The sequence below is a fragment of the Danio rerio genome, chromosome 25 (assembly GCF_052040795.2).
Source record: "Danio rerio strain M-AB ecotype USA chromosome 25, GRCz13ab, whole genome shotgun sequence".
Lineage (NCBI taxonomy): Eukaryota > Metazoa > Chordata > Actinopteri > Cypriniformes > Danionidae > Danio > Danio rerio.
In genome coordinates this window covers 27159426-27736141 of record NC_141045.1, presented here as the reverse complement: position 1 = coordinate 27736141, position 576716 = coordinate 27159426, and the positions used below count along the sequence as shown (strand labels likewise).

Below are 576716 nucleotides of genomic sequence, written 5' to 3'. Positions count from 1 at the left end.
ATCTATGTCTATAACTGAGTTTGCATTACTGCTTATTTTGACCTCTGCTGGCTGAGTAAAGCTCATTTTCAATGTCCAATGCAGAATGTGATAAAACCAGATCCAGCTACTAAAATGCATCATTCTTTTTGTTTTAGACAACATTTCATGCACTATTAAACATGTTAAAGCAAGTTGCAAGTGAAAATCTATGTCTATGACTGAGTTTGCATTACTGCTTATTTTGACCTCTGCTGGCTCTGAAAAGCTCATTTTCAACGTTCAATTCAGAATGTGATAAAACCAGATCCAGCTACTAAAATGCATCATTCTTTTTGTTTTAGACAACATTTCATGCACTGTTAAACATGTTAAAGCAAGTTGCAAGTGAAAATCTATGTCTATGACTGAGTTTGCATTACTGCTTATTTTGACCTCTGCTGGCTGAGAACAGCTCATTTTCAACGTCCAATGCAGAATGTGATAAAACCAGATCCAGCTATTAAAATGCATCATTCTTTTTGTTTTAGACAACATTTCATGCACTGTTAAACATGTTAAAGCAAGTTGCAAGTGAAAATCTATGTCTATGACTGAGTTTGCATTACTGCTTATTTTGACCTCTGCTGGCTCTGAAAAGCTCATGTTTAACGTTCAATTCAGAATGTGATAAAACCAGATCCAGCCACTAAAAAGCATTTTCTTTTTGTTTTAGACAACATTTCATGCACTGTTAAATATGTTTAAGAAAGTTGCAAGTGAAAATCTATGTCTCTGACTGAGTTTGCATTACTGCTTGTTTTGACCTCTGCTGGCTGAGTAAAGCTCATTTTCAACGTCCAATGCAGAATGTGAAAAAACCAGATCCAGCTACTAAAATGCATCATTTTTTTTTGTTTTAGACAATATTTCATGCACTGTTAAACATGTTAAAGCAAGTTGCAAGTAAAGATCAATGTCTCTGACTGAGTTTGCATTACTGCTTATTTTGACCTCTGCTGGCTCTGAAAAGCTCATTTTCAACGTTCAATTCAGAATGTGATAAAACCAGATCCAGCCACTAAAATGCATCATTCTTTTTGTTTTAGACAACATTTCATGCACTGTTAAACATGTTAAAGCAAGTTGCAAGTGAAAATCTATGTCTATGACTGAGTTTGCATTACTGCTTATTTTGACCTCTGCTGGCTCTGAAAAGCTCATTTTCAACGTCCAATGCAGAATGTGTTAAAACCAGATCCAGCTACTAAAATACATCATTCTTTTTGTTTTAGACAACAATTCGTGCACTGTTAAACATGTTAAAGCAAGTTGCAAGTGAAAATCTATGTCTCTGACTGAGTTTGCATTACTGCTTATTTTGACCTCTGCTGGCTGTGAAAAGCTCATTTTCAACGTTCAATTCAGAATGTGATAAATTCAGATCCAGCCACTAAAATGCATTATTCTTTTTGTTTTAGACAACATTTCATGCACTGTTGAACATGTTAAAGCAAGTTGCAAGTGAAAATCTATGTCTATGACTGAGTTTGCATTACTGCTTTTTTTGACCTCTGCTGGCTGAGTAAAGCTCATTTTCAACGTCCAATGCAGAATGTGATAAAACCAGATCCAGCTACTAAAATGCATCATTCTTTTTGTTTTAGACAACATTTCATGCACTGTTAAACATGTTAAAGCAAGTTGCAAGTGAAAATCTATGTCTATGACTGAGTTTGCATTACTGCTTATTTTGACCTCTGCTGGCTGAGAACAGCTCATTTTCAACGTCCAATGCAGAATGTGATAAAACCAGATCCAGCTATTAAAATGCATCATTCTTTTTGTTTTAGACAACATTTCATGCACTGTTAAATATGTTTAAGAAAGTTGCAAGTGAAAATCTGTCTCTGACTGAGTTTGCATTACTGCTTATTTTGACCTCTGCTGGCTGTGAAAAGCTCATTTTCAACATTCAATTCAGAATGTGATAAAACCAGATCCAGCCACTAAAAAGCATTTTCTTTTTGTTTTAGACAACATTTCATGCACTGTTAAATATGTTTAAGAAAGTTGCAAGTGAAAATTTATGTCTATGACTGAGTTTGCATTACTGCTTGTTTTGACCTCTGCTGGCTGAGTAAAGCTCATTTTCAACGTCCAATGCAGAATGTGATAAAACCAGATCCAGCTACTAAAATGCATCATTCTTTTTGTTTTAGACAACATTTCATGCACTGTTAAACATGTTAAAGCAAGTTGCAAGTGAAAATCAATGTCTCTGATTGAGTTTGTATTACTGCTTATTTTGACCTCTGCTGGCTCTGAAAGGCTCATTTTCAACGTTCAATTCAGAATGTGATAAAACCAGATCCAGCCACTAAAATGCATCATTCTTTTTGTTTTAGACAACATTTCATGCACTGCTAAACATGTTAAAGCAAGTTGCAAGTGAAAATCTAAGTCTCTGACTGAGTTTGCATTACTGCTTATTTTGACCTCTGCTGGCTCTGAAAAGCTCATTTTCAACGTCCAATGCAGAATGTGTTAAAACCAGATCCAGCTACTAAAATACATCATTCTTTTTGTTTTAGACAACAATTCGTGCACTGTTAAACATGTTAAAGCAAGTTGCAAGTGAAAATCTATGTCTCTGACTGAGTTTGCATTACTGCTTATTTTGACCTCTGCTGGCTGTGAAAAGCTCATTTTCAACGTTCAATTCAGAATGTGATAAAACCAGATCCAGCCACTAAAAAGCATTTTCTTTTTGTTTTAGACAACAATTCATGCACTGTTAAACATGTTAAAGCAAGTTGCAAGTGAAAATCTATGTCTATGACTGAGTTTGCATTACTGCTTATTTTGACCTCTGCTGCCTGAGTAAAGCTCATTTTCAACATCCAATGCAGAATGTGATAAAACCAGATCCAGCTACTAAAATGCATCATTCTTTTTGTTGTAGACAACATTTCATGCACTGTTAAACATGTTAAAGCAAGTTGCAAGTGAAAATCTATGTCTATGACTGAGTTTGCATTACTGCTTATTTTGACCTCTGCTGGCTCTGAAAAGCTCATTTTCAACGTTCAATTCAGAATGTGATAAAACCAGATCCAGCCACTAAAAAGCATTTTCTTTTCGTTTTAGACAACATTTCATGCACTGTTAAATATGTTTAAGAAAGTTGCAAGTGAAAATCTATGTCTATGACTGAGTTTGCATTACTGCTTTTTTTGACCTCTGCTGGCTGAGTAAAGCTCATTTTCAACGTTCAATTCAGAATGTGATAAAACCAGATCCAGCTACTAAAATGCATCATTCTTTTTGTTTTAGACAACATTTCATGCACTGTTAAACATGTTAAAGCAAGTTGCAAGTGAAAATCTATGTCTATGACTGAGTTTGCATTACTGCTTATTTTGACCTCTGCTGGCTCTGAAAAGCTCATTTTCAACGTTCAATTCAGAATGTGATAAAACCAGATCCAGCCACTAAAAAGCATTTTCTTTTTGTTTTAGACAACATTTCATGCACTGGTAAACATGTTAAAGCAAGTTGCAAGTGAAAATCTATGTCTATGACTGAGTTTGCATTAATGCTTCTTTTGACCTCTGCTGGCTAAGAACAGCTCATTTTCAACGTTCAATTCAGAATGTGATAAAACCAGATCCAGCCACTAAAATGCATCATTCCTTTTGTTTTAGACAACATTTCATGCACTGTTAAACATGTTAAAGCAAGTTGCAAGTGAAAATCTATGTCTCTGACTGAGTTTGCATTACTGCTTATTTTGACCTCTGCTGGCTGTGAAAGCTCATTTTCAACGTTCAATTCAGAATGTGATAAAACCAGATCCAGCCACTAAAAAGCATTTTCTTTTTGTTTTAGACAACATTTCATGCACTGTTAAATATGTTTAAGAAAGTTGCAAGTGAAAATCTATGTCTATGACTGAGTTTGCATTACTGCTTATTTTGACCTCTGCTGGCTGAGTAAAGCTCATTTTCAACGTTCAATTCAGAATGTGATAAAACCAGATCCAGCTACTAAAATGCATCATTCTTTTTGTTTTAGACAACATTTCATGCACTGTTAAACATGTTAAAGCAAGTTGCAAGTGAAAATCTATGTCTATGACTGAGTTTGCATTATTGCTTATTTTGACCTCTGCTGGCTCTGAAAAGCTCATTTTCAACGTTCAATTCAGAATGTGATAAAACCAGATCCAGCCACTAAAAAGCATTTTCTTTTTGTTTTAGACAACAATTCATCAACTGTTAAATATGTTTAAGAAAGTTGCAAGTAAAAATCTGTCTCTGACTGAGTTTGCATTACTGCTTATTTTGACCTCTGCTGGCTCTGAAAAGCTCATTTTCAACGTTCAATTCAGAATGTGATAAAACCAGATCCAGCCACTAAAAGCATTTTCTTTTTGTTTTAGACAACATTTCATGCACTGTTAAATATGTTAAAGCAAGTTGCAAGTGAAAATCTATGTCTATGACTGAGTTTGCATTACTGCTTATTTTGACCTCTGCTGGCTCTGAAAAGCTCATTTTCAACGTTCAATTCAGAATGTGATAAAACCAGATCCAGCCACTAAAAAGCATTTTCTTTTTGTTTTAGACAACATTTAATGCACTGGTAAACATGTTAAAGTAAGTTGCAAGTGAAAATCTATGTCTATGACTGAGTTTGCATTAATGCTTCTTTTGACCTCTGCTGGCTGAGAACAGCTCATTTTCAACGTTCAATTCAGAATGTGATAAAACCAGATCCAGCCACTAAAATGCATCATTCTTTTTGTTTTAGACAACATTTCATGCACTGTTAAACATGTTAAAGCAAGTTGCAAGTGAAAATCTATGTCTATGACTGAGTTTGCATTACTGCTTATTTTGACCTCTGCTGGCTCTAAAAAAGCTCATTTTCAACGTTCAATTCAGAATGTGATAAATTCAGATCCAGCCACTAAAAAGCATTTTCTTTTTGTTTTAGACAACATTTCATGCACTGTTAAACATGTTAAAGCAAGTTGCAAGTGAAAATCTATGTCTATGACTGAGTTTGCATTACTGCTTATTTTGACCTCTGCTGGCTGAGTAAAGCTCATTTTCAACGTCCAATGCAGAATGTGATAAAACCAGATCCAGCTACTAAAATGCATCATTCTTTTTGTTTTAGACAACATTTCATGCACTGTTAAACATGTTAAAGCAAGTTGCAAGTGAAAATCAATGTCTCTGACTGAGTTTGCATTACTGCTTATTTTGACCTCTGCTGGCTGAGAACAGCTCATTTTCAACGTCCAATGCAGAATGTGTTAAAACCAGATCCAGCTACTAAAATGCATCATTCCTTTTGTTTTAGACAACATTTCATGCACTGTTAAACATGTTAAAGCAAGTTGCAAGTGAAAATCTATGTCTATGACTGAGTTTGCATTACTGCTTATTTTGACCTCTGCTGGCTCTGAAAAGCTCATTTTCAACGTTCATTTCAGAATGTGATAAAACCAGATCCAGCCACTAAAAAGCATTTTCTTTTTGTTTTAGACAACATTTCATGCAGTGTTAAATATGTTTAAGAAAGTTGCAAGTGAAAATCTATGTCTCTGACTGAAATTGCATTACTGCTTGTTTTGACCTCTGCTGGCTGAGTAAAGCTCAGTTTCAACGTCCAATGCAGAATGTGATAAAACCAGATCCAGCTACTAAAATGCATCATTCTTTTTGTTTTAGACAACAATTCATGCACTGTTAAACATGTTAAAGCAAGTTGCAAGTGAAAATCTATGTCTCTGACTGAGTTTGCATTACTGCTTATTTTGACCTCTGCTGGCTGAGAAAAGCTCATTTTCAACGTCCAATGCAGAATGTGATAAAACCAGATCCAGCTACTAAAATGCATCATTCTTTTTGTTTTAGACAACATTTCATGCACTGTTAAACATGTTAAAGCAAGTTGCAAGTGAAAAACTATGTCTATGACTGAGTTTGCATTACTGCTTATTTTTACCTCTGCTGGCTCTGAAAAGCTCATTTTCAACGTTCAATTCAGAATGTGATAAAACCAGATCCAGCCACTAAAAAGCATTTTCTTTTTGTTTTAGACAACATTTCATGCACTGTTAAATATGTTTAAGAAAGTTGCAAGTGAAAATATATGTCTATGACTGAGTTTGCATTACTGCTTATTTTGACCTCTGCTGGCTGAGAACAGCTCATTTTCAACGTTCAATTCAGAATGTGATAAAACCAGATCCAGCCACAAAAATGCATCATGCTTTTTGTTTCAGACAACAATTCATGCACTGTTAAACATGTTAAAGCAAGTTGCAAGTGAAAATCTATGTCTATAACTGAGTTTGCATTACTGCTTATTTTGACCTCTGCTGGCTGAGTAAAGCTCATTTTCAACGTCCAATGCAGAATGTGATAAAACCAGATCCAGCTACTAAAATGCATCATTCTTTTTGTTTTAGACAACATTTCATGCACTGTTAAACATGTTAAAGCAAGTTGCAAGTGAAAATCAATGTCTCTGATTGAGTTTGTATTACTGCTTATTTTGACCTCTGCTGGCTCTGAAAGGCTCATTTTCAACGTTCAATTCAGAATGTGATAAAACCAGATCCAGCCACTAAAATGCATCATTCTTTTTGTTTTAGACAACATTTCATGCACTGCTAAACATGTTAAAGCAAGTTGCAAGTGAAAATCTAAGTCTCTGACTGAGTTTGCATTACTGCTTATTTTGACCTCTGCTGGCTCTGAAAAGCTCATTTTCAACGTCCAATGCAGAATGTGTTAAAACCAGATCCAGCTACTAAAATACATCATTCTTTTTGTTTTAGACAACAATTCGTGCACTGTTAAACATGTTAAAGCAAGTTGCAAGTGAAAATCTATGTCTCTGACTGAGTTTGCATTACTGCTTATTTTGACCTCTGCTGGCTGTGAAAAGCTCATTTTCAACGTTCAATTCAGAATGTGATAAAACCAGATCCAGCCACTAAAAAGCATTTTCTTTTTGTTTTAGACAACAATTCATGCACTGTTAAACATGTTAAAGCAAGTTGCAAGTGAAAATCTATGTCTATGACTGAGTTTGCATTACTGCTTATTTTGACCTCTGCTGCCTGAGTAAAGCTCATTTTCAACATCCAATGCAGAATGTGATAAAACCAGATCCAGCTACTAAAATGCATCATTCTTTTTGTTGTAGACAACATTTCATGCACTGTTAAACATGTTAAAGCAAGTTGCAAGTGAAAATCTATGTCTATGACTGAGTTTGCATTACTGCTTATTTTGACCTCTGCTGGCTCTGAAAAGCTCATTTTCAACGTTCAATTCAGAATGTGATAAAACCAGATCCAGCCACTAAAAAGCATTTTCTTTTCGTTTTAGACAACATTTCATGCACTGTTAAATATGTTTAAGAAAGTTGCAAGTGAAAATCTATGTCTATGACTGAGTTTGCATTACTGCTTTTTTTGACCTCTGCTGGCTGAGTAAAGCTCATTTTCAACGTTCAATTCAGAATGTGATAAAACCAGATCCAGCTACTAAAATGCATCATTCTTTTTGTTTTAGACAACATTTCATGCACTGTTAAACATGTTAAAGCAAGTTGCAAGTGAAAATCTATGTCTATGACTGAGTTTGCATTACTGCTTTTTTTGACCTCTGCTGGCTGAGTAAAGCTCATTTTCAACGTTCAATTCAGAATGTGATAAAACCAGATCCAGCTACTAAAATGCATCATTCTTTTTGTTTTAGACAACATTTCATGCACTGTTAAACATGTTAAAGCAAGTTGCAAGTGAAAATCTATGTCTATGACTGAGTTTGCATTACTGCTTATTTTGACCTCTGCTGGCTCTGAAAAGCTCATTTTCAACGTTCAATTCAGAATGTGATAAAACCAGATCCAGCCACTAAAAAGCATTTTCTTTTTGTTTTAGACAACATTTCATGCACTGGTAAACATGTTAAAGCAAGTTGCAAGTGAAAATCTATGTCTATGACTGAGTTTGCATTAATGCTTCTTTTGACCTCTGCTGGCTAAGAACAGCTCATTTTCAACGTTCAATTCAGAATGTGATAAAACCAGGTCCAGCCACTAAAATGCATCATTCTTTTTGTTTTAGACAACATTTCATGCACTGTTAAACATGTTAAAGCAAGTTGCAAGTGAAAATCTATGTCTCTGACTGAGTTTGCATTACTGCTTATTTTGACCTCTGCTGGCTGTGAAAGCTCATTTTCAACGTTCAATTCAGAATGTGATAAAACCAGATCCAGCCACTAAAAAGCATTTTCTTTTTGTTTTAGACAACATTTCATGCACTGTTAAATATGTTTAAGAAAGTTGCAAGTGAAAATCTATGTCTATGACTGAGTTTGCATTACTGCTTATTTTGACCTCTGCTGGCTGAGTAAAGCTCATTTTCAACGTTCAATTCAGAATGTGATAAAACCAGATCCAGCTACTAAAATGCATCATTCTTTTTGTTTTAGACAACATTTCATGCACTGTTAAACATGTTAAAGCAAGTTGCAAGTGAAAATCTATGTCTATGACTGAGTTTGCATTACTGCTTATTTTGACCTCTGCTGGCTCTGAAAAGCTCATTTTCAACGTTCAATTCAGAATGTGATAAAACCAGATCCAGCCACTAAAAAGCATTTTCTTTTTGTTTTAGACAACAATTCATCAACTGTTAAATATGTTTAAGAAAGTTGCAAGTAAAAATCTGTCTCTGACTGAGTTTGCATTACTGCTTACTTTGACCTCTGCTGGCTCTGAAAAGCTCATTTTCAACGTTCAATTCAGAATGTGATAAAACCAGATCCAGCCACTAAAAAGCATTTTCTTTTTGTTTAAGACAACATTTCATGCACTGTTAAATATGTTAAAGCAAGTTGCAAGTGAAAATCTATGTCTATGACTGAGTTTGCATTACTGCTTATTTTGACCTCTGCTGGCTCTGAAAAGCTCATTTTCAACGTTCAATTCAGAATGTGATAAAACCAGATCCAGCCACTAAAAAGCATTTTCTTTTTGTTTTAGACAACATTTAATGCACTGGTAAACATGTTAAAGTAAGTTGCAAGTGAAAATCTATGTCTATGACTGAGTTTGCATTAATGCTTCTTTTGACCTCTGCTGGCTGAGAACAGCTCATTTTCAACGTTCAATTCAGAATGTGATAAAACCAGATCCAGCCACTAAAATGCATCATTCTTTTTGTTTTAGACAACATTTCATGCACTGTTAAACATGTTAAAGCAAGTTGCAAGTGAAAATCTATGTCTCTGACTGAGTTTGCATTACTGCTTATTTTGACCTCTGCTGGCTGTGAAAGCTCATTTTCAACGTTCAATTCAGAATGTGATAAAACCAGATCCAGCCACTAAAAAGCATTTTCTTTTTGTTTTAGACAACATTTCATGCACTGTTAAATATGTTTAAGAAAGTTGCAAGTGAAAATCTATGTCTCTGACTGAGTTTGCATTACTGCTTATTTTGACCTCTGCTGGCTGAGTAAAGCTCATTTTCAACGTCCAATGCAGAATGTGATAAATTCAGATCCAGCCACTAAAATGCATTATTCTTTTTGTTTTAGACAACATTTCATGCACTGTTAAACATGTTAAAGCAAGTTGCAAGTGAAAATCTATGTCTATGACTGAGTTTGCAATACTGCTTATTTTGACCTCTGCTGGCTCTAAAAAAGCTCATTTTCAACGTTCAATTCAGAATGTGATAAAACCAGATCCAGCCACTAAAAAGCATTTTCTTTTTGTTTTAGACAACATTTCATGCACTGTTAAATATGTTTAAGAAAGTTGCAAGTGAAAATCTATGTCTATGACTGAGTTTGCATTACTGCTTATTTTGACCTCTGCTGGCTGAGTAAAGCTCATTTTCAACGTTCAATTCAGAATGTGATAAATTCAGATCCAGCCACTAAAATGCATCATTCTTTTTGTTTTAGACAACATTTCATGCACTGTTAAACATGTTAAAGCAAGTTGCAAGTGAAAATCTATGTCTATGACTGAGTTTGCATTACTGCTTATTTTGACCTCTGCTGGCTCTAAAAAAGCTCATTTTTAACGTTCAATTCAGAATGTGATAAATTCAGATCCAGCCACTAAAAAGCATTTTCTTTTTGTTTTAGACAACATTTCATGCACTGTTAAACATGTTAAAGCAAGTTGCAAGTGAAAATCTATGTCTATGACTGAGTTTGCATTACTGCTTATTTTGACCTCTGCTGGCTGAGTAAAGCTCATTTTCAACGTCCAATGCAGAATGTGATAAAACCAGATCCAGCTACTAAAATGCATCATTCTTTTTGTTTTAGACAACATTTCATGCACTGTTAAACATGTTAAAGCAAGTTGCAAGTGAAAATCAATGTCTCTGACTGAGTTTGCATTACTGCTTATTTTGACCTCTGCTGGCTGAGAACAGCTCATTTTCAACGTCCAATGCAGAATGTGTTAAAACCAGATCCAGCTACTAAAATGCATCATTCCTTTTGTTTTAGACAACATTTCATGCACTGTTAAACATGTTAAAGCAAGTTGCAAGTGAAAATCTATGTCTATGACTGAGTTTGCATTACTGCTTATTTTGACCTCTGCTGGCTCTGAAAAGCTCATTTTCAACGTTCATTTCAGAATGTGATAAAACCAGATCCAGCCACTAAAAAGCATTTTCTTTTTGTTTTAGACAACATTTCATGCAGTGTTAAATATGTTTAAGAAAGTTGCAAGTGAAAATCTATGTCTCTGACTGAAATTGCATTACTGCTTGTTTTGACCTCTGCTGGCTGAGTAAAGCTCAGTTTCAACGTCCAATGCAGAATGTGATAAAACCAGATCCAGCTACTAAAATGCATCATTCTTTTTGTTTTAGACAACAATTCATGCACTGCTAAACATGTTAAAGCAAGTTGCAAGTGAAAATCTATGTCTCTGACTGAGTTTGCATTACTGCTTATTTTGACCTCTGCTGGCTCTGAAAAGCTCATTTTCAACGTTCAATTCAGAATGTGATAAAACCAGATCCAGCCACTAAAATGCATCATTCTTTTTGTTTTAGACAACATTTCATGCACTATTAAACATGTTAAAGCAAGTTGCAAGTGAAAATCTATGTCTATGACTGAGTTTGCATTACTGCTTATTTTGACCTCTGCTGGCTCTGAAAAGCTCATTTTCAACGTTCAATTCAGAATGTGATAAAACCAGATCCAGCCACTAAAAAGCATTTTCTTTTTGTTTTAGACAACATTTTATGCATTGTTAAATATGTTTAAGAAAGTTGCAAGTGAAAATCTGTCTCTGACTGAGTTTGCATTACTGCTTATTTTGACCGCTGCTGGCTCTGAAAAGCTCATTTTCAACGTTCAATTCAGAATGTGATAAAACCAGATCCAGCCACTAAAAAGCATTTTCTTTTTGTTTTAGACAACATTTCATGCACTGTTAAATATGTTTAAGAAAGTTGCAAGTGAAAATCTATGTCTATGACTGAGTTTGCATTACTGCTTATTTTGACCTCTGCTGGCTGAGTAAAGCTCATTTTCAATGTCCAATGCAGAATGTGATAAAACCAGATCCAGCTACTAAAATGCATCATTCTTTTTGTTTTAGACAACATTTCATGCACTATTAAACATGTTAAAGCAAGTTGCAAGTGAAAATCTATGTCTATGACTGAGTTTGCATTACTGCTTATTTTGACCTCTGCTGGCTCTGAAAAGCTCATTTTCAACGTTCAATTCAGAATGTGATAAAACCAGATCCAGCCACTAAAAAGCATTTTCTTTTTGTTTTAGACAACATTTTATGCATTGTTAAATATGTTTAAGAAAGTTGCAAGTGAAAATCTGTCTCTGACTGAGTTTGCATTACTGCTTATTTTGACCGCTGCTGGCTCTGAAAAGCTAATTTTCAACGTTCAATTCAGAATGTGATAAAACCAGATCCAGCCACTAAAAAGCATTTTCTTTTTGTTTTAGACAACATTTCAGGCACTGTTAAACATGTTAAAGCAAGTTGCAAGTGAAAATCTATGTCTCTGACTGAGTTTGCATTACTGCTTATTTTGACCTCTGCTGGCTGTGAAAGCTCATTTTCAATGTGCAATTCAGAATGTGATAAAACCAGATCCAGCCACTAAAAAGCATTTTCTTTTTGTTTTAGACAACATTTCATGCACTGTTAAACATGTTAAAGCAAGTTGCAAGTGAAAATCAATGTCTCTGACTGAGTTTGCATTACTGCTTATTTTGACCTCTGCTGGCTGAGAACAGCTCATTTTCAACGTTCAATTCAGAATGTGATAAAACCAGATCCAGCCACTAAAAAGCATTTTCTTTTTGTTTTAGACAACATTTCATGCACTGTTAAATATGTTTAAGAACGTTGCAAGTGAAAATCTATGTCTCTGATTGAGTTTGCATTACTGCTTATTTTGACCTCTGCATGCTGAGTAAAGCTCATTTTCAACGTCCAATGCAGAATGTGATAAAACCAGATCCAGCTACTAAAATGCATCAATCTTTTTGTTTTAGACAACATTTCATGCACTGTTAAACATGTAAAAGCAAGTTGCAAGTGAAAATCTATGGCTATGACTGAGTTTGCATTACTGCTTATTTTGACCTCTGCTGGCTCTGAAAAGCTCATTTTCAACGTTCAATTCAGAATGTGATAAAAGCAGATCCAGCCACTAAAAAGTATTTTCTTTTTGTTTTAGACAACATTTCATGCACTGTTAAATATGTTTAAGAAAGTTGCAAGTGAAAATCTATGTCTCTGACTGAAATTGCATTACTGCTTGTTTTGACCTCTGCTGGCTGAGTAAAGCTCAGTTTCAACGTCCAATGCAGAATGTGATAAAACCAGATCCAGCTACTAAAATGCATCATTCTTTTTGTTTTAGACAACAATTCATGCACTGTTAAACATGTTAGAGCAAGTTGCAAGTGAAAATCTATGTCTCTGACTGAGTTTGCATTACTGCTTATTTTGACCTCTGCTGGCTGAGAAAAGCTCATTTTCAACGTTCAATTCAGAATGTGATAAAACCAGATCCAGCCACTAAAATGCATCATTCTTTTTGTTTTAGACAACATTTCATGCACTGTTAAACATGTTAAAGCAAGTTGCAAGTGAAAATCTATGTCTCTGACTGAGTTTGCATTACTGCTTATTTTGACCTCTGCTGGCTGTGAAAGCTCATTTTCAACATTCAATTCAGAATGTGATAAAACCAGATCCAGCCACTAAAAAGCATTTTCTTTTTGTTTTAGACAACATTTCATGCACTGTTAAACATGTTAAAGCAAGTTGCAAGTGAAAATCTATGTCTATGACTGAGTTTGCATTACTGCTTATTTTGACCTCTGCTGGCTGAGTAAAGCTCATTTTCAATGTCCAATGCAGAATGTGATAAAACCAGATCCAGCCACTAAAATGCATCATTCTTTTTGTTTTAGACAACATTTCATGCACTGTTAAAAACGTTAAAGCAAGTTGCAAATGAAAATCTATGTCTATGACTGAGTTTGCATTACTGCTTATTTTGACCTCTGCTGGCTCTGAAAAGCTCATTTTCAACGTTCAATTCAGAATGTGATAAAACCAGATCCAGCCACTAAAAAACATTTTCTTTTTGTTTTAGACAACATTTTATGCACTGTTAAATATGTTTAAGAAAGTTGCAAGTGAAAATCTGTCTCTGACTTAGTTTGCATTACTGCTTTTTTTGACCTCTGCTGGCTCTGAAAAGCTCATTTTCAACGTTCAATTCAGAATGTGATAAAACCAGATCCAGCCACTAAAAATCATTTTCTTTTTGTTTTAGACAACATTTCATGCACTGTTAAATATGTTTAAGAACGTTGCAAGTGAAAATCTATGTCTCTGACTGAGTTTGCATTACTGCTTATTTTGACCTCTGCTGGCTGAGTAAAGCTCATTTTCAACGTCCAATGCAGAATGTGATAAAACCAGATCCAGCTACTAAAATGCATCAATCTTTTTGTTTTAGACAACATTTCATGCACTGTTAAACATGTAAAAGCAAGTTGCAAGTAAAAATCTATGTCTATGACTGAGTTTGCATTACTGCTTATTTTGACCTCTGCTGGCTCTGAAAAGCTCATTTTCAACATTCAATTCAGAATGTGATAAAACCAGATCCAGCCACTAAAAAGCATTTTCTTTTTGTTTTAGACAACATTTCATGCACTGTTAAATATGTTTAAGAAAGTTGCAAGTGAAAATCTATGTCTCTGACTGAGTTTGCATTACTTCTTATTTTGACCTCTGCTGGCTGAGTAAAGCTCATTTTCAACGTCCAATGCAGAATGTGATAAATTCAGATCCAGCCACTAAAATGCATTATTCTTTTTGTTTTAGACAACATTTCATGCACTGTTAAACATGTTAAAGCAAGTTGCAAGTGAAAATCTATGTCTCTGACTTAGTTTGCATTACTGCTTTTTTTGACCTCTGCTGGCTCTGAAAAGCTCATTTTCAACGTTCAATTCAGAATGTGATAAAACCAGATCCAGCCACTAAAATCATTTTCTTTTTGTTTTAGACAACATTTCATGCACTGTTAAATATGTTTAAGAACGTTACAAGTGAAAATCTATGTCTCTGACTGAGTTTGCATTACTGCTTATTTTGACCTCTGCTGGCTGAGTAAAGCTCATTTTCAACGTCCAATGCAGAATGTGATAAAACCAGATCCAGCTACTAAAATGCATCAATCTTTTTGTTTTAGACAACATTTCATGCACTGTTAAACATGTAAAAGCAAGTTGCAAGTGAAAATCTATGTCTATGACTGAGTTTGCATTACTGCTTATTTTGACCTCTGCTGGCTCTGAAAAGCTCATTTTCAACATTCAATTCAGAATGTGATAAAACCAGATCCAGCCACTAAAAAGCATTTTCTTTTTGTTTTAGACAACATTTCATGCACTGTTAAATATGTTTAAGAAAGTTGCAAGTGAAAATCTATGTCTCTGACTGAGTTTGCATTACTTCTTATTTTGACCTCTGCTGGCTGAGTAAAGCTCATTTTCAACGTCCAATGCAGAATGTGATAAAACCAGATCCAGCTACTAAAATGCATCATTCTTTTTGTTTTAGACAACATTTCATGCACTGTTAAACATGTTAAAGCAAGTTGCAAGTGAAAATCTATGTCTATGACTGAGTTTGCATTACTGCTTATTTTGACCTCTGCTGGCTCTAAAAAAGCTCATTTTTAACGTTCAATTCAGAATGTGATAAATTCAGATCCAGCCACTAAAAAGCATTTTCTTTTTGTTTTAGACAACATTTCATGCACTGTTAAACATGTTAAAGCAAGTTGCAAGTGAAAATCTATGTCTATGACTGAGTTTGCATTACTGCTTATTTTGACCTCTGCTGGCTGAGTAAAGCTCATTTTCAACGTCCAATGCAGAATGTGATAAAACCAGATCCAGCTACTAAAATGCATCATTCTTTTTGTTTTAGACAACATTTCATGCACTGTTAAACATGTTAAAGCAAGTTGCAAGTGAAAATCAATGTCTCTGACTGAGTTTGCATTACTGCTTATTTTGACCTCTGCTGGCTGAGAACAGCTCATTTTCAACGTCCAATGCAGAATGTGTTAAAACCAGATCCAGCTACTAAAATGCATCATTCCTTTTGTTTTAGACAACATTTCATGCACTGTTAAACATGTTAAAGCAAGTTGCAAGTGAAAATCTATGTCTATGACTGAGTTTGCATTACTGCTTATTTTGACCTCTGCTGGCTCTGAAAAGCTCATTTTCAACGTTCATTTCAGAATGTGATAAAACCAGATCCAGCCACTAAAAAGCATTTTCTTTTTGTTTTAGACAACATTTCATGCAGTGTTAAATATGTTTAAGAAAGTTGCAAGTGAAAATCTATGTCTCTGACTGAAATTGCATTACTGCTTGTTTTGACCTCTGCTGGCTGAGTAAAGCTCAGTTTCAACGTCCAATGCAGAATGTGATAAAACCAGATCCAGCTACTAAAATGCATCATTCTTTTTGTTTTAGACAACAATTCATGCACTGCTAAACATGTTAAAGCAAGTTGCAAGTGAAAATCTATGTCTCTGACTGAGTTTGCATTACTGCTTATTTTGACCTCTGCTGGCTCTGAAAAGCTCATTTTCAACGTTCAATTCAGAATGTGATAAAACCAGATCCAGCCACTAAAATGCATCATTCTTTTTGTTTTAGACAACATTTCATGCACTATTAAACATGTTAAAGCAAGTTGCAAGTGAAAATCTATGTCTATGACTGAGTTTGCATTACTGCTTATTTTGACCTCTGCTGGCTCTGAAAAGCTCATTTTCAACGTTCAATTCAGAATGTGATAAAACCAGATCCAGCCACTAAAAAGCATTTTCTTTTTGTTTTAGACAACATTTTATGCATTGTTAAATATGTTTAAGAAAGTTGCAAGTGAAAATCTGTCTCTGACTGAGTTTGCATTACTGCTTATTTTGACCTCTGCTGGCTGAGAACAGCTCATTTTCAACGTTCAATTCAGAATGTGATAAAACCAGATCCAGCCACTAAAAAGCATTTTCTTTTTGTTTTAGACAACATTTCATGCACTGTTAAATATGTTTAAGAACGTTGCAAGTGAAAATCTATGTCTCTGATTGAGTTTGCATTACTGCTTATTTTGACCTCTGCATGCTGAGTAAAGCTCATTTTCAACGTCCAATGCAGAATGTGATAAAACCAGATCCAGCTACTAAAATGCATCAATCTTTTTGTTTTAGACAACATTTCATGCACTGTTAAACATGTAAAAGCAAGTTGCAAGTGAAAATCTATGGCTATGACTGAGTTTGCATTACTGCTTATTTTGACCTCTGCTGGCTCTGAAAAGCTCATTTTCAACGTTCAATTCAGAATGTGATAAAAGCAGATCCAGCCACTAAAAAGTATTTTCTTTTTGTTTTAGACAACATTTCATGCACTGTTAAATATGTTTAAGAAAGTTGCAAGTGAAAATCTATGTCTCTGACTGAAATTGCATTACTGCTTGTTTTGACCTCTGCTGGCTGAGTAAAGCTCAGTTTCAACGTCCAATGCAGAATGTGATAAAACCAGATCCAGCTACTAAAATGCATCATTCTTTTTGTTTTAGACAACAATTCATGCACTGTTAAACATGTTAGAGCAAGTTGCAAGTGAAAATCTATGTCTCTGACTGAGTTTGCATTACTGCTTATTTTGACCTCTGCTGGCTGAGAAAAGCTCATTTTCAACGTTCAATTCAGAATGTGATAAAACCAGATCCAGCCACTAAAATGCATCATTCTTTTTGTTTTAGACAACATTTCATGCACTGTTAAACATGTTAAAGCAAGTTGCAAGTGAAAATCTATGTCTCTGACTGAGTTTGCATTACTGCTTATTTTGACCTCTGCTGGCTGTGAAAGCTCATTTTCAACATTCAATTCAGAATGTGATAAAACCAGATCCAGCCACTAAAAAGCATTTTCTTTTTGTTTTAGACAACATTTCATGCACTGTTAAACATGTTAAAGCAAGTTGCAAGTGAAAATCTATGTCTATGACTGAGTTTGCATTACTGCTTATTTTGACCTCTGCTGGCTGAGTAAAGCTCATTTTCAATGTCCAATGCAGAATGTGATAAAACCAGATCCAGCCACTAAAATGCATCATTCTTTTTGTTTTAGACAACATTTCATGCACTGTTAAAAACGTTAAAGCAAGTTGCAAGTGAAAATCTATGTCTATGACTGAGTTTGCATTACTGCTTATTTTGACCTCTGCTGGCTCTGAAAAGCTCATTTTCAACGTTCAATTCAGAATGTGATAAAACCAGATCCAGCCACTAAAAAACATTTTCTTTTTGTTTTAGACAACATTTTATGCACTGTTAAATATGTTTAAGAAAGTTGCAAGTGAAAATCTGTCTCTGACTTAGTTTGCATTACTGCTTTTTTTGACCTCTGCTGGCTCTGAAAAGCTCATTTTCAACGTTCAATTCAGAATGTGATAAAACCAGATCCAGCCACTAAAAATCATTTTCTTTTTGTTTTAGACAACATTTCATGCACTGTTAAATATGTTTAAGAACGTTGCAAGTGAAAATCTATGTCTCTGACTGAGTTTGCATTACTGCTTATTTTGACCTCTGCTGGCTGAGTAAAGCTCATTTTCAACTTCCAATGCAGAATGTGATAAAACCAGATCCAGCTACTAAAATGCATCAATCTTTTTGTTTTAGACAACATTTCATGCACTGTTAAACATGTAAAAGCAAGTTGCAAGTAAAAATCTATGTCTATGACTGAGTTTGCATTACTGCTTATTTTGACCTCTGCTGGCTCTGAAAAGCTCATTTTCAACATTCAATTCAGAATGTGATAAAACCAGATCCAGCCACTAAAAAGCATTTTCTTTTTGTTTTAGACAACATTTCATGCACTGTTAAATATGTTTAAGAAAGTTGCAAGTGAAAATCTATGTCTCTGACTGAGTTTGCATTACTTCTTATTTTGACCTCTGCTGGCTGAGTAAAGCTCATTTTCAACGTCCAATGCAGAATGTGATAAATTCAGATCCAGCCACTAAAATGCATTATTCTTTTTGTTTTAGACAACATTTCATGCACTGTTAAACATGTTAAAGCAAGTTGCAAGTGAAAATCTATGTCTCTGACTTAGTTTGCATTACTGCTTTTTTTGACCTCTGCTGGCTCTGAAAAGCTCATTTTCAACGTTCAATTCAGAATGTGATAAAACCAGATCCAGCCACTAAAATCATTTTCTTTTTGTTTTAGACAACATTTCATGCACTGTTAAATATGTTTAAGAACGTTACAAGTGAAAATCTATGTCTCTGACTGAGTTTGCATTACTGCTTATTTTGACCTCTGCTGGCTGAGTAAAGCTCATTTTCAACGTCCAATGCAGAATGTGATAAAACCAGATCCAGCTACTAAAATGCATCAATCTTTTTGTTTTAGACAACATTTCATGCACTGTTAAACATGTAAAAGCAAGTTGCAAGTGAAAATCTATGTCTATGACTGAGTTTGCATTACTGCTTATTTTGACCTCTGCTGGCTCTGAAAAGCTCATTTTCAACATTCAATTCAGAATGTGATAAAACCAGATCCAGCCACTAAAAAGCATTTTCTTTTTGTTTTAGACAACATTTCATGCACTGTTAAATATGTTTAAGAAAGTTGCAAGTGAAAATCTATGTCTCTGACTGAGTTTGCATTACTTCTTATTTTGACCTCTGCTGGCTGAGTAAAGCTCATTTTCAACGTCCAATGCAGAATGTGATAAATTCAGATCCAGCCACTAAAATGCATTATTCTTTTTGTTTTAGACAACATTTCATGCACTGTTAAACATGTTAAAGCAAGTTGCAAGTGAAAATCTATGTCTATGACTGAGTTTGCATTACTGCTTATTTTGACCTCTGCTGGCTGAGTAAAGCTCATTTTCAACGTCCAATGCAGAATGTGATAAAACCAGATCCAGCTACTAAAATGCATCATTCTTTTTGTTTTAGACAACATTTCATGCACTGTTAAACATGTTAAAGCAAGTTGCAAGTGATAATCTATGTCTATGAGTTTGCATTACTGCTTATTTTGACCTCTGCTGGCTCTGAAAAGCTCATTTTCAACGTTCAATTCAGAATGTGATAAAACCAGATCCAGCCACTAAAAAGCATTTTCTTTTTGTTTTAGACAACATTTTATGCACTGTTAAATATGTGTAAGAAAGTTGCAAGTGAAAATCTGTGTCTATGACTGAGTATGCATTACTGCTTATTTTGACCTCTGCTGGCTCTGAAAAGCTCATTTTCAACGTTCAATTCAGAATGTGATAAAACCAGATCCAGCCACTAAAAAGCATTTTCTTTTTGTTTTAGACAACATTTCATGCACTGTTAAATATGTTTAAGAAAGTTGCAAGTGAAAATCTATGTCTATGACTGAGTTTGCATTACTGCTTATTTTGACCTCTGCTGGCTGAGTAAAGCTCATTTTCAACGTTCAATTCAGAATGTAATAAAACCAGATCCAGCTACTAAAATGCATCATTCTTTTTGTTTTAGACAACATTTCATGCACTGTTAAACATGTTAAAGCAAGTTGCAAGTGAAAATCTATGTCTCTGACTAAGTTTGCATTAATGCTTATTTTGACCTCTGCTGGCTGAGAACAGCTCTTTTTTAACGTTCAATTCAGAATGTGATAAAACCAGATCCAGCCACAAAAATGCATCATGCTTTTTGTTTCAGACAACAATTCATGCACTGTTAAACATCTTAAAGCAAGTTGCAAGTGAAAATCTATGTCTCTGACTGAGTTTGCATTACTGCTTATTTTGACCTCTGCTGGCTGAGAAAAGCTCATTTTCAACGTTCAATTCAGAATGAGATAAAACCAGATCCAGCCACTAAAATGCATCATTCTTTTTGTTTTAGACAACATTTCATGCACTGTTAAACATGTTAAAGCAAGTTGCAAGTGAAAATCTATGTTTGTGACTGAGTTTGCATTACTGCTTATTTTGACCTCTGCTGGCTGTGAAAGCTCATTTTCAACGTTCAATTCAGAATGTGATAAAACCAGATCCAGCTACTAAAATGCATCATGCTTTTTGTTTCAGACAACAATTCATGCACTGTTAAACATGTTAAAGCAAGTTGCAAGTGAAAATCTATGTCTATAACTGAGTTTGCATTACTGCTTATTTTGACCTCTGCTGGCTGAGTAAAGCTCATTTTCAATGTCCAATGCAGAATGTGATAAAACCAGATCCAGCTACTAAAATGCATCATTCTTTTTGTTTTAGACAACATTTCATGCACTATTAAACATTTTAAAGCAAGTTGCAAGTGAAAATCTATGTCTATGACTGAGTTTGCATTACTGCTTATTTTGACCTCTGCTGGCTCTGAAAAGCTCATTTTCAACGTTCAATTCAGAATGTGATAAAACCAGATCCAGCCACTAAAAAGCATTTTCTTTTTGTTTTAGACAACATTTTATGCATTGTTAAATATGTTTAAGAAAGTTGCAAGTGAAAATCTATATCTATGACTGAGTTTGCATTACTGCTTATTTTGACCTCTGCTGGCTGAGAACAGCTCATTTTCAACGTTCAATTCAGAATGTGATAAAACCAGATCCAGCCACAAAAATGCATCATGCTTTTTGTTTCAGACAACAATTCATGCACTGTTAAACATGTTAAAGCAAGTTGCAAGTGAAAATCTATGTCTATGACTGAGTTTGCATTACTGCTTATTTTGACCTCTGCTGGCTGAGTAAAGCTCATTTTCAATGTCCAATGCAGAATGTGATAAAACCAGATCCAGCTACTAAAATGCATCATTCTTTTTGTTTTAGACAACATTTCATGCACTATTAAACATGTTAAAGCAAGTTGCAAGTGAAAATCTATGTCTATGACTGAGTTTGCATTACTGCTTATTTTGACCTCTGCTGGCTCTGAAAAGCTCATTTTCAACGTTCAATTCAGAATGTGATAAAACCAGATCCAGCCACTAAAAAGCATTTTCTTTTTGTTTTAGACAACATTTTATGCATTGTTAAATATGTTTAAGAAAGTTGCAAGTGAAAATCTGTCTCTGACTGAGTTTGCATTACTGCTTATTTTGACCGCTGCTGGCTCTGAAAAGCTCATTTTCAACGTTCAATTCAGAATGTGATAAAACCAGATCCAGCCACTAAAAAGCATTTTCTTTTTGTTTTAGACAACATTTCATGCACTGTTAAATATGTTTAAGAAAGTTGCAAGTGAAAATCTATGTCTATGACCGAGTTTGCATTACTGCTTATTTTGACCTCTGCTGGCTGAGTAAAGCTCATTTTCAATGTCCAATGCAGATCGTGATAAAACCAGATCCAGCTACTAAAATGCATCATTCTTTTTGTTTTAGACAACATTTCATGCACTATTAAACATGTTAAAGCAAGTTGCAAGTGAAAATCTATGTCTATGACTGAGTTTGCATTACTGCTTATTTTGACCTCTGCTGGCTCTGAAAAGCTCATTTTCAACGTTCAATTCAGAATGTGATAAAACCAGATCCAGCCACTAAAAAGCATTTTCTTTTTGTTTTAGACAACATTTTATGCATTGTTAAATATGTTTAAGAAAGTTGCAAGTGAAAATCTGTCTCTGACTGAGTTTGCATTACTGCTTATTTTGACCGCTGCTGGCTCTGAAAAGCTAATTTTCAACGTTCAATTCAGAATGTGATAAAACCAGATCCAGCCACTAAAAAGCATTTTCTTTTTGTTTTAGACAACATTTCAGGCACTGTTAAATATGTTTAAGAAAGTTGCAAGTGAAAATCTATGTCTATGACTGAGTTTGCATTACTGCTTATTTTGACCTCTGCTGGCTGAGAACAGCTCATTTTCAACGTTCAATTCAGAATGTGATAAAACCAGATCCAGCCACAAAAATGCATCATGCTTTTTGTTTCAGACAACAATTCATGCACTGTTAAACATGTTAAAGCAAGTTGCAAGTGAAAATCTATGTCTCTGACTGAGTTTGCATTACTGCTTATTTTGACCTCTGCTGGCTGTGAAAGCTCATTTTCAACGTGCAATTCAGAATGTGATAAAACCAGATCCAGCCACTAAAAAGCATTTTCTTTTTGTTTTAGACAACATTTCATGCACTGTTAAACATGTTAAAGCAAGTTGCAAGTGAAAATCAATGTCTCTGACTGAGTTTGCATTACTGCTTATTTTGACCTCTGCTGGCTGAGAACAGCTCATTTTTAACGTTCAATTCAGAATGTGATAAAACCAGATCCAGCCACTAAAAAGCATTTTCTTTTTGTTTTAGACAACATTTCATGCACTGTTAAATATGTTTAAGAACGTTGCAAGTGAAAATCTATGTCTCTGATTGAGTTTGCATTACTGCTTATTTTGACCTCTGCATGCTGAGTAAAGCTCATTTTCAACGTCCAATGCAGAATGTGATAAAACCAGATCCAGCTACTAAAATGCATCAATCTTTTTGTTTTAGACAACATTTCATGCACTGTTAAACATGTAAAAGCAAGTTGCAAGTGAAAATCTATGGCTATGACTGAGTTTGCATTACTGCTTATTTTGACCTCTGCTGGCTCTGAAAAGCTCATTTTCAACGTTCAATTCAGAATGTGATAAAAGCAGATCCAGCCACTAAAAAGTATTTTCTTTTTGTTTTAGACAACATTTCATGCACTGTTAAATATGTTTAAGAAAGTTGCAAGTGAAAATCTATGTCTCTGACTGAAATTGCATTACTGCTTGTTTTGACCTCTGCTGGCTGAGTAAAGCTCAGTTTCAACGTCCAATGCAGAATGTGATAAAACCAGATCCAGCTACTAAAATGCATCATTCTTTTTGTTTTAGACAACAATTCATGCACTGTTAAACATGTTAGAGCAAGTTGCAAGTGAAAATCTATGTCTCTGACTGAGTTTGCATTACTGCTTATTTTGACCTCTGCTGGCTGAGAAAAGCTCATTTTCAACGTTCAATTCAGAATGTGATAAAACCAGATCCAGCCACTAAAATGCATCATTCTTTTTGTTTTAGACAACATTTCATGCACTGTTAAACATGTTAAAGCAAGTTGCAAGTGAAAATCTATGTCTCTGACTGAGTTTGCATTACTGCTTATTTTGACCTCTGCTGGCTGTGAAAGCTCATTTTCAACATTCAATTCAGAATGTGATAAAACCAGATCCAGCCACTAAAAAGCATTTTCTATTTGTTTTAGACAACATTTCATGCACTGTTAAACATGTTAAAGCAAGTTGCAAGTGAAAATCTATGTCTATGACTGAGTTTGCATTACTGCTTATTTTGACCTCTGCTGGCTGAGTAAAGCTCATTTTCAATGTCCAATGCAGAATGTGATAAAACCAGATCCAGCTACTAAAATGCATCATTCTTTTTGTTTTAGACAACATTTCATGCACTGTTAAAAACGTTAAAGCAAGTTGCAAGTGAAAATCTATGTCTATGACTGAGTTTGCATTACTGCTTATTTTGACCTCTGCTGGCTCTGAAAAGCTCATTTTCAACGTTCAATTCAGAATGTGATAAAACCAGATCCAGCCACTAAAAAACATTTTCTTTTTGTTTTAGACAACATTTTATGCACTGTTAAATATGTTTAAGAAAGTTGCAAGTGAAAATCTGTCTCTGACTTAGTTTGCATTACTGCTTTTTTTGACCTCTGCTGGCTCTGAAAAGCTCATTTTCAACGTTCAATTCAGAATGTGATAAAACCAGATCCAGCCACTAAAATGCATCATTCTTTTTGTTTTAGACAACATTTCATGCACTGTTAAACATGTTAAAGCAAGTTGCAAGTGAAAATCTATGTCTCTGACTGAGTTTGCATTACTGCTTATTTTGACCTCTGCTGGCTGTGAAAGCTCATTTTCAACATTCAATTCAGAATGTGATAAAACCAGATCCAGCCACTAAAAAGCATTTTCTTTTTGTTTTAGACAACATTTCATGCACTGTTAAACATGTTAAAGCAAGTTGCAAGTGAAAATCTATGTCTATGACTGAGTTTGCATTACTGCTTATTTTGACCTCTGCTGGCTGAGTAAAGCTCATTTTTAATGTCCAATGCAGAATGTGATAAAACCAGATCCAGCTACTAAAATGCATCATTCTTTTTGTTTTAGACAACATTTCATGCACTGTTAAAAACGTTAAAGCAAGTTGCAAGTGAAAATCTATGTCTATGACTGAGTTTGCATTACTGCTTATTTTGACCTCTGCTGGCTCTGAAAATCTCATTTTCAACGTTCAATTCAGAATGTGATAAAACCAGATCCAGCCACTAAAAAACATTTTCTTTTTGTTTTAGACAACATTTTATGCACTGTTAAATATGTTTAAGAAAGTTGCAAGTGAAAATCTGTCTCTGACTTAGTTTGCATTACTGCTTTTTTTGACCTCTGCTGGCTCTGAAAAGCTCATTTTCAACGTTCAATTCAGAATGTGATAAAACCAGATCCAGCCACTAAAAATCATTTTCTTTTTGTTTTAGACAACATTTCATGCACTGTTAAATATGTTTAAGAACGTTGCAAGTGAAAATCTATGTCTCTGACTGAGTTTGCATTACTGCTTATTTTGACCTCTGCTGGCTGAGTAAAGCTCATTTTCAACGTCCAATGCAGAATGTGATAAAACCAGATCCAGCTACTAAAATGCATCAATCTTTTTGTTTTAGACAACATTTCATGCACTGTTAAACATGTAAAAGCAAGTTGCAAGTAAAAATCTCTGTCTATGACTGAGTTTGCATTACTGCTTATTTTGACCTCTGCTGGCTCTGAAAAGCTCATTTTCAACATTCAATTCAGAATGTGATAAAACCAGATCCAGCCACTAAAAAGCATTTTCTTTTTGTTTTAGACAACATTTCATGCACTGTTAAATATGTTTAAGAAAGTTGCAAGTGAAAATCTATGTCTCTGACTGAGTTTGCATTACTTCTTATTTTGACCTCTGCTGGCTGAGTAAAGCTCATTTTCAACGTCCAATGCAGAATGTGATAAATTCAGATCCAGCCACTAAAATGCATTATTCTTTTTGTTTTAGACAACATTTCATGCACTGTTAAACATGTTAAAGCAAGTTGCAAGTGAAAATCTATGTCTCTGACTTAGTTTGCATTACTGCTTTTTTTGACCTCTGCTGGCTCTGAAAAGCTCATTTTCAACGTTCAATTCAGAATGTGATAAAACCAGATCCAGCCACTAAAATCATTTTCTTTTTGTTTTAGACAACATTTCATGCACTGTTAAATATGTTTAAGAACGTTACAAGTGAAAATCTATGTCTCTGACTGAGTTTGCATTACTGCTTATTTTGACCTCTGCTGGCTGAGTAAAGCTCATTTTCAACGTCCAATGCAGAATGTGATAAAACCAGATCCAGCTACTAAAATGCATCAATCTTTTTGTTTTAGACAACATTTCATGCACTGTTAAACATGTAAAAGCAAGTTGCAAGTAAAAATCTATGTCTATGACTGAGTTTGCATTACTGCTTATTTTGACCTCTGCTGGCTCTGAAAAGCTCATTTTCAACATTCAATTCAGAATGTGATAAAACCAGATCCAGCCACTAAAAAGCATTTTCTTTTTGTTTTAGACAACATTTCATGCACTGTTAAATATGTTTAAGAAAGTTGCAAGTGAAAATCTATGTCTCTGACTGAGTTTGCATTACTTCTTATTTTGACCTCTGCTGGCTGAGTAAAGCTCATTTTCAACGTCCAATGCAGAATGTGATAAATTCAGATCCAGCCACTAAAATGCATTATTCTTTTTGTTTTAGACAACATTTCATGCACTGTTAAACATGTTAAAGCAAGTTGCAAGTGAAAATCTATGTCTCTGACTTAGTTTGCATTACTGCTTTTTTTGACCTCTGCTGGCTCTGAAAAGCTCATTTTCAACGTTCAATTCAGAATGTGATAAAACCAGATCCAGCCACTAAAATCATTTTCTTTTTGTTTTAGACAACATTTCATGCACTGTTAAATATGTTTAAGAACGTTACAAGTGAAAATCTATGTCTCTGACTGAGTTTGCATTACTGCTTATTTTGACCTCTGCTGGCTGAGTAAAGCTCATTTTCAACGTCCAATGCAGAATGTGATAAAACCAGATCCAGCTACTAAAATGCATCAATCTTTTTGTTTTAGACAACATTTCATGCACTGTTAAACATGTAAAAGCAAGTTGCAAGTGAAAATCTATGTCTATGACTGAGTTTGCATTACTGCTTATTTTGACCTCTGCTGGCTCTGAAAAGCTCATTTTCAACATTTAATTCAGAATGTGATAAAACCAGATCCAGCCACTAAAAAGCATTTTCTTTTTGTTTTAGACAACATTTCATGCACTGTTAAATATGTTTAAGAAAGTTGCAAGTGAAAATCTATGTCTCTGACTGAGTTTGCATTACTTCTTATTTTGACCTCTGCTGGCTGAGTAAAGCTCATTTTCAACGTCCAATGCAGAATGTGATAAATTCAGATCCAGCCACTAAAATGCATTATTCTTTTTGTTTTAGACAACATTTCATGCACTGTTAAACATGTTAAAGCAAGTTGCAAGTAAAAATCTATGTCTATGACTGAGTTTGCATTACTGCTTATTTTGACCTCTGCTGGCTGAGTAAAGCTCATTTTCAACGTCCAATGCAGAATGTGATAAAACCAGATCCAGCTACTAAAATGCATCATTCTTTTTGTTTTAGACAACATTTCATGCACTGTTAAACATGTTAAAGCAAGTTGCAAGTGATAATCTATGTCTATGAGTTTGCATTACTGCTTATTTTGACCTCTGCTGGCTCTGAAAAGCTCATTTTCAACGTTCAATTCAGAATGTGATAAAACCAGATCCAGCCACTAAAAAGCATTTTCTTTTTGTTTTAGACAACATTTTATGCACTGTTAAATATGTGTAAGAAAGTTGCAAGTGAAAATCTGTGTCTATGACTGAGTATGCATTACTGCTCATTTTGACCTCTGCTGGCTCTGAAAAGCTCATTTTCAACGTTCAATTCAGAATGTGATAAAACCAGATCCAGCCACTAAAAAGCATTTTCTTTTTGTTTTAGACAACATTTCATGCACTTTTAAATATGTTTAAGAAAGTTGCAAGTGAAAATCTATGTCTATGACTGAGTTTGCATTACTGCTTATTTTGACCTCTGCTGGCTGAGTAAAGCTCATTTTCAACGTTCAATTCAGAATGTAATAAAACCAGATCCAGCTACTAAAATGCATCATTCTTTTTGTTTTAGACAACATTTCATGCACTGTTAAACATGTTAAAGCAAGTTGCAAGTGAAAATCTATGTCTCTGACTAAGTTTGCATTAATGCTTATTTTGACCTCTGCTGGCTGAGAACAGCTCTTTTTTAACGTTCAATTCAGAATGTGATAAAACCAGATCCAGCCACAAAAATGCATCATGCTTTTTGTTTCAGACAACAATTCATGCACTGTTAAACATCTTAAAGCAAGTTGCAAGTGAAAATCTATGTCTCTGACTGAGTTTGCATTACTGCTTATTTTGACCTCTGCTGGCTGAGAAAAGCTCATTTTCAACGTTCAATTCAGAATGAGATAAAACCAGATCCAGCCACTAAAATGCATCATTCTTTTTGTTTTAGACAACATTTCATGCACTGTTAAACATGTTAAAGCAAGTTGCAAGTGAAAATCTATGTTTGTGACTGAGTTTGCATTACTGCTTATTTTGACCTCTGCTGGCTGTGAAAGCTCATTTTCAACGTTCAATTCAGAATGTGATAAAACCAGATCCAGCCACTAAAAAGCATTTTCTTTTTGTTTTAGACAACATTTCATGCACTGTTAAATATGTTTAAGAAAGTTGCAAGTGAAAATCTATGTCTCTGACTGAAATTGCATTACTGCTTGTTTTGACCTCTGCTGGCTGAGTAAAGCTCAGTTTCAACGTCCAATGCAGAATGTGATAAAACCAGATCCAGCTACTAAAATGCATCATTCTTTTTGTTTTAGACAACAATTCATGCACTGTTAAACATGTTAAAGCAAGTTGCAAGTGAAAATCTATGTCTCTGACTGAGTTTGCATTACTCCTTAATTTGACCTCTGCTGGCTGAGAAAAGCTCATTTTCAACGTTCAATTCAGAATGTGATAAAACCAGATCCAGCCACTAAAACGCATCATTCTTTTTGTTTTAGACAACATTTCATGCACTGTTAAATATGTTAAAGCAAGTTGCAAGTGAAAATCTATGTCTCTGACTGAGTTTGCAATACTGCTTATTTTGACCTCTGCTGGCTGTAAAAGCTCATTTTCAACGTTCAATTCAGAATATGATAAAACCAGATCCAGCCACTAAAAAGCATTTTCTTTTTGTTTTAGACAACATTTCATGCACTGTTAAATATGTTTAGGAAGTTGCAAGTAAAAATCTATGTCTCTGACTGAGTTTGCATTACTTCTTATTTTGAGCTCTGCTGGCTGAGTAAAGCTCATTTTCAACGTCCAGTGCAGAATGTGATAAATTCAGATCCAGCCACTAAAATGCATTATTCTTTTTGTTTTAGACAACATTTCATGCACTGTTAAACATGTTAAAGCAAGTTGCAAGTGAAAATCTATGTCTCTGACTGAGTTTGCATTACTGCTTATTTTGACCTCTGCTGGCTGAGTAAAGCTCATTTTCAACGTCCAATGCAGAATGTGATAAAATCAGATCCAGCTACTAAAATGCATCATTCTTTTTGTTTTAGACAACATTTCATGCACTGTTAAACATGTTAAAGCAAGTTGCAAGTGAAAATCTATGTCTATGACTGAGTTTGCATTACTGCTTATTTTGACCTCTGCTGGCTCTGAAAAGCTCATTTTCAACGTTCAATTCAGAATGTGATAAAACCAGATCCAGCCACTAAAAAGCATTTTCTTTTTGTTTTAGACAACATTTCATGCACTGTTAAATATGTTTAAGAAAGTTGCAAGTGAAAATCTATGTCTATAACTGAGTTTGCATTACTGCTTATTTTGACCTCTGCTGGCTGAGTAAAGCTCATTTTCAACGTTCAATTCAGAATGTGATAAAACCAGATCCAGCTACTAAAATGCATCATTCTTTTTGTTTTAGACAACATTTCATGCACTGTTAATCATGTTAAAGCAAGTTGCAAGTGAAAATCTATGTCTATGACTGAGTTTGCATTACTGCTTATTTTGACCTCTGCTGGCTCTGAAAAGCTCATTTTCAACGTTCAATTCAGAATGTGATAAAACCAGATCCAGCCACTAAAAAGCATTTTCTTTTTGTTTTAGACAACATTTCATGCACTGTTAAACATGTTAAAGCAAGTTGCAAGTGAAAATCTATGTCTCTGACTGAGTTTGCATTACTTCTTATTTTGACCTCTGCTGGCTGAGTAAAGCTCATTTTCAACGTCCAATGCAGAATGTGATAAATTCAGATCCAGCCACTAAAAAGCATTTTCTTTTTGTTTTAGACAACATTTCATGCACTGTTAAATATGTTTAAGAAAGTTGCAAGTGAAAATCTATGTCTCTGACTGAGTTTGCATTACTGCTTATTTTGACCTCTGCTGGCTGAGTAAAGCTCATTTTCAGCGTCCAATGCAGAATGTGATAAAACCAGATCCAGCTACTAAAATGCATCATTCTTTTTGTTTTAGACAACATTTCATGCACTGTTAAATATGTTAAAGCAAGTTGCAAGTGAAAATCTATGTCTCTGACTGAGTTTGCATTACTGCTTATTTTGAACTCTGCTGGCTGTGAAAAGCTCATTTTCAACGTTCAATTCAGAATGTGATAAAACCAGATCCAGCTACTAAAATGCATTATTCTTTTTGTTTTAGACAACATTTCATGCACTGTTAAACATGTTTAAGAAAGTTGCAAGTGAAAATCTATGTCTATGACTGAGTTTGCATTACTGCTTATTTTGACCTCTGCTGGCGGAGTAAAGATCTTTTTCAACGTCCAATGCAGAATGTGATAAAACCAGATCCAGCTACTAAAATGCATCATTCTTTTTGTTTTAGACAACATTTCATGCACTGTTAAACATGTTAAAGCAAGTTGCAAGTGATAATCTATGTCTATGAGTTTGCATTACTGCTTATTTTGACCTCTGCTGGCTCTGAAAAGCTCATTTTCAACGTTCAATTCAGAATGTGATAAACCAGATCCAGCCACTAAAAAGCATTTTCTTTTTGTTTTAGACAACATTTTATGCACTGTTAAATATGAGTAAGAAAGTTGCAAGTGAAAATCTGTGTCTATGACTGACTATGCATTACTGCTTATTTTGACCTCTGCTGGCTCTGAAAAGCTCATTTTCAACGTTCAATTCAGAATGTGATAAAACCAGATCCAGCCACTAAAAAGCATTTTCTTTTTGTTTTAGACAACATTTCATGCACTGTTAAATATGTTTAAGAAAGTTGCAAGTGAAAATCTATGTCTATGACTGAGTTTGCATTACTGCTTATTTTGACCTCTGCTGGCTGAGTAAAGCTCATTTTCAACGTTCAATTCAGAATGAGATAAAACCAGATCCAGCCACTAAAATGCATCATTCTTTTTGTTTTAGACAACATTTCATGCACTGTTAAACATGTTAAAGCAAGTTGCAAGTGAAAATCTATGTTTGTGACTGAGTTTGCATTACTGCTTATTTTGACCTCTGCTGGCTGTGAAAGCTCATTTTCAACGTTCAATTCAGAATGTGATAAAACCAGATCCAGCCACTAAAAAGCATTTTCTTTTTCTTTAAAACAACATTTCATGCACTGTTAAACATGTTAAAGCAAGTTGCAAGTGAAAATCTATGTCTCTGACTGAGTTTGCATTACTGCTTATTTTGACCTCTGCTGGCTGAGAACAGCTCATTTTCAACGTTCAATTCAGAATGTGATAAAACCAGATCCAGCCACTAAAAAGCATTTTCTTTTTGTTTTAGACAACATTTCATGCACTGTTAAATATGTTTAAGAAAGTTGCAAGTGAAAATCTATGTCTCTGACTGAGTTTGCATTACTGCTTATTTTGACCTCTGCTGGCTAAGTAAAGCTCATTTTCAACGTCCAATGCAGAATGTGATAAAACCAGATCCAGCTACTAAAATGCATCAATCTTTTTGTTTTAGACAACATTTCATGCACTGTTAAACATGTAAAAGCAAGTTGCAAGTGAAAATCTATGTCTATGACTGAGTTTGCATTACTGCTTATTTTGACCTCTGCTGGCTCTGAAAAGCTCATTTTCAACGTTCAATTCAGAATGTGATAAAACCAGATCCAGCCACTAAAAAGTATTTTCTTTTTGTTTTAGACAACATTTCATGCACTGTTAAATATGTTTAAGAAAGTTGCAAGTGAAAATCTATGTCTCTGACTGAAATTGCATTACTGCTTGTTTTGACCTCTGCTGGCTGAGTAAAGCTCAGTTTCAACGTCCAATGCAGAATGTGATAAAACCAGATCCAGCTACTAAAATGCATCATTCTTTTTGTTTTAGACAACAATTCATGCACTGTTAAATATGTTAAAGCAAGTTGCAAGTGAAAATCTATGTCTCTGACTGAGTTTGCATTACTGCTTATTTTGACCTCTGCTGGCTGTGAAAAGCTCATTTTCAACGTTCAATTCAGAATGTGATAAAACCAGATCCAGCCACTAAAAAGCATTTTCTTTTTGTTTTAGACAACAATTCATGCACTGTTAAACATGTTAAAGCAAGTTGCAAGTGAAAATCTATGTCTATGACTGAGTTTGCATTACTGCTTATTTTGACCTCTGCTGCCTGAGTAAAGCTCATTTTCAACATCCAATGCAGAATGTGATAAAACCAGATCCAGCTACTAAAATGCATCATTCTTTTTGTTTTAGACAACATTTCATGCACTGTTAAACATGTTAAAGCAAGTTGCAAGTGAAAAACTATGTCTATGACTGAGTTTGCATTACTGCTTATTTTTACCTCTGCTGGCTCTGAAAAGCTCATTTTCAACGTTCAATTCAGAATGTGATAAAACCAGATCCAGCCACTAAAAAGCATTTTCTTTTTGTTTTAGACAACATTTCATGCACTGTTAAATATGTTTAAGAAAGTTGCAAGTGAAAATATATGTCTATGACTGAGTTTGCATTACTGCTTATTTTGACCTCTGCTGGCTGAGAACAGCTCATTTTCAACGTTCAATTCAGAATGTGATAAAACCAGATCCAGCCACAAAAATGCATCATGCTTTTTGTTTCAGACAACAATTCATGCACTGTTAAACATGTTAAAGCAAGTTGCAAGTGAAAATCTATGTCTCTGACTGAGTTTGCAATACTGCTTATTTTGACCGCTGCTGGCTCTGAAAAGCTCATTTTCAACGTTCAATTCAGAATGTGATAAAACCAGATCCAGCTACTAAAATGCATCATGCTTTTTGTTTCAGACAACAATTCATGCACTGTTAAACATGTTAAAGCAAGTTGCAAGTGAAAATCTGTCTCTGACTGAGTTTGCATTACTGCTTATTTTGACCGCTGCTGGCTCTGAAAAGCTCATTTTCAACGTTCAATTCAGAATGTGATAAAACCAGATCCAGCCACTAAAAAGCATTTTCTTTTTGTTTTAGACAACATTTCATGCACTGTTAAATATGTTTAAGAAAGTTGCAAGTGAAAATCTATGTCTATGACTGAGTTTGCATTACTGCTTATTTTGACCTCTGCTGGCTGAGTAAAGCTCATTTTCAATGTCCAATGCAGAATGTGATAAAACCAGATCCAGCTACTAAAATGCATCATTCTTTTTGTTTTAGACAACATTTCATGCACTATTAAACATGTTAAAGCAAGTTGCAAGTGAAAATCTATGTCTATGACTGAGTTTGCATTACTGCTTATTTTGACCTCTGCTGGCTCTGAAAAGCTCATTTTCAACGTTCAATTCAGAATGTGATAAAACCAGATCCAGCCACTAAAAAGCATTTTCTTTTTGTTTTAGACAACATTTTATGCATTGTTAAATATGTTTAAGAAAGTTGCAAGTGAAAATCTGTCTCTGACTGAGTTTGCATTACTGCTTATTTTGACCGCTGCTGGCTCTGAAAAGCTAATTTTCAACGTTCAATTCAGAATGTGATAAAACCAGATCCAGCCACTAAAAAGCATTTTCTTTTTGTTTTAGACAACATTTCAGGCACTGTTAAATATGTTTAAGACAGTTGCAAGTGAAAATCTATGTCTATGACTGAGTTTGCATTACTGCTTATTTTGACCTCTGCTGGCTGAGAACAGCTCATTTTCAACGTTCAATTCAGAATGTGATAAAACCAGATCCAGCCACAAAAATGCATCATGCTTTTTGTTTCAGACAACAATTCATGCACTGTTAAACATGTTAAAGCAAGTTGCAAGTGAAAATCTATGTCTCTGACTGAGTTTGCATTACTGCTTATTTTGACCTCTGCTGGCTGTGAAAGCTCATTTTCAATGTGCAATTCAGAATGTGATAAAACCAGATCCAGCCACTAAAAAGCATTTTCTTTTTGTTTTAGACAACATTTCATGCACTGTTAAACATGTTAAAGCAAGTTGCAAGTGAAAATCAATGTCTCTGACTGAGTTTGCATTACTGCTTATTTTGACCTCTGCTGGCTGAGAACAGCTCATTTTCAACGTTCAATTCAGAATGTGATAAAACCAGATCCAGCCACTAAAAAGCATTTTCTTTTTGTTTTAGACAACATTTCATGCACTGTTAAATATGTTTAAGAACGTTGCAAGTGAAAATCTATGTCTCTGATTGAGTTTGCATTACTGCTTATTTTGACCTCTGCATGCTGAGTAAAGCTCATTTTCAACGTCCAATGCAGAATGTGATAAAACCAGATCCAGCTACTAAAATGCATCAATCTTTTTGTTTTAGACAACATTTCATGCACTGTTAAACATGTAAAAGCAAGTTGCAAGTGAAAATCTATGGCTATGACTGAGTTTGCATTACTGCTTATTTTGACCTCTGCTGGCTCTGAAAAGCTCATTTTCAACGTTCAATTCAGAATGTGATAAAAGCAGATCCAGCCACTAAAAAGTATTTTCTTTTTGTTTTAGACAACATTTCATGCACTGTTAAATATGTTTAAGAAAGTTGCAAGTGAAAATCTATGTCTCTGACTGAAATTGCATTACTGCTTGTTTTGACCTCTGCTGGCTGAGTAAAGCTCAGTTTCAACGTCCAATGCAGAATGTGATAAAACCAGATCCAGCTACTAAAATGCATCATTCTTTTTGTTTTAGGCAACAATTCATGCACTGTTAAACATGTTAGAGCAAGTTGCAAGTGAAAATCTATGTCTCTGACTGAGTTTGCATTACTGCTTATTTTGACCTCTGCTGGCTGAGAAAAGCTCATTTTCAACGTTCAATTCAGAATGTGATAAAACCAGATCCAGCCACTAAAATGCATCATTCTTTTTGTTTTAGACAACATTTCATGCACTGTTAAACATGTTAAAGCAAGTTGCAAGTGAAAATCTATGTCTCTGACTGAGTTTGCATTACTGCTTATTTTGACCTCTGCTGGCTGTGAAAGCTCATTTTCAACATTCAATTCAGAATGTGATAAAACCAGATCCAGCCACTAAAAAGCATTTTCTTTTTGTTTTAGACAACATTTCATGCACTGTTAAACATGTTAAAGCAAGTTGCAAGTGAAAATCTATGTCTATGACTGAGTTTGCATTACTGCTTATTTTGACCTCTGCTGGCTGAGTAAAGCTCATTTTCAATGTCCAATGCAGAATGTGATAAAACCAGATCCAGCTACTAAAATGCATCATTCTTTTTGTTTTAGACAACATTTCATGCACTGTTAAAAACGTTAAAGCAAGTTGCAAGTGAAAATCTATGTCTATGACTGAGTTTGCATTACTGCTTATTTTGACCTCTGCTGGCTCTGAAAAGCTCATTTTCAACGTTCAATTCAGAATGTGATAAAACCAGATCCAGCCACTAAAAAACATTTTCTTTTTGTTTTAGACAACATTTTATGCACTGTTAAATATGTTTAAGAAAGTTGCAAGTGAAAATCTGTCTCTGACTTAGTTTGCATTACTGCTTTTTTTGACCTCTGCTGGCTCTGAAAAGCTCATTTTCAACGTTCAATTCAGAATGTGATAAAACCAGATCCAGCCACTAAAAATCATTTTCTTTTTGTTTTAGACAACATTTCATGCACTGTTAAATATGTTTAAGAACGTTGCAAGTGAAAATCTATGTCTCTGACTGAGTTTGCATTACTGCTTATTTTGACCTCTGCTGGCTGAGTAAAGCTCATTTTCAACGTCCAATGCAGAATGTGATAAAACCAGATCCAGCTACTAAAATGCATCAATCTTTTTGTTTTAGACAACATTTCATGCACTGTTAAACATGTAAAAGCAAGTTGCAAGTAAAAATCTATGTCTATGACTGAGTTTGCATTACTGCTTATTTTGACCTCTGCTGGCTCTGAAAAGCTCATTTTCAACATTCAATTCAGAATGTGATAAAACCAGATCCAGCCACTAAAAAGCATTTTCTTTTTGTTTTAGACAACATTTCATGCACTGTTAAATATGTTTAAGAAAGTTGCAAGTGAAAATCTATGTCTCTGACTGAGTTTGCATTACTTCTTATTTTGACCTCTGCTGGCTGAGTAAAGCTTATTTTCAACGTCCAATGCAGAATGTGATAAATTCAGATCCAGCCACTAAAATGCATTATTCTTTTTGTTTTAGACAACATTTCATGCACTGTTAAACATGTTAAAGCAAGTTGCAAGTGAAAATCTATGTCTCTGACTTAGTTTGCATTACTGCTTTTTTTGACCTCTGCTGGCTCTGAAAAGCTCATTTTCAACGTTCAATTCAGAATGTGATAAAACCAGATCCAGCCACTAAAATCATTTTCTTTTTGTTTTAGACAACATTTCATGCACTGTTAAATATGTTTAAGAACGTTACAAGTGAAAATCTATGTCTCTGACTGAGTTTGCATTACTGCTTATTTTGACCTCTGCTGGCTGAGTAAAGCTCATTTTCAACGTCCAATGCAGAATGTGATAAAACCAGATCCAGCTACTAAAATGCATCAATCTTTTTGTTTTAGACAACATTTCATGCACTGTTAAACATGTAAAAGCAAGTTGCAAGTGAAAATCTATGTCTATGACTGAGTTTGCATTACTGCTTATTTTGACCTCTGCTGGCTCTGAAAAGCTCATTTTCAACATTCAATTCAGAATGTGATAAAACCAGATCCAGCCACTAAAAAGCATTTTCTTTTTGTTTTAGACAACATTTCATGCACTGTTAAATATGTTTAAGAAAGTTGCAAGTGAAAATCTATGTCTCTGACTGAGTTTGCATTACTTCTTATTTTGACCTCTGCTGGCTGAGTAAAGCTCATTTTCAACGTCCAATGCAGAATGTGATAAATTCAGATCCAGCCACTAAAATGCATTATTCTTTTTGTTTTAGACAACATTTCATGCACTGTTAAACATGTTAAAGCAAGTTGCAAGTGAAAATCTATGTCTATGACTGAGTTTGCATTACTGCTTATTTTGACCTCTGCTGGCTGAGTAAAGCTCATTTTCAACGTCCAATGCAGAATGTGATAAAACCAGATCCAGCTACTAAAATGCATCATTCTTTTTGTTTTAGACAACATTTCATGCACTGTTAAACATGTTAAAGCAAGTTGCAAGTGATAATCTATGTCTATGAGTTTGCATTACTGCTTATTTTGACCTCTGCTGGCTCTGAAAAGCTCATTTTCAACGTTCAATTCAGAATGTGATAAAACCAGATCCAGCCACTAAAAAGCATTTTCTTTTTGTTTTAGACAACATTTTATGCACTGTTAAATATGTGTAAGAAAGTTGCAAGTGAAAATCTGTGTCTATGACTGAGTATGCATTACTGCTTATTTTGACCTCTGCTGGCTCTGAAAAGCTCATTTTCAACGTTCAATTCAGAATGTGATAAAACCAGATCCAGCCACTAAAAAGCATTTTCTTTTTGTTTTAGACAACATTTCATGCACTGTTAAATATGTTTAAGAAAGTTGCAAGTGAAAATCTATGTCTATGACTGAGTTTGCATTACTGCTTATTTTGACCTCTGCTGGCTGAGTAAAGCTCATTTTCAACGTTCAATTCAGAATGTAATAAAACCAGATCCAGCTACTAAAATGCATCATTCTTTTTGTTTTAGACAACATTTCATGCACTGTTAAACATGTTAAAGCAAGTTGCAAGTGAAAATCTATGTCTCTGACTAAGTTTGCATTAATGCTTATTTTGACCTCTGCTGGCTGAGAACAGCTCTTTTTTAACGTTCAATTCAGAATGTGATAAAACCAGATCCAGCCACAAAAATGCATCATGCTTTTTGTTTCAGACAACAATTCATGCACTGTTAAACATCTTAAAGCAAGTTGCAAGTGAAAATCTATGTCTCTGACTGAGTTTGCATTACTGCTTATTTTGACCTCTGCTGGCTGAGAAAAGCTCATTTTCAACGTTCAATTCAGAATGAGATAAAACCAGATCCAGCCACTAAAATGCATCATTCTTTTTGTTTTAGACAACATTTCATGCACTGTTAAACATGTTAAAGCAAGTTGCAAGTGAAAATCTATGTTTGTGACTGAGTTTGCATTACTGCCTATTTTGACCTCTGCTGGCTGTGAAAGCTCATTTTCAACGTTCAATTCAGAATGTGATAAAACCAGATCCAGCTACTAAAATGCATCATGCTTTTTGTTTCAGACAACAATTCATGCACTGTTAAACATGTTAAAGCAAGTTGCAAGTGAAAATCTATGTCTATAACTGAGTTTGCATTACTGCTTATTTTGACCTCTGCTGGCTGAGTAAAGCTCATTTTCAATGTCCAATGCAGAATGTGATAAAACCAGATCCAGCTACTAAAATGCATCATTCTTTTTGTTTTAGACAACATTTCATGCACTATTAAACATTTTAAAGCAAGTTGCAAGTGAAAATCTATGTCTATGACTGAGTTTGCATTACTGCTTATTTTGACCTCTGCTGGCTCTGAAAAGCTCATTTTCAACGTTCAATTCAGAATGTGATAAAACCAGATCCAGCCACTAAAAAGCATTTTCTTTTTGTTTTAGACAACATTTTATGCATTGTTAAATATGTTTAAGAAAGTTGCAAGTGAAAATCTATATCTATGACTGAGTTTGCATTACTGCTTATTTTGACCTCTGCTGGCTGAGAACAGCTCATTTTCAACGTTCAATTCAGAATGTGATAAAACCAGATCCAGCCACAAAAATGCATCATGCTTTTTGTTTCAGACAACAATTCATGCACTGTTAAACATGTTAAAGCAAGTTGCAAGTGAAAATCTATGTCTATGACTGAGTTTGCATTACTGCTTATTTTGACCTCTGCTGGCTGAGTAAAGCTCATTTTCAATGTCCAATGCAGAATGTGATAAAACCAGATCCAGCTACTAAAATGCATCATTCTTTTTGTTTTAGACAACATTTCATGCACTATTAAACATGTTAAAGCAAGTTGCAAGTGAAAATCTATGTCTATGACTGAGTTTGCATTACTGCTTATTTTGACCTCTGCTGGCTCTGAAAAGCTCATTTTCAACGTTCAATTCAGAATGTGATAAAACCAGATCCAGCCACTAAAAAGCATTTTCTTTTTGTTTTAGACAACATTTTATGCATTGTTAAATATGTTTAAGAAAGTTGCAAGTGAAAATCTGTCTCTGACTGAGTTTGCATTACTGCTTATTTTGACCGCTGCTGGCTCTGAAAAGCTCATTTTCAACGTTCAATTCAGAATGTGATAAAACCAGATCCAGCCACTAAAAAGCATTTTCTTTTTGTTTTAGACAACATTTCATGCACTGTTAAATATGTTTAAGAAAGTTGCAAGTGAAAATCTATGTCTATGACTGAGTTTGCATTACTGCTTATTTTGACCTCTGCTGGCTGAGTAAAGCTCATTTTCAATGTCCAATGCAGATCGTGATAAAACCAGATCCAGCTACTAAAATGCATCATTCTTTTTGTTTTAGACAACATTTCATGCACTATTAAACATGTTAAAGCAAGTTGCAAGTGAAAATCTATGTCTATGACTGAGTTTGCATTACTGCTTATTTTGACCTCTGCTGGCTCTGAAAAGCTCATTTTCAACGTTCAATTCAGAATGTGATAAAACCAGATCCAGCCACTAAAAAGCATTTTCTTTTTGTTTTAGACAACATTTTATGCATTGTTAAATATGTTTAAGAAAGTTGCAAGTGAAAATCTGTCTCTGACTGAGTTTGCATTACTGCTTATTTTGACCGCTGCTGGCTCTGAAAAGCTAATTTTCAACGTTCAATTCAGAATGTGATAAAACCAGATCCAGCCACTAAAAAGCATTTTCTTTTTGTTTTAGACAACATTTCAGGCACTGTTAAATATGTTTAAGAAAGTTGCAAGTGAAAATCTATGTCTATGACTGAGTTTGCATTACTGCTTATTTTGACCTCTGCTGGCTGAGAACAGCTCATTTTCAACGTTCAATTCAGAATGTGATAAAACCAGATCCAGCCACAAAAATGCATCATGCTTTTTGTTTCAGACAACAATTCATGCACTGTTAAACATGTTAAAGCAAGTTGCAAGTGAAAATCTATGTCTCTGACTGAGTTTGCATTACTGCTTATTTTGACCTCTGCTGGCTGTGAAAGCTCATTTTCAACGTGCAATTCAGAATGTGATAAAACCAGATCCAGCCACTAAAAAGCATTTTCTTTTTGTTTTAGACAACATTTCATGCACTGTTAAACATGTTAAAGCAAGTTGCAAGTGAAAATCAATGTCTCTGACTGAGTTTGCATTACTGCTTATTTTGACCTCTGCTGGCTGAGAACAGCTCATTTTTAACGTTCAATTCAGAATGTGATAAAACCAGATCCAGCCACTAAAAAGCATTTTCTTTTTGTTTTAGACAACATTTCATGCACTGTTAAATATGTTTAAGAACGTTGCAAGTGAAAATCTATGTCTCTGATTGAGTTTGCATTACTGCTTATTTTGACCTCTGCATGCTGAGTAAAGCTCATTTTCAACGTCCAATGCAGAATGTGATAAAACCAGATCCAGCTACTAAAATGCATCAATCTTTTTGTTTTAGACAACATTTCATGCACTGTTAAACATGTAAAAGCAAGTTGCAAGTGAAAATCTATGGCTATGACTGAGTTTGCATTACTGCTTATTTTGACCTCTGCTGGCTCTGAAAAGCTCATTTTCAACGTTCAATTCAGAATGTGATAAAAGCAGATCCAGCCACTAAAAAGTATTTTCTTTTTGTTTTAGACAACATTTCATGCACTGTTAAATATGTTTAAGAAAGTTGCAAGTGAAAATCTATGTCTCTGACTGAAATTGCATTACTGCTTGTTTTGACCTCTGCTGGCTGAGTAAAGCTCAGTTTCAACGTCCAATGCAGAATGTGATAAAACCAGATCCAGCTACTAAAATGCATCATTCTTTTTGTTTTAGACAACAATTCATGCACTGTTAAACATGTTAGAGCAAGTTGCAAGTGAAAATCTATGTCTCTGACTGAGTTTGCATTACTGCTTATTTTGACCTCTGCTGGCTGAGTAAAGCTCATTTTCAACGTTCAATTCAGAATGTGATAAAACCAGATCCAGCCACTAAAATGCATCATTCTTTTTGTTTTAGACAACATTTCATGCACTGTTAAACATGTTAAAGCAAGTTGCAAGTGAAAATCTATGTCTCTGACTGAGTTTGCATTACTGCTTATTTTGACCTCTGCTGGCTGTGAAAGCTCATTTTCAACATTCAATTCAGAATGTGATAAAACCAGATCCAGCCACTAAAAAGCATTTTCTATTTGTTTTAGACAACATTTCATGCACTGTTAAACATGTTAAAGCAAGTTGCAAGTGAAAATCTATGTCTATGACTGAGTTTGCATTACTGCTTATTTTGACCTCTGCTGGCTGAGTAAAGCTCATTTTCAATGTCCAATGCAGAATGTGATAAAACCAGATCCAGCTACTAAAATGCATCATTCTTTTTGTTTTAGACAACATTTCATGCACTGTTAAAAACGTTAAAGCAAGTTGCAAGTGAAAATCTATGTCTATGACTGAGTTTGCATTACTGCTTATTTTGACCTCTGCTGGCTCTGAAAAGCTCATTTTCAACGTTCAATTCAGAATGTGATAAAACCAGATCCAGCCACTAAAAAACATTTTCTTTTTGTTTTAGACAACATTTTATGCACTGTTAAATATGTTTAAGAAAGTTGCAAGTGAAAATCTGTCTCTGACTTAGTTTGCATTACTGCTTTTTTTGACCTCTGCTGGCTCTGAAAAGCTCATTTTCAACGTTCAATTCAGAATGTGATAAAACCAGATCCAGCCACTAAAATGCATCATTCTTTTTGTTTTAGACAACATTTCATGCACTGTTAAACATGTTAAAGCAAGTTGCAAGTGAAAATCTATGTCTCTGACTGAGTTTGCATTACTGCTTATTTTGACCTCTGCTGGCTGTGAAAGCTCATTTTCAACATTCAATTCAGAATGTGATAAAACCAGATCCAGCCACTAAAAAGCATTTTCTTTTTGTTTTAGACAACATTTCATGCACTGTTAAACATGTTAAAGCAAGTTGCAAGTGAAAATCTATGTCTATGACTGAGTTTGCATTACTGCTTATTTTGACCTCTGCTGGCTGAGTAAAGCTCATTTTTAATGTCCAATGCAGAATGTGATAAAACCAGATCCAGCTACTAAAATGCATCATTCTTTTTGTTTTAGACAACATTTCATGCACTGTTAAAAACGTTAAAGCAAGTTGCAAGTGAAAATCTATGTCTATGACTGAGTTTGCATTACTGCTTATTTTGACCTCTGCTGGCTCTGAAAATCTCATTTTCAACGTTCAATTCAGAATGTGATAAAACCAGATCCAGCCACTAAAAAACATTTTCTTTTTGTTTTAGACAACATTTTATGCACTGTTAAATATGTTTAAGAAAGTTGCAAGTGAAAATCTGTCTCTGACTTAGTTTGCATTACTGCTTTTTTTGACCTCTGCTGGCTCTGAAAAGCTCATTTTCAACGTTCAATTCAGAATGTGATAAAACCAGATCCAGCCACTAAAAATCATTTTCTTTTTGTTTTAGACAACATTTCATGCACTGTTAAATATGTTTAAGAACGTTGCAAGTGAAAATCTATGTCTCTGACTGAGTTTGCATTACTGCTTATTTTGACCTCTGCTGGCTGAGTAAAGCTCATTTTCAACGTCCAATGCAGAATGTGATAAAACCAGATCCAGCTACTAAAATGCATCAATCTTTTTGTTTTAGACAACATTTCATGCACTGTTAAACATGTAAAAGCAAGTTGCAAGTAAAAATCTATGTCTATGACTGAGTTTGCATTACTGCTTATTTTGACCTCTGCTGGCTCTGAAAAGCTCATTTTCAACATTCAATTCAGAATGTGATAAAACCAGATCCAGCCACTAAGAAGCATTTTCTTTTTGTTTTAGACAACATTTCATGCACTGTTAAATATGTTTAAGAAAGTTGCAAGTGAAAATCTATGTCTCTGACTGAGTTTGCATTACTTCTTATTTTGACCTCTGCTGGCTGAGTAAAGCTCATTTTCAACGTCCAATGCAGAATGTGATAAATTCAGATCCAGCCACTAAAATGCATTATTCTTTTTGTTTTAGACAACATTTCATGCACTGTTAAACATGTTAAAGCAAGTTGCAAGTGAAAATCTATGTCTCTGACTTAGTTTGCATTACTGCTTTTTTTGACCTCTGCTGGCTCTGAAAAGCTCATTTTCAACGTTCAATTCAGAATGTGATAAAACCAGATCCAGCCACTAAAATCATTTTCTTTTTGTTTTAGACAACATTTCATGCACTGTTAAATATGTTTAAGAACGTTACAAGTGAAAATCTATGTCTCTGACTGAGTTTGCATTACTGCTTATTTTGACCTCTGCTGGCTGAGTAAAGCTCATTTTCAACGTCCAATGCAGAATGTGATAAAACCAGATCCAGCTACTAAAATGCATCAATCTTTTTGTTTTAGACAACATTTCATGCACTGTTAAACATGTAAAAGCAAGTTGCAAGTGAAAATCTATGTCTATGACTGAGTTTGCATTACTGCTTATTTTGACCTCTGCTGGCTCTGAAAAGCTCATTTTCAACATTTAATTCAGAATGTGATAAAACCAGATCCAGCCACTAAAAAGCATTTTCTTTTTGTTTTAGACAACATTTCATGCACTGTTAAATATGTTTAAGAAAGTTGCAAGTGAAAATCTATGTCTCTGACTGAGTTTGCATTACTTCTTATTTTGACCTCTGCTGGCTGAGTAAAGCTCATTTTCAACGTCCAATGCAGAATGTGATAAATTCAGATCCAGCCACTAAAATGCATTATTCTTTTTGTTTTAGACAACATTTCATGCACTGTTAAACATGTTAAAGCAAGTTGCAAGTAAAAATCTATGTCTATGACTGAGTTTGCATTACTGCTTATTTTGACCTCTGCTGGCTGAGTAAAGCTCATTTTCAACGTCCAATGCAGAATGTGATAAAACCAGATCCAGCTACTAAAATGCATCATTCTTTTTGTTTTAGACAACATTTCATGCACTGTTAAACATGTTAAAGCAAGTTGCAAGTGATAATCTATGTCTATGAGTTTGCATTACTGCTTATTTTGACCTCTGCTGGCTCTGAAAAGCTCATTTTCAACGTTCAATTCAGAATGTGATAAAACCAGATCCAGCCACTAAAAAGCATTTTCTTTTTGTTTTAGACAACATTTTATGCACTGTTAAATATGTGTAAGAAAGTTGCAAGTGAAAATCTGTGTCTATGACTGAGTATGCATTACTGCTCATTTTGACCTCTGCTGGCTCTGAAAAGCTCATTTTCAACGTTCAATTCAGAATGTGATAAAACCAGATCCAGCCACTAAAAAGCATTTTCTTTTTGTTTTAGACAACATTTCATGCACTGTTAAATATGTTTAAGAAAGTTGCAAGTGAAAATCTATGTCTATGACTGAGTTTGCATTACTGCTTATTTTGACCTCTGCTGGCTGAGTAAAGCTCATTTTCAACGTTCAATTCAGAATGTAATAAAACCAGATCCAGCTACTAAAATGCATCATTCTTTTTGTTTTAGACAACATTTCATGCACTGTTAAACATGTTAAAGCAAGTTGCAAGTGAAAATCTATGTCTCTGACTAAGTTTGCATTAATGCTTATTTTGACCTCTGCTGGCTGAGAACAGCTCTTTTTTAACGTTCAATTCAGAATGTGATAAAACCAGATCCAGCCACAAAAATGCATCATGCTTTTTGTTTCAGACAACAATTCATGCACTGTTAAACATCTTAAAGCAAGTTGCAAGTGAAAATCTATGTCTCTGACTGAGTTTGCATTACTGCTTATTTTGACCTCTGCTGGCTGAGAAAAGCTCATTTTCAACGTTCAATTCAGAATGAGATAAAACCAGATCCAGCCACTAAAATGCATCATTCTTTTTGTTTTAGACAACATTTCATGCACTGTTAAACATGTTAAAGCAAGTTGCAAGTGAAAATCTATGTTTGTGACTGAGTTTGCATTACTGCTTATTTTGACCTCTGCTGGCTGTGAAAGCTCATTTTCAACGTTCAATTCAGAATGTGATAAAACCAGATCCAGCCACTAAAAAGCATTTTCTTTTTGTTTTAGACAACATTTCATGCACTGTTAAATATGTTTAAGAAAGTTGCAAGTGAAAATCTATGTCTCTGACTGAAATTGCATTACTGCTTGTTTTGACCTCTGCTGGCTGAGTAAAGCTCAGTTTCAACGTCCAATGCAGAATGTGATAAAACCAGATCCAGCTACTAAAATGCATCATTCTTTTTGTTTTAGACAACAATTCATGCACTGTTAAACATGTTAAAGCAAGTTGCAAGTGAAAATCTATGTCTCTGACTGAGTTTGCATTACTCCTTAATTTGACCTCTGCTGGCTGAGAAAAGCTCATTTTCAACGTTCAATTCAGAATGTGATAAAACCAGATCCAGCCACTAAAACGCATCATTCTTTTTGTTTTAGACAACATTTCATGCACTGTTAAATATGTTAAAGCAAGTTGCAAGTGAAAATCTATGTCTCTGACTGAGTTTGCATTACTGCTTATTTTGACCTCTGCTGGCTGTAAAAGCTCATTTTCAACGTTCAATTCAGAATATGATAAAACCAGATCCAGCCACTAAAAAGCATTTTCTTTTTGTTTTAGACAACATTTCATGCACTGTTAAATATGTTTAGGAAGTTGCAAGTAAAAATCTATGTCTCTGACTGAGTTTGCATTACTTCTTATTTTGAGCTCTGCTGGCTGAGTAAAGCTCATTTTCAACATCCAGTGCAGAATGTGATAAATTCAGATCCAGCCACTAAAATGCATTATTCTTTTTGTTTTAGACAACATTTCATGCACTGTTAAACATGTTAAAGCAAGTTGCAAGTGAAAATCTATGTCTCTGACTGAGTTTGCATTACTGCTTATTTTGACCTCTGCTGGCTGAGTAAAGCTCATTTTCAACGTCCAATGCAGAATGTGATAAAATCAGATCCAGCTACTAAAATGCATCATTCTTTTTGTTTTAGACAACATTTCATGCACTGTTAAACATGTTAAAGCAAGTTGCAAGTGAAAATCTATGTCTATGACTGAGTTTGCATTACTGCTTATTTTGACCTCTGCTGGCTCTGAAAAGCTCATTTTCAACGTTCAATTCAGAATGTGATAAAACCAGATCCAGCCACTAAAAAGCATTTTCTTTTTGTTTTAGACAACATTTCATGCACTGTTAAATATGTTTAAGAAAGTTGCAAGTGAAAATCTATGTCTATAACTGAGTTTGCATTACTGCTTATTTTGACCTCTGCTGGCTGAGTAAAGCTCATTTTCAACGTTCAATTCAGAATGTGATAAAACCAGATCCAGCTACTAAAATGCATCATTCTTTTTGTTTTAGACAACATTTCATGCACTGTTAATCATGTTAAAGCAAGTTGCAAGTGAAAATCTATGTCTATGACTGAGTTTGCATTACTGCTTATTTTGACCTCTGCTGGCTCTGAAAAGCTCATTTTCAACGTTCAATTCAGAATGTGATAAAACCAGATCCAGCCACTAAAAAGCATTTTCTTTTTGTTTTAGACAACATTTCATGCACTGTTAAACATGTTAAAGCAAGTTGCAAGTGAAAATCTATGTCTCTGACTGAGTTTGCATTACTTCTTATTTTGACCTCTGCTGGCTGAGTAAAGCTCATTTTCAACGTCCAATGCAGAATGTGATAAATTCAGATCCAGCCACTAAAAAGCATTTTCTTTTTGTTTTAGACAACATTTCATGCACTGTTAAATATGTTTAAGAAAGTTGCAAGTGAAAATCTATGTCTCTGACTGAGTTTGCATTACTGCTTATTTTGACCTCTGCTGGCTGAGTAAAGCTCATTTTCAGCGTCCAATGCAGAATGTGATAAAACCAGATCCAGCTACTAAAATGCATCATTCTTTTTGTTTTAGACAACATTTCATGCACTGTTAAATATGTTAAAGCAAGTTGCAAGTGAAAATCTATGTCTCTGACTGAGTTTGCATTACTGCTTATTTTGAACTCTGCTGGCTGTGAAAAGCTCATTTTCAACGTTCAATTCAGAATGTGATAAAACCAGATCCAGCTACTAAAATGCATTATTCTTTTTGTTTTAGACAACATTTCATGCACTGTTAAACATGTTTAAGAAAGTTGCAAGTGAAAATCTATGTCTATGACTGAGTTTGCATTACTGCTTATTTTGACCTCTGCTGGCGGAGTAAAGATCTTTTTCAACGTCCAATGCAGAATGTGATAAAACCAGATCCAGCTACTAAAATGCATCATTCTTTTTGTTTTAGACAACATTTCATGCACTGTTAAACATGTTAAAGCAAGTTGCAAGTGATAATCTATGTCTATGAGTTTGCATTACTGCTTATTTTGACCTCTGCTGGCTCTGAAAAGCTCATTTTCAACGTTCAATTCAGAATGTGATAAACCAGATCCAGCCACTAAAAAGCATTTTCTTTTTGTTTTAGACAACATTTTATGCACTGTTAAATATGAGTAAGAAAGTTGCAAGTGAAAATCTGTGTCTATGACTGACTATGCATTACTGCTTATTTTGACCTCTGCTGGCTCTGAAAAGCTCATTTTCAACGTTCAATTCAGAATGTGATAAAACCAGATCCAGCCACTAAAAAGCATTTTCTTTTTGTTTTAGACAACATTTCATGCACTGTTAAATATGTTTAAGAAAGTTGCAAGTGAAAATCTATGTCTATGACTGAGTTTGCATTACTGCTTATTTTGACCTCTGCTGGCTGAGTAAAGCTCATTTTCAACGTTCAATTCAGAATGAGATAAAACCAGATCCAGCCACTAAAATGCATCATTCTTTTTGTTTTAGACAACATTTCATGCACTGTTAAACATGTTAAAGCAAGTTGCAAGTGAAAATCTATGTTTGTGACTGAGTTTGCATTACTGCTTATTTTGACCTCTGCTGGCTGTGAAAGCTCATTTTCAACGTTCAATTCAGAATGTGATAAAACCAGATCCAGCCACTAAAAAGCATTTTCTTTTTCTTTAAAACAACATTTCATGCACTGTTAAACATGTTAAAGCAAGTTGCAAGTGAAAATCTATGTCTCTGACTGAGTTTGCATTACTGCTTATTTTGACCTCTGCTGGCTGAGAACAGCTCATTTTCAACGTTCAATTCAGAATGTGATAAAACCAGATCCAGCCACTAAAAAGCATTTTCTTTTTGTTTTAGACAACATTTCATGCACTGTTAAATATGTTTAAGAAAGTTGCAAGTGAAAATCTATGTCTCTGACTGAGTTTGCATTACTGCTTATTTTGACCTCTGCTGGCTAAGTAAAGCTCATTTTCAACGTCCAATGCAGAATGTGATAAAACCAGATCCAGCTACTAAAATGCATCAATCTTTTTGTTTTAGACAACATTTCATGCACTGTTAAACATGTAAAAGCAAGTTGCAAGTGAAAATCTATGTCTATGACTGAGTTTGCATTACTGCTTATTTTGACCTCTGCTGGCTCTGAAAAGCTCATTTTCAACGTTCAATTCAGAATGTGATAAAACCAGATCCAGCCACTAAAAAGTATTTTCTTTTTGTTTTAGACAACATTTCATGCACTGTTAAATATGTTTAAGAAAGTTGCAAGTGAAAATCTATGTCTCTGACTGAAATTGCATTACTGCTTGTTTTGACCTCTGCTGGCTGAGTAAAGCTCAGTTTCAACGTCCAATGCAGAATGTGATAAAACCAGATCCAGCTACTAAAATGCATCATTCTTTTTGTTTTAGACAACATTTCATGCACTGTTAAACATGTTAAAGCAAGTTGCAAGTGAAAATCTATGTCTATGACTGAGTTTGCATTACTGCTTATTTTGACCTCTGCTGGCTCTGAAAAGCTCATTTTCAACGTTCAATTCAGAATGTGATAAAACCAGATCCAGCCACTAAAAAGCATTTTCTTTTCGTTTTAGACAACATTTCATGCACTGTTAAATATGTTTAAGAAAGTTGCAAGTGAAAATCTATGTCTATGACTGAGTTTGCATTACTGCTTTTTTTGACCTCTGCTGGCTGAGTAAAGCTCATTTTCAACGTTCAATTCAGAATGTGATAAAACCAGATCCAGCTACTAAAATGCATCATTCTTTTTGTTTTAGACAACATTTCATGCACTGTTAAACATGTTAAAGCAAGTTGCAAGTGAAAATCTATGTCTATGACTGAGTTTGCATTACTGCTTATTTTGACCTCTGCTGGCTCTGAAAAGCTCATTTTCAACGTTCAATTCAGAATGTGATAAAACCAGATCCAGCCACTAAAAAGCATTTTCTTTTTGTTTTAGACAACATTTCATGCACTGGTAAACATGTTAAAGCAAGTTGCAAGTGAAAATCTATGTCTATGACTGAGTTTGCATTAATGCTTCTTTTGACCTCTGCTGGCTAAGAACAGCTCATTTTCAACGTTCAATTCAGAATGTGATAAAACCAGATCCAGCCACTAAAATGCATCATTCTTTTTGTTTTAGACAACATTTCATGCACTGTTAAACATGTTAAAGCAAGTTGCAAGTGAAAATCTATGTCTCTGACTGAGTTTGCATTACTGCTTATTTTGACCTCTGCTGGCTGTGAAAGCTCATTTTCAACGTTCAATTCAGAATGTGATAAAACCAGATCCAGCCACTAAAAAGCATTTTCTTTTTGTTTTAGACAACATTTTATGCACTGTTAAATATGTTTAAGAAAGTTGCAAGTGAAAATCTATGTCTATGACTGAGTTTGCATTACTGCTTATTTTGACCTCTGCTGGCTGAGTAAAGCTCATTTTCAACGTTCAATTCAGAATGTGATAAAACCAGATCCAGCTACTAAAATGCATCATTCTTTTTGTTTTAGACAACATTTCATGCACTGTTAAACATGTTAAAGCAAGTTGCAAGTGAAAATCTATGTCTATGACTGAGTTTGCATTACTGCTTATTTTGACCTCTGCTGGCTGAGTAAAGCTCATTTTCAACGTTCAATTCAGAATGAGATAAAACCAGATCCAGCCACTAAAATGCATCATTCTTTTTGTTTTAGACAACATTTCATGCACTGTTAAACATGTTAAAGCAAGTTGCAAGTGAAAATCTATGTTTGTGACTGAGTTTGCATTACTGCTTATTTTGACCTCTGCTGGCTGTGAAAGCTCATTTTCAACGTTCAATTCAGAATGTGATAAAACCAGATCCAGCCACTAAAAAGCATTTTCTTTTTCTTTAAAACAACATTTCATGCACTGTTAAACATGTTAAAGCAAGTTGCAAGTGAAAATCAATGTCTCTGACTGAGTTTGCATTACTGCTTATTTTGACCTCTGCTGGCTGAGAACAGCTCATTTTCAACGTTCAATTCAGAATGTGATAAAACCAGATCCAGCCACTAAAAAGCATTTTCTTTTTGTTTTAGACAACATTTCATGCACTGTTAAATATGTTTAAGAACGTTGCAAGTGAAAATCTATGTCTCTGACTGAGTTTGCATTACTGCTTATTTTGACCTCTGCTGGCTAAGTAAAGCTCATTTTCAACGTCCAATGCAGAATGTGATAAAACCAGATCCAGCTACTAAAATGCATCAATCTTTTTGTTTTAGACAACATTTCATGCACTGTTAAACATGTAAAAGCAAGTTGCAAGTGAAAATCTATGTCTATGACTGAGTTTGCATTACTGCTTATTTTGACCTCTGCTGGCTCTGAAAAGCTCATTTTCAACGTTCAATTCAGAATGTGATAAAACCAGATCCAGCCACTAAAATGCATCATTCTTTTTGTTTTAGACAACAATTCATGCACTGTTAAATATGTTAAAGCAAGTTGCAAGTGAAAATCTATGTCTCTGACTGAGTTTGCATTACTGCTTATTTTGACCTCTGCTGGCTGTGAAAGCTCATTTTCAACGTTCAATTCAGAATGTGATAAAACCAGATCCAGCCACTAAAAAGCATTTTCTTTTTGTTTTAGACAACATTTCATGCACTGTTAAATATGTTTAGGAAGTTGCAAGTGAAAATCTATGTCTCTGACTGAGTTTGCATTACTTCTTATTTTGAGCTCTGCTGGCTGAGTAAAGCTCATTTTCAACGTCCAGTGCAGAATGTGATAAATTCAGATCCAGCCACTAAAATGCATTATTCTTTTTGTTTTAGACAACATTTCATGCACTGTTAAACATGTTAAAGCAAGTTGCAAGTGAAAATCTATGTCTCTGACTGAGTTTGCATTACTGCTTATTTTGACCTCTGCTGGCTGAGTAAAGCTCATTTTCAACGTCCAATGCAGAATGTGATAAAATCAGATCCAGCTACTAAAATGCATCATTCTTTTTGTTTTAGACAACATTTCATGCACTGTTAAACATGTTAAAGCAAGTTGCAAGTGAAAATCTATGTCTATGACTGAGTTTGCATTACTGCTTATTTTGACCTCTGCTGGCTCTGAAAAGCTCATTTTCAACGTTCAATTCAGAATGTGATAAAACCAGATCCAGCCACTAAAAAGCATTTTCTTTTTGTTTTAGACAACATTTCATGCACTGTTAAACATGTTAAAGCAAGTTGCAAGTGAAAATCTATGTCTCTGACTGAGTTTGCATTACTGCTTATTTTGACCTCTGCTGGCTCTGAAAAGCTCATTTTCAACGTTCAATTCAGAATGTGATAAAACCAGATCCAGCCACTAAAAAGCATTTTCTTTTTGTTTTAGACAACATTTCATGCACTGTTAAATATGTTTAAGAAAGTTGCAAGTGAAAATCTATGTCTCTGACTGAGTTTGCATTACTTCTTATTTTGACCTCTGCTGGCTGAGTAAAGCTCATTTTCAACGTCCAATTCAGAATGTGATAAATTCAGATCTAGCCACTACAATGCACTATTCTTTTTGTTTTAGACAACATTTCATGCACTGTTAAACATGTTAAAGCAAGTTGCAAGTGAAAATCTATGTCTATGACTGAGTTTGCATTACTGCTTATTTTGACCTCTGCTGGCTGACTAAAGCTCATTTTCAACGTCCAATGCAGAATGTGATAAAACCAGATCCAGCCACTAAAATGCATCATTCTTTTTGTTTTAGACAACATTTCATGCACTGTTAAACATGTTAAAGCAAGTTGCAAGTGAAAATCTATGTCTCTGACTGAGTTTGCATTACTGCTTATTTTGACCTCTGCTGGCTCAGAAAAGCTCATTTTCAACGTTCAATTCAGAATGTGATAAAACCAGATCCAGCTACTAAAATGCATTATTCTTTTTGTTTTAGACAACATTTCATGCACTGTTAAACATGTTTAAGAAAGTTGCAAGTGAAAATCTATGTCTCTGACTGAGTTTGCATTACTGCTTATTTTGACCTCTGCTGGCTGAGTAAAGCTCATTCCCCTTCTAGGGAACTTCAACACTGCGTCTAACCAGAAGGCTAGGGGAACACCTCTTTTATACGCGTCTTGAAGCACATGTGAAATCAATCTAATGTAATTAAGCAGGTGTCGTCAGACCAGAGAGTATAAAAGCCTGTACTGAGCATTCAGTATCAACTTCTTTGCTTTCAAGAAGCACGCACGTGAAAATACACCCTCCTTCTGTGAACTTTCATTACTGATTTGCATACACAAAATACAAAAAAACTGACAACTTACTTTTTTATTTTGGTATGGCAGAGAAAAACTTTAAACGTTGTGTGCCTCCATGCCCTCGCTTTATTACGGCTGGTGACTCACATGATTTGTGTTTAGAGTGTTTGGGAGAAGAGCATGCCCTGGCAGCATTTGAGAATGCTGACTGTGGACACTGTGACGTTCTCTCCCGAAAAGAGCTGTGTAGTCGGAGAGAGTTCTTTAATAAAGCTCCCGTAGCGCACGCTCCTCGCAGTTCGGGTCCCGCTCGTGCTGAGGCTGAGCGTCGACTTTAGTCGTGGGGTTCGCAGCTAGATCTGGCGGATGAGATGGAGACGGACTCTGTCCTTTCTCTCTCTGGATCCGTGAGATCTAATCCTCCTTCGGGAGCGTCAGAAGCACGCTCTGCGGTTTCTTCTGCACCTCGTGGGAGGGCGGCGTCCTCCGTTTCCGAGGAAACCGAGGCGCCGCAGCAACAAATACAAAGAGGGTCGGGGAATCTGCCGCCCCAGTCAGTGGAATATGAGGAGTTAGTGGAGGTGATTTCACGTGCTGCTGACAGGTTCGAAGTAATAGATTGGCAGCCAGCACGTGAGCAGCAGCAGCTGCGTCTGACAGGAATGCTGGATGAGAGAGAATTACCCAGCAGAGTAGATCCTCCACTAAGGGACCTCCCCTTTTGTCCCGAGCTACATGATGCGGTTTCTAAATCATGGAAAAATCCGTATTCAGCATGGTTAATGACACCAAAAACAGCTATTTATTCAGCAGTTCGTGGGCTAGGGGAAAAGGCATGTACAGTAATGCCAATGATAGAAGAGGACTTAGCACGTCATCGTCGTTCAGATCTAAAATCTGCAAGGGTCCCTCCTTTGTTGTCGAGACCATTAAGAGTAACATCGGGTCTAGTCAGTAAAGCATATATGACGGCTGGTCAGTCTGTTGGATGCCTGCACACCATGTCAGTGCTGCAGGCATATCAGGCTGACCTAATTAAAGAGTGCCTAGATGGTGGGGGAGCAACACCCGAACAGCTTCGAGAAGCTCTTCGGGCATCAGATCTAGCTTTAAGAGCTACTAAAGAGGCAGCCTCTAGTTTGGGGCGATCTATGGCTACCCTGGTGGCTACTGAGCGGCACCTCTGGCTGACACAAGCAGAAGTGTCAGAAACCGATAGAGCTATTCTTATGGACGCTCCAATATCGAGCTCAGGGCTCTTCGGTGACGCCGTCGATCGCGTCGCCGAATCCCTCGACAGAGTTAAAAAACGCTCTAGCTCCCTTGGGGACTTTCTCCCCCCAAGATCAAAAAGTCAGGGGGCTGTTAAAAGACAGCCCCAGCCGTCAACCAGCTCCTCATATCATGAAGTACGAAGGATAAAACAAAGTCCTGACGTGTTGGGAGTCAGGCTTTCCAGGGCCCCCCCTGGACACCGAGAGCACCATTCAGCGCTCTCACTGAACCAGGGTCCGCGGAGAAAGGGAGAGGCCACCTCACCACTTATGTTGGTGGAGGGCTCTGTGTCTCCCGGGGTGGGCGTTCCTCAGTGTCTGAGGGCATTGGGGGCCCCACCCCCTCTGCAGGGGCGTCAAAGAACAACCAGAGGCCAGTCTCGAGAGGCTGGTACCCCTAGCACATTTTTTGGCAGCGTGGAACCACCTGCCGATGGTGTCCCAGTGGGTCCTGTTCACAGTAAAACATGGCTACAAAATACAGTTTTGTGCACGCCCACCTCGCTTCAACGGTATTGCACCCACCATAGTGAAGCCAGAACAGGCTCTGGTTATGGAACAGGAAGTACTGGCCTTATTAGTAAAAGGCGCAATAGAGCGTGTTCTCCCACTCGACAGAGAGTCAGGGTTTTACAGCCGGTATTTTATAGTTCCCAAAAAGGATGGGGGATTGCGTCCCATATTAGATCTGAGAAATCTAAATCGGGCCGTCGGGGCCCTCAGGTTCAGGATGTTAACCATCAAAAACGTGGTGTCACAAATTCAGTCCGAGGACTGGTTTGTGACGATAGACCTGAAAGACGCATACTTCCATATTTCCATCCTTCCCCAACACAGGAAATACCTGAGGTTCGCTTGCGGGGGCGAAGCGTTCCAGTATCGGGTTCTTCCATTCGGCCTAGCTCTGTCACCTCGAACCTTTACCAAAATAGTCGAAGCGGCACTAGCTCCACTTCGTATGCAGGGGATACGTATCCTAAACTACATAGACGATTGGCTAATTCTAGCTCAGACTCACGATATGGCAGTTCGGCATCGAGATGTCGTTCTCACCCATATCAGAAGGTTGGGGTTTCGGTTAAACACCGCAAGAAGTGTGCTTGTTCCAGCCAGGACGACCATTTCTTTAGGTGTGCTATGGGACTCCATGACGATGCGAGCACGTCTGTCCCCGCCATGAATCGCTTTGATTCAGTCAACCGTACACAGAGTCAAACTAGGCCAGTTCATCACTGTGAAACACTTTCAGAGGTTGTTGGGTCTCATGGCAGCAGCAGCCAGCGTGATTCCGTTCGGTCTGCTGTACATGAGACCCCTGCAGTGGTGGCTCAAATCCAGGGGGTTTTCCCTCAAGGGGAATCCTTTCTGCATGATCAAGGTCTCGGGGCGCTGCCTTCGAGCTTAAGTATGTGGAAAATACCCTGGTTCCTGTCCCAGGGCCCAGTGTTGGGGCTGTCTGTCATCGCGTCATGCCTATGACAAATGCTTCTCTGACGGGCTAGGGAGCAACGGGCTTGATCCGCATGATCAAGGTCTCGCGGCGCTGCCTTCGAGCCTTAAGTATGTGGAAAATGCCCTGGTTCCTGTCCCAGGGCCTAGTGTTGGGGGCTGTCTGTCATCGCGTCATGCTTATGACAGATGCTTCTCTAACGGGCTGGGGAGCAACCCTGAGGGGGCTTCCCGCAGTGGGACGATGGGGAGAACATCATCATTACTGGCACATAAACTGCCTGGAGATGATGGCCGTGTTTCTGGCCTTAAAACACTTTCTCCCAGATCTAAGGGGCCATCATGTTTTAGTCTGCACGAACAACACATTGGTGGTCGCTTACATCAACCAGCAGGGGGGTCTGAAGTCTCGAATGCTATGCAAACTAGCACATCGGATCCTCCTGTGGGCCCAGAACAAAATCCTGTCCATCAGGGCAATGTATGTCCCGGGCCATCTGAACATGGGAGCAGATCTCCTGTCGAGGCAGGGGGTGAGATCCAGGGAATGGAAACTTCTTCACCCCGAGGTGGTGGAGTCCATTTGGGAAAGATTAAGGAAAGCGCAGGTAGACCTGTTTGCTTACCAAGAGACCACGCATTGCGTACTATGGTTTTCTCTCTCGCATCCAGCCCCTCTGTGACTGGTTGCCATGGTTCAGACATAGCCGAGGCTACGTCTGTATGCTTTTCCCCCGATCGCTCTGCTCCCAGGAGTCCTGGAGAGGGTCCGTCAAGACTGAGTACAGTTACTGCTGGTAGCCCCGGTTTGGCCTACCAGGATTTGGTTTTCGGACCTCATAGCCCTGCTGGCAGGTCTCCCGTGGGAGATCCCCATCAGGAGGGACCTTCTGTCCCAGGCGGGAGGAATGATACTTCATCCCCTACCCGACCTGTGGAAACTGTGGGTGTGGCCTCTGAGGGGGCCCACCTCATAGAGTATGGACTGTCAACCGAGGTTGCTCAGACCATTCTAAGCTCCAGGGCTCCCTCCACAAGGAAGCTTTATGCCCTTAAATGGGCTCTCTTTTCAGCTTGGTGCAGAGAACACCAGCTGAACCCAGTCAGCTGCCAGGTAGCCTCAGTGCTGGAATTTCTCCAAGATCGCCTGTCTGCTGGGTTAGCTGCATCCACTCTGAGAGTGTACGTGTCAGCTATAGCGGCCTACCGTTCTCCCCTAGATGATGAGTCACTAGGACAGGATCCGCTAATTTGTCGCTTCCTTCGTGGAGCCATAAGGCTAAGGCCTGTCAGCACACACAGGGTACCGACATGGGATTTAACTTTGGTGCTCGAGGGCATCTCTGTTCCCCCATTTGAGCCACTGCAGAAGGCGTCAGATAAGTTTCTGACACTAAAAACAGCTTTCTTATTGGCTATTTCTTCCTTAAAAAGGGTTGGTGACCTCCAGGCTTTGTCGGTTGCACCTTCATTTCTGGAGTTTGCTCCAGGCATGTCCAAAGCCTTTCTTTATCCCAGACCGGGGTACGTGCCTAAGGTGCCCACTCATGTGGCGAGACCTGCTGTGCTACAGGCCTTTCACCCGCCCCCATTTCAGTCGTCGGACCAAGAGAAGTTAAACTTACTCTGTCCAGTTAGAGCTCTGAATACATATGTTAACCGGGTTATCAACTGGAGAAAGAGTGAACAGTTACTGGTCTGCTTCGGACCCTCAAAAAGGGGGAGTCCGTCAAATAAGCAGACAATAAGTAATTGGATAGTTGAGACCATCTCATTTACCTATCAGGCTGCTGGACGCCCTGTACCTAAATTTGTTAAGGCCCACTCCACAAGGGCTGTCGGGGCCTCCAAAGCTTCTATTTCGGGCTCAGCCCTTTCTGAAATTTGTTTGGCGGCAGGAAGGTCGACTCCACATATATTTGTGCGTCACTATCAACTCGATGTAGACCCCTCACCAGGGTCCTCTATTCTCACTGCGTAGTGTGCGTTCACAGTCAGCAGTGAGTCTGGCCTAGTGGGTATTGCGTTCCCCTAGCGTTCTGGTTAGACGCAGTGTTGAAGTTCCCTAGAAGGGGAACGTCTCGGGTTACGTATGTAACCATAGTTCCCCGAGAGGGAACGAGACACTGCGTATTCCGCCATACTCTCTTCTGCCTGTTACTTCTTTCAAGCAAATTCGAAGTTGATACTGAATGCTCAGTACAGGCTTTTATACTCTCTGGTCTGACGACACCTGCTTAATTACATTAGATTGATTTCACATGTGCTTCAAGACGCGTATAAAAGAGGTGTTCCCCTAGCGTTCTGGTTAGACGCAGTGTCTCGTTCCCTCTCGGGGAACTATGGTTACATACGTAACCCAAGACGTTTTCAACGTCCAATGCAGAATGTGATAAATTCAGATCCAGCCACTAAAAAGCATTTTCTTTTTGTTTTAGACAACATTTCATGCACTGTTAAATATGTTTAAGAAAGTTGCAAGTGAAAATCTATGTCTCTGACTGAGTTTGCATTACTTCTTATTTTGACCTCTGCTGGCTGAGTAAAGCTCATTTTCAACGTCCAATTCAGAATGTGATAAAACCAGATCCAGCCACTAAAAAGCATTTTCTTTTTGTTTTAGACAACATTTCATGCACTGTTAAAAATGTTTAAGAAAGTTGCAAGTGAAAATCTATGTCTCTGACTGAGTTTGCATTACTTCTTATTTTGACCTCTGCTGGCTGAGTAAAGCTCATTTTCAACGTCCAATTCAGAATGTGATAAATTCAGATCTAGCCACTACAATGCACTATTCTTTTTGTTTTAGACAACATTTCATGCACTGTTAAACATGTTAAAGCAAGTTGCAAGTGAAAATCTATGTCTATTACTGAGTTTGCATTACTGCTTATTTTGACCTCTGCTGGCTGACTAAAGCTCATTTTCAACGTCCAATGCAGAATGTGATAAAACCAGATCCAGCCACTAAAATGCATCATTCTTTTTGTTTTAGACAACATTTCATGCACTGTTAAACATGTTAAAGCAAGTTGCAAGTGAAAATCTATGTCTCTGACTGAGTTTGCATTACTGCTTATTTTGACCTCTGCTGGCTCTGAAAAGCTCATTTTCAACGTTCAATTCAGAATGTAATAAAACCAGATCCAGCTACTAAAATGCATCATTCTTTTTGTTTTAGACAACATTTCATGCACTGTTAAACATGTTTAAGAAAGTTGCAAGTGAAAATCTATGTCTCTGACTGAGTTTGCATTACTTCTTATTTTGACCTCTGCTGGCTGAGTAAAGCTCATTTTCAACGTCCAATGCAGAATTTGATAAATTCAGATCCAGCCACTAAAAAGCATTTTCTTTTTGTTTTAGACAACATTTCATGCACTGTTAAATATGTTTAAGCAAGTTGCAAGTGAAAATCTATGTCTCTGACTGAGTTTGCATTACTGCTTATTTTGACCTCTGCTGGCTGAGTAAAGCTCATTTTCAACGTCCAATGCAGAATGTGATAAAACCAGATGCAGCTACTAAAATGCATCACTCTTTTTGTTTTAGACAACATTTCATGCACTGTTAAACATGTTAAAGCAAGTTGCAAGTGAAAATCTATGTCTATGACTGAGTTTGCATTACTGCTTATTTTGACCTCTGCTGGCTCTGAAAAGCTCATTTTCAACGTTCAATTCAGAATGTGATAAAACCAGATCCAGCCACTAAAAAGCATTTTCTTTTTGTTTTAGACAACATTTCATGCACTGTTAAATATGTTTAAGAAAGTTGCAAGTGAAAATCTATGTCTATAACTGAGTTTGCATTACTGCTTATTTTGACCTCTGCTGGCTGAGTAAAGCTCATTTTCAACGTTCAATTCAGAATGTGATAAAACCAGATCCAGCTACTAAAATGCATCATTCTTTTTGTTTTAGACAACATTTCATGCACTGTTAAACATGTTAAAGCAAGTTGCAAGTGAAAATCTATGTCTATGACTGAGTTTGCATTACTGCTTATTTTGACCTCTGCTGGCTCTGAAAAGCTCATTTTCAACGTTCAATTCAGAATGTGATAAAACCAGATCCAGCCACTAAAAAGCATTTTCTTTTTGTTTTAGACAACATTTCATGCACTGTTAAACATGTTAAAGCAAGTTGCAAGTGAAAATCTATGTCTCTGACTGAGTTTGCATTACTGCTTATTTTGACCTCTGCTGGCTGTGAAAAGCTCATTTTCAACGTTCAATTCAGAATGTGAAAAAACCAGATCCAGCCACTACAATGCACTATTCTTGTTGTTTTAGACAACATTTCATGCACTGTTAAACATGTTAAAGCAAGTTGCAAGTGAAAATCTATGTCTATGACTGAGTTTGCATTACTGCTTATTTTGACCTCTGCTGGCTGACTAAAGCTCATTTTCAACGTCCAATGCAGAATGTGATAAAACCAGATCCAGCCACTAAAATGCATCATTCTTTTTGTTTTAGACAACATTTCATGCACTGTTAAACATGTTAAAGCAAGTTGCAAGTGAAAATCTATGTCTCTGACTGAGTTTGCATTACTTCTTATTTTGACCTCTGCTGGCTGAGTAAAGCTCATTTTCAACGTCCAATGCAGAATGTGATAAATTTAGATCCAGCCACTAAAAAGCATTTTCTTTTTGTTTTAGACAACATTTCATGCACTGTTAAATATGTTTAAGAAAGTTGCAAGTGAAAATCTATGTCTCTGACTGAGTTTGCATAACTGCTTATTTTGACCTCTGCTGGCTGAGTAAAGCTCATTTTCAACGTCCAATGCAGAATGTGATAAAACCAGATCCAGCTACTTAAATGCATCATTCTTTTTGTTTTAGACAACATTTCATGCACTGTTAAACATGTTAAAGCAAGTTGCAAGTGAAAATCTATGTCTATGAATGAGTTTGCATTACTTCTTATTTTGACCTCTGCTGGCTCAGTGAAGCTCATTTTCAACGTCCAATGCAGAATGTGATAAAACCAGATCCAGCTACTAAAATGCATCATTCTTTTTGTTTTAGACAACATTTCATGCACTGTTAAACATGTTAAAGCAAGTTGCAAGTGAAAATCTATGTCTATGACTGAGTTTGCATTACTGCTTATTTTGACCTCTGCTGGCTCTGAAAAGCTCATTTTCAACGTTCAATTCAGAATGTGATAAAACCAGATCCAGCCACTAAAAAGCATTTTCTTTTTGTTTTAGACAACATTTCATGCACTGTTAAATATGTTTAAGAAAGTTGCAAGTGAAAATCTATGTCTCTGACTGAGTTTGCATTACTTCTTATTTTGAGCTCTGCTGGCTGAGTAAAGCTCATTTTCAACGTCCAATGCAGAATGTGATAAAATTAGATCCAGCCACTAAAATGCATTATTCTTTTTGTTTTAGACAACATTTCATGCACTGTTAAACATGTTAAAGCAAGTTGCAAGTGAAAATCTATGTCTCTGACTGAGTTTGCATTACAGCCTAATTTGACCTCTGCTGGCTTTGAAAAGCTCCTTTTCAACGTTCAATTCAGAATGTGATAAAACCAGATCCAGCCACTAAAGGGCATTTTCTTTTTGTTTTAGACAACATTTCACGCACTGATAAATATGTTTAAGAAAGTTGCAAGTGAAAATCTATGTCTCTGACTGAGTTTGCATTACTGCTTATTTTGACCTCTGCTGGCTGAGTAAAGCTCATTTTCAATGTCCAATACAGAATGTGATAAAACCAGATCCAGCTACTAAAATGCATCATTCTTTTTGTTTTAGACAACATTTCATGCACTGTTAAACATGTTAAAGCAAGTTGCAAGTGAAAATCTATGTCTCTGACTGAGTTTGCATTACTGCTTATTTTGACCTCTGCTGGCTGTGAAAAGCTCATTTTCAAAGTTCAATTCAGAATGTAATAAAACCAGATCCAGCCACTAAAATGCATCATTCTTTTTGTTTTAGACAACATTTCATGCACTGTTAAACATGTTAAAGCAAGTTGCAAGTGAAAATCTATGTCTTTGACTGAGTTTGCATTACTGCTTATTTTGACCTCTGCTGGCTGAGTAAAGCTCATTTTCAACGTCTATTACAAAATGTGATAAAACCAGATGCAGCTACTAAAATGCATCATTCTTTTTGTTTTGGACAACATTTCATGCACTGTTAAACATGTTAAAGCAAGTTGCAAGTGAAAATCTATGTCTCTGACTGACTTTGCTTTTCTTCTTATTTTGACCTCTGCTGGCTGAGAAAAGCTCATTTTCAACGTTCAATTCAGAATGTGATAAAACCAGATCCAGCTATAAAATGCATCATTCTTTTTTGTTTTAGACAACATTTCATGCACTGTTAAACATGTTAAAGCAAGTTGCAAGTGAAAATCTATGTCTCTGACTGAGTTTGCATTACTGCTTATTTTGACCTCTGCTGGCTGAGAAAAGCTCTTTTTCAACGTTAAGGTCAGAATGTGATAAAACCAGATCCAGTCACTAAAATGCATTATTCTTTTTGTTTTAGACAACATTTCATGCACTGTTAAACATGTTAAAGCAAGTTGCAAGTGAAAATCTATGTCTCTGACTGAGTTTGCATTACTGCTTATTTTGACCTCTCTGCTGGCTGAGAAAACCTCTTTTTCAACGTTCAATTCAGAATGTGATAAAACCAGATCCAGTCACTAAAATGCATTATTCTTTTTGTTTTAGACAACATTTCATGCACTGTTAAACATGTTAAAACAAGTTGCAAGTGAAAATCTATGTCTATGACTGAGTTTGCATTACAGCCTAATTTGACCTCTGCTGGCTGTGAAAAGCTAATTTTCAACGTTCAATTCAGAATGTGATAAAACCAGATCCAGCCACTAAAGGGCATTTTCTTTTTGTTTTAGACAACATTTCATGGACTGTTAAATATGTTTAAGAAAGTTGCAATTGAAAATCTATGTCTCTGACTGAGTTTGCATTACTGCTTATTTTGACCTCTGCTGGCTGAGTAAAGCTCATTTTCAACGTCCAATACAGAATGTGATAAAACCAGATCCAGCTACTAAAATGCATCATTCTTTTTGTTTTAGACAACATTTCATGCACTGTTAAACATGTTAAAGCAAGTTGCAAGTGAAAATCTATGTCTCTGACTGAGTTTGCATTACTGCTTATTTTGACCTCTGCTGGCTGAGAAAAGCTCATTTTCAACGTTCAATTCAGAATGTGATAAAACCAGATCCAGCCACTAAAACGCATCATTCTTTTTGTTTTAGACAACATTTCATGCACTGTTAAACATGTTAAAGCAAGTTGCAAGCGAAAATCTATGTCTCTGACTGAGTTCGCATTACTGCTTATTTTGACCTCTGCTGGCTGAGAAAAGCTCATTTTCAACGTTCAATTCAGAATGTGATAAAACCAGATCCAGCGACTAAAATGCATCATTCTTTTTGTTTTAGACAACATTTCATGCACTGTTAAACATGTTAAAGCAAGTTGCAAGTGAAAATCTATGTCTCTGACTGAGTTTGCATTACTGCTTAGTTTGACCTCCGGTGGCTGAGAAAAGCTCATTTTCAACGTTCAATTCAGAATGTGATAAAACCAGATCCAGCCACTAAAATGCATCATTCTTTTTGTTTTAGACAACATTTCATGCACTGTTAAACATGTTAAAGCAAGTTGCAAGTGAAAATCTATGTCTCTGACTGAGTTTGCATTACTGCTTATTTTGACCTCTGCTGGCTGAGAAAAGCTCTTTTTCAACGTTCAGGTCAGAATGTGATAAAACCAGATCCAGTCACTAAAATGCATTATTCTTTTTGTTTTAGACAACATTTCATGCACTGTTAAACATGTTAAAGCAAGTTGCAAGTAAAAATCTATGTCTCTGACTGAGTTTGCATTACTGCTTATTTTGACCTCTCTGCTGGCTGAGAAAACCTCTTTTTCAACGTTCAATTCAGAATGTGATAAAACCAGATCCAGTCACTAAAATGCATTATTCTTTTTGTTTTAGACAACATTTCATGCACTGTTAAACATGTTAAAGCAAGTTGCAAGTGAAAATCTATGTCTCTGACTGAGTTTGCATTACTGCTTATTTTGACCTCTGCTGGCTGTGAAAAGCTCATTTTCAAAGTTCAATTCAGAATGTAATAAAACCAGATCCAGCCACTAAAATGCATCATTTTTTTTTGTTTTAGACAACATTTCATGCACTGTTAAACATGTTAAAGCAAGTTGCAAGTGAAAATCTATGTCTTTGACTGAGTTTGCATTACTGCTTATTTTGACCTCTGCTGGCTGAGTAAAGCTCATTTTCAACGTCTATTACAAAATGTGATAAAACCAGATGCAGCTACTAAAATGCATCATTCTTTTTGTTTTGGACAACATTTCATGCACTGTTAAACATGTTAAAGCAAGTTGCAAGTGAAAATCTATGTCTCTGACTGACTTTGCTTTTCTTCTTATTTTGACCTCTGCTGGCTGAGAAAAGCTCATTTTCAACGTTCAATTCAGAATGTGATAAAACCAGATCCAGCTATAAAATGCATCATTCTTTTTTGTTTTAGACAACATTTCATGCACTGTTAAACATGTTAAAGCAAGTTGCAAGTGAAAATCTATGTCTCTGACTGAGTTTGCATTACTGCTTATTTTGACCTCTGCTGGCTGAGAAAAGCTCATTTTCAACGTTCAATTCAGAATGTGATAAAACCAGATCCAGCCACTAAAATGCATCATTCTTTTTGTTTTAGACAACATTTCATGTACTGTTAAACATGTTAAAGCAAGTTGCAAGTGAAAATCTATGTCTCTGACTGAGTTTGCATTACTGCTTATTTTGACCTCTGCTGGCTGAGAAAAGCTCTTTTTCAACGTACAGGTCAGAATGTGATAAAACCAGATCCAGTCACTAAAATGCATTATTCTTTTTGTTTTAGACAACATTTCATGCACTGTTAAACATGTTAAAGCAAGTTGCAAGTGAAAATCTATGTCTCTGACTGAGTTTGCATTACTGCTTATTTTGACCTCTCTGCTGGCTGAGAAAACCTCTTTTTCAACGTTCAATTCAGAATGTGATAAAACCAGATCCAGTCACTAAAATGCATTATTCTTTTTGTTTTAGACAACATTTCATGCACTGTTAAACATGTTAAAGCAAGTTGCAAGTGAAAATCTATGTCTATGACTGAGTTTGCATTACAGCCTAATTTGACCTCAGCTGGCTGTGAAAAGCTAATTTTCAACGTTCAATTCAGAATGTGATAAAACCAGATCCAGCCACTAAAGGGCATTTTCTTTTTGTTTTAGACAAAATTTCATGGACTGTTAAATATGTTTAAGAAAGTTGCAATTGAAAATCTATGTCTCTGACTGAGTTTGCATTACTGCTTATTTTGACCTCTGCTGGCTGAGTAAAGCTCATTTTCAACGTCCAATACAGAATGTGATAAAACCAGATCCAGCTACTAAAATGCATCATTCTTTTTGTTTTAGACAACATTTCATGCACTGTTAAACATGTTACAGCAAGTTGCAAGTGAAAATCTATGTCTCTGACTGAGTTTGCATTACTGCTTATTTTGACCTTTGCTGGCTGAGAAAAGCTCATTTTCAACGTTCAATTCAGAATGTAATAAAACCAGATCCAGCCACTAAAATGCATCATTCTTTTTGTTTTAGACAACATTTCATGCACTGTTAAACATGTTAAAGCAAGTTGCAAGTGAAAATCTATGTCTCTGACTGAGTTTGCATTACTGCTTATTTTGACCTCTGCTGGCTGAGAAAAGCTCATTTTCAACGTTCAATTCAGAATGTGATAAAACCAGATCCAGCCACTAAAATGCATCATTCTTTTTGTTTTAGACAACATTTCATGTACTGTTAAACATGTTAAAGCAAGTTGCAAGTGAAAATCTATGTCTCTGACTGAGTTTGCATTACTGCTTATTTTGACCTCTGCTGGCTGAGAAAAGCTCTTTTTCAACGTACAGGTCAGAATGTGATAAAACCAGATCCAGTCACTAAAATGCATTATTCTTTTTGTTTTAGACAACATTTCATGCACTGTTAAACATGTTAAAGCAAGTTGCAAGTGAAAATCTATGTCTCTGACTGAGTTTGCATTACTGCTTATTTTGACCTCTCTGCTGGCTGAGAAAACCTCTTTTTCAACGTTCAATTCAGAATGTGATAAAACCAGATCCAGTCACTAAAATGCATTATTCTTTTTGTTTTAGACAACATTTCATGCACTGTTAAACATGTTAAAGCAAGTTGCAAGTGAAAATCTATGTCTATGACTGAGTTTGCATTACAGCCTAATTTGACCTCAGCTGGCTGTGAAAAGCTAATTTTCAACGTTCAATTCAGAATGTGATAAAACCAGATCCAGCCACTAAAGGGCATTTTCTTTTTGTTTTAGACAAAATTTCATGGACTGTTAAATATGTTTAAGAAAGTTGCAATTGAAAATCTATGTCTCTGACTGAGTTTGCATTACTGCTTATTTTGACCTCTGCTGGCTGAGTAAAGCTCATTTTCAACGTCCAATACAGAATGTGATAAAACCAGATCCAGCTACTAAAATGCATCATTCTTTTTGTTTTAGACAACATTTCATGCACTGTTAAACATGTTACAGCAAGTTGCAAGTGAAAATCTATGTCTCTGACTGAGTTTGCATTACTGCTTATTTTGACCTTTGCTGGCTGAGAAAAGCTCATTTTCAACGTTCAATTCAGAATGTAATAAAACCAGATCCAGCCACTAAAATGCATCATTCTTTTTGTTTTAGACAACATTTCATGCACTGTTAAACATGTTAAAGCAAGTTGCAAGTGAAAATCTATGTCTCTGACTGAGTTTGCATTACTGCTTATTTTGACCTCTGCTGGCTGAGTAAAGCTCATTTTCAAAGTCTATTACAAAATGTGATAAAACCAGATGCAGCTACTAAAATGCATCATTCTTTTTGTTTTAGACAACATTTCATGCACTGTTAAACATGTTAAAGCAAGTTGGAAGTGAAAATCTATGTCTCTGACTGAGTTCGCATTACTGCTTATTTTGACCTCTGCTGGCTGAGAAAAGCTCATTTTCAACGTTCAATTCAGAATGTGATAAAACCAGATCCAGCCACTAAAACGCATCATTCTTTTTGTTTTAGACAACATTTCATGCACTGTTAAACATGTTAAAGCAAGTTGCAAGCGAAAATCTATGTCTCTGACTGAGTTCGCATTACTGCTTATTTTGACCTCTGCTGGCTGAGAAAAGCTCATTTTCAACGTTCAATTCAGAATGTGATAAAACCAGATCCAGCGACTAAAATGCATCATTCTTTTTGTTTTAGACAACATTTCATGCACTGTTAAACATGTTAAAGCAAGTTGCAAGTGAAAATCTATGTCTCTGACTGAGTTTGCATTACTGCTTAGTTGAACCTCCGCTGGCTGAGAAAAGCTCATTTTCAACGTTCAATTCAGAATGTGATAAAACCAGATCCAGCCACTAAAATGCATCATTCTTTTTGTTTTAGACAACATTTCATGCACTGTTAAACATGTTAAAGCAAGTTGCAAGTGAAAATCTATGTCTCTGACTGAGTTTGCATTACTGCTTATTTTGACCTCTGCTGGCTGTGAAAAGCTCTTTTTCAACGTTCAGGTCAGAATGTGATAAAACCAGATCCAGTCACTAAAATGCATTATTCTTTTTGTTTTAGACAACATTTCATGCACTGTTAAACATGTTAAAGCAAGTTGCAAGTGAAAATCTATGTCTCTGAGTAAGTTTGCATTACTGCTTATTTTGACCTCTCTGCTGGCTGAAAAAACCTCTTTTTCAACGTTCAATTCAGAATGTGATAAAACCAGATCCAGTCACTAAAATGCATTATTCTTTTTGTTTTAGACAACATTTCATGCACTGTTAAACATGTTAAAGCAAGTTGCAAGTGAAAATCTATGTCTATGACTGAGTTTGCATTACAGCCTAATTTGACCTCTGCTGGCTGTGAAAAGCTAATTTTCAACGTTCAATTCAGAATGTTATAAAACCAGATCCAGCCACTAAAGGGCATTTTCTTTTTGTTTTAGACAACATTTCATGGACTGTTAAATATGTTTAAGAAAGTTGCAATTGAAAATCTATGTCTCTGACTGAGTTTGCATTACTGCTTATTTTGACCTCTGCTGGCTGAGAAAAGCTCATTTTCAACGTTCAATTCAGAATGTAATAAAACCAGATCCAGCCACTAAAATGCATCATTCTTTTTGTTTTGGACAACATTTCATGCACTGTTAAACATGTTAAAACAAGTTGCAAGTGAAAATCTATGTCTTTGACTGAGTTTGCATTACTGCTTATTTTGACCTCTGCTGGCTGAGTAAAGCTCATTTTCAACGTCCAATACAGAATGTGATAAAACCAGATCCAGCTACTAAAATGCATCATTCTTTTTGTTTTGGACAACATTTCATGCACTGTTAAACATGTTAAAGCAAGTTGCAAGCGAAAATCTATGTCTCTGACTGAGTTTGCTTTTCTGCTTATTTTGACCTCTGCTGGCTGAGAAAAGCTCATTTTCAAAGTCTATTACAAAATGTGATAAAACCAGATGCAGCTACTAAAATGCATCATTCTTTTTGTTTTAGACAACATTTCATGCACTGTTAAACATGTTAAAGCAAGTTGGAAGTGAAAATCTATGTCTCTGACTGAGTTCGCATTACTGCTTATTTTGACCTCTCCTGGCTGAGAAAAGCTCATTTTCAACGTTCAATTCAGAATGTGATAAAACCAGATCCAGCCACTAAAACGCATCATTCTTTTTGTTTTAGACAACATTTCATGCACTGTTAAACATGTTAAAGCAAGTTGCAAGCGAAAATCTATGTCTCTGACTGAGTTCGCATTACTGCTTATTTTGACCTCTGCTGGCTGAGAAAAGCTCATTTTCAACGTTCAATTCAGAATGTGATAAAACCAGATCCAGCGACTAAAATGCATCATTCTTTTTGTTTTAGACAACATTTCATGCACTGTTAAACATGTTAAAGCAAGTTGCAAGTGAAAATCTATGTCTCTGACTGAGTTTGCATTACTGCTTAGTTTGACCTCCGCTGGCTGAGAAAAGCTCATTTTCAACGTTCAATTCAGAATGTGATAAAACCAGATACAGCCACTAAAATGCATCATTCTTTTTGTTTTAGACAACATTTCATGCACTGTTAAACATGTTAAAGCAAGTTGCAAGTGAAAATCTATGTCTCTGACTGAGTTTGCATTACTGCTTATTTTGACCTCTGCTGGCTGAGAAAAGCTCTTTTTCAACGTTCAGGTCAGAATGTGATAAAACCAGATCCAGTCACTAAAATGCATTATTCTTTTTGTTTTAGACAACATTTCATGCACTGTTAAACATGTTAAAGCAAGTTGCAAGTGAAAATCTATGTCTCTGAGTGAGTTTGCATTACTGCTTATTTTGACCTCTCTGCTGGCTGAAAAAACCTCTTTTTCAACGTTCAATTCAGAATGTGATAAAACCAGATCCAGTCACTAAAATGCATTATTCTTTTTGTTTTAGACAACATTTCATGCACTGTTAAACATGTTAAAGCAAGTTGCAAGTGAAAATCTATGTCTATGACTGAGTTTGCATTACAGCCTAATTTGACCTCTGCTGGCTGTGAAAAGCTAATTTTCAACGTTCAATTCAGAATGTGATAAAACCAGATCCAGCCACTAAAGGGCATTTTCTTTTTGTTTTAGACAACATTTCATGGACTGTTAAATATGTTTAAGAAAGTTGCAATTGAAAATCTATGTCTCTGACTGAGTTTGCATTACTGCTTATTTTGACCTCTGCTGGCTGAGAAAAGCTCATTTTCAACGTTCAATTCAGAATGTAATAAAACCAGATCCAGCCACTAAAATGCATCATTCTTTTTGTTTTGGACAACATTTCATGCACTGTTAAACATGTTAAAACAAGTTGCAAGTGAAAATCTATGTCTTTGACTGAGTTTGCATTACTGCTTATTTTGACCTCTGCTGGCTGAGTAAAGCTCATTTTCAACGTCCAATACAGAATGTGATAAAACCAGATCCAGCTACTAAAATGCATCATTCTTTTTGTTTTGGACAACATTTCATGCACTGTTAAACATGTTAAAGCAAGTTGCAAGTGAAAATCTATGTCTCTGACTGAGTTTGCTTTTCTGCTTATTTTGACCTCTGCTGGCTGAGAAAAGCTCATTTTCAATGTTCAATTCAGAATGTGATAAAACCAGATCCACCCACTAAAACGCATCATTCTTTTTGTTTTAGACAACATTTCATGCACTGTTAAACATGTTAAAGCAAGTTGCAAGCGAAAATCTATGTCTATGACTGAGTTTGCATTACTGCTTATTTTGACCTCTGCTGGCTGTGAAAAGCTCATTTTCAACGTTCAATTCAGAAAGTGATAAAAACAGATCCAGCCACTAAAAAGCATTTTCTTTTTGTTTTAGACAACATTTCATGCACTGTTAAAAATGTTTAAGAAAGTTGCAAGTGAAAATCTATTTCTCTGACTGAGTTTGCATTACTGCTTATTTTGACCTCTGCTGGCTGAGTAAAGCTCATTTTCAGCGTCCAATACAGAATGTGATAAAACCAGATCCAGCTACTAAAATGCATCATTCTACTTGTTTTAGACAACATTTCATGCACTGTTAAACATGTTAAAGCAAGTTGCAAGTGAAAATCTATGCCTTTGACTGAGTTTGCATTACTGCTTATTTTGATCTCTGCTGGCTGAGTAAAGTTCATTTTCAACGTCTATTACAAAATGTGATAAAACCAGATCCAGCTACTAAAATGCATCATTCTTTTTGTTTTGGACAACATTTCATGCACTGTTAAACATGTTAAAGCAAGTTGCAAGTGAAAATCTATGTCTCTGACTGAGTTTGCTTTTCTGCTTATTTTGACCTCTGCTGGCTGAGAAAAGCTCATTTTCAATGTTCAATTCAGAATGTGATAAAACCAGATCCAGCCACTAAAACGCATCATTCTTTTTGTTTTAGACAACATTTCATGCACTGTTAAACATGTTAAAGCAAGTTGCAAGCGAAAATCTATGTCTCTGACTGAGTTTGCATTACTGCTTATTTTGACCTCTGCTGGCTGAGAAAAGCTCATTTTCAACGTTCAATTCAGAATGTGATAAAACCAGATCCAGCGACTAAAATGCATCATTCTTTTTGTTTTAGACAACATTTCATGCACTGTTAAACATGTTAAAGCAAGTTGCAAGTGAAAATATATGTCTCTGACTGAGTTTGCATTACTGCTTATTTTGACCTCCGCTGGCTGAGAAAAGCTCATTTTCAACGTTCAATTCAGAATGTGATAAAACCAGATCCAGCCACTAAAATGCATCATTCTTTTTGTTTTAGACAACATTTCATGCACTGTTAAACATGTTAAAGCAAGTTGCAAGTGAAAATCTATGTCTATTACTGAGTTTGCTTTTCTGCTTATTTTGACCTCTGCTGGCTGAGAAAAGCTCATTTTCAACGTTCAATTCAGAATGTGATAAAACCAGATCCAGCGACTAAAATGCATCATTCTTTTTGTTTTAGACAACATTTCATGCACTGTTAAACATGTTAAAGCAAGTTGCAAGTGAAAATATATGTCTCTGACTGAGTTTGCATTACTGCTTATTTTGACCTCCGCTGGCTGAGAAAAGCTCATTTTCAACGTTCAATTCAGAATGTGATAAAACCAGATCCAGCCACTAAAATGCATCATTCTTTTTGTTTTAGACAACATTTCATGCACTGTTAAACATGTTAAAGCAAGTTGCAAGTGAAAATCTATGTCTCTGACTGAGTTTGCATTACTGCTTATTTTGACCTCTGCTGGCTGAGAAAAGCTCTTTTTCAACGTTCAGGTCAGAATGTGATAAAACCAGATCCAGTCACTAAAATGCATTATTCTTTTTGTTTTAGACAACATTTCATGCACTGTTAAACATGTTAAAGCAAGTTGCAAGTGAAAATCTATGTCTCTGACTGAGTTTGCATTACTGCTTATTTTGACCTCTCTGCTGGCTGAGAAAAGCTCTTTTTCAACGTTCAATTCAGAATGTGATAAAACCAGATCCAGTCACTAAAATGCATTATTCTTTTTGTTTTAGACAACATTTCATGCACTGTTAAACATGTTAAAGCAAGTTGCAAGTGAAAATCTATGTCTCTGACTGAGTTTGCATTACGGCTTATTTTGACCTCTGCTGGCTGAGAAAAGCTCATTTTCAACGTTCATTTCAGAATGTAATAAAACCAGATCCAGCCACTAAAATGCATCATTCTTTTTGTTTTAGACAACATTTCATGCACTGTTAAACATGTTAAAACAAGTTGCAAGTGAAAATCTATGTCTTTGACTGAGTTTGCATTACTGCTTATTTTGACCTCTGCTGGCTGAGTAAAGCTCATTTTCAACGTCCAATACAGAATGTGATAAAACCAGATCCAGCTACTAAAATGCATCATTCTTTTTGTTTTGGACAACATTTCATGCACTGTTAAACATGTTAAAGCAAGTTGCAAGTGAAAATCTATGTCTCTGACTGAGTTTGCTTTTCTGCTTATTTTGACCTCTGCTGGCTGAGAAAAGCTCATTTTCAATGTTCAATTCAGAATGTGATAAAACCAGATCCAGCCACTAAAACGCATCATTCTTTTTGTTTTAGACAACATTTCATGCACTGTTAAACATGTTAAAGCAAGTTGCAAGCGAAAATCTATGTCTATGACTGAGTTTGCATTACTGCTTATTTTGACCTCTGCTGGCTGTGAAAAGCTCATTTTCAACGTTCAATTCAGAAAGTGATAAAAACAGATCCAGCCACTAAAAAGCATTTTCTTTTTGTTTTAGACAACATTTCATGCACTGTTAAATATGTTTAAGAAAGTTGCAAGTGAAAATCTATTTCTCTGACTGAGTTTGCATTACTGCTTATTTTGACCTCTGCTGGCTGAGTAAAGCTCATTTTCAGCGTCCAATACAGAATGTGATAAAACCAGATCCAGCTACTAAAATGCATCATTCTACTTGTTTTAGACAACATTTCATGCACTGTTAAACATGTTAAAGCAAGTTGCAAGTGAAAATCTATGCCTTTGACTGAGTTTGCATTACTGCTTATTTTGATCTCTGCTGGCTGAGTGAAGTTCATTTTCAACGTCTATTACAAAATGTGATAAAACCAGATCCAGCTACTAAAATGCATCATTCTTTTTGTTTTGGACAACATTTCATGCACTGTTAAACATGTTAAAGCAAGTTGCAAGTGAAAATCTATGTCTCTGACTGAGTTTGCTTTTCTGCTTATTTTGACCTATGCTGGCTGAGAAAAGCTCATTTTCAATGTTCAATTCAGAATGTGATAAAACCAGATCCAGCCACTAAAACGCATCATTCTTTTTGTTTTAGACAACATTTCATGCACTGTTAAACATGTTAAAGCAAGTTGCAAGTGAAAATATATGTCTCTGACTGAGTTTGCATTACTGCTTATTTTGACCTCCGCTGGCTGAGAAAAGCTCATTTTCAACGTTCAATTCAGAATGTGATAAAACCAGATCCAGCCACTAAAATACATCATTCTTTTTGTTTTAGACAACATTTCATGCACTGTTAAACATGTTAAAGCAAGTTGCAAGTGAAAATCTATGTCTCTGACTGAGTTTGCATTACTGCTTATTTTGACCTCTGCTGGCTGAGAAAAGCTCTTTTTCAACGTTCAGGTCAGAATGTGATAAAACCAGATCCAGTCACTAAAATGCATTATTCTTTTTGTTTTAGACAACATTTCATGCACTGTTAAACATGTTAAAGCAAGTTGCAAGTGAAAATCTATGTCTCTGACTGAGTTTGCATTACTGCTTATTTTGACCTCTCTGCTGGCTGAGAAAAGCTCTTTTTCAACGTTCAATTCAGAATGTGATAAAACCAGATCCAGTCACTAAAATGCATGATTCTTTTTGTTTTAGACAACATTTCATGCACTGTTAAACATGTTAAAGCAAGTTGCAAGTGAAAATCTATGTCTATGACTGACTTTGCATTACAGCCTAATTTGACCTCTGCTGGCTGTGAAAAGCTCATTTTCAACGTTCAATTCAGAATGTGATAAAACCAGATCCAGCCACTAAAGGGCATTTTCTTTTTGTTTTAGACAACATTTCATGGACTGTTAAATATGTTTAAGAAAGTTGCAATTGAAAATCTATGTCTCTGACTGAGTTTGCATTACTGCTTATTTTGACCTCTGCTGGCTGAGAAAAGCTCATTTTCAACGTTCAATTCAGAATGTAATAAAACCGGATCCAGCCACTAAAATGCATCATTCTTTTTGTTTTAGACAACATTTCATGCACTGTTAAACATGTTAAAACAAGTTGCAAGTGAAAATCTATGTCTTTGACTGAGTTTGCATTACTGCTTATTTTGACCTCTGCTGGCTGAGTAAAGCTCATTTTCAACGTCCAATACAGAATGTGATAAAACCAGATCCAGCTACTAAAATGCATCATTCTTTTTGTTTTAGACAACATTTCATGCACTGTTAAACATGTTAAAGCAAGTTGCAAGTGAAAATCTATGTCTCTGACTGAGTTTGCATTACTGCTTATTTTGACCTCTGCTGGCTGAGAAAAGCTAATTTTCAACGTTCAATTCAGAATGTAATAAAACCAGATCCAGCCACTAAAATGCATCATTCTTTTTGTTTTAGACAACATTTCATGCACTGTTAAACATGTTAAAGCAAGTTGCAAGTGAAAATCTATGTCTCTGACTGAGTTTGCATTACTGCTTATTTTGACCTCTGCTGGCTGAGTAAAGCTCATTTTCAAAGTCTATTACAAAATGTGATAAAACCAGATGCAGCTACTAAAATGCATCATTCTTTTTGTTTTAGACAACATTTCATGCACTGTTAAACATGTTAAAGCAAGTTGGAAGTGAAAATCTATGTCTCTGACTGAGTTCGCATTACTGCTTATTTTGACCTCTGCTGGCTGAGAAAAGCTCATTTTCAACGTTCAATTCAGAATGTGATAAAACCAGATCCAGCCACTAAAACGCATCATTCTTTTTGTTTTAGACAACATTTCATGCACTGTTAAACATGTTAAAGCAAGTTGCAAGCGAAAATCTATGTCTCTGACTGAGTTCGCATTACTGCTTATTTTGACCTCTGCTGGCTGAGAAAAGCTCATTTTCAACGTTCAATTCAGAATGTGATAAAACCAGATCCAGCGACTAAAATGCATCATTCTTTTTGTTTTAGACAACATTTCATGCACTGTTAAACATGTTAAAACAAGTTGCAAGTGAAAATCTATGTCTCTGACTGAGTTTGCATTACTGCTTATTTTGACCTCTGCTGGCTGAGAAAAGCTCTTTTTCAACGTTCAGGTCAGAATGTGATAAAACCAGATCCAGTCACTAAAATGCATTATTCTTTTTGTTTTAGACAACATTTCATGCACTGTTAAACATGTTAAAGCAAGTTGCAAGTGAAAATCTATGTCTCTGAGTGAGTTTGCATTACTGCTTATTTTGACCTCTCTGCTGGCTGAAAAAACCTCTTTTTCAACGTTCAATTCAGAATGTGATAAAACCAGATCCAGTCACTAAAATGCATTATTCTTTTTGTTTTAGACAACATTTCATGCACTGTTAAACATGTTAAAGCAAGTTGCAAGTGAAAATCTATGTCTATGACTAAGTTTGCATTACAGCCTAATTTGACCTCTGCTGGCTGTGAAAAGCTAATTTTCAACGTTCAATTCAGAATGTGATAAAACCAGATCCAGCCACTAAAGGGCATTTTCTTTTTGTTTTAGACAACATTTCATGGACTGTTAAATATGTTTAAGAAAGTTGCAATTGAAAATCTATGTCTCTGACTGAGTTTGCATTACTGCTTATTTTGACCTCTGCTGGCTGAGAAAAGCTCATTTTCAACGTTCACATCAGAATGTAATAAAACCAGATCCAGCCACTAAAATGCATCATTCTTTTTGTTTTGGACAACATTTCATGCACTGTTAAACATGTTAAAACAAGTTGCAAGTGAAAATCTATGTCTTTGACTGAGTTTGCATTACTGCTTATTTTGACCTCTGCTGGCTGAGTAAAGCTCATTTTCAACGTCCAATACAGAATGTGATAAAACCAGATCCAGCTACTAAAATGCATCATTCTTTTTGTTTTGGACAACATTTCATGCACTGTTAAACATGTTAAAGCAAGTTGCAAGTGAAAATCTATGTCTCTGACTGAGTTTGCTTTTCTGCTTATTTTGACCTCTGCTGGCTGAGAAAAGCTCATTTTCAATGTTCAATTCAGAATGTGATAAAACCAGATCCAGCCACTAAAACGCATCATTCTTTTTGTTTTAGACAACATTTCATGCACTGTTAAACATGTTAAAGCAAGTTGCAAGTGAAAATCTATGTCTCTGACTGAGTTTGCATTACTGCTTATTTTGACCTCTGCTGGCTGAGTAAAGCTCATTTTCAAAGTCTATTACAAAATGTGATAAAACCAGATGCAGCTACTAAAATGCATCATTCTTTTTGTTTTAGACAACATTTCATGCACTGTTAAACATGTTAAAGCAAGTTGGAAGTGAAAATCTATGTCTCTGACTGAGTTCGCATTACTGCTTATTTTGACCTCTGCTGGCTGAGAAAAGCTCATTTTCAACGTTCAATTCAGAATGTGATAAAACCAGATCCAGCCACTAAAACGCATCATTCTTTTTGTTTTAGACAACATTTCATGCACTGTTAAACATGTTAAAGCAAGTTGCAAGCGAAAATCTATGTCTCTGACTGAGTTCGCATTACTGCTTATTTTGACCTCTGCTGGCTGAGAAAAGCTCATTTTCAACGTTCAATTCAGAATGTGATAAAACCAGATCCAGCGACTAAAATGCATCATTCTTTTTGTTTTAGACAACATTTCATGCACTGTTAAACATGTTAAAGCAAGTTGCAAGTGAAAATCTATGTCTCTGACTGAGTTTGCATTACTGCTTAGTTTGACCTCCGCTGGCTGAGAAAAGCTCATTTTCAACGTTCAATTCAGAATGTGATAAAACCAGATCCAGCCACTAAAATGCATCATTCTTTTTGTTTTAGACAACATTTCATGCACTGTTAAACATGTTAAAGCAAGTTGCAAGTGAAAATCTATGTCTCTGACTGAGTTTGCATTACTGCTTATTTTGACCTCTGCTGGCTGAGAAAAGCTCTTTTTCAACGTTCAGGTCAGAATGTGATAAAACCAGATCCAGTCACTAAAATGCATTATTCTTTTTGTTTTAGACAACATTTCATGCACTGTTAAACATGTTAAAGCAAGTTGCAAGTGAAAATCTATGTCTCTGAGTGAGTTTGCATTACTGCTTATTTTGACCTCTCTGCTGGCTGAAAAAACCTCTTTTTCAACGTTCAATTCAGAATGTGATAAAACCAGATCCAGTCACTAAAATGCATTATTCTTTTTGTTTTAGACAACATTTCATGCACTGTTAAACATGTTAAAGCAAGTTGCAAGTGAAAATCTATGTCTATGACTAAGTTTGCATTACAGCCTAATTTGACCTCTGCTGGCTGTGAAAAGCTAATTTTCAACGTTCAATTCAGAATGTGATAAAACCAGATCCAGCCACTAAAGGGCATTTTCTTTTTGTTTTAGACAACATTTCATGGACTGTTAAATATGTTTAAGAAAGTTGCAATTGAAAATCTATGTCTCTGACTGAGTTTGCATTACTGCTTATTTTGACCTCTGCTGGCTGAGAAAAGCTCATTTTCAACGTTCACATCAGAATGTAATAAAACCAGATCCAGCCACTAAAATGCATCATTCTTTTTGTTTTGGACAACATTTCATGCACTGTTAAACATGTTAAAACAAGTTGCAAGTGAAAATCTATGTCTTTGACTGAGTTTGCATTACTGCTTATTTTGACCTCTGCTGGCTGAGTAAAGCTCATTTTCAACGTCCAATACAGAATGTGATAAAACCAGATCCAGCTACTAAAATGCATCATTCTTTTTGTTTTGGACAACATTTCATGCACTGTTAAACATGTTAAAGCAAGTTGCAAGTGAAAATCTATGTCTCTGACTGAGTTTGCTTTTCTGCTTATTTTGACCTCTGCTGGCTGAGAAAAGCTCATTTTCAATGTTCAATTCAGAATGTGATAAAACCAGATCCAGCCACTAAAACGCATCATTCTTTTTGTTTTAGACAACATTTCATGCACTGTTAAACATGTTAAAGCAAGTTGCAAGCGAAAATCTATGTCTATGACTGAGTTTGCATTACTGCTTATTTTGACCTCTGCTGGCTGTGAAAAGCTCATTTTCAACGTTCAATTCAGAAAGTGATAAAAACAGATCCAGCCACTAAAAAGCATTTTCTTTTTGTTTTAGACAACATTTCATGCACTGTTAAACATGTTAAAGCAAGTTGCAAGTGAAAATCTATGTCTCTGACTGAGTTTGCATTACTGCTTATTTTGACCTCTCTGCTGGCTGAGAAAAGCTCTTTTTCAACGTTCAATTCAGAATGTGATAAAACCAGATCCAGTCACTAAAATGCATTATTCTTTTTGTTTTAGACAACATTTCATGCACTGTTAAACATGTTAAAGCAAGTTGCAAGTGAAAATCTATGTCTCTGACTGAGTTTGCATTACTGCTTATTTTGACCTCTCTGCTGGCTGAGAAAAGCTCTTTTTCAACGTTCAATTCAGAATGTGATAAAACCAGATCCAGTCACTAAAATGCATTATTCTTTTTGTTTTAGACAACATTTCATGCACTGTTAAACATGTTAAAGCAAGTTGCAAGTGAAAATCTATGTCTCTGACTGAGTTTGCATTACTGCTTATTTTGACCTCTGCTGGCTGAGAAAAGCTCATTTTCAACGTTCAATTCAGAATGTAATAAAACCAGATCCAGCCACTAAAATGCATCATTCTTTTTGTTTTAGACAACATTTCATGCACTGTTAAACATGTTAAAGCAAGTTGCAAGTGAAAATCTATGTCTCTGACTGAGTTTGCATTACTGCTTATTTTGACCTCTGCTGGCTGAGTAAAGCTCATTTTCAAAGTCTATTACAAAATGTGATAAAACCAGATGCAGCTACTAAAATGCATCATTCTTTTTGTTTTAGACAACATTTCATGCACTGTTAAACATGTTAAAGCAAGTTGGAAGTGAAAATCTATGTCTCTGACTGAGTTCGCATTACTGCTTATTTTGACCTCTGCTGGCTGAGAAAAGCTCATTTTCAACGTTCAATTCAGAATGTGATAAAACCAGATCCAGCCACTAAAATGCATCATTCTTTTTGTTTTAGACAACATTTCATGCACTGTTAAACATGTTAAAACAAGTTGCAAGTGAAAATCTATGTCTTTGACTGAGTTTGCATTACTGCTTATTTTGACCTCTGCTGGCTGAGTAAAGCTCATTTTCAACGTCCAATACAGAATGTGATAAAACCAGATCCAGCTACTAAAATGCATCATTCTTTTTGTTTTGGACAACATTTCATGCACTGTTAAACATGTTAAAGCAAGTTGCAAGTGAAAATCTATGTCTCTGACTGAGTTTGCTTTTCTGCTTATTTTGACCTCTGCTGGCTGAGAAAAGCTCATTTTCAATGTTCAATTCAGAATGTGATAAAACCAGATCCAGCCACTAAAACGCATCATTCTTTTTGTTTTAGACAACATTTCATGCACTGTTAAACATGTTAAAGCAAGTTGCAAGCGAAAATCTATGTCTATGACTGAGTTTGCATTACTGCTTATTTTGACCTCTGCTGGCTGTGAAAAGCTCATTTTCAACGTTCAATTCAGAAAGTGATAAAAACAGATCCAGCCACTAAAAAGCATTTTCTTTTTGTTTTAGACAACATTTCATGCACTGTTAAAAATGTTTAAGAAAGTTGCAAGTGAAAATCTATTTCTCTGACTGAGTTTGCATTACTGCTTATTTTGACCTCTGCTGGCTGAGTAAAGCTCATTTTCAGCGTCCAATACAGAATGTGATAAAACCAGATCCAGCTACTAAAATGCATCATTCTACTTGTTTTAGACAACATTTCATGCACTGTTAAACATGTTAAAGCAAGTTGCAAGTGAAAATCTATGCCTTTGACTGAGTTTGCATTACTGCTTATTTTGATCTCTGCTGGCTGAGTAAAGTTCATTTTCAACGTCTATTACAAAATGTGATAAAACCAGATCCAGCTACTAAAATGCATCATTCTTTTTGTTTTGGACAACATTTCATGCACTGTTAAACATGTTAAAGCAAGTTGCAAGTGAAAATCTATGTCTCTGACTGAGTTTGCTTTTCTGCTTATTTTGACCTCTGCTGGCTGAGAAAAGCTCATTTTCAATGTTCAATTCAGAATGTGATAAAACCAGATCCAGCCACTAAAACGCATCATTCTTTTTGTTTTAGACAACATTTCATGCACTGTTAAACATGTTAAAGCAAGTTGCAAGCGAAAATCTATGTCTCTGACTGAGTTTGCATTACTGCTTATTTTGACCTCTGCTGGCTGAGAAAAGCTCATTTTCAACGTTCAATTCAGAATGTGATAAAACCAGATCCAGCGACTAAAATGCATCATTCTTTTTGTTTTAGACAACATTTCATGCACTGTTAAACATGTTAAAGCAAGTTGCAAGTGAAAATATATGTCTCTGACTGAGTTTGCATTACTGCTTATTTTGACCTCCGCTGGCTGAGAAAAGCTCATTTTCAACGTTCAATTCAGAATGTGATAAAACCAGATCCAGCCACTAAAATGCATCATTCTTTTTGTTTTAGACAACATTTCATGCACTGTTAAACATGTTAAAGCAAGTTGCAAGTGAAAATCTATGTCTCTGACTGAGTTTGCATTACTGCTTATTTTGACCTCTGCTGGCTGAGAAAAGCTCTTTTTCAACGTTCAGGTCAGAATGTGATAAAACCAGATCCAGTCACTAAAATGCATTATTCTTTTTGTTTTAGACAACATTTCATGCACTGTTAAACATGTTAAAGCAAGTTGCAAGTGAAAATCTATGTCTCTGACTGAGTTTGCATTACTGCTTATTTTGACCTCTCTGCTGGCTGAGAAAAGCTCTTTTTCAACGTTCAATTCAAAATGTGATAAAACCAGATCCAGTCACTAAAATGCATTATTCTTTTTGTTTTAGACAACATTTCATGCACTGTTAAACATGTTAAAGCAAGTTGCAAGTGAAAATCTATGTCTATGACTGAGTTTGCATTACAGCCTAATTTGACCTCTGCTGGCTGTGAAAAGCTAATTTTCAACGTTCAATTCAGAATGTGATAAAACCAGATCCAGCCACTAAAGGGCATTTTCTTTTTGTTTTAGACAACATTTCATGGACTGTTAAATATGTTTAAGAAAGTTGCAATTGAAAATCTATGTCTCTGACTGAGTTTGCTTTTCTGCTTATTTTGACCTCTGCTGGCTGAGAAAAGCTCATTTTCAATGTTCAATTCAGAATGTGATAAAACCAGATCCAGCCACTAAAACGCATCATTCTTTTTGTTTTAGACAACATTTCATGCACTGTTAAACATGTTAAAGCAAGTTGCAAGTGAAAATCTATGTCTATGACTGAGTTTGCATTACTGCTTATTTTGACCTCTGCTGGCTGTGAAAAAGCTCATTTTCAACGTTCAATTCAGAATGTGATAAAACCAGATCCAGCCACTAAAAAGCATTTTCTTTTTGTTTTAGACAACATTTCATGCACTGTTAAACATGTTAAAGCAAGTTGCAAGTGAAAATCTATGTCTCTGACTGAGTTTGCTTTTCTGCTTATTTTGACCTCTGCTGGCTGAGAAAAGCTCATTTTCAATGTTCAATTCAGAATGTGATAAAACCAGATCCAGCCACTAAAACGCATCATTCTTTTTGTTTTAGACAACATTTCATGCACTGTTAAACATGTTAAAGCAAGTTGCAAGCGAAAATCTATGTCTCTGACTGAGTTTGCATTACTGCTTATTTTGACCTCTGCTGGCTGAGAAAAGCTCATTTTCAACGTTCAATTCAGAATGTGATAAAACCAGATCCAGCGACTAAAATGCATCATTCTTTTTGTTTTAGACAACATTTCATGCACTGTTAAACATGTTAAAGCAAGTTGCAAGTGAAAATATATGTCTCTGACTGAGTTTGCATTACTGCTTATTTTGACCTCCGCTGGCTGAGAAAAGCTCATTTTCAACGTTCAATTCAGAATGTGATAAAACCAGATCCAGCCACTAAAATGCATCATTCTTTTTGTTTTAGACAACATTTCATGCACTGTTAAACATGTTAAAGCAAGTTGCAAGTGAAAATCTATGTCTCTGACTGAGTTTGCATTACTGCTTATTTTGACCTCTGCTGGCTGAGAAAAGCTCTTTTTCAACGTTCAGGTCAGAATGTGATAAAACCAGATCCAGTCACTAAAATGCATTATTCTTTTTGTTTTAGACAACATTTCATGCACTGTTAAACATGTTAAAGCAAGTTGCAAGTGAAAATCTATGTCTCTGACTGAGTTTGCATTACTGCTTATTTTGACCTCTCTGCTGGCTGAGAAAAGCTCTTTTTCAACGTTCAATTCAGAATGTGATAAAACCAGATCCAGTCACTAAAATGCATTATTCTTTTTGTTTTAGACAACATTTCATGCACTGTTAAACATGTTAAAGCAAGTTGCAAGTGAAAATCTATGTCTATGACTGAGTTTGCATTACAGCCTAATTTGACCTCTGCTGGCTGTGAAAAGCTAATTTTCAACGTTCAATTTAGAATGTGATAAAACCAGATCCAGCCACTAAAGGGCATTTTCTTTTTGTTTTAGACAACATTTCATGGACTGTTAAATATGTTTAAGAAAGTTGCAATTGAAAATCTATGTCTCTGACTGAGTTTGCATTACTGCTTATTTTGACCTCTGCTGGCTGAGAAAAGCTCATTTTCAACGTTCAATTCAGAATGTAATAAAACCAGATCCAGCCACTAAAATGCATCATTCTTTTTGTTTTAGACAACATTTCATGCACTGTTAAACATGTTAAAGCAAGTTGCAAGTGAAAATCTATGTCTCTGACTGAGTTTGCATTACTGCTTATTTTGACCTCTGCTGGCTGAGAAAAGCTCATTTTCAACGTTCAATTCAGAATGTAATAAAACCAGATCCAGCCACTAAAATGCATCATTCTTTTTGTTTTAGACAACATTTCAAGCACTGTTAAACATGTTAAAGCAAGTTGCAAGTGAAAATCTATGTCTCTGACTGAGTTTGCTTTACTGCTTATTTTGACCTCTGCTGGCTGAGAAAAGCTCATTTTCAACGTTCAATTCAGAATGTGATAAAACCAGATCCAGCTACTAAAATGCATCATTCTTCTTGTTTTAGACAACATTTCATGCACTGTTAAACATGTTAAAGCAAGTTGCAAGTGAAAATCTATGTCTTTGACTGAGTTTGCATTACTGCTTATTTTGACCTCTGCTGGCTGAGAAAAGCTCATTTTCAACGTTCAATTCAGAAAGTGATAAAAACAGATCCAGCCACTAAAAAGCATTTTCTTTTTGTTTTAGACAACATTTCATGGACTGTTAAATATGTTTAAGAAAGTTGCAAGTGAAAATCTATTTCTCTGACTGAGTTTGCATTACTGCTTATTTTGACCTCTGCTGGCTGAGTAAAGCTCATTTTCAACGTCCAATACAGAATGTGATAAAACCAGATCCAGCTACTAAAATGCATCATTCTTCTTGTTTTAGACAACATTTCATGCACTGTTAAACATTTTAAAGCAAGTTGCAAGTGAAAATCTATGTCTTTGACTGAGTTTGCATTACTGCTTATTTTGACCTCTGCTGGCTGAGAAAAGCTCATTTTCAACGTTCAATTCAGAAAGTGATAAAAACAGATCCAGCCACTAAAGGGCATTTTCTTTTTGTTTTAGACAACATTTCATGCATTGTTAAACATGTTAAAGCAAGTTGCAAGTGAAAATCTATGTTTCTGACTGAGTCTGCATTACTGCTTATTTTGACCTCTCTGCTGGCTGAGAAAAGCTCTTTTTCAACGTTCAATTCAGAATGTGATAAAACCAGATCCAGTCACTAAAATGCATTATTCTTTTTGTTTTAGACAACATTTCATGCAATGTTAAACATGTTAAAGCAAGTTGCAAGTGAAAATCTATGTCTCTGACTGAGTTTGCATTACTGATTATTTTGACCTCTGCTGGCTGAGAAAAGCTCTTTTTCAACGTTCAATACAGAATGTGATAAAACCAGATCCAGCTACTAAAATGCATCATTCTTCTTGTTTTAGACAACATTTCATGCACTGTTAAACATTTTAAAGCAAGTTGCAAGTGAAAATCTATGTCTTTGACTGAGTTTGCATTACTGCTTATTTTGACCTGCTGGCTGAGTAAAGCTCATTTTCAACGTCTATTACTAAATGTGATAAAACCAGATCCAGCTACTAAAATGCATCATTCTTTTTGTTTTAGACAACATTTCATGCACTGTTAAACATGTTAAAGCAAGTTGCAAGTTAAAATCTATGTCTATGACTGAGTTTGCATTACAGCCTAATTTGACCTCTGCTGGCTGTGAAAAGCTCATTTTCAACGTTCAATTCAGAATGTGATTAAACCAGATCCAGCCACTAAAGGGCATTTTCTTTTTGTTTTAGACAACATTTCATGCACTGTTAAATATGTTTAAGAAAGTTGCAAGTGAAAATCTATTTCTCTGACTGAGTTTGCATTTCTGCTTATTTTGACCTCTGCTGGCTGAGTAAAGCTCATTTTCAACGTCCAATACAGAATGTGATAAAACCAGATCCAGCTACTAAAATGCATCATTCTTCTTGTTTTAGACAACATTTCATGCACTGTTAAACATGTTAAAGCAAGTTGCAAGTGAAAATCTATGTCTTTGACTGAGTTTGCATTACTGCTTATTTTGATCTCTGCTGGCTGAGAAAAGCTCATTTTCAACGTTCAATTCAGAATGTAATAAAACCAGATCCAGCCACTAAAATGCATCATTCTTTTTGTTTTAGACAACATTTCAAGCACTGTTAAACATGTTAAAGCAAGTTGCAAGTGAAAATCTATGTCTCTGACTGAGTTTGCATTACTGCTTATTTTGACCTCTGCTGGCTGAGAAAAGCTCTTTTTCAACGTTCAATTCAGAATGTGATAAAACCAGATCCAGTCACTAAAATGCATTATTCTTTTTGTTTTAGACAACATTTCATGCAATGTTAAACATGTTAAAGCAAGTTGCAAGTGAAAATCTATGTCTCTGACTGAGTTTGCATTACTGATTATTTTGACCTCTCTGCTGGCTGAGAAAAGCTCTTTTTCAACGTTCAATTCAGAATGTGATAAAACCAGATCCAGTCACTAAAATGCATCATTCTTTTTGTTTTAGACAACATTTCAAGCACTGTTAAACATGTTAAAGCAAGTTGCAAGCGAAAATCTATGTCTCTGACTGAGTTTGCTTTAATGCTTATTTTCACCTCTGCTGGCTGAGAAAAGCTCATTTTCAACGTTCAATTCAGAATGTGATAAAACCAGATACAGCTACTAAAATGCATCATTCTTTTTGTTTTAGACAACATTTCATGCACTGTTAAACATGTTAAAGCAAGTTGCAAGTGAAAATCTATGTCTCTGACTGAGTTTGCATTACTGCTTATTTTGACCTCTGCTGGCTGAGTAAAGCTCATTTTCAACGTCCAATACAGATTGTGATAAAACCAGATCCAGCTACTAAAATGCATCATTCTTCTTGTTTTAGACAACATTTCATGCACTGTTAAACATGTTAAAGCAAGTTGCAAGTGAAAATCTATGTCTCTGACTGAGTTTGCATTACTGCTTATTTTGACCTCTGCTGGCTGAGTAAAGCTCATTTTCAACGTCCAATACAGAATGTGATAAAACCAGATCCAGCTACTAAAATGCATCATTCTTCTTGTTTTAGACAACATTTCATGCACTGTTAAACATGTTAAAGCAAGTTGCAAGTGAAAATCTATGTCTTTGACTGAGTTTGCATTACTGCTTATTTTGACCTCTGCTGGCTGAGAAAAGCTCATTTTCAACGTTCAATTCAGAAAGTGATAAAAACAGATCCAGCCACTAAAAAGCATTTTCTTTTTGTTTTAGACAACATTTCATGGACTGTTAAATATGTTTAAGAAAGTTGCAAGTGAAAATCTATTTCTCTGACTGAGTTTGCATTACTGCTTATTTTGACCTCTGCTGGCTGAGTAAAGCTCATTTTCAACGTCCAATACAGAATGTGATAAAACCAGATCCAGCTACTAAAATGCATCATTCTTCTTGTTTTAGACAACATTTCATGCACTGTTAAACATTTTAAAGCAAGTTGCAAGTGAAAATCTATGTCTTTGACTGAGTTTGCATTACTGCTTATTTTGATCTCTGCTGGCTGAGTAAAGCTCATTTTCAACGTCTATTACTAAATGTGATAAAACCAGATCCAGCTACTAAAATGCATCATTCTTTTTGTTTTAGACAACATTTCATGCACTGTTAAACATGTTAAAGCAAGTTGCAAGTGAAAATCTATGTCTCTGACTGAGTTTGCATTACTGCTTATTTTGACCTCTGCTGGCTGAGAAAAGCTCATTTTCAACGTTCAATTCAGAATGTAATAAAACCAGATCCAGCCACTAAAATGCATCATTCTTTTTGTTTTAGACAACATTTCAAGCACTGTTAAACATGTTAAAGCAAGTTGCAAGTGAAAATCTATGTCTCTGACTGAGTTTGCATTACTGCTTATTTTGACCTCAGCTGGCTGAGAAAAGCTCATTTTCAACGTTCAATTCAGAATGTGATAAAACCAGATCCAGCCACTAAAATGCATCATTCTTTTTGTTTTAGACAACATTTCATGCACTGTTAAACATGTTAAAGCAAGATGCAAGTTAAAATCTATGTCTTGACTGAGTTTGCATTACTGCTTATTTTGACCTCTGCTGGCTGAGAAAAGCTCTTTTTCAACGTTCAATTCAGAATGTGATAAAACCAGATCCAGTCACTAAAATGCATTATTCTTTTTGTTTTAGACAACATTTCATGCACTGTTAAACATGTTAAAGCAAGTTGCAAGTGAAAATCTATGTCTATGACTGAGTTTGCATTACAGCCTAATTTGACCTCTGCTGGCTGTGAAAAGCTCATTTTCAACGTTCAGTTCAGAATGTGATAAAACCAGATCCAGCCACTAAAGGGCTTTTTCTTTTTGTTTTAGACAACATTTCATGGACTGTTAAATATGTTTAAGAAAGTTGCAAGTGAAAATCTATGTCTCTGACTGAGTTTGCATTACTGCTTATTTTGACCTCTGCTGGCTGAGTAAAGCTCATTTTCAACGTCCAATACAGAATGTGATAAAACCAGATCCAGCTACTAAAATGCATCATTCTTTTTGTTTTAGACAACATTTCATGCACTGTTAAACATGTTAAAGCAAGTTGCAAGTGAAAATCTATGTCTCTGACTGAGTTTGCATTACTCCTTATTTTGACCTCTGCTGGCTGAGAAAAGCTCATTTTCAACGTTCAATTCAGAATGTGATAAAACCAGATCCAGCTACTAAAATGCATCATTCTTTTTGTTTTAGACAACATTTCATGCACTGTTAAACATGTTAAAGCAAGTTGCAAGTGAAAATCTATGTCTATGACTGAGTTTGCATTACAGCCTAATTTGACCTCTGCTGGCTTTGAAAAGCTCATTTTCAACGTTCAATTCAGAATGTGATAAAACCAGATCCAGCCACTAAAGGGCATTTTCTTTTTGTTTTAGACAACATTTCATGCACTGTTAAACATGTTAAAGCAAGTTGCAAGTGAAAATCTATGTCTCTGACTGAGTTTGCATTACTGCTTATTTTGACCTCTGCTGGCTGTGAAAAGCTCATTTTCAACGTTCAATTCAGAAAGTGATAAGAACAGATCCAGCCACTAAAAAGCATTTTCCTTTTGTTTTAGACAACATTTCATGCACTGTTAAACATGTTAAAGCAAGTTGCAAGTGAAAATCTATGTCTCTGACTGAGTTTGCATTACTGCTTATTTTGACCTCTGCTGGCTGAGTAAAGCTCATTTTCAACGTCCAATACAGAATGTGATAAAACCAGATCCAGCTACTAAAATGCATCATTCTTTTTGTTTTAGACAACATTTCATGCACTGTTAAACATGTTAAAGCAAGTTGCAAGTGAAAATCTATGTCTATGACTGAGTTTGCATTACTGCTTATTTTGACATCTGCTGGCTGAGAACAGCTCATTTTCAACGTTCAATTCAGAATGTGATAAAACCAGATCCAGCCACTAAAATGCATCATTCTTTTTGTTTTAGACAACATTTCATGTGTAGCCCTAAGTAAAAGAAACTGTAATAGAAACTGTCACCCCCCATCTTTTTTTTGTTTAACTATTTAATTTCATCTAATCCAGGAATAATGTAGTCTTCTATAACAATGCATGTGTATTACAGAAGTATAGTGTGATATTTATCCCTGTAAAACTCGGGTTCACCAGGAGAGGGCACCCACGTTCCTTCCTATGTGTCGGTAGCTGAATCACGAGGAAGCAGTAGTCAGTGTATGGTTAGCTGCATTGCAGACACATCTAGCGTGCTCCTTAATCAAACGATGTTTTCCTCTGTGTTTTAACAGGTAAGATAATATTATTTACTGTAATGGTACACTGAAACATATATTGTTCATATGGAGATGCATTTATGTCCTGAGATATTAGATTAGTTGAGTTTGACCGTGATTTAATGGTGCCAAAATGGCGGAAGTGTTAAAAACTAATAGATTTCAATGTGAGCAGTGAGAAACTAATGTAAACATGCGATTAACTGATACTATGAGACACCATGTTTAAACTTTTCGTGATCTTTGTTAAGAGGGTTGTGTATGGTGATGTGCAGTAAGTTTAAACATGTGTGTGATCATAAAATAGCATTATTAGACCTTGTTTAGCATTAACTGTTAGCCATTACATTGAAATAGACATTCAGAAAATACGGTTAAGAACAATTTCAGTTAGATTTAGCAGTAAAGGGTTTTCATTTATATTGATTTTGTGAGATTTTACATTAAGACATTAAAATTCAGTTAAAATATAGTTCATTAAGAAAAATTACATTTCATAGAGGTTAAAAAGTGCATTGATACAGCATTAAACAGTTACGTATGAGAGTTATGGAGAAATGTGACAAATAGTTATTTTGTGGTTGTTTATAGGTATTGTTTTATTCAATTGTATACAAGTTAAAGGAGGTTGTGACGCACAAATGTGTTTAATTTGTTAATGTCTTATTTTATGCTGTAAGAAAGTGATCACAATACACATGTAGGTCTATTTTGTGATATTAATTGTGATTCGATTTGGAACCTTTTTGAGTGTGATTTAAATAATAATAATATGTCAGTGTCATGTATTTACTAAACAATTGCACTATAGGACAGGTTATTGTTTATAACTCTTAGGTGCCCACAGCATAAAAAGCAGTAGTCAGTGTATAGTTAGCTGCATTGCAGACACATCCAGCGTGCTCCTTAATCAAACGATGTTTTCCTCTGTGTTTTAACAGAAATAAATGTGTTGCTACAAGAACGGACTTTGTCTCCTTCTTGAAAGTGTAACATATTTTGGCGAGCCAGCCAGGAGGAGGCGATAGAGTGACCAGCACCACTAACCTCCCTCCTTTCCCACGAGACGAACCTTCAGTACAATGGATGCCAGTCAGATCTTGCGTGATCAAGTAAGTGCAGCTTTGTGGCAGCTTGGAGAAGAGTCTCTCGTAGATGTCTGCAGGCATCTGAAATGTGATGGCCTGGATGGTGGAGAGTCTCGCAGAAAGACACGAAGGGCACTTATTAAAATGGCTGAAGGGGCATTAGATGCGCTGGAGGAAACTGAAGAGAGCGAACAAATTCAGCAGTACTGTGCTGACCTGCTGCTAGTAATTGAAAAACACAATAAAAAGAGTAGTCAGCCAGACCAAGGGGACCCAGTAGGAGAGACTGTCCCAGCTGAAGTCCTAGAAAAACGCTTCTGGTTATCTTCCTCTACTAAGAAGACAACAGATGTTCCACCCATGAGCCGTTTAGAACCAACTCATCTGCTGCCTGAGGTAACACTTCGAAGGGAATTTAGAATTTGTGGCCAAATTGGAGAGAGTGGTCAAAAGGATAAACTGTCATATCTCAGCTTGGTCCGCCAAATGGAGATGGGGATAGAAAAAGGACACACCCAGGCTGAAGTAGTGGAAGCGGTAATTAGGGCTGTTAGTCCAGGGCTGCCTTTAAGGGATATGTTAGAAATTAAGCAGGGACTGACTTTCAATACACTTCTTACCATCCTAAAAGGCCACTATCGTGTTGATAGTGCTCCACAGAACTTTACCATCAGCTCCTAAACATCTCCCAAGAGCCCAAAGAAACAGCTGTAAACTTTGTATTTCGTGCAATTGAGCTTAAGGAGAAGCTGTTATGGAAAGCAAAAAATGAGGATACCGATGAGCAGTACAGCAGAGCTGTCATCCAGCGAAAGTTCCTCCGCTCAATAGAAACTGGACTGCTGAGTGATGCAGTGAAGTTTCAGATGTTGCCTTTTCTCAGTGATATCAGCATTTCAGATGAGGAACTTATACAAAAAGTGGATGAGGCAGCAAAAGTCGAGTGTGAGAGACAAGAAAAACGTAAAAGATCCATTGCTAGTAAAACTCCTAAAGTGCAAGAGCTCGTCACAGACTCTCAGGCAAAGTCCACATCTGCTCAGAGCTCTGTCAAACCCAAGGAGTCTAACCCAGCAGCTGCGATAAAAGTCGTAAAGGGTAATGAGTCTAAGCCTGACACCCTGAGTGCGCAGCAGATATTGGAAGAACTCCGCAGGGAAATGAAACAAATGTTTCAGGCTGTAATGGAAGCAAACCCCCGTCTACTTGATCAAAAACAAAGACTAAAAGGCTGCAAAAAATGCAGAGAAAAGGAGACAGGTGAGCACTGTTTGCACTGTTTTAAGTGTGGGCAAGAAGGGCACTTCTCTCAGGGATGCAGAGCTACATCGGGAAACGGGCAGGGACTACTGGGGCGGGGCCAGCAGTAGTCCAAGAACAAGTGGCCCAAAATGAGAAACCACCACACAGCACAGTCCTCCAACTAACTACAGAGCGTGAAGAAACAGCAGCTGGTGCCCCACTAGCAGAAAGTGTGGTTAACTACATACCACCTCAGTACCATCCACAGTTGGTAAGCCTTGTTGGAAACAGATGTGTAGTGGACTGTGTGATGGACAATTGCCCAGTGACAGCCTTGTGGGACACGGGAGCTCAGTCCAGCATAGTAAATGAGCCCTGGCGACTAAACCACCTTCCTCACACTGTTGTCAGGCCAATTACAGACTTATTGGAAGACGAAACACTAACAGTTCTTGCTGCCAATAACACTCCCATACCATATATTGGCTGGATTGAAGTTAGTTTCAGATTAGAGAGTGACCCTGACACAATAAGTGATTTACAAGTGCCAATACTGGTGTCAAGTGACCCAGCAGTAGCTAGTGATCCTATAATTGGCTATAATGTCATTGAGACCATTATAAACAGAAACAAGGGAAAGACTAAAGGTGGGAAACGGCAGTTGGCACAAAAAGTGAGTAAGGCTTTTGCAATAACAGTGGAAACTGCTCGTCAGGTTGTCCAGTTGATGCAGAATGGTGAGCCAGAAACTGGTGTAGTTCGTACAAATGGAAAAAAAAGTGTTCTTACCAGCCAATCAAGTCACCACAGTCTACATCAAAGCACATGTGAGTTCACAAGCCCAAGGCCAACAAATGTTCTTTTCATCTGATGTGCTTAATCCTCTACCAGAAGGTTTGACCTGCAATAATGGATTGGTACAGATCCCAAACAAGAGAACACCATACATACCAATATCTGTGGCCAATACTTCAGATCGCAACATTTGTCTGGATCGTCATAGTGTGATTGGATACCTGGAACCTGTCAAGGCCGTATATATGGCACCTGTGCAAACAGAAGGAGACAAGACAACAGCAGAAACTAAGAACAGTGCAGAGATAAAGTCAAGTAGAATAGGGGGCACACCACCGCTAAACAGTCAACAAGCTAGAAGACCAACATCATGGGACCCCCCTGTTGAACTTGGTCATTTGTCCAAGGAACAGCAGGAGGCAGTGAGAAGAATGTTGCAGGAGGAATGTGAGGCCTTTGCGTATGACAGTGAGGATGTGGGTTGTATACCATCTCTCAAGATGCATATTACTCTTCATGATACCAGTCCTGTGCAAAAGACCTACATGTCAGTCCCAAAGCCACTTCATAGTGAAGTTAAGGAGTATTTGCAGGATTTATTGAGAAGAGGTTGGATCACGCATTCTCGCTCCCCTTATTCATCGCCTGTGGTGTGTGTCCGCAAAAAGGATGGGACTCTTCGCCTTTGTGTTGACTTTAGGGAGCTCAACCGCAAGTCAGTTCCTGACCGCCACCCAATCCCCAGGATTCAGGATATGTTGGATGCCTTGGGAGGAAGCTCATGGTTCTCTGTCTTAGACCAGGGTAAGGCGTACCACCAGGGTTATCTGGATGAGGAGAGTCGCCCACTTACAGCATTCATCACACCCTGGGGACTCTTTGAATGGGTTCGCATACCCTTTGGCCTGAGCTCAGCACCAGCAGAGTTCCAGAGGAGCATGGAGCATTGTTTGGCTGATTTGAGAGACACAATTTGCCTCCCATACCTTGATGATAATCTAGTACACAGTCACAGCTTTGAGGAACACCTGGAGCACATTCGACTTGTTCTCCAGTGTTACAAGAAGCATGGCATTAAACTGACCCCAAAGAAATGTGATCTGTTCAAATCAAGTGTGAGATTTCTTGGTAAACTAGTGACAGGAGAGGGTTACACAATGGACCCTGCGGAAATAGCTCCTGTGGTGTCTTTAAAAGAGAAGAATCCCACCACTGTTGGTGAGGTACGTCAAATGCTTGGATTCCTCTCTTACTACAGATCTTTCATACCCAACTTTTCCCGTGTGGCCCACCCACTGTACAGCCTTCTCACTGTTCCAAACACAGAAAATCACACTCCAAAACTGACCATGAAAAAGTCCAGTAGAACACAAAAGAAAAATAAAGGACACTTACCATCACAGACGCCTATACAGTGGACCAGCTCTCACCAGGATGTATTGAATCAGCTTGTAGAGATGCTCATCCAACCCCCTGTCCTTGGATACCCAGAGTTTACAGAGCCATTTGTATTACATTGTGATGCATCCCAAGTTGGTCTGGGCGCGGTTTTATACCAAAGACAACAGGGAAAGATGAGAGTGATCGCCTATGGCTCTCGCACCTTGAGTCCAGCAGAGAAGAGGTACCATCTGCACTCTGGAAAGCTAGAGTTTTTAGCTTTAAAGTGGGCCATATGCGAACGTTTCCGGGATTATCTGTATCATGCCCCATCTTTTGTGGTATATACAGATAACAACCCACTAACATATGTACTCACCTCTGCAAAACTCAATGCGACAGGACACAGATGGGTGGCTGAGTTGGCCGACTTTAACTTCACTATCCGGTACCGGCCAGGTAAGAACAACTCAGACGCGGATGGGTTGTCACGTATGCCATTGGATATAGAGGAATACATGCTCAGTTGTACGACTGAGGCCAGTCAGGATGTAATAAGTGCATCTATGGAAAGAGTGGTTGCTGAAAAAAGAGACACTTGCCAGGGTATTGGGCTGATACAGGTTAGTGCTTTGAGCCTAGTGAGAGATGGAGAAACCAGTCAACAACCTCTTACCTCAGAACAAATCTGCAAAGCTCAGAGAGAGGATAAAATCCTATCAAGAGTTCTCTGGTACAAGTCGCAAAATAGGAGACCAAATAGAGCTGAAGTAAAAGCTGAGGATCCCACAGTGGCCATACTGCTGAAGCAATGGTTGAAAATCAACATGGGCCAAGATGGAGTCTTGCGCCGTAGAACTTCCCATCGAGAACAACTGCTCCTTCCTAAAGCTTACCAGCCATTAGTCTTCAAAGAACTCCATCAAGACATGGGTCACTTGGGGGTCGAAAGAACACTGGACCTTATTCGAGAGCGGTTCTATTGGCCACAGATGGGTAAAGATGTTGAACATTTCGTCACAAGAGTATGCGAGTGTCTCAAGAAGAAAAAGCCGAGTAGACAGACCCGTGTGCCTTTGATACCAGTCCAAACCACCTATCCATTCCAGCTAGTGTCCATAGACTTCCTGCATTTGGATAAATGCAAGCATGGCTACGAATATATATTGGTGGTCATGGACCACTTTACAAGGTTCGCACAGGCCTATGCTACGAGAAATAAAGCTGCCAAAACAGTAGCCGATAAGATCTTTAATGACTTTGCACTCAAGTTCGGTTTCCCAAGCAGATTACATCACGATATGGGCAAAGAGTTTGAAAATCAGCTGATGGCCCGCTTGAAGAAACTCTCTGGCATCCAGGGCTCGCACACGACACCATACCATCCCCAGGGTAACGGGCAGGTGGAAAGGTTTAACCGCACCCTGTTATCAATGCTGCGTACCCTAGAGGAAAAAGAGAAAGAGGACTGGAAAGAGTCGCTTGCTAAAGTTATCCACGCGTACAACTGCACAAAGAATGAGGCAACAGGTTATGCGCCTTATTACCTAATCTTTGGACGTTCTCCTCGCTTACCTATTGACTTGTTGTTCAATCTTGGTAAAGATGAGTCTCAGGATACGTATGATGGCTATGTGGGTCACTGGAAAAAGAGGATGCAAGAAGCATATCAGATTGCAGCCAAAACAGCCAATAAGGGAGCGGCTCGTGGAAAAGTTCTCTATGACAGAAAAGTTCAGGGACAAGACCTTCACCCAGGGGACAGAGTTCTCCTCAAGAACCTCACACCCAGAGGAGGCCCTGGTAAGATAAGGACCTACTGGGAAGACCAGGGGCCTCATGTATCAACGCTGCGTACGCACAAAAACATTGCGTACGCAAGGTTTCACGCTCAGAATCGCTCACGTTTGGATTTACTAACAATGAACTGAACGTGGGAATGTGCGCAGGTTCACGGCAGCTTTTTGGCAGGCGTACGCACATTTTTTGTGCGTGTCTGTTTTATTTCCATTGGCGACTCCTAGAGGCAGTTGTGTTAAATTCTTCTCTACAAAGTGTCTGAGCCTTGCAATGGCAGCTGTATGAGACGGGTTCATCTAGTAGGTATGTAAGATTTCCATACCATACAGTTGACCAGCTAAACATTAAAGCACAATTTGCAGCGGTCGCCTGTTTTCCCAATGTAATCTGAGCGATCTACTGCACGCACATTGCTATAAAGACACTATCTGAAGATGAATTTGCAAGCGTGAATCAGAAACATTTCCATTCAATAAATGTGCAAATAAAATATGATGTACAAACTTATTAATGATTCCTACTAGTCTTTCTCGTGATAAATAGTAGGCAAAATATGATATGTAGCCGGGGGGAAAAAATAAGATAGAGTTCATCAGATGCTGGATTCGAGCCGAGTTCATGCTCGAACGTGTCAAAACATGATCACATGCGTCTTACGAGCGCGCCACTGAGACTGTTCAGAGTGCTGCAACAGTTTACAGATATAAACCAGACTATGTTTTTTTAAATGCACTCAGTGCGATGTTCAGACCCAACTGTGTCAACCGCATCAGCACTCTCCCACTCTATTTTTTTTTTCTTTTGTTGTTAATTCCGAAAAACAAACTTGCAAATAACACCGCTTTTCTCCGATCTACCTCCGAAAGCAGCACCTCCATTTCACATTCTATTCAAAGTTTCTCTTTTTGCTTGCTTTTGCCATTGCTTTTTCGTTGGGTTTTGCCATTAGCATAGTCATTAGCATATTCATACGGGGGAGGAGGCAGGGAGGGGTTTTGTGCTCGTGCATGTTGCGCTCAGTTTCACGTTCATTCGGATGTACAAAAGAATATGCGTGAGACTCGGCGTACGCAGTGTTTCATACATCTGAATTTTTTTCTGCGTACGCACATTTACAGCTTTGTGCGTACGCAATGTTTTAGTAAGATTTCCACGCAAGTCTTCGTACATGAGGCCCCAGGTGTATAAGGTGAAGGAGAGAAAAGCAGCAGACAGCCCTGTTTATGTGATCAGTCCAGAGAATGGGAAAGGACGTGATAAAGTTGTTCATAGAAACCTCCTGCTGCCCTGTGACTACTTACCTCCTGACCAGCCTTCAGTAGAGAGACTCCTGCCACAGAAACACAGCCTGAATTCAGCAAAGGAAAGAATCAGAGGTCAACGGCAACGACCAGAACAGAGTGACACCTCCGACGATGAATATGGCACCTATCGTTGGCATCTCAGACAAACACGACAGAATAAGGGTTTTCTGAATCCTCTTGCAAAACCTTTCCAGTCACAGCGGCAGAATCCTCAGCACTATGAAGAGGATTTGCCACTACAAAACGAAGAGGATGTGCCACTACAAACTCAGAGACCTGATTTAAGTTTTGCCAGGCCTGAGCACAATGAATCGGGGGCAGACTTTTTAGCTTCGACACCAATAGTGCAACAGACAGTAAAGCAACGCCCACAGAGACTGAGACATCAGCCTGTGGTACTGAGTTATGATACACTGGGTCAACCATCTGTGATTCCACGAAAATGCCAGGTAACTGAGTCTAAGGTAGAGCAAACTAGGGGTTACTGGAGGCCTTGGATGGCTGAGGTGTTTTAAGAGATGCTTTGATGGTTCTAAGAAATGTCAGGAGACATTTAATGTTGTGGGGGAGAGTGTAGCCCTAAGTAAAAGAAACTGTAATAGAAACTGTCACCCCCCATCTTTTTTTTGTTTAACTATTTAATTTCATCTAATCCAGGAATAATGTAGTCTTCTATAACAATGCATGTGTATTACAGAAGTATAGTGTGATATTTATCCCTGTAAAACTCGGGTTCACCAGGAGAGGGCACCCACGTTCCTTCCTATGTGTCGGTAGCTGAATCACGAGGAAGCAGTAGTCAGTGTATGGTTAGCTGCATTGCAGACACATCTAGCGTGCTCCTTAATCAAACGATGTTTTCCTCTGTGTTTTAACAGGTAAGATAATATTATTTACTGTAATGGTACACTGAAACATATATTGTTCATATGGAGATGCATTTATGTCCTAAGATATTAGATTAGTTGAGTTTGACCGTGATTTAATGGTGCCAAAATGGCGGAAGTGTTAAAAACTAATAGATTTCAATGTGAGCAGTGAGAAACTAATGTAAACATGCGATTAACTGATACTATGAGACACCATGTTTAAACTTTTTGTGATCTTTATTAAGAGGGTTGTGTATGGTGATGTGCAGTAAGTTTAAACATGTGTGTGATCATAAAATAGCATTATTAGACCTTGTTTAGCATTAACTGTTAGCCATTACATTGAAATAGACATTCAGAAAATACGGTTAAGAACAATTTCAGTTAGATTTAGCAGTAAAGGGTTTTCATTTATATTGATTTTGTGAGATTTTACATTAAGACATTAAAATTCAGTTAAAATATAGTTCATTAAGAAAAATTACATTTCATAGAGGTTAAAAAGTGCATTGATACAGCATTAAACAGTTACGTATGAGAGTTATGGAGAAATGTGACAAATAGTTATTTTGTGGTTGTTTATAGGTATTGTTTTATTCATTTGTATACAAGTTAAAGGAGGTTGTGATGCACAAATGTGTTTAATTTGTTAATGTCTTATTTTATGCTGTAAGAAAGTGATCACAATACACATGTAGGTCTATTTTGTGATATTAATTGTGATTCGATTTGGAACCTTTTTGAGTGTGATTTAAATAATAATAATATGTCAGTGTCATGTATTTACTAAACAATTGCACTATAGGACAGGTTATTGTTTATAACTCTTAGGTGCCCACATCATAAAAAGCAGTAGTCAGTGTATGGTTAGCTGCATTGCAGACACATCTAGCGTGCTCCTTAATCGAACGATGTTTTCCTCTGTGTTTTAACAGAAATAAATGTGTTGCTACAAGAACGGACTTTGTCTCCTTCTTGAAAGTGTAACACATGCACTGTTAAACATGTTAAAGCAAGTTGCAAGTGAAAATCTATGTCTCTGACTGAGTTTGCTTTTCTGCTTATTTTGACCTCTGCTGGCTGAGAAAAGCTCATTTTCAACGTTCAATTCAGAAAGTGATAAAAACAGATCCAGCCACTAAAAAGTATTTTTTTTTTGTTTTAGACAACATTTCATGCACTGTTAAATATGTTTAAGCAAGTTGCAAGTGAAAATCTATGTCTCTGACTGAGTTTGCATTACCGCTTATTTTGATCTCTGCTGGCTAAGTAAAGCTCATTTTCAACGTCCAATACAGCATGTGATAAAACCAGATCCAGCTACTAAAATGATTCATTCTTTTTGTTTTAGACAACATTTCATGCACTGTTAAACATGTTAAAGCAAGTTGCAAGTGAAAATCTGTCTCTGACTGAGTTTGCATTACTGCTTATTTTGACCTCTGCTGACTGTGAAAAGCTCATTTTCAACGTTCAATTCAGAATGTGATAAAACCAGATCCAGCCACTAAAACGCATCATTCTTTTTGTTTTAGACAACATTTCATGCACTGTTAAACATGTTAAAGCAAGTTGCAAGTGAAAATCTATGTCTATGACTGAGTTTGCATTACTGCTTATTTTGACCTCTGCTGGCTGTGAAAAGCTCATTTTCAACGTTCAATTCAGAATGTGATAAAACCAGATCCAGCCACTAAAAAGCATTTTCTTTTTGTTTTAGACAACATTTCATGGACTGTTAAATATGTTTAAGAAAGTTGCAAGTGAAAATCTATGTCTCTGACTGACCCAGATAGCAGGCAGTAATCGGCCCGAGCTCGGCTGCCCTCCGGCGCCTCCGGCTCCGACTCGGCATCGGCGAGTGTTATCCGGGCCGAGTGCGGCCCGCAGCTCGCTCGCGCACATGCGGTTGTGATGCGGCTGTAAAGCACTGGCCCGATTCCGGTCAACCATATGGCAACCGATTAAGGCTGATGGCAACCGATTAAGTTCTTATTTTATCTAGTAATCTGTTAGCTCCACGTTTAATGATAATTTGAGAAAATATTCATGGTACGATAGCAAAAAAAAAAAAAAAAAGAATATTTAGTGTGGATGGTCGCAATGTTTAGACGCAAACAAAACAATATTATTTATAAATAGATTATACATGTCATCTAGAGAAAAACTATGTAAAATTCGCTTATTTTTGAGATAGCACGCTCCTGTGCTGACTGTTTTTGTTTTAAAGCAGAAGTTGGTTTCATAATAAACACATGCGTGACTAAACTCATGATCAACACTCCAATCCAGACGGTGGCGGTAATGCTCCAAAAAGCTGGTTGTCAACCACCATGGCACGAAGATCACAAGAAGAAAAAGTTTGTTTTTTTTAAAGACTTCACATGGATTCCGGTCAGAAAGGTAAGCTTTTTACTGCTTGTGTACTGTATAATTAGCGAATTTAGAGCTTAAAACATTTCCACGGTGTTTGGTTGTAACAGCGTTTAGTAATTTAAAACAGTTTGATACGAAATGTAACTTGCTTTAAGAAACACGAGTGGAGCCAATGTATGCTAACGCTAACAGTTACAAACACGTCTGAAAGTTCATTTTCCTTTAACACAATGTTAGATTGTAACGTGTGTAGTAACTGAAAACTATTTTAATTATTTTAAAGAAACATGAAACGAATTTGTGTGTATGCTAACTTTGCGTTAAAGAAAGTTTCTGTAGACGAATCCATTAACTAACTTGGCAAAACGTGTTTTTATCCTGATTTAACATTATAAAGTACCGTGGAAGTTGAAAAAATCATTGTACAGGCGTATACTTATCCAACAGTATTAATTCTGTGATTGTGTAAATAAAAACTAATCGTTTTGGATTAATAAAATATTATTGTTTATCTTGTTTATGCAGTTAGTCACGAAAAGTGATCGAAACTCGACTGTTTACTATTCTCTTTAAATTATCCAAGAGAAATATATTACTATGCACTTTAATTCATATGTGTTAGCCTATGTGAATCAATTATATCTTTTGTTCAAGCTGTAATGGTCAGTTAATGTAAAACTGAACGTCTTAAAGCAGATTTTGATGTTTTTTTTGTTTGTTTTTTATGTTATTGACAGTGATAAATTCTGATTTAAATGAATGGGTAACAATATTTGTTGGTTAAGTCTTATTGTTCTTGTTTAACAAAGGTTAGTGAGATCATTTTGCAGTACATCACGACCAAAGAAGTCAATGGCACACTCTTTTGAACGTGAATAGGCATGTTATAGTTGTGTGCTAAAAGTCCATTATAAGCTGTAAACTGCTGATACATTTTCAACATAGATTGAGCTTTTCAGACATTACATTACTAATTGCTTCACAAACAGCTGAAATGGTTTATTGTTATTGGCTGTCATCATCAACCATTTTTCACAATGGTTGGTTAATCTTCATGGGTACAGAATAATGCATGTGCTTGACCATCTTACAAATCTATGTCTCAGATTCATAAGGCTGTCACTCTGCATGAATCTCCGAATAAATCTTGTGCAACCTTCTGTGTACTGATTATTTACACTATAGGTATTATATGCATTAATTAACTTTGATAGTATTTCAGGATTTGAACTTTTCTTTACGGGAGGTTAACAACAATGTGATGTTTTATTATAGATGCATATGAGGAAGCTCGACTCAAACATCCACACGCAACTGTGATTTCTGACTGGTAGACAGATGAGGACGATGATTGCCTGTCATACATCTCAAGACAGAACAGGTTTGTTTGCAATTATTTTAAACACATACTGTCAACATTGTCATTGATCTATTACAACCTGTGAGTTTTGCCCTGGCACTATACTAAAGTGATGTTTTGTTTTGTAAATGTATTTGATCAAGGGACAGTATAGACGCATCTATACCGTGATGAAGAAAAATTACTTGAAACAAAGAGGCTGGATAAAAGGCAGGTATGAAGATTTTAGAAATCAATGCAGCACCACAAGTACCATCACCATCAATGACTATGGCAGAAATCTTAAGACCACCATCAACATGCACAGATACTGTACATTCCAGTACACCAGGCGTGTCCAAACTACGGCCTGCGGGCCAGGCTTTTTATAAATATCAATAGAATCTGGCCCGCTATACAAAAATGAACTGAATTCAATAAATAACCACCGGGTGTCGCTATTACATGCATTCAATTAAGCAGCAGTTCTTGTTATTATCTATCTATCTATCTATCTGTCTGTCTGTCTGTCTGTCTGTCTGTCTGTCTGTCTACACACAGTTGAAGTCTGAATTATTAGCCCCTCATTGATTTATTTCTTCTTTTTTAAATATTTCCCAAATGATGTTGGAGAAAGACTTATGTTTTATTTCGGCTAGAATAAAATGCGGTTTAAAATTTTTTATGAACCATTTTAAGGTCAAAATTATTAGACCCTTAAGTCTTCAGAACAAACCATTGTTATAAAATAACTTGCCTAATTACCTTGACTAGTTAACATGATTAACCTAGTTAAGCCTTTAAATGTCACTTTAAGCTGTATAGAAGTGTCTTAAAAATATCTAGTCAAATATTATTTACTGTCATCATGGCAAAGATAAAATAAATCAGTTATTAGAAATGAGTTACTAAAACTAATATGTTTAGAAATGTGTGGAAAAAAATGTTTAACTCTCCGTTAAACAGAAATTGGGGAAAAAATAAACGGTGGCTAATAATTTAGGGGGCCCATCTGGCCCTCGGCCCAAAAAGTTTGGACACTCCTGCAGTACACCTATGAACATTTACAGTCTTTGTTCTAGTGCAGTTTGAGATCAAGACATAGCTTATTGCATCTCGTGATGTCTTTGTAAGAATTGAAGATATCACTAAATTTGTTAAGGTTTAATGCAGCTAGAAAGTAAAGATCAAGTAGAGAATATCAGCAGTGTCTAATCCACTGTTGTATTTACAGAAGTTGTATGAGAATAAGCTACAGGTTGATTTATACTAATCTGTTATTTTTCTTTTTTTAGCACGACTGACTGAAGTTTTAAAATCATGCAACGTCATAAAGCAGCAGCTGGGCCTGATTCTCACAAAACCAAAACAGACGTGATGAAATTCCAGATGTAAACACATTTGACCTTCCTTTGGCCAATTTGATTTGGAAAAGCTTGAAAATCAACTAAAGGAGCAGCCTGAACAAATGAAGAAACTGGTAAGTTCAAGCTCTTGCTAATTTCAAAGTGTTTTAAGTTTATTTGTTTTTTTTTTATTGTTTTTTTTGCTTCGTAGGTAGCCTACTTTTTTCCTAATTTTTTCTTTTTTTTTACATTAGTACTTGTTCACTACTAATTATCTGTTTATCTTTTAATCACAGATGGAGTGAGGACAAATGTCCATACCACGCCACTGATAAAGAAGTGGAAAAATGCATTACAAGGTAGCTACAACTTGCCCCTGACAGGGATGGAGGAAGAAAGAAGAGAAAGCTAATGTGTCAAATGTCTATATCACTATTTTGTTTTATTTTTTAAACAACATTTTAAGTGTATTAGGATGTTCCCTGATACTTGAACAATTTGTTTCTTTCATTTGCATTTATATATATATATATGTATATGTATATATATGTGTGTATGTGTGTGTGTGTATATATGTATGATATGTGGTTATGTATGTATGTGTGTGCGCCAAATTCTGAAGAAACATCTTGATACATTTTTAATAAACGTAATACAAATAAAATTATAAATATAAACTTGCACAAGACGTGTATATATATGAAATGTATAATCATCTCACTCATGTCTTGCTGTTTGTGCAATTGATTTTGTTCAAGTTTATTTAAAAATAAGTTTGACTTTATACTTCTGCAATTATTTATATATATATATATATATATATATATATATATATATATATTTGTTTGTTTGTTTATTATTATTATTATTTATTATAATTGTTTTATTAAAAAATGTTTCAAGATGTTTCTTCAGAATTCTGCAGTACTTTTTACAAGTTTGACTTGGATATTTTACGGATTGTCATTGGTATTTTTAAGATGTTTCTTGCTATATCTTAAATTGGTTTCTATATTTAGGTTTATATAAAATTTAGCTGTTTGATCAAATTTTTAATTTAAGTCTATTGGGAAAACAGGGTTGTTTTAAAAACATCTGTGTTTGTGTGTAATTTTTAGATTTTTTGTTTAAATCTTTCTGTGTGTCTTTAATGTGTTGTTTTATTGTTGTTTTTATATTGATATTCTTGTGCACTACAAAATTATTTATAAAATTTTAGTACTATTTTTTTCTTGCAATTAATAAACGTTTAACATTTATTTATTTTGTCATTTGTCTGATTATTTTCGTTACAGAATGTGTATGCAGTTTGCACTTTATTCAAAGGTTAAACACAGTGCTTACACTTTGTGTTTACATTATAGCCTGTGTTTGCTGTTGTATAAATTCAAATGGTTGTAATACCATATATTAAGTACCAATGTAATACCAAAAGGTTTTATAAGGTGTATAAATACGGAGTCGCGCCAGCTCCGGGCCGCAGCGCACATTACCCTCCCGCCGATTCCGGCGCGGATGCGCAGCGTCGGCTCGCTTACGGCCGCCGCATCTGGCCCGCTTGATTCGGGCCGGAATCGGGCAGTGAGTCCACAGGCATCCGGCCCGAGTCCGGCAGCCGAAGTTGGGCCGAGGGGTAAGTCTTCGGCAGGCGACAATCTAGCCGGAACTGGCCCGAGTGTATTTTGCTATCTGGGGAGTTTGCATTACTGCTTATTTTGATCTCTGCTGGCTGAGTAAAGCTCATTTTCAACGTCCAATACAAAATGTGATAAAACCAGATCCAGCTACTAAAATGCATCATTCTTTTTGTTTTAGACAACATTTCATGCACTGTTAAACATGTTAAAGCAAGTTGCGGTAACACTTTATTTTGATGGTCCCCCTTTAGATTGTCTGTTGACCATAAGTTACTTTTCAAGTTCTTATCTGTTTACTCTCATCTGGGTAGTATATGTAGATTGTTTTTTAAATGTTTCTAGGCAATCATTACAATGTCTACAACATGTAAACATTTATTAAACTTTGGGTAAGTTAAGTGTCACCAATATAGGTTCTAGATGGTCAACAATGTATCAGTAGATATGTAACAAATCTTCAACAAATGTTCAACAAAGTATCAGTAGATAAGCAACAAATCCTCAGCATTAAGGTTCTAGATGTTCAACAATGTATCAGTAAATATGTACCAAATCTTCAACAAATGTTCAACAAAGTATCAGTAGATATGCAACAAATCCTCAACATTTATTAAACTTTTGATAAGTTACGTGCTACCAAATTAGGTTGTAGTGTATTACAGTGTATTAGTAGATATGCAACAAATCTTCAACAAGTTTTCAGTACATTTACCATCAAGATTTTTTTGTTGTCAGTGTCATCATGTAGTTGCTAATCAGTTTATGAATAGACCTTCAGTAAACATTCAGATGCCTATAAGTAGCAACGCAACATAATTTAAAATGAACTTTAAACAAATATAAAATTAGGGTTAGGTACAAATTTCATACATGTATTTGCTAACGTGTTCAACTAACTATTCGTTGCATTTAACCTAACTTTCAGTAGACAGTTAGTTTACTTTAAGTTACATTTATCTGCTCATCTGTTGTCACACTAGGCCCATCAAAATGAAGTGAAAACCTAAGAAATGCTGTTGAATGGCTGTAAGGAGCCAACATCACAGACAGCATGGTTACTATTCTGTAAATGTTCAGCAGATAGTCAACAGACAGGTAGTAGCAACACTGGTGCAAGTATTTGAAGACAGACACAACAGTACCACACATACAAAAACATGAAATAAATACCAGAGTCATTAGTTCGTTCAATTGCTTTTAATGTATTGCTGTCAAAAAAAAAAAAAAAAAAAAAAAAGAACATCCCAGATAATTAAGCTAAAGAAAACATTCATTTCAGGACAACTAAAAACAATTGTTACATTTGAAGAGTTTAGATGCAAAACCATATCCGCTTGTTAAGTGATGACGTATGTAATACTGTTTCCGGGTCCATTCATTTGAGTGGAGAAATCATTCGTTTATGATCACGTTTTATTCCTATCACACATTAAAGTTGATTTTATATAAAATCATAGTCTACACAACAATCTCTGGGCTTGCTGCATAACAAATACCAAAAATGTAACAATAAAAAAAAATGAATCACTTTCTGACATCGGATATTAGGCATGGACATATATACTGCGATCGTGATTTTCGAAAGCCTTAAATCGCTTTGTAAACGTTTATTATTACCATTTCATGAGTCTCCCCATTCAGTTGAATAGAGCGCTTGGACCCGGAAGCCGCTTCGCGTGACGTCACACTTAACAAGCGGATAACATTTATTAATTCATTTTTTTTTCAGCTTAGTCCCTTTGTTAATCAGGGGTTGCCAAAGCGGAAGGAACCACCAACTTATTCAGCATATGTTTTTATGCAGCGGATGCCCATCCAGCCATCACTGGAAAACAACCATACATACTCATTCACTACATACAAATTAGCCTACCCAATTCCCCTGTATCACATGTTTTTGGACTTGTCAGGGAAACCAGAGCACCCAGAGGAAACCCACGCGAACATGGGGAGAACATGCAAACTCCACACAGAAACACCAACTGACCCAGCCGAGGCTCGAACCAGTGACCTTCTTGCTGTGAGCCAAACATGCTACACACTGCACCACCATGCAGGCACCACATACATTTTTTTCTAAAATGTATATTTTTTTAAGTCTCAGTTCTGCAATTTAACTTTTTTTTGTGGCAAATATTTTTTTTCATTATCTTTAACATAGTAGGCTGAAAAAAAATTTTTTTTAGAAAAACAATTTAAATGGCGGGCAATGTGGTGGCGCAGAGGGTAAAATGTTCGCCTCACAGTAAGAAGGTCGTTGGTTCGAGCCTCAGCTAGGTCAGGTGGTGTTTCTGTGTGAAGTTTGCATGTTCTCCCTGTGTTTGCGTGGGTGTCCTCCGGATGCTCCAGTTCCTCCACAAGTCCACAGACATGCGGTACAGGTAAATTGAGTAGGCTCAAATATGTGTGTGTGTTTGGATGTTTCCCAGTGACACATTGCAGCTTGAAGGGCATCTGCTGTGTAAAACCAATGACTGTAAAAAATATGGACGACGCGACAGCCCCTTTTCCCATTGAACGCCTTGAGGGCAAAACGCCTGCTTGACGGGCACAAACTGTCGCAAAAGACTGCTGAAATTGGAGCCTTGACATGCGCAGAAGGACTGTCTGATGGAGCCAGAGGAGGAGCCGCGATAATGAGCGGAGTCGAGCTTCCAACCAAACGCTTTATGTAAAATCAACCACGCCCCCCGAACTTCTCACTCGACTGCCGGTGTCTGCACTATAACAAACGCTCACTGATGTAAATAGAAGCACTTACATTAAAAAAACACAATAATATACGGTTTAAAAACGGTGTGATGTAAGCTGTTAAACTTTAATAAAAGCAATACATGCTGGACTGCAGAAATAAACTATCTTTTATACACTCTAGCCTGAATATGAGCACAAATAATATATTCTCTTGTTGTTATATTTGTTGTTGGTATTTGTTATCTTCATAGGGGTAGAAATAACACTTGTAAAATATGAACAATAACATATAAACAACACGTATATTTTTAGAAAGGTTTTTTTTTTTAATTGGCCATCAACAGAACCCAAAATATAGCCTACACACCATAACGATTTACCATGCGGGAACAATCGTGCGTTTAGAAGATAAATACAGCAAGATTACTAAATATCAACAGGATATTCACACATCCCAACCCTGCAATTTGTGCAAAAAAACTTTGCACTATTAATACAATGTCTGTCTGCTGCAACATCACTAGTATATTGTTTATTTATTTTCGCTTGAATTGTTTATTTATTTAATTTTTTGCCTCCGTTTTCATTTGGTTTATTCGATGCCTTCATTATATCTGGCAACGAGGAATTTACATTCATTTTAATGTTAGCTGGAGTGTTCAAATAAAACGCCAACAGTAAATGATGTAAATAAATAATATCTAACATTTACAGCTCTATTAGGTTATATAAGATTCGATTTCAAAGAACCTTATAATGATTTATAACAGCAAATTCAGTAGATCACTTAATAACATGCCAAAACTTAAAATGCAGAGATGTCCTGTAAAGCAAGTTCAAATAACCTTACTTACCTTAATAACCTTATTTAGACACAAAGAGAATTACTGCTAACGATCTCCTGTATTTTCCCTGTACTTAAATGGGTTTATTTTATTGTGCAATTTTATTGTAATTTTCGTATTTCTTAATTCTTGTGCACTACAAAATGTATTCAATTGTATTATTATTTAATACTTGTGCAATCGATACAGGTTTATTGTTATTTATTTTGTCCTTTATTTAAATAATTGCTATGTATGCTGTTTGCATCTTTATTCAAAGGTTCAACTCAGTGATACACTTTGCGTTCACATAGTAGCATGCGTTTGTTTTCATATCAACAAAAATGGTTGTAATAACGTTAACAAATGTGAGGGTTTTATATAATGAAGATTCAATCGCGCCAGCTCCGGGCAGCAGCGCACATAACCTACTCGCGGCGTCGCGGGCTGATTCCGGCTCGCATGCGGTAGCGCCTGCTCGCTCGGCCGCCGCATCTGGCTCAATTGACTCGGGCTGGAATCGGACAGTGAGTCCAGGCATCCGGAGTAGGTCCAGCAGAGGTAGTCAGTCTGAGGGGTAAGTCTCCGGCAGGCAAGAACTGGCCCCAGTGTATTTTGCTATCTGGGTGGCTAGGCGTTAGCAAACTAATAAAGCCCGAAAAAAGCTCTGACCTTAGCGAATAAACAGTGTTCCACTAGATCATGTATGTCAGAAACTGTAGTTTACTGCTGAACTCATTTTGTCATAGTAAAATATCACAGGAATCGAGTAATAACACTTCAGTCTTCTGCCGAAGCTTAGACGGTCTACTTTGAGAAACTGTCAATCACCGCTGTCAATCACGATGACACGCCCAGCATTAAATTACTGCTAAAAACAAACTGTTTACAAAAATGAGGATCTGCATCTATTTCAGCACAATAATCAGTGCCTTAATCGACCAAAACCATCTTTCAGGACATTTTATTGCAAGTGTAATTAATTTTTTTATTTGGGCTCAAGTCTCCTTCGTTAACACGGAGGAGGCGGGCTTTATGACTTGTACTGCAGCCAGCCCCCAGGGGGCGATCTAACGGCCGAGACCTTCACTCAAACGCAGGCTTGTGTAAAACTTGGAATGGTTCATTCCATTGTGGCAACCCTAGATTAATAAAGGGACTAAGGTAAAAAGAAAATTAATTAATTTAGTCGGAATTTAATAGTTTTTGCATCTGATTTATATATATATATATATATATATATATATATATATATATATATATATATATATATATATATTTGGGATGTGCGGAGCAGCCGGTATTTGTATTTGTTAAGGAGGTAAAGTATTTGTATTTGTATTTGTTAAGGGGGAAAAGTATTTGTATTTGTATTTGTATTCGAGTAAAATTCAAAATGGCGCAAAAATATATATTTTTTTCTATTACACTTCTAATTTACGTTATAGTGAAAGTATTGTTTAATTATACCCATTATATAAATTATAGACATGCAATATTGGTTGTTGTTATTGAACATGTGACAAGAAATGTCATTGAAAAGAAAATAACATAGAAGCCATTATCTCACCCATGGTTAAACCAACAACTAATAAAATACCATTGTAAATATTATGAACCCCACCACCACCGTTCGTGTTGAAGGACACTGAATAGACAGAATAAAAACAAATAATACTTCAAAAAACTGTTCTTCTTCTGAAAGAACTTCTTTCCAATGCACAGAATTCCAAAAACTAAAATTAACTAAATAAATCTAAATAAAACCCTGCCTGGGAGATCTGGCAGAACAAAAGTATTCTATATAATATTAAAAGATACAGCCCTGCTATTGTCATCTGGCAGAATGTGGCTGTGTTGATGGTTTGGTGCTTGTGGAGGATTTAGCAGAACATAGCTGTGCTGATTGAGGGGATTGATGCTTGTGGGGGTTCACAGACAGTATCAGGAGAGGATGCTTTTAGTGCATGTGATAATACATTACATAGAAGGTTGCGCGGTGGCACAGTGAGTAGCACTGGGTTCTCCCCATGTTGGCGTGGGTTTCCTCCGGGTGCTCCGGTTTCCCCCACAGTCCAAACACATGCAATACAGGTGAATTGGGTAAGCTAAATTGTCCCTATTGTATGTGTGTGAAAGAGAGTGTATGGATGTTTCCTAGTGCTGGGTAGCAGCTGGAAGGGCAGCCACTGCGTAAAACATATACTGGATAAATTGGTGGTTCATTCCACCGTGGCAAACCCAGATTAATAAAGGGACTAAGCCGAAAAGAAAATGAATGATTATGCATAGAAGATGTTGACAGATGTTTAATATCTCTGCCTCTGCTGATTTCACTTTTGCACACATTATACAGTATCACTTTGTTTTATCTGCAGCACCACTGACTGTAAAATTCTTCCACAAAGAACATGAAGTTTTATTTTTTTTACTGGTGGAGGACCAAGAAATGGCTCAGCAGCACTCTCACTCTTTTTCATGGTGCCCAAATGTATTTGAGGAGTTTCAAGTTAATAAAAAGTGACGGGAAGCTATGCTAAGGTTAACTAGCCTATAGCATATATCTTGCTGTTTGCAAAAGACAGTTATTTAGACGTACCATATAACTCCCATAAGTGCATACTATTCGACACAACTGCAAAAGCATCGTTTTAACCTTTATAAACAAACGTTAACGTTACTCTGTCAACAGTCTATTGTCTAAATTACCGCGATAACAGAGCTAAAGTTGCGTAAACAGAGCACCCGATTGCAAACTTCAAAAATGCAGCGTAATGGAAAATCCCGAACAAACTCCGCTACAAGTTTATAAACTGCATCTGGAACCCAATTAAAGTACAAAATAGTGATGCAGAGAAGCATTTTTTTCGCTCAGCCGAGCCTTCTCCGTCTGCTGCTGCGGAGAAGCGTGTGCCAGAGACCTTTTACCTCCGCCCCGCCCTCTCTCTCTCGCTCTCACTCACGCACTGTGGTCTCAGGAGGAAACGCAGCTTTTTGATATAAGGCTTTTCTTGCTCCCGAATACAAATAATTTTTCAAGTATTTGTTCGAAATAAGTATTCGTAAAAACACGCTATTCGTGCCTTTCCGAATACCGTATTCGGGTTCGGCTCCACCCTTAATATATATATATATATATATATATATATATATATATATATATATATATATATATATATATATATATATATATATTTTTTTTTTTTTTGCCATTATAAGCTAAGCTTATTTTGCTGTAAGTTTTTGCTTCTACATTTTACCAACAGTAAACAGGAGCATTATTGAACAAAGAAACATACAATAAAAATGGCCTTAACAATAAGTGACATAGCAAATCTACTCTAATCACTTATTCAGATAAAAAGACAAAAGTGAACCCTTCCTTTTTATTGATACAACCTTTATGCAAAAATCTCCCAAAATGAGCTCTCTACACTTTTGAGCGAACTGTTAATTTTCCGGGGATGAAGCTGATGCTGTTAAATTGCTTCCTGTTAGCATAGTACAGCTCTGCAATTGCAGCAAGCTGAGCCACTGCATTTTGAGAGACAACTTCTCTCTGAAACTCTCTGGTCATGGTTGGTCCACGTCTTGTCCGCTTCAAAAGCCTTTTGTAGCAATGTATGACATCACGAACAGCTGAAAAACAATTTAAAACATTAATACCTTCATGACCAAATAATCACAATGCAACCACCTATTGTAAGCCTAATGAGCACGTAAAATTATAGAAATAAGTATCATTAACATGCACATTTGTTTGTGTGTATGTGTGTGTGTAAGACAGCATGTGCTAGGGTGTGTAAGAGAGAGAGAGCCAGTACATGTTTATGAGAGAGCATGTAGAAGTGTGTGTGTGAGAGAGAGCATGTACATGTGTCTGTGAGATGTCTATGTGTTTGTGTTGGCAACATTGTATCATTTAGTCATGCTAAAAAAGTAATTCTGACTTGAATTGAGATAGAATGTAGGTGTGTGTGAGAGAGAGCATGTACAAGAGTGAGCATGTACATGTTAGTGAGAGTGTGTACAAGTGTGTGTGTGTGTGAGTGAGACTAGTTAGTTAGTGTTGTGCTGAAATTTGCTATGTCCTGAAAACTTGTCAGACCAAACAGTTATTTACTTTTTGGTTTTATTTATTTAATTAAAAAAGAATTATAAAGAATATTTTTTATTTAATATAATAATTTTTATTTTTAAATTTTATTTTAAATAATAATAGGCCTACACACACACACACAGTCTAAAAATTGATTATTAATCATGTAATACACACCCAGTCTAAAGACACATTATTAAAACATGCAAAATTACTTGAAGTTTATACAAGTTTTCATGACAGATGGTGATTAAGTGGCCAAGTAAATTGTTTTTGCCTTTATCACTCCGTCTGAACTTGAAAACAGAATTATTTATGCTTTTTAAATCTAGTTTTATAACAACTAACTACTAACGTTATATAGGCTAAGTTGAAATGGATCAAAGAAACTATGTTGATGCGAGCTGATCACTTTCCATTGGGCCTACTTGAAACAGTAACACAGTAAAATCACAAGTAACATTTGGTCAAAACTTTACACGTACCTTTTCTTCCATGGTAGTTGCATTTGGGTTGATCACGGAGAACAAATTAGCGTTCCTGTCGTTAAAGCCTAGTTCACACTACAGGATTTTAAACATCAGCAGATCGCTGTGCTGTTCACACTACATGACTTGACTTTGTGTCTTTTAATCTCTGAGGTGTTCACACTATGCAACACTCCGTGAACGATCCACAAGAGGGGGTCACACACTACATGATCTGACAACAACTCATCCCCCATCAGCTCATTCAAGCTACCAAACCACAGCCAATGAAAATTTGAGGGAGGAGTCGTCAGAAAAAGCTGAACACTATTGGCTGCTTGTGTGCTGATGACATCACTGACAGCGTTTCAAGCTTTGGAAAAAGCATTTAAAAACATCGTCAAATCAGCTGATTTACCAGCGCATTAATCACTCATTTGCAAGGTTCCAGTGGATAGATATACAGAGAGTTTTTAATTTTTGTAATTTTTTAACTCTTTGAAATAAAACTAACATATTTATAACACCCTGCCACTTTCTAACTATCAGTGTATTTCTTTCTGACATTGTTATTTTTTTTATTACAAAACAGTAAAGAACTGAGCATTTCTGCCTTAAATTACCATATTGGTCAAAATGACTGCATGCATGTCTGATACTTTTCGCTGTGACTTTAAATGTGTGTCCATTTTCTTGCCTGGCAACTTCCTGCTAACATAAACAAAACTTTCTGATGGCAAAAACATCAATTTACTTCAGATATCTTTCAAAACAGCATATTCTGTGCTGTTAAATAGCTCCTGTTTGAAAGTGAAAATGAAAGCCAAGACCTTTAAGTGTTTTAGTATCTTAACTACATATTTATAGGCTGTATTACCAAAAAATATTATTTTAGGGGTAATAGTGTCATTAAATATGATGCCAAACATTCAAAGCTTAATTTTAATATCTCAATAATAGCTTTGAATGTAAATATGTTGTGACAGTATGGCGTTTTATATCAGAACGGTCAGAATGAGCAGTATGGTAATTCTAATAGTTACAGAGTTCTAGTTCCACTGTTAATATATCCTACTCTCATGTCTGTGCTAACGCAGAATGAAGCAAGTGCACTGATGCCCATTCTGACCAATCACAGATGTTTCTGCTGAGCTCCTGAACACACAGGCATTCAGCTCATGCTGATCTGCTCTCTCATTGGCGGCAGCTCGTTACTACATCTGACCACACGTGGGGTTGAGTCGGCCGACTGCTCTGGAATATTTAGCATGCTGAATGTTGGATTTCCGTCTGCGAGGTGTCGGCGACGCGTCAGCGAGCCTCGTTGATGCGTTGCTCAGTAGTTCACACATAAAGAGCGGCGAGCACCCGCAGATTTCTTCCCGATCACAGCCCGATCTGTCGGCGAGCTCGTTAACTTCCAAATCGGGCTCAAATCAGGCTTAAAATCCTTTAGTGTGAACCAGGCATAAGGGAGCTTCTTTTAGGCAGCATTCCTTTTTAAGCGCCTTTTAAGTAGTTTTCCTGTAGAGGGCGCTTAGCTGTACATAATTTGAAGTCGAGTCTTATGGGAAAGATTAAAAACACTCATATTTTATAAAAACGAATTATATTACATCTAGCTATATCATGTACAAATCAAAATGGTCCAGCTAACATTTAAAAAAATACAGGTACCCTGTGACATCGACATAAGTTAGTACCCTGAACAGTTAGGACCAATGACTTTAAAAGCCGATATTATTGTTGTAAATGAGGGCGATGCCGATCCTCTTGTGCACCACCAGAGGGAGCCCGAATTCTAATTCGACTCACGGACTCAAAATCCCACAAGCCCTGCTACCTGGCTCTGATTGCGGTCCAGGTGCAGCTCATCAACTCCCGTGTATATATACCGCACTCACGCTCTGGTTCATTGCGAAGTCTTGATTTGCCTGGCTGTCATTTCTGAGCGTTCCATACTCCCTGCTTCGGACTGATCTGTGTTTCTGACCCTGTGCTTGTTCTACGATTACAAAAGACATCTGCCTGCCCCTGATCTACAGCCTGTTATTCTGACCAGTAAGATATCTGCCTGCCTTTGAACTTTTGCCTGTCCCACGTTCTGTCTCCTGGATTGCCCCTTTGTGTTTGTATGTATGTGTGCTTTTAATAAAGCTTGCAAATGGATTCAATGCCTGGTTGGTTGCAACGGAGTGAGGAGGTCTGGAATCAGGCTCACAGACACCTCCTGAGAGCAGTCAGGAGGAGGGAGATTCAGGCGAACCGTCATCGATGCCAGGGACCCACGTATGAACCGGGGCAGTGGGTGTGGTTATCGACACGGGACCTTCGTTTGAGATTACCCTGCCGCAAGCTCAGTCCCAGGTATGTAGGGCCATTCAAAATATTACGCCAGATTACTCCAGTGTCTTTCCGCTTAGCCTTGCCTAATCATTATCGTATTTCTCCCACTTTTCACATGTCATTACTCAAACCCGCTGGTGGTCCACGAGAGGAGACGGCTGAGGAGGAACCAGGAACCAGGACCCCCTCACCTGTCATGATCGAGGGCGAAGAAGCCTATCTCGTTCGAGAAGTGCTGGACTCTCGACGTCGGGGTGGCGCCCTCCAATATCTGGTGGACTGGGAAGGGTATGGTCCAGAGGAACGGTCCTGGGTGAATGCTAGGGATATCCTAGACCCAACTCTCACGGAAGAGTTTCATCAGAGGTTCCCAGAGAAACCAGCTCCCCGACAGCGCGGTAGACCCCGGCGTCAGGTGCCTTCTCGCTTCAGGAGCCGCTCGCAGGAGGGGGGTTCTGTTGTAAATGAGGGCGATGCCGATCCTCTTGTGCACCACCAGAGGGAGCCATCGCCCGAATTCTAATTCGACTCACGGACTCAAAATCCCACAAGCCCTGCTACCTGGCTCTGATTGCGGTCCAGGTGCAGCTCATCAACTCCCGTGTATATATACCGCACTCACGCTCTGGTTCATTGCGAAGTCTTGATTTGCCTGGCTGTCATTTCTGAGCGTTCCATACTCCCTGCTTCGGACTGATCTGTGTTTCTGACCCTGTGCTTGTTCTACGATTACGAAAGACATCTGCCTGCCCCTGATCTCCAGCCTGTTATTCTGACCAGTAAGATATCTGCCTGCCTTTGAACTTTTGCCTGTCCCACGTTCTGTCTCCTGGATTGCCCCTTTGTGTTTGTATGTATGTGTGCTTTTAATAAAGCTTGCAAATGGATTCAATGCCTTCTGACTCATCACAACAATTATTATAATAAAAATAATAAACTTTACGAAGATGTATCATTAGATTAATATTATAAATTCAAACCGCAAAGAACAAAATAACTTTAAATATCTGGCCGCCAAGTCCCGCCCATTTCCGGATTTGTCTTTTCCGCGCCAATAGAGCATTATGCTGCATCTATTCATGAGTTCGTGTTGTAGCAGTTTAGGTAATGTATTTTCGCGAATGTAAATTAGTAAAAATAATAGGTTTAATCAGATGTGTAGATGAGCACATTTTTAAGATCACTTTGAGACAGTTTATATTAGTGAAACAAGTCACGTCTGAAATTAATACTGTGAATGCAAAGAAAAAGACAACGAAAAGCATGAAAATGGTGACATCTTGTAAAGACGGCTACATCTGGTAAGTATATTATATTTATTTTATCCATATCCTATTCAAAAAATAACATCAATAAAAGTAAGTTATTATTGGGCTATTATAGCATTTGCTTCAAGTTTAACAATTATTTTAAGCACTTATAAGTTTCACCCTCTTATAGTACTGTAAATGTTTGAAACCTTTTAAATTTAAATTACCTTAAAAAAATTTTTAAACTATTGTTTTATTTAATATAGAAGCAGTCCTCAAACTTAAAATAAGATGACTATAAATGAGACTGAGATTATTTTAACTTGTCTATTTATTTGTTTGTGTGTTTGTTTGTTTGTTTGTTTGTTTGTTTGTTTGCATTGCCAAAGCTAATACATGTTTATGAACAACTTTACTACTTATTTGCAGGCAGTGCAAGAAGTCATGTAGACGAATTTGGAAGTGTAAGGACGAAGTCTATATTTTTCCATTCCCATGCAAGTCATTTCAGTTGGATGAAGTGTATTTACAGGCAAGTTTTCATATGATCTCTACAGCATATTTTCTATGATCTCTAGTAGCCTGTTCTCTAGTATTCTAAATATTCATTTTTTTCTATCAGTTTTTTTACTGTAATATAACATTGCATTATTTAGATTTCACAAGGTCTCCATATACGACAAGTGGATATGATGTTACCATTGTGTGTATATATATAATATGAATATGTATACTGTTGATGTCAGAATTGTTGCCCACACCCCCCCCCCTTTGATTTTTTTTTTTTTAAATATTAACGAAGCAAGGACATTTTTACAGTATATCTGATATTATTTTCTTCTGTAGAAAGTCTTTTTCATTTTATTTCCACTAGAATAAAAGCAGATATTAATGTTTTAAAAAAACAGTTTATTGGCAAAATTATTACCCCCTTTAAGCTATATGTGTATTTTTTTTTTTGATAGTCTACAGAACAAACCATCATTATACAATAACTTCCTAATTGCCCTAACCTGCCTAGTTAACCCAATTTACCTAATTAAGCCTTTAAATGTCACTTTAAGCTGTAAGAAGTGTCTTGAAAAATATCTAGTAAATTATTATTTACTGTCATCATTGCAAAGATAAAATAAATCAGTTATTAAAAATAAGTTATTAAAACTATTATGTCTTGAAATGTGTAGATAAAATATTCTCTGTTAAACAGAAATTGGTGAAAAAAAATAAACGGGGCTAATATTTCTGACTTTAACTGTGTATATAGGTGACGAAAATGAATGAATGAATCAATATATATTTACATATATATTAGTTACATAAGTTGTAATGGAATGACACAAGGAGAAAGTACTGAACTACTGAAATGTATTTAATACTTCATATTACTGTATATTATAGTAATAGCAGCTTAAAGACGATTTAAATTTTTGAGGTAACTGTTACTTACGCCTAATCTCATTCTAAATCTAAAAGAAATAATTTCATTCATTCATTTTTTTTTCGGCTTAGTCCCTTTATTAATCCGGGGTCGCCACAGCGGAATAAACCGCCAACTTATCTAGCATGTTTTTACGCAGCAGAAGCCCTTCCAGCTGCAACCCATTTTTGGTAAATTAATTAATCTTATGAACACATAAAATATTTTTGTTATGAAGTATTAGAGAAGTGCCTAAAATATACCATAGTTATTTTAAAATTTAGAATGAACAAAAGCCTTTGAGTTTGCAACTTAATGTGGGTAAGTAAATGATGTAATATCGTAATATATGTAATGTTTTTAAACATGATAACAAAATGCTTTATTTTAATACGCAAGTTAAAACTTTTATTAATAAATATTTATTAAACAGTTTGCGAGTGCTAACAGCCAGTGAATGCAAGTGAGAGGAATTTAAATCTGTTGCCTAATAATTTGTACATAAACATCCCTTCTGTTTTTGTAGGGTTTAAAGTTTCATAATTAAAATTGTCATGACAAGAATGAATGAATTTGCACCATTTTAGCATTGCAGTTTAACAAAATGGTGTGCTTTGAACTTAAACTTGGTGGTAAATGAGCTATAGTATAACTACAAGAATTTAGCCAAGAGATTCTAACTCATAATGCAGCATTTTTTTTTAAGTTAATTACAGAGTGAAAAATCCCTAGAAAAGTCTGAAAATTTGATTCAGAAAAGGATGCAATTTTTTTTAATGGAATTTGTGTAGTGTTTATACATGTAGATAAAAAAAATGAACATTGCTCCATTGCTCTAATAAATTAAATTGCCACAAGTATTTTTATAGACTCACAATATTTGACTTTATTTTAAGGCTGCATGGCTTTTGACTATTCAGAGTTTTTGAAAAGGTTTAACTTAAATTTCTTTTTTTTTCAGTATGGCAGAGGGCGTTTTGGAGGTCCGTGGAAAAGGAAATGCTGGGTATTTGGAATGGTTGAAATTTTGCCTTCCCGAAAACCTGTTTTGCAGCTGGTGGACAAACGGGACAAGAAGACCCTTATACCAATCATAGCAAAACATTTCAAGAAAGACAGCATCATTCATAGTGATGAATGGCGTGCATACTCAAGTTTTTCAGAGAGGATACCTACATCCCACAGTGAACCACAGCATTAGTTTTGTTATTCCATCATCACGAGTACATACACAATACATTGAAAAGGCATGGGCAAACTACAAAAGGGAAGTATGGAGACTGCGTGCAAACCGGACAGAAAAGTCGCTGAAAAACCATCTAATATATATAGAATGGACTTATTGGTTGGGTAGGAAACACAAACAAGGGATTCTTGGAAGGCTTATACATGACATCAGTCAGCTCTACCAGTGTGTGTGTATACAATTAAGGTCAGAATTATTAGCCCCCCTTTGAATTTTGTTTGAAAATGATGTTTTAACGGATTCAGGAAATATTCACAGTATGTCTAATAATATTTTTTTCTTCTAGAGAAAGTCTTATTTGTTTTATTTTGGCTAGAATAAAAGCAGTTTTGAATTTTTGAAATCCATTTTAAGGTCAAAATTATTAGCCCCTTAAAGCTATATATTTTTTTACAGAACAAACCATCGTTACACAATTACTTGCCTAATTACCCTAACCTGCCTAGTAACCCTAATTAACCTAGTTCAGCTTTTAAATGTCACTTTAAGCTGTATAGAAGTGTCTTGAAAAATATCTAGTAAAATATTATGTACTGTTATCATGGGAAAGATAAATAGAGTTATTAAATCTATTTTGTTAAGAAATGTGTTGATAAAATCTTCTCTCCATTAAACAGAAATTGTGGAAAAAAATAAACGGGGCCTAATAATTCAGACTTCAACTCTCTCTCTCTCTCTCTCTCTCTCTCTCTCTCTCTCTCTCTCTCTCTCTCTATTTATATATATATATATATATATATATATATATATATATATATATATATATATATATATATATATATATATATATACAGTTGAAGTCAGAATTGTTAGCCCCCCTGAATTATTAGGACCCGTTTATTTTTTCCCCAATTTCTGTTTAATAGAGGGAAGATTGTTTCAGCACATTTCTAAGCCTAATAGTTTTAAAAAACCTATTTCTAATAACTGATTTATTTAATATTTGCCATGATGACAGTAAATAATATTTTACTTGATATTTTTCAAGACACTTCTATACAGCTTAAAGTGACATTTAAAGGCTTAACTAGGTTAATAAGGTGAACTAGGCAGGTTAGGGTACTTAGGCAAGTTATTGTATATCAATGGTTTGTTCTGCAGACAATCAGAAAAAAATAGCTTAAAGGGGCTAACAATCTTGTCCCAAAAATGATTTAAAAAAAAATAAAACTGCTTTAATTCTAGCCGAAATAAAACAAATAAAACTTTTTCCATAAGAAAAAATATTATCAGACATACTGTGAAAATTTCCTTGCTGTTAAACATCATTTGGGAAATATTTAAAAAAGAAAAAGAAAAAGGGGGCTAATAATTCTGACTTTATTTCAACTGTGTGTGTGTGTGTGTGTGTGTGTGTGTGTGTGTGTGTGTGTGTGTGTGTGTATATATATATATATATATATATATATATATATATATATATATATATATATATATATATGAGCAATATCACACGAGTAGCAGTGCGATATGGCTGTATATCGGCACTGGTGGGAGGCATGCGTTAGTGTCCCCACCAGTGCCGATATACAGCCATATCGCAGTGCTACGAGTGTGATATTGCGTTTATACAACAGTTTGATGGCATAATTGTGGATATAAAAACTAAATCAAACATGGTTAGTCTCAAAAACCCTTTAGTATGAGGAACTACTTTCTTCCGCATTGGATTCAAATCATAAGCTGACAGTTAAACAGCTGAGCAAGCATCTTTTAAACTTTAGATCTGTAGTGTCTGCTTTCTGCTGGCTGTATGTGGGCGGAGTAATTGACAAAGGGTAAAGAGGCTGTACGGGTGCTGATATTACTTAAATATATCACGGCTATCAGCCAATCAGATTCAAGAACCAGACAGAATTGTTGTATATATATATATATATATATATATATATATATATATATATATATATATATATATATATATATATATATATATAGAGAGAGAGAGAGAGAGAGAGAGAGAGAGAGAGAGAGAGAGAGAGAGAGAGAGAGAGAGAGAGCAAGAGCCATTTAATGTTCAGTTGTATTTATTGAAATTTTTGACAGCAATACATTAAAAGCAATTGAAGGAACTAATGACTCTGGTATTTATTTCATGTTTTTGTATGTGTGGTACTGTTGTGTCTGTCTTCAAATACTTGCACCAGTGTTGCTACTACCTGTCTGTTGATTATCTGCTGAACATTTACAGAATAGTAAACATGCTGTCTGTGATGTTGGCTCCTTACAGCCATTCAACAGCATTTCTTAGGTTTTCACTTCATTTTGATGGGCCTAGTGTGACAACAGATGAGCAGATAAATGTAACTTAAAGTAAACTAACTGTCTACTGAAAGTTAGGTTAAATGCAACGAATAGTTAGTTGAACACGTTAGCAAATACATGTATGAAATTTGTACCTAACCCTAACTTTATATTTGTTTAAAGTTCATTTTAAATTATGTTGCGTTGCTACTTATAGGCATCTGAATGTTTACTGAAGGTCTATTCATAAACTGAATAACAACTACATGCAGACACTGACAACAAAAAAATCTTGATGGTAAATGTACTGAAAACTTGTTAAAGATTTGTTGCATATCTACTAATACACTGTAATACACTACAACCTAATTTGGTAGCACGTAACTTATCAAAAGTTTAATAAATGTTGAGGATTTGTTGCATATCTACTGATACTTTGTTGAACATCTGTTGAAGATTTGGTACATATTTACTGATACATTGTTGAACATCTAGAACCTTAATGCTGAGGATTTGTTGCTTATCTACTGATACTTTGTTGAACATCTGTTGAAGATTTGTTACACATCTACTGATACATTGTTGACCATCTAGAACATATATTGGTGACACTTAACTTACCCAAAGTTTAATAAATGTTTACATGTTGTAGACATTGTAATGCTTGCCTAGAAACATTTAAAAGACAATCTACATATACTACCCAGATGAGAGTAAACAGATAAGAACTTGGAAAGTAACTTATGGTCAACAGACTATCTAAAGGGGGACCATCAAAATAAAGTGTTACCTAAAAGTCTCATACCAGTCAGTTCCCTGCACATCGATGCCACAGTAATACGTGCCGGCGTTAGACATTTTGACTTCTTCAATTAAAACAGTCATTCCATCCTTGTTGTTACCTCATGTGTTCTTCTTCTTTACTTCAAATCGGTCATCTGTTCCATAAATGACTGGGTTGCTGTAGGCTTTCACGCTTTCCACTTGCATGAGTCTTTGCAGTAGTAGACTTCACTGTACTTAGCTTTGCTTGTGCCCGCATATTCTGGTCTGGGACAATAAGGACAGTTGTGTAGAAAAGAGTTGCAGGAAAACTTTACCGTTGCCCCTTCAGTTACCTTTACCACTTCCTCTTCATCGACGTAGATTGGTATGGCGATTGTCACCTTAAACGCTCTCTTTGAACGCAGTCTTGTTGAGTGGTTAGCTTGTGGTGTCATCACCCCTGTTTCTGTACAGTTCTTGTTGATGTCAGGCTTTGCTCCACACTCCATTGCCAGTTCCAGAGCAAGAAAGATGACGTAACGTAATGTCAATGATAGTAACGTCAGCCACAACATGGTTTGTTTCAGCCCACACATATCTGGCACTCGGAATAGATGCCAGCGAATCTTTTCGTCCATCTTCAGATCTTTAATGCGATGGTCAATCACAGCTTATTCACCTCTCTTTTGGTCGCTTTCTCCTCCGTCTGTTTGCTGCTTGGTGTTGTATTCAGAAGTTACTGTCTCACACACACCTCTTGACCTAGTTGTTTCTCCCCAGCTGTGACCTTGCTTCACTCAGATAGCAGCCTGCTGTTTTCTTCAGGCAGCTTCAGAGTCCCTCTTTCTCTCCTACTCCCTCATGGAATCCTTCTCAGGTGATGGAACTTTCCTTCAGTGCCCAGCATGCACCCACGTTGCTTGCTCTGTGACCTTCACCGCTGTCTCAGTGGTCAGTAGGACTTGAAATGGACCCAACCAGCGCTTTGCTCTCCAGCTCTTTCTCCTCAGGTCTCTGATCACCATGAAATCGCCAGGCCTCAGACTGTGCAGTGGTCTCTCAGCAGCCTTCCCCTGTGCGGCCTTTACCTGCACATAAACATCGGACAACACATGAGAAAATTCTTTACAGTAATTCAACATGTCCTTCTCACACACATCTGTTGAGGGCAGCTGCTGTTTTTCCCCATTCACACCTACACGCGGTGGTTTACCAAAGAGAATTTCAAATGGGCTCAAATTCATTTTTGATCTTTTTCTCATTCTCATGTACATCAGGACAATTGGTAAAGCTTGAACCCATGTAAGCCCTGTGTCTTCACAACATTTTGCCAATTTGTTTTTCAGGATTCCATTTTCTCTTTCAACAGCTCCACCTGAAGCCGGATGGTAACTGCAATGTGTTCTCAAATCAATTTCCAAATATTGGCCCACTTGTTTAATTGCTTCATTAACAAAATAAGTACCATTATCTGAACTTATTTTTCGTGGTATTCCCCATCTCGGCACAATAACAGTCAGTAACGATTTTGCTACCGCAGCCAAATCTTGTTTTGAGGTTGGAAAACCTTCAACCCATTTTGACCACATGTCAACCATCACCAAACAGTACTTTTTCCCATTGCATGGGGACAATTCAATGAAATCCATCATCAAATATTCAAATGGCCCTGTTGGAGGTGGATGAGATGATTGTGGAACTTTTATCGCTCTGGCAACATTATGTGTGTTGCAAATTACACATCGTCTACAGAAATTGTTTGCAAATGCAGTGAACCCCTTTGTGAACCACAGTTCCCTCATTTGCGCAACCATTGCTGTTTTTGACACATGATCTTTACCGCAAAGTAATTTTGCATAATGTTGGAAAAAATGTTTTGGTAAACACGCCTTACCCACTTCCACACATTATCTTTCATCACACAGCCAGACTGTCTCCACTTTTTTTTCTCCAGCCCTGTTGCGAAGGTCTGCATGTCCTGCAAAGAAGAATACACGTCATTGTTATCACCAACAGATAGCATAGAACATTCAGAGTTGTCCTTGTCTTGGGACGCCGCGACCTTTGCTGCTCCATCTGGGTCAAGTTTGCTTGAAAAGTAGGCCACAGGTCGCAGTCTACCTCCATGGTCCTGTAGGAGCAATGACGATGATGATGGTTTCATCTAACATCTGAACAAATGGTTTTGTTGGTACAGGTAAACCCAATGCAAGGGCTTCAGCCATTTGTAATTTCATGTTTACAAATGCCTGCTCTGCCTCTGTCATCCACCCTAGTTTGTCAATGGATTTCATCCCCTTCCCTAGTGTTAGGGCTCTCAGGGGTGGTTCCAAAATTTCATAATTTGGAATAAATGTGCGACAATATGAGCACATACCCAAAAAAGATATCATTTGTTTTTTCGTTAATGGTTTTTCTTTGTCTTTTCTCTGCTTCTGTCAGCCAACAGTCAATAGTGTCTACACACGACCCACAGACATGCTTCTTACAAAAATAGCCTGTTTCCCCTTCCTTCTCTTCTATTGACTTTTTTACAGTGTTCAATCTCGTAACACTTAACGTACCCTCTCTTGGAAAATTGTGATACTTTATCAATTTCTCAATGTTTTTTATACTTTTTTCCCCATGTTCCAAAACACAGGTGTATCATATCTTTTTATTTTACTTTGAGACTTCCCCATGCTGGCAATAATCTTTCCCCTGGACTTAAGCTTTCCTGTGGTTAAGCTTTCCAGCTCTAATTTTGTGGCCCCCAATTTCAACCCCCTTTTAGAAGTAAACCGCTTGGCCCCTGATTTCAACCTCCTTTCAGAAGTAAATCGCACAGCCCTAACTTTTAACCTCTTTTTGGAAGTAAATCGCACAACTCCCTCCCGAGAGTAAATCGCAGTTAGCTAGCCAAACATGTTAAAAAGGTCTTGATCTTAGTCAGGCGCCAGATCTTACTTGTGTAAGTTCTTGGTCTTAGCTAAATGCCAGATCTCACTTGTAAAAAGGTCTCGATCCCCGCCTGATGTCAAATCTCACTTGCATTAATCACGCTGCTATCCCACAGAGACAGATCTACCAGCATGGTGATGGCCCAAATTACAGTGAAAAACCCTTTTAATTGCCTAATCAAATGCCCAAAACTGTTCAATTTTCCCACTGAAGCTAAGCAGGGCTGCGACCGGTCAGTACCTGGATGGGAGACCAAACGGGAAAGCTAGGTTGCTGCCGGAAGTGGTGTTAGTGAGGCCAGCAGGGGGCGCCCAACCTGCGGTCTGTGTGGGTCCTAATGCCCCAGTATAGTGACAGGGACGCTATACTGCTCAGTGAGCACCGTCTTTCGGATGAGACGTTAAACTGAGGTCCCGACTCTCTGTGGTCGTTAAAAATCCCAGGATGTCCTTTGAAAAGAGTAGGGCTTTAACCCCGGCATCCTGGACAAATCTGCCCACTGGCCTTTGTCCATCAAGGTCTCCTAACCATCCCCATATTCCAATTGGCTTTATCGCTGTCTCCTCTCCACCAATCAGCTGGTGTGTGGTGTGCGGTCTGGCGCAAAATGGCTGCCGTCGTGTCATCCAGGTGGATGCTGCACACTGGTGGTGGATGTGGAGATCCCCCCATTGTGTGTAAAGCGCTTTGAGTGCCCAGAAAAACGCTATATAAATGTAAGGAATTATTAATATTATTATTATTTAGTAATAAACAAAGAATTTGTCTCTTACCAGAGATATCAGATGCCACTGAGTTCTTTTCTCAGATGTCAGTGGGGTCCCCCTCCGAGCCCGGCAGTCGGCCCCTCAACCCTCAATCGAGCGGGGCAGGGCTGTGACACGAAGTCCCAGGATGATTAGTCACCATCTGCAGGGTCCGAAAAAGTTCAAGACATCCCACTATTCTGACACCAAAATTGTAGTGGCAATTTTCTTTAAAGAGGCACTCTCTGTGGTCAAGAAACAAAGTCTTGCTCGGAATGTCTTTTCAAAGTTTTATTTTTTGCAAAGAAGGTCACAGTCATACAGCAACAACAGTTTCTGCAGAGTGAGACAATGAAGTCAAGTGTGTTCACCCTTTTATCTGGTTTTTACTGCTTACAAGGTCAAATCCTAATAATGCCTATTCTGACGACAGTTTCTACAGAATGAGACACTGAGCAAAGTTTGTTCACTGTTCTATCTAGTTTGTACTGCTTGCAAGGTCAAATCCTAATAAGGCCCATTCTGTACATGCATCAAGTGCTCCGCTGTTTCTGCTGTAAGTTTCCACTACACATGTTTATCTAATAATGAATTTCCATAACACTCTCACTTAAAACAAATACTTCAGCACATTAATAAAACATAAACACTCAATATAACCAGATTTAACATCATTTTGTTGTAAACTCACTCAATCCCCGTGATTTCAACACAGAAAAGCTAACCTCATGGAATTCTACCAGGGTTCACAATCCAGAGTCATCTGCTCGAAAGTAATCAATCATCACACTAAAAACGACCTAATAATATTTATATAGGGACTAACACATCATATAACTGTCACGGATAGAAGAAGGAGTGAACTCAAGTGCAGAACACAAAGTGTTTATTAAGGAGAAAGTCTTTGCAAAGGAACAAAAAACCCAATTGGGTGAGTGCCGAGGGAGTGCCGTGGAAAAACAGTCCAGAAACAACGGCAGACTCGTTCACTGGCAGCCCTGGACACAAATATGGGGTGAGTAACAGACCGTTATACACACACACCAACGACAACAGACTGACAAACATGAAGGGAAATGACGTGCTATGAATAGGTACAAAGGGATGAGAAACAGGTGGAGCGAATTACTCCGATGACCTGTGAATACTAGAAAAGCAGGTGACTGAAGGTAATCTGTAACATAGAACTGGAGAGAGTGAGAACACAAGGTACGGTGACAGTACCCTCTCCCTCAAGAACGCCCCCTCACCATGGGTCTGATGAAACTGATCAATGAGAGAGCGGTCCAGAATGTCTCGAGCTGGGATCCAACACCTCTCCTCCGGGCCATACCCCTTCCAGTCTACCAGATATTGATACCCTCTGCCCCTCCTCCTCACGTCCAGCAGGCAGCGCACTGTGTAAGTAAGTGTACCCTCAACTAGTCTGGGAGGTGGAGGAGCAGAGGTTAAAGGCTGTAGGGGGGAGCGAAAAACGGGCTTTATTTTAGACACATGGAAAACCGGGTGAATGTTTTTAAACTAAGGGCTTAATTTGAGTCGAACTGACACTGATCTGAGGACCTTGACGATGGTGAAAGGTCCAATGAATTTAGGTCCCAATTTACGTGAGGGAAGTCTGAGAGGAATATCCTTAGAGGACAACCAGACTTTCTGACCACACACGTAAAGAGGGGGTACGGAACGGTGGCGATCCGCAGATGCCTTGTTTCTGTCGCCAGTCCGGATAAGGGCTTTCCTGGCAAGCCTCCATGTTTGGAGACATCTTTGAATGAATGCCTGGGCAGAGGGAACAATGGCATCTGGTTCTTGAGAAGGGAATAGAGGGGGTTGGTAGCCTAAACAGCACTGGAAGGGAGACAAACCAGTAGACGAGACCGGGAGGGAGTTATGCGCATATTCGACCATGGTTAATCTGGAAGACCAAGACAACGGTTCCTCGGACGCAACACAACGCAGGACCCTCTCCAGTTCCTGATTAGCTCGCTCGGCCTGGCCGTTAGTCTGTGGATGGTACCCTGAAGAAAGGCTAGCGGTCGCCCCCAGCTGTCAGCAGAATTCTGCCCAAAATTTTGACACAAATTGGGGACCCCTGTCTGAAACCACGTCAACCGGGAGGCCATGAATACGGAAGACATGGTCCAAGATAATGGCTGCTGTCTCCCTCGCTGAAGGTAATTTGGGGAGGGGTATAAAGTGTGCCGCCTTCGAGAATCTGTCCATTACAGTGAGGACTACTGAATTGCCACTGGATGGGGGTAACCCAGTGACAAAGTCCATCGCTATGTGTGACCAGGGTCGCAAAGGGACGGGCAGTGGCCGGAGAAGCCCTGCTGGGGGTCTATTCGAGCCTTTAGCTACTGCACAGACCAGACAAGCCAATACAAACCGACGAGTGTCCCGCGCCATCGATGGCCACCAGAACCGTTGCTTAATTAACCCCGTGGTGCAATCTGCTCCTGGGTGGCAGGCTAGCTTCGACGAGTGACCCCACTGTAAAACATTGGTCCGGACCGACTCAGGCACGTATAGTAGATTACTGGGACATTTGGTGGGCGTGGCGATCGTACGAAGAGCCTTACGGACCACAGGCTCTACCCCCCAAGTTACACCTGCAACCACACGTTCAGGTGGCAGGACAGCAACTGGAAGGGTGGGTCTGGCCTCGCCCTCACCTAGACGTGATAGGGCATCGGTTTTTCTATTCTTAGACCCCGGGCGATAAGAAATATGAAAATCAAACCGGCCAAAGAATAGTGCCCAACGAGCCTGACGAGAATTGAGACGTTTGGCTGATCTAATGTACTCTAGATTTTTATGGTCGGTCCAGACCACAAAAGGAACCCCCGATCCTTCTAGCCAGTGACGCCACTCCCCCAATGCCAACCTGACAGCCAGTAACTCCCTGTTCCCGATGTCGTAATTTCGTTCCGAAGGTGTTAATCGATGGGAAAAGAAAGCGCAGGGGTGTATTCTGCCGTCCGACGAGGACCGTTGGGATAAAATAGCTCCCACACCTACTTCTGACGCATCCACCTCCACCACAAACTGACGAGATGGGTCTGGATTACTTAAAATAGGTGCAGAAATGAAACGTCTCTTTAATTCAGAAAAGGCTGTCTGAGCTTGGGGTGACCACTCAAATCGCTTGTGGATGGAGGTAAGATTAGTCAGAGGTAGAGCAACCTGGCTAAAATTGCGAATGAACCGCCTGTAAAAATTGGCAAACCCCAGAAATCGCTGGACCGCCTTGCGACTGTCTGGGGTGGGCCAATCTGCAACTGCTTTCACTTTGGCAGGATCCATTCGCACTCCCTCGGGCGATAAAAGAACAAACCCCAGGAACGAAACCAACTGTGTATGGAAGTCACACTTCTCCACCTTGGCGAAGAGTCGATTCTCCAGCAGCCGCTGAAGCACCCGCCTGACGTGCTAGACATGTTCCCGTTCATTCTGGGAAAAAATCAGAATATCATCAAGGTAAACGAACACAAAACGATTTACCATGTCCCTGAGCACGTCATTGACGAGTGCTTGGTAAACCGCCGGTAAATTGGAGAGCCCAAAGGGCATAACGAGATATTCAAACTGACCAGTAGGGATGTTAAAGGCGGTCTTCCATTCGTCCCCCTGCCTAATCCGAACTAGGTGGTAGGCATTGCGGAGGTCTAATTTTGTGAAGATGGTTGCTCCCTGCAGGAGTTCGAAGGCCGATGACATCAGTGGCAAAGGATAACGATTCTTTACAGTGATGTCATTCAACCCCCGATAATCTAAGCAGGGACGCAAGGAACCATCCTTCTTCTCCACAAAAAAAAACCCCGCCCCAGCTGGAGAGGAAGAAGGACGTATAATACCTGCTGCTAGAGAATCATGGATGTACTTCTCCATGGCCTCCCTCTCAGGTTTAGACAGAGAGTATAAACGCCCCCTAGGTGGAGAAGTGCCAGGTAACAGATCAATAGCATAGTCGTTCGGGCGGTGCGGAGGGAGAGATGAAGCCCGGGACTTACTGAACACAGCTCTCAGATCATGGTAAACGACAGGTACGCCAGTTAGGTTCACTTCCTCCTGCAACATAGAAAAAGAAGAAAGGGGAGAACAAGCAGAGCCAAGACAATGAGACAAACAATAGGAACTCCAAGAGGATACGGAGCTAAGAGTCCAATCAATCTGTGAATTGTGCTTAACTAGCCACGTGTGACCCAAAACAAGGGGAGCAGTGGGAGAGTGAATAAGGAGAAACTGTAACTGCTCCACATGATTGCCTGAAAGTGTAAGAGTGAGGGGAATGGTGCAGTGGGTGATATCAGCCAGGTGAGAGCCGCAAAGTGTTTTGGCTGAAATGGGGTTATCCAGGACGATCATAGAAACACCCAGCCGCTTGGCTAAGTCTAAGTCCATAAAGTCCCCTTCAGCTCCTGAATCGATTAAAGCAGACACCTGTTTAATGGAACCCTTAACATGTATCCAGGCTTGGAGAGACGCCCGGCCCCCAGACAGTGCACATATATTCGTGGCGCTCACCGTCAAACTGCCCTTAGCTGGCTTACGCCGCTCTCTGATAGGGCAAGAGGCCACCTGATGCCCCGCCTCCCCGCAGTAGAGGCAGAGACGGTTGGAAATGCGGAAGCGACGCTCCGTCGCCGACAAGCGGGCTCTTCCGATCTGCATCGGCTCCTCCTCCGAGAGCCCCGACTCCTGTGGCATGACCACATCAAGCGCCCCGGTGTTCCTGGGAGAAAACTCTTCGACTCCGTCTCTGCGATGACGCGCTCTGAGAGTGATTTGGTTGTCGACCCGGATGGCGAAATCAACGAGTCCGTCGAGAGTGGATGGCAGCTCGAGCGAGAAGATCTCGTCCTTGATATACTCTGCCAGGCCGTGAAGAAAGTGGTCCCATTGGGCTTTGGCATTCCAACCGCTGCTCGCCGCCAGGGTACGGAACTCGATGGAGTAATCCGCCACCAAACGCTCCGCTTGTTGAAGCGCCCTCGCCGCTTCGGTCTGCAGCGGGGAGCGGTCGAATACCTTCTTCAGTTCGTCAGAGAAGGCCTTGAAGGAATTACAGCACGCATCTTTGTTGTCCCACATTGCCGTTCCCCATTCTCTGGCCCGGCCGATCAGGAGAGTTATCGTGAAAGCTACCTTGGAAGTCTCTGTGGGAAAACAAGATGGCTGGAGCTAGAATGTGAGGGAGCACTGGGAAAGAAACGATCGACAGGAATCGGGCTCACCAGAGTAAGCGGCGGGTGGATTAAGCCGGGGTTCAGCCTGTCATGGAGTAGTTATCCTCTCTTCCGGCGTGGGGTTCGCCGGGGGATCCCAGGAAGCCGCTGAAGGGCTCGGGAGAGCGAGCTGTAGCTGATCGAGGCGCCCGGCGAGCGCGACCAGCTTTTGGGACACCTCCGCAAAAGCTTGGTGGGAGGCAGCGATCTCCTCTTGCTGTCGACCCAGTAATGCACCCTGTTGGGCGAGCGCTCTGCGAATGTCGACATCCTCTGCTGAGTCCATGCTTTGGTCAGTCTGTTCCTGTCACGGGTAGAAGAGGGAGTGAACTCAAGTGCAGAACACAAAGTGTTTATGAAGGAGAAAGTCTTTGCAAAGGAACAAAAAACCCAATCGGGTGAGTGCCGGGGGAGTGCAGTGGAAAAACAGTCCAGAAACAACGGGAGACTCGTTCACTGGCAGCCCTGGACACAAATATGGGGTGAGTAACAGAACGTTATACACACACACCAACGACAACAGACTGACAAACATGAAGGGAAATGACGTGCTATGAATAGGTACAAAGGGATGAGAAACAGGTGGAGCGAATTGCTCCGATGACCTGTGAAAACTAGAAAAGCAGGTAACTGAAGGTAATCTGTAACATAGAACTGGAGAGAGTGAGAACACAAGGTACGGTGACAATAACATGTTATTTATGCATATTAGGACAAAGATGATTGTTATATTTGCCTTTTAATCTCGTTTGTGACACTCGCGATCAGCGAAGTGTCTCCTCTCTCTCTGGCTGCGTCCGAAACCGCACACATCTATACTATGTAGTACGCTAAAATCAGTATGCAGCCAAGTAGTATTTCCGAATTCCTAGAATTCGAAAATTTGTATGCAAGAAGTACCCTGATCACTTACTACTTCCTGCGATTTTCTAGAGTGCGCATCCCATGCACGCTGCGCTATCCCTTGATGCCCCGCGAGAGAATTCATGAATGGGAGTGAAGCGACGCAATTGATGCGTGACCATGACAAAATGGCGGAAGTAGTACATCCCAGTTCCATTCATACTGTATAGAACTTACTTTTCTAACAGCCTAGTGTTGGGGTACTCGAACTTGGACTCGGGTCCGGACTCGAGTCCAGTTTTCATTGGACTCGGACTTGTCACGGACTTGGGGAAACTTTTACTCGGACTTGACTCGGACTTGGACATTTTGGACTCGGAAAATATCACGAGTCCAGTCGAGTCCACATCATTCACAACACAAATAAAGATATTAAAAATGAATAAATAACAGCATAAAAGTATAACAAGAATTTAGCAGTCTGGCTGCATGCCAGCTTTTATTTACGCCACCGCACCATACCAGCAGGCAGCTGCAGCACGTCATCAGCTTAAACATGTAACCAGAAATAGCCATAATCACACAATGCGTGGTTTAGGACAATAATGTCTTTAAAATCAGCAATAATTAAGCGCTTGATTTAGGCCAGGGCTTCTCAAATCCGGACTCCGTAATATTCAAAGTTTTCCTGTATGACTCTTATAATGACATCCCGCCGCTATCATCCCGATTCATTTTCCAATACTTCCCCCTTATGCTTAATCTTTCTATGAAAAGTGAAAGTACCGTCAACATAGCGATCTCAAATGCGATAGAACTGCAAGAGCTGTTCAAGAGAATTGTGCTTTCGCTTTATTTTGGCTTGAAAGCACGTTAAAATGAATATAAAAATGTCTGCATTCACTTCTATTAAAGATGTGCGTCGATCATCCCATTTCTGAATCAGTGTAACGTTAGCTTATGCATGCTGACTGACGAACACATTCTGTATAAACTCATCCCAGATCCCAGATCAGCTTCTGCTTTTGAGGATAGGGTTAGCAGAGTATAAAGATTGTGTAAAATTACAGTAATTAAATGATGGTTTAGCAAAAATGTTGTAATAATGTTGCTTGGAGTTGCATATTATATTAGGTCAATATAAGCACAAATTAATTTAATGTAGAGTTATATTCAAATCCAGACAGCATTCAGAATGGATAATCAGTGGACTAAGGCCTTGTCTACACTAATCCGGATAAATATGAAAAAGGAGTTTTCCTCTAAAAACGCTTCACGTCCACACTGTCGTTTCTATTCGTTTTCCAAAACTCTGTCATCCACACTGAAACGACTACCAATGCTTTGAACCTGTACTGCGCATGCGTGAAACGTAAGACGCTTCGTCACATGTCATTTCCGGCTGACGTTTATTTTCTTTCCGGCTCTTTGAAACGTTGCGGCAAAATGTCAAGGAAAAGCACAGAGTTTTTTAAATGGACTGACAATGAAGTAGAGTTGCTGCTTCGAGTAACACATGAATACAAAGTTGCAAAAGAGAGTGGAAATGTAGACTGGGAGACGTGCCAAAACAAATACGCCGATATACTGGACCGCTTTAAAGAACAGTATCCTGCTGATGACGCTGCTTACCCTCACAGTAAGGACGACATCACTAAAATCATAATCACAACGAAAATAAAGTAAACGAATTAGTAACATGACTGAGTGTCACATGACAAAAAAACGCGTCATCGTTTTCGAAAGACTCCGTTTTTACAGTCTACACTACGACACGAAAAGTCGTTTTCAAATTTATCCACTTTGGAGAGCGTTTTCAAAAAGATACGTTTTTGTTTCCTAAAAACGCGTCTTAGTGTGGATGGAAGGGCAAAACGGAGACAAAAATATGCGTTTTCAAATGAAAACGCATTAGTGTGGACATGGCCTAAGTCCACAAATTCAATCAATAGTTTAATCTTTTTAAAGATAGAATGAGGTTTGACTTTGAATTTGTGTAAAAATTAATATTCAGGTAATATTTTGATGAGAGACATTGGAGAGATTAGGGCTGCCTGTGTCCACAATGTGAGTCTTCTGTGTGAGAATAAACATTACTGATTGTGAGCAGCAGTATATATCTGCCCTACATGTTGAATATGCAAGAGAGAATCTGATAATGACATATTTCTGATTCTATTTATATGTAGTCAATGACAGAGTGCAAGAATATGTGTATTGCACAATTAATCATCTCAATATATATATATATATATATATATATATATATATATATATATATATATATATATATATATATATATATATATAAAATTATTATTATACAATTAATATTCTAAATAAATAACAGAAATTTGTCTTAAATGTAACTGGAACACAAAGACACAACTGGAGTGATGTATTAAAATCATTTGAGAAGTCTTTTGCAAGAATATTAATTTAATTTGACAATTCCATAAGATACAAAAAGATATGTTTTATAGAATTATCTGTGGGCTGCACGGTAGCGCAGTGAGGAGCACTGTCGCCTTACAGCAAGAAGGTCGCTGGTTCGAGCTACGGCTGGGTCAGTTGATGTTTTTGTGTGGAGTTTGCATGTTCTCATCGTGTTGGCGTGGATTTTCTCCGGGAGGTCCGGTTTCCCCCACAATCCAAAAACTATAGGTGAATTGATGAATTAAATTGGCCATAGCATATGAAGGGAAGGGCATCCGCTGTGTAAAACATACTGGATAATTTGGCGGTTCATTCCACTGTGGCGACCCCTGATTAATAAAGGGACTAAGTCGAAAAGAAAATGAATGAATGAATGAATGAGAATTATCTGTTGTCTTTTTAGACCTGAGTTGTGAACCGTTTTAGGCCTAATACCTGCCTGACTCTTAATTCTTCTTTTCTGCTTCATAGCATGTTTAGTTAAAATAAGATCATCATCATATTGTATTAATTTTTGTTTTGTCCAGTTGCAAAACTTACACAGGTTTCACAATGCATAATCGCTGCGTATTTTTTTGAGGTGTCCCAGAGTTGCAAAAACTTCTAAGTATTTTGAATGTACACTTGCTTTATTAAAATGAAAGAATGTTCAAGACAAAGCTAATAAGTGTCTTATGAGTATATGTACACTAGCAGTGGAATTTACTGGAATTCACCTGAAATCTTGCCTAGGGCTCCAAATTGGTTAGGGCCGGGCCTAATCATGATCATGCTGGATAATCGATGTCGGCCTCACTGAAAAGAATTGATGAAGAGAATAGACCGTTCAAAGTTGAATGAACAGATAAGTATGTGTTTATTTTGGCCTAAGCAAGCTCGAATCAGTAACCTTCTTGCTGTGAGGCCATTGTGCTACCCACTGCGCCACCGTGCTGCATCTTATGGATGTTTATTAAAAACAAGTTATGTAATATCAATTGTTTCATACCTTTGACCTTAATAAACAAAATCAGATTTGGACCTTTTAATGTAGACATTGAGAACCCTTGTTTCAGGCTATCATTAACAGATAGACCCAGATCATGAGCCTTGAAATCTGCACTGGACTATTTTTTCAGTGTGATTCCCACTGGGTTTTATTTTGCACCCAATCGCCCCTGCTATTTATTTACTCTTTGTTTATTTAAAACAAAATTCTTCTGACTGTTAATTCCTGTTAAGACAGCGGTGAAGCTGAATGGTCTCTCTTTGCTGAACCTTTTATGTTCTGTGCTGATCTGGGTCAGTCGGCATGAATATGGTTTCATTTTCCACACTGGGGCTAATAACGGAGTTCTCTGGAATTAATGTTCATAAAAATGCATTGTTGCCTTGTTAATATAAGCGTAATTTAAACAAACATTAGAATAAATGTCAAACATGTGAGTCTTGTAAAATAATAAAAATTTGATATATATCCTCCTATTTTCATTTTAATTTGAAGCAAGCTAAGAAAAAAATACAAGTCATTTTGTAAAAATGTACCAAAAGTTTAAATTCTTCATTTAACAGTTTAATTGTTAATAGAAAAATATATTTGATTTATTATTATTATTGTTATTTTACATTTTTTTACATACGTGGTACCATGGCTCAATGCTTAGCACTGTTGCCGCACAGCAAGAAGGTCACTGGTCCGAGTCTCGACTGGGCCAGGAGTGTTTCTGTGTGGAGTTTGCATGTGTGTTGGTGTGGGTTTCCTCCGGGTGCTCCAGTTTCCCTCACAGTCCAAACACATGCGCTATAGGTAAATTTAATTTACTAAAATGGCCGTGGTGTGTGAGTGTGAATGAGAGTGAATGGGTTGCGGCTGTAAGGGCATCTGCTGCGTAAAACATATGCTGGACTAGTTGGCAGTTTGTTCTGCTGTGGCAACCCCTGATAAATAAGGGACTAAGCCAAAAGAAAAAATAATAAATGAGTTTTAAGACTGTCTGGACTCGGCCAGACTCGACTCGGACTCGGATGTTAAGGACTTGGACTTAAGTCCGACTCGACCCCTTTTGGATTCGGACTTGGACTTGTACTCGACTGGTTAAGGACTTGGTCTCGACTTGGACTCGACAAAGGTGGACTCGACCCCAACTCTACCTAGTAGTACGTTTAAATTCAAATGCAGTACCTACCGAGTAGTAGGCGGTTTCGGACGCAGCCTCTTTATCCGATTCTTCCTCAGATCCATCAGATTCAGTTGACTCTGATCTGCGTCTTCGTTGCAAGGCATCAAGTATGATTTATTTGTCTAGTAATGTGGGTGTTTCAGTGATTTTTCCTTTTTTTTAATTTTTTTTTTTAGGTGTGTCCAATGTTTCCTGTTCTACTACAGGCAAGTGGTTTCTCTCTTGCATGCTTTTTCTTTTACAGGTTCCGCGGTACCAGATGGAGGTTTGATATCAGGTAAGTATTGTGAATCCGGTAAGTTCTTGGTATTTACTGTGTATTCTGTTCCAGGTGGATCTCTTTTGCCTGACACACTTCCTGCATTTTCATGGTCCAAAGCAGTGTTGGGAACTGGCATCCGGTGGGGTAAGGTTTGGTTTGTGGAATTAGAATTCAAGGGAATTTCTGTGGAGCTCTTTATTATGTTGTACTTCCAGATAAACCTGTCAGAAGTAATGACTGGCACATCAAAGTTTCGGGGTATATAATCATCTTCATCAGAACTCCGATGTTCAGAGTTTTTTGGGCATTCCATGTCTTTTATATCTCGACTTTGTCTGGTTACTCGTTTCTTTTGAGGTTCCACTACATCAGGTTCATCATTAAGTGGAGATAAAAACCCACAAGGTAACAATAAATCTCTGTGCAGGGTTCGCAGGGGGCCTTCTTGTTTTTTAGGTCTCACTGTATAGACCGGTAGCTCACCTGCACAACTCACAACCTGTCAGCCAGTTTATGTTTTCCACTGTAACGCCGGGGAATGACACTTACAACAGAAGGTAAGATCCACAATGCAGGTTTATTTAGCGTCAGGCAAGCAATGAACAAACAGGTGCAAACGGGGGATATGCAGGCAGTCCAGAATTGTAATCATATAAACAGGCAATAGGTCTTAAGGCAGGCGGCTAAACAGGATAATAAGGATAAACTAGGCTAGGGTCTAACCAAGACAAGGAGAAACGCGATGTAATGTCACTGATTGCAAACAAGACTCTGCAAACTGGATGGGTGAATGGGTGGCTTAAGTAGCGAGTGCAATCAGTCTCTGACAAAGCTCAGGTGGTGAGAATGTAATCAGTCTAGATGAGTGAGCATGTGTGAGTGTGACCGGAGGGCATGTGTGAATATGAAGTCCAGGAGAAGGCGGAAGTGTAGTCCATGGATGTTGTGAGAGAACCAGCGATCTCTGGAGAATGATCGCTGGTTATCGTGACATCCACGTATCCTCACATTTCTGACTAACACGCGGTCACATTCTTCAAGAGTTTCCTCAGGTACTCTGCGGTCAAACCGGACCTTATTCCTCTGACCAGTTTTTGCTACATTCTTCTGAACTAACTTATAGCTCTCTTGAAGATGGGATTTTAGTGACTGAACATATTATGAGTGGGATCTGGGATCATCACGGTTCACTGAAGTGTTGAAAATCAAATCTACTGGCAGTCTTGGCTGGCGTCCGAACATAAGTTCATATGGTTTGTAGCCAGTTGTCTTGTGCTTCACAAAATATTTCCAATGAGTCTTTTCCTGAGTTTTCAAGGTACCCAGCATTTCGAACAGAGTCCGATTGAAATGCTCAACTGGAATCCCTCTTGGGTGATACGGTGTAGCTCTGATCTTTTTAATACCTAAAATCTCACAAAGTTCTTTGTCTTGGACTCAAAGTGAGGTCCTTGGTCGCTGTGGAGCTTTTCAGGCATGCCGTAGTGAACTAAGAAGTTTTCCCACAAGCTTTTGAGATACACACAAAGTGTATATACAACTGTGTTGTATACAACTTGTTTACATTTGTTTATTTAGGTTTAATAATTGTAAAATATGTTTGTGCTGTATTTGTTTGCAAAATAGTGGACATTTGCGTTTTCAAGGAGAGAACTTTTATTTTGACATTCCCTCAGATCGCCAGAGGAGCTGCAAAGGAGCAGATGTGACTTTGTGGTTTTCACTTAATTATCCTTTTTTACAGGTAAATATGGACAAACTAAACACAGTAGTACAGCGAATGTGTATTATTATGATGTGTGGAATATGTACAAGTGTATGAGGTGATTTAAGAGTATGTTGGAGTGCCGATTATATGTTATGTTTGCACTAATGTAAAAAAATTAAGTTGTAAAGTGTGCTCCAGTGATCGCTATAGTAGTCTATGTTATTGTATTATTTGTTTTAAGAGAAAATCCATTTGTTTAGATATGTAATAAGTTCAGTTATTGAGGTTAAAAGGCTCTGTGAGGCTCACTCAGCACTCGCTTTTGGCGCGCTTAAGGGTCAAGTGACCACTCACTGAAGAGAAGCACAGAGAGCAGATGCAGCTAAGGGGTTTCTCTGGAAATGCCTCTATATGAGAGAAAATGGTGTAGTTCAGTTTACATTGGCTAAGAATAATAGTATTGCTGAGTTTATACTAGTTTTACAGCTATAAATGTAAATCTATAAATAATATATTTTAATTAATATTTGTTAAAACTTATATTTATTGAGTTTTTTAAGGACAACTAAAAAGTTAAATGAGTACTAAAAAGTAAAATGAGAGGATAAGACAGAGTGTGATTTATTTTTGATGTTGTGGACACGAGTGATTAAATGATTGATTTTATCTGTTCTAAAGTGACAAAATGTGAGAGACAGACAGTTTATTGTCAATTGTAAATGATTTAAAAGCAAATTTATTGTTATTTTCTGATGCTGTACAATTAATGAGCAGAACGCCAGAGGAGCTGCAAAGGAGCAGACATGACTCCGTGGTTTTATTCTATTATCCTGTTTACAGTAATCTGTCTGCTGGGTCTCCGGAGGTGGGGCCTGCAACAGATTCTTGGGGGCTTGTCCGGGATCGGCTTCACGTGGTACGAGGAGGCTAATCCACTTATTTCTGGACCGTGGGGCAAGGTGACGCTGGATCTGGAGGTCGGCGGCTACTACGTCAACGGAGACAGCGAGATATGCAGAGGTTTATGCAGATATTTGTCTACATCCTGGTGGTAACAAGCATATGCAAAGCCAAAGGACGGCAACGTCATGGCAGAGCGAACGAGGAAGCAATTGGTGTGGGACATCCGCAAAGATCTAATCACTCTATCTGCTGATGAGCTGTTTCGCATCGCCAAGGCTCTAGAGCCTGTACGAGGAAAAGGTGTATCTGAGCTGGACATAGAGGACAGTTAAGGGTGTTATGAGTATATAGATACCTTCTTGTCAAGTGAGTCCTTGCTTGAAACTGAAGATCAAGATCTTAGTAAACTTTTGTCATTGCATGAGGTTGTAAAATCAGCAAAACAGATATGCACTACATACAGTACGCCCAATGTTGATACAAACACTCAACTTACACATATCTCACATCCACTTAACACTGATGGACAGACACTGACTGACAACACTTACTTACCATCATCACTCCATCATAACACAAACTCAGGGGGTCTTAGTGGGCCTAAATCTGAAACAAATAGGGCCATGAAGAGAATATTAGCAGAATATGAAAAACTGGGCAGGAAAATCCATCAAAATGTGACATTTACTACACACTGACTATTTGGGTTGCAATAGTGCAACCCAAAGTAAGAACATTACACTCCCATACCACACTGATCAACCTCAGCGGGATTTTTATAACAGTACATTTCCTATGGTGGGTCTTCCATGTGTCCAGCCCAGAGAGTTCAAGATAAACGGAGGCCAGACTGGAGACCACTCATCAGACATTTAACAATGTGTGCAGACAGATGGATGCTGGTTTGAGAGAGAACTTTAGTGATACTGATATTATCAGAGGGGTGCTAAGAATCATCAAGCCTGGCATTTTCAAAGATACTGTATGCTACTAAATAAGGATGACATGACAGTGAATGAGTTAAAAGGGTTCTTAGAGTCACATCTGGGAGATCGAAACAGCACAGAACTATTAATGTGCACTAAACAAAGTGACCACGAGACACCTCAACAGTTCTTTTACAGTGTCATGAGGCTGAAACAAAAAATACTGTTTAAAGCAAGACAAGCCGATTCCCACCGCAAGTATAGTGCAGCCACAGTGCAAGATGTATATCTACACACAGTATATGAAGGACTGAGTCACAAATGCAAACACATCCGCAGCGAACTGAAACCACTACTTTCTGACAGTAATGTGACTGATGACACTATCCTCAGACATGACATGAAAATTGCAAGTGATGAGAATGAAAGACTGCGACGGTTGGGCCCAGTTAATAGAGTGAAACAGTCAATGGCAAATAGTGCACAAGTCCACACTGATCCCGCCAGTGACGAGAGCGGCAGGACAGATGGTGCTGCAAGAAAAACCCAGAACTACACAATGAAACAACTGACTACAAGAATTGATTCTCTCACCACTGTAGTTGATGCACTGCAACAGTCTATGACAGCACGTGCGGAGAGGGGTTGCCAATGCCCAGCCAGTCATCCAGTTTCAAGCAGAATGGGTCGCTCATGGTGTTGTCAGGGGCATCGATCAGCTGGGTGCTAGAGATGATCTTAATGGCAGGGAAACGGAAACTGGCCACTGTAAGGGGGCTACCAGTGACAGCGGAGTAAATGTCCCAAACTGACACAACTTCTATAACCCTAAATGTACCTGAAGAGAGAAAAGCCGTTGATCACAGATATAACAACCAGAGACAAAAGGGCAAAACAACAAACTTTACAGTGAATCATGTGACTGTAGAGACCCCTTGAAAATCAAAAACTGACACCATAATTCAACTGATAGGTTGATAGGAAATGAGGACCCCAACCTTTCCATCAATGTACCTTTTCTTGTGAGCAAAATGCCAATTGAGAGACCACTCCTGGGGTTTAATGTAATTGAACAACTGATTCAAGGTAAACCTGAAAAGCTCATGCAAACACCCACCACACTAGTTGCTAGAGCCATTGATGTCCCAACAGAGAAAGCACAAACTCTAATTGAAGTTATCCACAATACAGAAGAAGAGGAATGTGGTCGTCTGAAAGTCAGCCAGAGGGCAGTTGTTGTACCGACAGGGCAGGTTGCTTGGGCACGATGCCACTTTAAACCAAATGTAGTGCAGCCAGACTCTGTAGTCTTGTTTGAGCCACACATAGAGAGTACTCACCTGAAGTGTTTGGATGTTGGAGAAAGGCTACTGATGGTACCCAACAACGATAATTCACACATATCAGTACCCTTTGTAAATTATACCGGATGTGACATAATGCTACCACAGGGCACACTCCTTGGAACATGGCAGAGGATAAATAGAATTGTGACTACAATGACATGAGAGGCAGAGAAAAGCATAGGCTTTTGGCATCCTCCTGTAGACTTGGGACACCTGAGTGACAATCAACGGGAAGTAGTACAGAAGATGTTATATGAGGAGTCTAATGTCTTGAGTAAAGGTGACGATGACATAGGATCCTACAGACATTGATAACTCTTCAGGACAATATACCAGTTTAGAGTGCATACTCTGCTGTTCCAAAACCCCTGTTCAGCGAAGTAAAAAGCTATATACAAGAGCTCTTGGCCAAAGAATGGATTATCAAGTCCAAATCATCATATGCTGCCCCCGTGGTTTGAGTGAGAAAAAAAGATGGCAAACTCCGACTGTGTGTAGACTACCGCCTTCTAAATAAAAAGACCATTCCTGTTTGACACCCACTACTCATGATACAGGAGTTAATCGACAGACTTGGGGTTATTCATGGTTTAGTATTTTAGACCAGGATAAGGCCTACCACCAGGGCTTTATCGATGAGGGTTCCATGACAGCATTTATTAAACCTTGGGGCCTGTATCAGTGGGTCAGGATGCCTTTTGGCCAGTCAAATGCGCCAGCTGCCTTCCAACACAGCATGGAAGAGATGCTTGACTCCTTAAGGGATGAGTACTGTATACCCTATCTGGATGATGTCTTGTGTTAAGCCAAGTCATTTAAAGAACATGTAGAGAGGCTCAGGAGAGTGCTGAGAGCCCTTCGTTGTTATGGTGTAAAGCTAAAGCCAGAGAAGTGTGAGATGTTTCGGAAGGAAGTCAGATATGTTGGGCCGCTGGTATCATCTGAAGGAGTGAGAATAGATCCCAAGGAGTTGGAGGCTGTTCGTTCACTCACAGCCAGGACTCCACAGACAGTGTGAGATGTACGGAGAATACTGGGATTTCTAAGCTACAACCAAACGTTTATCCAGGACTTCTCCAGAATTGCAAGACCCCTGTATGAGTTACTACAGACAAAGGCTGGGACAGAGTCATAAATGCACTGTTAAAAAGAAACCCAAAGGCCTGCAACTTCCTTCAAAAACTCCAGTTAAATGGATGGTCCATCAGGAGACTCTGGAGAGATTAGTTGATATGCTAGAAAAACCACCAGTACTGGCATATCCAGACTTATATCGACGCTGACACCTTGTCCCTTTACTCTCCACACTGATGTGTCTGAGGAAGGCCTGGAAGCAATACTCTACCAACGGCAGGGAGGAAAACCAAGAGTAATTGGATATGGGTCCCGTACATTGACAAAGGCAGAAAGGAACTATCGATTGCACAGCGGCAAGCTGGAATTCCTGGTCTTGAAATGGGCAGTTTGTGAAAAATTCAGAGACTACCTGTTTTATGCCCAAAAATTCACAGTAAATACTGACAACAACCCGTTAACGTACGTGATGAGTACAGCTAAACTGAACGCAGTGGGCCATCGTTGGGTTGGAGAGCTCTCTGACTTTCTCTGGCGAGGACAAGCTAACATTGATGCTGACACCTTGTCCCGCCTCCCCCTGGACATTGAAGCTTTTGAGTCAGAATGCACAGAAGAGTTACCTACCAGCATTGTGCAAGCAGCCTGGGAAGGTAGTCAGGTATCCGGGGAAAATTATGTGGCCTGGATTGCTGCTTTGTATCTGTCACTGTGGAAGAGAAAGAACCATATAACACTTGGCTGCCAACAATTAGCATGAAGGAGTTGATCACAGCCCAGAAAGAGGACATAATAATCTCACAAGTGAGGCAGTGCAAGGTTGATGGGGTCAGTCCAACAGAGGAGATGAGAGGAAATCTGACCGGAACTAGCAGGAGGCTCATGTATGAGTGGAACAAACTTCATGTAGAAAGGGAACTCCTGTAGCGGAAAACAATGGAGAGAAAGCAGCTAGTCCTACCATCCAAATACAAGAAGCTAGCCCTTAAACATCTCCATGATAAGATGGGACATGTGGGGACAGAGAGAGTTCTCAGCTTGGGAAGGGACAGGTTTTACTGGCCATATATAAAGGCAGAGATAGAAGATTATGTGACCAGGAAGTGTCTCTGTATAAAACAGAAGAAACCCACCGTACATGTCAGAGCTCCAATGGTTTGTATCACAACACATGCAAAAAACAGAAATGTGCGCACATCTAGAAAATCTTGAAGGCAGGTGCTCGATCAAAAAACAAACATTTGTAGCAAAAGATCCAAGGAAAATCGGCACACTGCCACTTTAGCTCTCAAACAAATCTTTAATGTCAAAGTCACAACGTTTTGACCGACATGGTCTTCATCAGGTACAAATAAAAATTCTCACTGTAGACTTTCACTGAGACAATATTCTATACATGGATATAGAGCATCACACCTGCACAAATTTAATCATATAGATCACATTTTTTTGTGTTACATGAAATCACACCTTTAATCTTTAATTGCTTACCTGAATGTGGATGACTAAAAAACTGACATTTGGTTGTAAAATTACACTGTGCACCTTCAGGGACTGAGAAAGGATTATCCGACCGATCGGAACCTTGATCTGCTCTCACTATCATTTGTCGCAAGTTAGGAGATAATTTAAAAACAATTCATGGAGGATCTTTACAACAATGTCTCATAACAGGGTCTGAACTCAAAATATGCAAATGTCTTTGTACTATATTTGCAAACTCTTTACTTAAAGCCGAATATTGAATATTACAAGAGATCCGTGTATTAGTAGGTTTTGGTGTTTTTCGAACCAAGGCTTCTTTTTGATCCATATTTTCGAAACGGGCCGCAGCTTCCTTAATCCATTTTGTAGAATAACCTCTATCATAAAAACGTTGACATAGTTCCTTACGATGTTTATCAAACGTTTCCATATTTGTACAGATCCGTCGGCTTCTTATAAACTGACTAATTGGCAAGCTTTTCTTTAAATTATTGGGATGGAAACTCAGACCATGTAAAAAGGTATTTTTATCGGTAGGCTTCCTTTATAAATCTGTCACCAATTTACTCTCATCTTTTATTATAAGCAATTCTAAAAAACTCACTAGTGAGGGGTTGTACTCTATGGTAAATTTAAGATGTTCACTACTGTGGTTTAAAAATTGCTGGAAAACAAGCTGTCACCGACTCGGTCCCAGTCATTCCCCTCGCTGGCCAGCAGAGGCCGCCATCTCCGGAGTTCTAAGCATTACATCATCCAATTACACTGATCTAGCACACCTGAACTGAATCTAGCTAACGACCCACGTACCCTTTATAAGCCAGCTCCAAACGCTCAGTCAGTGCGAAGTCTTGTTTAGCCCCGGCCAGCATTTCTGAGCGTTATTCCTGCCTGATTCCTCGTGCATTACTCCAGCCTGTTCTTAACTCTGCTTCGCCTTCTGCCTGCCCACGACCCACGCATGATTATACGGACTCTGATACTCGCTGCCTGCCCACGAACCATGCCTGTTATACGGACTCTGATACTCGCTGCCTGCCCACGACCCAAGCCTGATTCACGGACTCAGATACTTGCAGCCTGCCCTCGATCTATGCCTGGTAACACTCTCTGTGTCTACTCACTGCCAGTCTTTATTCATCATAGACTGTTATTGTTGTGTGTTTGCACGTTAGTGCATATTGTGTGTGTGAATAAGAGCGTGACTAATAAATACTGCATAATGGATCCCTCCGTGTCAGTCTCCTCGTTACAGAAGACTTCGCCCAACACGGATCACGCAGCCATACAGGTTTTGTCACATGAAGTTACCGCTCAAGCCCAGGTACTCACCACACATCAACAACAATTAACCCATTTGACTTAGTTAACAGATGAACTGGTGAAATCTCTGCAAAACCTGCAAGCTGCTTCCACAGCGCAACTCACCGCCAATTACTCTACGAGTCAACCCTTGCTGACACAGACCCAGACTGCCTCAGGAGTTCGTTTGGCTTTTCCCGATAAATTCACAGGTAACCCAGCTAAATGTGAAGGCTTTTTACTGCAGTGTAAGCTGTTCATTGCCCAGCAACCCCATCAATTTAAGGATGAAAATGGAAAGATCGCCTTTGTGTGTTCACTGCTTTCTGGAAAAGCTTTAGACTGGGCTACCGCAGTTTGGCCAGACAGTACCCCGATATTCCCCTCATTCAATGACTTTCTCAAACGATTTTGCACTGTTTTTGATCATCCTGAGGGTCATGATCCTGGTCGTAATGCTGGTGAGGAGCTTTTGTGTGTACAACAGGGAGATCGACCCGCAGCTGAATTCGCTCTGCATTTTCGCACGCTGGCAGCGCAGACAGGCTGGGCTGTTGATCCACTCACTACACTCTATCGGAAAGCATTGAGACCAGAATTGCAAAAGGAGATGGCATGTCGTGATGAGGGGAAGACACTGGACCAGCTTATCGAGTTATCTATCAGGTTAGACACATTGCTCCGCACTCGTAATCCTCTGTGCTCTGCCATTTCCAGCCTTGTATCCCCTGAAACTCCCACGGAGCCCATGCAGTTGGGTAGGACTCGTTTAACCCCTGAAGAACGTGAACGGAGGAGGAGGAACCACTTGTGCCTGTATTGCGGACTTTCAGGTCACATAAAGATCTTATGCCCCAACAAACCTCCACCTAAGGCTCTACCAGTGAGTGCCACCACCGTTTTCACGACTACCAATGACATTGTGAGCGTTCCTGTCTGTCTAAAATATTAGGAGACTGAGATTTCGACTTTGGCTATGGTCGATTCAGGAGCCGCTGGTAACTTTATTGACTGCAAGTTTGCTTCTGCTCACTCCATTCCTCTAACTTCCTGTAATTCCTCCCTAGCCATCACTGCTATAGATGGGCACCCCCTGGGGGATGGACACGTAAAGTTCCAAACGTTGCCATTAGTTCTTCGCACAGGCTCTCTCCACGTAGAGGAAATCTCTCTCCTTGCCATTGACTCTCCCAGACACCATGTTATACTCTGACTCCCCTGGTTACAACTCCATGACCCTCAAGTCTCCTGGAAGACTGGTGAGATTGTTAAATGGAGCGAAAAGTGTGTTACCCAATGTCTACACTCTGTTTCCCCTGTTCAGATAAACACCATATCCAGTATGGAGGAATCCGAGATCTGTCAAGTCCCCGAGAACTACCATGATCTCCTTGAAGCTTTTAACAAACAAGATGCTACAAAGCTCCCACCTCATCGTGAGTACGATTGTGCCATTGATTTATTACCCAACACCACGCCTCCTCGTGGTCGTATTTTTCCCCTCTCTCAATCAGAAACTGAAGCCATGAACTTGTACATCTCTGAGGAGCTAGAGAAGGGGTTTATAAGACCGTCTAATTCACCTGCTTCAGCTGGTTTCTTCTTCGTCAAGAAGAAGGATGGCAGTTTGCGTCCATGTATCGACTACAGAGGATTAAATAAAATAACCATCAAATATCGTTACCCGTTACCCCTAGTTCCAGCAGCCCTTGAACAACTCCGCTCAGCCCAATATTTCACCAAATTGGATCTCCGCAGCACTTACAACCATGTCCGGATCCACCAAGGAGACGAGTGGAAGACCGGGTTCTCTACCATCAATGGCCACTAAGAATATCTCGTTATGCCCTTCGGCCTAGCAAACAGTTCTTCAGTGTTTCAGGCGTTCATAAATGAGATATTTCAAGACATGCTCAATCAGTGGGTCATCGTGTACATCGACGATATCCTGATATACTCCAACTCATTGCCAGAACACATTCGGCATGTCAGAGCTGTGCTAAAACGCCTCATACAGCATCGATTGTATGCTAAAGTCTCGAAATGTGAGTTCCATAAGTCCTGCATATCCTTTCTGGGTTACGTTATCAGTCCCGAGGGAGTGGCCATGGACCAACAAAAGGTGGATTCTGTCACTCACTGGCCTCAACCCGAACTGCCATCTGGCAGTTACAACGTTTCCTGGGATTCGCCAACTTCTACAGGCGATTCATTAGAAACTTCAGTTCAGTAGCTGCTCCTCTCACAGCCATGGTCAAAGCCAATAACGCTCGCCTGAAGTGGAACTCGGAAGCCATTAAAGCGTTTGACCAGCTCAAAGCCAGATTCACCCATGCACCCATTCTATGTCATCCAGACCCTGCACGGCCATTCATTGTTGAGATTGACGCCTCTAACTCCGGTGTCGGAGCCATCCTGTCCCAAAGATCCCCGACCTCTAACAAGCTCCATCCCTGTGCTTTCTATTTCCCGCAAGCTGAGTCCCGCCGAGAGAAACTATGACGTGGGTAATCGTGAACTCCTCGCCATGAAGGCTGCTCTCGAAGAATGGAGACATTGGCTGGAGGGCGCAAAACACCCATTCACCGTTATCACAGATCACAAGAACCTGGAGTACATCAGATCCTGCAAACGTTTAAATCCCAGACAGGCCAGGTGGGCGCTGTTCTTTAAACGATTTGACTTTCAAGTTACTTACATCCCAGGCTCAAAGAATATCAAGGCAGACACACTCTCTCGTATCTCCGACGAGGATACTGCACTACAGGAAGTAGAACCCATTTTGAAGAATCCGCTCATTGTAGCACCCATTCGATGGGACATTGAACATGAGATAACGCAGGCTTCTGACCAAAATCCCACTCTGCAGGCATGCCCCGAAAACAAGATCTATGTACCACCTCTACTTCGTGGAAGACTACTGGCTGAAGTGCACAATCACCCCAGTTCGGGTCACCCAGGCAGTACTGCAACTGTGCAACTGATCCAGTCTCGTTATTGGTGGTCATCCATGCACAAGGACGTGATTGACTTTATTAATAAATGTTCCCCCTGTCAGATGGCTAAGCATTCCCGTCATCGTCCAGCTGGTCTGTTACAACCTCTAGAACTTCCCCGTCGCCCATGGTCTCACATAGCAATTGACTTTATCACGGATCTACCCCAGTCACAGGGTAACACCACCATTCTTAAGGTCGTGGACCGTTTTTCTAAGTCCTGTCATCTAATCGCTATACCCAAGTTGCCCACAGCCCTGGAAGCCCTGTGTGAGTACGTCTTCCGATATTACGGTTTGCCTGAAGACATTGTTTCAGACCGAGGTCCCCAGTTCACGTCCCAATTATGGTCAGCCTTCTTCCAGAACCTTCAAATAAATATCAGTTTGACTTCCGGTTATCACCCTCAGTCCAACGGACAGACAGAACGTCTCAACCAGGAGATCGGTCGCTTTCTGCGCACCTACTGTCATTCCAACCAATCAGATTGGAATAAATTCCTCATGTGGGCTGAGTATGCACAGAACTCTCTCAGGAAGGCATCTACGGGTCTGACTCCTTTTCAATGTGTGCTAGGTTTCCAACCTCCCCTATTTCCCTGGTCAGGTGAAACCACAGAGCTCCCAGCAGTTGACACCTGGTTCAGAAAATGCGAGGAGGTCTGGAACGCAGCTCATACCCATTTGTCTCACGCCATTCGAAGATTCAAGGAGCAAGCCGACCGTCATCGTCGTCCTGGTCCCACGTATTCCCCAGGACAATGGGTATGGCTATCCGCTCGAGATCTTCGCTTGAGACTACCCTCCAAGAAGCTCAGTCCTAGGTACGTGGGTCCGTTTCAAATTGAACGCCAAATATCACCTGTTTCTTTTCGACTGACACTCCCTAACCATTATCGCATCTCTCCTACTTTCCATGTTTCCCTGCTCAAGCCTGCTGTTGGCCCAGCCGAGACAGATAGGGAGGTGGCAGCCGGTGAACAGGGTCCCCCGCCTCTCATGATCGACGGAGAGGAAGCCTATCAGATCCTGAGATCCAGACGCCGGGGTGGTCAACTCCAATACCTCATCGACTGGGAGGGGTACGGCCCGGAGGAAAGGTCATGAATCAATCGTAAGGACATTCTAGACTCAACTCTGTTGGATGAGTTCCACTTGCAGCATCCGGATATGCCGGCCCCTCGCCCCCGTGGAAGACCCCAGCGTCGAGACTCTTCTCACTTCAGGAGCCGTTGGTTGGGGGGGGGGGCTCTGTCACCGACTCGGTCCCAGTCATTCCCCTCGCTGGCCAGCAGAGGCCGCCATCTCCGGACTTCTAACATTACATCATCCAATTACACTGATCTAGCACACCTGAACTGAATCTAGCTAACGACCCACGTACCCTTTATAAGCCAGTTCCAAACGCTCAGTCAGTGCGAAGTCTTTAGCCCCGGCCAGCATTTCTGAGCGTTATTCCTGCCTGATTCCTCGTGTATTACTCCAGCCTGTTCTTGACTCTGCTTCGCCTTCTGCCTGCCCACGATCCACGCATGATTATACGGACTCTGATACTCGCTGCCTGCCCACGACCCAAGCCTGATTCACGGACTCAGATACTTGCAGCCTGCCCTCGATCTATGCCTGGTAACCCTCTCTGTGTCTACTCACTGCCAGTCTTTATTCATCATAGACTGTTATTGTTGTGTGTTTGCATGTTAGTGCATATTGTGTGTGTGAATAAGAGCGTGACTAATAAATACTGCATAATGGATCCCTCCGTGTCAGTCTCCTCGTTACACAAGCAAATCATTTTCTGAGCCACACCAAATCATGAAAATATCATCAATATATCGCCGCCACAGAAGAATAGTAGACAAATACGAATTAACCGTTGGATTAAACACATATTCATGTTCAAAAAAGCCCATATACAAATTTGCATAATTAGGAGCCATGGTGCTCCCCTTTAATTTGTAGAAAATAGTCATCTTTGTACATGAAATAGTTTTTGTAAGTACTAATTTAGTTAATTCCTAAGACATTCGATGGTAGGTTTCCTATCACTTAAAAACTCGCGTAGAAAAAAATCAATTGCTTGTATACCGCCATCATGTGGAATGTTAGTGTATAACGATTCCACATCTAAGGTCACGAGTAATATTGGATTTTGTGGCAGTGAGACAGACTGTAGCATTTTAATCATATCCTGTGAGTCCTATACAAATGTGCCGCAACCCTGCGTTTGAGTGAAGGTCACGGCCGTTAAATCGCCCCCTGGGGGCTGGCTGCAGTACAAGTCATAAAGCCCGCCTCCTCTGTGTTAATGAAGGAGACTTGAGCCCAAATAAAAAAATTAATTACACCTGCAATAAAATGTCCCGATAGATGGTTCTGGTCGATTAAGGCACTGATTATTGTGCTGAAATAGGTGCAGATCTTCATTTTTGTAAACAGTTTGTTTTTATCAGTAATATAATGCTGGGCGTGTCATCGTGATTGACAGCTGTGATTGACAGTTTCTCAAAGCAGACCGTCTGAGCTTCGGCATATCGACGTTATTACGAATAACGACGTTACTACGATTCCTGTGTTATTTTACCATGCCAAAATGAGTTCAGCAGTAAACTACAGTTTCTGACATACATGGTGGAACACTGTTTATTCGCTAAGGTCAGGGCTTTTTTCTGGCTTTATTAGTTTGCTGATACATGTACGCCTAGCCACCCAGATAGCAAAATACACTTGGGCCAGTTCTCGCCTTCCGGAGACTTACCCCTCAGACTGACAACCTCTGCTGGACCTACTCTGGATGCCTATGGACTCACAGCCCGATTCCAGCCCGAGTCAATCGAGCCAGATGCGGCGGCCGAGCGAGCCGACGCTGCTGCATGCGAGCCGGAATTAGCCCGCGACGCCGCGAGTAGGTTATGTGCGCTACAGCCCGGAGCTGGCGCGATTGAATCTTCATTATATAAACCCTCACCTTTGTTAACGTTATTACAACCATTTGTGTTGATATGACAGCAAACGCAGGCTATATGTAAACGCAAAGTGTAGCACTGAGTTTAACCTTTGAATAAAAATGCAAATAGCATACATCGCATATATTCAAATAAAGGACAAAATAAATAACAATAAACCCGTATTGATTGCACAAATATTAAATAATAATAAAATTGAATAAATTTTGTAGTGCACAAGAATAAAGAAATTCAATATAGGCTGAATATGACAATAAAACTGCACAATAAATGACAAATAAACTAATTTTAGTACGGGAAAAATACAGGTGATCGTTAGCAGTAATTCTCTTTATGTGTCTAAAATAATAATCTCCACGTTGATCTCCTGTAAGGTTATTTGAACTTGCTTTGCAGGACATCTCTGCATTTTAAGTTTTGGCATGTTATTGAGTAATCTACTAAATTTGCTGTTATAAAACATTATTGAAACTGAATCTTATATAGCCTAATATAGCTGTAAATGTTATTTATTTACAAACTGTTGGCGTTTTATTTGAAAACTCCAACTAAACATTAAAATGAATGTAAATTCCTCATTGCCAGATATAATGCAGGCATCAAATAAACCAAATGAAAATGGAGGCAAAAAAGTTAAATAAATAAACAATTCAAGAGAAAATTAATAAACAATATACTAGCAATGTTGCAGCAAATGGCCATTGTTTTAATACTGCAAAAATTTTTTTTGCACAAATTGATAAATTGCAGGGTTGGGATGTGTAAATATCCTGTTGATGTTTAGTAATCTTGCTGTATTTATCATTTAAACGCATGATTGTTCTTGCCTGGTAAATTGTTATGGTGTAGGCTATTTTGGGTTCTGTTGATGTCACATCCTCAGTCTGATCATGCTGTCTGTTCCCCATTTCTGCTTACTTCTGGTGAGCGCACGTGAATGTTTATTTTGATCGCTCCCCGTATCTCTCCTCCCTCTCGTTACCCTATTTACCATCTATTAAGATTGATTTTCACTCACCTGCACCCTATCAGTGATTCCTCTCGTGTCCTATTTATTCCCCTCCTTGTGTGTAGTCCAGTGCTAGATTGTTGTTTTGCGAGCGCGCCCACGCCGAGCCGCTCGCGTCTGATCTCGTCTTGTCTCCTGTCGTGGCTCTCCTGTCCTTTCCAACTCTGTCTTGTTGTGCTGCTCCACGCCAGAACCATCTTCTTGCACTTTGCCTCTCCTTAACCTCCTCTGTTCCCAGGCCGGACTGCTTCAACCTCTCGGAGCCCATCGGCTTCAACTGACTGCCGGCTTCCTCTCCCTCGCTCACGCTCCACTTCCGCATTCCCCTCACGGCAACGTACCAGCACGCCCCCTGCCGGGTAACAGTATCATAGACGCTATTGTTTGCATTTATTTTTGGATCACCCCGGCTGTCTTTTGCTTTCTCTTTTTTGAAGATTGTGAACTGGGCGCCCCCTTTTGGATTTATTTGGTGACAGGACCCGGTCTCTGTTGTCAAGGACTTAACAGCGCCCTCTTCTGGGAGTCTTTTTTTATGTTTTTTTTTTTTTGTTTTTGTTTTTCTCCTAATTTTTCTGCAAACGCCCAGTTGGATTTGATTTGAACCCTTTTAGGGTAATTTTTTGATCAAGAATAAAAACTCTTAACCTGCACTTGTGTCCGCCTGTGTTCCCTGACAGAACAATCTAGCCCGAAATGGACGCAGCAGGTTCGGATCCAGTCATTACTGCAGTCACCCAGCAGGGTGTGCTGCTAGGGCAGCATGAGGCAAGGTTGACCAACACCACCAGGGAGATGGAGTACTTGGCCAACCAGGTAGCTGATTTAACCGCACGGATTCGTGAGTTGCAGCACGACACAGCCCAGGGGGGGCAAGCGGATCCTGGCCCTCAGCATACACGTGAACCCCGATGCAACAACCCACCACCTTACGATGGGGACCCCAATTCATGTAGAGCCTTCCTCTCTCAATGCTCTGTGGTGTTTGCCTTACAGCCACACACCTACGCTGCTGAAAGAACCAAGGTGGCATACGTTCTGACACTGCTCGCAGGCAAGGCCCGTGATTGGGGAACATCAGTCTGGGAAACCCAAGCTCCCTGTTGTGCATCGTTCGAAGACTTCAGACAAGAGATGGTGAGGTTGTTCGATAGATCTGCTCAGGGGCAGGAGGCAGCGGACCAGTTGGCTCGGTTACGCCAGGCAGGCCGGTCAGTCACAGAGTATGCCATCCAGTTTAAGACCTTGGCGGCTTCCTGCGACTGGAATCAAGGGGCCTGCATGTCCATGTTTCGAGCGGGGCTTGAAGAGGAAATCCAGGATGAGTTGGCCACCATCGACCTTCCCCAAGATTTTGATGATCTCATTAGTATGGCCCTACGGGTAGAAGGACGTCTGCGCCGCCGTCGTCAACGTCCAGTCTTCCGCCCACCCTGGAGGATGGAGGACACTTCCTCTGCTGTTCCTGAGGCTGCTAATGCCACCTCCTTGGGTTCAGAGCCCATGCAGGTGGGGCGTCTTCGGCTGACTCCCCAACAGAAACAACAGCGCCTTATCCAGGGCCTGTGCTTCTACTGCGGCAAGCCAGGGCACTTTGCAGTGGCCTGTCCGTTAAAAGCCGCGGCTCGCCAGTAAAGAGGGGGATCCTGGTGAGCGCTACCCCTTTATTGAATTCCCCCTCCTCTCGTACTGTTCTCCCTGTATCTGTCCAGTTTGGTGACTCTTTTAATTCTGCCTTGGCCTTGGTCGATTCCGGGGCCGAAGGTAATTTTATGGATAGTTCTTTAGCTACCTTGTGGGGAATCCCTGCACTCCCTCTTTCCAATCCTATCCCTGCTCGCTCTCTTAATGGTACCCTTATCACCACTGTATCCCATACCACCCCTCCCCTCCATCTCATTGTCTCGGGCAATCACCATGAGGTTACCACGCTGCTTCTCCTAGATTCGCCTAGTGCCCCCATAGTTTTGGGGCATCCATGGCTGGTGCAGCATGGCCCTCATGTAGATTGGTCGAGTAATTCAGTTTTGTCTTGGAGTCAGCATTGTCTTGCTTCGTGTTTGGGTCCTGCTGCTTTTCCTGTGTCTGTGTGTCCTGTCTTACAGGTGGAGGCAGCTGATCTCTCTGGGGTACCGGCGGAGTACCTTGACCTGCGCCGGGTGTTCAGCAAGTCTCGGGCCACTTCCCTGCCTCCGCATCGTCCTTATGATTGTGCCAACTTCTCCCAGGCACTTCTCCGCCCAAGGGTCGTTTATTTTCCCTTTCTGGTCCAGAGAGAGAGGCCATGGATAGGTATATCAATGAATCACTCAAAGCCGGTCTCATCCGACCCTCTTCCTCCCCCGCGGGTGCCGGGTTCTTCTTTGTCAAAAAGAAAGATGGCTCCCTGCGTCCTTGTATTGATTATCGAGGGCTCAATGACATCACTATTAAAAACAGGTACCCCTTACCTCTCATGTCTTCTGCCTTTGAACTTTTGCAGGGAGCCAAGGTCTTTACCAAACTTGACCTCCGGAATGCTTACCATCTTATCCGCATACGAGAGGGGGATGAGTGGAAGACCGCCTTTAACACGCCTACGGGACACTTCGAGTACCGGGTCTTACCGTTCGGTCTGACCAATGCCCCGGCGGTCTTCCAGGCCTTGGTCAATGATGTGTTGAGGGACATGGTTAATCGTTTTGTCTTTGTGTACCTTGATGATATCTTGATATTCTCTCCATCTTTAAAGGTACACACCCAACATGTCCGCCAAGTGCTACAACGGTTGCTGGAGAATCAGCTTTATGTTAAGGCGGAGAAGTGCGTTTTCCACGTCCAGTCGGTCTCGTTCTTGGGATTCATTATTTCGGCTGGAGAGATCCAGGCAGACCCCTGTAAGGTAAAGGCAGTCGCCGAGTGGCCAACTCCAGACTCTCGTAAGGCTCTGCAGCGGTTCCTGGGGTTCGCCAACTTTTATCGGCGCTTTATCAGGAATTTTGGTCAGATCGCTGCACCCTTAACAGCCCTCACCTCTCCCAAGGTACCGTTCAAATGGGAAGTTGATGCTCAGGAGGCCTTTGATAAATTAAAGTCCTGTTTTGTCTCTGCTCCTGTTCTATCTATTCCAGATCCTGAACGGCAATTTATTGTTGAGGTGGATGCTTCGGACGTCGGAGTAGGCGCAGTCTTATCTCAGCGGTCACGCCTGGATGGAAAAGTGCACCCTTGTGCATTCTTTTCCCATCGCCTGAATCCTTCAGAGCGAAATTACGACATAGGTAATAGGGAATTGTTGGCAGTCAGGTTGGCCCTGGGGGAGTGGCGTCACTGGTTAGAAGGCGCAGCTCAGCCTTTCCTGGTCTGGACGGATCACAAAAACCTTGAATATATCCGTTCAGCCAGGAGGCTGAGCTCCCGACAGGCTCGCTGGGCCCTCTTCTTTGGGCGATTTAATTTTACCTTGTCTTACAGACCTGGGTCCAAAAATATTAAGCCAGATGCTCTCTCCCGTCTGTTTGAGGCCCCAGGGGAGAGGGAACCACCCGACACCATTTTACCCAAGGAGATGGTGGTGGCATCTCTCTCTTGGGAAATTGAAAAACAGGTTGAGGAAGCCAGGAGGACAAGTCCAGGACCGGGGAGGGTCCCAGCGGGATGTCTCTTTGTCCCTACCAAGATGCGCTCTGAAGTAATCCAGTGGGGTCACTCCTCTAAGTTGACCTGTCACCCAGGAGTCAGGAGATCACTGGCTGCCATCCGTCAGCGATTCTGGTGGCCATCCATGGCCAAGGACGTCAGGCAGTTCGTGGCCGCCTGCTCTGTTTGCGCTCGGAACAAGAATTCCAATGCGCCTCCCATTGGTCTGCTCCGCCCCCTTCCCATCCCATCCCGCCCCTGGTCACACTTGGCCCTTGATTTTGTCACCGGCCTACCAGAATCTAAAGGCAACACCGTCATTCTCACGGTGGTGGACCGCTTCTCCAAAGCGGCCAATTTCATTCCCCTTCCCAAACTCCCCTCAGCCAAGGAGACTGCTCAAGTGGTGATTGATCATGTTTTCCGGATTCATGGTCTTCCGGTCAATGTGGTTTCTGATAGGGGCCCTCAGTTTGTCTCCCGGTTTTGGAAGGAATTCTGTCGACAGATCGGGGCCTCTACGAATCTGTCTTCAGGATTTCATCCCCAGACCAATGGGCAGTCCGAGCGGGCAAACCAGGATTTGGAACGTACTCTCCGCTGCCTGACGTCCCACAATCCTGGCTCTTGGTGTCAACAATTACCTTGGGTCGAGTATGCCCATAATTCTCTTCCTTCATCTGCCACAGGTATGTCCCCGTTTCAATGCTCTATGGGGTTCCAACCTCCTTTGTTTCCCTCTCAGGAACCCGAAGCTGCAGTTCCATCTGCCCTTGCTTTCGTCCAGCGGTGTCGACGCACCTGGAAGAGAGCCAGGGAGGCCTTGGCCCAGGCTAATAAACGGACCAAAGCAGCAGCTGATCACCACCGGACTCCCGCTCCTCGTTACAGATGTGGTCAAAGAGTGTGGCTTTCTACCAAGGACCTGCCTCTCAGGGTAGCCTCACGCAAGTTGGCTCCCAGGTTCATTGGCCCATACCGGATCACCAAGGTCCTGAGTCCGGTGGCGATACGGCTCAAGCTCCCTCCTATGCTTGGTCGGGTGCACCCTACCTTTCATGTGTCAAGGGTTAAACCTGTATTGTATTCACGTCTTGTTCCCTCTGCCCCCATTCCCCCTCCCCCCCGTCTAGTGGATGGCTCCCCAGTTTACACTGTGCGGAGATTGCTAGACATCAGACGCAGAGGTCGGGGCTTTCAATATTTAGTGGACTGGGAGGGTTATGGTCCGGAGGAGAGAAGCTGGGTCCCGGCTCGGGACGTTCTGGATCCGGCGCTGGTCGAGGATTTCCGTCAACGGCAAGGTAGGCCCCCCCATGCAGCGCCTGGTGGCGTTCGTAGAGGGGGGGGTACTGTCACATCCTCAGTCTGATCATGCTGTCTGTTCCCCATTTCTGCTTACTTCTGGTGAGCGCACGTGAATGTTTATTTTGATCGCTCCCCGTATCTCTCCTCCCTCTCGTTACCCTATTTACCATCTATTAAGATTGATTTTCACTCACCTGCACCCTATCAGTGATTCCTCTCGTGTCCTATTTATTCCCCTCCTTGTGTGTAGTCCAGTGCTAGATTGTTGTTTTGCGAGCGCGCCCACGCCGAGCCGCTCGCGTCTGATCTCGTCTTGTCTCCTGTCGTGGCTCTCCTGTCCTTTCCAACTCTGTCTTGTTGTGCTGCTCCACGCCAGAACCATCTTCTTGCACTTTGCCTCTCCTTAACCTCCTCTGTTCCCAGGCCGGACTGCTTCAACCTCTCGGAGCCCATCGGCTTCAACTGACTGCCGGCTTCCTCTCCCTCGCTCACGCTCCACTTCCGCATTCCCCTCACGGCAACGTACCAGCACGCCCCCTGCCGGGTAACAGTATCATAGACGCTATTGTTTGCATTTATTTTTGGATCACCCCGGCTGTCTTTTGCTTTCTCTTTTTTGAAGATTGTGAACTGGGCGCCCCCTTTTGGATTTATTTGGTGACAGGACCCGGTCTCTGTTGTCAAGGACTTAACAGCGCCCTCTTCTGGGAGTCTTTTTTTATGTTTTTTTTTTTTTTCTCCTAATTTTTCTGCAAACGCCCAGTTGGATTTGATTTGAACCCTTTTAGGGTAATTTTTTGATCAAGAATAAAAACTCTTAACCTGCACTTGTGTCCGCCTGTGTTCCCTGACAGTTGATTGCTAATTAAAAATAAAAATCCTTTCCTAAAATGTACGTGTTGTTTATATGTTATTGTTCATATTTTACAAGTGTTATGAAGAAGATAACAAATACCAACAACCGTGTTATAAGAGAATATGTTATTTGTGCTCATGTCCAGGCTAGAGTGTATAAAAGATTGTTTATTTCTGCAGTCCAGCATGTATTGCTTTAAGTTTAACAGCTTACATCACAGCGTTTTTAAAACCGTATATTATTCGGTTTTGTGCTTCTGTTTACATCAGCGAGCTTTTGTTATAATGCAGACACCGGGGGCCTGTTTCAGAAAGCAGGTTAAATGAAAACTCAAGAGTATTTTAACCCTGAAATGAGAGAAACTCTGGGTTTTCCATTTCAAAATGGCAGGTTTGTTAAACTCGAGAAATCGGGGTAAGTCAAACCTGTTTCTGAAAGAGAGGTAACTTTAACTCAGAGTCAGTTACCGTAGTAACTTACTCTGTAAATCTAACCTGGTCCGGAGCAGGTTTTATTCTGTAAACTCTGAGTTTCTGTCGGTCTCCTCCCCTTTTTTAAAGATGAAGCGTATTTCTCGCCTGAGCCTTTTGTTTCCACACACCTATTTTAGATCTCATTTTGGAGATGCCCATAAAAACGATTAATGGAAACGTCATGATTCACATAACTTTTGAAAATACGCATGATAAAACATGTGCATAACTGAGTAGGTTAAACTTTTATTTGATAAGAAAAGATGTGCATAAACTACGAAGTGCACTTAACAAACTACAGTATGTACATTAAAAAAAGGTTTGCTAGAGATGATGATGAAAATGTGAGTAAATGAACAAACCAGCAGACAGAGCACAGTGTAGAACATCTTAAATGTTGTTTTTGGTCATTCTAAAATGCCTGAACTGTTTCAGTATTATTGTATATTATTAATTACCTCCGAGCATCAGGAGCGTGTCAAGATCTCCGCGTCTGGCTTCAAACGCCCCCATGTATTCATTGCGTGTCAGCATTGTCTTTTGTCTCTGAGGCGCAAGTACATTTGTTAAATAAATAATTAATTGACGCAGCTTCTTCTACCGCAGTAAATTCTGTTTTTACTGTTGATATTGGGCGCAAGTTAATCAGGAAGTGACGAATTTGCTCTTTTTGACTCATTGGATAAAAATGCTGCTTTATTTGCATCTTTTATGCAATATTCCAGTTTTGCACAAATTTATGTAATATATTTGGATGGAAACATAGATATTGCCTACATTTTTGTCACACACAGAACAAAGTCACGTACGTGGCTTGTCCTTTTTCATAAATAATTAGCTTAACCTTTGACATGTACTGTTACTAGATTAATGGGATTATTATTCTTTCTAAAAAAATATTTTTAGTTCTGCTTACCTTCTAAATGTTATCAACCTCTATCACTTGATTAATAAAAAGGCAGACACACAAGTGCACTTTTTAATCTATTAAAACTGATCAATGTGTATAAAAGTTTAGAAACATTTTATAAACATATCACACATTACATTACTTATTTTATTCTACTTAAATATTTAAATACTTTAAATAAAAAATTATGCATTAACTTGAGCAGCTGTTTTCCCAGGCTAACTGTCTCTGTTTCACTGATGGTTGCTTCTTTTTAAATATATACGCTCATATTTGCTATAACTTTGCATGAGCAGATCAAATTCAGCCGGAGAAAGAAATGCTGATCTCTTTTTTTAAGATGTTGCCATAGTCACTCATAATGTCTGCGCTTCATTGATAATGCCTTTTTATAGTCAAGGTGTGCGCGCTTAACTCTGAGTTGGTCTACTCAAAGTTGATTGACCTAACTCAGATCAACTATTCTGAAACCGAAAACTCAGAGTTTTTAATCTCTCGGTAAATCAACTCAGAGTTCAAGTTTAAACTCCGAGTTTTTTGAACCTCCTTACTGAAACAGGCCCCGGCAGTCGAGTGAGAAGTTTGGGGGGCGTGGTTGATTTTACATAAAGCGTTTGGTTGGAAGCTAGGGCTGTTTCTCAATTCCAAGAACGCAGAGAACGGACTTGCGTTCTTGTGAAGATCGGTCTTGCCAGGTGTCCTCGGAAGAACGAACTCAGGAGACCGCGAGGGCAGAGAACGCGTCCTTTGAGAAATGGGATGCTGCGTTCTTCCTGATGGTCATGTGACCTTCACGTGTTTTAAATGGAAATTATTTAAACATTACAGCCTTCATACAACGATTTATTGTTTTTCCCCTTTTCAAAATATATACTTTGCATAAAAACATTATAAATATACTCTGCACAATATAAATAAAACAGATTTTAATACGAATTTCAGCAAACAAACAACTCTTAATGTGTTTATTCCTTTATTAAGATGTCCATGGTGATGTTTACTTTCACCGTTTCATTTAGGGAAACTCCTGAGGTAAATAAGTGATATCTCTAAACTTTAATAATAAATCTAAATAAAATGCAGCGCTTCCCATCTCCAGTCGCAATGACTTCTGGGACGTCCAGAGCGAGTTCGGTGCTCAAGTCTGCATCAGTGCGTCCTCGATATCAAGAACACATCCGGGAAGTTTTTTTAATGCGTCCTCCGTACTTGCGGTCTTGAGTATTGGAACTGAACTTAGGCAGCTGATGATGACGTTTCACGAGAACACGAGGACGCAAGACCGCTGAAGAACGCATATTGAGAAACAGCCTTGATTCAGCTCATTTTTGCGGCTCCTCCTCTGGCTCCATCAGACAGTCCTTTTGCGCATGTCAAGGCTCTAATTTCAGCAGTCTTTTGCGACAGTTTGTGCCCGTCAAGCAGGCGTTTTGCCCTCAAGGCGTTCAGAGGGAAAAGGGGCTGTCGCGTTGTCCATATTTTTTACAGTCATTGGTCCTGTACAAAAGAGGGAAGATTTTGAACATGAGGTTTTAAAAATGAATCAACAAACACTGAAATTTTCTCAATTAGAGATCCCAAACCAGCAATAATGGGTCTTCCAGGAGGGTTCGACAAATTTGTATGTATTTTAGATAGAATATATATTACCGGTGTGATTGGATAATCAACTTTTAAAAACTCAAATTCTTTGTTGGTCACATCTCTTCTTTGAAGAAAAGTTTGTAAAGAGTCATTCATTTCTTTTTTTTTTTTAATTATTTGTAGGATCACCTCTTAGTTTAGTATAGAAAGATTGATTTTGAAGTTGTCTATAAATTTCTTGATCAAAATATTGAGTATCCATCACCACAATTGAGCCCCCCTTATCCGCCGGCTTAATAACCACAGATTTATCATTATTTATATCGTGCAAAGCTTTCCTTTGAGCTAAAAGCAGATTATTAAAAACAGTATATTCTCGTTTTTTTGTTAAGAACTTGTCCCACATCTCTTTCAACCACTCAGCAATACGTCTCAACAGAAAAGTTTTTGTTTGTTTAGGTGATATAAAAGTTGATTTTTTACGAAAAGCCCCAGGATCAATTGATAGACTATTGTCGGGAGGGGAATTAGTATAATGCTGTGTGGAAGGACACAAATTGAGCCTACTATCATTACTCGAAAAAAAATCTTTAAGATGTAATGTTTTAAAAAAAATAAAAATCTAGAAAAACATTACATTTGTCATGAGCCAGGTCTGGGGCCTGTTTCAGTAAGGAGGTTCAAACAACTCAGAGTTTAAACTTGAACTCTGAGTTGATTTACCGAGAGATTAAAAACTCTGAGTTTTGGGTTTCAGAACAGCTGATCTGAGTTGGGTCAATCAACTTCGAGTAGAGCAACTCAAGAGTTAAGCGCGCACACTGTGACTTTAAAAAGGCATTATCAATGGAGCGCAGACATTACGAGTGACTATGGCAATATCTTAAAAAAAGAGATCACCATTTCTTTCTCCAGCTGAACTTGATGTTCTCATGCAAAGTTATAGCAAATATGAGCATATATATTTGAAAAGAAGCAACCATCAGTGAAGAAGAGACAGTTAGCGTGGGAAAACAGCTGCTCAAGTTATTGCCTAATTTCACTTTTTAAGTATTTAAATATTTAAGTATAATAAAATAAGTAATGTAATTTGTGACGTTTATATTTTTTTTCTAAACTTTTTTTTATACATTTATTAGTTTTAAATGATTTAACAGTGCACTTGTGTGTCTGCCTTTTTTATTGATCAAGTGATAGAGGTTAATATAACATTTAGAAGGTAAGCAGTACTAAAAATAATTTTTAGAAAGAATAATAATCCCATTAATCTAGTTACATGCATGTCGAAGGTGAATTTAATTTAATTATTTATTAAAAAAGGATAAGCCATTCTAGTACAGTTCTTCCCTGTGTGACTAAAATGTAGGCAATAGCTATGTTTCCATCCAAATATATTACATAAATGTATGTGCAAAACTGGAATATTGCATAAAAGATGCGAATAAAATTCCATTCAACGAGTCAAAGAGAAAAAAAATCGTCACTTTCTGATTAAACTGGCACCAAATATCAACAGTAAAAACAGAATTTACTGTGGTAGAAGAAGCTGCGTCAATTAATTCTTTATCTAGCCTAATTAATGTACTTGCGCCTCGATGTCAGAAGACAATGCTGAAACACAATGAACACGTGGGGGCGTCTGAAGAGACGCGGAGACTCACGCACCAGACGTTCGGAGGTAATTAATATACACTAATACTGAAACAGTAAAGGCATTTTAGAATGACTAAAACAATATTTAAGACGTCTTACAGTGTGCTGAGCCTGCTGGTTTGTTCATTTACACACATTCATTATCATATGATCATGATCTTTTTTTAATGTACATACTGTAATTTGTTCAGTAAAAGTGTTTCCATCGTAGTTTATGCGCACATTTTCTATCGAATAAAAGTTTATCCTACTCAGTTATGCGCGTTTTTATGCATATTTTAAAAAGTTATGTGCATCATGACGTTTCCATCAATCGTTTTTATGCACGTATCCAAAATAAGCATTAAAATAGGTGTGTGGAAACGTAAGGCTAAGACGAGAAATACCGCTTCATCTTTAAAAAAGGGGAGGAGACCGACAGAAACTCTGAGTTTAGAGAATAAAACCTGCTTCTGACCAGGTTAGATTCACAGAGTAAGTTACCACAGTAACTGACTCTGAGTTAAAGTTACCTTTCTTTCAGAAACAGGCTTGACTTACCCTGCTTTCTCGAGTTTAACAAACCTGCCGTTTTGAAACGGAAAACCCGGAGTTTCTCTCATTTCAGGGTTAAAATACTCTGAGTTTTCACTTAACCTCCTTTCTGAAACAGGCCCCTGATCTCGTTAATTCTATCACTCTGTATTGCCTCTTTGGTCTCGCAGCTGCAGGTTCTCCCCATTACACTAGCACCTGTCGCACTAGCACCTGTCGCCACTTGATGCCTATTAGCGTCCCTACTTAATCCTCTATGTTCTCTGTTTCTGTGTTAGATTATTATATCGCTTCTGTATTTCACCTCACAGTTTGTGGATTGCTACACATTTGTCTAGTCTAGTCTAGTCTAGTCTAGTCCAGTCCAGTCCAGTAAGTCCTGTTCTGCGTGCTATCATTGTGTGTTTGTACTCTCACCTACACTCTGCTTAACCAGCTGTCAAGTGCCTGTCTGCATCTGGTCCAGAGCTGGGGTTTGTCAGCTGATGCCAGCTCTCCTCCTCTAGTCCTTCTCTGACCTCTCTTGTGGGATCTATCTGTTTTCATCTGAAGAACTTTAATCCAGTACTGTGCACAGCCTGGGTATTGCGTGCGACAGTCTGCCTTTGTTGAACTATACCTAATAAAATGTCCTTGTTTTCCCGCACCTCTGGTATTCTATATGGTATGTTACAAAATTCATTACAATATGTAGTAGGTACACAAGACAAACCTTTCTCAAGAGCTTGTAAACAGTCGGATGATAAGTTCAAGTTAATTTATTTATAAAGCACATTTAAAAGCAGTCACAAGACTGACCAAAGTGCTGTAAAGACAAAGTAAAAAAATAAAAAGACAAAATATAAAAACATAGAAATAAAGCAAGCAAAACTTCTGTAAAAATGTAAATTAGCAGTAGAATGAACTATTAAAATAATCTTAAAAAGCCAAGCTAAAAAGGTACGTTTTAAGAAGTGATTTAAAAATGGATAATGATGGAGCCATTCTAATCTCAATGGGCAAGCTATTCCACACCCGAAGACCTGCCACAGAGAAAGCTCTGTCCCCTCTAAGTTTCAGCCTAGACTGTGGAACTGAAAGACGATTCTGCTCACTTGACCTAAGAGATCTCACAGGAGTGTAAGGATGAAGCAGCTCTGCGAGATAGGATGGAGCTAGATTATAGAGGGATTTATAAACCAGTAAAATCACTTTAAAATCAATTCTGAATTTCACAGGCAGCCAATGAAGGCCTCTTAGAAAAGGGATAATGTGGTAATATTTTCTGCAATTACATATAAATCTAGCAGCAGCGTTTTGGACCAGCTGAAGGTGAGAAACCAGGGATTTTGACATGCCACAGTAAAGTGCATTGCCGTAATCTAACTGTGATGTAATGAATGCATAGACAGTCATCTCTAGAGTGGTGGGATTTTAAAAGTGTTTAACTTTAGACAGCAGACGTATTTGATAAAAACTGGAGCCAATAATCAAACTGATCTGTTAGTCGAGTTTCAATGACTCATCAAAGATGACACCCAGATTGAGGACACGGGGCGATCTGAAGGCAGATAAGCAGCCCAAATCTAGGCAAGAGACCTGAACATTATCAGTAGGGCTAAAAGACAATCACCTCTGTTTTATCCTCATTTAATGATAAAAAATTGTGGGACAGCCATATTTTGATCTCATCCAAGCACCTTAGTAAAATACTAAGTGCGAGAGGGTCATTCCTCTTAATAGGTAAGTAAATCTGTGTGTCGTCAAAATAAAAATGGAAAGACACCCCATGACTTCTTAAAATGGCCCCTAGCGGAAGCATATAATGAAAAAAGTGAGGGAGCTAAGACTGAGCCTTGAGGGAGGCGACAAGTGATATCAACCAATTGAGGATGAAAAGTTACCTAATTTAACTGAAAACTTTCTTTCAGAAAGAAAAGACTTAAACCACTTAAGCACTGTGCCTTTCAAGCCCACAACTGACTCTAATTCGGACAGCAGAATAGAGTGATCAACAGTATCAAATGCTTCTGATAGATCTAGAAGAACCAGGACAACAGAATCACCAGAGTCAGTGGCTAGCAGGATATCATTAAGTACTCAGAGGTGGGCTGTTTCAGTGCTATGAGCCATTTTTTACCCAGACTGAAAAATTTCAGTGATACTGTTGCCTTAAAAAAAAAAGATTGCAGTTGATCGAGTACAATTTTTTCTAAAATCTTAGAGCAGAAAGTTAAGACAGAGATAGGGTGAAAATTATTCAGAATAGAGGGATCCAGTGAAGGCTTTTTGACAGAGGAGTGACAGTGGCCATTTTAAGTTCATTGGGAAAAGAGCCAGTAGAGAGGCACTTATTGAAAAATGAAGTCAAGCCTGGGCCGACAGTGTCAATGATTTGTTTTAGAAATTTAGGATGGATGATATCATGGGGACAGATGGAAAGTTTAATATTAGCAATTACATTTTTCAATGATTGTAGAAAAATAGGATCAAAAGCATCCCAATAGACCAGAGGCAAAGTGGGAGGAGGAGGATCAACGGGAGCAGAGCAGAGTTTTGTCCTAAAAATTGATATTTTGTCAGTGAAGTGTCTCAAAAAACTTTCACATAGAGCATTTGAAGCAACAGGCATTGGTTGAACAGCTAGATTTACAACAGAGTGTATAACTGAGAACAGAACTTTAGGTGTAGAGTGATTTTTCACAATAAGATCAGTAAAGTAAGAAGCCTTGGCAGATTTTGCAGCTGACTGATAAGCTGAGAGACTGTCTTGTATCATCTCATAAGATCATAAGAAATTTGCAATTTATCCTTTTTCCATTTCCGCTTGGCTTTTCTACATTTTTGGCGGAGCAGACGAGTGTTTGAGTTGTGCCATAAAGCGGATTTGCGTTTTTTATATGAGGCTTGAAAGGGGCAGTAACATCTAAAACGCTTAGCCAGGTCAAGTTTATGAGACAGAGATTTTTGTCAGCATCCAGGTCAAATAGTGGTAGATCCAAAGAATGATGAGAACATGTTTCCAAAAAACACTGATTAAAATTGGCCCCAAATGTAGGAGAGTAGTAACAAGACAATGTTACATTAACATTAGTGGATAAAGGGAGAGTAGGAAGAGGCATGGAAAATAAAATCGGCTTATGATCAGAAAGCATACAGTCAGAAAACTCAGAGACAGCAAGCCCGTGAGAAAGAACGAGGTCTAGGGTATGGCCTAAAACATTGGTCAGATCTGTTATCCATTGAACAAGACTAAAACAGTCAATAAGGTTAAGAAACTCCTTAGATAAAGGGTTTGCCTGACAGCAGACATGAATGTTAAAATCACCCACTAATAAAAAACAATCATATTTCATTGCAATATTAATAAGGGTTTACTGGAAAGGTTCACTACATTTTGACAGTTCAATGAGGAGACGTGTCCCGTATCGGTAATCTCTTCTTACCCCTTCTGCATGCCTTCTTCTTCCTCATGCTCTGCGAGGGGGATGAGTGAAACAACACACTTACCTATGGAGCTGGTCTGTATCGATTACCTCCACCTAGTGCCAAGCCGTGGGGGGTATGAGTATATTCTGGTGGTAATGGATCATTTCACCAGGTTTGCTCAGGCTTACCCAACTAAGAACAGGACTAAGTCAGGACAGACTGCAGCAGAACAATTGTTTCAGAACTATATGCCTAGTTTGAGTACCCGGCTAAGCTGCACCACGATCAAGGCTGTGAATTTGAGAACGAGCTGTTCAGAACCCTTAGACAACTGGCTGGCATTGGGCATTCCCGCACATCACCGTACCACCCTCAAGGAAACCCGGTAGAAAGATTCAACCGAACGCTCTTGCAGATGCTGAGGACATTGACAGACAGGGAAAAGGAGAGATGGAAAAACTACTTACCCCAGATTGTACACACATATAATACATATATTGTACCCGACATGAATCAACAGGGTACTCTCCCTTTTATCTGCTGTATGGGTGGCATCCCTATCTCCCAGTAGATCTGATCTTCAGTTCGGTAGAACCAGAAGATGAAACAACACCTAAGGGTTATGCCAAGCAGTGGGCACACAGGATGAGTGAGGCATATCAGATCGCAGAGACTCACAGTTGTCAGTCAAGCTGAAGGGGGAAAAGTCAGTATGATCAGAAAGTAAGAGGATTTGTACTGAAGCAATGAGACCGGGTACTGGTCCGAAATTTTGGGGAGCGAGGAGGCCCAAGGAAGTTACGATCCTACTGGGAAAAGGCTGTGTATGTCGTGAAAAAGCAAGTATCAAACAACCCTGTGTATGGCATTTGCCCTGAGAACGGTGATGGAAAAATGACCAGGGGCCTCATGTACGAAGACTTGCGTGGAAATCTTACTAAAACATTGTGTACGCACAAAGCTGTAAATGTGCGTACGCAGAAAAAAATTCAGATGTATGACACACTGCGTACGCGGAATCTCACGCATATTCTTTTGTACATCCGAATGAACAAGAAACTGAGCGCAACATGCACGAGCACAAAACCCCTGCCTGCCTCCTCCCCCGTATGAATATGCTAATGACTATGCTAATGGAAAAACCCAACGAAAAAGCAATGGCAAAATCAAGCAAAAAGAGAAACTTTGAACAGAATGTGAATTGGAGGTGCCGCTTTCGGAGGTAGACCGGAGAAAAGCAGTGTTATTTGCAAGTTTGTTCTCCGGAATTAACAACAAAAAAAAAAATAGAGTGGGAGAGTTTAGCTCATGCGGTTAACACAGTTGGGTCTGAACATCGCATGAGTGCATTAAAAAAAAAATTAGTGTGTTTTTGAGAGAACATTTTGTCCTCTTTTTAGTGTGCTTGCAGCTACGTGCAGAAGTGCTTGTGGTTTTGTGTATATGTGTGTATATGTCAAAAATATGAGGCCATGGTCTGGTTTCAGTCTTGCAGGTGTTAAAAATATGAGACCATGGTCTGGTTTCATTTCGCAGCTTCACCCACGCTGGAAAATTCCACTATGCTCAGATATGAAATAGGCTGATTCATGTTAAGACAAAATGCTGTATGACTTGCCCATATATGGAGCGCCTTTATGCTCTTAGCCCTTGTGTATAAATACCCCTGCCCATCCTGTGTGTGTTAGGCTTGCAGAATAAACCATTCTAACTACAGTTTGGTCTCTTCTCATGTCTCCGGGTCGACCTGCTGAACTTTGCTGAATCTGGTGCCTAATATAGGGGAAATCTTACAGATCTGGGGGCTCGTCCGGGATACATCTGATCAGGTAAGAGAATTTTTTATTCACACTGCCTGCTCCGGTGTATCTCAGGAAATCGTAAGATTTTAGTTACAATTGAGTTGAGAGGTCTGTGTTCTAGAGCACAGAGTATCCTGGCAAGTTTACTTTCCACAGTAAATTGCCCAGAAGGATTTGTGTCGTCGTACTCAATTAAATTTGGGTTCCACAAATCAGGAAAATTTATTAATTTGACACTTGCTAGCCTGTCAAGTTTACTTCAAACAGTAAATTGCACAGAAGGATTTGTGTTGTTGTACCCGATTAAATTTGGGTTCCACAAATCAGGGGATTTAATAAATTTTAGTAAATAAGTATTACGCACCAGCTTCAGCAATATGAGACAAGGATATCCAAAACCAGAACCCAGTGAGAGTCCAAAGCAATGGATGGATAGATGTGGGTGGGAATTTTACACTGAACCCTGGCTGTCCAATTTAGCTGGGTGGACAGAGGGACAATCTCAAATGGAGAGACTTTCCTAGGGAAGGAACATTTGACCCAGGTTTCCTTCAGTTAGCTTACAAATTGATATGGGGATCCAGAATGGAATGATCAGTATATGATGAATGGATATGACACATGGTATACAATGAGCTCTATATGGAGAGATAAAAAGGGCATTTTTACACCTAAAACCGTTTTGAAATCTGTCCCCAAACCCAAAAGCAGAAGCAATACTGCCCGCGAGGCAGATAAGAGGGGCTCTCTTGCAGCTGCTAAAACCACCATGACGTCACCACCCCCTTATACGGGGCCTCCGCAATCTATTTCATGCTCTGTAAGTGCTTCTCCTACAGTGCCTTCTATTTACCCGTCACTGACAGAAATGATTAAAACTAAGGCAGACTCCCCTGACGGCGCTGAGGGCGCTGCCTCAGCCTCTAATGTGGCTGCGGTGTGGGTTGCTAAACCACGAGGGATAGAGATAATTCCGCCCTCACCCTCTGTTCTTAAAGATCTTATATCTCTTCTGCCCGAAGTGGACAAACCACTGCAATTTGTAGACATGCTGTTGCGCAGCTCGCGTCACTGCCAACTAATTGGGGCAGATTATCGATTTATCCTTTAAACCAAAATGGGTTCGTCCTATGACAATGAAGAAATAACAACAAAAATACCTGCTCTTGATCGCAAGCTTGATATAGTACAAACAGAAACTGTTAAGGAAGAAACAGATGATAAAAAGACACGTACTCGTATAAAAACACGCCTCGTGTGGAAAGATGATCAGGAGGAGCTCCTGACAAATCTAAAACAGCAGCTTACTAAATACTTAGTACCATAATTACTGGTCTGAATGTGACGCCACGACTGATCTTAATGGAATAATGCTAGATGGCAAGGGCCGTTTATGCCTGCCATCATCCTGTGCACCTTTTCTCGTCCGCGAGTTTCACGGTGTTACACACCGCGGCCGAAGAGGGGTAATAGACACAATGAGTTAATAGACACAATGAGTTAATAGACACAATGAGTTCCTTTTTATGCATCAATAATTTACAGCACCATATCAATAACACGCTAGATAGATGTTTGATATGTGCTCAAAATAATATCACTAAACCTCAAGCTAAACATCAACAATTGCCCCTCCCTGAAACACCTTTTCAGGAATGGCAGGTAGATTTTACACATCTGCCAAAGAGGGGTCCTAATAAATATTTACTGGTTTTTGTGGACAAATTTTCAAAATGGGTTGAAGCCTTCCCATGCAGTAAGGAAGATGCTAATACAGTTGTCAGATGTTTGACAAGAGAAATCATTCCAAGATATGGTATACCATGTGCCATAGACTCAGATAAGGGAACCTCATTTACTGCGAAAGTAATACAAAATCTAGCTAAAAAACTCCAAATTAATTGGCAGCTACATATTCCCTACCATCCACAATCATCTGGTATAGTAGAACGAACTAATAGGACTATCAAGGACAAATTAAGAAAGGCTATGTAACATGCAGGGCATTCAAATTGGCTCGCCTTGCTACCTCTCGTTTTAGCAGACATGAGGATGTTTCCTCACAAAAGTCTTCACGGTCTCTCTCCTTATGAGACTGTGATGGGACGACCCTTTCCCTCACCATGGAGGCAAAGGGGTACCACACTGGGTGACGGTTCTTTGGATATTCATATGAGTGAATGTGCACAACAGCTACTAACAACATTGCATGCATACTGGACTAACATACATTCTGGTTCAGCCCCGATGCCGGTAGACCCAACACACCCTTTAAGGCCGGTGACAGAGTAATGATTAGACAGTTCAATAAAATGAGCACAGAACTGGGGGACCCCAAATATGGCCCCCCGACGGATGTCGTGGCTGTAACCAGAACCGCCGTTTTAACCTCCTCTTCTCCACAGTGGATCCATGCAACCAGGATAAAACGAGCACCTATTGAATAATAAAAATGTATAAGTTTTGTACTATGATAATCTGTCTGCAGACTCTCTTTGTTTTACAGATACTTTGGGGGCCCCCACATCAGCTAGCACCTCCACGCAGCATAACTACTAGAAGGATAAGCATGAAGTGGCTATGGACAATTGGACTGTTTCTCTTTCTTGTTGCTCAAGCTAATGCAGCCAGGCTGAAACGCTGGACACATGATCATGAATTTGGATGGGCAGAGGATGGGGCTGACAATCCAATTGGAACTAATATGTGGTATCAATATGTGAAAGTTTTAGCTAGGTCATATAATGTATCTGGTTGTTATGTATGTTCTGTTATGCCTCATTCAGCCAAGCAAACCCCTCTTTATGCTAAACCCATGAATAAAACAGCTGCTAAGTGTTTTGCCAGTTTTGCAGGATCAGGGTACCAGAATCCATATATAATTGTCGATAACTACGATCCATACCGGATTGGCATTAGAAATGGTACATGTGATGCTCTATTTTGGGTAAAATTTGGCCACGCTAAACCCTCACCTATTAGCCACAAGGTTTTTTATTAACCACTCTATTACACACCCTGTGTGTTATAACCAGACCATGGGCTCTCATTTCATGGGAAGCACTGTTAACTGTCAACAAATTGCCTCCTCGGGAGAGGGGGCCCCAGTCGACATCTCAGGACCTTCAAACGGCACTTATGTGGTCCAGGGTGGGTGGTGATTGTGTGGTAAAAACGCCTACATGTCATTACCGGCCAACTGGACGGGGCAGTGTGCCCCTGTGCATGTGACTGATCACACCTTTATTGTGACAGCCCAGGTCCTGTCAGCGCAGCAAAGAGTTAAACGCAGTGTCCCTGAAATGAAGCCCCATGACTCTGTATGGGGTACTGATGTGCCCGAGGATTTTAAATTATGGACCACTGGTAACAAAGTGGTATTGGCTCTATTTCCGCAAATAGGTGTGGGAAAAGCTCTACTAAGAATTGAGACCCTGGACTATCGCATGGGCCTATTCCTGAATGCCTCAAAAATAATTAATGAGGCCCAGAATAAGGAGCTGGGTAATCTACGTACCATGGTTTTGAAAAATAGAATGGCTCTAGATCTCTTAACAGCATCCCAGGGGGAGGTATGTAAATGAGTACTGCTATGTCCACTCTCCAAGGGTTAAAGACTACTATGACTTCAGATTATGTTCCCGACACAACTTGGGGTTGGATGATGGGTCTGTTCGGCTGGGTGACTCCTTTCCTTACTATGATAATTCCTGTATGTATTATTTTCCTTCTTATTTGTTGCTGTGGCCCCTTTCTTTTACAATGTTTGATGAATCGTGTTTATGCTACCATGGATAGTATGGTGGGCCAAAACTATAAACTAATGCGTTAGGCCTTCGGCCTAAAAGAGGGGACTGAGAGAACATTTTGTCCTCTTTTTAGTGTGCTTGCAGCTACGTGCAGAAGTGCTTGTGGTTTTGTGTATATGTGTGTATATGTCAGAAATATGAGGCCATGGTCTGGTTTCAGTCTTGCAGGTGTTAAAAATATGAGACCATGGTCTGGTTTCATTTCGCAGCTTCACCCACGCTGGAAAATTCCACTATGCTCAGATATGAAATAGGCTGATTCATGTTAAGACAAAATGCTGTATGACTTGCCCATATATGGAGCGCCTTTATGCTCTTAGCCCTTGTGTATAAATACCCCTGCCCATCCTGTGTGTGTTAGGCTTGCAGAATAAACCATTCTAACTACAGTTTGGTCTCTTCTCATGTCTCCGGGTCGACCTGCTGAACTTTGCTGAATCTGGTGCCTAATATAGGGGAAATCTTACAGTTTTATATCTGTAAAATGTTGCAATACTCTTAACAGTCTCAGTGGCGCACCTCGTAAGATGCATGTGATCATGTATTGACACGTTCGAGCATGAACTCGGCTCGAATCCAGCGTCTGATGAGCTCATTCTTTTTTTCCCGCCACATATCAGATTATCACTATTTATCACGAGAAAGACAAGTAGGAATCATCAATAAGTTTGTGCATCATATTTTATTTGCACATTTATTGAATGGAAATGTTTCTGATTCACGCATGCAAATTCATCTTCAGATAGTGTCTTTATAGCAATGTGCGTGCAGTATATAGCTCAGATTACTATGGGAAAACAGGCGACTGCTGCAAATTGTGCTTTAATGTTTAGCTGGTCAACTGTATGGTATGGGAACCTTATATACCTGCTAGATGAACCCGTCTCATACAGCTGCCATTGCAAGGCTCAGACACTTTGTAGAGAGGAATTTAACACAACTGCCTCTAGGAGTCGCCAATGGAAATAAAACAGACATGCACAAAAAATGTGCGTACGCCAGCCAGAAAGCTGCCGTGAAGCTGCGCACATTCCCATGTTCAGTTCATTGTTAGTAAATCCAAACGTGAGCGATTCTGAGCTTGAAACCTGGCGTACGCAAAGTTTTTGTGCGTACACAGCGTTGATACATGAGGCCCCAGGACATTAAACCAAAACCTGTTGCTACTGGTAAATGACTTACCACTTGAACCTCCAGCAACAACACTTGGATCCTCGAGACCTAATAGGAAGAAAAAGACAGCAAGACATACAATCATCAATGATATGGATGACAGAGACAGTGACTTTTGTGGAAAGTTGCGTTGGATCTCGACAAACATCTTCTAAGTTTTAAAAAAGAGGCTGAGGTCTTCGTAGTTCTCAAGTTGAAGCAGTTTATTGTTACAGCAGAGTTGGTCGATCGATCTCTCTCCTAAAAATGTTCCAAAACCCACAGTTTATATACAGGTTTTTCCCATAGTCATCATGAAACAGTGGTGTAGCATGAGCATCGCGTTATTTCCAGGCTCTAATAGGATTCTAGCCTTTTTATTGATGGCTGTATGTTTTTCTGTTTTTTGCATATCTTAAAGGTCATATTTCAACACTTTTTAAATGATTCTCCCTATGCATGCCATTGCAGTGTAGGTTGAGGAAAATTGATTTTGTCTTGGTCAGTACATCAATACGTGTTGCATATGCTGTCTTACTTCACCGCTGTTTACTTCTGTGTGTTTTGCTCTGCATCACTTGAATGTATTTCTATATGTTTTAACAGTGTATTTTAATAGTGGCAGATTATACAGTGATTATATAGTGATTACATAATAAAAGTTCCTTTATAATTCTCCTAAATTAATCCCGCCTCAGGGACTTAATAAAAAAGTCCCTTTTGTAAATCCCTCACTGAAGTGCAACTTAAGAATCCAACACATCCAAAAAGTTGCCCATCTACATCCTTATCAATTGTCAGCATCCTTGCGCCGCACTTCAGAGGAGAAACGGGACCAAACATCTCCCACCACTTTTGACTTTAGAGAGAGTTAAAGATCCTGCTCTCCCTAACTGAATACTTTCTTTGGGGTGTTCAACACACAATAATCATTAGTCAGGTTAAAAACATATGCTTGTCAGCTTTGTAGTTGTGGGTATACAGCATATATACTTTTATTATTCATCATTTAATATAAATCATATAGTTGTAGAATATTCTCGGCGCTTGTAAAAGAGCTATATCTGGTGTTTTATCCCACGTCGCCAGAGGTACTTCTGAATTCTGTCTGGTGTTGGAGCAGACAGTGGGTTTTTAAACCGCCAGTAGAGTCTGCTCTTCTGCTTCTCTTGCCATTGGATACCAAGGTGTCCCTTGACCCGTAATCATCTTCCCTCTTTCCCCGTGTACATCTGATATGAGCTCTGGCGGCTTCGATGAACTCCTAAATACATACAGAAATGTATATTAGTAAATAGGGCTTAAATAATCACACAATTTTTCAGTTTAGTCCACTCTATTAGCTTTTTCCTGTATTATGGGTGATGCCTTGCTTAAAACTCTCATCCTTTAAAAAATTAGTAAAAAGTTAAAAGTTGAAAGAAATTAAAGAAAAAAATAAATTTAAAGTAGTAATTGTTTTTTTTTACTCATCCAACTGGTCCAAATCTGGCCCAAAGACTTCATAGACATGGTCTATGCAGTCATGCACAATTCTATTCACTTGCACATTGGGCATCTGCTTGGCAGCAGCTTTAACCAGCATCGATCTGAGAAAAGGCACAACACAACAAAAGAGAAGGTAAAAAACAAGCAGAGCAATTTCTATGAATATTCCAATCTTGAGCAACCATTGTCTCCATGATCCAAATACAGAACCAAACCAGTCACTGAAGTTCTTATCCGCTCCAGCATTCTCTTTTACTTTTCTCAGGTTTTTCAATTTCCGCATAGCTTCCGTGAAAGATCCACCTGGGGCAGTATTATTTGGGATATAGGTGCAGCAAATGGTGCACTGTTTTGCCAAGCAATTTTACTTGTTAGAGCCAATTGTTCTCCTAATGCTGTAAGGGCATCATTTGTGTAATTTATGAATTTTTGTTGGTTGTAATAAATGTAGTTAGCCCATTCTTAAAATTTTCATTGCAATTATACACATTACTATAACCTCAAATCCTGCTTTTACTATATCTCTAACTTTAAACTCATCTGGTATTCCACTAGGTTGGCCAATTGTATCTATGTGAACTTCTAAGTCAGGTCTATATTGTCTCTTAACTTGATGCTTATAATTCTGCTGCTTTCAATTCTGTGGTCTTTGTATGTCTGTCAGGACACTGGCTTGATCTTTCTCTTCTACCTCTTCCTGCTTTTCATTCTTGCAGCGTGCACTCGGCTGATCATTATTACGAATCAGTGCGCACACGGCTTGCTGCACCTGTTACTGGTCTCCGTTAATTTCCTTGCTATTTAAGCTCTCCTTTTCCCACTTTCTGGTCGCTAGTGTGTCCTGTCATTATTCAGGCTATCTCGCTGCGTTATCTTGATTCCTGTCATTGTCATGCATCACTTCATGTTCTGATTCTGTTTTTCTCTTCTGCCCAGTTTTTGCTCGGTTGCCTGTGTTTTTTCTGTTTCATTTTGGATTCTCCCCGGCCAGCCACCTACCTTCGACTTCGCCTGTCCGACGCTGAACTTGACTTTCCTCCGTTATCCCATCTGCCTCCCGATCGATGCTCGCCTGCCTGACCTCTCTCACGCCCACTGATTTGGACACTGTTGCCGAGTTGCCTTTCGCTCCCGCCGAGCGATTTCATTTTCATTTGAGTCACGAGCCTTGGCTCGTCATTTGTTTTGAGAAGTTAATAAAATCCTTTTGTGTTAACAGCATTTGCGTTTGGATCCGTCTCTCCGGGTGTGACATTACACACTAGCCATCATGGATCCAGCAGATGTCACGATGCGCTCTGCAGTGGAGCTTCAAGGAGCTATGTTGGGCCGTCATGAGGAGGAGTTATTCAACGCCCGACAGTCAGTGGAGACTTTAAATGCCCAGGTAGCAGAGCTTACGGAGCAACTTCACCATCTCAGTCACGCGGCGCTCGAAGCTGATCGACCAGCGTCCGCAATGGCCCCGCCCATTGCGGAGCCACGAATCAATAATCCGCCTGTCTATGCCGGTGAGTCCACCCAGTGTCGTTCTTTCATTATCCAGTGTGAGGTGGTATTTTCACTTCAGCCCAGAACATACTCTTCTGACTGTGCAAAGGTGGCATTTGTCATCTCCCTTCTGACTGGTCGGGCACGTGACTGGGGTGTGGCAGTATGGGAATCCCAAGCCTGGTGCTGTTCAGATTTCTCAGCATTTAAGGAAGAGATGATTAAGGTTTTTGATCGATCTGTTTTTGGCAAGGAGGCTTCTCGGCTGCTGGCATCCCTTAAACAAGGAAAGTGTTCTGTGGCAGATTACGCTGTTGAATTTAGGACTCTGGCTGCCACGTGTAATTGGAATACTGAAGCCCTTACTGCCCGTTTTCTGGAGGGCCTCATGGAGGAGGTGAAGGATGAGATTTACGCTCGTGAACCGCCGGACTGCTTGGATGAACTAATCAGCTTGGCCATTCGACTGGACGCCAGGATGGAGCTACGGCGTCGTGTGCGGGGCCTGTTAGTCCAGCCTAGGTCTGAAACCCCGGTTCCCATTTCTCTTCCTACGGCCATGGACATGGTAGATGACGCTGAGCCCATGGTTTTGGGTCGCTACCGCCTGACCGCCAAGGAGAGACAGCGACGCCTGGGGGCAGGCCTCTGCCTTTACTGTGGTGGGCAGGGCCATCAAGCAGCTTCCTGTCCATTAAAAGCCATCGCTCGTCGGTAGCCGGGGGAGTCCTGGCGAGCGGTACCTCCACCTCCCCAGCTCAGGGTTCACGTACTCAATTGTTTGTGTCTGTCATTGTTAACAATGTCTCTTTTAAAGGTACGGCTTTGATCGACTCGGGGGCAGAGGGGAATTTTATTGATGAGAACTGTGCTCGCTCCAGAGGTATCAACATCTTACCCCTCAAATCCCCTGTTACTGCCCTCGCTCTTGATGGCCGACCTATCGCCACCATCACCTCCGTTACCAACTGGGTAAGTGTGGTCACTTCTGGTAACCACAGAGAGGAGCTTAGTTTTTTGGTTTATAAATCACCCACCACTCCCATAGTTTTTGGCCATCCCTGGTTATCCCGTCATGGTCCCTGCATTAACTGGGCAGATAATTCTGTGTCGTCATGGAGCCTGTATTGCCATGCACATTGTCTGTTGTCTGCTCCTTCTCCCGTTTCTCTTTGTCTGTCTTCACAGGAGGAGGAGACTGATTTATCCTGTGTTCCGGACACTTACCATGATCTGCGGGGGGTCTTCAGTAGGTCCCGTGCATTATCTCTTCCTCCTCACAGACCATACGATTGTGCCATTGACCTCCTCCCAGGCACTTCCCCGCCTCGGGGTCGTCTTTTTTCCTTGTCTGCTCCAGAACGAGCAGCCATGGATAAATATTTAACAGAGTCCCTGGCAGCTGGTATCATTCGTCACTCCTCCTCTCCGGCTGGAGCGGGGTTCTTCTTTGTGAAGAAAAAGGATGGTTCTTTGCGCCCCTGCATAGACTATCGAGGTTTGAATGACATAACCATTAAAAATCGGTACCCCCTACCGCTTATGTCATCGGCCTTCGATCTCTTGCAGGGGGCAAGATTTTTCACAAAGTTGGACCTACGCAATGCTTACCATCTTGTCCGTATGAGGGAGGGTGACGAATGGAAGACCGCATTCAACACGCCCACTGGGCATTTTGAATATCTTGTCCTGCCATTTGGGCTCACCAATGCTCCAGCAGTCTTTCAGGCACTCGTCAACGATGTACTCCGAGACATGATTAATCAATTTGTTTTTGTTTATTTGGATGACATTCTTATTTTTTCTTCCACCATGCAGGAACATGTCCAACACGTTCGGCGAGTGCTACAACGGCTGCTGGAGAATCAGCTGTATGTAAAGGCGGAGAAATGCAAATTCCATGTCCAGTCAGTTTCCTTCTTGGGACACATAATTTCAGTTGAGGGACTTCGCATGGACCCTGCAAAGGTTAGGGCTGTCTCCGACTGGCCGCCACCCGACTCCCGAAAGGCGTTACAGCGGTTCCTGGGCTTCGCCAATTTTTACCGGCGATTCATCAGGAATTTCGGGCGGGTGGCGGCTCCCCTGACTGCACTGACCTCCACCAGGATCAGGTTCGGTTGGTCTGTGGCTGCCCAAACTGCCTTTGACCATTTAAAATCTCTGTTCACCTCTGCACCGATTCTTATTACTCCTGATCCTGCCCGACAATTTGTTGTGGAGGTCGATGCCTCAGAGGTAGGTGTCGGAGCGGTCCTCTCTCAAACTGCTCAAGACAACAAATTACATCCTTGTGCATATTTTTCACACTGTTTGTCTCCCACAGAACGAAACTATGATGTCGGCAATCGGGAGCTGTTGGCAGTCCGGTTGGCTTTGGGGGAGTGGCGCCACTGGTTGGAGGGGGCGGCCGTACCCTTTCTTGTGTGGACTGATCACAGGAACCTGCAGTACATACAGACGGCCAAACGTCTGAATGCCAGGCAGGCCCGCTGGGCTCTATTTTTTGGGCGCTTCAACTTCACCTTGTCGTATAGACCGGGCTCTAAAAATTCCAAACCTGATGCCTTGTCTCGCTGTTTTGGTTCTCCGGCAGATCCTTCCCCTCCCGATACCATCATACCTTCCAGATGTGTGGTGGGGGCGATCTCCTGGGGAATTGAGGAGCGTGTCAAACGAGCCCAGGCTGGGGTTGAGGTGTCCAGTGGATGCCTGGCGGGTATGCTCTTTGTTCCTGATGCGGTTTGCACTGCCGTTCTCCGGTGGGGCCACTGTTCTAAAATCTCCTGCCACCCAGGGGTGAGGAGGTCGCTGGCTGTCATCCGCCAGCGGTTTTGGTGGCCCGCCATGGCTGGGGATGTTCGTCGGTTCGTGGGGGCATGCTCGGTCTGTGCTCAAAACAAGTCCTCCAATTCTCCATCCATTGGTCTGTTACAACCCCTTCCCATTCCTTCTCGCCCCTGGTCACATATTGCCATGGACTTTGTGGTAGGCCTCCCTCCATCTAATGGCAATACAGTGGTTCTCACTGTGGTGGATCGTTTTTCCAAGGCGGTCCACTTTATTCCTCTTCCAAAACTTCCTTCGGCCAGAGAGACTGCTCGGGAGGTCGTGGACCACGTCTTTCGGATACATGGTCTTCCGGAGGACGTGGTCTCTGACAGGGGTCCTCAGTTTGTTTCCCATTTCTGGAGGGAGTTCTGCCGGCAGATTGGATCCTCCACCAGTCTGTCATCAGGCTTCCACCCACAGACCAATGGCCAGACCGAGCGTGCCAATCAGGATCTCGGCCGAATGCTCCGCTGTCTGGCGTCCCACAACCCCTCATCCTGGAGTCAACAGCTCACATGGGCAGAATATGCCCATAACTCATTGCCGGTATCTTCGACTGGTCTTTCCCCTTTCATGTGTTGTCTGGGATATCAACCCCCTCTGTTTCCTTCCCAGGGCTCCGAAGCAGCTGTCCCCTCGGTCCAAGCATACATTGACCATTGCAGACGCACCTGGACTAGGGCCAGGGAAGCATTGCTTCGGGCCAGGGGATGCACGAAGGCTGCAGCGGACCGTCACCGTAGGCAGGCTCCCAGGTATGTCTGTGGGCAACGGGTGTGGTTATCAACTAAAGATCTACCTCTTAAGGTTTCAGCAGGAAAATTGGCACCTAAATTTATTGGGCCCTACCCCATTAGTAAGATCATGAGCCCGGTGACTGTCCGCCTTCGGCTGCCCTTACACCTCTGTCGTGTACACCCTGTCTTTCATGTTTCCAAGATCAAACCTGTTTTATGTTCCCCCCATTCCCCTCATGTGTCTTCCCCTGTCCCTCCCCCTCCCCTTGTTATTGACAATATCCCTGCCTTTAGGGTTAAAAGGATCCTCCAGGCCAGACGCCGTGGACGGGGATTTCAATATCTAGTTGATTGGGAGGGGTATGGTCCTGAGGAGAGGAGTTGGGTCCCGGCTCGGGACATCCTGGACCCCTCGCTGATTGAGGAGTTCCATCTTCGCCAGTCTCTCTCTATCTCGGGCACGCCAAGTGGCGTGCCTGGGGGGAGGGGTACTGTCAGGACACTGGCTTGATCTTTCTCTTCTACCTCTTCCTGCTTTTCATTCTTGCAGCGTGCACTCGGCTGATCATTATTACGAATCAGTGCGCACACGGCTTGCTGCACCTGTTACTGGTCTCCGTTAATTTCCTTGCTATTTAAGCTCTCCTTCGACAGCCACCTACCTTCGACTTCGCCTGTCCGACGCTGAACTTGACTTTCCTCCGTTATCCCATCTGCCTCCTGATCGATGCTCGCCTGCCTGACCTCTCTCACGCCCGCTGATTTGGACACTGTTGCCGAGTTGCCTTTCGCTCCCGCCGAGCGATTTCATTTTCATTTGAGTCACGAGCCTTGGCTCGTCATTTGTTTTGAGAAGTTAATAAAATCCTTTTGTGTTAACAGCATTTGCGTTTGGATCCGTCTCTCCGGGTGTGACAATGTCATCTTGCTCTTTAACCCAATCATTTATTATCACTTTCTGTATTAGTTTAACTCTAGTACAAATCCCTTTCCAATTCAATGGAATATTGGGGCATAATACTCCTGATCCACAGATCCAGTAATAGTGTACTATTTGTATATATTCTTGTATTAAGGGAAATTATATTGGGAATTGTACATTGTCCAGTACAAATACCAAGTATGCGGTTAACTGCCTTATCACTTTTTTTCCCATAATTGCAACTTCAGAAACTGGCAACATTATACTCTTTATTGTAGCTGTAGTCATTTGGAAGGTTTGCATATAAGCATTTTCTTTTTTCCTACATTTTGTCATTCAAATGCCAAATTATTACACAATTTCCTTTAAATTTTCCTACATTTTCTGATCCTCTCGTTTGATTATAACATTCATATTCTAATTTCTTATTTATCACATATTTTGTGGGGATCTTTCTTACTGCTGGTTGAACTCTGAGGTTCATTTCTTTACATTCTTTTTTCAACCTATCATTGTTCTCTAATGTAAATTTAAAGTTTCCTATAATATCAAGACATCAAGCCTGGCAAAACGAGGAGTCACTGTATGGCATATCACAGATATATTTCCTGAATTTTGCACAATGTCTATAATCATAAATATTTACAACCACTATAAGCTTTATAAAGGCAATTACAAACATATTGGGCAATTGGATATTTGTAATTTTCCAATTGTATATTTTGCCCAACGATACCAATCATTGCTGTTAGCTTCTTCTGAGAGCTGATCATCCGAGATCTGGTCATAGTCAATTTCTTCATAGATTGCATATGTATCAGTTTGATTCATGCATGTCCCCTGGGTCGGAATTTTTCTTTAGATGATTGTTCTTTACATTCATTTTGTTGTGGGATATTTGCCTCTTTCCAAAAGTTAAGAAGACAATTTTTTGATACTCTTGTCCAACTCTGTCAGATTGGGATAATCCTTTACCTTTGGAGAAGTTATCTCTAGGCTTTCACTCATCTTTATTTGCATCATCATCAGCAGCAGCAACAGCAGGAACATCTTCCAAAACAGTTTCCTTCTGTCGTTCCCTGTTCTGTTCCTGAAAACAAATATCTTCATACATGGCAGTTAGTTTTTCTTATACAATAAAAATTCTTATGTGCCATTAGCATTCAATGCAGTAAGTTCCTGTTAGTTTACATACAAACTCATTAAAGCATCAGTTTACACATCCGTCCAGTTTACTAATCCAAACTCAATCAGGTTTACTATTTTTTACATATTTCAAAAACTTTATGGCCTTAATAGATCTTCTATGTGCCTTTGACCAGTCCTTGTGATTGAGCTTGATAAACTTCACTCTGGCCTTTGATTCATTCTTAATTAACAGTACTTCTTTAACTCTTTTATTTATTTATTTGATTATTTATTTAATCACTTGTTTACATATTTAGCTATTTTTAATTTACTTTAATTACTCTAAATTTATTTATGAACAATCATTATTTGAAATTATTTCTGATGATAGTCCAAATCTAAGTATGGATGTTTTTATTCATTAGAAATATAATTAATCATCACAACCAGCTTTTAATCCCAACCTGTTAAGTAGTACAAATATGTATTTCTTGCCTTGTACTCGTTTTAGTATACCCTCAAACCCTCATTACTAAATGCTTAAAAGTCACTTCAGGTACTGCTCGCTGTTCCTTTCCTCACATTATATTTAGCATAGATGTCACATGGATAAAACTCACTAAGCACTGCATTCAAATAAGGATACCAATCTCCTTGCTGTTTAAGTTTTCTCAATACTTCACCCTTGATCAAATTCATGTGCATCGGCAATAAGTATACTTGGAGATGCTGTTGGTGCAACAATTAGTCTTTTATGTATAGGCTATATTTCCCCCACTTTCATGCTAAATTGTTCACAGAGATCTGTTTGTTTTTTAATTTTCACAATGTTTTTTTCACAATTGAGATTGTAGCTCTATAAGCACTATAGGTGGCTTGCTACCTCATATTCTGTCACTTGTTTAACTTTCAAATTTGTATTGTTTCCTTTAATGATAAACAAATTTTTCTTTCATCATCTCAAATGCCTTTATTGAATCTGTGTTTCCTGTTAATTTAGTGCCTTATTTTTGCAGTCTTTCCTGTTTCATAAATTTTCTTCAGTGCTGTTTTTTGTAAAATTCTCTGTTCCATCAATGCAAAATTTCAGTCATCTCTAAAAGTCATCATGTATTTTCTGTCTTTTAATTGAGCTAGAGCTATAAGGAGCTGCAGATAATTAAATCAACTACATAGTGTAACACACTACTGTTCATCATAAGATCTTCAGACTTTGTGTATGTATAATTTTTAGCAGCACATGAAAATACTAATAGGTACCTATCCTCTTTTGCTAATTACCTAAACTTGGCTGAACAGAAACTAATTGCTTAACATCAGGAGGAACATTTGTTCATAAAATGTAGGAACTTCAGTTGAAACATTTTCTCTCATTATTTTTTCTTATATCTTCTGCTTTTTATATGCTTTGATGCAGCATAATTGAAGTATTTGGTAACACTTTAGAATAACTATCCGTTATAGCTAGTTTATTGTAACGAGGAGACTGACACGGAGGGATCCATTATGCAGTATTTATTAATCACAACTTCACTCAAACACACAATATGCACCGGAGTGCACACACACATCCACAGTAGTAGTATGGGTAACAAGAATGGTGATGAACAGACACAGAGTGAGTTACCAGGCATGAGTGGAGAGGAGAGAGCGAGAATCAGAGTCTGTATTTCAGGCTTGGGTCGAGGGCAGGCAGCAAGGATCAGAGTCCGTATAACAGGTGTGGTTCGTGGGCAAGCAGAGAGAGTCAGGGTTCGTATAACAAGCGTGGGTCGTGGGCAGGCAGAAGGCGAAGCAAAGTAAGAGGCAGGCTGGAGTCGTACACAAGAGATCAGGCTGGAGATAACGCTCAGTAATGCTGGCCGGGGCTGAACAAGACTTCGCACTGACTGAGTGTTTGAGTGCGGCTTATATGAGGTACGTGGGTCGTTAACCAGATTGAGATCAGGGGTCTGCGCAATCAGTGTAAATGGATGATGTAATGCTAAAAGTCCGGAGATGGTGGCCTCTGCTGGCCAGCAAGGGGAATGACCGGGACCGAGTCGGTGACATTTATAAATCATTAACAAACTGTTAGTTAATGGGTTATAAGTGACTTGTTAAATAATAGTTAATCGTTTGTTAATTGTTTATAACTATCCGTTACAACTAGTTAATAGATTATTAATAAACTGTTAGTCAATGAGTTATAAATGATTTGTTAAATAATAGTTAATAGTTTATTAGTTGTTTACACCTATCATTATAACTAGTTAATAGACTATTAATAAACTGTTAGTTTATGAGTTATAAATTACTTAATAAAGAAAAGTTACTAGTTTGTTAGGTTGCTTATAACTGTGCCTTGTAGATGGCCAATAGATAACTTACAAGCTGTTAGTTAAAAAGTTATAAATGACTTGTTAACAGTATTTTAATGATTTATAAATATATATCATTAGTAATACATCATGAACAAGCTGTTAGTAAACTACTTACTAAAGGCTTTTTAAGTATCATTTAATAGTTTATATATGTTATTGCAACTGTTCATCATTTATTAACTGTTAGTAAATGAGGAATAGTTGCAACTTTAGAATAACGTCCCAATAACACACATAAGCTAAAAACTAACACTTAACTAATATATTAACTTACACTTCAGTTGTTCATAGTTTGTTAATGTAACATATTGTAACCTGCATTCTGGAGATAAACATTCCATTTAACATTCCAGAAAACAATCTGGGTGAATCGCCAGGACAATAAAATCACTTGGCGACGAAAAGTCTGACTTAGTAATCCGTGGTGACATGTTAACAAGTCTGGGAGACTTTACAGAACCACTCTCTGCCTACTTCAAAAGAACATGACAGATAAGATAAGAAAGAAAAGAAACCCTCTTTAGCCAACGTTCTGCTCACAGACAAGACATTCCTCAAAATTAAACAAAGACATTTAGAACCCAAATCTCTTGTTTAATTTCATTTAACTTTTGTAATGTGTACAATCCCTGATATAGACTATACACATTCGTACTTTCAGGCCTTTTTAAAAGCATCAATGATGTAAGGATATGGGAACTATGTTAATGTACCTTTAATGTGATGTACTTGTAGAGTGTTTGGTGTCAATAGAATGCCCTCGACATTTTATAACACATGATGCATAGATCGAGACCATAACTCGCATTGTTTTATTCTTTAAAGCCCTGTATTAAATGCCTGTCCGCATGCTTTAGGCGAGCGCTCAAATTTGCATACGCGCAGCCCAGAGACAAAGGAAGGTTCGCGCGCAAACTTTCCCCTGAAATCATTGGTCAGAATGCTGTACGGGTTGTCACGTGACCCGCAGGTATAAGCACACTTTCCCCCAAACATCTGGGCAGAAAGAGAACTTCCCAAAAAGGAACATCATTGATGGTGGTCCCTTTAAGGGCCACACGGCTCTTCACAGCCGCATGGACTTTCCCGCCACGTTTTCTTTATTTTCCGGCAAAGTAAATTCAGTTTAAAGTTTGCGATCGTGTTCGTCCGAACTGCATTACAAACTCCACGCATCAAGAAGGACATCAAGAGTAGTTTTCATCACGACGGAAGAGAGACGCATAAAAGAGACCTCCAGACATGAAAAACCAGGTGATTTTAGTTATGCGATTAAGCTGTGCCCCTTTTATCAAAAAGGTGTTTTTTATAACCTTGGTGGTCCTTAATGGTGCGGGTGGAACTGAAAGTTTTGTCACTCTTTTATCTGAAATCTCTATCTCCTCGCTTTACTATTTCTCTTTGTTGTTAGACGTTCTATAGACCCGATATCTCCGCGTGGTTTACCTTTGTTCTGTGTTAAATGTATGTTTGTGCGTTTGTTTGTTCGTTACGTCTGACTAGTCAATAAATTCCATTACAATCAAATGAATTGTATTGTTTGCCTCACGAGAAAATGTCACTGAAATACAGATTCCCCTGCCTAGCTATTATAAGTTGTTTAAAACTTTTGAATGATTAATCTACTTCACAAGAAGTAGCAATTAAATTCCCTTTTTCTAAATGAATAGATTACCGTGTCCGCTCGGAAGAGCGGCGGCTCTGTTTGTGTTCGTTTGGTCAAATTAACAATAAATTGATCCGGAATATTAATGATTAATAATAATTCGTTATTGTTGATAATTAATATTCATAATCTGGGAATCCGCTCGGTCGCGCGAGTATGATCATTTACAATCATATGTTTGTTTGACCAAACTGACTGAAGCTTAAGCCGGAATATTAATAATTAAGAATAAACCGTTGTTGTTGATTATTAATATTCATAAAATGAGCTAATTTCATGTTACATTAACCATCTACTAATACCAGTGAAACTTTTTAGAACAGCAAATGATGGAACAAGTTCAAGCTACAGAAATTTGATGTGATATTTAAAATATAATTTTTTGTACCTTAATCTTGTTCCACTCATAGGCTTTTCTGTGTACTGTATTTTACAAAAAAAAAAAAAAAAACTCCACAGATGAAATGTTGAACATTGTGTTTAATGTATAGAAACACACATGGCAGAACAGTAGTATGCAACAGAATACAAACCCATCAGGTTTGGGCATTTCTGGTGCTAAACTTTGGATAAACAGGAATTCTGAGCTACATGTCCATACATCACAGCAATGTCATGAATTATCCTTCGTAATTGCCCTTTGCGATGTTTACGGGCAAGTCACTCATGCCATTCAATAACTCTGTGATGGTCAACCAGTAACTCCTCTGTACGATTCCCCCTGAGTCTCCTCCACACATTTTCCTTAACCGTTCTCCAGGCCCTCTCTATGTGTTGAGTATGTGCACCTGTTTGGGCATCAATATATGACACACTGTGATTGACAGTGAAATGGGTGTAACCTAGCTGAGGTAAAGCATTGTGATAAGCCCGCCACACATCACTTATTATTGTCGATCCTACTTTGACATGGTGAGCTATAAGTGGCACTACACTGCAAAAAATGCTTTTCTTGCTTAGATTTTTTGTCTTGTTTCTAGTCTAAATATCTAAAATTTCTTATATGAAGAAGCATTTTTAGACAAGCAAAACATATTGCCTTGTTTTGAGAAATATTATGCCAATATTAAGTCAGTTTTTCCTTAAAACAAGCAAAATAATCTGCCAATGGGGTAAGCAAATTAATCTTGTTTTTTCTTTTGACGTAAGATTATTTTGCTTACCACATTGGCAGATTATTTTGCTTGTTTTAAGAAAAAACTGACTTAATATTGGCATAATATTTCTCAAAACAAGGCAATATGTTTTTACTTGTTTAGAAAATTCTTCTTGATTTAGGAACTTTTAGATATTTGGACTAGAAACAAGACAAAAAAATTTAAGTAAGAAAATCATTTTTGCAAGTGTAGATCTCCTCTTCTTCTTCTCTCGACTAAGCGAAGAACAGGCTTTGCATGTCTTCTCCCCCTCTGGTTCACACCTAGCATCCCAAACACTCACTTCTTCCTCTTCCACCCACCAGCCATTCATTCCCGTCCATACTGTTGAAGCATAAAATATTAGGAATTATTATTTATATTATTTTTTTAAACAAAATTAATAATGTAGTATTCAATGGTAATTTGCATTATTATCTTAATAATAGTGATTGCCTTTCTTTTGTGTTTGAAGTGGCTCTCATCAACGGTGACAAACTGCTGGCGCTTCCCAATGTATTGATTGGCCTCTTGCTTGCTGATATCTGTCCATTCCAGTAGCGCATACATCTCGCAGCTTTTGAGCCATCTTGGACAGGGTTGCTGAGCTTCCAGTAATGTCATCATTGATCATGTCCACTTGACGTAGATGCAGGCCTTGTGCAAATCTGATAGAACCATGAAAATAATTATTATAGCACAGATATTTTGATCATTTTGGTTTGAAACATATAGTTTGCATCAACTGCACTTGATGTGAAAATTGTCCACTGTTGTGTAAACAAAAACAGCATCAAAGATGGAAAGTATGTTTTGGAATTCTATACAGAGCTCTATCAATACATTTAGGACTTATAATACTGTAGGATATTTGTAAAATCTTTCTTATATTAATATTCATTGCCGGAGCGTATAGATTGAGAATGCTAATTGTCATTGAGCTTCAAGAAGCAGGGTCAGACACTCATGTTGCTCCACCAGGCCTAATGCTGACCGACACAGCCTCCTATAAATTACAGCAATTAAACATATTTCCTATGTTTCCTAACATAAACATTTTCCATTAAACTGTTAAGAATTCAAGCTGTAAATTACACCTTTTAGCAAAATAAATCACAAAAGTGAAATAACTCCAAGCACTTGTTATCATCATGAATCTAGAGATGCTACATAATATAATAATCACAAGCTTCAGTACATAGTCTCCAGTTTTTGTTTATGACAGCATAGTTATACAGTATTTCTATTAAACTAAACACTTTTTTATCATAGACAGACTAAAACCATATAACTGTGCCATAGCATACCTGTACACAAAGCGCAACCAGTTGAAGAGGGAGACCTTTGACTTGCTGAACATAGATTTGTGTCTAATTGACCTCTTCAGTTTCCTCCTTCTGTGGTTATGGTTTTTGCAAACCCTGAAGATATACACAAATAAAGATAAGAATGACACAGGCCAAGGTAGTGGTCAGAACAGTAATTCGCAAACATTTTCATGTCAAGGACTCCCAAATTAATGTGTATTTAGAATCTGAAAATATTTTGTGCCAGGAACCCCCATAAAATGTGAGTTATTATGTTTCTAAAGTGTTTAATTTTTTTTCAGTATTTTGTTCTAAAAACAGCAGATCTATAAGTGCACAACGTTTTGACGTGTGATTTTGTACATTAGTATTAGTGCAGTGTACAGTAGTGTATTTCTAGACATTAATTTTAACATGAAGTAAGCTATATTGGGCACTCCTATCAGCTCAGATTAAATATAGTTAAATTAAATTTCATTTTCACTAGAATTCTGGATCAAAATGCCCATGTATGTTGTCATTTTATGCAATAAGAATTAACTTATCATGCATAGTTGTTCACACAAACTGATTCCTTTAATTTCATCTTGTGTTTGCATTTTTGACATCTCATCCATCTTCTTAGAAGCCTGTTCTTCTGCATCCATCCAATAATTTTTCTGTCTTCTTTTAGAATTAGTTCTGCCTTCTATAAGCTCCCTTAGCTCAGTGGCTAAACCAGGCATTTTTACATACGATTTTACAATATGACTTGATTAGGGCCTACCTATTTTCTTATCCTCTGTTCATCAAACAAGCTTCCCGAGTCTCTGTGACTAGCTAGTAGCTCCCGCCGGATTGTTTGAATTTAATTTGAATATTATAGTTCGGGGGTGACGAAAGTAAAAAACAAGCTGTGGAGAGGTAAGCGTGATCGAACACCCAATAAGGGGGAAGAGCATGCTAGGAGCCCGGCGGCTAATCAGCGGGTCAATCAGAAATGATAAATAACACCTGTCTTTCTAGTGATTGGGCCGGAGAGACTCCCTTCTTAAGGAGAACGGGAGGACCAGTCGAGAGAGGAGAGAGCACACACACACACACACACTCACTGATACATGTGTGGTGGCATTTAAGAATAATAAAAATGTTTGCTTACCTGAATCGCCGACCCTGTCTTCTTCTTCCCTCAACAACAACGAACGTTAGTACAGTGGTGCCGAAGCCCGGGAAGAAGAAACTTCGCTGCCAGAATGTCTACTCCGTCTACTAATCCATGTGCAGAATTCATCCAGGCGCTCGCGGTTCTCCATCAGGAACAACATCATGCGCTGGTGGAGTTGAAGAAAGAACTAGAACATCGTTTCCAAGTCCTCATGGAGGCCCAGCGGAAGGATCGCGAGGTAATCCGGAGTCTGTTGACCCAGGAAATCCAGCCCGCTTCAACATCTACAGCCCACCCTCCCATCACGCTACAGAAAATGGCGCTGGAGGATGACCCGGAAGTGTTCCTGGATCTTTTTGAGAAGATGGCTGAGGCGTGTGGCTGACCGCGGGCTGAGTGGCCGGTACGAGTCATCCCTCTGCTCTTGGGCGAAGCCCAGATCGCCGCACAGCAGCTACCGGCCCAGAATCTCCTGGAGTATGCTCACCTGAAGCGAGTCATTATCCAGGGGGCCGGCCATAACCCGGAGGAACAGCGGCAGCGGTTTCGCTCAATGGAGCTCATTGAAAACGGCCAGCCCTTCGTGTTCGCCCAGCAGCTCCGTGACGCCTGCCGCAGATAGCTGATGCAGGATGGCCAAACCACAGTCCAGCTGGTGGATGCCGTGGTACTGGAACAATTCATCACCCGCCTCCCTTCCCGAACATCGTTGTGGGTCCAGTGCCACCGGCTAAACGATCTGGAGACGGCCATCCGGCTGGCGGAGGATCACCTGGTGGTGAAGCCCAGGGTCGGCGAAAGAACCTCTTGTCTCTCTCTCTCTCTCTCTCTCTCTCTTTCCCCTCTCTCTCTCTCTCTCTCCTCCTGTTCCCAGGCCCAGACGGCGGGGACCGCCCACACCAGCACCCAGACGGCAGTGCACAGAGGCGGATCCGCTGAACGTCCCAAGGGGGGCGGGGCCCTATCTGGACGGAGGGGTGGAGCCATGACCCCTGGCGGTTTCCCATACAACGACAGGTCTCTCTCCGGTTCAATCGGTTGATCCTGCTGGCCCCGGGGGTATAGTGAGAATGTCTGGGCCGGGGTATTGGCGCTGCGGGCACGAGGATAGCGCACCAAAACTTTGCTCCATGAAGGAGGTGAGTGCGCTGATTCGCGTTCCCGCCACGCCAATCGTCGCCCCCGGTCGGGCTATACCGGATACCTGTGAGTATAAAAAGGGGTACATATCAAGCTTTGGTGGATTCGCGGTGTAACCAAACCTCCATCCACCAAAGCCTGCTTCAAATCCCGGCATTGGATACTAGCCGCACGTTAAGGGTAAGGTGTGTGCACGGGGATGTAATTCACTACCCGCTATCGGCAATAGACATTCAATTCCGGGGGAAAAAGCATAGTGTAGAGGTAGCGGTTAACCCGCACCTCAAACACCCGCTAATTCTGGAAACTAATTGGCCTGGATTTAATAGATTATTGGGAGTCTTATGTGCGGGTGTTTCTTGGAAGAAGAAATCGCCAGATAGGGGGCGTGTCGCTCAGCTGGGGGAATCCCAAGCAGTGACGTCACGCGCTGACATAGGGGAAGGTCTGGGAATTTCCCGGTGTAAAGACTTTCCCCTGGAGCAGTCGCGTGATGATACACTAAAACATGCACTCGAAAGAGTGCAGGTTATTGATGGGAAAATCCTCCAGCCTGATCGACCCCTCTCCTATCCGTATTTTGCGGTTATTAATGATAGGGTGTATCGAGTGACCCAAGACACTCAGACAAAAGAAAATACAACCCAGTTATTAGTACCAAAGAGCCGCCGGGAAATGCTTTTTCAGGCGGCTCATTCTAATCCTATGGCTGGACATTTAGGTCAGGCGGCCACACTAAATCGCCTCATGACCCGATTCTTTTGGCCGGGCATTCACGGTGACGTCAGCAGATGGTGCACTTCGTGCAGTGAATGTCAGCTGGTAAATCCACCGGCCACCCCAAAAGCGCCGTTGCGCCCTTTACCAATTATGGAGATCCCCTTTGAGAGAATTGGTATGGATCTCATCGGGCCATTAGAGCAATCCGCACACGGGCACCGGTTTGCATTAGTTCTGGTGGATTATGCAACCCGATACCCGGAAGCAGTCGCGCTCCGTAATATCTCAGCAAAGAGCGTTGCGGAGGCGCTGTTTCGCCTAATCTCCCGTGTGGGAATCCCCAAGGAGATTCTCACTGATCAAGGCACCGTGTTCATGTCACGCACGATGCGTGAGCTTTACAAATTATTTGGCATTAAATCTATTCGCACCAGTGTCTATCACCCACAAACAGACGGGCTGGTGGACAGATTTAATCGCACGCTTAAATCAATGATCCGTAAATTCGTTCACGAGGACGCAAAAAATTGGGATAAGTGGTTGGAGCCCTTATTATTCGCTGTGCGGGAGGTTCCCCAAGCCTCCACGGGGTTTTCCCTCTTCCAGCTTCTCTATGGCAGACAGCCCAGAGGGGTTTTGGATGTTGTTAGAGAGGCTTGGGAGGACGAGCCTTCTAATAGTAAAAATGAAATTCAATATATTCTGGACCTTAGAGCAAAACTCCACACACTGGGGCGGCTCTCTACAGAGAATTTGCTTAAGGCCCAGGATGACCAACGCAGACGATATGATAAGGGCACTAAACTCCGTAAATTTTCACAGGGAGATAAAGTACTTGTACTGCTACCCACTTCCAGCTCTAAATTACTCGCCAAGTGGCAAGGGCCGTTTGTGGTCACACGACGAGTCAGCGATCTCGATTATGAGGTAGTTCATTCAGAAAGGGCTGGTTCACATCAAATATATCATATTAATCTGCTAAAACAGTGGAGGGAGCCGGAGGAGGTGATGCTGGCTACAAATGAGGATGACCTGGGGCCAGAGAGCACCGGCCGGGCGCTCTGGTCACCGGGGGCGATCATCTCTCGGCTAGCCAGCTTATCAATATCCGGCACCTTCAACGAGAGTATTCTGACGTGTTCTCACCCCTACCCGGTCGAACAAATTTGATTCAGCACCACATCGAGACCGAATTGGGCGTGGTTGTTAGGACCTGGCCGTATCGCCTGCCTGAACACAAGAAAAAAGTGATTCAGGAAGAATTAAGTAATATGCTGAAAATGGGAGTAGTAGAAGAATCCCACAGCGACTGGGCCAGCCCGATTGTCTTGGTACCTAAGACGGACGGCTCGGCCCGGTTCTGTGTGGATTATAGAAAAGTCAATGCTGTGTCGAAATTCGACGCATATCCAATGCCTTGTATTGATGAGTTGCTCGACCGGTTGGGTGCTGCTCGATATTACTCGACATTGGATTTAACGAAGGGCTATTGGCAGATCCCCTTATCTCCAATATCCCACAAAAAACAGCCTTCACTACGCCGTTTCGATTACACCAATATGTGACGCTTCCGTTCGGGATTTTCGGGGCAGTATTTGGACAAAATACTCGGCCCTCACACAGCATATGCCGCTGCTTATCTAGATGATATTATCATTTACAGGAATGACTGGCAGCGGCATATGCAACATCTGAGGGCGGTATTGTCGGCGCTGAGACGGGCCGGGCTCACAGCCAACCCACGGAAGTGCGCAATTGGGCGAGTGGAGGTAAGGTATCTGGGCTTCCACTTAGGTCACGGGCAGGTGCAGCCCCAAATTGATAAGACTGCAGCTATTACAACCTGTCCGAGACCTAAGACCAAAAAGGAGGTGAGACAGTTTTTGGGGCTGGCAGGATATTATAGGCGTTTTGTCCCTAATTATTCGGCCCTTGTCAGCTCATTGACCGATCTCACTAAAAAGGAGGGACCGGATACCGTCCAATGGTCGGAGCAGTGCCAACAGGCCTTCTCAAAGGTAAAATCTATACTTTGCGGGGGGCCGCTATTGCACGCTCCTGACTTTGCTCTCCCCTTTTTACAGACGGACGCATCCGATTGGGGACTGGGGGCGGTCCTCTCGCAGGAGGTGGCGGGAGTGGACCGGCCGGTGTTGTACATTAGCCGCAAACTCAGCAAGAGTGAGGCTAAGTACAGCACCATAGAGAAGGAGTGCCTGGCGATCAGGTGGGCCGTTCTCACTCTCTGCTATTACCTCCTGGATAGGGAATTCGCCCTCTGTTCAGATCACGCTCCTCTCCAGTGGCTTCACCGCATGAAGGATACCAATGCGCGGATCACCCGTTGGTATCTAGCTTTACAGCCTTTTAAGTTCAAGGTGATCCACAGGCCGGGTGCACAAATGGCTGTAGCCGACTTCCTCTCGAGGGGGGGGGGTGGAGGTAAGCGTGATCGAACACCCAATAAAGGGGGAGAGCATGCTAGGAGCCCGGCGGCTAATCAGCGGGTCAATCAGAAATGATAAATAACACCTGTCTTTCTAGTGATTGGGCCGGAGAGACTCCCTTCTTAAGGAGAACGGGAGGAGCAGTCGGGAGAGGAGAGAGCACACACACACACTCACTGATACATGTGTGGTGGCATTTAAGAATAATAAAAATATTTGCTTACCTGAATCGCCGACCCTGTCTTCTTCTTTCCTCAACAATAACGAACATTAGTACACAAGCCAATCGTAATTCTATTTGCGGACTGGAGTAGGAGCCATCTGGCCTCCTCCATCATATTGGCTTGTTATCAACTTGTCAATCACCAACCTGTGAACCTACACAGACACTCCCAACCTACGCTCACTTAGCTCGCATTAGTATTGATGAAGAAATGAATACGCGGTCTGGTAAAATGTCCGGTACCAGTGTTCCCAGCGGCGACAAGAAACCAAAATACTTCACCTACCTCGTCCTACGTATCAGCCACCTCCTCAGTCCATCCACCGAAGAGCTCTGCCGCGGGCTGGTGTTTCGGGGAGCACGGAGCTTTCCTTCTTGTCACTAGTTGTACTGTTGCTGTTGATATCTCTGACGCCGTCACTGTTGTTGTTTTTGTAGATGCTGACGATGATGGTAATGGCGGTGTGGTATTGTAGTTGAAAATAGTAGGAGGTCAGTTTGTCCGTGAGTAGCTTTCAGAGGAGCTAGAGTGGACCTGTTGTTAGCTTCTTGGGGAAAACGAAGATAAGGAAGTAGTTCTTAGCTAGGTTACTTATAGTGGGTTTGGATCGATCTGATTGGCTAGCTAATGAGTGTAGATGAGTGGCCAGCTGCAGTCAATTATATCACGTGCTCCTCTCGAAATTAGTTTGTGAAACTTAATTTATCAGAAAATACAAAATCTGACAGATAATGGCACTTTGATATAACCAAGGCAAGGCAAGGCAAGTTTATTTATATAGCACATTTCATACAAAGTGGCAATTCAAAGTGCTTTACATAAACAGGGATTAAAAAGACAAGTTTAGGAACATAAAATGCAGACAATAAAAATCATTAAAAACAAATTAAAATGAGTTAAAATAGGTTATAAAAGAATGAAAAAGAAAACGAAAAGCATAATAGTGTGATCTGTCGGACGTAGCACAGTGCTCATACAGTAAAAGCACAGCTAAACAGATGTGTTTTCAGTCTCAATTTGAATGTGTCTAATGTTGGAGCACATCTGATCATTTCTGGAAGCTGATTCCAGCAGCGAGGAGCATAGTGGCTGAAGGCAGATTCACCCTGCTTTGACTGAACCCTTGGAATTTCTAGTTTAAAAGATCCTAAAGATCTGAGTGATCTGTTAGGTTTGTATTCAGTGAGCATATCTGTAATGTATTGAGGTCCTTGGCCATTTAGTGATTTATAAACCAGATACAAGGGTAGACTACTTACAGGGATAAGTTAAAATTATATTAGCTATAAAAACACATTTGCAATGATCTATGCTTGGTGACTTACTGCAAGTGTATGGGTACCACATGACACTGAATCTGTTTGCAAACTGTGTGTTGTGGTTTTGAGGTGCCACTCTCCTTTTAATCCTCTTGAATCTTCAAATTTACTGTAATCAAAAAAATCACAAAGTCACTAGCTTCCTACACCAACAATTCATGTAAGACAGACTCTTTAGCATTTCACAATTGCTGAATTTATTGCAATAGCAACCAAATGTTGCAATGAGCTCACACAACTACTGCATATTTTGGGCAGTCGGACATTGTTCAGATTCCTGCCATACTGCAAAGAGCCTTCAGCATAGTTTTACATATAAAAAATTATAGTATTCAAAGCCTGTTTAAACAGACCAGTTACTGAATTTTTATATGGAATATCTATGCATTGGTCATAGGAAAAGACTCTCTCTCTCTCTCTCTCTCTCTCTCTCTGACACATTCACTTAAAATAATTTTCAAATTTGAAAATGCTACTTTCAGCTTTTTCCTTTATATAAATAGATTAATGGTTATTGAGGTTAAAACATAAAATAATTAAGAGTGTGTATGTCTCAGTGTAAATTTTTTGTATATTTTTTCACAGCAAAACAATACAAGAATACTTTCAAAAACTGAATGCATATCTTCAGTGTTGAGAAAATGCTTGACACTGCAACTCCGTCTCTCCAAGTGAGTTAAAATAGGTGAGGCACCTTCTGTCAACTTTGCAACGCTTTAAAAAGACATTTGAAGTTGAATTAAGATAATTATTGCAATAGCATTTACTTGTTGTCATCAAAAATGCAGTCCAGGCATGCTCCACGGTCCATGCCTAAATACTTCACATCAGCAGCAACTGCAGTTTGCAAGACCATGACACCTGGCCATGACAGAGTGGCCATGCCTGTCACGGTAGTGGATCCATCTGCTCCTAATTTGAAGTGTCTGCATTGTGTGACAGTTCATTATCATGATAAGTGTTTCTAAATATGTGTGCTTTTCTCTCTGTGTTTGTGTGGGAGTCGCGTGGCTGTCAGTGGGTGATTGTTTTCATGTCATCAGCTGAGCGGTCACATGATCTTTGTTACCGGAACTGTTGCGTAGCACCGCTCAGCTGATAATCTAAAATAATTTTTAAAAATCTAAAATAATTTACGTACCTATAAATGTTCAGCGTTCCTGTCTCACTTTGTCAGTTCGTTGTTTGCTCACGGTCCTTTGTGTTTTTGTCAGGCTCCTCTCGCTGATATCGCTGGTGGTGAGTGGTTTGGTTGATTTCCTTGTTGCTGTCTTTGATCCCCGTTTCTTCTACGATGAGTGTTTGATCGGCTCTGTTGATGAGTACATCAGAGACATTCCTGTTTCTTCTACGACGAATGTTTGATTTGCTCTGTTGATGAGTGATATGAACGTTGATCGGCGCTGCCGAACCGGACCATTTCTTTAATTACTTCTATTGTTCCAATACTTCCAGCCACTCACCATCGAAACTTAAAAAGCCGAACCACTAGGACACCACTGCATTAGTCTTTCCTCTCTCATCAACTAATTTGTCTGCATTCTTCCTTGTGGAAGCTTGTTAATTCACATCTGTGTTCAGGGAAATCATTTTGTAGCTAAAACAGTCTGTGACGGACTTAACCAACTGCTGAGCACTGGCAGCGTGTCTGTGATTTACTTCATTATGCAAGTGACATCACGCTCTTTTTGACCAGCTAAGCACTGAACATCATATGAGATATAAAATATCTTATAAAAATATAATAAAACAAACATATGCAAATTTATAACGAAAGACCGGAAATAGGTTTTAAAATCCTATCATTGTTATTGAAAAAAATCTAGCGCAATATATATTGATATTGATTTATTGTGTGGCCCTTAAAACAACTATCTACACTCATACACTACAGACAATTTAGCCTACACAATTCACCTGTACCGCATTTCTCATGGACTGTGGGGGAAACCAGAGCACCCGGTGAAAACCCACGCAAATGCAGGGAGAACATGCAAACGCCACACAGAAACGGCAACTGACCCAGCCGAGGATTGAATTAGCGACTTTCTTGCTGTGAGGCAATAGCACTATCTACTGTGCCACTGCATAGCCCTGCCTATTATTATTATTATGATTATTATTATTGTAACTTTGTGTAGCCTTCAAGATATCGCTCATAAAATTATACTTACCTTGCTAAGGATATCACAAATCGAATCCATGACCTAAATATTTCAAGCACAAACTTATTAATTAATAAATTACACATTTTGCAACCACACTGGTTTTTCATTAATGGAAGGTAAATCCTGCCAATTTTAAATAAATCAAATAAACATTGGAAATGAAAATGAAAATCAGATTAACAATTTCATTTTAAAACACTGATCGCAAAATATCTGCCAAAATTTAAAACGAAATGTAATTATTTCAATTTAATTTTAATTTTCACTTTGACAACACATCGTCCCTGTCAAACTGATAATTAAAATGAAGTTGCCAATTTAACATTTCATTACTGCATTTCCACGTCAAGACTGCCAATATTAAAATAAAAAGCCAAACTGCAAAATAAAATGCAAACAAAATTTTTCCAAAGCGTGTTATTAATGTTCACGCTATAATAGTGATTCCATTTATTGACACTTTTTCATTTTCGATTTCATTTTTAACTTAAAGCTGTGTGCAAAGCCTATGCTAATCAGAGGAAGGGGCGTATTCAAGTGACGTCGAGTGCTTTCACACACAGAGCCCGAGGACAGAAGCACGGTTTTGATGGAATGGACACAGGGGCGTACTGGGACAAAAATTCAGCCCTGGCACTGTGGCCACACCTGTCACGGTTGCAGGTTTGTGCGCTTCTCCGGAGTGTATGTTTGATCACGTGGGTTTGTTTTGTTTTGGTTATCCATGTGGATTTGTTAGGCTCACGTGTTATGACGACATTCAGTTGGTCTGATTAGTTCGCCAGCTGAGGCTCATCATGGTGCCTATATCTGGGCGACGCTTTTGTGTGTTTGTGTCAGTTCGTTATTATCACTCATGTTTGTGTGTCTGTGCTCAGGCCCTGTGGAGTTATCTGGATCTGGTTTCCCCGTTCTGTTTCCTGCCCTGCGTTCTGCGTCCTTCTAGCCTGGCACTATTTGTCTTTGTCATCACAATAAACTTGTACACTTGCAATTGGATCTTCTCTGACTCTCTTTGAAACGTTACAACACCAGCCCACATGACCACACCGACAGACACGCACATTAACTACTTATATTGGTGAACAGATAGTGAAATAATATAAGCAGTACCATATATGTAATAGATATTTAAACTTTTAATGCATGTGACTGGAAGAAAAACAACCCGCTTATAACAAATTCATACATACAGTAAAACTAAATTAAAATAATTTAAAGTCCGTGTGCTGTCTGTTTACCATTTGTCTGCTATTTATGATAGGAGTAACCTGTGAATGTGTATCACACACACACACACCTTTACACACAAATGGACATGCAGCACTACATTCAGCATACTTTTATTCACAAGTAAATATACGTGTCATTCTCTGAAGTGTTGTTCTTTATTGCCACGGTCCATAGACTATGTTGGCTTCTCCTTGTCATGTTGACAGTAAACACATTGTCTGATTCTACGTCTTCTCATCCATTTTAACTCTGAAACTCTGCAATTTTAATATGACTGTATGGCTGTCTGAGAGTATACTTGTTCCTCACCCTTGCCTGACTCTTATTGTGTCCATGCTTCTTGCTGGTCTCTGCAGTCACTGTGTCATCATTATTTGAATCACTGCTTTTGCTAGGCTTGACTCATTCTAGTTTTTAATAAATATATGCTTATGAAACAATTACAGGTGACCTAAAGAATAAATATTAACAATTATGGTCTATTCTACAGTTCAGTTCAAATGCAACTATGTAGACTTAACTACATTTTTTGTCATGTGTTCACCTCTACTGTAGAGTTAACTACAAACCCAAAGTACAGTGTGTAATGTTTTTTTTCTACCTCTACCACACTCCTCCCTGTCTCTGCTAGGCCTACCGTAGTATCTTTTTTCATAGCACTGCTATTGGCGACACCCTAGTTAATAAACACTGTATAGGATGTAAAGATTGCAGCAAAATGTTTTCTTACTGACTGCTCTAAACATTTGAATACCAGGGTTTCTGCAGGTTTATTCAAATCAAACTTAAAACATTTCAAGACCCTTTTAAGACCATTATGAATAAAATTTTAGACTTATACAGGGCTAAACACAAAGGATTTTTTCAAAGGGTCTGGTAACTTTGGTAAATAGTTTTTGTATTAATTGAAGATAATGTAAAGGGATGTGTTGCTTTATTTTTCCTTCCATGATTAGGGAATTTAATTTGGAGAATTTGCTGAAAATAATGTAACAGCTGTTATAAACTGAATCTCTTTGCAATAAAAAAAACTGATTTGGCCAGATTGGGTAGCTTTACTTGGACAAGACCTACAACACAATATTTCAGTGAACTTTTAAAAACCAAAAACTTAAAAAAAAAAAAAAAAAGACTATTAAAGGCCTAATATTTTGTTTTTTTCAAATTTAAGACATTTTAAGACTTTTTCAGACCCTGCAGAAACCCTGTATACAAATTAATACAATTAAGTACCCGAAATGAATAGAATATAAAGCAAAAACGAAAAAAGCATCAATATTTGAGTGTACCAGCAAATTTGTACATTTGTACACCTTCATGATATATAGTTTGTGAAATTATGCTGAAGTGTTGCTAGTGCTGCATCTCCATTTGTGTGTAAAGGTGTGTGTGTGTGTGTGTGTGTGTGTGTGTGTGTGAGATACACATTCACAGGCTCCTATCATAAGGGTTAATTTATTTTTAAATAGAGCCACAGTGTTAAAATGGCTGACATGAGCTTCTATTTTGAAGTGTTTCTGGCGATCAGTGATCTCATACCCTTTGTTGATTGTACATGGAAGTGTTTTAGTATCTTTATTTGTATAAGTTTTTTCTGATTCTTTAATTTGTTTATTTTAATTTGTTGTAGACCACACCAACCCACAAGGATACCCAAAGTGATTGCTAGCACTTGCATACTCAGTGCTTGTTGGAAACTTTGTGGAAAGAATAAAGAGTCAAAATAATTCTGGAAAGATTGAAACTCATTTTCCCTGACAATGAGATGATTATGTACTGTAACCTATGCATGTATTTAATGTATTAGTTTAAAGACTAGCTATGTATTCAGAGTTCACAACAAATGCATACAGTACTGTGGCTATAGCTTTAGGTTCTTCTGCATGTTAGAATATATTCCTAGTAGCATACAGGAGTCTGTATACCCGAAATCACGTTATCTGCTGATAATGAGATTTTAAAATGTACGGGAGTTCTTTGCTAAGCTGACAACTGTTAAACACAATGTAGTTCACTGTGTTTAATGCACTGTCACAAACTGTCAGAAGTAACGTGAATGGCGAGACATTTACTTGGTATGCTTTAGTATAATGACTTAGAAGTACATTTTCTGTTTTCTTACTTCCTCTACCGCGCTACTGTCCTACAACGCAGCAGCCGAATGTTCAAGAATATTTCAGTAACTTTATGCATTTGGCAGTGTCTGATTTTAGAGCCCTTTTTTGCGCTCTTTCTCTGAGCTTTCGGCACCGCCTTTTCTTTTTACGGTCCATGTCTGACAATTAGCTTGTGTGGCACTTATTGTTTGTTTTACATTCTTGCTAGATTTTGATTACGTCTGCGTAACCTCAGATTGGGTTGGCCCCTCTCGAAACCAGCCGGCCGTCGCCTATTGGACCAAATGCTCAACATTTATTATTATTATTATAATAATAATAATTATTATTATTATTATCATCATAATATCAAATCTTGTAAGAGATAAAAGCTTGTAAAAGCATGTAAAAACAATACATATAAAAAAAAAAAAAAACAATGACCCACATTTAAAAAATGGTCCGGCCCTTCTGGCATTTGCCAGAATTGCCAGATGGCCAGTCTGCCCCTGCCTGTGGTTAACGCATTAATGATATTAATAAGTCAGCGATGATGACCTGAGATTAACGCATTAATGATATTTATAAATCAGCGATGATGATCTGAGATTAACGCATTAATGATATTCATCAGTGATGATGACCTGATGTCCTGATGTTAACATATTAATGATATAAATAAATCAGTGATGATGACCTACGGTTAACGTAATAACGATATTAATAAATCAGTGATGATGACCGGAGGTTAACGTAATAACGATATTAATAAATCAGTGATGATGACCTGGGGTTAACGTATTAATAATATTAATAAATCAGTGATGATGACCTGAGGTTAACGTATTAATGATATTAATAAATCAGCGATGATGACCTCAGGTCAACAAATTAATGATTTTTCTGAAAGTGAAGATGCTTAAAGCACAGTTTGTTTAATTTTTAAAAAATTTTTTATTGTATTTATTTCTCTTTCCTTTGCAGGGAGGACAATAACTGTATACGCAGTTAAAGTCAGAATTATTAGCCCTTCAGAATATTACCAACCCTTTTCCCCCAATTTCTGTTTAATGGAAAGAAAATTTCTGAACATAATAGTTTTAATAACTCATCACTAATAACTGATTTATTTTATCTTTGCTATGATGACAGCACATAATATTTGACTAGATATTTTTCAAAATACAAGCATTCAGATTTAAAGTGTGATTTAAAGGCTTAATTAGTGTAATTACGCAGGTCATTGTATAACAAAAGTTTCTTCTGCAGACAATCAAAAAAATATATAGCCTAAGGGGGCTAAAATTATAGAACTTAAAATGGGTTTCAAAATATTTAAACTTGCTTTTATTCTAGCCATAAAAAAATACAAAAAAATAAAAAAATAAGCTTTTCTCCAGAAGAAAAAATATTATAGGAAATACTGTTAAAATGCCTTGCTCTGTTAAACATAATTTGGGAAATATTTATAAAAAAAAATTCTCAGGAGAGCTAATAATTTTGACCTCAACTGGTAATCGTTTTAAATAATCATGGTTACAATTATGACCAAGATAATCATGAATATAATTTTTCCCAAAATCGAGCAGCCCTACCGAAGGTTAACATATTAATTATATATAAATCAGCGATGATGACCTGAGGTACCATTAACATATTAATTATATTAATAAATCAGTGATGATTACCTGAGGTTAACATATTAATTATATTAATAAATCAGTGATTATAACCTGAGGTTAACATATTAATTATATTAATAAATCAGCGATGATGACCTTAGGTTAACATATTAATTATATTAATAAATCAGTGATGATGACCTGAGGTTAACATATTAATTATATTAATAAATCAGTTATGATGATCTGAGGTTAACATATGAATAAATCAGTGATGATGACCTGAAGTTAATATATTAATGATATTAATAAATCAGCGATGATGACCTGAGGGTAACATTTATTCATTCATTCATTTTCATGTCACTTAGTCAATTTATTAATCTGGGGTCGACACAGCGTAATTAACCGCCAGCTTATCCAGCAAGTTTTTAAACAGCGGATGCCCTTCCAGCCGCAACCCATCTCTGGGAAACATCCACACACACATTCACACACACACACTACAGACAACTTAGCCTACCCAATTCACCTGTACCGCATGTTTTTGGACTGTGGGGGAAACCGGAGCACCCGGAGGAAACCCACGCGAATGCAGGGAGAACATGCAAACTCCACACAGAAACGCCAACTGAGCCGAGGATCAAACCAGCGACCTTCTTGCTGTGAGGCGACAGCACTACCTACTGCGCCACTGCTATAATTAACAAATTAATTACATTAATAAATCAGTGATGATGACCTAATGTTAACATATTAATTACATTAATAAATCAGTAATCATTACCAGAAGTTAACATATTAATAAATCATTGATAACATATTATAAATCAGTAATGATGACCTGAGGTTAACATATTAATAAATCAGTGATAACATATTAATAAATCAGTGATGATGACCTGAGGTTAACATATTTAATGTATTAATAAATCAGCGATGATGACCTGAGGTTAACATATTTATTATATTAATAAATCAGCGATGATGACCAGAGGTTAACATATTAATAAATCAGCGATTATGACCAGAGGTCAACATATTTAACAAAATAAATAATCAGATTAAATACATTTAACATCTCAAATAGCCTGTCTTGTGTTTAAACTAGTTCTGTGTAACATGAAATTAGCTCATTTTATGAATATTAATAATCAACAATAACGGTTTATTCTTAATTATTAATAATCCGGCTTAAGCTTCAGTCAATTTGGTCAAACAAACATATGATTGTATCTGATCATGCTCGCGCGACCGAGCGGATCCCCAGATTATGAATATTAATTATCAACAATAACGAATTATTATTAATCATTAATATTCCAGATCAATTTATTGTTAATTTGACCAAACAAACACAAGCAGAGCCGCCGCTCTTCCGAGCGGACACGGTAATCTATTCATTTAGAAAAAGGGAATTTAATTGCTACTTCTTGTGAAGTAGATTAATCATTCAAGAGTTTTAAACAACTTTAATAGCTAGGCAGGGGAATCTGTATCTGTAGAGGCAAACAATACAATTCATTTGATTATAAATGGAATTTATTGACTAGTCAGACGTAACGAACAAACAAACGCACAAACATACTTTAAACACAAAACAATGGTAAACCGCGTGGAGATATCGGGTCTATAGAACGTGTAACAGCAAAGAGACATAAGCTGCTTTTCCACTATCGTGCCAAACCGTTCTAAGAACACTTCGGTACGGTTACGGTTGTTTCTCCACTGAGCCGGATTACAAACCGTTCTTGGCCCGGAATTCTCGGCACGGTTAGACAACCGTGCTGAACTGTGCTGACAGATTCTGTGTGTTGACGTCGTGACTCGGTTGCTAAGCTACCACAGCTGGCTCAGCAGAAGCGCGCTAGTCATCAGACATCCTCAATAAACTACAGTACATTTAATATAAAATAATGATTCAGGTCTAAACGATACAGTTTGAAAAGGATTTTAAAACCATAGAGCAGTCTCTGGCAGAGAAGTTAATAACTTATCACATTCTTACGAAGATATTTTATTCATTAAAGTTATTATTTTATTGACTTGAATACAGACCTACATCGCCTGCCTGAATGTGAGTTTATTGCACACAGCGCTGTATTTCACAGCACAAAACTCGCTCTGATCCGGGAGAGACATGCCAGTGACTTGCGCTGCTGACTTTTTTTCCTGCTGCGCATCGAATAAAGCGAATAAAGTCGAACTTTGCATCGTCGATGTCCAAATTCCACAACAACATCACTATATCCATGGAACACGAACTTGCAGACTCTTTTAACAATGAGGAAATAATTGCACTTTTAGATTAAAAGCCAGGACAGCTTGTTAATACTGGCGAGACCAGTATTAACCAGTATTGTTCGTGTTGTAATGTCGGCCGTCCAAAAGACTTTGCTTGAAAGCTTTACGGAGCGGCACTGTAACTGTCCAAGGTACTGTTGTATGATTTATATTATAGCATATTCACTACTAAACAAGTCAAAAGAATGAATGAATTAAATAAATATGGATTCTTAAATATCAGTATTGCTTTTATTCAAAAAATATCAATACGTTTTCACAAATGTTTTATAAAAAAAAAATGAGCAATTTTCATCATTTCAGCTATAGGCAATTATATGATTCAGTTATACATATATGACATTTATGAGGCATGTAACATGTTTCTGTCTTTTTTTTTTGTGGTGATCTTTAATATAGCTACGCAAATATTTTCTAAAACGTCTAGCAATAATTCGCCTACAGCTTGTTAGTTAATTATGAACAGAAAAATAATTAGAATAATAAAAATAAAATGATCAAAATAAAAAGATAATAGAGCATCATTTTGTTAAATATAATAGTGCTTTATATGCTTTAAATCCTGCGATATATTTTCATATTCGTTTTTTTTTCACTTGCTGCATTCGTTATTTAATGTTTGAATAGTAAAACAAATAACAGCCATCGCTTAATTGGTTTCATTTTACCATCAAAATGTAGTATATTTTATATCATTATCAACTTTTTATATAAAAACGCAGTGTAATTTAAATAATTGTTTAAAATGAAATAATTTAAGTGCTGTGTTTTTATTAGTGAAAGTGCCCGCTCGCCTTTGACAAGGCCTGTCCAAAATTATATTTCTGCCACTATAATGCAAATGCACTATTATTGTTGTCCTATCATTGTTTATTTTTCTGTTATGTTCAGAGATTTTAAATATTATTTATTTCCCCTCCAATTATTTTCAATCATCACGTTACATTTTGGTAATTTTCCCTCCAAATAAAATTTAGCCAGAGCTGCGCAACATATGAATAAATAAGGGTGCACATGTACCTATATTTAGCACCCCTATATGATAGAGCGGCATAACAGTGTTTAGTCACATGGTTGCTTTTGCTTTTATGAAAAAAATAAATAGTTTCGGCTCTTATTTAACTTTAATTGAACAAAGGGAGCCGTTTACATTGCGTTACCAAGGCAACTAGTGGTGCGTTTTGTGTAATGTTTTAAAGAGCTTTGTCGCAGCACGACAGTGGAAAATAAAACCATATCCGTGCTGTCTGGCCCGGTTTGGCGCGGAATGGAACAGTTCTGTTTAAAGAACGATTCAGCACGATAGTGGAAAAGCGGCTATAGTAAAGCTAGGAAATATAGATTTCAGGAAAAAGAGTGACAAAACTTTCAGTTCCACACGCACCATTACGGACCACCAAGGTTATAAAAAACACCTTTTTGATAAAAGGGGCACAGCTTAATCGCATGACTAAAATGACCTGGTCTTTCATGTCTGGAGGTCTCTCTTATGCGTCTCTCTTCAGTCTTGATAAAAACTACTTTTGATGTCCTTCTTGATGCGCGGAGTTTGTAATGCAGTTCGGACGAACACGACCGCAAACTTTGCCGGAAATAAAGAAAGCGTGGCGGGAAAAAGTCCATGCGGCTTAGAAAGCCACGTGTGGCCCGAGGGCCACCGTCAATGATGTTCTTTGTACGGACGCTTTTCTGAGGATGTTTGGGGGAAAAGTCTGCTTATACCTGCGGGTCACGTGACAACCCGTACAGCATTCTGACCAATGATTTCAGGAGAAAGTTTGCGCGCGAACCTTCCTTTGTCTCGAGGCTGCTCGTATGCAAATTTGAGTGTCCGCCTAAAGCATGCGGACAGGCATTTAATACAGGGCTTTAAAGAAAAAGCAATGCGAGTTATGGTCTTGCTCTATGCATCATGTGTTGTAAGATGTAAGCAGAAACCCTTTGGTATCAAACATGAGGGGGGTTTAAAGTACATCAACATAATTTTTCATATCCTTACAATATTTATGCTTTACAAAGGCCTAAAGGGAACATGCATACAGGTTATAAGAGAGGTTACACAGGTAAGAAAAGTCAGAAATGAGATGCAAAGTTTACAAAACATAACACATTGGTTTTGTGCTGGTTCAGGATTTGATGAGTTCATTTCTTTCTGTCGGAACAGCCTCGTGGTTGTGTGTGTGTGTGTATTTGGGCAGGAATGTCTTTGAAGTGACAGACTTATCTCTCCAGGCTCCCTAGATTACTTAAGCTGTCACGAAAATCCAGACTTCTTGGAGCCAGGAGTCGTAAAACCCTTCTGTCGACCAAAGCCAGACCGTGATAAAATCAATAAGAAATTTTATCTGTGGACTGTACGCTACAGCTGTTTTGGTTCACATTAAAGACAAACCTGGTGTTTGTCTTTAAATGAAATTAACATAGTACATGCTACAAACTGAATTGTTAGACAAAAATATGATCGCAAAAATAGCAAGAGGCCAAGTTTAGTCGCGCTTAATAGCTAGATTGAAATATTCAAAACAATATTGTTTGTTTTAATTGAAGCCACAGAGTAAATCGTAGTAACCGCAGCACGTCAATCTTTTTTTAGGTAGGGATGGCTAATTAGGCTAACTTAATGCAAACTAAAGTTAAATGTTGCTCGTTTGCTTTACCACTGCACGTTGTACCGCCGCCGCTCCAAAGAAGTAATAACTAAGAAAACTAGAACTACCTCTTCACAGGTGAAAATGGCAAGTGCTTGTGTGTGCACTGTTGCCAACTATTTTTAACAAAAAGGCGCTAAGCTCTGCTCTAAAAGTTGCTAGATTACATCATACGTTAATTTGCATATTACTGACGTCATCACACTCTACCATTTCTGTTTGTTTAACAGCCTTTAGTCAATAAAAGAGGTATCTATATTTGCTCATCACTTTATATAACCATATCAATTTACCTAAATTTATTGCTGTTTGAATAAAGTATATTAGTATAGATGTGTAGTGAATTTCCAGTAATCTCTCAGATGTAATAAACTCAGACAAGTTCCTAAATTGTCTCTAAAATATCTGTGATTGTGAACAAAAGAATAAACAGTCAAATTTAATTGTTAAAATATAGGAGAAGCAGATCGGTTTGACAGTACAAGGGGAATACCTTCACACTGCTGGTGCTAAATCATTTGCCGTCAGTACACAGAGAGGTGATCTGCTGTCAGGCTGCTGAGGACTGAGCCACCTGCGGCATCACCCGCAGCTCATTGACAAGAGTAGGGATGGTACAGTACGAACAAATGACAGTCTACAAAAATCGCTAGTAACAGACAAAAAAAGTTGTTAGATTTGTCGCTAGTCGCTTTTCTGAATATTGTCGCTAGTCGCTTTTCTGTAAATTTGTCGCTAGGGGGGTGTAAAAAGTCACTAAATCTAGCGACAAAGTCGATAAGTTGGCAACACTGTGTGTGAGGGTGTTGTAATGGAAATTCATTTTTAGATGAACATGTGTAGTGAAAACTTGCTTTCTCCTCATCTTTAGATGTGTGAAAAGTCACTTGTGTTCACAGTGTACTTTTGTTTATACAGCCTTACATTCCCGTATGTGACCATGTGGTCCTTATCTTTCCAATTAGCTTTAAGATGAACATCTGTTAGGGGTAAGGGGCATGGGCTGTGTGATATATGACTGGAAATCAGCAGGATGGTTTTCACACCTGTTGTAGTATGTGTGGTTTAGATTGAACTAGAATTGACCTCGTAAGCAGCACAACCCAGATAAAAGGATGAGCACACTTTGCTTCATTGTCTCACTCTGCAGAAACTGTTGTTGCTGTATGACTGTGACCTTCTTTGCAAAGAATAAAAGCTTTGAAAAGACATCCCGGGTAAGACTTTGTTTCTTGACCACCGAGAGCGCCTCCTTAAAGGAAATTGCCACTACAGTGTTTTCTTCTTTTTAAAATTTGCGTTTTTGGCAGACTCTGCAGGGTGCACATAATGATGACATAATAACGTTTGATTGGCTGATAGAAATGTTGTCGCTGGGTCATCATTAATTGTGGTCTCAGGACAACTAGCACTTAGCAAAATCAGGACGAGCTTTTAAAGCACTTCACCTCAAAAGGTTTTTTTTTTATCTAGTAGTTACCTGACCAACGAAAAATACATTAGAATTAGCATACAAATTAAAGCAAACAAAATTAGTTTCATAAAGATATTTTTTACAAGGAAAATATTCAAATTATATTTATGTTTGTGCTACCACATTTGTATCATCCAACTGTGCGATGATTTGTTCCCAGGCCCGGCGCCAGGAAGTCAAAACTGAGGGGGTACTTTAAATCCATAGGGGGGCACTAGACCTGGTGACTGATTTTGGTCTCTTGTTTCTTTCATTTAGGCTATTTATTCACATTTATTATTACTTTGCAGTACTGCCTAAGTTACTGACCTAAGAAAGTTTAAAAAAAAATTTCATTTTGAAAACGAAGTACATTGATTTTATTTTTTTTTGCTGTTTGAAACAACTAACACTCATTTGGGGGATGGTGGGTCTCTAGCAGGGGAGGGTCTTTGGAACGACCGCTGGCAAACGCTATGGATGAGCTCACCGGGGGCGTTGGTTAGACCCAGGGGAGAGCCCACCAAGCCATGCTCGGATAGAGACCACTCTCCCCGGCATGACCCGTGCCTGGAGGGGGGTAGCGCGTCCCTGGGTTTCGCTGACATGCCGTTGAGATTTCGACAACAGACAGAATTGAAGGACTTAGTGCAATTTTTGATTTAGCGGTTGAACGAACCAGGGGGTCTAAAGAGGGGCCTGTTGCCCCAAGACAAGCGATCGAACCCGGGCAAACCAAGTGCGCGCTACCGCCCCGGTCCTACCAAAGGCCCAGGCCTCAGAGGCCAGCAAAGCTGCCCCAAGACAAGCGATCGAACCCAGTGAAGCCAAGTGCGCGCTACCGCCCCGGTCCTACCAAAGGCCCAGGCCTCAGAGGCCAGCAAAGCTGCCCCAAGACAAGCGATCGAACCCGGGCAAACCAAGTGCTCGCTACCACCCCGGTCCTACCAAAGGCCCAGGCCTCAGAAGCCAGCAAAGCTGCCCCAAGACAAGCGTTGAAACACGGGCAAACCAAGTGCACGCTGCTGCCCCGGTCCTACCAAAGGCCCAGGCCTCAGAGGCCAGCTAAGCTGCCCCAAGACATGCGTTGAAACACGGGCAAACCAAGTGCGCGCTGCTGCCCTGGTCCTACCAAAGGCCCAGGCCTCAGAGGCCAGCAAAGCTGCCCCAAGACAAGCGTTGAAACACGGGCAAACCAAGTGCGCGCTGCTGCCCCGGTCCTACCAAAGGCCCAGGCCTCAGAGGCCAGCAAAGCTGCCCCAAGACAAGCGTTGAAACCCGGGCAAACCAAGTGCGCGCTGCTGCCCCGGTGCTACCAAAGGCCCAGGCCTCAGAGGCCAGCAAAGCTGCCCCAAGACAAGCGTTGAAACACGGGCAAACCAAGTGCGCGCTACCGCCCCGGTCCTACCAAAGGCCCAGGCCTCAGAGGCCAGCAAAGCTGCCCCAAGACAAGCGTTGAAACACGGGCAAACCAAGTGCGCGCTGCCGCCCCGGTCCTACCAAAGGCCCAGGCTTCAGAGGCCAGCAAAGCTGCCCCAAGACAAGTGTTCAAATACGGGCAAACCAAGTGCGCGCTGCTGCCCCGGTTCTACCAAAGGCCCAGGCCTCAGAGGCCAGCAAAGCTGCCCCAAGACAAGCGTTGAAACCCGGGCAAACCAAGTGCGCGCTGCTGCCCCAGTCCTACCAACGGCCCAGGCCTCAGAGGCCAGCAAAGCTGCCCCAAGACAAGCGTTGAAACCCGGGCAAACCAAGTGCGCGCTGCTGCCCCGGTCCTACCAAAGGCCCAGGCCTCAGAGGCCAGCAAAGCTGCCCCAAGACAAGCATTCAAATACACGCAAACCAAGTGCGCGCTGCTGCCCCGGTCCTACCAAAGGCCCAGGCCTCAGAGGCCAGCAAAGCTGCCCCAAGACAAGCATTGAAACACGGGCAAACCAAGTGCGCGCTGCTGCCCCGGTCCTACCAAAGACCCAGGCCTCAGAGGCCAGCAAAGCTACCCCAAGACAAGCGATCAAACCCGGGCAAGGCCAGTGGGCTGAACACCATGGGAGTCTGGGGTCCATGGGAGTCAGGGGTCCATGACTGAGCGGCTAACCCGTGTCCCAGCGCCCGTCCCCCCGCAGCAAACATGAGACTTCATCGCTCACGGAGGCTAGAACCACGTGCGGCTGGTGCCCCATCCACGAGCCTAAGGCCGGTGGCGCCCCATTCACAAACCCAAAGACCGATTGGACCACCAGCGGTACGTCTTGGCCAGTTGGGTCACCAGCAGCACGTCTGTCTTGTCCGTGCAGTCTGGAGGAGTTAGTGTCCCCGGGCTTAATAGTGGGGTGCCCGGGCACGGCTGGTGATCAGGTGCAAGTCTGGAGGGTCCTTTGGAACCAGCGCTTGCCCCCGGAGAGTGTGTGTACCTCAGGCATTGCGCGCCGGGCACAGGGCCCCCCCTGGATGTCAGAGGCTCTGGGCCAGGGAGAGGAGCTGGGATGGGCTTTCCCCCCCGGATAGTGTGTGTACCTCGGGCATTGCGCGCCGGGCACAGGGCCCCCCCTGGATGTCAGAGGCTCCGGGCCAGGGAGTGGAGCTGGGCTGGGCTTGCCCCCACCGGAGAGTGTTTGTACCTCGGGCATTGCGCGCCGGGCACAGGCCCCCCCTGGATGTCAGAGGCTCCATCAATGGTCCACCAGCGGCACATCTTTACGCATCTAGTGCCAAGGTCCAACAGGAAAACGTTATGCCTGGCGCTCACCAGGGCGTTGATTAGACCCAGGCCAGAGCCCGTTTATCCTTGCTGGCTCCCAGCTGACCCCCACCCCACCTACCCTGCTCCCGGGGGGAGTGAGGGTGGTTGGTTGGGGGGGAAGCTAGTGGACTCCGGCGAGGAGAAACGTGCCAGGGTCAGTGGTGCCGGGGTTACGGGCTGTCTGGACCCCCCTTTCGATGGTTGGTGCGTATCCATGTTGGTTGTAGCAGGTCGTAAAAGCAAAACAAAAGCTCCCGCGGCTGGCACGTGTGGAGCTGCCCCCCCCCCCCCCAAAAAAAAAAACGGCGCATGTTCGATGGGGCTCAAACAATCCCCTTTTTGGGGTGGAAAAAGTGAACGAGAAAGGCTGTGGAAAAGCTCCCGCTGGCCAGAACAGCAATGAAGGGGATAGGGGGTGAGGTGGGACACCCCTTCCCCAACTCGAGTCGTAACAAGAGAGAGAGGTGTCGAACCGCTGGCCGGGGCAACGATGAAGGGGCGGGGGGTGCATTGTTTAACGGGACACCCCTCTCCCCCCTACTTGAGAGTCGTAACAAAAGAAGGCTTGAACCTAATGGATCCCCGTAGGGCATCGGCTTACACCCCCTGGTGCGGGGGGGGGGGGTGTCCTTCCCCTTTAAGAAATACGGATCCACCAACGTCATGACGCAGAAGTGGACGCCGCCTCCGCCCGCTTATCAACTGCTGCACGTGGCATGTGGGCCCCTTTCCCCCTCTGCATTGGCTCTAGCACGGTCTTGGCTGAATGTGCCCTATGCTTCAACGTCTACAGCCGGCTTGCGCCTCACCTGACGGCCGTTCACAAGGTGACCAACTCGGACGAGAAGCGGCTGCTGCTCGCGCTGGCCGCCGGCCGCCTGGACACGCGGAAGTCGCCGTGCCCGGTCCAGGGCTGTCGCAGGACGCCAGCCTGCCTAGACAGGCACTTGAGGCAGCACGCGGAGCTCTCGGCCTCGGGCCGGAAAGAGGCTATGGGGAGGGCGAAACGCCAGAAAGTAGCTCGGGAGTTGCATTGGCTGCGGTCCACCCAGCCTGCAATCCCCATCGTCTCCCAGCTAGCCTCGTCCTCCGAGGGGCGCGCCACCGAGCGCATACAGGCTCAGCTCACGGACCTGGGGAGGCAGGTTACCAAGATGCGGTCCACCCTGCTCCAAATCACACGCCTCTACCGGGAGCTAAGGAAGGGAGAAGGGGGGAGAAGGAGGTGGAAGAGGGCGAGGAGAACCAGGTCGCCTCCTGCACCACCGGCTCCCGGGCAAGGGGCGGCCGGAGGTCCGACGCCCCCCGAGCCTCCGGAGGCTGAGTTGAGCTGAGTTGAGTATATTTCAGGCACGTCACTGTCGCTCTGCTGGGTGTGTGTCTTCGGGGAAGTTGACTCTTGGTTGTGCTCGTTCCACAGACCTTCTCTTAGGGGAGTTCGAAGGGTACCAACTGGGCAGCGAGCCCACCGCCCGCCTGCGGAACAACGTCACTTCGAAGCTGGGGAGAATCAAAGCCTTCCTTGGTTACATGGCCAGGGGCACCGCGGAGCCAGGGACCTTCCTTTTCCTCAACCAACCAGCCCGAATCCGAGCGTGGGCCGCCCTGCTTGGTCAGACGCGGATGGCCGAGCCCACCAGGCAGCACTATCTGAAGAACGTGGCCCAGTTCCTGGACTACCTATCGGAAACGCCGCCGGCCGCCTGTCGCCTCTCCAGCACGGCTCTGGTTCTGATTCGACGGGAGGTCAGAGCCCTCATTCGCGGCATACTCCGGCATGTCGTCGTGCACGAGGTATGGACCAAGCAGGCAAAGGAAAGCAGACTGATCCCCAAGGCCAGCCTAGTGCTCTGTCACCGGACCGCTGGGAGGAAAATTCCTGCCCTGCTAGGTAAGCCAGCCTTCCGCCGTTCCAACGATTCCCCCTGTTCGTTCTTCCGGGGCACCAACAGCCCTTGGTTCACCCACGTTTGTCTGCCCCTCTCCCCCGTGAATGGGACTCATTCGGGGGGAAGGGGGGCAGACAGACGTGGCTGGGTGAACCAAGAACTGCTGGTGCCCCTGAAGAAGAAACGAACATTTCCTCTCTGGGTCACCAGCAGTTCTTGGTTCATCCAGCCACGTCTGTCTGCCCCCCTTCCCCCCGAATGAGTCCCATTCGCGGGGGAGAAGGGCAGACAGGCGTGGCTGGGTGAACCAAGAACTGCTGGTGCCCCTGAAGAAGAAACAAACATTTCCTCTCCGGGCCACCAGCAGCTCTTGGTTGAGCTGCTGGCGCCCCGGAGAACAGGTCACCAGCAGCCAAGAGCTGTTGGTGACCCAGAGAGGAAATAGAACCGTCGGTGGTCTAATTTGTCTAATGTACTTCACCAGATAGCCTCGAGTCCAACCCAAGCACTAGGCGACAGTGGCGCTTTTATGGCTTTCTGACTGGCTACCTAACCTCCATCTCTGGGCACCGCTGTGGAGTCTTCCAGAATCTCACAATCCAGGAGGTTGAAGAGGCCTCCAGAAGCCCCGACGAGTCTGCTTATGTCATTAACGTGAGTATGGCGCAAGTAAGGTGGGGGTCACCAGTAGCATGCTCTCTCACTCACTGCTTGTTCTCTGACGGCAGATTACCACGCACAAGACAAACAGAGCCTTCGGGGCGGCGCAGCTGTCCCTAAACAGGGAGGAATACAGCTGGTTCCGCAGGTTTTTGCGGAGGGAGCCAGGCTACCTATTTCTTTTTCACTTCCAGAGCCAGTCCTTGTCGGACCCTGAACAAGTACTTTCAGTCTGCTTGGGTCAGTATGGGCCTTCCAGGCAAACCCACCTTTACTGACGTAAGGACTGCGATCGCGACCCATGTGAGTAGGCATTGTGACGCCCCTGTAACTACCAGCGGCGGCTTCGATCCTAATCAAGCTTCTGTCTCTCTCCGACGCAGGCAAAGAATGCACACTCTTCAGAGGATCGCCGCAAGGTGGCGCAATTCATGTGCCATGACACTTCAACCTCAGATAAGTTCTACGCACTTCACCTCGGACCTCTCCAAGCACACAAGCACCGCAGACTGTTTGAAAGGGCCCTGGTGGAGGAGGAGGATGGGGAGGCAGCGGGCACTGAAAGCCCCCCGCGGAAAGGGCGCAAGAGGACAGAGACTCCCGTCTCTCCCCTGGTAAAAATCAGATTCTCTTTGGCATGGATAGCAGAACGTGTGGCATTGGCTAACTGCCCTTTATGTGTCTCTTTTCCAGGAGGGAACCAGCAGGAGGACGCTGCCATGGTGCCCTGCCAGGGGGAAAAGCCAGGGCGCTCGCCCACTCGAATCAACAGAAGACTCTGAATCGTCCTGAATAAATATTGTACAACTTAACGGTCAAATGGTGTTCAGTGTCTTCATTATTCCTTTTATTTATTATCTGTGTGGTAAAAGTAGATTCAGTAGGGACAAATGAGCCCTGTCTTCTTAGTTCAAAGCTGTATGCCTGCTGCGTCCAGGTTCTGCCTTGGCTACGTTCCGATTGGGACAAATTATCCCTAACTTGTGTGTTAAAAGTGTCACGTGGGATGCCCTCGTCCAGGTTCTGCCTTGGCTACGTTCCGATTGGGACAAACTATCCCTGCCTTGTGTGTTGAAAGTGACTCGCGGGACGCCCCCGTCCAGGTTCAGCCTTGGTTAATAGCTCATAGGGAGAATTAATCCCTTTTGCAGCACAAGGAGGTGCTGGGCTGGACAAATCAGTCCAGGTCTGCAAATGCTTTGAACGCCCAGAAGGCCTTGAGTCCAATTCTGTATATTAGCAAGCTTCTCCCGGGACAGCTCGTTCCTTTGAGATGCATGAATAGGTCAGGACAGGGCAGCTGTGGAGTGGAGGTTAACTTTATGGAGGCAGTAATATAGGCTACGTTTTAATAGTAATAACGATATGCAGTTTCGCTATTACGAATTTTATTAACGATGGTAATGCATACCGCTTATTAATGCAGACGGATCGGCATCAGTGCCAAACGAATGAATGAAATTTAAATCATATGTTATTCTCATTTCCGTTTTATTTCAAATAACAGACCTATGAATGTTTAAAGTTTTAGGTAAAGACGTCAAATTATGCCCACACATGCAAGCTGACCCACGATCAGACTATTCGTAACCGGTAAATAACTATAGTGAACTATAGTGAGTTATCCCGCTTCACGTAGCCTATTATCCAACCAACATCATTGTTAGGAAAAAGCTAAATGTTACAATTTAATGTCATTTAAAACAATTACTTAGTGACATTTTAAGGCATTAGTGTAGCCAGAAAAATACCTAAAAAAGATACTAAAATTCACAGTTATTACAGTGAAAATTGGTAAAATTTTGGCACGGATAACACGCAACTCAAAAACTTTTTTTTTAAATCATTTTAAATGTAAAAACAAAGATTTATCTTAGGCTATCATAAGTGTGCTTGTTTCGTGATATTGTAAACCATCATAAATTATAAGGTTACTAGGCCTACCCGTCATTTTATTTATTAATTATTTTATTTATTAAGCCTTTTTTTAATAGCTTGTTTTCAGGTTATTTTCATTTTAGGGCCATGAGTTACAAGTCAAAACAAACTCGATATGTTGTATTTTAGCTCTTAAAATAGATCTACAATATATTTGATGTTGTTTTGCATGAGCAAACAGCAGTATAGCCTAAATTACATATTTTTAAAAGATTTCATTTAGCCTACCTGCAGCGCACGAGGTTTCTCGGTTGATCCGCGGTAAATCCACTTAAGCACTATACCTATTCCATTTATAACACTGCAAACTTGACTTCGCAGGCCGATCATCTTTAAACCCAAAAGGCATTTATTATGTGTTATACCTTGACTGCTGCTGCATAATAGGATGTTTCTCTACACAACTGTAAAAGTGCGCTTTTTAGCAAAATGAAAGCAAACTTTCAAAGGGTTCTGCGTTTTGTCAATTTTAGCTTAATTTTAATAATATTAATAATAATATTAATAAATAAATTAAAATATTATTTATAGTTTAGCTTACTGTGGGACTGTGCAGTAAACTATTATTTATTTTTTTTTTTTATTAGGTTACATCTTTCCGAATAACTAATAAATGACTGGCAGTTGCGTCTCTGCTAAAATTAATTTAACAGCAAATTTCTTATGTGTTTTTCAAGAGAGTTGTGTTTAAATAATTAGTTAACCAAAACATGTAATGAATTAAGCTGCTCCTATCATGTCACCCACTTTTCTCCCTTGTGAGTTGAGTGCGCCTTGATCGCCGTGTGCGCGTTTTAAAGGCTATTTACGGGCGCACAAGACCTGACGTGGGGACCGGATCTCTGGACTACAGGACTAGCTTTAATCTCACCATTTTCATAATTCAATTGCTATGTCATATATTTAAAAATATTTAAATGTGTGTTCTGAAGGTTGGAACGACGGGAGTGTTAATAATTAATGACAGAAAGAATTTTCAGTTTGAGTGAACAATCCCTTATGAAAACTGGGGGGGCACAAACTCTTTCTGAGGGGGCAATGCCACCCTTTGCCCCCCGTAGCGCCAGGCCTGTTTGTTCCGCTCCTTGGAAAATAAGGAAAATAAATAATTTAATTAATGCTTCACTGCTTTACAGCTGCTGGCAGCATGTTCAGGCAAAGTGTTTAATAGCAACATTGGCAGGAATATATACATATAGATTTCAAAGAAAATATCTTAATATTAAAAGGAATCATAAGTTTGAACCTATCAATGTCATAACAAATGCCTCTAAATAATGTAGATTAGTTGTGTTTTTAATGATTAATGAAGGAATTATAATGCTTTGTTTCATTGTTTATCTTTATTGAGCAGCATATTTACAGCTAATGTATGACTTTTTTTGTCCGTTCGCATCCTGTCCCTTTGTGCCCCCTGGCGGCATAGTCGCAAACTGTGGTCATAACAAAAAAACACGTTATTATTAAAGATGGGAAGTTCGGATCATTTTACTGACTCGGATCTTTGAGTCTCGTTCATCAAGATGAACGAATCTTTTTTCAAATAATTTTGTTCATTTGGTTCAATTTGCCAAAATGTTATTAAAATGTTACAAATTGCTTCCAAACACATCTACAACTAGCCAAAAAGGTTGATTGCACGACAAATGAGTCATAAATAGAATACTATAAGAAGGAGAAAATAATAAATCAATGTTTACCTGCTCTTTTGTCAATGAAGGCATTTTTCCCTAAGGAAAAAAAACTGCTTAAACCAGCCTAGGCTGGTTGACTGGTTTTAGTTGGTCAGCCAGGCTGGTTTTAGAGGGGTTTTGGCCATTTCCAGGCTGATTTCCAGCCATTTCCAGCCTGGTCTTTGCTGGTCAGGCTGGAAAATGACCAGCTAAATCCAGCTAAAACCAGTTCAACCAGTTCAAGCTGGTTTTAGCTGGTCATTTTCCAGCCTGACCAGCTAAGACCATGCTGGAAATGGCCGGAAACCCCTCTAAAACCAGAATGGTCAACCGGCTAAAACCAGCCAACCAGCCTAGGCTGGTTTAAGCTGGATTTTTCAGCAGGGTCGTCTCTTTGTTCAGCTCACCTCTTCATGTCTTCTAGTGTCAGTGGTTCGTTCACGTTACACTGGCAGTCACATATAAACGTAACCAATGTACACAGTCTGAGCCGATAGGAGCCATGAAAATTAGTTCACCTTTCAAGTCTTGAGTCGTTAGTTTTTTACGTGACAGAATGACTTAACCCCGAAGACTCGAGAGATGAACGTTTCAATTCTTTTTCCGGCTCTAAACGCATATGATTGGGCCGTGAGGAACGAGTGATTCAGACCTGATAGAGGACTCGAGAGATGAATGGATTTAATCTTTTTCTGGCTTTAAACGCATATGATCGGCCCGTGAGGAACAAGTGACTTAGACCCGATAGAGGACTCGAGAGATGAACAGTTCAATTCTTTTTCTGGCTCTAAAAGCATATGATTGGCTTCTGCCTTTCCGTTATGAACGACACTGTGATGAAGACTTGAAATGAACAATACCACCCGCACAAATGTGTGCACGCGCGGATGAACGAATCTCTCCCTGAGAAGACTCGTAGTTCCTGAGTAATATTGAAGATTCGTTCAAAATGAACGAATCAATCATGAATGACCCATCACTAGTTATTACTCCTTTGGAGCGGCGGTGGTACAACGTGCCGTGGTAATGGTCATATTTAAGTGTCCCCTACTGTAAGTAACTTAGGGTGAGCTGTGATTGGAGCTTTTGAAGTGCAGTGCTGATGACAGTGATGATTGTCAGGTTCGTGGCTGATTAAAAATCAGTTGAGCGTGCTTGTGGTTTTTGATTGGGTGGAGAACCTGGTCTGACTGTGACAGTAACAATTACTGCGTACCAATTTGCATACTATCCATGCTAAATAGTATTAAAATAGAATTAGTATGTCCCAAACCATAGTATGTTGAAAAGAGTATGCCACAGGTTCTTGGATGGTTTACTATTCTGGTAAAAATTCAAAGTGTAGAAGCGTCCATACTCTAATTGCTAATATTGCCCACAATACATTGTGCGTTGGACCTGAATTTGATTAGAACTTGTGTAAAAAGTGTAAATAAACTACAAACATGGGGGACGAGCAAGACCAACTGTTAACAAGTTGGATTAACAATTGCATTAACAATGTGAACTTATACCAAGATATGTTTTAATTCATAATTATCCAAAGACCTGAGAAAATGTATCTGCTTGAAAGACTCATGAATGGCAGATTATCCTGCTGCTGCTTTTCTATCAAGGTGGGTATTTAAATAAAAAAAAAAAATGTGAATGATGCGTCAAGATGATTGACAGGGGAGGTAACTAAGCAACATAATCTGTTAATGAGGAAGTAGTATATCCCAAAGCTTGCAAACTCTTCTGTTATATAATCAAAAGGATATACATTTCCTTCACAAAAAAGTACATACTTTTAGGGTGAGGGTGATCGAACACCCAATAAGGGGGGAGGGCATGCTCGGAGCCCGGCGGCTAATCAGCAGTTCAGAAATGATAAATAACACCTGTCTTTCTGGTGATTGGGCCGGAGAGACTTTTTTATGGAGAACGGGAGGAGCAGTCGGGAGAGGAGAGAGCACACACACACACATACACAGCCTGCGAGTGTTGTCATACACAGCCATGTGCGAGCTTTACGGATTATTGAGCGTTAAATCTATTTGCACCAGCATCTATCACCCAAAAACAGACAGGCTGGTGGAAAGGTTTAATCGCACGCTTAAATCAATGATCCGTAAATTCGTTCACGTGAACTCGAAAAATTGTGATAAGTGGTTGGAGCCCGTATTATTCGCTGTGCAGGAGGTTCCCCAAGCCTCCACGTGGTTTTCCTCCTTCGAGCTTCTCTACGGCAGACAGCCCAGAGGGGTTTTGGATGTCGTTAGAGAGGCTTGGGAGGACGAGCCTTCTAATACTAAAAATGAAATTCAGTATATTCCGGACCTTAGAGCAAAACTCCACACACTGGGGCGGCTCTCAACAGAGAATTTGCTTAAAGCCCAGGATGACCAACGCCGGCGGTATGATAAGGGCTCTAACTACATAATTTTTCACGGGGAGATAAAGTCCTTGTACTGTTACCCACTTCCAGCTCTAAATTACTCGCCAAGTGGCAAGGGCTGTTTGTGGTCACACGAGTTAGGGATCCAATTACGAGGTGGTTCGTTCAGACAGGGCCGATTCACAGATCTATCACGTTAATCTGCTGAAGCAGTGGAGGGAGCCGGAGGACTTAGTGCTGGCTCCGCTTGTTACTAACGAGGATCACCTGCGGCCAGAGAGCCCCGGCAGGGAACGGCCGAGCTCTTTGGTCACAGGGGGTGATCATCTCTCAGCGAGTCAGCTCCTTGACATCCGGCACCTCCAACGTGAGTATTCTGATGTGTTTTCGCCCCTGCCCTGTCGTACTAACCAGATTCAGCACCATATCGAGACCGAACAGGCCGTGGTCAATAGGACCCGGCTGTATCGCCTACCTGAACAAAAGAAAAAAGTGATTCAGGAAGAATTGAGTCATATGTTGAAAATGGGAGTAGTAGAAGAATCCCACAGCGACTGGGCCAGCCTGATTGTCTTGGTACCCAAGGCAGACGGCTTGGTCCGGATTTGTGTGGATTATCGCAAGGTGAATGCTGTGTCGAAATTTAACGTCTAACGAGTTGCTCGACCGGTTAGGTGCTGCTCGATATTTCCCGGCATTGGTTTTAACAAAGGGATATTGGCAGATCCCCTTATCTGCAATATCCCACGAAAAAACAGCCTTCACTACGCCATTTGGATTACACCAATTTGTGACACTTCTGTTTGGGCTGTTTGGAGCACCGGCGATGTTTCAGCGCCTAATGGATAAAATACTCAGCCTTCACGCAGCATATGCAACATCTGAGGGTGGTATTGTCGGCGCTGAGACGGGCCAGATTCACGGCCAACCCACAGAAGTGCGCAATTGGGAGAGTGGAGGTAAGATATCTGGGCTTCCACTTAGGCGAGCGGTGGGGTTATGTGGAGAGGTGAGCGTGATCGAACACCCAATAAGTGGGGAGAGCATGCTCGGAGCCCGGCGGCTAATCATTAGGTCAATTAGAAATGATAAATAACATCTGTCTGTCTAGTGATTGGGCCGGAGAGACTCTGTTCTTATGGAGAACGTGAGGAGCAGTTGGGAGAGGAGACACACATACACAGCCTGCAAGTGTTGTTCATTTAAAAATAAAAATATATTGCTTACCTGATATCGCCGACCCTGTATTCTTCCCACACGACAACGAACTTTACTACAGCCTGCAAGGCCATTCTTAGGATCCTTTTGCTTGCAGAGGCCATCTGTGTGTAAACCAATCATTTAAGCAATCAAAATGAAAATAAAGCAATGTAAGAATCAGCTCTTTGGTTTAAATCATGTTTAAACTTTGGGGATTCGAATCAAAGATTCGAACATGATTCACATAGAATTATTTAAAGCTTACACTTAACTTAAGTATTTGTCCAGCAAATAAAACGTTTAGTGTAAAGCAATCCTGTATTATATTATTACGTGGCCAACAATAACAATATAAAAACAGTATCTAATTATTTAATGAGCAAGGTAGCAGTATCTGAAGCTGAGGCATTAACTTATAAAGCACACAACACACCAACACGGATCTTAAAACGAAACAAAAGTTTATTGCTACTCTATAACACAAAGTACTAATCTACGTAAAACAAACAAATGCACATACATACACACACACACAAGCAGTTTGAGGAGAGTTATGACTGAGTGGATTTAACTTCTAGCCTTTGCTAAGTTCTTAGCATTGCAACCTGAGGGAAACCATAAAAGCAGAGAATCTTGCTATTCTTTACTACTTAAACATAATTCACACCAGTGTCAGCAATGGATAGAAACCTTGTTTGTGCTACTTGCGTTCTGATGGAATATTGGTTTCATCGACTGGTCCAAAGGGAAATCCCGGCGAAGCTGATTGGTCAGCGTAGCAACTTCAGTGACGTGATGGAATTCCCTTGTCGGTGAAGAGGGGTTTCCTTAGTCGGTTACTAGGGATACAGATGTTGGACGAGGCGGCGTTCGAAGTCCTTCCTGGGTTCCTGTAGTTAAGATGAGTTTCAGAGTTTGGATGTTTTGACCCGATGGCTCGTTGTTGCACAAGCAGATCGGGGGTCGGGCCGGCAGCAAGTGAAGGTCGCGGTCTGCTCCGTGATGTAACGAGGCTTCCGGCGAGGCGATGTAACGGCCACGGCACGAGAAGAGCGACGTCCGGGCAGCGACGGCGGTGACGACTGGCAAAGATGACCGGCAAAAGACGACGATGAAATTCCTTTGTTCAAAGTTTTATAGGCTTTGGTAGAGGCTGGGTCTACACAATGCTTGTCCAATCAGATAAGGTGCGGGGTGGAGTCACACCCCAATTCTGCCCTCTAGGAGGCCGGGTTGACACCTGGTGTGGGTGCTGCTTTGATAGCATAGTGATTAAAATAAAGTCTCATAACATGGACACTTTTCATAGTATGGTTTCTTCAAATAAACCAATGCATTTGAAATGTTCTTAGCTTTCAATCGATACTAAACATGAAGTATTTCACAAACATTCTGTAGATTTCATTTGTCACTGAGGGCTATTACTCAATAACTATCCATAACAGTTTTGTTAAACACATGGAACATGTACACACAAAAACCTACAGAAACATAAAGCAAACATACATTATTCAAATAAACACAGTTTTACTGTATGTCCATTAAACTTTGCAAGCATTTCTGATCGCTTCTGTGTCTGCCTGAGAATGTGTATTCCTTGCAGACGCCAAAGGGCACACAAACCAAAAGGTACTTCTCAAAAACCGGTTTGGTGGGTTTTTGATTGTAGAGCCTCTTATTGTTTTAAGGTGTAAAGTTAATTAACACGCAACTGTGATGTTGACTGGCTAGTTGTCCTGTGGATTGCCTTTTGCTGGGTGCCTGTGGATTGCTTTGAAATTGAAATCAAAGCTCAGACATATAGGCACCAACCAATCTTTTAAGGATAACATGGTCTGTGACTTGTTCGGTTCTGGAACGATCCGTTGACTCCCCACATCCCCCATTTGGATGGTGATGTTCCTGGCATGAACATCGGCAGACACTGGAACAAGAGGCATAGGTAGAGAGAGAACAGACACACAAGACACAAACCACATTTCCATTCCATAGACTGAGTTCTGCTGCAGGCTTTAGCTTAAATTGTTCGGGTTAAGAACACAAGGTGTAGTGTAACATTGCCTGAAATAATTCAAATTTAGTTATTTAGCTAGTTTACTTCATTGCAAGTATGGAGTGGCGCTAGCTTCAACTTAAATAATAATTAATCAACTTAAGCAATAATTCTGCAGCAATTGACACTTATTTGGGAGAAGGAGTCAATCCTACTTTTAGGCCCTGTGTATGAATTTGCAGGAGTTCCCTGTAGAGGGGACTGGAACTGCAAATTAGTTAGGGAGGGAGAGAGAAAGGAAATGAAGAGGCACAGTGATGCAACAAAACAAGGTAGGTTAAAAACCAGCAAAACAGTGTTGCAAATGTGGAGTGGATCCTCTCTACTAGAAGTTGTTCTAGCAGTGCTGTAGAGGAGAAAGTATTAGTGTTGTGTTTAACTAGGTGTTTCCCTAGAATGTCAAAGGTTATGTTAGTGTGAAGAGGGTAGAACAGTTGATCTGTGTCAAGTTGTGGTCCTCCCCCATTTGTTGTTCAATGATGATGGAGCAGTCAAATGTTCATCCAGTAACGGAGGTAGCGGAGTTTGGCATGGGTCAGGAAGGGTTTCAGGACTGAACTGAGGTTTGTCGGAGGAGTGGCAGACGACCCGAACGGCACTTTTGGGAGCCTGAGGGCTTTCACCTGCAAGTGTTTGTTGGTTCAGGTGGTTGTTACTTCTCCGCTCGGCGACTAGTCAGGCTGAATCTGCTTTTTCCTTTTCCCGTTTCCTGTCCTCTTCTATGCATTTGAGAAACTCTTTCATCATCAATTTCACCAGTTCTTGAGGGTTAAATCCCGGTGGGGCATTTTCCTCTTGCTGGGATTGAGTCTGAGCGTTGTCAGGGTAGAAGTTTTTGGAGTACCTTCGTTGACTCCTTGGACTTGATGATCCAGGGTTTTGATGTTTTCCCTTGGATGGTGACCAGCTTTTGTTTGACCCCCATTGGTTTCTTTCCCGGTGGTGTTCAGGTGAGCGTCGTTGTCCACGCGGTCCATCCCAGTGACTGTTCCTCTGTTTGAATCTCGTGTCAGCGTAGGAGTTCCGTTGTCTATTGGACAAAGATGCATTCCACTCTGGGGATGGTGGTCTCACGCTGTTTGAGCGTTGGGCACCCTCTAGTGCCAGTTCTGGATGGGTGTTAAAGTCAAAAACTGTGGCAGTTTTAGTGTTTTTCTCTAACACCATCTTTTGTTTGTCGTGGGCTTTCTGTGTCAAATCTCGCAATTGCTGGATGCTCATTGTTCGTGGGCATGCGAGTACTCCGAGATGTTGGCTTACTGCAGGATGGAGGTTTCTCAGGAAGAGAATCTTAAAGTTCAGGTCTTCTTCCATATTCGGTTCGTTGCGAGTTCCGAAAAAGGCTTGCCTGAGTCGGTTGTAGTAAGCATGTGGGGACTCGTTGCGAGCTTGTTTTGTCTCCAGAGCACCTAACAGTCCTTGATCTGATTCAGGGTTTGCAAACTCTCTGATGAGGGCTTCTTGGAGCAAGCGATAATCATTCTTTACCCGAGCCGGTTGTTGGTCCAGGAAGCTGCGCACCTCAGTGCTGGATGTGGCTCGAAGCAAATACAGTCTTTCTTTATCAGAGACGTTGGGTCTCATTTCCAGGTGGAAATCAATGTCTTGCAAATAAGCGTGGACCTCCAAACCACCTGACACACTTGGAGTAAACTTGCCAATGTTTCTGGCCAGCTTGTCAAGGTCTTTAAGGTCCAGACTGTATGACGATCTGTGACTGGCTATCACAGGCTCTCGTCGCTGTGGGGTAAGGTAAGGCTCTTCAGAAGGTGTTGGCGAAGATCTTTCACGTGGTTTCTCACCTCTTTCAATAGGTGAGAGCTCAGGGACAGGGGATCCTGTCCTGCTTGGCAGGGGCGAGGCTGGTGCACATCTTGTCTTTGGAGGTTCATAGCGCAGTGCATAGGCATGCCTGAGTTCACTGGCGGACTCCTCTTTGATGTCATCCACTTCCTGCATTAGTCTGTCGATCTCATGTCTTGCTTCGCTCAGGTGAGTTTCAAGGGCTTTGATTCTGGCCTTCTTGTCTCTTAAGTCCACCTTTGCTTCCTTCAGTAGCTGTTCAGCGTAATCTAGCTTGTTAGCGACGTCAGCGTGGTCTGCTCTGGCTTGTTCTCTTTGTTCTGTGATGGCTGTTAGGGCTTCTTGTAGTTTGTTGATCTCCTCTGTGGTACCTTCATCCACCTCATTTGGTTGTTCCAGACGTTCCTGAGCCTCTAGCTCTAGCTGCTCGGTGCGGGCTTGCAGGCGTGTCAGCTTGTGTTGGAGTTGGGAGGCGTGTCTGTCACTCAATTTGAGGTTGGCTATGAGTGTGTGACTCAAAGTACCAGTGATTTTGGCCAGCTCCTTGTGGTTGAAGCTTTGACTTGGGTCTTGCTTCATGATGCTGTCTATGTTCTCATCCAATTGGTTTTGCGTCAGGGGCTGCAGTGTTTCGGCTGCTTTAGGGATGAGACTGCCTGTTACAACGCTCAGCCACGTTTCCAGGTCCTTCCAGTGGCCAACAGGATCTTTGGAGTGAGCCATGTTTTGCGGCGGGGGGAGGACTTAGGATTTTAACTGACACAGACCTTGAAGAGAGATAGAGAGGAGAAAGAAACAAGGTAGAACAACGCAAACAGACAAGGAGAAATGTTAATGTGCAATGTTAAGTGTGTTCTAATGTTGAGTGATGTGTGGTTCTCTGGAACTGTGGCCCTCTGGTGGGTACGCGTGTCTAACTGGTAGTCTCTGTGGAAAGAGTCAGTAGCACAGACACAGTGAGAGAACAAAAAAAAAAAGTGATAAGGAGAATAAGGAGTAGGGTGAAAATCTGTAGTTTCCACTTTCCTAGAGAGAGGGTTCCTTTAGCTTTTGTTAAATATAAAAATAAGATTTCTAAATACCAGGACTGAAGTTGCTATTAACTTTCTTCTGAAGTGACAGAAAGTAGGACAACAATAACAGTATTGGCTTCTGAATGGGATTGACTCCGTACACCAAATAAATTGTTTCTGGATGCGTGTTTAGAATTGGATCTAACGACGCCTATCTTCTTGTTGACCTGATGAGTGAGAAAGGAGGGGTGAGATCAGACAATTTTAACAATTAAAAGTGTTCAAGTGTCCCAAACATCTATTAAATGTTTCTAAAATTCTCTGCTTTTTGACTCTCACAAGCACAATCCTTAAACCAGCATCAATAGTCTAGTTAAAAGAAAATAGTTAGTAGAGAGAGATAACAAAGGAGTTATTTTTTCTTAGCATTAGGTGTAATTAAGGATGTCAAAACAATGGCACTGTTGAGTTGATACTTAAAGAAGTGTTGGTTTTATTGTGTTATATAGTAACTGCTTAGCCTACGTAGTAGAAAAATCTGAATTTTCCTTTTGTAGTTTGGCTAATTGGAGGGCTACTGCTCTAAGACTAGGCTCAATGATGGCTTAGGTTGGTACCGTTACAGCTCACTGGGCTGGACTGTCCAATTGCATCAATGAAGCAGCAGGGAGAGCACTGTCTGTTAGCAGGCTTAAAATAAACAAAATTTAATAGACTAAATTCAATTTTGAATTGAACTTAACTTTAAATCTGAAACGTGGTAATAACTTTTATAAGTTATCTTTAAAATTGATAAGAACACTTATGACTAAATTTTATTAATAATTGTTATTAAAATGATAGAGCCATGCATAAATGAACCATTAATGAAATTAAAATTTCAAAACAATGAAGCTGGTTAGAGTAACATTTAATGCAGTTTATCATTAAATTAAACAATTATAATTTATTTAATCAGTGAGTCTTATCCGTATAAATCAACAATTATAGGAAATGGGTGTTCCTAGATGTTGATGAATGGAAAAAGTATTGATACTTGTACAGGTCAGAGAGCATTAATTTATAGTCATGAAAACAAAACTATAATTCATCACTAATAAAACCAACAGCTTATGCGAGTTCAAACTGATTAAATTCAACAGGCCAGGTACAGCAGGAAAAACAAAAATAAAATAAAATAGTAGTGATTAAACTCAGCAGTTAGATCGTGCACACTTTGATTAACTTTGCGTTTGTTAACTTTTCCAAGGTGAGTAAAGAGAAATAACTGAGATGCAAGAGTTATATCAAACATCAGCCATACAATGCATTTAAGACCACTAAATGCTACGTGCTATCTATTAGCCTTCGCTGCTACTGGAAATGCATAGACTTCAATGCAAACGCGTTAGCGTTAGTTTAGCTTAGCTTCACGCTATGCTCTTTGTTTACAATTCAAGCTGGCGCTGGCGGACTGCACATGCGCGCTTGAATGTAATTCCGGCAAGTCTCTCTGTACTTCCGGACCAAGGTTGCTGCTATGGCAACGACCACAAAGTGGAATAATAGCAAATTTCACAGTATCACTTGAGATGGCAGCGCATCTCACACTGTTAAGCAAAAAGCACTTGTTAGATTTTATATCTTACTGAACCATCTCAACTCATGAAAGTGAGATAAATTAATCAACAGGATTTCTGAGATTAATACAAATCGTGACAGAGATATGGGGGATCTCAGCACTCTGTGTTAAGTCTGTGTAGACTGCAAACACATCCGTGGAATCAAACCACAATTTCAATTGATCAATTTCAAAACTTCTCCTATAAACTACGCTAGGCAGCTTTCTCTGAGCTCCGCGTTTTAAATAATTTACTAAGTATTAGCAAATTACAGGGCAACAAGAATTTAGTTAGCTATGCTAAATCAGTTACCAGGAGAAAACACAGCTGAGTTTCCATCCGGGAATCGCGGCGTACGAAATCATACTGTGAAGGCCTTATATAACGTTATGAGATAAGCACAAAGGAATACGCTTTGTCTTTCTCTACATGCGCTTTAGAGCGGCTTACAGTGTGTCTCGGCGGACAACTTAAATGAAGTTTTACTTTCTTAACAACACTAAATGCAGTCAAGCAACAAAACAAATGGTACCACAATGAAATTGTGCAGTAGCAAAACTTTTGTTCTTTCTAATCTATTCTTTCCGGACAAAAATAGAAAAGATTAACAACGTGATTTCTGGGTTTTGTGCTCTAAAAGTTAGATCTGCTTGCCCGAATTATTCTCCACCACTATGTAAGAATCAGCTCTTTGGTTTAAATCATGTTTAAACTTTGGGGATTCGAATCAAAAATTCGAACATGATTCACATAGAATTATTTAAAGCTTACACTTAACTTAAGTATTTGTCCAGCAAATAAAACGTTTAGTGTAAAGCAATCCTGTATTATATTATTACGTGGCCAACAATAACAATATAAAAACAGTATCTAATTATTTAATGAGCAAGGTAGCAGTATCTGAAGCTGAGGCATTAACTTATAAAGCACACAACACACCAACACGGATCTTAAAACGAAACAAAAGTTTATTGCTACTCTATAACACAAAGTACTAATCTACGTAAAACAAACAAATGCACATACATACACACACGCACAAGCAGTTTGAGGAGAGTTATGACTGAGTGGATTTAACTTCTAGCCTTTGCTAAGTTCTTAGCATTGCAACCTGAGAGAAACCATAAAAGCAGAGAATCTTGCTATTCTTTACTACTTAAACATAATTCACACCAGTGTCAGCAATGGATAGAAACCTTGTTTGTGCTACTTGCGTTCTGATGGAATATTGGTTTCATCGACTGGTCCAAAGGGAAATCCCGGCGAAGCTGATTGGTCAGCGTAGCAACTTCAGTGACGTGATGGAATTCCCTTGTCGGTGAAGAGGGGTTTCCTTAGTCGGTTACTAGGGATACAGATGTTGGACGAGGCGGCGTTCGAAGTCCTTCCTGGGTTCCTGTAGTTATGATGAGTTTCAGAGTTTGGATGTTTTGACCCGATGGCTCGTTGTTGCACAAGCAGATCGGGGGTCGAGCCGGCAGCAAGTGAAGGTCACGGTCTGCTCCGTGATGTAACGAGGCTTCCGGCGAGGCGATGTAACGGCCACGGCACGAGAAGAGCGACGTCCGAGCAGCGACGGCGGTGACGACTGGCAAAGATGACCGGCAAAAGACGACGATGAAATTCCTTTGTTCAAAGTTTTATAAGCTTTGGTAGAGGCTGGGTCTACACAATGCTTGTCCAATCAGATAAGGTGCGGGGTGGAGTCACACCCCAATTCTGCCCTCTAGGAGGCCGGGTTGACACCTGGTGTGGGTGCTGCTTTGATAGCATAGTGATTAAAATAAAGTCTCATAACATGGACACTTTTCATAGTATGGTTTCTTCAAATAACCAATGCATTTGAAATGTTCTTAGCTTTCAATCGATACCAAACATGAAGTATTTCACAAACATTCTGTAGATTTCATTTGTCACTGAGGGCTATTACTCAATAACTATCCATAACAGTTTTGTTAAACACATGGAACATGTACACACAAAAACCTACAGAAACATGAAGCAAACATACATTATTCAAATAAACACAGTTTTACTGTATGTCCATTAAACTTTGCAAGCGTTTCTGATCGCTTCTGTGTCTGCCTGAGAATGTGTATTCCTTGCAGACGCCAAAGGGCACACAAACCAAAAGGTACTTCTCAAAAACCGGTTTGGTGGGTTTTTGATTGTAGAGCCTCTTATTGTTTTAAGGTGTAAAGTTAATTAACACGCAACTGTGATGTTGACTGGCTAGTTGTCCTGTGGATTGCCTTTTGCTGAGTGCCTGTGGATTGCTTTGAAATTGAAATCAAAGCTCAGACATATAGGCACCAACCAATCTTTTAAGGATAACATGGTCTGTGACTTGTTCGGTTCTGGAACGATCCGTTGACTCCCCACAGCAATTATAAAAAATGTTTTGAGAGAGGTTTCCGGGCACTTTGTGTCAAGATGATTGATTGTTATTACCCTCATAAAAATATTATCCGGAGAGGGAAGCTGTCAAAAGCGGGTGTGAAAACTCCGTGCGCGCGCGCATACATAGACCCTTAACTTACACAGCCAGATTTGAGATAGACTTTAAACAGTTTTGAAACAAGTAAAAAAGTTATTTTTTTAAAAAGTTAAGAAAAAAGAATTAAATAAAGAAAATAAATAAATTCTTAAACGTAATGAAAACTACGTTTAGTTTTTAAAATGAGTAGAATAGTTTTAAACAAAAACGACAGCTTGTAGCCTAAGTACTGCAAGTGAAATGTTTTTTAAAAAGTAAGTATATGTTAAGAAAAACGAAGTAAGTTAGGAAACAAAAAGATTTAGTTGATCTTACGGAATATCCGGACTTAGATCCTCACTCGTTGCCTGTTAGAGAAGAAATGATGACAAAACTAGTCTAAGACACCGCCCCCCAAACTCCGCCTCTGTACCACCCTCAAAATCAAAATCTTATCCGAGAGCAGTGAAAAGTGCGACCGCTCTCTCCTGATGTCAAACACATAATGATTAAAACATAAGAAACGAGGAGACACACGTAACCCCGCCTCCAACTCCGCCTTTAACCACACCCCCCAGATTCAGCCAGCCAATCATGAAAAGGCAGAAAGGGGGTTGGTTCTTCATAATAATTGTTAGGCGGGTATGTGTTTTGGAAAGTATAAATACATGACTTCTATATGATGAAAATACAAATTATATAGGCTACATTTCTGTGTTTTGGGAAAAATATTCTGCTACGATGGAATCACCACCACCAACACATACTCCTAAAGAAACGAAAAAACTGATGTGTATTTCACCTACAAGAGGATGTGTGGAAATGGATCAACCACCATTTTGGGCACCGAAGAAAACAGAAGGAGTTTGTCTGACAACATTTCTCCATGATTACAGAGACATTGTTCAACGTGATTTTAAGATGCTTGAAGACCGTGTCGTTAGATACAGGTTTGACAAAGCGAGACGGTTGCTGACTCTTTACAGTACGGATTTTGAAGACGATTTTACATGGCATACACCAAAACTGGTTTTTACACAGAAAGATTGGCAATTATTTTATTGCAACGTGTGGAGCGACCTCAAAGAATGCCGTGATCGACCGCTTTATATTGCTGAATGGAATTCTGATTATCCAAAGGGTCGATTTCGTGTGGTTGCTGATCATAATAAAAAACTACCTAATGACTGGGTATATTTTTTTTACTGCAATGATCACACAAAGCTCGAGTGTCGTGTGTGGCCTATTCCCGAAACGGAACACAATCTTCATTATAAACTCAGTTTCCTGTTCCAATGGAAAGATGCTCACATGATGGACAGTATTTTTTCATGCATCAACAAAATGTTTAAATGGTGTGACAAGTATGACACTTACAAATCTGTAAGAAGGCAATTGTTTAAGCCTGATGAGAAAGACCCCACCCTCCCTAAATTCAGAGCAACTCCGCCCACTTATTACAGCCATTAAAAAGGGGAAGCTGCCAGACCCCCTCTGACATTCAAACAAACGTTACGTACCATCAAGGATGCCTGAAGAATTTACATCTGGCTGCTGCTACAGCAACACACCCGAAACAGCACCTGCAATGCCGGATGACAACGCAACACCACAGACGTTGTCCATACAAGTTTTCGACAAAGCCTGGTTGACAAAATTCTGCATTGATCTCGGCTATCATAACCTATCATTCCTCGCAAACTACGTACCCGCCAATACAACCGCTGACAGCTCTGACGCTGTGGATGGCTGCATAGGAGTGACAGGACACAAGGTCATCAAAGCTGTGGTTGCTGTGATTCTGGAACATTTGATAGACAAAAAATTAAAGAATGAATGCTATGGATGTGAAGTTGATCACCCGAGTCAAACGCAACACTCATGCCTTTTTGAAGCCCCGGCTTATTACTTTTTGGGATGCTTCGAGGAGCTGTCCAGAAAACTACTCAAGCCTGAACTAAAACTGATTCTCTCCACCACCCTGAAAACGTTTGGCATTACACCACACCTGCAAAAGATTCAAGGCGTTGTTGAGACTGTTCTGTGTGAACTCAGAAACGAGATCTACATTGTACACGCTCTGTCAGCACTCAGAGAAAAGCTCGTGGATGAATCCTGCGAACAGGCCGTTTATAACGCTGTCGACAGTTGGAAGAACAGTCATCCTGAATCCACCGAGCAAGTCTGAACATGGGGAACCTCTGCAGTCTACACTTTCTGGTAGAATGTATTTTTAAACAACGTATTAAATGTGAAATCACTGATTTATTGTACAAGATTGTTGATGCTGAATATCATATCGATAGCAAGCGTTTAACAAAATTAAGGATTCAAATGTGTGTAGCGAGAAGCTTATCTAATGAATGGGATGCTATGACAAATATGTGTATTACTGACAGTTGTACACCCGATGTATTTGTGAGAAATATTCTGGAACTAATGCCTGAATGTAAGGAAAACCTTAAAATAGGTAATATTTTATGTCTATGTACTTATGTAACCGATGTATGAGCAACACTTTTATCAAGAAATGACCCATGTGATGTTTATAAAATTATTGACACACTTGTCGAATATGTGATTGAAAACAATTTTGTTATGTGTGTGAAATTTCTCTATTATCTAGATGATCTGTAACACATTTTTTTCTTTTACTTTTAACACATGTTACACATATGTATGCATGACGTTTCTGAAAATAAAAATCATGTTTCATCTTAATATTTGAGTCATTATTGCCTGGTCGTCGTAGAGAAATCATGTCTCATGATCTCATGAAAAAGGTTTACTACAACCCCTCACATCATGGATCGTTAGGAGGTAAAAAACGCTTACAAAGTGGTGTACAAGAGGAATATGGGGTTAAAATAAAAGATAAAGAGGTGGAAGAATGGTTAGCTTCTCAAGATGCCTATACATTACACAGAACTGCTCCCGTCAAATACAAACGAAATAGAGTGGTTGTGTATGGAAAAGATGTACAATTTCAGCTAGATTTGGTTGATATTCTAAAGAAAATGATAATATAAAATTTTTATTGACTTGTATAGATGTTTTTGGGAAATATGCATGGTGTCGTACATTAAAAAACAAAACTGGTGTTGAAGTGACTAAAGCTTTCCAATCTATTCTCGAAGAGGATATTCTCCCACAGAAAATACAAACCGATCAAGGAAAAGAATTTTTTAACAAACATTTTCAAGAGTTGATTAAAAAATACAACATACATCATTTTTTCACAGCCAGTGATTTAAAAGCCAGCGTGGTTGAACGTTTTAACAGAACGCTCAAAACACGTATGTGGAGATATTTAACAGCAGTGAATTCAAAACGTTACTGCGACATTCTTCAAGATCTTTTACATGGTTATAACAACAGTTACCATAAAAGTATTAAAATGAAACCGGTGGATGTGAATAAAGAAAATGAAACGCTGGTGTTTCACAACTTGTACGGTGACATGCGAAAAACTAAACCGGTGTTTAAATATAAAGTCGGGGATGTTGTCAGAGTTTCTAAAGTAAGAAATGTATTTTCTAAGGGTTATGAACAGAATTATACAGAAGAGTTTTTCACTATAGCAAAGTGTATACCTCGTCAACCACCTGTTTACAGATTAAAAGACTATGACGGTGAAATTATCGACGGATGCTTTTATGAACAAGAATTGCAAAAGATAATTGTGGATAAGGATAAAACATTTAAGATAGATAAAATTTTGGATAAGAAAAAAACTAAAAAAGGTGTATTTTACTTGGTCCGATGGAAAGGATGGGATGATAAGTTCTCTTCATGGATTCCCGAACGTGACGTGGTGGATTTACAGAAGCCATAAAGATATGGATAGCACACACTACAGGTCATTTATGAAAATCTAACCATGGCAGAGGGTGGATTTTACGTCACGCTACCCTGCAATGCATCGAGTTATATATATCCTGAAAACAGAATATCTAACTACAGAACAAGATTGGCAAAAACTATAGATCTGAAAGGTGCGTGGGAGGTTGGATTAATTGAAATAGATTACCCTTATAGTTGGTATAATTTTTGCGACGAAGACGCTTCATTCATCATCCAGACGAGTAAAGACGTTCTACAGGCGGATGAACGGTATTATAATATAGATGATGGGGTTAATATTATCATTGATGATGCATATGATAAAAACATATCCAAGCTACGTAAAACGTTAAAGTGTGGATATTATGAGGATGTGTTATTTCTAATTAGAGAAATAAATTCAACTCTACCACCACGGGTCACTCTAGGATATGATCATATTAAAAACAAAATATTTCTAAAAGCTCCGCCTAAGACATCTTTAACATTTTATGGGAAACTGGCTGTCATTTTGGGGTTAAAACCAGGACTATCTATAGGAACCTTAAAGGACCCAAAAGATTATCGAGGTGCCGGAGCACCAGTAGTGACGTATGCACCACATCAAAGCGATATCAAAGCCGGATGTTATTCATTTTATATATATTCTGATGTAATAGAATTTCAATCAGTTGGTGATTCGTACGTCCCACTGTTAAGGTGTGTGCACATACAAGGGGAATACAATCATATTATTAATGTTCGATACGAAAAGCCTCATTACCTACCAGTAAATAAATCACATATTACAGAAATAGCAATCGAGGTCAAAGACGATCAGAACAAAGAAATACCTTTTACCTACGGCAAAGTTGTTGTAAAACTTCACTTCAGACCGGTAAAACAGTCTTTATTTTAAAATGACACATTTTACGTCATACAATACGGATCCCGGACATTACGTTTCATACTACCAGAATCAGGCCGGAAATGGAATGCCGGGATATGCTGGAGGACCGATCATGTATGGGGCTGGTCTTGGAGGTATATTTAAAGTTTATTCAGAGCGGCGTTACCGCTGTTAAAAAGAGGTTTCAGTATAGCTAAACCTCATCTAAAAACAGCGGCAAAAGGCATAGTCAGTGATGTTGTAACTACAGCTCTAACTAAATCCTACACGGATAATAACAATAATGGTCAAAATGGTAACGGTCTGATGGTCATGACAAACAGAAAACGTAAGCCACCAGGGGTGAGGAGGAGACGAAGTGGGAGTGGTTTCCCCATAAAGAAAAAAAGACGCACAAGTAAAAAACGATCAGTTGCAAAAACGCAAGCAGAGGAGACGTGTGAAACGTGTAAAGAAAACTTGTAAACGTTTAAGACCACTCAATACCATTTTCTAAACCATGGCTCTGCTTCATAACATGTCGGAAGAATGTGTAAAGTCTGAATTAGATTTGTTTACAGTCCCCTTCACACAGACGTCCATAGAAAAAAATAATTATGTGGAAATCCCACCGCTCTCGGCAATAACAGATACTTCACCTATAGAGTTTTTTATAGCCGGTACTGGTGAAGATTACATTGATCTGAATAATACAATGTTATACACGCGTGTTAAAATTGTAAACGCTGACGGCACCGACATAGCAGACGGTGCACCTGTTGGTCTGATTAACTACCCTGGAGCTACAATATTCTCGCAGGTGGATGTGTCTTTGGGTGATCGTTTAATCTCACAAAGTTCCTCAACTTATGGGTATCGTTGTATAATAGAGACCTTGATCAACTATGGACGGGATACCCTTGAATCAATTTTTTCTGCAGGACTTTTTTACAAAGACACAGCAGGACACATGGATGAAACCGATCCTGACGGTGAAAACTCAGGGTTGCGTAAGCGTGCTGTATTCACCACCGGTGGAAATGTTGTTCACTTACTAGCCCCAATTCACAGTGACATCTTCTTTCAAGAAAAACTGATGCTGAACGGTATAGATATAAAAATACGTATGATGAGAGCTAAAGATGAATTCTGTCTGATGAAATCTGGTGCGACGGTTTATAAACTACAGATTTTATCAGCATCACTTTTTGTTAAAAAAGTCACAGTAGCACCTGCAGTTCGGATGGGTCATGCACAGGCGCTCCTTTCAACAACGGCTAAATACCCTATAGACAGAGTATGTTTAAAAAACTTTTCAATACCTGTTGGAGCACGAGTTTCTAATCATGAGAATCTTTTTCTTGGAACACTACCGAAATCTATTATTTTAGCAATGACGGAGAACTCTGCCTTCTCGGGTGCGTACGATAAAAACCCATTCGCATTTAAACATTTTAATCTTGAATATTTATCAATTTACCAAGACGGATTAGCATTACCCTGTAAACCCCTGCAACCAGAATATGAAAACGGAGCTGCTGTGAGAGAATTTTACCAACTCGTTCTATCCACCGGAAGACACCTTAAAAATCAAGCTCTGGCAATAGACAGAGAGGATTTCCTTAACGGTTATACGCTGTATGCGTTTAACCTCGCACCAGATGAGGAATGTGGTCAACACGTATCCTTAATTAAATCAGGAAACATTAGACTCGAAGCACGCTTCAGACAACCGCTTACAAGCACGATAAATTTGATCGTGTATGCCATATTTGACAGTGTTATTGAAATTTCAAACAGGAGACAGGTGTTGGTAGATTACTACTAACCTATCTGATCGACCCCCCTGCTGAGTAAAAAAAAAAAATGAATACGGTTCAACTGACTAACATTATGGACAAAATATCATGCGGTACTCATTTTTTAGGGACGCTACCATGTGATCATCTCCCCAAACGTATTTTAAAAGATCTTCCAGCCACGGTTATAATAAATACAGATCCTTCGAATATGCCCGGGGAACATTGGTTGGCTATCTACGTAAGTCGGGAGGGTGAAAGTTGCTTTTTTGATAGTTTTGGAAACAGTCCAGATAACATACGCTTCCCGACATCAATCCGGAACTTTCTAAAAACAAATTCTATACGTATAACATACTCTAACAAACAGGTGCAAGATTTTACATCAGACACCTGTGGACAACATTGTGTGTTTTTTCTGTATCATATGTCAAAGGGTTATAATTATGAAAATTTTATTAAATTGTATCATGATGATCTAATGAAAAATGATAAGATGGTTGATCATTTTGTGAAGAAACTGAAACCCAGGACCTGTAACAATAAAACATTTAAATGTATTCAATGTGTTCAAACTGGAAAAATGTTTTTGTCTTTTTCTTAAATATATGTATGCATGTGTGATGAAAAAAAAAAAAAGAATGTCACTTTATGTTATCTCATATTGTATTTGTCATTTCGTATGAATAAAGAAAACACCAAACACGAAATACAGTTTCTATTCTTTTTATTAACGTGGAAAAAATAATCAACAAAATCATTAGTTCACAAACATCAGTTAAAAAGATAACCATGCAGTTTTGTCAGGAGATGGAGAAGGAAATACATTTTCATTTGCCGCATATGAGTGTGATGTAGCCCTGTGGGTTCGCATATATTTTTAAAATCTTTTCGGTAAGGTTGATGGTGGTGTTGCAACATCAGTGTCTGTGATAGGGTTTCTTTTATAAGATTCTATTATTCCTCTAACATGTGGGTTGGTAATAGTCGAGTAAGGTATATTTAATGCAGCAAAACCTTCGAGAAATTCATTCCAACCAATAGGTCTGCGGTCTTGGCGAATGATTTTAGGAGCCGTTATACATCTAATCAGATCTAACATGTGTGATCCTGAAATAACACGTCCTTTAAGAATAAATTCTCCAGATTCGTTCCAAGAAGTTAAATGTCTAGCGTTAGACATTTTATTCAAAATATATTTTATATTTTTAAAACTCTTCTGCGGTACGTTGTTTAACACCTCATTCATGATTTCATCTTGACCGTCATCGTGTGTCTGAACAGGTGCATGAGCAGGTGTTTGTCCATCAACAGGTGGATTTTCTTGATGCGGTAAAGTTAGAGTTATACCTGTGTTATCCATATCACCTTTTCTTACCAAGATTAAAAATCGTTGCAATATGTTAGAGTATAGTTTAGCTTTTTCATCTATACCCAGATCAGATCTTTGTAATATTTTTCTTATAGCTTTGTCTAAATCATTCTCAACAACCTGCTGAATACTTTCACGCGTTTCCCCGCTTCGTATTTTATCAAGTTGGTTTTGCGGAATTAGGAACATCTTTTCTGCATATTCCATTTTCTCAGGACTGTCTTGATGTTATCAAACTTGTAATAAATGGAATTGCCACGCTTAACAGAGAAAGTAAAAAAAAAATCATTTTGAAAACGAAATGCATTGATTTTATTTTTTTGCTGTTTGAAACAACTAACACTCATTTGGGGGATGGTGGGTCTCTAGCGGGGGGGGTCTTTGGAACGACCGCTGGCAAACGCTATGGATGAGCTCACCGGGGGCGTTGGTTGGACCAGGGGGAGAGCCCACCAAGCCATGCCCGGATAGAGACCACTCTCTCCGGCATGACCCGCGCCTGGAGGGGGGGGTAGCGCGTCCCTGGGTTTCGCTGACCTGCCGTCGAGTTTTCGATAACAGACTCAAATGAAGGACTTAGTGCAATTTTCGATTTCGCGGTTGAACGAACCAGGGGTCTAACGAGGGCCCCGTTGCCCCAAAACAAGCGTTCAAACCCGGGCAAACCAAGTGGGCACTGCTGCCCTGGTCCTTCCAAGGATCCAGGCCTCTTGGCCAGCAAAGCTAACCCAAAACAAGCGTTCAAATCCGGGCAAACCAAATGCGCACTGCTGCCCTGGTCCTTCCAAGGATCCAGGCCTCTTGGCCAGCAAAGCTAACCCCAAAAACAAGCGTTCAAACCCGGGCAAACCAAGTGGGCACTGCTGCCCTGGTCCTTCCAAGGACCCAGGCCTCAATGGCCAGCAAAGCTACCCCAAAACAAGCGTTCAAATCCGGGCAAACCAAGTGCGCACTGCTGCCCTGGTCCTTCCAAGGATCCAGGCCTCTTGGCCAGCAAAGCTAACCCAAAAACAAGCGTTCAAATCCGGGCAAACCAAATGCGCACTGCTGCCCTGGTCCTTCCAAGGATCCAGGCCTCTTGGCCAGCAAAGCTAACCCTAAAACAAGCGTTCAAATCCGGGCAAACCAAGTGCGCACTGCTGCCCTGGTCCTTCCAAGGATCCAGGCCTCTTGGCCAGCAAAGCTAACCCAAAAACAAGCGTTCAAATCCGGGCAAACCAAATGCGCACTGCTGCCCTGGTCCTTCCAAGGATCCAGGCCTCTTGGCCAGCAAAGCTAACCCAAAACAAGCGTTCAAATCCGGGCAAACCAAGTGGGCGCTGCTGCCCTGGTCCTTCCAAGGACCCAGGCCTCAATGGCCAGCAAAGCTACCCCAAAACAAGCGTTCAAATCCGGGCAAACCAAGTGGGCGCTGCTGCCCTGGTTCTACCAAGGACCCAGGCCTCAATGGCCAGCAAAGCTACCCCAAAACAAGCGTTCAAATCCGGGCAAACCAAGTGCGCGCTGCTGCCCTGGTCCTTCCAAGGATCCAGGCCTCTTGGCCAGCAAAGCTAACCCAAAAACAAGCGTTCAAACCCGGGCAAACCAAGTGGGCACTGCTGCCCTGGTCCTTCCAAGGACCCAGGCCTCAATGGCCAGCAAAGCTACCCCAAAACAAGCGTTCAAATCCGGGCAAACCAAGTGCGCGCTGCTGCCCTGGTCCTTCCAAGGATCCAGGCCTCTTGGCCAGCAAAGCTAACCCAAAAACAAGCGTTCAAATCCGGGCAAACCAAATGCGCACTGCTGCCCTGGTCCTTCCAAGGATCCAGGCCTCTTGGCCAGCAAAGCTAACCCAAAAACAAGCGTTCAAACCCGGGCAAACCAAGTGGGCACTGCTGCCCTGGTCCTTCCAAGAACCCAGGCCTCAATGGCCAGCAAAGCTACCCCAAAACAAGCGTTCAAATCCGGGCAAACCAAGTGCGCACTGCTGCCCTGGTCCTTCCAAGGATCCAGGCCTCTTGGCCAGCAAAGCTAACCCAAAAACAAGCGTTCAAATCCGGGCAAACCAAATGCGCACTGCTGCCCTGGTCCTTCCAAGGATCCAGGCCTCTTGGCCAGCAAAGCTAACCCAAAAACAAGCGTTCAAATCCGGGCAAACCAAATGCGCACTGCTGCCCTGGTCCTTCCAAGGATCCAGGCCTCTTGGCCAGCAAAGCTAACCCAAAACAAGCGTTCAAATCCGGGCAAACCAAGTGGGCGCTGCTGCCCTGGTCCTTCCAAGGACCCAGGCCTCAATGGCCAGCAAAGCTACCCCAAAACAAGCGTTCAAATCCGGGCAAACCAAGTGGGCGCTGCTGCCCTGGTTCTACCAAGGACCCAGGCCTCAATGGCCAGCAAAGCTACCCCAAAACAAGCGTTCAAATCCGGGCAAACCAAGTGCGCGCTGCTGCCCTGGTCCTTCCAAGGATCCAGGCCTCTTGGCCAGCAAAGCTAACCCAAAAACAAGCGTTCAAATCCGGGCAAGGCCAGTGGTCTGAACACCATGGGAGTCAGGATTCCATGGCAGGCCACCGCGCCCAAAGGCCTATGTGGGTCACCAACGGTAAGCGATGGGTCAGAAAGAGCCAGGGGGGGGGGTCTTTGGTGATCAGTGCTTGCCCGGGATAAGTGAGGGTGTATTGGGCAGAGAGCGCGTGACATGAAGCCTCGGAGGCCAATGGTTCACCAGCGGCACCATTTACGCACCAGCTGAGACCTAAGTGCGCTCACCGGGGGCGTTCGTTGGACCAGGGGGAGAGCTCACCAAGCCATGCCCGGAAAGAGACCACTCTCTCCGGCATGACCCGCGCCTGGAGGGGGTGGTAGCGCGTCCCTGGGTTTCGCTGACCTGCCGTCGAGGTTTCGATAACAGACTCAAAAGAAGGACTTAGTGCAATTTTCGATTTCGCGGTTGAACGAACCAGGGGTCTGACGAGGGCCCCGTTGCCCCAAAACAAGCGTTCAAACCCGGGCAAACCAAGTGGGCACTGCTGCCCTGGTCCTTCCAAGGATCCAGGCCTCTTGGCCAGCAAAGCTAACCCAAAAACAAGCGTTCAAATCCGGGCAAACCAAATGCGCACTGCTGCCCTGGTCCTTCCAAGGATCCAGGCCTCTTGGCCAGCAAAGCTAACCCAAAACAAGCGTTCAAATCCGGGCAAACCAAGTGGGCGCTGCTGCCCTGGTCCTTCCAAGGACCCAGGCCTCAATGGCCAGCAAAGCTACCCCAAAACAAGCGTTCAAATCCGGGCAAACCAAGTGGGCGCTGCTGCCCTGGTTCTACCAAGGACCCAGGCCTCAATGGCCAGCAAAGCTACCCCAAAACAAGCGTTCAAATCCGGGCAAACCAAGTGCGCGCTGCTGCCCTGGTCCTTCCAAGGATCCAGGCCTCTTGGCCAGCAAAGCTAACCCAAAAACAAGCGTTCAAACCCGGGCAAACCAAGTGGGCACTGCTGCCCTGGTCCTTCCAAGGATCCAGGCCTCTTGGCCAGCAAAGCTAACCCAAAACAAGCGTTCAAATCCGGGCAAACCAAGTGGGCGCTGCTGCCCTGGTCCTACCAAGGATCCAGGCCTCTTGGCCAGCAAAGCTAACCCAAAAACAAGCGTTCAAATCCGGGCAAACCAAATGCGCACTGCTGCCCTGGTCCTTCCAAGGATCCAGGCCTCTTGGCCAGCAAAGCTAACCCAAAAACAAGCGTTCAAATCCGGGCAAACCAAGTGGGCGCTGCTGCCCTGGTCCTACCAAGGACCCAGGCCTCAATGGCCAGCAAAGCTACCCCAAAACAAGCGTTCAAATCCGGGCAAACCAAGTGCGCACTGCTGCCCTGGTCCTTCCAAGGATCCAGGCCTCTTGGCCAGCAAAGCTAACCCAAAAACAAGCGTTCAAATCCGGGCAAACCAAATGCGCACTGCTGCCCTGGTCCTTCCAAGGATCCAGGCCTCTTGGCCAGCAAAGCTAACCCAAAAACAAGCGTTCAAATCCGGGCAAACCAAATGCGCACTGCTGCCCTGGTTCTACCAAGGATCCAGGCCTCTTGACCAGCAAAGCTAACCCAAAAACAAGCGTTCAAATCCGGGCAAGGCCAGTGGTCTGAACACCATGGGAGTCAGGGTTCCATGGCAGGCCACCGCGCCCAAAGGCCTATGTGGGTCACCAACGGTAAGCGATGGGTCAGAAAGAGCCAGGGGGGGGGGGGGGTCTTTGGTGATCAGTGCTTGCCCGGGATAAGTGAGGGTGTATTGGGCAGAGAGCGCGTGACATGAAGCCTCGGAGGCCAATGGTTCACCAGCGGCACCATTTACGCACCAGCTGAGACCTAAGTGCGCTCACCGGGGGCGTTCGTTGGACCAGGGGGAGAGCTCACCAAGCCATGCCCGGAAAGAGACCACTCTCTCCGGCATGACCCGCGCCTGGAGGGGGTGGTAGCGCGTCCCTGGGTTTCGCTGACCTGCCGTCGAGGTTTCGATAACAGACTCAAAAGAAGGACTTAGTGCAATTTTCGATTTCGCGGTTGAACGAACCAGGGGTCTGACGAGGGCCCCGTTGCCCCAAAACAAGCGTTCAAACCCGGGCAAACCAAGTGGGCACTGCTGCCCTGGTCCTTCCAAGGATCCAGGCCTCTTGGCCAGCAAAGCTAACCCAAAAACAAGCGTTCAAATCCGGGCAAACCAAATGCGCACTGCTGCCCTGGTCCTTCCAAGGATCCAGGCCTCTTGGCCAGCAAAGCTAACCCCAAAAACAAGCGTTCAAATCCGGGCAAACCAAATGCGCACTGCTGCCCTGGTCCTTCCAAGGATCCAGGCCTCTTGGCCAGCAAAGCTAACCCAAAAACAAGCGTTCAAATCCGGGCAAACCAAATGCGCACTGCTGCCCTGGTCCTTCCAAGGATCCAGGCCTCTTGGCCAGCAAAGCTAACCCCAAAAACAAGCGTTCAAATCCGGGCAAACCAAATGCGCACTGCTGCCCTGGTCCTTCCAAGGATCCAGGCCTCTTGGCCAGCAAAGCTAACCCAAAAACAAGCGTTCAAATCCGGGCAAGGCCAGTGGTCTGAACACCATGGGAGTTAGGGGGTCCACGGGAGTCAAGGGTCCATTTCTGAGCTGCTAACCCGTCTCCCAGCGTCCGTCACCCCGCAGCAAACATAAGACCCCATCGCAGACGGAGGCTAGAACGACGTGCGGCTGGTGCCCCATACAGGAGCCCAGGGCCGGTGGTGACCCATTCACAAACCCAAAGACCGATTGGGTCACCAGCGGTACGTCTTGGCCAGTTGGGTCACCAGCAGCACGTCTGTCTGATCCATGCGGTTTGGAGGAGTTAGTGTCCCCGGGCTTAATAGTGGGGTGCCCGGGCACGGCTGGTGATTAGGTGCAAATCTAGGGGGTCCTTTGGAACCAGCGCTTGCCGCCGGAGAGTGCGTGTACCTCGGGCAGAGCGTGCAGGGCACGGCCCCCCCCCCAACGCTGGATCTCAGAGGCCCCAGGCCAGGGAGAGGGGCCGGGCTCGCTCCCCAAGAAGGGTGCGTGTGCCCCGGGCAGAGCGCGCGGGGCACAGGCCTCCCCAACGCTGGATCTCAGAGGCCCCAGGGGCTGGGCTCGCTCCCCAAGAAGGGTGTGTGTGCCCCGGGCAGAGCGCGCGGGGCACAGGCCTCCCCAACGCTGGATCTCAGAGGCCCCAGGGGCTGGGCTCGCTCCCCAAGAAGGGTGTGTGTGCCCCGGGCAGAGCGCGCGGGGCACAGGCCTCCCCAACGCTGGATCTCAGAGGCCCCAGGGGTTGGGCTCGCTCCCCAAGAAGGGTGTGTGTGCCCCGGGCAGAGCGCGCGGGGCACAGGCCTCCCCAACGCTGGATCTCAGAGGCCCCAGGGGTTGGGCTCGCTCCCCAAGAAGGGTGTGTGTGCCCCGGGCAGAGCGCGCGGGGCACAGGCCTCCCCAACGCTGGATCTCAGAGGCCCCAGGGGCTGGGCTCGCTCCCCAAGAAGGGTGTGTGTGCCCCGGGCAGAGCGCGCGGGGCACAGGCCTCCCCAACGCTGGATCTCAGAGGCCCCAGGGGCTGGGCTCGCTCCCCAAGAAGGGTGTGTGTGCCCCGGGCAGAGCGCGCGGGGCACAGGCCTCCCCAACGCTGGATCTCAGAGGCCCCAGGGGCTGGGCTCGCTCCCCAAGAAGGGTGTGTGTGCCCCGGGCAGAGCGCGCGGGGCACAGGCCTCCCCAACGCTGGATCTCAGAGGCCCCAGGGGTTGGGCTCGCTCCCCAAGAAGGGTGTGTGTGCCCCGGGCAGAGCGCGCGGGGCACAGGCCTCCCCAACGCTGGATCTCAGAGGCCCCAGGGGTTGGGCTCGCTCCCCAAGAAGGGTGTGTGTGCCCCGGGCAGAGCGCGCGGGGCACAGGCCTCCCCAACGCTGGATCTCAGAGGCCCCAGGGGTTGGGCTCGCTCCCCAAGAAGGGTGTGTGTGCCCCGGGCAGAGCGCGCGGGGCACAGGCCTCCCCAACGCTGGATCTCAGAGGCCCCCATTAATGGTTCACCAGCGGCTCCATCGATGGTTCACCAGCGGCACATCTTTACGCATCTAGCGCCAAAGGTCCAACAGGAATACGTTATGCCTGGCGCTCACCGGGGCGTTGGTTAGACCCAGGCCCGAGCCCACCAAACCATGCCCGACGGGAGACCACTCTTCCCGGCCTACTTGTCGGGACGTCCCGCGCCTGGAGGTTTTTGCCCGACACCCACAATCTCTGACCTGCCATCAGGGTTTCGGGGAAGGCGTAAAAATATGGACTTAGTCTCTGACAGTCCAGTCGCCAGACCCCACGGTGACTGATCGATAGGAGCTAGTGTGGCGCCCCAGGGGCTAGGCCCCCACCCAGGCCCCCCAAAGCACCAATGGGGTCGGCCTCTATGGGTGTGGCAGATCCTCCCCGTCCTGGGCGCTGTATCAGGGAGGCGTGGGGGTGTCCCTCCGCACACAGCGCCCCCCCTTCCCGCCCCGATCTGTGGGTAAAGGACCCAGATGGCCCGTCTGGCTAAATGACCCAGAGCTTGTCTGCTGCTCAGCCCGCCCGCCAGCCCGCCCCCCTGGACTCCGTTTCCCCCGCGCCGATACTCGGCCCGTGCCCCCGCCCCACGCCCCTCGCCCTGCGAGGGCTGGGGGATGTTCGGTGGGTTCGGTCGAGTCACCCGGCGTGGTGAATCGAGGCCCCAGGGGCAGCGTAGGGAACGAGCTGGTGTGGGCTTCGATTCTACCCCCGCCCGAGTGTGTGCGTCTGCATCCCGTCCGTCCGCCCGCAACGCCGCCCACCCCCTGGGTTTATCCTTGCTGGCTCCCGGCTGACCCCCACCCCGCCTACCCTGCTCCCGGGGGAGTGAGGGTGGTTGGTTGGGAGGGGAAGCTAGTGGACTCCGGCGAGGTGAAACGTGCCAGGGTCAGTGGTGCCGGGGTTACGGGCTGTCTGGACTCCCCTTTCGATGGTTGGTGCGTATCCCATGTTGGTTGTAGCAGGTCACAAAAGCTCCCGCGGCTGGCGCGTGTGGAGCTGTCCCCCCCCCCCCCCCCCCGATGGGGCTCAAACAATCAATCCCCTTTTTGGGGTGGAAAAAGTGAACGTGAATGGCTGTGGAAAAGCTCCCGCTGGCCAGAACAGCAAAATGAAGGGGGGATAGGGAGTGAGGTGGGACACCCCTTCCCCAACTCGAGTCGTGACAAGAGAGAGAGGTGTCGAACCGCTGACCGGGGCAACGATGAAGGGGCGGTGGGGTGAATTGTTTAACGGGACACCCCCTCTGGTTCCTTTGAAAAGGGGGGAAGGGAGTGAGGTGGACACCCCTCTCCCCCCTACTTGAGAAGTCGTAACAAGAGAAGGCTTGAACCGAATGGATCTCCGTAGGGCATCGGCTTACACCTCCTGGTGCGGGGGGGTGTCCTTCCCCTTTAAGAAATACGGGTCCACCAACGTCATGACGCGGAAGTGGACGCCGCCTCCGGCCGCTTATTAACCGCCGCACGTGGCGTGCAGGCCCCTTTCCCCCTCTGCATTGGCTCTGGCACGGTCATGGCTGAATGTGCCCTATGCTTCAACGTCTACAGCCGGCTTGCGCCTCACCTGACGGCCGTTCACAAGGTGGCCAACTCGGACGAGAAGCGGCTGCTTCTCGCGCTGGCCGCCGGCCGCGTGGACACGCGGAAGACACCGTGCCCGGTCCCGGGATGTCGCCGGACGCCAGCCCGCCTAGACAGGCACTTGAGGCAGCACGCGGAGCTCTCGACCTCGGGAAGGAAAGAGGCTATGGGGAGGGCGAAACGCCGGAAAGTAGCTCGGGAGTTGCAGTGGCTGCGGTCCACCCAGCCTGCAATCCCTGTCGTGTCCCAGCTAGCATCGTCCTCCGAGGGGGAGCGGGACTCGGAGGACCCAGAGGCCGGCCGCCCGTGCGCCGACCGCGGCTGCAGGCGCGCCACCGAGCGCATACAGGCTCAGCTCACGGACCTGGGGAAACAGGTTACCAAGATGCGGTCCACCCTGCTCCAGATCACACGCCTCTACCGGGAGCTGAGGAAGGGAGAAGGGGGGAGAAGGAGGAGGAAGCGGGCGAGGAGAACCAGGTCGCCTCCTGCACCACCGGCTCCCGGGCGAGGCGCGGCCGGAGGTCCGACGCCCCCCGAGCCTCCGGAGGCTTTGGAACCCTACCCGTTCCCGGACCACGTCCCCGCGCTGAGTTGAGTATATTTCAGGCACGTCACTGTCGCTCTGCTGGGTGTGTGGCTTCGGGGAAGTTGACTCTTGGTTGTGCTCGTTCCACAGACCTTCTCTTGGGGGAGTTCGAAGGGTACCAACTGGGCAGCGAGCCCACCCCCCGCCTGCGGAACAACGTCACTTCGAAGCTGGGGAGAATCAAAGCCTTCCTTGGTTACATGGCCAGGGGCACCGCGGAGCCAGGGGACTTCCTCTTCCTCAACCAACCAGCCCGAATCCGAGCGTGGGCCGCCCGGCTAGGTCAGACGCGCATGGCCGAGCCCACCAGGCAGCACTACCTGAAGAACGTGGCTCAGTTCCTAGACTACCTCTCGGAGACGCCGCCGGCCGCCTGTCAGCTCTCCAGCACGGCTCTGGTTCTGATTCGAAGGGAGGTCAGAGCCCTCATCCGCGGCATACGCCGGCGTGTCGTCGTGCACGAGGTAAGGACCAAGCAGGCGAAGGAAAGCCGACTGATCCCCAAGGCCAGCCTGGTGCGCTGTCACCGGACCGCTGGGAGGAAAATTCCCGCCCTGCTAGGTAAGCAAGCCCTTCCGCCGTTCCAGCGATTCCCCCTGTTCGTTCTTCCGGGGCACCAACAGCCCTTGGTTCATCCAGCCACGTCTGTCTGCCCCTCTCCCCCGCGAATGGGACTCATTCGGGGGGGAAGGGGGGCAGACCGACGTGGCTGGATGAACCAACAGCTGCTGGTGGCCCGGAGAGGAATTGTGCGTTTCTTCTTCAGGGGCACCAGCAGTCCATGAACTGCTGGTGCCCCTGAAGAAGAAACGCACAATTCCTCTCCGGGCCACCAGCAGCTGTTGTTTGAGCTGCTGGCGCCCCGGAGAACAAGTCACCAGCAGCCAAGAGCTGTTGGTGACCCAGAAAGGAAATAGAACCGTCGGTGGTCTAATCTGTCTAATGTCCTTCACCAGATAGCCTCGAATCCAACCCAAGCACTAGGCAACAGTGGCGCTTCTATGGCTTTCTGACTGGCTACCTAACCTCCATCTCTGGGCACCGCTGTGGAGTCTTCCAGAATCTCACAATCCAGGAGGTTGAAGAGGCCTCCAGAAGCCCCGACGAGTCTGCTTATGTCATTAACGTGAGTATGGCGCAAGTAAGGTGGGGGTCACCAGTAGCATGCTCTCTCTCTCACTCACTCACTCACTCACTCACTCACTCACTCACTCACTGCTTGTTCTCTGATGGCAGATTACCACTCACAAAACAAACAGAGCCTTTGGGGCGGCTCAGCTGTCCCTAAACAGGGAGGAATACAGCTGGTTCCGCAGGTTTTTGGCGCTGCGGGCTGGTCTCCCCGGAGGGAGCCAGGCTACCTATTTCTTTTTCACTTCCAGAGCCAGTCCTTGTCGGACCCTGAACAAGTACTTTCAGTCTGCTTGGCTCAGTATGGGCCTTCCAGGCAAACCCACCTTTACTGACGTACGCACTGCGATCGCGACTCATGTGAGTAGGCATTGTGACGCCCCTGTAACTACCAGCGGCGGCTTCTATCCTAATCAAGCTTCTGTCTCTCTCCGACGCAGGCAAAGAATGCACACTCTTCAGAGGATCGCCGCAAGGTGGCGCAATTCATGTGCCATGACACTTCAACCTCAGATAAGTTCTACGCACTTCACCTCGGACCTCTCCAAGCACGCGAGCGCCGCAGACTCTTTGAAAGGGCCCTGGTGGAGGAGGAGGAGGAGGAGGAGGAGGATGGGGAGGCAGCGGGCACTGAAAGCCCCCCGCGGAAAGGGCGCAAGAGGACGGAGACTTCCGTCTCTCCCCTGGTAAAAATCACATTCTCTTTGGCGTGGACAGCAGAACGTGTGGCATTGGCTAACTTCCCTTTATGTGTCTCTTTTCCAGGAGGGAACCAGCAGGAGGACGCTGCCATGGCGCCCTGCCAAAGGGAAAAGCCAGGGCGCTCGCCCGCTCGAACAAACAGAAGACTCTGAATCGTCCTGAATAAATATTGTACAACTTAACGGTCAAATGGTGTTCAGTGTCTTCATTATTCCTTTTATTTATTATCTGTGTGGTAAAAGTAAATTCAGTGGGGACAAAAATGAGCCCTGTCTTCTTAGTTCAACGCTGTATGCCTGCTGCGTCCAGGTCCTGCCTTGGCTACGTTCCGATTGGGACAGATTAGCCCTAACTTGTGTGTTAAAAGTGTCACGTGGGATGCCCTCGTCCAGGTTCTGCCTTGGCTACGTTCCAATTGGGACAAACTATCCCTGCCTTGAGTGTTAAAAGTGACTCGCGGGACGCCCCCGTCCAGGTTCAGCCTTGGTTGATAGCTCATAGGGAGAATGAATCCCTTTTCCAGCACAAGGGGGTGATGGGCTGGACAAATCTGTCCAGGTCTGCAAATGCTTTGAACGCCCAGAAGGCCTTGAGTCCAATTCTGTATATTAGCAAGCTTCTCCCGGGACAGCTCGGTCCTTAGAGATGCATGAATAGGTCAGGACAGGGCAGCTGTGGAGTGGAGGTTAACTTTATGGAGGTAGTAGAAAACCCCCTCGCTGGTTTAAAATTCGTCTTTTCTTCTTGACGTTGATTTTTTGATCGGCAGTAATTTTAATCTCCTTTTTTCTCTTTTTGAGTTTCTGATGTTGGTTAGCTGTTAAAGGTATAGTCCCGTGTAGTACGTTTAAAGCAACTTCGCAAAGCGTTAATATGAGCTCATCGGAGGATGATTGTAAAATAGCACGTCGCTGCTTTGGTGTTGCTTTATATAATAGTTTTAAAAGGGGTAAATTTCTGCAAAGTCTCACACTCATTTTCTTATCTGATACCGCGTTTCAGAGCTTTCTTTTTCTGCACATACACAACCGGATACTCTGAAAGCAGAGATGTTCTGAGGCGAAACTTTTCTGGTGTTCTCGCTTTAAAGTCTATTAGCAAATAACCGTATGGTATTTTTGTAGCATCCTCATAACATTCCATGAAAAATTTCCCGCTCTGCGGGTACATTTGACGACCTAAAATTGCAATCTGATTTTTATCTCGTGGGTTTTTAAATAAAATTATATAGTTGGCATTAAGGCTGATAGTCCTGATGGCTTTGCCTTGACAGAAAATATTCTGAAGAATTAATATGACAGATACAGAATTATGATGAACAAGTTGAGTGAATGCTTTCTGAACCTGTTCATTATTAGATGACTCAGCCATTACATCATCAAAAAACAGTAAAGAAATTTTATTTGCAGGCAGTAAATCAATCAAAGACTCAGGAATACCTTCAATAAACTTTATATTATACAATGACATCAGTTCACTGTAAATATTCTGCCAACATGAATACACAAAAACCACATTATCAAATTTCACATTGAGCATTTTGTCAGAGTTAAGCAATAACGTTTTTACAAAAAATGTTTTACCACTGTTACTGGGCCCCGAAATAATACAGGAAAAGGGGTGTTCCAAACGTACATCAAAAAAATCTTCATCATCATAAGCATTGTACATAACATTAGTACCCATATGGTAATGTGGTGTAATTGGGTAAGAGAACACGTTTGTTGTAAACCACTTGGAATCTTTTCTTTAATGACCTGTTGTGCAAAGTAAACTTTTTTTTATCCCTAACAATCGTGTTTGTGATTGCTACTAGCTGTGACACTTCACCCGCTGTTGTATATTTTTCTACCAGACACGTCAGATTTTTTAACGTAATCTGCTTAACGTTTTCAGCATTCAGGGTGATTCCTTTAGCCTTAAGACATACTTTCCCTTAACAGTTCTGTATCCATACGTTTTAGGACCGGATGCAGAAAACTCACAAATTGAATCATCTGGACCCACTTCATCAGATAGATCACCCAGGAAGACACCTGTTTCAGGTTGCCATTCATTGGGTTTTGATACATATATAATACTATCTGTATCAGTGTATAGTACACGTTCACCTAATTTATCAAGTTGTTTATATAACTCCAAACGCCCGTAGGCTGTAACAAAACAACCTATGAATACATTAACATCTTTTGTTTGACAAGGCACATCATCTGGATAGCACCACTGGATCAATGCGACTGAATCTGAAACAAATGAGAAATGTTTCACTATGCGACCGTTTCCAAAAATGAATCTGGCAAATTGTTCAGGATCTCTTATTAATTCTGAATATGTAAAATTATTTTTAATGGCGAACCTCCCCCACAAACTGTTCAAAAAGACCTTGGATACTTATCTACGTGCATGATTTAGACATATTTTTTCAAGTTCAAGCTCGACTCTCTCTTTTTCAAAAAAATTTTCGACAAAAAATTTTTTTTCTTCCTCCGTCACTACATTTGGGGGGAAGCCAGATGCTTCTTGTTTGATTTTTAGGAATGTATTCACATAATCACTGAATAACGTGTCTGATTTTTCTGGAAAATGCCACACTTCATCAATTTTAATCACTCTATAGCCTTTCTGAATGGCTTGGTGTAGCTCCGCAGTAACCCACGTTCCATGTAACGCACGTTCTTCGTCAGTGTGTGTACAACTTTCTTCAAGTTGTTTTTCAGCACAAGTTCGACGAAACATTAATTTCTTATTACACCTCATAGGTAAAACTGGATGAAATAAACCCCGTGGTGGTAAAACTGATGCCTTGACAATCCCGAAATAATTTTCAATCGGTTCAAAGTCTTTTAAAATTATTGTTGGATGTCCAATCGGAAATTGTCTCTTTGTTTGCATGCTCGGATATAGAGAGACGAAATCGACGTATTTGATCGTCTCGTCATCTTCAGTTTTATGATGTAACTTTAACGCGTTAGTCCTACCACCAAAAAGTGCATCTCTCGGGTTAAGCCGCTTGGTTGCGCTGTAGGTTTGCATAAAGGTTATCACAGCAGGGTCATTGTTCTTAGCGTCTGCCCATTCACACCCCCAGATGTATTCAACATTCAAGCCATGAATTTTTTCTAATGTTTCCAGTTTATGATCAGTCTGCGCTCGGAGTGTTGCGAATGTAGCTTTTTTAATAAAAGGGTGTCGGTCGTGTGGGTTAAATTTACAACAATGCCCGTGAAAGTAACAACCTAGATATTCTAACGCAATTTTAACACCATCTTTCTCATAAAATCCATCCAAAAAGTATGGTCCGAATTGAATTTCGCCTGTGTTTAACGCATGCTGAACATCAACACCTCTGGTTTTACTAATGTATTCCAACCATTCAATTGATTCATTTGAAAAAGACTTGAACTGGTTAATGTAAGCTTTGTCGTGTGTTAAAGCTATTGTGTCTCTTGTCAAAAAATTTGTTTTATAGATTTTCATAGCGCAGCTAGGGAGTGTATTAGTTGAAAACGGGTCAATTCCGGTACATTCTAACAATGTTTCTCTGAATTTCATACACGCTTCTCGCAGTAAAACCACATCGTTTCTGCAGTACAGCGCAATCTCTTTTTTGAAATCAAATATTTGACCACACACTTCATTGTACCACGAGTCAAATTTAGCTTGATCGTCCGCACTCATCATGTCATAATCATAATAACATTTTGGTGGATAGGGGCCAACATAATTCAAATTTTCTAATCTATTGAATTTGTGTGGGAAAAACCCTTTTTCAGTTGTAGTAAGATTGAAAGCAGCGGTTGTTTTTGATAGTTTCATAGCTAGAAAGTTATAGCTGTCTATGAATCTGATTTTGAATGCTTTATCATAAATAAAAATTAGTCTACCCCCTCTCATTATAATTTCGGGCGCAAGACCGACGCTGGAGAAATATTCCAATAAAATATAAGAGTCAAAGCCTGAAGCATTGTGTGCTATAAATGTGTAGTTTGCGTATTTCGGACGTCTAAAATACTTCACTAGACGCTCAACGCAGTCCAAGCCTTCGGCTGTAAATTCTTCACCGTCGTACGTGATTGCACAAACAAAGTTTGCGATGTGTCGTTCATTTTCATACATGGTTTCAAAATCATAAAATACATATTTCTCACTTATTTCATCCAGTTCGATAGGTTGAATATAGCAATTATGTTCGTCATCGTTCATTATAAATTCATTACAATGAATACAACGTGTTGGCGCGCATTTGTGGTGGATTAATTTACCCCCAGATAATTTGGCTCTGTAAACTCTGTGGCATTTGTCACAAAATTTTATCAGTTCACACTGTGATCGTCGACCATCGGCTGTCTTTTGTTTATGCATCTCATAGCAAAAATCCGATTTACACAATCTAGAGCAGTCCAAGCACCTGAATGTTTTTTTCGATTTACTGAAACTAACACATTCGGGGTTATTGCATATGTTACACATGAATTTACATTTGTGTTCTCTTTTGTCTTTATAACCATGAAAACAAAAATCACATACATAGGATGTTCCTATGAAACTATTCAATTTCTTTATCATATAGTAGTGATTATCGAATAGATACAGATGTACTGTTCTAGGGTGCAAATTGTCACTGTTTTTGTAAATCTCTAGTTTACCGCTAACAGATCGATGAAAAACAACGATTTTAACATTGAGATGGTCTTCAAATTTAATAATATCACTGAACGCTATTTGGTCTTGTATGCCAAACCCCGCCGAGGTGTGAATGTCTGTCGCTTGTGTTATCAGCTCGTTTTCGGGAGCTTGTGGGTTTAAGAAATAAGCTAGACACATGCTAAAGCAAATGTTGTTTGAGATGTTTATGGGACAAAATAGATTCATTTTATTTTTTCTGATAACATCATTATGTACCAAATCAGTTAATTTTCTACGTACACCACCGTATCTGTTTCTGACAATTGAGACGGACAACTCTAACGGTGCGTCTACCGGTATGTCTATATTACTTTGGAGAGTTTTTTCTATTTCATCAGCAAATGATTCAACACTGTAGTCATTTTCTGGACTTAGTACATAGTTAATATCAGAAGGTAAATCATGCCCCCTCAGAGATATATTAATAAATCCATTCTGCCCAGCCAATAATCTAGAAAACGTTACAATCTCATTTAAAATATCTGTAAAAAGAATATTGTATGCTGCTAGATTGTCTGTGATAATATCACGAAAATTAAGTGTTCTGTGAATTTCTAGAGCATTAAAATTTAGTCTTGGGGTAACTCTAAAACCACCAACACTACCACCCTCTGTAATTAATCTATCGATTTCAATTTGGTTTAACCCCATCTGAGGTAGCGATGGATCATAATTAAACCGATCGTTGGGACCTTGTCCAACTTGTACAGCATTGTTAGGGATTTCTAACCATTCTAATTGGTTATTTATGAAATTCTGAATTTGATCAGTGATGTTAAGATCTTGAGGTTGTAACATTTCTAACTGATTATTTATTAACCTTTGTAAATGTTCAATATTGCTTTCATTATCATATCGGAGTCTAGCTGCTCTCTGTGTACCATCATCATCATTATCATTTAAATCAGTTTGACATCTTTTAGTACCCATTTTGAAATTTATTTGAAAAAAAGATTCCAAGGTTTAAGTAACAAACAAAACAAAAGTGTTTTCACCCAGAAATATACAACAGATGAATACAATCAATAAACGTAATAATACGATAATAAAAATAGACTAATTGGGAATAAGTTCAAAAGAAAAACTATAACATCAAATAATCACACAATAATCAAACAATAAAAAAAATCGAATAACAGAAAATAGAAAAAAGCATACATACATACAAATGGTATAATTATTGTTATTTTGTAAGTATCTTGTACATGTCACTTGTCATACGTTGGATAACATTTAATCTCTCACCTAGAAGGGTGACCCCGTTAACAAGTAGCCGTAATTCGTTTCTGTGTTCCTCTACCTTTTCTGGTACACCGAAAATGTACTGAAAAAAATCTTGAAACCGTTGTTGGTTTTCCTCGTGACAGCTCCTCCAAAATAAGGCGCTCTGTGCTAGAACTTCTGCATTCTGATGTTGGAAGTTGACAACACTCTGTAAAATGTTTATAACCAGATCCTGACCAGTTCTCACAGCATCAGTGGTTTCTTCGAAGGTCAGCGCCGCTGAATTCAATCGTAAAACTCGTTCGAAGTTACGGTTTGCCCGGCACATAATTTCATAGTTCAAATGTGCTAGATCTTTCGGTCTAAATAAATCTAAAATTTCTCCTGGTACGTGTTTTTCAATATCACAAGACTCTTCATCATATGCTCCTTCTATCACATTCTCTTCATTCTCATGCCAGAGATCTGCTCCTTTGGATTCGTAATTTTGTTCTAAAAGAAAAAAATATATATAAATTACCTATCGTATGATACAATCATAAAAATGATAAATCATAATGAATATTTAATACATACCTTTCTCTTCGTCAGAATCGTTGTCAGGTTTTGAAAGTATTTTCTTATTCTGGCCAAGACCATATCCAGTGGTTGACCCGTCAGCGTGTCCAGACCTCGGAGATGTTGTCTCGTCCGTGTTCAATTCAAAAGACGCGTCCTCTGTCTGTGTGGCAACAGATCGCGACGAAGTCTCTGACGTCTCAGCGGCTGATTCGCTGACCACCACAACCTCTACCAAATCTGTATCTATTACAGCCTGTGACGTAGTTGGTGGCTCATCACAGCTAAACAGTTGGCCTTCATCAACTAGTAATACCATAAGATAAAATGGAAAAAACAAAATATATTTAACATTCATGCAATAATAATTTATACATAAAAACTAAAAACAGACAATAAATATATATAAAATAAAATAAAATAAAGAATCCACTTACAAATTGTTTCCAGGATCATATCCAATTCGATACCAAAATCGAGATTGTAATCAAATTCAATTGGAGCTAGAAAGAAAAAATAATGAATTAAAAGAATAATCGTAATTTAATGAAATTAAAAAGCTAAATGTAATTAACATAAAATAGAAATAGAAAAGTGGACCTACTTTCAAAGTTGGCAGCCATCGTTGAGTAAATTCAACAGAGTTGAAAAAAAAGGATTCAATGCGTTTTAAAGTCGAAGACAAATGCAGTATGAAAAACTAAAACATTTTCTGCTCAATTTAAGGATGATGATTTGGAGGTTGTCTTCCCCCGTTGTAAAAACGGCAGGGGTTGCTGTTTATGCAAATTCAGTTAATAAAGCACAGTACATGATGTAAAACTTACATATACATTATTTATATATATATATATATATATATATATATATATATATATATATATTACATTTATGAATGTAATTTAGATTTATTTTTACACGGTCATTTAAAACATTCAAAACGTAATAGAATTTGTTTAAATATTATAGATTATTTATTTTTTATTATTTTAAAATGTATGTGTGTGTGTGTGTGTGTGTGTGTGTGTGTGTGTGTGTGTGTGTGTTGTGTTTACACATACGTGAACATGTGTTTTTAAAAAGTGTTCTTTTTGTTTTATATTCTAACAATATCATCAATTTTATTTAATACAAAGTTTAAACAAAGTCAAAAAGTTGTCGATGTGTGGAAAAAAAAGAGTTCTCTGGGGATGGGGGGGTGTAATTTACCAGACACCTATTGTAAATACCTCAGCTTGTATCTGGAGTAAAATGTGTGTGTGTGTGTGTGTGTGTGTGTGTGTGTGTGTGTGTGTGTGTGTGTGTGTGTGTGTGTGTGTGTGTGTGTGTGTGTGTGTGTGTGCATTTGGTGTGGGCTGTGAGGGGGGTGTGAATGTTGGGGAATGTGGGGTTTTTCAAATTTTAAAAAAAGTTGAGAGTTTTTTAAATAATACTAACTAAAAATGAAATAAGGATATGACTACTTTACCAAAGTTAATGAATACATTTATGAACATAGACTTCATGTTTTAGACTTATATGAGATTGAATAGTTTAATTATTGATGTAACTATATCTGTGTTTAACTGTTTACTAACTTAGATTTATGCATTTGCTTTTATAATACACATTAGTAGTGAAGTGGTAACATAGTTTGTATTTACATTAGACAAAGTTAGCTTGTAACTTTGTTTGCACAGCTAGAAACTTGATCAAAACTTAGATTTACTTAGTAACTTATTTAGCAAAAAACAAACACACAAACAAACAAATGATGTTTAAAACAATATAATTTATGTATTCCTAATGAGACAATTATATTTAGAATTTGGTATAAGATCAGTAAATAAAAATTTAAAAGGAAAAAAACACAGATAATTTACTATTACTGAGTTTTTTCTGTGTCAAACCTTTTTCTGACCCTGCCACATGGATCTTGTTAGATGTGGCAGACACCCTGTTGTAAAACACCCAATCTTCCTGTTTTTTTAAATTAGGTTTGGAGAATCTGGTATTAGACTGATAACAGAGAGTGCTCATGCGCGGGGGGTGTGGGTGTGCGCGCGTGTGTGTGTGTGTGTGTGTGTGTGTGTGTGTGTGTGTGTGTGTGTGTGTGTGTGTGTGTGTGTGTGCGTGCATTTGGTGTGTGTGCTGTGAGGGGGGTGTGAATGTTGGGGAATGTGGGGGTTTTCAAAGTTAAAAACAGTTGATAGTCTTATTAAATAATACTAACTAAAAAATGAAAAAAATATGACTACTTTGCCAAAGTTAATGAATACATTTATAAAACATAGTCTTCATGTTTTAGACTTATATGAGATTGAATAGTTTAATTATTGATGTAACTATATCTGTGTTTAACTGTTTACTAACTTAGATTTATGCATTTGCTTTTATAATACACATTAGTAGTGAAGTGGTAACATAGTTTGTATTTACATTAGACAAAGTTAGCTTGTAACTTTGTTTGCACAGCTAGAAACTTGATCAAAACTTAGATTTACTTAGTAACTTATTTTGCAAAAAACAAACACACAAACAAATAAATGATGTTTAAAAAACAATATAATTTATGTATTCCTAATGAGAAAATGTTTTACTCATGGTGGAATTATATTTAGAATATGGTATCAGATCAGAAAATAAACATTTAAAAGGAAAAAACACAGATAATTTACTATTACTGAGGTTTTTTTTTTCTTTCTATGCCAAACATTTTTTCTGACCCTACCACATGGATCTTTGTTAGAGATGCAGGACACCCTGTTGTAAAACACCCAACATTCCTGTTTAAATTAGGTTTAGAGAATCTGGTATTAGACTGATAACAGAAAGTGCGTGCGTGTGTGCGTTTGCCTGTATGTCCGTCTAAGAGTAAATAGGGAGATTCACTTTTTAAAACTGTTACAAAATAAATAATAATTCATTCTATTACATCAAATAACAATGTTAAATGAAAATAACACATTTATTTAAATAATAAATAAAAAAACATACAAAACAATCTAATCTCTTATAACAATATCATAGTATATTGTTTTTATCACATAAATTCAAATGATCATAGTTATCAAATCATTTTCAAACATAGGCCTATTATTTTCGTAAAACTTAGTAAACAAGTATTTGTGAAAAACATTTATTTGTTTAAAATGTTTTATTAACTAGTTAAATTGTTTTAAAACATTTTGTATTTTTATTTTTCAGCATTGGTTTTAACCTAGAACCAATCATGTTCGACCCTCCGCTGTGCCTTTTCGTGATTGGCTGGCTGAATCTGGGGGGTGTGGTTAAAGGCGGAGTTGGAGGCGGGGTTACGTGTGTCTCCTCGTTTCTTATGTTTTAATCATTATGTGTTTGACATCAGGAGAGAGCGGTCGCACTTTTCACTGCTCTCGGATAAGATTTTGATTTTGAGGGTGGTACAGAGGCGGAGTTTGGGGGGCGGTGTCTTAGACTAGTTTTGTCATCATTTCTTCTCTAACAGGCAACGAGTGAGGATCTAAGTCCGGATATTCCTGAAGATCAACTAAATCTTTTTTTTCCTAACTTACTTCGTTTTCTTAACATATACTTACTTTTTTAAAAAACATTTCACTTGCAGTACTTAGGCTACAAGCTGTCGTTTTGTTTAAAACTATTCGACTCATTTTTAAAACTTAAAATGTGTTTTCATTACGTTTAAGAATTAATTTATTTTCTTTATTTAATTATTTTTCTTAACTTTTTAAAAAAATAACTTTTTTACTTGTTTCAAACTGTTTAAAGTCTATCTCAAATCTGGCTGTGTAAGTTAAGGGTCTATGTATGCGCGCGCGCGCACGAAGTTTTCACACCCGCTTTTTTGACAGCTTCCCTCTCCGGAGGGAGAGAGAGAGAGACACGGAATAAACACGGATTTTTATGAGGGTAATAACAATCAATCATCTTGACACAAAGTGCCCGGAAACCTCTCTGTTTTGTTTGATTTTTTTTCAATTACAATTGTCACATTAGTCTTAGCAATAGTCTTTTACTACTTTAAGCTTGGCGCAAGGGTCATTTTGAGGCATTGCGCCACGCTGTTTAAATAGTAAATGCATTTGCGCTCAAATGTGCGTCCATAGGCGTTCAGGTCTAAAAAAGCAGGCGTGTTTTAGCGCGTTGCTATTTTGAGAAACTGTAAATAGTCTGATCCTTAGACCTGAACAAAGTCGGTCTATTGTCTGGCGCAAAGTGCGCCTGGCTTACACACTACACACAAGATGCATACGCAAATATCTTTACATATGAAAAAGATATAATATATTAAGGATATATATATAGGATATAAATATAAATGATTAAAATATTACAAAACATATTAATTTCTAGCCTACATGAATTTAAAAACCACTGCCTTCATACTTTCTTCATCTCGGGAGGCTTTTTTAGTTCATTCAAGTTACTTTTGTATAATGTTATTATTATTAGCAGTATTATTTATTATATCCTTATTTATATTTGTTTCATTAAAAACAAGCTTAGATTTGTCCACCTGTCAGGTTTTAGACCATATGGGGCATAGCAGGTGTATTTGGAAATAACTCAGTATTTTGACCAAACTTTGTTATTAATAATCATTTATTCATTTGCTGGAAATTAGAACTGAATTTAGAAATAGTTTTGAAACAAATCTTTTGGCTTAACAAACAAAATTAATTAATTATAGGCTAATTGATGTCTGTGCGTAAAGGTTTCCCTATCCAAGAGCGAAAGTTAAAGTGATCCATTATCTCTCATTCTCACACAGTAGATGCTCTGTTTAACAGTTTTCTGTTAAAAACTGTCAACTGTTAACTTTTTGCTTGTGAAATGCTAATTTTTTCCACTTAGACTTACTTTGCATCCTGTAAATAGTGAATACGCTCTTGGCGCGACGCAGCTGGGTCTTAAAGGGAATGGAAGATGAGACTCTAATTGGTTTATTCTCAAAACACACCTATAACTCATCAAGAAAATAAAGTCAACCCTTTTAGACAATGCGTCCTGGCGCAAGGCAGATTTTCCGTCCTTAAATTAGCAAAAACGCGTCCTGACACACCCTGAAAGCGTTTGCGCCCTGCGTTTTGTGCTCTGCGCATGTACCGTCAAATTAGAGCCCTAGATATCTTCCTTATGAACATTCATTCATTCATTCAACTTAGTTCCTTTATTAATTTTGGGTCGCCACAGCGGAATGAACTGCCAACTTATTCAGCATATGTTTTACGCAGTGGATGCTCTTACAGCTGCAACCCATTACTGGGAAACATCCATACACACTCATCACAAACACATTCATCATGGACAATTTTGCTTACCAAATTAAAATTTTTGGACATGTGGGGAAAACCGGAGCACTCGGAGGAAACCCATGCAAACACGGGGAGAACAAGCAAACTCCAAACAGAAATGTCAACTGACCCAGCTGAGGCTCGAACCTTCTTGTTGTGAGTCGACAGCGCTACCCACTGCGCCATTGCATCACCTTATGAAAAGCAATAAAATAATCTGCACAAGAAATTTGGCCAGAACTGATCATGCTGGTCGTGCCCAGTTGAGCTTGGTTTTTCTCAAGACATTTTCCTTCACTTTTGTCATTTGGTTACACTCTAAAAAATGCTGGGTTGAAAACAACCCAATTTGGGTTATTTTGTAACCCAGCGCTGGGTCAAAAAGGGACAAACCCAACGCTGGGTTAATTTGACCCAGCAGGTTGGGTTACACGTCTAACCCAGCATGCTGGGTTGTGATTTTAACCCAACTATTGGTTAAAAATAACTACACTGCTGGGTTGAAAGTAACCCAAAATGGGTAGGAAATTTAATCTAGAAACTTTGGTGATTAAAATTACTAAAATAAAAACAATTCACAGTGATACATACTTCAGAAATAGAATTTTATTTGACAAAACATGTAAAAATGTGTCCATCTGTATTTAAAACATATTCACCTTAGCATTAAAATTTTTTTTAAGAAAATGTATCAAACTGCTTAACAAAAACACTGACTTAAGTCAGACAAATAACTTAAGAAAAAGAAAGATTTGAAATATAAAAACTTTTCATAACATTTGCATCAATCATCTGTAAGAATTAATTGCAATGTAAGTGCAGAGTAGAGGAAAAATAAATGCAGAATAATGAAAAAAAACATCTTGACAGAAGATTCACTGAAAAATACAAATGTGTACACAAACATCTACATATCCTAACATATATAAATCATCAACTTTAATGTAGAAAGAACGTAATGTAGAATTAATAATAATAAAAAGGCACCAAAGGAAAAAAAAAAGTTTAGATTAGGAAAAAAGAAAACAATTTAAAATAGAAAATTTTAAATAGGTAAATATTTCATAACTTTTACAATCATGTGCAAACATCCGTAAAAAAAGTTGCAATCTAACTGCATTGTAGAGGAAAAATATTTAGAATAATGAAAGTGCATAAAACTGACTGAAGTCAAACTTACTTCTAAGAAAAAACATTTAAAGTATGGAACCATTTCATAACGTGCACAAACATTTATATGCATCACATTAACATACCATGTGACAAAAAATGTCACAATAGGTCATCAATACAATTAATCGCAGTACGATTCAAGTAACTAAAGTAATGTAACTGATAGAAGTAGAAGAAACAGAGTAGACTGTAGAAGTAACAGAGTACAAGTTGAAGTACACAAAAACCAAGGAAGCGGTAAGGTTACAGTATTATTACTGTTTTTCAGCAAAAATGAATGCTCGCAGAACTCTTACTGCCGGTGTCTCCTCCCCAGGAAGTCCATACACCACAGTCTGTAGAAACTGCCACACTAGGGAACACTGCTTGGGGTAGTTCACGTCAAAAATGTAAAATGCTTTAAAGCAAATGTCCACTGCAGCAAGTAATGTGCTTTGCTCAAGTGCTGTGCCATTTATTATAGCAAAGGCTTGAAAGTTGTGGTTGTCTCCAAGCATGAGCACGTAAGGAGATTCAATGGACTCTTTTGAACGAAGGTACTCAGCCATATTGGTCCCAATCTGAAAAATAAATAAATAAATAAATAATGGTATAGATTCATTAAAAACTTAAAAATGTTAAAGTTAAACCAACTAAAAGTTCAGCTAACACACTGCAAAAAAGTTTCTTAAATTTTTCGCCTTTCTAGTCATAATATTTAAAAATTCTAAAATCAAAAAGAATTTTCTAGACAAGCAAACATGATGTCTCATTTAAAGCAATAATATGCCAAAATTAAGAGAAATTTTCCCTAAAAACAAGCAAAATAATCTGCCAAAGGGGTAAACAAAATAATACTGTCATAAGGAAAAACAAGATTATTTTGCTTACCTCATTGACAGATTATTTTATCATTTATCATTATATTTATCATTATTTCTTAAAACAAGACAGTATGTTTTGCTTGTCTAGAAAATTATTCTTGATTTTGGAATTTTTATATATTTGGACAAGAAAGAAGATGAAAAATCTAAGTAAGAAAAGCATTTTTTGCATTGTGTTGGCATTAGGTCACGACTTTTTGGCCTGGGTGCAGATGACTCAATGCAAAAACACAGTTCTTTTACGATGTTACTTTTATTTTTTAATATAATGTCAGCTTAATGTAACATCAAATTCTGTCTTTATTTACTCAACCCTTTGTCAATACAAACTCCAATTTGTAATAAAAGCTAAGAATTTTCTGTACATATCCCTGTCTACGCAACTACCACTTAGGTTAACGAAATGAACATCCATTTAAATTTTTGTTCAGATATTCTAAAGAGACTTTATTGCTTTATATGATCAACAAACTAAAATGTAGGCTTTTAATTACATACAGCTGTGATCAGAGAACAAGCAGAAGCACAAGCATGCTTTTTGTCTCACAAAGCAGTCAAGGACACATGCTTGAGATTCTGTTTAAAGTTAATGTTTATTTTAAAAAGCTATTGTGTCTCTTCAGAAAATGTTGTTTATACTTAACTGCTCAATTAATATGGATTATTTTTTACAGACACTTTATAATTTTTTTGAAGCTTTAAAGTAGACTTGCTGCAATAGTCGGTGATGTCAGTGTTCAAGGAGAAGTCCACGCCCAGAGCAAAATGCTCATGCCTTTCTTTGTTCAGTTGTAAAAAAAAGTTTTTTGAGAAAATCATTTTAAGATATAGATATGGTGTACCGATTTTGAATTACCAAAATGCAATTTAAATGTGGCTTTAAACATTCCCAAATGCGGTTGTAACTGATCCCAGCAGAGAAAGAAGGGTCTCATCTAGTTAAACTATCATTATTTTCATAAAAAAAAAAAAAAAACTTTTTATGAAACAAACTGATCATTTTGATAGAGAAGACTCTTTCTACTCAGCTGGGATCATTAACAACCACATTAGGGATCATTTGAAGCTGTATTTCAACTACATTTCTGAAGTTTAAACTAAACAAAAAAAAAAAATTCTGACTGAAGAAAGAAATACATTAACATTCAAGATGACATAACCTGCAAATCTTTGTTCTGGAAACTGAAAAGTTGACTTCTCCTTTAAGACTGACATTAAGGAGAGCAAGAGGATAATGGAGGAACCAGTAATCATACTGGGTAGAAGAGCACAATCAGCACACCTCTTGAAAGAAGAGGGAGACAAAAATGAAAAGGAAGCTGGCACTGAGCCACAGCCCTCCATTATTACCGGTGTTGTGACACATCAATAAACCAGTGAAAAAAATTGCGTCAAACCTACTTCAAAGTGCTACTGACACTATCAATAAAGGGACAAAAATCTCTCAAATTTTTAAAATAATGTAAAAAAAACATTAATTTGTCATTTAACAATAAATACATACAATGGGTCCTTTTCACATTAACAAGAATCTCAGACGTGGAAGTCATCATCATTTTGAAAACTTTATAGGGTTAATTGGGAGATAACGAAAAATATAATTTTTGTATTTGGTCTAATGACAAAAGTAAAAAAAAAATCTAATCAAACCAAATTAGTTTCCAAGACTTTACCAAATAAGGAAGAATAAATCATTATTCTCTTTCAATTCCAGTTTTTTTAATAAACATCCTCGCTGCAGTGTTAATTACAGTTATTATAATTTCTCTATGAAAAGGGCCCATACAACGTATTATAAATGCTTTACATCATGTAGTTTTAGCAGTAGCTGTTAACTTACAGGCTGTATGTCAATGAAGGCTTTCCTGGTTTCTAGGAAAGTGGGTTTGAACGTTTTTCTTCCAATTTTGTACACATGCGTTGGAAGGATTACAGGAAGGAGTTGCATGGCGATGTCACTCTGTCTCTCTTTAAAATAAAAAACACCCAAAGTACAAAAAATGTAAATTAACTGCAACAAAAGGTGACTGAAATAAATCTACATACAGTATATTACATTAGTTTCTAAAATTAAGAAATACTTAACTATTAAGAAATACTACACTAAAAATGATAATGAAAATTGTCAATACTAACAGTCATTTTTATATTAAGGGGCAATATTCACAATCTATCCTTTTTGGGATTGATGGGGAAGTAACTAATTTCATAAACAGTTTGCTGAATGCCTATTACCTGCTGACATTGTTTCTATGTCGTGAAGTAGATTAAGAGCTTGTTTTTGTTTGCTGGCAACCTGAAGAATCTTATCCTTAAACACTGGTACCCAATTTTCTGTGAGTTTTGAAGCACAGTCTGGATTCAAAATTAAAAAATCCTGGGATATCTAAAAAGCAGAAAACAAAGACAAACATGGCAAAAGTTGTAAAACAAAATGAAACGTACTTAGCCAATGAATTTAGTTAAAAAATTTTCCCACCATGCCTGGAGTGTCGAGAAGACGTGGATACTCTTTGGCTATTTCCATTATCGTTTTGGATCCATCGTCACGAATCCATTTTGCCCTTTGAATCGCTGTTTCTTTCATGTACTGCTCGACCTGACTTGCTGGCCAGATATTATTTCTGAGCCACTCTATCATTTGAGTTGCTCTTTCCGAGTCCACATTCGAATCTGTTGTGAGAAGAACCATACATCACAAACATACAGCAATTAATGTTGGCAAATAGAGATCATATTCATATCAAACAGTTAGGTCTTTTAAATGGGTCAAAATTTTAAATGATACCCAACCCTACACATATGTACCCACATACCAGGAAAAGTAAAATTACTGCCGTCTCTTGGGTTGTCTGAACAAACTGGCTTTTGTCTTCCTCTTCTAATCTTTTTGCGCACATTCCGAAGACGCTCTTCAAGGAAGCCTGTGGCAGGTCTGTGAAATCTACCTGGACTGAACCATGCCTCCTTGTGTTAAAAAAAATACAAAAACAGAATTAGAAATTAACACTGGACCAATTTACCCAGAGTTCCAGAACTAAGGTAACAGTGACATTAGTTGTGTTGAAGTACATAAATGCACAAACAGAAAAACCCTCAAACAGCCCATAAAATCGGGCTCCATAAAGTCTGAAATGGTTGAAGGACATTACAAATTAAAGCACCCTGTTATTATTGTTTGTAATGTGCTTTTTGATTTTCTTTATTATTTACTTCTTGCATGACTTAAGTACTTATTATTTTCCATTTAAATTTTAATTTGTAATTATTGTTAACAAGTATGTACTTGTAACATGGTAGTTAAATAAGAAAATACAGAGAAATGTAAGATTCTTAATCAGATTTGTAATAAGTAATCAGATTGTGAGATACAGAAAAAAATAATAATCTGTCTTTGACACTGTACTCACATAGCCTTTACCCTGGCAATCCTTAAGGCATGGAAATTGTTCGACTATTGACGAAGCCAAGGTGACTTTTGTTGCTCCACTTGGACTAAAAGAAACAATATTCTGATTTTTTTAAAAGATACTACATATGTACACATTTAATTTCTCAAACAATATTTTTAGCATTAAATACATTACTTAAATTTGTACTTACTTTTCTCCAAAGCGCTCAATTAGATGTGAAACCAAGATACGAACCATCGATTGTCTTTCTTTAAGCGAAATGCAGTTGCTTTTTTCAATGGCATCCACAATACTGCTGCCACAGGATGTTGCTGTAAGGATGTCTCTTACATTCTAAAAAAAAAAACATTTAAAAATAAATATAAAATTAAATGTGTTTGATAAATGTTGATTCGTCCTGAAATAAAGTGAAACGGCTATACGTCGTGTTTGCTGGCCTCACACATCTGTCAGCCACTCAGTCAGCACGTCACCTTAAAGGGTAAACAAATGTTGCACAGCTCTACTATGGTTACAAAAGGTTCACAGTGTTATAATTCACTTACCCTTTAATACGTTTTAGTGTAAATATTACCTGCTATTAAAAAAATAAAATGTTTTGAGTAAGAAGCTATAATATGTAGCCGTGGCGGGATGAATTGTGGCGTGGCGCCCCGCCATGGAACAATGTATGTAGCAGAAATCATGGCATGTAAATATATATATATATATATATATATATATATATATATATATATATATATATATATATATATATATAAAAATATATAAATATATGTGTGTGTGTATAAATAAATAAATAAATAAATAAATATATATATATATATATATATATATGTGTGTGTGTGTGTGTGTGTGTGTGTGTTTGTATATATATATATATATATATATATATATATATATATATATATATATACACACACACATACACACACACACACAAGGTTTCCGCTACATTCATTCTTACATGGTGGGGCGCCACACCAAAATTCATCCCACCATGGCTACATCACAGCTTCTCACTCAAAACATTTTATTTTTTTAATAGCTGGTAATAATCGCACCAAAACACATTAAAGGGTAAGTGAATTATAATAGCGTGAACCTACTGTTGCGTGAGGCCAGCAAACATGACGTATATTCGTTTCACTTTACTTCAGGAAGCATTAATGCTACTCTGTAGGTCTATTGGAGACATTCATAAATATTTCTAGCAAATTTAATAAATGTTAGTGACACACTCTTACATAAACGCACTAAAATCACACTCAGCACCATTTGTTTGAGAGCGCACAAGACCTGCGCGCTCTTGAAGCGGCTTATATTTGAGGGGGCATACAGAAGTTTTGTGCACGAGCAGAGGAAATTGACACGCAAGCAGAGATTCGCATGCTCGTAGGCTATTACATAAATGCGATCCCGACTTATAATACTGCGCTTACGACACCTGTCATTGAAATAACTCCATAGGTAGTGGGTAGATCTGTGTAATAAAAAAAAAAAAGGCTTGTCGCCACAGCTGGAAAAAATCCTAGAGGAAACACTGTATACACACACACACACACACACACACACACACACATATATGGTTTATCAGACTGGAACCTTACAAATGCTGCTGCATGCTCCACCGTTCTTCTGTGCTGCTCAGGACCCTGCTGCTGCTCCCTTAGTACTGTTACTGTAGTTGCAGGCTCTTTGATTGATTCCTTTAATAAATAAAAATGAATAGCAATTCACATGTCTGTATTGCATTTTTACTATAGGTTTACCTTGCCAAATATATTGTGTCAGCAACAATACAGTGATGCTTGTATCCACGATTGTTACATGCCAGAATGTGCAAGGTTAATGTAGATTAACACTAACATCATAGAAGACAAGTCTGGTATAATGGATAGAGGAACGTACAAATTATGTCCAGAATTTCAGTTTAAAACACCAATCACTATGAAAGAAAGAAAATGACGTGCATATGAATTTCCTTGGATATGTATTTTTAAACACTTGTAGATTTAAATTTATAAAACAGCATTTCCATATGAAAGGTACTCAAGTAAGGTATTTGTTCATATTGCAGCTTGTATTGAAGATAAGCAAAATGCAATGTAAATTTTTTTTGATGTCATGCAGCCATAAGTGTCATCACATAAATTATTTATAATGGCATTGCTGATCAACTTCACACTTGATTAACATGACATTTCAATTTAACTAAGCCATTCATTAAAACTTACATGTATTGCGATGTCCCCATGATGACTTTGATGAAATTTGTTGATATTTGTATAAATGTTCAAACGTGCATGATAGTTTTTAGTATTAGGTGTACACAATCATGGGCTAATGTTGTTTTTGATCACCCTGCTACCATAACCCCATCCACCCACCCAACACCAAAAACCCATCTTCAACAACGCCCTCCCGCCCCCTCCTAGAATAGCCTGTATCGCAGCGAAATGTAACGGTGGTTCTCATCGTCCTGTAAGGACATTACAACATGAAGGGGGTGATGATCTTCAACAGTGTGAATGTCCACCGAATCAAGCACAGAAGAAGGAGACACAGAGAAGGCAAAATAATGCCTGTCAAATCCAACTGTGTCCCATTTTTTCACAACGAATTTGACCTTGGAGTCAAAGAGCACAACATTCCTAATGGTTGCAAACTGGGGCTCACCATCAGCAGAGTGAGATACAAAAAGTGTCATTCCTGGCCTATAGGTTGCTCCCTTGTACTTAATCCAAGATGGTAAATAGACTTCTGAGAACAAAGGGATTCCCTCAAATCCATGTTTCACTTTTTCAAAATCGTCTATAGATGCCAGGAGTGTGGTGTATCCTGGACCAACTTCAAAGTCATGTGAGAACATTTTCTCAGACATCAGGGTGTAGCACAACATCATCTGATGTCGGAAAGCCTGTGTTTTACAAATGTTCCGAAAATTGCAGGTTACATGACTTAGTCTTTTGAAAAATCCATGTTTTGCCTCAAAACGCATGGACCAGAAATGAACCAACGGTCCAAGTTTCCTGATGGCCCCAGGATAATGAAGCATGAAGTGGTGCTTTGGCTTCAAATGCCTGTCTGGATAAAGCTCCAAAAACAGACTATGGTGTTCCTCAATCAAATGCTGCAAAAATGTAACTGCCTCTGCAGTTAAGGCTGGAGAGAAAATCAACTCCATACAGCTAAGTAATGAAAGTATTAGTTCCCAGTGTCTCTCGCCTTCTGGAATCAAATCCCCTATCATAAGAGGGAGCAACCTTAGAAGGCACCACATCTGTGCTGCTGTTTGTCTCATGGCCCCATCCGGATTTTTAAGATCCTGAGGCTTGATAACAGATGGCTTATTGCGACTATCAGAAAAACCATAATCAAAGCTTGTAAGTCTATTATTCAGTTGATCGAGTGTTAAGAGTTTTTGTTCAATCAGAGAATTAAGAACAAGCTTGATTTCGTAACCTCCAACTCCTTCCAAAATGTCATGCATGACATCAGGAGTTACATTGTCAGTTACATGGTAGAACTGCAGTTTATTGAGCGAACACGCTCTTTTAATGCCAGTTTCAGTTGGGTTATTCTGAAGTAAATCAGAGTGATAGTTTATCCTGTTGCGCATCACTGACAGGTCCTCAACTGTCTGTTCTCTCAAAACCTCTTTATGAACGCGACACCATCGACATACAGTTTTCCCTGAGAAACTTTCTGTGTAGCCTAGGATGGAATTAAGACCCAGGTTATCCCCACAAACCTGTGCAACGCTTGCTTTAATAGTACCCTTGAAATGTTTTGTGTCAACCTGAACTCCTTCCAATTCCAGATCCTTAATCTCAGACACAACTGGATCTAAGACAGCATTTATTCCATAAGTTTTTATGTCATCTGTCTTGTACACTGCCAACAAGAAGTGAGAGTTTAGGCTGGAGAGAAACTCAGGTCGCAAGCATTTAAGAGTAAAATAAACAAAGCCTAGCTTGTGAACTGAAGTTTTTGATCCAAGTGGGTTTACCATCTCACATTCATCGTTGTACAGTACAAGAGGAATGGATAACTCTTTGGAAAACAGTTCACTGGATTTGAAGATTGTGCCGTCTCTAAAATCTTGCAGTGCAGTGCTCTCTTGATTTTGGCATTCAAAGATCTTGTCTATTGTCCCTGGACTTTCTAAAACCAGCTTTAGCAAAGGCCTTAAAGGAATTAGCTGAAACGTATCTTGGACTGCCACTTGTTTTACAATCCCCGTCAATGTGTCTCTCTTTTGGGTGTATGAGACACCAGGGAAAGGCACTTCTTTTGGATGAACAAAGCATCCAGACTGTGTAAAGTACTGCTTTTGCTTGTACTCTGACTCAAAGCCCTGAAATGGTTGAGCTGCCACTGCAAAATTTTCTAAAAAACTCTGGCTCTCAGGACTGTCAAGGTGGCCTATGTCTCTTAAAAAAGAGGCTGTTTTTCTTTGTAGGGATCCAACAACATCACTGACAAGGCTAGATGTGTGCTCTACCACACAATTAACAGCACTCAATGTCTGGGAGGAATTTGACCTTAATTTTGCTAAAAACAATGCTACCCTGTCTCTTATATTTTCCTCCTGAAACTCATCACATTGTTCATCAGAAATGTCATCATGCTCCTCATCACTCTGTTCAACAGCCTCTAAAACTGAATCTGATGAATAGTTTTCAGGCTCAACCAAAAGGGCGTTCTCATTTAAAGAAAATAATTCCTAACTGGTACCCAGTGCTAAATCAATTCATGGTAAACTTACAAGCCATATAGTTTGCTGCATTCACTATCAATATAAAGCTGTTTTGATCTGTATCGTATAAAATTCCACTGAAATGAAAGTGACTTGACTTTGAGCCAAAGATTTAAAGACTGTAAACATTTGATTACTTCGATTAACGAGCTACGAATCACGCATGCATACGAAAGTTGGCACACACCTCAAACAAGCCAAAATCAACAAAAAAAAGTCTCTTGGAGCGGAATCTCAAACCCAACAGGAAGTTAGATCTATTTAACTTTCTGTGGCAAAAAAGTAAATAACAGAAAGCCACTGGTTGCATGAACAGCAAATTTAAAAAATTAAACAGCCAAGGACAAATTGCCATTTGTTTTTTAATCTCTCAGTAGTTTAAAGTGTTGAAGTGGCTACTGATTACTAGGGCTGCCCCTAACAATTGATTAACCTTTAGTCGATCAAAATGTTTTAGTTGCAGAAAAAAAAAATCCACATTGGTGAAGTCATGCAGATTGTTAACAGCTGATCTATGCAGTAGTAGCTACATCAGGCAGAATTTTCGAATGCTCTTATCGGCCTCAAATAAGCTATGGCTTAACATCTGCAATATAGTAGCAACTTTACATGGCTGCTCAATCTAATGCTACTGTAGAAATATGTGCACAATGGAAATGTCTGTGCAGAGTGTGAAAGCATATCAGCACCTTTGTGGTAACTTGCTCTTTAAATTCTTTGCCATGTTTGGTCATTTAGATAACAGTAATACAGCCTTTGAAGATATGTGAAGACACTACATTTCTGTGTGCACTCACAATAAAAACAACACTGCACTTTGTAAATACTGTAAGTAACAGGATGGGCTTTCTGTCCAATCCAAAACTATGTATATTTGCCTTGTAAAATAGGCAATGTGGACAATTAAAGACTAATTATGATTTAAATGGTTTATAAATAAATGTGTAATTATTCAAATAATTTTTCAAATGAACATCACAAGTCAAACAAACAAATCTTTAGACAGAGCAGCCCTAATGATTACAATGAACCAAGTAAAATATTATTACATACCTTCAAATTTGGGGATCAACTCTGCAAGATTCCATTCTATTAATTTGTTTTTTACGTATTCATCCATCTGAAATAACCAACAGATAAAAGCATTTTAGCAAAATATTAATAAAGTAAAAAAGATAATCTCAGCCACAAGTCACTTTATCACAAAAATACTCCTAAGTGATCATAATTATCCAGGGTGTCACAAAAGATGGAAGTCAAACTTTTCTTTTTGGGGATCGAAGATGATTAGGTTGGATTTAGTCTGAGCTCAGACATTCCCATCTGCATTAAACTAACCATACGTACAGGATTAATTAAAGATAAGTCAAATGATGTCTGTAGAATGTAATATGCTCTTAGTAAATGAATAACATTTGCTATTCAATGAACAGCTGTAGAAGCATAGAAGGAAATACTTTAAGTATGTTCTGACCAAAAAAGAAAAAGAAAAAAAAGAGAAGCTGAATTTAACACTTATGCATTATTACAAAAATGACCTAAAAAAATTAATTGAATAAATTTAAGGAGCACAACAGTAAAAATACAACTGTTTTACAGTTTACACCTCAGAAAGATCACTAATCACAGTACTTGCTGCCATTACCTACATAGAAAAAGATAATGTGTCATTCAAAATGCATTTTATTAAAAAGGAAAAGCTCCTAAATGATTCTAACTGTTCTTGGTGTGGTGTTTAAGAAACAGCTGTCGAACATGCTTAGTTTCAACTCTTTTTTAGCCTGAACTGAGCTCAGGGATTCCCGCCTGCATCAAACCATTTACAGGATTTAAGAAATAACATGTTAGTAGTAAATTAAGTTACCAAGTCAGTGCAGACCACAGACACCTGCATTGTGAAATGTTGAAAGGAGGGTTTTTTTCTTCCATTGATCATGCGGTATAAACTTCCATTAAAACAGCACTTAAAGCAGTTCATAGTTGCATCCAATATCTCATGTCACGAGTGATAAGGATGAAATGTTCCAGAATAAAGGTGAAAGTGACAAACTGCAGTTAAAGTTGAAAAACTAAAAACGAAACACCCAAAATTAACATGAAACTGTGGAGGAAATGTGGATAGCGCGATGACGCAATGACATTAATCGAATTATTTGATATAACATGTAAAACGGGATCATGAAAGAAACATTCAAAACGCAACTAATTTAAATGCCTTAAATCCACACGTAATGGCTGTAACAGCCGGATAACAAACCTCACGACAGCAGGTCAAAGGGGAAAGTGAGAGAAGCAGAAATTAAATTTAACGTTCAGCTTTTCTCCAGCAGTGAAAGAGGGGGTTCTGCTGTATCAGTCACAGAAAGACTGACTAACGTTAGCAAACGCACAGACACAGTCAATAGTATCCAGCTGCAGGCCCGCAGAACCACACGTTTTAGGCACACACAATCTAGGCAAACCATATATGGTTACGACGGATGTTAATGTGATTAACGTCTTTTTGAACATCGTCATCGATATATTTTGATATATATGATGAATAAATATTGTACACAATAAACAATAGCGTTTACTTTATTTCACAAATATTGCAATCGAGACGGCTGAAGGGGAGCATTGTTTCCGATCGCCATTCAATATAATAGACTGAACAGTTTTTAATCATTCATTATATCTGATCAGTCATTATTATCTGACAATAATATAGCAGATACTCGTTTGCTGGCCTTGCTGAACGATCTAATTTGGACAGGTTTAATTTATATAATGGATTAATTTATGATAAAGGAAATAATAGCAAGTTAATATAGGCAATAATACATTAAATGTAATAAAAATCTTTACATGTACCAAATGTATAACACTATATTAATATTTTACTCAAGCGATTCAATAGTGTTTGTTTGCTTAACTTTCTAATAATCTTTTAATTAATGATTTCCCACATTTAATACTGTAGTAATTTATAGTAAGCAAAAAATTGTTTTTAAAACCAAAATGTAGTAATAGGAACAAATTAACTATTAATAATAAAAAATAAGTGTGTGTGTGTATATATATATATATATATATATATATATATATATATATATATATATATATATATATATATATGGTCAATTCCATGAAAATGTCAACCTTATCATGAAAAAATAAACTTTTGACCAAAATAACAAAACCTATTTAAATTTGCTTATTAAGGTCTATATTTTATTGTAATGATGTGCTCTTGTTGAATTTTTAGGGAAATTGGTTTGTTTATCCATGAAATATGAGGATTGTGCCAATGGTAAATTTCATTATAATCCAACCACATTTCGTGCTTTAGAAAAAGGGATTAAAGACTCACCTTTTCCATGCTTTATGTTAACAGTAATCATTCTGCAGAAGGATTGGAGTCTGTAGTATAAATAATTACCCTTACTTTTTCATAACATTACTGCCCTTTTGATTTATGAGCTACATATTTAAGACATCACGCAGCTTCGGTCACGTGTCACGTCCGTAACGATTTAATGAAAAAGTTTATATTGTGGAATAAATATTATAACAAATAAAATGAAACTTTGTATACAAAGCCAAAATATGTCCATACTAATTATGATCGCCAACTCATCTCAGGTCTTTGCTTTAAACAACTACAATTTTGCGTTACGGACGTGACCATTTTTGAACTCCATATTAATATAAGCCAATGACTAGCGCATATTTGTTCATTATGATGCTGCATTACAATTGCTGACTTACATTACATAACATCCATATGTTATATCAAGAACTGAACATTTCAGTTAGCTATAAACCATTTTAGTAACATTTTAAAAATAAATGTTTAATAAAGAGAACAACATTTTACATGCCATAATCTTGGCGCATAATCTTGGTGTTTTGGCGATGCAGCACTTGTGTTGAAGCACTTCTTGTTTCTTTTGTAGATAGGGTAACTGACCGTAGTAATAGATCAAATAGTTAAGATACAATTTATGCCAAACTAGGAATGCTGATTTCGGTTCATTTTGCCAACCAACAACCGCTCGTTAAGCGATATTAACCGTTAACAGATTAATATCAAAATATTATTTAATAAAAAAAATTGACGTGCCTATTTTGTCTGACAAATTAAATATTGCATTTTAAAATACTGATTTAGGTTATTTTAACATGCGAACAGCATACAGAACGAGCATCTTCACGCACATGCAGTGTTTTTTAGCAGCACAGAAAAACTGAATAAACTAACAAAAATAATAAAATAAATCCTGCTCAAAACCTTTTTACTTAAATGACAAATTAAGGTTACAAAACGAAAACATTGACTGAATGCTTTTTAAGAATTGGCATAGACTGTTTGTCCAATGGTGTTTTTTTTTCTTCCGTCAATTAAAAAAATATTAGGCTAGCTCAAATAGATTGCTTTATGGAAAAAATGCATTCAATTAATGCTCCGCTGTTATAATATTACAAAACCTGTCAACATTTTTAATAGAAGTCATTAGTTTAAAGATTATGTCTTAATTATGATAGCGTATTTCCTCTGTCTTACTTGCGGTTCATGTGCGCGCGCGCGCTGAGTATAGTGAAAGATAATGACAATGAACCATAAGGCTTTGAACCTATACTTTTTGTTAAATATAGGCTAAGAATATAACAATTTTGTTATTTACACGTGATACTGTATTAATTTGCATACATGTTTTATAAGCTGTAAAATGAAAGCATAATTTTGGTGCGAAGTTATCCTAAAATATTTGGCTTTGTTTGATTTGTAGATTAGGCTATGTAGGCTATTTAAACATGTATATATGAACTAATAATAACTGTTATTTTCCAAATGGAAAAAAAATGGTTGGTTAGTCTGCACTAAATCATCAATATACCTAGTTGAGTTTATGACGCGGCTCCAGGCAGCACAGACGACCAGCATCAGCGCTGGTTCGTCAACTCTGTGTCAACTCCTGTGTCAAACTGTGGCCAGAATATCCTTCTTTCATTTTGCTTCTTTGGCAAAATACATCTGTAAGCACGTGTGTTTGCACGTGTTACTGTTCTGCGAGTTAACAAATATGTGTTGCTCATAGAGGCCGATCACAACGAACGCGCTTTTTCATTCCAGAGACGTGAGGCGCTCCGCAATGCATTTTATATTGACAAGAAAAAAAGGAGCGCGGTTCTCTTTTGTATGTCACTATTGGTAACAACTGAATCAGCTGGTCTATTGTGCGCTAATGTTGCTGTCAATGTTGTCATAATTTAATTTTTAAAATAATATTATGAAATTCAAGATTTGTAAAGGCATACAACTTTGGATGACTTAAAAGAGCGACCAAAAGTCTCTACTCCGTTATTAAAAAGATTGCCATATCTTGACAACACACTTTGTCACCTCAAAGGAAACCCCGCCTCTGCTTTCATTTGATTGAAGAATGAAAGACGCCACTGAGGTAACATGCTTTTCCTCTGGAGCTCACAAAACGCGCAATGGCAAAACGCGAGGCGCGCATGCAGGGCGCAAAATCAATAACCTCCATGCATTTGGTCTTTTCCCATTGCTCAAAATGCGCACGCCGTGGGTCAGGCTGCATGCACTTGCACAGGCCACAGCGGAGTTTTCATTTCATGCAGAGCATAAATGTTTTTTTATTGTATTAATTAAATAAATATTTATAAAGATAAATTATCATAGCGACACAATTAATTTTCCAAGCCCTTTATCCAAAATCTAAGCACTTTCAAAGCTGGAAAATAGGCTATAGCCTACATTAAAATGAAAACATTTTCAAAGATTTCCAGCACCCGGCAAATGTGCTTGAGTGCTTATTAAAATTGTTTTACAGGCGGCAAAATAAGAATAAAATCTTGATATTGATCTAAGCTTTAACTACATTATGAGTATTAATTTGTTTGTAAATCGATAGCACCTGCAGCTGTATGTCATCCAATATTTTACACAATCGGTTATAAACTATAGCCTAAAAATATAAACATTATAGTCATCCATCGTACATGCCTACAATTAATGGCTATTTTTCACAAAACCTTTCATAATAAAGTTTTCTCTCTCATCATGGTCCTCTGTTTAAATTTTTTCAACCTGTCCTGAAGTGACTGCCGACGAGAAAAAGAAAGCAAGCGCGAGTGGACAAATTAAACTATTTATTCAATCGACTAACACATTAACTAGAATAAACTAAAATAAACTTTGTCAAATATAATATTGCCTTAACTGTGACACAACTAGATTTTGAATATTCGCCACGTAGACGCGGTCTTGCGCACTAACAGTCAGGCAATGATTCAATTCAAGTTTGTCTGGAAAGGAGCCCGATAAACATAGGCCTATTATAGCTGATTATGTTTATTATCAATTCTATATTAATCAGAGAATAAAAGCACCATGTTAGCATGCACCACTGTTTACGAATTGAGTTTTGAACATTCGAACGTGCGTTAACCTTTAACAACACACATGCCATAATACGAATTAAATATAAGGTGATATCTATTTAAGTTTGATTAATTGTGCAACCTTACCATTCTCAGAGGTTAAAGTTTATTGGTTTACACACCCAACAGATATCCACAAATAGGTCTTTTGTCAAGTTTTGAAAGCATTTATCTGATTTTCATAATGTGTCAACTGTCAATTTCAGAGCAGTCACGTCCGTAACGAAGACAAGTCACGTCCGTAACGATAGTTTTCCCTCATTAATGCAAAAATGAAAAACTAAATAAAATGAATTATAAATGTCCCATGCAGAGCCAACCCTTATCCTTTTGACTGTTATATATATTTTTGGCTTCTGCATTTTTATTCACAGAATTTTAACCAAGTATGTCAACTCACAAAACTCATGTCTTTTTTTTGTCACGTCCGTAACGCATTCATTTTGCCGTCATTTTAAATATAAAACACCTGCATAGACTGATATTTTTTTGATACCTAAACTCCATGGTTAAGGGGTAATAAAAATATAAACAGATATTTCAATATTCTGTTAACATATACATTCTCCGAGCATATACGTTTCATTTTTTTTCTGCAAATGTCACGTCCATAACGCTGGAATCAGCCATATATAAAACAGCTGTGACAGTTTAGTAAAAGATAGTTTATATATTAACTTATAATTATAATCAGATAATCAGTTATGATAATCAGTTTATAACTATATATATATTGTTTAAATTATTAACTATAGTAGGCTAATTTATTTTAAAATGACATATTATTGTTTGCTTTTTATATTTTACAATAAAGTGATTTTAATCAAGTATGATTATAGTAAGATATTGAATTAGTTTATTACACTTAATCCAACAAATAGACGGTCTATGTTTTCTTTGTATATGAACACATGAATAAAGTCATAAGTGTCTTTAACCAATTATTTTTATTTACATAATTCGAGTTCAGAAACTGTAGAGATGTTAAAATGATCGTGATGTAATAATAATAATAATGACTGAAATGGGAAACCATAATGAAATGGGAAACCATAAATTGTGTGTCCTCGATTGTGTGTGCCTAAAACGTGTGTGGTTCTGCGGGCTTGCAGCTGGATATATCTCGACACTGTAGGGGTTCACACACACACACACACACACACACACACACACACACACACACACACACACACACACACACACACACACAGCAAATTGTGCAGTCTCTGCGTTTTAAGTAAGGTTAGATGAAGTGTTTTAAATAACGTACTGGCGGTCACGTTGCATCCACGAAACAATTAACTTAATTTTGACAGCCCTTAAGTTCAGCGAAATGTAACGTTACCTTACAAGCAGAGCGGGAATGTACGTGGATATGCTGACAAAATTATTTAAGTGAACCTGTACAAACACAATAGCTTTAACATATACAAAAGTAATATTAAAATGTTCACCTTATCTTTTCCAAGCTCCTTCTGACGACGATGTTGGCGCGCCCTTTCTCGTCAAGACGACAAGGTCGTCTGTGAGGCGAAGCACGGCCGTCTCTTTTTAGTCGTTAGGTAAAAAAAAGCGTATATATGTATTATACAGGAAACTAAATGTGTTATCTCGTATGAACATTGGTAAATACACACCGAATAACTTACCTTTCAGACAGAATTTCGCTTGCTTCCCTCTAAAGACGGCAGAGAAAATGGCGGTTGCTCACGCTGATGTCCCTGCTTGCCTGGACGGTGACGTCACGTGCGCGCTCTTTCACGTATGCGTTTCCAACCCAGCACTGCTGGGTTACAGATCAAGACCGATTTTAACCCATAACTTAAGTGAACACTGTATCAAAACCATATCCAACACAATAGCTTTAACATATACAAAAGTAATATTAAAATGTTTACCTTATCTTTTCCAAGCTCCTTCAGACGACGATGTTGGCGCGCGCTTTCTCGTCAAGACGACAAGGGCGAAGCACGGCCGTCTCTTTTTAGTCGTTAGATAAAAAAAAACATATATATGTATTATACAGTAAACTTAACGTGTTATCTCGTATGACCATTGTTAAATACACACCGAATAACTTACTCTTCAGACAGAATTTTGCTTGCTTCCCTCTAAAGACGGCACAGAGAAAATGGCGGTTGGTCACGCTGATGTCCTGCCTGTCTGGACGTTGACGTCACGTGCGTGCTTTTTCACGTCGTTGTTCCCAACCCAGCACTGCTGGGTTATAGATCAAGACCGATTTTCAACCCAAATAGGGTTAAATCAACCCAAAATTGTTACCCAGCAGTCTCAACCCAGCAATTGGGTTAAAAAACCAACCCAGCGTTTTTTAGAGTGTAAGTTTGTTCCTTGCCACTGGCTTGCTTGGTTTGGGACTTAAGGAGCTGAGCTTCGTTGGATTTGCTTTTCCATGTTTGGGCTTTCAGCAGTGACATTTATATTACACTGAACTAGGGCTGCGCGATTAATCGAAAAATAGATCACGATCTCGATTCGACAATAAACATGATCTTAAATCTGCTTTAAATCATCTACGATTCAGCCAATTATATTTTCAAGTTCAGGAGAGCAGCAGGAAGGAAGTCGCACAAGTCATCACATTGTTTTATATACTTTGATCAGCAACATGGATACCTTCAAATGGCATTATAAGTGTCATACATGTATTCATAACGTATAATTCACACAAAAATGTAATTTCTGTCTTAATGTAATGATGAATTTACAGTCGCAAAATCACACATGAGCTGACACACTGTTTACTACCGAGAGGACGTGCGCGTACCTGCCTTTAATGTTTACTTTAGCAAACCGAACCTGCATAGGCTGTGAGTAACAGGTAATAAAATTGTAAATAATGTTCAGTTTGTTGCACAGAGCAATCATTTATCAGGAGCCATGCTGGAAGTATTATTTGCATGAGTTTTTTTGTTTTTTCTCCAAGTGACGACAGCGATGATATGAGCTGCACTCTGCAGTGAAAGTGAAACAAAATATTCCATTTTACAGTTATGATTAAGACAAGCATTTGATATGTTTTTTTTTCATAGCAAACACAAAGTGTTGTGAATGCAAATAAATGTTTACTGGGTCAGTATAACTCCTCTAACCTGTATAATGTTGAATATAATACGAGAAGGAATCTGATAATGACAAATGTTTCATTTTATACATTTTATCAGTAAATAAAATGGTCTAATAGCGTTGTCAGCGACAAATGACAATCATATGTATCAAACATAATAATTCAACTTCAGAATTATGAATAGTTGTATTGTGATGTCATCACTTTGCTGTAAATTAACAAACAGGACATATTTAAAGTCTGTTCAAGTCCACCATATAGGCTTGGGCGGTATCCAAATTTTGATACCGTCAAACCGCCTCCATACTTTACCCCGGTATCCGGTATTACCGGCGTAAAAAAAAAAATTATGACGTAAGGCTCAGACAGCGTCACCAAACTGTTGGCTTAAGCCTAAACCATTCAGAAACTGAATACATTCTATGCGACCTTAGGCTCGCGGTCAGAGAGAGAGAGAGAGAGAGAGCCAAGCGACGCACAGAATCTCTCTCTCTCTCTCTTTTACACATACACACACACACACACACATCTCTCCCGCGATTTATTCAGAAATTTACTCCCACACCGTAAGAAATCTGGCCGGCTCCCGCGGAACAGCAGCGGGAATGCAGAGCTGTAATCGGGCAATAAAAATTATACCCGATAGGTCCCGAGTCCGACAGGTACATTTTGATTGACAGCTTTATAAAGCCTAAACCCTTTTACAGCCCGACATTAAAATGTGCTCATGCACACAGCTCTAATGCATTTTTTTCAAGAATGAGTCATTTATATGTTTTAACATCATTTATTCGTAACAAGCGTACACTATAGGCCACTTGAAAGTTGGAACAGAAATAAAATAAGTCCTACAGCTGTAACATCGTAACATCTCAGCACTCTATAGGTCTAGGTACATGCACTTAGCCTTTAAATTAGCCTACACACCAATGAAAAGAAATCTTGCTTAACAAATCAAATTAAAATAAACTCTAAATGATGACGGGTATTTTGGCAATAACGAAATTAAGATAAAGGCTCTGCAAGATGTGTTTCTCCACTTCTCTTCACAATCTGGCATTAGGGCGGCGGTGAAGCTGAATAATAAAAGAATAATGCCACCATTAGTCTGTATACTCTGTCTACATTATGATTATATGGTTTAATTAATATTTATTTATAATTTAAAAACCCTTTACGCACCAAGATTAGGCTACGTGTGTTTGTGGAGGAACATTATTAAATCCACTGGCTTTAGCGCAGTCTCTCACTCATGGTGCGTCCAGCAGCTGAACACCCTTTCCTGCGGCTACAGGTCGAGATGCAGAGATCTGATCCGGCTGATTTTGCAAGTTTTGGGTAGGATTGTATGTTCATCTTCTACCAGTCAGGAACATGCATTTAATTTTCCATGACAGCAGTTTCACTTTAGCGAGTGGCCTCTTCTTTTTACCTGTCAGCTTGCGGTTTAGGGCTCTACCGTAATAGGCAGTGTATGAGCGACCGCGAAATACCTGCGACTGGAATAACCGCTCCTTATGAGCTAGTGACTGGCTTGACCACCGTCAAAATTAGCTTTTTTTACTACTTAGTCATCATTTGTTTCACCTTTGCAGGGATGGATTTTAATGCAGGGATTTGGATTTTTTCGGGTCTCGCCGGGTTCGGGCAAAGATCTTTAGTTCTAATGCAGACCTCTCGTTCATATTAACCACGTCTCCCTTCTGTTCAGTCGAAACTGCCAAACTGCAGGACACTTTGAAGCACGATTCGTCACGTCACCTCTCCCCCTCCCTCTCCCCCTTCTCTCCCTCCCTCTCCCCCTTCCTTTCCCTCTCTCTTCCACACTGTCCCGTGATGACAACCACACATACGTTTTTGTAGGCATTAAATAAAGGATATTTCATATTTTTTGACGGTATAACGGTATTGAAACTGACACCGTTGCTATTTTTAGATCCCGCGGTATACCATAATACCGTAATACCGCCCAAGCCTTCCACCATACCAAGTCTATGTAAAATGTAGCATTTTAGCCAACAATGGACCTACACATAGGCCTAATACTATTATTGTTGTTTTACCATATGTGTGACTTGCGACTAAAGATTGTTAGTGTTACCTAGTATAATCTATAATGCAAGGTCCTAAATGTCAGACAATTTAATATTGAATTAGTATTGACAGTGACTGATGACATAAACTTAAACATAAGCATTTATATTTTTCTTTATTTAATGATGTTTTGCTAAAAAGCAGCTCTGTGTGTTAAAAACAAATCCTCTATTTCTAAGAAGTTAAAACTGGAATACTTAATAGCAATAGAAAATTAAATCAATATCATATTATTATAATAAATTAATTGTACTAACAACATGTTAAAATAACCTAATATTAATTTATTTGTGGTGACTGTAAATATTTGCAAATAACTCATTGATGTGTGCTGTTTTCACACATTTCACACTGAACACTGAACTTTTATCAACTTAGGAAAAATACTGTATGAAACATTTGAGAATCTCAGAGCAAAATCAGAAAATACTATAAATGAACAAACAGCCTAATTAAGTTTTATTTTGGAGAATCGGATCTATAAAAAAATTTTGGAGAAACTGATTTATCCATTTTGGTTGTTGGGAACATTGGCATTTCTGCTTTTGTGACTAAATTAGTCAAGTTATTTTTACTTTGTATACAATTTCATAGCAACCTGCCATGCCTTTGACTTGTGTCTATCCATCAAAAATAAAGGATAAAATGATTTACTTGGATTAATGGAAACTAAAGTTTCTAACGATTGGTGAGCTACTGTCTTTCATTGAAGCTGCTGTGGCTTTTGTACTTGGTAACCGGAACCTGAAATCATTGAGGGGGCTTGCAATACTGTTGAGCAGTTGTACCATGTGATTCATGTCCAAACACAGAGAGACCCAGAGTCCACTGCTGTCTAACAGGCAAGCACATTGTGTTTAAACTCAGACTGCTCAGCTATGACAGACCTTTTGGGCCAGATTGTTGGGGATGGATTGTGTAAGTAGAGTAACTATTATTTTGCTTATTGTATTTAAGTTTAGATATTATAATCGTGTTCTGACTTTCCAGTCCTATTGTTGTTAGGATTGCTTACCTAAAAAATTCTGTCACCATTTGCTTACCCTTCATACATTTATAACTTATGAGTTTTTGTCTTCAGTTTAACCCAAAAGAAGAAAAGTTTAAATTTGTGGTTACAGATAAGGTAAGGTAATGGTAAGGTTAAGGTTAAGGTTTATGGTAACCTTAGAGGCAGTGGTTACCATTATCAAAGACAGGTATCCAACAAGTGGAACATGAGCAAATGATGATAGAACATTGAATTTTTACGTTGTTTAATTGCTTATATCTAATATTCAATGCAGTAGAAAAAAATGTCATTGAGGAGGTTCTGGCATGTGCAAAATTGGCCCCAGCCCAATCCCTATGGACTACAGAGGCCAGTGGATCAGTTCAGTTGAGAATGGATGAACACTGTCCAGAACAGCCCATCACTGTGCATCAGATGTTTTATATCTCAGTTCAGAAGTATGGAAATCTGACAGCTTTGGCAAGCAAAAGAGGAAATAAATGGGAAAAAGTTACCTTTCTAGAATATTATCACCTTTGTCGAATGGCTGCCAAAGGCTTTCTAAAGGTGATCTAAATTTCTGAAATGTTCTTATTATCAAACATCAATGTTACAAAATGTATTTGCACAGCCCACAGTCCCATAATTTATGTGAATGCTATGTATGTCGTATGGTATTGTATGGTTGTTTTCACACATTTTTGATGTGCTTTCACATGTTTTTCTAGCTTGGTCTGGAGCAGTTCCACGGTGTAGCTATTTTGGGTTTTAACTCAGCTGAATGGTTTATTGCTGCTGTTGGAACTGTATTTGCAGGGTAAGAAATAATTATAGTTTTTTTTTAAATATGAATACACTGTATACTTTACATTATAAACATTACATGGTCAAGTTTTGTTGTTGATAAACCAGTGTTGTACAGCCAATCACTTTCATAAACTCAAAGGCTAAAATGTCAAAATATAAACTCTAAATAGATTCATGAGTGTATAATTACATCTAGATACAGCTAGATTTTGTCCAGTGAAACTGGTATTACTTGCTCTTGTTTCCTCCACAGTCCAAAGACATGTGCTTTAGGTGAATTGAATAAACTAAATTGGCCATGGTGCGCGGAAGGACATCCGCTGCATAAAACATATGCCAGAATAGTTACCAGTTCATTCTGCTGTAGTGACCTCTGATAAATTAGTGACTAAGTCAAAGAAAAATGAATGAATGAATGAATAAAAGTATTAAATTTGCTGTGCATCTTTTGTATTTTGTATATTGTGCACATACAGAGGACATATGTTGTCAGATTAATGAACATGTACTGTACTGTGCATTCTGGATTAAACCGAGCAATATTTGTCATTGCCTCAGTTATTTCAACTTCTCATAAATCATACCGACATGATTTCAGGTGATTCCAGGGTTAACAGTTACAAGGAAAAAAAAAACATTTATACATTGTTCAATCTCTTGTACCATCAAACACATCCTATTGTGAACATAATAAAGTGATAAGTGAATACTGCTGTTAGAAACATTGCCTTTATATCTGTATCTTGTTTGTGTGTTAGGGGTATAATGGCGGGTATCTATACCACAAACTCACCAGATGCTTGCCTCCACGTTGCTAATGACTCAAGAGCCAATGTTATTGTTGTGGAAAATCAAAAACAACTGGATAAAATTTTGCAGGTAACATGTTGTTTAATTTATTATCAGGATCACAACATAATGAACAACTTATTTATACCCCTAGTTATATTTTAGGTAAAGGATAAGCTGCCACATTTGAAAGCCATAGTTCAGTATTCTGGATCATTAAAGGAGAAGCTGGCAAATCTTTATTCTGTGAGTGTCTGATGTGCAAAGGTCTGTCTAAGTTACAATGTAGGACAAAGTTAAGTTTGTTTGACTTATTGCCTTGACCATTTGGACAGTGGGAAGAGTTCATGGAACTAGGACTAGAAGTCTCTGATCATGAACTAGATGAAGTCATCAGTAAACAGAGAGCCAATCAGTGCTGTGTGCTTATTTACACCTCTGGGACAACTGGATCGCCAAAAGGAGTGATGTTGAGCCATGACAATGTAAGTTGTAATGAAATTTAACTGTCTTGTTAACATGTAATTCTTGTAGATAAGTGGTAATCAATATTTTTTTTTTTAAATAGCAGAATTACAAAGATCCTAAACCACTATATATATATATATATATATATATATATATATATATATATATATATATATATATATATATATATATATATATATATACGACTCACAATATGATCAACTAAAAAGCAGGGGCCTGAGGACAGTTTATTAGAAAATTCATAGAAAGAAAACTCACATTTCAGTGATTCACAGAACAGCCGCATGCAGCACTTTTAAGTGGGGTTGCATAGTTTATTTGACTTCTGATACCTGGCATGTTTTAGTTTTTGCCAGCGCATCAATATCAGGCGTCACATCCTGAGAGGCTGCCAACTTCAGGATGTGCTCTGTAACATCCACCATAAATGTAAGGTCCTGCATTCGTTCTGGGCAATGAAACTCTAATGCCTGTTTCAAACCGCAAGTGCAAGCAGTGTGTGAGCAGCGCGTTTTTTGGCGTCCATGTTAACAGATTAGAGCTTTCATACCGCACCCTGAACTGAATTGAACTTAATTAACTGCATGTGAATCCTCCCTCACTTCTGTTGTCCCAGACCCTTACATGATAGTAGACTTGGCTACACATGGATGCAGCAGCAAAGGACAGCAAGACACCCTACATTTTTAAGCCTTAGAGGGGGTCACACACTAGAGGAGAAGAGCCACCATGTTTTGCAATGTCTCAATGTTCTAAACACTGTTCCATTATGTCAGTTTGCAGCAAATAGAAAACACTGTAAAAATATATATAATAATAATAATCAGAATCTGTTTGAAAGTAGCTAAGCTCTGCTCAAAAAATCACTAAATATCACTAGATGATGTGATGCTTAAATTTGCATATTACTAATATCATCATGTGTTATTTATATCTAAATGTATTATGTGTTTAATAGTGTATATTTTGTAAATGTATCTCAGTTTACAGTGCTGTGTACTATAAATATAGTACAGTAGTGTCTCAGATGAAATCAACTAACTTAGACAAATTAAGAAACTGATACAGTGTCACTAAAGCTTTTTATTGTAAGCAATATACATGCCTGAGAAAAATAATTTGAAAAAAAAACTTTTTCTCTGACAACATCGCATGCATATGGACAGCATATGTTTGTGTGAGCAACACTGCCGTTTTAGAGTGTTCAAAAAAGTACATCATCACTCAGCCTTTTGAAATTTCTTTTGCCTCATACAAAGAATGGGTCTTTTCAACGACTCAGAATCAATCAAAGAATACATCAAAGAGAGGTGTTTTGTTGATTTAAAGGTTATGTATTTGACTTAAAAAAACAAGATCTTTGATGACTGATAAGGCTGTATACAAGGATGACTATTCAAAGCAGCTTTAAAGAGAACCAATGATGTATAGATTTTAACAATTTTGAATTCTGGACTCTTACAGATTACATGGACAGCCCACCATGCAAGCAGAGCTGGAGATATGCAGCCAGCTGAAATCAGACAAGAGTCTCTGGTCAGTTACCTACCTCTTAGCCACATTGCTGCCCAGATCTACGATCTTTGGACAGGGATAAAGTGGGGGGAGCAAATTTCCTTTGCCCAGCCAGATGCTCTAAAGGTAAATATTGAAGAACGGGATATTTGTATAGCTACAGTGGGGGAATATTCAATATTCATGTATATTCAATACATCACCATTTCTAAAGGTGCTATTGAGGTGGAATTTTCACCAGATGTTGGTAACACCCAAAGAAATCCATATATGCAAAGAAAACAATATTAATTAGTTTACAAATTAAATTATAAAATAAAATAAAATTAAATGACACAGGGAAAAAAGTATAAGCACAGGAAGAAAGAGAGCTGTAGACAGGCAGCGAAAGTCCAGACTGCAGCTGAAATCTCTTAGGAGTTATTCAGCAACCCATTTCGTAATTGTAAATGTCAGCTGCTTTAGTCCAGCATCTACATTACCAGAATGATGAAACCAGAGTGGACTTTTTAGCAGGACAAGGGTGCAAAACACAGCTAAAGAAAACTCTCCAATGGTTTCAGTAAAAGTTTGTGAAACTTTGAAAAAAAAAAGAAATCACACCTGAGCAAAGCATGATACGCTCTGTATAAGAGGCATATTTAAGCTGCCATCACCAATAAAGCATTGTGCATAAACTATTAAACACATTTCTGTAGTTTAGTGGATTATCCTGGTGTCATTCCATTGTTAATACTGTAGCAAAATTAGCTAAATTTCTGAATTATGGATTATTGATTAACTTTAACAAGTTATTATTAATTATGAATATTAATAATTAAATTATAGTTAATTTAACAATATAAATATAACAATGACTTCGCCTGCTTGTCTTTAGTTTTTTATTTAGAAAGGGAATTAATTATACTTCTTGTGAAGTAGATGAATAGTTTTAAAAGTTTGATCAAACTTAAATAAGCTGGTAGCAAGATCTTTTACATTTAAAGTGATCGTAAAGACAATCAAGCATATATATTAGGGATGTGTGGAGCAGCCGGTATTTGTATTTGTATTTGTTGAGGGGGGAAAAGTATTTGTATTTGTATTCGAGTAAAATTCAAAATGGCGCAAAAATATATATTTTTTCTAATACACTTCTAATTTACATTATAGTGAAAGTATTGTTTTATTATACCCATTATATAAATTATAGACATGCAATATTGGTTGTTGTTTTTGAACATGTGACAAGAAATGTCATTGAAAAGAAAATAACATAGAAGCCATTATCTCATCCATGGTTAAACCAACAACTAATAAAATATCATTGTGAATATTATAAACCCCACCACCACCGTTCTTGTGGAAGGACACTGAATAGACAGAATAAAAACAAATAATACTTCAAAAAAACTGTACTTCTTCTGAAAGAACTTTTTTCCAATGGACAGAATTCCAAAAACTAAAATTAACTAAATAAATCTAAATAAAACCCTGCCTGGGAGATCTGGCAGAACAAAAGTATTCTATATAATACTATAAGATACAGCCCTGCTATTGTCATCTGCCAGCCACAAAACACACAAAGTTTGTTTGTTTTTATGTTTGAAACTGACTTGCTGGGGCAGAATGTGGCTGTGTTGATGGTTTGGTGACTGTGGAGGATTTAGCAGAACATAGCTGTGCTGATTGAGGGGATTGATGCTTGTGGGGGGTTCACAGACAGTATCAGGAGAGGATGCTTTTAGTGCATGTGATGATACATTACATAGAAGGTTGCGCGGTGGCACAGTGAGTAGCACTGTCGCCTCACAGCAAGAAGGTTGCTGGTTCGAGCCCTGACTGGGTTCTCCCCATGTTGGTGTGGGTTTCCTCCGGGTGCTCCGGTTTCCCCCACAGTCCAAACTGATGCAATACAGGTGAATTGCGTGAGCTAAATTGTCCCTACTTTATGTGTGTGAAAGAGAGTGTATGGATGTTTCCCAGTGCTGGGTAGCAGCTGGAAGGGCAGCCACTGCGTAAATCATATGCTGGATAAATTGGTGGTTCATTCCACTGTGGCAACCCCAGATTGATAAAGGGACTTAGCCGAAAAGAAATGAATGATTATGCATAGAAGATGTTGACAGATGTTTAATATCTCTGCCTCTGCTGATTTCACTTTTGCACACATTATACAGTATCAGTTCGTTTTATCTGCAGCTCCACTGACTGTAAAATTCTTCCAGAAAGAACATGAAGGTTTTTTTTTTGACTGGTGGAGGACCAAGAAATGGCTCAGATGCAGTCTCACTCTTTTTCTATTCGGGTGCCCAAATGTATTTGAGGAGTTTCAAGTTAATAAAAAGTGACGGGAAGCTATGCTAAGGTTAACTAGCCTATAGCATATATCTTGCTGTCTGCAAAAGACAGTAATGTAGACGTACCATATAACTCCCATAAGTGCATACTATTCGACACAACTGCAAAAGCATCATTTTAACCTTTATAAACGAACGTTAACATTACTCTGTCAACAGTCTATTGTCTAAATTACCGTGCTAACAGAGCTAAAGTTGCGTAAACAGAGAGCACCCGATTGCAAACTTCAAAAATGCAGCGTAATGGAAAATCCCGATCAAACTCCTAAGTTTATAAACTGCATCTGGAACCCAATTAAGGTACAAAAATCTATTTAACAAAAATACTGATGCAGTGAAGTATTTTTTTTGCTCAGCTAAGCCTTCTCTGTCTGTATCTGTGGAGAAGCTTGTGCCTGACACATTTTATCTCCGCCCCGCCCTCCGACTACTGACTGAGCGTCTCTCCATCTCTCTCTTTCTCTCTCTCTCTCTCTCTCTCTTACTCACTCACTCACTCACTCACTCACTCACACGGGCATGCACTGTGGTCTCATGAGGAAACGCTGCTTTTTGATATGTTTTTCTTGCTCCCGAATACAAATAATTTTTCAAGTATTTGTTCGAAATAAGTATTCGTAAAAACACGCTATTCGTGCCTTTCCGAATACCGTATTCGGGTTCGGCTTCACCCTTAATATATATATATATATTTATATTTATTCAACAGTTCTGTCTGGTTCTCAAATCTGATTGGCTGATAGCCGTGCGATATTCTGCAATATCAGAACTCCGACAGCCTCTATTACTCTATTATTATTATATATTATTATTATTATTATTATCATTATATTATTATTATTATTATTATTATTACTCTATTACTCCGACCTACAGCCAGCAAAAAGCAAACACTACAGATCCAAATTTTAAAAGATGTACACTCAACTGTTTAACTGTCAGCTTATGATTTGAATCCGGAAGAAAGTAGTTCCTCTTACAAAAAGGTTTTTGAGACTCTCCATGTTTGATTTTGATTTTATATACACAATTATGCCCTCAAACCGTTGTATAAACGCAATATCACACTCGTAGCAGTGCGATATGGCTGTATATCGGCACTGGTGGGGGCACTAAGACAACGCACGCCTCCCACCAGTGCCGATATACAGCCATTGTCACCGACTCGGTCCCAGTCATTCCCCTTGCTGACCAGCAGAGGCCGCCATCCCCTGACTTCTAAGCATTACATCACATCCACTTAGACTGATTGTGCACACACCTGAACTGAATCCCGTTAACGACCCACGCTCCCTATATAAGCCACACTCTAACACTAGTTCATTGCAATGTCTTGTTCAGCCACGGCCAACATTTCTGAGCGTTATTCCTTGCCTGATCTTCTGTGCATTACCACGGACTGTTTCTGACTCTGAGTTGCCTTCTGCCTGCGCTTGACCCACGCTTGTTATACGGACTCTAACCCACGCTGCCTGCCTACGACCCACGCTTGTTATACAGACTCTGAACTACGCCGCCTGCCACTGATCTATGCCTGGTAAACCACTCTGTGTCTGTCAGCCACCAGCCCCACGATCTTTATTGAATACTGTTGATGTGAGTTCGCACTTTAGTGCGTGTTGGATGTTTGTGTTTGAACTGTGTCTAATAAATACTGCAAAATGAATCCCTCCGTGTCAGTCTCCACGTTACAGGCATATCGCACTGCTACGAATGTGATATTGCTCATATATATATATATATATATATATATATATATATCTCTATATCAGAGGTCGCGTTAACCGAATATTTTCCATCCTTGACAGATTTTTTTTTTTTAGCAGTGACGGAAAAATTTGAAGGTGATCGATCAGTTGGATGAATTATGCTGAGGGGGATCTATTGTAATTTGTTGCTAACTGTAATTCCCACTCCTGTCCAGCTGATGCCGATTGTTCTTGTTTTGTCTCCTCTTGTAACTGTAGGAGTCCATCTATTAACCCAATTGCGAAACTAATATCATGGTCGAAGGTTTAATGCATGTAAGCCTTTTCTAGTGCTTCTGAAAAGAATTTTAGAATTTATTAATATTCGTTTTTAGCTCCGAATTTAATCTGACTCCAATTTAAATAATCCTAAAATTTAGATTGTATTTCTAATTGTAAGAACGGATCACATTCATCATTTATGATTTAATTTAGAGTTTTGATATTTTCTGGGGTCCGATATTCTAAATTGTACGTTCATTAATGACCAACATCGCTTAAAGGTCTTAAAGTTGCTTAAAGGTCAAGAAGGGGGGCTTGGGGTGAAAGGAGAAGGGTGCATTCTTGCATTCTTCACTGATCTTGTCAAAGACATACAGTCAGAAATATTTAATCAGGATGACTTGAATAGAACAGTTGAACAGCTGGTTTCCTTATCACTTCTCAGATCAGAAAGTCAATTGTAGCATTGCATAGCAATTCTTAAGGTCTTGCCTCATGAAAATCCATAAAAGTTATTAGGGTCTGATTTTCTGGAGAGATTTAGCCATCTTACATAACCGCTGCATAGATGCAAAAACAGACAAACCTGCCAACACTCCCGTTTTTCCCGGTAGTCTCCCGTATTTCAGACCCATCTCCCACCCATCTCTCGTATCGTATATCATTCTAACTCCTGGAAAACTCCCGGAATCCCCCCCGAAATCATCCCGCTCTTCAGTTTTGGGAACAGTCCTAATGCGTACCGAACACAACACACAACCGTCTCTATACCTGCTCCGCGCCTTTCAGTACACGCACAACACACCTACCCCTCCCGCTCTTCACTAGCTGAAGTGGCTCTAGTAATTCCGGTCTCCAGTGTGGCAGCAGAACGCAGCTTCAGCCTCCAGAACAAAATTAAACCATCAGGAGAAGTCGACTTTCCAAGGCAAAGACACAGAATTTAATGACAACTGCCTCTGCAGCATCAGTCTTCCTTGTTGCGTTTGATTACGCACAGGCAAGCACCCAGTTCAGGTTGACGCGGGAGGAAGATATGAATTAAGGCAGATAGGAGTTTTTGTTAGTTTGTCAAATAAATAAATGAATAATTTAGCCAATATGCTCGTCGTGCAAGTTCATTATTAAATTATAAATGAGAAAATCGATTAGAAAATATGACAGTCAATAACAGGTTATGACGGAATTTTTACAACCCTCTCTGTCAAAATAACAGACAATGAGAAAGTCTAACGCAACCTCTGAGATATATAGATATATATATATATATATATATATATATATATATATATATATATATATATATATATATATATATATATATATATATATATAGTGCTGTCAATCGATTGAAAAAAATTTACGAATTAACTGCACCTTTTTTTTTAATTAATTGTGATTAATCGCATTTAAAATACTGAAACTTGTAATTTTGGCTATTCAAATGTAAAATTAATGTAACCCAAGACAAAAACTATTTAAATTCAAAATATAATAAGTTTTTTAGAATTTTTGTTTAACTTGTAACACTTATTTCTTCATGTAAACAACATACCCATAATAAACCATCAAGATCCTGACTTAACAGCCATATTTATTACAGAAATAAAAACACAGGCATGTTAATGCCATTTGAATTTCAAAACAATCAATACCAATCAAAGAAAACATTTATTTTCATGTTGGAAATCTCACTCAACCCCTGACACCCTTCAACGGGCCTGACACAGACACACACACAGACACACACACACAACGCGCTGGAGTGACTCCCTTCAGATTCAACACGCATGATGAAATTTACTAAACTAAGCGTTCTAAAGTATGGCTGTATTTCACAAGGATTCTGACACAACGCACATACGCTTTCATTGCTTTAATGAGGAAACACGCTAAACTTGGAGGGCTCATGCTGCAAGGCAGAGTAATGCGCTGTCTTTGACAGCTCGCGACTTCACCAGAGACTTTCTGAGTACATTTACATAAGACACCAATACTCCGATTTTAATATTATTAAGATAATACTCTTATCAAAAGTCTCTCGTGTAAGCAGCGATTGGATTACTTTAAAGGACCACTGGGTCACGAAATGCAGATTTTTTTTTTCCGTTCGCCATGCGGTATCAAATTACATTAAACAGAAGTCGAAAGTTAAAAATGAAACACCTGAAATTGCATAAAACTCTGGAGAGCCTGGTGATGCGTCTTATTGTTTTATACCGAAACTTGCCTTGAAAAAGTGTTTCCTTGGTCTTGGATCCATATTTCTTGCATGTTGAACACACATCCACCACAACAGGAAGTAAAAAAAAAACCTGCAACTGTGTTAATTGCGTTATTTTTTTAACACGTTAATTATTTCAAATTAATCGCAATGCTTTAACACACTAATTTTGACAGCACTAATATGTTCATATTTTCATTTAGATCAGCCTCACCAGACTCACTAATGATCATAGAAACACCTAAAAAAAGGGCACAGCTTTAAAATGCATTTGAAGAAAAATGCTTGCATTTACTCTCTGATGTTGTGCATGTTTTTCTTAAAGTTGAAGATCTTTTAGCAATTCTTGCCTCCTGCTCAACTTTGCGGCCTAAGTTGTATGGTCCCATGAGGTGCGAAATTAAAAAATTGTCAAGAGCTTAATTGTCAGAAACGAAAGCAAATGAGGACAGAAAGTGTTTTTCTCTGGAGATGTTCTGCCGAAGAGTTTCATGCTCCAATTTTGGAACGTAGATGGGTTTTAACTATGGGTCAAGTCACACCCATTCTCTACTGACTGACGAATCGTTTCAGGCAGGGCTGGATTTGGACTCCTTTTAAGCCATGGAGTTTCAACATTAGACCGGCCCACCTCAGTTCATGATTGACTATATTAAAATAAGGTCATTTCCAATTCAGTTTCTAATTACACTATCATGTCTTTTTCAAGAAAACAGCTGCTTTAGAACTTCAAATGTTCAACAACCTTACAGTTTTATATGTCTTAACAATAAAAATGAAAAAAAAAAGAATTACTTAAATGAGGATCGAACACTGATCGAAGACATCGTAACGCAACATGCTGATCACTGGACCACAATGGGACTGCTACGTTTGTGTGGCCGGAATGATAGTTACATCATCACCCTGCAGGCTGCATTTTGCTCATGGGGCTGCGAGACAATAAAATAAATGAATAAAGAGAGTGAGGCAATGGTCAAAAAAAATAAATAAATGAAAAAAAAGTGCGACTGCTGAGAGTGCAAATAGCTAAACAACACTGGCCCTCGCGGCCAAAAAACAGACCGGCCCACCGGGAACTCTCCCGGTCCTCCCGATTGGCCAATCCGGGCATGGTTTCAGGGCAATGTTTGAGCAGGAGATTTCCTTTGTCTCTGGGCCACTTATATACATAATGAGAGTCCACCCTGCAAAGTCGGACGGACTTTAATACAAGCCGTATAAGCCGTATAAGGTTTTTTCATGCATTCTGAATCATTTGTTGTAAAACAGCAGGAGAAGCGTAACGATTCTAAACATGACACTCTAAACACACATCATTTTTAATCTGCGCATTTCTATATTATATAACATCCGAAAGGGGTCTATTTGTACATGCATATAATATTTTAACTACTTTTGTTATAGGGAAAATATATATATAGATTGCAAAACATATAGGTTGCAAAAAAACATTATATACCCTTTGGAGTGAGTTTTGAGTTGTAATATATTTTTTTTAATCTGGAGGTTTTGGAATGTGTTTGGGTTGCAAAAATGGGAGTAGGGAGGTTCCCCTTTTAATAGCTGTTTATAATCTGATGACATTTTGTTAACATGTAGAGCATGTTGAAATGTAGGGTTTTAAATGAAAAAATCAACACTGCGCAGAATGAATTTATTTATCTCCAATGAGAATATATTTGTGAAATAAAGTCTTGTCATCTTTATTTCTAAAGTGCTTTTTACAGTGTCAAAGCAGCTTAACATATATGAAAGAAAATAGAGAAACCAAAATAGAAACTCCACTGTAACAGAAACTAGCTCATTTTATAGATATTAATAATCAACAATAACGGTTTATTCTTAATTATTAATATTCTGGCTTAAGCTTCAGTCAATCTGATCAAACAAACATATGATCGTGTCTGATCCTGCCCGCTCGACTGAGCGGACTCTCAGACTATGAATATTAATTATCAACAATAACGAATTATTATTAATCATTAATATTCTGGATCAATTTATCGTTAACTTGACCAAACAAACATAACTAGAGCCGCCGCTCTTCCGAGCGGCCACGGTAATGATCTATTCATTTAGAAAAAGGGAATTTAATTGCTACTTCTTGTGAAGTAGAATAATCATTCATAAGTTTTAAACAACTTATAATAGCTAGGCAGGGGAATCTGTATTTCAGTGATATTTCTCGTGAGGCAAACAATACAATTCATTTGATTATAAAGGAATTTATTGACTAGTCGGACAGATAACGAACAAACGCACAAACATACATTAACATAGAACAAAGGTAAACCACGTGGAGATATTGGGTCTATAGAACGTGTAACAACAAAGAAAAATAGTAAAGCGAGGAAATTGAGATTTCAGGTAAAAGAGTGACAAAACTTTCAGTTCCACACGCACCATTAAGGATCACCAAGATTATAAAAACCCCTTTTTGATAAAAGGGGCACAGCTTATTCGCATAACTAAAAATACCTGGACTTACATGTCTGGAGGTCTCTCTCTTTATGTGGGTCTCTTCCTAATGAAACTCCTTTGATGTCCTTCTTGATGGGTTGAGTTTGTAATACAGTTCGGACGAACACGTTCGCAAACTTTAAACTGAGTTTACTTTGCCGTAAAAATAAGAAAAGCGTGGCGGGAAAAGTCCATGCGGCTTAGAAAAGCCACTGGCCCCTAAAGGGACCACCTTTTTCGAGTTCTTTGTCCGGACTACTCTGCCCAGATGTTTGGGGATCAGTCTGGTTATACCTGCGGGTCACGTGACAACCCGTTCAGCATTCTCGACCAATGATTTCAGGACAAAGTTTGAGCGCGAAACTTCCTTTGTCTCGAGGCTGCTCGTATGCAAATTTGAGTGTCTGCCCAAAGCATGCGGAGAGGCATTTAATGCAGGGGATTAAAGAAGGGAAGCAATGCGAGTTATGATCTTGCTCTATGCATCATGTGTTGTAAAATGTCAGCAGAAACCCATCGTTACCAAACATGGGGGGGTTTAAGAGTACATCAACATCATTTTTCACATCCTTACCTTATTTAAACTAAAAAGGGCCTAAAAGTACGAATTTGTATAAACTATGAGAAATGGTACACATTACAAAAGTTAAGTGTAATTAAACAAGAGATTTGAGTTCTAAATGTCTTTGTTTAAATAAAAAAAACATTGGAGAGGAATGTCTTTTTCTTCTGTGAGGAGAGGGCTGCTAGATGGGTTTTTCCTCTTATCTTATCTGCCATGTTCCTTTGAAGTCGGCAGAGAGTAGTTTAGGATTGTTCTGTGAAGCGTCCCAAACTCGTTACTTGTCAGCAGGTATTTTTTTAGGCCAGACTTTGTCACCGAGTGATCTAAATTGCCCTGGAAATTGAAACCAGACCGTTTTCATGGAATGTTGAACGGAATGTTTACCTCCATCATATATGTTACAATATATATGTTACCAGTTATGTTACACCACCAATTGACAAAAATGAAGAACCAACTTTAGGAGAAACCAGGCTAAGCATTTTTATCTTATTCAAATGGCATTGTACTCTGCTATATACATGCAAATGTGTTTTTCATGCCGGTTTTGGTTCTTTTAACCCACCCAATGCCAGTTTAGCTAATTATATTTCAGCACCCCGGGTTGCCTTGGTGGAAAACTGCATATTTTCTCTTATTCTTATAGACAGGCTGTCAAAGCATGCACCCAAAACCCAAATGCGACCCCTGGTGGACAGTAGCAGACTCCGAAATAAGACATAACATAAGGTTGTTAATTAGCAAATAATATAAACGTATTATGAACGTAAACATTAGGTGAGCAGGTTACATTGTAACTCCGTGTCCTCACAACAAGCTATGTGGCGAGATTTGCAGTGATAAGCAATTGTGCTGTTTGCACCAGACGAAACATGACAAAAATTGAAATACAGCCATTCAGAAGCAGAGAATATGCACTCATTTGCACAATGGTAAGGTTTATAATCTAATTAGTACACATTTAACCTCTTTAACAATATGCTGAATCACTATGGACTATGAGCGCAAGGCACAACGCAATTGTTGTTTGCTTGTTTCAGTTTGGCTTAAGAGTCGTTTTGACATTTTTGCACCACACTGTTTAAATAGCAAATGCATTTGCGCTCATACGTGCGCCCATGGGCAATCTGGTCTAAAAACAGAGCCGTGTTGAGGCGCATTGCTGATGCAATGCTTTTTTGAAGAACTAAAATAGTCTGTTCAATAAATTAGATCAAAGCTGGTCTATTGTCCAGCGCAGAGTGCGTTAGTTGTGCGCCTCGCTTACACATGATGCACAGCAATACGCAAATATCTTTACAAATGAAGAAGAATTAAAGGATTAAAATATTGCAAAAATTATTATTTTCTAGCCTATATAAATCTAAAAATTTTCATGATTTTATCTCGGGGGCTTTTTCAGTTTATTTACAATTTGCTTGTATTATGTTATCATTATTAGCAGTATTATTTATTATATCCATATTTATATTTGTTTTATTAAAAACTAGCTTTGATTTATCCACCTGTCAGGTTTTAGACCATATGGGGTACATCATGTGTATTTGGATATAACTGTTTTTTGAACACACTTCGTTATTATTGTTAATTTATTAGTTTGCTGGAAATTATAACTGAATATAGAAACAGTTTTGAAACAAATCTTTGCGCTTAACAAACGTAATTAATTATGTATAGGCTTATGGATATCTGTGCGTACAACACGTTTGCCTATCCACGAGAGTGAAAGCGAAAGTAAACAATGAGGAGGCTCATCCCTCATTCTCGCGCTGTAGATGGACTGTTTAACTGTTTTCTCTCTAGTGAAGTTTTCAGTTTTTCCACTTACAAAGTCTGCCATGTGAGTAGCAAATGCACTATGGCACGGAGCGACTGGCTCTTAAAGGCAATAGGAGATTAGACTCTGATTGGTTTATTCTCAAAGCACACCTATAACTCATTAAGAGAATAAGCTCAACCCTGTAAGACCATGCGCCATGGCGCAAAGTGGATTTTTACCATCCTTATAATAGCAAAAGTGGATTCTGACATGCCCTTAATGCATTTGCGCTCTGTGCTTTGGACTTTGCCCATGGATTGGCAAAATAGAGCCCTATGTGTTGGTTTTGAGTCACAGTTCTAAAGTTCAATTTCAAACAGTTTATTTTACTTTCAAGATCTGAGGTAAACTATCTGCTGCTGCTTTCAGTAGTATGGCAATAAATGTCATGTAAAATGGCATTTAAACTCATAATATTAGCATTTAACATTGAATAAAGCACATGAGGTTAACCTGAGGTGATCATTGTCAGTTTTCCTGTTATTCAGCTGCAAGATAGATAGTAGAAGCCATTTCTAATATATTAATTCGAGGTGTTAGTTAGCACAAAACTCCTTTTAATATGGAAAATATTCTCTCTATTGCATGACATAGCTATTATTTAGAACACAATTAAAATCAGCTTTTAGGCTCAATCGTCAGACTCAATCTGGCAACCTGCTCTTGCATTGGTTTTGACCCAGGAATGTAATACCTAGTTTAAGCACTGCGTGTCAAACTTAGTATGTATTTTTAACATGCAATTATTTATACTGAGATATGTTGTTACATTGGATGAGTGTCATCTGTGTATGTAGATGCTGCACGCAGTGGCATTGGGCAAATCTGTGAATTAACCTACTCAAGATATATAAGGATTTTCTCTGAAAGTAGAAAGCAATTAACACTTTTTTTAGAGACTCTCTCAACTGGAACATTTCTGCATGAACCTTTGGTTATATTAATTGGGTGTTTTGAATAAAAGAGACATGCAAAATATGCAAAGAGGTGACTTGTAAGTACTGAAATTGACAGTCACTGGTTTAAGCAACCATAACACACATTATGAAGGGTTACAAACTTTATTTTGTTAAAATGTATTGCTTGGGCAAATTTTTTACTTAGTGATGGTTGGCAGTATTGATGGTTTATCTGAAGTTACAAATATAAAATATTGCAAAGGATATAAATACATTCATCTGATGTTGACATGAAATTTTATGGTAAATTTTAGGGGACTTTGGTGGACTCACTACGAGAGGTGACTCCCACAGCCCACATGGGTGTTCCCCGTGTTTGGGAGAAAATTATGGAAAAGATCAAAGAAGGCATTTCAAGGTGTGGATATATGAAAAGGAAAATGGTAACCTGGGCCATGTCAATTAGCTTGGATGCTAATCAAAGGCTTAAAAAGTATGTCCGTTGTTTTACAGCATTTTGTTTTTTATATGCTGCATTCAGGATTTATGGACATTTATTGTAATTAAATTTTATTTTATTTGTCTTTATATCAGGGATGAAGAGAAGTCTTTTCTCTTTACTCTTGCTGAAAAATTAATTTTGCAGAAGCTTCGTGCCGAGCTTGGTTTCTCCAGTTGTGTGAAGTTCTTTTCAGGTGCAGCACCTATTGGAAGGGAAACCCTTCAATTTTTTCTTGGCCTTAACATTCGGCTTTATGAAGCCTATGGAATGAGTGAAACCTCAGGACCCCATTTTATGTCTGGACCAGAAGCTTACCAGTTTCTAAGGCAAGACCTATTACCTCAACTTACAGGTTGATCACTTTCAATTTGAAAAGTCAATATTCTACAGGATCACTTTGTAACAATTCCTTAAACCTTCTAGCTGTGGTAAAGTGGTTCCAGGCTGCCAGTACAAACTAATAAACATAAATGCTGATGGATCTGGTGAAGTATGTTTCTGGGGCCGCAATGTCTTCATGGGTTTTCTTAACCTGGAGGATAAAACAAAGGAGGCTTTGGATGAAGATGGATGGCTCCGCTCTGGAGACCTGGGAAGGGTAGATGAAGATGGATTTATTTACATTAATGGAAGAATAAAAGGTAAAGTATGCCATTTAACATACTACCCACTTCTATTGCTAGCTGATTGCTTAATTTGATTCAAGTCAGCTTACAGTTTTTTACAATGGCTATGACAGTTTTTTCAATACATTTAACAGGTTTGCTAAACTCCTAACGCAGCAACACACCTAAAACACACAATTGGCAAAACAGTTAATTTCCTGCTCAAAATCACACATTGTAAACTAAACTTCTAAACGTCTTTTCAAAATACAATAATAAACTAACACACTACACTATGTCTAACAAAACACTACAAACATGTTCCAAAATGACATAATGGTTCAAAACACTAAAACATGTTCTCTTTCAACAGAAACATTCAGTCAATCAGAAAACACTGACAATAAAAACACTAGCATCAGCTAACATTACAGAAACTGCATTAGTTTATGTGTCAGCTCTGTCCTTATATTTTAAGACTCTTTACATTTTAATTTTGTTGGTTTAGTAAATGCAGGCATTTTCTTTCTTTTACTGCAAAAATTCAATACAAAAATAAAGAAATAAATTGCTTTATAAAATTTACAGTTGATGTAAAAAAATACAGACACAGAATTGCTGCAGTACAGACTTTATTTGCAAAAGGACATCACTGCAAGATATACAAACAGAAAAACCATCGCAATTATAATAAAAAAAAACAAAGTAATTTTCTATTCTGCCTGGTCTTCTGCATTTGCCCGACTTCTTCTCTAGCCCGGCATGGTAACGATGGCCCTTTGGCCTATTATGTTTCTCCTACGGCGATGCCTTTTCACCAAGTTGAAGCCAGTCTCGTCAACATAGATAATTTTATGTGGGACTTGATTGACCTCCAACTTCATGACTCTCTAAAAGTAATTAGACACAGTGTAAATGGTTCACTGTACTACAGCTAATGTATGTACTAATGAATGCCAGGTTTATAGAGTCATTTACTGCAAAACACACTGTGCATAAAGTAATAACTGTATTGCATAACTTTATCTGGACGTATTGGTGACAGAGTTCTGCAATGTGCTCATTGTTCCTTTCAAAAACCTCATGAGTCCTTTTTTAGAACATGCAGTATGATCTTGTGATTTGAAAAATCTCAACACATGAGTGTGCTTTCTAGATGGGAATCATGTACATACGGGAGATGGGAGCGGTCATATAAATAAATATATATATATGTATATATATATATATATATATATATATATATATATATATATATATATATATATATATATATATATATATATATATATATACAGGGAATATATTTGTGTTTCAATTGACAATATGTACAGCTGTTTACTTTGGCTTTAGCCTGTAAAGGTTCTGTTTAGAACATGATGTTATCTGTTCTGACATACTGTGTGAAAGCATTGGTAAATTGGACGGTAAAATTACATTGTTTTGGTTTTGGTAGAGTTTGTGTGTAAAAGAAGTTCAAGCATTTTAAATTTGTGTTAACTGGATGCATTTTGTGTCAAAGCAACAAGAAATGTGTAAATTGTATAGCCCACGGAGACGGATGTTGTGCTAACCGTGTTAAGAGTTTAGGAAACTTGTTAAATGTATTGAAAAAAGAGTCATAGCAATTGTAAAAAACTGTAAAAGAGTACCTTTCAATGACCATGAAATGTCTTTACATTCAGAACTCATTATTACTGCCGGAGGAGAAAATATTCCACCACTACCCATTGAGGATTCTGTGAAACAGGAGTTGTCAATCATTAGCAACGCCATGCTAATTGGTGACGAAAAGAAATTTTTGTCCATGCTGCTAACACTAAAGGTATATTATGCTTTAAAAAAGTTCTTGCTTTAACACTTCCAAAACCACTTAGGTCAACTTTTTTCCCTTCCTTTCTTAGTGTACAGTCAATCCAGAGACCACTGAGCCCACTGACATTCTTAGCTTGGAGGCTGTAGAATTCTGTCAGCGGATTGGTAGCCAATCAACAAAATTGTCAGATATCACTGGAGGAAAAGACAAGTTAGTTTACAAGTCCATTGAAGATGGTATTGGACAGGTCAATTCCAAAGCAACCTCAAATGCTCAGCGTATACAAAAATGGACCATATTAGATAAAGATTTCTCAGTTGCTGGAGGAGAACTAGGTGGGTGGTGCAACACTTAAGCATTGACCCAATTTGACCTTTTTTTAAACAGGGAGATTAAAAAAGTATTAATTTTTTTTTCTCATAGATCTCAGCAATTTTGAATTACAAGAGATGACAAAAACTAAATTTCTTTTCAGGTCCTACAATGAAGCTACGCCGGCCAGTGGTTTTGCAGATGTATCACAATGAAATAGAAAATTTTTACAGAGAATAGAAGTCCCCCAGAATGGATGCATCTCAGTTGCTTTTTATATCAAATCAAATAGCAACACTTTTGCACCAGTTTAAAAAGGTTGCTCAGAGGTCCCAATACAAAATGTCTACCACAAAAAAGGTCATAAGGATATTCATTAAATAATGATTAATTTTCAGGACATTAATCCTTTAAACTTGCTTATTTAAAATCTGTTGTTTTAATGAAAAGAAATAAAAATTAGATCATTAGAAAGATTCAAAACCCAGCAAACCATTTTGTGTTTACAGTTTTTTACAATGGCTATGACAGTTTTTTTCAATACATTTAACAAGTTTGCTAAACTCTTAACGCACCAACACACCTAAAACACACAATTGACAAAACAGTTAATTTTATGCTCAAAATCCCACATTGTAAACTAAACCTCTAAACTACTTTTCAAAATACAATAATAAACGAACACACTACACTGTCTAACAAAACACTACAAACGTTTCAAAATGACATAATTGTTCAAAACACAAACACATGTTCTCTTCCAACAGAAACATTCAGTCAATCAGAAAACACTGACAATAAAAACACTATCATTAGTTAAATTTACAGAAACTGCATTAGTTTGTGTCAGCTTTGCCCTTATATTTCAAGACTCTCTACATTTTCATTTTGTTGGGTTTAGTAAAGGCAGGCATTTTCTTTATTTTACTGCAAAAGTTCAATACAAAAATAAAGAAAAAAATTGCTTTGTTAAATTTACAGTTGATGTAAAAAAATACAGACACAGAATTGCTGCAGTACAGTCTTTATTTGGAAAAGGACATCACTGCAAGATACACAAACAGAAAAAGCAACGCAATTACGTATAATAAAAAACTAAATAATTTTCTATACTGCCTGGTCTTCTGCATTTGCCCGACTTCTTCTCTGGCCCGGCATGGTAATGATGGCCCTATGGCCTATTATGTTTCTCGTACGGCGACGCCTTTTCACCAAGTTGAAGCCAGTCTCGTCAACATAGATAATTTCATGTGGGACTTGATTGACCTTCAATTTCATGACTCTCTAAAAGTAATTAGACACAGTGTAAATGGTTCACTGTACTATAACTCAGGGGTTTTCAAACTGGGGTCCGCGGCCCCCTGGGGGGCCGCCAGATGGCGCTAGGGGGGCCGCAAAGAAATTTTAGATCAGTGAGCCCACATGGATGAATTTTGTGTCCCGCATCATTCTGAAGGTTAATATATTTTCATTATAATTTGAGCTCAAAAGTCCTGCAAAAATGAAGCTTTATGCTTATGTCATTTAAATGCAGTTGACACTTTCGTGACACAGGAAAAGAAGCGCAGCGGCCCGCCTCCGTGGACGGGGACTTTTATTTAATAAGCGCTTCTGGCCAGGCGCTTCCTGACTGTGATTTTTGGCGCTTGTCTGCTGCACCTGACGGCGTTTACCTTTCACTTACGCTTACCTCTTTTACGCTAAACAACTAAATGAATGCTCAGGTTTGACTGACTATATTTCAGTTAAAATACATGATCAATAAGAACATTATCGGAGGCTGAAAGCACTTCCCTGTTTATGGCTTGCGTTCCTAAGTAACCGAGGTGCTGCGGAGTACACGCCTCTCTGCGCAGGCTTCACTCATAGAGAACAAATAGCATTTTAAAGACACGGCACAACATTGCACCTCGTCCACAGCGCTACAGGCTTTTACACTTTGCATTGTACAAATATCAGACGGTCCTATTTGCAGCATGGCAAACAAACATATTAAAATTGTAAAGCAAAAAGTGCTGCAATAACAATGAATGGAGCTGTCATCACATCAGCGAGTTCTCAGTTTCACTCCTGTTACACTAATGACAGCTGGATGAGCTCTGCAGTGGACCTCTTACTCACATTGGTTCATAACTGGATGATTAAAAAAACTAAATTGTATACACACTGAGTAAAACCACCATAGCCTTTAAAAATTATAATGTATCTGTTTGTGTTATGTTATAGGGCTAATAATTATTAAATATTAAAATGTATTAGTGCTCTGTATTTAATGGAGCTCAACATACCTGATCAAATTTTAATACTCTGAATATAAATGCATTTTTGTTCCACTTTTTCCCATATTTGTTTGTGTAACTAATTAAAATGTAATGTTCAGTATTATTATTAATAGAACAAACTGGTATGAACATTTTAAAGTCAGCAAAGCTTCTAAAATTATGCAAAGTAAAACTTGTGGCTCTTTGAACTTGAATACCCAATTCTAGATTGCATTTAGGAAATTATTTTTTTATCAGTGTAAGTCAGGATTGTCGACCTGAGTAAATTATGATGTGCACAAAAAAAGGAATAAAAATAAACACAACACACAGCCTCCATTGTAGTATTGCTAGTTACAACAGCACAGTTAACTGTTAACAGGCTGATGAATGACAAAACTCTTTAAAACTTTAAAGCTTTAAATCTTTAGATACATTTAGACTCTCAGCTGTAAGGGTAAATACAGAAGAGTCTAGCTGTGCATATGCTGAAAAAAAGCATAAAAATGGCATAAAAACTGTGTAAAGTGACGACTTGTACACAAAATATGGCTTGATGGAATAATCCAGTGAAAGCAGACCACAATGAGTACTGCGCATCAAGATTTGATCAATAGATTGAAGCACTAAAACCATGTCAACTCAACTAACATCTTACAAAAATTAATCCAGATAATGAATAATATAAATTTATTGAATAATATATAATAATATAAATGTATTGAATAATACAATAAAAAAAAATTAAGTACAGTTGTTAATTTGAGGGTGTGACGTCATTTTTATTTTTGGGGGGTCCCCAAAAGAATTTGCCCTACACAAAGGGGCCCTCAGCTGAAAAAGTTTGAAAACCCCTGCTATAACTAATGTATGTACTAATGAACGCCATGTTTATAGAGTAGGTTACTGCAAAACACACTGTGCTTAGTGAAGTAATGACTGTATTCCATAACCTTATCTGGACGTATTGGTGACGGAGTTTTGCAATGTGCTCACTGTTCCTTTCAAAAACCTCATGAGTCCTTTTTTAGAACATACAGTATGAACATGTGATTTGAAAAATCTCAACACAGGAGTGTGCTTTCTAGATGGGAATCATGTTCATATGGGAGATGGGAGCTGTCATATATATATATATATATATATATATATATATATATATATATATATATATATATATATATATATATATATATATATATATATACATACACATGTATGTATGTATGTGTGTGTGTGTGTGTGTGTGTGTATATATATGACATATGACAGCGGATTCCCATCTAGAAACACACTCATGTGTTGTGGTTTTTTAAATCACATGATCATACTGTATGTTCAAAAAGAGGACTCATGAGGTTTTTGAAAGGAACAGTGAGCACATTACAGAACTCTGTATCTATATATACAGGGAATATATTTGTGTTTCAACTGACAATATGAACAGCTGTTTACTGTGGCTTTAGCCTATACAGGTTCTGTTTAGAACATGATGTTATCTGTTCTGACATACTGTGTGAAAGCATTGGTAAATTGGACTGTGAAATTACATTGTTTTGGTTTTGGTTGAGTTTATTTGTAAAATAAGTTCAAGCATTTTAAATTTGTGTTAACTGGATGTATTTTGTGTCAAAGCAACAAGAAATGTGTTAATTGTATAGCCCACGAAGACGGATGTTGTGCTAGCCGTGTTAAGAGTTTAGGAAACTTGTTAAATGTATTGACAAAAGTGTCATAGCAATTGTAAACAACTGTAATAGACATCTAATAAACATCTAAACGTAGACGGCTTGGCTAAAACAACACTGTTAGACCTTACCAGGCTTTTTTACAGTAGAACACTGGCAACACTGTTGCCAGCTACTCACTGTAAAAGTTTGGTTACAGTAAGTAACTGGCAACAGTGTTGCCAGTTAATTACTGAAACTGAACCATTACAGTGAGTGGCTGGCAACAGTGTTGCCAGTTGTTTACTGTAACCGAACCATTGCAGTGAGTAGCTGGCAACAGTGTTGCCAGTTAATTACTGTAATAGAGCAGTAGTGGTAACTAACTGGAAACTGTGTACAGTTAATTACTGTATTGTAGTGTTACAACTCACAGCATTATACTGCATACACAATAGTATGTCAAGGTGTTACTAAAATTAATTAGTATTCTTACCTGTTATTAATTCTTTAAATTAATTAAGTTGTAAATTCTGACAAATTTATTTTATTGTTTTGGCAGCAAACAAATATAAAACAGAAAATGTATAACAAAATTAAGAAATCAGCAGATATAAATATCATCTTGCATATTACTGAGAGCCCCAGGTCTGCACAGCAAGGCTGCAGTCAAACTAACGTTTAAGCATGCAAAATTCTGTCATATGGCTCTGCGAAAAGGAGTGGGATTAAACAAAATATTTAGAGATTGAAAAAGCAAGGAACTGGTCCATAATTTTTGTTCAGAGAGGTCATGGTTTGATCTTTGATTAGTCTCAAGCAATTCCATGATGTGATTTCGCATTTCAGAGTTCTCCAAGCTTGAACTCTTCAATGCTGCAAACTGTAAAATTTTTCGCATGAGTTTGCATTCCAGGTCTGCAGCACTCACATGCGTATGAATGGAAGTCTATAGGGAGAAAAGTGCAGTGTGACCGGGACTTTAAGCTGTAACTCTAATTAAACACACCTGATAAAACTAATTAAGGCTTGTTAGAAATCTACAGGTAATGTTGAAACAGGGTGGGAACTAAACTCTGCTGCCCTGCAGTTCTCCAGTAACTTGAAGTTTGATCCCATGGTATACAGCAGGGGTGCTTAATCCTGTTCCTGGAGAGCTACGTTCCTGCAGATTTCAGTTGCTACCCATATCAAACACACCTGCCTGTAATTATAACGTGGTGTTCAAGTCCTAATTAATTGGTTTAGGTGTGTTTGATATGGATAGCAACTGAAATCTGCAGGAAGGTAGATCTCCAGGAACAGGATTAAGCACCCCTGGTATATAGCATACTTTTAAAGCAACTGCTAACATTTATCACAATCACATATCCAATAAACACACACACACACACACACACACACACACACAAAGTGCTGCAGTGAAATGTGTTACTCTCTCCTCAATGCTGACCATGCAAAAAAAAAAAAAAAAAAACTGAACAGCAAAAAACACAAAATAATTATTTTAAATTTTAAAGTTTTAAATAATTAAAAGCTCTGTCAAATCTCAAAAAGTTTAAAATAATTATAGAAAACAAAAATAAAGTTGGCAACACTGAAAAACCAAAGGATCCAATCTTTTATTGTTATAATTATCTCATGACAACAAACTTTTTTATTGTTTCTAATTTAAATTCATAGATGGAAACACTGCTCTGAAAAATACTTAGTAACAAACTCACAACCTGGGACCGGACAGGGGAGCTTTTGTGTGTGGATGGTTATGTGTATCATGTTTTGTTATTCCCTGTGATGATGTGCACATGTTACCTTACTGAGATGATGGAATTTAATTTTGGCTTAGTTGCCAGAAAGATACATACAACTGTTAGCATCTGTACATTATGACAGTATGCAATATCCAATAAATACATATACTTAAACAAAAGTAATGTAAGAAGTTATATGAGGAGAGGCTAACTAGCTAACAATGTAGCTTTCAAGTACACAGTTCAAGATAACAACAATGTAGCTTTCAAGTACACAGTTCAAGATAACAACAATATAACTTAAAACACAGCCTTATTTTATAAACCCTCAAAAACATTTGAACACATTTTACTCACTCATTTTAGATTCTTATTTAAAGCCTAAAACATATCAGACTCAACATCTGAATTGATAGACAGAGAATAGAGCACACTCAGCAGTAAACAAATCAAACACCTGGCTCTCTTAAAGGGCCAGCATTTTCTGAAAACTCTTTCTAACACCTTTGTGTTTAGAATAAGACGGACAGCCTGTGGAAGTGTGTGGTGATGCCTAAATCATTGTTTTTTACAGTTATTTACTGCACAATCTACAGAGTAACAGTGCAGTTATACAAATTAAACACACCTGATCAAACTAAATCTAAAGGTAGTGTGTTGAAGCAGGGCTGGAACTAAATTCTAGGCTGTGGCCTTCCAGGAGTTTGACACCCCTAGTACATAGCATATTTTCAAAGCAACTGCCTACATTTATCACAGTTATGCACATATCGTTTAATAAAAACAATAAAAATATACTATAATATAAACTTCATCCATAGAAAAATAAATAAATAAATAAATAATCCGATTCTCATGTCGTTCCAAATCTGTAGTAATAATAAAAAACACAACAAATATCATGATTTATACATTTATTTAGGAAAGCCTTTATACTGTTAATGGCACTTTTACTTGCCAGTTTTCCAGACAAATTCATTGAGTCTCTGCAAAAATGTATGTGCGTGTTGTTTAAGATATATATATATATATATATATATATATATATATATATATATATATTTTTTTTTTTTTTTTTTTTTTTTTTAAATAACACATTTTTACTAGTTATTTAGCAAAATACTAATATTCAGTTGAAAGTGCAATTTAAAAGCTTAACTATAGGTCAAACTAGGCAATTAAATTAGATTAATTATAGAAAAAGTAAACAAAGTTATAAAAATTATTGTGACAATTTCTTTGCTCTGTGTGAATATTTTTGCCTTTAAATGCATTTCGTCCATATCTTACACTTACCTTTTAATAAGCTCTGTGGCATTGGTTGACTCTTGATACTCAATGTTAAAAACATAAAAGGAACCAAAGAAAACACAGAGATAAAATAAATATAAAATAGCAACATAAAGCATCAGAGTAGATAGGGCAGTAATGGTTGAACAGTAATTTACCATTTATTATCACAGTAAATATCTGTAATGGTACATAGAGTAAATTACTGTGATTTATTCTTTGCACTACAGAATTTCATACAAATCCTGCTCCTTTTACAGTAAAATACTGTTTCTTTTCATTACAGCTTAACACTGGCTATTTTACAGTTATTTACTTCATAATCTACAGTAAGGGTTAACAGTGAAGACTAAACTTGGGCTGTCAGTGAAAATCTAATCTACAGCTGGACATAATGGACGTCAAATAGACAGATCAGACAGACTTTATATGTGTAGTTATTAATTTCTGTTTATTTTATGACTAGTCGGGGGGGTGCAGTAGGTAGTGCTGTCGATTCACAGCAAGAAGGTCGCTGGTTTGAGCCTCGGCTGGGTCAGTTGGAGTTTCTGTGTGCATGTTCTCCCTGCATTCATGTGGATTTCCTCCAGGTGCTCCGGTTTCCCCCACAGTCCAAAGACATGCGGTACAGTTGAATTGGGTAGGCTAAATTGTCCGTAGTGTATGAGTGTGAATGGATGTTTCCCAGAGATAGATTGCAACTGGAAGGGCATCCACTGCATGAAACATGTGCTGGATAAGTTGGCGATTGGCTGTGGTTACCCCAGATTAATAAAGGGACTAAGCCTAAGAGAAAATGAATGAATGAATTATGTCTAGTTTTGGCCTATTCGTCTATTAGATTTTCTTTGACAATGCAAATTTAGCTTTGTTTTAGCCAAGATTACTATGTTTAGACATCTATTATACATCTGTTAAAAACAAAAAAAAAATGCTTGCTGTGAAAATAACAAAAACATGTAAAAAAAAAAAAAAAAAAAACACACACACAAAATTTGTCTTCATTCTTTCTTTAATTGCAAAACAAAAAGTTAATCCTCCTATAATGCTAGACTTTATATATAAATTATATTGAAGTTTGATAAAGTAAAAATATAGCATAACATTTTTCTGTGTGCAACTGAAAAATATTTTAATAACAATAAATAAGGTACATTAACAACATTAACTGTACTTTTTCTTTAATTATTAAACATACTGTTAACCAATAATAACCAATAAATAATTGGTTATTAAATTATGCAATATTCTTCTATGTGTAAAAAAAAAAAAGCATATAATTTGTGCTCTCTCTGTGAAAATACAAATGCCTTAAATGTGGTCCTAAATGAAATTACCATTGTTACAAAACTGATAGGATAAGATATAAGTAATGCTCTGATTAATGTAGAATAATGGTAATCATATATGATTGTAAAATATCATATATCACTTTGTGGTTTATATATATTATTAAATGTTTCTCAATAAAAATAGAAGTATATATTACAACAACTGCCAAGTGATTTCCAAACTGACAGCAAAGTTCATTACTGTTTGAATAATATTAATAATTAACCATTATGCAAAGTTCACATATGATCTAAAAGCTCAAGCAAGAAAAAATGTGAATCTAGTAGTGTATTACAGAAAAAACTTTAAAATCTTATCCTACCAGTTTAGAAACAATGGTAATTTAATGTACAACCACATTTAGGACAATGCTATTAAAGAAATTAATTCATTGGTAGAAAGACACCTGGTGTAGGTCAGGTAGAAAAATTTCTATCCTTTTACATAAAATTGAAGAATGCATTTAATAAACATCATTATTTACTGAAATAAGTCTGTGAGTCACAGAGTTCTTTATTTTTACCCTCATGTGGTTACAATGTTGTGCTTATGGTTTCCCTCTATAAAAGGGAGCTTCTGTTCTTTAAGGTTCCATTAAATGATCTTAAAGGTGTAGTAGGTGATCTGCCAAAATTCTAATGTTAACATAATGGCTTTAAAAATGCACTTCCTTCTTCTGCCATTCAAAGCCATGTCTCCTGAAGCCATGTCTTCGCACCAAATAGATGACCATAGACAATCTTATGTGACATTAGATCATGTCATTCACCAGTTAGAAAACTCTATGGAGACGTGCACTTTGTCCAGCATAGTTGTTGACAAGCCAGCGGAGTGCTGGAATTACATTTCCCCAAAACTGGCACTGGGGTAAAGTTGGATTTATATTCACACTCTGACTTTCTCCTTATTAATATAATTTCAAAAAACTATTGTTTTCAAATTCTAAATAGTGAAAACATAATTAGCCAATGACTATAAAAAAAGTCAATAAAATAATATTAAAGTTGTTTTTAAGTCATACTGTAACTACATGCTATTTCAGACCAAATATACGTGTCACAAGTTGCCACTGTTCAAAAACTTCACCTCAGTAAAGCTGGTTAATTGGAAGAGCACTATTTATTACTTTTTGTTATTCAACAAAATAAAAATCAGACTATATTAACGATGCTGTATAAGATACTCTATGAACTTGAAAAGAGTCAGTCTTTCAACGGATGTTTTCAGTAGCTGAAAAACATCTCTGAGCTTATTCAAAAAAAGAACACAATCTATAAAAGCTTTGACTGACTAAAATAGTTTTAAAACATTCCTGTCTAAAAGTAATACTTTAGCCATGGTGTCATCCTTCAGATTATGGTTTTGAACTGCATAAGGTTATATCCCTCCAGCATGCAAAAGTAACTCCAATAATGATTCAGGATTTACAGTAGAACCGTTTTGAGTCTGCATTTTTAACAGAAGCACTTTCAAAAACAATCTTTCTTTTCATGGGTGCAAGGCCACTCTGTTCTTACTGAAAACAGGTCATGTTGATACTGAGTTTGTCAGCTGTCAATTACTCTCTCGTTTACTACAGCTTTACCTCCACAACAAATACATCAAATAAGCATTGAGAAAGTTCTTACTTGTAGTGAAGTAGTAAGTAACGTTATTTAAAAGTGTAACCACTAGAGGGCGATATTGGGTAAGACGATTACAACTGGGCGGTCATCAGAGCAGTGTGTTGTTGTTCTAGCTAGGTTCACTTCCTGTCATAAAGTCCCGCATCTGTTAGTAAAGTCTTTAACTATGTTTATCTGTCTCCATATTCTACTGCATCCCAGAATATTTCATAATATTTCAAATAACTTTGTTAAAAGGGACAGTGAGTTCTTCTGATAGTGCATCACAGCTATGGGATGAATATATTGAAATGCTTGATTATTTTTTCCAAACAAATGGATTTGACAGCTGAGAAAAAAAGCAGTGCTGTTAGTTAGAGTTGGTGCATCTACATATAGTTTATTAAGAAGTTTGCGCTGCCCCACAAAGCCAGGAGACAAAACGTATAATGAGCTAGTGGCTGTGCTAAACACTCATTACAATCCTTAGCCAAGGGCAGGGTTGCCAACTCTCACGCATTCGGCGTGAGAGTCACGCAATTGACCGTATTCTCACGCTCTCACGCCACACATCCATTTTCTCACGCAGAAAAATCATCCCCGTGAATATCTTTTCCCTTTATAATAAAGACGGTGTTAAAGACTTTATCGTTTTATAAAGATGTTATTCTGACTATGTGCAACCGATCCAACGCTGGTGAACGCAATGTAATCAAAAACAAACTGACACCTGCGCGCCTCTCGCACCGCTTCTGCTTGACGCTGATGCACTGGCATCTTGAGTCTTTTTGAACCTGGAGATAAGGTGATGGCTGACAAAGGCTTTACAATTGGGGACATGATCATCAATGTTGGTGCTACAATAATAATTCCACCGTTCAAGCGTGACCGGCAGTTCAGCAAGACAGACTGTCGCGTTGCCGCTCCCGGTATGAATCCCGGGTGTGGAAATGCATGCATGCCGGACAAAATAGGCGCTGCTCATGTTGTGCCGAGAAATGCACCTCTAAAACAGCGGGGTAAGTGGTGCAGCTTGTTTGGCACACAGCATCATGTTTTGACGCGATGGATTATAAAAACCGGTTTGAATCCATCTTCTGATAAACACGTTCTTCTTTTTTTCCCATATCAGATTTTGCACACGAGAAAGACAAGTACCGAGCAAGCATTTTTTGTCCAAAAGACAAAAAGTCTAAACATCACGGCTAAATTTGGGCTGTCAGTGAAAATCTAATAGACGTCTAAGCATAGCCCAAGTTTACACTAGACATGATTTAGATGGCTAATAAACGGCTACATATATACGTCTAATAGCCGGTGAAATTTGGTGTAGGCTGAAATCACGGCTAAATTTGGGTTGTCAGTGAAAATCTAATAGACGTCTAACCGTAGCCCAAGATTAGACTAGACATGATTTAGACGCCTTTTCAATGACTACATGCATACGTCTAATAGCCGGTGAATTTTGGTCTTGGCTAAATAATGGTTAAATTTGGGCTGTCAGAGAAAATCTTATAGACGTCTAAGTACAGCCCAAACATAAACAAGTAACCAAAATTTCAGCTAATGAATGAATGAATGTTTATACATTTAATAAACAACAAAATACACATATACATATCAACATTTTTAATTAACAGGTTCGCAAAAATACAATCTATTCAAACTAATTTAACAAAGCAACATTAACAATACAATATATATATATATATATATATATATATATATATATATATATATATATATATATATATATATATATATGTGTCATAGTTATGACAAAACAAATAAGATAAAAACTAAGATTTTTTTCTGTTAAACAGAAGATATTTTGAAGAAAGCTGAAAACATGTAAATAAATACTATGAAAGTAAATGGTTACAGGTATTGAGCTTTCTTCAAAATATCTTGTTCAACAGAAGAAACTCAAAGGCTGTTATTTTTGCTTTATATGCACTCAAAATTATTCTTGTAGCTTAATAATATTCTGATTGAACAACTGAACGCATGTGGTCTGTTTTGAGGATGTTTTAGACAATTCTCTGGACTTTAACCAATTTGGGACCATTGCTGTCTCTAGAGAATGAGAGAGCTCTCAGATTTCACCTGAAGTATCTTAATTTGTACTTTGAAGACAATAATTAAACGTTTTCATTTCTGGTTAAAAAAAACCCTTTAAGTGTACATGAACCCAAAAGTCCATCCAATCCATGTGACACTCAGCAGGTTCTGCAGAACTTCTACACCAACATCTGTAGGTCTGTCCCCAGGACCAGCATCCTCAGCCCAAACGATAAAAATCTCCACTGCTGTATGTGCATTTTGAGATTCAGCCACTGCACTTTCAGTCCTGGAGAAAAAAGGAAAAAAAATACTGAGATGTGTTCTGTCCTGTAACAGTCCTGTGAGTTTTACAAATACGTTTATAAAAGGAAGATGGGTTGACACACCACTTATTCTTTTACAAGTCTTCATTGAGGTAGATGCACACACTCTTCAAATGAGGTACAGATGTTACTACTTCAATGTGTTCCTTGTGCCGCCATTCATGCCGCGGCGACGGCGGTACTTGATGCGCCAGCAGCATTTGACCGCTGGGTGGCACTTTAACCACAGATATTCAGCTTTGCCTTTTCACAATGCTAAACAGACTGTTCTGTAGGCGTAGCTTACTGTATGTGATGTGATGTGTTCAATTAAAATATAATTTTAATTTAGTTTTTCTGGTAATAGACATGCTCTTACACTATACTATGCTGTAGAAAAGATACATGATGAGAAGTCAAAAAGCAAATATAAGAATTAAGTTATTAGCCTTCAATGCCCGATTAAATTGCGTTGGGGTGAAAATAATGTTTTGATTTCTTTGACTATCATGGCAATGTTATAATCTCAAATCTTAAACGTGCGCATATGAAAAACAGCAAAATAATATAGATTATCCTGCCGGTAGAGCACATCACCTCACAGTTGTGAACTTGCGATCACCTCAACTTACATTTAATTTTTTTTTACCTGGTTTATTGTAAACTTATTAAGTGCAAAGAGGATTCGTTTTGGTAAATAGAATTGAAGAAATGAAAGACAACTAAAATGAAAGCACAAACATTCAGTACAAATAATTAGTCTTAAATAAATAAATAAATAAAGCAGTCTTTTAGTCTAAATATAGAGAGATGTAGTGTTTGCTATTTTGATAGAACTAAGACTAGACATGTTCATTTATATTTTTAATTTACGTTTTTATTTACATTTTCGTTGTTGATTATATTTACGATCTCATTTTATGTTTCAATTATAGTACATAATAATAAACGAATAATGAAAATAAATGAATAATGAAAATATTACATAAATTAAGTCTGGCAGGTTTATTTTTTTAATAATTTAGTTTCAGTTCCGTTTTTTTGTTTCAAAACGTCAATGTTCTGCTTTAAAGTATAACTGTTGTTTTGTTTTGTTTTTTTACTTAATGGCTCAGTATGTTTTGTATTTTAATTTCCTATTCAGTCACCTTGCATATGCGTGTGAAATATAATGTCGCATAACCGCGGAAAAAGAAGAAAAGGCTGTCAGTTAAAGCTAATTAATTAAAATTGGCTATATTAAAATACAGCATTTATGTTAATACAGGCAGAGTGTTAACAAACGGCTAAGATATGTGCTTGCCTTTTAATGCATTTAAAAATATTTGCGGCCTTTTTATAGGCTACAGGCAACTGGTGTATAATAATGTTTTTTTTTTTTTTTTTTTGTATGGTAAAGGACAATGCACATTATGTTATTGATGTAAACTTAGGCTAAAACTTACCATTGATAAACGTGACCTACCTCAAGCAGATCACTTAAAGTGTAATAAAAATAATGTTGCCGCAGGACATAAATGAAGTCCCGCAAGTTTATTTTTAATAATTTAGTTTCAGTACTATTAATTTTTTTCTCAAAACGTCAATAGCACCTTCAATAATCTAAACATTAAAGATGGACCGCAAGATGTGTTGAGTGGCTATGTGGTGAAGAAAAATGGCAAAGCTAAGTGTGATTATTGTAATAAACTAATAAGTTATAAAGCAGAGTCCCGACCAACAGGACTAAGCATATGCGGTTGGCTCATTCTTCACAAATATAGAATTAAAATTATGGCGCGTTAGGTTCATTGTGCATCCCGCAGGTGCAACCAACAAGGGTTGTGCATTTGAGTTTAACTTTTTGAGCGTTATAAGCAACTCGTTGTTAGTTTTTATTTAAATATATCGAGCCGAAACTAAGCAGCGCATTCTCTCCGCCTCCTCGTTTATAACCAGCTGGACACGCCGCTGAAGCAAGAGAGACACTCCGTCGTTCATAATCTTAGCTGATGTGTCGGAGTCGAAAGAATATATCAAAGAGGAATGTTCTTTTGACAGTCCCGATATGTTCAATCTTTTTTTCCCTGTCATTTCTCTTCAGCAAATTATATTTTTAAAGCTGCTTGAGTCTTTTAAAATTGAAAGCAGAGCCCGTCAATTGGTGTTTTTTCATAAGATACTCCTTTATGAATGTTTTATTTTATAAGTAGTCTTTAATGTGCTTTTTAATTATTTTATTTTATTCAAAGCAGCACCTAAAAGCGAATTTATCCTCAAAACGTGGCATGAGAGCGATGCATGTCATGTGTCGCATATTGCCTTTTTTCTGATCTTTTTGCATAAAGGTTTTAAGCAAAAGACAGGTAATTTAATTACTTTCGATGTATTTGTTAAATAAATGTTATTTCAAAAAAGCATATGCAATATGCTCTGACAGGTAAAATCCGATTCTTTCTCTCTTTCAAGTTCAAAGCAAATTTGAATGCCAAAGGATTTTAGATATGCATATACAAGACTATGTAGTATATCAACATCAACAAATTAATAAAATAAGTAGCAAATGACAGACAAGTTGATAAAAACAGACATTATCTCTAATTATCAGAATTGCAAGATTAAAACAGCTGAATATAGGCCTAAATAATCTAGAAAGCAACTACTGCGCGCTGATATTTATTCTTCTTTTTTTCCGAACAACGAACAATTTCAACCGCGGGGAGATACCGACAGCTTGATTTGCAGTATTTTCTAACATGTTAGAAGCGAGCAGCGGGCATCAGCTAGCCGTAAAGACGGGCCGGCACAAAAAAAAAACATGGCTGCCGATGGAGAAGCGGCTGTGCCCTCAGCAGCTGATTGAGACGGAGCTGCATATCCTGAGTGCACTAAATACTCCGAGATCCGGGAGAAATTCTACCCGATAATCCAACACATACAAAACAACTTTGAGTCCCTGTCGAACAGAACCCATCTTACTGGGGGAGTGTGTGTGCTGCTGTGTGTTCACCCAACAATACCCGCTCCTGTCTCCAACACACAAATACTGGAACTCTTTATGTGGACTTACTTTTGATAATAGGCTACTATTATTACCTTTATCCTGTTTAATGTTATCAAAAATCTATTTTTATTTTTATTATTATATTTTTAATTTTTATTCTATTTTTATTTTTATTAATCATTTTTTTATTATATGTTATTTTCATATTTGTTTGCACTACTGCCCTTTTTGCACTGTCTTGTTTGTGAGACGCGCACTGCTTTGGCAAAACGAATGTACAGTTACTTGTCATGCCAATAAAGCACCTCAAATGTGAAAATAGCCTAGGCAACAAATAACAAATAGTAGTGTAATAATAACAAAAAATGCCCTTTTCATTTTCATACAATAGGCCTATGTGTGGGTTTTGACAATATGTGTTTAATTAAGCTATAAAGATCAGATGAAATGCATAGTGAAATATGAAATAAATGTCTCTTTTGCTGAAAATGTAATTAATCTATATATTTATTATTTTAAAAATCAACTCATTTTTGCCCAGAGAAAGAGGCGCGCGGCACTAGCGGACATGGGGTGCTTTTCCAAAAAAAGACGTACAGTAACTGGCGGCTGAACTATGCACAGTTTGGGGAAAAAAAAGATAAAGTGATGCATGTCCCCCAAAACCCCTAGTTCCCCTTCGGTTGGGGAACTTCAGTGCCATGAATGGGAGGATTCGGATCAGAAGCCGCTTATCTGGAGAGTATTGAACGGGCCAATGAATGAAATTAATTGGCAGCGTAAGCTTGCGCAGGTGTGCGACATCTGCAATTATCTCAGCATATAAGCACACCTGAAGCCAGCAGACGCCATCCTTTTCGCTTCAGATCCTTTCTGAGTGGGTCGATGAGGGTTCCTCTTGCTGATCAGCACTTCAGAGCGAACGAGTGTGTCTCCCGGTCCAGAGTGGGTCTTCGCGGTGGCAGACGGTCGAGCTGGGTTACTCCCTTGCCTGCGGTTCTTTGGGTCCGGTCCTCCAGAGCGGTGCGTATAGTTGCAACTTTCCTAAAAGAGCAACACAGTCGTGCAGCACGTCCTTTTCAGGATGGCGCTCCGACTGTGCGTTTCTGGATGCGGGGGTTTCCTGTCTCCGGATGATGGACACGATCACTGCATTGCATGTTTGGGGGTCCAGCATGTTAATGCGGTGCTCGCGGGCGGTTCATGTCGTCATTGCGATGCCATGACCGTTGCACAGCTAAGATCGCGGCTAACTTTCGCAAGAGAGCGAGCCACCCCAGTTGCCTCCTGCTCTAAAAAAGCAGCGGGCGCTCGGGCAGATCTGAGGGTTTCAGCGGGAGCTAATCCGCCGCCCACGGGCTCGCGGACCTCTCGCTCCTCACGGCGCTCCATCCAAGCTTCGGGTGGTGAGAGTGATCCGTCTAACCAGATGGTAGCTCTCACACTCGCTGACACCGGAGATCAGATGTCCTCCGCGGCATCGGAGGGTGGGCTTTCACTGTCCGACGAAGATCCGGACCCGCTCGCCCCCTCCGGGCAGGTGAGCGCTGTCAAATCGGATCCTGAAGCGGACATGTTAGCCGTGCTTTCCCGGGCTGCTTCGGCCGTGGGGTTGGAGATGGTTTATCCCCCAGCTCCGCGGCCGGACCGACTAGATGGGTGCTACGTAAAGGACCAGAAGGCGAAGCCTTCGAAGCCTCTCGTCCCCTTCTTCCCGGAAGTGCACAGTAGGCTCACGCAGTCCTGGAGGGCACCTTTCTCTGCCCGTGCTGCGAGTGCCTCCGCCCTCACCGCCCTTGACGGCGGAGCTGCCAGGGGGTATGAGGCGATCCCGTCAGTGGAGCGCGCTATCGCGGTCAATCTTTGTCCGCGCGGCGCCTCTACGTGGCGGGGTTTGCCCCGCCTCCCGTCCAAAGCCTGTAGGTTGTCTGCCTCCCTCGGAGCCAGAGCTTATAAGGCTGCGGGCCAGGCTGCTTCTGCTTTGCACGCGATGGCCACCTACCAGCGCTACCAAGCGCAGGCGCTGGCCGAGCTGCACGAGAGCGGGTCCAACCCAAGCTTATTACATGAGCTGCGCACCGCGACCGACTATGCTCTTCGGACTACTAAGTCCGCCGCGTGTGCGCTGGGGAGGACGATGTCCACACTTGTGGTTCAGGAACGCCACCTCTGGCTAAACCTGGCCGATATGCGCGACGTTGACAAAGTTCGCTTTCTTGACTCGCCCATATCCCAGGCTGGCCTGTTCGGCGACACCGTCGGTGAATTCACCCAGGAATTCAAGGCGGTGAAAGAGCAGTCGGATGCGATGGGCAATGTCATCTATCGGCGTGGCCGTAAGCCCGCTCCGCCCGCCGAGCCATCCACCTCCGCTGTTCCTCGCCGAGGGCGCCCGCCAACGAGTGCTGCCCCGCCCCCGCCTGCGCCTCCGGCCAAGCGGGCGCGGCGTTCACCTCGAAAGCAGGCAGCCCCTCCTGCCCAGGGCGCCGTTAAGTCCGGTAAACGGACCGCGAAGCGTCCCTGAGACAGGCCATCCGGAGAAGAGGAAACTTGCTCTTTCCCCGCTGGAGGGCGGGGCCCCGATAACAACGGTACTTTTCAGTGCCACCAAAACATCAGTAAAAGAGCACTTTTTCCCTTCCCCGGATGTGACTGCACGAGTTCTGCCAGTCCGGGACGCGCTGCCTTCCGGCTCGCAGACTCTACGTGCTTCGCCAGTGGCTCACGAGCGCTGGGGGGACGGTCTCCCTTTCCTCAGCCCTCCAGCCCCCTCTCCGGAGTCAGGGTGCAGAGCCAGAGCGAATCGCTCTCCTCCAGCTCTTCCGCGGGACCCTCGTGCTTCCCGGATCAGCACACCCACTCCGCGCTGCCCCACCGCTGGTACGTCAGCGATTGTAGCGATGACTCCATTAGCGAGGGCTCTGCCTGCCTGGTTAGCGCGGGCCAGCCCCTCGCGGTGGCTCATACGCACAATCAGACTCGGTTACGCGATTCAGTTCGCGAAACGGCCCCCCAAGTTTACGGGCGTGTATTTCTCCAGGGTCAACCCTCTGTCCGCCCCTGTCTTGCGAGAGGAGATTGCTGCCCTCCTGGCGAAGGGTGCAATCGAGCCGGTTCCTCCAGCCGAGATGGAGAGTGGGTTTTACAGCCCATACTTCATCGTACCCAAAAAGAGCGGTGGGTCACGGCCAATCCTAGATCTGCGCGTTTTGAACCGCTGTCTGCACAAGCTGCCGTTCAGAATGCTCACGCAGAGGCGCATTCTCCAATGCGTTCGTCCTCGGGATTGGTTTGCAGCCATAGACCTGAAGGACGCGTATTTCCATGTCTCCATTCTTCCACGCCACCGCCAATTTCTGCGGTTTGCGTTCGAGGGTCGAGCGTGGCAGTACAAGGTCCTCCCCTTCGGGCTCTCTCTGTCTCCGCGGGTCTTCACCAAACTCGCGGAGGGTGCCCTAGCGCCCCTTCGGCTCGCGGGCATTCGCATACTCAATTATCTCGACGACTGGCTGATTTTAGCCCACTCGCGGGAGCAATTGATTATGCACAGGGACAAGGTGCTTCGGCATCTCCGCCTACTGGGGCTTCAGGTCAACCGAGAAAAGAGCAAACTCGCCCCCGTGCAGAGGATTTCTTTTCTCGGGATGGAGCTGGACTCGATCACCATGGTAGCGCACCTCTCCGAGGAACGCGCTCGCCTGTTGCTGAACTGTCTGAGGGAGCTCGACAGCAAACTAGTGGTCCCACTGAAGTTCTTTCAGAGGCTCCTGGGGCATATGGCATCCGCAGCCGCCGTCACGCCGCTCGGGTTGCTCCATATGAGACCACTTCAGCACTGGCTTCACGATCGGGTCCCCAGACGCGCATGGCACGCGGGCACACACCGGGTCTCGGTTACTGCGCTGTGTCGCCGCGCCCTCAGCCCTTGGAACGACCCCTCGTTCCTACAGGCCGGTGTGCCTCTAGGCGTCCAGCCATGTTGTTGTTTCAACAGACGCTTCCAACACGGGTTGGGGGGCCGTGTGTCGCGGGCATGCGGCTGCGGGCCTCTGGAAGGGTGCCCAGCTGCATTGGCATATCAATCGCCTAGAGCTGTTGGCAGTGTTCCTCGCTCTCCACCGCTTTTTACTGGTGCTGGAGCGGCAACACGTGCTGGTCAGGACGGACAGTATGGCGGCGGCGGCGTATATCAACCGCATGGGGGGTATGCGCTCTCGCCGCATGTCTCAGCTCGCCCGCCGTCTGCTCCTCTGGAGTCACCCGCGGCTGAAATCGCTGCGCGCCATTCACGTCCCAGGCACGCTCAATCGTGCAGCCGATGCGCTCTCACGACAGCTGTTACGCCCTGGAGAATGGAGACTCCACCCCGAGTCTGTTCAGCTGATATGGGCGCGATTCGGGGAGGCCCAGATCGATCTGTTTGCTTCCCCCGAGAACGCTCACTGCCAGTTGTTTTTTTCCCTGACCGAGGGCTCTCTCGGCACGGATGCACTGGCCCACAGCTGGCCTCGGGGCATGCGCAAGTATGCGTTTCCCCCAGTGAGCCTGCTCGCGCAGTTTCTGTGCAAGGTCAGGGAGGACGAGGAACAGGTTCTGCTAGTTGCGCCCCTTTGGCCCAACCGGACCTGGATATCAGAGCTCTCACTCCTCGCGACGGCCCTCCCCTGGCGGATCCCTTTGAGAGAGGACCTACTCTCTCAGGGACAGGGCACCATCTGGCACCCTCGCCCCGATCTTTGGAACCTCCACGTGTGGTCCCTAGACGCGAGGAAGACTTAGGTAACCTACCGACTGCGTTGGTTAATACCATCACTCAGGCTAGAGCCCCCTCCACGAGGCGCGCCTACGCCCTGAAGTGGAGTCTATTCACTGAATGGTGCGTCTCTCGCAGAGAAGACCCCCGAAATTGCCAGATTAGTGTTGTGCTCTCTTTCCTTCAAGAGAAGTTGGACAGCAGGCTGTCGCCCTCCACTCTCAAGGTTTACGTGGCCGCCATCTCCGCTTATCATAGCGCGGTAGCTGGCGGCACCGTGGGAAAGCATAACCTGGTCATCCAGTTCCTTAGGGGTGCTAGGCGAATTAATCCATCTCGCCCCCCTCTCATGCCCTCTTGGGATCTCGCCCTCGTTCTCACGAGTCTGCGATCCGATCCCTTTGAGCCACTCGAATCAGTATCTCTAAGATTTCTGTCCCTGAAGACAGCTCTGCTGGTTGCGTTGGCCTCCATCAAGAGGGTCGGGGACCTGGAGGCATTTTCGGTCAGTGACTCGTGCCTGGAATTCGGGCCGGATTACTCTCACGTCATCCTGAGACCCCGCCCCGGTTATGTGCCCAAGGTTCCTACCACCCCCTTTAGAGATCAGGTAGTGAACCTGCAAGCGCTGCCCCCGGAGGAGGCAGACCCAGCCCTTTCTTTAATTTGTCCAGTTCGCGCTCTGCGCATTTATGTGGACCGTACTCAGAATTTTAGATCATCTGAGCAGCTCTTTGTCTGTTATGGCGGTCGGCAGCAGGGAAGTGCCGTATCAAAACAAAGATTATCCCACTGGATTGTGGATGCCATTTCACTCGCTTATTCGAGTCGAGGTCAGCCGTGTCCCCCGGGAGTTCGTGCACACTCCACTCGGAGCGTTGCATCCTCTTGGGCGCGTGCACACGGCGCCTCTCTAACAGACATCTGTAGAGCTGCGGGCTGGGCGACACCCAACACATTTGCAAGGTTTTACAATCTGCGAGTGGAGCCGGTTTCCTCAAGGGTATTAGGTAACCCTTTGGTGATTGAGGAGACAACTCGGTAGGGTGTTGAAACACGCTTGCGGCGCCATTCTCCCTAACACGGAGGTACGTGCGCCTTTTTTATCTGTCAGTAAAGTTCCCCGTCAGGTGAGCCCTGCAGATTCCTCCGTGGCCCCCAGCACTGACTCAGCGGAGGAGTCACTTGCTGGCCCACTACGTTGTAGGTCTGCCCGCTGGTCAGCCCGCGTTTTGGGTATAGGTGCCTGCTATGCGTGATCCCCACTAGGCGATCCCATATGCTTATTCCGCCACGGTTAAGTCCCCCCCCTGGGCGGACCCGTGTCTTCCCTCTCCGCTAACCACTCTTTTGCTATGCGTACTCCCCCTTTTTAGGGCTAGTCCATAGGTAAATTCTGCCATCTATCCCCCCCTTGGGTAACGGATGGCCTCCGCAGCGTCCTCCCTATCGGGATTGCACGCTTCCCAACGTACTGTCGTATTTCCTAGAATTATCTAGATGCTCACGACTTCCCAAAAAATATATCTAAATCCGTAAAACTTCTGTTGAAGTAGGATAAATTAGGGCCAGGGACACGTTGGAGGACCGCGCCCCCCATGATGTGGGTGCGTCACGCTTGCTTGACTATCTCCTCATCGGGGGTGTTGGTAAGGTGCAGTCATTATGGCGCTTTCCATATTCTCCCATTCATGGCACTGAAGTTCCCCAACCGAAGGGGAACGTTCGAGGTTACAGAAGTAACCCTTCGTTCCCCGAGGAGGGGAACGGAAGTGCCATATTCCGTCGCCATAATGACTGTCCCTTAGCTGTTTGAAAGTCTCTTCAGCTTAAAAGGATGGCGTCTGCTGGCTTCAGGTGTGCTTATATGCTGAGATAATTGCAGATGTCGCACACCTGCGCAAGCTTACGCTGCCAATTAATTTCATTCATTGGCCCGTTCAATACTCTCCAGATAAGCGGCTTCTGATCCGAATCCTCCCATTCATGGCACTTCCGTTCCCCTCCTCGGGGAACGAAGGGTTACTTCTGTAACCTCGAACGTTTCTCTGTCGCAGATCCATCATTTGAATCAGGTTAGTTATAAGTAAAACGCACAAAATGATAAAGCACATCATCACGAGGGCAATTAAATAGACAACCTAAACATTTTTTTAATTGTTTATTCATGTAATGTGAGTTTTTATAACTTTGTTTTTTAAATTATTTATAACTTAGGCTATTCTATCGAGATGACACCATAAAAGGCCTTCAATGCACTGAAATAGGTAATAGGGACACAATGAAAAGCCGATTTCACTATTGACCCTGTTTTTATTCATTGACGGCTTCCCAACGCCGCATTTCTGTTGCGCGAAAAAAAGCTGCTGCAAATAAGCAAATTTATGACAAAACAATTTTAATAGTTTCATAGTAGTAGCTGGTGTGCTTCATCTGCATGATTCTGATTTGACATTCTTCCGCTATACTTGCACTGTGTTGATGTGTAAATGGGCTATGTGTTGATGTGTAAATGGGCTATGATCTTTGCTATTGAGTTCTCTTTGCAACTTTCAATTTCGAGGTGGGGGAAGTGGGAAGAGGCAATTCAAATGTACCATCTCTAAAAAAAAAAGGCCGCTTACGCGGCATTTGTGTTTATTATTACCTTATTTTTATTTTATTATTATTAATTTATTCATTCATTCTTCATTCATTTTCTTTTCGGTTTAGTCCCTTTATTAGTCTGTGATCGCCAAAGCGGAATGAACCGTCAACTTATCCAGCATATGTTTTACGCAGTGGATGGCAGGAGGGCCAGCTGGGGCTTCGGGACGGAGTGAAAGGAATTTGCCCCGAGTCTGGAAAAGATGGCTTGCCGTAATTACACTAGTTTTCCAAACAAATAAACAAATAAATAAAATAGGAAAAGAAAACATCTAGACTTATAGGCTGAGGTCTTTTTGCTTATAATCGCCCTTATGTTTCCGTTTTAAATGTAAGGCTGTTGCATAGAATAATACAATTTTAATTTATAAGTGATTTTGCTGCGTCCCCCTTGATGTTTCAATAACGCATAATAATCTACACACCATATTAAAGACACAGCAGACATAAAGGTTGTGTGTGAGAGACCGAGCAAAAGAGCGCTCTCTTCACAGCTCTGTTGATGCTGCTAGCGGCTTCTTTCTTTTTGTTATTTATTTTGCAGATAATACACCATATGAATACAACAGAAAGACATAACACTTTACAAATTACCTTTTGTAGACTCAAAACAAGTGTCATATCTTGATAAGCCTAAGCCACATTGAAATATAATTTAAAGAATTACATTATCGGATATAATAAAATCGCATTAAATAAATAAACCGATATAAAACAAGCAAAAGCAAGCTATAACAGTTTAGGTAGGCCTATACATAAATAAAACCGTTAAAGCCAAATCAAACTTTTATTTTACAAGATATTTTCTTTTAAAAGATTTTAGATATTTTCTAAAAACAATAAACACCAGAGAAGGTTTAGAATATTATTTATAAAGTATTTGGATATGATGATAATAATCAAATCGTGCAAACAGAGCATTTTTTGGAACACGTTTCAGGTCTCTCCAGTGCATTTGGGCTGAATGTTTGACTGTGTCTAAATGAGGATGTTATAAAATACATTTTCTACCGAGTTATTAACGGATGCACGATGCCAACAGTCGGGGGACATTCTGGGGGCTGGGTTTGCGTTACGCGCTGCGAGCTATAGGCCGACAGTGGAAATGGGCATCGAGACCGAAGTCATGTCGCATTAACACCTGAAAGACAAGCTTTTGGTTATGAGATGGGGGAAGGGGTATGTCTCCACCCTCAAGTGTTTTCCACAAACATGGTTACACAAAATCCAAAACTCCCGAGGACGGATGGCGTAACCGTAGCAAAACCTATGCGTTTTAAAACCAAACCGCAAATGGAGCCTTATGAAAATGAATGTTTCTATGCACAGCAACTTCTGGACTGAACTATACTTGTTATTTAAAATATCTCTATTACGCTCTGGCATTCGCCAAAACGAATTTGTACATAAAAACACCGAACATAGCCTAGCTGAATAGGGTGTTGCCTGCTGAGCCATGACAGCAGCAGACAATTCCGCACGACCATAAAGCCTTCACCCGACAGTTATTTTCTAATATTCACAACGCGAGCCACAACAATAGACATGCCATGCCCATCATCCTTACAGACAACTTCGCTTTAAACTGTATTAAGGTCCCATTTACACTGCACAGCAGTTTTATATAAAACGTTAATGATACATATAACAGGCTACATTTTGATGGTGAAATAACCTTTTAAACGATGGCTTTTTATTTCAGTATTCAAACATTAAATAACGAATGCATCAAGTAAAATAACGAATATGCAAAAACACATGTATATAAATATAAAGGACTATTATAATAAGCAAAATGCTGCTCTATTTATCTTTGTATTTTTATAATTTTATTATTGTTATTTTTAATATTTTGAATTAATTAAAGGTATAGACAAATACTGCTTGACATTTTAGAAAATGTTTTGCGTATACCCAGTACCGAGAACAAACAAACAAAAGCACATGGCTTGTTAATCAATTTAATCAAGCTCTAGCCATGAATAAAATAGACAAATTTTTTTTTATTTTAATATTTTAGACGACGGGTTAGTAATTATATTATAAATGGTTATGTTCAGATCAATGAAATAATAACTTTAATAATTCTGCTTTGCATTTTTCTATGCATTACTAACATCACTAAACCATACATTTGTTTTATAAGTTAACCAAATATTTGCAGAGATTCAGCAGTTTTTTTTTTCTGACGCGTCAAATTCAAATACAAAACATACTGAGCCATTAAGTAAAAAAACAAAACAAAACAACAGTTATAGCTACTTTAAAGGAGAACATTGACGTTTTGAAAAAAAAAAAACTGAACTGAAACTAAATTATTAAAAAAACAAACCTGCTAGACTTAATTTATGTCCTGCGGCAAAAATATTTTTATTATAATCTGCTTAAAATAGGTCAAATTATTATTATTTTTTTTTGCTTTTGATAAAGCTGCATTCAACTTAAGCTCAATGTCGGCAATGTCTTTAAATAAATAATATATCTAGGCCTATTTTCATTATTCATTAATTTTCATTATTCGTTTATTATTATCTACAATTGTTGAGACATAAAATGAGATAGTAAACTATAATCAACAACAAAAATGTAAGTAAAAACAGAAATAAAAACATAAATGAAAATGTCTTGTCTTAGTCCTGTCAAAATAGCAAACACTGAACATCTCTCTATATTTAGGTTAAAAGACTGCTTTATTTATTTATTTATTTATTTATTTACTGATTTAAGACTACTTATTTGTACTGAATGTTTATGCTTTCATTTTAGTTGCAAAAAGATCAGAAATTGATCTCGCACGCGCAGGGAAAAAAGGCAATTATGCCACACATGACTTGCATCGCTCTCATGCCAAGTTTTGAGGATAAATTCGCATTTAGATGATGCTTGAAATAAAATAAAACTATCAAAAAGCACATTAAAGACTTTAATAAAAAAATTAAAACATTCATAAAGGAGTATCTTATGGAAAAACACCATGGGCTCTGCTTTCGGTTTTAAAAGAATCAAGCAGCTTTAAAAAATATCTAATTTGCTGAAGAGAAATGACACGAAAAAAAAAAAAAAAAGATTAAACATATCGGGACTGTTAAAAGAAAATTCCTCTTTGATATATTCTTTCGACTCCGATACATCAGCTAAGATTATGAATGACGGAGTGTCTCTCCTGCTTCAGCAGCGTGTCCCGCTGGTTAAACGATGAGGCGGAGAGAATGCGCTGCTTAGTGAACCTAACGCGCCATTATTTTAATTCTATATTCGTGAAGAATGAGCCAACCGCATATGCTTAGTCCTGTTGGTCGGGACTCTGCTTTATAACTTAGTTTATTACAATAATCACACTTAGCTTTGCCATCGTTCTTCACATGTTGACACTCGGCACATCTTGCGCTCCATCTTTAAACAAATGTTTACATTATTGAGGTGCTCTCCGGCGGCGAAGTTTCTAGCAGAGTAGCGAGTGAAAAAATGTGCTTGCAGAAATTGGAATCAAAATTTAAATTATATATAACAAGCATCGTATTCTTTCTAATCCTCGCCCAGTTTTATTACAAGTTGTTTTTATATTTGTGGCTGTGAAGTTTATTAAGAATATATATATATATATATATATATATAGCCTACTTTATTTTTTTATACTTTAAGTGATCTGCTTGAGGTAGGTCACGTTTATCAATGGTAAGTTTTAGCCTAAGTTTACATCAATAACATAATGTGTATTGTCCTTTACCATACAAAAAAAAACAAGAAAAAAAAACATTATTATACATAGTTGCCTTTAGCCTATAAAAAGGCAGCAAATGCATTAAAAGGCAAGCGCATTTCTTAGCCTTGAGTTTGTTCACACTCTGCCTGTATTAACATAAATGCTGTATTTTAATATAGCTTATTTTGATGAATTAGCTCTAACCTTTGACAGCTTTTTCTTCTTTTTACGCGGTTATGCGGCATTATATTTCACACACATTTGCAAGGTGACTGAATATGAAGTTAAAATACAAAACATACTGAGCCATAAGTAAAAAAAAAACAAAAAAACAAAACAACAGTTATAGCTACTTTAAAGGAGAACATTGACGTTTTGAAAAAAAAAAACTGAACAGAACTGAAACTAAATTATTAAAAATAAACCTGCAAGACTTAATTTATGTCCTGCGGCAAAAATAATTTTATTATACTTTTAGTGATCTGCTTAAGGTAGGTCAATTTATTTTTCTCAGTGTTTCACGTACTGTACGGCAATGTCTTTAAATAAATAATTTATTTAGGCCTATTTTCATTATTCATTTATTTTCATTATTCGTTTATTATTCGTTTATGTACAATTGTTGAGACATAAATGAGATAGTAAAATATAAATCAACAACGAAAATGGAAATAAAAACAGAAATAAAACATAAATGAAAATGTCTTGTCTTAGTCCTATCAAAATAGCAAACACTGAACATCTTTCTATATTTAGGCTGCTTTATTTATTTATTTATTTATTTATTTAGTTATTCATTTAAGACTACTTATTTGTACTAAATGTTTGTGCTTTCATTTTAGTTGTCTTTTACTTCTTTAATTCTATTTTCCAAAACGAATCCTCTTTGCACTTAAAAAGTTTACAACTTAAAACTTTTGCACTTAAAAGCGTGTTAACAAATTTTAAATGATTAATGAAGGAATTATAATGCTTTGACTTATTGTTTAATATCATTTACAAGCACAGTAGCTGTATGGGCTATTTCTGTCCGTTCGCATCCCGTCCCTTTGCGCCCCCTGGCGGCTCATTCACAAACTGCGGTCATACACTAAAAACAGAGCGGCACCTATTTCAAACGGCGGCGGTACCAGCCGCGGCGTTAATAGCCACTTTGAACTCTCACCTACTGTAGGTGTTCACAACACAATCACTCTTGATAGTTAAGTATTAAAACTAGAAGAAAAAAAACACCTATTAACATAAAAAATAATTAGCCACAGGTTTACAGCTTAAAGCAGATTACTTATTTACACATTTAAAATCAAATATTTATTCACTTATTTTAACTATTTTAGCATCAATGTGTTATATTCAATGTTTATGTCGAACGCAGTTATATGGATTATGCATAAATATTGTTTCATTTTCATTCTGTGTGTTTGATGTGACTCAAAAGCTTCATCCAGCTTGTAAATGTACATGGGCAATCTGCATATGCACAAGGAAACCAGCAAATGTGGTCATGGTGTAAATGTATTAGTTTAAAGTGTTTAGGCAACTCATACCTGCTAGACTGCTCATTTTACATGGACACACTCAAATATCTGTGGAGAAAAACAATAAGTTAAAAATATTAGAGAAGCATTATAATAATAATAATAATAATAATAATAATAATAATAATAATAATAACTACAATCAGCTTACTTTATACTAGATTTTACTGTGACAAGTCAAAATACAGTTAATCATATTACTAAAAAATGACATTTTCCATAACATAGTAAAGTTTATAATATAAAAAACAGAAATTAACTTGAATTGATTCTCTAATAACAGAATTAACTTGGTGTTTGTTTCTAAAAGTCTCTTGTTATGAAATCACAAGAAAACATGATTTAAAAGCTGTGCAGCTGCCTGTGCAGCTGGCAAAGGGTTATGTAACCATCTAACAGCTCTGTTGTATCAAACAGCCCACTATGTGCAGCTTCATCTAAAATCTGTCCCACCAACAGTGGCTTGCACAAGTGAACAACAGAAATGGCATCATCCAAGGACACAGGTAAGTGTAATGTTTCCCGTTTTTCAGCATTTGCAAATATTCCTGGTTGACACATTTTTTGTTTATATTAAGGGTGTCAGTCCAGAGGCAATGAGTCAACTTAGTTCAGAAACCATGTTCTTTAGAGAAGACAGGAGTAAAGTCTACGCTGTACAAAGCTCACACAGGTAATAATAAACTGTGTGTATGCAAAATGTATCCATACTCTTGACAAACAGAAACACATACATGTATATCAATATACAAACATCATATATATATATATATATATATATATATATATATATATATATATATATATACACATATACATATATACATATATACATATATATATATATATATATATATATATATATATATATATATATATATATATATATATATACAGAAGACATACCCACATATAGAAATGTACAGACACACATCTAAATATAGATTCACATACATTATTTACAAAAAGAACAGAGAGAGGCTGACAGATGTATTTCATCATAAAGTTACATACACACTGACAGACTCCATTTAGAAATTTGTTTCATATGTTATAAGTTAACACTAACAAGCATTTATTTCTTTAGGTCCACTTCCAGATCCACACATCCTGGCTTCTGGAGCAAAACTAAACCAGATTGACCCAAAACCTTTGTTGGCTCATATACTTGGAGGCATGTCAGAAATGGAGTTGGTCAGCTCGCAGTTTGGTCTATTACCCCGGAGCAGTCCTCTTTCGTACCACTATCCTCTCACAGCTGCTGATCAACCTACAGTTGATTTCCCCAACCTGCCAGTGTGTGGCAGTCAGTTTAGTACAAACCTAAATTTTGTTCCCACTCACCACCAATCTTTTCATTTGCAGTCAATACAAGTGTCACACGTCTTATCCGGTCAGATTGAGCACAATACTCGACTACAGTCAAATTGTGCTGCCTGGGCACATGCACGTCAACCAAGAGTCACCGCAAGCAGGTTTAGAGAAGTCTGCTATGTGGTTGGTGAATCTGCTAGCCAGTCATTAGCAGCACGTATACTAAAAGGCACAAAGCAGACAAGTGCTAGGAAACGTAGACTTGAACTTGAACCAGAAATTTTGAAACAATATTCTGAAACAAAGAGGGTTACGGTTTTACCTTGTGGCTTTGTTGTTCACCCAGATGCACCACATCTAGGAGCCAGTCGAGATGGGAGAGTATATGATCCATCTGAAATCTTCCCATTTGGTCTAGTGGAAGTACATCTGCTGAAAGTATAGGCCAGGCTTCATTTATTAAAATGCAAAAGGGCCAAGCCAAACTCAAAGAAATACACAAATACTATTGGCAGGTTCAAGGCCAGCTTGCCGTAACTGGTCTGCAGCGGTGTGACTTTGTGACTGACACACAGTCAGACATAACCATTCAGAGGATCTGGCGAGATGATGTCTTTATAACATCAATAAAGGAGAAGTTGGACATTTATTACTATTATGTATATATGGACAAGTATCTATCTATGGTTTAAACATTGCTGTAGTAAAAGGTTAATTCACACAAAATTTATAGTATTAATTACTCACCTTGATAGTTGCACTTGTGAGCTAACCCTTTAAAATTGCTACCACGGTATGTATATATGTAGAGTAATTAATTTTATATTGTTTTACAACTTTGTCTATTTTTAAACTACTATTATAACTGTAAAAATTTCATGTTGTATCAGTTCAGGTTTAAAATTCTGTATTATATCTGAAACTAAAAATAAAATGTGTCAAATAACAACTGGACAACAGAACAACTGTTTGATATGTTTATTTTGACCAATAGCAATTATTAAAAAAAAAATTGTTTATGCAAACTGTCCTTGTTATTTTCAGGAGACTGCTCGTTTTTGCTTGATAAAAGTAACAAATCTGCCTCTGAGCACAGAGGGGGAAATACATTGTAATATTTTTTTTTAAAAGTTAAGAGGAAATCATAAAATTACATTCACTTGTAGCTATTTTAATAATAACAAACAGAACAATGTAACAAATCAGCAGAGAATCCTTCATATGTATCTAAACAAACACTGAGTTAATTTTATGTGGTTGTCATGGTTTCCGTTCTTTGTATATGGATTACTCAGATGGGTTTGATTTCTACTATTTTACACATTTCAGGATAGTTAAACTGAAACTAAACTGAAAATTAACTGGCTAGCCAGACAATCTGGCTTTAAGGTAAAGGCCATAGAAGTTGCAGAAATGTGGCTCATTTAATGCTCCAAAAACATTGGTCCCTGGTAATTTACCATGAAGCAGCAGTTATGCCAGATCAGGTCAATTGTTCCTGACAAGCTTAGTGGTATAGCAGAATCGAAGATGTGGTTTTCTTTAACTCGTCGTATTATTCTTTCCACCAGAATTCTGAGCCGTGCAATGGTTTGTGTTTTTTGACAGTCTGTCTTGCTGAACTGCCGGTCACGCTTGAACGGTGGAATTATTATTGTAGCACCAACATTGATGATCATGTCCCCAATTGTAAAGCCTTTGTCAGCCATCACCTTATCTCCAGGTTCAAAAAGACTCAAGATGCCAGACCTCCTTGTAATCTCTTTGTCAGAGATTGAGCCAGTGTACAGACGAGAGATGAATGTTACTGCACCACATGGAGCCACTCCCAAGAGTCCTTTAAATGTTGTGGTGCTCTTGTAGCTAGAGAATATCTCTGAGTGGAGTGTCAGAGATGTGGGACTCTCACAGAAAATTTCTGTACAGTCCAGGATTACTCTGACATTTGGACTGAATGAACTATACTTCTCAGGCATGGAAGAGTTTATTTGTTCCCTTGACATCCAAATGAGAACAGAGCCTAAAACAAAATAAAGATAATTTGCCCAGGTGATGACTGTCCTGCTTACTGTGGCCATGCTTATGCCAAAGATGTCAGCAATTACTCTCTCCCTAAGGCCAGCAGCTACGCGGCAGCAGTACATGAACAGTTCATCTATGAGCTGAATTTTGCATGCAGGACTTGGTGTAGGGGAAGCTTCCAGACCCATTCTTTGTGCTTTTGTCCAGTACATAAGGTTTGTGGCAGATGGACAAACAGACTCCCAGAAAACCTGGAATACTTCCTGTGAGGGAAACCTGGTGTAGTAGCAAATTGTGTGATCAGACACACAAAACCTACTGAAACAGTTGGTGTCTCCAGAGAAATTTTATTTAGCCTAGCCTCCAGCTCTGCTATGTATTCCAAGGCTTCATCCAAAGCACCTACAAAATGACAAATTACAAAGGTTTAATAATAATATCAATGATAAGAATAAAAAAAAAAAAATCGAAGTAAAAACATTAAACTACTCAAGTTACTTAATTTTGTAGCACTTTATACAACGTTTTTTTCCAAAGAACCTTTACAAAAATAAATAGTGAATTTAGAGTTGCAAACACCTTAATACATTTATAAACCAGCTCTAAAACTGCGCATTCATTAAGCTGAAATCAAATCAGTGCTGATTTATAGTTAAGAACTGTATAGTTGATGAATTATAGGGTTAATGAATTTAAATCTTTATGGCAGCTTTATATATATATATATATATATATATATATATATATATATATATATATATATATATATATATATATATATATATATATATATTAACACTGTTAAACCATGTAATGTGCCTCGACTGTAAGAAACAAAACATACATGCAAATCATATCCTGATTAAGGAGCAAAGTTGTCGCCTTGTGCAACAAACTGAGCATTATTTTAAAACTATTGCCTTCCCTTAATTTCCCTTAATTTACAGGTTCTGTTCACTGCACGCAAGCGCGTCCTTTTCTGATGTAAACAAACAGTGCGACAGCTCACGTGTGACCTCGCGGTTTACATCATTACAACATTTGATTACATCATTACATGAGGACAGAAATTACATTTTAGGTGAATTGTACTTAATGAATTGACTTCAACCCTAATCGAGATAATCATGCAGCCCTAGTGTGTGTAATTTTGCATCTAAGTTACACTTTAATAGAAATACTTACCAGGAGGGGGGTATGCAGTGTAGTCATGGTCCTTGACGATAACTTCTGAGTCATTGTTACTCTGCAGATCCACAGTTTTCGGGCACGCACATCTACTCCTAGACGAGCACTTGACCTCTCAAAAGCAGACTGCTTTTGTGGCTGTACATGAAAATTGTTCCACTGAAAGTGACTTGGAATAACTCCAGGTTTAAAACGACAACTACCCTGGATGAAGTCAGCAGCAGTGAAGTGTTGACTGCAGACTAACGTACTTGCCCTTCGAATATCAAACTTCGGCCCTTCGTCTCGTCTAATTGCATGTACCCACTTTTGTCTTTGCATGTCGTTAGTGGGAAACTCATGAAAACTCATATATGGTTGCTTTTGCTTTGAATTGCTGCACTTTGGTACACAGCAGAACGCCTTGCTCCTCGACTGCGCTGCCATTGTTTTTACCGGAAATAAGTTTACCCAGGGGCGGTCAAAACCGGAAGTAACGAATGCGGAAGTGTGAAATTGGCCTATCAGTGGGCTATAAATAGCCGGTTGGATGATAAGCTAATTCAAGGCAATGCTTAGACTATGAAAATAACATACCTTTAAATGCGATTGACTTTACTCACTTAAAGGAATATCAAACATATCACAAAGTATTTTGCCAAAAAAAGACAGGTAAGCAAATTTAAGTCTTTTGGGCTAGAGATGGGTTACACATAGCCGGGCTAGATCTGGTCTATGCTTCACCTAGCCGGTGAAATGACGGCTATTGCATGCTGGGTAGGAATCATTAATAAGTCTGTGTATTATATAGAAGACTCCGATTCATATCTAAATTGGAGAGGTGTTATAATGCATTATAAGTTTGTAGAAGTTATACATTAAAAATACTTTTAAATATACATTTTTAGTGTATAACTTCTGCGGGCAATACATTATAGAATAATTTTATTTAAAAATATTTTATTAATCTTATTTTTTAATTCACTATAGGGGTGTGGCCAGGTGGCCTACAAGACATTGTGCCCAGGGGCCTCTGAATTCTCAATCCAGGCCTGCGTTTCATAGACTTTCATTGGGATTCTCAGTCTAAATGAAAACAAAAAGCCATAATTTATTAAAACGTAATCTGATTATTATCTTGATGGATAAAGGAAAAACAATAAGTGAGATGCATTTTAAAATGAACTAGGTTTGCAAATAAATTTAAAAGCAAATCTGTAATCTTCTGTAAGGGAAGAGTTCACTATAATTAGTGTCATAATGATGTTATTAAAAAATATTAATTTAAGTTAATAGATGCAAATTTTAGACGGGCTGCGTTTTATGGCAGGGGTAACAGCCTTTAATGTACAGGTGTCAGTGCGCAGTGAGTTTTGCAAATCAACAAAATTAAAGTTTAACTAATATGATGATGATCTTATTTGACTAGCATATCACCTGATAGATTTTTTTATTTTTTGTATGAAGCAGAAAATAGGGATGAAGTCAGGGAGTTTAGACTTAATAAACCTAATTCTTGGTCATAACATAAGTCAGGTCTATGACAACACACAATAAAGAATTTTATAAAACATTTTTTTGTGTTCTATTCAATCTGTACAATTTCATTCTAATGAAATAAATATTTATTTATTAATTTTCCTTTAGCTTAGTCTCTATTTCAGATGTCACCACAGCGGAATGAACTGCCAACTGTTCTGGCATATGTTTTATGCATTGGATGCTCTTCCAGCCACAACCCAGTACTGGGAAACACCCATGATGTGTCACTCCAACCAAAGACCTTCTTGCTGTGAGGCACAGTGGCGTTGAGAGGGGGGGTGGGGGCTTTGGGGGCTTAAGCCCCTGATGTATTGTCAAAAGCCCCTGATCTTTTGCAATATATTGCACTTAAAAACAAATATGGTGTATATTTTGTTATCCAAGTACTGAAAATTACCGCGTACATCACGCACATTCCACCTAACGCAGTGGATAGGTGCGTTCGACTTCATGCAGCGCTGTGCAGATCAATCGAAATCTGTCTTAAAGCGGTGCATGCTGGTTAGAAATCTTGTCGGGATTGATGCTGCGCCGACACCACGTGACTGTCACATGTGGCATCAAAGTACCACGACAGCGCTCCGAGATCAGACGGCAGACTCAGACCGTGCAGCTTCTGAAGAGCGACTGCAGGAGCTCTGATGACGACACCGATATTACACGATTGGCCGAGTTCACCACATGACAACAGACACGTGTATTTCAGGTTTATAATTGGACAAATTCTGATTCAAAAGTTTCAAAACAAACAATTCACTTTTCACACCCTCTCTATCTTGCACACATCTTGCTTACTAAAAGACTACAAATATTTTACTGCAGTAATCATCTTTTGTTAAATAATCTGGTTATAAAAGTTAGCTTGTTTGCACAGGTTTATTTTTAACTTTTTTATACAGACTATTTACTGCATTCATTTCCATGAAGGATTTAAATGATATATTTTAGTGGATAACCTAAATATGAACTCAAATTCCTCAAATTTCATATTCAAAGTCTTAAAGACTTGAAATAAAATAATCATCATCATTGATCCTGCCACCCTTAAGCTCTCTTAACAAATTAAGTTAAAGAACTATTTTCTTAAATAATTATAAAATTGTTTTAATATTATAATATAAATATATTTCCTGTCTAGCAGTTTAAAGGCTACCTGCTCTTTCTGGGAAACTTCTACATAGCTCACTTATTTTACCTTTTGTTCTTTTCAACACGATCTTTTTGGATTAAAATGCTTTTTTGAAAATGCATTCATTATCCAAAATAATCTCATTTATTAAGACCTAATCAAAACAACTTGTTTTGCTTTTTACATTGAAAATTTTTATATCTATAAATGTACATACATGTAAACCCTTTAGCATATTCAAACAAGTAGTATTAGCCTAAAGATTGATGTTTAACTCCTAGAATTTATGCTTATTGCTTTGTGTTTAATAGACCTGTTCATTTTTATGTTTATATTAACCTCTCATTTCCTCTTATTTTTCTCATGCATTGGTTATATATTTTATTCATACTTCTCCCTTATTGTTTAAAAAGGAACTGTAGTTTTAATTTAAAAAAAAAAAATCAACTTTATTCTTATGAAAATACCTGAGATGGCTGGAGGAAGACATACAGTTGAAGTCTGATTAGCCCCAGTTGAATTAATAGCTGCCCTGTTTACTTTTTTCCCTAATTTCTGTTTAATGAAAAGAAGATTCTTTCAACACATTTCTGAACATAATAGTATTAATAACTAATTTATTTTATCTTTGTCATGATGACAGTAAATAAAATTTGACTAGACATTTTTATACAGCTTAAAGTGACATTTAAAGGCAGGTAATTAGGCAAGTTATTGTATAATGATGGTTTGTTCTGTAGACTATCAGAAAAAAATAAAATAAAAATTAGCTTTAAGGGGCTAATTTTGACCCTAAAGGGTTTTTTTTTTTTTTTAAACGTAAAACTGCTTTTATTCTAGATTAAATTAAAACAAGTAAGAATTTCTTCAAACGAAAAATTCAGACATACAGTGGAAATTTCCTTGCTCTGTTAAACATCATTTGGGAAATATTAAAAAATGATTTAAAAATATTTTAAAATTCAAAGGGGTATAATAATCTGACTTCAACTGTATAAACATTTATTATTGCAGTCGTGTGAATCAGTTAAAGCCTTTGTTTTTCAGATCTTATTTTCATTCAACTACAGCAATAGCTGATGCCTTCATCCATATTAAGGATTTCCTGGAATAATCTACTACTTTTGTGAGGCATATATGGAATTTCTGCTCAATGTATGAATGTCACGTTAGTGATCAAAACAGGAACAAAAACAAAAAGGTGCGGATCCAAGTGCAGATATTTATTTACAGTGCAACAAACAAGGTGATCAAATACAAAGTAACGAACAAATGACCAAACTAGAAACTAAAACAGAGACAAGGCTCAGAAACAATAACTTTACAAACTAGACTTTAGCAAAAAAAATACAAGAATCAAGAAACTCAGTAGCAAGACTTACTAGAACTGGAGACACGAACGACAAGGAAGACAAACGACGCTGTGACAAACAGAGGTGAAATGATTGTATAAATAGTCCAGGAAATTAACAGGAAACAGGAACAGCTGTGAGACAAACCAGGTACATAGACCGGGTGTAATGCGCGTGGTATGTATTAACTTGTAGTCTTTTGGGCGCTGTAGTCAATTCTCAGAGTCTGTGAACTACAGCACCCTCCGGTGGTCACTGACCGTCATGACAGTGTGACGATACCTTGTGGTCGTTTGTGGCTGGGGTGTGGGTGTCGGTCTGTGCGTCTGTATGTGTGTTGCAGGTCCAGCTGATTGCGCCGGGATTGAGAACACCGGTTTGTGATTGAGTTGCTCTGCTATAAATAGCGTGTCCGTTTCAGACGAGGATTGAGCATTAAACCTGCATTAAGGTGTTTCAACTGCCAAAGACTGGGTCATGTTGCAGAAGTTTGTAAGGGAAAGCAAAGATGTTGTAAATGTGGAGGTGAACACAAATATGGTGAATGTGGGGAACTAGTAGAACCTAAGTGCTGTAACTGTGGAGGTCCTCATAGTGCAGCGTATTTAGGATGTAATGCTCAAAAACAAGCTGTGGAGGCAATGAAATACAAAACAGAGTATAATATGTCATATGCTCAAGCTGTAAAAAAAGTTCAAGATGAACAAAGAAACACGAAGAGCTATCAAGTTATGAATGCAAATGAAAGATCGAATAAATCAATAGAAACTCTCAAAACAAATCAGGATGCAGATTTACTCATGGTCAGCAAGGTAAATTTTATAGCATTCATTGCAGAAGTAATCAACTGTACAGCTCAAACTAACAAAAGAACAGAGAAACTAAAAATCATAATATCTGCAGCAACTCGTCATCTTGGAATAACAGAAGTGTCAATGGAGGGAATTCAGTCTCTACTAGGGCAACCTGAGAGTAACTCAAACCCTCAAGAACCCCCAGACAAGCAAAGGCTAATAAAATAAAATGACATTCAGGGTAATACAATGGAATGCCAGGAGTCTAATCGCGAATGGTCAAGAATTTAAGAAAGTTATACATGAAATGACAAATGTGCCTGATTTAATATGTATTCAGGAAACATGGCTTAAATCGCGATTGGATTTTGTCATTCCAGGGTATATATCTATTAGAAAAGACAGAGCAGGAACTTCAGGTGGTGGGTGTGCAACATTTATAAAAAATGGGGTGGCTTATAGGGAAATAAGTATAGATTCACAATATGAATGTGTTAAAGTTGAAGTGTGGACAGCACTAGGGAAAGTATCAATAATAAATTTTTACAATCCATGTAAGCAAATATCCTTAATGGAGCTGAATAAAATTTGGAGAAAAGATGAAGGTATAGGAATATGGTGTGGGGATTTTAATGCACATAGTGTGGTATGGGGTAGTATGAACACAGACACAAATGGAATGGTGGTGGAAGATTATATGGAAGATAATTCACTAGTATGCTTAAACGATGGTAGGGGAACAAGATTTAATATTAGAAAACAAGTAAAATCATGTTTAGATTTAACAATAGTGTCAGCTGCAATATCTGTTAAATGCCAATGGGAGGTAATAGAGCAGTCAACAGTAGGAAGTGACCATTTTCCAATTATATGTACAATAGGATTAGAAATGCAAAGGAGTATATTGATAAAACAAAATAGATGGAAATTTGAGAAAGCTGATTGGGGAAAATATAATCAAATATGTGAAGAAAAAGTAAAGAACTTTACTAAAGAAGATGACATTGACAAACGTACAGAGGAATTAAGTTCAATTTTAATCACAACTGCAGAAGAATGTATACCGAAAACTAATGGGAATAGTAAAAAGAAGATTGTGCCTTGGTGGAATAACGAATGTAAAAACTCAATAAAAAGTAGAAATAAAGCATTTAGAATGTTGAAAAGAACTTTGACACCAGAAGCTGTAATAGAATATCAAAGGGAGAGAGCAAAGGCAAGAAGAACAATTAAACAAGCAAAAAAGAAATATTGGAGGGAGTATTGTGCATCTATTGGAAAGGAAACACAATTAGGAGAAGTATGGAATATGTTAAAAAAGATGATTGGAGTTTATAAAACTAGAAATATACCAGTAATATCAGGAGAAGGGAAAACGGCTATTACAGAAAAGGAGAAGGCAGAGTTACTAGTTAATACCTTTCAGAAAGCTCATAGTAAAGAAAACCTCAGTGAGAATTATAGAAAGAAAAGAACAGAAATTTTGACTCAACATGAAGACATTTATAATAAAAGACAAAAAGGAGTGGGAGCATTAGATGAGGAGTTTAAAATGTGGGAACTTAAGCAAGTTATGAATAAGATTAAACATACAGCACCTGGACGAGATGGAATTTACTACATTATGCTTAAGCAAGTAAATGATAAAATACTAAAACTTGTATTGGACTTGTATAATAAAATTTGGACAGAAGGGAGATTACCAAGGTCTTGGAAGCATGCTATAATAATACCCATAGCTAAACCAGGGAAAGATGCTTCAATAGCAGAGAATTACAGACCAATTGCTCTTACATCAAACCTGTGCAAACTAATGGAGAAAATGATTGTAAATAGGCTTAATTATATATTTGACATTAAAGAAATTTTAGCACCATATCAATACGGTTTCAGAAAAGGAAGGTCAACATTAGATGCATTAGTTAAATTGGAAACAGAAGTAAAAAAAGCTATAGCAGTTAAAGAGGGATTGGTAGCAATTTATTTTGATATGGAAAAAGCATATGATATGCTCTGGAAAGAGGGATTATTAATTAAAATGAAAACAATTGGAATAGAAGGAAGAATGTTTAATTGGGTATTGAGTTTTTTATTTGATAGAACAATTCAAGTCCAAGTGGGTAGTGAAGTTTCACAAATTGTGAATATAGAAAACGGAACACCACAGGGAAGTGTGATCAGTCCCATACTTTTTAACATTATGATTAATGATATTTTTAAAAATGTTCATCCAGGAATTAATACAGCATTGTACGCAGATGATGGAATAATGTGGAAAAGAGGAAGGAATATTGCATTTAATTTGTATAAAATTCAAGAAGCTATAAATACAGTAGAGAAATGGTCATTAGATTGGGGTTTCAAATTTTCAACATCAAAAACATGTTATCAAATTTTTACAAAGAAGAAAATAACAGTGAATAAACAGCTTACACTATATGGATCATGTTTAGAGAAAGTTGAAAATTTTAAGTATTTAGGATTATGGTTTGATCAAAAGTTAACATGGAAGAATCATATAGATTATATATTAAAGAAATGTGGAAAGATATTAAATTTAATGAGAGCAGTGTCAGGACAAGACTGGGGTGCTGACAAACAGTCGTTAAAAGGAATTTATGATGGACTTATGCGATCTAGTATTGACTATGGATGCATTGTATATGAATCAGCATCATCAACATTATTAAAAAAACTAGACATTATGCAAACTAAAGCGTTAAGAATTATTTTAGGGGCAGTTAAAACAACACCTATAGCTGCTCTTCAAATAGAGACATCAGAAACACCACTTTATATAAGAAGACAAAAATTGGCTTTGGCATACTGGATAAATCTACAGGGACAAAGTGAGAATCATCCTGTAAAAAATGTTTTGAATGATTCCTGGGAACTTATAAATACACAAGGGAAGGGCTTTGCCTGGAAAATCAAAGAATGGGTAAATGAGAATGGTCTAGATATATTAACTTTTGCATCAATAAATGTAATGTCACCAATTCCACCTTGGTTACTTGAACAACCAAAAGTAGATTTAAAATTACATGAAAACAAAAGAGAGATGGAAGAGACTGATAACATAAACACATATGTCAAGAACTACATTATTAATGAATATTACTCATATCTACAAATATATACAGATGGTTCAAAGAGTTTGGAATCAGGAAGGACAGGAGTGGCATTCTATGTCCCAGTGCTTGAAGTGAGGAAGTCTGAAAGGATATCAGATGGAACCTCTGTATACACAGCTGAGATGGTTGCAATTTTGATGGCATTAGAGTGGATATATGAAACCAGACCTGATAAAGCTCTAATATGTTCTGATTCAATGGCTGTCTTGATGAGTTTAAAATCAATGGAATCGAAAAGAAATGACATTCTAACAGAAATTATGATCAAGTTTAATAATCTAACACAGATGGGAGTAATAGTTCATTTAATGTGGGTTCCAGCGCATGTCGGTATTCAGGGCAATGAGGAGGCAGATAAAATAGCTAAAGAATCTCTACAACAAAATGAACCAATTAGACACATTTCACTAAGCAGAGCAGAAGGAAAAGGCTTAATCTTAGAAGCCTGTAATAGGAAATGGCAGAAAGTTTGGGAGTCCAATAACACAGGGAGACATTATCATAAGATCCAAAAAACAGTAAAGAAAAGCAAAATATCACATAATCTTAGTCGAAGAGAACAAGTTATTTTAACACGTTTAAGAACAGGACATACATTTTTAAATCAAACATTACACATAATGGGGAAACATGAGACAGGTTTATGCAACACATGTCTAACAGATGAGACAGTAGAACATGTTTTAAAAAGGTGCAAAGCATATAAAAATGAAAGAAGAAACCTTAAAGAGGAATTGCATAGTTTAGGATACCAGGATTTCACAATAAAGGGTTTATTAAAAGATGGTTTAGATTCAGGAAGACAAATAAAGGCAGTAATAAGGTTCATTAAAAATAGTGGATTATACAATAGAATTTAGGAAACCAGTTCAACCTCTTCACACTCCATCACAGTAGGTGGCGATATGCACCTTTAAAGTTGGTTCGCAACTCGCCATAAAACGAAGAAGAAGAAGAAGAAGAAGAAGACGAGGATTGAGGAGGCTGCATGTGGAATCTGGTCACTTACTTTTCGTCTGGGATCGGTCTTGGACCTGAGTGGGCTAGCAACATGACCTTTGATAATAGTAAATAAATATATTTTTGTACCGCAATTGCACTCGACTTCTCCTTATTTGTGGTGACCGGTTTAGGTCATAACAACAGTATGAAACAGGCATTAGATGCATTTAATGTGCTACAATGCCCACATCACCCTGTTTTGAGGAAAACTGAAAAAAATCTCTCTCTAAAGAAATTTGAAGTAAACATATTTCTAGCATATATAGATCTTTATTTTTATTTTTTTACTATTTTTGATAAAATTGTTATGTCAAAAATTGTAGCCTATTGAATATCAATATTTTGCAAGGTATTGAATTTAGAAATTCCAGTATCTTGACAACACTACACCTCAGTTATTCACTCTGTCCAAATGAACATGTTTGTAGTAGCTTTGTATCACATTGGATAACAACTCACACTATAAAATAAATCATATTTTCAGATTTGAAGACATGCAGAAAATCACATAAAAAAACAAACAAACAGAAACTGCAAATCAGGAAGAGATATGAGGCTCAAGAGGTATGATATGGCTCACAACAGACTAGTAAATGAGAAGTGGGATAATTTATCAATGTTTTTTTTCCTTTTCACAAAGCTTCAAAATGTATTGTTAAAAGACTGTAAACTCAAAAACCTTATTTATTATTAAATATATTATAAAAGTAGATTACCTTATGAAAGGTATTTTAGCGGGGTGAATTAGAACATTGTTTTTTTAAATATGTTGGGGGGGAGGGTCTTTGGGGCTAAGCCCCTTATCCCTTTCGACCCTAGCAACGCCCCTGATATGTGTACTTCACATGTGAACTTTTTAATGCAGCATTTTGGCGAAACTGGGTATTAACATTATTCAAAGTGATATAAAGACCCGATTTCAAATAAATAGAAAAAAATGATGGTCAGTTCTTATATGGGACATCCTATACTATATGTGTTCTTTACATGAAACCCTACTGCAGCATTTTGGAGAAACTGGGTATTAACATTATTTAAAGTGTTATAAAGACCCCATTTCCAATAAGTAGAAAAACAGCGTGGTCAGTTCTTATACAGGACATCCCATACTATATGTATACTTCACATGTAAATTTTTTACTGCAGCCTTTTGGAGAAACTGGGTATTAGCATTATTCAAAGTGCTATAAAGAACCGATTTCAAATAAATAGAAAATAAATTTTGGTCAGTTCTTATATAGGACATCCCATACTACATGTGTACTTTACATGAAAACATTGAACTGCACTCTTTTGGAGAAATTGGTTATTTCAGTTTTTTACAATGGCTATGACAGTTTTTTCAATACATTTAACAAGTTTCCTATACTCTTAACACAGTTAGCAAAACATCAGTCTTTGTTGGCTATACAATTAACACATTTCTTGTTGCTTTGACACAAAATGCATCCAGTTAACTCTAATTTAAAATGCTTAAACTTCTTTTACACACAAGCTCAATCAAGACCAAAACAATGTCATTTTAAAGTCAAATTTACAAATGCTTTTACACAGTATGCCAGAACAGATAACCTTATATTCTAAACAAAACTTATATATATATATATTAGGGATGCTCATTTCGGTTAATTTTGCTAACCGACAACCGCCGCTCATTAATCGGTTATTAACGGTTAACTGGTCAGATTACTATTAATTTTATATTAAACAAATTGACGTGTCTATTTTGTGTCTGACACATTAAATATTGCATTTTAAAATACTGATTTATTTTTATATGCTAGCATATTAATAATATAACAATACAACGGAGCATTTACACACACATGCAGTGTTTAGCACAGAAGAACAGAATAAACTAAATAAAATGAATAAAACAAATAGGATTGCCCTAGATTATTTTCACTTAAATAATTAATTTATATAACAAATCGAAAACACTGACTGATTATTTTTAAATAACCGGCATAGGCTGTTTTTTCCAATCATATTTTTGTCTTCCGTCAAATAAAACAGCAGACTTCCTCACATCGCTCGATCCACGGAAAATATGCATTTATTTAATGCCCCGCTGTTATTATTATAATCACAAAACCTTTTTACATTTTTAATAGAAATCATTATTTTAAAGATTATGTCTTGCTATATGGTTTCCTTTCTCTCCATCGCGGCTCAAGTGCGCACGCTGCGTGATGAAAAGACAACAACACGCGTGCATATGTTGACTTTTTGTAAACAGTTTTGTTGTTTAAATATGATATTGCATTAATGTGCATACATGCTTTATATGCTATAAAATAAAAGGTAAAGCCTGTTTGTTGCGTTTATGATGTGGATCCAGGTCAACATCAGCGCTTTTTTTGGCATCAACACGTCTGTTAAACAGCAATATTCTTCTTCTATTTTGCTTCTTTGGCAAATGTGTCTGTAGGCACGGGTTATACGTTATCGTCCCGCAAGTTAAGTATGCAGTTTAACAAGTGGCCGACCACAGCTAACGTGCTTTTTTCAACCCAAGCTCATTCTGGAAACGTAGCCCCGCGGACGTTTCTGGAGACCGCGATTTACGTGGCCGGAGGTACATAAAGGCCACTTTTGGGGTTTTTTTTCGAGCGAACTCCGCAGGGCGGTGTGGCGCCGCTCCGCCCCTCCTCTTCGCGCTCGCCGGCCGACGGCTCGCCTCCGAGTGGAGGGCTTTCCCGACGCAATCAGTTTGACCGCCTAGCTCACAGCGTTGCGTCAGCGGAGCGGAGGCCCCGGAGGAGGAGCCGGAGCCGGCCGCGGTGGACGACGATCGGGATCAAGTCCGGGGAACAGCGGGTTCCGGAAATCAGGTAAGACGAAAAACGGAATCCGGAAAATAAGGGCGAGAACGCGGCGGGATCCGAAAACGCGGTCGAGATCGAAGACGGGGGCTTTTGCTTTTTTTTTTTTTTTTCAGATCCGCTGGCTTTTCGCGCGAGAACGGCGCGGGCGCGAACGACAAAAAAACGCTCGAATACGTACCTCCCGGGACGTAAATCGCGGTCCGCAGAAACGTCCACGGGGCTACGTTTCCACAATGAGCCCGGGTTGGCTTTTTTCATTCCAAAAACGCGAGGCGCATCTTACTGCCTTTATGTTGACAAGGAAAAAAGAAGAGAAGCGCTGTCCTCTTTTGAAACGACTGAATCAGCTGGGTATCGATTGTGTAAAAGTGTTGCTGTATATGTTGTTAAAATTTTAATATTTAATAATATTATGATATTCAAGATTTGTACATTCATACAGCTCTGGAAAACTTAAAACAGCGATTAGACCTTCAGAGCGGCAATAATGCTTCCTGAAGTAAAGCGAAACGGCTATAAACTCCAGCAAGATAGATTGATTATATGCAGAGTCATACTTTATCTATAAATAAAGTATAACTATAGAAACTGTGTTCATCTTAACTGAAAGCTTCTGCGTGTTTGCTGGTCTCACGCATCGCGCACCTGTCAGTCAGTCTGTCAGCGCGTAACGCCAAAGGATTAAACAGAGAGCGCACAGATGTATTTTGGTCCCCGCCATGGAAGAATGAATGTAGCGGAAACCAAGCTCTTTAAAGAGCCCATATTATGGGTTTTTGAAAATTCCCCTCCATGTAGTGTGTAACACAGCTCTAAGTGAAGTAAAGTATTCAGCTAAGGCCTAAATCTGTAAGAATACAGTGTTAAAAACGGTTGATTCATCTATAAGGCTATTTATTGTGTATGGCCATAAACCCAAAGCACTTCACAATCATGAGGGAGGTCTCTCCACACCACACCACCACATTTTAAGGAAACTAAAGTAGTTGTTTCACAATTTTGTGTCCAGTGTATTGAAGAGTTTTAAACATGTCAGTGTACAACTTATAGTATAATTCATCCAGAAATTCACTTTTGTCCTAATTTATCCACCGTATACTTGTTTCACCAATGTATAGTTTTCCTTTATTAATTCTCTTAAACACAAAATATATTTTGAAGAATCCTGTAAACATGTAATTTTTGACTTCCATGGTATTTTTTTTTCTGCAATGGAAGTCAGTGGTTACAGGTTTTCAGTTTTCTTTAAAATATATTCTTCTGTGAAAAAAGCTCATACATGCTTGTAAGCGTTTGAAGGTGAGTAAATATTAAGTTTGGTTTCATTTTGGGTGAACTATCCCTTTAAAATGAACCAAATATATCAAGTGGGGTTTATCCTTCCATCCCACATTTGGGGTAGTACCCCTCATCATCCCCAGTAATGGCATTTTGTGGTATCTCCACACAGTTGGGATGATACCATCCCTCACACAAAGAGCATTCCACCATCAGTTCACTACAGTGTGCAGTCCTGCATACACAGTGGACATCCACAGTTGTTTTCTTAGTAGTCCAATGCTCTCTCTTGGATCATATTTAAAACGTACTCTGCCTCCTCTGAATGATGTTACAAGTTCTGTTCTTCTGTCAGCTCTCACGGAACCTACAGTTTTCAGGCCTTGAAAATAATCCACAATTGCTGAAGTTGGACTGCTGTTGAACAGTAGAATGAATAATTGTAAATTTATCTTCCACTGACCTAAGTAACCAAGACAACTTTTATTTGTCTTTGTTATCCAGACCAGTAGATAGACTGTCATAAACACAAACCTGATTTTTCCTACAAAATATGTTTTTTACAGTCAGCCAGTGATTGCCTCCAGGTTGTACAATTTGTACAAATTGGTTGCTTGGAGTACCCACAATCCCTCCATTGTGTAAGGCTCTGAATAAGAGTGTTGACTGAAGTCCATCGATGTCTGGGTACTCTTTTGCAAGCAAGTAAGATGCAAAATCCATTTCTCCAGAAGTAAGCCCGTAATGCTGATGGAGTACAGCATATGCTTGGCTTTTTGGGAGTTGCGGTGATCTCTGAAGCTTTGCACATAGTACTTTTTTTGTGGGGTCTTGTCCTTGCCACCAAGGACCATGGTTGATGTATCTTTTTTTTTTTTTTGTCTTTTTTCTTTATGAGCCTCTGAGAAAGTAAAAAAAGAAAGCATTTATTAATGTTTTACCCTTTATGTTTTGTCCTGTATTTACGTAGCATTTAGTACAAGAGTGTTTTTAAAGCAGCTTCACAACAATAAACAGTCAATTTAAATTGAGCTTTAAAGCAACTGTGATATATACAACTGTGCCATGACTCAGCTCAAGCTGGATAAGTTTTCTTGCATGTTGCATAATTCTAGATGAACAAACTCTGAGTTACAGAGAACTTTTACATTTCATAAAGTAAAACACAATCTAGTATAGATCAGGGGTCTGTTATTTACACATCACTTAAAACATCTGAGATAATTTGGCAGATAAAGGATCATTAAATCTTTTAAACAGAACAAACAGAAGCTAATTTGCGAATTAGAAGCTACTTATTAAAACTAGTTTTTAAATCAGATAAGAATATCTGGATTAACTGATCTCAGATCAATGCAAGTGCTTGTGTATGTTGAGAAAGACAGACCTATCAATCCTCAAAACCATGATCGTTATTGTAGCAAATACAGGTTTATTTTATATAATGAATAATGTGTAGATTCATTCCCACACACACTGGTATATGTCAAGTGTTTATTTCTTTTAATTTTGTTGTTTTGATGACAACTAATGAAAACCCTAAATTGAGTGTGTTATAAAATTTTAATTTTGTGAAAAAGTTCAGTATTGAAAATACCTTTAAATTGTCTCTCAGTGTTGAGATACGGTCACACTAGATTTTGTGTGTGTGTAAAATTCTGTCATATGGCGCTGTGAAAATTATTTTAAATACAGAGAGGTCATGTTTTGATCTTCGATTGGTTTCACGCAGTCAAGTGATGTGACTTCGCAGTTTATAGTTTACCAAGCTTGAACTTTTCAATGCAGTGATCTGCAAAACGTGATGCACCAGCTTGTGTTTGCTGTCTGTTGCTTTTGGGTTGGTATGAATGAAAGTCCATGGGGGAAAAAGTTCATTGCGACCATAGCTTCGTTCTGTAGGCTACACAATCATGGGAAAGATGGCTGATTTGACAGTTGTCCACAAGACCATTGACACTTGCACAAGGAGGGCAAGACATAAAATGTCATTGCAAAAGAGGCTGGCTGTTCACAGAGCTCTTTGTCCAGGCACATTAATAGAAGCTGCGGTGGTCTTATTTTATCTCTGAGGCTCTCTGTACCCTGCTATCCAAACGAATGAGGAATAATGGATTTGATCAACTGGTCTTTGAATGTGATTGACACCATCTTCTCAATGAGAAGTGTGGGCTCAGGAGAGCCCACTTGTCCTGCAGGGACGTTTGCAGCTGGATACATGATAGACGGGTGGGAGAAATGGTGCGTCGTGTGCCTGGCTGCTCTGTCTCTGGAGGATATTGAAGATATTTACCTATTTGGAACTTTGATAACAGCGTTTCTGCTGATGGGCTTATGCGGGGCCCTGGGGTATCGATGATTGATGAAAGCTGTCAGTGCTGCTCAAAACCCCACCAGGCTGGCCGGCTTGATTGAAACGCTGATGGGTAGGGTCGCTAATACTCAGACTATGGTCCTAGACTGCAAATTGGAAAACATTGGGGTGAATCTAGCGGCTTTGCAACAACATTTGGCCAGATCTGGAGACGAGTGACGGACATTAAATATCTGTGAAATTTTCCTGAAGTTGACCTAAAGTTAAAGTACTTTTCTACTCTTTCGGTTCCCCTGTTTTTTTTCCCTGCCAGACGGCCTCAGCTGGAGAAAAACAACTTCTCTCAGATAGTAAGATAAGGAGATGCTCTGAAATTCCTGCTCCCTGTCAAGGACACCTGTTGGACTCTACTGGCTTACACACACACACACACTGTTGGAGAGGAAAGGAAACTGCTAGGCTCTAGTTCAAATTATGTTCAGCAAACAATCCTGGGTGTCGGTCAGGACACAACAAATGAGGAGACTGGAACTTCTTTCCAAAGTGTATTGATATTTAGTCTAAAAATAACATAACAAATAACATGAGGATAAATTAGTACAGGTGAATGGGTACATGTACACAAAATAATCAATCTTTGCTTAGTTAGATATAATAAAGCTTACAGGCTTATCCTAAATAACAATTATAGCTCTAAATAATATAAATCTTACAAATAATGATGATACATTATCAGCAATATGTGTAATACTGAATCCAAGTGCATTAATAATTAAATAATTTCCCAAACATCACCACAAATGCAATAATATTGATTAATAACTGCAGTATAAAAGATTTTAACATTTATAGTGGCTAATGAGGCATTTAGCTGTCTCTATATAGCTTAATGATCACTCGATCGGACATGAAGCATCAAGCATTGCATGTCTGGGCATGCCCATACAGATGTAAATGTATACAAATACACTTCAACAAGGCTAAAACATACAGATATAAAGAGAAAAACTTACTTTATGGTCATGCACTAACACTTGGAAAACTTAAAACACCAAACGAACTTCAGGAGTGACAGGATTAAACTTAAGCTGCACAGCCGTCGATCTCTGACTGAATAATGAAAGCAGCAGAAAAGTGAAACTATAACTGTAACGCCTCCTACTGGAAGCATCAGGAAATGCACTCTTAAGTTTTCAGAATACAAGTCTGTTAATAAAAGTCTAGCTTTCCTTAGAGCCTTTTCTACACACACACACAGCAACAGATTGACAATCACCACCTAGCCCCTCATCCCATGCCTTCGAGTGGTTTCACCCACTAGAGGAGGTAGGAGGGTCTGTGACCAGCGCCCCCTGGCTGCAGGACCAGATGGCTTCTCGCCCTCATCAGATTACAGTATATCCACATCCCCTGTTCCTATCCCCTGTTGTGATGTTATGTCTTGTCTGTTCATGTGCTTGACTGCTGGGGCTTTTTTTTTCTTTCTGCTCTCGCCCTGCCCTAATTCAAGAGCGAGGCGAGAGGGAGTTTTTTTTGCCTCCCTCTCCTGAAATGTATCTTACTTCCTTTTTCTAAATGCTACCTCCTGTGACCTGTCTTCCCCTGAAAATTGTGATGTTTGTGTATGGTCGGGGGGGTTCTATTTCACTATACGAAAGAGTAGGTGACAAATAAAGGCTTGATTTGATTTGAACTGCACTCTGGGGAGAATTGCGAAACAAAACCCATTCAAAAAAGTGTGGGAGACTGTTGCTGGACTCAGTATTTTAAGAACCACTATACACAGACATCACGTTCGTTGTGTCAAGCCACACTTAAACAGAAACAGATGTTAGAATGTCAGAAACATATCACCTGAGGTAAAGACTGGAAAATCTTTGGTGTATTATGAGAAGGAACATGCGATCAACATAGTCTTATGTAATATAGAAATTTTATAATGCTCTCAATTTGGGATTTTTATTAGTTGTCATAAAAATCATCAAAATTAAAAGAAATAAACACTTGACATATATCAGTCTGTGTGGTAAGGAATCTATATATTTATACAAGTTTTACTTCTTTATTTACTTTCTTAAATGGAATTAGTGCAATAAATCAACTTTTTGAAGATATTCTAATTATATGACCAGCACCTGTACTCGGTTATCAGCCATGTAAGCTAAAGTACACAAAAGTACCTGTAGATATATTGGTTGGTAAATGATACACAATGATTTTTTAAGGCTTACACATTTTTGTCAACAGTATTGTATTCATACATTTAGTTCATTTTATCTGTAGAGTGGATTTGCCTAATGTGACAGCATTAAACTTTCTTCATCCCATGGCAAAAGGCTTAACAGACTAATTAAATGAATTTAAATAATAAAAAAAGATTTTGAGATTTCAGAAATGGTCGGAATGCCCAATGCTGCAGCAAGTCACTGACATATTAGCTGTCAACAATTAAATGTGAGCCAGACACATAACATATGTATATGTAGCCGGGTGGCAAATCAAGACACAAAACAAGCATGTAAAAGATTGCTTTAAATGGGGGTTTTATCTAACTGCTGTTTAATAAGAAAATATTACAGCGGTCGAAGGGAGCACAGCGGAATAAGCTCCTTGAAAACACTTTTTCCCAAAAAATAACAATAATAAATAATCCTGAACAGTTAAACAGAAATAAAACTCAAAATCCTACTTTTATGCAAATCTCAATAGCACAATGTTAAGAAAAATGCAAGAGCACAAAACTTCGGGTACTATAGTGCCCCAATAAATAAAAATATTTATACAAAAATCGAATACAAAAATGTTTTCTTTATCCTACACTGAAATACGGCAGTGCTATTGTACAAAAAAAGAAATAAAAGCATGTTAGCACAACCAATTTAACCTTATATCACACAATTTGAACATTTTCAATGAAGTATACATTATACACACATGTATCACCACACAAGATACCTTATTTTATAGGACAACAATAATACTCTATCAAATTCCGAGAAACAGTAAATGAACTTAGTATATAACATGAAATAATAAACTTACATCAGAAATCCTGATTACTGTTCAACATGGAGTCCACTATATTGTACACAAGCCAAGTCATCCCAAAACAATGCTTTTCCACGACGATCACAGCTCATCACACACAACTCACCACGATGCAAACATGGCTTCTCTGCTCAGTCACGCAGGTGCGTGCACGCGCCTGCCCGCCAACACACACACACACATCGCGAGACAAGGACAGACTTCTCTTAAAGGGGCCATGGTCAATTTTCAACATAACATATAAGAACTGGATTTATCCCTCTGGCCACTCTCTCCCCTGTTAAGAACTCATTGTCCTCAATGATTTCAATACATATTCTTAACTTCTTTCACCGCTTCTCTGAAAAATACACTACCAAGGGTTGTCAAAACCTGGGAAAACACTTCAGGACTGAGTGAAACAGAGTTACAAGCTGATCTTGGTGCATTAAATGGGTTGGAATGCACACCAGCATTGACTCGACTAGTTCTTCTTGGTGCTGGGACAGGTTTTTTAGACACATGTTCCTCCACCAATGGGTCAACGCACTCATCTGTTACTTGCTCTGGATGAGAAGATTGCTGTTCTTCATCATCCCGAACAAGATCTGATTCCACCGGAAATGATTCCTCTACTGACCTGGAGACTCCCACATCTATATTTCTAGGTTCCTGACGACCAGGAAATGTTACTTCTTCCAATACTACACACTCAGGGTCTACATCATCTTTCACCTTTACAAGTGGGGAGTGTGTTAATGGAGGTGTCAAACCACTCTCCGATACCACCGTCTCAACAACCGGACCAACACAAGGGCGTAAATCAACTCTGTGCACTCTCCTACAAGGACCACTCTCAAGAGGTTCAACTGTATATGTGGTGTCCTGTACTTCTACAACTCTATACACAGTAGGAGCCCACGCATCTTGGATCTTGTTTCGGCCAGCTGGTCGGTGACGCAAGTACACTGTTTGACCTACATTAACTGTGGGACAGTAAACCCTCTCATTTAAGGGAGCAAGTCTTTCAGAAGCCTTTTGTTCGGCATACACTTTTGCTCTTTCATGAGCCTCTTTGAGTCGGTTTTGATGAATGGCTAACCAATCCTGCCTTCCCTCTACAGATTGTTCATGGCCTAGAAGAGCATCAACAGGAAGACGCGGTTCTACACCAAAGAGCAAGAAATAGGGTGAGTACCCAGTCGTGGCATGTGGAGTTACATTGTAGGCATAAGTCAACTCAGAGAGGTGTTCTGGCCAACGCTTTTTCGTCGTGAAGTGTTCTATTGAACCGCTCGCATTGTGCATTGCCTTGCGGATGGTAGGGAGTGGTGCGCGTTTTCTTCACACCATACAGTCGACACAGCTCAGCAACAACTTCACTTTCAAAATTCCTTCCCTGATCCGAATGTAACCTTTGTGGCACCCCATAATTCATGAACCACTCTTTGAGTAAAACCTTGGCTGTAGTGTCAGCTCGCTGATCTCTGGTGGGGAATGCCTGAGTAAATTTAGTAAACACATTAGTTACAATCAATACATTCTCGCAACCATCTGAGGCGGGTTCAAGCATGGTATAATCTACCGCTACCACTTCCAAAGGCCTTGAAGCTAAAAACGACTTCATTGGAGGTTGAATTCGTGGCTGGGGCATTTTAGTTAGAACACAACGTTGACAATGTTTAATCCACCCTTCCACATCTTCATACATGCCAACCCAGAAACACCTTTGCCTTAAGAGGTGGAGGGTACGCTCAATGCCTTGGTGTCCCATTTTATTATGGACACTTTCAAGGACTTGCTCTTTTAGACAGGCTGGCAAAAGCAACTGCTGACACTCACCAAAACTAGGATTATCCACCACACGATACAACAACCCATCGGACTCTCTAAGGTGTTTCCATTGCTTTAACAATGACAGTACAGGCTTTGGCAGGTCGCTTCTCTCCTGTCTTGTGGGCTTTCGCTTATAATTCCAAAACTCCCTAAAAGAGCTAAGAGTCAAATCTCTATCCTGGAAACTCTTTACATGAATCTGTCTAACCTTACAGCACTGTTCACCAGCTACCACTAATTCCAGATCTAGAGGTGTACCTCTGTTGATCACATTGCAAATGGTAATGCAATCATCATATTCAGTGTCTTCAGAATTAGCAGGCTCCCCTGCTAATGGCTGCCTAGAGAGGGCATCAGCAGCAGCATTATGCCGGCCAGGCCGATATTTGACCTCAAAATCAAAAACAGCTAATTGGGCCACCCACCTTTGTTCGACTGCACCCAATTTTGCTGTTCTCAGATGACAAAGTGGGTTATTATCTGTAACAACTACAAATTTTGAGCCAAGCAAATATCCCCGGAACTTTTCTGAAACAGCCCATTTAAGAGCTAGAAGCTCAAGCTTCATGCTACTATAGTTCCGGTCATTCTTTTCCGCATTGCGCAGTCGTCTACTAGCATAGGAAATCACTCTTCTACTGTCACCTTGTTGCTGATAGAGTATGGCACCAAGTCCCTCACTACTGGCATCTGTTTCTACTATAAACGGCAGAGTAAAGTCTGCATAGCCTATAATTGGAGCTGATATAAGCCTATCCTTTAAAAGCTCAAAGGCTGCATGACACTCTGTAGACCACAGTGAACAAAACTCAGGCCTTCTCACCATGCCCAGCTTTCTCAGACAAAAGTTCACTAGATCATGAAGTGGGCCAGCAATTTTGGAAAATCCTTCAATAAACTTCCTATAGTAGCTACAGAAGCCTAGAAATGATCTCAACTCTTTTACTGTACAAGGAGTTTTTCAACTTCTTACAGCCTCAACCTTCTCAGGGTCAGTTCCAATGCCATGACCTGAAATGTGATGACCCAGGAACTTTACCTCATTTTGGAGGAAACAGCATTTTTCAATCTTCACCTTGAGCCCTATTTCTTTCAGCCTTTTCAACACAACTTCCAGCCTCTGCAGATGTTCGTGGAAAGAAGATGAATAAACAAGGATATCATCTAGATAGACCAGCATAATCTGAAAAATCAAATCTCCCATAGTAGATTGCATAAGACGCTGGAATGTAGACGGTCCATTACAAACCCCGAAAGGCATTTGAGAATACTCAAATATACCAAATGGGGTAGTAAATGCTGTCTTTGGTTGGTCTTTTTCACGCACGGCCACCTGATGGTACCCACTAGCCAAATCAAGAGTTGAAAAGAACTTGGCACCATGTAACGCATCAAAACATTCATCAATGCGAGGCAATGGAAATGCATCTCGCTTTGTCTTTGAATTCAATTGTCTGTAATCGACACACAATCGAAGATTTCCATCTGTCTTTCTCACGAGCACTATGGGTGAAGCATAAGCACTAGTGCTGGGTTTAATGACTCCTTTTTTTAAAAGTTTAGTGATATGCTCCCGGACTTCACCATACTGGGTTGGTGGGACACGGCGATAGGGCAGGAAAATTGGTACATCATCTACCAGATTGATCTCGTGCTGCACTTTATCAGAAAACCCTAGCTCTTCATCATCGAGTGCAAAAACATCAACATACCTTAACAACAAATCTTTAAGTTCTGTCTGCTGCTCAGACGTACCACCAAGCTGCATCTTTTTAAGAAAGTCTGGTAAAGTATTTGTCAATGCTTGATTCTCTTCTCTGTTTACAGTTATCTCTTCTACACCGGCTGATATCCTCTGGAACTTAACTTCACCACCACTCGTTGGACTTAAGGATTCAACTGAACAGAGAGTACCCAGCCGGGTACGAGGCTGCAACCATTTATCCACTGTGGAAAAATTTACAACCTGTACTGGAAACAAAGGCCTTTCCATGGAAACAAGAGAAGGTACCACTATTAAGCCCTCAGGCAAAGGTGAGTTCCCAGGCTCTAGCAACAGGTTTGCAGAACCCTCAGTTAACTTGCACTTTTTTCTTTTGACCATCAAAGTTGAAACGGACCAAGCAGGAATATGCACCCCGTCTTTCCCAGCTACCCGTGCAGCAACGCGTTTCTCAAAGCAACTGGCACTCTGCATCTGCTGAAAAACTTCCCGCCAATCAGATTGCAACTCTCCACCGAGAGTAGTATCAAACTCAACATGAACTAATTGCCTACATCGACCTAAAATATTCATGCCAATGAGAGCTGGCACAGCAGAAGAGCTTTGGGTATCCCGAACCACCAAGAAGCCACATTCGGGTATGCTGACACCCATAGCTTCAACTGGTAGCTCAAGATAACCAAGGTAAGGGATGCCTAACCCATTGGCCGCTGTAATTTTTAGCCAGCCAGGTGTGGAAAGCATATCTTCAGTCTCACCTGCTAAATGCTTTTTAAAGAAATGTTCTGTAACCGTACTGACTTGGCTTCCGGTGTCAAGTAAACATGAAACACTCACACCTCCAATCTTTAGGTCAACTACAGGACATTTCCCCACTGCATGCCGGAGTAATCGGTCACGATCTGTATTCATGTGAGTGGAGCCAATAGACTGCCCTCGCATCGCCTGGCTCATAGCGACCGAGGGTGGGCATTTCCCTGTGGCGAAGAGGATGAAAAATCCTCCTTGACTGCTGGTTTGGCCTTTCTTTCACAGCTTTTGGCTATGTGTCCCACCCCATTACATTTAAAACAAATAGGCTGGCCGTCATCTGTAAACCTAGGCTGCATTTTTGATTTATTACGATTCTCTGATTCGGGTTTACCACATTGCAGGGTAAATTTCTGAACAGCTTGAGTTAGCTCGCCGATGGCTTTACCTTGTTCTGCAACTACTTTTAGAATGTCATCAAGGGTAATAGAGCTCTTCGCAGGCATTGCCAAGGCTGCACATTGGACTTCTGTAGCTTCAGAGTTTACATTACGGTTAATGGCTACTCTACTCGCTCGCAATTTGGGATCTTCAAGCGACCACATTAGAGCTTCATTCCTAACTTCAAAGTTGACTGTGGTTTATCCCTCACCAACTTACGAAGTTCTCTCCTGAGTGAGGCATCTCGCAATCCCTCAATGAATTGGTCTCTGAGAGTAACATTCATATTTGCAATAGCATCAGGTGACTGTTTCAACACAGAATTCAATATTTGCGACAAGGCATACGAGTATGCACAAAGGTCTTCACCTTCTAACTGTTTGCGGGTATAGAAGGTCTGCAATAACTGTGCAGAACTACGTTTTTCTCTAAAGGCCTCTCGCAGGTATTGAAAAATAACCTGCTGTTTGTGGAGACTGGCCCTCTTTCCTTAACCTAACCTCTTCCAACGCAGCACCCTTTAGTAAGGAAAGAACAAAGTCAGTTAGGTCTTCTGGGCTCTGATTTCGTACAAGCAATACTCTTTCTACTTCTTCTATAAACTCATTAACACTTCTACCATCTTTGTCGAAATCACCACTAAAAGGCTGAATTTGACGCTCTCTGGGCACATACAGGTAAGACCTAGTTGGCTCTCTATTTAGATTGGAAATAGCTGCCATGGCTTCAGCATGCTTTCTACTGAGCTCTTGGATTTGTCCCTGGAGCTCATCCATACCCTGATGTACACCCTCTCCACCGACAGCACCCTGTAGTTCTACCCCCTCTTCATCAACATGTGACATACTCCATTAAAATGACGGCCTTATTAAAAGCACAAAGTACATGCAAGACGTTTTTTTTTTCAAAGGATATGCATCTCAAAGTCTGTATAATGATACAGCAGTCTCTTGAATTTTAGCTGCAGATGGCGATGTCCACTTCTCGTCCAGTGATCCCGTCCCTTGGCCACAAACACCTCAGCCGACGACACCAGCCTGGACACCCTCAGCAACGTTGACTGCTTCCAATTCCTGGTTACTGACGCACTCGAACCTGCCACTGCCGTATTTCAGTAAAAAAATAAGCTCCCAACAGTCAGATACCCCACTCCTGGTACCAAAAATGTAGCCGGGTGGCAAATCAAGACACAAAACAAGCATGTAAAAGATTGCTTTAAATGGGGGTTTTATCTGACTGCTGTTTAATCTCAGAAAATATTACAGCGGTCGAAGGGAGCACAGCGGAATAAGCTCCTTGAAAACACTTTTTCCCAAAAAATAACAATAATAAATAATCCTGAATAGCTATACAGAAATAAAACTCAAAATCCAACTTTTATGCAAATCTCAATAGCACAATGGTAAGAAAAATGCAAGAGCACAAAACTTCGGGTACTATAGTGCCCCAATAAATAAAAATAATTATACAAAAATCGAATACAAAAATGTTTTCTTTATCCTACACTGAAATACGGCAGTGCTATTGTACAAAAAAAGAAATAAAAGCATGTTAGCACAACCAATTTAACCTTATATCACACAATTTGAACATTTTCAATGAAGTATACATTATACACACATGTAACGTTATCACCACACATGATACCTTATTTTAAAGGACAACAAAAATACTCTATCAAATTCCGAGAAACAGTAAATAAACTTAGTATATAACATGAAATAATAAACTTACATCAGAAATCCTGATTACTGTTCAACATGGAGTCCACTATATTGTACACAAGCCAAGTCATCCCAAATAAACGCTTTTCCACGACGATTACAGCTCGTCACACACAACACACCACGATGCAAACATGGCTTTTCTGCTCAGTCACGCAGGTGCGTGCACGCGCCTGCCCGCCAACACACACACACACATCGCGAGACAAGGACGGACTTCTCTTAAAGGGGCCATGGTCAATTTTCAACATAACATATAAGAACTGGATTTATCCCTCTGGCCACATATAACTATTTCTTCACCAAAAATCTCAGTGAGAATACTAACCATGTCTATGTGTCTAGAAATAGAAGTGCAAAATGCTTGGAAATTACCTTCTTAAAGTATTCATGTTTGTAAAGAAAGGTCATAGAAGTTAAAGGGTTAGTACAGTAGGTGAGAATTCAAAGTGACTATTACCGCCGGTCATATACCGCCGCCGTTTGAAATAGGAGCCGCTTTGTTTTTAGTGTATGACCGCAGTTTGTGAATGAGCCGCCAGGCTGCGCAAAGGGAGGGGATGCGAACCGACAGAAATAGCCCACACAGCAGCCTTAAATAGGCTATTGTGCTTGTTAATGAGATTAAACAATAAGTCAAAGCATAATAATTCCTTTATTAATCATTTAAAATTTGTTAACACGCTTTATTGTTATTCAAAACTTTTTAAGTGCAAAGAGGATTCTTTTTGAAAAATAGAATTGAAAAAGTTAAAGACAACTAATATGAAAGCACAAACATTCAGTACAAATATTCTAAGTATGCCTAAATTAAAACATGAAAGCAGTCTTTTAGCCTAAATGTAAAGAGATTTTCAGTGTTTGCTATTTTGGTAGGACTAACACAAGACCTTTTAATTTATCTTTTTATTTACATTTTCGTTGTTGATCATATTTTACTATTTAATTTTATGTCACAATTATTGTACATAATAATAAACGAATAATGAAAAATAATAAAAATAGGCCTTATATATTTAAGGACATGTGGTGAAACACTAAGAAACGGTCAGGCGCATGGTCTAAAGAGCTTAAGTTGAATACTGCTTCATAAAATAATTTTGCCGCAGGACATATCTCGCAGGTTTATTTTTTATAGTTTTCAGATAATTTTTTTTGTTTTAAAACAACAATGTTCTCTTTAAAGTTCTCTTTAAAGTATAACTGTTGTTTTGTTTTTTTACTTAATGGCCCAGTATGTTTTGTATTTTAATATCAATTTCAGTCACCTTGCATATGCATTTGAAATATAATGTGCGCATAACCGCGAAAAGAAGAAAAAACTGTCAAAGGTTAGAGCTAATTCATCAAAATTAGCTATATTAAAATACAGCATGTAAGTTAATACAGGCAGAGTGTGAACAAACTCAAGGTAAAGCTTAGATATGCGCTTGCCTTTTAATGCATTTAAAAAGATTTGCAGCCTTTTAATAGGCTACAGGCGACTATGGTGTATAATGTTTTACTTTAAAACTTTAAAACAGATTGCTATTTTTCTAATGACATATGATTTAATAAATTTGTATTTCAAAAATTTCTCTTGTTTGAATTTTTTAACTGCACTTTTTAGGAAATATTTTAGTACATCAAAAAGTGTGGTTATAATGACATCTGACTGGCTAATCCAGCAAAAAAATCACTAAAATGTAGTATTTAAATCTCATAGTTAAATGGAAACAGAGGCGTATAACTGCAAAAAGGTCCACTTGAGAAAAAAAGAACCATCCCTTTCACCAGGCTGGCAACGGGCCTCATGTGTGCGCATGAGTCGATATGTTGCCTTTTTATAGTCTACATGCTACTATGATGTATAATAATGTTGTTATTGTTGTTTTGTCTGGTAACCTTAGGCTAAAACTTATAATTCATAAACGTGTTAGAAATAAAGCATGAAAAACACGTTAAAAACTATTTCTTTTGCGTATAATCGGGAAAAAAACAGTCATACAGTTGGTTAAGAGGATTTATTTATTCTGAGAAAAAAAAAGCAAATAGAAATACAAAAATAACTGAATGTTTTCTTTTAAGTTGTCTCTAATACTGAAGACGTCGGTGGGCGCTAACAGAGGTTCGTGGGGACCGTAGAAATTCCTTCACTCTGTCCTTTATGCGTTTGCTGTCAGCGCTGGTCAGGTTAGCGAATCTCTTAATCACGCTGTCTCTAACGAACTTTTTTAGGTTCACGGACAAAGCAACTTTGCCTCTTGAACCATCCCAGTTCGTTGTGGATGCCCACTCCGCGTAGCGCTGGTCTGGCACAACTGCACGAAACAGCAAGCAACCATATCGATCTGGCCGTCCATGACTCTGAACCATAAGCATGTCAATGTGCTCTTGAGTGGGAGGGGAGAACAGTATGGCAACTTGAATTTGGAGTCGGGCCAGCAGAGGTGACTTCGGACTGTTCCATATCCTCATTCTGGTTAACGGGTGTAGCAGGTATTGTGTCCACTGAGCTTCCGTTGCTACTGTTTGCACTTCTTTCAGCTGAAGCACAGTGGTTGCATGAGTTTAAATCATATCCTTGTGACTGTTGTTTAAGTCTGAAAGGGCTGCTTTGCAGGCATTCAGCTCTTTTCGCATAGCCTCCGTCTCTAGCACACCAGCCGCTAGCTGCTCTCTCAGTGCCTTAATAACGCAGGGCTGCCTCTTCGGCTGACGCCTCGGATCCTTCGCCACAGCCGGGGGTGTAGTGTGTGGGTTGATCACACTTAACAGCGCATCGGCCTTGGTCAAGCCAAAAAATAAAGACGAGCTTCTTAAAGCCATCGAAACATTCTGGCGGCATCGTTTGACAATAACTGTCTGCAACAGATACATCGACCACCTTCAGAAAGTTTTGCCAGCTGTGGTAGAGCGCAACGGAGGCTCCACTGGAATGTAGCAGATGCGTTAAAACTTGGTATTATTTATTAAACTGACATTTTATTACACCATATCAGTATGTTGTTTCTTTTTTATAAATGGTTGAAAATTTACAACACATAAACTAAGACACACACACACACACATACTAATTTATATTTGGTTGACAATAAATAAATAAAAGAAAGAATTAATGAATGAATCCTACAGTCTGCTTGTGCCTCTATGTTTGTTAGAGTTACTGGAGACATCCAGTAAGACACAGTCAAATCAGTCCAGATGCACTGGAGAGACCTGAAACATGTTAATTTTTCCTTATTGGCTATATGACATTTAGATGTTGCATATTTTGTGGTCTTAAGGAAAGTGTTAAGTATTTCAGCACATAAGAGCAAATATAGCTTATAGCCCATTTCGTTGCGCTCGGCAGCTTTTCACTAATAAAGCTCTTCATGTAAATTTCATTTTTCAATTTTAGCACGTCATATAAAAACATCAACACAATTGTTTGGGGAGACAAAACACTTTTTTTTTTGCAGTTTTCCCCGATGCGTTTTTTAAAGTGGCACTGCATAGCTGGATAACAGAAAAAGGTCGCATTCTGCTTTCACTCTCCCCAAAAAATGCTCTGTTTGCACGATTTGATTATTATCATCGTACCCACTATATAATTATTTAAACCTTCTCTGGTGTTTATTGTTTTTAGATAATATCTAAAATCTTTAAAAAAAAAAAATCTTGTAAAATGAAAGTTTAATTTGGCTTTAACGGTTTCATTTATGTAGGCTACATAGACCTACCTAAACTGTTATAGCTTGCTTTTGCTTGTTTTATATTGGTTTATTTATTTAATGCGGATTTATCCGATAATGTAATTCTTTAAATTATATTTAAATATGGCTCAGGCAATTTTTTCAAGATTTGACACTTGTTTTGAGTCTACAAAAGGGGACAGGTAATTTGTAAAGATTTATGTCTTTCTGTTGTCTTTAATATGGTGTATAGATTATTATGCGTTATTGAAACATCAAGGGGACGCAACAAAGTCACTTATAAATTAAAATTGTATTATGCAACAGCCTTTAAAACGGAAACATAAGGGCGATTATAAGCAAAAAGACCTCAGCCTATAAGGCTAGATGTTTTCTTTCCCTTATTTATTTATTTATTTATTTATTTATTTATTTATTTATTTATGTGTTTGACACATGTAACTCGTGTGCGATCGGTGTAATGACGGCAAGCCATCTTTCCCAGACTCAGGGCAAATTCCGCCTCTCCTTTCACTCCGCCCCGAAGCTCCAGCTGGCCCTCCTGGCATCCACTGCGTAAAACATATGCTGGATAAGTTGACGGTTCATTTCGCTGTGGCGATTAATAAAGGGACTAAACCGAAAAGAAAATGAATGGACGAATGAATGAATAAATTAATAATAAAATAAAAATAAGGTAATAATCTTTCAACACAAATGCATGGTAAGAGGTCTTTTTATTTTTAGAGATGGTACATTTGAATTGGCTCTTCCCACTTCCCTCACCTCAAAACTGAAAGTTGCAAAGAGAACTATAGCTCATTTACACCTTGATGCCTTAGCCTCAATAGCAAAGATCATAGCCCATTTACACCTCAACACAGTGCAAGTTTAGCGGAAGAATGTCAAATCAGAATCACGCAGATGAAGCACACCAGCTACTACTATCATGAAACTATTAAAATGGCATTGGCATAAATTTGCAGCAGCTTTTTTCGCGCAACAGAAATGCGGCGTTGGGAAGCAATCAATGAATAAAAACTGGGTTAAAAGTGAAATCGGCTTTTTATTGTATCCCTATTAGGCTAACTATATCAGTGCATTGGCCTTTTATGGTGTCATCTCGATAGAATAGCCTAAGTTATATTGAAATAATTTAAAGAATAAATATATAAAAAGCACATTAAATAAATAAACAAACAAGACAGTGCAAAAAAGGTCAGTAGTGCAAACAAATATGAATATAACATTAAATTAAAAAATTATTAATAAAAAAAAATTGAATAAAAAATAAAAATATAATAATAAAAATAAAAATTGATTTTTGAAAACATAAGACAGGATAAAGGTAATAATAGTAGCCTATTATCAAAAGTAGGTCCACATAAAGAGTTCCAGTATTTGTGTGTTGGAGACAGGAGCGGGTATTGTTTGTTGAACACACAGCAGCACACACACTCCCCCAGTAAGATGGGCAGTTTCTGTTCGACAGGGACTCAAAGTTGTTTTGTATGTGTTGGATTATCGGGTAGAATTTTTCCCGGATCTCGGAGTATTTAGTGCATTCAGTAAGAATATGCAGCTTCGTCTCAATCAGCTGCTGAGGGCAGCCATGTTTTTTTTGAGCCAGCCCGTCTCTACGGCCAGCTGATGTCTGCTGCCCGCTTCTAACATGTTAGAAAATACTGCAAATCAAGCTGTCGGTATCTCCCTGCGGTTGAAATTGTTCGTTATTCGAAAAAAAGACAGAAAAGAAAAAAAATATCAGGCACAGTAGATGCTTGATTTATTTTAGGCCTTTATTCAGCTGCAATCTTGCAATTCTGATAACTTTTAAAGATAATGTCTGTTTTAATAATACGAAAACATTTATTTAAAAAGTATTTTGTGACACCCACATCCGTCATTAAAACGCATGTTTTAATAACTCAGAATCCATGCGTTAGTTTTAGTCGGATAAAAACTAACGCCTACTGTATGCAATACTATATGTAAAAACTAAATTATTATAAACTAACTAAACTGGGAAACGGCAAATCAACAAACTTTGTTTGTGATAATGGGACCTTGGCTAACGACGGTTTTGGGAAACGCATCTAATTATATATTTTTCACTATAGACTATCCTTTGCCGTGCATCAGTACAATTTTGCTTTTGACCTATGTCAAGTGAAAGCAACACGCATCCCGGCATTATGGATATAGTTAATTATTAGCTAATAATAATAATAATAATAATAATAATAATAATTATTATTATTATTATTATTATTATTATTATTATGCATTAGTTGACATAATGCTTTTTTAAACAAGCTATTTTTTTTCTTTCTCTACATGCGCGTGAAAGAGAAAATGAAAAGAGAAAATAAACAGACAAATAATATGCGGCTCACTTTGCATGCGGATATGCCCATTTATTTAATTAATTTATTAAAACATGACAGTTTTTAACATGAAGTGGCAGTTGGTCAAACATTTTTAACATAGCCTTTAATAAATAATAAATAGCTTACTGATAAAGTATGTTGAGGTGATCGCAAGTTCACAACTGTGAGATGATGTGCTGTGAGGTGATGTGCTCTACCGGCAGGATAATCTATATTATTTTGCTGTTTTTCATATGCGCACGTTTAAGATTTGAGATAATAACATTGCCATGATAGTCAAAGAAATCAAAACATTATTTTCACCCCAACGCAATTTAATCGGGCACTGAAGGCTAATAACTTAATTCTTATATTTGCTTTGGGACTTCTCACCATGTATCTTTTCTACAGCATACAGTATAGTGTAAGAGCATGTCTATTACCAGAAAAACTAAATTAAAATTATATTTTAATTGAACACATCACATTACATACAGTAAGCTACGCCTACAGAACAGTCTGTTTAGCATTGTGAAAAGGCAAAGCTGAATATCTGTGGTTAAAGTGCCACCCAGCGGTCAAATGCTGCTGGCGCATCAAGTACCGCAGTCGCCGCGGTATGAATGGCGGCACAAGGAACACATTGAAGTAGTAACATCTGTACCTCAAGTATACGTATTTATTCTTAAATGAAAGTACAAAAGTGTACCATTTGAATAATTATCACTCATATGATGGTTGTATTTTTAATTCTTAGTGTGTACTGTATAACAGTTTTAAAGTTGTTTTAAAAAGGATGATTGTTTTTTTTTTTTTATTGACATTAATCTTTCTCAATTCTATAAAATACTCCAATAACGAAATATACAGACTTTGTGTGTGTGTGTGTGTATATATATATATATATATATATATATATATATATATATATATATATATATATATATATATATATATATATATGCATTATGGGCTTCAGAAAAAAAAAAGTACTGGACAAATTTCCTAAAGATGGACTTGTGTGGATGATTCTTTGCAACACGTGATGTTTTTAAACAAATTTCAGGAGGAGCATGCACAGAAGTTTCAGTATCGAATACGTCATTGACAATTATCTCATCATCAAATCAGTTTCTGAGCAACGCCTATATATACCAAAGCTGTCTTACCTGCAGCATCTCACGACTTTAGCATTGGCACATCCAATCGCTGTAGCCTTGTCCAAACAGCAAATTTCCATGAGGATGACACGGCTCCTCTTGCAAACTCCAAGCCGACGTCCAGCGCATCAGCACTCTGCAGAGTATATCAACAGAGTCTGCGGTCTTAACTTAGGTCCGCCACGCCGCCGCTCTTCCAGACACCGGCAACAAACCTGAGCCGCTCCCCAGTTGGAAACCACCGGCCCAGATCAAGCGAGTGCCAGGCCACCGCTCTACAGGCGAAGCGCCACCATCGGCCAATTCGCCATGACAGCGTGAGCACGTCTCCGCTACGGCCTCATCCACCCCCCACCAATGACTGTAAAAAATATGGACGACGCGACAGCCCTTTTTCCCATTGAACGCCTTGAGGGCAAAACGCCTGCTTGACGGGCACAAACTGTCGCAAAAGACTGCTGAAATTGGAGCCAGACATGCGCAGAAGGATTGTCTGATGGAGCCAGAGGAGGAGCCGCGAAAATGAGCAGAGTCGAGCTTCCAATCAAACGCTTTATGTAAAATCAACTACGCCCCCCGAACTTCTCAGCATGCGTTTGCTGTCATATCAACACAAATGGATGTAATAACGTTAACAAATATGAGGGTTTTATATATTCAATCGCGCCAGCTCCAGGCCGCAGCGCATAACTTACTCGCGGCGTCGCGGGCTGATTCCGGCTCGCATGCGGCAGCGCCGGCTCGCTCGGCCGCCGCATCTGGCTCGATTGACTCGGACTGGAATCGGGCAGTGAGTCCAGGCATCCGGAGTAGGTCCAGCAGAGGTAACATTAGTCAGTCTGAGCTCTAAGAGATAAGTCTCCGGCAGGCGAGAATCTAGCCGGAACTGTGTTTTGCTATCTGGGTGGCTAGGCGTGTATCAGCAAACTAATAAAGCCCGAAAAAAAGCCCTGAACTTAGCGAATAAACAGTGTTCCACCAGGATCATGTATGTCAGAAACTATAGTTTACTGCTGAACTCATTTTGTCATGGTAAAATAACACAGAAATCGAATAATAACATTTTAGTCTACTTCAGTCTCCTGCCGAAGCTCAGACGCCGCGCTTTGAGAAACTGTCAATCACGGCTGTGTATCACGATGACACGCCCAGCATTAAATTACTGCTAAAAACAAACTGTTTACAAAAATGAAGATCTGCACCTATTTCAGCACAATAACCAGTGCCTTAATCGACCAGAACTATCTTTCGGGACATTTTATTGCAAGTGTAATATTTTTTTTTATTTGGGCTCAAGTCTCCTTCATTAACACGGAGGAGGCGGGCTTTATGACTTGTACTGCAGCCAGCCCCCAGGGGGCGATCTAACGGCCGAAACCTTCACTCAAACGTAGGCTTGCGGCACACTTGCCCCCCACGCACGGAACATTTCCACTTAGTAGCGCTTCCGGGTCCAAGCGCTCTATTCAACTGCATGGGGAGACCCATGAAATGGTAATTATAACGTTTACAAAGCGATTTATTACTTTCAAAAATCATGATCACAATATATATGTCTATGCCTCATACATGATGCAAGTGATTAATTTTATAAATTGTTAAAAATGTTTGGTATTTGTTATGCAGCAAGCCCAAAAATGGTTGTGTACAACATGACTCTGTATAAAACTAACTTATCGTGTAATATGTTTAAAATTGATCATAAACAAATAATTTCTCAACTTACTGCATGGGGAGACTCATGAAATGTTAATTATAATGTTTACAAAGTAATTTATTACTTTCGAAATCACTTTCACAATGGGGTATATGCCGAAGCATGCTAATAGGACTCTTAATTTGCCAGTAACCTGGGTTAAGCGCTTCCGGCGAATTGAATGCCAATGCAAAAGCCAGTGCGTTTAAGGTCTGTTTTCTTTAAAAATGAGCGATCTCCACTAGCTGAGTGATATTGCCATATCTTTATAATATGAGCATTTATTTTACCCCAGTATGTTTAATGGAGCTTATGCGTTAGCCTGCCGATTCTGATGAGCGTGTGCGCGTAAACAGCTTCTGTCTCATTTTACGCTTGAGCAACCAAATAAATGCTAAAGTTTATTTAACTGAATGTATTTTAATGACATTACAACATCGATGTTGTATAAGGAACCGTACAAAATGGAAAAAAGTTCACAATAACAGGTCACTGGAAGTGTATCAGCATGGGAACAGCAGTAGCTCAGCATATACCCTATACATACGTCCACACCTTATATCTGACGGGCAGAAAGTGATTAATTTTTATAAATTGCTTATTGTTTTTGGTAATTGTTATGCAGCAAGCAATGCTTGTGTACACTGATTTTGTATGAAATTAACTTTATTGTGTGATAAGAATTTAAAGTGATCATAAACGAATAAATTTCTCAACTCAAATGAGTGGCGGCTTGGACCCGGAAACAGTATTACATACGTCACCAACAGGTCACCACTTAACAAGCGGATTCTTCCTTCATGCCGCTTGCAGATTAACCAGGTTTGTTCAGGCCCTGATGCAAGTTCCAGCGTGAGGCTGCCTCCGCTGATGTCACCAACGCCGGCAGCCCCTTCTCTCTTCTCTTTTCCTTCCACCTGTGATCCTAGGGCCATCAGTAGCGCGAGCACGCCTCCGCAATCGGCTCTAGCCCCCAACTTTCTTCAGGCCCCGACGCAAGTTCCAGCGTGAGGCCGCCTCCGCTGATGTCACTAGCGCTGGTAGCTCTCCTCTCTTCTCTTTTCCTTCCACCCGTGATCCCAGGGTCATCAGTAGCGCGAGCATGCCTCCGCAAACGGCCCTAGTCCCCAACTTTCTGTCAGGCCCCGACGTAAGTGGCAGCGTAAAGCTGCCTCCGCTGACGTCACTAACGCCGGCAGCCCCTCTTCTCTTTTCCTCCCACCTGTGATTCTAGGGTCATCAGTAGCGTGAGCACGTCTCCGCAAACGGCTCTAGTCCCTAATTTTCTGTCGGGCCCCGACGTAAGTGTCAGCGTGAGGCTGCCTCCGCTGACGTCACTAACGCCGGCAGCCCCTCTTCTCTTTTCCTCCCACCTGTGATTCTAGGGTCATCAGTAGCGTAAGCACGCCTCCGCAAACGGCTCTAGTCCCTAATTTTCTGTCAGGCCCCGACGTAAGTGCCAGCGTGAGGCTGCCCCGCTGACGTCACTAACGCCGGCAGCCCCTCTTCTCTTTTCCTCCCACCTGTGATTCTAGGGTCATCAGTAGCGTAAGCACGCCTCCGCAAACGGCTCTAGTCCCTAATTTTCTGTCAGGCCCCGACGTAAGTGCCAGCGTGAGGCTGCCTCCGCTGACGTAACTAACGCCGGCAGCCCCTCTTCTCTTTTTCTCCCACCTGTGATCCTAGGCCACGTATAGACTATATTCCTTAGATTCATCGTCTAGGTACTTAACATGTATAAACTTAAGTACCTTATTAACGTTTACATAGACAACACGCGTCTATAAAATAAATTGCTTAATTAAATAAATTTGATAAGTAATTATGAAGTAATAATAACACCAAGCTGATAAGCAACTTCAGCTCAGAAATCATCCAGAATCCCATGACTAGCTTACCCCATCTATTTTCACAGCGATTCAAGTCGCAATTGCACTCAGTATAAACCATGGAACTCCATTCAAAACTTCGGGTACTGCTCAATGCTCCTCGCACTACCTTAAGTTCCTTTAATCCTATCAATTAAGTTTTCCACAGAAATTAAACCGAAAAGTCAGTGGAAATGCGCTATCGTTGCCCCCTTTTTACCATTTCAACCCCTAAACCTTTCCTAACCCTGGTCATTAACCCTTTCAAGGAGTTCTATTATAAGGTTGCTGCTGCACAGCGACCGCTCTCACTGGGGACGCACACCCTATTACGTACTACTGCAAGCACAGTGGCTGCTTCCACTCTAGACACACGCCTTATTACGCTCCACTGCAAGCGCAGTGACTGCTCCTACGGTAGACGTACACATCATTATTATGCACCACTGCTAGCGCAGTGACCGCTCTCACTGGAGACGCACACCTTATTTATCAGGCACCACTGCAAGCGCAGTGACTGCTCCTATGGGAGAAGCACACCTCATTTTTATCATGCACCACTGCAAGCGCAGCTACCGCTCCTACAGGAGTCTCACACCTTATTTTGTATTATTGCAAGCACAGTGACTGCCCCTACAGGAGTCGCACACCTTATCATTTTGTACTATTGCAAGCGTAGTTACCGCTCCCACCGTAGTCACACTCCTTATCATTATGCACTACTGCAAGCGCAGTGACCGATTCTACGGGAGATGCACACCTTATTACATACTACTACTAGTGCAGTGACCTCTCATACAGGAGACAGACACCTTTTTATCATGCACCACTGCTAGCGCAGTGACCGCTTTTACGGGGAACGCACACATTAATATTACGCACCACTGCAAGTGCAGTGACCGCTCCTACAAGAGACGCACACCTGATTACACACTGCTGCTAGGGCAGTAATTTCTCATACGGGAGACACACACCCTATTATTATGAAAAACTGCAAGCACAGTGACTGCTCCTATGGGAGAAGCACACTTTACTATTATGTGCCACCGCAAGTGCAGTGACAGCTCCCACTAGAGACGTACACCTCATCAAGCATCACTGCTAGTCCAGCGACCGCTCTTACGAAGGGGAAGCCCACCTTATTATTATGCACCACTACAACTGTAGTGACCGCTCCCACTGGAGACGTACACCTTATTATGCACCACTGCAAGTGCAGTGACCGCTCCTACGGGAGACACACACTTGATTACACACTACTGCTAGTGCAGTGACCACTCCTACGGGAGACGCATATCTTATTATGCACCACCGTTAATGCAGTGACCCCTCCTACGGGAGACGTACACCTTATAATTATGCACCACTGCAAGCGCAGTGACTGCTCCTACGGGAAATGCACACCCTATTACACACTGCCGCTAGGGCAGCGACCACTCATACCTCATACAGGAGACACACACCCTATTATTATGCACCTCTGTTAGTACAGTGACCGCTCCTACGGGAGACGTACACCTCATAATTATGCACCACTGCAAGTGCAGTGACTGCTCCTACGGGAGACGCACACCTTATTACACACTGCCACTAGGGCAATGACCACTCATACCTCATACAGGAGACACACACCTCATTATTATGCACCACTGTTAGTACAGTGACCGCTCCTACGGGAGACGTACACCTTATAATTATGCATCACCGCAAGTGCAGTGACCGCTACTATGGGAGACGTACACCTCATAATTATGCACCACTGCAAGTGCAGTGACTGCTCCTACGGGAGACGCACACCTTATAATTATGCACCACTGCAAGCGCAGTGACTGCTCCTACGGGAGACGTACACCTTATTACACACTGCCGCTAGGGCAGCGACCACTCATACCCCATACAGGAGACACACACCTTATTATCATGCACCACTGTTAGTACAGTGACCGCTCCTACGGGAGACGTACACCTCATAATTATGCACCACTGCAAGTGCAGTGACTGCTCCTAGGGAGACGCACATCTTATAATTATGCACCACTGCAAGCGCAGTGACTGCTCCTACAGGAGACGTACACCTTATTACACACTGCCTCTAGGGCAGTGACCACTCATACCTCATACAGGAGACACACACCTTACTATTATGCACCACTGTTAGTACAGTGACCGCTCCTATGGGAGACGTACACCTTATAATTATGCACCACTGCAAGCTCAGTGACCGCTCCTACGGGAGACGTACACCTCATAACTATGCACCACTGCAAGTGCAGTGACTGCTCCTACTGGAGACGTACACCTTATAATTATGCACCACTGCAAGCGCAGTGACTGCTCCTACGGGAGACGTACACCTTATTATGCACCACTGCAAGCGCAGTGACCACTCCTATGAGAGACTCATACCTCATCATACACCACTGTCAGCACAGTGACAGCTATTACGGGGATGCATACTTTAACACACACCATTGCTAATGCAGTGACCACTCCCACGGAAGACGCCCGTCTCCTGTGGGAGCAGACACTCTTGCTAGAGACATTCATCATGCACCACTATCAAAACAGCAACTGCTTCCTTCCGAAACACATACCTTATAACTCAACAGCACCCCTCCAAATTGTTAAGATCAGCAAATTTTAGGGGGCTGGCACATTGTCTGGCTGCTGTCCTGTAACAAATAGCGTTTTTTGGGGAGTGCTCTGGGGCCGGGCTAGATACTTCGCTCGAATCCCAACTCCTCTTTGTTTCCTTATAAGGGGAATAACTCGAGTTGTGGTGTCTCGGAGCCCTCCCCCCGGACAGAACGCCAAATATGCTTTATACTTAAACGAATGCAAGTGTGAACTCGTGAAGTGATGTTTGTAAACAAATTTCGGGAGGAGCATGTGCAGAAGTTTCAGTATCGAATACGTCATTGACAATTATCCCATCATCAAATCAGTTTCTAAGCAACACCTATATATACCAAAGCTGTCTTACCTGCAGCATCTCACGACTTTAGCATCCCTCCACCACCAAGTCACCTCACCTCTTGCATTGCATTCCCGGGGGGAGCGTTCTGGGGCCGGGCTAGATACTTTGCTCGAATCCCAACTCCTCTTTGTTTCCTTATAAGGGGAATAACTCGAGTTGGGGTGTCTCCTCGAGCTCAGAGCCCTCCCCCGGGACAGCACGCCAAATATGCTTTATACTTAAACGAATGCAAGTGTGAACTCGTGAAATAAAGTTTGCGGACAGAGATTTATAGGCTGGTCCTGTTCCATGGCGGCCAAGATCACCTAGACAATTTGCTGTAGTAAAATTATTATAAAGGTTTCACTGAGTGTGGTTTATTCCAGATAAAGTGTAACCATTTAAAATTTTAATACTGTTGAGCATTCTCTTAAACAAGGGGAATGTTTTTCATTTGCAAACAATTACATACAAATGAAAAACATACGCAATAAAGTCATAGTTTACTCCCAAAATTAAAATTTGCCCACCATTTGCTCACTCTCAAGTGGTTTAAAATCTTTAGGAGTGAAGAATGTTATTTAACCCTTTAACTACTCCAACAAGAAAATAAAAATGTTTGGATTACAATTCAACACACTCAATGCATTTTTTCAACACATCCCATAATTTCTAAAATATCAGCCTCTGCCAAATGGCTGATATGTCAGTTTGTGGTAAAAGTGCTGGACTTAACACATATACTTTGAAAAATCTAAAAATATGAAGTGTAAGACCAATTTACAAAAAAACAAATTCAAAGTAAAACATTTTTGAATACTCACCATTTTTAAGTATGCCATAAAATATTTCAGATTCTCATATAACATGTTTTCTTGTTTTTTGTTTTGCAATAAAACAGGATTATGTTTGTTTGATTTTCCTGTAAACAACAATGCTGTGTGTGTTAAACATTATTTAAAACAGTCATTGTTAAAATGACTTTAACTATCATTAATTAAAACAGTAAAAACATGGTCAATCGTTTGGTGGAGGGGCAGTCAAAGGGTTAAAGTAAGAATAGCAACAGAAGTCAATGGTTACTGATTTCCAGAATTCTTTAGTATGTCTTCTTTTGTCAGAGGAAAATATGCAGAAGTGAAGGATTTTAAGATGATGACATAAATTTAATTTCTGGGTTAACCATTACTTTAACAATGTCAAGTATATACTATTCTTGACCTCATACCACAATAACCAAAAAAATACTGTAGTGGCTATTTTCTCTAAGGAGGCTCTCTCAGTGGTCAAGAAACAAAGTCTTACCCGGGATGTCTTTTACAAGTTTTATTCTTTATAAAGAAGATCACAGTCATACAGCAACAACAGTTTCTGCAGAGTGAGATACTAAAGCAAAGTGTGTTCACCTTTTTATCTAGTTTGTACTGCTTACGAGGTCAACTCCCAATAAGGCCTCACCTATAATTACGTCAGGCGTCTTCTGCTGTTCGTGCGATATGCGATATGCTCATAACAACCACACATCCTTCTTAGGATAATGAAAAAGCTTTCACCTAAAGAAATATAGTTATCTATAAAAATGTACACATAGGTTTTATGATGAACATATGGAGAACACAGATACACACACATGTAATAATGAGTCTTAGACAAGTTTCTAACATATAAAGCTCATCTAAAAATAAATTTCCATTACAATACATACAAAGTCCACTTACCCAACATGAGGCCAGTCCAGAGAGGTGCCTAAGGTAAAAAAAAAAAAAGTATTTTAACAGGCTAGGCATGAATGTTGGTGAATAATACTCATTTGCCTCTCCCTTTTTACGTACAGGTGTATTTTCTATTTTGTCTTGAAAATAATTATAAAATAGAGTGGGTCCCTTTTTCATCTGCAAAATAACAATAATCGTAGCCTGTATTTAAGGAAACAAAATCTAAAAAGCATAATACTAAAAATCATTTTGCAATTGCATTGTGTCAAAAAAACAAACAAACCTGAGAGTCATGTTCACCACAGTAACTTCCTTCATGCATGCCCATTCTCTTCATCCTGTTCTAAAGATTTTTGAAATGCTTTTGAACATTGTCATCACTATGGGAGCTAGAGAACAAAACTGTCATGCTAACAATAATGTCATCCATCTCCAACATTGTGGTAGCACTTGTCCAAAATTAAGATTTATTTTGAAAACTAATGAATGACGAATTGCTTACATCTTAAAATTACTCTACAGTTATGTGCTCTTTCTTAAGTGAACAGTAATGCTACAGCACAATATGTTACATAAACTGCAAGAAATATTCATTCATTCATTTTCTTTTCGGCTTAGTCCCTTTATTAATCCGGGGTCACCACAGCGGATTGAACTGGCAATTTATCCAGCACATTTTTATGCAGCAGATGCCCTTCCAGCCACAACCCATCTCTGGGTAGCATCCACACACACTCATTCACACACATGTACTACGGACAATTTAGCCTACCCAATTCACCTGTACCGCATGTCTTTGGACTGTTGGGGAACTGGAGCACCGAGATGAAACCCACACGAATGCAGGGAGAACATGCAAACTCCACACAGAAACTCCAACGTACCCAGCCGAGGCTCAAACCTGCGACCCAGCGACCTACTTGCTGTGAGGCGACAGCACTACCTGCTGCAACACTGCGTCGCCACTGCAAGAAATATTTAGAGCAAAATTTTCATCAATACTAAATAAAAGAATTTTAATTGGCTACCAGGGCGATGCGGTGTCGCAGTAGGTAGTGCTGTTGCCTCACAGCAACTCACAGGGTCACTGGTTCGAGCTATGGTAGGGTCAGTTGGCATTTCTGTATGGAGTTTGCATGTTCTCCCTGTGTTGCATGGGTTTCCTCCGAGTGCTCCGGTTTTCCCCACAAGTCCAAGGAGATGCAGTACAGGTGAATTAGGTAAGCTAAAGTTGTCCGTAGTGTATGTATGTGAATGAGCATGTATGGGTGTTTCCCAGTGATGTGTTGCTGTGTAAAACATATGCAGGGTAAGTTGGAGGTTTATTCGGCTGTGGCAAGCTTTGAAATACAGACGAATAAGCCGAACAAAAATGAATAAATAAATAATTGCCTACCTACAATGATTTAGAAATATGTGCTGATGGCAAAATTTAGTACTAAGACTGGTAATTTATATTGATTTCCATATTTTCACTGCAAACATTGAAAATGACAATATAAACTTTTGTTTCTTTTTTCACCATAAAAAAACATATTTATGCAAACATGCTTCAATAAAAAACAAACTTACTGTTTCCTGCAAATTGCTTTCGCATTCTTCATGATGTGGCTGAGGCATCGATGAAGAATTGGCATATTTTGGACATCTGTCAACTGTCCAGTGACAATGTCATAGTACATGCAAATCAAGCTCTCTAAAGGAAGTTTGCAGAAAATGTATTCAATGGACTACATTAGCACGAGAGACCCATCACACATTTTCATTACTCGTCTTCGCACTGATTTCTTTCCAAAAAACTTGTAATAGTCTGTTTGAAAGGACTCCAAAAAATTGTACAGATGCAGTGGTATGGAGGCAGGTGACATAAATTGCTACAGGTACTGGGGATCTTTACAAGGATGTCTCACCACCAGTTCATACACATAAATAGGTGCTGATTGTCCTTTTATTTTGTGTATGATGCTTCCTGTGGCATCGATATGAACAACATCATCCCTGCATCTTTGGTGGAAAAGTCGGATTGTGTTTTTGGACCACAACATCACTCCTTTTGGATGCGGGTCCTTAAAAAGTCTTAAAATGTCTTAAATTAAAATCCGGGAAATTAAGGTCTTAAATGGTCTTAAATTTGACCGTAAAGTGGCTGTAGGTATTAAATTTTCAGCCGGTCTACTTAATGACGATAGGGAAGCACAGTGGTCCACCGTAAAACATCTAATAGTTGATTAATTCAGTATGTGAAACAGGAGAGAAATGACAGTCTCCGTGATTTATTAGCTTATTACGGTAGGTCGGGTACAGAGTACAGACGCTGATGCCGGTCTGCACCTGCATGCTGTCATTACGCGGTTGTTGATGTGAGGTTCAAAATGCAAAGATGGGAGAATGTAAATTTAAAGACGTGGCAAAGAGGCAATGTGTAAATTCTGCAAAAAGACCTTTTCGTTAGGGACCATGGGGCTCAAAGTCATCGAGTATCACATGAAAGGACGAAAGCAACAGCTGGACGTTGCAGCAGCTAGTCATAGCGGTTCCAGGTTAATCCCTGCATTGTTTGCAACTCGACCAAACAATGTTACTAGTTCAGACTAGAGCTGAAGATCTTTGTTGGGTTCGGACTTTATTTCTATAATTTTAGATGGTGTCGTGCCGGGCTTGGGCTTGCGCAGTAAATAAACAGTCATGTGATGCATTTCGATTAGCGCAAGGAAGTAATCAAATAGTTTGTTACAACATTGAAATCCATCCCTGCAAAGGTGAATCAAATAATGACAGAGATGTCAAAAAGAGCGAATTATGTCAGCGGTCAGGCCAGCCGCCTGTTTTATTTGAACAGTCATTCTAGCCGCTGGTATATAAAGGTATTTTGGCGGTCTCTTATATACTGCATCTTACAGTAGAGCACTAAGGAGCAGTGTTCAGCGAGCTGACAGGACATTACGAGGCCACTCGCTGCATTGAAACCGCTGTCATCGAAAATGAAATGAATGTTCTTGACTGGTGAAAGATGAACAAACAATCCTACCCAAAACATGCTAAATTAGCCGGATCAGTAGTGTGTCCCGGCCAGTAGCAGCAGCAGAGAAACGGTGCTGCTCAGTGAGCGCAGGACTGCGCTAAAGCCATTTACAGTGGACTCAATAATGTTCCCCCACAAAACACAAAACCTAATCTTGATGAGTAAAGAATTTCAAATTATAACTAAATATTAATAAAATCATAATGTATGCAGAGTATACAGGCTAATGCTGACATTATTATTTTATTATTCAGCTTCACCATCACCTTATTGTGCGGAGAAGTGGCAAAACAAATCCCACTGAGCTTTTATCTTAATTTCGTTATTGCCGAATATCCGTCATCATTTATCATTTATTTTAATTCATTTGCTAAGAAAGACATATTTTTATTGGTGTGTTGGCCAATTTAAACGTTAAGTGTATGTACCCAGGCCTATTTTGAGTGTTGAGATGTTAAGATGTTACAGGGGGCTTATTTTTTATTTATTTTTTTGTTCCAACTTGGCCTGTAGCCTATGTTATGGATAAGTAATGTTAACGCATATAAACAACTCATTCATGAAAAAAGACAAAAGAGCTGTGCATGTGCACATTTGGATAATGTCGGGCTATAAACGGGTTCGGGCTTTTAAAAAGCTGTCAATAAAAATGTACCTGTCGGGTTCGGGCTCTATCTGCCTACCTTTCATAGCCTGATTACAGCTCTAGTTCAGACGCCCCCTCACAGTCAGCTATACCAGTTTCATTTCACCACCAGACACCCAAAAGGCAGGTACTGCGGGTTCCCCTTCGGTTGGGGAACTTCAGTGCTATACAGTGGATTTGATTTTGAAAATCCACGTATGGGGAGGTTTCGGTTCAGAAGCCGCTTGTCTGAAAGAGTATTGAACGGGCCAATGAATGCAATGAATTGGCAGAGTAAGCTTGCACAGGTGTGCTTCATTGCCAATTATCCCAGCATATAAGCACACCTGGAGCGAGCAAACGCCATCCTTTTCGCTTCAGAGACTTTCTGATCGAGTCGATGAGGGTTCCTCCTGCTGTGATCCAGCGATTCCGAGCGAACGAGAGCATTCTCCCGGTCCAAAGTATGTACACGCAGCGGCAGACGGTCGAGCTGAGTTTCTCCCTTGCCTGGCGTTCTTTGGGTCCTGTCCTCCAGATCGGTGCGTATAAAGTTGCAACTTCACAAAGAAAGCAACACAGTCGTGCAGCACGTCCTTTTCAGGACGGCACTCCGACTGTGCGTTTCTGCATGCGGTGGTTTCCTGTCCTCGGATGATGGGCACGGGCACTGCGTTGCATGCCTGGGGGGTCCAGCATGTTAATGCGGTGCTCGCGGGCAGTTCATGTCGTCATTGCGATACCATGACTGTTGCGCAGTAAAGATCGCGGCTAGCCTTTGCAAAAGGGCAAACCACCCCAGTTGTCCCCTGCTCTGCAGCTGGCACTCGGGCAGATCTGAGGGTTTCAGCGAGAGATAATGCGTCGCCCACGGGCCTCCCGCTCCTCCAAGTGCTCCATCCAAGCCTCGGGCGGGGGAAGCGATCCATCTAACAGATGGTAGCCCTTACACTCGATGACACCGGAGACCAGACGTCCACCACGGCATCGGAGGGTGGGCTTTCATTGACCGATGATGATCCAGACCCAATCGCCCCCCTCCGGGCAGGTGAGCGCTGTCAAAACGGATCCTGAAACGGACATGTTAGCCGTGCTTTCCCGGGCTGCTTCGGCCATGGGTTGGAGATGGTTTATCCCATAGCTCCGCGGCCGGATCAACTAGAGGGGCGTCCCCTTCTTCCCGGAGGTGCACAGTAGGCTCACGCTGTCTTGAATAGTAGGCTCACTAAGCTCTTCGGACTACTAAGTCCGCTGAGTGTGCGTTAGGGAGGACGATGTCCACAATAGTGATCCAGGAGCGCCACCCCTAGCTGATATGCGCGAAGTTGACAAAGTCCGCTTTCTTGACTTTCCCATATCCCAAGCTGGCATGTTCGGCGACACCGGCTGTGAATTAACCCAGGAATTCGAGCCAGTGATAGAGCAGTCTGATGGGTGATGTCTTATCGGTGGGTCCGTAAGCCCGCTCCGCCCGCCGTGCCATCCATACCTGCTTCTCGCCGAAGGTGCCCGCCTACGAGAGCTGCACCGCCCCCGCACACGCCTCTGGCAAAGCGAGCACGTCGAGCACCTCGGAAGCAGGCAGCCCCCCCTGCCCAGAACGCCGCTAAGTCCGGCAACGGACCGTGAAGCGTCCCTGGGACAGGCCATCTGGAGAAGAGGGAACTTGCTCTTTCCCCGCTGGAGGGCGGGGCCCCACCCCGCTCGGGTGCGGAGTGAGAGCAAATCTCTCACCTCCAGCTCTTGATGGGACCCGCGCACTTCCTGGATCAGCACACCCACTCCGCGCTGCCCCACTGCTAGTACGTCAGCGATTGTAGCGATGAGTCCATTAGCAAGAGCTCTGCCTGACTGGTTAGCGTGGGCCAGCTCTTTGCAGTGGCTCATACGCACAATCAGACTCGGCTATGCGATTCAGTTCGTTTTACAGCCCACACTTCAACGTGCCCAAAAGAGCGGTGGGTCACGGCCAATCCTAGATCTGTGCGTTTTGAACCGCTGTCTGCACAAGCTGCCGTTCAGAATGCTCACGCAGACTCGCATCCTCCGGTGCGTTCGTCCTCTGGGTTGGTCTGCAGCATTAGACCTGATGGACGCGTATTTCCATGTCTCAACTCTTCCTAGCCACCGTCAGTTTCTGCGGTTTGCGTTTGAAGGTCGAGCTTGGCAATACAAAGCCCTCCCTTTCGGACTCTCTCTGTCTCTGCGGGTCCTTTCCAAGCCCGCGGAGGGTGCCTTAGCGCCCCTTCGGCTTGCGGGCATCCGTATACTCAATTTTCTTAAAGACTGGCTGATTTTTTCCCACACTCGAAGCAATTGACTATGCACAAAGACAAAGTGCTATTGGGGTTTCAGGTCAACCGAGAAAAGGAGCTAGGGCTGGAGCTAGACTCGGTCACCATGGCAGCGCGCCTTTCGGGAGAGCACGCTCAGCTGATGCTGTACTGTCTGAGAGAGCTCGACCGTAAAATAGTGGTCCCACTGAAACTATTTCAGAGGCTCCTGGGGCATATGGCATCTGCAGCCGCTTCACGCCACTGGGATTGCTCAATATGAGACCACATTAGCACTGGTCGAGCACTGGTCGAGTGACTAGTCACGATCGAGTCCCCAGACGCGCATGACATGCGTGCGCACACCGAGTCTCTGTTACTGCACTGTGTCGCCGCGCCCTCAGCCCTTGGAGCGACCCCTCGTTCCTTCAGGCCTGAGTGCCTCTAGGACAGGCGTCCAGTCTTGTTGTCGTTTCAACAGACGCTTCCAACACGGGCTGGGGGGCTGTGTGTTGTGGGCATGCAGCTGTGGACCTGGAAAGGTACCCAGTTGCATTGGCATATTGCCTGGAGCTGTTGGCAATGATCCTCGCTCTCCACCGTTTTTTTTCCGGTGCTAGAGCGGCAATACGTGCTGGTCAGGATGGACAGTACGGCGGCGGCGTATATCAACCGTATAGAGTGTATGCGCTCTCGCCACATGTCTCAGCTCGCCCGCCGTCTGCTCCTCAGGAGTCATCCGCGGCTGAAATCGTTGCATGCCATTCATATTCAGGCAAGTTCAACCGTGCAGCCGATGCACTCTCACGTCAGCCTTATGTAATGGAGAATGGAGACTCCACCCCGAGTCTGTTCAACTGATATGGGCGCGATTCGGGAAAGCCCAGATCAATCTGTTGCTTCCCCCGAGATCGCTCATTGCCAGTTGTTCTTTTCCCTGACCGAGTGCTCTCGGCACGGATGCACTGGCTTACAGCTGGCCTCGGGGTATGCGCAAATACGCGTTTCCCCCAGTGAGCCTGCTCGCGCAGTTACTGTGCAAGGTCAGGGAGGACGAGGAACAGGTTGCTGGTTGCGCCCCTCTGGCTCAACTTGACCTGGATGTCAGAGCTCTCCCTCCTCGTAATAGCCTTCCCCTGGCAGTTCCCTTCAAGAGTGTACCTACTCTCTCTCTCTTGTGCTTTCTTTACGCCGAGAGAAGCTGGAGAGCAGGCTGTCACCCTCCACACTAAAGGTTACGTGGCTGCCATCTCTGCTCTCATGACGCGGTGGCTGGCAGCACCGTGGGAACGCATAATCTCATTATCCGGTTCCTCAGGGGCGCTAGGCAAATGAATCCTCCCCGCCCCCTCTCATGCTCTCTTAGGATCTCGCCCTCGTTACACGAGCCGCGTCAGATCCCTTCGATCCTCGACTCAGTATTTTTCTGTCCCTGAAGACAGCTCTGTTGGTCGCGTTGATATCGATTAGAGGGTCGGGGACCCAGAGGCATTTTATCGGTCAGTGACTCTTGCCTGTAATTGGGCTGGCTTTCTCTCACGTCCTGAGACCCCGCCCGCGATATGTGCCCAAGGTTTCTACCACTCTGTTTTAATACCAGGTAGTGAGCCTGCAAGCGCTGCCCCCAGAGGAGGTAGACCCAGCCCTTTCTTTATTGTCGAGTTCGCATCTTGCGCATTATCCGGACCGCACTCTTCATCTGTTATGGCGGTCGGCAGCAGGAAAGTGCCGTATCGAAATTAAGTTTTCCCACTGGATTGTGGTTGCCATTCTCTCGCTTATCAGAGCCGAGGTGAGCCGCGTTCCCTGAGAGTGCGTGCGCACTCCACTCGGAGCATTGCATCCTCTTGGGCGTGTGCACGCGGCGCCTCTCTAACAGACATCTGTAGAGCTGCGGGCTGGGCGACACCCAACACATTTGCAAGGTTTTACAATCTGCGAGTGGAGCCGGTTTCCTCAAGGGTATTAGGTAACCCTTTGGTGATTGAGGAAACAACTCTGTAGGGTGTTAAAACACGCTTGCTGCGCCATTCTCCCTAACACGGAGGTACGTGCCCCTTTTTATTTGTCAGTAAAGTTCCTTGTCAGGTGAGCCCTGCAGATTCCTCCGTGGCCCCCAGCACTGACTCAGCGGAGGAGTACCTGCTGGCCCACTACGTTGTAGGTCTGCCCGCTGGTCAGCCCACGTTTTGGGTATAGGTGCCTGCTATGCGTGATCCCCACTAGGCGATCCCATATGCTTATTCCGCCATGGTTAAGTCCCCCCCTGGGTGGACCCGTGTCTTCCCTCTTAGCTAACCACTTTTTTTTCTATGCGTACTCCCCCTTCTTAGGGCTAGTCCATATGTAAATTCTGCCATCTATTCCCCCCTTGGGTAGCGGATGGCCTCCGCAACGTCCTCCCTATCGGGATTGCACGCTTCCCAACGTACTGTTGTATTTTCCTAGCATTATCTAGACGCTCACGACTTCCCAAAAAATGTATCTAAATCCGTAAAACTTCTGTTGAAGTAGGATAAATTAGGGCCAGGGACACGTTGGAGGACCACGCCTCCCATGATGTGGGTGCATCACGCTTGCTTGACTATCCCCTCATCGGGGGCGTTGGTAAGGTGCAGTCATTATAGCGCTTTCCATAGTTCTCCCATACGTGGATTTTCAAAATCAAATCCACTGTATAGCACTGAAGTTCCCCAACCGAAGGGGAACGTTCGAGGTTACAGAAGTAACCCTTCATTCCCCGAGGAGGGGAACGGAAGTGCTCTACTCCGTGGCCATAATGACTGTCCCTTAACTGTTTGAAAGTCTCTTCAGCTTAAAAGGAGGGCGTTTGCTCGCTTCAGGTTTGCTTATATGCTGGGATAATTGGCAATGAAGCACACTTGTGCAAGCTTACGCTGCCAATTCATTCATTGCATTCATTGGCCCGTTCAATACTCTTTCAGACAAGCGGCTTCTGAACCGAAACCTCCCCATACGTGGATTTTCAAAATTAAATCCACTGTATAGCACTTCCGTTCCCCTCCTCGGGGAACGAAGGGTTACTTCTGTAACCTCGAACGTTATCCATACTGTAATAAGGCACAATTTATTTTAATCTAACGAAAATAGAGTTGGGGTCGAGTCCACCTTTGTCGAGTCCAAGTCGAGACTAAGTCCTTAACCATTCGAGTACAAGTCCAAGTCCGAGTCCAAAAGGGGTCGAGTCGGACTTAAGTCCGAGTCCTTAACATCCGAGTCCAAGTCGAGTCCGGCCGAGTCCAGACAGTCTTAAAACTCATTTATTATTTTTTTCTTTTGGCTTAGTCCCTTATTTATCAGGGGTTGCCACAGCGGAACAAACTGCCAAGTCCAGCATATGTTTTACGCAGCGGATGCCCTTCCAGCCACAACCCATTCACTCTCATTCACACTCACACACCACGGCCATTTTAGTAAATTAAATTCCCCTATAGCGCATGTGTTTGGACTGTGAGGGAAACTGGAGCACCCGGAGGAAACCCACACCAACACACGGAGAACATGCAAACTCCACACAGACACAATCCTGGCCCAGTCAAGACTCGAACCAGTGACCTTCTTGCTGTGCGGCAACAGTGCTAAGCATTGAGCCATGGTACCACCTATAAAAATGACCTATAAAAAAATGTAAAATAACAATAATAATAATAAATCAAAACTGTTAAATGAAGAATTTAAACTTTTGGTTTATTTTTACAAAATGACTTGTATTTTTTGTTTGCTTGCTTCAAATTAGAATGAAAATAGGAGGATATATGTCGACTTTTTATTTTTTTACAAGACTCACACGTTTGACATTATTCTAATGCCACTTTTTCACATTTCTTGTTTAAATTACGCTTGCATTACCAAGGCAACAATGCATTTTTTTTTACATTAATTCCAGAGAACTCTGTTATCAGCCCCAGTGTGGAAAATGAAACCATATTTATGGCGACTGACCCAGATCTGCACAGAACATAAAAGGTTCAGCAAAGTGGGACCATTCGGCTTGACAAGGAATTAACAGTCAGAAGAATTTTGTTTTAAATAAACAAGTCAGGCAGGTAAGATTAGGCCTAAAACAGTTCACAATTTAGGTCTAAAAAAAACAACAGATAATTCTCATTCATTCATTCATTCATTTATTTTCTTTTCGACTTAGTCCCTTTATTAATCAGGGGTCGCCACAGCGGAATGAACCGCCAACTTATCCAGCATGTTTTACACAGCGGATGCCCTTCCTTTCATATGCTATGGCCAATTTAATTCATCAATTCACCTATAGTTTTTGGACTGTGGGCGAAACCGGAGCTCCCGGAGAAAACCCATAATAATAATTATATATATATATATATATATATATATATATATATATATATATATATATATATATGTGTGTGTGTGTGTGTGTGTGTGGCGTTTGTGTGTTGTTGCACTAGATTATTGGTTCCTTTTTTTATTATCGGAAGGGTATTTTATTTTGAAAGGCGGTTTAAAGGAAATAGACATGACAAACAATTAAATACTTTCCTTTTACTTCAATATTTTGCATTCTTCTTATTTCAGTGTTTAAAGTTTCGATGGTGTTCTCTTTACATCCATGTGAAAAATAATATAGGTATTTATAAGCAAGTATGACCGCGGAGGCGCGAGATTATAGCTGACGTAGTTTCCAGTGCGCGCTCACTTTGTGAGTTGGCGTCCAACAGACAGGGGCATTTTTCGGCTCCTCTTATAAATGCCTATATTATTACATTGATATGGATGTTTAGATTATTCAGTATCTTCTGTTAGGTTAATTATTGTATCATTATTGTAAGGGAAACAGATTTGGATCATAATTGAGTGTGGACCGTTTCATATAAGTTAAGTTAAGTTTCTAGTCCAAATTAAATTCTGTACATGTTTATTATTTTGTTTCTTTTTCTTTCATTACATATAAATTATATATGTAAAATGTGAATTAGGGCTTTAAATTTAATCGGGTTGACACTTAACATTTATTTCTGAGAAGGTTTATGTAGCATATCTGCATTTTCCTATAAAAATGAGAACAAATAAGTTTAAAAATTGTGTACTGATCAACAGACATTGCTGTGTTGTGAAGATTTGTTGGACTGATGTCTGTTATTTTCTTTATGATACAGGTATGTTACAAATCACAATTTAATGTATTTTATGTATTGTTTTTGTTTATTTTTAACATGGTTATTGTGCTCATGCACCCACTTTGTGAGATGGCGTCCAACAGACAGACATTGCTGTGTTGTGAAGATTTGTTGGACTGATGTCTGTTATATTCCTTATGATGCAGAGAGACAAGAATAAACTCAAGTTCGACCACATTGCTGTATATATATAATATAATATAATATAATATAAACAAATGGAGGGGGGGGGGGGGGGGCTTTTGAGGATATAGGTCATGGTCCTGGTCCTCAGTTCAAAAGACAGTGATGATGACATCAGCATACAACTATGCATAATTCTGAATCATTTTAAAATGAAACAATTGAGATGATCAATTGTGCAATACACATATTCTTGCACTCTGTTATTAACTACATATAAATAGAATCAGAAATGTGTCATTATCAGATTCTCTCTTGCATATTCAACATGTAGGGAAGATATATACTGCTGCTCACAATCAGTAATGTTTATTCTCACACAGAAGACTCACATTGTGGACACAGGCACCCCTAATCTCTCCAATGTCTCTCATCAAAATATTACCTGAATATTAATTTTTACACAAATTCAAAGTCAAACCTCATTCTATCTTTAAAAAGATTAATTTATTGCTTGAATTTGTGGACTTAATCCACTGATTATCCATTCTGAGTGTTGTCTGGATTTGAATATAACTCTACATTAAATTCATTTGTGCTTATATTTACTTAATATAATATGCAATTCCAAGCAACATTATGTAATAAATTACATATTTCATGCTTTGTTTATTCTCCACAAATAAACAGGTAGCACATCATAATAATAATATAGATTAACTTGCACGCATATCCACATTAATAATCTGTGACAAATTATACTGTAGATTAAAGTGCTTGCATATCTACACCATTATTACTGTAGTAAATTAGCTCAAGGTTATTCTTCCCGCGCCTTTTCCGACGTTATAATGTTGTGAGTTATGATTTAGATTTCAAGGCTCGTGTACCTTCTGGAACATTATATAGCGGAATAGCTTAGCAGGAAGAAGATTCATTTGAATGGGGCTTCAAATGAATCGACTCTTTTGATCCGAACAAACGAATCGTTCAGTGATGCTATCAACATAAAATTTGAGCAGGGTAGAAAGATCAAAGTTCAAGACATTAGATTCATTAATATACACAGGCACCTTTCTTTATACAAAATTAAACTTTATTGACTAATCTAACAAATACTAACACAAACACACATTCATGCAAGCATAGGGGAGAGTAACAAACGTGAAGAGGTTGAGAAGATGAAATGAAGGAAAACCCTTGTGGTTTGTAAGAACAAACCAAGCAACCAAACGTATTCAAATTCAATATAACCCTTCTATTGTCTCTTTAGGGTTAATTTAGTTCACACCAGTTTAGATGTTGGGAGAAAGTTGATACTTGCGGTCTGTTCGTGATGTCCGAGCTCCCGTTGTTAAGCACGTGGTTGGTTGGCTGATCCTTTGTTGGTTGACGCCGTAAAAGTTCTGAACAGAGAAATGTCAGAGCGTGGTGCGATTAACCCTTTCCGTCTGGGTTTCCGCCTGCTTTCTTGAAGGTTTCAATACTTAGGTTTGTGAGGAAGTTGCAGAGTTTGACGAAGGTTTAAAACAGAGGCCTTCGGAGCAGAGAGGGGGGTTGCTTGGAGTTGGGAGAGAGAGGGGGAGCTTCTAGGCAGTTTGAAGAAGATCCCAAGAGTGTTTGAACAGAGAGTTCCCAAGAGTAGTCCCAGGAGAGTTTGAACAGAGAGAGTTCCCAAGAGAGGTCCCAGGAGAGTTTGAACAGAGGAGATTCCAAGAGAGGGAGTTTAGCTTGGTCTTCAACTTTATAGGGCAGGTTTGGATCCACCCTCCATGGAAAGTTGACCAATTAGAAGCTAACTTCCTGGAATATTAAATTTATGGGTCTTTGTCCGAGGCAGAATAATTTGCATAGGCAAATTTTATGTAAATCGGGACAAAAAAGTCTCTTAAAACATTAATATGTTGCACTCATATTAAAATAAAATGTCAACAATCAATTTGTACAGCGAGTAAGCTTTTCGAAAAGTCCAAACTTGAACAGTATAAGAGGTTGTTTAGCCTAGGAACAGTTAAAACATTATATGCAGGGGTTTTAAAACCAAAAATATTAATACAAGAGAAAGGGAAACTTTGCAAAACATTTGATTAAACAAAAAGAGTAAATTTTATATAAAAACAATGTTTAACAAGCAGTTTAAATAGGCCTTTGTAAGTCATTCCTGTGCTTGGTGCCGCATGGCACATTCCTTTGGGTCGTAAATACCTTGGAATAAAGTTTCGAGCCTTCTCTGGGCAAAGTTGGCTGGTTTTGGAATAAAATGCAAAATGTTTGTGTCTGGTCGGCCATATTCGTTACAATTATTACAACATTTTTGCTATTCCATCATTTAATTACTGTAATTTTACACAATCTTTATACTCTCCTAACCCTACCCTCAAAAGCAGAAGCTGATCTGGGATGAGTTTATTATACGGAATGCGTCCGTCAGTCAGCATACACTGACTGGCTACACTGATTCAGAAATGTGATGATCGACGCACATCTTTAATGAAAGTGAATGCAGATATTTTTATATTCATTTTAACAAGCTTTCAAGCCAAAATAAAGCGAAAGCACAATTCTCTTGAACAGCTCTTGCAGTTCTATCGCATTTGAGATTGCTGTGTTGACGGTACTTTCACTTTTCATAGAAAGATTAAGCATAAGGGTGAAGTATTGGAAAATGAAACGGGATGATTGCGGGGATGTCATTATAAGAGTCACAGAGGAAAATGTGAATATTACGGAGTCCGGAATTGAGAAGCTCTGGCCTAAATCAAGCGATGAACGCATATTTCTCTGGCTCAGAGCCAAAGCGTGAACCCACTGGCAGTTATTTGCGGATATACTGACACCAATATAAACGACAAAACAATATCGCCAGTATGTTTTAACATCATCCCTACGATATGGATGTACAATTCAAGTAAATAAGCTCTTACCTTTCTTTGTTTTCTTTCAACATGTCGGTAGAAGACAAATTATTGTTGATTTTAAAGACATTAATGTCCTAAACCTAGCCACGCATTGTGTGATTATGGCTATTTCTGGTTACACGTTTAAGGTGATGACGTGCTGCTGCTGCCTGCTGGTACGGTGCGGTGCCGTAAATAAAAGCTGGCATGCAGCCAGAGAGATCGCTAAATTCTTGTTATAGTTTCATGCTGTTATTTATAAATTTTTAATATCTTTATTTGTGTTGTGAATGATGTGGACTCCACTGGACTAGTGATAATTTCCGAGTCCAAAATGTCCAAGTCCGAGTCAAGTCCGAGTAAAAGTTTCCCCAAGTCCGTGACAAGTCCAAGTCCAATCAAAACTGGACTCGAGTCCGGACTCGAGTCCGAGTCCAAGGTCGAGTACCCCAACACTAAACGAAAACATTAAAATGAGTAGCCTATTCCAAAGAAATTATATAATTTTTGGTTCTTAAATTATATTTGTTGATTTCTTAAAAAGGTCTTAAAAAGCATTCAATTTTACTTTTAAAATGGTGCAAGAACCCTGTTGGATGTAGTAGCACCTTTTGGAGAACTTCATAGTCTTCATCAGTCTTATTGTCAATCAGTTGCTGAAGACTTAGCAATTCATTGTTATGTCTTCTGACTTTCTGTCGTGACTCAAAAGCTATATTTTTGAGAACTTCAGGTGTGGGTGCTTGGTCTCGGCACCCAGATTTAAAGACATCAGGTGTTATTTTTTTAAGAGACTGTAGATGTAATGCTCTTGGAAGCATAGTTTCTAACTGTTTGCCAATAGCATCATGCTAATCAGCCGGGTCATACAGGTCTGCTTTGTAAATCGTCCATACTATGGCAAACTTCCCTTCCCTGAAATGTCACCCATGCTTTCAAAGTACTTTCATCAAGTGTACAGTCACTTCGATGCAAATTGGGCAGTCTGAAAATCTGCAGTAGGCCAGGCAATGAAATATAGGCCCTCGTCTTTTGGACAATTTGTTTCTGACATTGTGTATTTTGAACACAATACTGCAGTATGGGTGGACAGAATATATCCCTTTTAATAGTACATTTGTCCATTATAGGTCTTAAAACTGGTGTCCAACCTGTCGCTTCCGTAAGTCTGTCCAATCCTTACTGTCAATGAAAAAAAAAGCATGGGCCTGGGCACTGTATATTTAAAAAAAAAAAAAGGCAGTCAGCTGAACCAGAATCTTCTGAGGATGATTTTGATTCACTTGAGTCTTGTGTGTCTATATATATATATATATATATATATATATATATATATATATATATATATATATATATATATATATATATATATATGTCTGTGTGTGTGTGTGTGTGTGTGTGTGTCAATGCAAATAAAACAAATACTGAAAAATACTTTTAAATGGACATGGGAGAGATGACAATTGCACATTTAATGTCTTGAGTCATTTAAAAAAAAAAGATCTTACCCAGTGAGGAGACGCAGCTTGATCAATGTCCTTTCCCTCTGATTCTCTGTGGTTGTTGAAATGGACAGAGGGGCTGCGCACAGTTAAAGACTTTAATGTACCGGGGACACAAAAGTTGATGTGGTTATGGGCACAAAGGTGTTCAATAATGTCAAAATGTGTAAATCCCTTAATTTATCAGTGCACATTTGGCAATGATCTTACCCAGTCAGGAGCTGCAGCTTGCTCAGCGTCCTTTACTTCTGATTCAATGTGACTGTCAGAAAGGACATAAGGGCTGCATACAGGTGAAGACTTTCACATACAGGGGACACAAAAGTTGATGTGGTTATGGGCACACAGTAGGTCTTCAATAATTTCAAAATGTGTAAACGCCTTAATTTATCAATGCACATTTGGCAATGATCTTATCCAGTCAGGAGACGCAGCTTGCTCAGTGTCCTTTCCCTCTGATTCTCTGTGACTGTCGGAATAGACAGAATGGCTGCGTACAGGTGAAGACTTTCACGTACCGGGGACTCATAAAAGTTGATGTGGTTATGGTCACACAGAAGGTCTTCAGTAGTCATTTAGACAACTATAATGTCAAAATGTGTAAATGCCTTAATTTATCAGTGCACATTTGGCAATGATCTGACCCTGACAGGAGGCACAGCTTGATCAATGTCCTTTCCCACTGATTCTCTGTGACTGTCGGAATGGACAGAAGATATTTACAAACCGGGGACACACAAAAGTTGATTTAGTTATGGGCACACAGAAGGTCTTCAACAATGTCAAAATGTGTAAATGCCTTAATTTATCAGTGCACATTTGGCAATGATCTTACTCAGTCAGGAGGCACAGCTTCCTTCTGATTCTGGCAAAGATCTGAGAGCAGCATTCAAATCTCTTTTCTTTGGTCTGCAATGAGGAGGCTGCTTGCAATTACAATTGTGAATTATATGATATTTAACAGAATAAAAAAAGTATAATTTATATATCTATATATATCTATATATATATATATATATATATATATATATATATATATATATATATATATACATGTGTGTGTGTGTGTGTTTGTATATTATACAACACACCAAACACAGAGAGACATATATATATATATATATATATATATATATATCTGTGTGTGTGTGTGTGTGTGTGTGTGTTGTATGTGTGTGTGTATAATACACAAAAACACACACACACATAACTATATGTGTGCCCATAACTACATACATAGACAAACAAAACCAAGACACAAAGTGAATGCAACACCACATCTGAATCCCTACACATCTGTTTCAATGCTTAATTAATTTATCATATAACTGTTGGCATGTTAGCTTATACTTTGTCTCTTCATAGAATATGTACAGAATTCTAAGCCACATCCTTGCCCCAGTAACAATATCTTGATAAAATATATCCTGCAAGTTGACCTTTAAAATGGTCTTTAACTGTACTCTGTTTGTAAGAATATTTGGAATGTGCAAATACTGACACAATGTTCCCCAGGTGCTACTAGGGAGATAAGCACTGCACTGTCTTCTGAAGCACGGAGTTGTAGAGCATGCTTTATATTATTTCAAGAGTTCCCACTTAGATATGCTTGGCATTTATAGCAGGTTTGGCATGCTGTCCCGGGAGAGAACCCTGAGCTCTGAGATATTTGAGCCCAGGGCTCCCACCCAGTCTAGAAGCATATCAGGGGATCCGAGATCAGGTAGGTCTTGACCGTTCCCCAAAAATGCTTTTAACTCGGGACAGCAGCAGAGTATTTCAAAGAATTTAACCCAAAAAGCTAGAAAGTTTTTAATATATCCGGCTGCTGGATGTAGTGATTAAGGAAGGAAAGAAGAGTAGGGGGCTCCAGTTGGAGCAAAGTTTGAAAAGACTCCTGTGGGAGCCAGAGCGGGGGAGGGGGTTGGGGGAGACTAGCGAAGGGGGGCCATAAGGGGTGGATGGGGTTGGCTCATTAAGAGTCAAAAATATGCTCAATGAATACTCCAAACGGAGATAGAGCAGGGAAGTGGCAGCGCTATATATAAATATATATGGCTGATTTCAGCGTTATGGACGTGACATTTGCAGTAAAAAAATTAAATGTATATACTCAGAGAAGGTATATGTTAACAGTATATTGAAATATATGTTTATATTTTTCTTACCCCTTAACCATGGAGTTCAGGCATCAAAAAAATATCAGTCTATGCAGGTGTTTTATATTTAAAATGACGGCAAAATGAATGCGTTACGGATGTGACAAAAAAAAGACATGAGTTTTGTGAGTTGACATACTTTGTGAAAATTCTGTGAATAAAAATGCAGAAGCCAAAAAATTATATAACAGTCAAAAGGATAAGGGTTGGCTCTGCATGGGACATATATAATTCATTTTATTTAGTTTTTCATTTTTGCATTAATGAGGAAAAACTATCGTTACGGACGTGACTTGTCTTCGTTACAGACGTGACTGCTCTGAAATTGACAGTTGACACATTATGAAAATCAGATAAATGCTTTCAAAACTTGACCAAAGACCTATTTTTGGATATCTGTTGGGTGTGTAAACCAATAAACTTTAACCTCTGAGACATCTGAATAGTAAGGTTGCACAATTAATCAAACTTAAATAGATATCACCTTGTTATATTTAATTCGTATTGTGGCATGTGTGTTGTTAAAGGCTAACGCACGTTGGAATGTTCAAAACTCAATTCGGAAACAATGTTGCCTGCTAACATGGTGCTTTTATACTCTGAATAATATAGAATTGATAATAAACATAATCAGCTATAATAGGCCTATGTTTATCGGGCTCCTAAAGTTAGTGTTTCCAGACAAACTTGAATTAAATCATTGCCCGACTGTTGCGCAAGACCGTGTCTATGTGGAGAATATTTAAAATCTAGTTTTGTCACAGATATGACAATATTATATTTGACAAAGTTTATTTTAGTTTATTCTAGTTAATGTGTTAGTCGATGGAATAAATAGTTTAATTTCTCCACTCGCGCTTGCATTCTTTTTCTCGTCGGCAGTCACTTCAGGACAGGTTGCAAAAAGTTCATAAAGGACCAGGGTGAGAGAGAAAACTTTATTATGAAAGGTTTTGTGTAGGCTATGTTAAACAAGCAAAGAAAAATAGTCATTGGTTGTAGGCATGTGCGATGGATGACTATAATGTTTATATTTTTAGGCTATAGTTCATAACCGATTGTGTAAAATATTGAATTAAATATTTACAGCTGCAGGTTCTATCGATTTTCTAACAAATTTAATACTCCTATAATGTAGTTAAAGCTTAGATCAATATCAAGATTTTATTCTTATTTTGCCGCCTATAAAATAATTTTAATAAGCACTCAAGCGCATTTGCCGGGTGCTGGAAATCTTTGAAAATGTTTTCATTTTAATGTATGCTATAGCCTATTTTCAAGCTTTAAAAGTGCTTAGATTTTGGATAAAGGGCTTGGAAAATGAATTGTGTCGCTTTGACAATTTATCTTTATAAATAGTTATTTAATTAATAAAATAAAAAACATATTTATGCTCTGCATGAAATGAAAACTCCGCTGTGTTCTGACCCGCGGCGTGCGCATTTTGAGCAGTGAGGAAAGACCAAATGCATGGAGGTTATTTATTATCCGCCCTGCGCGCCTCGCGTTTTGTCATTGCGCCCTTTGTGGAATGAAAAAGCGCGTTCGTTGTGATCGGCTTCTATGAGCAACACATATTTGTTAACTCGCAGGACAGTAACACGTGCAAACACACGTGCTTACAGATGTTTTTTGCCAAAAAAGCAAAATGAAAGAAGGATATTTTGGCCGAAGTTTGACACAGGAGTTGACGAACCAGCGCTGATCCTGGTCGTCTGTGCTGCCTCGAGCCGCGTCATAAACTCAACTAGGCATATTCTTGATTTAGTGCGGACTACAATCAACAAACCAGCCTTTTTCCATTTGGAAAATAACAGTTATTAATAGTTCTTATATACATTTTAAAGAGCCTATGATCTACAAATCAAACAAAGACAAATATTTTATGATAACTTCGCACCAAACTGATGCTTTCATTTTACAGATTATGAAACATGTATGCAAATTAATGCAGTATCACATGTAAATAACAAAATTGTTATATGCTTAGCCTAAAATTTACAAAATGTATAGGTTCAAAGCCTTATTGTTCATTATCATTATCTTTCACTATAGGCAGCGCGCGCGCACATGAACCGCAAGTAAAACAGAGGAAATAGGTTAAGTCATAATCATAATTAAGACATAATCTTTAAACTAATGACTTCTATTAAAAAAAGTTGAGAGGTTTTGTAATATTATAACAGCGGATCATTAATTGAATGCATTTTTTTTCCATAAAGCAATCTATTTGAGGTAGCCTAATATTTAATTGATGGGAAAAAACACGATTGGACAAACAGCCTATATGCCGGTTCTTAAAAAGGATTCAGTTAATGTTTTCGTTTTGTAATCTTAATTTGTCTTTTAAGTGAAAAATGTCTAAAGCAGGATTTATTTATTTATTTATTTAGGCTATATATTTTTTTGTTGTTGTTTATTCAGTTTTTTTCTATGCTGCTAAAAAAACACTGCAGGTGCGTGAAGATGCTCGTTCTGTATGCTGTTCGCATGTTAAAATAACCTAAATCAGTATTTTAAAATGCAATATTTAATGTGTCAGACAAAACAGGCACGTACATTTTTTTTATTAAATAATATTTTGATATGAATCTGTTAACGGTTAATATTCGGTTAACCAGCGGTTGTTGGTTGGCAAAATGAATGGAAATCAGCACTCCTAGTTTGGAATAAATTGTATCCTATTTAACTATTTGATCTATTATTTGACAGTCAGTTACCCTATCTACAAAAGAAACAAGAAGTGCTTCAACACAAGGTGCTGCATCGCCAAAACACCAAGAGTATGCGCCAAGATTATGACAATATGTAAATTGTTTTTCTCTTTATTAAACATTTATTTCTGAAATGTTACTAAAGTGGTTTATAGTTAACTGAAATGTTCAGTTCTTGATATAACATATGGATGTTATGTAATGTAATTCAGTAATTGTAATGCAGCATCATAAAGAACAAATATGCGCATGGTCACGTCCGTAACGCAAAATTGTGGTTGTTTAGAGCAAAGACCTGAGATGAGTTGGCGATCATAATTAGTATGGACATATTTTGACTTTGTAAACAAAGTTTCATTTTATTTGTTATAATATTTATTCCACAATATAAACTTTTTCATTAAATCGTTACAGACGTGACACGTGACCGAAGCTGCGTGATGTCTTAAATATGTAGCTCATAAATCAAAAGGGCAATAATGTTAAGAAAAAGTAAGGGTAATTATTTATACTACAGACTCCAATCCTTCTGCAGAATGATTACTGTTAACATAACGCATGGAAAAGTCGAGTCTTTAACCCCTTTTTTGAAAGCACGAAAAGTGGTTGGATGGTAATGAAATTTACCATTGGCACAATCCTCATATTTCATGGATAAACAAACCAATTTCCTTAAAAATTCAACAAGAGCACATCATAACAATAAAATATAGACCTTAATAAGCAAATTGAAATAGGTTTTGTTACTTTGGTCAAAAGTTTATTTTTTCATAATAAGGTTGACATTTTCATGGAATTGCTCATATGTGTATATATATATATATATATATATATATATATATATATATATATATATATATATATATATATATATATATATATATATATGTAACGAAATAAATATATACCATGTTAATAGTTCAGTATTAAATCCTGCTTTAATGGGAGTGCAGTTCCTGCTAGTTCGCCGGTGGCGCTATTGTGCACAGAGTCTGTGTATAGACTGCAGCAGAGATAGGGAGAACTGCTGTGGGTGAGTCGGGTTTGTATTAGCTCCACACTAAAATATAAAAATATCATTTAAATGATTGATTGGATGCAGCTTTAAAAGTCTATCACACTTTATATACATTTATTGATCGACAGAGTGGGTTTTCTTGTCATATTTGTTTGATCTTGATACTTTTAATCTCATCTTGATATTTTCCCCCATGTGCTTATACAGCAAGTGCTAATGGAGTTATATGTGTTTTAGATGTGGATGCTAAGTTAAACCGTGTTGATCTCACTGTTACTGCTCTGTGTGCAGGTAATTTTCTATTATATTTTGTGTTAAGGTATTAAATGTGTTTATTCAGTGATATTAGTTACGCATTTTCTGTATTTTTATATTTCTGTCTTTGTTTTATATAATAATAATATAAGCTTTCAATATAGACTGCAGCAGAGATAGGGAGAACTGCTGTGGATGTGGATGCTAAGTTAAACCGTGTTGATCTCACTGTTACTGCTCTGTGTGCAGGGCAAAATAAAATCCTCCTCATCCGAGTCCAGTGTGTGTGTATTGCTGAAGGGTGAATGAAGTGGGTTCGGGAGTGAAGTATAAAGGTCACATTGGTGCCGTGACTCAGGACTTCAATCAAGGTGGTCGAAGATCATCCAAACAACGAACCGGTGGGCCAGTCTTCATCCTTCACTGCACAAGCCCAGCAGCTAAGCTTTTATTAGTTAATCCAGGACTTTATATCAAGGACTTTAAACAACAAACGAAAAAAAAAGCACTGATAGATGGACTATCTGACAAGTTTACACCAAAAAGTGGTTTGGTATTATTGAAACTTTATAGCACATCAATTTTATGATTTTTTTACTTTCTTTTTCACACTGAATGCACTAATTAATTGCTTATGGAGCACGCAAAGTTGACTAAATCCCATTATGTGGGCACTCCTGTTGGTATTGGTCGAGGAAGAGGTTTATTAGCAACACCAATTCCCTTTCCGGACATTAGCCCTAGCCCTACTATGTGTGGTGTAAACAATAATGTTGGGTTAGAAGCGAATGTAATTCATTGTCAGGATTCTAATGTGGACCCTGTTTATGTGAATTATACTAGTTCTGACAGTGCCCAGCCAATTAACACCTCAACCCCAGTCTCTGCCAATGACATGATGAGTCAGATGGGTAACATAGTACAGCTAGTAGGTCAACAGTTAGCGGATAGCATACTTACACACTTGAATTTGCACAGTCAAACAGAAGGGGCATCAAGGCATACTCAAACTGATCATGGTAGTAAATATACACCTGAGCAAAAGTCCATGTTAAATGCTTCACAGATCCAAGTAGTACGGCAAAGGGAAATTAGAGACCCTCCGATTTTCAGAGGCGACAAAACAGACACTGTTACAATCGAAGAGTGGGTGGAGCTCATGAAAAACTTTATAAGGAAGGGAGTTTTGCCTATTGATGAACAGGGGGAGGAAATTTTGATACATTTGAGGGGCAAAGCCAAAGATGTTGTTAAAGTGGGAATGCTGTCAAGCAGTTTGGATATCAAATCAAATCCTGATGCAGTTTACACTCTATTACGAAAGCATTTCAGTTGCCAACAGTATTCTCCTATTCCGTTACAAGATTTCTACACTACACTTCCAGAACCTCAGGAGGATCCCTTTGATTACTGGCTGCGTTTAAACCGTGCTGCAGATATCACAGCTGAGTGTCTAAAACAACAAGGAAAGGTGCTAGACAATCAATTAATCGAAGTCACACGCATGTTCATTCGGAATTGTCCAAATTCAGAGCTTGCACTGACATTTCGCTCAAAAACCATCGACAAATGGACAGCTCATGAAGTGCATGAGATTCTGAATGAGTATCATTTGGAAAAAAACCTCAGAGCTTCTGGAAAAGCACATGGGCTTTCTCAATGTGAGAAGAAATTTTCTGTGAATGAGATGCATGTTAGTCCTAGCTCTTGCACGGTAAAAGTTGAACAGGATTCACTTCAGTCTAAACCATCTGAAAACATGGCTCTAGAAAAGGTGATTGATATGCTGGAAAGAGTACTGATGAATAATAGTAGCAATGCACAGGCTACTAAGCAGAATTGGAAAAGAAGCAACATGCCCAGAATTCCGGGTTTGAATGATTCACCATGCCTAGTGTGCAAAGACCCCTCACATTCTGCTTTTACTCACTGTAGAGATAACAGGCTGTGCTTTCTGTGCTTCTCATCTGGCCATGCCAGAAACAAGTGTCCAAAGGAAAGGAGAAATTCTACCTCAGTTAATCAGCAGGCAAACTAAATGATCTACGTGTGAGGGAGGATCACGTAGATCTTAAGAGTGAATCTCCCATAACTGATTTTGATGATGTAATGGATTATGAGTCTTTATGCCAAATGATCAGTGAAACATCTCAACATAAAACTGTTATATTTCAGGGGGTGCAGAAAGTTCCAAGAGCTGATAGTTTGTTCCACACGTCTGTTTCAGTTGAAAAAGATCTCATCCTTAAATCTTTAATCGATAGCGGATCAATGGCGTGTACTATTAGCGAGTCCACTGAAAAAAAGCTACTGGAAAGCAACCCAACAATTACCAGTCAGTCAGCACAAGACATTGTTATAGTTGGTTGTGGTGGTCACCATATTACCCCTACCGCAGTTTATGATCTCAAAGCTACAGTGTACGGCTGCCCCATGTTAATTCCTGCTATGGTTGTGCCTGGACAAACTGAAGAGATGATTTTGGGCACAAATGTCATAAAGGAACTTCTGATGCATTTGAGAGAAACTAATGGCTACTGGAGGCTCATGTCTAAGTCAAATGACAATGAGAGTGATGAATGCTCTATGTTTCTATCTCTTCTCTCTAATACGGAAAGATGGAGAGGAGAATCCATACCAAACAAAGTTGGTACTGTAAAGTTACTCAGGAGTGTTGTTTTAGAGCCACAGACTGAACATCTGGTTTGGGGTAAGCTGCCGCAGTCTACTGTCTTGTCAGTTGGCAGTACTGTTGTTGTAGAGCCGACGATGTTCAGATCAAGACCGAGAAACATACTGGTTGGGAGGATCATAACACCACTTTGGGGAGATGGTTCTATCCCCTTAAAAGTCATCAACCCCACTAATCGCAAAATTGTGTTAAAGAGAAATGCAAAAATAGCTGATGTGTCACCTTGTATTGCCGTTCAAGATTTACCGCTGCCAAGACAGATTCACTCAAATTTACAGTGTACTGATAAACCCTTACCTGTTAGGTCAGAGGATGAGATGAAGCAGGTCTTGAGTGACTTGAATCTTGGGGACCTGGATTTGGAGTCATGTGAAGTGTCAGCTCGCTGGAAAGACAATTTGTTGAGCATTATTGAGAAGTATGAGTCTGTTTTCTCTAGAGACAAAATGGATTGTGGAGAGGCAATAGGATTTGTCCATCGAATTAACCTCACTGATGAAAAGCCTTTTCGTTTTCCATACAGGCGTGTACCACCAAGCCAGTATGCCAAACTGAGAACAGCATTAAACGAAATGGAGGAAAAAGGAATAATTCGCAAGTCGCATAGCGACTATGCGTCCCCACTCGTACTCGTTTGGAAAAAAAATGGCGATCTTAGGATCTGCACTGACTTTAGGTGGTTAAATGCGAGGACTGTTAGAGATGCCTACCCGTTACCTCATCAGTCTGATGTGTTGGCTGCTTTGGGTGGAAACTCATTCTTCTCAACAATGGATCTCACCTCGGGGTATTATAATGTTCCACTGGAAGAAGGACACAAAAAGTACACTGCTTTCTCTTCCCCATTTGGACTTCACGAGTATAATAGGCTTCCTCAGGGTCTCTCTAATAGCCCTGCCACTTTTATGAGAATGATGATGTCAGTCTTTGGAGATGAGAATTTCAGCAGTGTTCTCTGTTACCTTGATGATTTGATGGTGTTTGCCCCTTCCGAGTCTGTGGCCCTTCAACGTCTTGAAATGGTTCTCTCACGGTTGTCCCATCACAATCTGAAACTGGCTCCAAAGAAATGTTGTTTTCTGAGACGCTCTGTTAAATTCCTTGGACACATCATTAGTGAGGAAGGAATTAAGACTGACCCAGGGAAAGTCGAGGCAATTAACATGATTCAAGCTTCTGATTTAATGGAACCTGATGGAAAAACACCCTGTCAAAAAAAAATTAGATCCTTTCTCGGAATGGTGTTATATTATCAACATTTCATTGAAGGATGTTCGGCAAAAGCTAAGCCTCTATTCAAGTTGACATCAGGCACAGTCAAACAGACTCCTGTAATGAAAGGACGCAGACCAAAAAAGAGAGTTACTTACCTCAAACTTTCCCCAGCCGACTGGACAGCAGAATGTGAAGAGGCTTTACAGACTCTGAAAGTAGACTTGACAAAAAATGTGACATTGGCTCACCCAGATTTTGACCAACCTTTTATCTTGGCTGTCGATGCATCTTTTGATGGTGTTGGAGCTGTGTTGTCGCAAGTTTTGCCAGGTGAGGATATTGCCAGACCCATAGCCTTCGCTAGCCGAACTTTATCTCGCTCGCAAATGAACTATCCAGCCCACAGATTGGAGTTCTTTGCTTTAAAGTGGGCAATCACAGAGAAATTTAGCCACTGGTTGAGAGGAAGACACTTTACGGCATGGACTGACAATAATCCTCTAACATATATTTTAACTAAACCACGACTTGATGCATGTGAGCAAAGGTGGGTGGCAAAACTTGCTTCTTACAGCTTTGATCTAAAGTATGTCCCAGGAACAAAAAATGTTGTTGCGGATGCTCTGAGCCGTGAGCCATTTGTTGAGTCTTGCATAGGACACCGCCTCATTACTGAACCATACTTATCTCTCTTGAAGGATGTCAGTGGTGTTGTTGATAATTCAGTCCAAGATGCTTTCAAGTGCGTAAATAACCATCAATCAGTAAAGAAAGTTGGTGAAAATTCATGTGACTCTACCAGTGATGAATCCTTGCATTCAGGATCTTTTGGAAGTCAGGAAGTTTCTGCTGTACTAGCAGCACATTCGACTGGTGGTTTGAGTGAAGTGATGGGGGCAGTTCCTCCTCTCTTTCAACCACAACAGGATAGTCCTCCTTTGCTACACAGTACCATCATTAGTGAGCAGGGGCAGGATACCACTTTGCATCGGATTCTCTATTATATTGAGCGACGTCGAAAACCATCTAAGAAAGAACAAGCAAAGGAGACTAAAAGTGTTAGACAACTGCTAAAACATCATGACAAACTGGCTATTTGTAATGGAGTGCTTTATAAGGTGAAAAGAGATCCAAAACTGAACAAGAAATTGTACCTTGTTGTTGTACCTGCTTCATTGAAGGCTCAAGTTCTTCATGGAATCCATGATGCAGCAGGACATCAAGGGCGTAGTAGATCACTATCACTGGCAAGACAACGGTTCTTTTGGATCGGAATGAAAAAAGATATTGATGATTATGTGAAGACCTGTCATCGATGTGTAGTTGGTAAAACCTCAGAACCCAATGCTTGTGCTCCATTGGAAAGTATCCGAACATCTGAACCCTTGGAACTAGTCTGCATTGACTTCTGGTCGGCAGAGCTCAGAGATGGGAAATGCGTGGATGTGCTAATAGTGACTGATCATTTTACAAAAATGGCTCATGCATTCCCATGTCAGAATCAGTCGGCCAAGCAAGTTGCAAAGAGGCTTTGGAATGACTTCTTTCTGGTTTATGGATTCCCCAAAAGAATTCACTCTGACCAAGGGGCTAATTTCGAGAGTAAACTAATCAAGGAACTATTGACCATGGCAGGTGTAGACAAGTCACACACTACACCATACCACCCCATGGGTAATGGCATTGCAGAAAGGTTCAATAGAACACTTGGAAGTATGATCAGGACGTTGCCTCCTAAAACAAAGTCAAAATGGCCACAAATGCTACAGCAACTTACCTTCTGTTATAACTGCACAGAACATGAGACAACGGGTTTTGCGCCATTCTTTCTCATGTTTGGCAGAGTTCCTCGTCTCCCAATTGATGTTTTATTTCAGAATGTGCTTCTTAATGAGGATGTTGTGGATTACAAGGACTTTGTGTCCACACTGAGAAGAGACTTGCGAGAAGCAGCTCGTATAGCTCAGATGCACACTCTGAAAGAAACGGACAGACATGGCAGACTTTACAACAGGAAGGTGAAGGGTTGCCCATTAGCTGTTGGGGATAGAGTGTTGGTTGCAAACAGAGGTGAAAAAGGAAAAAGAAAAGTTGCTGACAAATGGGAGTCATCTCCATATGAAGTCATAACGGTGTATCCTAATATCAACGTTTACAGGATTCGGGAAATCAGCTCTGACAAAGTGAGGGTAGTTCATAGAAATCTGCTGTTACCTGTGAACTTTCTTCCAGTTGATGAACCCCAAGAACAGGATGAACAAAAGGATGACAGGAATGATGAAATTGTTGCCTGTGGAGAGGAATCTGATATTGATGGCAGAACGGCAAACTGGATATTGAGTAATCCAGAGGATTTTGTTGAGGACGTTGATCAATCAATGGATGCAAACTTAACCAATGTGTCGGACTGTTCTCTAGATATGTTGGACTCTGCAAGCCTTGATGCTGGGAATTTGAATGAAAATGATGTTGAAGAGATAAATACTGTTGAAAGGAGTGATGCAACTGTGACAGGTGATGTTGACTTACCTGAAGAAGGAGGTCAAAATCTCTCTAATTTGACTGAAAGAGAGTTCACAAAGGCCACTGAGGAACTTGTGGTGTGCACTCAACCTAAGTGCTTGGACTCAGCAGTAGCTCAAACCAGAGTTGGTAGAATCATTAAGCCTCCTAAAAGACTAATTTGTGAAATGAATGAACAACACATGGACAGTTCTGACTCTACTGTGAGTTCTTTTGTTTATTTAGTTAAAAGCTTTTTCACATAGAATTGATACAATTTTTTTTTTTGAAAGGAACAAAGGAGAAACAGGTTGAAACAGATTTAGATATCTAGCAAGGAGTTAATATATGATGAAATATTTGAGGTGTAACAGGCATCTCTTTAGTCTGCTATAAGATTGGGGTTAGGCGCCTCCCTTATCTTATTGTACTCCTCATAGGAGAATATATTGATTGACAGAATCATACTCCATATGTTTTTTTTCCCCTTCTTCCTTAATTGATTGAATACATGAAGTAGATGTCCCATGTATAGAATTTCTTTTCTTTTCTTCAATGTTAGTTTGTTTGGTTAACATACATGTCCCCATTAAGCAGGATTTAAGGGGGGTGTATGTAACGAAATAAATATATACCATGTTAATAGTTCAGTATTAAATCCTGCTTTAATGGGAGTGCAGTTCCTGCTAGTTCGCCGGTGGCGCTATTGCGCACAGAGTCTGTGTATAGACTGCAGCAGAGATAGGGAGAACTGCTGTGGGTGAGTCGGGTTTGTATTAGCTCCACACTAAAATATAAAAATATCATTTAAATGATTGATTGGATGCAGCTTTAAAAGTCTATCACACTTTATATACATTTATTGATCGACAGAGTGGGTTTTCTTGTCATATTTGTTTGATCTTGATACTTTTAATCTCATCTTGATATTTTCCCCCATGTGCTTATACAGCAAGTGCTAATGGAGTTATATGTGTTTTAGATGTGGATGCGAAGTTAAACCGTGTTGATCTCACTGTTACTGCTCTGTGTGCAGGTAATTTTCTATTATATTTTGTGTTAAGGTATTAAATGTGTTTATTCAGTGATATTAGTTACGCATTTTCTGTATTTTTATATTTCTGTCTTTGTTTTATATAATAATAATATAAGCTTTCAATATAGACTGCAGCAGAGATAGGGAGAACTGCTGTGGATGTGGATGCTAAGTTAAACCGTGTTGATCTCACTGTTACTGCTCTGTGTGCAGGGCAAAATAAAATCCTCCTCATCCGAGTCCAGTGTGTGTGTATTGCTGAAGGGTGAATGAAGTGGGTTCGGGAGTGAAGTATAAAGGTCACATATATATATATATATATATATATATATATATATATATATATGTCCATATATATAATGAGTCCATATTATATAATGTCCATTATAATCCATTGAAATTGTATTGTTTGCCTCACGAGAAAATGTCACTGAAATACAGATTCCCCCTGCCTAGCTATTATAAGTTGTTTAAATCTTTTGAATGATTAATCTACTTCACAAGAAGTAGCAATTAAATTCCCTTTTTCTAAATGAATAGATCATTACCGTGTCCGCTCGGAAGAGCGGCGGCTCTGCTTGTGTTTGTTTGGTCAAATTAACAATAAATTGATCCGGAAAATTAATGATTAATAATAATTTGTTATTGTTGATAATTAATATTCATAATCTGGTAATCAGTCGTGCGAGCATGATCATATACAATCATATGTTTGTTTGACCAAATTGACTGAAGCTTAAGCCGGAATAATTAAGAATAAACCATTATTGTTGATTATTAATATTCATAAAATGAGCTAATTTCTGTTACAGGGGTTTGGATGGTGAAGACTCCTGTTAGAGGGTGACGGGATGAGTTAGTTGTTCGACGTGCGTACATATATATATATATATATATAAAAGATAAAGTTTGCTAAGGCCTGGGAGGGGCGGTGAGATGACTCCTACGGGAGTCAAAGCTCGGGGTAACACTTCTGCGGAAGTCAGAGCCTTAGGGGGGGTAGGGTTCGGCAGGAGGGAAATGGGAGGGAGCTGTGAAGACTCATATTTCCACACATTAAAAGACCTTATAACCACTTTTCAACCAGAAATGCTGGCGAGATTTATCTTACAGAATTTTTACTAAATATTAAATGTAAGAAATTAATAAAACTAAACATTCATATACAGAAAACATGTATATTAAAATCTAGCCGATTCAACAGGTTGTCACCTATAGAGCTGCAGACTAATGGTGTTGCAGTAAACAAGCAGCTAGCTGTCAAATCTTAGTAGAATTTTTCTGATTACATAACTACCTAGTATCCTTATATTCACAGCTTGAATACAATCAAACTTTAGCATACAATGATACCCTTACAATAATAAATTCTAAGACTTTCTAATACATTAGAGACCCCCAAACTTCTCTATATTGACTTATCAGCTCCCAACACCCTCTAAGACTTCGCAGACACCCTGTCACCCTGAGGGAGAATAAGGCTCGGCGGAGCGACTCTGCTATAGCGGAAGTGCAAATGGTAGTCAGCATTGGAGCATTATGAGTGCTAAATATTGTCAATAGTGGTATGAAGAGTAAATGAAGGGGGGGGGGTGGCTGGGGGCTCAAAATGTATATATATATAGAATGTCCTTTTGTAATTGATCTGTTTGCTTAATAAAGAAAGAGTTCTTCATCCTGCAAAATTAGATCAGCTATGCTGTGATAGGATGTGGGATGAAATTTGATGTTAGCTCGGAACATCTCAAAACCAAAGTCTAATGTGAATATGGTGTCAAGGGTGTGGGCTGTATGGGTGGAAAAGTATATTTGCGAAGAGTGTGAATGCATTAGGAATTAATGAAGAGTGTGATGGTTCGAATGAGGGCAGTTTCAGGAGCCGGCAGTCATGAACTTTGATGTCACAATGTGGGAGGGTTGTAGAAGTAGGCATTTGTCCTCCTACAGGGTGGCAATTAGATGGAGAACTGAAGATATGGGACGTTTCTATGCTGGTGGTCCTGAAAGTAGCCGGTGAGATGATGGTGGAGTGGAGTTTAAACCCCTTACTGATATAGAAGTTGTTTAAACGCGAATGTATCTAACACAAAGAATGAAAGGCTACTCCAAAGCCAGAAATGTTCTCCTCTTGTTTCTTTGACGTTTCACATCTTACTGCCATTATAAAACTGTCTATGACACTCGTGTGTTGATATGAGAGTCCCAATTGGCATGATACAGGAGAGTTAATGCTTGATATGTAGGATGTCTATCACTAGCTGGGTAATACTCATTAATATATATATATATATATATATATATATATATATATATATATATATATATATATTAAGGGTGGAGCCGAACCCGAATACGGTATTCGGAAAGGCACGAATAGCGTGTTTTTACGAATACTTGATTCGAACAAATACTTGAAAAATTATTTGTATTCGGGAGCAAGAAAAACACTATATCAAAAAGCAGCGTTTCCAGACCACAGTGCATGCCCGCGTGAGTGAGTGAGTGAGCGAGAGAGAGAGAGAGAAAGAGAGAGAGAGAGAGAGAGAGAGAGACACACGCTCAGTGCAAAACGCGCCAAAGCCCGAAACTGAAAGCGAGACGTGACTTTTAAGGGACTGTTTCATATGGATTTATTAATCATTCTTACTGTTCAGTGATCGCAAACTGCCGTAGTTTATTAAAGACGCAAACCCCTCACTGCACGTCAGCTGCGCGCCTTCAACAGACCTCCTCATTCCTGCAGCACGAGAGCTTTATGATTGTTTATGCGCGCCAAAAGTGGCGGATCTGTTCGGTAAAATATCTGACTGCGTGTCACCGTATCCCTAAGGACTGTTTGGCGAAATATTTGACTGCATGTCACTGCATAACAAACGACTGAAACGATATAACTAGAGAAATCTCCACTGTGCCACTGTGCGTATGGCAAGCCGTTTTAGCATTTAAACCTTGTTCAGACTATCCATAAATATACACTGAAAAAAGTGTTGCTTGCAGAACTGTTGCAAACAATTTATTTGTGTTGAATTTAAACAAACAAATTAAGTTTATTAATGTTCAACTTAATTTGTTTGTTTAAATTCAACACAGATAAATTGTTTACTACCACCTTAAGTAAAAAAAATTTGAGTAAATCCAAGGAGTCATCTCTGAATAATTTTTTTCAGTGTATTTAGAGATATCTCTAATTATATTTTGACTTGTCATAATTATAATTCAGATTGGAAATATCTGCAAATATATTATGACTGACTAGTCATATTCCTCCATTGAAAAATATTTGCAGAAATCTCTAAATAAACAAACAAACAAACTTTGTGTCTTTTTTTGTGGCAGGCAGATGATAATATCAGGGCTGTATCTTTTAGTATTATATAGAATACTTTTGTTCTGCCAGATCTCCCAGGCAGGGTTTTATTTAGATTTATTTAGTTAATTTTAGTTTTTGGAATTCTGTCTATTGGAAAAAAGTTCTTTCAGAAAAAGAACAGTTTTTTGAAGTATTATTTGTTTTTATTCTGTCTATTCAGTGTCCTTCAACAAGAACAGTGGTGGTGGGGTTCATAATATTCACAATGGTATTTTATTAGTTGTTGGTTTAACCATGGATGAGATAATGGCTTCTATGTTATTTTCTTTTCAATGACATTTCTTATCACATGTTCAAAAACAACAGCCAATATTGCATATCTATAATTTAAATAATGGGTATAATTAAACAATACTTTCAATATAAAGTAAATTAGAAGTGTTATAGAAAAAATATATATTTTGCGCCATTTTGAATTTTACTCGAATACAAATACAAATACAAATACTTTTCCCCTCTCAACAAATACAAATACAAATACCGGCTGCTCCGCACATCCCTAATATATATATATATATATATATATATATATATATATATATATATATTAATAAAATGTATATATATCAACTGCCAACATCAAACTTGAAAAACGATGCTGCCACTTAGTAGGCACTGTGTGAATGTAATGTTTATCATGGCTTTTCTCCATCCGTGATAAGTAGCATGTCTGTAATCTCAACATGATTGGAAATCTTGAGCTTATCTGGCCGGATTCATTAACAAAGCATTGCACACAGTCCATTCATGAAACTGTCAAGAGAGAAGGCGGGACCCTCTCAGGTTTTGGAAAGCTCATTGGATGGTGATACTTCTCCTTTTAGCTATTGGCTCCTTGGAGTAACAGTCAGAGAACATCCAACATTAGAAACACTAAAAACATGTTGGGAAGAGAGGAGGGAAAATAAAAGTTTTGGGTGGACAGTGTTAAAAAAGCAACAGAAATAAAAGTAAGTCAATTAAATATTAGTAATACTGTACCCCTACCAGTAGTTAAACCATATTATATTAATATATTAATAACTACCAGACTCATCGGTAGATTTTACACTATTAGAAAAGAGAGAAGAGGATGAGGAATTTAATGTATTTTATGTACAAAAATATATTAATGAATTTTACAGTTGTGTTAAAATATAAACAGATGCCTCTAAGAGTTTAAATCGAGTAGGTGTGGCTTTTAGAGTTCCTGAATTTCAAATATCGGTAGGAAAAAACATCAGTGATGAAGTCTCTGTATATACAGGAGAATTGATAGCACTTTTTTTTAGCAATTCAATGGGTAGAGGAGATAAGACCTTTAAAATCAGTAATCTGTTCAGACTCGAGTTCTTCACTTGCAAGTTTACAATATAGTAATTCAGTAAGTAGACCAGACATTTTATTAGAAATAATGCAAACCTTGTACAGAATTCAAATGATGGGTATAACAGTAATATTTTTATGGGTTCCTCCGCATATTGGTGTTCAAGAAAATGAAATTGTAGAAAAGGAAGCAAAACAAGCTGTTAAAAATAATGACATCAGTCTAAATGTATGTAAATGTCAAGGACACATATTTCTCAAAAGTTGTGTATATTTGTGTTTTTGTTATAAACTCAATTAATTTGGTATAATGTGTATGTTAACTTATATTATAAAATCATAATATGTAATATAATGCAAAGCAGAGAATGTGCACCCTTGTAATAGTTAGAAGTTATTTGTTTGTAAAGGAAAGAGTTGCTATTGGAGAATACAGATCACATGTTTTGAGTTATGTGAAGTGCGGGACCATTGCATTATGGGTGAAAACTGACATGGTGGCAGAGAGAAGCCAACGATAAAGAGCTAGAGAGAGAGTTCATTAATCTGCATGGTCTAAGAGGGCGCACACAGTAATTTACATTTAATTCTGTTACATTTTGTGTATAGCGTTGTATTATGTGACTTTACATGAATGATGTTGTGTGTAAAGACTGATGTTACTGGATTCATAGTTGTCACACATGTTCATATGCATTCAGCGCACATTTAAGTGAGAGACTGGAAAAGACACTGAGAAGTGCATATTTTAAATGTTACATGTTCTATTTCTTGTAGTTTTCACGATGTCTACAGCAAAGAGAGAGAAAGAGAGAAACAAATAAAGAGCCAATACATCAGTATGAAGCGTGGCTATCATTTTATTTAGACCAGTGCAGCTACAGTGAAAACGTAACGCCAGCAAAGCTGACAGCTTTAAGTGTGGAACGGTACCAGTTGGATTTCAGAGAGAGATCGTGGGATCTTCGCGTGCAGAACTGACGCCGGAAAGGCAAAGAGAGAGAGAGATCGCGGGAGCATCGCGCGAAGAGCGGACGTCAGATCGGCAGAGAGGGAGATCGCAGGAGCTTCGCGTGCAGAGGAGACGTCGAATCGGCAGAACGAGAGATCGCGGGAGTTTCGCGCGGTAAAGGACGTCAGATAAAGAGGAAGCACGATCACGTGAGCTGAGATTGCGTCAGAGAAGAGGCCTGCCTTTACTCAGCTGTTAAGCAGAGGAAGTAACGCGAACTAACCTTGAGAGGGCGACATTCGTCCAAGTAAACTGCAGCCTTCAAGTATCCTTTCAACAGGCTTTAGAGTATAGTGTTTATAACATTGAATAGATTTGACTGTGCTATCTTTACATTTCTATGAAGATTTGAAAAAAAAAAGAAAAGAAACACTTAACTGTTGTTTATGCTTTACTAGTGACATTTTTGTGAATGTTTACAAGGTTATTTTGGTTTGACAGTTAAGTAACACAGTTAAGTAAGCCAGTCAGTCCATGGAGAAAAATCACAATGTGGTGAATCAAGTGAGCAAATTGAAATAATTCAAGCAGAGTTAGATACGTTAAATGAACAATTAAAATCTCAAACAAATGACGCTGAAAGGGAAAGATTAGAGTCACTCATAGGTGATATTAATCATAAAATACAGTCACTTCAAACAGCAATAATAGAACCCACGGCTGCCATTCCAAGAAAAGATAAAACCAGGAAATCCTCACGTGAGAGAAAGTTAACCCCAAAAATGCTGGAGCTTAAGCAGCAGGAAACTTCTCAAAATGAGAGTAAATTTATCAAGTTGTATGAAAGCTGGAAAAACAAGTTAAAGCCACATGTACTAAACTTAAGGGTGAGTGCTCTGACCAAGACTTTAGTGACTTGATGGATAGTGTAGAAGGAATGGTAGCTCAAGTAAAAACTGTGTATGAGCTTATAAGATCTCAATCAGTTCCTTCTACTGGGGTTAGAAGAAAAATGGATTCCTGTATAGCAGTAACATCAGATACAATGGGGCTTATGAACGTGCGCATGAGTGAAGTGGGGCAAGAGGAATTTGATGATTGTGCAGAAAATGCGAGAATTCACATGGTGCTTGACAAAGAGTATGCTCAGTCAATATTTTCAAACACAAATTCGAAGTCTGTTTGTAGCCACCATTCAAGCCGCTCATCAACTCAACAAAGCATCACTGCAAAAAGAGCAGAGTGTGCCGCTCAGTTAGCTGCAAAGCAAGCAGAGATGAAGATGGAGGAGGCTATTGCTACTCAAAGGCTAGAACTTAAAAGACTGGAGAATGAGAGAGATCTTTAAATTATAGCTGCAAAGCTTAAGGTATATTCTGAAGCTGACTCAGGTGAGTCCTGTAGTGAAAGTAGAGCAGCAAGCATTGAGGTAGCCAATTGTCCTCCAGCATCTTCTAAGAAAATTAAAGAAGAACAAGCATGCAAAACAGATAACAAGAAACAGACAAGCCATACAAGTGCTGAAGCAGCAGTTGTACAAGCCTTGCATAACACAATGGTTCTCAGCAGACTTCCTTCACCTGAGCCCTCAGTTTTCTCAGGGGATCCACTTAAGTTCTTAGAGTGGAGAACAAGTTTCAAGGCACTAATTGAACAGCGACGTACAAATTCAGCAGATAAATTGTTCTACCTTCAGAAATATGTCAGTGGTGAAGCACAATCTGTATTGGAAGGAAGTTTCTATAGAAAGGACAATGAAGCCTTTGATCAAGCATGGGAAGCACTGAATTCGCGATATGGCCATCCATTTGTGATTCAGTATGCGTTTAGAGAAAAACTGAATAACTGGCCCAAGATTGGTTCAAGAGAGTCTGTTAAATTGAGACAATTCAGTGATTTTCTGACAGCATGCAGCAATGCTATGCCACACATAAAAGGATTACAGGTGTTGAACGACTGTAAAGAAAATCGAAAAATGCTACAAAAACTCCCTGATTGACTGACATCTCGTTGGAATCGTCATGTGACAATGCAGCTGAGACAATTAGAGGAATATGCCACTTTCAAGGAGTTTGCTGAGTTCATGGCACAGGAAGCAGAAATAGCATGCAACCCTGTAACATCCTTTCACGCACTGAAGCTCTCTGAAGAAAAACCATCTAGAGAAGTCATGCGCTCAAAGGCTAATGCATTCATAACTAATGTAAAAGCATCAGATAAGTCAAGAATTTTGTCAAAATCATACAGTGTTGGAGTATGCAACTCAGTCGATGCAAATTGATCCAATAAAGTCATCACTGCGCCTTTATGTTCAAACTCAGTCACTTGCAGGTTTTGTGGAGAAAGTCACTCCATCCACAAATGCCAAACGTTCACCAGTAAGTCTGTGGAGGACAAGAGAAAGTTCATATTAGACAATAACCTATGCTTTGGATGTCTTAGGAGAGGACACAATTCAAAGGATTGCAGAAACAAAACTACTTGTAGTATATGCAAGAAACATCATCCAACACCACTTCACGAAGACCGCCCTTTTTCAGCAGTAACAGTTTCACACACTATGCAAGCAGATCGAAACACATCTTCCCTTTCCTGTTGCATAGACAGTGGTGATGGTGGGAGTACATCAATGATAGTGCCTGTATGGATTTCTTCAACTTCCACTCCTGATAGAGAGACCTTAGTTTACGCTCTTTTAGATATGCAGAGCAGCAACACCTTTGTGGATCAAGAGTTATGCGAGAGGATGGGGGCAATTTCAGAGCCAGTAAAGTTAAAGCTTACCACAATGATGGGAAAAGATTCCATTGTTCAAAGTGAAAGAGTTTGTGGGTTTAGAGTTAGGGGGTTTACCTCCCATGGCCTAATCAGTTTGCCACCTGCCTGTACCAGAGACTTCATTCCACTTGAACTTTCTCATATTCCTACTCCTGAAACCGCAAGAAGATGGAGTCATTTGAATAAAATTGCTCAGGAAATTCCAACGCTGCTAAACTGTAAGGTCGGACTCTTGATAGGTTATGATTGCTCAAGAGCTTTGGCACCACGCCAAGTCATCACAGGAGGTGATGAAGAACTGTTTGCCATTCGGACCGACTTGGGTTGGAGCATAGTTGGCAGTTTACAGCTGATTGCAAAGTCTACTGAAGTTACAGGCCTGTGCCATCGTGTTGCTGTTAAGGAACTCCCAATACTGACACCTACATCAGTCATCAGAGCCCTTGAATCAGACTTTAGAGATACAAGTCCAGGGGAAAAGAGCATATCACAAGATGATATACAGTTCACGCAACTTTTAAATGAGAAGATTAATCAGAACTCAGAGGGACACCTTGAAATGCCTCTCCCCTTTAAGACACGCCCACAGTTACCTGAAAATAAGCAGCTGGCATTGTTGCGACTGAAGCGTCTAATAGGAAGATTCGAAAAAGACGCCAAGTTCAAGAATGGTTATGTTAAATTCATGGAAGGTGTCATCAAGGATGGTGATGGAGAAAGAGCTGATCACCAACCCAAGAAAGGAAATGTCTGGTATATTCCTCACCAGGGGGTATATCGCCCAAGAAAACCACAGAAGATCAGATTTGTGTTTGACTGCTCCGCCAAATATGGTGGCACCGCATTGAATGATTACTTGCTAACAGGACCAGATCTGACTAATGGGTTAACAGGAGTACTCTGCAGGTTCCGCAAGTATCCGATCACAATTATCTGTGATGTGGAAAGGATGTTTCATAGGTTCCATGTAAGCCAGGAGGACAGAGATTACTTACGATTCCTGTGGTGGGAAAATGGCGATACAAGATCAGAGCCAAAAGAGTATCGCATGAAAGTCCACCTTTTCGGAGCAGCATCCTCTCCTGGCTGCGCAAATTATGGAATGAAGTATCTTGCATGGAAAAGTGAAAGAGAGTATCCTGCAGCAGCCAGTTTCATCAAAAGTAATTTCTACGTTGATGATGGGCTCATTAGTGTAGAAAATGTTGACACAGCTATAAAACTGGTCGAAGAAGTCCGAAATGTGTGTGCAAAGGGAAAATTGCGTCTACACAAGTTCATTTCGAACAATCAAAAGGTAATGGAGTCTATCCCTATCAGTGAACAAGCCAGTGGAGCTCAGGAAGTGGAGCTTGGTTCGAATGAACTTCCAGATCAGACTGTGTTAGGAGTAAAGTGGTGTAGTTAATGACACATTCTCATTTAAAGTAGCCCTGAATGAGAAACCAGCAACAAGGCGAGGAATCCTCTCAACCATCGCATCAGTGTTTGATCCGTTAAGCTTTCTGGCTCTTTTCCTTCTATTAGGAAAAAAAGTAATGCAGGAAATGTGCCAAAAAGGCATTGAATGGGATGACCCAGTCCTCAAAGAGTTAATGCCGCAATGGAGTAGCTGGCTAAATGAATTGAACAACCTGCACAATCTCCAGTTTGCAAGATGTTTTGCTCCTGAACATCTGGGAACAGTTCAGAGGATCGAACTCCATCACTTTTCAGATGCGAGTAGCCATGGCTATGGTCAGTGCTCATATATCCGGATGCTGAGTGAAGATAAAGTGCACTGTTCCTTTGTCATTGGCAAAGCAAGGGTCGCACCCACCAAAATCGTGACTATACCTAGGCTTGAGTTAACAGCTGCAGTGATCTCTTCAGCAGTCAGTAGCATGTTGAAGGAGTAGCTGGAGCTCAAAATTGACAAAGTTTATTTTTTACCGATTCAAAAGTAGTCTTAGGCTACATTATCAATGAAGCCCGTAGATTTCATGTTTTCGTAGCAAATCGAGTCCAAAGAATTAGAGAGATGACTAACCCTGCGCAGTGGCACTAGATAAACACCGAACAAAATCCTGCAGATCACGCGTCCAGGGGCCTCAAAGTGTCAGAGCTGATCACTTCAAATTGGCTCAAGGGACCTGCATTTTTCTGGGAAAGAGAAATTGTCACCACAAACACAACTCCCGAGCTTCTGGTTGGTGATCCCGAAATCAGGACAACACAAGTGCTACAAACAGATGTAGCAAATGAAGATGATCGCTTTCTGGAGAGGTTTAGTCGATTTTCGAAATGGCACACTGCAATGAAAGTTGTTGCTCGTATCAAGCAACTAGCTAGAGACAGGACAGCTAAACCCATAGATGTTGAAGACATGAGGAATGCAAGCATCATGCTCATAAAATTGGCTCAAAGAGATGCCTTCAAAGATGAAATGCAAATACTGAGGCATAATAAGTTGCCACATAGTCATCCGTTGTTCCAACTTGACCCAGTGCTGCAAGATGGTGTTATTAGGCTGGGAGGGCGATTGAAGAAAGCTTCCTTACCTTTTGATTCAAAACACCCAGCAGTCCTTCCAAGAGATAGTGTGGTCACCCGTCTCATCGTCAATTACTGTCATGAAAAAACTTAGCACCAAGGCAGAGGACAGACCCTTAATGAAATGAGAGCTAATGGTTACTGGGTTGTCGGTGGCAGCAAAGTTGTGGCGAACCACATTAAACAGTGTGCCATATGCAGAAGAGCACGCAGGCCAACAGAGACACAGATGTTGGCAGATCTTCCTGCTAACCATGTGGAACCATCTCCACCATTCTCATACAGTGGGATGGATTGCTTTGGCCCGTTTCTCTGTAAGCAAGGACGGAAAGAGCTTAAGAGATACGGTCTCATATTCACCTGTTTCTCTTCAAGAGCAATCCACATCTTCCACATGCTGGAAGATCTCACCACAGATGCCTTTATAAATGCCTTGCGATGCTTCATAGCAATCCGTGGAGCTGTAAGAGAAATCAGATCGGATCAAGGGACAAACTTTGTTGGGGCGAAAAATTAGCTGACAAAGGCTTTGAAAGATTTGGACAAAGAGAGATTGACTGCTTACCTATCCCAAAAGCAATGTGACTTCATTTTGAACGTACCTGATGCCAGTCACATGGGAGGAGTTTGGGAAAGGCAGATCAGGACGATTAGAAGTGTTCTAAACTCTGTTCTTCTCCAGAGTGCAGGAAGACTGGATGATGCTTCATTGAGAACTTTCTTTTATGAAGCCATGTCAATCGTAAATAGCCGCCCACTCACCACAAATACCTTAAGTGATCCCAAGGGGCTAGAGCCGCTTACCCCAAACCATTTACTCACCATGAAATCCTCAGTCCCTTTGCCTCCACCTGGGAAATTTGCACCAGAAGACCTGTATGCGAGGAAAAGGTGGCGAAGAGTACAATATCTGACGCAGCAATTTTGGAGTAGATGGAGGACTGAATACCTGGCAAACATCACCCTTAGACAACGGTGGCACTCTCCAAGATGAAACCTAATGATTGGAGATGTTGTCATTGTCAAAGAGGAAGAGCTTCCTCGAAATTAATGGAGACTCGGAAGAGTCATTGATGTTTGTGCAGATGAAGACGGACTGGTGCGAAAAGCCAAAATTCAAATAGGAAATAGAAAGTTAGGGGAAAAGGATCAACGAATGACAAATCCATCAATTCTTGAACGTCCCATTCATAAACTAGTGGTACTTGTAAAGAAAAAGTAAATCTGAATTGACGTCTAATCTAGATTTTCTAGATCACAAGTTTAACTAGTAGTCTTAAACCAAAAGTCAGAGAGATATGGTTCTTATCTTTAGTTTGTGAAATTCCGCAATTTATTCAAACATTTATGTAAAGTTCATCATAAGTTACAGTAATTTGGTGGGAGTGTAAATGTCAAGGACACATATTTCTCAGAAGTTGTTTATATCTGTGTTTTTGTTATATACTCAATTAATTTGGTATAATGTGTATGTTAATTTATATTATAAAATCATAATATGTAATATAATGCAAAGCAGAGAATGTGCACCCTTGTAATAGTTAGAAGTTATTTGTTTGTAAAGGAAAGAGTTGCTATTGGAGAATACAGATCACATGTTTTGAGTTACGTGAAGTGCGAGACCATTGCATTATGGGTGAAAACTGACATGGTGGCAGAGAGAGAGTTCATTAATCTGCATGGTTTAAGAGGGCGCACACAGTAATTTATATTTAATTCTGTTACATTTTGTGTATAGCGTTGTTGTACAAAGTACTCAGAGTTACACAACTGCACCAACAGATGGCAGTATAGGACTGGAAATAACTCACGGTGTGTGGTCTATAACCACTTCATCTAGTTAGCGTTCAGTTAGTCACACTGTTGTAAATCACGCGTGTTCGAGACGGAGTGAAGATTGTTCTTGGTGTTTGCTATAATTTGTGCTTATTGTGTGCGTTATTGACAAGTAAGTAATCTTTAAAGCTTAATGTTAGACTTATTATCAATATTTAGCTTGGAAAGACTCTCCTTACATCATATTACTATGAGGATGACTAAGCAGTTTTCTGCCTCAAAGGCATTCATTGTGAGCCCACTTAAGCTTACCAATACAAATGTTCAAGTTAACTCCAATATGTTGTTTGAATGCACTTTTCAAATGCAACGAACAGTACTTGATTTGTGAGTTAATTGGTGATTATTGTGACTATAAAACACATTAATGATTCCATTATAAGCAATGTATGCTTATTATAACAGCGTCATCATGTTGATTTCTGTTGTGTTACACAATTTATATCATTTAAATGTCACATATATGTTTGAAATGTACATGATTAGTTTCAGTAATTATCAATGTGTATTAATTTGTATTTTCTTCATTTATAGGAAACCACACATACACACAAACCCACCTATCAGCACACCAATTATAAATGCTTGGAAGTTCTACATCCATCAACCAGATTAAAGTTTGTTTTTTAAAAACTGGACTGTTGCACCTCTTTTTAATGGAAGAGCATGGCTGGAAAGCAGGAGCAAGGGTAACGCACACAGTAATAATCGCAAATATGGTCCTTCGAGCCGGAGCTTGCTGACTGTGCCATGGCAACATCTAAAGACTATTGTGATGAACAACCACTACCAGGTCCTCGGCCTGCCCGTATCAGAAGGGCACCGGCCTATCTGGAGGATTTGGTGTATAGTTATCCACAATTTCAGAACATCCCCCCAGTATTGATGGAATCTAACCAAAGCAGAACGGACATCTTTCACAACCATCAAGTGATGCGTACAACCTCGACACCCGCTATCAGTGTAAGCAGGGATAATGAGTCAGGATGGCAGCAGCTAGAGACACGATTTAAGAGACTGGCTGGTGAAATGAGAGACATCCAGGTACAAATGGACAGTGCGAGACGTGGTTCATGTCAGAGGAGTTCTTCTTTACCTCATGAAAATCCCTCTCCCTTGCATTTCAGTCCTGATTGTTACTCAGAAGGTGCATTAACTTCTTCCCAAATGTCAGTCCTACATCGCCCTAACCCTGATAAGCCACCTGAATTGAGCCAGACCGCTTCACAGTTAGCTCAAAGGGTAGACAATCAGACAAATCCAGGGGTTTTTCCTGTATTACCATCAATGGAGCTCTCTCGCCCAGCATCTGTGCCAATGTTTGTGCCAGGGCAACCCACAGCTGTACCACTAAGACAGATTTCCAAGTCATGCTCAATGCCACAGATGCCTTCTCAGGCTGCGCTTCAACCACAATCCCAGTTTCATGCAGCACAGTCATTATTGGGGCCACAGAGCAACCCATATGGACTACGCACTCCCTTGCAGCAAGTACATCAACCTGCAGTCATGCAATTCAGTCAACCGGATGTGCAAATTCCATACTATTCACCACCACCTCAGAGATCATTCATCCAAGCTCCACCACCACAACCATCTTACTTCATACCCCAGTATGTTCCACCCCAAGCTCATGGCTATCAAGCTTCAATGCAAACATCAGCTCTGAGTACCTATCATAATCAGCCCACTACGCCAGGTTTGATGGAAATGGCTATCACTGCATCTTATGGCATACCGAAACCTAAGCTATTACCCTTCTCTTCTGGAAAGGACAGTGACTTTATCATACTCAAAAAGGGACTTGACAGCATACTTGGCCCTCACTCTCATTTGACAGAAGATTATAAGTATCAAGTTTTTCTTGACCTTCTGAAACTACCTACTGCCTATCAAGTAGCAAAGCGCTTTGTGAACAGCTCAATGCCCTATACTCATTCCATGCAAGCCCTACAACAACGCTATGGACAACCCAGACAGCTGGTCCAAGGTGAGCTTAAGGAAATCCTTAATGCACCAACAGTAAAATTAGGCGATGCTCAAGCATTTGAAGACTTTGCTGCTTCAGTGAACACACTGGTGGGTATGCTGAGCACACTAGATGGTTATGCCAGTGCTGAACTACAATGTGGTTCTCATGTAGACACATTACTTACTAAGTTATCAGTCAGTTACCGAGATTCCTTCATTGAACATTGTCTTAACAAAGGAATTCTCATGAGTGGCACTACACGCACATATACTCTACCTGACTTGGCTCAGTGGCTCGAGAAAAAGTCTCAAGCTATACAAATCTCCCGCCGGGTTTCAGAGCCATTACACATTGAGCCCTCACGGAGGGAACCAAGACAACCTAGACCTCAAAGGTCTAAAACTACTACCATTCTCATCGGTAATAAGGAGCAATTTAAATCTGCTCCACAAACCAAGAGTATTCCTTTTTGTGCTTCAGCCCCAGTCATCACAAAAAGAAGAGAAAGGTTTAAGCCATTCTGCCCATATTGTAGTAATCAGGACCATTACCTCAGTGGTTGTACTGAATTTGCCAAACTGACTCAGTTTGAAAGAGCTAACTGGATAAATGAAAAAGAGAGATGTTGGAGGTGTGGTCGTGGACATAAACCTGACAAGTGCACCCTGAAGAAACCTTGTTCTAGCTGTGGTGGACAACATCTGGATATTTTACACGACATTGCCGTTACCAAACCATCCAGTGTTCTCACACTCAATACATCACCCCGCACCATCTACATGGATAATGCAAGCCATTCAGGAAGAGTCATGTTAAAGGTGGTCCCCATTCAACTTCATAATGGAAAATTGACACTGAATACATTTGCTGTATTAGATGACGGCTCAGAAAAGACAGTGATACTGGAAGCTGCAGTGAAGCACCTTGGTCTGAAAGGGACAGAGGAAGTCTTAACACTGAGAACAATAAGACAGGATGTGGTCCAGATTCAGAGCACTGCTGTATCCTTTAAAGTGTCAGCTCTTTCGAATCCCAAAGTTAAGTTCCAAATTGTACAGGCCTTCTCAGCAAGTGAATTAAACCTGGCTCCACAGTCATGCCCAGCAGACACCTTGAAAAGGAAGTATGGACATCTAAAACGGCTCCCGTTGAAGGCATTCCGGGATGTCCTGCCTATGATTCTCATTGGATCGGATCATCCACATTTGATAACGCCTGTTAGTCCTGTTCATTTAGGCCCCTCAGGTACTCCTATTGCAATACAGACACTCCTAGGATGGACAGTTCAAGGTCCTACAACCTTCCTGCAGCACCCAAACCAGGAGAGCTCCTGCTTGCACACAACGTTTCTTTCCCCTGCACAAGCTTTACATCAGCATGTTGAAAAACTGTGGCAGCTAGATACATTGCCATTTCAGAGTGCCAGGGATGTGACCCGTTCCAAACAAGATCAGAGAGCCATGGAAACACTGGAAAAAAAATCAGTGCGTGTCTTAGTAGATGGCATAAACCGTTATGCAACGCCTCTGCTCCGTAGAAAAGATACTGTACAACTGCAGGCCTCCGCAACCGCTGTAATGGCTCTCCTTAGATCTACAGAGCGCAGATTGAGCCAGAAACCTGACCAAGCGACAGCATATAATGCGGAAATAAACAGGTTAGAGAATGCTGGATATGCAGTGAAAATTACAGCTGATGATGCCAACAAAACCCCAGAGTCTTGGTATATACCACACCATATGGTATATCATAACAGAAAGGCCAGAGTAGTTTTTAACTGTTCATACCGCTATCAGCAAGCCTGTCTGAATGACAATCTGTTGCCTGGACCTACACTGGGTCCATCTTTACTGGGTGTACTTCTACGGTTCAGAGAGCATGCAGTGGCAATTAGCGGAGACATCAAAGCCATGTTTCATCAGGTGAGGCTTCTCCCTGAAGATCAGCCCCTACTTCGCTTTCTGTGGAGGAATATGGAAAGAGAGCGTAGTCCAGACATATATGAGTGGCGAGTCTTACCGTTTGGAACGACATGCAGTCCATGCTGTGCAATCTATGCTCTCCAACGGTATGTCAGAGACCATAAAGTTGGTAATGAAGATGTGATGGAGTCTGTACTGCATTCTTTCTATGTGGACAATTGCCTCCAATCCTTTCATACTACAAATCAAGCCAAGGAATTCCCTAATAAGCTTTGAGCCTTTCTTGCGGCAGGAGGTTTTGAAATACGACAATGGGCAAGCAATGTCCCAGATGTTATAACTCACCTTCCAACTGAAGCAAGATCTCAGGATTGTGAACTTTGGCTGACAGAGGACAAAGGTGATCCTCAAGAATCAACTCTTGGGTTAAAATGGCACTGTGACTCTGATACCATCGGGTATAAGCAGCGAGACATATCTGAGAAAGCACCCACTATGAGAAATGTATATAGGGTACTTGCTAGCCAATATGACCCTATTGGATTTATAATCCCATACACCACCCGGGCCAAAGTTCTTATTCAGGCTCTCTGGAAGAAGGATAGAGGATGGGATACTCCTATTGAAGGCAATCTTCTTTCTCTGTGGCAAAACTGGGAAGATGAATTAATCTATCTACAAGAAGTAACTCTTCCCAGATGCTACTTCCCTAGAAATGTCAGCTCTCTCTCTGCAGCTGTTGATCTTCACATTTTTTGTGATGCATCAGAGGAAGCCTATGGGTCAGTGGCCTACCTCAGAGTGGAAGATGAACAAGGGCACATCCACGTGTCATTTGTCATGGCTAGGTCTAGAGTTGCACCAAAGAAGCAGCTTTCAATGCCTAGGTTAGAACTTTGTGCAGCACTGACAGGAGCCCAACTAGCTCGAGTGCTACAGACAGAACTTAGTCTCAGTGTCAGACAAACAATACTGTGGTCAGACCTGCCAGAGTCCTGAGTCCAGAGTCAGAGTCCTGCCAGTATAAAGTGTTTGTGGGGACCCGAATCTCTGAAATTCAAGATCTTGTAGAAACAGACAACTGGAGATATGTTGATTCTCACAACAATCCTGCTGATGATATAACTAGAGGAAGGAAGCTGTTAGAATTGTGTGTCCCATGCAGATGGAGAGATGGGCCTTCCTTCTTGCTTCGGTCTCCAGATCAATGGCCAGTACGTCCATCCCTGAATCTTATAGAACAGGATGAATTGCGAAATACCAAGATCTGTGGTACACTCTCAGTTGTTGATAATGCAATGCTCAATCTATCTGAACATACGTCATGGGAAGACTTAGTAGAGGCTGAATATAAAGGAATTAATGGTGCCGCTGCACCATCTATGTCTGCCGATGCACGTCGTCAAACTGAAATTGCACTCCTTCGTCGGGCACAAACCGACAGCTTCCCTGAAGAACTCAAAGTCTTACAACAGCAGAAACCAGTTCTAACCAGTAGTCGATTAAGAACTCTCTCTCCAGTATATGACCATTCTCTGGGAGTGATACGTGTTAGGGGTCAACTTCGCAAGGCAGAAACACTAGGGTTGGATGAAATCCACCCAATAGTGCTTGATCCTAGTCATCCAGTGACACAGTTACTAATTAAAGACTTTGATCACCGACTTCTACATGCTGGACCTGACAGAGTTTTCTCTGAATTGAGGAGAACTTACTGGGTTCTAAGGGGTAGACAAGCTGTCAAAAAGCATCAACGGAACTGTAGGGAATGTGTCAAATGGCGTCAGATGCCCACTGTGCCAAAAATGGCGGATTTGCCCTCTGCAAGTTTGCGTTTGTTTAAACCCCCCTTCTGGTCCACAGGAGTTGACTGTTTCGGTCCTTACCATGTAAAAATTGGAAGACGGCATGAGAAACGTTGGGGCATAGTGTTTAAATGCCTAACGACAAGGTGTGTACACTTAGATCTCCTCTGTAATATGGACACTGATTCCTTTTTGCTAGCGCTTAGAAGATTCGTAGCAAGACGAGGCAAGCCTTATGAACTCCTCAGTGATCAAGGCACCAACTTCCGTGGGGGAGAGAGAGAGTTACAAGAAGCCTTTGCTTCTCTTACGCCTGAGTTACAAGAACAGCTTGCTAAGCAGAAGATAGACTTCAAATTTAACCCACCACATGCCCCCCACTTTGGGGGAGCATGGGAGAGAGAGATCAAATCTATCAAGGCTTCCTTGCAAGTAGTCCTAAAGGACACCATCCTTCCGGAAGAAGTACTGAGGACTGTACTGATTGAAGTTGAGGGTATTATGAACTCGAAACCATTAGGATATGTGTCATCAGATGTCTCAGACCCTGATCCAGTTACACCTAACTTGTTGCTCATGGGGCGGCGGGATGCCTCCCTTCCACAAGCTGTATATGGACCAAGTGATCTATTGTGACAGAGGCGATATCGACACAGCCAGGTGATAGCAGATCACTTTTGGAGTCAGTTCATAAGAAAGTACCTGCCCAGTATGCAACTTCGTAACAAATGGCAAAGCTCTCCTCCAAATCTCACAACAGGACAAGTGGTTATGGTGGTTGACCCTCAACTACCCAGAGCCTTATGGCCAGTGGGTCGCGTTACGAGAATCATGAAAAGTGATGATGATAATGTACGCACAGCAGAGGTAACCATCAACGACCATACCTATACACGCCCTGTTGCCAAATTGGTTGTGCTGCCTGAACTGACAGATAATGACGACAGTTCCTAAAGACAAAGAAGAGTACTTTGCTTATTTACAAATATAACAAACATATTTGTGGGGCGGCTGTACAAAGTACTCAGAGTTACACAACTGCACCAACAGATGGCAGTATAGGACTGGAAATAACTCACGGGGTGTGGTCTATAACCACTTCATCTAGTTAGCGTTCAGTTAGTCACACTGTTGTAAATCACGCGTGTTCGAGACGGAGTGAAGATTGTTCTTGGTGTTTGCTATAATTTGTGCTTATTGTGTGCGTTATTGACAAGTAAGTAATCTTTAAAGCTTAATGTTAGACTTATTATCAATATTTAGCTTGGAAAGACTCTCCTTACATCATATTACTATGAGGATGACTAAGCAGTTTTCTGCCTCAAAGGCATTCATTGTGAGCTCACTTAAGCTTACCAATACAAATGTTCAAGTTAACTCCAATATGTTGTTTGAATGCACTTTTCAACTGCAACGAACAGTCCTTGATTTGTGAGTTAATTGGTGATTATTGTGACTATAAAACACATTAATGATGCCATTATAAGCAATGTATGCTTATTATAACAGCGTCATGTTGATTTCTGTTGTGTTACACAATTTATATCATTTAAATGTCACATATATGTTTGAAATGTACATGATTAGTTTCAGTAATTATCAATGTGTGGTAATTTGTATTTTCTTCATTTATAGGAAACCACACATACACACAAACCCACATATCAGCACACCAATTATAAATGCTTGGAAGTTCTACATCCATCAACCAAATTAAAGTTTGTTTTTTGAGAACTGGACTGTTGCACCTCTTTTTATTGGAAGAGCATGGCTGGAAAGCAGGAGCTAGGGTAACGCACACAGTAATAATCGCAAATAGTTGTATTATGTGACTTTACATGAATGATGTTGTGTGTAAAGACTGATGTTACTGGATTCATAGTTGTCGCACATGTTCATATGCATTCAGCGCACATTTAAGTGAGAGACTGTGGAAAAGACACTGAGAAGTGCATATTTTAAATGTTATATGTTCTATTTCTTGTAGTTTTCACGGTGTCTACTGCAAAGAGAGAGAAACAAATAAAGAGCAAAGACATCAGTATGAAGCGTGGCTATCATTTTATTTAGACCAGTGCAGCTACAATGTAAGTATAAGTAAAATGAAGTCAAGAGTATTATTGAGAAAAGAATGAAAGAAAGGTGGCAAAGACAATGGGACAATGAAAAAAAGGGCCGAAGGTTTTACAAAATTCATAAGAAAGTAGGAGAAATGAGAAGTGTAGGAAAAAACAGGAGAGAGGAGATAATAATATCAAGGATGAGATTTGGGCACACAAAATTAAATAGTACACTTTTTAAAATGGGTAAACATGGTACAGGACAATGTGAGTTTTGTGGACTAGAGGAGACAGTTAAACATGTTTTATTACACTGCATGGAATATGAAGATGAAAGGAGAGAACTTAGTAAGAATTTAGGAGAAATAAAAGTTCAATTCAAATTAGATGACATCCTTCAAAATAACTCAGGAAATAAATGTTTTACCTTTTTATTGAAATGTCTTAAAAATTCTCATATATGGGGGAGGATTTAATGAAAGAAAGCGGTAGGTGGGGGTTAAATCATAATGATCCACATTCCATACCAGTTGGTGGCGGAAATACACCATTTTGTTGTTTGTCAACCACCATTAAATTGAAAAAGAAGAAGAAGAAGTAACAGTCAGAGTTCGGAGTGCAAAGGTCGGCGGCCATTTTGTAGATCAGATCACTACGGTGTTTATGCCTGAAAGAATGGCTCCACTCTCTCCAGCAGCTAGTTTGCATATCAGTGTACCTTTCCATGGATGTATATCAATGTATGAAAGTGTTGTGGACTAATGTTTATGGATTAGATTGCCTGGTCATTTTGATTCAAACTACTTCAGCTGTCAGAATGTTATGGATCTGCTGACCAGCGGGAGGCTGAGAGGTGAGTTCTTCGTTTAAAGCAGTCTATTCATGCTGTTATTCACGATTATTACTGATTATGGATGAGTGGCCAGCAGTGCACAATCATATCACGTGCTCCTCTCGAAATTAGTTTGAGAAACTTCACTTAGGCTGTTTCTCAATATGCATTCTTCAGCGGTCTTGCGTCCTCGTGTTCTCGTGAAACGTCATCATCAGCTGCCTAAGTTCAGTTCCAATACTCAAGACCGCAAGTACGGAGGACGCGTGAAACTTCCCGGATATGTTCTTGATATCGAGGACGCACCGATGCAGACTCGAGCACCGAACTTGCTCTGGAAGTCCCAGAAGTCATTGCGACTGAAGGTGGGAAGCGTTGCATTTATTTAGATTTATTATTAAAGTTCATAGATATGACTTATTTACCTCAGAAGTTTCCCTAAATGAAACGGTGACAGTAAACATTACCATGGACATCTTAAGGAATAAACACATTAAGGGTGTTTGTTTGCTGAAATTCGTATTAAAATCTGTTTTATTTATGTTGTGCAACATATATTTATAATGTTTTTATGCAAAGTATATATTTTGAAAGGGGGAAAAACAATAAATTGTTGTATGAATGCTGTAATGTTTAAATAATTTACCATTTAAAACACGTGAAGGTCATGGGACCATCAGGAAGAACGCAGCATCTCAATTCTCAAAGGACGCGTTCTCTGCCCTCGCGGTCTCCTGAGTCTGTTCTTCCGAGGACACCTGGCAAGACCGGTCTCCACAAGAACACAAGTCCGTTCTCTGCGTTCTTGGAATTGAGAAACAGCCTTAGTGTGAGCTGAAGGCAATGGCCCTGTGTGCACACAATGTAAAAATGCTAAAGTTTTAATGGACTGAAAAAACTTGAAAGGACACATATTTACTACATGAAATGAATATGATGTTACAATAAATGTTATCTTACCTTTCCAAAAGTTGAAAATGAGTAAGTACTGGGGAGTAATATAAACGAAATAAAAAAATTATAAGCAAGGTAATATTACAACGACACAGTTTGATTTTAACAAACATCAATAAAGGCTGTACTAAAATATCAGTAACATATTTCACAGAATCTCTACTTACTGAACACTTCGTCGAGGCATGACAGAGTCGACAATTGATGAGTGTGGCTCAAAATATATGCATTGACAATTTGTAAATATTTAAATACTGCAACCATCTACATTTATTACATTAGTGTAACGCAAATTACATAATTTTAACAATAATGAAATATGTTTCCACTTTGTGTAATGATTCCCCGAAAACAGATATTCTATAACTTCCCAGCATCCCCATAGCGATTCGACCAATCAGAACGCAAAATGCATAGGCCTACACTACGTCAGTTTGAAAAAATATTGTTTCTTATAATATAATACATAGCAATGAGCAAAAGAATTGTGTAAAACAAGTTTGTTACTTCAGTTTTCTAAGATTTTGTTTAGTTATTTACAGAAGCTGCATTATAAAAACTGAAACTGAGTTGTACTGAAAACTGAGAAGTGTTTCCCTCTAGTGGACAATGTGTTATTGCAGAAAAAGTTTGAATAAACTCTTAGTTATTTTAAATGCTCCATTATTTGAACTCTTTGCCCCAAGTATAAATTTGACTAAAATGAAGGATATTGATCTATTCAATACTAAGCAATTCTAGACATGGAGCAGTCCTAATATGCACTCTTTCTTTCTTTTTTTTTGTTTCTTTCTTTCTTTCTATCTCTCAGAGCACTTAACATTTAAATGATTTGTTTTCTCAATGTGAAGAATAAAAAAAATAGCACAAATATATCAAAAATAAAAATACTACATTCTAACTATTTCACTTTTAAAACGAAATCTACATTTGATTTGACTGCTGTAAGGGCCACTGAATCAATTCTGATCTGCTTGTTTCACTTATGACATGTTCAATTCCTTCATAATAGGTGGTGGATAGGCATGTCATTATAAAAACACTAGTATGTGTGTAATTATTACAAATGAGGTCTTCATGTGTCTTTGGAAAAAGTATTAATTCTACTTATTAGAATATTTTCTACTTATTAGAAATGGGATCTTATAGCGCTTTATAATATGTTAATGCCCCATTTGTCCAAAATATGTCAGTAAGACTTCATACAAAGTATACATATGGTACACTCTTAGAAAAAAAAAAAGGTACCACAAAGAACCAAAACGGGGGTTTCACAGCAATTCCATAGAAGAACCTTTTTTGGTTCTTTAAAGAACCTTTCATCAAATGGTTCCTTGAAGAATGTTTTTTTTTTTGGTGCTATAAAAAACCTTTTTTAGTACTGCAAAGAACCTTTAAAGACCTCTAAAAGCTTGATTCTTTGCTGAACCGTCTATGTTCATGACCCAAATACAGACAATAAAGAAAATCCAGAAAGAAAGATTTAATATTTATTGGTAAAACAAATTATATTGTACAAGTCAGTCAAATTATACATAATAAATACATATACATAAAATATATTTACATTCTATTTTTTTCACATTTTAAAATATGTAATACATTCATGGTTCACAATTAATTAACACTTTAGTTTTCATTACAATTCATATTAACTACAATAAAACATAAAACTGTAAAAAATTAATAAGTGAAAACAGAATTTACAATGAAATTACAAAATACTACTCAACAATACACCTTAAAGCGCAATATCAAAAAAATTTATACAAAAAGACAATAAATTAGAAAACATAAAAACAACAAAAGTTGACTTCAAAGAAAAACAGCAGTATCAGAGAGAAAGGTAATTGCCAAAGCCAATACTGCTGATACAAATCAGATTTGCACATTCACAGATTAATCAATTCTTTAGATCTACAATATGTGCCCATTGATTAAACGCTGTCATTACATGATGTTGAAATCCCTGTAAACATTTGTTACTTTAATTCTTATCAGCACAGGTGCATTTAACCAAAAATAAAACAGTAAAACTTCATGCCTTTGTAAGGTTCAAACTTGCAAGGCCAAAAAGTTTCCAATCTTACTAGAAGGTTAATCAAGGTGAGCTAATCAACTGAAGAAATGCTTAAACCTGATTTGCATTTGAATCTGTGAAATAAATGGTGTGTTGTTTTTTTTTTTTTTTGTTTTTTTTTTGGTTGTGGACTGGTGCTAAATTGTGAATGCGCAGTTATAGCATGTGAAACAGAATATATATAGCTAACCCATCTAATTCGGTTTAATATGACACCAGAATCACCCAGAAAAGTTCAACTGAGCTAATAAATCCAGTCAAAGGTTCTTCCCCAGAAATGGAAAGCTCATCAACAGAGTTCTCATCAGATACACATACTCATGTGAGGGATACCTGTAAATAAGAGGAACCTAAAGTTAGAACAAGATGCATTAAAATAAGACAATAATTTCCTAGTTAACTTTTTTTGTGCTGGTCACTCTGTACAAATGCCCCACTGTTTATGTATTTGCAATGACTTGTATGTAATCCACACACCAAAATATTTTAGTTCACATTTCATATCAATGCGGCATAAGAGCTCCATCCTTTTGTAGACAGCTTCATGGTCTCCAGCACATACATAAATTGAGTCTGCAACACACCCATTATTAGGCCACACGGGGATTCATGACTGCGTCTGGTTCTATACATTCCCCCCAAAACAAGCCCTCAAGTACAACATTAAATGTAGCAATTACCTTAAATTCCAGAGAGTGCATAAGGCATCATCAGCATACTTCAATTTCAGACCTGACATGGGATGTCGTCTACAAAAGCTGAGCATTGTTTTGTTCTACTAATTCACTCTCTGCAACACCGACTCAAATTTAAATCTGGTGATTAAAAAAAAGAAGTCCTGTTTCTTTATCAGTCCATGTCACCTTGTTTTAACGCGCAACATTCAGTACCCTTTTAGCAAATGCGTTGAGACACTGCTCGCTGCAGAGCAATTTGAGCAGAGCTGAGCTTTAGCGAGGGGAAGCATTGAGCTCTTGCTCCTCCTCCTATAAGCTGTTTTAATCCGTACACCAACCCCACCCCTAAACCTACCCCCAGTGACATCACTGGAAGAAGAAGTGCAAGAAAGGAGGAGCTCAAGCTCAAGCTCCCCCTCGCTGGAGCTCAGCTCTGCCCAAATGGCTCTGCAGTGAGCACCACTTGAATGCGTTTTCCCTCGATGTATTCATAAGGGCCTCTAAACCCAGCTGCTTGGCCTTAGCTTGTTTGATTTAGGCCACAGTTCACATCTTAAAAGTCTGTCTTCTTTAGTTAAATCCTCTGCAAAGCGAATGCTTGCTTCTCTGCATACCTCAGACATCTTAGTTCTTTTCCATACTTCATCTCGAACCATCCTGCATGTAAAAACAATAATCACCTCCCTGGGACGGTTGGGCTCATTCTTTCCCACCTGATGCACAACATCCACAGCCTCCGTCATAGAACCAGCATACTCAGGTGTTATTTTGCTGAGAAGTTCAATCACATCCTCTCTTATACGCTCAGTAATATTCTCTTTGAGACCTTTTATTCGAAGACACCACTTTCTTTTGTACCTTTCCTCGTTCAACATGCGAGCTTTCAAGTTGTTGTTGACTTCCGTGAGTGTTTCGATTTGTTTTTCCATCACCTTGATTTTGTCTACATTCTTTTAGGTCTTGTGCATTTTTTTGGATGGATTTGGCAACGGTAGCAATCATAACACTGTGTCGTTTCAGATGCATGCTTAGTTCCTCATGTTGATCCTCTACTTTGTTTCAGAGTGTTTTATTGGCCTCCAGAATAGACGAATTGGACACTTCACTTTGCTCGTTCTCTGTTGGCTTTTTGTTTTTTTGCCTTTCTACGGTTTACATTGTTTTGGAGGATCAGAATCAGTACTTCGCCCTCTTTTGCTCGCACCTGCAGTTACGTCCATCGCGTAACAGTGTTCCTCCACTTTAATCATTTTCTAAATGGATTTGGTACAATTGACTGACAAATATAACAAGTGAGAGTGAACTTTAACTAGTCAAATCAAACAAACGTGGGACTAAAGCGAGCGCTTGTAGCAATCGCTGCTTCTCAGTGCGCCATCTTGCCCGAAGTTGAGGAAAAATATTTGTTCACAGAGCTTTACCAATGGAGAGAGAGGCTGCGTTTGAAACCGCATACTTCTCTACTATTAGGTGTAGGAAAAGCATTAGTCGAGCGATTGAGTATGTTTAAATCCCCAGTTCAAAAAAAGAGTAGGCGAGAATTACCTCAATCTTCGCGAGATTTGGCCGTACATATACTCATTTTGCCTAGATATGTGCATACTCCTCTACAACATAATGACTCCGGAGTGTTCTCAGATGGTTACTTATCTATCCCAGGAGGCTATAAGAAAGCATTTGGCACAGAGAAGAATAAGCAGGAGAAGAGGATACGTCATAATATTGAGGAAAAACGGGCGCGGACCCTTTGAAACGTATGTTATTGGAAAGCAAAGAAAAGTTAAATCGCATATGTTGAGCTAATGTTAATGTACTGTAAAGTGTAGAGTTGCTGAAAGAGTAAAGATAATTTATAGTAATGTTATGTTTGTTTTATTTTGCTCTAAAACATAATTATGTAGGAACTTTACGCTTCAAACGTGAATTTACATAAACCAGGGGTTTTCAAAGTGTGAGGCGCGCCTCCCCTGGGGGGCGCCCAGAGCATGTCAGGGGAGGCGCGGGAAAAAATATAATATAATAAAAATATAATTATTAAGTTTAATTATTATATGTATTTTTTATTATATTTAAACGTTTTAATTAAACAAAGCAAAAAAAAATAATAAGAAAACCTTTTTTACCCAGAAGGCCATAGCTGTGAATTCGTGACCCTCATACCTCCTTTTATGATCCAGAGCTCCTTCCGTGGGATCCGAGGCATCCAAGTGCGTGCTTGCGTGTGTGCGTGTTTGGGAGGAGGGGGGCGCGAATGGATAAGTTGTGTCAAAAGGGAGGCCCACTGTCTTAGACTTTGAAAAACCCTGACATAAACAAAAAGACGATTATTAAATGTCTGATATAAATTAATGAGTAGTGTTGCAGATCAGCGAATGACAACAGTAAACACTTGAGTGAGTGATCTGTTTGTGCTGATGTAGAATTGCTGTTGTTGACACTGTTTACATTAGTTAATGTTACATATAATATTCATAAACCATAATTCATTTGTTTTATCTGTTCATTTGTATAGGTGATGAGGAATTTATTTATTTATTTATTTTTTTTTCGAACACAAAATGACATTAGTCTGTAAAAAGGACTTCTTTATTTTGTATGATCTGAAATGTCCTCAGACTGGTGCCGTGTGCATTGGATGAAGAAGCGCAGCAGTGTGCTGGAGATGATGAGGGAGATGATGTTGGAGATGCTGTAGTGCTGTGGAGAAGACCCTGACAGATGTTGCTGTGGTCTTTTCTTCTTCAGAATCGGTGTCTCAGGCATGGACAGCTTCACGTCTCAACCACGCTTTAGTCAGACTGCAGCAGTGATGTTGCTGATAATAAGTACAAACACAGATGAAAAGCTGCTGATCATCTTAAGAACCAGCCCCGCTGTGTGGAGATGCACCAGAACATGCAGTTCCATATGATTTTAGAACAAGTTTGAATAAAGCTTTGTTGTTTGTTGTGGACTTATTTTTCATGGTTAGTTTTATTTTTATTCATTCTTTTAATCATATATTATTTTTTTATGGTCAATAAAAGAAATAATACTTTTTTAATGTATATATTATTTTATATTTTGTCTGAAAATGAAGACAAAATTAGACGTAGACAAAATTGTTTAGTCTATATATACAAAATGATATGTTGTCTGTGTTGTCATCTTTGAGTCAAAGCAATTATAGAGTCATGGAGGTTATTTTTCTCATTTTTTTATAATGTGTTGTTTAAGTGAATATTCTTGTAGGCCCTCTATGTTATTCACTTATAAAAAATGCTTAGGTCTCTTTGTAAAACTATGATGTTCTGTGTAGGCTAAATTGCTACTTTTAAAAAAGGAAAAATAGAAGAAAAAAAATAATTGATGCTTATGTTGTGTCTTGTGGAGCTGCACATCAATGGATGTGCTCTTCAGTGTTTGGACTTTCAGCAGTGAAATTGAAACTAAACTGAACTGAACTAAACATCAATTTACTACATTGAGCTGCTTTGACACAATCTACAATGTAAAAGCACCATAGAAATTAAGATAAATTGAAAAAAGTTATTAATTTAAAATGAAATTAAACAATAATCATGTTGATAACTGTTAATGATTATTAATGAAAATTAGCTGATCTCTTGCATCGACAAGGCTTACATGTCAAAAAATTCCATAAATGGCAACTGATGATGTCAACGGAAACAGAGCAGAGCATCAATTACAGAGAACACTGCACTTTGAGGTTAAAAACACAAATCTTAAACTTGTCTGTATAGAAAGTGGCAAAGCGCAAAACAAATGGCATTAACACTTTTCGACCATCTGCGTCATTGATAGGCTAAAGCTCTACGAAGATTAATAGTCTTCTCTCTGCAACATTTAGGTTTGAAGAAGGGGAAAAGGGGGTATTGTTACCATGTTGGTCACAAACATGGGGGAGACAAAAATCCCATTTAAAATTCCCATGGTTGTTGGTTCGAATGCTGACTGGGTCAGTTGGCATTTCTGAATTAGCATGCTCTCCCCGTGTTTGAGTGGGTTTCCTCCAGGTGCTCCGACTTCCCCCACAGTCAAAAGACATTCAGTATAGGTGAAAATTGGTCGTAATGTATGTGAGTGAATTGGTTTTTCTTAGTACTGGGTTGCAGCTGGCAGGGCATCCGCTGTGTGAAACATATGCTGGATAAGCTGGCGATTCATTCTTCTATGGCAACCTCTGATAAATAAAGAGACCAAGCCGAAAGGAAAATAAATGAATAAGTATACAATTTGTAAGATTATAAGGACATAGAACGGGGTTATCCAAACTCTGTCCTGGAGGCCCGGTGTCCTACATATTTTAGCTACAACCCCAATTAAGCACACCTGAACCAGCTAATCAAGAGCTCTTTCTAGGCATACTAGAAACTTCCAGGCAGGTGTGGTGAAGCAAGTTTGATCTAAGCTATGCAGGATACTGTCCCTTCAGAGGGGAATTTGAGCTCTCTCCACCCCACCCCCCTTTCCTGCTGCATAAGGATTGCTATGGTGATGTGTTGCTGACAGAATTGAAATTAGCAAATTGGTGCTAATTCGGTTTAGTCAATTTATTTAAGTCTCATGTTTTTGGGAGTGTGGGAGGAAACCGGAGGACCCGGGGAAAACCCATGCAAGTATGGGGAGAACATGAACTCCACACGAAATGCTTTCCGGTTAGGTGGATACATTCAGAGTAGATACATTCTGAGGCATTTTTTGCTGTGAGGCCGCAGTGCTAGCCATTGGGCCGCCGTGCTGCCCTGTAGAAAAGAGGAGCAGAAAGGGTGGAAGGCGAGATTCTTCAAGACGAAGATGACTAGAGGTAAGATGTTTGGTTATTTATACTGGGTTAGGAATAGTCTGACTGGTGGTTCGTACATTAGCTTGTCTCGGGGCCAGCCGTGTCAATCATAAGCATGTGATCCTCTAGAAATTACTTTATGAATAAACTTCACTTCAAGAGTTCACACTTAGCTGATGATTGGTAATAAGCTAGTTTGGCCTGCTGTCCCGGGAGAGAGCCCCGAGCTCAAAAGATCCTCGAGCCCGGAGCTCCCTCCCACTGCAGGGCGAGAGGGGAGTTTGAGCTTGGGTAGATCTCTAGAACCCCCCAAGATGCTTTTTGCTCGAGACAGCAGCTGCGTATTGAAGAACCCCCCCAGAGGCGCTGATACCAATGCTATATCCAGCTGCTGAATATATAATTAGGGAAGGATAGGAAAAAGAGAGGGGCTCCTGCGGGAGTGTGGGTAAGCATAGACTCCGTGGGAGTCTGGGCAAGGGAGCTCGGGAGACTCTAGTGGGAGTTGGAGCTGAGGAGTAATGGCCTAAGCGGAAGGAAGATATAGGGGTAGAGCTAGAGGTAGTAGTGGAAAGAATTCACTACTAAAAAGAATAGAAAAAGGGAGGGGGCGGAGAGACTTCAACGCTTAGAGGAAGCGTAGCACTCGACGCCGCAGGGCAGAGGGAAAAGTGGGGCGGAGAGAGCACTCGACGCAGAGACAGAAAGGGGGGCGGAGAGACTCGAACGCTCGGAGGAAGCGGAGCACTCGACACCAGAAGGAAGGGAAAAGGTGGAGAGACTCGATGCTAGAAGGTAGCAGAGCACTTGACGCTGGAAGGAAGGAAAAATCTAAGGGGCGGGGAGTGGGCGGTGATTGAGTCCGCAGGAGTCGAAGCTCGGGGTCAGAGCTGCTGGGCCAGTTTTTTTCCTGCCAGAGTCAGGAGCCGGAGGGGGCAATAGTGACTCCTGCGGGGAGGGGCCGGGGTCAGGGTCGTGCTCAGCGGTAACTCCAGCGGGAGTCAAAACTGGTGAGTGAGGGCCTATGCGGAAGGAACATAGAGGAGCCAGGTGTATGCTAGAAGGAAGAGGAGGTAGCGGAGAGACTTGGCGCTGAAAAGGAAAGGAAAATCTACGGGAGGTGGAGAGACTCGACGCTGGAGAGAGCAGAGCACTCGACACTGAGGTACAGGAATAAAGTGGGGCAGAGAGACTCGACGCTAAGAGGGAGCGGAGCACTCGACGCTGGGACAGGGGGAGGGGGGGCGGAAAGACTGGGACTGGCTCGAAGGGAGCGGAGCACTTGACACCAGAAAGAAGGGTAGGGGCAGAGAGACTCGATGCTAGAAGACAGTAGAGCACTTGACTCCTGCGGGAGTCGAAGCTCGGGGTCAGAGCTGCTGGGCCAAGTTCCAGCCAAAGTCGGGAAAGGGGGTGGGCGGTGGGGACTCCTGTGGGAAGGGTCTAGGACTCCTGCTCGGGGATGACCCCTGCGGGGGTCGGAGCAGGTGGGTGAGGGCCTATGCGGAAGGAATATAGAGAAGCAAGATATGTGCTAGAAGGAAGAGGAGGGTAGCTGAGAGTTTAACGCTGAAAGGAAAATAAAGGAGGGGGCGGTCGCTGGGAGGCAGAAGTAAAAGTGGGGCGGAGAGACTCGACGCTAAGAGGGAGCGGAGCACTCGACGCTGAGACAGAAAGGGGGTTGGAGAGACTCGAACGCTCGGAGGGAGCGGAGCACTCGACACTGGAAGGAAGGGTAGGGGCGGAGAGACTCGACGCTAGAAGAAAGAAAGGTTAAGCTATTGGCCTGGAGGGCAGTGGTTGACTCCTGTGGGAGTCGAAGCTAAAGGTAACTCCAGCTGAAGTCAGAGCTGTGGGAGCCAGGATCCTGTGAGAGGAGGGAAAAAGAGAGGGTGGTGGTGAATTTGCAGTGGGAGTAAAAGGTGAAGGGGTGGCTGGAGTGGGCATGGCTCCTGCGGGAGTCGGCACTTGGGGTGTCACTCTCGAAGGAGTTAGCGACACAGAGTAGTGCATGCTAGGATGAAAGCTAAAAGAAAAGAAAAGGGGAATAAGCAGAGTTTGTTCAATTTGGAGCTAGGAGCAGGTCAGAGTGGTGTTTTGCTGAGGGGAGAAGTAGAGTCAAGTCCGTTCTAGGGGGACAGGGAGGGAGGAGCATGGGTAATGCTCTGCATTAGGCATGCCAGAGGTGTGGACTCGAGTCATGTGACTTGGACTCGAGTCAGACTCGAGTCATGAATTTGATGACTTCAGACTCGACTTGACAAAATATGAAAAGACTTGCAACTCGACTTGGACTTGAACATAAATGACTCGGACTTTCACTTGGACTTGCGCCTATTGACTTGTAAAGACTTGCTACTTTCTATAAAAAGCCCAAAGATAAAAAGTATGTTGACACAGAGCGCTCTATCTCTCTGTGTGTGTGTGTGACAGAAAGCATGCGCGCATACTTTCGACCACTAGCGCTTTGTGGCGCACTTCCGTGTTTTTGCACCAGCGGGAAATTTGAAGATGCCATTTTCATTCTGACTCGGAGAGTGAAATAAACACATCAGCGATCTGCTCCTTTTGTTTTATTCAGCGGATTTACAACATCTGTCAAAGGTAAGATACTTAACTACTCGCAATGTGTTACTGTTGTGCAAAAGCATTGTTTTACTGTTGTGCATAAGTCAATGAACTTCAGTTTTTTTAACCAAACTTACCCTCTCGTCATTTATTTCACATAATTATGAATGAACATGGCTGTAATTTATGTTTTTGCACTTGGTCGTTTGTGTCAATGCGCATATTATGTTTTATTTTTGTGTTTTGCCCATCCTCTGACAGTATTTTTTAACTATTTAATTAGTAGTAATAATAATTACATGCCATAATAACTAGATATATATAATTTATTTTTAAAGCTCTTAAAACTGTGAAAAAAGTGTTTTGTTATTTTTTGGTGACATTTTGCAATAAGGTGTTTTTTTAGTTAATCTATGTACTAACATGAACTAATAATGAACTATACTTTTAAACCTTTATTAATTATAGTTTAACATTTACTATTGCATAATTACAATTTAAAGGTATGCTTGTTAACATTAATGTTAATGCACTGTGATTTAACAAAGGTTAACCAATAATTTTATTTCCATTAATTAATGAATACTGTAATGATTTGTAACTGTACTTCACTGCATTGTTTGTTCACATTAGTACATAGATAAACTTAATTAATTAATACAACCTTATTGTAAAGTGTTACCTTTTTCATATTTTGGATTGATATTATTAATTTTATTTAGTATTTAAAACCTTAAAAGTATTTGTATTATTGTTGATGTTATGCCTCTTAGCAATATTTTATTCCTCTATATGGTTTTTAATTAAATTTTTTATTGTGAGATTGTAATGTAATGCATCTATATTGTTGAATTTCTGTTTGTTTGTTTTTCTGTATTTCCCCCTCTATATTTAAGGCTTATCTACTATTTTTAAGGTACTTAAAACCAACCATCTAATAAAAAATACAATTGACAATCACATTTCGTTTCATGAGTGTCTTTGTTCCTGTTTTGTAGGACTCTTATTTTAACAGATTTCATTGGAAAACACTTGACTGATCATTCAATTAAAGTTTTACCTTTATTATTCCATCACTCAATGAGATCATTTAATTGTGAGTTGAATTACTCCATTTGTAATTGTTTTTAAATAAACTAAAAACGAAGACTTGTTTTATTCAGTTTGTTGAATTTGAACTCTACATATTAAAATATATTTAAAACCACTATGAATGTATTTAAACTAATATTTAAATTTATATAACTGTTTCACTGTGGGTATTTCTATTTTAATTTATTTAGCACATTTATTGCCTATTCAAACATGAAAACAAGTTTTAGATAATTTGTGGCTCTAATAAATTGTTAAACATTACAATATCCCTGCAGAAAAATCCAGCTTAAACCAGCCTAGGCTGGTAAGCTGGCTTTAGCTGGTCGACCAGGCTGGTTTTAGAGGGGTTTTGGTAATTTCTAGGCTGGTTTCCAGCCATTTCCAGCCTGGTCTTAGCTGGTCAGGCTGGAAACTGAACTGAGCTAAACTGAACTGAACTGAACTTAAACACTAAAACCTGAACCACACTGTTCCAGTTACTGAACCACACTGTTCCAGTTACTATGACCATTTATGTGAAGCTGCTTTGACACAATCTACATTGTAAAAGCGCTATACAAATAAAGCTGAATTGAATTGAATTGACCAGCAAAATCCAGCTAAAACCAGCTTGACCAGCCTGGTTTAAGCTGGACATAGTTGGTTTTGGCTGGGCTCCCAGCCTGGCTAGGCTGGTCAAGCTGGTTTTAGCTGGTCATCTCCCAGCCTGCCCAGATAAGACTAGGCTGAAAATGGCTGGAAACCAGCCTGGAAATGACCAAAACCCCTCTAAAACCAGCCTGGTCGACCAGCTAAAACCAGCCTAGGCTGGTTCAAGCTGTTTTTTTCAGTAGGGATTTTTGACAAAATGGTCTAAAATGATAGTTTACAAGTGCCTCAGTGGGATTCGAACCCCCTTCTTTATGAAAAGAAAGAAAAATCTGATTGGCTCTGACATTACTTTCACCAGTGGGCAGGTACTTCAATCTGATTGGCTGGTCTCTCGTGCACGTATTCAGTCTCACTGCGTTTGCTTGACTTTTGTCCACACTGGCGCCTCAAACCTTTCCTGCTTTTGCTCTCCAGAGATCCTCCTGGTAAATTGATTATTCCAGAATGTTGATATGGTTTATATATTGCTACACTATTTAGTAACAATACATTAAAAACTATGAGGTTAAGGTAAATTCTATAATAAATGCTAGTGTTTTTGAGAATTAGGTATACTGCCTATGTTTAAGCCTAGTATTATTTACAAGTTGTTAATGAATGCTTCAGCATACTTTAGTATTAAGAATAGTGAACTGATAAAATAAAATACAGAGTGTAGTTTTTCTACAGTAAAGTGTGGTGAATTGTAGTATAATATACCCTATATTGTAAAAAACTACAGCACTGGGTAATTTGTTTATATTACACTTGTGTTACCAAAGCAACTATAATATGACCCCAACAAATAAATTAAAGTACTTTACTATAGTACTGTTCAAAACACTGTCCATGCCAATAGATGTGTTCAGGGGCCCTGTGGAACAGCTTTTCCTCAAAATGAAGAGGATGACATGGAAAATGTCCTCCACAATCTCATAAATAATGTGGAAGACAGCAGAGACGTGTTCATTTTATTTTAGTTGCCATAATAAAATGGGATTGATAGTGAGATTTATTTAAAGAGTGAATAGTACAGTAGGCTATAATACCTAATCAAGTTTTTCCTTATTTTTATCACAGTTACATTTCTGCTTGCATTAGTTATATTTTTGTTTAAATGTTTTTTTATTTGATTAGTATGGTACACCTTTCGGATGATTAATAAATGTTTGTAAAACAAAATACATTCTTTACATCCAACATCTATTCTCTGTGTCTTTAAGTGTTTGTAACTGGAAATATCTCATCATAAAACATACAGCCAAAATTTTATGGTTTATTAGATTAAAAATTTAATATGTAAGTCTATTTTAGTATTTTGGTTTTTGTTAATAAATAGTCCCTCAATATAAATCATATAAAAAAGCACGAAAGGAAGAGGAAACACAAGACTCAAAATCTGTATATAATCTCTGAGAGCACGCAGGAAAATGTGTGCGTGAGCAGTGCATATTTGAGAGCGAGAAAATTTGCGCGTGAGCAGCGTATATTTCAGAGCTCGCAAGCAGTTTTGTCCACAGAGGAAATCGGTGCACGAGCGTCACACAAGGTAGAGAGCAAAGTTCTTCATTGTTATGTGAAAAAAACAACGTTAATGTTTGTATAAATTAGCCGACTTCATTTAGAATATGTGCCACAATTTTACATTGCTGCTAGACAGATTTGCATCTTCATCTCTTCAGCACACACGAGATTCAATTGACAAAATACCAAGTTCACTCAATTTTACTTTGCAGCATACAGGAGTTGTTGGTCTACTGCTGCCTCATTGAGGTCGTTTATGTAGTTTTAGTTAATCACAAGTTGATCACAGAAGACATAACATAGCACAACTAAACTTAATGAACTAGACAGCAGTAGACCTGCAATTTCTGTGTGATGTGAGGCAAAATGGACTCTATTGTAGTGGAACTCGTTCTTGTGCAATGTGCTTTGTAGACAAGATGCAGCACTGTTTAGCACTTTTTCAGAAAATTACATTTGTGTTTTTATATATCTGAGCAATGTTCTTTCATAAAAAAAGGTTTGTTTAATAAATACAGATCTTACAACCATACATAATCTGTTTACAGTTCATTTTTCTGTTAAAAAGACTCGAAAAGACTCGAAAATCAAACTATAGGACTTTGGACTTGACTTGAGACTTGTTGCCTTTGACTTGGGACTTGACTCGGGACTTGCCTGTCTTGACTCGGGACTTGACTCGGGACTTGAGGGCAATGAATTGAGACTTACTTGTGACTTGCCAAACAATGACTTGGTCCCACCTCTGAGGCATGCTGATTCCTTTGGCTACCAATGGGTGAGTGGTTTCTGGTGAGGGTCTTTTGGACAGTGTTGATGTAGTAATGGCTGAGACTGATGCCATGAATCTGTATTGGTGGGAAAGCCCAATGGGCTGCATAGATAATGCTCTGATTCTAGATGAATGGCTGAAAAGGTGGTTTGTGGAAAACCTAAAGGCAGAGGACGACCTTTAGGTGCTTTGAAATCGGCATCATGTTATAAGATGATTAGCATTGTCTGCGTAAAGGCTTGTGGGATTTGGAAGTTTCAGTCATCCCAGGGCACCAGAGGGTAGGTATTATTAGAACTGACTTGGAAATTTTGTGGTGTGGAGATTAGAAATGAATGGGGGTGGTGGAGGGTAGGAAAAAAACGGTTAAACAGGTGCTTTAAAAATGTGTGATGGTCTTTGGAAGCGTTCCATGCTGTGGAATATGGTCAGAGGGTATTTGGGGGCGATGGAGGTTTCCCAGAGGTAGTAGTTGGGTGGTTTGCGACCATGTCAGTAGTAGGGTCATGGCAGGAGTAGGGTGGGACTCCACTTCGGGGCCAGCTGTCAGAGTGTCTGTATATACACAAGGAGTTGGCAAAGTGTTTTGATTTCCGTCTTTAAGTCGCCCTCCCTCTGTATTACCTCGCAAGCAAGCTCCTAGGATGCATAGATCTGCCATGGATGCTGAGATCAACTTAATAAGGTCCTGAAGATTGATTGTTGAAGGGGGAGAGGGTGGTCCAGGGTTATTGGAGGCAGAGTCTGCGGGCAGTGCAGCTGGGGGCATGGCTTCTTTGAGAAAATCGAGCAGCAACCAATAGCTGTAACAATGGCAGTATGTTCAGTTAGTGGTTTCAGCCGACAGTAATATTCTAGTGGAGGTAAATGTGACTTATAGATTTCATAAAGTCCCTATTATGGCATAGATTAAATAATATGTGTGATGATAATAACTGGAACCTAAGTTCTTGACAGATTTGATATTGGCTTGAGAGAGCCAGCGTGACGGCGCTGGGGCTCTAAGGCAGTTGGCATGAAGCGCATTGATGCTAAGGTGTTGCTAGGTGATTGCTAGGGTGTTCTGAGTGGTTCCTAGGCGGTTGCTGGGGTTCCCTGGATTGTTAACTAATGAGCCTTGTTTACATGTTGGTCAAACCCAGTACAAACCCAGCAAGTGTTTCAAGCATGTAATAGCATTAAGCTGATCATCGCGTGGCAAATCGCTGTTGCCAACTGTAGCATACGAGGAATCACGTTACTAACATATGTCAGATGAGCAGAATTCCGTGTGTTCAGATTCTGTGTGAGCATACTAATGACTAATCGAATAGCAAGTAGCTATTGGGATATATAAATGCTGTATAATACATGACAGCATATAATATCTAATGCTAAATTGTTTTAGTTAAGTGTATACATGCAAACAGGGCTTGCCATACGGAACGGATTTAGATTAATGTAAACATGGCTTGCCATATAGTCATTGTGTAGTTTAATTAGACTGATGCATAGTGTATACTTAAATGAAACATCAGTCAGTGAACTGGTTTATAAAGTATTCAGATCTAATATGATGGTTTCTAATGGAAAGAGTTCATCGGAAGCGCTGAAGGATGTCTAAATTAGAAATTGGAGTGTGTGCCCACCCAGCAAAATCTCGTCAAATAGACGTTGAAAAGACGACATTGTCAGACGTCCAAACAATGTGGAAAAACAGGTGGAAAGTGTAAGGTGAAAAAACGTCTTTTTCATGTCATCGAAAAGACGTCTTTAAAAAAGACGTCATCTTTAACTGTTAGATCTAAATTTGGTTGAAAAGTGAAAGGTGAAAAGACGTCTTTTTTATGTCATTGAAAAGACATTGTTAAAAGACGTCATTTTTAGGTCTAAATTTGATTGTAAATGAAAAGGTAAAAGACTACTTCCAGTTTGTGAGAGACTTTTATAAAGCAATCTTCTAAACGTTTTAGAGTAATTTTACTTTATTCATATATTCAATATTTTGTTTTAAATAGTACTATATTATTTGCTCTCAAAATAGGACAACAGACAAAAGTAACAACAAAATATTTATTGGTCAAATAAACATGAACAACAACAAAAAAGCATCAGCTTAGCTTTTTTCAGCTGTGCGTCTGCCACCACCACACTGTCCAGGTGCATGTTTTAGGGGGTCTCCCACGGCCCTGTAAATTATGTGGTCTGTGGCCATTTTGTCCCACATTTTGACTGCAGTTGCAATGACAAAAGAAAAAAAAAAAGCTCTCATATGTTTTAAGTGTACATTATACTTTCATTCAAAAAAATTATTTTTTGCATGATCTTCATGTGAAAATTTCCTGACCTTTGCATTATAATATGATCTATACCCGCAATTCGATTGAATAAACACATCTTTTTCACCGGTGTAAACAGGACAGCATCAATCATGATTACATCGCTGACTCTGTTGTAATGTAATCATGTAATTAGCCTTTTGCCTTTATAAACCAGCCTGCATCATCATAAGTTAAAACATGAATTGAAAAGCAACAATTGTTTTGCAAGGGAACTTTGCAAGGTAACCCAAAAGCTAAAAAAAAACTGTCGGAGGAAAAATAATAATAATAATAAAAATAAAAAAAACATGATAGCGAATATATCACGTCACCAAACACTTTAAAACATATGGAGAAAATGCTGAGTCGGAGGAAAATATATACATATTTTTTGTTTTAGCTTTACCTCGCAAAGTTCCCTGAATCTTTTGCAAAACTGGTGTTCCATAAACACTGCCTGTTCATTTTATATTTTAAAAAATAAATGTAATTTTAGGTAAATTCCAAGCATGAACCCAGAGTATGCAATTATATTATATTAATTACATTATATTATATTGTATTCTATTAATTATTTAATATTATATTAATTATATTGTATTATATTATAATATTTATATTTTATTGTATTGTATTGTATTATATTATTTATACTTCACTGTATTGTATTACATTATATTAATTATATTATATTATTTTGTGTTGTATTGTATTATATTATAATAGTGTGAATGAATGTGTAAGGATGAAAAATGAATTATTATTCATTCATTCATTCATGCATGCATGCATTCATTCACTCATTCATTCATTCTCCTTTCCGCTTAGTCCCTTGAACCTCCAACATATCCAGCATTTACCAAGCGGATGCCCTTTCAGCTGCAACTCATCTCTGGGAAACATCCTTACGCACTCATTCACACTCATACAGAGGAAACCTCAAACATCAAAAGTCAAAAACGTGTGTATCATGCAGTCAAAATAGCATTTATTATTTAAATGTCACATTAACAAAGAAAAACTCTGTTTTAGTTGATATAGTGCACATCCTTATGGTCACAGCCTGTTTTCTGATGTGTTATTTTTAAAGTAAGTCTTGTTTTTAAATTAACGTGACAATCAAATAATAAATGCTATTTTGATTGTATGATACACACGTTTTTGTATAAGGACACATTACAGTTGATTTAACCATACTTTTTAATGTATTATTATTTATTTTTAAGAAGTTGACAGAGATGGCAAAAGTACACACATCTACTCAAGAAGTGATACTGATGCTTAAAACGACTCTGGTAAAAGTTGAAGTAGCCTACTGACTGCACTTTTGTAGTACAAACACATAATAAAAAGTTTCTATTACTACCTGTTTTTCACGCTGGTAGACTTACAGCATACAATACATGGATACGTTTATACAAAGTAACATGCATTTCTAATTTTGATCTTACAAAGTTGCCAATTGTCAGCAGGATAGCCAAGCATCACTCAACAACATGCTCAAAAAGTCACTCCGTACCCTCAGCTTGACTCACAAGCTCAGCATTCAACATATAGTTTTGCTGCATTTCGATCAAGAACACCTGCCATTCGTGTTAATACGCTCTAAAAATAATAGTACATTTTAAATGTAAATTATAATAAAGTTTAAATGTATACATTAATTCTATGTAAAAAAAAAAAAAAAACATTTTGCATGATCTCTTTTTCACGAGGTAATTTCCTGATCCTATGCATTATAATTTTATCTATAAATGACCTGCAATCCGGTCAATAAAACATCTTATTAACTGGTGTAAACAGTCAAATCAGCCGACTCTCTGTTGTAAATCATGTAATTAGCCATTTTGCCTTAATAAAAAATGGGTTGGAGAAAAAAACTGTATGGAAGCAAAATATATTTTTACGTTTTTTTGCGTTAACTCAGCAAAGTTCCCAAAGTTGTGGAAAAAAGATTGTAACAAGGTTCTTAGGGTGGAAAGAAGAAGACAGGGTCGGTGTTGAGGTAAATGACAATTTTTTATTAATGGTTTGTGATAATGTGCTGTGTTGCGCTCAGCATAAAGGGGTGCTGCTTATCGCTCAGCTCTCTCTCCCGACTGTTCCTCCCGTTCTCCTTAAGAAGGGTGTCTCCCTGGCCCAGTCACTAGAATAAACAGGTGTTATTTATTATTTCTGATTGGCCTGCTGATTAGCCACTGGGCTCTGAGCATGCTCTCCAACCTTATTGGGTTTTGATCATGCTTACCTCCCCACATACCCCCACCGCCCGCCTAAGGCCGGAGACCCGTCAGGCCTGCAGCCAACCCCCTCCCCCCCCACCCCCTCTCGCAATAGCCCAATAGCCCTTCGTGGCATTGGATAAGTGTCGAATTTCGACACAGCATTCACCTTGCGATAATCCACACAGAACCATACCGAGCCGTCCGTCTTAGGTACTAAGACAATCAGGCTGGCCCAGTCGCTGTGGGATTCTTCTACTACCCCCATTTTCAACATATTACTCAATTCTTCCTGAATCACTTTTTTCTTGTGTTCAGGTAGGCGATACGGCCGGGTCCTAACGACCACGCCCGGTTCGGTCTCGATATGGTGCTGAATCAGATTATTACGACCTGGCCGTTCCCTGCCAGAGCTCTCCGGCCCCAGGTCATCCTCGTTAGTAACAAACATAGCCAGCGCCTTGTCCTCCGGCTCCCTCCACTGCTTAAGCAGATTGACGTGATAAACCTGACGCGAGTCAGCCCTGTCCGAACGAACCACCTCGTAATCGAGATCACTGACTCGTTGTGTGACCACAAACGGCCCTTGCCACTTGGCGAGTAATTTAGAGCTGGAAGTGGGTAGCAGTACAAGTACTTTATCTCCCTGTAAAAATTTACAGGTTAATTTAAGTTTTAATTTAAGTTTACATTTACATTTAGTCATTTAGCAGACGCTTTTATCCAAAGCGACTTACAAATGAGGACAAGGAAGCAATTTACACAACTAAGAGCAACAATGAATAAGTGCTATAGGCAAGTTTCAGGTCTGTAAAGTCTAAGAAGGGAAGTATTAGTAGTATTAGTATTTTGTTTTTTTTTTTGTTACAGTTAGTGTGATATTCAGAGAGGCAATTGCTGATTAGGAATTGAAGTGGAGACTAAATAGTTGAGTTTTTAGTCGTTTCTTGAAAGTAGCGAGTGACTCTGCTGTTCTGATGCAGTTAGGGAGTTCATTCCACCAACTGGGCAGATTGAGCGTGAGTGTTCGCGAAAGTGATTTCTTCCCTCTTTGGGATGGAACCACGAGTTTAGTGCCCTTACCTCTCAACAAAGATGTTTTCCACAAACACTGCATGTTCACTTAATGTTTTCACACGCACAGGATACACTCTTTTAGGCCTATTTATTATTGATTTTCTTAACATTAAACGCATAATAATTAAGTGCAAAAAGAACAGCCGAACTTCGGAAAAAGTGATCACTGTGGGTGCCGCGATGGTTGCTATGTTTCTCTGCTGTTGGCTTGTCAGTGGCGTGGCATTGATCACTTTTGTTTTAATAAAAATTAAGAATTTAGTGTAATATATAGTTATTATTAATCAGTGTAATTTTTAAATCTATAAAATATTTAGTGCTTTTTTGATTTAGGCATAAAAGCCGAGTATCAGGCCCGGCGCTACAGGGGTCAAAGGGGGGCATTGCCCCCTCAGAAAGAATGACAACGTCACAAGTTCAGTCATTACAAGTGTAAAGGGTCAATAAATATGTAATGTGTGCATATATTTAAATGATGAAAACAGGACCCCCCTACAAAAATTTAGCTGATTAAATGGATTTATTTTGAAAACATTAACTATAATGTATTGTTGGGCTAATCCCAAAGTAATTTTTTGTATATCCTGTAGAGGGCGCTACATGCATAAAAGACGTTGAACAGAGCAGCTCGGGTCAGAGTTCATTAAAGACCGTCAGAGCTCGTATTGATTTGTGTCTTTACTTCTCTGCAGTTTACACATTTCACTTACCCGTTTGGGTCTCTTCAGCCTGAGGCGGGTAACAACTTGGGGGCTCGTCCGGGATCAGCGCCACCTGGTGGTCAGGTGCTGATCATTAAAGAACAACAGTGGTTAAACTTCACCCAGGAACAGCGAGTTGAGTTGCAGACATCAGCAATCCAGTCATGGGTACCCTTCGAGAACTGCGGCGGGAGATCGAGAGGCAGCTCCACCTTCTGGTTGGCCCTTCTAACTGCGAAGCACTCTTCAAGGTAGCCCAGTGTTGTGCTGAGGAGGAAGGAGTGATGATCCCAGGCATGGAGGCCACAGAAGAGGAACTCTATGACTTCATTGTTGATTTCATGCGTGGAGAACAAATGCATAGTCTAGAGGACCAAGGAATGGCTCGCTTGCTGACCCTTCATGACCTTGTTCGTGAGTTGACTACAACAGATCAAGATTCTGCTTCTAACGTCAACGAAAATGAAGAGACTGTGGGACTATTGACATCTGCATCAACATCAACAGCTGTCAGGGGGCAGGTAGCACAAACTACAGGTCTTACATCACATGTAACAGCCGAACAAACTGTTCCACTATCCAGAGTATCAGAACAAATGACTGGGTTAATCAAATTCTCTGATGTTGCATCCTTTTTGCCACGTAGAGAGTTCAAAATTTATGGTGGCCAAATTTCTGATACAAATTCAGACTTGAGTTTTAACAGCATTTGTAAACAAATTGATGAAGGTATTGCAGAGAATTTCACAGAGTCAGAAATAATCCGAACAGTGTTAAAGGTAATCAGACCTGGTACATTCAAAGAGATGCTGATTACAAAAGATAGCCTTACAGTAACTGAGTTAAAGCGGTTTCTTAGAGCTCACCTTAGGGACAAAAGTAGCACTGAATTATTTCAGGAATTGAGTAACGCAAAACAACAGGAAAAAGAATCTCCTCAACAGTTTGTATACAGGTTGATGGGGCTTAAGCAGAGGGTGTTGTTTGCGTCAGAACAAACAGAGTCTGAGTTTCAGTATGACCGTAAATTGGTCCAAGGTGTTTTCCTACACTCACTTTATCAGGGCCTGAATGAAAAATGCACATTTGTCCGGAGGGACATCAAAACAGTTATAGCAACACAAACAGCTACAGATGATCAGATTTTGGAACTGATTACACAGTCTGTTAGTGAGGAAACGGAAAGGCAAAAACGAATAGGTCATACATATAAATCCAGGGTTACCGCTGCAAGTGTCACACAGCAGGATGAGGTAGATGGTAAATTGGCATCCCTGAGTCATGCAGAAGTTAAAGCTAATCGTGAGGCCATTCATGAGCTTACTGCACAAGTAACTGCACTGACCAAGAGCCTAGAAAAAGTTATGTCCATTCGCCCTGCTGTTCAACAGCAAGCTGATCTAGCCGCAGCAACTGCACAACCACCTTCAAAATCAGAAACAAAGGGAAAATGCAAGCAATGCATAGCTCAAAATGTTGATGTGTGTACCCACTGTTTCTTATGTGGCCAAGCAGGGCATCGAGCTGTGGGCTGTCTCATGAAAAGTCGTTCGCCAAAAGAGAGGAGGTCACTGGGAGGGGACCACCAGTGACCGAAAAAGATCTTGTGTCCCAACCTTTTTCTAATGCTTCTAGAGGTGAGAAACCTGTAACACAAAACACATTCAAAAGAGCTATTGTGGAGAAACGTGTTGCACAGCTTATTGGTGGTCGCTGCATGATAACTTGCAATTTAAATGGTGTCAAGACTCAAATGCTTTTGGACAGTGGCGCCCAGGTCAGTATTGTTGGGCAGGCCTGGCTGAAGAAAACTTTACCAACCATTGAAATCCAACCCTTAGAGTCTTTATTAGCCGACAATCAGCTTTCTGTCACTGCAGCAAATGGGACAGCTGTACCCTTTGATGGATGGGTTGAAGTTTTGTTAGAAATCTCAAATGATAAACAGAACAACATCACCATCCAAGTACCCCTTTTGGTGAGTCAGAAGTGCATGGATTGTCCCCTACTTGGATTCAATGTAATTGAAGAGATCATAAGAGAGAATAATGATTGTGTAAGTAGTGTCAACCTCATTGACTTGCTTTCAGAGACCTTGCAGATGCAAAAGGACACAGCTGAAATCTTAGTTTCCACAGTAAATTCTAACCAAATCAAAGAATATACTGCAGGCACCAAAGTGAAGACTGGGAAGCTTAGAGTTATCATTCCGGCAGGTAAAATTCTAGAAGTGAGGTGTCGTGTAAAAGCAGGGCACAAGAGTGGAATCATGATGTTTGAACCAGCATCAGAAAGTTGCCTCCCTGAGGGGCTGGAATTGTTTCCAGCTGTGGTAAATGTGTCCCCTTATGCCTCAAGGACAGTGAGAATACCTATTCAAAATTGTACAAATCATGATATTCACCTACCTCAGAGGCTGGTGTTAGGTGGGATAGAATCCATCAGTGAAATGAGACCAGTATGCCCATCTTCCAGTGTTGAACAGTCAGATAAGCAGATCAGCAGTGCACTTCTGTGTTCATCCCAAGTTCCATCTGTAGATGATGTCAGTAGCAAAAAAGAACATCAAAATCAGACAATGGATGAAAAATGGCACCCACCTGTTGATCTGGGACATCTCAATAAACAGCAACAAGAGGTGGTGAGAAAAATGTTGTTTGAGGAATCGGACGTGTTTGCTCGGGAGGAGGGAGATATTGGATGTATTCCTGATCTTCAGCTGAAAATTCGCCTAACTGATAACACACCAGTTCAAAGATGTTATAATGCCATCCCCAAACCCCTTTATAAAGAGGTTAAAGACTATGTGCAAAACCTCTTGAATAGAGGATGGATCAGAAAGTCGTCATCTTCATATTCATCACCTGTGGTATGCGTTCGAAAAAAAGACAACAGCCTGCGGTTGTGCGTTGATTTTAGAGACCTTAACCGTAAGACCGTACCTGATCGACATCCTCTTCCGAGGATTCAAGATCTTTTAGACAGCTAAGGAGGAAATTCATGGTTTTCTATTTTGGATCAGGGGAGTGCATACCACCAGGGATTTGTGAGCGAGGACTCTCGACATGCCACTGCCTTCAACACTCCATGGGGATTATACGAGTGGGTTCGTATTCCTTTTGGATTAACGAATGCCCCAGCAGCATTTCAACGATGCATGGAGGGAGTGTTGGAGGGAATTCGTGATGAATGCTGTGCTCCTTACTTAGATGATGTACTTTGTTTCTCAAAGTCCTTCAATGACCACATAGACCATCTCCGAAATGTGTTTCGCCAAATGCAAAGGCATGGAATTAAACTCCGTCCACAAAAATGTGAGCTGTTTAAAAGACAGGTGCGATACATAGGTCGTTTGGTATCAGGAGAGGGAGTTCAAATAGATCCAGCAGATTTGGAAGCTGTAAGGGCCCTAAAAAACAAAGTACCACGCACGGTGGGAGAAGTGCGTGCACTGCTTGGATTTCTAAGCTATTATAGGTCTTATATTCAAGATTTTTCTAGACTAGCCAAACCACTCTTTGAGCTTCTCCAAAGACCTCCTGAGACAAGTGAGAGTAGACAAAACCCAAAGGTTCACAGTCGTTCTGGTGCAATACGATTAAAAGAAAAGGGACAGCTTCACTCCAGAACCCCAGTTGTTTGGACAGTAGAGCATGGGAGTATTGTTTCCAAATTCGTGGATGTGTTGACAAGTCCGCCAGTGCTGGCTTACCCAAATTTTGACCTACCTTTTGTGTTACACACGGATGCTTCCAATGAAGGTCTGGGAGCTGTGCTTTATCAACATCAGGGCAACAAACTCCGTGTCATTGGGTATGGATCCCGCACTTTAACACCAGCGGAAAAGAACTATCATCTACATTCGGGTAAACTGGAATTTTTGGCCCTTAAATGGGCCATCTGTGATAAGTTTAGAGACTATCTTTACTATGCTCCAACATTCACAGTTTACACCGACAACAATCCACTGACTTATGTTCTCAGCACAGCAAGGTTGAATGCGGTAGGGCAGCGCTGGGTGGGTGAGTTAGCGGATTTTCACTTTGACATCAAATACAGACCAGGAAGAACCAATGTTGATGCCGACACATTGTCAAGGCACCCTCTGAAACTGACAGACATCATGGAAGAACACATCAACACATTGTCACCTGAAACTGTGTCTGCTGTTTGGCAGGGTAGTAAAGCATCAACTGAAAGGGACGTACCTTGGATTGCTGCTTTAGAGCTTAACACTCCAAGTAAAGAGATGCTGTTCAATGAGGAAAATTTCGCCACTGTCACCCCTGAAAAAGTTAAAGCAGCACAACGAAATGATCCAGCCATAGGTGAGGTAGTCAAATTAAAGGAACAAGGCTGGACACCAAACTGGAAAGACAAGAATTCCATGAAAAAGGAAACAAGGAAACTACTCTTTGAATGGATGAAGTTGGAGATGAAGGATGGAATTTTGTACAGGAAAGCAGGACAACACTGGCAGTTAGTTCTTCCTCTGCTGTTTAGAGCATTAGTGCTTAAAAAGTTGCACAATGAAATGGGACATGTAGGAGTTGAGAAAGTGCTTCATCTTGCACGTGAACGCTTCTATTGGCCTTCAATGAGAAAGGAGATTGAAGAATACATAACCACAAAGTGTGCATGTATAAAACAAAAACATCCGCATGTCCATCAAAGAGCACCCATGGGTTCTATCACATCCAGTTCCCCATTTGAGTTGGTGAGTGTGGATTACTTGCATCTTGAACAAAGTAGGGGTGGTTATGAGTATATTCTCCTGCTGGTAGATCACTTTACACGCTTTGCACAGGCCTATCCAACAAAAAAATAAGTCTGGCAAAACTGCTGCAGAGAAGATCTTCCAGGACTTCATTCCTCGGTTTGGGTATCCTGAGAAACTACACCACGACCAAGGGAAAGAATTTGAGAATCACCTGTTTCAAAAGTTACAACAGCTGTCAGGAGTTGCCCACTCGCGAACCACACCATATCACCCTCAGTGTAACCCTGTGGAGCGACTAAATCGTACAATTCTGCAAATGCTCAGGACTCTAGAGGAGGAGAAAAAGAGTAATTGGAAAGACTACTTGCCTCACGTTGTGCATGCCTATAATTGCACAAGGCATGAATCGACTGGTTACTCTCCCTTCTTTCTCTTATATGGCAGATCACCACGGTTGCCTGTTGACTTGCTGTTTAACCTGAAAAACAAAACAGAAAGCTCAAACCAACGTACATTTGCAGAACAATGGGAAGACAGAATGAGACAAGCATATCAGATTGCAAAAGAAAATAGCCAAAGGTCTTCGGCAAAGGGCAAGAAATACTATGATCGAGCAGTAAGAGGTGCCATCCTTCAACCAGGCGACCGAGTGTTGGTCAGAAACCTCTCGGAGAGAGATGGACCGGGAAAGTTGCGTGCATACTGGGAGAAAGATGTACATCGAGTGGTAGAGCGCATTGGCAATGGGCCGGTGTATAAGATCCAACCTGAGATTGGCTCGAAGACACTTTGTGTGCTACACCGCAACCTCCTGCTGGCTGTTAATGACTTACCTTTGGATGAATCAATGGCTAGAACAAAAGAGACAAAGAAAGTAAAACAAAACAAACAGATGAGAAATCAACCAGAGGATGAATCTGAATCAGATACCTCGGATGAGGAGACACATACTTACCATTATGACCTTCGGAAGAACATACCTTGCTACCAATTTGTGTCTATTCCAGAAAAGAAAAGAGAACCGGTAAATCAAATGGCCCAAAGTCATTCTCGTCTACGTCCTTCCGCAACTGAATTTTGTCCTGACAAAAACCCTAAGTCCTTGGAAAACCAGATTCAAGAGTTTGACCAGGAACATGGAGAGACACAAAGAATGGTTGAAAACCCACTGCCTGTGACACAAGATGAAGATGATGAGGAGCTAAGGAACAAAGCAGAGACAATTAGAAATGTAGAAAGTGAGATGGCTGAGGAAGAAAATGTGAGAAGGACACAAAGAGTGGGAAAACCACGGAAATTGTTAACGTATGAAGCTCTGGGTGAACCATCTTATCAACCGTGGAGGGCTGAAGCGAACACACTTTGGTTGACACAGCAATACATGCCTCAAGAAAATGCAGTTTACTACCAGAGTATGCCCACTCACCCTTGCTGTCATTGGGGTTATAATAGATTTTGAGGTTAGAAAAAAATTAGGAAGAGATCAAAGCAAAATAAAGGGTAAAGAGGTTATTAAGATGTACGGAGCCATCTAAGAAAATAGGGGAGAGTGTAAAGGGTCAATAAATATGTAATGTGTGCATATATTTAAATGATGAAAACAGGACCCCCCTACAAAAATTTAGCTGATTAAATGGATTTATTTTGAAAACATTAACTATAATGTATTGTTGGGCTAATCCCAAAGTAATTTTTTGTATATCCTGTAGAGGGCGCTACATGCATAAAAGACGTTGAACAGAGCAGCTCGGGTCAGAGTTCATTAAAGACCGTCAGAGCTCGTATTGATTTGTGTCTTTACTTCTCTGCAGTTTACACATTTCACTTACCCGTTTGGGTCTCTTCAGCCTGAGGCGGGTAACACAAGCATAGTTTGTTGATTTGCCATTTCCCAAATCGCTCCAACAAACATTCTTTGCGCCGCAAACTTGAGCGCTCTGCAGCTGTAGTTTGAAACGTAGTTTCTGGCTGTGGTATATTCCCACTTATCTCCTCTATGCCCTATTCATTTAGAACACTCTAACATTTAAACTTCGAATGATTAAAAATAAAAAAGCATTAAGATCATCTCTCTTAGGTGTAATTTGCTTTCTAACTATTTTTACTGTTTAGTTTTAGCGATCTTCATGTTAACAGTTGTGCTCCCTTCGCAGTGCACTTTGAAAGCATTGATGTAATTTTGAACACAGCCTCAAGCGAAAGCTATTGGTGACCTATTATTTAAAAGTGGAATTTATATTAGGCCTCCACAGCTTGTGAAAACAAAAAGCATACGTTAATTCTTTTCATTTATAGTAGGTTATTTAAAAAATATATCTGTAATGTATATGACATGGGCATATGTGGCTGAGGTATGGCATGGCTGAACAGATATGGGCCAGATTATTGCCATATATGTTTTGCCAAACATTCAGAAAAGCCCGGAATGTTCTTCAGGTTCACAACTCCTTTTGCAGTATGTGGGCCAGATAACAAAAAACACATAAGAGCCTTGTAAGTCTCAGCTATGGCTGACACCGATCGGTTAACATCAACTTCTGGCTGACTTTGGGATTGCATTTGGAAAACACATGAAACTGAACACAGGTGTATCGTTAGCAGACATCTGCCACACCACACTTCAGTTGCCAAGTCTACCCTGCAAGCTTTACATGCTTCTTGCCTGTCATTTGCTTCAGGTAAGTGATAATTTGGCATTTAAAATGATTTACTTATATATTCATCATTATATGTAAAAGTTAGGACTCATTGAGTAATTAGTTATTCATTTAATTAAGAAATGTGTCAAGTTAAATAGTATTTTTCTTTTTAAATGTGGTGTTTATGTAATAGTGCTCTAACAGTTTGCGGTTTAAATTCACAATAGCATTAAAGTTATGCCAATTTCCAATGACCAAAAAATACGGTTTATGTATTATAGATAAATATCAGTTTGTGGAAATGTTCAGTCATGTTTCAGTGTGGTTTAACGTTAGGGCAGGCACTTTTTTCCAGGGGTTTCAGTACAGCGTAACCACTATTACGTCATCGGGTGAGCGTGGCCTATCTGTGAATTTGCATAGGTCACGGATCATGCGCAGATTGTGAAAGCAGTCGTTTGAATCAGATACCTGTACGTAATCGCAGGGGTTTCGTGTCCAATGCCTTTTATATGCAGTACAAAATAGCTGTCCTGATCGCAGGTGTTCCATGTGAAGTCAGTGTATGTTATATTAAACAAATTAACTTAAGATACATCTCAGATTACATTAATACTGTTATGACTTAAGATACCTGTCCTGATCCCAGGGCTTTTGTGTCAAATACTTTATATATCATATACAGTAACATCAGATACCGGTCCTGATCCCAGGGGTTTCATGTATGATCACTTTTATATTATATACAGTAACATCAGATACCTGTCCTGATCTCAGGGGTTTCATGTATGATCACTTTTATATACATTAACATCAGATACCTGTCCTGATCCCAGGTGTTTCATGTATGATCACTTTTATATTATATACAGTAACATCAGATGCCTGTCCTGATCTCAGGGGTTTCATGTATGATCACTTTTATATTAGTTAACATCAGATACCTGTCCTGATCCCAGGGGTTTCATGTATGATCACTTTTATATTATAGACCGTAACATCAGATACCTGTCCTGATCTCAGGGGTTTCATTTATGATGACTTTTATATTAGTTAACATCAGATACCTGTCCTGATCTCAGGGGTTTCATGTATGATGACTTTTATATTAGTTAACATCAGATACCTGTCCTGATCTCAGGGGTTTCATGTATGATCACTTTTATATACATTAACATCAGATACCTGTCCTGATCCCAGGTGTTTCATGTATGATCACTTTTATATTATATACAGTAAGATCAGATACCTGTCCCGATCTCAGGGGTTTCATGTATGATGACTTTTATATTAGTTAACATCAGATACCTGTCCTGATCTCAGGGGTTTCATGTATGATGACTTTTATATTAGTTAACATCAGATACCTGTCCTGATCTCAGGGGTTTCATGTATGATCACTTTTATATACATTAACATCAGATACCTGTCCTGATCCCAGGTGTTTCATGTATGATCACTTTTATATTATATACAGTAACATCAGATACCTGTCCCGATCTCAGGGGTTTCATGTATGATCACTTTTATATTAGTTAACATCAGATACCTGTCCTGATCTCAGGGGTTTCATGTATGATCACTTTTATATACATTAACATCAGATACCTGTCCTGATCCCAGGTGTTTCATGTATGATCACTTTTATATTATATACAGTAACATCAGATACCTGTCCTGATCTCAGGGGTTTCATGTATGATCACTTTTATATTATATACAGTAACATCAGATACCTGTCCTGATCTCAGGTGTTTCATGTATGATCACTTTTATATTATATACAGTAACATCAGATACCTGTCCTGATCTCAGGGGTTTCATGTATAATCACTTTTATATTATAGACAGTAACATCAGATACCTCTCCTGATCCCAGGTGTACCATGTATAATCACTTTTATATACAGTAACATCATATACCTGTCCTGATCTTAGGGGTTTCATGTATGATCACTTTTATATTATATACAGTAACATCAGATACCTATCCTGATCTTAGGGGTTTCATTTATGATCACTTTTATATTATATACAGTAACATCAGATACCTGTCCTGATCCCAGGTGTTTCATGTATGATCACTTTTATATACATTAACATCAGATACCTGTCCTGATCCCAGGTGTTTCATGTATGATCACTTTTATATAGATTAACATCAGATACCTGTCCCGATCTCAGGGGTTTCATGTATGATGACTTTTATATATTAGTTAACATCAGATACCTGTCCTGATCCCAGGTGTTTCATGTATGATCACTTTTATATTATATACAGTAACATCAGATACCTGTCCTGATCTCAGGGGTTTCATGTATAATCACTTTTATATTATAGACAGTAACATCAGATACCTGTCCTGATCCCAGGTGTACCATGTATAATCACTTTTATATACAGTAACATCGTATACCTGTCCTGATCTTAGGGGTTTCATGTATGATCACTTTTATATTATATACAGTAACGTTCGAGGTTACAGAAGTAACCCTTCGTTCCCCGAGGAGGGGAACGGAAGTGCCAGAAGTGGATGAAATCCACGATAGGAGGATTCGGATCAGAAGCCGCTTGTCTGGAGAGTATTGAACGGGCCAATGAATGAAATTAATTGGCAGCGTAAGCTTGCGCAGGTGTGCGGCATCTGCAATTATCTCAGCATATAAGCACACCTGAAGCTAGCAAACGCCATCCTTTTAAGCTGAAGAGACTTTTAAACAGCTAAGGGACAGTCATTATGGCGACGGAGTATGGCACTTCCGTTCCCCTCCTCGGGGAACGAAGGGTTACTTCTGTAACCTCGAACGTTCCCCTTCGGTTGGGGAACTTCAGTGCCATAAGTGGATGAAATCCACGATGGGAGAAGTATGGAAAGCGCCATAATGACTGCACCTTACCAACGCCCCCGATGAGGAGATAGTCAAGCAAGCGTGACGCACCCACATCATGGGGGGCGCGGTCCTCCAACGTGTCCCTGGCCCTAATTTATCCTACTTCAACAGAAGTTTTACGGATTTAGATATATTTTTTGGGAAGTCGTGAGCATCTAGATAATTCTAGGAAATAAGACGTTGGGAAGCGTGCAATCCCGATAGGGAGGACGCTGCGGAGGCCATCCGTTACCCAAGGGGGGGATAGATGGTAGAATTTACATATGGACTAGCCCTAAAAAGGGGGAGTACTCATAGCAAAAGAGTGGTTAGCGGAGAGGGAAGACACGGGTCCGCCCAGGGGGGGGACTTAACCGTGGCGGAATAAGCATATGGGATCGCCTAGTGGGGATCACGCATAGCAGGCACCTATACCCAAAACGCGGGCTGACCAGCGGGCAGACCTACAACGTAGTGGGCCAGCAAGTGACTCCTCCGCTGAGTCAGTGCTGGGGGCCACGTTGGAATCTGCAGGGCTCACCTGACGGGGAACTTTACTGACAGATAAAAAGGCACACGTACCTCCGTGTTAGGGAGGGCCGTCGCGAGGGGTGAGAGCTCTGATATCCAGGTCCGGTTGGGCCAAAGGGGCGCAACTAGCAGAACCTGTTCCTCGTCCTCCCTGACCTTGCACAGAAACTGCGCGAGCAGGCTCACTGGGGGAAACGCATATTTGCGCATGCCCCGAGGCCAGCTGTGGGCCAGTGCATCTGTGCCGAGAGAGCCCTCGGTCAGGGAAAAAAACAACTGGCAGTGAGCGTTCTCGGGGGAAGCAACAGATCGATCTGGGCCTCCCCGAATCGCGCCCATATCAGCTGAACAGACTCGGGGTGGAGTCTCCATTCTCCAGGGCGTAACAGCTGTCGTGAGAGCGCATCGGCTGCACGATTGAGCGTGCCTGGAACGTGAATGGCGCGCAGCGATTTCAGCCGCGGGTGACTCCAGAGGAGCAGACGGCGGGCGAGCTGAGACATGCGGCGAGAGCGCATACCCCCCATGCGGTTGATATACGCCGCCGCCGCCATACTGTCCGTCCTGACCAGCACGTGTTGCCGCTCCAGCACCGGTAAAAAGCGGTGGAGAGCGAGGAACACTGCCAACAGCTCTAGGCGATTGATATGCCAATGCAGCTGGGCACCCTTCCACAGGCCCGCAGCCGCATGCCCGCGACAAACGGCCCCCCAACCCGTGTTGGAAGCATCTGTTGAAACAACAACATGGCTGGACGCCTGTCCTAGAGGCACACCGGCCTGTAGGAACGAGGGGTCGTTCCAAGGGCTGAGGGCGCGGCGACACAGCGCAGTAACCGAGACCCGGTGTGTGCCCGCGTGCCATGCGCGTCTGGGGACCCGATCGTGAAGCCAGTGCTGAAGTGGTCTCATATGGAGCAACCCGAGCGGCGTGACGGCGGCTGCGGATGCCATATGCCCCAGGAGCCTCTGAAAGAACTTCAGTGGGACCACTAGTTTGCTGTCGAGCTCCCTCAGACAGTTCAGCAACAGGCGAGCGCGTTCCTCGGAGAGGTGCGCTACCATGGTGATCGAGTCCAGCTCCATCCCGAGAAAAGAAATCCTCTGCACGGGGGCGAGTTTGCTCTTTTCTCGGTGGACCTGAAGCCCCAGTAGGCGGAGATGCCGAAGCACCTTGTCCCTGTGCATAATCAATTGCTCCCGCGAGTGGGCTAAAATCAGCCAGTCGTCGAGATAATTGAGTATGCGAATGCCCGCGAGCCGAAGGGGCGCTAGGGCACCCTCCGCGAGTTTGGTAAAGACCCGCGGAGACAGAGAGAGCCCGAAGGGGAGGACCTTGTACTGCCACGCTCGACCCTCGAACGCAAACCGCAGAAATTGGCGGTGGCGTGGAAGAATGGAGACATGGAAATACGCGCCCTTCAGGTCTATGGCTGCAAACCAATCCTGAGGACGAACGCATTGGAGAATGCGCCTCTGCGTGAGCATTCTGAACGGCAGCCTGTGCAGACAGCGGTTCAAAACGCGCAGATCTAGGATTGGCCGTGACCCACCGCTCTTTTTGGGTACGATGAAGTATGGGCTGTAAAACCCACTTTCCATCTCGGCTGGAGGAACCGGCTCGATTGCACCCTTCGCCAGGAGAGCAGCAATCTCCTCTCGCAAGACAGGGGCGGACAGGGGGTTGACCCTGGAGAAATACACGCCCGTAAACTTGGGGGGCCGTTTCGCGAACTGAATCGCGTAACCGAGTCTGATTGTGCGTATGAGCCACCGCGAGGGGCTGGCCCGCGCTAACCAGGCAGGCAGAGCCCTCGCTAATAGAGTCATCGCTACAATCGCTGACGTACCAGCGGTGGGGCAGCGCGGAGTGGGTGTGCTGATCCGGGAAGCACGAGGGTCCCGCGGAAGAGCTGGAGGAGAGCGATTCGCTCTGGCTCCGCACCCTGACTCCGGAGAGGGGGCTGGAGGGCTGAGGGAAGGGAGACCGTCCCCCCAGCGCTCGTGAGCCACTGGCGAAGCACGTAGAGTCTGCGAGCTGGAAGGCAGCGCGTCCCGGACTGGCAGAACTCGAGCAGTCACATCCGGGGAAGGGAAAAAGTGCTCTTTTACTGATGTTTTGGTGGCACTGAAAAGTACCGTTGTTATCGGGGCCCCGCCCTCCAGCGGGGAAAGAGCAAGTTTCCTCTTCTCCGGATGGCCTGTCTCAGGGACGCTTCGCGGTCCGTTTACCGGACTTAACGGCGACATGGGCAGGAGGGGCTGCATGCTTTCGAGGTGTACGCCGCGCCCGCTTGGCCGGAGGCACAGGCGGGGGCGGGGCAGCACTCGTTGGCGGGCGCCCTTGGCGAGGAACAGCGGAGGTGGATGGCTCGGCGGGCGGAGCGGGCTTACGGCCACGCCGATAGATGACATTGCCCATCGCATCCGACTGCTCTTTCACCGCCTTGAATTCCTGGGTGAATTCACCGACGGTGTCGCCGAACAGGCCAGCCTGGGATATGGGCGAGTCAAGAAAGCGAACTTTGTCAACATCGCGCATATCGGCCAGGTTTAGCCAGAGGTGGCGTTCCTGAACCACAAGTGTGGACATCGTCCTCCCCAGCGCACACGCGGCGGACTTAGTAGTCCGAAGAGCATAGTCGGTCGCGGTGCGCAGCTCATGTAATAAGCTTGGGTTGGACCCACCCTCGTGCAGCTCGGCCAGCGCCTGCGCTTGGTAGCGCTGGTAGGTGGCCATCGCGTGCAAAGCAGAAGCAGCCTGGCCCGCAGCCTTATAAGCTCTGGCTCCGAGGGAGGCAGACAACCTACAGGCTTTGGACGGGAGGCGGGGCAAACCTCACCACATAGAGGCGCCGCGCGGACAAAGATTGACCGCGATAGCGCGCTCCACTGACGGGATCGCCTCATACCCCCTGGCAGCTCCGCCGTCAAGGGCGGTGAGGGCGGAGGTACACGCAGCACGGGCAGAGAAAGGTGCCCTCCAAGACTGCGTGAGCCTACTGTGCACTTCCGGGAAGAAGGGGACGAGAGGCTTCGAAGGCTTCGCCTTCTGGTCCTCTACATAGCACCCATCTAGTCGGTCCGGCCGCGGAGCTGGGGGATAAACCATCTCCAACCCCACGGCCGAAGCAGCCCGGGAAAGCACGGCTAACATGTCCGCTTCAGGATCCGATTTGACAGCGCTCACCTGCCCGGAGGGGGCGAGCGGGTCCGGATCTTCGTCGGACAGTGAAAGCCCACCCTCCGATGCCGCGGAGGACATCTGATCTCCGGTGTCAGCGAGTGTGAGAGCTACCATCTGGTTAGACGGATCACTCCCACTACCCGAAGCTTGGATGGAGCGCCGTGAGGAGCGAGAAATTCGCGAGCCCATGGGCGGCGGATTATCTTCCGCTCAAACCCTTAGATCTGAACAGGAGGCAACTGGGGTGGCTCGCTCTCTTGCGAAAGTTAGCCGTGATCTTAGCTGTGCAACGGTCATGGCATCGCAATGATGACATGAACCACCCGCGAGCACCGCATTAACATGCTGGACCCCCAAACATGCAATGCAGTGATCGTGTCCATCATCCGGAGCCAGGAAACCCCTGCATCCAGAAACGCACAGTCGGAGCGCCATCCTGAAAAGGACGTGCTGCATGACTGTGTTGCTCTTTTAGGAAAGTTTGCAACAATACGCACCGCTCTGGAGGACCGGACCCAAAGAACCGCAGGCAAGGGAGAAACCCAGCTCGACCGTCTGCCACCGCGAAGACCCACTCTGGACCGGGAGACACACTCGTTCGTGTTGAACAGCAAGAGGAACCCTAATCGACTCACTCAGAAAGGATCTGAAGCGAAAAGGATGGCGTTTGCTAGCTTCAGGTGTGCTTATATGCTGAGATAATTGCAGATGCCGCACACCTGCGCAAGCTTACGCTGCCAATTAATTTCATTCATTGGCCCGTTCAATACTCTCCAGACAAGCGGCTTCTGATCCGAATCCTCCCATCGTGGATTTCATCCACTTATGGCACTGAAGTTCCCCAACCGAAGGGGAACATCAGATACCTGTCCTGATCCCAGGTGTTTCATGTATGATCACTTTTATATACATTAACATCAGATACCTGTCCTGATCCCAGGGGTTTCATCATGTATGATCACTTTTATTTTAGTTAACATCAGATACCTGTCCTGATCCCAGGGGTTTCATGTATGATCACTTTTCTATACATTAACATCAGATACCTGTCCTGATCCCAGGGGTTTCATGTACGATCCCTTTTATATTAGTTAACATCAGATACCTGTCCTGATCTCAGGGGTTTCATGTATGATCACTTTTATATACATTAACATCAGATACCTCTCCTGATCCCAGGGGTTTCATGTATGATCCCTTTTATATTATATACAGTAACATCAGATACCTGTCTTGATCCCAGGTGTTTCATGTATGATCACTTTTATATTAGTTAACATCAGATACCTGTCCTGATCTCAGGGGTTTCATGTATGATCACTTTTATATACATTAACATCAGATACCTGTCCTGATCCCAGGGGTTTCATGTATGATCCCTTTTATATTATATACAGTAACATCAGATACCTGTCCTGATCCCAGGTGTTTCATGTATGATCACTTTTATATTAGTTAACATCAGATACCTGTCCTGATCCCAGGGGTTTTGTGTATGATCACTTTTATATACATTAACATCAGATACCTGTCCTGATTCCAGGGGTTTTGTGTATGATGACTTTAAATAAAAATAGAAAATAAATATAAGTTATGTTAATTAACTAAGATCGAAAAAGAAAAATTAACCACAGAAAAATGTGGTATTTATTTGTTTAAACATGACTGAACACTAGGGATGTAACGGTATCAGAATTTCACGGTACGGTAATACCTCGGTATGAATGTCACGGTACGGTATTTATTGAATCATTTACAGGAAAAAACAAAACTTATGAAAATACTCCAAAAAAGTGCCAAAAGTGTGAATGACATACAAATTAGCCATCTATCTGTAAGCTTTGAAACAGGAACTTCAATTTTAATAACAAAAAAATATTAAACCATGTAAAAAAAATAAAGTTTCAATTTAGTATTGTTGAAAACTCATCACATTCAACATTTAATCACTCACTCACTTAGATAGAGATGGGTTTAAAGGAAAATTATCATATACAGGGCTGATAGTGGAAAAAATTCCTGAGCCTGAACTTTTTTCCTTGCCCCTGAGGTGAGTAGGGGTGGGGGTACTATGTATGCAACGCACTTTTAACACATAACTTGTGGGCCCCTGGGCCCAAATATATTAACAGCCTATGTGTAACCCTGATCATCATTATTGTCAAGTGGCTCTTTTTAGACACATGCCAGTAATGTCAGTGACACATGCCAGTAATGTCAGTGACACATGCCAGTAATGTCAGTGACACATGCCAGTGTCAGTGATCTTGTGACATGTGCCAGTAGGTGTCAGTATAAGCACGTTATAAGCACATTAATCTTATAAGTCTCTTTGCTTTAATATTTAAAAATCATTAGGCAAATGACACCTGTTATCTTCCATGCATATATGTTATGAGTTTTCAACATGCATTTTATTATAACTTTTTAAAGGATATTATTTAAAATACCTTAAAATGAAAATAAGTTAAATAATAAAATAAATGAATGAATTAAAAACATAGAGAAGTCCATATTGTAGGGAACAAAGGAACTGCCAGGATGCAATAATATACAGTACAAATCATAGAACATGAAGAGTTAGTAAAAATTATAAATAGCTCTAAACCAGCTACGTGTATGCTGGACTCAATTCCAACAAAATTACTGAAAGAGCTGCTACCTGCTATAGGAGAACCTCTTCTTAACATTATCAACTCTTCTTTATCTATAGGCCATGTTCCAAACTCTTACAAGCTAGCTGTTATTAAGCCTATTATTAAGAAACCGCAACTAGACACCAACAACTTAGCTAACTATAGGCCTATTTCAAATCTTCCATTTATGTCTAAAATACTAGAAAAAGTTGTTTCCACTCAATTATGCTCTTATCTGCAGACGAACAATATTTTTGAAGTGTTTCAGTCAGGTTTCAGGGCTCACCACAGTACAGAATCCGCCTTAGTGAAAATAACCAACGATTTACTCTTAGCTGCTGATCGAGGGTGCGTCTCGCTATTAGTTTTACTCGATCTTAGTGCGGCATTTGATACCATTGACCACAATATCCTCATAAATCGTTTAAAGTCTACAGGTGTCCAGGGACAGGCTCTACAATGGTTTAAGTCATACTTAACTGACCGCTACCAGTTTGTAAATCTTAATGGACAGCCTTCACAAATCTGCCCAGTAAAGTATGGGGTGCCTCAAGGATCAGTTTTAGGCCCTTTACTGTTTACAATTTACATGCTACCTATGGGAGACATTATTAGAAGACATGGGATCAGCTTTCACTGCTATGCAGATGATACTCAATTATATATTTCCACTAAACCTGACGAGACGTCTGAACTTTCTAAACTAACTGAGTGTATCAAAGACATCAAAGACTGGATGACCAACAATTTTCTTCTCTTAAACTCAGACAAAACAGAATTATTACTTATTGGGCCTAAATCTTGCACACAGCAGATCTCGCAACTCAATTTACAATTAGAGGGATACAAAGTTAGCTTTAGCTCTACTATAAAAGATCTGGGTGTCATATTAGACAGCAATCTAACTTTTAAAAACCATATATCCCATGTCACAAAAACTGCCTTCTTTCATCTGAGAAATATCGCTAAATTACGAAATATGCTATCCATCTCAGATGCAGAAAAGCTAGTCCATGCTTTTATGACTTCGAGACTGGATTACTGTAATGCTCTATTTGCTGGCTGCCCAGCATCCTCTATTAACAAACTTCAATTAGTACAAAATGCAGCAGCCAGAGTTCTGACCAGGTCTAGAAAATATGATCATATAACCCCAATTTTATCCTCCTTACACTGGCTGCCTGTTAAATTTCGTATTGAATTTAAAATATTACTTCTCACCTATAAAGCTCTAAATAATCTAGCTCCTGTTTATCTAACCAACCTTCTGTCTCGCTACGAACCAACTCGCTCCTTAAGATCTCAAAATTCAGGGCTTCTGGTAGTACCTAGAATAGCAAAATCAAGTAAAGGAGGTCGAGCCTTCTCTTTCATGGCTCCTACACTCTGGAATAGCCTTCCTGGTAATGTCCGAGGCTCAGACACACTATCCCAGTTCAAAACTAGATTAAAGACCTATCTGTTTAGTAAAGCATACACTCAGTGCATCACCTAGCGGGTTCCACACTGGCTTCTACATCTTGCTTATATACACTATGAACAGCAGCTACGCTAATTATTCTCTTTTCTCTATTTTCACCTGGGGATACTCATCCCGAGGTCCTCAGATTAGGCGGAGTCACTGATTGGATCCAAGACCAGCGACGTGATGATCCCAAGGATTCCATATCCGGGACCAGGCCATATCCTGAGCTGCTGCTGCGCTGATGGTCGTGGGGAGTGGAGAACATGAGTCTGATTCCAGCGACGCTCCAGGGACAGACGAGTCTTCATTGAGGCCATCTTCCAGCATAAACCACGGCGAATGAAGTTCTGCACAAGACTTTTGGCCAGCGGAGAAATTAAAATGGTCGTGCCCAACTGAGTCTGGTTCTCTCAAGGTTTTTTTTCTTCACTCCCATCAGGTGAAGTTTTTTTTCCCTCTCCGCTGTCGCCACTGCCTCGCATGGTTCAGGATTGGTAGAGCTACGCATCGATGAATTTGCTCTTCGGTGTTTGAACTCTCAGTAATGATTAAATCACACTGAACTGAGCTAAACTGAACTGAACTGAACTTAAACACTAAAACCTGAACCACACTGTTCCAGTTACTATGACCATTTATGTGAAGCTGCTTTGACACAATCTACATTGTAAAAGCGCTATACAAATAAAGCTGAATTGAATTGAATTACAACAGATAAGTGTAACCCCTCCCATACATAAGCATGCCACAATAAATTTGACTGACATGTACTGTCAAATGACTATATTACGTACGGAAGTATGACTACGAATACATAAAATAAATGCGTTTAAATTAAAACATCGTGGAGTAGTTCAGCAAATAAACTAACTTGCGACGCGATAAATTAGGTTAAAAGTCGCGTAATGATTAAATATGGTTTTGCTCGTGTTAATTAATGTCATAAGCTTCGCCGGGTGTCGATGTCACTGCAGTGACATGCAGCGCGACACTCTGAGTGACAGGGGTCACTACACATGCCACTAGCAAGTGACACATGACAGTGGAAAACCGGACTGTGCCAGTGTCATCTATACGTCAGATGTCGTGTCACTCCATGTTAAAACTGCTACTGTGAATCCGCGTTCAAGCGCACACAATAAGCTAAAACTCGCCCCAAGCACCGGCAAAACAAATAACAATGAATGTGTCGAGGAAAGAGTAAGGACATATCTTAATTATTTATTAATAAACTTATTCTGAGTCAGTGTCGCAAAGATCCTGACTGGCAATCTCCTCTTGGACTCGCCTTTAGAAATTCATCTTTACGGATTACATGAAGGAGTTTTTTTGTTTTCGATTTGTTTTATTTCGTTAAGTAATAATTTAAAGCTTTCTATAAATATATTTATTATGTCTGTGAGGCATATACATTTTGCTTCATTTTGTTAAGCGCTCCTGTTCAAAAACCAGACGACAGAAAGCGCATAATTTTGGTTTTCTTTATTTTATAAAAACGCTGTAACGTTTTTTGATGTATTACTCGTACTTTGTGAGCAAAAATGACGGATAACTTTAAATTGCTCCCACTGAAAAAATGCAAGTGATTGCTCTGGCGCCTCGATGTCCTGCAAGCTTTTTATAATCAAACTATGCACCTAATAGCACACATTCTTTAACGTTTAAGCTACCATTGTTTTATACTTGAACTGTTTTATATCTTTTATTTTAGGCAAGTCGTGATGATCTGAGAAGGCAAACTGATCAAACAGACAATGATGGTCTTCCGCTGGGCGCTGTTCGTTAAAAAAAACTTAATTTTAACGAATAAAAAATGCTCCAAACGTTTTTCTAAATTAGCTGAATAAAAAACGAAACTAAATATAAACACTTTGCCATTAGGCTACATACAAAACTGAACTATTTCATAGCTGAAACACTAAGTTGTTTAAGGAGAAGGTGGAAATATATTTTTGTCCCGTCTATTGCTTCACCGTTATTTCGAGAATAAACCCAGCGTAAATATGCAGATGTCATTCCCAAAACATATCAGCATATATGTGCCGAAAACGAAAGTTTCATACAAATTCTGAATGGATTATAGCCTGGAAAGTGCAAAGCACGCTCCTCTTATTATCACTAAAAAGCGTCACTAATCTTAGTTCATAGAGATCTCACAAAGATCCGTTATAATTTATAAAGCTCTCTAAATTACACAATTAATCTTTTATTTACATGGCGTCTACACTCAAAAGATGATTCACGAGCACACAAAATGGCACTTAATAAAAACCAATCCGGCGCTTTCAGCAGTGAGTGAATGACAGATCAATATCCGTGAACCTGATTTTTTTCCCCCGCAGCTAGGCTTGCCACGATAGACGGTGTTGACGGTGATACCGGTGTTAAGACGCAACACCGGTGACATCACTTTTCTACCGTGACACCGTCCCCACATTTGTTTTTTAAGTATTCGTTTTTTATTTTTTTTATTAAACATTTATTTAAAATAAATGGAAAATATAATTATAAATAATTGACTTAAAACAAGAGCATGCTCTATAATTAAAATCTAAAGCTACAGTGCGTCATATTTCATTTACCACGTGAGGAGAAAGAGGAGTCGAATTTACAGAAAGAGGATGGCGGACGATTTATTGTCAAAACGCAATGCAAAGGCGCATATTTGGCAAAATTTTGGGTTCAAACCAAATGCATAAGAGAACCTGACGACGTTAATGAGGCGATCTGCAAACTTTGCCTGACAAAGGTGGCAGTATCTGGAAACATAACTAATTTATACACGCACCTTCATGTTTAACTATGGGTGGGTCGCGGATAGATCCATACATACGCAACGCATACTCTCATTTAAAAAAAAATTCACGCGACCATCATCTCACAATGTTTAATAATAAATATATTTTTTTAATTAAAACGAGTGATTTAGCAATGCTGCGCCATTGACAATCCAACTGCAGAGAAACATCGTGGCAACGTGAGGACTTTTTCCGAAGTTCAGCTGTTCTTATTTCCACTTGATTATGTGTTTAATGTAAAAAAAAATCCATAATGTCTAGGCCAAAAAGATCGAATCCTGTGTGTGCGCGCATCTTTTATAACTGAGGCCGCTCTCTTCAAAAACCGAAAGTTGCTTCTTCTGTCTGGCAATATTTCGGCTTTTAATATATGAAAAGTTTATTTAGATGAGCCAATATTAAAAATTGCAATAAAGTAACTGAGACGTGCGGCCACACATCGAATCTGAGGACTGATTTCTCTCTCTCTCTCTCTCTCTCTCATTCAGACATCGAGCCACAACACAAGTTGCAAAACTTAGGCAGGTGCAGCTGACAGGTAGAATAGCTGAAGCCTTTACGAAATCTGTCAAAATGCACCTCTGAAATTAATAGGCATAAATGTCTTTGAGCCAAAAAAAAGTCTATTGGTAGGATATCTGTAAAAACGCAATTGGAGCCAAAGATATGAGCTGTGTAGCCTATAAATTATAGGCCTATTATTTCGAATAAAATGAAAACAAAAATTAACAATTCATTGCATTTTTCGTTTGATAAAAATATACGTAAACGAAAAAAAATCAAAGGGTGGCTAATTTGTATTATTGTGTTTTAATTTTAATGAAAATATGCTCAGCATATTTAATTAACGGCTATACGCCGTCAATAGACAAGCCATTCTAAACATTATTTTACCGTGTACTGGGTTATAATGTATATTTTACAATAAAAACTAAACGTAGCATGTCTCGCTGTCATTTAAAACGTGTAATTCATACCACACCAGAGCTGTGGACCTGTAGTGTTTAAACTTACAGGGCGGTTGGTCAATAGTCTTAATTCGCACTGAACTCCAATCCGAGGGACTCGATAGTTATTCGATAGACAACATTAACTTGAGAGAATTAAAAAATAAAAGTTTTTTTTTTTAAAGGAACAACGTGCAAATCTGCAACAAATAAAATAAAAATAAAACGTCTTGGCAGTGCTGTGTGTATTCCGCCACTGACAGCGTGAGACGCCCTTATGCTGCGCCTGTAACTGCCGCTTGTAAGAGAGATCAAAGCTGTATCGATAAAACCAAAAAGCAAGATCATTTAGTTATAAATATTCCATAACAATACTTATCGAAATATTTATACATTTACATGTTGTTTATTGAGATTGTGTGATCTGTATAGGTTGTCTGATCTTTCCAGAAGCTGTAAACTGACACATGCGGTGTTTAGCTCTGACGAGGCGCTTTTATTTAGCCTGCCCTTTGATTTTTTACATAATGTTTCAATTTTTAATTTTTTTCATATAGTTTAATTATAAAATGAGTGCTCGCTTGTTTAGTTGTGATTATTATGCAAGGATCATATTTCATATTCGGTTTATTCTTCAATAGCCTAAATTCGTTAATAATGTATTTTATAAACGGATTGTTCATAAGGACTAAGCTGTTAATATATAACATAGGCGTTTATGGTTGTTATTTGTATGGTTCCAACTTACACAGTTTTTTCAGCCTGTAGCAGTGTTGTGTTTTATTCGTTATGTAAATAAAAGTTATGTTTTGTTTAATAACAGGGATTTTTTTTGTAGTTTCCTTTCCGTCCATTCAAACAATAGACACCGAATTGGCAACTCCCGCAAAACTGAAAGTGAAAGTATTATACGCACGCATTTATAAGCTATTTAAAATCAGAAAAAAGAGGAAATTAAAAAATGCCCACTCCCACGGTGATACCGGTATTACCGGTGTTGTCACATGTCGATTAACCGGTGGGGAAATTTCCTCACCGTCACAACCCTACCCGCAGCCACAGTACGCCGGAAATCCGGCGTGGTGCCGGAACGCTATCACCCCTGCATATAAATATAATCTGGTAAAAGCTGGTATCTCTGGGCATTTACAATGTCCCCTGCAACAGAAAAAAAAAACTCTCATTTGGGACTGAGGTTTCTGGGACAAGAGAGATATGACTTGACCCAGGTTGACAGCAGTGGGTAACGTTGTGCATTGTCTTTCCCCCACTTGAGAGGACAAACCATGAGTAAGATAGAGGTCTCATGTCTGCATCAATCTGAACAGTGTGCTGACAACACCGCTATTCAGTACGCGCGCGACAACACAGCTGATAAGAACTCGCCCGACAACACCAATATTCAGTACGCGCGCGACAACACAGCTGATAAGAACTCGCGCGACAACACAGCTGATAAGAACTCGCGCGACAACACCGCTATTTAGTACGCGCGCGACAACACAGCTGATAAGAACTCACGAGACAACACCGCTATTCAGTACGCGCGCGACAACACAGCTGATAAGAACTCGCGCGACAACACCGCTATTCAGTACGCGCGCGGCGACAACACCCGCTTTAGAGTTTTTCAGCTCTTTTTCATCCCCGCTTCTAGCAGCACACTCCATTTCCGCATTACTGGATCTGTAGCGACAACAGACCGCAAGGGATGATGGTCAAGCATGGGCTGATGGGAATTGTAGTTTTCGCTACCTCCAGTTCGCTTCATTCGCCTGAGCAAATTTTCTTAGAAGACCTATAGTTTTACCGAGTCATGCGACTTTGGTAATATCGAAAAAAATTAATATTGCGGTATGACGGTATTTACAATACTGTTACATCCCTACTGAACACCATATTTTTGACTACAAAAACACAGTTAATCTTACCACAGCCATTATTATTTGGCTTACCATGGAAGTATAAAAGCCCAGAGACAGTAAAACGGAGTAAAACGAGGTCAGCTGTTTTTGCTAATGAAATCTTTAAAATATAAAAATAACCTGTATGATTGTTTTTTTTAATTAGTTATCCACCGCGTTAGGTTCTTTATCCAAAATCATCCTGTTTGAAATGACCGCGCAAAAAAAGAACCTGTACTGCGCATGATTGGTGACCTCTCAGTATTGTTTTTTTTTAAGGGGGCGTTTCCCAAACACCGACCAAGCCACGCCCATTTTACGTTGTGGTAATGAAACACCTGGAATTTAGTGCATGCCTTAACGTTAGTAAGGTTTAAAATAAATTCAATCACATGAGGCCTAACGTGAAAGTGGAAGCCAATAGAAAAAGTGTCTTATAATTGTAAAATGGACTAACAATAGAGGTATAAGGATTTTGTACAATATAGAGCCGAAACTCAACAACAAACATTTATAAATCAACAACTTTTTGTTGTCTAATCGTCATTTGATATCATTAAATGTAATGTAACTGACTTCAATAACCCGTTTGACCAGTGTGGTGCTGTAAAATGACAGCACTTAATCATAGCGATGTGATTACGATGTATGGCACAATGTAATCTCTGTAATCGTCACTTCGACCACAGTACGCACATTTATAATAATGTTATACAATAGATTTAAAGCAAACATAATTACAGTATTAATCCTAAATAAATAAAAGTTTAGTAAAAGTTTAGAAGTCATTAAGCTGCTCAAACATAAATGTAAAAATAATATTATAGCATGTGTCAGTAGTTTGGTTTTAAAGATTAACCTATGTTAGCTCTGTTTTGAACGTTTTAACAGTTAAAAGGATAGTTCACACAAAAATTTTGTTGTCAATTACTCTTCCCTCATTTGTTTAATTTATTTCTTATGTTGAACACAAAATAATATATTTAAAGAAACCTGGAAAACTGTGACAATGGACTTCAGTAGTGTTTGTTTTTCCTACTATGTAAGACCAATGGTTACAGCTTTCTTTAAAATATCATCTTTTGTGTTTAGCTGAGGAAAGAAACTCATAAAGGTTTGGAACTGTGAACTTAATTACATATTAAGCTAAAACATTGCTAACACAAAACAGTGCTGAAACACAAAGGCAATGCCACATAAGTGTTTAGGATAATGGGAAAAATAAAAATATTAAGTCAAGTGCAAGCCAGAAAATAATGACCTACCAATTAGTGCTTGGGTTAATGGTCACAAAACTGGAACACTTTAGATTTGCAGAAAAAAATTTAACTTAACTGAGAGAATAACCTACAATTTATTACAATTGTTTGAATAATATATAATAGAAAATATATAACATTTGAATAAATATTTAAAATGTAATAGATAGCACGTATTTAGTTTCACCACACAGTTCAGCATTATGATTTGTATTGTAATTTTGCAGATGTACCTCCAGGTTGCATTGCTGATCATATTATTTTAATTCTACTTCACTGCAGGTGCTGTCAGACAGAATCCCCTCACTCCCCTCATTGAGCGTAAAACAGAAATATTTCTGTGGAATTAAATGTACAGTATGTCCAGTCTCTAAAGAACTTTCTACTACTGTTGACTCGACCAGCAACTTGTTTAAGCACTTGAACAGAAAGCATTGTAGGACAATACTCGTCACCAAGGAGGACCCTGGCACCCAGAAACAAGGCGGCCCAACTCACACTAAACAGAATAAATTGGACTTTTGTGTATGAGTGAAGGTGTCTTCTGAATATGAAGAAAGTGTAGCTGCTTATACCTTCACATATCTCATCTTTTGCGTGCTGGATCGCATATTGTGTGTGTTCACATTTCCCAAGTTCACGCAGTTGAAAAGCACAAGTCACGCGGCAAGAACTGATGGATCAGCTTCAGGCTTTGTTTAGAATTTATATTTTTATAGTCTAATTACCTCAGACAAACTCAACACTCAAACACTGCAATGCTTTTTCATACCATGGATGTCAGTGGTTACAGGTATCCAGTTTTCTTCTAAATGTCTTCTTTTGTTTTCAAAAGAAAAAAGACTAACAGATTTGGAAGAAGTGAATGATGAGAGAATTTTAAGTTTTGAGCAAACTCTTTAAGTCTTGAATATATCAAGCTGCTGTAATCAACCCATTGTAATGTTTTTCAATGAATGTTAAATTACTGTAAGAGCTGCAGTTTATTCTGTATTTTTATAGGTATATTTTATATGTTTAAGAAGTAATTTCAAAGTGAAGTAATTAGTAATCTGATTTCTTTTTACATTAAGTTATCCATTACTAATCTATTTACTTTTTACTACTGTAATCTATTAGTTATTTAAGTAATTTACCCAACAGTGTATATTTATATACACTACCGGTCAAATGTTTGGGGTCAGTTTTTTTTTTTTTTTTAAGAAAATGTTCCTGTTCATCAAGTCGGCATTTAAATGTAGTAAAAAAAAAAACTTAAATTGTTAAATATTTATTAAAATTGTAAATAACTGCTTTCTTCTTGTATGCAGTTTCAAATGAAATTATTACCCCAGTGTATATGATAAACAAATGATAAACTCCTTTTGAACAGTTACTTTACAATGCAATAACATTTCACAATTTTACAATGTGTTCTGTATTTTTGATGAAATAAATGGAGCCTCGGTGAGCAGGAGCAGCTTATTTTAATCATAAGAATCAGACTGACTCCATGCTTTGACCGGTAGTGTGTATATATGTGTATATATATATATATATATATATATATATATATATATATATATATATATATATATATACATACATACATATACATACATATACATATACATACATATACATATATATATATATATATATATATATATATATATATATATATATATATATATATATATATATATATATATACATACATACATATACATACATATACATATATATATATATATATATATATATATATATATATATATATATATATATATACATACATACATACATACATACATACATACATACATATATATATATATATATATATATATATATATATATATATATATAAAAACTTAAATGTACATTTACATGTATTTGTGTGCATTATATTATCTTTGCATCAAATATATGATATTTATCTAATAATTATTAAAAATTTGATTGTAATTTTTTGTTGTGTGATTTACTCAGTTAATAAATGTGGTCTGCCACAAGTGGGCCACATAAGGGTGTAACAGAACTCAGCCTTACTAATCTTAAATACAAGGCCACATAAAAAATGTATTACTTGGCTCAAGCTTGGCGGAGTTGTGGCGCTACTTTCGTTCATTTTTGGCTACAAAGATGTGGGCCAGTTCTGGGGCGGGGAACACTAACTGATCTGGGCCACATCCTAGCTGTTGATTTGGGCCAGATCAGGGCCAAAGGAAATTTGTTGACTGGGGAGAGACTCAGTCCAGACATGGTCTACGTACAAGTAATATCTCAAAATACATTTAACCAGCTTAAGTATATCCCTAAATGTCTACTAAAGATTCCAACCTGGATGGCCCTGGTTCATGCAGAGCTTCAGGAGAGATGGGTGGTGTATCTGACGCAGGCAAAGCATTCCTCCTGGCCTTTGCTCTGGCTTTTCTTTTTGCCTCCCTCCATCTCTTTCTCTTTTCTCTCCTCTCACGCTCACTTATTTCACTGACACTCTTCTTCTTTCCAGTCTGTCCGTCTCTTTTCCACCTGGCTCTCTCTCCCTCAAGATACTGCTTTCCTCTGTCTGGATCTGCATCTCGACGCTCTCTGTAACGCCTTGGTATCTCAGCTCCATTAAGTCCCATACTTCTCAAAAAAAAGTTTTCTATTAGCACACATTAAATACAGTAAAATATGTTTTCACAATCAGTTTTATTGTTTCTAAATTTTTATTAAATGTGATACGTAGTCTTATGTTACCCATCTCAGCGGTTAATGTCCACCATTTTAGCTAATTTGCTTTTATTAAGCTCATGGTGGGACACTAGCTAGCATAACAAGCTAACTTGAAGGTGACTTTGAAGTATATTGACATATACCTCAACATTTGACGAAAAAATATTTACTTTTCAGATGTTTACGCCAACAGGGTGGACATGTTATGCGTGACCACATCAAACAATGAACATATAATGATGATAAACATGAAAAATAAGACGAAGTACTTACTCTTCTTGATGCTGTTGGTCTGATCTCAGTTCAAATATGTCAACCTTCTGGTGATGATGTCACTGATTGCATCATATTAGTAATTAAAGGGCCAAGTGACCCATAATGACAGGGTGGACATTAAGTTCAGGGACGGATATGAAATTGAATTTTATTTTTGAAAAAATACAAATAAAATGGCAAAAACCTTTTTTATTTAATATTAACTAATGGCAACAATAAAGGAAAGTGGAAATTTGTTTGATTATGTGTTTTTTTTTAATCATTATTAGACTTGGTTGATGTCTGCTGTCCAGCATGAGGGACACAAAAGAAGGGCAGTGATGCATTAGAAGAAAGTGGAATAAAATAAACCAACTTAAATGCAGTTATTATTGTACAAAAGTGTATTAAAGTACTTATACATTACTTGTATCCAACCAGAATAGTATTATTACACAAAATTGCCAAAATTATTTCATGATTGTGATGGGAACAACGAAGGGCACTTTATAGTGATATTGACCCGAATATCACGAACATTAAATAAACAAAGAAAATCTATACAAGATTTAATTTATGAAATGTATTAATGAGTTTATTTTTTTTCTCAACAGCTTGACACAGCCATTTCACATGACAACGTGCTTATACATTGAAGCATAATTCTGTTTAAAGCCGGGTACCTGTAACTATTGGCTTAAAGGGCCCTATCATACACCCAAAAAGGCAAGGCGCCGTTTGGCGCAAATCCATGTGCTCACTTTGTGGACTCAAGGGCGCATTCAAGGCGCGTTGCTATTTTGAGAAACTGAAATAAACAACAAAAAAGAAAGCCAAAAGCTGCTCTATAAAGTCCAGCGCATTGCGCCTATGCGACTTCAAAATGCGTAAATTGCTTAATGCACATGATGGACAATACACAAATATCTTGAAAAAAATTAAAGTATTGAAGTGTTACAAAAATAATTATTTACTACATAAATATAAAAACCACTACATCCAAGCTTTCTTCACATGGGGGGTTTGTAATCTAGCTCTACGCAGAAAAAAATGGTTCATTGCAAATTGTTGCAAAACAATTTATATAAGCTGAATTTAAACAAATTTAATTAAACATCAACACGTTTTTTTTTTTCGTGGATAAGGAAATGGTGTTGTGCGCACAGACATCCATTAGCCTACATAATTAATTTTGTTTGTTAAGCGCAAAGACTTGCTCCCAAACTATTTCTAAATTCAGTCTAATTACCAGCAAACGAATAAATGAACAATAACTAAGTGTGTTCAAAAAACTGAATATATCCAAATGCACATGCTGTGCCCCATATGGTCCAAAACCTGAGGTGGACAAATCAAAAAAAAATTTTTTTATTAAAACAAATATAAATATGCATATAATAATAATAATACTGCTAATAAAAATCACATATTGGACAATTAAAAAATATTTTAATCCCGATTTCAGTGTCACGTGATCTTAGCATTTATAGCAAGTAGAATGTTTGGCTAAAAAAATGTAAAATTGTAAATTGTTACTGCCAATTACAATTGCAGTTACAATTTAGTAATTATCCATAAGGAGTTTTCTTGCTATGATTTATTGTTAATTTTACACATTACTAAATTCATCCATATTGTAAGTTTACAAACAATATAAAAAACTTTTATTCCTTAAATAAAACATTTAATAATTTATGACTGGCAAAAGCTGAATTTTAAAAACTAAATATACTTTCAATAAAATACTGGAAACAATTGCTGTTTTAAAGAGCTTTAATTCTAATTTAATTTAATTTTAAATGTCAAACATATATGCAATAGAATTCCCCATATTGCTTTCAATGCATACAATAATGTTTACAATAATTGTAACTAGATTTTTACAATGCTGGAATTTTAAACACTGAAATGATACCTTCAATAAATATCAACATTCGATACCATTTTCTACATTTTGTGATAAAAAATCTTATTGTTATTATTAATTATTATTTAATGCACCAGAGCCAATGTGGACATCAGTATTTTTTATAATATGAACAAATTTTTGAAAAGCAAATCTTAGCATATTATCCTACTTGTTGGTGGTAGAAAAATACATGATAATTTATAGCCTATTAAAAACATTGTTCAGACAGAGTTTAATTCGCATATAACGCGTTTTAATCGACATACATGGCGTTTAGCATTATCATAGCGCTCTATGCATATGTGTGTGCATTGTGGAAATATAAATTTATATCATCTAATTCTAAATGAACAATAATCTACGTATTACTGAAAAGTTATATTCTTTGGTTTTTAATTATATCATTTCATTAACATCCCAGCTAGGAGGGACATTAACCTTTTGTCTTTCTGATTACAGGCTAAGCCAAAGTAATGCAAATTGTCAGTTTCACAGCATGGGGTGTCTATTGTTTTCTCTTTTCGATCAACTGGTCAGGCGGTTTCTGTCTCCAGAACATGATGAGATCAGGCCTGAAAAAGCAGTTTACCCTGCCGACCACAACTCTTAATTTGCATGCTTTGTTTAGCCATATCCCCTCCTCCTAAGAACACAATATAGCCATGAAATCTTTGTCTTAAATCAGACTTGTGTGAGACTTGTGAGAGACTTGTGAAAGAGTCTCCTGGACTGGGTTCTCTTCTTTTTTCACTTATTGACTGAATTGACTTATTGACTTTTTCTCAAAAGACTGAAATCTACCTGAAATTCAACTTGAACCTTCAAGATTAAGGAAACTTCTTCAGACGGAATCTTCAGCTCAACAGCAATTTGAAGTCACTCAGCGGACGTCATAAATTCCCAACTGACTGCAACCCTGATGAACATTGAAGCTACCTGAATACAAAGATCAGATCACTCCAGACTGAATCTTTTCAGCTCAACCTCAATTTTGTGAGTTTCACTCTATCAAAAGAACCATACAGACCAGTCTATACACATGGTTATTCTCTGCTCCATCAAGTTAACAAACAGCTTTTTTTTTAACAAACAGGTTTTGTTTAACAAAAAGTTATCCTCTATTTCAGAGCCGGCCCAAGGCATAAGCGAACTAAGCGGCTGCTTAGGGCCCCGTGGCCACCAGGGGGCCCCCAAGAGTGCTTAAAATTATTGTGTGACTTTCGTTTTAGTTTGTCAAGTTGTGGATTAGTGGTGGGACAAATTATATGCCCATTTATAGTGTTATTTATGACGCGATACATACTCAGGCGCCAAGATATTTACCTAAATTTACAAAAGATCTGATTTAATTAATCAGTTTTCAACCCCGACAACAGATAACCGCTTTAGCTACAGTACACCCAGCCGCCACCAGGTGGCGCTTCCCGTAATGGCGGATCATCGGACATACCCCAGCGTTATGTAAACAAACTGAAAGACAGATGATTGCAATGGTGAATATCTCAGGCATACAGACACTTTCTTCTGTCCAAGCTGGGCCAATGTATTTGTGTGTTTCAGACATCCAGCTCCCCCGAATTTGCCACTAGTTTCTTTCTAACAGACGCGCTTTCACTTCGCTATATCGCTCGCGCGTGCCCGCGGCCAGTGCAACTTCCTATGTGCTCAAACTTTTTAACTCCGCCAAATTATATATCAATAGGACATAAACATTTAATTAGAAAGGCCTTGCGTTTATTTGACTCTTACAGACCTTGTCAAAGTCTTGTAGATGGTATTTTGGCAAAAAAAAAAATGTTAGGGGAATTAAAAAACTTAAATAGATGAGTAAATTACTAATGTTCTCCACTGCTGAAAACATACGTGCTCAGAGGAGTCTGTGCTCACACCTCTCAGAGCATTCTGATCAGTTGAAAAAATTGTGGGGATACATTTTTTTTAATTAAAAATAAACCAGGGCTAAGCATAAAATATTTCCATGTTTACATAAAATTAATTGGTCAAGTTGTAATAAGTGTTTTAAGTTTACAGAAAATTAGAAAGCAATAAATTACTATTTTAGCAGTTTTTTTTTCTTAAATGCATATTCCACTAAATGCTGTGCTCTCCTCAGTCACAAACTCCTCTCTGCACATCAGCATTTTTAAGCTCGTTTGACAGATGTGCACTTGTTTGACATTGTTGCAGTTCTATAAATGCGTGTTTATAAAAGAAATTCATCATAAATTTTCGATGCATTTTCCCCCTTCATTTACCAAAATTGTGATATATTGTGGCTGGTTTTCTTGTGATCTATCAATATATCGCAGAATCATTGATATCATAATTGAAGCAGCAGTGCCCGGAACAGCAGCAAAATGCTTTTTTATGAACTTGGTAATTAAAAAATAAGCTTCTGATTTATACAATTGACAGTTGGTAAATACACTGCAAAAATTATTTTCTTTCTTATAGTTTTTGTGTGATTTTTAGTCCAAATATCTAAAAATTCTTAAACCAATAAACATTTTTTAGACATATTTTTAGTCAAAATGATGTGAATTTTTCATTAAAAAAGCGCAATAATCTGCCAATTAGGGTAAATAAAAAAAGAGATTGTTTTAGGTTTTAAATAAGATTGTTTTACTTATCTCATTGGCAGATTAATTTGTTTTACAAAAAAAAAAATCACTTAATTTAGAATTATTTCTGAAAACTGAAAATGCTTCCTGATTTAGTTTGATTTTAATTTAAATATATGTTTTAAGTTATTAGAACAACAAAATACAATATGATTTTTTTTTAGTATTAACATTTATATCCAATTTATAAAAAAGTATCTTTATTGTCACTATGTTTGACTGTTTGGCAGCGTCTTGAATAATAATAAAAATCAGTATGTTATTGGCTACATCCAGCTGCTTTTGTTTCTGTCAGCACATATTAATGTTTTGTGTCTAATTATTTAGATTTGTGGCAAGTAGTCATATAAAAAGTTGGATCAATAGAAAGTTGTTTCTGCAGAATAATATTTAGAATTGTCTTAAAACATATATTTTATGATGTAAGCAACACAGCTACAGTGAATAAAATCGATAATGTGTGTTTTAAATTTATAGTGTGCAAATTATCAAGGATTGACGATAATTTGTCATATTGTTTGCACCAAAGGGGCCCCAAAATAAAATCCTGCTTAGGGCCCCCTGAAGGCTTGGGCTGGCCCTGCACTATTTCAATAAAGAAGTAACAGTTTATCCTCTGTTCAGACAGAGAAGTAAAGCCTTACGTGCTATTTTCTTTAAAAAAGTTATCCTCTTTTCAGAGAAGTTAAGCCCTATGCGCTATTTTCTTTTCTTTTATTTTGTTTAACCTCTGTTCCACCAGAGAAGGAAAAGTTTAGCTATACAAGCTAATTAATGTTATCTCTTGTTCAGGCAGGAAGTTTTAGAAACATGTGCTAATATTGTTACCCTCTGTTTCGCCAGAGAAGAAATTACTACACTTTCATCTGAAAAGTTTTAGTATTTTTACTTTGTGATAATAAGCTCACAAAATGTTCAGACAGAATACAAGACTGATCACTACAACTGAAAAAGGTAGTTTAACAACTCCTTTATTGTCAGATCAGGATTTCAAATCGCTGCTACGACAGCACATAGACTCAATTACAGAGTCAGTCAGACTAAATTTGACAAAGAAATTTAGCATTGACCCAGATAATGTTTGGACATTAGATGAATGCAAGAAAGTGCTTGATGCATGCATTCGCAAAAACAATGTAAAAGGCATTATCTGCTGCTACAGAGAATTCAGTTTATCTCGAGCTAAACAACAAGCTCAAGCTAAATCAGAATTAGAAAAACAGATCCAAGAGCTTCATGCTAAGATAACCTCATTAACAAAACAACAGAACCTCAAGAAATCAAAAACTGACATTGAGGAGGTTAGTCGGCCTGATAATAAACATCCTGACTTACAAATTGTCTCTGAAACAGACATTTCCATCCAATCAGATAGTGATTTGCTCATAGGTTCAGTGGAGGTTTGTGGTGCCAGAAGATCTAAGAGAACTTAGAGTTCACACAACACTTCTGTTGTTCAAATTCAAACAGTTTCCAGAACACTAAGACCTAAAGAAATAGACAGACTGTCTCAAGGCTTACCATTAGCACGCACAAATGTTTCAGAGTTTAGCAGAGCACTAATCAGCAAAATGCGTCTTTATGACATGTCATTAACAGAAGTCACCCAGCTAATGTCTCAAATTCTCACTGAATCTGAATTCAACAGTTTTGAGCACACTGTGACCTCTAAATTACAACATGCCAGTAAGGATGATTTGATAGAGGGTGTTTTGAAAGCTCCAAAGAACATTGTTGGCCCAAAGATCGACTGGTTAAAAGTGACTTGTTGAGTGCAAAGGAAAGATGAATCTGTGAATGAATTCACTGAGAGATTTTGTCAATCCACCATAACTTACAGTGGATTAGCTGATAATTCTGACAGTGTGCTAAATGATAAGGGACCCCTAGTCCGCATCAGGTCAGATGGCCTTGCAACTGAATACAGACAAGCTTTGCCATTTCTTAATATCACCTGGTCTTCCACCACTCTCAGAAATAATCTGAACAGTTTAGCTTTGTGGAAAAGAGACTCTCATCTCAAAGACAGAGTCAGAATTGAAGCAGCCGCCACTAAGGTCAACACAGAAAAGACATCAAATCACAAATGTCTTAGGAAAAATATCTGTTGTCATTAATGTGGTAAAAAAGGACATTGGATGAGGGAGTGTAGAAAGAATAAAAAGAATTTTAAAGAGATGAACAGGGTAAATCAACTTCTAAACAGTTTGCTAAATGCTCTCAACATACCCCTCTCCTCATCACTAAATCCATTGAGTTGTCCACAAAGATGCTAACCATTTTTTGGCTGTGAGTGCTTATTGTCCCAGTTCATTACAATTAAGATGAAAGACTCTTTGTAAAAAGACACAAAGGTAACTTCTTCCTTTGTATTGGGGAACTCTGCTTAAGTCCACTTACAGCCTTGAATGTGTTTAACACATTTTCCAATCACTACCCATTTAATGTTATGATGTCTGATAGGACTGATATTTATTGAATGATAGTTTGTGTCTCACATTTTAAGGTTTTCCCCACCACACTAAGGGACAGAACAGGACACACAAACCAGTGAGGAGCCCAGGGCAGAACTGAAAGCAACAGGCTTCAGGGGCCGCACCCCATTTATCCTCACCTCACTGTTTTATAGGTGTCATAACTTCAAGATTAGGAGACAGAAAATACACAACACTATACGATCACCTGAATAACTAGACACACGAACTATGATCATACAAGTCTATGCATGAATACTACTGGTCTGCTGTTTCCTTGTTTTCTTGTGTGCAGGTAAACACATAAACACTGCATCTTCTGAAGAAACACTCTGATCCAGAGCATCACTACGAAGATCCATGAATGACAGGAAGTCATCAGATCAACTCTGCTGGAGAAGAACCACAAGAAACATAACTCACCAAAGACTGAACACTATTCACAAGCTATGGACCTTCAGAAGATCTGCAGTTTAACTACATTATTTTTTGTGTCATCATGTAGGATTTGTGACATTACAACTGATTGTCATAAACGTGTGAACAGTTTAGAAATCTACACTTACATCTATGTAGATATTGAAATGACACAGAATAAGTTAAATGTGCCTGTAACTTTTTCCAAGTTACATGACTGGAAGATGGGGCTTCTGTTATCAAACAGAAGCCATTTAATAGATTCAGGAAGGCTTATAAATTTATATTTTTGTGAGCGTTTTTAAATAACTCTCAAAGGGGGAACTGTGGAAATATAAATTTATATCATCTAATTCTAAATGAACAATAATCTACGTATAACTATAAAGTTATATTCTTTGGTTTTTAATTATATCATTTCATTAACATCCCAGCTAGGAGGGACATTAACCTTTTGTCTTTCTGATTACAGGCTAAGCCAAAGTAATGCAAATTGTCAGTTTCACAGCATTGGCTGTCTATTGTTTTCTCTTCTCGATCAACTGGTCAGGCGGTTTCTGTCTCCAGAACATGATGAGATCAGGCCTAAAAAAGCAGTTTACCCTGCCGACCACAACTATTAATTTGCATGTTTTGCATCCCCTCCTCCTAAGAACACAATATAGCCATGAAATCTTTGTCTTAAATCAGACTTGTGTGAGACTTGTGAGAGACTTGTGAAAGAACTTGCAGACTGCGGACCTCTAGTAGGCTCGTGCAGACACATGGACACCTTAAAGATGCTGTATGACTGCAGATAAAACAACACGTCTCAATAAAGGAATTCTGCTTGTTCCGAGTCTCCTGGACTGGATTCTCTTCTTTTTTCACTTATTCATTTTTTTTACAACAGCATCAACCTGCTTTCTAAAACATCTTGTATTTACATACATGTATACTTATTCAAAATTCATTATTGAATCCTAAATTTTCAATTTTGCATTGCACTACCGCTAACAGTGAACAGTTTAAAGCATCTAGTATGTTTTTGACGTTTTTCCCTTGTCAGTTGAGGAGATCACATATGATAATTTGGCATATTTGAACAGGAAAAGGACAACACGTCAGCACTTTACACTGATTTCGAGTCATATTGCAATGGGTTCAGTTTCACTGACCTCTCGATATTGTTCACACAGGTCAGGGACACACAGCAATGCGAGTAAGAGAAAAGATCAAAGCAAAGCAAGGCAATACTTTATTTACATTATTCATTTCAATATATTAATTGTAAATGAGCCTGGCTTGCTAAAACCATGTTTTTAAATACACGGTCACATAGCTATGCTTTCTCAGCTATAAAACGCATCACAAAAAATGTTGTATTGTTGTTTTCCGGTGAGTGGGCAATATGAAAAAACTCCCCCGAGGTAAGAAGGAATGAAGTTAGTGGTTTTTATATTTATGTAGAAATTAATAATTTTTTAAATAATTTAACCCATTAATTAATTTGTAAAAATATATGTATTGATGAGCATCCTGTTTAGCCTATTGTTACAGCAAAAAGGATTATAGTAAATTTATGATTTATTAATAACAAGATGAATAGATTAAATAATAAAAGAAAATGGCATTATAAAGTGTATTACGATTTAGTTTTTTTCTACCCTATTTTATTTAATAATTTTTTTTACATTGATGGACTTTAAATCTTAATTTACATTATTTGTTACAATCTTTTGCTTTATTATAAATCGACTTACATGAAAAGTATTTGCATCAGTGCATGAAGCAGAAGGTAAAATACAGGAGTTAACAGCAGTAACGTCGTAACTTGTTTGGGATTATTTAAATGTAATGGCACTAAACTGCTACAGTATCTATATAAATATATTTTGCACTCTTCATTGGACTGGAAAGAAAGCAATAGATGTAAAACATTTTGTGAGGAACTTATGTAATTGTTTTTAACCATATGTTCAAGTCTGATACTGGGCTGAATGTGGACCAAATCCAACGGGCAAAACAAAGACCATGTCAATATTTTGTCTATGTTTGGACCTATTCCGACGGACAAAACAAAGACCACGTAGATATTTCAGGGCTCGAAATTGCGACCATTTTGGTCGCATATGCGCCCGAAAATTAATCTATGCGACCTCATAATATATTTGGGCGCATTAGTGCGACTGCTGATAATGGTTGTAGTGCGACCTGTTTTGATTTTTTGTAAAAACGTGCTGAATTGCTCTTCCCTGCCGCTATATTGGTTCATATTAGCTGTCAATCACTCAAGCTATTCCGCTGTCAGATGACAGGGAAGGAGCTTTTATGACCACGGGAAATGCAAGCGGCTGAAGAGTAAAATCTTAAAGCACACAGGTTTGCAAACCCCACCTAAAATTAAGGTGCAGATGAGAGCGATCATGACACGTCACGTGGTGAATAATGATCCACCAGCTGAGATCAATCGAGTACGCGCTTCTTGGAGAAGGCGCCCGAATCTCCATGCGTCGCATTCACTGCGTGTTCAGCGCAAATGTCCGCTAAAAGTCCAATCTAATACTGTACATATTATCGCCAAAGAAGCTCGCCTTTACTAAGTTTACACTGAAACTGCGGCTCATAACAAAGAGCGGTATTGCGCCAGTGGTATTCGCAAGAATCTTGCGCTGCCTGCTCATAAATTGGGTCGGCTGACTCGCCAGCTTTTCCACAAACACAGAAAAATGAAGATCATCTCAGACTGAACATTTAAATTGACACAAACTGAAACCAAAACTTTTAAAGAGTGATAGAAGTGAGACTTCACTTTCTTTCTTTTGTCTATTCTTTTTTGAGGTGTATATTATAATTTTTTTTATTTACTGATGACTGCTTTGCAGCTTTCATCATTGAATTCAATGATTTATTATAATCTTTTGTTTGTTTTGTAGCAGAAATATTAATTATTAAATTGACATGCATATAAAAACAGCAGTACAAAATAAATATTTCTTACTGCAATGCTTCATTTTTGTTTGATGCAAACTATACAATTATTTTTCATAAAGTAACAGACTTTTTATAGCAGATAACCTACATTCATGCACATTCAAGGCAGTATCATAATGAGAAATGTAATTCATTGTTATTATTATTGTCATTTTCATCATCACTAATATTCTATAGCCTAATTATTAGACATTCATTTTGGAATTATTGCACACAAATATCAATGTCTTCGCAGCATTAGTTAGATAGTTGTTTCTGTTTTTTGTCAGTCCTATTGATGTTGTTTTAAAATACAATAAATCCTTTAAAAAGCAATTTGCAGCGGTGCTCATTCAGTTTTGGCGGGTGCTCCTAAATTTTTTCTGGTGCTCCTAAATATTTGAAGTTGGGAGCACCGGTGCAACCAAGTAAAAAAGTAAATTTCGAGCCCTGTATTTGGTCTATGTTTGGACCAAATCCGACAGGCAAAACAACCACATCGATATTTGGTCTATGACGGGCAAAACAACCACGTTGATATTTGGTCTATGTTTGGACCAAATCCGACAAACCAAATACAGACCACTTTTCGACATCGACATTTGGGCTAAATGAAGTCTATGATGGGCCGACTTGATTTAGCCCAAAAAACGATGTCAAAATGACATCTTGAGCTGGGTGGAACAAGGCTTTGGCATGAAGTACTGCTTACGGCTTACGTTTGTCCGTATATGACTGCTTGACACTATAGTAAGGCTGTCAGCTATGGGAATGGTCTACGTGCAGCGTATTGATCGTCGTTTGAATGTTTGGTCTGCCTTGTGACGCCACGGTTGAACATGACTAAAGCAAAAGCAGTGCGCGTGTGATTGGTAACTTATTAATGTGCGGGATCTTTACCTGGCAACGCCGGTAGTGCGACAAAACAGGCTGAATAGCCCAAAGTTATACCTGCCACAAGCGGAGCATTATCGACCGCTGTATCAGATGTGTACGGTGGAATACAGCTAATGATGGGCACTTGATCAGTCGAACCGGCGACTGCTGGATCCGGGGCGATGCCTGGAGGCTTGCGCGCTCCGATGGGGGCTAGTCCAAGGCTTTGGGAGAGCGGCGGCGTTGTGTGAAGGCCAGCGGCCCTGTGTTTGAAGCCACGGACTTGTTGGTCTACTCTGATGAGTGGTAATGCGCTGAATGTCGAGTAGGGGAAGCGAAAGGAGCCGTGCAGTTAAAGATATTCTCCTCTGTGATTTCTGCTTGAAAGATACAGCGATTGGCTTTTCTTCAAGATGAAGATGACTAAAGGTAAGATGTTTGGTTATTTATACTGGGTAAGGAATAGTCTGATTGGTGGTTCGTACAGTAGCTTGACAAGGGGCCAGCAATGTCAATCATAAGCACGTGATCCTCTCGAAATTAGTTTATGAATAAACTTCACTTAGATGTTGCCTTTAGACGTTAATGAAGGCGCTCCTTGGCTGTTGACACAGCTGTTCTCTCTATGTTAATGCAGTTTCCACATCATTGATGAGATATTCTCTGTGCACCACACCCCCCATTCTACAATTGTTACCATTTGGTCAAGATGTAGTCACCTGAAAAAATTTAGACAACAAATTGTTAAGTTGTCTTCTCTATAATAATTCAGCCCTTTTGTGAAATCAACACACCAGAGAGAATTTTGATCTTCTGTTTTGAGCACAGCTGAATTATCATCTAAAGACATATTTGTTATATTTTAATAGATTTAAAAAAGCTTGCAATGGTCAGAGTTTGGTCTTACTTACGATTTCTAAGTGAGTGTGGTGGTTCCAGATGAGGTGGTTATAGAAGTGGAAAGCAAAGTTTAAAGTCTAGATCTGAACATATTTGTCTGGAGAAAGTAGACCTCTGTGGCCACCCACCCCCATGGATTCTTCATGGATTATTCTTTCGTAAGCTTATTCATGTTATACGAGCGAGTGAACGTGCCGGTTTCCTCAGTGGACAAAACTCCTCGCGTTAACTCAACACTGGCTGGGCTGCTCACGTGCTAACGACCTGCTCTCGCTCCGTCAGATGATGCAGACTCACAATCTATGCCGTGTGTTTCCTCTTCCTTTCGTTCTGTTGCTCTCCAGAGATCTTCCTATTTAATTGTTATCCCAAGAATGTTTATATGGTTTATATATTGCTACACTATTTACTTACAGGTTAAGATAAATTCTATAATAAATACTAGTGTTTTTGAGTGTAAGGTATACTGCCTATGTTTTAGGCTATAGTATTTACAATGAATGCTTAAAGAGCCCATATTATGGGTTTTTGAAAATTCACCTCCATGTAGTGTGTAACACAGCTCTAAGTGAAGTAAAGTATCCAGCTAAGGCTTAAATATGTTAGTGTACAGTGTTTAAAACTGTTGATTCATCTATAAAAGAGTCGACTCATAGTGCTTCAAACGAGTCACCTTGATACCGATTCATTAGGTGTTTCGCCATGACGTATGAACGAAACCAAGTTATTCACGTGCACGCGCAAACCCGGGAGATTTCAAACCTGAGGCCCAGCCCTCTGACGCAGAAACCCAGACACACACACACACACACACAAACACACACACACACACACAAACATGCCGGTCGATTGAAGTCACACTGCAGATGGATATATTGAGTCTCTACCCAAAGATGAAACCTCAGCATTATAGCCAAGCAGTTGGAAACTACTGGAAACTTCTGGAAACTACATGCTACAAAGAATACTTCATCAGCGTTTGTTAAAGGAAGGATCAGTAAAGAGTAACTTACTGCTGGACGTCAGGATGGATTTTTCTTCCTCCATTTCTCAAGTGTAAGTACGTGCGATTAAAGTTGCCTCGTTGACTCCAGCTTGCAAATGTATTTAGTTGTGATTTGTTACTTGTAACCGCGTGTACTGTATCAGGTTAACTGGCTATATTCTCTTATCGCGTGCAAAGTCACGTTAAAAACGCGACGCGTGCTGCTTTGTTACCGGAGCTCCGTGGACGAAGAGTAGTGTGTGTGTATCTGTGTGTGCGTGTGCGCGCGCTGTCGTCCGGAGGTGTGTGTGTGTGTGTGTGTGTGTGTGTGTGTGTGTGTGTGCGCGCACGCGCGTTGTCGTCCGGAGCAGGGTTAAGTGCGCGCGCGTGTGTGTGTGTGTGTGTGCAATATGTGTGTGTGTCTGTGAAAAGAGCAGAGTGAGAAGCTAGGAGATCTCCTCAACTGTTATTGGAGTTTTTGCTCAATAAAATAGTTAGTCGTCTGAATTTTCAAGTCCATAGTCTGTATTTACATTGACCCACTGGCAGCTAAAATCCACGCCTACACTATCGAGCGTGTATGAATTTTTCAAGACATATGTGCAATGTTTGCTGCAAAATGAAAATGAAAATAAAAAAACATAATGCATTTTCATTTAACACACCGCGACGAATGAAAGCCGATTTGAAATTGAAAATGCATTCTGGCCTGGCCACACCCACAGACGGCCGCCGTTGCTGCAAGGCGGGTTTTAGGTTATGCACAGCTGCAGCGAGGACTATTTCGGACATTTGGCAGCATAAACATGGCGAAGTCTGTTCCTCAGCGGCTTCGTGAAGCTGCACGAGCCCTCGAGGGTGTACTGGGAAATACTTAAGAAAACCAATCACCTCCTAGCTCAATAAACTTGGCTTAAGGTTTGATATTCGCGCACACAGTTTTAGGGATCATCTGCAAATTACATCGACAGAACCTAAAGGGGCTTTAGCTGATGTGTACTGTATGCTTATGACAAGAGCTATTGCCTATTTCTGCATTGTATGTACCATTAAGTTAGAGGTATAGTAGCTTTGCTACCTGTATTAAATCAGTCTGGCCTCTAACCATTTATTGGAATCTTCTAGAATTTTTTTTCTGCTTTGCGTTACTGTACGTTTTGGTTCTGTTGATGTAAATCGCAGATGATCCCTAAAACTGCGTGCGCGAATATCAAACCTAAGGCCAAGTTTACTGAGCTAGGAGGTGATTGGTTTTCTAAAGTATTTCCCAGTACACGCTCGAGGGCTCGTGCAGCTTCACGAAGCCGCTGAGGAACAGACTTCGCCATGTTTATGCTGCCAAATGTCCCAAATAGTCCTCGCTGCAGCTGTGACGACATAACCTAAAACCCGCCTTGCAGCAACGTCGGCCGTCTGTGGGCGTGGCCAGGCCAGAATGCATTTTCAATTTCAAATCGGCTTTCATTCGTCGCGGTGTTTTAAATGAAAATGCATTATGTTTTTTTCATTTTCATTTTGCAGCAAACATTGCACATATGTCTTGGAAAATGCTAACTGAAATACAGAAATACACTGCCATTTACATATTGCATTATCGTTTTGCGTATTACATTTCAAAATTAATTTTGCTACACACATCCCATGCTGTTATGCTGAAAATGTAATCCTGCGTTTCCTAGACGTGAGTGTAAATGCATTTAGGACAAATAACATTTAAATGATCATTTTGCCAAAGTTTCTGCTTGTTCTTTATTCACATCTAATTCAGTTTGTGTATAGCATTTTCAATTTAATTTTGCTACTTATGAAGCTTTAAAATGTGGATACAATTTACATATTAAAACAGTGTTTGAAATGAGAAATGCAAACAATGTAATTTAATTTACATTTTCATTCTTCACCAAACATTCTCATATGTCTTGGAAAATGCAAATTTAAATACAGAAATACATTGCCATTTAACATATTGCATTGCCATTTTGCATATTACATTTTGATTTGAATTATGCTACTCATATGCTTCCATACTGTGGAACAGCTTCTTTTCAAAATGAAGATGATGGCAGGGAAAATGTCCTCCACAATCTCATCAACAATGTGGAAGACAACAGACACTAGTTCACTTTATTTTAGTTGCCATAAAAAAAATGTGATTGATAATGAGATTTATTTGAAGAGTGAATAATACAGTAGGCTATAATACCTTATCAAGTTTTTCTATTAGTTACATTTCTGCTTGCGTTAGTTTTTATTTTTGTCTAAATGCTTTTTTTATTTAAAATATCTCATCATATAATATACAGCCAACAATGTTATGGTTTATTAGATTAAAAATGATAAGTCTATTTTAGTATTTTGGTTATTATAGTATTTTGGTTAAATCTGTATTTTGTCATGGCATTGGAGTTTACATATCGGCCTGTTCTGTCTAATATGAATATAGCCAAGCCATTCACAGATATTGCCAGATAATCACTTTACCTCTACCATACTTTTAACAGATCATTTGTAATTCTGGCTGTCATCCTTTCTTGGATCGTCTTGAGCCTTCACATTGCCAATTATATACTATATTGTAAGTAGCCTGGAGAGGTCACAGTCATTCTGCTACATCAAATCACTTTCTACTGGATGTAAAATGCTCATTATAGAACATTATAGAATTTTATAATGTTAAGTTCTAATTCTGTAGTTATTTTGGTGAAAGTAACTAAAAAGTAATATGAGTAATGTAACATATTACAATTCTGAGAAAGTAATATTGTAAGGTAAGGGATAACATTTAAATAACAGTAATAAGTGATCTGTAATGAATTACAGTTTGGAAGTAACTTGCACAACACTGGTCCTTTAGAGATGGGAAATTGGTATAAACAATGGTTAAATAACGATGTCCGACATCCTCCATTTACTACACCATCTACTTATCTTCTTACACTGATTTACCCATCACTCTGGAATGATGAACCGTTTTTAATAATGTGCTGGACAGTTCTTAATTTGTAGTAAATTCTTGATAGACAGCCACTTAGTGGCTGTTGCAATCAGATTTTCCTTCTAGTAAAGTTTAGACAGTGTCCAAAAATTTCAATCTGTGCAACAACTTTAAACAACCGGAGAGAATTATCAACACTTTTTTTCTTGCTAGTTTTATTATCGAGGCATGCTGAGTGCAACATTGCTGCTACAGATCATTTATGTTAAGCTGTAAGGAATCATTTCAGAACACAGTATAATGAAAGTGTCACGGATGGATGACGTGAAACTCCAGATGAATTTTCTTCTGTGTTTGAGGCATGTTCATTGTCTTTCAGTTTGACATTATGGTAGGGATGGTTGACGTGAAACTGATGTTTCAACACAGTGTCAATATCCCGAAGCGCGTGCTTCGAAACACTGCACCGAAGCATCCGAAATGCTCAGGTCACGTGACACAGTAAGTGTTTCGAAACACCGGGTCAAGTGACTAAAGCGAATCAAAGCATCGATCATTTCAGAAGGGTTTCAAGACCTGGCGAATCTGCGTTTGACTGACAGGGTCAAAAAAGCCCTTGTACCATAGAGCCTAGTGGACTGTGCAAGCACGTTGTTACTGTGCTTCAAATGGCTTTTGGGTTCGAATCCCGACTTGTACAAATGCTCTGAAATTATGATTTTATATATTTTAATAATGTTACTGTTTTATGGTGTAGTTTAGATAGAATACAGCTGCGGAAATGCCATCAATTTAGCATAATTTTTGTAACACTGTAAAACAATAATTAATATTTTTACAGTACAATGATGGTTGGGTTTAGGGTTTGGGTTGATGTAAATAAAATACATTCATTTTCTTTTTAGCTTAGTCCCTTTATTATTCCAGGGTCACCACAGCAGAATGAACCACCAATTTATTCAACACATGTTTTACTCAGCAAACACATCAACCCATCTCTGGAAAACATCCATACACACTCATACACTACGGACAATTTAGCCTACCCAATTCACCTGTACTGCATGTCTTTGGACTGTGGGGGAAACCGGAACACCACACTGCATCGCCATAATAAAATTTAATCTAGCAACCACCCTTTTTTATGACCAAAACAAGATATTTATTCACAAAGTATTTATTACGATGTTAAAACAAAATGATACAAGAACAAAGCATTTCAAACTGATATTAAGCATTTCAAAATAGCCGTATCAGCCTGGCTTCAAACCCACTATCCATGTATTTTAGCAAGGAACTCTCACCACTCCACTATATCTCTTGAAGGTTCAACTCTACAACGTACGGTTTAATACCTCAATTTACATAACTGGTTCTTAGCTGAAGCTGTTCCAGTGCAATACATAAAAAAATGACCACTAGGTGTCACTGTTTTCGCAACGTTTCGAAGCTTCGACACATTTGCTTAGACTCAAATTTGCTCAGTGTTTCATGAAGCCTCACTTTGCCCACCACTACATTATGGCAGCTGGGTGTGATATGGAAGCCATGTTCATGCAGTCTGACATGATACAATCATTTTGGATTATTAAAAATAAGTCGCAGTGTTAGCTGGGCTTAACAAATGAGAAGCTTCTCTCTGCATTTGTAAGATTCAAATAATTTGTTATTAATTGAAACAATCATCCATGCAGTAATTATCTAATAGGAGGCTGTTACCTCTTTGCTTAGTTAAATGCAATTGATGAATTCTCTGATCAATAAATATGGTTTATATAATCATAAATTTATTATTTAGTTCCTTTATGACAAATTAAAACAGCACACAAATAGTCACCAAAAAACAACAACAACAACGACAAAATAAGACATAATGGACTGGCAGAAACAAAAATGCAGACACTTATTAGAACAGCAGAATGGTAGGAAGAGTCATTTTTAATATTCCTTTTTACTGTCAGTTATTTAGGCATGATATTTAAATGCACATATTAGAAAAGCCTTATTCCATGTCCTGCACTCTTCGGCAGATGTCAGCTGTAAACTCTGAGCACTTCGAGTTTCCACCAAGATCTTTGGTCAAAACCTGGAACATATAAAATTGGGTAACATATGTAAGAGAAACATATGCCTTCATAATGTAAGCCAAATTAAAGGTGCTATAGAATGTTATTCCGATATACCTAGGCATGGTTAAAATAATAACAGTTCAGTGCATGAAAATGACATGAGCCTCAAACACATAAATCTTGTTTGAGCAAAAGACCACAGAAATATTCTTAGCCACCCTCCTCCAACCGCTAGTTTGCAGTGAGTAAATGTTGAAAGGAGCACAAGCATAAAACCCAGTGCTGATTATTCCATTTCAATTAGAAATACATAATCATACTGAAAAAAAAATACTGTAAAAAAAATAAATGTAATAATAATTAGGGATGCACCGATACCATTTTTTGGAACCGATCCGATCTCGATACTAAAAGTCTGAGTATCGATCAATACCAATCTGATACCGATACTGTGCCTTTTTTTTCCCCAAGTAGGGATGCTCAAAATAATCGATTAACCATTAACCGAAAGGGTGCGTTTGTAACCGATTACTGGTATCAGTTAAACGATTTAAAAATATTGCTTTATACATTTTTAAAGTTTGGCTGCATAAGGGGCCGATCACAGCGAACAAGCTTTTTGTGTTGAGACTGAGAGGTGCATCTTTTGAATGGTTTATTAAATGGTTGAATCGTTTACTCCAGAGGAAAAAGCATGTTACCCTAGCTGCTGTTTTTCATTCTTTAAATCAAATGAAAGCAGAAGCAGGGTTTCCTTTGAGGTGACAGCAGTGTTTGTGTTGTCAAGACGACTACGGTGAGCTTTTGATGATGAAGACTTGTGTTCGCTGTTTAAAGTGTTTTAAAGCTGTATGACTTTTCAAATCTTGAATATCATAATGCTTTTAAATATTACAATTATAACAACATTGACAGGAACACTTGCCCACAATACAGCTCAGCTGATTCAGTTGTTTCCTAGTGACAAAAAAAGAGAACTTTTAAACTTTTAAAGAGAATCTTTAAACCAATAACTTTTAATTAAAACGTTGACAGAGATTTTGTGATATAATACTAACAGCAGAGCATTAATTAAATGCATATTTGCCGTGGAGCAATCTATTTGAGGTAGCCTGATATTTTTATTAAACAGAAGAAAAAAAAAATGATTGGACAAACAGCCGGTTCTTAAAAAGGATTCAGTCAGTGTTTTCATTTTGTAATCTAAACTCAAGCGCTTTCATTCATGTGCTGGCTGCATGCATGCATAGAGCACACAGAGCTCCGATATCTGCAGACATTTGCAAAACAGCAGCTTAAATGAAAGAAATAAGTGCGTTGAGGTTCTGTCCAATGTATAATTGAGGCTTTTTTAATTAAACATTTTAGGTAGGCCTACTTTGTGGGTGTAGAGCATGTAATAACCCTCTCTCTACTCCTCTATTCCAAATGCAATCTGATCTAGATCTTGCTGGATTTGTCAGCTGCTTTTGACATTGTAAACCACCAGATCCTACTATCTATGCTTGGGTCACAAGGCATTGCAGGCACGGTTATTCAGTGGTTCAGATCTTACCTCTCTAACAGGTCGTTCAGGGTGTCTTGGAGGAGAGAGGTGTCCAACCTACAGTATCTAAACACTGGGATACCACAGGGCTCTGTTCTTGGGCCACTTCTCTTCTCCATCTACACAACATCTTTAAGATCAGTGATCCAGAAACGTGGATTTTCCTACCACTACTATGCTGATGATACCCAGCTACAGTTCTCTTTTCACCCCGATGATCCCTCGGTTTCTCAGCATGCCTGTCAGACATTTCACACTGGATGAAATATCATAATCTTCAGCTTAACCTCATGAAAATAGAAATGCTTGAAGTTTCTGCCAACCCAACTCTACATCATAACTTTTCAATCCAGATGGATGGGGCAACCATTACTGTATCCAAAATGGTTACCTTTTCCAAAAATATAAAAAAGCCTTGGATTGATGACCGACTAAACTTCTCGGACCCCATCTCTAGAACTGCTCGATTGTGCAGATTCGCACTCTACAACATCAGAAAGGTCCGACCATTCCTATCTGAAAATGCAGCTCAACTACTTGTTCAAGCTCTTGTTCTCTCCAGACTGGACTATTGCAACTCTCTACTAGCCAGGCTCCCAGCTAACTCTATCAAACCTCTTTAGATGCTCCAGATCGCAACAGCACGAGTGGCCTTTAATGGACCTAAAAGAGCACAAGTCACTCCGCTTCTCATCTGTTTGCACTGGTTGCCAGTTGCAGCTCGCATCAAATTCAAAGCTCTGATGTTTGCATACAAAGCGATTTCTGGCTGCGCTGTTCCTTATCTGCTCTCACTTCTGCAGATGCCCTATGCCCTCCAGAAACTTGCGTTCTGTAAATGAACGTCGCCTCGTGGTTCCATGCCAAAGAAGGAAGAAAGTGGAATGAACTCCCTAACTGCATCAGAACGGCAGAGTCTCTCGTTGTCTTCAAAAAAATGACTAAAAACTCAACTATTTAGTCTCCACTTTCCTTACTAATCTGCAATTCCCTCTCTGGCTCCTCCACTAACAACCAAAAAAAAAACGAAAAAAAAAAACGAATGTTTTGCTTTTTACACCTTCTTTACATACCTGAAACTTGCCTACAGCATATATGCAGTATCAAGCCAATATCATATCTAAGTATCGGGATCGGTGCATACTTAATAATAATAATTTATTAACGCAACAGGCACAAAACATGGCAAAGATTATACATTTTTGTTCATAGTCTATTTCTATTAAAGGTGCAGTAGGTGATTGTCTTCAGAAACATTTTTTGTTGTGCTGGTTGAAAGTCTCTTAACAGTTCAATAGTAATGATAAAAGTAAATGATCTAAATGTGTTTAAATGTATTTTTATATTCTGGATAAGGTATAAAACTAAAAACTTTCATCCAATTAAGATTTGGACTTCTGTGCATCTCTTTTCATGCAGATCCGCCATTCGCGCTTGACTGCCTGCATGAGCGCTGCACGTTCCCGACACGTGCTGCACACACGAGACAATCACAGACACGGTGAAATCAAATGCTGAATTGAAACTTTTGTAAATCCAGAATCAATATTGGAATTACTTTTGCATGCTGGAGGAAGGACGACACCATACCTGAAGTATTACTGTTAGGTAATGTTCTGTTTTAAAACTATTTTAGTCAGGCTAAGCATATGTTAGATTGTGTTGTGTTGTGAATGGCTTACATGCACCTATATTTTATATCTATGATTTGCACAGGCCACTGAAATCTCCTGGCGAAAGATTGAACTATTTTCAGTTTTATAAGGGACCTTTAACAGCATCGATAATGTATATTCTTATTTAGTTTGACAACAAAACATCAGTAAATTGCGCTATTCCGCCTAACCTGCTTTAATGAGCTACAGTGCTTTTATATTCACATTGATTCATTTTTGAACAATGATAGCCTTCCTATGGTGTTTACCATGCTATTCTAAATATTCGCTCTGCAATAGCATGTGAGTGTGGCTCAGTAATAAATGTAACTTCTGCAAGGCCACCGGCCAAACACTAACAACATTTTTAACTGGCAAATGACATGAACTAATAGGTTGGCTGCTGTTGTGATGTGGTTTGCATGTTCGCGATTTCAGGAGATGTGGCTTTGAATCACAGTCCCTCCCCACCGTACAAAGATAATATGCTAACCGGATAGGATTTTGGCAGATCACCTATGATGGGCCTACTCACACTATGCCATCCGTACCGTGCCCAGGCCCATTTCCCGGATCATTTGAGAAGTGTGAGTGCGCTGAATCGGGCTTAAGCACGGTTCACTTGGCCGGCCCTGGCCCGGTTGAAAGAGGTGTGCCTGAGCGCGGTTCACTTGGGCTTTGGCGCGGTACGCTTGTGTGTGAGTGCAAAATGAGCCAAAGCCCGAAACTGAAAGCGAGACGTGACTTTTAAGGGACTGTTTCATATGGATTTATTAATCATTCTTACCGTTCAGTGAACGCAAACTGCCGTAGTTTATTAAAGACGCAAACTCCTCACTTCACGACAGCTGCGCGCCTTCAGCAGACCTCCTCTTTCCTGCAGCACGAGGGCTTTATGATTGTTTATGAGCGCCAAAAGTGGCGGATCTGTTCGGCGAAATATCTGACTATGTGTCCCCGCATCCCTAAGGACTGTTTGGCGAAATATTTGACGGCATATCAAACGACTGAAACGATATAACTAGAGAAATCTCCACTGTGCTGCTGAGTGAGAGAGTGCTTCTCACTGAACAGCCTAGCAGCGATGACGTAAGCGTGCCATCGGGGGAGACGGGAGGGGGGACAAGCATGCTTTGGCCCGGTTCGAGGGAACTGTACCTAGTGTGAGTACGGCCTAAGTTTAATTACAAGCTAGGTCCATTTTCTTGTGCTTTTTCAGTTTTTGAGAAATGTCTACATCTACCTAAGCCACGTACCATCTATGGTGATATCAGAGATAAAAAATCAAAACAATTTATCAGTGAATTCTATGAAGAGCCTGACCAATATATTGTTTTTTTCGATTGTATCGGCCGACATATACGGTTCGATTATATACGACCGATATTAACCTCTCGCCAATGAATTGATATCGGCAAATTTGTCGATTATGTCGCCAACATAATCATTTTTTAAACATATTTCACAAAACATAACAGATAAAATGGTTGAAATGGTGTAATTATATTGTCCAGCAGAGCACGAGCCATTGATTGCTACAGGCAACCTGCCAACCTTTTCTGTCAGTAAGGAGAGCCCAATGATGTTTTACACTCCATACCACATCATTTGATGTTTGAGTTTTTGCCCTAAACACCTGGGGCCTCATATACAAAGATTTGCGTTGAATTAATACTAAAACATTGTGTACGGGAAAAAGCTGTAAATGTGCGTACGCACATTAAAAAAATCTGATGTATGAAAAATTGCTTACTCGAAATCCCACATATATATATATATATATATATATATATATATATATATATATATATATATATATATATATATATATATATATGTTTCTGTATATAGTACTAGTCAAAAGTTTGGACACATGAATGTCTTTTGAATGGTTCTGTTCTAAAATATGCATATATAAATATTGGCCTATATATTATTATCTATTTTTCTACATCCCTGATATTGGTCCCAAAAAATGGCATTTTTAATATTTAACTCTGATTTCTATAGCATCTTTAATGTTTACATTTATATTTCAATGACTGGTTCTACCTTTTTATCTCGTATGGTGTCAAAGCAAGCAGTCTCAATCTTTTTTGCATGACCATGCAGTCCCATGTGGCGCAGCATCATGACGGCACTAAGCAAAAGGGCAGTGGGGTTTGCCATGTCTTTGCCTGCAATATCAGGCGCCGTTCCATGTACCTTACATGTAAAAAAAAAAGGATCAAAATTATTAATTAATCATTAATGAATTATTATTATTAATATAATGATGTTTTATATAGCTGAAGTTATTGCATCAGCCCCAGCATCAGAAGCATACAGATTCAAATATGGCAACGCCATTGGCTCCAATGTTCCCACTGGGAGTGACTCCAAGACCGCCAATCAATCCAGCACACAGATCACTGAAAAACAAAATCGAAAGATGGCAAAAGATGCATTTATGAGATAATTATATCATGTATGGGATCAAAGTCCTGTCTAAAGTAACACTGTTGCGAATCAAAAAATATTGTATGTAAATAAAAAAAAAAAATGTACATTGAGTGTAAAATTATAACATGCAAAAAAAAAACAAAAAAAAAAAAACCGCAGAATAAGAAACAACAAAGTCACATACTGAAAGATAATGAGGGTGAATCAAAAATGAAAACGTGTTCAAACAAAATAATTTTTTCCACTCATATTTGAATGTTTTGTGTGCTTATGGTCTTTTCACCTTAACTCGTTCCAACATTCTGTGCTTATATTTCCAAAAGATGGTATTTTATTTGAAATCACAGGCAGGCTTCAGCGTCATCTTTGGTCCACTAGTCGAGATTGATAGTTGCTCCATTAGCCAATAATATGAAGGGAAAGTTGATGTCACTAATGCTCGTGGCTGCTCAGTGTGGCTGGGGGTGTTCAGTGTTTCCAAGCGTTTCAGATAATATTGACCCCTAAGGCTGTGCATTTAATTAAAATCATATCGAAATCGCGATTTGAACATGCACGATTTCTAAAATCACCCTACAGCTCGATTCATAATACAGCGCGCCTAAATAGAGTTTGACAAATGGCCTGCATAAACAGGTATGATGAGACAAATGGCCTGCATAAACAGGTATGATGAGTTCAGCACAGGTGAACTTGGTGCCAAAAGAGTCAACATCTGTGGTGTGGAAGGCTGATGTATTGCTGAACCAGGTAATGCTCCCAATATGCACGCGTAAGCCAACCGTGTGCCTTCATTGAAAATAACGAATTTGTGTACGCAAAACACGCAATATGTGAATGGTCTATTTCACAGCAGTGTTACTAAATGCTGATATATAGTTCTGTGTCAAGTGCAAGTGTATGGTCCAGTGCAGCCTTCGCACGGTCATATAGCCCTCGCCATGGCTGACATGCACCCCTCAAAAAAATGCAACTAATAATTGTAACTAATGTAACTGATGTTCATGTAACTAATTGGTTAGTTTGGTACTGGTGACGAGCTTGGGCGGTGCTGTGAGCCACAAGCAAGCAATTGTTTCCAAATGTCGAGTCCTCTAGAGCCTAGCTCTAGAGCAAGGCTTCTTTTGTGTTTTTTCCCCAATGATTAAAATTGTTGCATGTCCGCCAGTGAGTTTTAGAAACTTGTGGCATTCAGAAAAAACAAAACTCCCGCAAAGAAACTTAAAACAGAGGAACATAAAAATCTACTGCCAGCTATCTTTTCGAAAGTGTTTTTGCAGAGCAACACAAACAGCATGCAGAAGTATAAATACACAACCATGCGAAAGGCAGGTGCCGGGGGTTGTGCCAATCACTCGAAGCAGAAGTATAAATCAGCCTTAAGAGGTCTATGATCTATGCATAGCAAAAAAATATTTGGACATGTAGAGAAGTATACGCAACTATTTCTAATATCTACTCAAGCAGAACATCGAAGCCTTACTTGAGTTTGACAGGGATCACAGGGGATTCATATAAAGATTCCATATATACATAAAATATATTCCATATATATTATGACAGCCAGTAGATGGACAGGTGTCTGAAGTTACAGTGTTTATATTGATACAAGCTCCCTGGAAACACGAACAGGTGTAGATATTATACATATAAACTGTAACATCAGACCCATGTCCATTATAGCAGTGGTTCCCAACCTGGGGTCCGCGGGGGACGCGGGAGAGGATAAGCATTGAGGTAGAAAAAGGCATAAAAATGGTCCACTATTATATAGGGCTGTACAATTAATCGATTATTAATTCGATTTCAAACTATTATAAAAAAGCATTAATGATTATTGCATCATATACCGCCACCTTTCCAGTTGTACACGGGTTGCTCTTAAAAGCGCGAAAGAGCGCGTGCAACACACACACTTAGTCAGAAGCATGCAGCCGGTCAGCATTTGCTCTCATTCGCACACTGAGACGAGCAGAGGAGCGCAGACATCTAAAGTCATTTAAGCGCTTTAATGGTCAAATAGGTGTCAAAAATGCGGTGTTTAGTAATTATTTATATTAACCCTCATTTGTGTGATAAACAAACGAGTTGAGGATCAAAAGACACGTGAAAGAGAAACCAAAGAGACAGCGAGAAATATTCCTACTGCCGCCTGTTTTTATGATTATTAATCAAACAACGAGAAAATCCCTCACTAGTCTTGACTGAAGCACTGCTGTAGCTAAAGTGTTTTTCTTACAGTGAAGATGCTTAAAGCACAGTTTGTTTAATATTTATAATCTATTGTATTTATTTCTCTTTCCTTTGCAGGGTGGAAAATAACTGCATATATACACTTGAAGTCAGAATTATTAGCCCTCCTGAATATTAGCAATCCTTTTCCTCCCAATTTCTGTTTCATTGAAAGAAGTTTTTTTTAAATTATTATTTCTGAACATAATAGTTTTAATATCTCATTTCTAATTACTGATTTCTTTTATCTTTGCTATGATGACGGTACATAATATTTTACTAGATATTTTTTTAAAATACAAGCATTCAGATTAAAGTGCAGTTCAAAGGCTTAATTAGGGTAATAAGGCAAGTCATTGTATAACAGTAGTTTCTTCTGCAGACAATCAAAATATTTATTGCTTAAGGGGGCTAATAATATTGATCTTAAATTGGTTTCAAAATATTTAAACCTGCTTTTATTCTAGCTAAAATAAAACAAAAAAGCCTAGAAGAAAAAATATTATAGGAAATACTGTTAAAATTCCTTGTTCTGTTAAACATAATTTGGGAAATATTTATATATATATATATAAAAAAAAAAAATCTCAGGAGCGCTAATAATTTTGACTTTAACTCATAATCGTTTTGAATAATCATGATTACAATTATGACCAAAATAATCTTGATTATGATTTTTTCCAAAATCGAGCAGCCCTACTATTATATATGTAAATTCCAACATAATAGTAAAAATAATTAAAATAAATAACTTTAAATAATTGTTAATATTTTGCTCACTCACGAAATGTGCTTGTCAATGTGTCGTAAAGGCAAATTAAAACAAAATCGGCAGAGAAATGTAAATGCAGTGATTCTTCAAAGGCAAAGAAAAAGATTAAACAGTATGACAAAGCCTACCTAAATTTTGGTTTTATTGAAGGCCAAGACAAGTTAAAAGTGATTAATTTATATTTTCTATACATATTATATATTAATATTACACAAACACACACATACAGTATATAAGAAAAAGGTTGGGAACCACTGCATTATAGTATATATTGTAACTTCAGACACCTGTCGGTGTAAATTATTATATACATTATGGCTGTCAAATAATTTAAAAAATCAAGTAATTAATCACACTTTTTTGTAATTATTCATGATTAATCACGAAACGTAATTAACGTAATTAATCATGATCAATCACGAAACGCCATATTTATTACAGAAATAAAAACACAGGCATGTAAGTGCCATTTCAATTTCAAAACAATCAATGCCAATAACAAACAAAAATTATTTCCATGTTGGATTCTAAGTGGGCTACAAACACACAAGCTGAGTCCCAAATCGCATACTTATGCACTATTCTACGCCATTTTGTAGTATAAATAGTGTAAGTAGTGCGTTCACACTGAAAACTCTAAAAATAATAAGTGCACTTTAGTTCCCGCATGATGCACTCATTCAGCCGGTAAAATGAAGTGTGTAACGATGGACACTTCACGCACTCAACGACCGCAGGTTTGCTTACGTAGCGGAAGGGGCGGAGCGATCGGACGCACATGTTGAATAACTTTATGTATTTCGGATGGTGAAAGCAAAATTCTTCTACGAGAGTGATTATAGCGCCTACCGATGGTGATTGCGGCAACACTCACGGCAGGTATTGTTTGATAATTTGGTCGTTTACTTCAATGATTTGGCAACCGTCAAAAGTCATCAGGGAAACGGTTTGAATTTCCGCTTAGTAAAAAACATTAGTGTGCCATTTGGGACGACACTACATACATATACTATACCCTGTTGAGTGTGTAAGTGCATAGTGCATGAGTGCATAGAGTGCCATTTGGGACGCAGCCACACACACACACACACACACACACACACACACACACACACACACACACACACACACACACACACACACACACAGACACAGACACAGACACAGACACAGACACAGACACACAGACACACAGACAACGTGCGCAGTACAGCGAACCCGTTGAGCGCATGATCGCGTTCATCAAATTAGCTTAAACTAAGCGTTCAAAATTATGGCTGTATTTTACAAGCAAGGATTCTGACACAGCAACATGAAGCAGACGCTTTACAAAAGTTGTGTGTAGGGGGGACACACATCAAACTTAATAAAACATTTGAGGGCTCATGGAAGCAACTTAAAGGCAGAGAAATGGCCTGTCTTTGACAGCTTGCAACATCATCTGGCACTTTCACTGAGTACCTTTACATGGAAACCAATACTCCGCTTTTATGAGCAGCGACTTTTGATTACCTTAAGGCAGGGCTATTCAGTTAGCGGCCCACACGCCACATGCTGCCCAGAATCAACCTCCGAGTGGCCCAGCCCATGTTTCCGCACATAGATATTAAATTAATATAATTATTCATAAATTGATATTTAATATAATTTAATATAAAAATATATATTAATTCAAATATATAGTATATCAATATAAATATTAAGTATTTATTATGTCTATGGTACCAACCAAAAAAGTGCATTACTACATAATTACTTAGCCGGCAACACGCAAACAATGCAGAGCGTGCCGGTAGTAGCTGAGGTTACTTACTATCATTATGTCTTTCTCAACACTGAAACGTAAAATTGGCAATGGAAATCGTAAGTTTAACCCTGCCTGGACAGACAAATACTTGTTTTTTTCATGGATGTGATTTCATTGCGATGTTAAAAAATAACTTTGCTGGTTGACTGGATGGACTTGAGCTCCCTACGGAGTTGGCCGTTTTTGTCAGAGACCCGTTCACTGTTGCAATAGAAGGGGACTTATCCGCCAGAGCTAAGAAACTGGTCCCTTCCATTGACAAGGGGAAATTCACACTAGAACTTGTTGACATGCAGTCATCTGTAACCAATGTTTTGGACTGATGTTAACCCACATCAGTTCCCTAACATTAAGTAAGTAGCGATCGACATGTTCGGTATGCTTGAATCAACATATATATGTGAGCCAAAATTTTCACACATGAACTCCATAAAAAGCAACTCTCGTTGCTCCCTGATTGACCATACGCTCCACCAATGCCTTTGAATTGCATTGACAACTTACAAACCTAAAGGCACTGTTCTCGTTCAAAACAAAAATGTCACTTCTCCCGCTAAATCAGCAGGGTAACTAGCCTACAATACATCAATATAATGTGGGATGCGTAACAGAAATGCCCAATCACACATGGTGATTTAGGGTGCTTTCACACCTACACTTTTGTTTTGGAACCTGTCTCGTTTGCCCTGTTGGCGCAGTTCGTTTGGCATATGTGAACAGGGCAAATAGTAATTGCTCCGAGACCGCCTGAGTGAGGTGGTCTCGGCTCGATTGAAACAAACCCTGGAGCGGTTCGATTGCAGTGAGAAAGCGATCCGATCCGAGCGTGGTTATATCACTGTGTTTTATGGATATGTAATAGGCATACGGCTATATGAAGAGAAAATTATGAGTAGGGCTGGAAGTTTCCTGAGTCTCCGGATGCCCGCAAACAAGTGATGATCTCCCGGTAATCTCGCGTCTTCCTCCCGGTCCTCAAATAGGTATCGTCGCGCACCCTTCTCACCCCTCCCCACCGCATCTCTCCCCACTCTTCAGACACGTCACGTGCACCATGTCAAACCACCACCCCTCCTGACAGCTGAGTGGGACGCTGCAAAATAAACCTTGACACTCTGACCAATGTGAGGAGAGTTTACTCGCACGTGACTTGTTTTAGCTCTTTTGGTCCGATTAGCAGTGTGAAAGCTAACCGCTCCAAGAGCAAAGAGCAACAATGTAACATTTGTAATCTCTGTTTTTGGAACAACTGAATCTATTCACAGGTGTGAAAGCACCCTTAGAATATGTTCCCTCAGTGTTGTTATAGTTAAACAAGTGTGCACTTTTTATTACCTGTACTTTGAGACGTTCCTGGGTTAAATGTTTGCAAGTTGTTTATTTTGTTTTAAAAGGAAACAATGTTATTTCTAATAGCCTACTACTGTGCACTATTTTGTTTTATGCACTTTGTGATCAGATAGGTCAGATATGTAGCCTAGGTCAGTTTTTTTTTTCTTTTGTAAGTGGAAAAAAATAGGGGCTACCTCAGGTTCTGTTAATTCAGCTATTCTTGTATGCACCTTTTGCTCTGCAAACTGACCAATGTTAAAAGAGAAACAAGGGATTCCCGAAATGAGAAGGTTTTTCCTATATAAAATCTAATATATATATATATATATATATATATATATATATATATATATATATATATATATATATATATATATATATATATATATATATATATTAGAGAGAGAGAGAGAGAGAGAGAGAGAGAGAGAGAGAGAGAGAGAGAGAGAGAGAGCTTATATTCATAAAAAACATGTATACTTTACTGTATACTGTTTTTGTCTGTGATAGCAGCGTCAATCTACTAGTATTATACGCAGACCTCTGGTTGTTATTTTGAGAATCTTCTTTAAAAAAATTATACATTTATGACGGCGAGATCAACAGAATGTGTCTGAAGTTGGTTACAATATACATAATAATAATAATAATAATAATAATAATAATAATAATGTGAAACTCTGCATCTTCACACACCCGTCTGTGATTCCAGTGTATAATATTTACATGAATCCCCTCTGATCACTGGCAGGTGTCTATATTATCTGAAACTCCTTGGAAACAAAAGCACACATTGAGCAGCCACAAGTGGCATTGAAGTGATCAAGCAAAATACAAGCACAGAATGCGGAAACAAGGGCAAAGGTGAAAAGACTGCAGAAGACTGGTATTTAAACAAAACATTTAAATATGAGCACACAAGCGTTGTTTCTTATTCCGTGTTTATTTTTCACTTTTGCACGTAATATTTTTTCACACAATACCAATACTTTAGGCGAGAATTCGATCTCAATCGCAAACAATTTACACAAACTCACCTCAAGATGTCACCATAAAGGTTAGGCATTACGAGGACATCAAACTGAGAGGGATCTTGCACCATCTAGAGAAGAAAAAAATAAACCAAGCTAAGTTCTCAAAAATAAGTTTAATTTAGGGTAACTTTATTACTTCAAATACCTTTTAACAATTAACAAATGATCCAGTGTTTACTGGTAGGTTGCCACTGAGAATGATTAAAACTTGATCATAAATATTTATTTAGATGAGACAGAACCACATTTTATATATTTATTAGACTACATTGATAACAAAAACAAATATTAGTTTTAAATTATTATACGATGTCTAAATTAAATTAGAATAGCTATAGTCTGTCAAAATTTTGCTAGACTTGTTAGATTTTTAAACTTTTAAACATCGGCTAAATGCAATTTAGAGAAAAAAAGTATGCTAATTAATTGTACATATATCTGTGTATCGATGGATTTGTTCTTCAGTATTAGGACTTTCCGATGTTCTAGAACAGCGGTTCTCAAACTGTGGAACGCGAGCTTCCTTCTAGTGGTGCGCGGAGGAATCAAATAAGTCATATGTACATGCTATTTCAAAATTTATCAAAAATGTTATATGAATATGAGGATATATTGCATATACTTGTGAGGTTCAGGCAACATTTTCAGGTGTTGATGAATAGACTACTATATGTTAATACTTTACATTTAAGTACAGCAATTTCTTTTTACTTTAAGAACAGTAACCTACCATTTTTTACTTTTAAAAGCACATTTTAACTAAAATGTTCATGTTATTAGTTTGTTTGTTTGTTTGTTTGCTTACATTTAAGCACAGTAAAGTCCTAACGTTCAGACTATTTATAACGTTTAAAGTGTCTGACATTAATAAATATTCTGAATAATAGTAATTAATCTGCCATGTTTTTGAACTGTGGAGAGCTGTAGCTTAAACTGGTCTACTGCGCTACTGTATTTCAATACTGCGCATTATGGTGGCTCTTGGAGAGATTTTTTTTTTCAGAGGTGGTACTTGATGAAAAAAAGTTTAAGAACCACTGCTTTAGAACATTGAAAGTAATTGTACTTAAGAGATTTATCAATAAATGTATAATGCAAATGATCAGTTAATAATCGCATGAAAAAAAGACCATGTAAAGTTTTGGAGGTTATAATTGCACCTATGTTGCCTTTTGTATAAAACAAGTATATGAATATCATTAACATTGATGAAATATTGATGAAATAAAATATCCACAATACTCTGAACAAACAAGCAAACACTGAAATACTGGGATGTGTATGAGAGCTGCTGTTTGAAGATGATGAAATGGATATAGCCTAATGCAAAAAATAGTTTTGTATAAATGCATCAATATGATGTAAAGTCTGGTTACTAGCACTATACTAAATCAGGTAGTAGAAATGGATACTTTTTACCCAAGTGCATTTTTGAGTCCATACTACTTTACTTCAACAGAGTCAACAGAGAATTCTGTGCATGTGAAGTCTCAAATCGCCAGTCAGAGGGGATGTAATTGGCCGTTACTAATATGAATTCAGTTTTGTTGATGCAAGAAAGATTCATATAAGGCTATCTTTTGGCTTACCACTGTAGTGACATTATGAAGAATTGATGGTTATGAAAGGGGAAATCCTGAACTTTACATAGAAACCAAACTTGTTTCAGGACATTTTACAGTTGGAAAATAACAAAATCTCTTTATGCAATATGATCTTTATTTAACATACTAATGATTTTTGGCATAATATAAAAATCTATTATTTTTTAATATACCCGTTTGACTTGCAACTGGTTTCGTGGTCCAGGGTTACATATTACAACATTGCTCTATATTTTGATTTGGGGCTCCAAAACGAGTATATTATTTATTTATTATGTCATCAAATGGTTTGTGTAAATATGCTTGACAAGATTTTTCTGAAATACACACTGTTGTTAAACTTGATGACATTTTAGTGTGTCTTTGGGAAATCATTGTAAAAATTAACAATTTTTACTCCAGAAAACAAAAATATTGCACATTACACTTTCTAATACATTAAATATAATGTATAAAACAAACAAAACAATATTGTTACTGCACTTAAATTGTTGTATACTAGCCATAGTTTAAATTTAACCAAGATATTAACCCTTAATCAGTCCTCTCATATTCTAAACAATAATAAGTGTTTATATAAATAACTACTATTAATATAAATTACTTTATTTTTTTGTCAAAAGTAAAGTACCTGCGAATTTAATGACATTTAAACCTGGTGAAATGGGCCAATAGGACACAATGGAATTGATAACCATAGAAACCAGAAGCCACAGAATGCCGGCTTCTATTTGCGAGTTCTATAGACCAATTACCATGTTTGTAAACATTCAGGATGCGCGCGCAGGGAGGTGGCAGAAAGCAACCGGGAGCCCCAGCATTTACAGCGAGGGAATGACACCAGGGGCCTGTTTCAGTAAGGAGGTTCAAACAACTCGCAGTTTAAACTTGAACTCTGAGTTGATTTACCGAGAGATTAAAAACTCTGAGTTTTCGGTTTCAGAATAGCGGATTTGAGTTAGGTCAATCAACTTTGAGTAGACCAACTCAGAGTTAAGCGTGCACACCGTGACTATAAAAAGGCATTATCAATGAAGCGCAGATATTACGAGTGACTATGGGAACATCTTAAAAAAAGAGATCACCATTTCTTTCTCCAGCTGAACTTGATTTGCTCAAGCAAAGTTATAGCAAATATGAGTGTATATTTTTAAAAAGAAGCAAACATCAGAGAAACAGAGACAGTTAGCCTGGGAAAACAGCTGCTCAAGTTTATGCAGAATTTTTTTTTTTTAAAGTATTTAAACATTTAAATATAATAAAATAAGTAATGTAATGTGTGATGTTTATACTTTTTTCTAAACTTTTATACACCTTTATCAGTTTTAATAGATTTAACTGTGCACTTGTGTCTGCCTTTTTATTGATCAAGTGATAGAGGTTGATATAACATTAAGACGGTAAGCAGTGCTAAAAATTATTTAGACAGAATAATAATCCCATTAATCTAGTAACAGTACATTTCGAAGGTTAAGCTTAATATTTATGGAAAAAAGGACAAGCCTCGTACGTGACTTTGTTCTGTGTGTGACAAAAATGTAGGCAATAGCTGTGTTTCCATCAAAATACAGGCTATTACATAAATTTGTGCAAAACTGGAATAACGCCTAAAAGATAAAGCAGCGTTTTTATCCAAAGAGTCAAAGAGAACACACTCGTCACTTCCTGATTAACTTGTGCCAAATATCAACAGTAAAAACAGAATTTACTGCGGTAGAATAAGCTGCATCAATAATTTTTTATTTTATACTTGCGCCTCAGAAGACAATTGACAAACAATGAACATGTGGGGGCGTTTAAAGCCATGAGACACGGAGACTCTTGACACGCTCCAGACGCTCGGAGGTAGTTAATAATATACACTAATACTGAAACAGTAAAGGCATTTTAGAATGACTAAAACAACATTTAAGATGTTCTGCAGTGTGCTCAGTCTGCTGGTTTGTCCATTGGTTGGTTGCTGGTTGGTCATTCACACACATTTTCATCAACATCTCCAACAAACCTTTTTTTAATGTACATACTGTAATTTATTAAGTGTACTTCGTAGTTTATGCGCATCTTTTCTTATGAAATAAAAGTTTAACCTACTCAGTTATGCACATGTTATATTATGCGTATTTTCAAAAGTTATGTGAATCATGACGTTGCCATCAATCGTTTTTATGCACATCTCCAAAATGAGCTCTAAAATAGGTGTGCGGAGACGTAAGGCTAAGGCGAGAAATACGCTTCATCTTTAAAAAGGGGGAGGAGGCCGACAGAAACTCTGAGTTTAGAGAATAAAACCTGCTCCGGACCAGGTTAGATTCACAGAGTAAGTTACCACAGTAACTGACTCTGAGTTAAAGTTACCTCTCTTTCAGAAACAGGCTTGACTTACCCTGATTTCTTTAGTTTAACAAACCTGCCATTTTGAAACGGAAAACCCAGAGTTTCTCTCATTTCAGGGTTAAAATACTCTGAGTTTTCATTTAACCTGCTTTCTGAAACAGGCCCCTGATGCGGTGCAGAGTTTGTTGTTGTTTTAGAAATAGGATATATTACTTGCATATTATATATATTATTTACATAATGCTTACAGCATATTATAACAGCTAGTCACCCAGTGAAAAGCACAGTGATTCAGCAAAATTAACGTTAAAGTGAGCGGCGTTCATCTGACAGCTCCATTTGTGATAGCACCCTCCCAATGAATATTGGATAAGACGAAGTGACCAAGCATCCAGCCCGAAATATACAATCTCAATGAAGCTCCGAGTGATTTTACAAGAGAGAAGTTAAAGGTCTACAAGTCTTTGGATGCCAACAATGTTGTTCTTTGTGGTCATGTGCAATAAATATTGCTCCATCATGACCAGATTCAAGAGCTAAACACCAAGATTCCGCCTAGCCAAAGACAAGGAAACAAGACGGAGCTAACGTTATACAAGGCCTGGGTAATTAATCACCAACACGCAAAACGACTGCATTCTGACAGTGAACTTCACCCTAAAGTTGGTTTTATATTCGCACATTCAGACTTTCTCCTTAATAATATAATTTCATAAAAATATTATTTGCAAACTCTAAATAGCGAAATCATATTAGCAACAGCCAATGACTATCAAAGTACAACATTTTCAGTCAAATAAACAGTGCTAATGTTGTTTTCAAGTCACACTAGCAGGTTATTTCAGACCGAATAGTCAAAGTGCCATGGTAAACAATATAGGGAATGTGTCACAAGTTCTCAGTAAATGAATGTGTGAATATAAAGCTAAGTTTACCTTAATAAACGTAACCTTCACGTTTCATTGTTAGCATTCAGTGTCCGCAGATTAATTAACCACATGTAACTGTTTTTGCTGAAATCATTTCTGCAACCAAAAACGAGTGATGTGTCTGATTCAGCAAAGCGTGAACTGACCTGATATGACATGAGAACTGCAGAGTCCAGCATTTCTAATTAGCTCCTTACTTCATTCAGCTCCCATTTAGCCAAAGACGTCTGCAGTCGGTATTAAAGCAGTGTGTGGTGTGGTAAAAGTTAAGTTTTCTTTTTTTGGACTCGAATTCGGCATCCTACCGCAAAACACGATATCTTTCCCATTGCAGCCTGTCTGTTTTCTGCAACCGGGGACCCGTATGACGTCATGTGTGACGTAGGTTGGTAATTGGTCTATATGTGACATCATACTGTATGTTACTGCAACTCTTGTCGGTTTGTTTATTCTGTAGCTCTGACAATTCAAATATGGGTCAGCTCAGTTCATGTTGTAAACCATCAAGAAATGATTGTGGCAGTGTGGACTATTATCATCATTGTACACCACCACAATCTTCCACAAACAAAGTGGAAAACGATTTACATCTAGAGAGAGATGTGGATCGTCAAAAAGGAAGAGGAAAGGAGCGTTCCTCTAAAAAGAAGAGAAAATTTTGGAGATGGACCTTTTCTCATCTAAGAGGTGTTAAAAAATACAACAAGGCCTCGTCTGACCACAGTTCTGAGGTCTCTCCTGCTACCTGTTTGGCTCCTGACAACAGTGCTGCCCCGTCTCTTACAGCTGCCTGTTTGAGTCCTGACAGCAGTACTGAGGTCTCTCCTGCTGCCTGTTTATGTCCTGACAGCAGTACTGAGGTCTCTCCCGCTGCCTGTTTTACTACTTTACTGCCGTGTATCCGAGTCTCGACTGCTGTACTGAGTTCTCTCCTGCTGCTGCCAGTTTGAGTCCCAAATGCTGTACAAAGGACTCTCCTGCTGCTGCCAGTTTGAGTCCCGACTGCTGTACTGAGGACTCTCCTGCTGCTGACAGTTTAAGTCCAGACTGCTGTACTGAGGAATCTCTTGATTCTGCCAGTTTGAGTCCCGACTGCTGTACTGAGGACTCTCTTGATTCTGCAAGTTTGAGTCCCGACAGCTGGACTGAGGACTTTTCTGCTGCTGCCAGCTTGAGTGCCGACTGCTGTACTGAGGACTCTCTTGATTCTGCAAGTTTGAATCCCGACAGCTGTACTGAGGACTTTTCTGCTGCTGCCTGTTTGGCTCCTGACTGGATTACAGAGGTCTCTCTTTCTGCCTGTTTAAGTCCTGACAGCTGTACTGAGGTCTCTACTGCTCCGGTCCATCTGGCTTCTTCCTGCACAGTCTATGTGTCTCCTGCACCTGTCTGCTTGGTGACCAATTGGAGTCCAGATGTCTTTCTTTATTCCTCATTTTGAGTTTTAATGTCATTTGCATCATATTTCTGATCTGCTCTAAATAAAGCATTTTTGAAAAATTTTCAAAAATTGTTTTTATTTTTATTTTGCATAAAAAACAATTATAGCCACATTGATTACTCAAAAGTGTAATTTTTTCAAATAACATATGGTTTAAATTTAATTTGCCATGTTGATGTTGAGTATTGTGATATTTCTTGTTATATTCATTTCCCTGTACGTGGAGCTTAATGGTAGTTGAGTTCAATTTAAGTGTCTTAGCTATTACTTTTATTTTGATTATAATTAATATAAAATTAAGTAAAATTTTTGGCTAAGTGCATAATTGATAGCCTCACACATTACTTAAATAATAGTTCTTTTACTTTAGATCCATTGCAGTTTGGCTTCAGAGCAAACTACTCAAATGAGATGGCAAATTTCTACTTCACAGAAAAAGTAAAGTCTTTAATAGATAATGGGGGGGTCGTTCGGGCTGTATTTCTTGACTTCAGGAAGGCCTTTGATACTGTAAATCTTGAGCTGCATCCCAAATCGCATACTTATGCAGTATTCTACGCCATTTTGTAGTATAAATAGTGTAAGTAGTGTGTTCACACTGAAAACTCTAAAAATAATAAGTGCACTTTAATTACCCGGATGATGCACTCATTCAGCCGCTAAAATGAAGTGTGTAACGATGGACACTTCACGCACTCAACGAACGCAGGTTTGCTTACGTAGCGGAAGGGGCGGAGCTATCGGACGCACATGTTGAATAACTTTATTTATTTTAGATGGTGAAAGCAAAATTCTCCTACGAGACTGATTATAGCGCCTCCCGATGGTGAATGCGGCAATACTCATGGCAGGTATTATTTGATAATTCTGTTGTTTATTTCACTGATTTGGCAACCATCAAACGTCATCAGGGAAACGGTTTGAATTTCTGCTTGGTAAAAAAACATTAGTGTGCCATTTGGGACACAACTACATACATATACTATCCTGTTGAGTGTGTAAGTGCATAAGTACATAGTGCATGAGTGCATAGTGTATAGTGTGCCATTTGGGACGCAGCTATAGAATTCTCATGTGCAAATTAGTAGGTTGTAACTTCTCCCCACAAACTTTAAAATGGATAGAATCATACCTGTCTGGTCACACACAGTGTGTTAATATACAGAATTACAAATCTGCCCCATTAGGTATATCCACAGGTGTTCCGCAGGGATCCATTTTGGGCCCTTTACTTTTTACTTTATATAATACTGATTTTCCATCCATTTGTCCTTATACTAATATACAAATGTATGCAGATGACACTGTTATATTTATTCAAAGGAGGAATGTGTTGCAAGTTACAAACAAACTCACAGAATTGCTAGTACATAGTTTAACCTGGTTAGAACAGTGCGGATTACAGTTGAACATCTCTAAAACAGTGTGTATGTTTTTTTCTAAGAACAATAGGTTAAGGGAAGTACCAGATGTATTGGTATCAAGGGAAACATTACAAGATGTTTTAAGTACAAGTACCTTGGTGTTTTGATAGATTTAAAACTATAATTTTGTAACAGGTAAAAAGGTTTGCACCCGGGTCAGATAGGTTAGGGCAGCCTCACATGACATCTCATCACAAAAAAAAAAAACATCGATCATCACTCATTTCTCATATCACTTATTGTTTAACCACTTGGTCCCAGGGCTGGACGATATGGCAAAAATTTATATCACTATAGATTTCTTAATTTTGATTGATACAATATAATTCCGATATCGATATAGACAATATTAAAAACATAGGAAAAAACTGCCAAGAACACACACTATAGATGTCTGTACCTAAAGTACACATGTCTGCAAACTGAATATGCAAAGTCTATATACCTCCAGGCACTTGTAACTTTGTTTTTTAAAATAAATACCAATACAAAAAATTTATGTTCACTTTTTATTTGTATTTAGCCTTTACAAACAAGAAATGTGAAATAAACTGTCAAAAAACTAAAACTCTCAGACTCTGCTTATTTATTTATATAAATAATATAAAGATAGTTCATGGAGGTTAGTTTGACCAGCGTCCGGACAGAGCGGCCATGTGACATAATCTGCAGCCCATTGGTTCTTTTCTTTATTGACATAGGGCTGACCCAATCACAAACTTCCATGTTGGGCTCTGTGTACATTTTTTTACAGCAGCTTAATTTATTGATTGTTTTAATCCTAAGCATAATGAAAGGTTAGCAAAATTAAACAATACAAAATGGTTACATTTTTTTGTTCTAACCATCACTTGAAAATTGAAACGGTTTCTTTTTTCTTGTGACTGTAAAATGGCATAAACTTCTGTGACAATGATCCCCTCAGGTACTGATTAAGCGCTTTACTCAACGTTAAATGCTACCAATGTGAGTTTGAATACCATGCCATTAACATGACATCTATTGACATACTGAAACAGCAGCAGCATCCGTGCAAGCATCTTCTTATGAATGAGTTTATCGAGCATCATATCCAATGCCCTTCTTTACCAATTTTAGATGAAAAAGCAAAATAATAATCTTTGTGGCTACTTGGAGTTTAGGAGTTTGGCCTTCGGAGTGGATTTACTACAGATGACACAACAATGCTTGACTGCTACAGACACTAAAAGTGTTAAAAAGTTCTAAAAAATTAGAAATGAAAGAAATCTATACTTACATTGAGACACACTGTATCCAGATACATCTCAGTGAATTTCACATCCTTAAAATTTTCTGCAACCTCTCTGCACTTCCGCAAAAACAGACCATCTGACATCCGCCTAGAAGAAATCACTTATTTGAATGCTATATTTATTAAATAACTAAAAATATATTTCTTACTAAAATAAGCAAACTGTTTCTATTAGGGATCTAAACTATCTAAAAATAAATGTTTCTCAAAAAGCAAATGAGCAGATTAAAAACAATTTTCAAGTACATTTTGATTTTGTAATGTTAAAGTAGTTTGCAGTACTTGAAGGGGTGTTCATAACACTGTTATGAAACCTTTATAATCATGACATGACACGACATGATTGTAAATGAGATTTCATGCATTCATTTTATTTTAATTTTCAACAATACTTCACAATGTTTACTGTATTACTATATTTGTAAATGTTGACTTGGTTCAAATAATAACATTACATTAAATAACATTTAATTTAAACTAATAAAACCTAACCCTTACTTTTGAATCATATTAAAAATATGACATTATATATTTAATAATGTTAATAAAACATCATATTACATCATATTAACATCATATTATTAAGGATGTGATTTGTGATGACACACTTACATGATGTTGGCTTTGTGAACAGCAGTGACACTGGTTCTTTGGTTATTCCTGGCATACTCAAATGCATACTCAGCAATGCGTCTGCTGGCCTCCTCTGTGATTAGTTTAATACTCTGAACAACTCCATCCACGATCTGATTCACAGCAAAAACAAAAGCAGTGCAATTAAAATACCGACGTGACAACCAGTTTGCTATATCAAAATCAGTTAGATTGTATCAGGTTTATGATCATTACTATTATTAAACAGACTTATGTTAGTACACACATAAAGACAAGATGTAAAAAAAAAAAAAAAAAAAGACTGCTGTGCAGTGTGGAAACTCGTTTTACTTTTTGCACAGCAAGTTTCATATGGTGGACTTCTATAGGTCTACATGTAGAACAACATGAACACACAAAAGGAAGATTAAATGAATGGGATTTAAATGACCAAAAAGTAAATTCATATTTCTTCACACACTAGGGTTTGGGACGAGGGAGATCTAAATCAGAGGAGCTGTATAACACCTACCTATAGTGCACTGAAATATTAGCTGTCCCCACTGAATTTCTGCTACCACTGTATAAAAAAACTGGTTAACACACTGTTAGATGAAATTAACACTAGATCTGACATATGTGAAGCGAGCCAATATGCTGCTTTGCCCCCAATGTCAAATGCTACAGTATTGTTCTATACTGAACCTAAAGGTCTAAAGAAAGATAAATAGACATACAGTTGCAGGAAAAAAGAGAGTGAATCCCATGATCTTGATATGTTGATATACTTGGGTAAAAAATAAAAAGAAAGAAAAAACGTGTACACCAAATCTCAAGAATACTTCTAAAATTAAATTTGATTTTTGCATTAAAGGTGCAGTTTGCAAGATTGACACCCAGAGGCTAAAGTAGGTATTGTACTCCAAATTCTAAATACTTTTTCAGCTGGCCCCTTCGATGAGTTCTCAGGTTGCTAGATTGATGACATCAAATGGAGTGTGTCTGACTAATAGAGTCTAACCATGACAAAAATGATCTTTTACATGTAAAATGAGTTCTTTGATCTGAGGTCACCTGACATTACTATTTTAGGAACTTTTCTATTTTTCGCAACTGAAAAGGAGCATAAACTTCAATGAAATGATTACTTTAAATACTGATTATGTGCATTATTTAGTTTTAAATAATGCACTACCAATGTGAGTTTGAATATCATTTTAAGTGACATGTATTGCCATACTGAAAGCAGCAGCAAACAGTGTACCACAGATCTTGAAAATAAAACAAATATATAGTGAAAGATTTGGATTTCTGCCTTCCAATCCATCTCAGCATGGATCAACGTTTATCCTTTAATCATCATCCTGTTTCTCATTATTTTTTATTAAAGATGATTATTGAATAATGAATAAAGTTAACACATTGCTTAATATAAGAATGTTCAGTGCATTTGCCTGTCTCTTTGTAACTATTTTCAGGAGCCACCAAACTAGGTCAGAGGTCACAGAGACCTCAAGTGGAACTATTGTTATTTCTATGAGTTACTATCTAAAATGTCTAAAGTGATTTTGCTATTGTTACAGTAAATTATTTTAAAGTAATTCTACTTGTTAATCAAGATAGATTTGGGTAGTAAGGATATAACTGCCTGAACGTAAAATATCCCGGTTTTTAACCAGTTTTGATAAAGACAGCTGAGAGTACACTCCGCCTTGGTTAAGAAACAGATTGTACTTTAAGTGTGTGTTCTATTTAGGGTAGGGCGATGTCGACCAATTTGGCATTGTACGGTGTCTAATGTGAAACATCGCGATGGACGATGGCATCGTCATCATAGGCGGAGGTAAATTAATTATTTATGAATAATTCATTAATTTATAGCAAATTAATTAGTTGTAGTCTACCTTTTCAACTACCTGACCCGCATGGTCGTTGTTTTACCCATAAACAAATCATAAATAAAGAATAAGTTGCACACAAATTACCACCTGCCAATCAATTTTTCCGCAGGAGGTTGGTCGGTAAACAAGGTGCACAACCAACAGTATCTGAGGTTTTCACTAAAATTTAAACTGAAGTAGTGTACTGATGCTGTGACACGTTACCTGATCGATTCAAAAGACCGAAGAGTCGTTAGATAGAGACAAGATTAATTAAATATCACGTTTAACAACTAGTATGTTTAACCTTGATTAACAGTCTGATGTGCACTGCTCTCTGGAGCTCAGACAAGCGCATGACAGTGTGTGTGGCTGTGTGTGTGTGTGTGGTCTCGTGATGTGCGTTTTCAGTAGAAGGAGGGCTGTTTAGAAATGCTAGGTAGAACACGATGTGGATCATTCTCATTTTAAAATGGCATTTTAATACTAAGATGTATGTAATGAATTTTATGGCCCTTTGGCCGCCGGGAAGAAGAAGGCAGAGAACCGAGAATCAAACTGAAAGCAAAAGTAAAATATGTCCGGGCCCGGTCCTCTCTTGGCTTCCTCTGCCATCGTTCCTCCTTTATCGTCCAGAGCTCCTTCCGTGGGATCCGAAGCAGGTGCGCACCGCAGGTGTATCCACTTACGCGGTGGCCTCACTCCGTTCCCACGGCTCTCGGCCACGCGCCCTCGCCACATACCCCCATCTCCCATCACAGGCCGGGGGCACCCCGTGGCTGTGCATACTCAGGGGGGGGGTTTGGCTCCACAGCACCCGCGAGACCTATATGAGACGGGCCGAGAGAAAAGGAGATGGAAAAAAAAAAGAGGAAAGAAAGTAGACCGAGAAAGGGGAGAGAGGAAAAAGAAAAAAAAGAAAATAAATTGGGGTTCAGTTCTCCAGACACGCTGCCACTCGGTCCTACACCAGCTGAGAGATGCGACGACGTGCTGGGAGCCCTGTGGAGGAATCTATCCACCCGTCCGTCTTCTGGCGTCCGGCGGCGGTTCTCCTGGCTGGCTGGCGGCATCTCTGGTCTCCTGCTCCGCTTCGGTGGACGGATGCAGGCTCTGGCATCATGGCAGATCGCGGCAACTCCCCCGGGTTCTGTGGGATGGCTCCCTTCAGCACTTTCCCCTCCGGTCGTGAGCCCCGCGTCCCCTGCTCCTCCCCATGCTGGGAGACGTCAGCAGGCAGATCCTTTCCTCGCCAGCCTCAGGCCGCCCCGGCACTCTGAGCAGACGAACGGGTTTCTCCCCCACTCGGGTTAACTCCCGAACACTCGCCCCCTCTCTCAGCGGCGAGGGCATCTGGACAACGCGTCCCTCCTTCTCCCTGGTTTCGGCACCACTGTAATGAATTTTACGGCCCTTTGGCCGCCGGGTTATTAATAACCGTGACGACAGCTCCTCACGGAGGCTGCCGTCTAAACCAAAACAAACGGACGGCAGCTCCTCACGGAGACTGCCGTCAAACTGAAAGCAAAAGTAAAATATGTCCGGGCCCGGTCCTCTCTCGGCTTCCTCTGCCATCGTTCATCCTTTATCATACAGAGCTCCTTCCGTGGGATCCAAAGCAGGTGCACACCGCAGGTGTATCCACTTACGTGGTGGCCTCACTCCGTTCCCACAGCTCTCGGCCACGCCCCCTCCCCACAATGTATTAGTGTAAACAGGCCCTAAGTGTGTTTTTTCACGAGCAGGTTTGCACCGGGATGGGGCTGAGGCATTGTGTTGTCTATTGGCCATCGGCAACGGACGATGGGCATAGTCTATTGGCCCAACCCTAGCTCTATTTGATTGTGGATCCATTTCACAGATCTGGAGTCAGCTCTAAACAGTCTAGTGAATGTCTGACTTTTATATGCTTAAGATATTGTTCAGAATTGTACATATGCACCCACTAGAACATTTTCCTAGTCTATCTGTGTTTTAACCTATCAGGTTAGAACACCTATATGCATGACGCAGTAATGACGTTATGTGAGAGTACATTTGTTATTGATTTGTGATTGTAAGCAGAGTGGTCTAGAGACTGATTGCGTGTTGAAGCTGGCTTCTGCTGATGAAACAGCAAACTATCTTAAGTAAGTTTATTTATCTATTTGAATCTCTGACTAAGGCTCTTCTTCATCTGACAGGCTGGTCATTCTTTGGGTTAAAACTGTAGATAATCCCTACAATAATTTGAAATTAAACATTAAATCTGTAGTTCTACACCTTATCATTTCCTTGGAGTGGAGTGCACTAAGGATGAAAAGATTCACCTGACTCACAATTCGATACGATTCATGATTCTACTCTCACGATTCACAATTTAGTCACATTTTTTTTACAAAATTGAGACAAAAAAGGGCACATAGTTTACCCTTTTTTATGATTTAATATTAATATTATGGTTCTTTAGAGTGTGCCAGTTCAGGTTCAGTTCAACACAGTTCACATTTTTTTTTATTATAATGTGTTCAAAAGTGTTATTTTGGGGGCGTGTACACAGCTCGCTGTTTTAGGGATGTTGCTTCACATTAAAATTAGTTTCAAATTCCCGCCCAACGTAACAAGGGGGAGGAGCCAAGAGCTCACCTGCTCTTGGCAACAGACAGGCAGACAGAGAGAAGCAGCAGCATGAGTGAGAGGATCAGCATTCAGCCGTACATGTACGACTCTGGCACAGACCAAGAAGAGAGTACACAATCATTTGTGTCTTTGTATAGTTTTACAGCCAACTGTGTGCTAGTTTTAAGTTCCGAGCTTGTACGCCGAGACTAATAACCACGCACACTGAATCAACTTTGACTGAGGCACCGGATGACCTGTTTAGAGGCGCGACATGAAACACCAGACATGGACATTCACATGTTATTTAACCCTCTGGGGTCGAAGACCGCGAATATGAGTTTTGACCTGTGGTGTTGTGAAACTGCTAAAATGAACTTAAATTACTCTTTCAGTTTTGATCGTAAAGATAAGATCAATACATCAATCGAATCTGTTTAGTGTCTACTTTTTGCTGTGTACACTCACAACAACAACAAACGTGTGTGCTTTTGCAAAATAAGGAAAACAAACAGTGTAGGCATTCTGTCTTTTCTCTCTCCGTGAACTGCTTTTAGAAACGGGTCAGTAAAATGGGCTCAAACTCCGCGATAACAAAACGCTAAGAGGTGTTTTATCTCTTACCTGCTTTTAAACGCAGCTATTCATGTCGAAAACAAACATTGCTTGATAAAGTAATCAGTATGAAACCAACGCTATGTCTAGTTTCTCAGTCTGATCTCATTAGTTTTAATGCGACCATGCCCAAGAGGCATTGTTATTACAAGCGTCTGAAGACGTGTGCAGACTGTGGTCAAAAAAACACGTCACTAAAACGCAGTTAAACTCAGCAAATATTCAACAAATATGATGATTTATGATATCTATATAAAGCTTGATAAGTCTACTTCTGCATTAACCAATTAAAGTCGAAAACAAATAATCTCTTTTTATGTAATCCGTATAAAAGTAAGGACTGGTACTGATTCTCCTATATCGCCTCATTACAGCTAACACAATCCCGCTTCTCAGTAAGCACGCTGTTCATATGTAAATTTCCAAATGTGAAAACAACAGTGGTAAAGGACCAGTGGCAAAGAGAGTTAAAGTACGTAAGAAGTGCTCCGAGTTTGCTCAGTTTGCCACTGATGTCAAGAAGAAGGCCAGGGGTTACAGTGAAATACTGCCTTTTTTTCCCTGCGCTCATCTGCAAGGCTACGTTTCTTAGTGTCTCTTGTAAGTTTACTCTTTAAAGCATTTCTGTAAATACCGAATGAGAGGATGATAACTTGCGCCTAAAGCTTTTGCGATGCGCGCAACTGTTTAAAAGGTTTCATTATCGCACATGGTGTGTTTTTACCTGCTTTCTTTTGCTCACAGTTATTTGAGTTACTGAGTTACTAACTCAGAATCTCAGTATTATTATTCAGTCTTTGTATATATTATTCCATATATTTATGATGTATTATGACAATGTTAAGATAAATATGTTGGATTTTGGTATGTTTTTTTTTTCTTATTTATGATCTATTTATGGACAAAGTTAAATAAAAAAAGATCCTGGATTTGAAGAATATTATGTTTCTGGACTTCACTGAGCTCAAGTAATAGTTTATTGTATAAAAATTAGAATAAATGTGAATAAACTTGACTGTTGATGTCTTAAATAATAATGTCATAATAATGGTAATGTCATTACCAACATTTCTCAAAATGTATATATCTCGTTTTGCAATGAAATTCTTCATTTACAAATAACTTTTTCAGTAGATTTGCTATATGTTAGTTTGTAAAGTCTGCAGAGTTTTATAGAGTGCACTGATTCTCACAAGTGTATCTCCAGTCAGGCCCGTGCAGAGACCGTCCAAAGGGCATTTCCAGGATAAATTTTTGGAAGAGTGTGCCGCATTGCGGGGGCACTTTTGATTATTTTGGAAGGGCACTTTCTATCCATGACTAAAAAGGGCATGTGCACTGCACAGGTTGAGCCCTATGTGTGCACGTGCCTGTCTCCAGTTATTTTGTGTGATTAATATATTTTAAATAAACTGCAAACAAAAAAGTAAATAAATTTTTTTTTGATTCCTTCTTTAAACTCTTCCCTTTTAGTCACATACCTGTCTGATGGCTCATTATGCAGGTCTTTGTTTTCTCAGGTGTGACTCACTGCATAGTTCAAGCCTTCTCGCATAAACCAATTTCACACAGAAAGTGACTAAGAAATTAATTCATTTTATTGTTTTCTGTGAGCAAGTGAACAAGATTATTCTCACATCATTTTGAAGCAATATCACTAGGCCACAAGATCCAGTTCTCAAAAGTCTTGTGCACAAACGTTCTATGTGTGTTTCACGGCCTTGTTTCAATGACTTAAAATGTTTAGTTTTTCACTCACCACGCATAAACGTTTCTTTCTCAAAAACACAAACACATACAAACATTCTGTTCAGGTATTATTGCAGCCCAACTTGTGCTGTTTACAGTGTTATCACACTTTAGCCATTTATATGTTTTTAAGATACTGAAAACAACACAAATGTCAGTGCATGTCCAAACTTCTCCAGAGCCCCAAAACACCCTCAAACCCCAGAGGGTTAAAATGAAACTATTCAGATGGTGCTCGGTGGAATGGCAGAAAAATTAAGTTTCCTCGAATCATTGCTCGGTGCCGCGGACAGCCGCCGACTTAAATCGCCGTTGTGTGTACCCTTATAGAAACATATGTTTAGAATTCTAAAATGCATGGCGCTGCACGTCGCTGAGCAACGCTTCTGGTGTGCCACCTGCAGGCAAGTTTGTTATTTAATTTCCATTGGAGGGACATTTAGGTGAAGCAAAGGGGCTCACACTTTCCAGCTGCACCTGGTTAAGACCACACTGACAGGGAGCTTCTGTGATCGCGAGAAATGCAAACTGCTGAAGTTTAAGATAGACGCATTGAAAAGTACACTAGTTTGCAAACCTACTTACAAACAAACTAAGTTACAACCAATAATTCCGATTATTGCAATCATTAAGTGAATGCTGATCTTGTGTTGAGCCCAATGAGCCTTCCATCTAAAAATAAAGCAAGGGTGTTCCTTTGGTGACATCGCTTTGACTCACACGCTGTAAATGGCGGACGTGAATCAACAAGCTGAGGATATGGTGTTGCGCCTGTCAATCAATATTGGTGGGTGGGGGGACCGCACTCCTACGTCAAGTTCTGTGTTCTACGTCAAGGTCGCTCTGAAAACCGCTCCATTTGGTCCACCGTTTTTATGATGTTAAATTTAAAAAAGTTGTGTTTATATCACCCCAATATGACGCTCTATACACTATACCTACACACGTCTGTCCAAACAGCTTGAAAAGTAGATTTTTCACCATAGATGCCCTTTAAGGTGTACAAGAGCTCTTTCATTTTCTCTCAAATGCCACTTTTATGTACAAAATAAAATATTTTCTGCAATGACTAAATTGTCATTTTTAAACAAAAAACCAAATAAAAAAGTAAGTAATACAAACTAAAGAAGACTCTCTAAGGCCCAATCCCAATTCTATTTTTGTACCCCTACCCCTTTCACCTTGGCCCTTAAAATCGAGTGTGAAGGGGAAGGGCTTCTTACTCTTAAGAAATGGAAACAGCACTATATCACCTGCAAATGTTATCGCGATATCATGCTTCGAGATCAAGGATTGTGACTACTTTAACTATTCCAGTTGCTTTATTTTTTAGTATTTATCTTCAAGAAATCACTGAATATATTATGTTATCATAACGATCTAATGTGGCAATAAGATCATAACTCTACTGCGCATTTACACAGTGACCATATTCATCTATGTCACACCAAAAACAATTAACATAAAAACATTAAAACTATAGCAGACACTGTAAAAAGCCCATTCCCAGCCCCTATAAGTTTCTGTCAGGGTATTAGAGCGTCATCGAGTGGCAGAATGTTGTGGGACTGCTATACAAGAGTTATTATTATGGATTATAATATATATATATTTTTTTATTATAGCAATTTTTTAAAGCATGACAGTAAAACACAAACGCGGTTATGAATATATTAAAACATATGCTTGTTGGTTGTAAAAATTTGTAATAATGATAAAAAAAAGCTAATTTGTGGATCTTCTTAATTCCAAGTGCAGCTATCCTGCTGTTGTGACTGGTGTATTCTGGAAAACTTTCCTACCCCTTGGTTTTGAGTGTAGTGCTGAAAAATCTCAGTTCGAAAGGCTATTCACCCCTTTCCCTTAGCCCTATGCTTTCAAGTTAAAGAGAATTGGGACACCCGTACACCTTCATGGGAATGCGCAAAACAAAGAGTAGGGGTAAGGGGAATGGCTTAGGGGTAGAATTGGGATTGGGCCTGTCTGGTGGCGCAGTGGGAAGCACGTTTGCCTCACAGCAAAAAGGTCTCTGGTTCGAGCCTCGGCTGGGTCAGTTGTCGTTTCTGTGTGGAGTTTGCATGTTTTCCATGCGTTTGCGTGGGTTTCCTCTAGGTGCTCCGGTTTCCCCCACAAGTCCAAATACATAGCACTTACATGTGAATTGGGCAGGGTAAATATGTGTAGAGCATATGTTTTATAAGGCAAATGCCCTTACATCCTTAATCCATACACTCAGTCGCAAACATACACTACGGCTAATTTAGTTTATTTAATTCATTGCACACGGGTGATCTGAAGGCAGATAATCAGCCCAGATCTAGGCATGTGGCCTGAACGCTATCAGTATGGCTGAAAACAATCACCCCTTTCATATCATCAATTAATGTAAAAAAAATTGTGGGATAGCCAGATTTTAATCTCTTCTAAGCACCTTAGTAAGGTACTAAGAGTGAGAGGGTCATTCCTCTTAATAGGCAAGTAAATCTGCGTGTCATCAGCATAGAAATGAAAAGACACTCCATGGGCCCTATCATACACCCGGCGCAATGGCGCAATAGTCTTTTGCTAGTTTCAGCTTGGCGGAAGAGTCATTTTAAGGCGTTGCTCATTAATAAAATAAACTCTACCCTTTTAGACCATGCGCCAAGGCGCAAAGCGGATTTTCCTGTCCTTAAATTAGCAAAAATGCATTCTGACACGCCCTGAAAGCATTTGCACCCTGCGTATTGCACTCTGCGCTTGGACCGTCAAAATAGAGCCGCATGACTTCTTAGAATAGCCCCAAAGCAAAAGCATATACTGTATAATGAAATAAGTGAGGGAACTAATATTGAGCCTTGAGAGAGGTCACAAGTGAGATCAGCAAACAAGGATGAGAAGTTGCCTAATTTAACTAAAAAAAATTCTACCAGATAGAAAAGGGTATCAAATCAACAGTGTCAAATGCAGCTGACAAATCTAAAAAAAAAAAAAACAGGACCAAAGAAACGCCAGAGTCGGTGGCTAGAAGGAAATCTATAAGTACTCTGAAAAGGGCCGTTTCAGTGCTATGAGCCATTTGCAACCAAAACTGAAATATTTCAGTGATAAGAGTTAGTATGTAAAAAAAAAGAAAGAGTGCAATTATTCAAATACAATTTTTCTAAAAACTTAAGTGCAGAATGGTAAGAGAGATCAATAGAGGTATCTAGTGAAGGCTTTATGAGAAGTGAAGTGGCCATTTTAAGTTCAGTTGGAAAAGAGCCAGTTGAAGAGGCACTTTTTTTGAAAAAAAAAGGATGCCAAGCCTGGACCGACAGTGTCAATTATTTTTATTTTAGCAATTTGGGGTTGATGATATCATTGGAACAGAAAGAAAGTTTAATATTGACAATTACGTTTTTAGTTATTGCAGAGAGATGAGATCGAAAGCATCCCAATAGACTAGATGCAGAGTGGGAGGAGGGGGATCAATGGGAATGGCTAATTTTAATGAGTTTTGGCCTTAAAATAGAGATTTTGTTACTGAAATGTTTTAGAAAGCTTTCACATAGAGCATCTGAAGCAAAAGGCATTGAACAGGGATTAACAACAGAATGTATAACTGAGAACAAGACTTTAGGTGTACAATGATTTTTCACAGTTAGATCAGAAAAAAAGCCTTGGCAGATTTTGCAGCTCACCGATACAGAGCAGAGAAGTGTTTAATTTTTGCCATAAAGTGGATTTGCATTTTTTATATGGGGCTTGAGTGGGGCAGTAACATCTAAAATGCTCAGATTACTTAATGTGTTTCATCAAACATATTATGGTATTTTTATGCTTTAGAAGTGTCAAAAACTTACATTAAGCACCTTTAATAAGTAATAGAAATCATTTTAAATGCAATGAGTTAACATGTTTTACAGCAAAGGCTCTGAATCAAAAGAATAAAAGCAACTTGCCCATTTGTGTTATTGGTATAATAATTTTAAAAGTAACTGATTTAAAGAATACATACCACATGTTCAATCCCACTGTACTCTCCTTCTGTGTTTTCTCTGATGGTGACTAGATCCACATCAGTGTAAGGTGTTTTATAGCCCTCAATGGACACGCAAGGACGCACATTGGCATACAGGTCAAAGGTCTTCCTAAGCAGCAGGTTCATGGATGGGTGGCCAGCAGCAATTGGTGTTTTCAGGGGTCCTGGAATATAATATTTTTAACATGTTAATTCCATAAATATTGCAAACATCTCATTAATGTAAAGTTGCTGATTTACCTTTTAACCCAATTTTGTTTTTGTCCATCGATTCTTTTGCCTCAGGAGGTATCATCCACCTGCCTCCAGGTCCCTTGATAGCAGTCACATTTCTCTCTTCCCATTGAATTGGGGTCTGGATGAGAAAAATGTTGACAAATACACAAGATCTTGGTGAATTTTTAAAAACATGGCAAATTTACTACCTAATGCAAGACTGAAAACAGCTCAAATGTACAAACAAAAAACAATCAATTGTTAAATCCTGCAGCCTAGGCCATATTTAAGAACAGTAAAACAAACAACAGAAGCTTACCTTTGCTGCTTCAAATATCTTCATTACTGCAGTGGAGATCTCTGGACCAATTCCATCTCCAGGAATTAATGTTACAGTTTGAATCTACAAAAAAAAAAATAATAATAATAATAATATGTGGGGGGTTATCAAAATAAAATAATTTGTTACAGTTCACTCAAAAGTAAAAGTTCTTTCTGTCTTTTTTTTTACTAACAATTCTGTTTTTCCAACTACTTTCGGAAAATAATTTAGATATTTCAAAGAAAATGCAATAGCGCAAAGATCTGGTCCCCGCGTCAGGTCAGGGTGCGGCAGTGGCCTTTAAAACGCGCACACGGAGGCGCCCTAAACTTACACGCGAAAGAACTGGACATTCATTTTTTAGTTAACTAATTCTTTAAATACAACTCTCTCTAAAGGGGAAAAAACGCTAAAGAAATGTCGTTAAATTAATTTTAGCAGAGACGCAAATGCCTTTCGCATCTGTTTTTCAGTTAGGGATTAGGTCGATTAGAGTAACCTAATCAAAATGTTTTGTTGGACACCGTACAGTAGTCTACACTATAATTAATATTATAATTTATTATAATCATTATTACTAAAACTAATAACCTATACAATTGATAAAATGCAAAACCCTTTTTAATGTTTGCTTTCATTTTGACACTGCTATCAGTTGTAAGAAACATCTCATTATGCAGAAGCAGTCTCAAGTTAGGACACTTAAAAATGCCTTTTGAGTTTAAAGATGGTCAGCCTGCCAAGTCAAGTTTACAGTGTCATAAATGAAATGGGTATAGTGCTCGAGTAAAGGGGATTTGCCACATCAAACCTTTCATTTACGCTGAAAGTAGCCTGAATGATAATCTTTAAAAATATATATGCAATACAACACTTTAAACATTTTGTTCTTCAAACAGTTTTTTTTAATTAAAACGAAAATAAATAAGGAGTAAATATAATTTAAACCACTGGTCTGGCGCTGATACTTTATTGTTTGTAAAGAGAAGATAAAAAAAAAAAAGATGAAAACCTGGCTGGGGAGACAGCGATAACATTGATTATCTGTTCTTCAGAAAAAAGAAAAAAAAAAAAATCACGATATTGTCAAGGCGTTTATTATACAACGCAGTATGTGTTTGTGATCATTAATATTAACTAATATTAATTACTATTGATTAAAATTAATAACTCTTCTCTTTCTAGACTTTAATTTAGGGCTTGTTCTTACCGGCGCAATATAACTTTATTGCATGTACAAATCAGACAAACATTTCTTGCTTCTTTGTTCTGCCGCCCACATTTCTCGGAAAGCAGGTTTCTACACTGTGGAGCAGCGCGATCTTAACTTGTTATCAAACCATTTCTCGTCAATGTCCTCCATTTATCACTTTCTCTTCTGTATCTGGCCATTTTTAAAAATGCCTCCGCCATAACTGGCTGACTAGCTGGGAGTTTGTGTTAAGAAAAAAGGAGTTGATTATAGCCTACGTGGCTTTTTTTCCCTCGCCGCCGTCAATCGCCACAAGCTTGCATGGTTTAAGACCCGTAGAGCTGCGCATGGATGGATTTGCTATTCAGTGTTTGGACTCTCAGCAGTGAATATACAACCACACTTAAAAAAAAATAAGTGGCTGGGCGATAATTCGATATAGATAATTGTCATGATATAAATTTTTTCGATAAAATGATAATGACAGTGCGAAAATATTATCGAGCAATTATCGAACTATGCGTAACGTTGCGCAAGCATTTTGCAGCCTGCCCTTCCAGATGCCGCACGCCGTACAAGTTTACAGCCATACAGTGTTAGTTGCACTTAAATGAGTAAGAAAGAAATAAGGTAAAAAAGGTTAGAATCACAGACACCGTTGACAAGAAACGTCACTAGACTTCATGAGCTACTTAGATTTTCGCTATCCGACACAAAACAGAGCAACGTGCACCGCAAACTGAGCAGACGAATCGTGTCATGAAAAGCAGGCAACACCACGACCTGTTTCATCATGTAAAACAAGACCACCCTTAAGCCTGATTTATACTTCTGCGCGCTGTCTCTGTCGGTCTGCATTAACACTTCCGAAAGGCTAGTTGGCAGTGAGGTGTAAATGTTCCTTTGTGTGGAGTTTCTTCTCTGCTTTATTGCTTTTCCTGAACACTTACGGGATGTACAAGTGGCTCAAACGCGCTCATTTTGAGGCAGGAACCGGCGGACGTGCAACAACTTTAACTATGAGGTAAACACAAAACAAAACTTTCCATCCGGAGCTCCTTCACGGGACTCCACACTTGTAAACAATCGCTCGCGCCATTTGCGCGGCTCTCGGTCCCGCCCAGACTCGTCAGCGCTACCAAGCCAACCAATCACAGAGCTTACGCTACGCGTCGTTGCGACGTGTAGTTACATTTTTTGAGAGGTGCACGTCAGTTTAATATTAAAATATTTGTTTTGAAATCTGTAATACTACTATTGTCTCTCATCGACGGTAAAAGAATCAGCCTTTAGGCTACATATTTAAAGGACATAATCACAGAGGAGATATCAGATGCTCAAGACATAATCTTTAAAAAAAAATGACATATTAAAAATGCAGCAAATATATGACAGACGTTTACAACAGCAGTGGATCATTAATTAAATCCTTTTTTTACACAGAGCGAAGCATCATCCACCCGCAGTTGTTTAAGGCGGACACGAACTAAATAAATATAAACATATTTCCTTGAAAATGTATCTTGTTGTAACGAATTTCATTTTGTATAATGTGTAACTTAATTTTGATGTATATTTTGTTGGTCAGTTATCTACAGCATAAACAAGAGGAACGAATAACATCTGAGGTGAAGCGCTTTAACACAAGCCCGCTATATGCTTTAGCGCCAAAACAGTCCATCAAACAATTTTCACGGTTTCATTTTAATTCATTAACTAAGCGCGGTCTGAGCAGCATGAACTGGACAGCCTTTTCGCAGCAATGATAGATTTCTTGGGTTACATCGGAGAATAAACTCAGATGGAGCTCAGAAGCTCGATGTGTAAATAGAGAGGCTCCCCGGCTGGCTCCCCGCATGTTTTCGTTGTGATGCACGATTTGTAAATTGAAAGTCTGCTATTCGTGCTAGTCTGTCAGACAAATTTGGTTAAAACACGCGCGGATATATCGGAGATATGCGCATAACAAGGGTTTATGCATCCCGCAATATGGAATGTCAAGAGGGTGACAGCATAGGTAAACTGCACACACTTGATGTCATGCGTGGATGCGTCTCACAGCGCAAAGCATAACTTAACCTTTACATGTCCATGCTTAATCAGTCATCGATAAGGTCTATCGATAAAAGCGTTATCAACAATTAATAGATAAATACATTAAAGTATATTTCACCCTAAATTCACCATACTCACCATTAAAAGGAGAGTTCATCCAAAACTGAAAATTATGTGACCTTTAACTCACATGGTTCCAAACCGGGGTTTTTTTCTGATGTTGAACAATAATATTCAATAACTTGTAGGTAATGTCTTTGGTTGTTGAAAACTTGAACAGTAAATGCTGAATAAAGATTGTTCTTTTGTTTATTATTTTATTATTTATGTTGTCAGACAGCTAAAACATTTCACTAAATGTGTTAAATCAGCTCCACAAAGCCATTGGCATGCTGAAAATCTTATATATTTGATAGATATAAAGATTTTACATTTATCGAGATAAATATCGATATCGACTGATATGAAAAAACTATTGTGATATTTTTTTTTGCCATATCGTCCAGTTCTATATCTATATATATTAGGGATGCACGATATATCGGTGGCCATATCGGTATCGGCCGATAAATGCTATTTTTAGGATTATCGTTATCGATCCGATGCCTAAATTCGGCCGATATCTTTAAGCCGATAAATTACGTAATTGTACAGACCTGCGTGCCGCGCACGCATGGGCGGAACTTGTTCAGACTTGCCCACTGCACTATAATGATCTCTCCCACACTGTTTATTCCTTTAAAGTCTGTCATTTCTTCATGTGGTATTGATGTGCGTTAATAAGTCAGTAAGTAACCATGTTCCTTATCATTGTACATGTGTTTGATTGAGTGTCATTGTGTATTTTGCTTTAAATCGCCTCAGGGAAAATATTACATGTGTAAACCTTTCCTGCTCTGTCTCTTTGTTGTGTAGAGATAGCAGGGGATCTAAACTTATTACTCCAGGGCCGAATAATATTAGTTTCGTGGTAAATTGCCTTCTCTTTTAGTCAGTTATCTCATTGCCCAAAAATCGCTCCTTTCCCTCTCCCTCTTGCTTCACACACACACACCCAAACTGCAGCTGGACCCGCACATTTTACAACACGTGGAAAAATAACAGTTGTTTGTAATCTGATTATTTGTTATTATCAACGCGTTGCTTGTCATGTTGTTGATGTAAGATGTATTCAGTTTTATCGGAATATTCATATTGATTATGACAAGTGCGCGGGCTGTCATTGCGCGCACACACAGACTGTAGCAAGGGGGAGAGGTGAATCCAGTCATAGAAGCTCTCGACCAGCCGCTCATTCTGTCTTTATATTTAGCTCTGTTAGCCATAAAGTCAGCTCAATGCAGGTTTTGTATGAAAATCTGACTCTGATGGCAACTCTGCCTCTACAGTTGAGTAAAAGTCAGCAGTTTTTCATAAACTTTTCATCGATCATTTCCCCTGCAATTGACAGCAAGAACAAGCGCAGAAGCGTTGTCTGATTGACAAGCAGCAGCTTCATGTTCAAAAGAATCTAAAACGCCAAATAGGATGCATCTGTGACGCATTTTCTAAACGTACTATATATATTTAGCTGTTCGCTTGTACGGTGGCTCTGAACTGTCAAAACACCTCTAAAAAAGGCTTTTTCGGACATGACGTATTTGTACATTTGTACATCACTGTAACACGTTTTATTCAAGAACATTTGAGTTGGTTTCAGCCCATAGTGCTTTCATTTTCATCTTATTTAAATATTTTTAATTTGCTTGTTGATTAAATCCTATTTTGTTATTTAACCTTATTAATTTTATGCAACAGTCAAGTTGCATGTTAATTTGCTATGAAGAAAAGGAAGTAATGTATTTTTTGCATGCTGATTTATGTGAAATCTTGAATATAGGTCTATAATCACCTTGCAATTTTGAAGTTAAAGCTTTTTTGCTTTGAGTATAGACTATTTAGTTCATAAGAGCAGTTCAATCTTTTATGAAGTTTTCTGTATAAAAATATATCATTTTGAAATATTTATAAATATCGGCCTATATATATATCGGCTATCGGCCTCCAAGTCTGAAGATTTATCGGTTATTGGTATCGGCCAAAAAATCCATATCGGTGCATCCCTAATATATATATTAAACCAAACCCATCCCTAACATATATATTAAACAAAGCCCAGGCTCCACGTTATGTAAAATTTACACGTTATGTAAAAAGTCAGGAATGCATATTTTAATCTTGGATTTATCTTTGATAATTTGATGTTTTGTATTGATCGTTTATGAATTGACTGATTGAATTTGGCATAATACATTTACCTGACTAATAAATTATGTTTTGAATTATTCAAACCTCATGTTATTATCACTGATAAATGTTGTTGTCCATAGCACTACAAGCCACTGTACAGGTTAGTAACGGACTAAAACATGTTAGACGGAGCAGCGTGGCACGCTATACAATGTTGGTAGAGATCCGACTAACAAATTGGCATTTATTCATGTATACTTGGACTGTAAAAGGCCAACTATTTAGAACAACAAAATATTGTTGAAACTACTTTAAATGTGGATATTCAGGCCTTCATCTACAATAGTATAATCCTGCGTGATTATTATTAAAATACTTTGTCTTGATTAAGTAGATAACAGATCTATGGGGACCACATAAAAATCTCCTAAATTGAGTAAGTAGGGTTCTGCCTTTTTAGGAGAGTGGTTAATCGCCTCTGTTTAATGACCAAGACTGACAAGCTTGTATTAAGAGATTGTATACCTGGCCGGTGCAAGACTCGAGATGCTATCGGAATCTGAGTAAATGAGAATAAGGTATAATAACAAATCAAAAGAATATTCAATCATAATCTAAAATAATGTGAAAGGAAACAAAATAATCTTCTCAATGTTTTATAATTGGAGTCAGATAAAACGAGGATAAACATATTAATATTCTAAACCACCTCATATTAAAATTGGAGTCAGATATGAGCTAAGTTAATATAAATCAACATTGTGCACTGGAAAGACCGAACATGCAGTGAACCTTCATCCACCAGTGGATACCGTCACTGGACCAACTGGCTGGACCCTACAATACACACATATACACACACACACATATAGCGCACGAGTCACAAGCCCCTTATATATACACACGCGCACGCACACGCACGCACACACGCGCACGCATGCTCACGCACGCACACACACACGCACGCACACACGCACGCACACACGTACTCGTTCATGCTATTAAAAATATGAATGATGCGCATCTTGTGCTTCAAAAGTTACATCACAGTACATGCTTTTAGTCATTTTCACGTGGAACCGAGCTTTGCAGAGCAACAAATGTGTACAACTGGAAAGAGGGCGGTATATTATGGAATAATCATATATCTCAATTAATGGTTTTACATAATCATTAGAAGCCAAAACTCAAAATGGAAACCAGATTTTCAGTTAATTGCACAGCCCTAATATAAATATAAAACCCAATTAACGCAGTTGGGGTTTTTGGGAGGGTTTTTGTTCCTGTTGTGGCCAAGGGCAGACCGGGCAGTTTCCTGCTGGGTCGACATACTTTTTGGGCCAGGCTGATCATCTTCTTATGATCTGATCAGCCCATAAAACACTTAGCAGACTGTCATGTTTTTCTCCCTAAGTGATTGACGAGCCTTCACGCTCCTGTAAGCGGTCACGTTCTGAAAATAAGATGTTTCTTTTCTGGACAAAGCGGCCATGTGACATAATCTGCAGCCCATTGGTTCTTTTCTTTATTGACATTGGGCTGACCCTATCACAAACTTTTATGTTGGGCTCTGTGTAACGTAGGTGTGTATTTGTCAAAATAGTTGAGTCACGCCGGGATTTCTTACGCGCGGGATAGCAGAAGCGGAGACCGGAGAGCAGGCTTTTTTGCCTTTAGCGGCTGCACTCTGCAGCATGCAGGGGGGCACAGATCGATACATTCATGTCTATCTAGTTACCTATTTGTCCATATAAATATACTTTTTTAAAAACTTTTCATCTGCACCACGGCCCGCGGCAACTTCCTCCTATGCTGTTTCCTTAACCTTCAAGTCTTTATTTTACAAATTATAAAGAATGTCTACTTCTCAAGCTCTGAGGAGTGTCATTCATGTATTTTAAGATGCACTCGGTCAGAAGACAAACACATGAGATATCATGAGATTGTGTTTTTGATCGTCAGCATGATGTAGGCTTATAGTGACAATATTTATACAATATGGTTTTAATGATACTTATACATGACCAAACTAGTGTGCAACTTAAGCAACTTTTTTTTTTTACATTTAGTTTTGTAGTTCGTGACCAAACAAATATTTGTTGCATTTTTTAATTGTTTAAGTTTATTTGATTGACAATGTAAAATCTTTCAGCTACGTTTGATGTTTCATTGAGTTAAAAAAAAAAATTTTAGGGTCTCTGATACATTGCTTTTATTATTTATCTTTATTTTATTAATCAAAATTAACTGTGCGCATCAACAGGCAGTTTTTGTCATGTTCATTATTTATTTGCCTCCCTCAAAACACGCAGGTACACGCATTTCCAGTGTGGATTATAATTTTATTATAATAATAAATAAATAAGTTTTTAATTTCTCAACTTTTGTTATTTCCTATATATGGCTTTTGTGCTTTTATAGATTGGGAGTTGGTAAACATATTCACGGGAATGCACAGATGGGGAGCATTTTGATTGATGTAGTGGGCCGCTCTGGCCCAAAATGCCAGGGCCGATTTTTTTTTTTTGTCCCAGTCCAGCCCTGCAATGAGTACAGTTGTTTGTATTCAATACTTAATTATTATTATTATAATTTTCAATATCTGTAATACCTGTATTTGGCTTTTTTTTTTTTGCAGTCCACTTAGAATCCAACATGGAAATCAATGTTTTCTTTATTGGCATTGATCGTTTTGAAATTCAAATGGCATTAACATGCCTGTGTTTTTATTTCTGTAATGAATATGGCTGTCAAGCCAGGATCTTGATGGTCTATTGTGTGTATGTTGTTTACATGAAGAAATCTGTGTTACAAAAATTCTAATAATGAATTATACTTTGAAATTAAATAGTATTTGTCTTGCGTTTACATTATTTTAGATTTGAATAGCCAAAATGACAAGTTTCAGTCTTTTAAATGCGAGTTAAATTAATCGTGATTAATATTTTTTTTAAAAGTGCGATTAATTAGTTAATTTTTTTAATCGATTGACAGCACTAATATATATATATATATATATATATATATATATATATATATATATATATATATATATATATATATATATATATATATATATTAAGGTGGTAACGATCCACATATTTGTATTGAACCGTTTGGTACTAGACTTTCGATTTGGTACGCATTACAATCCAAACGATTCGATTCAAGACTAATTTCTAAAAAGATAAAAGAAGCACAAAATATAATGTTTTCAGTGCTGCAACGCTCAACATGGCATCCTAAATGACATGCCAGACAACATGCTGCCTTCCCCGCTGTTAAACAGAGTAGAACTCAAAATATCACTTTATTAAACATGCACTCAATTGCAATCTTGCTGCCTTCTGTGTCAGCCTGCTTGTGCTGGCTCCGCCCCCATTGCCCCGGCAACCCTGGACCCCGACACACAACAGCCAATCTCAATAACCTACCTGTTTACATATCACCACACCCGCCACCTCCAAACACAACTCCTGTCAGGCATGTGTTGCACTAGTTTGCAAAATGGCTAGTAATGTTAATGTAATCCTCCTACAGTCCTTTTACTTGGCCGCTGCATGGAGGGCGACCAGCATCTTCAGGCAGAATGTTTAGAACTTCCGTTTACAGCGTTTAAAACTGATTATTTGCGCTTCAAAAACAGGGTTTCAGTACCATTTTGAGTGGATTACGGAGTGTTTTTGTGACACAACTTTGAAAAGTGTGTGTTAAAGCCATTATAAACTGTCAGATGTAGTTCAAGCACGAGAGAAAAAAAGTTCTCATAGTTCACGTGTCCGCCATTACAAATACAGTTTCCCCCACACACACGCACGCACAAGCACACACAAACATACGTTAATACTTAACTGCATTATAGTGGAATGGCATGAAACTTAATAGGTATAAGTCATGCAATTTACAAAAATGATCAATAAAAGTACATTATTAATACTCTGCTGGCTGATTTGCTGTTGATTCTAATGCAGGGCTCGAAATAGCGACCATTTTGGTCGCATATGCGCCCAAAATTTGAGCTTTGCGACCTCATAATATATATTGGGCGCATTCGTGCGACTGAATATTTAGGTTGGAGTGCGACCTGTTTTTTTTTTTTTTTTTTTTTTTAAACATGGTAAAATCGCTCTTCCCTGCCGCTATATTGGTTCATATTAGCTGTCAAACACTCAAGACTTTCCGCTGTCAGATGATAGGGAGGGAGCTTCTGTGACCGCGGGGAATGCAAACTGCTGAAGAGTGAAAAGTACACTGAATCTCGATGCGTTGCATGCACTGCGTGTGCTGCCAACACAATCTCACGGCAATTCGTAACTTTTTCATACGTTTCCTCGTGAGATCAGGCTGCAACAGCGCAAATGTTCGCTAAAACACCATCGCCAATGAAGCTTGCCTTTACTGCGTTTAAACTGATGCGGGTTATAACAAAGAACAGTATAGCGCCGGTGGTCATTGGGAGAATCCTGCTCTGCCCCCCTCATATATTGGGTCGGCTGACTAGCATGCTTTTCCACAAACACAGAAAAATGTAATTCAGCGCGTAACGAAGCTGAGCATTAAAACGACACGAACCGAAACCAAAACTTTTAAAAGTGAGACTTTTCTTACTTTCTTTTGTCCATTCTTTCTTGAGGTGTATATTTTTCTATTTAATTACTGATGACTGCTTTGCAGCTTTCAGCATTGAATTTAATCAATTTATTATATTATATCGTTTGTTTTGTAGCAGAAATAGGCTACTATTTATTAAATTGACATGCATATAAACATAATAGTACAAAACAAATATTTCTTACTACAATGCTTCATTTGTGTTTGATGCAAACAATAAATTTATTTTTCATAAAGTAACAGTAGGACTTTATATAGCAGATAACTTACATTAAAGCACATTCAAGGCAGCATGATGATGAAAAATATATTTCATTATTAGTATTATTGTCATCATCGTCATCATTAATATTTTATAATTATTCAACATTCATTTTAGAATTATTGCACAAATATTAAATCATCACAGCATTAGTTAGATAGTTGTTTCTGTATTTTGTTAGTCCCAATTGATGTTGTTTTCAAATACAATAAATCCTTTAATATACAACTTGTCAATATTATACATTTTTGGTGGGTGCTCCTAAATTTTTTCTGGTGCTCCTAAATATTTCATGTTGGGAGCACCTGTGCTACCAAGTAAGAAAGTTAATTTCGAGCCCTGTAATGGCTTTCGTTCAAAACAAATCAGAGAGGCGATCGGTACACTTATAGCTGTGGATAAGAGAAACCTTAATCGGTAGTGGAAATTTCGGGTTTAAACAAAATATTAAATGTAATTGAGCCCCGTTATGTTATTCCTTCATAAGCCCATTTCAGTCTGATAATTTCTACTTTCAGATCCACTGAAATCGCAGGTGACAGTCAAATCAGGCAGGTCTTTGCTGTCTGAAGAAAAGGACACTTATCTTTCTGAAAATAAAAACAAAATCTAATAAAAATAGATTGAAACCGATTTCTAAATATAAACTAAATTGTTTCTTTTTATTTGTTTAACTACTACAATATTACATTTATTTTTTATAGAAAGCTTTTTGGTGTTGAGTATGAAGAAAGATTTGTTTTATTTGCTGCTAAGCAGAAACCCCAGAAGTATAGCTCAATCACTGTTTAAAGTAAAAGAAAAAAACGAGATAATACTTTAATGATGTTAGTTCTAATACATAAAAATTTAAATCAGAGAAATCCTCTGGCTTTTTTCTTTTTTTGCTGTATCGAAAACATACCGAACCGTGACACCACTGTGTTGTATCAAATCGAACCATGATCTTTGTGAAAGGTTACACCCCAATATATATATATATATATATATATATATATATATATATATATATATATATATATATATATATATATATATATATATATATATATATATTAGGAGTGTAACGTTTCACAAAGATCATGGTATATATACATACATATATACACACACACATACATACATACACATTCATATACATACATATATACACACAGTTAAACTAGCCCCTCTCAATTTTTAGACCCCTATACTTATACATACACACACACACACACACACACACACACACACACACACACACAGACACACAGACACACAGACACACAGACACGGATGGATGGATGGATTCAATGATCCATGCTAACCTAAGATAAAAGTTTTCCTGTCAGACTTGGAGATCAGCTAAATGGACAAAAATGGTTAGACTCAGCTTATCAACATAAGGGATTTGCAAAATTAGACTCTTTACAAAAAAAACTGTATTGTCACAGTCAAAAAAAATCTAATTGACTTGAAAGAATACAAAACAATTACCATGCTATTTGTAAAAATAATAACAGGGTGTTGCTTAGGTAAGAGTCCAAAAATAACTTATAATATTATATTAGCTTTAAAAATACTACATTAATACCACTGATTCATTTTATGTGTCAGCCATATAGTTACTTATGTGAAGTATGCAAGTTTAAGTAAAAAGCAGTAACATCTTGGTGAGTATTCATTTTAACTTACCCCTCTGGAGAAGACTCTGGGCTGTGGAGTCTGAGTCTTGATAGCTCCCATTATACAGGAAACCTGTAGAGACAATTTAAAAAATTGCATGAACCAGTTCCTACTAGGGCTGCAATATATATTGTCACATTATTAGTGTATGCATATGATAACTTAAACTTTATATCTTTTCAACACCATTTCAAATTAAACTCAATGCCAGCTTCGTACCCATTCCGACAGAAGTATGAGGGGAAAATGTCAAATCTGTATACATTTTGAACCCTAGAAAGTGGGCTACTTGAATTAAATAAAACATTTTATTTAAACTATCAGTTATGTTTAATACATACGCATAAGTGTGATTGTACACTTAGTAGCGAATATGAAGGTAAAACTGCTTACTTTTCGTCATCTTATTGAGACTCTTGCCAAACATTAGTCAAACTTAAATGTTGCTTTAGTCATTCTAAAATGTCTTAACTGATTCAGTATTAGTGTATGTAACTACTTCCGAGTGTCTGGAGCGTGTCAAGAGTCTCCGCGTCTCATGGCTTCAAATGCCCCCACGTTTTCATTGTGTGTCAGCATTGTCTTCTGAGGGGCAAGTACATTTATTAAATAAAGAAATAATTGATTCAGCTTCTTCTACCACAGAAAAAAAACTGCTTTTACTGTTGATATTTGGCGCCAGTTAATCAGGAAGTGACGATTTTGTTCTCTTTGACTCGTTGGATGGAAACGCTGCTTTATTCGCATCTTTTATGCAATATTCCAGTTTTGCACATAAATTTATGTAATATATTTGGATGAAAGCATAGATATTGACAACATTTTAGTCACACACAAAACAAAGTCCTGTACGAGAATGGCTTTTCCTTTTTTAATAAATAATTAGCTTAAATTCACTGACCTTCAACATGTAGCTACTGTTACTAGATTAATGGGATTATTATTCTTTCTAAAAATTGTTTTTAGTACTGCTTACCTTCTAAATGTTGTATCAACCTATAGTCACAGTGTGTACTCTTAACTATAAGTTGGTCTACTCAAAGTTGATTGACCTAACTCAGATTAGCTATTCTGAAACCAAAGTGACCTGCATATTGGCAGTATTTCTGGTTTCGACTGAACGAGAAGGGAGACGTAGTAAATATGAACTAGAGGTCTGAATTAGAGCTGAAGATCTTTGCCTGAACCCGGCGAGTCTCGAAAAAAATCCAAATCCCTGCATTAAAATTTATTCCTGCATTACGGTAGAGTGCTTAACCGCAAGCTGACAGGTAAAAAGACGGTGACTCTCTACATTGATACTGCTGTCATGGAAAATTAAATGGATGTTTCTGTCTGGTAGAAGATGAACAAACAATCCTACACAACACTTGCAAAAGTAGCCAGATCAGAACTCTGCATCTCGGCCTGTAGCAGCAGTGAAAGAGTTTTCAGTCAGTGGATTCAATAATGTTCTCCACAAAAACACATAGCCTAATCTTGGTGAGTAAAGGGTTTTTAAAATTATAAATTAATATTAATTAAACCATAAAACCATAATGTAGACAGAGTATACAGGCTAATGGTGGCATTATTCTTTTAATATTCAGCTTCACCGTCACCTTAAGGCCAGATTGTGAAGAGAAGGGGCGAAACAAATTTTGCACAGCCTTCATCATAATTTCGTTATTGCCAAAATACCCGTCATCATTTAGAATTTATTTTAATTTTATTTGTTAAGCAAGACTTATTTTCATTGGTGTGGTGGCCAATTTAAAGGCTAAGTGTATGTGCCCAGGCCTATTTAGAGTGCTGAGATGTTACAATGTTAAAGAGGACTTATTTTATTTCTTTGTTTCGACTTCCAAGTGTCATAGAGTCTATGTTTGTTACGAATAAATTATGTAAAAACATATAAATGACTCATTCTTGAAAAAAGGCAAAAGAGCTGCGTGCATGAGCACATTTGTATAATGTCGGCCTGTAAACGGGTTCGGCTTTTAAAAAGCTGTCAATCAAAATGTACCTGTCGGGCTCGGGCCCCATCGGGCGTAATTTTTATGGCTCGATTACAGCTCTCTGCGTTCACGCTGCAGTACCGTGGGAGCCGACCAGATTTCTTGCTGTGCGGGAGTAAATTTCCGAATAAATCGCGGAAGCGGTCAGTAACTCTGGTGTTATTTGAAAGTGAGCGAGCAATGCTTTCTCTCTATGTGTGTGTGTGTGTGTGTGTGTGTGTGAATAAGTGAGAGAAGAGAGAGAGAGAAGAGAGAGAGAGAAGAGAGAGAGAGGTGTTGTCTGACACATGGCTCTCTCTCTCACTCTGTGTGTGTGTGTGTGTGTGTCTGTATGCGAATGAGAGGAGTATCCCGAGCAGAAGAATACAAATAAGACAAACAGGTGACCGTGAACCTAAGGTTGCATAAAAGTATTCAGTTTCTGAATAGTTTAGGCACAAGAGAACAGTTTGGTGACGCTGTTTGAGACTTGCGTCATATATTTTTTTTGTTTATTATGCACAGTAATATCGGATGCCGGGGTAAAATATGGAGGAGGTTTGAAAGTTTCAAAATTTGGATACTGCCCAAGCGAAGCTGCAACTAACGATTACTGTAATAATCGATTTAACTGTTGATTATTTATTTATTTTTACCCTTTTACTGGTGAGTTTAAAATATTCTATCTTGCCCGGGAGTTTTAGAACATTCACCATTAATGTTTCCGTGGTGACGCATCATGTTTGTCAGGTGACACATTAAGTATTAGGCGGTTAAAACGATGAATAATTGTGATGACACGTCTTTCTCAGTGGAGTTAAGTTGGTTTTGTTTTTGAGAAAAAAAAAAATAGGGATGCACGATATAACGGTGGCCATATCATTATCGGCCAAAAATTGCTATTTTTAAGATTAGCGTTATCGATCTGATGTCTAAATTAGGCCAATATCTTTAATAGGGGTGTAACAATATTAAAACCGAACCGAAATATCGCGATACACCAACCACGATACGTATCGCGAAACTCTCGTGGTGTACCGCGGTACTCTCACGCCCCCTGCTGCCTATTGTTAAGGTTGACGTCACTTGTCTCTAACTAATTGAACCAATTTAAACACATCTTTATTATATTTGATTAAATTGTTTTAGTAATGAGAATTTGTTCTAAAAATTATATTCTAAAGTTAGTATTTTAGTGCATGTTATGTCATGTGACTTGAGTAAGCATCACACTCGTTACTACTGGACGCAGGATGGCTGCTTCACATAGTACTGAGATTGCAGATCCCCCAGACACATTTAAGTCATCTGTGTGGAAACATTTTGGTTTTCCAGTTGAGTACAGGAAGAGAATTCGTGTCGTAGACAAAGCGCACGCCTGTCTGTCTCAACTGTTTCACGAAACTTACTTGTAAGGAAAAACATTTAAAAAGTGGGGTAATTTCACAATGTGAGGGTGTAAGCAACAGAACTGCCAACAAAAGTGATTTATTGTACAAAAGTAAAACCAGAATAATGCCCAAATATACAAAAAAAGAGAAATATTTACACTAATAAAAATAATATAATAAAGTAACAAATTCAAACAAAAGTATCAAACAAAAATTTGTTAAACTCGAGCAAGGAGGTAATAGTGAAGACAAACAAAAGAAATAAATATAATAAAACAATTCTAACCTCGCTAAAACTGATGAAAAGAAAAAGGTCTTCAGCGCCGTGTGCCAAATTCTTCCATATACTGAATAAAATAAACAAAGATGACCTTCACTTCTTACCTGATGTCTTTAACAATACATTTTCTACATGTTTGCAAAATGGAAATCGTATGACATTTTCCCTATCCACCTTACACTAAGACTGAACTTGAGGAGATGCAGCTATATTGTCGGGAAGGAGCTGAGCTAAAAAATAATATACAAATCAATTGAAATAAAAATGTACAAACCTCACAAAATTTCTTAAAGTGGGCAAAAGTAATGCAAAATAATTTTACCCAAACGAAAGTTAAGCAAAAACAACGAAAATCATAATCATGTCAGAAAAATACACGAAAAACGAGATCAAAGGAAAAAGCGCTCTCTCTCCCGCTCTTCCTGACATGCTTTTTACATTTGTGCGCTGCGTCGCCAAATGATGATAGATCGGTCTCCTGACCAATCAGCTGTCAAAAAGGCGGACCTACATAAATGACAGGCATCAGCTGTCGTGAAGGCGGACCTACAGTACATAAATGACCGGCATAGAGGGAGCGGGAGAGAGAGAGTGAGAGATCGGGAGGCAAACATACAGCCGGCTACAACCCTAACATTAGTTTCAGACACAAAAGCAATGTATTTTACTGGTGAATATGTCATGTAAAAACACTACAAACACAGTATATGTATATTTTTCATTAATTTAAACGGAAACCTATCTATCTAAATGAAACCATATAATAAAAAATGAGCGTCTGTGTCTGCACAGAGATCAAGCCTCTCATCGGAGAATGTGGATATTATGGTGTAGATCTTTCACTAGTCTACACTGCAGTTATTTATTTAATTTTAGTTTACTTAGTTAAGATGGCTGCACTAAAGAGAATAGTTTTTTTTTTCTGACTAGTCTATATTGGAGGTATTTATTTAATTCTAGTTGTTTACTCAGGTATCCTGACTGTACTAAAAATGCAATGACAAAGTTAATAAAGAAAAAGTTAAGATGTTCTTGTTATTAAGTGAATTGTCCCTTAGCATTGCTGTTAACATGCACTCTCAGAAAAAAAGGTACAAAATTGTACCTTTTAGGGTACAAATGGCCCGTCACTGGGGTGGTACCCTTAAGGGTACAAATTTGTACCTCTATTTAAAGGTACAAAATTGTACCTTCTACATTTGTACCCTTTAAGGGACAATTTTGTACCCCCACCGAAGGTACAAAAATGTACCTTTTTATATTATATAGCATTTTCAGGGTACTGACCCAGGCATTTTGATCCTTTGGTGACTGCATGCACAAATAAATAAATAAAATATTTTGGTTCGCAGATGTCCATTTTTATTTATTAATGTAGAAATATTTCATTACAACTCACAACTGAATGTGTCAAGAAATAAAATTACACAGTAAATATAAAGCAGACATGTAAAACAGTAAAAAGAACAATTTAGAAAGCAAATAAAAATTGTTCACTCACTGTACAGTTTATAATCTACCCTTAATACAAAGACCACAAGAAAACTATTTAAGATTTATAAACACATTACACAGGCTACATCAAGTACTGCACTTTATAAAGTCCAAAGTATTTGTCTTTAGTCAGAATACTCGGTCATAATAAATAATTTGTCATCAACATTTTCTCTGAATTTCAGAATGAAGGCAAAGTTTCTCTATAAATTGCTTCAACAGTGCAGAAAACCAAATACATCAGTAGCCTCTTCCTCAACACCAGTAGATTACTCCTCATCATCCTCAAGTGGAGTTGTAATTTGTTGTAACACAATATGTGTTTATGCTTTTGATAAACATGACATGTAAAGCACTCATATCTGGAAAATGTTCTTTGATAGTCATTAGGACCACAAGTTATTTAAAAATTTGCTTTATGCATGAATGAGAGCAGTGTGCTGGATTAACTTGATGATTGTGATTATCCCAAGAGCATGTAGAGAAACAAAAAACAAGGTTGATCACTTTGGTAACTGGAGTAGATCCAGGCTTGTCACCGTCCACCGTTCATTCAAAACATTCCACTGCAGAAACATCAAGGTGATCTTCTAATAAGATGGATATGTCAAAAATGTATATTCATCCACATCATTAGCCCGGCCAATCGCAATCCCATCAACTCTGAAGACTGCCGTGACTCGTCTTGTTAACACAGTTGTCCAGTCGGCGGCCTCCTCCTGTACTTGAACTGTTGGATGTGGTGAAGATGATTCACTGTAAATGACAAAGCAATAATTACATTAACATCAGTCACTCTATCACTGATGAAGAGAAAATCAACATGCATAGAAAGTAAAATAATTAATATTTACTGATTAAAAAAAATATATATCACAGATTAAAAGACTAATATAAATTTCATTCATTCATTCAATTTCTTTTTGGCTTAGTCCCTTTATTAATCTGGGGTCGCCACAGTGGAATGAACCACCAACTTATCCAGCATGTTTTATGCAGCAGATGCCCTTCCAGCTGCAACCCAGTATTACGAAACATCCAGACACACTTATTCACACACACATTTATACACTACAGACAAATAAGCTTACCAAATTCAGCTATAGCGCATGTCTTTGGACTTGTGGGGAAACCGGAGCACTTGGAGGAAACCCTCACGAACACTGGAAGAATATGCAAACTCCTCACACAAATGCCAACTGACCCAGCCGAGGCTCGAACCAGCGACCTTCTTGCTGTAAGGTGACAGCACTCCCCACTGCGTCATCCTAATATAAAGAATATCAAGCATTATAAAATGCATTTATCACAGCATATACTAAACAGAAAACAACATACACACCTGAGCACAACGAAATGTTGAAGTGTCTCGCTTAACAAGGCTGGCAACATGAGAAGTGCTGTTGTAAAATCAATTCCTGGAACATAAGATGTGGCATACAAACAAATATGAAGGAATCCATCCAAAGCTAGAATTTAATAATATTAATCAAGAGGAGAAAGTTTAGAAAGAGTACCTTAGAGTCAGATCCATAGCATTCTTCAGTTGATCTCTCATCTTTCCATGAAAACCTAGAAAATAATTTTAAACATGTGGGTGTACATTTATTGTTGTTTGTAAGTAAAAACCTACAAATTTAAAATAGTATGTAAGCCATTAAAACCATGGTATAGATAATGAGACATACTTACATCTTGTAACTGAGCCATGCTTTCATATGACTTGCCTTCATTGGTCTAATGCTGTTAGCCTGCATTATGTTGTTCAATCTTGTCCTGAAATACAATTGGAAACTTCATAAACTTCAGGAAAGCAATAAGATAAAGCAATAACTATTTATTTATAGTATTTTATTTATATATAAGTATAACGTTAAACGATAGTAAAGCACCAACAATTCTGGACATGAGAGTTTGTGGACACTCCTCAACATTAATGTAACTTAGACACTGAAACGAAGATATGTACAAGCATACACACGCCACGTTTGTAACTAGCCACGTTTACATAATCAGTCGCTTTGCCGGTGACAAAATTGTGATTTTTCTTCACAAAATGGCGGTGTATATAACCGTCTAAAATTACATTTCCGCGGTCAACCGTGGCTAGAAAATGGCCTCAAAATATAAAACATTATCGATAATTACAAATTCCAGTATTAATAACAAAAGGTTTTATATCAAGGTATATGAAGACTTCAGTCACGCCAGCTCCGGGCCACACCGCACATTACTCACGGCCCGATTCCGGTGCACGGTTACGGCAGCGTCGGCTCACTTCTGCCGCCGCATCTGGCCCGAGTAACAATACAGCAGACGGACTCGGGCAGGCGAGAATCTAGCCGCAACTGGCCCAAGTGTATTTTGCTATCTGGGTTGCGATTATATTCCGCCGTGGCAACACTTATTAATAAAGCAGTAACGTAACGTAACATATAAGGCGCGAATACGTAACGTAGGCGATAAAGGGAACTTTTACACCGAGAAAACTAACAGCATATAGTACTTACCTTCTATAACGTTATGTCCCTCGGTGACTTCGATATCACGTTGTATTAACTTCTTTAATAAGCTGCAGACATCTTAGCAAACTCCATCCTGCAGGCCAACGTAACGTTAACGTTACACCAGCCAGCCCGGAGCACAAAGCGGGGGAAAGCCGAGACCAGAGAGTCAGACAAAATCAACAGAACACGGCTTCACATGTAAAAATGAGACTGAAAATATCTTTAATACGTTCTTACCTGAAAAGTGTGGATTCCAAAATAGACTTTTCTTTGAAAAGCGTGCGAAGTTCTGTGTAAACAGCCAGCATACTCGACCAATCGCCTCAGTAACAAACACTACTATAACGTCTCAACAAGCCAAATTCTTAAAGAGACAGCAACATCACCACCTGTATGAAGATGCTGTCCCTCTGCATGGTTCTTATTCTACATCCCATATATACTATAGGGACTTAAACAGTAAGCAAAGACCAGTATTTACGTTTTTAATGATTAAAATTACATTTAATTATAAATTAAATTATTAACATTTTTGAGAAAAAATGTAATTTAAATACATGAAAAAAAAATTATTATTAAAATATAAAAATAATTCAATCAATTTATTTATTTATAATTTTTTTAAATTATGTATTTTAGTATTAATGTTTAGTATTAATACATTTAAATTAGTGTTATATAGTGTCTTGATCTTATCATGAGCTGAGGGTACAATTTTGTTCCTATAGGGAAACAAAATATATAATTGTACCTTTAAAGGTGCCAAATTGGTCCTTTACGGTACAATTTTGTATCCAAATGTGCTATAAAAGGTACAAAAATGTACCTTTCAAACCTAAATCTGGACATTTGTACCTTTATAGCCCATTTGGGTACAAAATTGTACCCTAAGGACCAATATGGGACCTTTAAAGGTACAATTTTATATTTTGTTCCCTCTAGGAACAAAATTGTACCCTCATTGTACCTTTTTTTCTGAGAGTGTGACATCAACCCTAACCCCACAGCAAACAGAAACCGAACCGTACCGTGGCTCCAAAACCGTGAACCGAACCGTGCCTTTTGTGTATCGTTACACCCCTAATCTTTGAGCCGATAAATTATATAATTGTACAGACCTGTCTGCCTCGCGGCTCGTGCACACCGTGCACTCTTCACTCTGTTTATTCCTTCAAAGTCCGTCCTTTGTCCATGTGGAATTACTGTGTGTTAATAACTCAGTAAGTAACCATGTTCCTTATCCTTGTAGATATGTTTGATTGAGTTTCATTGTGTATTTTGCTTCAAATCGCCTCAGGAAAAAAATATTTCATGTGTAAACCTTTCCTGCTCTGTCTCTTTGTTGTGTTAGAGATAGCAGGGGAGATTCACTTATTACTCCAGGGCCGAACAACATTAGCTTAGGTTAACTCCCTTCTCTTATAGTTGCAGCTGGTGAATAAGCGAGGATATGTAACTTGGTGCAAATTATTTATTAATCTCTGTGTGGTACATCAAAATAAGTCACCAAAGAGGGAAAAATCCCTGAAAACAGTCCCTTCAGAAAACGCTCCCTTTTTGTCTCTCCTCTCTGCTTCACACACACACATATATACACACCAGGGTTCAACGCTAAGGATTTTTTCTACTGGCCCGATCAGGCCAGTGGTTCTGATTTTTACTTGCCCGGCCAAAATTTTCACTGGCCCAACCTAAAAAAAACCCTATTTGACTGTGTGTGTGTATGCGTGTGCGTGTGTGTGTGTGAAAGGCTTAACGAGGTTAATTAGGTTAACTAGACAGGCTATGGTAATTAGGCAACTTATTGTATAACGATGGTTTGTTCTGTAGACAGTCTGAAAAACAATTAGCTTAAGGGGCTAATAAATTTGACCTTAAAATGGTTCATAAAAAATTAAAAACTGCTTTCATTCTAGCCAAAATAAAACAAATAAAGACTTTATTCAGAGAAAAAAATATGATCAGACATACTATCAACATTTCCTTGCTCTGTTAAACATAACTTTAAAAAAAAGAAAAAAAAAAAACTAAGTGGGGCTAATAACTCTGACTTCAAGTGTATATATATTTACAGTAATTTTTGAAATGTTTTTAAGGAAAATTATTCAGTTAATCAAGGCTACATTTATTAAATGTAAAATAAATTAAATTGTTAAATATTCATCAACATTTTAAATAACTGCTTTCTTATTGTATGTAGTTTCAAATAAAATTATTACTCCAGACATTATTGCTTTTATTACTATTACCATTAATAAATATAATAATAATTAATATTAGTGATTTCTGAAGGATAATGTGACTGGAGTAATGAAGCTGAAATTTCATCTTTAAAATCACTGGAATAAATGAATAAATTAAATGATAAAGTACTTTTGAACAGTTATTTTATGCAACATTTCACAATTTGTATTTATGATGAAACATTTGCAGCCTTGGTGAGCAGAAGAAGCTTAGTTTAACATATATAACAATCATACTGACCCCAAACTTTTGACCAGTTGTGTATAGAATATTTTATAAGCTAAAATGTGAACTTTAATTTTAACAACCCACAGACATCGTCACCAAATACAAATCAGAGAGGTCAGACTTTCTTATACAGAGCCACATTTCAATTGTCAGGTTTTGTAAACCGAGATCAGGCTGGATAAACAGCTCTCTGTAATATTTCAGCATGCTTTCACTTTCGCATTTACCGGTAAGAATGACAGCTCGCCCTGCTCATCTCTCTTCATATAGCCGTATATATGGCTAATACACAATCATAATACACTGTGACATAGCCTGGGTGGTTAGTTTCGTTGCATTGTTTTGTTTTCTCACTACAATCGATCCGCTCAATAGGGCAGGGACCATCTCATTCAGGTGATCTCGGACTGATGATTTGGCGCGGATGCGAGCACTGAGCGCAACTGCTAGATATATGCCAAACAAACCGCGCTAACGGGGGAAACAAGACAGATTCTGAAACAAACGTCTATGTGTGAAAGCACCGTAAGATTGTATTTGCACACAATTGACAGACAGTCGCAGCACGCAGCTCTGGCTCGATCTGGCAGGCAAAAAGGCAGCACTGGCCCGATCGGGCCAGTAACATTCTGTACACTGGCCCGAGTGTCTCGCACGCTGGCCCCGGGCCATCGGGCAGTCCTTATTGTCGAGCCCTGCACACACACACCAAACCCCCTGAATCTGAACTAACCCCCTGAATTAATCTAATATGATTATTTGTTATTATCAACGCGTTACTTGCCATTTGTTGTTGATGTAAGATTGTATTCAGTTTGATCGGAATATTCATATTGATTATAACGTGTGTGCCTGAAAACAGTCACTGCGCAAACACACATGCACACACACCCCCACGCGCACACACACGCATATCAATCTGACAGCCTTCTCAGATAAACTGGGGAGAGCCTAGGTGTGCCAGTCACTGAATACAGCATACAGGCTCTCAACTCGCCACACATTCTGTCTTTATATTCTGCTCTGTGTTTGTCATAAAGTCATCTGAACTCAATGATCAGGTGTTGAAACAAAATCTGACTCCGAGGGCAAATCTGTGCCTGCAGTTGAGAGAAACTCACGTTTTATCATAAGCTTTTCATTGAACATTTTCCCCGCGATTGACAGCAAGAATGAACACAGAATAGTTGTCTGATTGAAAAGCAGCAGCTACACGTGTTCAAAAGAATCTAAAACTCAGGAGTCACGTGACGCGGTTGAAGTGGATGGCAGCATAGTTTAACACCACTCGTAGCAGCACAATTTATTTATCCTTTAAGATAATCCTGCAGTGGCCAACTCGACAGATTTTAGTTTCTAAGAAGTTAGGAAGAGTTTGAGGTACAGGAAAAATGTCTTGTAGACCAAATACGGTATAATCGAGCATTAAAAAGGCTCTGAGAGGTGGCGATACAGGCCAAAAAGGCACCGGAGATGACAGCGCAACAGTTCATCCACCAGACACAGACAAACTCCCCGCAGCCAAAGGCAATGTCGCAGAGGACATCGCGAGTATATTTAAAGAGCCCATATTATGGGTTTTTGAAAATTCCCCTTCATGTAGTGTGTAACACAGCTCTAAGTGAAGTGAAGTGAAGTATCCAGCTAAGGCTTAAATCGGTAAGAGTACAGTGTTTAAAACGGTTGATTCATCTATAAAAGAGTCGACTCATAGTGCTTCAAACGAGTCGCCTTGATACCGAGTCATTAGGTGTTTCGCCATGACGTACGAACGAAACCAAGTTATTCACGTGCACGCGCAAACCCGGGAGATTTCAAACCTGAGGCCCCGCCCTCTGACACAGTAACGCATACACACACACACACCCACAAACACACGCACACAAACATGCCGGTCGATTGAAGTCACACTGCAGATAGATATTATCGAGCCTCTATCCAAAGATGAAACCTTAGCATAATAACCAAGCAGTTGGAAACTGCTGGAAACTTCTGCAAACTACATGCTACAAAGAATACATCATCGGCGTTTGTTAAAGGAAGGATCAGTAAAGAGTAACTTACTGATGGACGTCAGGATGGGTTTCTTCCTCCATTTCTCAAGTGTAAGTACAAGCGATTAAAGTTGTTGCCTCGTTTACTCTAGCTTGCAAATGTATTTAGTTGTGATTTATTACTTGTAACCGCGTGTACTGTATCAGGTTAACTGGCTATATTCTCTTATCGCGTGTAAAGTCACGCGACGCGTGCTGCTTTGTTTACGCAGCTCCGTGGACGAGGGTAGTGTGTGTGTGCGTGCGCTGTCGTCTGGAGGTATGTGTGTGTGTGTTTGTGTGTGTGCGTGTTGTCGCCCGGAGGTCTGTGTGTGTTTTTGTGTTTGTGTGCGCGGACGATGGCAATGTGTGTGTGTGTGTGTTTGTGTCTGTGAAAAGAGCAGAGTGAGACAAGCTTGGATATCTCCTCGAAAGTTTTTGCTCAATAAAATAGTTAATCGTCTGAATTTTCAAGTCCATCAACTGTATTTACATTGACCCACTGGCAGCTAAAATCCACGCCTACATTATCGAGCTCGTATGAACTGTGATTACTTTTATATTGCTGATTAGCTGTTGTGCATTTTACTCTCTGACTGAAGGCAGTCGACCAATCGCAACAGGCTGTCATTGGTCCAATCAGGGCAGATTAGCTTTGCGCTAAGGAGAGGTTTGGGAACAAATGAATCACTGGACGATTCATACAGGAGTCGCTGGGATAATTAGGTAAAAATAAATGCAGATTATGAGACCATGAAAGTGTTTTTTGACCTTGCATGCATATTAGACTGTTGTTGGAGACCCTTACAAGCAAGATATGACCCTTTTTCATGTATAATATGGGCTCTTTAAAATATTGAAACAAATGGATGAGGAAAGAGAGAGAGAAAGAGAGAGAGAGAGAGAGAGAGAGAGAGAGAGAGAGAGAGAGAAACAAAAGCAACAACAAACCCCCCCACAGGGTGGCAGTGTACCACATTTGAGACCACATACATATATAAAGTGCATACATACACTGTAAAAAAAATCCAGGTTTTCACAACAAGTTACTGTAATTTTTTACAGTAAATTACATTAGTATCCCTTCACAGTATTTAACTGAAAAATTCACAGTAATATATTGTATTCATAATTTTATTGTGAAATTACAGCAGGTAGCATGATTACAGCAAATTACTGTGAAAAGGGCTATATTTTTTGCACGTTAGTTATAGAAATTCAAACCTTTTTTTAACTCAACGTAGAAATTAATACAAATGAACTTTTAACAGATAATAACAGAATGTTATAGCCCCCAAAACTATTTGGTTACCAACATCTTTTTGGTTGTACTGCACCTTTATTTAATTTTATACAGTTAACATAGAATAGGAAATAATATTTAATGAACAACTGTGTGCTTAGCCAAAACATAATAAACTGGAATAAAAAGTAATTAATTAATGAAACTGAAGACTGTTAAACAGCCAACAATTATTTCAATGTCAGGGTAAATGTCTGCTTTAGACGGTTTCATGAGTATTGGGCACCTGTCATCGCCTGGAGGTCACTAATCTCAGAATTAAATATATATATAAATTATTATTTTTTTATCTATATAAATAAACCACAGATTAGAGTTTTAAACAACTACATTCTAGCATGAAAAACCGTTAAAACTTCATTTTCGGACGCATATAGAGCCATCGAAGATGGGGCAATTGTCCCAATGTCTAGCCTGAAGACAGGCGCCTCTCGGCGGATACATGAGTAATGAGCGCCGTTACCGCCTGGAGGTCATAGATCTCCGGTACCGGCAAAACACACTTAAAATTACACACAATCTTTACTAACAATCCACAGATTTGAGTTTTGAAGAACTACATTCTCGCATGAAAAAGCGTTAAAACTTTATTACATAATACAAGCAATATTTATAATATTATGTGCCTTCTCATCCACCATTACAGCTTGATGCAGCTTGGTGCGAAATGAATCCTGGGAGGAAAAAATAATAAATCTCAATACACTCCAAACGAACTTTATTCTTATTGTTGAAGAGATATGTAATATTTTGAATGGCGAAGAAAATAATCAACTTGATATTTCAATCAATATATTACTTTTGCACTGCTTCGGTTCAGGACTCGTGTGACATTGAATCAGATTCAGATATTTTATCAGACGTGTTCATGAGCTCATAGTCATCAACAAGCAATTCGTGTACAAGCAGTACACGAACCAAGCAATATGATGAAATATTAATGAATTATATGTTTGCGTCTTACAATATTATACAAAACGGAATCGTTTTCAGGCGAATTCGACTCTTTACTGTTCACTTAAAGGAGCCGAATTCGACTCTTTACTGTTCACTTAAAGGAGCCGATTCATTGAACAGAACTGACTCGACTCGAACGCAAACAAGCGCCATCACCACAGACATCGCCTGCGTCGTCTCTTCACCCAACGGATTCATCCTCGGTAAGTGTTAAAATATGACTTTTGTCCGTTAAATGATTGTTGTATGTGTATTTCTGTATAGTGCATGTCATTTATCAGGAATTTACCGAGTACTTTAGTTGTACTCGCACGTACAGGGTTTAAGCGCGCCTTTTTTTAAAACAACGCCAGATGGTGATTGTAGTGTTTTCTGAGGTCTTAGGACTTGTGGGGGGAAACCAGAGCACCCGGAGAAAACCCACGTAAACATGGGGAGAAAATGCAAACTCCACAAAGAAAAAAACTCCAACGACCGTGCTACCCACTGCGTCACCGTGATGCCTTCTATGTTACAATAGGGGACTTTTTTCCTCTTCTTTTTCATTAGTCGAACCAAAAACTGTGACCACAAAACCATGACACCGTCCAAACCAAACCAACAGTTTTGTGAACCATCTGACTCCTAATATACATTTAGATTTGTTTATGAGAATTGTATAAACTTGAATCCCCATGCTACGGAATGTGTTATGAAGGCTAATATATAGGGCCACGCTGAATCTGCACATGCAGAAATCCGCAGATTTCTGCAGATTTTCAGCCCATCATTGAGTTTATTTAATTTCTTGTGTAAATGTGTGTGAAGTTACATTTATTCCATTTTTAAATAACTTTTAATTATATTATTGACTGATATGAATGTGTTCAGGCGAAGCAGTTGCACAGTAGGTAGTGCTGTCGCCTCACAGCAAGAAGGTCGCTGGTTCGAACCTCGGCTCAGTTGACATTTCTGTGGGGAGTTTGCATGTTCTCCCTGCGATCGTGTGGTTTCGTCCGGGTGCTCCGGTTTCCCCCACAGTCCAAAGACATGCAGTACAGGTGAAGTGGGTAGGCTAAATTGTCCGTAGTGTATGAGTGAGTGAGTGAGTGAGTGAGTGAGTGTGTGTGTGTGTGTGTGTGTGTGTGTGTGTGTGTGTGTGTGTGTGTGTGTGTGTGTGTGTGTGTGTTGGAAGGGCATCCACTGCGTAAAAACATGCTGGATAAGTTGGCGGTTCATTCCGTTGTGGCAACTGCAGATTAATAAAGGGACTAAGCCGACAAGAAAATGAATGCGTTCATATGATTTATATAAAATACAATTTGAAAAATAATATTTTCTGTCTTGTAGAGATATTATATGACATGCTTTATTTGCCAAATAAGTGGATCTCATTGGATTTTCATTGTAAACATTAAATAAAAGTAAAAAGGGTGTTATTTTTTATTTCAAATAAAATGTATTGTTATAATACTGCCAAAATCATTCTGCATAAATCCACAATTTTTTAAATAAAATTCTGTGCAGAAATAGCAAAAAAAATCCACAGATTCTGTCTGGCCCTACTAATATGAAACAATACTGTTTATACATGAAATATATGTTTATACATACCATAACATCAATATTAGTCACTAAAAAACTACATTTTGATATTTAAAAGACTTATATAAAACTTGGAGGTTATCAAATTATCTGACATTTGATAAGAAAACGTCTAGTATGAATTCTGATTTGCTAGCTTGGAGATCTTCCATCTCTTATCAACATTATACCCCAACTTTATTTTACACTATTATTTAAATAAGCTATCAGAAAGCATTACATCGAAAACACCAAAGTAAGGTACAAGTTTATTTGCATCATCTAACGTTAATGTAATTGCCTTTTACAATATTTCATGTCCTAAAAGAACTTTAAAAAACGACAAGTTACAAAACAAAACGTCTTGATCTAGACACTAGTCCGGTGTTTGTTACTACATTCACAAAGCTAAAATGTCGAGGTGACCTTCAACACCGCCCGGTTGTTCGTTAGTTAGGTAATTAACTGGAGCTAAAGACTGTTTCGCAGTTGAACAAAGAGTCTTAAAAGACTATTCAATGCGGACTATTTCAATGTCCAAGTAAGATTTACTGTTTGTAATGACTACAACATTTAGATAACGAGTTAAAAGCTAACTGAATAAAGGCTGAGATGCGCTTCTTCCGCATCCCGCCTCTATCGAGAATTTATAACGTTAATTTGAAGAGAATTTATAAAAAAAAAACTGATCGCAACCTGAGTTTTACTACCTGAATGTACACAAGTTTGAGCCGTTAAACACAAGAAAACATGACTGATGTGAAGTTCATGCTATACAAGGCCGTTTTTTTGCTTTTTTGGCAGCGTAACTTAAGGGTTTCAGCGTTAAGTATACGCTTGAATCCGCACAGCCTGCTATAGTCTAAAGTCTATAAAATAATTTAAGTTAGTCCTTACCGCTGACCTCCATGCGTTAGCCATCCTGTGTTACCCGGCAGCTACCAACTCAGATCAGCTACCCGATGTATGTACGAGTATCGAGGGTTGCCAGATTTTACCTAGAAATCTGCGTTGTCCCCTTCTTCTTCTTTGGATTTTACCGGCAGCTTGCATCCTTTTTGTTGCATTACTGCCATCTTCTGGTGTTTTATGTCATGCTCTTGCTTTCAAATTCTGGAAATGTGTCCTGTTTCAGTCAACCACATTAAGTGTAATTCCTTGTTAGCTATACAGCATTCAATTGTGTTTTTTCAGATCATGTCCAGTCCTAATTTTATTATATTGTTTCCATTAATATCTTCATAGAGAGATGGTCTCTCCTCTCCTGTTTTTCCCTTTACTTTATACTGACCATTCTATTTTTAATGTCTTTCTGATCCAATCTACTCTACTCTGCCATTCTTTAACTAGAAAGGCCTACTAAAGACTGAAGCAAGCCAGTAAAAAGCTAAGATGATCTCATGTGTGTGTTGGTTAAGCCTTTTTCAAGTGAGGTTGTTTGAAAAAAAATTAAAGTTACTGGACAATACAATAGCATGATTCTATCACGAATTAGCATGATTCTATCACAAATTAGCATGTCGTTAGCATGTTTCTAACATTGATTAACATGTTTGGTATCATGATTCTAGCATGGAATGGATTGGCATGTTTCTAGTACAGGGCTGCTAACTTTTGGTTTTAGCTCGGAGTGAGATTTTTTTGCCCCACCCTATGCCACAAGCTACGCCCTCACACCAAGCCACGCCCCAATTTATATGTGTATATACAAATCATAAATATACTAATTTAATAAATACTTTTTATAAATAATAGTAATATTATTATACAATTATTCTATTCTAAATAAAAGAAAAACTACTCTAAATGTAACTGGAAAACAATGTAAAAACACAGCTGAATTGATTTGTTAAGATCCATTCATTCATTCATTTTCTTGTCGGTTTAGTCCCTTTATTAATCCGGGGTCGCCACAGCGGAATGAACCGCAAACTTATCCAGCAAGTTTTCACCCAGCGGATGCCCTTCCAGCCGCAACCCATCTCTGGGAAAGATTTGTTAAGATCATTTAATAAAACTTTTGTATAAATATATTAATTTCAGGACAGCATGGTGGCTCAGTGGTTAGCACTGTCGCCTCACAGCAAGAAGGTCATTGTTTTAAGTCTCGGCTGGTTGTTTCTGTGTGGAGTTTGCATGTTCTCCCTGTGGTGGCATGGGTTTCCTCTGGGTGCCCCAGTTTCCCGCCCAGTCCAAATACATGAGCTATAGGGGGATTAACTAAATTGGCCTTAGTGCACTAGTGTGTGTGTGAGTGTAAATGAGTGTGTATGGATGTTTCCCAGTACTGGGTTGTGCCTAGAAGGGCATCTGTTATAAACACTTTATAAACACTTGCTGGCATTTGAAGGCATGAGACGCAGAGCGCAGATGCTCTTGATATTGCTGGAGGTAATTATTAATATGGTATACAGTATAATAACACTAATGCTGAAATGGTTACACCATTTTAGATTGACCAAAACAATATTTAAGTTGTTTTACAATGTGCTCAGCCGACTGGTTTGTCCATTTACACACATTTTTATCATCACATAATATCTTATAACAAAATCACATGACTTTTTAATACACATACTGGAATTTGTTCAGTAAAAATAAAAAGGCTTCTGCAGTGTAAAACGTATGCCGGAACAGTTGGTGGTTCATTCCACTGTGGCGACCTCTGAAATAGAGACTAAGCTGAAGGAAAATGAATGAATGAATATTAATTTTATTAGAATGAAATTGTATAGAACACATGGTTGAGAATTAGGTTCAAGTCTAAACTCCTTGCCTTCATCCATCCTTTCTGCTTCATACAAAAAAATCTATTAGGAGCCATACTTAGTCAAAATAATATTATAATCATATTAATAAACTTTTGTTATGATACTAATGAGAGTGAATCCATCCCTTACAGAAGATTACAAAAAAAGCGTTTAACTTGTTTTTGGTTATCCATCAGAATACATATATATAATATATATAACGAAAAAAATATTTCACAGTGATGATTTTACTGTGTGAGAAAATGGATGTGTGGTGTGAGAACGTAATAATACTGTCAATTGCGTGACTCTCACGCCGAATGCATGAGAGTTGGCAGCCCTGTTCTAGTATGAATTAGCGTGTTGTTAACATGATTCCAACACAAACTATAGCATCTAACATTAATTATCATGTTGTTAACATGTTTCTAGCATGAATTAGCCTGATTTAGCACAAATTGTTAGCATGTTTCTAGCATGAATTAGCATGCTTCTAATGTTGATTAGCATGTTGCTATCCTAATTCTAGTATTAACATGTTGTTAACATGAATTAACACGCAACTAGTATGAATTAGCATGTTATTAGCATGTTTCTAACAGTGATTAGGATGTTGTTAGCACTGATTACATAATGAATTAGCATCCCTGATAACAAGAACATTTGGGCCAAATGTGGGTGATAGCTGGCACATGTGGCTGAGGTATGGCATGGTTGAACAGATATGGGCCAGATTATTACCATGTATGTTTTGCCAAACGTTCAGAATAGGCGGGAATTTTCTTCTGGTTCACAGCTCCTTTTTCAGTATGTGGGCCAGTTAACAAAAAACACATAAGAGCCTAGGAAGGCTCAGCTATGGCTGACTTCGATAAACATCGACTTCTGGCTGACTTTGGGATTGCATTTGGAAAACACGTGAAACTGAACACAGGTGTATTGTTAGAAAACATCTGCCACACCACACTTCAGTTGACAAGTCTACACTGCGAGCTTAACATGCTTCCCGCCAGTCATTTGCTTCAGGTAAGTGATAATTTGGCATTTAAAGTGATTTACTTAAATATTAATCAGTATATGTAAAAGTTAGAACTCATTGAGTGATTAGTTATCCATTTAATTAAAAAATGCGTCGAGTTGTATTGTATTTTCCTCTTTGAAGGGGGTGTTTATGTAACGTTAGCGCTCCAACAGTTTGCTGTTTAAATTAACGTTAGGATTAAAGTTATTGCCAATTTTCAATGACCATATGGTTAATTTATTATAGATGAATAGCAAATCACGTTTTAGTTTGGTTTGAAATATTTATAATAAATTTATTTAAAATAAAAGTGGTCCCATTAGGCCTAACATGATAACGAAGCCAATAGAAAAAGTGTCTTATAATTGTAAAATGGACTAACAATATAGATATAACTACTCTGTACAATATAGAGCCAAAACTCAACAACAAACATTTATGAATTAATGAATTTTTGTTGTCTAATGGTCATTTGATATAATAAATGTAATGTAACCGACTTCAATAACCCAGTTTGACCAGCGTGGCGCTTTAACAGAGACAGTTTTCAGCTCTTCTGGGTTCAGTTAAAAAGAAGAAGAGACTATTACTCTAATGAATAACACACTGGACAACAAAAATTAAAACATTTAATCATAGTGATGTGACAATGGCACGATGTAATCTCTGCAATTGTCACTTTGACCACAGTAAATTTATATCAAATTTATACAATAGATTTAAAGCAAACACAAATACAGTGTTGATCCTAAAGAAATAAGAGTGAAAAGTTTTAAATTTATTAAGCTGCTCAAATATAAATGTAAAAATAATATTATCGCATGTGTCAGTAGTTTGGTTTTCAAAGATTAACCTATGATAGCTCTGTTTTGATCGTTTCAACAGTTAAAAGGATAGTTCACACAAAAATGTAGTTGTCATTAATTAATCTTTATTTATTTTATTTATTTCTTCTGTTGAACACAAAATAATGTTTTTTGAAGAAACCAGGAAACCTGTGACAACTGACTTTAGTAGTCTTTGTTTTTCCTACTGTGTAAGTAATTGTTTACAGGTTTACAGCTTTCTTTTGTGTAGCTGTGGAAAGAAACTCATAAAGTTTTGGAACTATGTGAACTTTATTACACATTCAGCTATAACAGTGCTAATGCGAAACACAAAGGCAATGCCACATAAGTGTTTAGGAAGATGGGAAAAATGAAAAATTGAAAAATTTGGTTAAGTGCAAGCCAGAAGATAATTGTTTGTGTTCTATACAATAAAACAGACATGAGCTGAACTAGAACTGCTTTTATTACATGGTAGTCTCCTGCCACAAGTGCCTAGCATCCGGCAGGACAGCGTCCCCACCGGATACAGGTCAATGTATGCTATTACACTGTGTAACATCTCCCTTTCTTTTGTAGCGAAATTAGCTCAGTTTATAAATATTAATAATCAATAACAATGAGTTATTATTAAATATTAACATTCAGGTTTAACCTTTGGTCAATTGGGTTAAACAAATAGATAATTGTATCTGATCCCGCTGCTCGGCCGAGCGGACTCTCAGATTATGAATACTAATTATCAACAATAACGAATTATTGTTATTCATTAATATTCTGCATTAACTTATTAATTTGACCAAATAAATATACCCAGACCTCGCCGCTCGTCCGAGCGGACTCCGTACGGATATACTTTTTTAGAAAGGGAATTCTTACTACTCCTTGTGAGGTAGCTTAATCATTCATAAGTTTTGATTAACTTAAATAGCAGACGGAAGCAAAGGATCTATCATTTCAGTGACCTTTTTCTGTGAGGCAAACAAAAACAATCCAATGCGATTATAATAAGGTTTATTGACTAATCTAACACATATCACACAAACGTAAACTGAGTATAGGAATATATGGGCATAACATATAACAGACAAACGTATACTAATTCTAGATAGGCTATAAACGAATATATGGAACATATAACAAAACCAAAAGAGACAGAAAAGCGAGGAAATACAGAAATTAGATACAGAATGACAATTTCGCTCAGTTCAACCACACATAACGAGAATCACCAGTTGATCATAACACCTTAAAAAGGGGCAGAGCATAAAACGCATATGAAAAATATACTTGCATTTACTCTCTCTCTCGTGTCGTGCGAGCTTTGGTTGATGTGCGGGGGACGTCAGAGATTCAGTAGGAGTTTGTGTGTCCTGTTCAGCTTGGTCCAAGTTGAATGGTCCCACGAGGTGTGAGATAAACTGAGTTTACAAGTCGGAAAACAAAGAAACGAGGACAGAAGAAGGTTTTTTTTCTGCTTCTTCTCAGATGTTGGGGGGCAGAATGAGTTATACCTGCGGGTCACGTGACGACCCGTTCAGCATTCTCGACCAATGATTTCAGGACAAAGTTTGAGCGCGAAACCTCTCTTTGTCTCTAGGCTGTTCGTATGCAAATTTTGGGTCCTCCCGCAGCCTAAGGACGGTTTTTAATTCAGGGCATTAAAAAAATGCAGGCAGTGCTTGTTATTATCATGCACTATGCATCATGTGTTGTAAAATGTCCAAGGCATTCTATTGACACCAAACGCTCTACAAGTACATCAACATTAAAAGTATATCAACATAATTCCCATATCCTTACATCATTGATGCTTTTAAAAAGGCCTGAAAGTATAAATGTGTATAGTCTATATCAGGGACTATACACATTACAAAAGATAAATGTAATTAAACAAGAGATTTGGGTTCTAAATGTCTTTGTTTAATTGTTGAGGAATATCTTGTCTGTGAGCAGAACGTTGACTAAAGATGTATTTTTTTTTCTTCTCTTATTTTATCTGTCATGTTCTTTTGAAGTCGGCAGAGAGTGGTTCTGTGCAGTCTCCCAGACTTGTTAACATGTCACCAGGGATTTCTAAGCCAGACTTTTCGTCACCAAGTGATTTTATTGTCCTGGAGATTGAACCCAGACCGTTTTCATGGAATGTTAAATGGAATGTTTATCTCCAGAATGCATGTTACAATATATGTTACCAGTTATGTTACACTTTAGAGAGTCGCTTAACTTCACAGAGAGCCACAAACACTCAAACTCGACAGAAACAGTAGGTTATCAAACACCAACTAACGAATAACTTTAAATGTTTTTTTTTTTTTTTTTAACTCTCCTTTGATGCTAGCCTAATAGCCAAGTAGAACTCACAGATTAAGTCTCTGTGGTGGTCGTCACTGACGGCCGCTGTGAGTGGAGCTCCCCGTGGTGACAGTTTGTTGGTCACTATCAGTCTTTGGCCCTGAGCTTGCTCTGGTTCACAGTCTATAATATCTGATGTGTTCTCCCCTCTTGTGATTATTATTTCACTGCCGCCGGTAGTGCCCTGGCTGTTCTTCTTTTGATTCTGCCTCTTGATGAATAAACAGGCCAAAACACTCGGCTCTTCGCAAATCTACGCGGTTGCGCCTGTACCATGTGCCCTCAACATCAACTATATAAGATTGCGGATTCACCTTTCCTAAACATTGGCCTCTCCGCCACCGGCCCGTGTGGTCTCCAGGTAGGGGTTTCATTCTGATGTATTCGACAACATTAAGCTCTTCGGCTCTTAAAGAGCCCATATTATGGGTTTTTGAAAATTCCCCTCCATGTAGTGTGTAACACAGCTCTAAGTGAAGTGAAGTATCCAGCTAAGGCTTAAATCTGTAAGAATACAGTGTTTAAAACGGTTGATTCATCTATAAAAGAGTCGACTCATAGTGCTTCAAACGTGTCGCCTTGATACCGATTCATTAGGTGTTTCGCCATGACGTACAAAGGAAACCAAGTTATTCACGTGCACGCGCAAACCCAGGAGATTTCAAACCTGAGGCCCCGCCCTCTGACGCAGAAACCCAGACACACACACACACACACACCCACAAACACACGCACACAAACATGCCGGTCGATTGAAGTCACACTGCAGATGGACATTATCGATTCTCTACCCAGAGATGAAACCTCAGCATTATAACCAAGCAGTTGGAAACTTCTGGAAACTACAGGCTACAAAGAATACTTCATCTGCGTTTGTTAAAGTAAGGATCAGTAAAGAGTAACTTACTAATGGACGTCAGGATGAGTTTCTTCCTCCATTTCTCAAATGTAAGTACGTGCGATTAAAGTTGCCTCGTTGACTCTAGCTTGCAAATGTATTTAGTTGTGATTTGTTACTTGTAACCGCGTGTACTGTATCAGGTTAACTGGCTATATTCTCTTATCGCGTGCAAAGTCACGTTAAAAACGCGACGCGTGCTGTTTGTTTACGGAGCTCCGTGGTAGAGGTCTGCATTCCCGCGGCTGTCCCCGCGCCAGATTTCTGCGGCGCGGGAATAAATTTCCGAATCAATCGCGGGAGCGGTCGGTAACAGGTTTAATTTGGGACGGGAGCGGGCTTTCTAGCCATATCGTGGATATTGCTATGCGAATGAGACAGAGCTTTGCCTGCCTGTGTGTCTGCTTGGCGCTTGTGTGTATGTGTTAGTGCGCGCGTATGAGAGAGAGAGAGAGAGAGAGAGAGAGAGAGAGAGAGAGAGAGAGAGAGAGAGAGAGAGAGAGAGCTCTGTCTGGCTGTCTCTGGACTGTTTAGCTGGGTGATTTTCGGTTATTTTCTCCCCCGCTCTTTAGCAGGATCGGGCGCGGCGGGCAGAAAACGGGGCGGTTCGGGCACCGGGACAAGAAATTCTAAATATAAGCGGGAAAATCCACGCCTACACTATGGAGCGCGTATGAACTGTGATTACTTTTATATTGCTGATTAGCTATTGGGCATTTCATTCTCTGACTGAAGGCAGTTGACCAATCGTGACAGACTGTCATCGGTCCAATCAGCGCAGATTAGCTTCGCGCTAAGGAGGGGTTTGGGAACAAATGAATCACTGGACGATTCATACAGTAGTCGCTGGGATAATTAGGTAAAAATAAATGCAGATTATAAGACCATGAAAGTGTTTTTTGACTTTGCATGCATATTAGACTGTTGTTGGAGACCCTTACAACCAAGATATGACACTATTTCATGTATAATATGGGCTCTTTAAGTCGTACTAGAATTTAGACATGCTCCGTTTCCATCTTAGTTTCTCTGAAACTCCCTTCACCACGCTTGGAATAAGCAGACTGTTTGCCATCAGAAGTCCCGTCCTAAGTCTACAGGACATGAGTTGTTGCACGGGACTGCTGTCTAATCCCTCTGTCGGTGTGTTTCGCCAGTGTAGAATTGCAAGCAATGGGTCTGACCCATCGAGTTTTGCTCTCTTACATATGGATTTTACGATCTTCACTGCTGACTCAGCCTTTCCATTAGACTGTGGGTGCTGAGGTGAGGATGTTACACGAGCGAACTCCCACTGTCTCGCAAAACATCTGAAAGATTCACAATCAAATTGCGGTCCGTTATCAGTGATTACTTGATCCGGCTGCCTGTGACGTGCAAATTAAACTTTGCAACGCGTGATGACCATGTCTGCTGTCAAGTCTGGTAATTGATCGATTTCCCAGTAATCCGAGTAGTGGTCCACAATGATAAGAAAGTCTTTACCACTGTACGCATACAGGTCCATACTCACAATTTGCCAGGGGCGGACCGGGATCTCGTGAGACATCATAGTTTCCTTTTGTTGCCTATGTGCATACTCGTTACATGCAGCGCAGTTTGTCACATAATCCTTTATTTCCCTCCTCATATTCGGCCAGAACAGTGTTTCCTTCGCCAGTCTGTAACAGGCCTCACCTCCAATATGAGTTGCGTGAATGCGAGTCAACATTTCGGCTCTCAGTGCTTTAGGTATAATAACGCACTGACCTCTGAACAGTATGCCATTCTGAATTTTCAGTTCATCTCTCAATGCCCAGTACTCGCGCACTGAGAGCGGCACATCCTCTTTGCGCTCCGGCCAGCTAGCTAACACTATATTTGCCAGCTCCTGCAATGTGCCGTCCGATTTTGTCTCTTTAACAATTTTACGAAGGCTGGCGTCAGTCACGTTGAGGTGAAGCGCTTGATCTACAATTGTAAACGCGTCCTCGTAGCTGTCCGTGGCGTTCACCGTCTGTAACAGTAGTCCGGGTTTGTTGGACACCTGTTTGTGAAGCGCCGCTCTGCTCAGCGTGTCACTTATGTACATCTCAGGGCCGGGCTTGTACACGACATTCAGGTTATAGTTTTGTAGTTGCAACATCATGCTTTGGAGATGTTTGGGCGCACTTAGGAGGGATTTTTTACAAATTGTCGTGAGGGGCTTATGGTAGGTCTCAGCCATGATTGACTCCCTGCCATAAAGGTAGTGATGAAACCTTTGACATGTAAATACTATGCTCAGTCATTCCTTTTTGATTTGGGCATAGTTCTGCTCCGTACTAGTGAGTGCCCGCGAGGCAAATACCACAGGTTGTCCCTGCTGCAGCAGACAACATCCCAGACCGTTTTTGCTGGCGTCGCTTTGGATTGTTACTGGCTTATCAATGTCAGAAACCATACGTTTTATCTCTTGGACAGCTTCGTCATGTTTGGGTAACCAGTACCACGCCACGCCTTTGTCCAGCAGTCTGCGCAGAGGCTCACACACATCTGAGAGCCGTGGGAGAAATTTGGCCAGATATGTTACAAAGCCAATGAACCGTTGAACAGCCTTCACATCCTGAGCCGTCGGCATTGCCAGGACCGCTTTCGTTTTTTCAACGAATCACTTTGGCGAAGTGATTTAATACGCCGCATGATCGACAGGTCTTCCTATACGCGGGACACAGGTCTTTGCCTTTCGTGTGACCTCCCCCACAATACTTGCAAAATGCATTACGGAATGCTTGCTCGTTATTTTCACCGTCCTTGCGTTTCATTCTCTGTGCTACTGCAACGTTCACACTGTCAGTAATTGAGCTGTCAATTGTTTCAACACGTTGCTCCGTCACTTCTGCTAATCGGCATATTTCCACGCTTTGTGACAAGGTCAGCTCACGGCTATGCAATAGGCGCCGCCTGGTGTTCTCATTAGTAATGCCCAAGACAAGTCTATCATGAATCATTTTGTCTTTCAGCTTTTTTAGTCGCAGGTTGATGCTCGTTCCCGCAGCTTTGTGAGAAAACTGTCAATAGGCTTGTTACGTGTTTATGATGTTAAATAATTAAAGGGATGATACGAAACAATCAGTGAGTCTATTGATGCTGGGTGAATGAGGAGAAGACGCATACGCTTGATAAGTTAAACAAAAAGTAAGTATTTATTAATGGATAATGTCAAACAATGAATATAAGATGGAAGATAAATGTAATTTTAAATAATTTAATTAAATAAAGAAAAATAGGAATGTTGCCAAAACAAAGAAATAAATATAACAAAACGAACTAACTAAACCCCAACCCACTAAACTGACTGAACAAAGAAAAATGCAGAAACAAAACCGTAATCTTCAGCACGTAGCTTAACTAAACTTCATAACTCCCAAACATAATTACACATGTGGCAACAACTCCAAAAACTAACTAATACAAAATTTTACTAAGCTGCTCGAAATGCTAGAATTCTCGTAAAGTACACACTGTTAGCCATTAGCAAAACAAGATCTCAGGTAATCCAATTCTCATAAAGATCGTTCAAAATCTCACTATACATTAACAAGAGCAGCACAAGTTTAACTGATAAATCAGGATAAACAGGGAGAAAACTAGAAAACAGCACTCGCAAACAAATCAAGCGGACAGGGGCGCCCCCAAGGGGTGGCCAGGGGTGGCCACGGCCACCCCTCGGTAAACTCTGGCCACCCCTGTGGCCACCCCTTTGGCCACCCCAATGTAATTTTGCTGTTGACATTATTGATTTAAATGAACTTATAAATTTCCAATATTTAAATAAATAAATAATTAAAATGCAATCACTAAATTGTTGTTGGTGTTACTGACGTAGCTCTCCCCCTCTGGTTCAATGCTGGTGAAAGCAAACTGACGCATGCGCGCAGAAAACCATTCCCGCGCGCCTCACGCACTCCTATGTGAATCCCGGTTGGTTGTTTGCATGCACGCCGACAAAATAGGCACCGCTCATGCGCCGTGAAACTGAAGCAACAGCCTTTTGTGCAGAGGTGTCGGTACGCAGCAAGTTTTGAAAGTCGACTAAAGTTTATATAATATGATGATGACGATGATGTTACTTTCACTAAGCATGCCTTTAAAGCAGAAAGGAGGGAAAATGAGTCAGGGAGGTAAGACTTCATAACATGATTTCTCAGCCATGATCTGGTCTAAGACCACAGATAATTCTATAATACATTTTTTGTATTCTTTAGAATTGTCATAATTCATTTTCATGCAAAAGGTTTCTTAAGTGATCATGGCATATCACTCCTGTTGTTGTTTTCCAGTAATATTTAGGATTGATTTCTGTTATTTATTTATAATAATAATTGTATAATAATATTAATTGTATTTATTTAGAATAAATATAAATAAATTGTTATATTTATTGAATAACAAATCTAACAATTCAAAAGAGGTGGGGGGTGTATAGGGTGGTTCGGCCAGGGTTTCATTTAAACTAGAACCACCACTACCCTCCCTGATCGTCGTTGACAACACGCACACACCTTCAATAGACAGCAATGGCTATTTAATATTTACCTTAAGCTACAGTATATCAATAGAAGAAGCTGCATTAAATAGCTCAAAAAGCAATATGGATAAATAATATTATTAGGTATAGTGAGTGTGTATATAGTAATGCCTTTCATTCAGTTTGTTCATTTGTTTGGGTTATTAATAAACTCATTATTCTTTCATTCATTTTCTTTTTGGCTTAGTCCCTTTATTAATCCAGGGTCACCACAGCAGAATGAACCGCCAACTTATCCAGCACATTTTTACACAGCGGATGCCCTTCCAGCTGCAACCCATCACTGGGAATAATAAACTCATTAATCTTCATTAATTTTAAACATAGCATATACCGTATGCTGTACAATAAAGGCACGTAAAAAAAGAAGTTATTTATACAGTATATGAAAAGTGTTTTTAAACTAAACATAGATTTTTATTTGGTTTGCACATGTACTTGTTGAATTATTTTAAGGAATAAATAGCAATATTTCACGAAGAATTAATTAAATGAATAAAAACTACATTATTTCATTTACCAGAAACAAAAATATAACATTACACTGAATTCATAATTTTTTTGTGTGCCACCCCAAGATTTGGTGCGGCCTCTTCTGGCCACCCCTAAGAAAATTTTCTGGGGGCGCCACTGCAAGCGGAACAAACAAACAAACAGTCCGGCCGACACAAGTGAGGAGATTGGCAGGCCAAGCGCTCCTCCAGAACAGCGCAAGCGCACCGGTTTTATACTGCGCGGACCCGATCCTTATTGGCGCGCCGATTTAGTGACGAAGGTGAATGACAGCTCACCCGACCAATGGTAGCACACCTGAAACAGGATAGGACCACAACAAGGGAGAGAGAGAGAGAGAGAGAAGAGCGAACAAGCAGAAAACAACAAAAAATACTACAAAACATACGTGAAACGTAACAAGGCTCATCCACTTCTTGTTTGCAGCACCCGAACATGTATCTCTCGTAGATCACGTTTTTCAGCAGGACAGCGTCCCCACCGGATACAGGTCAATGTATGCTACTACACTGTGCAACAATAATGACCTTGTAACCAGTGCTTGGGTTAATGTTCACAAAACTGGAACACTTTAGATTTGCAGAAAAATTTAAACAAATTTTAAAGTTAACTGAGATAATCATTAACAATTTATTGCAATTGTTTGTAAAAATTGTTGCAAATTGTTTAAAAATGTAATAGGTTACATGCATTTATATTCACCACACAGTTTAGCATTTTGATTTGTACTGTAATTTTGCAGATGTACCTTCAGGTTGCATTGCTGAGAATATTATTTCAATTCTTCTTCACTGCAGGTGCTGTCAGACAGAATCCCCTCACTCCCCTCATTGAGCATAAAACATAAATATTTCTGTGAAATTTGGACAATACTTATCACCAAGGAGGACATTTTGACATTGACTTTTGTGCAGGATCGGGAGTTAAGATGTCTTCTGAATATGAAGAGAAGTGTAGCTGCTTATGCTGTTCACATATCTAATCTTTTGCACGCTGGATCGCATTGGGATCGCATATTGTGTGCGTTCACATTTCCCAAGTTCAACCAGTTGAAAACCACGAGTTACGCGGCAAGAACTGACGGATCAGCTTCAGGGTTTGTATAGAATATATATTTCTGTAGACTAATTACCTCAGACAAAATCAGGACAATCAAACACTGCAGTGCTTTTTCATACTATGGATATCAATGATTACAGGTATCCAGTTTTCTTCTTTTGTGTTCAAAAAAAAAAGAAAAAAAAAGACAAACAGGTTTGGTAGAAGAGATGAGAATTTTAAGTTTTGGGTGAACTCTTTATGTTTTGAATATGTCAAGCTGCTGTGATCAACACTGTAATGTTTTTATTGAATATTAAATTACTGAAAGAGCTGCAGTTTATTCTGTATTTTTATAAATATATTTGATATATTTTAGAAGTAATTTCAAAGTAAAGTAATTATAGTAATCTGATTTCTTTTTACATGAAGTAATCCATTACTAATCTATTTACTTTTTACTATTGTAATCTATTACGTTTTTAAAGTAACTTACTCAACACTGTATATTCATATAGACTACCGGTCAAATGTTTGGGGTCAGTTTTTTTTTCATGTTTTTTTAAAGAAAATGATTTTGTTCATCAAGTTGGCATTTAGATTTTTTTAAAATCTTAAATTGTTTAATATTTATTAAAATTGTAAAAACTTTAAAATTGTAAAAATCATTCCAGTCAATACTGCTTTTATTACTATTACAATTTATAATAATAATAATAATAATAATAATAATAATAATAATAATAATTATTATTATTATTATTATTATTATAATTAATATTAGAATGATTTCTGAAGGATCATGTGACTCTGAAGACTGGAGTAATGTAGCTAAAAATTCATCATTAAAATCACTGGAGTAAATGATTAAATTAAATGATAAACTACTTTTAAACAGTTATTTTACAGTGCAATAACATTTCACAATTTTACAATGTGTTCTGTATTTTTGATTAAATAAATGGAGCCTTGGTCAGTAGAAGCTTATTTCAAAACATACAAGAATCATTGACTGGATTTTGAAGATCAAGAATCATTGAAGAATTTTGACCGGTAGTGTGTGTGTGTGTGTGTGTGTGTGTGTGTGTGTGTGTGTGTGTGTATAGTATCACCTTAGTTATTTCTTGGGCTATTTAAGAAATCAAGCATGGCTTAAATTTCTATACACAAGTTTTTGGTTTAAAAAAATTAAATAAATAGAAGTTTAAATTGTTGGGGTCAGAGGTTAAAAAGTGTAGCCAGAATTGTAGGTTAACAGGAAACCAACAGGAAAATAAAAACAAATGTACAGTGAATTTCATGTGTAACAGGAATAAGCCACAGACAGAAAGTGTCCTGTTTTCTCCAGTTATGAACTATCCAGGGCTAAAGACATCAATAAACAAACCAACTTGGGATGGATAAGAAGTAATGAAAACCAACTTCTCTTTTACTCAAAATTATAAGCAAAAGTTGCACAGTAGTGCCAAAGAGTGAGTGGCAGAAGGGAAGCAACCAGAGTACATTGTCGAAAATCATGGTGGCTCCCATGGTCAAAATTATTACATATATTTATAATGTAAATGTCTGTTTGTTTTCTACATATTTCACAAAGATGTGTTTTTCATCTCAATAAATAGAATATCATTAAAAAGTAGTTTTCAGTAATTTAATTTAAAACTCATATCTTATTTTTTATAGATTCATTACACTCAGTTACACTTACTACAATCTCCTCTCTCATATTTAACAGAAAAATGTTGGAATACTGAAGGTTAATAACATGTACAGCCCTCAATACTTGGTTGGAGCTCCTTTTGCATAAATTACTTCAGCAATGTGACGTGGCAAGAAGGTGATCAGTTTGTGGCACTGCTGAAGTAATATGGAAGCCCAGGTTGCTGACCAGCATTGTGAGGGAGATGTGGTTTGGTTTTCCAGCAGGACTTGACACCCGCCCACACTATCAAAAGTACCAATACCCGGTTTAAGGACAAGGGTATACCTGTGCTTAGTTGAAGCGAGAATTGTCAAGTATGGCTACCCATTCTCAAAACTTGTCCTCTGCTTTTGAAACATTCAAGTTTCGCGCACACAAGCGAAAAGTGAGACCATGGATGAATTAGGAGTTAGGTGCCTTGCCCAACAGAAACTCTGCTGGGTATTAAAGATGAAAAGTGTGGTTTCATTTCCTGGTTCTCAATTCCTGTCAGGCCTGGGAACCAAACTAGAACTCATTTCTGTGTAAAATTTTATTTTATTTTTTATTTTTTTGGGGTCTTAAAGATGCAGTAGGTGATTGTCTTCAGAAACATTTGTTGTTGTGCTGATTGAAAGTCTCTTCACATTCCAATAGTAATGATTAAAGTTAACAATCTAAATGTATTTATAGGTATTTTAATAATTTGGGTAAGGCATAAAACTAAAAAATGTTCATCCAATTAAATAGAGTGGGGCCGACATCTCCCATAATTCCGATAAGAAGGTCAAACAGTCTGTCAGCAAATGCATATTTGAACAACTGAGCAGCCATAGAGTGGAGGAACTATGACGTCAATTTGCATGCAAAAACCCAGAAGCTAGTTACCATTTTAGCAATTCCAGTTCCCATGTCATAAAAGTCAATAGGTTTTTTTGAATGGGGTTTCAGTAAAATCGCTAAAAACAAGGTTTGTGGAAAACACAACTCAAAAGATACTTTCACGTTTTGTTCTACAGCATTAAACACATCAGTTACATCAGACTCTGGAGTTTTTAAATTGGTTATGCTTCTTTAAAAAGACAGTTGCTATCAAGTTGCTAAATGGGACTTCAGGCGGTGGCGGAGGCATTATACGTCATCAACCTTAGCTGGTCTTGTGCGCAGCTCGCTTGTGTTGGGCATTTGGATTAGCCTGTTATTTGTATAATTTTATGAATAGTATTTTATAGTTGTAGTGTTTTTCTGATTGGGAATTCATATTGTGTGTAGATAATGCCTTTACTTGTAAAGCCTGTCGAGACAGACTAAATATGAAGATACTGCTCACCTGTGCTATCTGTCTCTCTCCTGCTCTGTTACGCAAACGTGTGAATAAATGTGTACAAATGCACACATATTAACTGTCATTTTAACGTGATCAAGTGATTTTTCGACGGGTTATTTCTTCATCTGAAAAGTTATAACACAGTTATAACTCTGTCATAACTGCAATATTTACACTTCTCCATAAAATGTATAGATGTGACTATGCGCTGCTTTTTTCTGTATTTCGTGACAAAAAGAATATTGAATGTTGCTCTATGATGAAACTTGAAGCAAGCATATAGACTTGTTCCTCACGCCTCATTTTTGTCATCTGTTAAGGTAAGCAGGCTGTGTGCATGTGAGCGATACACTTATTTAAATAAGTCTAATGATAATACTATGTAGGCACATTTATACATATCCTTTTAAAACTTTTACAACAACCGTAAAGCAAAACAAAAAGTATTTCCCACGTAAAAATGGTCCAAAAGGCAAGTAGGTCTATACAGATGTGTTTTTGCGTATTTATTTGTTTATAATATATAGTGTGTATTATAATATAATAAACCGAGAGAGTAAATCTTTGTCATGGACATTATTTCTAAAAATAAGCTTGAAAAGTTGTCTTGTAGCAAGGTGGTGCTGACGTCACAAGCGAGTGCCCCGAATGCTCTGTAGTCCATTTATAGCCTAATGTTAGCTTTTAAATTCTTGCGTTTGAATTAAAGATCCAAAAGTGCAAAGCTGATGTAAGGTTGGATGTTGTATTTACAAATGGGTTATATCTTCACAGAAGTGTTGTTCTTTCGGTGAAAGATTGAAAAGACTATTTTCAGTTTCATAAGGGACCTTTTACAGCATCGATAATGTAGATTTTAATTAGTTAACAACAAAACACAAGTAAATACCGCTATTCCGCCTAATCCCTCCCTATATTGTTTACCATTAAACTCTAAATATTCGCTCTGAAATAGCATGTCAGTTTGGCTTAGTAATGAGTGTAATTCCTCCACGCTGTTGGACAAGCACTAGTCGCTTTTAACATATGAGAGAGAGTTCTTTTGCTGTCATCGTTAAGGTGCACGTGCATCTGTTTCAGGAGGCGTGGCTCTGGACGGCAGGGGAAGGACTGTGATTCAGAGATTTATACTAAGCTGTTAGCATTGTGGAAGATCACCTACTGCACCTTTAAGTAATATTAAAATTTTCTGGGATGTTGGCTTTTCATTACCAGTAGGCCATAATCATCAAAAGTAAAATAAACACTTGAAATGTATAGACCAATTACCAACCTACGTCACACGTGACGTCACATTGGTCCCGGGTTGCAAAAAACAGACAGGCTGCAATGGGAAAGATGTCGTGTTTTGCGGTAGGATGCCGAATTCGAGTCCAAAAATGGAAAACTTAACTTTTACCATACACCACACACTGCTTTAATACCGACTGCAGACGTCTTTGGCTAAATGGGAGCTGAATGAAGTGAGGAGCTAATTAGAAATGCTGGACTTTGCAGTTCTCATGTCATATCAGGTCAGTTCATGCTATGCTGAATCATACTCATTACTCGTTTTTGGTTGCAGAAATGATTTCAGCAAAAACAGTTACATGTGGTTAATTAAACTGCTGACACTGAATGCTAAGAATGAAACGTGAAAGTTACGTTGTGTATTAAGGTAAACTTAGTTTTATATTCACACATTCATTCAGTGACAACTTGTGACAAACTCCCTATATTGTTTACCACGGCGCTTTGAATATTCGGTCTGAAATAACCTGCAAGTGTGACTTGAAAACAACATTAACACTGTTTATTTGACTGTGTACAATGTTGTACTTTGATAGTCATTGGCTGTTGCTAATATGATTTCGCTATTTAGAGTTTGCAAATTATATTTTTATGAAATTAACGTATATTATTAAGGAGAAAGTCTGAATGTGCGAATATAAAACCAATTTTACCTCTATGTGTAAGTTCCCACTGCCGTACAGGTGAAGTTCACTGTCAGAATGCAGTCGTTTTGCGTGTTGATTAATTACCCAGGCCTTGTATAACGTTAGCTCCGTCTTGTTTCCTTGTCTTTGGCTAGGCGGAATCTCGGTGTTTAGCTCTTGAATCTGGTCATGATGGAGCAATATTTATTGCACATGACCTCAAAGAACAACATTGTTGGCATCCAAAGACTTGTAGACCTTTAACTTCTCTCTTGTAAAATCACTCGGAGCTTCATTGAGATTGTATATTTCGGGCTGGATGCTTGGTCACTTCGTCTTATCCAATATTCATTGGGAGGGTGCTATCGCAAATGGAGCTGTCAGATGAACGCTGCTCACTTTAACGTTAATTTTGCTGAATCACTGTGCTTGTCACTGGGTGATGAGCTGTTATAATATGCTGTAAGCATTATGTAAATAATATATATAATATGTAATTTATTTATGTAATAAATAATAAGCAATTTATCTTATTTCTAAGACAACAACAAACTCTGCACCGCATCTGATGTCATTCCCTCGCTGTAAATGCTAGGGCTCCCGGTTGCTTTCTGCCACCTCCCTGCGCGCGCATCCTGAATGTTTACAAACATGGTAATTATTCTATTAGTCTGAGTGTAATAAATACATTTCCCTTTTTAAAATTGAAATGCATTATATGATAATATTCTAGTTTATTGAGATGCACCTGTACATTACATAAAAAAAATAGTACATAGGGCTCCCTTAAAAATTTGTAAACAAGCAGAGCAACATGGGAAAGCCTATAGAATTGATTGCTAAACACAATTGCTTCACCATTACAGAACATACAAATAGCAGCATGTAAAGCATAATGTTAAATACAGCATTGTTTTTAGGAGTGCAAAGAAGAACTTTTTGGATTCTAACCATCCTGAGACAGTGGTCAGTTTGAAATAAGGATAACTACAGTACTGGCCCCTCTAATCAGTGGAAAACACACAAGCATAGTTATAAAACTTAAACTCTCGAACTGCAGGCAAGACTGGAGGATTTTGAATTTCTGGCACTGGTGATGAATCAAGCTTATGGGATTTTGAAAAGTTGCAGAAAAAGCAGTGGAAAAGATAAGCATAAGAAATACCCAGATTCAGACTGCATACTGCTTTGGTTGATTCTTGAGGCTGATGTTACGTTCATTTTGTGAGATCAAATGTCCTGCTCGACTATTCAGCAGTCGGCATTCATGAAGAACATCTGTTGAAATGGTTACCAAAATATCAGTGTTTTGAATGCTTTATAAAAACGTTTTAATTAATATAGATTACTTTAGTTCATACCACTGAATTGTTTATAGGCTTCATCAACGATGGCATTATTTGATCTCTTTATCTCCCAAAAACTATCATCCACCCAAGGCTCTGTCTCTCGCACTTCAAGCAGTTGACCATTTTTATACATACCTGCTACAAATTGGGGAAAAAAAATTATAATAAAAATAAAAAAATGGAACAAACATAGAAAGACAAAACCTCCCCAAACAGCTAAAAACAATAAATAATTCAACAAACTTTTTGAGACTTTAACGAACAGTTCGCGCCACGTTTCATTTGAGCTACATATTAATCACTTTAAAGATATTTTGTCTGTAAAAGGTACAGACATATATCTATATGATCTGTCCATGCAATGGTGATCATAGGGATAACCTGATGACCGATAATTCTTGGCTAGAAATTGCAACAGCTTTGAGAAAGGAAGAAAGTGTTTGTAAAAGTTTGTAAAAACCTGAGGGATATGTTTGTTTAAGCCCAAAGAGACCATGGCAAAAGTGGGGACCAAGATGGTTTTAATACACAATTACAGAAATATGTTTTTTTTTTTCTTGCTATTCATTTTAAATTTAAAACAATAAAACTAATCAGTCTAAAAATTTAGTTCCGGAAACTTAGTAAATACAGTCCAGCATTTTAATTCCACAAATTGTGCTTCAGGTGTTGTTACCCTAAAGACTTTTCTGTATTTTTACCATTATAAATAGTAGCCTAACAAATAGTATAGTTCCATCTTGTTTAAAACATGCTATAATACAGCCTTTTTTATTTAATTGGTAGGTATAGAGTGGAGGAACTATGACGTCAATTTGTATGCAAAACCCGGAAGCAAGTTAGCATTTTATCAGTTCCGGTTCCCTCGTCTTTAAAGTCAACGGGTTTTTTAAATGGGGTTTCAGTAAAATCACTTAAATAAGGTTCGTGGCTAACACAAACTCAAGATACTTTCACGTTTTGTTATACGACATAAAACACATCAGTTACAGCACACTCTTAAATTTTTTAATCGGTTATGCTTCTTTTAAAAGATAGTTGCTATCAAGTTGCTAAATGGGACTACAGGCGGTGTCGCGGACATTATACATCATCGAGCTGGTCTGGTCTGTAGCGCAGCTCGCTTGTGTTGGGCATTTGGATTTGTCTGTTATTTAGGTTTTTTCAAGAATAGTATTTTATATTTTGTAGTATTATTCTAATTGGGAATTTAGATTGTGTGTAGATAATCCCTTCACTTGTAAAGGCTGTTGAGATGGATTCATTTGTTGATCATTTATTTTAATAAACAACATTATAAAGATACTGCTTACTAGTGCAGCCTATCTCTTTCCTGCTCTCAGTAATGAAAACATGTGAAAAAATGTGTAAAAATACATGCATGTTAATTGCCATTAAGTGATTTTTCTCTTTTTTCTTCCTCTGAACACATTTAACTCGGCCATAACTGCAATATTTACACTCATCCATAAAATGTATAGCAGATGTGACTGTATTGGCTGCTTTTCACTGTACTTCGTGACAAAAAAGGAATATTGAATGTTGCTCTGAGTCTATGATGGAACTTGCAGGCATTTGATAGACTTGTTCCTCAAGCCTCATTTCTGTCGTCTGTTAAGGTAAGCAGGCTGTGTGCTCGCGAACGATACACTTATTTTAATGTTTTATGATAATACTATGTAGGAAGATTCATACACACAGTTTTAAAACTTTTAGAACAACCGTAAAGCAAAACAGATGTATTTCCCACGTAAAAATGATCCAAAAGGCACATAGGTCTATGTGTTTTTGCGTATTAATTTGTTTATAATATATACAGTGGATTATAATTAATAAACAGAAAGATAAACTATTTGTCATGGACATTATTTCTAAAAATAAGCTTGATAAGTTGTCTGTAGCAGGGCTTGGCTGATGTCACAGACGAGCGCCCCAAGGGCACTGTAGTCAGGTTATAGCCTAGTGTTAGATTTTCAACTCTTGCGTTTGTATTTAAGATCCAAAAGTGCTCAAAGTTGTATTTTCATGTGAGGATTATCCGGCTAGACAAAACTTAAGTGTAATGAACAATGTTTGAACACAGAGCTTATTATTTGCAATCTTCAAAAAGCCTATGGGAAAATCCCATAAGGATTTTTCACGAGGGAACCAGTTTTATGCTAGCAGCCGATTAGCCTACAAAGTGACGTCATAGTTCCTCCACTCTATTCTTATAATTCAAAAGTTTTATTTAGCACAATAAATTAAGTACTAAACATTGACAGATCCTTTTCCAGAT

General features: G+C 39.1%; 4 protein-coding genes, 10 long non-coding RNA genes and 2 pseudogenes across 28 annotated transcripts in view; 7 read left to right on the top strand and 9 right to left on the bottom strand.

Moving 5' to 3' along the window:
* The first annotated feature begins 99470 nt into the window (after positions 1-99470).
* LOC147837844 (uncharacterized) lies at positions 99471-103443 on the top strand. The gene is made up of 6 exons (XR_015526558.1): positions 99471-99526; positions 100775-100880; positions 101003-101073; positions 102134-102318; positions 102481-102684; positions 103088-103443. It is a non-coding gene; the product is annotated as an uncharacterized LOC147837844 (long non-coding RNA).
* Positions 103444-167528: 64085 nt separating this feature from the next.
* LOC147837843 (uncharacterized) lies at positions 167529-171842 on the top strand. Its single transcript, XR_015526536.1, has 2 exons — positions 167529-167671; positions 170151-171842. It is a non-coding gene; the product is annotated as an uncharacterized LOC147837843 (long non-coding RNA).
* A 73663-nt stretch (positions 171843-245505) lies between these two features.
* Positions 245506-248232, top strand: LOC147837841 (uncharacterized). Of its 3 annotated transcripts, XM_087312733.2 has the most exons (6): positions 245507-246213; positions 246300-246770; positions 247166-247335; positions 247446-247700; positions 247781-248026; positions 248106-248232. In XM_087312733.2, the coding sequence occupies exons 1-6, from the start codon at positions 245553-245555 to the stop codon at positions 248202-248204; spliced, it is 1902 nt and encodes a 633-aa protein (XP_087168859.1). In that variant the 5' UTR covers positions 245507-245552; the 3' UTR covers positions 248205-248232. The 3 variants fall into 3 exon arrangements, with proteins under 3 accessions (XP_087168860.1, XP_087168859.1, XP_087168858.1); XM_087312734.2 differs by having other exon boundaries at positions 245506-246213; positions 247446-248026; XM_087312732.1 differs by having other exon boundaries at positions 247781-248232.
* Positions 248233-261101: 12869 nt separating this feature from the next.
* Positions 261102-267611, bottom strand: LOC147837840 (uncharacterized; annotated as a pseudogene). The gene is made up of 9 exons (XR_015526528.1): positions 267470-267611; positions 266843-266941; positions 265423-265565; positions 265230-265314; positions 264636-264786; positions 264299-264492; positions 264055-264205; positions 263660-263787; positions 261102-261516 (listed from the first exon to the last, which is right to left on the bottom strand). The product of XR_015526528.1 is annotated as an uncharacterized LOC147837840 (transcript).
* A 10278-nt stretch (positions 267612-277889) lies between these two features.
* Positions 277890-278606, bottom strand: LOC147837839 (uncharacterized). Of its 4 annotated transcripts, none has more exons than XR_015526542.1 (4): positions 278512-278606; positions 278340-278421; positions 278091-278224; positions 277890-277988 (listed from the first exon to the last, which is right to left on the bottom strand). It is a non-coding gene; the product is annotated as an uncharacterized LOC147837839 (long non-coding RNA). The 4 variants fall into 4 exon arrangements; XR_015526540.1 differs by having other exon boundaries at positions 278524-278606; XR_015526543.1 differs by lacking the exon at positions 277890-277988 and having other exon boundaries at positions 278091-278227.
* Positions 278607-282471: 3865 nt separating this feature from the next.
* On the top strand, positions 282472-302840 carry acsbg1 (acyl-CoA synthetase bubblegum family member 1). 2 transcript variants are annotated; one of them, XM_087312373.1, is made up of 13 exons: positions 282472-282541; positions 282910-283181; positions 283343-283431; positions 284180-284300; positions 284376-284456; positions 284546-284695; positions 286164-286340; positions 298808-298986; positions 299088-299321; positions 299419-299636; positions 301286-301425; positions 301505-301751; positions 301892-302220. In XM_087312373.1, exons 1-13 carry the CDS (start codon positions 282502-282504, stop codon positions 301966-301968), a joined length of 2025 nt encoding a protein of 674 aa, XP_087168499.1. In that variant the 5' UTR covers positions 282472-282501; the 3' UTR covers positions 301969-302220. The 2 variants fall into 2 exon arrangements, with proteins under 2 accessions (XP_087168499.1, XP_087168500.1); XM_087312374.1 differs by lacking the exon at positions 282910-283181 and having other exon boundaries at positions 301892-302840.
* On the bottom strand, positions 301950-311284 carry LOC147830897 (uncharacterized). Its single transcript, XR_015526539.1, has 3 exons — positions 309048-311284; positions 305372-305794; positions 301950-304615 (listed from the first exon to the last, which is right to left on the bottom strand). It is a non-coding gene; the product is annotated as an uncharacterized LOC147830897 (long non-coding RNA).
* Positions 311285-315387: 4103 nt separating this feature from the next.
* On the top strand, positions 315388-535985 carry LOC147837838 (uncharacterized). The gene is made up of 4 exons (XR_015526554.1): positions 315388-315555; positions 360235-360410; positions 483781-483982; positions 535908-535985. It is a non-coding gene; the product is annotated as an uncharacterized LOC147837838 (long non-coding RNA).
* LOC103909861 (uncharacterized) lies at positions 329993-333405 on the top strand. Its single transcript, XR_015526545.1, has 3 exons — positions 329993-330128; positions 330201-330295; positions 330710-333405. It is a non-coding gene; the product is annotated as an uncharacterized LOC103909861 (long non-coding RNA).
* LOC147830896 (uncharacterized) lies at positions 375988-390607 on the bottom strand (annotated as a pseudogene).
* LOC148679486 (uncharacterized) lies at positions 416403-417032 on the top strand. The gene is made up of 2 exons (XR_015945722.1): positions 416403-416508; positions 416931-417032. It is a non-coding gene; the product is annotated as an uncharacterized LOC148679486 (long non-coding RNA).
* On the bottom strand, positions 491518-555193 carry idh3a (isocitrate dehydrogenase (NAD(+)) 3 catalytic subunit alpha). Of its 4 annotated transcripts, XR_015525584.1 has the most exons (13): positions 555115-555193; positions 538251-538313; positions 526225-526308; positions 525930-526044; positions 525662-525853; positions 518148-518445; positions 515377-517282; positions 514863-514996; positions 514236-514338; positions 505249-505313; positions 497953-498037; positions 497679-497831; positions 491518-492442 (listed from the first exon to the last, which is right to left on the bottom strand). XR_015525584.1 is itself a non-coding variant. In NM_200951.2 (11 exon segments), coding segments are annotated over 11 exon segments (1098 nt in total). In that variant the 5' UTR covers positions 555139-555173; the 3' UTR covers positions 492122-492358.
* LOC147837835 (uncharacterized) lies at positions 540720-551272 on the bottom strand. Of its 2 annotated transcripts, none has more exons than XR_015526548.1 (3): positions 548997-551272; positions 546878-547500; positions 540720-542964 (listed from the first exon to the last, which is right to left on the bottom strand). It is a non-coding gene; the product is annotated as an uncharacterized LOC147837835 (long non-coding RNA). The 2 variants fall into 2 exon arrangements; XR_015526549.1 differs by having other exon boundaries at positions 549063-550019.
* On the bottom strand, positions 543228-544954 carry LOC147837837 (uncharacterized). The gene is made up of 4 exons (XR_015526544.1): positions 544900-544954; positions 544725-544800; positions 544474-544650; positions 543228-544138 (listed from the first exon to the last, which is right to left on the bottom strand). It is a non-coding gene; the product is annotated as an uncharacterized LOC147837837 (long non-coding RNA).
* LOC147837836 (uncharacterized) lies at positions 545073-546205 on the bottom strand. The gene is made up of 3 exons (XR_015526538.1): positions 546127-546205; positions 545893-545980; positions 545073-545158 (listed from the first exon to the last, which is right to left on the bottom strand). It is a non-coding gene; the product is annotated as an uncharacterized LOC147837836 (long non-coding RNA).
* An 18613-nt stretch (positions 555194-573806) lies between the features above and the next one.
* lrrc61 (leucine rich repeat containing 61) overlaps positions 573807-576716 on the bottom strand; it is a 10091-nt gene continuing 7181 nt past the window's right edge. For 2 of the 4 annotated variants that reach the window (XM_087310754.2, XM_087310756.2), the window contains exons 8-9: positions 574451-574573; positions 573807-574367 (exon numbers count right to left, since the gene is read on the bottom strand). In XM_087310754.2, the coding sequence (XP_087166880.1) occupies positions 574261-574367; positions 574451-574573 (230 nt within the window). In that variant the 3' untranslated portion in view covers positions 573807-574260. 4 annotated transcript variants of the gene reach the window in all.

Bases quoted from the DNA above. Each gene is read 5' to 3' on its own strand.
- LOC147837841 (XM_087312734.2), top strand. From the start codon at position 245,553: ATGGCTGAATGTGCCCTATGCTTCAACGTCTACAGCCGGCTTGCGCCT. The intron at 246,771-247,165 runs GTAAGCAAGCCC...GTCCTTCACCAG, and splicing joins GAAAATTCCCGCCCTGCTAG to ATAGCCTCGAATCCAACCCA. The intron at 248,027-248,105 runs GTAAAAATCACA...TCTCTTTTCCAG, and splicing joins AGACTTCCGTCTCTCCCCTG to GAGGGAACCAGCAGGAGGAC.
- acsbg1 (XM_087312373.1), top strand. From the start codon at position 282,502: ATGACAGACCTTTTGGGCCAGATTGTTGGGGATGGATTGT. The intron at 284,457-284,545 runs GTGAGTGTCTGA...CCATTTGGACAG, and splicing joins AGCTGGCAAATCTTTATTCT to TGGGAAGAGTTCATGGAACT. The intron at 298,987-299,087 runs GTATGTCCGTTG...TCTTTATATCAG, and splicing joins GCTAATCAAAGGCTTAAAAA to GGATGAAGAGAAGTCTTTTC.